Source organism: Rhinoderma darwinii, chromosome 5 (assembly GCF_050947455.1).
Source record: "Rhinoderma darwinii isolate aRhiDar2 chromosome 5, aRhiDar2.hap1, whole genome shotgun sequence".
In the NCBI taxonomy this organism is placed as follows: domain Eukaryota; kingdom Metazoa; phylum Chordata; class Amphibia; order Anura; family Rhinodermatidae; genus Rhinoderma; species Rhinoderma darwinii.
The window spans coordinates 57,059,858-57,583,120 of NC_134691.1; the positions used below are offsets into that span (position 1 = coordinate 57,059,858).

At 42.2% G+C, this 523,263-nt stretch overlaps 3 protein-coding genes across 4 annotated transcripts; 2 read left to right on the top strand and 1 right to left on the bottom strand.

The window, feature by feature from the left end:
• Positions 1 to 135,365: 135,365 nt before the first annotated feature.
• On the top strand, positions 135,366 to 365,772 carry CNGB3 (cyclic nucleotide gated channel subunit beta 3). Its single transcript, XM_075828074.1, has 21 exons — positions 135,366 to 135,444; positions 150,086 to 150,166; positions 159,820 to 159,961; positions 219,916 to 220,031; positions 233,208 to 233,213; positions 237,603 to 237,752; positions 239,393 to 239,605; positions 247,518 to 247,726; positions 249,594 to 249,644; positions 251,909 to 251,995; positions 257,509 to 257,573; positions 258,771 to 258,893; positions 264,564 to 264,705; positions 289,894 to 290,053; positions 299,178 to 299,275; positions 301,855 to 301,938; positions 315,188 to 315,306; positions 321,292 to 321,438; positions 346,477 to 346,654; positions 365,262 to 365,342; positions 365,391 to 365,772. The coding sequence occupies exons 2-21, from the start codon at positions 150,118 to 150,120 to the stop codon at positions 365,541 to 365,543; spliced, it is 2,373 nt and encodes a 790-aa protein (XP_075684189.1). The 5' UTR covers positions 135,366 to 135,444; positions 150,086 to 150,117; the 3' UTR covers positions 365,544 to 365,772.
• A 23,093-nt stretch (positions 365,773 to 388,865) lies between these two features.
• On the bottom strand, positions 388,866 to 466,921 carry CPNE3 (copine 3). 2 transcript variants are annotated; one of them, XM_075826027.1, is made up of 16 exons: positions 466,814 to 466,921; positions 428,905 to 429,044; positions 426,339 to 426,518; positions 425,511 to 425,585; positions 423,192 to 423,263; positions 422,239 to 422,322; positions 416,791 to 416,880; positions 409,783 to 409,881; positions 407,114 to 407,200; positions 406,241 to 406,300; positions 399,863 to 399,996; positions 399,540 to 399,594; positions 396,958 to 397,009; positions 395,827 to 395,960; positions 392,752 to 392,988; positions 388,866 to 391,502 (listed from the first exon to the last, which is right to left on the bottom strand). In XM_075826027.1, exons 2-16 carry the CDS (start codon positions 429,034 to 429,036, stop codon positions 391,392 to 391,394), a joined length of 1,602 nt encoding a protein of 533 aa, XP_075682142.1. In that variant the 5' UTR covers positions 429,037 to 429,044; positions 466,814 to 466,921; the 3' UTR covers positions 388,866 to 391,391. The 2 variants fall into 2 exon arrangements, with proteins under 2 accessions (XP_075682142.1, XP_075682143.1); XM_075826028.1 differs by lacking the exon at positions 466,814 to 466,921 and adding an exon at positions 466,693 to 466,773.
• A 35,859-nt stretch (positions 466,922 to 502,780) lies between these two features.
• On the top strand, positions 502,781 to 519,130 carry RMDN1 (regulator of microtubule dynamics 1). Its single transcript, XM_075826029.1, has 10 exons — positions 502,781 to 502,963; positions 504,658 to 504,775; positions 506,860 to 506,944; positions 508,418 to 508,577; positions 509,554 to 509,643; positions 510,030 to 510,085; positions 514,544 to 514,631; positions 516,505 to 516,535; positions 516,611 to 516,744; positions 516,986 to 519,130. The coding sequence occupies exons 1-10, from the start codon at positions 502,862 to 502,864 to the stop codon at positions 517,034 to 517,036; spliced, it is 915 nt and encodes a 304-aa protein (XP_075682144.1). The 5' UTR covers positions 502,781 to 502,861; the 3' UTR covers positions 517,037 to 519,130.
• The last annotated feature ends 4,133 nt before the right edge of the window (positions 519,131 to 523,263 follow it).

Here is a 523,263-nt window from a genome sequence, read left to right on the forward strand (position 1 = left end):
CCTTCCGTTTTTTTTAACGGAAACACGGAAGCCAAACGGAAGCACAACGTCCGTTTGAAACGGAAACACGGAACGGACACGGAGTAAACATGGATACCATAACGGACACATGAGGCCTTGAGCTTCCACTAACTCCCATTTATCTTGTCAATGGCATTTCTGTACTTTCATGTTTTCCTGTCTTGGGTGCTGTGCAAGTTAAACTAGTTTAAAACATTTAGACGACTTTTACATTCTTGTGTATACCATCTTGCAAGTTTTGAAGAAACAATTACTATACCTTACTGTGCCTTGCTGCTTTCCGTTATATTGATCATGTTGAGTTCTGAGCAGTTTTAAGCGGAATTTAATTTAATAAACATTGTAGAGAATCATAGGAATTCAAAAGAATATAAAAGCTAAAAGAGGCCTTTGTGAAATGTATAATTTCTCTCATAAAATTCACATGTGTGATCTTATACAATAAAGGTAGGTGAAGGTGGAAAATCTCATTAAAATAAACTTTATTTTGAAGATTTCTTCCATTTATTTACATTTTAATGTAACAGAATTATATTTACTCTCTGCCTTGGTCTATGCTGTCTATTTAGAAATGTAGTCAATGTCTAGGAGCTGTCACATCCAATGGTTATTCCAAAGGCAGTATTAAAATATGTTGAATCAAATAATAATGTCCCTTTGTATTTTATTTGACCTCGGAATCTGCAGCATTTTCTTTTTGCAGAGATAAAAATATATTTTACAGAATAATAGCATTTCTCTGGGTATTAAACCTAAATAGATATTTTTTGCTTCAGCTGTAGACCTTGCAAATTCTCAAATTTAAAAAATATTTCATGGTACGTCCATTCATATTTAAAATAGTGAAAACAGATTTGAATTGACCTGGTTAAGCCTTGAAAATTGAAAATGTTATAGGAAAAAAAAATATTTTCAATATCATTTTAATATGTATACATGTAGGGGAAAATTTATCAAGACTAGTGTTTTGTATGCCAGTCTTAACCTCTTAATGACCAGGTTTATTTTGACCTTAATGACCAGGCATTCTTTTTTATTTTTTTCATCTTCAAATTTCAAGAGTCATAACTTTTTTATTTTTCTGTCGACATAGCCGTATGAGGGCTTGTTTGTTGCGGGACGACTTGTATTTTTCAATTCCACCATTGTTGGTTGCATATGGTATATTGATTCAATTTCACAAACTTTTTTTCTGGGAGGGAATTGAAAAAACAGCTATTCCAGCAATGTTTTTTACGTTTTAAATTTACGCCTTTCACTATAAAGTTTTCACAATAAAAACCATTTTAACCCCTCAATGACACAGCCTGTGTTACTTTATGGAGTAATACCTTTTGAATGCTTTTATTTATGGGTGTAACTAATAGACTTAAGCCAGCATGGTGCACTATACTTCATCGAGTGACTGGCATACTTGTGGAAGCCTTATTTGTGTGCAATGATAATACTAAGCAGCCACTCCCCTCATAAATAGATCTTGATTGACATCCCCCTGACTGTTCTCCATCACTACCTGCCTCCTCCATTGCTTTGTACTTCCCTGCAGCGATGAGGCAAGGCAGGATACACCTCGCTGCACGGTGTGTGCCCATGGAGTACAAGGCAATGGCACATCCTAGAAAATTGGAGGAAACTGGTAGTGATGTATAACAGCTAGGAGGATGTCAATCAAGCATAGAAAGCTGGGTTTGGAGGCAGGACTGTGTGACTCTTCAGGATAGCGTAACCGCACCATGACCCTTTAAAGTGTAATTAGCATACAACACGCTCAGTTTTTAAAAGTTAACTTTATAGATTTTGCTTTATCTGAAAAAAACATTCAAGGGAGTGTTTGGAAATATTGACAGGTTATGTATTACCGCATGGTGGCTGTTCAAGTGGTTAAAACTACCTGACAGGTTCCCATTAAATGTACAATGAATTGTAACAATTCCATCTGCTTTGCAATTTTGTTATTATAAATATATCATATAAAATTACAGCACCAGTACCAAGCTCTGACATGTGTACGGCACCAGAACAAAGCTCAGTACATATATATATATATTGTAATGTCTGTGACTGCGGGCCGTCGGCTCCTATCTCCCCCTGACAGCCGCAGCCACGAGTCAACAAGCGCAGGCCCCAGCCTCCTCCTCAGGAGATGCCAGCGCTCTCGTCCACTCACCTCAGCCGGATCCCTTATGGTGCGCGCGCACGCTCGTGCCCGCTCTTAAAGGGGCAGCGCGCGCACCGGACTTCTGATGAACTTTGAACCCGTGAGCACCCTGGACTATAAGAGCGGTCCAGCCCCCTGCTTCTATTCCTGAGTGTTGTTGATGTTGCCTATGTTTGTCTAAGTGATGGCCCCCTAGTGTGTTCCTGTTCCTTGCATTCAATACTATCCTGGTCAAGGACTGTGCTGTGCCAAAGTCGTGTCATGCTGTATCCACGTCTGACCTGCTTCACCTCGCCTGACGTCCACCTGCTGCCTAGTCCCAGCCGAGCCTGCATTGCTGCTGCCCAGCTGCCACAGGTACCCATACGAACTATAGACATTGACCTGCGCCTTGTTGGCCCGCTGCCTTACCGCCAAGGCGGTACGGCCCAGTGGGTCCACATACCCTTCGTAACATATATATATAGCACCAGAACCAAGCACAGTACACATATACAGCACCACAACCAAGCTCAGTACATAAATACAACACCAGAACCAAACTCAGTACATATGTACAGCACCAGAACCCAGCTCTGTACATGTAAACAGCACCAGAACTAAGCTCATTACACTTATACAGCACCAGAACAAAGCTCAGTAAATATACAGTGAAGGAAATAAGTATTTGATCCCTTGCTGATTTTGTAAGTTTGCCCACTGTCAAAGACATGAACAGTCTATAATTGCTGTTTATAGCCAATTACTGCACAGCAAAACCACTCATGTTTTTACCATGGATTGCAGTGATTTTTTGCATTGCAAAACCATAATTTATGGCAAAACAGCTTTTTACTGTGTTGTAATTGGCTATGGTGCAAAAACATGGTGCTATTCTGCGCATGTAAATGTATCATCAGGGTAGGGACACACACAGCGTAAACACTGGCCATTTTCTGCAACGTATTTCATTACGTAAACCCGCAGCATATTAAAGGAGCAGCAGAGTGGATGATATTTACACAAATTACCTCCATGGACAATGGGAAAAATCCACAGAGAAACCGTTCATAAATTGACCTGCGGTGCATTTTTTGATCTGCAGCATGTCAATTTATGCTGCGAAATCGTGGCTCTTCTGTTGCGGGATTCCCCATTGAATTCACCCGGGACAGATAGGCAAATGTTGCGATTTTTTTCAGTGGAAAAGCTGTGATTCCGCTGCAAAAATCGGTATTTGGAAAGAAAAAGCCTTTTTGGGTTGAAAAAGTAATAAAAAGGTTCATACTAACCTCCCGGCCATTGTCATAGCAACGCGATCCTCTGCTCTGAGTGCAGTTTGGCCCCCTGGGATGACGTTTCATCCCATGTGACTGCTGCAATTAATCAAAGGGTGCAGCGGTCACATGGGCTGCAGCATCATCCCTGGAGGCCAGGCTGTACTCAGAGTATAGGATCGCCTTGCTATGATAACGGCCGGGGCTAAGTATACATTTTTTTTCCTGCTGTATTTCTGCAGTGGAGATTCCGCCTGAAAAACTGCACCACAATTTTGTGCAGTTTTTCGGGCAGAATTCCATACAGTTTCCAGGATGGATGCACTGTGTACTTTTATGCAGCTTATCCGCCCTGTGTGTGCTTACCTTCACTCTGTAAGCATATCGGCTCACACATCAGTCATCTGCCAACAAATGAAAAATCAGTTTTGAATGGTAGGGCAACTTTTTATGGTTTTTACTAAACATGTACTCCCTGTGGGTGCAGCATGTACCTTTTGTGGTACATGTACTGGACCTTGAGAAACACTGGTTTAACCCCTTCAGTACTGAGCCTGTTTTGGCCTTCAGGACGAAGCCGATTTTTCAAATCTGACATGTGTTGTCAGGTCCGTATTTCACACCGAATAACCGCCTCTGTAAATTGAAAGCTGAAGGCATGCCTGGAGAGAAGTACACCACACAAATGTTTGGTACAGCTTCCCTCTCTGTCAGGAGGAAGACTGAAAAACAACTTTTTATTCAGAACAAAGAAACACAGAAAGAGACACATGCCTCCTCCCCAGAGATGTGGGAGTGCCCACGCCCCCACCAGTTTCTCAGACTCACTCTTCTTGCATTCCAGGGGGCGGTGTCTTCCATAGGTGTGTCCGACATGAACAAAGAACTTGTTATATATATCAGTATATTACACAAAGAACTGAAATGTATATACATATGTGTGAGGATAATATTTTTCAAACAATATACATGGTAATGATCCCTGACAGTCCCCCCTAAAAATATTATAACTCTATCCCGGAGTCTTCCCTAGCAACCTACCACTGACCACTCGAACCAGGCGGGTAGGGGTTTTGGATTTCTTCACCAGCTTGAGACGAGCTACTCCTGATGAGTAACCCCCCTATGTACCTGGACTTTCAAGGTGTCGGAGTGGTCCTAACTTTCCCTATTCTGCAAATCCCTCTAAAGCACTTTCCATCAATTTCTTCATTTTACTCACATACTGCTTCCCTTCTCTTCGCTTCATTAAATCATATGCCTAACACTCTATATTATACACGTAATTTATATAACAATTTTCGGTCAACGACTCCCAGGCCTCGCCGGAAATATTAAAATTCCTCAGTCTACAGCCTCCGGTCCGCCAAAATATAATTTTTATTTAGACTCTCCGGCTTCGCTGGAAATATTAAAATCCCAGTCGATAACTCTCCGGTCTCTTATATAATCTTATTTAGACTCTAATTACCCAGAGGATGGTTAGTCGGGCGCGACTAAGGTCTCACAGGTTTTTTTACCCTCACAGCGGAAAATATCACCTCTGTCGCCTGAGATAATTCAGGAAATCAACAAAAGGGTTCTACAGATCGCCACAAGACTGTCCACTAACACAGATAAGACGAAGATTTATAAAATCAATTCGCTTACCGTGTTATTGCGGAGGTGATCAAATTCCTTCAGTGGGCAACTTTGAGTCCTCTGTTTCACCCTGTGATTGTCGGTTGTCCGGATTTTGATATTTCCTCAAGTGAGGCCCCACGTTCGGGCGCCAAATGTCAGGTCCGTATTTCACACCGAATAACCACCTCTGTAAATTGAAAGCTGAAGGCATGCCTGTAGAGAAGTACACCACACAAATGTTTGGTACAGCTTCCCTCTCTATCAGGAGGAAGACTGAAAAACAACTTTTTATTCAAAACAAAGAAACACAGAAAGAGACACATGCCTCCTCCCCAGAGATGTGGGAGTGCCCACGCCCCCACCAGTTTCTCAGACTCACTCTTCTTGCATTCCAGGGGGCGGTGTCTTCCATAGGTGTGTCCGACATGAACAAAGAACTTGTTATATATATCAGTATATTACACAAAGAACTGAAATGTATATACATATGTGTGAGGATAATATTTTTCAAACAATATACATGGTAATGATCTCTGACAGTGTCACTTTATGTGGTAATAACTTCGGAATGCTTTTACCTATCCAAGTGATTCTGAGATTGTTTTCTCGTGACATATTGTACTTTATGTTAGGGAAAAAATTTGGTCGATAAATTCAAATTTATTTGTAAAAAAAACACCAAGATTTGAAGAAAATTTGCAAAAATTTGCATTTTTCTAAATTTAAATGTATCTGCTTGTAAAACAGTTAGTAATACCACACAAAATAGTCACTAGTTAACATTTCCCATTTGTCTACTTTAGTTTGGCATCGTTTTTTGAACATTCTTTTATTTTTCTAGGACGTTACAAGACGTAGAACTTTAGCAGCGATTTCTCATATTTTCAAGAAAATTTCAAAAGGCGATTTTTACAAGGACCAGTTCAGTTCTGAAGTGGCTTTGAGGGCCTTATATATTAGAAAGTCCCCATAAATCACCCAATTTTGAAAACTGCACCCCTCAAAGTATTCAAAACAGCATTCAGAAAGTGTTTTAACCCTTTAGGCGTTTCACAGGAATTAAAGCAATGTAGAGGTGAAAGTTACAAATTTTTTTTTTTTTTTACAAAATTCATTTGTAATACATTTTTTCTATACCACAGAAGGTTTTACCCGAGAAATGTAACTTATTATTTATTGCCCAGATTCTGCAGTTTTTAGAAATATCCCACATGTGGCCCTAGTGCGCGAATTTACTGAAATACAGGCCACAGAAGCAAAGGAGCACCTAGTGGATTTTGGGGCCTCCTTTTTTTTTAAGCATATATTTTAGGTACCATGTCAGGTTTGAAGAGGTCTTGTGGGGCCAAAACAATAAAGACCCCCCAAAAGTGACCTCATTTTGGAAACTACACCCCTCAGGGAATTTATCTAGGGGTATAGTTAGCATTTTGAACCCACTGTTTTTTTGCTAAATTTATTTGAATTAGTATGTGAGGATGAAAATCTACTTTTTTTCTGAAATTTTTTTTTCAAGGAATAAAAGAGAAAAAACACCCCAACATATGTAAAGCAATTTCTCCCGATTATAGCAATAATGTGGTAATAAACTGCTGTTTGGACCCACAGCAGAACTCAGAAGGGAAGAAGCACCATTTGGATTTTGAAATTCTGATTTTGCTGGAATAGTTTTTAGTGCCGTGTCGCGTTTGAAATGCACTGGAGGGAACAAAATAGTGGAAACCCGCAAAAAGTGACCCCATTTTGGAAACTACACTCATCAAGGAATTTTTCTAGGGGTAAAGTTAGCATTTTGACCCCACAGTTGTTTTGCTGAATTCATTGGAATTATTCTGTAAAGGTAAAAATCTACTTTTTTTTCTGAAAAAAGGTAGCCATTTTTAATTTTTACAAGGAATAAAGGAGAAAAAGCACCCCAACATTTGTAAAACAATTTCACCCGATTACGGAAATATGCCATATGTGGTAATAAACTGCTGTTTGGACCCACAGCAGGGCTTAGAAGGGAAGGAGCGCTATTTGTCTTTTGGAGCTCAAATTTAGCTGAAATGGTTTTTGGGTGCCATTTCGCATTTGCAAAGCCCCTGAGAGGCCAAAACAGTGGAAACCCCCCAAAAGTCGAAATTACACCACTTAAAGAATCTATCTAGGGATATAGTGGGCATTTAGACCCCACAAGTCTTTTGCAGGATTTATTAGAATTAGGCCGTGAAAATTAATAACATTTCTTCCACTAAAATGTTGCATTTTTTCAATTTCACAAAGGATAAAGGAGGTAAAAGCTGCCCAACATTTGTACAGCAATTTCTCCCGAGTACGGCAATACCCCACGTGTGGTCATAAATGTTTTTTCATTAGAAAGTAATTACCCTTTCTGGACTGATCCATTTTTTTCTTTTCCTTTTTAGTTTTTTCCTCCCCGCGTTCCAAGAGCCACAACTTTTTTATTTTTCAGTCAATAGAGCGGTATGAGGGCTTATTTATTGAGGGACGAGCGGTCGTTTTTATTGGTACCAATTTTTGGTACATACAACTTTTTGAGCACTTTTTATTCAATTTTTAGGTAGAGCCAAGGTAACAAAAAAACAGTGATTTTGCAGTTTTAAATGCTTTATTTTTCACGTGAGACGCTCCATACATCACCCCCAACACGAAGGGGTTAATGTGCAGCGGATGGTGTAGAGTGAAAATTAAAATTTTCCACTCATATGCCATTTTAGTGCACTATATGTTATGCCCAGTTTGTGCCACTGAAGACAAATACCACATAAAATATTAACCGGGTTCTCCCGGGTATGGCGATGCCATATCTATGGACGTAATCTGGTGTTTAGGCACGCTGCAGGGCTCAGAAGGGAGGGAGCGGCATTTGGCTTTTGGGGCGCAGATGTAGCTTGGTAGTTGTTCTGTTTTGGGTTTTACTGGTGTTTCAGTTTATAATGTGGGGGCATATGTTATCTGTGCGGGGTACATCAGGGTATAATAAGAGGGTATAATAATGCAGTAAATAAATAATAATCCGCAGATATGTGGCCGGTGTCGCACTGATAAAAGGCGCCCAATCTTATCCGCTTTTGGAACACTCTGCACATTTTTGCATCGCCATATTCTGAGAGCCAGAACTTTTTTTTTTTTTCTCCAAAGGAGCTGTGTGAGGGTTTATTCTTTGCGGGACAATCTGTAGCTTTCATTGGTACAATTTTGGGGTACCAGAAATTTTTTTGATCACGTTTTATTCCATTTTTTGGCAAGCGAGGTGACCAAAAACCATCAATTCTGACAATGTTTTTTATTCTTTTTTTTTTATGGCGTTCACCCTGGGCTATAAATTACCATTATATTTTATACTGCGGGTCGGTACGATTATGGTGATGCCATATGTATATAATATTTTTATGTTTTGCATCGTTTGTGCAATAAAATCACTTATTTATAAAATAAATTATTTTTTGTGTCACCATATTCTGAGAGCGATAACTTTTTTATTTGTCAGTCAAAAACGCGGTGTAAGGGCTTGTTTTTTGCGGGACGGGTTGTAGTTTGTATTGGTATCATTTTGGCGTACATGTGACTTTTTGATCACTTTTTATTGTATATTTTGGGAGGGTTGGTAACCAAAAAATTGTGATTCGGGCACTGTTTTTCATTTATTTTTTTCGCGGTGTTCACCGTGTGGGAAAAATAATATTACAGTTTTATAGTTGAGGTCGTTACAAACGTGGTGATACCAAATATGTGTACTATTCTTAACGTGTTAATATTTTTCCTATAATAAAAGACTTATTATAGGAAAAAAAGCATTCTTTGTTTATGTCACTTCTAACTTTTTTTTCACTTTTTAAAAACATTTTTATCACTTTTTTTTACTTTTTTTACTTGTCCCACTAGGGGACACTTAGACTTGCAGCTTTGATCGCTGCTAGAGTACATTACACTACACACGTAGTGTAATGTGTTCTAACTGTCATTGTGACGTAGCTGTCACACTGACAGGAAGCATCGGAGGACCGGCCGGAGGCTGCTCCTCCGAGGCTTCCATACATGGCAACCCGGAGTTCATTGTCTGGCCTCTGGTTGCCGTGAGAAGGATCGCCAGCCCCCGCAAATACATGTGGGGGGCTGCCGATCCGCTGTAAACCTCTTCAATGTAGTGATCGCAATCGACCACCGCATCGAAGGGGTTAATTGCTGATCGGCAACGGGGAGAGCAGGGTTAACACCCTGCACAGTTAACCGCCGCGCGGCGGTTAACTGTCAAAGCACTGACGTTACTGCACGTCAAGGTGCGCGAAGTTACTGCACACATTGACGTGCATTAACGTCAAGGTGCGGGAAGGGGTTAAAGACTATGTAAACCTTTGAAAGGGATTTTATTTAATTTTTATAAAAAAGTATTTTAGTCTGTTTTGTGCAACTTTATAATTAGTTTTTATTAAAAATTGGGAATTAAAGCAAATTAGAGGTAAAATAAACAAATTTCATTTTTTTGGGCAGAAATTCATTTGTAATCCATTTTTTTCTGTAACACAGAAGGTTTTACCAGAGAAAAGCAGCTCAATATTTATTGCCCAGATTCTGCCGTTTTTAGAAATATCCCACATGTGGCCCTAGTGTGCTACTTTTCTCAAACACAAGTAGCACACCCTCAGAACAGGGTTGCCAACCGTCCGTAAATTTACGGACAGTCCGCAAAAAACAGGTATTTTTCTGCCATCCGTAGCTTCCAGCAGAAAAAAACACTGACCGGGATTTCTTCCGCCCCCTCCGATAATTTGCACTGCGCATGAGCCAAAATTCACATGCGCAGATGCGGTGCAAACAAGAAGGGAAGCAGGCCCGTGGCAGCCCGTCTCACAGCCGGCAATTAGGAGGAGACAGGAGAGTGGACTCAGAGCGGCTGCGGAGGAGGAGCGTATGATAGTCTGTGACTGTCTCTGACTGAGGTGACCTCAGTCAGAGACAGACCGTCATTGGGTCAGTGCCGGGACCAGTGAGTCACCTGGTCCTGACCTCATGACCCATGACGAGTCACATCACGTGATGTCATGACCTCGGCTCAAACTGAGACCAGACAGGGGGTACGGGTGGGGGTGGATTGAGTGTCAGACTCACCAATCACACGGCAGGGCTCGGAAAGGAATTAGCGCAATTTGACTTTTGGAGCTCAAATTTAGCTGGAATGGTTTTTGGGCACCATGTCGCATTTGCAAAGCACCTGAGGGACTAAAAAAATGGAAATCCCCCAAAAGTGGCTCCATATAGGAAACTACACCCCTCAAGGAATTCATCTAGGGTTATAGTGAACATTTTTACCTCACAGAGTTTTTACTGAGTTCAATTTGAATTGGGCCGTGAAAATAAAAATCTACATTTGTTCCAATAAAACATAGCCTTTTTTCATTTCCACAAAGTATTAAAGGAGAAAAAGCACCCCAACATTTGTAAAGCAATACATACCCCATATGTGGACATAAACTTTTGTTTGGGATTGGGATCACGTCAGAGTTTAGAAGGGAAGGAGCACCATTTGGCTTGTGTAACTCAAATTTTCGCTGGAAAGCTTTTTGGATGCCATGTCGCATTTGCAAAGCCCATTGGGGGACCAAAACAGTGAAAATCCCACAAAATGACGCCACTTTGGAAACTACATCCCTTAACTGGTTGCCGACACAGGAAGAGTATGCTCGTCCAGAGCGGCGAGCACTTCGCGCATTAGGACGAGCATACTCGTCCTGTGTGACAGCCGTCTCTGCCGTCTCTGTGTGTGCGATCGAGAGCGGGGCAACGGCTGTAATACACAGCCACGGCCCTGCTCTGACAGCGGAGAGGAGAGAAACATCTTCTCTCCGCTGTTAACCCTTTGAACACCGCGATGACAGCTGATCGCGGCATTCAAAGAGAGGGGACTGCACATTGATCGCGTCACAGAAAATAACTGTGACGCGATCAAAGCCCACAACTCGTATGGCCAGACAGCCCAGGGTCCAGTGAAGGACCCCAGGGCTGTCTGAACATATTTCCTGTTGTTAGGGCATACTGAGGTATGCCCTAACAACTGCCTGTGTACAATCAGTACACAGGCTAATGTACTGGCATATAGATCTATGCCAGTACATTACAGTTACAAAATCAAAATCAAAATGATAAATCCCTTTATGGGATTAAAAAAAAAAGTTCAATGAATGTAAAAAAAAAAATAATGTTAAATAAATAAATAAAAAGTAAATAAAATACACAGAAACACACATTTTTTATAATAAATAAACTTTTTAAAATATAAGTCCCAAAACATGAAATAATATAGACATATTTGGTATCGCCACGACCGTAACAACCTGTACAACAAATGTATAACATTATTTATGATGATCGGTGTATGGTGTAAAAAAAAATATAGTAAAACTGCTGCACAACTGCTTTTTTCTGCATTTTAATCTAATTAAAAATTTATAGAAATTAAACGATAATGTATTTGTACCAAAAAATGGTACGTACATAAAGTACAACTCGTCCCACAAAAAACAAAGTCTCATATAACTACGTCGTACAAAAAATAAAAGAGTTATGAGCGTCGGGATGCCAAGAGGGAAATGTAAAAAAAATTGCTCTGTCCTCAAGGCCAAAATTGGCCGTGTCCTTAAGGGGTTAAGGAATCTATCTAGGGGTATAGTGAGCATTTAGAACCCGCAAGTCTTTTGCAGAAATTATTGGAATTAGGCCGTGAAAATGAAAATGAAAATTTTAAGACTAAAGTGTTGATTTTTTTAATTTTTACAATAGATAAAAGAGAAAAAGCGCCCTAGCATTTGTAAAGCCATTCCTACCTAGTGCAATGCATTAGACTTGGCAGTCCCACACTGACAGAAAGCCTCAAAGGTCCCGCCTCCAGCAGGGCCTAGTAGGCTTCCGTACTCAGCAGACCAGGAGGCCATTGTTAGGCCTCCGATTGCCATAGCAACAATCGGCAATCCGCAATCATGTCGCTGGGTTGCCGATCGGCTACAAACCACCTAGATGTCATGGTCGCTTTTAAGGGGTCTAAGCTAGCTCTGGTCTCTGGTTACAGCAATAAACAGCTGACACCCACTGGTGATGGCGCTTGCTCAGCTTCTAAACCTGCACCATCCCCACAAGGTACAGTTATGTGGTGTTGCGGTCATTGACTGCAACAACGTAATTGAATATTGCATGTCGTTAGACAAAATTTTTTTGTTTGTTCGTTTTTGCATCTCCACATTCCAGGAGCCATAACCTTTTTTTCCGTCGATCTAGCCATATATGGGTTTGTTTTTTAGCGGGACAAGGTGTAGTTTTCATCGCTACTGCTTTTTTGGTACATGGGACAACTTCGCTCTTTTTTGCTTTTTTTGTACGCTGTTTACAGTGCGGTTAAATTACTGTGTTAACTATATTTTTCGAGTCGTTACGATCACAGTGATACTATACGTGTGTATTTTTTATTTATGTTTTACACTTTTATTAAATAAAACCACTTTTTATTGAAAAACAAGTGTTTATTTTTTTTTTTTTACTGTTTATATTTTTATTTATTTTTTCATAAACTTGTCATGACACATAGCCAGGGCAGGTCTGAGTACCTTTGTTTAGCCCCCGTCAGCCATGGCAACCCGTTTGCAGCCGGAGATTGCGCTCAAGGGCCGCTTCTCCAATTCCAGCCGTTGCAGCGAGAGCCAGGCTGTCAGTCACAGAAGCTGTGCACTGCACAATCACCATCACGTACATGCATGCAACAATACAGGAAGGAAAGCTTTCTTATGACTTGATGGAAGTGATTATGCATTAAGGTGTTAATATAAAGAGTGCTGGAGTAAAATGTGCACGCAGAGGCTTAACTTGAAGCTCCAGGGCCCCAATACAAAATGTACTACCTACCAATTATCATTTATAATACTGATGTCTTCTTATGTGGCTAAGAGGCTTTTGGGCCCCCTTAGGCTCAACGGCCCGGGTGCAACTGCTACCTCTGCACCTCTTAATAAATTAGATGCATGGTTATATGCAATTAGGTCCGTGTGCTAGGAAGGGAAATCTACACCTGCTATGAGCTGGTAGATTCCTGGTTTTAATTATAGTAAATTTGTAGGGCCAAGGGTGGCCCCGTCCCTCTCGCTAAGCCTTCGCCACTTTTTTTAAGTGTCGAAGGCGGCATATGAATGCAATAATCACAAAATTTTTGTCCCAAATTGCGAGTTTTAAAAAAAATAGTGCTTAATAAATTCCCCCTGTAGTATATATCAATTTAAACCAGACAATACCTTTCTAAATTGAAGCTGGACCTGTGATTAGCTAAAGTAAGAGCCAACACTTATTTTCTAACAATCCTAAGGGTATGTGCACACACACTAATTACGTCCGTAATTGACGGACGTATTTCGGCCGCAAGTCCCGGACCGAACACAGTGCAGGGAGCCGGGCTCCTAGCATCATACTTATGTACGATGCTAGGAGTCCCTGCCTCTCCGTGGAACTACTGTCCCGTACTGAAAACATGATTACAGTACGGGACAGTTGTCCTGCAGCGAGGCAGGGACTCCTAGCATCGTACATAAGTATGATGCTAGGAGCCCAGCTCCCTGCACTGAGTTCGGTCCGGTACTTGCGGCAGAAATACGTCCGTCAATTACGGACGTAATTAGTGTGTGTGCACATACCCTAAATGATTCACAGCAACGCAGTGTCACCATGGAGCCCAAGCCTTAAAATGAATGTATACCCATGAATTATTCACTGTCAATAGGTATATGGATCCTAGTAGTTTTCCCTTGGATAATATATTACATATTTTTCACTGGATGGATACCATCGGGAATTTGTTTTGTTACAACGTAACCCTCAATATAAGATTTGTTTCTTATATTGAGGGTTACATTGTAACAAATAATAATTCCCGATGGTATCCATCCAGTGAAAAAATGTATACCCATGAATGAATACCATTTTATTTTTTATCTTAATGGGTACAAATATCTATGCTGATTAATTTTCTTAATATACCTTTAGGCCGAGTTCACACGTTGCGTAAATACAGCGGTTTTTCTGCAATGTATTTAGTTGCGGAAAATCCGCAGCATAATACAGTGGCAGCAAAGTAGACGAGATTCAAAACACTTCTCATCCACGTGCTGCGTAAATGATGAGCGGAAAAAAACGTTCATAAATTGACCCGCGGTGCAATTTTTTAATCAGCAGCATGTCAATTGTATTTGCGGAATTGCTGCTTTTGTGTTGCAAGTTTTTCCCATTGAATTCAATGGGGAGGTAAAACCCGCAACAAATAGAAGATGTTGTGTTTTTAACTGCAAAAAACGCAACTCAGGAAAAAATTTATCTTATACTTACCCAGAATTTTGTGCTTTTTCGTCCAGGCCAGCCTCCTGGGATAACGTTTTGTCCCATGTGACCGCTGCAGCCAATCCCTGGTTGCAGCGGTCACATAGGATAAAACGTCATCCCAGGAGGCCGGTCTGCAGGACATCAGAGGGTAAGTATATGTTTTGGGGTTTTTTCCGTGCAGTTTTCCGCAGCAGACATTACGGACGAAAAACTGCGACCGGAAATGCGGCAGACAGGGCGGATACGCTGTGTACCTTTACGCAGTGTATCCGCCCTTTGTGAACGTAGCCTTAAGGGTCGATGTTTTATTTTTCTGATACAGAGCTCCAAATTCCCTGCATAGTCACAGAATTAAAAGACAAAATTCTGACTGCCTACAACTGGCACTAGAGGGAGCTAGGGAGTGTACTGCATTCTGTGTTAGTATTGAGTTCAATGTGTACAACAAATCGTATTCAAGGGTGGACATACGGTAACTATAAGGCTAGGGCTTCACTGTGATCAACTATAGGAAAACATTCAGGTCACATCACAGATTTTACACAGATATACATAATAGGGTACATGGACTGCGATTGTCCTAATAGTGCAAGCCCTTTAAGCACAGGATTATTACTTTATATATATATATATACATATATATATATATATATATATATATATATATATATATATATATATATATATATATATATATATGTATGTATAGATAGATAATCCAAAAAAATGAATGAAGAGGCAGCACTCCAAGGAAATTGGTGAAAAAAAGTGGTGTGTTTATTACCCCAGGCAGGCAACATTTCGATCCGTCTCTATGGGATCTTTTCTCATTTTATATATATGTATATATATATATATATATATATATATATATATATATATATATATATAATGAGAAAAGATCCCATAGATACGGATCGAAATGTTATATATATATATATTTTTTATTTTTTATTTTTTTTTCTTTGTTTCTTCACTACTGCTTGACTCTACATGACACATTTATGGTATACTGATGATGAGATGCCACCATTGACCAAGAATAAAGTATGTGTAAATATGTGAAGTATAATAAAACATTTAATTTCTACTGGAACTAAAATCTGCACCTTCAGCTTTAAATACATTCTAAGAACATTTGACAAGTGCAGTTAGTGGACTGTAAAATTTAAAGATTAAGTCGTTTCTGAGCATAAAACAAATGGGCTATAGGTTCAACTTGATATATACAAGGGCAAACTTTGCAAACGACTCTATTAAAAGCAGTGTGCATGAAAATGTTTCATAAAACACAACGAAAAACAGAAAATAGGGATTACCTCTCCTTCTTGTTGTTCTAGTATTATGATCCCATTATTTGCCAGTTAATTGCATTGTGATGACTATGGGAATGTTGAACTAGATGAAGTCATGCGTGAATGTGAAGCGGCTCTGTACATCTACACCCTGCTCGCTATAGACTTTTACAAAAAATAATATCAAATGAAATAAATATATATAATGAATCCATAAGACAAGGATCTAATGATACCGGATGTATTTTATAAATATGCACAAAACAACTTTATTTCTACAGAAAAACACCAACTATGCAAAAATTGATCTCTAACAGGCAATTAAAATCTGTAGAGCTTATAATCATAAAAGGTTATTGCGATGGTGTTCGAATTGACAAGGCAGATGAGACCACATCTGCTCAGCATCTGCGTTACTGACTGACTGGATACCAAGGAGTAACCCCATTGTGAGTACTTTTCCTGCTGCTTCTGCATTCGCCTGTAGACATAAAATAATATAAAATGTATAATTAATTATTAGCATTTGCTTGTACTATAGAGATTACATTTAAAAAAATATCTTTTTGTAACCTATTATTACTGCATTGTAGTGCTGCTAGCCATGTTTACTTCATATTTAAAGCGGATCTATCATCAGATTATGCTGCCCTATGTAAGGGCAGAAAAGTATTATGACAGGTACTATCTCTCTTATTAGCCCAAACGGCACAACATTAGTATTGTGCCATTTAGCTAATAGGAGAGATCAAAGTATTTTAATGTATTTATCAGGGGAACACTCTTCCCGCCCCTCTCATTGGTGATTGTCAGCTGTCTGCTGTGTATCTTCAAACACCGTAGTCTGTCAATCACTGTGAGGAGGGTGGGGGGAGTGCTCCTCTCATGAATACACCAAACTCATTACTATCAGACCGGTGTATTCTTTGATCATCAGTCAATCATTGATTATTAGCCGAACGACCCAAGATTTTTTTGGACCATTTTGACTAATAGGAGAGTTGACCTGTCCCCATACTATGCTTCCCTTATAGAGTCTGATCACAGATCCGCTATAAAGTTGTCCTTCTATACCTGCCGTAGTTATTATCCACTAGGTGGCACTAACATGTTTGTCTGTCTGTCATGGTCTTGGCTCTATGCATTACCAAACGTTAAAGGGAGTTGGAGTAATAGTTACAATTGCTGGGGTTACGATAATGAACATACTATATATGAAGTGCAAAACATAAGTTCAAAGTTTACTAATAAAGTCAATTTACACACAGGGTAAAAACAAGCATGGCAAAAAAAAAACATACAGAGTGTAACAGCTGAGCTGAGTTTACAGAAGAAACAGCTAATCCGAGTCCATGGCACAACAGCAGGCACATATTCGGACACAAGGCAGAGATTCCAGGATTCAGGATTAGGCATTGACAGCGAGCGGAGTCCGCAGCACACAGCAGCGCGGTCTTATTTAGGACTCAGGGTATAGTCACATGGTATGAGGTACAGGACAGGGTTTAGGAAACATGATCAGATTCTGGATACAGGTTCAGTCCGCATTCGAAGTTACTCAGACAGGGTCCTGAGTCACAAGCTAGTGTGGAGGCAAATATACAATAACGGGTCCTGAGATTAGTACACAGGGGGTACAAATACTTTTCCCACCACCATCATTCGTGAACGAGGTTAACTTATCATAACCTTGTACACCAAAAAAAGAAAAACTAAGATACATCAATACATGTTGAGAATATTGCTGGATCTCAGGCAGTCACTTCCATATGTGTCACTTAAGAGGAAGCGATTGTCTGGTCCCCTTTAAGTTTTTCTTGCAGAGTACTATGGTTTGTCTTATTATACAGGTACTATATTTATCCAACCTCTGTTATTCTTGAGAACATTTGCTGATGTCTAAAGGTGAGAAGTGCGAAGTGAGAAGTGTTAATTCTGTATGGGGTTTAAGCCTCTGTGTATTGTGGCATTGCACCTGTTGGACTGGCATATTTGTGCAACTAAAGTGGCGTATTTCAGGTAACCAGGTGAGTACAGCAGAGAAAGAGGAATATCTCTGAGATTGAGTCCAAAATCCGGAATAAGAGACTGGTTTGCTGGGGTAGAGGGAAGAGATGGGTGGGCACCCGCTCATTTAGATAGACCAGTCCATGCTTTGGCTTGTCTGATGAGCCTGGTAAGGCCTCATGCATATGAACGTGTTTTTGCGGCCGCAATTCACCCTCAAATCTGAGGATGAATTGTGGACCAATTCATTTCTATGGGCCCATGAACCCGACCGTTTCCACGGTTCATACATTTGCAGTCCGGGATAATTTAAATCAATGTGTGCACGGTCTGTGATTTGTGGGTGGCCCCCGGATGACACTCTGCTGCCCTCCATGCCGCAATCACGGGCCGTGCACACGGCTATGGTCCTGTTAATGAGGCCATAGGTGTCAGCTGGGAGAGCTCAGTAAATAAGCTTTGAGCTGTTCACACAGTGCACCCCGCCTGAGGAAGACAGATATTGCAAAGCTCAACCATGATTTGATGAACTGTATTTATTTTGAGGTATTCATATAGTGCCAACATATTCTGCCATAGACCCAGGGTCTCATAGAGGGGGGCAGTGTATGTGTATAGTTAGAAGCTGGATGTCCTAAGGTTTATTTCGTAAGAAATTTTTGCACAAAGTATAAGCGTATGTTCACAAAGGGCGGATACGCTGCGTAAGAGCACTGAGCGTATCCACCCAGGAAACCACAGAGCATATCCACAAAGGGTACAGTTTTTTTGGTTGGAATGTCCGCTGCGGAAAACTGCAACAAAAAGTTTAATACTTACATAGCCATGGCAACGCGTCCCTCCGCTGTCCTGCAGGCTGTCCTCCTGGGATGACGTTTCATCCCATGTGACCGCTGCACACAGAATTCTTGGTAAATGTAAGATTTTTGTTTTTTCTCTGAGTAGTGTTTTTCGTTGCTTTTCTGTCGCTAAAAACCGCAACATCTGCTATTTGTTGAGGATTTTACCTCCCCAATTCAATGGGAAAAACCCACAATAAATAAGCAGCGATTACGCAAATACAATTGACATGCTGCTCATTAAAAAACTGCACCGCAGGTCAATTTCTGAGCGTTTATTCAGCTCAGGATTTTGTCCACTTTGCTGCTATTGTATTATTCTGCAGATTTTCCGCAACAAAATCTGTTGCGGAAAATCTGCAGTATTTACTTAGTGTGAACTTACCCTAAGACTGTACAACCCCATTGAAACTTTAGCACATTGGGATGTAAATATATGTATATGTGACAGGAGGTGGTTCCTGCACTGTGATTTATATTTGCTTCCTAGTGATTGCACCGAGCAACAGGCTTGTGCCCAGTGGCCTAACTACTGCTGCAGCAGCCGTAGCAGCGGCTACGGGGCCACGGCATGAGGGGGCCTGTGCCGAACACCCCTCCCCATGCCAGGTGGCGCCGCTAGCAGCCGCTATGGCTGCTACAGCGGTAGTGATGCCACATTCAATAGTATCTGCGTCCTTAAGACTATGGCAGAGAAGGGAGGTATCTCCCATCTCTGCCATTCACTCAGCTACAGGCAGGGCCTGCATAAGGGGGGGCAGCTTTGCAACTGCCCAGGGTCCCCTTCCTGCGGCTGCTACGGGGCCCGAGGCGGTTCAGCCAGTGGCGTAACTACCGCCGTAGCAGCCACAGCGGCTGCTACGGGGCCCGCGGCATGAGGGGGCCCGTGTCGCCCGCCGGCACAGGCCCCCACCATGGCCGGGGGCTCCGCTAGCAGCCGCTATGGCTGCTACAGCGCGACGCCACTGAACACGACTACGGCAGAGCAGGGAGGTATCTCCCCGCTCTGCCATTAAGCAAAAGACATGTATCCCCTATCCACAGGATAGAGGATACATGTGTGATCGCGGGCATTGATAGGGAGAACGGGGGACTGAAAGTCCCCTGATGTTCTCCATCACAAACCTCGGACTTCCGGGGTCTGTGTCGGCAGCTCCGTAGAAATGAATGGAGCGCCGGTCGCGCTTGTGCGCATGCGTGACCAGCGCTCCTTTCATTTTTATTGAGCTGCGCAGATGCCGGAAGTCAGAGGTTAGTCATAGAGAACTTCGGGGGACTTTCAGTCCCCCGCTCTCCCTATCGCTGCCAGTGGTCGCACATGTATCCCCTATCCTGTGGATAGGGGATACATGTATTTTGTAGGACACGCTGTAGGTCGCATTTTTTTGGGAGGGGGTACGCTGTATGGCGTTCCCTACAGGGGGGGGGCTGTATGGCGTTCCCTACAGGGGGGGCTGTATGGCGTTCTCTACAGGGGGGGCTGTATGGCTTTCTCCACAGGGGGGGCTGTATGGCGCTCCTTACAGGGGGGCTGTATGCCGTTCTCTACAGGGGGGGCTGTATGGCGTTCTCTACAGGGGGGCTGTATGGCGTTCTCTACAAGGAGGGCTGTATGGCGTTAGCGCCATACAGCCCCCTCTGTAGATAACGCCATACAGCCCCCCTGTAGATAACGCCATACAGCCCCCTGTAGATAACACCATACAGCCCCCCCTGTAGATAACGCCATACAGCACCCCCTGTAGGGTACGCCATACAGCCCCCCTGTAGGGAACGCCATACTGCCCCCCTTGTAGATAACGCCATACAGCCCCCTCTGTAGATAACTCCATACAGCCCCCTTTGTAGATAACGCCATACAGCCCCCTTTGTAGATAACACCATACAGCTTCCTCTGTAGAGAACGCCATACAGAGTCCCCCTGTAGTGCAATGTGGCACTATACTAAGGGGGGCTGTGTGGCACTATATACAAGGCAAGGGGGCTGTGTGGCACTATACTAAGAGGGGGGTGTGCGGCACTATATACAAGGGGAGGAGGGCTGTGTGGCGCTATCTACAGGGGCTGTGTGTGACACAATCTACAGGGGTCTGTGTGTGGCACTATCTACAGGGGGCTGTGGAGCACTATATCACTATATACAAGGGGGGCTGTGTGGCACTATCTACAAGGGAGATGGACCTTGTGGCACTATATACAAGGGAGGGGGGCTGTGTGGCACTATATACAAGGGGGGGCTGTGTGGCACTATATACAAGGGTGGGCTGTGTGGCACGATATACAAGAGGGGGGCTGTGTTACTATCTACTAAGGGGGGCTGTGTGGCACTACATACACGGGGGCTGTGTGGCACTATATACAATGGAGGGACTGTGGATCTACAGGGGCGATGTGTGTGGTTCTACAGGGGGCTGTGTGTGGCTCTATTTACAGGGGACTGTGTGTGGCGCTATCTACAGGGGGCATTATTACTGTGGGGGCACAAAAGGGGGCACGGTTACTGATGGGACACTTTTATTGTGTTAAGCACTGAGGGATCATTATTACCATCTGGGGTACTGTGGATTACGAATTTGTTTAGAGGATGGGGTATAGGTGGGGCGGGTGCAGTAAAAGCAAGAAACCAACATGTCTGTGTGTCAAATTCTGCAGAGACCAGTCGTGGCTGAAATAAGTCATCACAGTGGTCTAGGCCGGATGGAGAAATACAGGGAAAGTGAATGACTCTAATCAGAAAAAACATTACCTGTGAGTCACTAGATATAAATGTGCTGTAATCACTTATATCATCTGCAGAGCTCCTGTATTTAACTGTATTTAAAATGTATTTAACTGTATTTAAAATCGCAACTCAGAAAAAAAAAAGCTTATTCTTACAACCCAGGTGTTGTCATAATGACGCTTTCTACTGTTCTGTTCCAGGCCGGCCTCCTCCGATGACGGTCACATGGGCTGCAGCTTTATCCCGTGAGGCCGTACTGCACATCAGCGGAGGGACACGTTGCCATGACTTAGGTCGGAAATTCCACCCGAAAAACTTCACCACAATGTGCTGCGGGTTGTAGCGCGAATACGCTGCGTGGTTTAATGCAGCATGTCCGACTTGTGGGAACACGACCTTATAGCGAGCTTACAGGCAGTGAAAGGGGATCCACAGGCCATAGCAAGGTCAGGAAATTATAATATGTAAGCTTTAGATTTATTTTCAAAAGGTAATAAACCAAATAATAAAGAATCATATTATGATTGAAAAGCATTTTAGTACAATAAATTCACATCTAGAAATTATGCATCTTCTTGACGTATGACGTATACTTACGACATAGCTGGGTAAGGGAAGTATGGAGCGTGCTCACGGGCTGAGCCATCTCCACCCACTAAGATAAGCTCAGAATGAGCAAAAATGTAGATCAATAAATGAATCTTTTTCTACAAAACAATATATTAATCTGCTCAGCTCCTTCTGCTCTATAAAATACTGATGGCATATTGGACTGCATATTTAAGGCCTAATTCACACGAGTCCCTGCCTCGCTGCGGGAAAATTGTCCCGTACTATAATCATGCTTTCAGTACGGGACAGTTTTCTGCAGCAAGGCAGGGACTCCTACCGTCATAAATAACTATGACGATAGGAGCCCGGCTCCCTCAAATGTGTTCGGTCCGGGAAATACCGAAATACGGTCCGTATATCATGGACCGAACATGCTCGAGTGAATTAGGCCTAACAAGACAGGTTCCCATTAAAATATAACATGCTGCCTTCAGCTGCCATTGCATACAGTCTTATTATTGAGTTAAATTTATAAGGTCCGGTTCACACGGACAGAAAAATCTGCCTCAAAATTTTGTTTGACCTGCCGCGGCCATTGAGCACTGTGGGCAGAAAATGCTTTCTCTGCCTCCCATTGATGTCAATGGCAGGTCAGAGACAGAAACACGCAAGGAAAGGGCATGTCGCTTCTTTTTCCCACATGCGGGCAAAAAAACGCCTCCGCCTCCCATTGAAATCATAGGGAGGCGATTTCAGCTGTTTCTTTGGCACGGTTTCTGATGTGGTTTCCGCGGCAAAAACCTTAGTGTGAACAGTCTCTCTGCATGTCTTTCTCACTCTGCTCCTGCTCCCTTCTCCCCCTTCTCTCCCCATAGACTTCTATGGGCAGCTGTAACCGGAACCCTCCTCTTGAGAAGACAGAAAAAGCTGTTAATTCAGAGTAAGTTAACAGTGAGGTTATGTTCAAACAAAAACCACTGTAAAATACGGAGCTGTTTTCAAGGGAAAACAGCCCCTGGTTTTCAGCCGTTTTTTATGCATCAGGCGGTTTTTGATGCATTTTATACTGCCGTTTTTGTTTGTCTATTGAGACACTAAAAAATGCACTTCTTTTTTACGGGGGATTTTTTTACGCGCTGTTTTTAAAAACGGCCACGTAAAAAACGCCCCGTGGGAACGGAATGCAGTTTTTGCCATTGAAATCAATGGTCAGAGTTTTGGAGGCGTTCAGCCCCTGAATTCTCAGCTGTTTGTTGGGGCGTTTACGGCCCAAAAAACGGCTGAAAATAGGCCGTGTGAACATACCCTTAGGACAGAGGGGGAAGAAGCCTGATAAGTGTAGAAAGAGGCATTTTTCATTAATAAGATATATTATAATGTTTATTATATTCGCTTGTACTGAAGATTTATGCAGAGTTTGTTGAAAAGTTAGTGACCATTTACGTAGCAATACATCACAGTCTCTACAAATTTTTGCAATAATATTTACTTATTTATGAATAAAGATGCAATTTCTTTGAAAATATAAATAATTTTTCATGCACATTTACTTTACATTATTATTCAATTTATTTTCTATTATTATCAACCTTTCCTTATTGTCTAAAAATGTAAATTGTCTTGTGTGACTTATTTTAATCTCCTATATCTGCTCTGTGAAAGCTGGGTGATAACCAATTTGATGGACATGTTAGCTTTCTCAGGGGTTTTCGCTTGGTTTCCATGAACAACAAATGTGCAGATGTATAACAAATTAACTTAATGAGCGTTTTATATATATATTTTTTATTTTGGTAGAAAATACATATTGTATTATTTTGTTATGATTTATATACATTACAACAGTACACATGTTATAAAAAATATTAAGTTATTTTCTAAAATATGAATTGTTTCACAACCTGACGTGATTTAATACTGTTTTTTTTTTTTTTGTTTCTTATGGATTTATGCTTTTTTCAGAAAGTCACTTTGCCAGAAATATAATCTGTTTTACCCTTCAGATATCAGAAGTGTAAACACATTGCAAGTCCTGTATTGTTCCTATAGTACACACAGCATGATCATTTCTGTATTACAGCTGATTTATAATGTCTCTGAAGGAAAGTTTCCGAACACTAAATCATCAATGACAGGATGTTTAGGTTAGAACTTTATACTGTTTATAGCATTTTCTTAGGGATTTTTTTATGTCATGAGAGAAAGAAGTGCTTTTAGTGGCGTTTTTTCGATATATTACATTTTTAATATGCGTTTTGTTTTCTGCCATTTTTCAAGTTCTATGGAAAAAACACCAGGTGATAAAATGTCAAACCTAGACCACTGGCCCAAAAAATTAACCACAAATATTTTTTGTAGTGCGTTTTCTATTTTACTATAGACGTTTAGTTAACATCTGGCCACAGCATTTTTGACTAGGAAAAAAGCAAGTAAAAAAACTCCAAAAAAAATGGAGATTTTCAACATTTATCCGAACCTTTGTTAGCTGTATATTATATTTATAACCATATCATATACTACTGACCACATGTAATGTTGCACATTTTAGATCATTGGTACCACTGACCATTAGTTTTTTAAAAAGCTATAGTGTATATGAGTAGAATATATAGTAACAGTTTGTAAGGCTGAAAAAAATACATAAGTTCATGCCGTTTAGTCTATTATTCTACAATGTTAATCCAGAGGAAGGCAGAAATTTGGTGTTCTGGAGTACTCAGACGTGTCTACATCATGCCAAGCAGAAAAATGGACAAGGAGGCAGCACTTCCAAAATGTAGAAAAACCTTTATTCACCCATGCAACGTTTCAATCCCTCAGGATCTTTCTCAAGCATAAGTGCTTGACTCCATTGAAAAACAGCTCCAATTACGCCCGTAATGGAAGCCGCGAAAAACGCGAGTACTTGCAAAAACGTCTGAAATCCAGGAACTGCTTTCGCCTGAAAACAGCTCCGTAATTTCAGACGTATTTTGCGTTTGCGTGTGAACATACCCTTAAAAGGCCATCTCCAAACACACACCATTCTACAGTGAGAAGGATTATTTACAAATGGAGAACCTTTAAGACTCTTCTAGGGTTTCCAATCTCCCAAAGAGTGGGCGTCCCAGCAAATGGTCAGACCGTTTAATGCTCAGAGATTTATCAAAAACCCAAGAGCTACATGACATATAGGCCTCTTTTAACACATTTAATGTTTATGTACATGACAACACAAATAGCCCTTATTCACATGACAGAGTTTGCCGGCCGGGTGACGGCCGTTCATAAATCGGCCGTCACCTGGCTGCAGAAGGAACAATAGACCCCTAATGGGGCTATTCACATGACCGATTTTTTGACGGGCCAGGAAAACCGGCCGTCAAAAAATGGGACATGCCCTATTTTCGGCCGTTTACCCAGCCGCCCGGCTCCCATAGAAGTCTATGGGGCCGGGTAATACACGGCCATCACCGGAATGTGTCCCGAGTGATTGCCGTGTCTACCGTCGCTCGCTCTCTCCTCCTCACAGCGCAGAGTGCATGTGAGGAGGAGGAGTGTATCCCATTCAGAAGAAGCGCTGTATGCTGGAGGTAACACTGTGGGGGTACTGCTGTAGCGACGTCCCTGCTCTGCTATGTGCAGGGATACTGTGTGGCAGGGCTGGGGTGTACAGCAGGTGGAAGGGGGCGCTGCGCTGGTATCCCTTCCCAAATCGCCCTGGCCCGGTGAATCAGCCTCCTTTCCGCCCTGTCGCTTCTTCAGGCATCGCTACAGCTATAGCAGCCATAGCAGCTGCTAGCGGCGAGACCTACCATGGCCGATTGCGCCGCTAGCAGCTGCAGCGGCTGCTGCTGCTGTAGCTTCGTCCCTGCTCTATGTGCTAGCCCCACTTTAGCTCCCTGAAGGAGCGGAATCCCCGTGTTCGGGGATTCCGCTCCTGGACAGAGCGCTTGATGTCTCTGTCCATATATGAACAGTGACATCAGGGGCAACTCCTGAAGCGGAATCCCCGAACACTCTGTGAACGGGAATTCCACACCAGGAGAAGCCAGTAAAGTTCAGTGTCCATAAATTGACACAGACGACAGGGGCTTTTCCTGAAGTGGAATCACCGGCCCCATGGGGATTCCCCTTCAGGAGTTGCCCCTGATGTCACTGTCCAGATATGCCCGGCCCGGAACGGATGCAAAACTAATGCAAACCGGCCGGGAAAAACGGACGATTTTATCGGCCGACACTCGGGCTCGGGCGGGACCCTGATGTGTGAATAAGGCATTAGAAAGAAACTGGACAAGTATGGCTTCCATGGAAGGGTAGTTAGGAAAAAGCCTCTTCTCTCTCAAAACAATATGGGGGCACAACTTAGCAAAATTGGATGTCAACAAGCCACAAAATTTCTGCAACAGTATCCCTGAGAACGAGGTGGAGATGTTTTGTCATCATGCATAGCACCATGTTTGGTGAAAGCCAAATGCAGCGTATCACCACAAACTCCTACAGGTCAAGCATGATGGTGGTGGGGGCGGGGGGTGATGGTTTGGGCTTATTTTGCAGCCACAGGTCCTCAAGACAATGAGACAATGATGAAGACAATCTGAGACAATGATGAACCCCAATTTACACCAGAAAATTATTTTAAAAAATGTTCATACTGTATGTCCAGCAGTTTTAGCTGGGGGGAAATTGTGTCATTGAGCATGAAAATGATCCCATGCACATCAGCAAAAAAGAAGAAAAAAAGAAAGTCACCCCATTGACATGCTGTGGTGGCATCTAAACCCCTTCCCGCCGCAGCCGTTTTTAGTTGTTTTTTTCTACCCACCTTCCAATAGCCTTCCAATAGCCATATCTTTTTTTTATTTTCCTGTCAATATAGTTGTTTAAGGGTTGTTTTTTGCGGGACGAGTTGTAGTTTTTCATGAAACCATTTATTGCATCATATAATGTGCTGGGAAACTGGGATGAATAATATATTCTGCCAAGCCAGGTTGCCAGGTTACCCAGTGATGGATGGCTTAACTACATCTGTCTATCTACCATATATTTCGGACTAGAAGCACCGGGCTCCCTGACTGCTTTTTACTTAACCCCCTTCCGCTCCTTGATGCCCTGGCACATCATTGAGCGGGGAGGGGATGATGTTTGGAGCAGAGCGGGCCCACGCGCTGAGTTTTACAGCTGACACGCTTCTCTAATGGCCAGGAACCTCGATGGCGGTGTTCCTGGCTTTTTAACTAGTTAAATGCCTCGGTCAATAGCGACCATGGCATTTGTAGGGGTCTTCCCATGAAGGACTTTTTTGACATATCCACAGGATATGTCATAAATGTTAGATAGATGCCGGTCCCATCTCTGGGACCTGCACCTATTTCTTGAACGGGTCCCCCTAAACCCCGTTCTAGCATACTCGGCTCCGCTGTCTCTCGGCCACTTCCTGGTTAGGTGGTCAAGAGTTACGGAAACAGCCGAGTGCTCGCGTAGCTATGCTGTTTCCGTAACTCCCATAGAAGTAAATGGGAGTTACAGAAAGAGCGTAGCACCGCAAGCTACGCTGTTTCCGTAACTCAGTAGCTACGAAAACAGAGTACATAGTCGAGTTACGGAAACAGCGTAACTCGCCGAGCTACGCAGTTTCCGTAACTCCCATAGAACTGAATAGTTGTTACCAGGGCCAGACTGGGACTTAAAATCAGCCCTTGCATTTTTAAGCACACAGGCCCACCGCAGGCCATACGCAGCCACCAGTATTGGGCTGGAGTACATAGGACCACCTTTCATCGATACAAGACATGGGGAGATTTATTAAAACAGGTGTAAATGAAAGGAATAGTTCTTGATAGCCCCAACTCTAACGAATCCACTGATTTTCCATGAGAATAATGTACATGCTCGTTATTCTAGAGGATTTTTTTGTATATAGTGCCCTACATATAGCCCCCCCTGTAGATGGTGCCCCACATATAGCCCCCCTGTATATGGTGTCCCACATATGGCCCCCCCCTGTAGATAGTGCCTGACATGTAGCCTCTCCTGTAGATTGTGGCCTACATATAGCTCCCCTGAATATAATGCCACACATATAGCTCTTCCCCCGTAGATAATGCCACTCACACTTTTATGTGGAAAAAAAGCCTAAAAAAACCCACAAGTTTACATACTCACCTCGATCCCGTTCCCACGTCATCCTATGTCAATGCAGGCCGCTCTTTTCTCAGCAGGTCTGCTGGGGCTGAACGATGGCGCTGATTGGCAGGGCAGAATGACTTGCCCCGTCAACGAGCGCCTTTCAACAACAGAAGTGGTGCAATGACGTCATTGCGCCGCTAGCATCGTGCTCATTGGCGGAGCAACTTTCTGCCCTGCCAATCAGTGTCATTGTAAGGTAGGTACAATTAGTGCATGAGGGGATGGCGGCAGCTGGTTTCAGTGGCGCCACCGCCCCAGAGACAATTCTAGCTTTTCTGCTGCCTGAGGCGAAAATTGAAATGGCGCCCCCCAGATCTTGATTGCCATTCCCCTGACTGTTCTACATTACTACGAGCCTTGTAGTCCCCTGGCATGCGCGGTGTAGTGATGAAGCCGGGCAGAGTACAACTCACTGAACGGTGCATGTTTATGGAGTACAAGGCAACGGTGCATCCAAGAAAGTTGGAGGAGACTGGTAGTGAAGTATGTCAGCCAGGGGGATGTCATCCAAGCATGGAAAGGTGGGTTTGCAGTTAGGACTATGTGACTCTATAGGATAGCGGCACCCACCCATGACCCTTTATATAGTAATTAGCATATAGCGTGCACTATTTTAAAAGTAGATTTTAAAGATTTTGCTGCATCTGAAACAAACATACAGGGGAATGTTTGGAAATATTGTCAGGTCATGTATTAATGCATGGTGGCGGTTCAAGGGGTTAAAACTACCAGACAGGTTCTAATTAAACATACAATGAATTGCAACAATGCCATCTGATCTACACCAGAACCAAGCTTATTGCATATATACAACACTAGATCCAAGCTCAGTACACATATATATATATATATATATATATATATATAAACAGCAACAGAACCAAGCTCATTACATATATACAGTACCAGAACAAAGCTCAGTACATATATGCAACACCATAACCAAGCTCATACATATATACAGCACCAGGACCAAGCTCAGTACAAATACATTTTAGTACAGAGATCATTTGCAAAGTCAGGTTAGCAGCTTCCAGTATGACCTGAACAGTGGTAATGATATACTTGGAGTTGCTTATGCCCCAAAAAATAGTACCCTCCATCATCTGTTCAGATCATACAGTAATAATTAGGCTTCATTCAGACCTGCGTCGGGGCTCCGTTCATGGGTTCCATCAGACCTTTCCGTCAGGGGAACCCACGAACGGAAAATAAACAGAAACCATAGCTTTCCGTTACCATTACCATTGATTTCAATGGTAACGCTTCCGTTGCTAATGATCTCCGTTTGTCTCTGTTTCGCAAGGTTTCCGTTTTTTTGGCAGAAGCAATAGAGTAGTCGACTGTATCCACCTGTAATCTATCACATTTAAGTAACTTAGATGTGATCTATTATAGGTGGAACCTGAGTGTCATAGACACACAGGACACGCTAGCACTGAACCCGTCAATCCCACACACCTGCCGTGTTCATGATTCAGCGTAAGATACAGCTGCTCTGTATACAAAATACAGAGCAGCTGTATCTCAAAAAGTAAAAATATTTATTTAATAAAAATGAATTATAAAGTTGCACAAAACACACTGACTGACATATTATAAAAAAAAAAAAAATAAATAAATTTTAAAAAAATCCACTACAAAGGGGTACACAGCCTTTAATGCAAACAATCAGATCTTTATAACAACCATCGTCCAGTACAACACGCAGCACATGCAGTTTTACCAAAAGTCGGTGCGGTTTTCAAATGATTGTTATGGTTTGCTAAAAACTGCATGGACATTAACAATCATTTGAAAACTGCGCTGACTCGTGGGAATGCAGCATGTTGATGTGGTTTGCAGCTGTATCGTTGTAAGACAGCAGCTACTATATGTATATATTGTACGGGTATGATCCCACAGGACGGATACGTTGTGTAACAGCGTAGAGCGTGTACGCACTGTACACCACCGGGAATTCTGGCTGAAAAACTGCAGTAAGGCCTCATGCACACAAACATATTTTTTTCCTCCCATAAATACTGGCGTAAATACGGGTCCTTTGTCACACGTATTCGACCCGTATTCCACCAGTATTTACGGACCCGTGCCCATAAATACGGGTCCGGTGTCACCAGTATTCCACCCGTATTTACGGACCCATTTTCTCTGCACTAATCGGCAGACCCTTCTATCTATCAGTGGTGGAAAGAGAGAAGGGGCAGCCTTTCGGGCAGAGTTTCCGCAGCGATTGAAAGTAAAAGAAGTTCACACGTACCGTTGTCTTGGTGACGCGTACCTCTTTTGACATCCAGTCCGAACTCCCTGGATGACGCGGCAGTCCATGTGACTGCTGCAGCCTGTGATTGGCCTGTGATTGGCTGCAGCGGTCACATAGGATGAAATGTCATCCCGGGAGGCCGGACTGGAGGAAGAAGCAGGTAAGTTAACTTTTAATACTTTTAACTCCAGCGGTAATCACTGTCCCGGGTGCTGAAAGAGTTACTGCCGATCAGTTAACTCTTTCAGCACCCTGGACAATGTCTATCCCCTGACGTCGCCTAGCAACGCTCCCGTAATTACGGGTGCACACACACAGCCACCCGTAATTACGTGAGCCCCATAGACTTCTATGGGCATGCCCTTGCCGTTATTACGGCCTGAAATAGGCCATTTTTCAATGGCACGGGCACCTTCCAGTAAGCATACGGGATGGTACCTGTGGTCAATAGAAGTCTACGGGCCCGTAATTACGGCCCGTAATTACGGCTCGTAATTACAGGCGTTTTTACATTCGTGTGCATGAGGCTTAAATTGTGGAGCAGTTTTTCGGCCAGGAATGGCCGCTTCGGAAAACTGAGCAGAAAAAATGGATACTTACCATGGCGACGCTTCCCAACTATATCCTGCAGTCCTGGGATGATGTTTCATGCTATGTGACCGCTGCAGCCTGCTATTTTGCTATTTGATGCAGATTTTACCGCCTCATTAAATTAAATGGGGAAAACCCGAAACAATTAAGCAGCGTTTATGCAAATACAATTGACATGCTCAAAAAAATGGACCGCAGGTCAATTTCTGAGCTTTTTTTTCCGCTCATTGTGTGGGTGAGATTTGTTCAAATCTCACACACTCTGCTGCTACTGCATTAGAGCTTGTCCACACATAACGGAATTGCTGTGTATTTTCCATCCGGAGTTGCGGATGGAGAATACGCAGAATACAGTAGCAGCAAAGTCAGTGAGACTTATCAAATCCTATCCACAAGCTGCGTAAAATTTCTGACAAGAAGTTTACCTGCGGTGCGTATTTTTAGTACTGCAGCATGTCAATTCCTGCTGTGGAAAGTGGAATGAATTGCTGCGTTTTTCAGGGGAGATGTCACCATCCCCCAACATTGAGAAAAACGCAGCAAAATCCGCTCCATTTCTGCAGCTTGTTCCACACACAACGGAATTGCTGCAGAAAATTTCTGCTGCAATTCCGTTTGAAAGTGAAAGGCTTTCCGCTGTTGCAAAAACGCACCATTTCCTGCGGTGTTTGCGATAGAAAATAGTGCGTAAATTGCTGCGTTTTTCTCAATGTTAGGCGATGGGGACGTCTCCTATGAAAAACGCAGCAATTCGACACACTTTTCATAGCGGGATTGACATGCTGCGGTCTGTAAATTACGCACCGCAGGTCAATTTCGGCTCGGAAATTTTCCGTAGCGTGTGGGTGAGATTTGTTAAATGTCCCCCACTATGCTGCTACTGTATTCTGCTGCGTTTTTTCCGGCCGGAAAAAACGCAGCAATTCAGGAGCATGTGGACGAACCCTTACCACAACGAAATCCATTGGTAAAATTCGGAGTATTTAAACGATGAGTGAAATAAATACAGCAGCTACAGCGCTCTCCACTTATATATATACACACCTGTAAACATCAAGCACACTATATATACACACACACATGTACACATCAAATACACTATATATACACACACATGTACACATCACATACACTATATATACACACACATGTACACATCACATACACTATATATACACACACACATGTACACATCACATACACTATATACACACACACACACACACACAACCACACACTTGTACACATCACATACACTATAAATACACACACACAAATGTACACATCACATACACTATACACACACACACACACACACATGTACACTATCACATACACTATATATACATCACACACACTATATATATACCCATGTACACATCACAGACACACAAATATGCACATTACATGCACACATTATACACATATTAAGCACACATTGTAAACACACATGCACTTACTTTTGTGTAGGATAATTGTGAAGGGATTTCAGCAGTTGATGGTGGGGATTCTTCACTCCAGCACTTCAACTCACAGCCCGACACAGAGCCCGCCGACAGTCTCCCCTCCCCCTCCCTCACGTCCTGACTGGTAACACCAGCAGCAGGAGGAGGAGGAGAGGTTGTGTGAAGAGCAGGCAAGGGGGGCTGGAGGGGGAGATTTTACACAGGGAGATTCAGCAGCACAGACCACCGCTGCTATTACAGTCGGGCGGCAGTTCTTAGCTGCTGTGCCGGCCGCCCCCTTACAAATGCTTTACCCTGCCACCCTAGCCGAAACTGATCGTTTGGACGGCCAGCAGGCGGCCCACTGCTCAGCGGCCCGTCTGGAATTTCCCGGAACTATAAGACGGCCAGTCCGGCCCTGGTAGTTACGGAAACAGCGTAGCATGCTACGCTGCTTCTGTAACTGTCATTCACTACTATGGGAGTTATGGAAACAGCATATTTCAGCGAGTTACGCTGTTTCCATAACTCATCCATGTATTGCAGTGTATTGTGGTTCAAGTCCCCTAGGGAGGAAAGTTAGATAAATTTTCAGGAGTGTAAATAAATATTAAAAGATAGAAAAAAAAAACCTTTTCCCATTTTTCCCCAAGCACAATGTAAAAAAGAAATTAAAAAAAAATGGTATCGCTGCATCCGTAAAAGTCCGAACTATTACAATATAGCATTATTTGACTCACACAGTGAACGGTGTAAAAAAAATTAATAAAACCCCAGAATAGTTGTTATTTTGTCACCTTAGTGCTAAAAAGAATTAAATAAAAAGTGATAAAAAAATCGTATGTACCAAAAAAATGGTGCCAAGAAAAACTACAGCTTGTCCTGCAAAAAATAAGCCCTCACACCGCTCAAACAATGAGAAAATATAAAAGTTTTTCTTTGTAAAAGTAGTAAAATATGATTTTTTTTTTCATATTTTCTATTATCTAAAACCTGGGTGCGTCTTAGGGTATGTGCACACACACTAATTACGTCCGTAAGTGACGGACGTATTTCGGCCGCAAGTCCCGGACCGAACACAGTGCAGGGAGCCGGGCTCCTAGCATCATACTTATGTACGATGCTAGAAGTCCCTGCCTCACTGCAGGACAACTGTCCCATACTGAAAACATTATTACAGTACGGGACAGTTGTCCTGCAGCGAGGCAGGGACTCCTAGCGTCGTACATAAGTATGATGCTAGGAGCCCGGCTCCCTGCACTGTGTTCGGTCCGGGACTTGCGGCCGAAATACGTCCGTCAATTACGGACGTAATTAGTGTGTGTGCACATACACTTATAGTCAGGTACGTCTTATAGTCTGAAAAATACAGTATATACTTTATTATGGAGCTTTAATGCCAATATCTTTGGTATTTTGCACAGTATTTACAAGTCTATAACATTCTATTGCTTTGTATTTTTTTTAACTTTTATTTTAATGTTATTTAATATATTATTTTTCTCATAAAATTTTTCCAACTTCCTTACCTTTTTAAAAACCAAAACATGGCTTGAAAGTATCCCATTTCAACCTCCCAGCACATGTCCCTTAATGAAAAATGTCAAGGTTTTTCTCCCATGAGTAATTAATGTATATTTATTCATTCTGACAGGAGATTGACATCTCACAACACCTGGCCAGTCACTATAGTTTATAACTCTTCTCTTGATAATAATGAGATGGCATTAGTTCTACTTAACACAATAATCTCATTCCAGGCTAGACAGTAATTGTTTCAGAATATACAGAGAAAACAATGATGAATTTCTTTACAGACAGATTTGCAGAGCCGTACATAGAAAACACATAGCAAAAAATAAATAAACACACACTCCTCAGGCACACAACAGTTGTGACACGCGGGCCATTTTTGAGGGCATCGGAGTGGCTCCCGATAGTCTTCTCGAACCCATTCACTTTGGCGTGAAAAATGGTCCGAGTCTCCGATCCGAGGAAAGATAGAACATGTCCGATCTTTCCTCGGATCACTGATGGGACTCGGACGGCACACATGGTCGTGTGCATGAGACCTTACTGTAACCCTACGTGTCTTAAAAAAAAAAATGCAAATAATAAAAAAAATTTGTATAGTAAAATTACATAGTTTGTGCCTAAAAATATCAGGGACATAGTTTGCCACCATAAGTGCCAGACCCACCATAGAGAAGGAAGCTCTGCATCGTGCAACAGCAGCATCCAAAACTGGCAATTCGAGCGCCAGTAGTAGGCAGTCTCCATTAGGCACTTCCTAAAAAAGATCACAAGAGTCAGCTGGTGGTGCTTATCGGTCAGCAGCAGAATTTGTAATTTTGATTTTCACAGGCTCCTAGTTATACAGTAGTAAAAGCTCAGACAGCTCAGACAGCGTCAGACGATATGATGTGATCAACCAATCAAGATGAGGGACTCCATAGCGGCTGGCCCCCCTAGCTTATGGGCACTATAGCAACCAAATGGTCTAAGTGGTATTTTAGAGTATAGCTTAAAGAGGCTCTGTCACCACATTATAAGTGCCCTATCTCCTACATAATCTGATCGGCGCTGTAATGTAGATAACAGTGGTTTTTATTTATAAAAACGATCATTTTTGAGCAAGTTATGAACAATTTTAGATTTATGCTAATTAGTTTCTTAATAGACAACTGGGCGTTTTTTACCTTTTTACCAAATGGGCGTTGTAAAGAGAAGTGTATGATGCTGACCAATCAGCACCATACACTTCTCATTGTTCCAACCCAGCTTTCATCACAGCACAGCGTGATCTCGCGAGATCACGCCGTGCTGTCAAATACTCCCACATTAACTTTACTGATGTGTCTTGAGAGTGAATAGACATTGCCTCTAGCCAGAATGCGATGTCTATTCACAATCCCGACACTTCGGTAAAGTTTCTGTGGGACTTAATCACAGCACAGCGTGATCTCGCGAGATCACGCTGTGCTGCGTATACAGCTAAAAATTAATGAAGAGAAGTGTCTGACGCTGATTGGTCACTGATTGGTCAGCGTCATACACTTCTCTTTACAATGCCCACTTGGTAAAAAGGTAAAAAAAACGGCCAGTTGTTTATTAAGAAACTAATTAGCATAAATCTAAAATTGTTCATAACTTGCTAAAAAAAATTATTGTTTTTCAAAATAAAAACAACTGTTGTTATCTACATTACAGCGCCGATCAGATTATAATCTGGTGACAGAGGCTCTTTAATATACTGTAAGAATTTATATAAACGGTAATTGAATATATATTTGAACAAAAATAAACTATAAAATAATGACTTTGTTAGGGCAAATTATGTTTTAATGATGGATATAAATAGATCAGAGTAAATTATTAGTTACATTTACATGGATGATGAATGAACAGCTTTTTCCATTCAGAACAGTCTATATTCATTGGATTATACAAGATGTTGGAAGCACACACTAGGTATTTCTCTAACAAAAGGTTCAACCTGCAGAGGCGACGAGCCTTCTTTACTGTGAGAACTGTGAATCTATGGAATAATCTACCGCAGGAGCTGGACACAGCAGGGACAGTAGATGGCTTTAAAAAAGGCTTAGATAATTTCCTAGAACAGAAACATATTAGCTCCTATGTGTAGAACTTGGTTGAACTTGATGGACATGTGTCATTTTTCAACCATACTAACTATGTAACTATGTAACTATGTAACTATGTAACTATATGTGTGGTGACCTTGTTGCTCCAGTTTAGATGATGGTGCAGACCTACTGCATGGAGTTGTTTATTTCACCTGCACCAGTTCCTGTCCCCATTGGGGCTCACTATCTGTTGTAGCTATCTCAAAGAATAGATACACACTTAGGCCTTATTCACACGAGCGGATTTCACGTCCATGTTACGCGTGTTAAAACAACGGACGTCACATGGACCTATGCAATTCAATGGGGCCATGCAGACATTCAGTGTTGTCCACTGCGTGAAACTCACTGCATGTCCTATTCTTGTGCGATTTTTGCGCATCACGCACCCATTGAAGTCTATGGGTGCGTGAAAAAAACGGACAGCACACAGACGTCATCTGTGTGCTCTGCGTGATTCACGCAACAGTTGCTAAAGAAATAATGAGGTGGAAAAAACAACTCCTTCAGTTTATTCTGCTGACGTAAAAAATGTGTGACATACGCATGACATACATGCGTAAAAAAACGTAGACACATACCGTTCACGGATGTCACACAGAACTGCAATGCAAGAAAAACGCTACATTTTTTGCAAAAGGGACACATTCGTGTGAATAAGGCCTAAGGTCAACTTCAAAGAAAGCTAATGCACCTATCAGTATGGTTTTTGGAGTGTAAAAGGTAGCCCATGCAAAAAAAACGGGGAGAACATACAAGCAGTGCTAACCACTGAGCCACCATGCTACCAGTTCTTCTCAACAACAGTTAATAGGGTCCAGCTATCAGGACTAAACAAGATTTGAAATGTTTTCTTGAAAAAGCAAACCATGATAGCAATAATATTATAAACCTCGTCTGCTAATGTGTTTAGGTAACATGTACTCTTCAGAGAAGTCCCATTTGGTAATAGAGATCATAGAAACAAGTACATTGAAGATTATAAGCTAGATACTTCTGTCATAGATATTATGTGGTATAAACAAGGTAATCCGCACCAGAGGGGGCCCTTAAATTTAACCATTTCCTGTCTCTGTGCATCCTTTGAACGTCCTAATAGAAAGTGACCCTTTCCAATAGGATGTAAATAAGGGTCCACAAGTGCACCCACAGTAAGCAGTTCCGGGGCTCCCTCTCTCTCACCCCGCTCACGTCCTGACGTAAGTACGGACACAGCAGTGGAGAGTGAGTGGGGTGGGCGTAACTGAACAACTTGGTTACCCCCTTAGATGCTGCGGTCAAAAGCGACCGTGGCATCTAAGGAGTTTTGACAGCGGTAACGGGTGCCCTCTGTTAGTCTATTGGCACCCTGGGATGCGATCGTGGGTTGTAGATGAATTTTAATGGCAGCCCGGAGGCCTAACAAAGCATCATATAAGCAATCAAACAATTGCATCTTCTAGTCCTCTAATGGGTCAGAAAAAAAGTTACATTAAAGGGTTATTCCCAAGTTGAGTCCAAAAATTTTTTTTACATTCTAAGCTGGAATTTAATATTAAAACATTTGCTGTTAAAATTTTGAAAAAATTCATTCCCTAACTACCTTTTTTTTACACTTGATAACTCAGTGTAAAGTGCTAGTTATCTTTTCAAAAAAGGGGCGTGAGCGGCTCGATGTCAATCAAGCCGCTCTGCAGTGTGCGCGCTCCCAAGTTGCTAGATACTGTAGTTCTAGCAACATCGGGAGAATGTTCGTCTCAACCGGGCATGGTAAGCCCGGTTGAGACGAACACACCGTGAATGTCAACAACACTACACTATATTCACCCCGTTTTGGCAAGCCACTTCTCCCCCACCCTCTCACTACATGTAATTTCTCTAGCCGCCGCACCGGTGCTGCATCAGCACCCGGCGAACAACATAAAATATATAAAAAAAATAAACTCACCTAAGAGCTCTGAAGCGGTCCTGTCACTTGCCATCTTACTGCTACTTGCCGCCGCTCGCATTCACAGTAACAATGCGTTGTGGTGCAGATGAAGTAATCATATCACGTGATTACGTCATCTGCACCCACCGCTTTGTTATTGTGAATGGGAGCAGTAAGAAGAAAAGTGACGGGACCGCTCAGATCTTCGTGGGAACGTCTTAGGTGAGTTTATGTATGTATGTATGTATGTATGTATATATGTATGTTTGCATGTATGTATGTCTGCATGTATATATGTGCATGTATGTATGTTTGCATGTACAGTGAAGGAAATAAGTATTTGATCCCTTGCTGATTTTGTAAGTTTGCCCACTGTCAAAGACATGAACAGTCTAGAATTTTTAGGCTAGGTTAATTTTACCAGTGAGAGATAGATTATATAAAAAATAAAAATAAAAATCACATTGTCAAAATTATATATATTTATTTACATTGTGCACAGAGAAATAAGTATTTGATCCCTTTGGCAAACAAGACTTAATACTTGGTGGCAAAACCCTTGTTGGCAAGCACAGCAGTCAGACGTTTTTTGTAGTTGATGATGAGGTTTGCACACATGTTAGATGGAATTTTGGCCCACTCCTCTTTGCAGATCATCTGTAAATCATTAAGATTTCGAGGCTGTCGCTTGGCAACTCGGATCTTCAGCTCCCTCCATAAGTTTTCGATGGGATTAAGGTCTGGAGACTGGCTAGGCCACTCCATGTCCTTAATGTGCTTCTTTTTGAGCCACTCCTTTGTTGCCTTGGCTGTATGTTTCGGGTAATTGTCGTGCTGGAAGACCCAGCCACGAGCCATTTTTAATGTCCTGGTGGAGGGAAGGAGGTCGTCACTCAGGATTTGACAGTACATGGCTCCATCCATTCTCCCATTTATGCGGTGAAGTAGTCCTGTGCCCTTAGCAGAGAAACACCCCCAAAACATAATGTTTCCACCTCCATGCTTGACAGTGGGGACGGTGTTCTTTGGGTCATAGGCAGCATTTCTCTTCCTCCAAAAACGGCGAGTTGAGTTAATGCCAAAGAGCTCAATTTTAGTCTCATCTGACCACAGCACCTTCTCCCAATCACTCTCAGAATCATCCAGATGTTCATTTGCAAACTTCAGACGGGCCTGTACATGTGCCTTCTTGAGCAGGGGGACCTTGCGGGCACTGCAGGATTTTAATCCATTACGGCGTAATGTGTTACCAATGGTTTTCTTGGTGACTGTGGTCCCAGCTGCCTTGAGATCATTAACAAGTTCCTCCCGTGTAGTTTTTGGCTGAGCTCTCACCTTCCTCAGGATCAAGGATACCTCACGAGGTGAGATTTTGCATGGAGCCCCAGATCGATGTCGATTGACAGTCATTTTGTATGTCTTCCATTTTCTTACTATTGCACCAACAGTTGTCTCCTTCTCACCCAGCGTCTTACTTATGGTTTTGTAGCCCATTCCAGCCTTGTGCAGGTCTATGATCTTGTCCCTGACATCCTTAGAAAGCTCTTTGGTCTTGCCCATGTTGTAGAGGTTAGAGTCAGACTGATTTTCTTATTTTTTTTTTATATAATCTATCTCTCACTGGTAAAATTAACCTAGCCTAAAAATTCTAGACTGTTCATGACTTTGACAGTGGGCAAACTTACAAAATCAGCAAGGGATCAAATACTTATTTCCTCCACTGTATGTATGTTTGCATGTATGTTTGCATGTATGTATATATGTGTGTGTGTGTGTGTGTGTGTGTGTGTGTGTGTGTGTGTGTGTGTGTGTGTGTGTGTGTATGTATGTATATATGTGTGTATGTGTGTATGTATGTATGTATGTATGTTTGCATGTATGTATGTGCATGTACGTATGTATATATGTGTGTATGTATGTATATATGTGTATGTATGTATGTATGTATGCATGTATGTTTGCATGTATGTATGTTTGCATGTATGTATTTTTGCATGTATATATGTATGTTTGCATGTATATATGTGCATGTATGTATGTATGTTTGCATGTATGTATGTTTGCATGTATATATGTACATGTATGTTTGCATGTATGTATGTTTTCATGTATGTATGTATCCACTGAGGACGGAGAGGATGTCATTGCGCATGCGCGGCCACCGCTAAAGGTAAATAGCGGTGGCCGGATCCCTAGACAACGAGCTACAAACAAAGAGGGACCGACGTGGACTTCAATCAAGAATCGCAAGAGAACTACATCGCAACGCTACAGAAAGGTAATTACAAAATTTCTTAACTTTACATGGTGGAGCTTTCTAGCTACATTTATGAAGTTGGGAATAACCCTTTAAGTTAATCAAAGTAACAAAGTAACAAAGTAAAGTCCCCCCCTCAAAAAAAATATATATATATTTTTAGAAAAAAATATTGTAAAACACAAATAGGTACATAGTACTACTATAATCGTAACAAACCGTAGAAAAAAGCTGACCTATTATTTAAACCGCATGGGGTTAAAACAAATTATGGTGGAATTGCTGTTTTTTCTCCATTATCCCCGTAAAATTATATGCACTCCAAAATGGTGCCATAACGTGAAAAAAAATACAACTCATCCCGCAAAAAACAAGTTACATATGACTACATAGACGAAAAAATTATGTTATGGGTCCCGAAAAGTCGAGCCCGAAAAAAGTTGTTTTATCTTTTCCCATAAAACATGCTTTTATTCAGCAAAACTAGTAAAACAGAAAAAAAAAAACGACATAAATTTATCACTGCCATAATCACACTGACATAGAATAAAGTTATAACATGTTATTTAATCCCTTCAGGACCCAGCCTGTTTTGGCCTTCAGGACTCAGCCGATTTTTTCAAATCTGTGTTACTTTATGTGGTAATAATGTTGGAATGCTTTTACCTATCCAAGCGATTCTGAGATTGTTTTCTCGTGACATGTTGTACTTTATGTTAGTAAAAAAATTTGGTCGATAATTTTGGTATTTATTCCTGAAAAACACCAAAATTTAGAAAAAATTTGCAAAGATTTGCATTTTTCTAAATTTAAACATATCTGCTTGTAAAACAGATAGTAATACCACACAAAATAGTCACTAGTTAACATTTCCCATATGTCTACTTTATGTTTGCATCGTTTTTTGAACGTCCTTTTATTTTTCTAGGACGTTACAAGGCTTAGAACTTTAGCAGCAATTTCTCATATTTTAAAGAATTTCAAAAGGATATTTTTTTCAGGTACCAGTTCAGTTCTGAAGTGGCTCTGAGGGCCTTATACATTAGAAAATCCAGAGGTCACCCCATTTTGAAAACTGCACCCCTCAAGGTATTCGAATCACCATTCACAAAGTGTTTTAAACCTTTAGGCGTTTCACAGGAATTAAAGAAATGTAGAGGTGAAATTTACAAATTTAATTTTTTTTGCCTAAATTCATTTTTAATAAAAAAGATTTTGTAACACAGAAGGCTTTACCAGAGAAATGTAACTCAATATTTATTGCCCAGATTCTGCAGTTTTTAGAAATATCCCACATGTGGTCCTAGTGTGGTAATGGACTGAAACACAGGCCTCAGAAGCAAAGGAGCACCCAGTGGATTTTGGGCCTCCTTTTTTTTAGAATATATTTTGTGCAACTTGTCAGGTTTGCAACGCTCTGGAGGGACCATAACAGTGGAAACACCCCAAAAAATTTTTGGAAACTACACCTCTCAAAGAATTTTTCTAGGGGTATAGTTAGCATTTTGACCACACAGGTTTCTCGCTAAATTTATTAGAATTAGTCTGTAAAAATGAAAATCTACTTTTTTTCTGAAAAAACATAGATATTTTAATATTTACAAGGAATAATAAAGAAATGCACCCCAACATTTGTAAAGAAATGTCTCAAGATTACGGCAATATCCCATATATGGTAATAAACTGCTGATTGGACCCACAGCAGGGCTCAGAAGGGAAGGAGCGCCATTTGGATTTTGGAGCACGGATTTTGCTGGATTGGTTTTCGGTGCCATGTCGCGTTTGCAACACCCTGGAGGGACCAAAACAGGGGAAAACCCCAAAAAATTACCCCATTTTGGAAACTACACCTCTCAAAGAATTTATCTAGGGGTATAATTAGCATTTTGACCACACAGGTTTTTTGTAGAATTTAGTGGAATTAGGCAGTGAAAATGAGAATATACTTTTTTTTCTGAAAAAGCATAGAAATTTTAAATTTTTACAAGGAATAAAGGAAAAAAAGAACCACAACATTTGTAAAGCATTTTCTCCTGATTACGGTAATACCCCATATGTGGTAATAAACTGCTGATTGGACCCATGGCAGTGCTCAGAAGGGAAAGAGCGCCATTTGGATTTTGGAGAACGGATCTTGCTGGATTGTTTTTCAGTTGCCATGCCGCGTTTGCAATGCCCTGGAGGGACCAAAACAGTGGAAACCCCCCAAGTTACCCCATTTTGGAAACACCCGTCAAGGAATTTTTCTAGGGATATAGTGAGCATTTAGTCCCCATGGGTGTTTTGCAGAATTTATTAGAATTAGGCCATGAAAATGAATATCACAATTTTTTTCCACTAAAATGTTGACATTTCTATTTTTCACAAGGGATAAAGGAGAAAAAAAATAACCAATTTTTGAAAAGCAATTTTTTGCTTTCTTATTTTCGTTTTTCACTCCCCGCCTTCCAAGAACCATAACTTTTTTCTTTTTCAGTCAGTAGAGCGGTGTGAGGGCTTATTTCTTGCGGGAGGAATTGTAGAATGTACTGGGAAACTGAAAAAAATAGGAAAATATAGGAATATAGGATAAAAATCTGATTCCATTTTTTGGGGTTTTCGTTTTTTACAGCTTTCGCTGTGCGGTAAAAACGAAAACTACAGCGCGTTTGGAGGTTTAAATGATTTAAGTTTTTTACCGTGTTCACCGTGCGAGTTAAATAATGGTATATTGTAATAGTTCGGCCTTTTACAGATGTAGCGATACCAATTTTGTTTAATTTTTTTACATTACTTTAGAAGAAAAATGGGAAAAGGTTTTTTTTTTAACTTTAAACTTTTTCCTTCTCACTACTAATAACTTTAATTCTTCTACACATATTATTAGTCCCCTTAGGGGACTTGAACCAGCGATGATTGGATCGCTCGTACAATATACTGCAATAGTAATGTATTGCAGTATATTGTTATTTTTACAGGCTTCTGTAACCGCACGATCGCTGTTCCTGTCCGTTAGTCCAGGGTGTTAGCTGTAATACACAGCCGACACCCACAGCGTATGGAGTGGGCTCAGCACGTGAGTCGGCTCCATACATCAACCCCCGCACCATGACGTGCTATTAAGTCATAGTGCTCAAAGGAGTTAATGCACAGCGGATGGTGTGACTATTGCAATTTTCCACTGATATGCCATTTTAGTGCATAATATGTTGTGCCCAGTTTGTGCCACTGAAGACAAATACCTCATAAAGCGTTAAGTGTGTTCTCTCGGGTATGGCGATGCCATATATGTGGGCGCAAACTGCTGTTTGGGCACACTGCAGGGCTCAGAAGGGAGGGACGCCATTTTGCTTTTGGAGTGCAGATTTTGCTTGGTAGTAGTTCTGTTTGGGGTTTTGCTGGTATTTCAGTTTATAATGTGGGGGCGTATGTAATCTGTGCGGAGAACATCAGGGTATATGCAATCTGTGCGGAGAACATCAGGGCATAATAAGAGGGTATAATAATGCGTTAAATAAATAATAATTCATAGTTGTGTGGCCGGTGTCGCACTGATAAATGGCGCTCGATCTTATCCGATTTTGGAACACTGCACATTTTGCATCGCCAGAACTTTTTTATTGTTTCCCCACCGGAGCTGCGTGAGGGCTTATTTGTTGCGGGACAATCTGTACTTTTCATTGGTACCATTTTGGGATACATGCGATTTTTTTGATCACTTTTTATTCAATTTTTTTACTAGCCGGGTGACCATAAACAAGCAATTCTGACAATGTTTTTTAGTTTATTTTTTGCAGCGTTCACCGTGTGCTATAAATGACAATTTTACTTTATTCTGCGGGTCGGTAGAATTACGGCGATACCCTATGTATATAGCTTTTGTTTATGTTTTGCAGCGTTTGCGAGATAAAATCACTTTTTTATAAGATAATTAATTTTCTGTGTCACCATATTCTGAGAGCAATAACTTTTCAGTCAAAAAAATCTGTGTAAGTACTTGTTTTTTGCGGGACGGGTTGTAGTTTTTATCGGTACTATTTTCGGTTTCATGCGACTTTTTGATCACTTTTTATTCTCTATTTTGGGAGGGGTGGTGAACAAAAAATAGCGATTCTGGTGTGGTTTTTTATTGATTTTTTTGGGGGTGTTCATCGTGTGGGAAAAATAACATTATAGTTTTATAGTATGGGTCGTTATGAACGTGGCGATACCAAATATGTGTACTTTTTTTAACGTGTTCATTTTTTTCCTATAATGAAAGTCTTATTATAGGAAAAAATACAGTGTTTGTTTATGTAACTTATAACTTTTATTTTTACACTTTTTTTAAAACATTGCTATTTTTTTTCACTCCCCACATTTTTATAAAAGTTAATTAATACATTCTATGTACCTTTAAAATGGTGCCAATAAAAAAATGACACAACTCGTCCCACAAAAAACTAGCCCACATTCAACTTTGTCAATTGAAAAATAAAAAAGTTATAGCTCCTGGAATGCGTCGATGAAAACAGGAAAAAATGGCCTGATCCTGAAAGCCCAAAATAGGCTGTTCCATAATGGGTTAATATTTGCTATAGGGCCCCCTCACCTCTGTTAGCCCCTGTGTGATACAGATGGAAAATGGTTACGATTTGGGATAATGGAGCAGCATAATTCTCCATATTCTCAGTCTACAATTATAAACTCTTAGCGCCCAGGGGGTATTACAATTCATCCATGCAAAGGACCAAAATATATTGTATTTCATGACAATTTATTTTGCCCATTGGTTAGTGCACCAGATTCCTTCTATGTTCCTGTGGCCTTCTCATCACGGTCTGTTTTTGATTATAAGACCACCATTTGCTGAATATTTTAGCTTTCCAAACTATTCTCAATTCACTCTTAGAAATGCTGCCACACCTTCTGTCAAATATTTAAACATTTTCTCACAATGTCTCGCGTTTTTTTTTTTACTGAAATATTAGATCAATGTTGCAGGACATGCAGGAACTGGTAATCGACATATTAACGGACAAAACTACCTTCTATTTCAGATACTTTTAGAATTTTGCAAGATGTTCAGTGGTGGTCACATGCAGGGTTTACCTCAGAAATATCTGGGCCCCACTAATCAAATTGTCAGGGCCCCTGAACTATGTCTATCAACCTCCATTTTGTACCATATTATGTACATTCGGTGGGCCGTTGATGAATGAGGTTATACTTCTCAAGTACAGTGACCTGTGAAATAAAGGGGAATAATATGATCTTTATGCAGCCTCTGAAGCTCATACCATATGTTTAGTAGGCCCATTGGGGAGGGGGAAGAGAATACTAATTGTTTATTAACTGGGGTCTTTTCATTTTATCAGTTACCATTCAGCAACTGGTGGGTCGTGGGTGGGGTGGCAGCCCACAAGTGTTTTTGGCCCATTTATTTACCTTGGCTGTTTTTGCCCCCTGACCGCAGTAACACCTACTGTATTCTACCCCGATGACGGCCCTGGTCACATGTGCATCACAGGAGACAACAAAAATAAAATGTTCTAAAATGATGGTTACATTTTATGTTATGGTCTGTACAGCTCATTTCTGACTGAAAATGTTCTCACTACTTTATGACAAGTATCAAACTATGTTGTTAAATCACCCTTAGCTTTATCATAGACATGTTCTTCCTTTATCGTGTATTGAAATATTGCAAAGATGGTGAATTCTAACAAAGTAAGGATATGTCATTTCCTATCAGGCAGAGTAGTCAGTCATTTATCTCCTCTTCTCTTTCATCCGCTCTGTCCTCAGCTAACTGTTCTTTTTTGTGAAATGCACTTAAACGTCTTTTTTCCTTTAATCTCCCTCTCAGTTGCCCTCAGCTTGGTTCGGTCATTTCTTCCTTGCCCTCTACATGCGCTCGCCACAAGAATGCTTCAGCTTTGAAGTCCTCAAATAATATGAATAATGATTTTCTGCTAACGTATTTCACCAGAACGTAACATTTCAGGTGTATATTTACCTTTGATCACAAATGTACAATTTACATAAATAATTAATCTACTTACAAATTAGAGTGATTTTGTAAATTTCATTACTTTTCTTGCTTGGTTCCTCTCACCTTGTCTTCATCTACATCTCCTGAACTTATTACGGGGTCATTGTCTGCACAGAACTTCATCTTGTGAAGTATAGTATTCTTACAAGACGTTGGACAGTAATCTAATGACGTAAAATATTTATAAAACACCACTGCATTATAAGAGCTCAGCTAAGTGTATGTCCACACTTGCGTCGGGGCTTTCCGTTTTTCTGTTCCATCAGAGGGGCAGAACAAGGAAAAAATGGAAATTACTGTTCCGCTGCACCACAGACACCACCAGCGGCCGACGAAACCCATTGACCTTAATAGGTTAAGTTGGCTTCCGTTGGGGTGTCCATGATTTTACCGGAAACTAAACTACCGTTCAAAAGTTTAGGGTCACTTAGAAATTTCCTTATTTTTGAAAGAAAAGCACCGTTTTTTTCAATGAAGATAACATTAAATTAATCAGAAATACACTCCATACATTGTTAATGTGCTAAATGACTATTCTAGCTGCAAACGTCTGTTTTTTAATGCAATATCTACATAGGTGTATAGAGGCCCATTCCCAGCAACCATCACTCCAGTGTTCTAATGGTACACTCCCTTCAGAGGACAGCACAAACAGGCTCTAACCAGAGTAGAAAGAGAAGTGGGAGGCCCCGCTGCATAACTGAGCAACAAGACAAGTACATTAGAGTCTCTAGTTTGAGAAATAGACGCCTCACAGGTCCTCAACTGGCAGCTTCATTAAATAGTACCCGCAAAACGCCAGTGTCAACGTCTACAGTGAAGAGGCGACTCTGGGATGCTGGCCTTCAGGGCAGAGTGGCAAAGAAAAAGCCATATCTGAGACTGGCTAATAAAAGGAAAAGATTAATATGGGCAAAAGCACACAGACATTGGACAGAGGAAGATTGGAAAAAAGTGTTATGGACAGACGAATCGAAGTTTGAGGTGTTTGGATCACACAGAAGAACATTTGTGAGACGCAGAACAACTGAAAAGATGCTGGAAGAGTGCCTGACGCCATCTGTCACGCATGGTGGAGGTAATGTGATGGTCTGGGGTTGCTTTGGTGCTGGTAAAGTGGGAGATTTGTACAAGGTAAAAGGGATTTTGAATAAGGAAGGCTATCACTCCATTTTGCAACGCCATGCCATACCCTGTGGACAGCGCTTGATTGGAGCCAATTTCATCCTACAACAGGACAATGACCCAGAGCATACCTCCAAATTATGCAAGAACTATTTAGGGAAGAAGCATGCAGCTGGTATTCTATCTGTAATGGAGTGGCCAGCGCAGTCACCAGATCTCAACCCCATAGAGCTGTTGTGGGAGCAGCTTGACCGTATGGTATGCAAGAAGTGCCCATCAAGCCAATCCAACTTGTGGGAGGGCCTTCTGGAAGCTTGGGGTGAAATTTCTCCCGATTACCTCAGCAAATTAACAGCTAGAATGCGAAAAGGTCTGCAATGCTGTAATTGCTGCAAATGGAGCATTCTTTGACGAAAGCAAAGTTTGAAGGAGAAAATTATTATTTCAAATAAAAATCATTATTTCTAACCTTGTCAATGTCTTGACTATATTTTCTAGTCATTTTGCAATTCATTTGATAAATATAAGTGAGTTTTCATGGAAAACACAAAATTGTCTGGGTGACCCCAAACTTTTGAACGGTAGTGTATATATATATATATATATATATATATATATATATATATATATATATATAAACTGTATAACAGTGCTCAAAGTTGAACACTTACTTTACTGATATATATTTATATAAGAATAGAGATATTTTGTATATGGAGTTGAATGCATTCGTCAAAAAAAGTAGTTTGCAAAATGTCATATCTTGTAAGCATTAAATAGAAGCGTATCTGAACAGTCATGCACTGTAGAATTAGGCTAAGTTTACATCTGCGTGTCTGTCTCTGTTGGGAGTCTCCGTTGCAGTTCGGTCAAAAATGCTGGTAAAAATAGCGGAGCATGCTCCACTATGATGAACACCTGACACAACCAATTAAACTTAAAGAGGCTCTGTCACCAGATTATAAGTGCCCTATCTCCTACATAAAGAGATGGGTGCTATAATGTAGGTGACAGTAATGCTTTTTATTTAAAAAAACGATCTGTTTTCAGATTTTAGATTTATGCTAATGAGTGTCTTAATGCCCAAGTGGGCGTGTTTTTACTTTTGACCAAGTGGGCGTTGTACAGAGGAATGTATGACGCTGACCAATCAGCGTCATGCACTCCTCTCCATTCATTTAGGCAGCGCATAGGGATCCTTTTAGATCGCTATGTGCTGTCTTATACTAACACATTAACAATACTGAAGTGTTTAGACAGTGAATAGACATTCCAAGGGATGTCTATTCACAATCTCTGCACTTCGTTACTCTGTCTGTGGTAGTTACAGCAGAGGAAGCGTAATCTCGTAACCTGTCATTTACCGCGTAATCACGCGAGATTACGCTTCCTCTGCTGTAACTACCATAGACAGAGTAACGAAGTGCGGAGATTGTGAATAGACATCTCGTGGAATGTCTATTCACTGTCTAAACACTTCAGTATCGTTAATGTTTTAGTATAAGACAGCGATCTAGCAGGATCCCTATGCGCTGAGTAAATGAATGGAGAGGAGTGCATGACGCTGATTGGTCAGCGTCATACACTCCCCTGTTCAACGCCCACTTGGTCTAAAGTAAAAATACGCCCACTTGGGCATTAAGCAACTCATTAGCATAAATCTAAAATCGCTAATAAAGTGGTGAAAATAGATCGTTTTTTTAAATAAAAAGCACTGCTGTCACTTACATTATAGCGCCGATCTCCTTATGTAGGAGATAGGGCACTTATAATGTGGTGATAGAGCCTCTTTAATCCAAATGCTGCATATTCCTATGACAGAGCAGAACAAAAGAAAATCAAACACAGATGTGCACCCAGCCTTAGTCTTATTTCCTGTTTTTTCCTAAATGGTGGACTCATGACCTCTTTTGGAACCAAAGGGATTTTCCACTTTAAAAAGTTCTCTGATGTGTCATTTACCCATGACAAACGATAACATAGGCGCAGCCATTAATTTGTGTGGTTTAAATTAAATTCTGACGCTTTCATCTGCAGGTTGAGATACACGTCGAGATTTGTCAGACTAGGCTTGATTTGGTAAGCCTTCACACAGATCTCCAGACAAGAGGGGAACCTGGTGTGGTGGTCTTCTGCTGCTGTAGCTCATCCCTCAGCCCTTGTTTAACATTATTGGAGTCAGATAAATTTTCCTGACATATTGAACTACTCTAGCCATTCTCCACGACTTCCTTCAGTAACAAGGTGTTTCATCCATAGAACTGGCCCTGACTGAATGCACTATTTTCTGTAAACTAGAGATTGTTACATGTAAAAATTACAGGTGATGAGCAAACTTAACCAGTTAGTGACCGCCAATATGCCTTTTCACGGCAGTCACTAACGGGATTTATTCTCATGCATATGTCTTTTTACGCCACTGCATCAGAATAGCGACTGCCGCATCTCCCTCTCTCACCCCTCAGGCATACCCGCGATGTGATCACGGGGTGCCGGTGGTTTCTATGGCAGCTGGGGCCTAACAAAGCTCCCCAGGTCTGCCTCTATTAAATGCCTGTTAGGCCATGCCACGGTGGTCACTAACTGGCTAAGCTGCCGGAAGCAGTTAAAGCTCCCTGCTCTCAGCTACTGGAGGTAGCTGAGGGCTGGGAGCAGACCTACTCGAGCGGGCAGGTTTGTAATCAACTTAGATTCTGCCCATTTAACCCCTCAGATGTGGCGGTCAATAGTGACTGCCGCATCTCAGTACTTTTAGAGGCAGGGAGCTTCCTCTCTCACCCCACCAGCACACCCGTGATGCTATCGCAGGGTGCCAATAGTTTCTATAGCAGCAGGGGCCTGACAAAGGTCCCCAGGTCTGCCTCTAGTAAATACTTGTTATGCTATGCCAGAGGCATGGCCTAACAGATGCCTGTCAGTTTTAGGCTATGTTCACACTCTTAGTCAAAAACGTCTGAAAATACGTATGATTTTCAGCTGTTTTTTTCGCAACTCGCGTTTTTCGCGGCATTTTTTACGACCGTTTTTGGAGCTTTTTTTCTATAGCGTCAATGAAAAACGGCTCCAAAAACATCCCAAGAAGTGACATACACTTCTTTTTCACGGGCGTCTTTTTACGTTCCATTTTTTCAAAATGGCCGCGTAAAAAAATGGCCCGTTAGAACAGTATGCAGTTTTTCCCATTGAAATCAATGGGCAGATGTTTGGAGGCCTTCTGCTTCTGATTTTTTGGCAGTTTAACTGGTTGCCGACACAGGACGAGAATGCTCGTCCTGAGCGGCGAGTAGTTGGTGCATTAGGACGAGCATTCTCGTCCTGTGTGACAGCCGTCTGCGCGCGCGATCGAAAGCAGGGCAACAGCTGTAATACACAGCCACAGCCCGCTCTGACAGCGGAGAGGAGAGAAACATCTTCTCACCGCCGTTAACCCTTTGAATTCCGCAACGAAAGCTGATCGCGGCGTTCAGAGGAGGGGGGACTGTACTTTGATCGCGTCACAGAAGATAACTGTGATGCAATCACAGCCCATAACTCATATGGCCAGACAGCCCAGGGTCCATTGAAGGACCCCAGGGCTGTCTGAACATATTTCCTGTTGTTGTGACTCCTGTTACTGAGGTATGCCCTAACAACTGCCTGTGTACAATCAGTACACAGGCTAATGTACTAGCATATAGATCTATGCCAGTACATTGCAGTTACAAAATAAAAATAAAAATGATAAATCCTTTTATGGGATTAAAAAAAAAAGTTAGATGAATGTAAAAAAAATTAATGATAAATAAATAAATAAAAAGTAAAAAAATACACAGAAACACAATTTTTTTATAATAAATAAACTTTTAAAATATAAGTCCCAAAACATGAAATAATATAGACATATTTGGTATCGCCACGACCGTAACAACCTGTACAACAAATGTATAACATTATTTATGATGATCGGTGTATGGTGTAAAAAAATAAATATTAAAACTGCTGCGGAACTGCTTTTTTCCTGCATTTTCGCCAAAATAAAAATTTATAGAAATTAAACAATAATGTATTTGTACCAAAAAATGGTACCTACATAAAGTAAAACTCGTCCCGCAAAAAACAAAGTCTCATACAAATACGTCGTACAAAAAAATAAAAGAGTTATGAGCGTCGGGATGCAAAGAGGGAAATGTAAAAAAATTGTTCTGTCCTCAAGGCCAAAATTGGCCATGTCCTTAAGGGGTTAATAAAAGTTTTAAAAAAAAGTTTATTAAAGTTAATAATAAATAAATAAAAATCCCAAGAAAAAAATTAAAAACCCACTTTTTCCCTTCACAAAATGCCATAAAAAAAAATAGTAAATAAACAATGCTAGCACTGCTGTTTTCTGCCTTCAAAAACATTTCATAAAGCTGCATGTACTCCAAAATGGTACCAATAAAAACTACAAGTCGTCCCGCAAAAAAAAGCCATCATAAAGCTGCATTGGAGGAAAAATAAAAAGTGATGGCTCTTAAAACATGGCAACACAAAAACTAATTATTTTGAAAAAAAGTGTTTTTACTATGTAAAAGTAGTAAAACATAAGAAAATGATATCAATTTGGTATCCCCAAAATCATACAAATACGCTGAATAACGTTATGTTATTTCTACCACACGCTAAACAGCGTAAATTTAGGACACAAAAAAGAGTGACGAAATTGCTGGTCTTTTTTCTATTCCCCCCAAAATAAGTTAATAAAAGTTAATCAATGAATTATATGTACCCCAAAATGGTGCTATTAAAAAATACAACTTGTCCCGCAAAAAAACAAGACCTTATACAGTCACGTCGATGCAAAAATAAAAAAGTTATAGCTCTTTAAATGTGACGATGGAAAAACTTAAAAAATAGGCTGGTCTTTAAGGCCTAAAATAGGCTGGTCACTAAGGGGTTAAACCTCATAGGCAATACTATTACCTTATCACCATTCTTAAGCACAAAGAATATTAAATGCTGGTCCATAAACAACTCTAGACCACCAGGGCTATTAAATATTGCTCCATAACCACACTAGACCACCACGGATATTACCAGTCAACACTTCAAAATTTTAAAGCACCCAGAATATTAGATGTTAACCCATATGCCAACCTAGCCCTCCAGAGCTATTAGACATTACCCCATAGAAACTCTAAATATTGGAAATTATCCTAAATTTCTGGACCATACGGTATAATATTAAGAATATTGTCACTAACCGCTAAACCAGACTATGTAAACATCTGTTATGTAGAAAGTTGGCAAATGGGCTATAAACAAATAATTTCTCCATTTGTAATCCAAACATTTGATAACTTTTAGAATGAAGGTTTAGGGAAAAGAAATGAATAATATTTTGTTATATGATTATACTCTCTCAATTTTACCAGAAACAATAGTTGTCTTCTATGTGACTTGAAGCCTCCTATTTCTTCAGCAACGTACCAAAATGAAATCATAAAGCCATAAATGAGAAAAATGACAATACAGCTGCTACTGTGTATTGGTCTGTAAAAGTCATTTAATTTCACACTGTTTTCAGTACTTCCAGTCCAATTAGATAGATGCTGCACAAAGCATTTCTAGGTATAATTCTCCGTCCTCTCCAGCAGTAAATTAAAAATAAATCTGTTATGTTTCACTGACCACAACACTTTGATAGGACCAGTTCAAACCAACGGTCAATAAAACTTTGGCAGCTTCTCCAAAATAAATCCTCCGCTATACGAACACATTGTTATATTTTTATACACACTGCTTAATCTAGATGCAATCTAATTCAATGTTCATCATCATAACTTTTTTTTACAAAAAGTATTTTAATATTGCTTTTAGCCTGAAATTTTTTTAATTTATTTTTGTTTTTTAGAATATGTTTTTTATATCTGTTAGAGGTTGATGGCGAGTTGTTCGAGTGATTGCTTTGATAAAATGGGAGAATAATTATCCCAAACATGGACGGCTTTACTGCAAATCACAAATATTAAGATAATATAAAAACTCCAGCTGTGTCGATATGCAATTTCAATTATAATAGCATCCAATCTCCCAAAAGCTGATAGAATTGTTTTTATGGTAGAATACCTTTTATTCCTCTCAAATATGCTGATGATCCAAATTGGTCAATGACTTTTTCTGAAAAAAAAATACAAAAACAACTTATTTCTTTTCACATTTTTGGAAATTGTAATAAAAACAGTTTTCAAAATAATATAATACATTCTATGTATGGTGAAATATTAAATTCTACAGTAATTCTGGGTTCCCGCAGTGCAGATTTACTGCAGATTTTCCCTGCATTTTGTAAGCCAAAACCTGAATTGGATCCAGGAGAGCAGACCTATAAGGCCTTTCCTTATATATTTCTGCTGTCTGTTAAGGTTCTGCTTCTGGTTTTGCCTTAAAAAATATATGCAAAATCTGCAGCAAATCTGCACTGTGGGTACCCAGCCTTAAGCTTATGGCTTTTTCTTTCGCACCTTCTTTTGCTTCACATTATTAATTGGCCCTCTGGGTAAAATCTGCCAAGAATGTTGCTTACCCAATCCCCAAATTTACACTTACGTGGCTCCCCTCACTCCAGAGATGCATGGGGGCTTTCATGTAGGTTCAGCACATTCAGGTCCTGGACAGCAGTTACTTAGAATGGTCCAGTAACCTGTACAGGAAATAATTCTCTGCAGGTTATCGTAGACCATATAAAACTTAATGACAAGGACCGAGACTTTCAGGAAGACATGAATTAATCCTTTGAATTTATGACTGTATCATTTCTTCATAGATGACAACTTTAAGGGGGTTGTCCACTACTGGTCATCAGTACACGATCTGTGTGGGTCTGACGCCCGGACCTCACACAGTTAAACCGCTCCGGCTGCCACTGTGCACTGGACGTACATGTCGGACGCAGTTGGCTCCAGCCACAGAATAGCGGCGAGCTGCCGTACTGCAGCTCTGCTCCTATTAAAGTGATTAGGATCAGAGCTGCCGTTCGGCAGAACGGACGCTATGCTACGTATGGAGCCAACTGCTTCCGGCTCCGTACATAGCATAATGGGCCAAAACATCCGGTGCCTGGAGATAGCCTGGAGATAGCCGGAATGGCTTAACGGTGCATGGTCTGAGTGTCGGACCCGCACCGATGATATACTGATCACCTATCCGGTGGCTAGGTCATCAGATGTTCAATAGTGAAAAACCCTGTTAACATTTTTCAAGTCGATTTCGTATCGTCTCTGGAGCGTCCAGTGGTGCACGCAGGGGGGGTTTCCACTTACTCGGAAATTCCCCTGTGACTGTGGCTGGAACGCTCTTACATGATATTGTACTCCATTGTATCCGCTTCCTTAGGGTAAAATTAACAGCCCTGGCAAGGCAAGCGAACCATCTTTACGGGGGGATTCACACGAGCGTGTATTGGGTCCGTGCGGGCCGCGTGGTTTTCACGCGCCACGCATAGACCAATACAAGTCTATGGGGCAGTACAGACAGTCCGTGCTTTTTGCGCAGCGTTTCAAAAGCGCGACAGGTTCAATAACTCTGCGTATTTCGCGCATCACGCACCCATTGAAGTCAATGGGTGCGTGAAAACCACGCAGGTTGCACGGAAGCACTTCCGTGCGAACCGACTGAAACAGCGCACCAGCTGTCAAAAGGATGAATGTAAACAGAAAAGCACCACGTGCTTTTCTGTTTCCAAGTATCCAAACGGAGTGTCTTGGAGATGAGCGTACCCGGCCAACCGAACCAAACTTCACCGGGTTCGGCCGAACTCGTTTTGGCCGAACCCGGCAAAAAAGTTTCCGGTCCGCGACGTCAGGAGACAGTCACTGTCCATGGTGCTGAGAGAGTTAACTGTTTCAGCACCATGGACAGTGACTTCCGATCCCAATATACATGAACCTGTAAAAAAAAAACGAAGTTCTGACTTACCGAAAACTCCCGGCTTCTTCCTCCAGTCTGACCTCCCGGGATGACAATTCAGTCCAAGTGACAGCTCCAGCCAATCACAGGCCAAGCACAGGCTGCAGCAGTCACATGGACTGGCGCGTCATCCAGGGAGGTGGGGCCCGATGTTAAGAGAGGCGCGTCACCAAGGACGCTTCACCAAGGCAACGGCCAGGAAGTTCTCGGTAAGTACGAACTTTTTCTTTTTTTTTAACAGGTTTTTCGATATTGTGTTCCGCATTCACTGTCGAGGGTGCTGAAAGAGTTAGCTCTTTCAGCACCTTGGACAGTGCCGGGCGTCGACTAGCCTCTTCTCTATGATGGCGGCTGCGCGAAAATCACGCAGCCGCGCATCATACACGGATGACACACGCAGCTGTCAAATGGTTTTTGCGCACGCAAAAACGCAACGTTCGTGTGTCTCTGCCCTACCAGTAATTCAGGTGGCGCTATGACATCATCGCACCACCTGCGTTGTTCCACTGGAGTAGGCCTAGTCAGAAGAGACCAGGCCTGCATCACTGGAGGAGAGGTCAGGGCAGGGATGTAGACAGGTTAATGCGGCACTACCTACAGGGGCATTATCTACAGTGGCACTATCTACATGGGCAGTGTGTGGAATTATCTACTTGGGCAGTGTGTGGCACTATCTACAGGAAGCTCTGTGGCTTTCTCTGCAGAGAAACAATGTGGCATTTTCTATATTCGCCACTGCAGCACTATCTACACGGGGGCACTATAGCACTATCTACAGGGAGGCTCTGTGGCACTATCTGCAGGGACCACTGTGGCATTTTCTACAGGGGCACAGTAACACTATTTTACTACCTGCAGGGGACACTGTGGTGGTCCAGGGGGTAGTGTGGGGCACTATTTACGCTGGTTTTTACGCTATGAGTGGTGGTCAGAACATATCCACTAGCCTAGCCCCTTATATTAGAGCTTGTAATATAAAGGGTTCGGCTGTTGGATTCATGCAGACCAATAATCTTCGCATAAAAATCAGAGGGCAGCGGGAGCGTGGCAAAAATAACTTGGTTTAAAAAGAATGCATTTGGAAACCCCCCTTTAAAAATCCTGCGTTTTGTCCTGGCATCATATTTGATTATACATTTCCAAATGTTGCATGGGCAATGAACAGAAGGCTTGACTCATCATAGCATCAGTTGAATGATACTCGGCCAACTTTATTAACAGTTAGCTGATGTCTACAATTAAATAGTCTGATCAGTTACTTGGAAACTAAGGTCATTTTGGACGTATACATTCTATGGTGTACATCTGAGTGACGAGGTCTATAAGCTGACCATTGCAATACTGCAACATTTTAGGTAATTTTTGGCAAGACTATAGTGCTCAGTGACATAAATAATGTTGTATGTGATTATGTTGCGGTTGTAAAAACGTAAATGGTTTGCACATAAAGTAATACCAAATACAGAAATGTTTAAAATGTAAGGCCTTATGCACACAACCCATATAAATTCCTAGTTGTACAGAGCCGTAATACTGTAGTAATGTTAGACCTCATTTACACGAGCATGTGCGTTTTGCGAACGCAAAAAAACGCAGCGAAAAAGGCACTTGACAGCTCCGTGTGTCATCAGTGTATGATGCGCGGCTGCGTGATTTTCGCACAGCCGCCATCATAGAGATGAGGCTAGTCGACGTCAGTCACTGTCCAGGGTGCTGAAAGAGTTAACTGATCGGCAGTAACTCTTTCAGCACCCTCGACAGTGAATTCCAATCACAATATACAGCAACCTGTGAATAAAAAAAAAGACGTTCATACTTACCAAGAACTTCCTGCTTCCTCCAGTCCGGTCTCCAGGCCGTTGCCTTGGTGACGCGTCCCTCTCTTGACATCCGGCCCCACCTCCCTGGATGACGCGGCAGTCCATGTGACCGCTGCAGCCTGTGATTGGCTGCAGCCTGTGCTTGGCCTGTGATTGGCTGCAGCTGTCACTTGGACTGAATTGTCATCCCGGGAGGTCAGACTGGAGGAAGAAGCCGGGAGTTATCGGTAAGTCAGAACTTCTTTTTTTTTTTACACGTTCATGTATATTGTGATCGGAAGTCACTGTCCAGGGTGCTGAACCAGTTTAACTCTTTCAGCACCCTGGACAGTGACTGTCTCCTGACGTCGTGTACCGGAACATTTTTTGCCGGGTTCGGTCAAAACGAGTTCGGCCGAACCCGGTGAAGTTCGGTTCGCTCATCTCTAAGACACTCCGTTTGGATGTTTGTAAACAGAAAAGCTTGTGGTGCTTTTCTGTTTACATTCAGAGTTTGACAGCTCTTGCGCGAATCACGCAGTTCGCACGGAAGTGCTTCCGTGCGACCTTCGTGGCTTTCACGCACCCATTGACTTCAATGGGTGCGTGATGCGCGAAAAACGCAGAAATTTAGAACATGTCGTGAGTTTTTTTCAGCACACTCACGGACTGTCTGCATGCCCCCATAGACTTGTATAGGTCCGTGCGACCCGCGTGAAAAGCACGCGCGTCGCACGGACGTATATCACGTTCGTGTAAATGAGGCCTTATGCTGTGGAGGTTACTGTATTTCTGTCTGCTGCCGTATATTTTTAAGGAGGTGTTTTTTTTTAAATTAATTCCATGTGCCACTGTATAAAAAAAAATCATACCGTACTTCATCGGACGCCATATGGGTGCTGACTTTTCCCATAAGAGTCAATGTAGACTGGAAATTGCATCTGTGTATATAAAGTCATTCTCAGTACCGACTTTATCCCCTAAACTGACAAGAATAACTGACTGTTTTTAAACAAAAAAATACATTGGAACTCATACAGAACCGATACAAAACACTATACGGATCATGTACATGGAAGCCATACCGAAACATAAGGTCAAAAAAACAATACTGTAGTGGAGTTTACAAGTGCAATTTGTTCATCTGTACACAGTGCTATATGGTACTGATTTTTCATATAGTCATATACATGAAGACTTACAATCTATTTAATTGTTTTTTCCCTCTGCTGTATTATTTTAAATAAGTCCACCTGTTACAGGACTGCCATTAGAAATTTCTGGGCCCTATACAGTCAGAGTTTGAATCACCACCTGACTCATTACCTGGGGGGGGGGTTGGCAACCAAAGTGCCAAAAGGTGGGGTAGGGGTAAGACAAACTGGCAGGGATACTGCATCGGTCAGGGCGGAGACAGTAGCTGAGCTTAGGCTCTGTCAGGGGGAAAAAGGGGAGAGGCTAGGTGGCCGTGCCCTGTTTGGTGGGGAGGAGAAAGTTGGGGGAATAAAAAGTGGCAAGCACAGGAGGGTGGCCTGTGGAGAGACGTGACCTGACAGGTGTTCTCTGAGGGGGCAAGGAGGGGACTAGGTGTGCAAACGTGGGGCTCTTTTTTTATTTTTATGGCCGGGTTCCTGAAGGGAATTACTACATGTACTGCTTTGATTGCAGTCCTAACCTGTTAACCTCTTAATGACATCCGACGTACATGTACAGCAGATAAACTCTCTGACGATATGGTGCCGGCTCAAGAGCTGAGCCTACAGCCTATGCAGCGGATGCTGGCAGTTTTATACAGCTGACACTCGCTTGCAATGGTGGTAATGCTGATCCCCCCCCCCCAGATGCTGCAATCAACCGTGGTTCCCCGATCACCCTCTTCTCATGAAGCTTGGCCTCCAGGTCTGCCTTCTGTGCTTGATCATTAACCTACCAGAGGCAGGGTTTAATATATATTGCAGTGTATTGCCTCTTTCTGTGCTCCTCTAAGTATTGCAGTGTATTGCATGAACGATCCATCAATCGCAAGGTAAAGTTCCGTAGGGGAACTTAAAAAATAGAATAGAGTGCAAACTGTTAAAATATCATGTTATTTAAGCCACGCAGCATCATAGTAATAAAAAAATCACAATGCTATAATTGTTGTTTTTTGGTCACTTCCTTTCCACCAAAAAACTGGAATAAAAAGTTAGCAAAAAGTTGTATTTACCCCAAAATGGTACCAAGAAAAACTGCAGCACACATAAAACAAGTCCTCACGTAGCTCCGTTGACGTAAAAATAAAGTTATGGGTCCCAGAACAAAAAATTTTCTTTTCTGTTTTGTTCAGTTCCACCCCACAAAATAATTGTTAAATGTTCTAAGTGCATTATATAGTACATTAACCTCTTCCCGCTGCTTTGACCTTCCTGACAGAACCTAATTTTTTTAATCTGACGTGTCACTTTATGTGGTAATAACTTTGGAATTCTTTTACCTACTCAAGCGATTCTGAAACTATTTTCCCGTGACACATTTAACTTCTTGTTAGGGGTAAAATTTGGTTGATACATTCAGTATTTAAAGAGGCTCTGTCACCACATTATAAGTGGCCTATCTCCTATATAAGGAGATAGGCGCTATAATGTAGGTGACAGTAATGCTTTTTATTTAATAAAACGATCTGTTTTCACCACTTTATTAGTGATTTTAGATTTATGCTAATGAGTTGCTTAATGCCCAACTGGGCGTATTTTTACTTTAGGCCAAGTGGGCGTTGTACAGAGGAGTGTATGACGCTGACCAATCAGCATCCTGCACTCCTCTCCATTCATTTACTCAGCGCATAGGGATCCTGCTAGATCCTTATGTGCTGTCTTATACTAACACATTAACGATACTGAAGTGTTTAGACAGTGAATAGACATTCCACGGAATGTCTATTCACAATCTCTGCACTTTGTTACTCTGTCTGTGGTAGTTACAGCAGAGGAAGCGTGATCTCGCGAGATCTCGCTGTAAATGACAGGTTACAACGAGATCACGCTTCCTCTGCTGTAACTACCATGTACTACTATTGTTGATGTGTAAGTATATATAATGTGGTGACAGAGCCTCTTTAATTGTGAAAAACACCAAAATGTATCAAAAAATTGCAAAAGTTTACATTTTTATAAATTTAAATGCCTCTGCTTGTAAGACAGATAGTAATACCACACAAAATAGTTGCTAACTAACATCCCCCATATGTCTACTTTAGATTGGCATAGTTGTTTTGAACATCCTTTTATTTTTCTAGGTTGTTACAAGGCTTATAACTTTAGCAGAAATTTCTCACATTTTCAAGAAAGTGTCAAAAGGCTATTTTTTCAGAGACCAGTTCAGGTCTGAAGTGGCTTTGAGGAGCCCATACTTTGCAAACCCCCATAAATCACCCCATTTGATAAACTGCACCCCTAAAAGTATTCAAAACAGCATATATAAAGTTTCTTAAGCCTTTAGGTGTTTCACAGGTATTAAAGGAAAGTAGAGGTGAAATGTACAAAATTATTTTTTTTTGCAGAAATTCATCCTTAATCCATTTTTTTCTGTAACACAGAATGTTTTACCAGAGAAACACAACTAAAAATGTATTACCCAGATTCTGAGGCTTTCAGAAACATCCCACATGTGGACCTAGTGTGCTAATGGATTGTAGCACCTTCCTTAGGGTATGTTCACACGCTGAGTCAAAAACGTCTGAAAATACGGAGCTGTTTTCAAGGGAAAACAGCTCCTGATTTTCAGAAGTTTTTTGAGCAACTCGCATTTTTTTGCGGCGTTTTCGCTCCGTTTTTTACGCCCGTTTTTGGAGCTGTTTACAATAGAGTCTATGAAAAACGGCTCCAAAAACGTCCCAAGAAGTGACCTGCACTTTTTTTTCGTGGCCGTTTTTTTATGCGGCCGTTGTTCAAAATGGCCGCGCAAAAAAACGGCCTGTCGGAACAGAACAGCGTTTTTTCCCATTGAAATCAATGGGCAGATGTTTGAAGGCGTTCTGCTTCCGATTTTTCGGGCGTTTACGGCCCGAAAAACGGCCGAAAATAGGCCTTGTGAACATACCCTTAGAGGACTTGTGGTACCAAAACAAAGGAAACGGCCCAAAAAATACCCCACTTTGGAAACTACACTCCACAAGGAATTTATCTAGGTGTGTAGTGAGCATTTTAACCCCATTTGTGTTTTCATAGATTTTATTAGAATTGGCCTGTGAAAATGAAAAATTTAATTTTTTACAATAAATCAATTCCAATTTTTTCATTTCCACAATAACTAAAGGTGAAAAAGCACCCCAACATGTGTAAAACAATTTCTCCCGAGTACAGCAATACCCCATATGTGGTCATAAATGGCTGTTTGGACACATGGCAGGGCTCAGAAGGTAAGGAGCGCCATTTGGATTTTGTTTGGTAGTATTTTTGTTTGGAGTTTTACTAGTATTTGACTTTATAATGTGGGGGCACATGTAATCTGTGGGGAGTTCATCAGGGTATATATAACAAGAGGGTATAATAATGGAGTCAGTAATAAAACTATCCATAAATATGTGGTACGCTGTGAAGCAATCTGTTATGCACAGGCCAGTGTCGCACTGATAAAAGGTTTTCTTTCTTATCCCCCTTTTGTAACACTCTTCACCTTTTGGGGATTCTTCCTCTTTTATAGTTTGGGAAATTTTGCTGGGAAAGTGTTGCGCTGGTATAACACGGGCGCCCTCACTTCCAGTAGGTGTGCTATGTCCCTCCCCTTCCTGGTTCCTAAATACTATGGTCCTGAAACTGAAGGAATGTTCCCCTCCGGCCTGCACATCAGGATGTTTTTTCATCATCGCATTACTAGTGCCATAACTTTTTTTGTTTTTCGGTTGATGGAGCTGTGTGTGGGCTTGTTTTTTGAGAGATAAGCTGTAGATTTTATTGGTACCATTTTGGGACAGATACGACTTTTTGATCACTTTTTATTAATTTCTTTGGAAGAGGAAATACCAAAAACCAGCATATCTGGAATTGTTTTTTATTGTGACTTTTTTTCGGCATTCACCATGCGCCATAAATTACTTGTTAACATTATTCTGCGGGTCGATATGATTATGACGATACCAAATTTATATAGGTTTTTTTCATGTATTGCAGCTTTTGCACAATAAAATCCATTTTTTTCTGTGTTGCCATATTCGAAGACCCATAACTTTTTTATTTTTGCGTGAACAAAGCCGTGTCAGGGATTTTTTTGCGGGACAGACTGTGATTTTTATTGGTACTATTTTGGGGTAAATGTGACTTTTTGATCACTTTTTATTAAATTTTTTTGGGAGGAGATGGGACCTAAAAACAGCAATTCTGGCATTGTTTTTTTTGGGGATTTTTTAGGGTGTTCACCATGCAGAATAATAGTTTGGGTAGTTATGTATAGTTTTTCTTGCATGCCATGAGTAAGGACACAAGACGTGTCGGAAACGCGTAGGCAAAACAAATGATTTAAGGCAACTTTTGATCCTTCACCCTCCACCCACCTCTGTACTCTGCTACATCATTCACTACCTTGTCATTTTAAACCTGACCTACTATTAATAAAAGTGGAACGTCGGTTCCTTTTATCTACCACAAGCGCTAGATTCTGGTCCTACTTCTTCTCCTATAGTTTTTTTTTCTTTTTTTCATTTTTTCCAATAATAGACTTATTATGGGAAAAAAGGCAATTTTTGTTTTAACTTGAAACTTTGATTTTTTTTTACAAAATTTTTATTAACTTGTTTTAACTTTCTTTTTGTCACACTAGGGGACTTGAAGGCCTGTAACATTGATCGCTATTCTACATATGTAGTGCATTGTATTAGAGCTGTCAGTTATACAGAGGCGTAGCTAGGTTCTCCAGCACCCGGTGCAAAGATTCAGTATGGCGCCCCCCCCCCCCGAACCTCTTTCCCGACATCTCCTTCCCCCTCGCCGTGTTTGTTTTCTCTACCAATCGACGTGTCATTTCTTTTTACGTAACGCGAGCATAAAAACATTTGTACATTTTACAAGCAATATGGTTCTATACACAACACAAGAACCAAGCTCGGTACATATATACAGCCCCAGAACAAATACAGCTCAATTTAGTGCAACCCCTGCCGTATAGGTGTGTAAAACTACAGCTCCCAGCATGGCCCGAACAATGGTAAGGATATGCTGGGAGATGTATTTTCACAAAAAATAAAGCATATTAAAATCACACCACCCATCATCTCACTGCAGATCATACAGTGACTACATTACTGATTAGAGGCAGAGTAAACATTTACATTGAGTGACTCACCTGTGACGTCTCAGATTCTAGTTATTTTTCTCCATCCGGTCCAGACCTCTATGACGACTTCTCCCGGTCACAGCCCATTTCTGCAGTTTGCCGCTCACATGTCTTCAGCTTCTCACTTTACCAATATTTCTGCACCTATAAATAAATATAAAGTTATCATTATACCACACACTACGCCCCTAAATATAATAGCGCCATACACTGCACCTCTAATTATAATAGCACCATACACCGTGTCCCACACACACACACTGTGCCCCCTGTAGATAGTGCCTGCCATAGAGCCCCCTGTAGATAGTGCCCCCATATAGCCCACCCCTGTATATAGTGCCCCACAAATAACTCCCCCTATAGTGCTCTACAGATAGCCCACCTCTGTATATAGTGCTCTACAGATAGCCCACCCCTGTATATAGCCCCCTGTAGATATAGCCTACCCCTGTATATAGTGTTTCACAGATAGCCCACCCCTGTATATAGCGCCCTTGTACATATAGTCCACCCCTGTATATAGTGCTCCACTAGATTATACAGGGGTGGGCTATCTGTGGAGCACTATAAATAGGGGTGGACTATATGTACAAGGGGGCTATATACAGGGGTGGGCTTTCTGTGGAGCACTATAGGGGGAGCTATTTGTGGGATACTATATACAGGGGTGGGCTATATCTACAGGGGGACTATATACAGGGGTGGGCTATATCTACAGGGGGACCATATCTACAGGGGGACCATATCTACAGGGGTGGGCTATATACAGGGCTGGGCTATATACAGGGCTGGGCTATATACAGGGCTGGGCTATATACAGGGCTGGGCTATATCTACAGGGGGGGCTGTAGATATGGTTCCCCTGTAGATATAGTCCCCCTGTATATAGCCCACCCCCTGTAGATATAGTCCCCCTGTATATAGCCCACCCCCTGTAGATATAGTCCCCCTGTATATAGCCCAGCCCCTGTAGATATAGTCCCCTGTAGATAGACACCCCCCCATAGATAAGGCCCCCCGCGAGTAGACAAAGTCCGTCCCCCCCCCCCGCAGATACAGCCACACTTTTATTACAATAAAAAAAATAAAAAAATAAAACTATTCAAACTCACCTTATTCCCGCTCCCACGCCGTCCGGCAGCCATGGAGACCTGCTCTCTTCTGCGCAGGTCTCCAGGGGGTTGAATGCGGCGTCTATGAAAGGCGCTGATTGGCTGGGCAGGATGACTTTCCCTGTCAGTCAGCGACTTTCATCGACGGAAGCGTCACTGGTACAAAAGGTACCAGTCGCTTCATTCGTGGAAAGGCGCTGAATGGCCGGGCACGGAATGTACCCGGTCATTCATTGCTTCTAATTATATCTGTGTCCTTGCGACACAGGTACAATTATAGCGCAGGAGGAGGGGGCGCTGGCGCCCCCCTCTAAGCTGCGCCCGGGGCACATGCCCCGCCTGCCCCCCCCCTAGCTATGCCCCTGAGTTATACACTGACAGCAAGCCTATGAGGTCCCGCTGGACAGCTGACACCCGGCGGTGATGGTGCTAGCTCAGTTTCTGAGCCCACACAGAAGTGGAGAATCGGCTCCATAACCTTCTCTCTCACTCAGGTCTGACGGAACCCATCAGCGAAAACCGAACGCTGATGTGAACAGGCCCCATGATAAACCTGACACCCTTAATTCTGGTAATGGGATGAGATTTATTGCAAGAGATAGTATGTGACAAGACTGTCTAATCAAGATCAATAAAGCACTCCAAACCTTGTTAAAGGGTAACTAAATGTTCAACAGACTTCTGACATGTCAGAAGTTTTGATCACTGGGGGTCTGAGCACTAAGACGCCGACCGATCGCTAAAACCAAGTGGCAAAAGGCGCTTGTGTTAGCGCTGAGCCACTTCGTTTTTGTTCGGCTTTTCTCGGAGAGCCGATGTAGCGGTGTACGGGCTCATAGACTTTCTATTAAGTCTGTACACCAACTGCTCGTCTTTCTAAGAAAAGCCAACCAGAAATGAAGCGGCATAGTAAAAATCCTCAGTGATCGAAACTTCTGACCTGTCACTATGAAGTGTCAGAAGTTGTGGAACATTTGGTTACCCTTTAAGTACATTAGGATACTGTGCATCAGCGGGGATCCAGCAGAGCCTCCCAAATAACCTTGGTGAGAGATCTCTGTACCTTGATAATGACAAGGAAAATAAAAGTTATTGCTCATTTATTTTATAATATGTTATTTTAAAAAAATATATATTTTGTATCACATCATAACAGCTGCTTTCTACCAGGATATACCTTCCATTGAAATGAATGGAAACCTTTAGGGGAGGAGTTTTCATTTCTAGCTTCTAATATACATTTTGACTGATAACCCAACCTCAATGAGGATGTGCCTTCTTGAAAAGAAAGAAGGATAGCACAGGGAAATGCTTATGTATACTTGTATTCCTGCAAAATGGTTGACTATGAGTTCAACCTAATTTTGGGGAAGAGCAACTCTGGAAGATAAAGTACTGCTCTAAAAAGTGAAAACATTTTGTTACAAAACTCACTGGTTAGTGGAACCTCTACTGCTGTATAGGGTTTGGTGTTGACTAACCAGGGAGCTGAGTCTAAAGGACCCTCCTGTTTTTCACCCTTAACACCCTGATGGGGGTATGGACTTTGCCCATGTCAGACAGAGACATGGTAATTATATAGATGAGTAGGTTAGAATACCCAATTTCATGAAAGTGCTATGGGTCAGGCAAACGTACCAGTGAAGATTGGAAATGTAGCCATAATACAGAGCCATGGTCAATATCAGAGAGTCCAACATGGAAGGCACCAGGTGTTAATTCGAAGGAGAGAGTCAGCAGTGGAGGTCAGGTCAGGACATCACAAAAGTAATAACTTGGATCAGGAAAATACAAAATGATACATGGTGATACTTCAAGCAATCAGAAACACTAATCTAAAAGTCAGGCAAAGTTTGAAGGGCCAAGATCATTCAAATAGCTGCCTGTGGTGACGTCATTAGGGTGTGCCGGTTGCCAACGCAACTGGAATCTACCAGGATTGGAGGCAGAGATGCCAGTGTGGCTCAGAATAGCAGAGCTTGGTTGAGGCAATTTCAGTAACAACTGTGCAGACTAGAAGGAAATAGAAGTTTTATTATGTGGCAAAGAATCACTCTCAAAAGAGGATATGAAGTGGAAGTTCTCACTGACATCTTGTAAGAATATGTGTTATTTTCCAGAGGCTGTAGGACACGTCCAAACAAAATAGGCGGGGAATATCTTTTACTGTTATCAACTCATTTGTGTCTGTTGCCTCTTTAGAAAAAGAACAATGATTGGTAATGCATGTTGACAGGATGTTGAGCGCACATTGCTCTGCTCCGAAATGTCACTAATTTAATGATTCTTTATTTCTGACTGGCTGTAAACCCCCGAGAGATGTGTACCCTTTTGACATATTTCATTGTTACAAATGCCTATGTGTAATAGATTATATATCACCTACTTAATCTTACATAGATAGAATTTTTTATGTATTTGTAGAGCATTAAGTTGCGGATATGGTATCATTATTTTGAGGTTTGTTACAAACAAATATAATTAAAAAAAACAACTAAATTGTTCATTGTTTATGTTACATAGTTACATAGTTATATAGTTTGTACAGTTAAAAAAAGACACATGTCCATCAAGTTCAACCAAGGGATGGGAAAAGGAAGGGAAACATTTCTACACATAGGAGCTAATATTTTTTCATTCTAGGAAATTATCTAAGCCTTTTTTAAAGCCATCTACTGTCCCTGCTGTGACGGCTCCTGCAGTGACTATTCCATAGATTCACAGTTCTCACAGTAAAGAAGACTTGTCGCCTCTGCAGGTTGAACCTTTTTTTCCCCAGACGGAGGGAGTGCCCCCTTGTTTTTTTGAGGGGGTTTTACATGGAACATGATTTCACCATATTTTTTGTATGTGCCATTAATATATTTATATAAGTTAATCATGTCCCCCCTTAGTCGTCTTTTTTCAAGGCTAAATAGGTTTAATTCTTTTAATCTTTCCCCATAACTTAGATTCTCCATGCCCCTTATTAGCGTTGTTGCTCTTCTTTGTATTTTTTTCTAACCCCAGGGCATCCTTTCTATGAACTGGAGCCCAGAACTAAACTGCATATTCTAGATGAGGCCTCACTAATGCTTTGTAAAGTGGCAATATCACATCCCTGTCCCGCGAGTCCATGCCTCTTTTAATACACGACAATATCCTGCTGGCCTTTGAAGCAGCTGATTGACACTGCATGCTGTTATTTAGTTTATGATTTACAAGTACACCCAGATCCTTCTCAACAAGTGACTCCCCTAGTGCAGCTCCCCCTAGGACATATGATGCATGCAGGTTGTTCGTACCCAGATGCATAACTTTACATTTATCTACATTAAACTTCATTTGCCAAGTGGATGCCCAAACACTTAGTGTGTCCAAATCAGCTTGTAATTTATAAACATCTTCCATAGACTGAACATTACTACATAGCTTGGTGTCATCTGCAGAAATAGAAATAGTGCTATTAATCCCATCCTCTATATCATTAATAAATAAGTTGAATAATAGTGGTCCCAGCATTGAAACCTGGTGTACACCACTTAACCATTCAGAGTAGGAATCATTGACCACAACTCTCTGGATACGGTCCTTGAGCCAATTCTCAATCCAATTACAAACTACAAACTATACTTTCTAAAGTTTGTATGAGATGTTATGCCATGGTGGAGTCATAACATAGAATCAGGGCACATGCCTAACGTAGAGGCAGGCACATGCCTAACGTAGAGGCAGGCCACATGCCTAACATAGAGGCAGGCCACATAACAGTTATCTGGCCCATAGTGAGAGGGGGCTTGGTACTGAACTGTTTACCCTGCGGCTTTCAATCGGCAGCTGCCACTAGAGAGATCCTAATACTGGCTGTATAAATTCAAATGCAGTTAGCACCCCCTAGTGGCTGCATGTAGCCAGAATTATATAATTTATCATGTCTGAAAAAAACAGTTCCCCATAACAGATATATTAAGAGATTATTCAGCACAGGATTTTTACTATGAAAGCGGAATGGTGGACATAAACTTTAATAAAGGTGTAGTACATTTGGTGGAGCTCTGTGTGTTGTGTGGGCACCATTGACGGTTTTATTATGAGGCCCTATGACTTTTGCATCATACTTGGTATTTAGTGAAATAAAAGGATAATAGATATAAGGAATGTATAATATTGTAAAAGAAAATGAACGGGCTTAGGTACCAGAATTTTTTATCATTAGTATTTTTATGAAAGAACCGAAAAGTTCTTTGTTGCATTGAACAATGCAAAGACTGGATACTGATGGAGTATTTAATTTCCAATTATTTTTGAGCAGCCGAAATAATGTAATTTATTACTTTTGAAGATAAATGAACCAGATAGCTCAGAATAACTTATTCCATAAAAATAACCAATTAAACTGGCCATAGGCACAAAAATAATCAACCAGTGAGACCACTTTAAGAGTTATATCATCATATATTATGGTCACCATATCGGAGTAATATTATACTCTTTTCACGTTTTACTCATAGGTTGTATTACCAACCCAATAACTTTATTTTACTAACTGAGGATTGATTTTTAAATATATCTTTAGCTTTACGTTTCTAAAAAAAAATTACTATAAATCAATTGTGTCAATATTCACAATAGTGCTCAATAAAATTTGTCTTATTTGTCTCTTTCTTCTAGGTGACTTTTTCAAGCTTGCTTTTGTACTTTTTTGACCAAAAAGACTGATGTTACTTTAAAGTCTATAATAAAATATGAAAGTCTATGTACATAGCGTTTTAGATAGTGTCCTTTTTTTTTTTCTTAGCGTTTTGTTTTTTTCAATCTGTGGCATTTTTATCAAACCACAGCATGATCTAGGTATGGCATTATTCTGGCGTACAAAATGACACAACAAAAATTGGCAACACAAATGCATGTAAAACACGCCATAAAAAAACACTTGAAACACGTGGCGTTTTTACATGTGTTTTAAAAAGCTGAAAAAAGTGTGTAAGGCCAGGAGAATTTTGATGCAGTTTTTGGGGCTAACTTTTTTTTTTTTTTTTTAGCCGCAGCCAGAAGTAGATACAAAAGAGAGAAAAGGTATAAAGAAAAGACTGATGCATCTCCTATATTTTGTGTCCACTTCTCAGTTTGACTCAAAACTGCATCAAAACTGTGTGTGTGATCCTGGCCTAACGGAGGCCTGAGAAGCTAAAATTGTTCTTCCTATTTGTATATAATCTGTCACTGGAGATACTGATAGAACTCTGTTCTCACTGTTTGCTCCTGTCTCCAAGGCTAAGGGCTCGTTCAGACGAGTGTGTATCTCGTCTGTGTGACGGCCGTTAAAACAACAGCCATCAGACGGACTCATGGATTTCAATGGGGCCGTTCACACGCTGTTTTGTCCTATTTAGTCTATGGGGGACACGTCATAACACATCCCGCACGGATGCACTTTTACACGTCCGATGTTGGCCACGTTCGTGTGAATGTATCCTAAGGCTGAATTGAAGTGTGTTCAACAAGGACCGGCCTTAGGGATGTGCAACCTGTGCCATTGCACAGGGCGCATCACTCCAGCAGGTGGAAGGGGGCGTTGCGCTGGCTCCATTCCTCTGCTTGTTTCAGAAGGGCCTGAGCCCGGTGACTCAGCTGCCGCTTTTCCACCCGGACGCTTCTTCACTCAGTGGCATCGGTACCGCTGCAGCAGCCATAGCGGATGCTAGCGGCAATACCGGGCATGAGGTTGCCTGTGCCGCCCATCGGGTTGGCCCCCCCCATCACCGGCATCGCCACTAGCAGCCGCTGCGGCTGCTACAGCGGTAGCGACGCCACTATAACAGAGCAGGGAGGTATCTCTTTGTTCTGCTATCTACTAGCGCAACTGTAGCTCCCTGAAGGAGCGGAATCCCAGTGTGGCCGGGGATTCCACTCCTGAACGGAGCGCTTGACGTCTAAGTCCATATATGTACAGTGACATCAGGGGCAACTCCTGAAGCAGAGTCCCCATCCACAGCATTGCCAACTCTGTGACTGGGGATTCCACTCCAGGAGAAGCCATTGACGTCAATGTCCATAAATGAACAGAGAAGTCAGGGGCTTTTTCCTGAAGTGGAATCCCAGATGCTGTAACGAGGGATTCCACTCCAGGAGTAGCCAGTGATGTCACTGTCCATAAATGGACACAGACAACAATTCCTTCTCCTGGAATGGAATCCCCGGTCACAGCGTCGGCAACGCTGTGAACGGGGATTCTGCTTCAGTAGTTGCCCCTGATGTCACTGTTCATATATGGACAGAGACATCAAACGGAGCGCCCCAGGAGCGGAATCCCGGGCCACAGGGGCATTCCGCTCCTTCAGGGAGCTACAGTGGCGCTATCTACAGGAAGGGGTGCTATATGCAAGGGGGCTGTGGGCTGTGTGGAACAACCTACCAGGGGGCTGTGTGGCACTACCTACCAGGGGGCTGTGTGGCGCTACCCAGGAGGGGGCTGTGTGGCACTACCTAGGAGGGGGCTGTGTGGCACTACCTACCAGGGGGCTGTGTGGCACTATCTACCAGGGGGCTGTGTGGCCCTACCTACCAGGGGGATGTGTGGCACTACCTACAAGGGGGCTGTGTGGCACTATCTACAGGGTTCTTTGTGGCACTACCTACATGGGGGCTTTGTGGCACTACCTACCAGTGGGCTGTGTGGCACTACCTACCAGGGTGCTGTGTGGCACTACCTACAGGGTGTTTGTGGCACTACCTACAGGGTGCTGTGTGGCACTACCTACAAGGGGCTGTGTGGCACTACCTACCAGGGGGCTGTGTGGCACTACCTACCAGGGGGCTGTGTGGCACTATTTACAGGGGGAATCTGTGAGTGGCGGGCTGTTGGTCATTTTAGTCAGAGTGGCGGGCTGATAGTAATTTTACTGTGAGTGGCATGCTGATGGTCAGTTTACTGTGAATGGAGGGCTGATGGTCATTTTACTGTGAGCGGGGGGCTGATGGTTATTTTACTGTGAGTGGGGGGCTGATAGTCTTCAAGTGCTTTCCATCTCTGAGCTCCAATTGAAATTAATAGGAGGCAGAAAATACCTGCGGCGCTAGTTTGGTGCTTTTTTGCCTGCGTCTTTTGCATTAGCTTCAATGGCTTAAAAGAAACGCAAAAAAAAAAAGGTCAAACAACGCTGTCAATTCAAAATGTGCTTCAAAATTACTGAAGGATTTTTGGGGCAGATTGTTTTTGCCTTACAAAAAATACTGTGTGAACATACCAGTGTAGTGCTTGTTTTTAGCCGTTTTCTGTCTTTCTCAAAACAATTTTTGGTAGGGGTGCCCTGAGGAAATTTTATTTTTCCAGTGTTGCTCCGAGTCCGAAAAGGTTGGGAAACTCTGTACTAGGCAACAGGATCGTACTGGCCTACGCAATGATCCCGTCGTGGAGCAGCTCAGTTCGTCGTGGGAACGGAGCCTATGTGAGTAGAATTTTTTTTTGGGGGGGGTGTTCTCTACAAGGGGGAGGCGGGGGCTGTATGGCACGATCTACAAGGAGGAGGCGGGGGATTATGGCACTGTCTACAGGGGGCACTACCTATAAGGGGGGGCTGTGTGTGGCAGCCAGGGGAGGAGGGCATTATACTGTGTGGGGGCCACTAAGCGGACATAATACTGTGTAGGGGTACTACAGGGGGCAAAATACTGTGTGTGTCACTTAGGGGGCATATTACTGTGTGGGCACAATTAGAGGACAAAATACTGTGTCCTTGTAGGCGTTATAATATATTATATTAAATATTATTATACTATATAGGGGGCAATAAAGGGGCATTATACTGTGTGGGGCACTATATAGGGCATTATACTGTGTGGGGCACTATATAGGGCATTATACTGTGGGGGGCATTATACTTTTTTTATGCGCCTTTTTTTTATGATGGGGTGGTGCGCCGAAAGATAATTTTGCATGGGGCACCATCTACCCTAAGGCCGGCGTTGTGTTCAACTATCATATGTTATTCTAGCAGTGAAACACAAATTGTGCATTTTTAAACATTTCACATGCATTTAGCCTCCCTGTCCCTGCAGGTTTCGCCGCACACAGCGGTTTTTCAGGGGATAAGCAGCTTTTTAGAATAGCCTTTCTTCCATAAAGGAAGAGCAAAGTTCAGCTTATTAATTGCCTAAATATAAGAGCAGTACAGATTAATGGGACTTTGTATCAAATAATTATAATTATTGTTATATTAAAGGCATGTGAAGTACCAAGCCTATTTTTGCGCTAAGGATTGCTGGAATTGTTTTGTTTTTGCCTCGCCGCATTCTGAGAGCCATAACTTTTTTATTTTTCCTTTGACAGAGCCATATAAGGGCTTTCTTTTTGGAGGATGAGTTGTGTTTTTCATTGGCAATATTTTATGGTGCATATGACTTATTGATTTAACTTTTATTAACTCTTTCTGTGGAGAATAGAAAAAAGTTAGTCCTCCATAGTTTTTTGCATTTTTGTTTGTGCGCTATTTATCCTGTGGTTTAAATAGCTTGTTAATGCTATTGTTTTGGTCGCTACGATTGCGACAATACCCTATATGTGTTGTTACAATTAGTATACCAAAGCATTATTGCCCCTCAGTGTAAAACTGACAGGCAATCTATTAGGTCAAACCTCTGCCACAGCCGAGCAGCCTAGTAGGCATACTGCCAAGGGGCTCCAGCGTGTACTTACATCCATATCCCCTACATGTGTGTTTGTGTATGGTATATAGATTTTGCTTTCTGTAAAAGTGGCCCATATCCTAGTGGTCTCTTTATTTCCTCCATTTTTAACTGATTGTCTGTACTTGCATATTATATATATACAGTGAAGGAAATAAGTATTTGATCCCTTGCTGATTTTGTAAGTTTGCCCACTGTCAAAGACATGAACAGTCTAGAATTTTTAGACTAGGTTAATTTTACCAGTGAGAGATAGATTATATTTAAAAAAAAAAAAAACAGAAAATCACATTGGCAAAATTTTATATATTTATTTGCATTGTGCACAGAGAAATAAGTATTTGATCCCCTACCAACCATTAAGTGTTCAGCCTCCTCCAGACCAGTTACACGCTCCAAATCAACTTGGTACCTGCATTAAAGACAGCTGTCTTAAATGGTCACCTGTATAAAAGACTCCTGTCCACAGACTCAATTAATCAGTCTGATTCTAACCTCTACAACATGGGCAAGACCAAAGATCTTTCTAAGGATGTCAGGGACAAGATCATAGACCTGCACAAGGCTGGAATGGGCTACAAAACCATAAGTAAGACGCTTGGTGAGAAGGAGACAACTGTTGGTGCAATAGTAAGAAAATGGAAAACATACAAAATGACTGTCAATCGACATCGATCTGGGGCTCCATGCAAAATCTCACCTCATGGGGTATCCTTGATCCTGAGGAAGGTGAGAGCTCAGCCGAAAACTACACGGGGGGAACTTTGTTAATGATCTGAAGGCAGCTGGGACCACAGTCACCAAGAAAACCATTGGTAACACATTACGCCGTAATGGATTCAAATCCTGCAGTGCCCGCAAGGTCCCCCTGCTCAAGAAGGCACATGTACAGGCCCATCTGAAGTTTGCAAATGAACATCTGGATGATTCTGAGAGTGATTGGGAGAAGGTGCTGTGGTCAGATGAGACTAAAATTGAGCTCTTTGGCATTAACTCAACTCGCCGTGTTTGGAGGAAGAGAAATACTGCCTATGACCCAAAGAACACCGTCCCCACTGTCAAGAATGGAGGTGGAAACATTATGTTTTGGGGGTGTTTCTCTGCTAAGGGCACAGGACTGCTTCACCGCATCAATGGGAGAATGGATGGAGCCATGTACCGTCAAATCCTGAGTGACAACCTCCTTCCCTCCACCAGGACATTAAAAATGGCTCGTGGCTGGGTCTTCCAGCACGACAATGACCCGAAACATACAGCCAAGGCAACAAAGGAGTGGCTCAAAAAGAAGCACATAAAGGTCATGGAGTGGCCTAGCCAGTCTCCAGTCCTTAATCCTATCGAAAACTTATGGAGGGAGCTGAAGATCCGAGTTGCCAAGCGACAGCCTCGAAATCTTAATGATTTACAGATGATCTGCAAAGAGGAGTGGGCCAAAATTCCATCTAACATGTGTGCAAACCTCATCATCAACTACAAAAACCGTCTGACTGCTGTGCTTGCCAACAAGGGTTTTGCCACCAAGTATTAAGTCTTGTTTGCCAAAGGGATCAAATACTTATTTCTCTGTGCACAATGCAAATAAATATATATAATTGTGACTATGTGATTTTCTTTTTTTTTTTTAATATAATCTATCTCTCACTGGTAAAATTAACCTAGCCTAAAAATTCTAGACTGTTCATGTCTTTGGAGAAAAGAAAATTTGGATCCAGCGTGGATTTGTGGAATAAAATGGAACGAAGTTCCAAGTTTAATGAAAAAAATTCGTTAGTTAAAAAAGAAAAAAACAGGATTATGCTTGGAAGTGTGCAATCCTGATAGTGTGAGGAAAATTATCAGTAGTATAGAGCCTACGCGTTTCAGACGCTACACGCGTCCTTAGTCATGGCTGATGCATCATTAAACTTGGAACTTCGTTCCATTTTATTCCACAAATCCACGCTGGATCCAAATTTTCTTTTCTCCATTGCTGTCTACTTATCGTGTGCCGACACGAGGATCCGTGCGAGATGATCTGAAACTATACATACAAGGTGAGCTGGAGGTCCCTCTCTCTATTTTTGACTGTTCATGTCTTTGGCAGTGAGCAAACTTACAAAATCAGCAAGGGATCAAATACTTATTTCCTTCACTGTATATTAATAAAACATACAATTGCTTTGGGCATTATTTTTTTCAAGTCTTTGGTTATACTGCCATGGCAAACCTGGGGGCTTTTGTTAGACCCCCTGGCAGCCATGGCAACCTATCGTTGGCCCGCAATATGAGTTATCACCGATCCTGGCTGGTGCAGCGGAAGCCCTGCTGTCTGTTAACGCTGAGTTCCTGCAGTGATTGCATGGACACAGCTCCTGTGCCCACACGTTCACCATGATGTATCTGTACGTCATGGTGACTAAATGTAAGCCAAACCATGACGTATAGTTTGTGGTGGCTTAAGGGGTTAATAATCCTGTTTTTATATTTTCAGTTTTCATTGCATTCGTCAATAAAGTCGACAGGAAGGTTTTCTTTGCTGTCGATCTGTATTGGATCATCACTTGTAAATAGTAACCCGTCTATAATGTTCGGTGCTAGTAATTCATTGCAAATATCATGGTGATTGACAGATCTCTGCACATATTTACTGTACAAAGATCAGCGATCAACCTGTTTACCGAATTTCTAGCCAAATTAGTCATTCTTCAGCATCAGAAGAAAAGCCTGTGGCTGATCACCTCTGTCTATATCAACCTGCTCAGTACTGTCATGTTTTGACAGAGCAACAAGGGGGCTGCTACAGGTAGCGTTCATGGTGCGGTTCAACTAGTGCGGTACACTTATTGGTAAATCGCACCTCCTGGTACATATTGTGTTTGTTAAATGCAGAATGTCCGTTGGTTGCATGTTATTACTGCCAAATGTGAGGCGTTTTTAGCTGACATTGCTGCTAAGTTACCTATGCATTTTGTGTTGCGTGCTGCTGCGGTACCAGAGGAGGATTTGTTGTTGTTTTTGTTTGCCTTTAGGAGTCGTGGTTTTTATTACCACCATTTTGGGGTATATTTAACTTATTGTTTTTATTTAAAAAAATTGGGGCAGAGAGGGGATGGGATAAAAGCAAATGCGCCATTGGTCTCCTTTTTTCTTTTTTTTCATATGCATGGTGCGGTAAAAATTGTATATTTTATTATATGGGTCATTTATAATTGCGGAGAAATAATATAAACTGTATTTTTTAGTTGACTATTGGAAATAGCAAAATAATGTTTAATGAGATGAGGGGTGGGGGACCACTTGACTGCAAAAATAATGCTTTGGAATATTTATCTCGATTGCCTGTCAGTGACACACAGGCAATCTATCAGGCCATGCCCCGATTTCTGTCACGGGGTACAGATGTGTTGACAGAGGTAGTCCCATTGCTGTCAAACACCTTAGATCCCACAATCGCTACAGGATCTTGGGGGATAAACTGCTGAAGATCAGAGTTGTTACTGATTCCGGCAGTTGCAGCAGGCGCATGACGACTGTGTGTTACTGTTTGTTTTCTGTTTCTCACAATGTAAGAAACCCAAATGCATTCAATAATGTTCAGATCTTAGATTTGGAGTTTCCACTAAACACAAGCAGCTTCTTGGTTTGAGAAGAGTGTTTTGATCTTCACAGCAGTATTCTTTGGCCATTATGTTACGTTCTGCTTTCTGTTACTATTATGGATCCAATGATCGCAATTTCGCAAATTTAGACTTATCAGTCCATGTAACCTTACTCTACATCCCAGATGTCCAGTTACGTCAGAAGGAAGGACAGAAACACTTCTGGCTCTTATTAGATGAGGAGAAAATGTGGAGCTTGATTTTTCTCCCAACTGAAAATCTGATGGTGACAGTTCTGGTGGTCTATCAGATCTTGCACATTGTCGGGAGTCCCATTTTCTCTATATCTTTAAAAAAAATAAAATGTAAACTTCATTTTGGAATCTTCTCTTTAAACTTTACAGAAGAGGCTTTCAGCACTATGTGGTTGCCTGAACATTTGGACCGCCACTTTTGACAAGGAGACCACGTCGGAATCAGCTCCAAAAAATTATTCAACTCACCACCCCCATTACCTTTATTTCAATGCGAGGCATTTTTTTCCAGGGCAGCTTTTGGCTACTAGGAAAGAAAAGCAGCATGCTCTTTATTTGAGCCTTTTCCACCTCTAACCTCCCATTGAAATCACGGTGCTAATTTGGAGCATTTTTTGCAGCGTTATTTTGCCCGTAAATTTATAACATGAAAAACAATGCTGGAATAGCTGTTTATTTCCTCTCCTAAAACAAATTTAATAAAAGTTAATCAGTATATTATATGCATCCAAAAATGGTGCATTTAAAAAATACAACTCGTCCCGCAAAAAAACAAGCCTTTATACGGCTATGTCGACAGAATAAAAAAAAGTTATGACTCCTGGAATGCGACAGTGAAAAAACAAAAATAATCCCTGCTCATCAAGGCCAAAAAAGGCCTGGTCATTAACCTCTGTGAGGGAGTGTGTTCCAAAACCGGATAAGATCGGGCGCCATTTATCAGTGCGACACTGGCCACACATCTATGAATTATTATTTATTTACCCCATTATTATACCATCTTATTATGCCCTGATGTTCTCCACACAGCTTACATATGCCCCCACATTATAAACTGAAATACCAGCAAAACCCCAAACAGAACTATTACCAAGCAAAATCTGCGCTCCAAAAGCAAATGGCGTCCCTCCCTTCTGAGCCCTGCAGCGTGCCCAAACAGCAGTTTGCACCCACACATATGGCATCGCCATACCCAGGAGAACCCGCTTAACGTTTTATGAGGTATTTGTCTTCAGTGGCACAACATATTATGCACTAAAATTGCATACCAGTGGAAAATTGGAATATTCACACCATCCGCTGTGCATTAACCCCTTTGCGCACTATGACTTAATAGCACGTCATGGTGCGGGGGTTGGAGTATGGGGCGGGCTCACGTGCTGAGCCCGCTCCATACTCTGCGGGTGTCAGCTGTGTATTACAGCTGACACCCAAGACTAACAGACAGGAACAGCGATCGTGTGGTTACAGAAGCCTGTAAAAATAACAATATACTGCAATACATTAGTATTGCAGTATATTGTACCAGCGATCCAATGCGCGCTGGTTCAAGGGAACTAATAAAATATGTAGAAGAATTAACGTTATTAGTAGTGAGAAAGAAAAAAGTTTAAAGTTAAAAAAACAAAACTTTTCTAATTTTTCTTCTATAGTAATGTAAAAAAATAAACAAAATTGGTATCGATACGTCCGTAAAAGGCCGAACTATTACAATATACCATTATTTAACTTGCACGATGAACACCGTGAAAAACGTAAATAATTTAAACCGCCAAAATCGCTCTTTTTTTGTCACCTTAGCTCTCAAAAAAAAAATGTAATACAACTTTTTGATCACTTTTTATGTACCAAAAAATGGTACCAATAACCAAGCTCAGTGCACATATACAGCACCAGAACTGAGCTCAGTACATAAATACAGCATCAGAACCAAGTTCAGTACATTTAAACAGCACCAGAACAAAGCTCAGTACATATATACAACACCAGAACCAAGCTCAGTACATATATACAGCTCCAGAACCAAGTTCATTACATAAATACAGTACCAGAACCAAGCTAAGTACATATAGTATTCGAACCAAGCTCAGTACATAAATACAACACCAGAACAAAGCTCGGTACATATATACAGCTCCAGAACAAAGCTCAGTACATATATACAGACCCAGAACCAAGCTCAGTACATAAATACAGCACCAGAACCAAGCTCAATACATATATACAGCATCGGAACAAAGCTCAGTACATATGTACAGCTCCAGAACCAAGCTCAGTACATATATACAGCACCAGAACAAAGCTCAGTACATATATACTGCTCCAGAACAAGCTCAGTACATAAATACAGCACCAGCACAAATATAGCTCAATTTAGTGCAACCCCTGCTGTATAAGTTTGTACGGCGTAAGACTACAGTTCCCAGCATGGATCGAACAATGGTAAGGATATGCTGGGAGTTGCTGTTTTACAAAAAAAAATATCATACCCCCCATCATCTCGCAGCAGATCATACAGTGACTACAGTGCAGATTAGAGGCACAATAAACATTTACATTAAGTGACTCACTGGTGACTATGTCAGATTCTAGTTGTTCTTTTTCTCTTTTCTTCTCCATCCGGTCCAGACCTCTATGATGACTTCTCCCGGCCATGGCCCACTTCTGCAGTTTGCCGCTCAGATGTCTTCAGCTTCTCACTATTCAAACATTTCTGCAACTATAAACGAAGATAAAATTCTGATGGTGACACACACTGTAAATGTGACAAACACCCCTAAATATAATAGTTCCATACACTGCACATCTAATTATAATAGTACCATACACTGTGTCCCCAATTATAATAGCACCATACACTGTGTCCCCGATTATAATAGCACCATACACTGTGTCCCACACACACACACAAACACACACACACTCACACACACACACACACACACACAGTTACCCCGTAGATAGTGCCCCACATAGAGCCCCTGTAGCTAGCACCCCACATATAGCCCGCCCTGTAGATGGTAACACACATATAGCACCCCTGTATATAGTGTGCCACATATAGCCCCCCTGTAGATAGTGTCCCACATATAGCCTCCCCTTTATATAGTGCCCCACATATAGCCCCCCTGTAGATAGTGTCCCACATATAGCCTCCCCTGTAGATTGTGTCCCACATATACCTCCCCTGTAGATAGTGCCCCACATATAGCCTCCCCTGTAGATAGTGTCCCGAATATAGCCCCCTGTATATGGTGTCCCACATATAGCCCCCCGGTATATGGTGTCTAGAGATGAGCGAACTTATGAAAAGTTCGGTTCGGCTGGTTCGCCGAATTTCACGAAAAAGTTTGATTCGGACCAAACTAGTTCTGACCGAACCTGTAATTTCCGTGCGCCGAGCATGGTACTGTCCAGGGTGCTGAAAGAGTTAATGGGCTGCACTAACTCTTTCAGCAACCTTGACAGTACCATGCTCGGCGCACGGAAAATACAATTTTAATGTAATAAAAAAAAAAATAAATACGTTCATACTTACATTCCTCCTGTCCGGCCTCCAGCGATGACGTTTCATCCATGTCGCCGCTGCAGCCAATCACAGGCTGTAGTGGCGGTCACGTATGTCACGTGACCGCCTCTGCAGCCAATCACAGGCTGTAGCGGCCTCTGCAGCCAATCACAGGGTTTGTTTGTAATCGGTTACCGTAAAGACACACATTGTGTTTTTAACTGGGCGTGTTTATGTGTATGACGCTGACCAATCAGTGACCAGTCAGCGTCATACACTCCTCAACATCTGCACGCTCCTCTCCTGAAATACTCTGTGCTGCTGTGAACTCTGCTCTTACCATTACGTAGCCCTCAGTCTGTTACCTCTCCTCCACTCCTGTCCTCAATAACACCTTCACATGATTGGCAAGTCACCACCCCGCACAAGATCCGCACGCTCATCTCCTGAAATACTCTGTGCTGCTGTGAACTCTGCTCTTGGAGTCTATGTAGCTGCCATAATGACGGGTGGCTACATGTGTGCACCCGTCATTACGGCAGCGTTGCTAGGCGACGTCAGTAAATAGTCACTGTCCAGGGTGCTGAAAGAGTTAACTGATCGGCAGTAACTGTTTCAGCACCCTGGACAGTGAATTCCGATCAGAATATAGAGTAACCTGTAAAAAAAAAGGACGTTCATACTTACCGAGAACTTCCTGCTTCCTCCAGTCCGGTCTCCCGGCCGTTGCCTTGGTGACGCGTCCCTCTCGACATCCGGCCCGACATTCCTGGATGACGATTCAGTCCAAGTGACCGCTGCAGCCAATCACAGGCCAATCACAGGCTGCAGCCAATCACAGGCCAATCCCAGGCTGCAGCGGTCACATGGACTGCCGCGTCATCCCGGGAGGTCGGACTGGATGTCGAGAGGGACGCGTCACCAAGGCAAAGGTGACGCGTCCCTCTCTTGACATCCAGCCCGACCTCCCTGGATTATGCGGCAGTCCATGTGACCGCTGCAGCTTGTGATTGACTGCAGCCTGTGATTGGCTGCAGCCTGTGATTGGCTGCAGCCGTCACTTGGACTGAATCGTCATCCCGGGAGGTCGGACTGGAAGAAGAAGCAGGGAGTTATCGGTAAGTAGGAATTTCTATTTTTTTTACAGGTTGATGTATATTGTGATCGGTAGTCACTGTCCAGGGTGCTGAAACAGTTACTGCCGATCGTTTAAATCTTTCAGCACCCTGGACAGTGACTATCTCCGCCAAGTTCGGTCAAAACGTGTTCGGCCGAACACGGTGAAGTTCGGATTCGCTGCGAACCGAACTTTTCCCGATGTTCGGACCGACGGTTGTCCCAGTTCGCTCATATCTAATGGTGTCCCACATAGTAGATAGTGACCCACATATAGCCTCCCCTATAGAATGTGTCCCACATATAGCTCCCCCTTTATATAGCGCCACACAAATAGCCCCCAATTAGTGTTCCACCTATAACCCCCCCTGTAGACTGTGCCCCACATATAGCCTCCCCTGTAGTGTCCCACATATAGCCTCCCCTGTAGATAAGGCCCCGCATAAAGCCTTCCCTGTAGTTTGTGCCCCACATATAGCTCCCCCTGTATATAGTGCCCCACGTATAGCCCCCTTAGTGTCCCATATATAGCCTCCCCTGTAGACTCTGCAACACACATAAACTCCCCTGTAGTGTCCCACATATAGCTCCTTCATTGTAGATAATGCCACACACTTTTAACTGGAAAAAAACAAAACTTTACATACTCACCTTGATTCCGTTCCTACGCCGTCCTGTGTCAATGCAGGCCTGCTCTCTTCTGTGCAGGTCTGCTGCGGCTGAACAACGGTGCTGATTGGCAGGGTAGAATGACTTGCCCCGTCAATTAGCGCCTTTCAACAACGGAGCTGCTAGCATTGTTGAATAGCGCTGATTGGCAGGGCAGAATGACTTGCCAAGCCAATCAGCGCCTTTCAACAACGGAAGCGATGCGATGACATCATCGTGCCGCTACCATCATTGAAAGGCACTGATTGGCGGGGCAAGTCACTCTGCCCTGCCAATCAGCAGGAGGGGTTGGCGGTGGCTGGTTTCAGTGGCGCCGCCACCCCCTCAGGGAGGCAGCAGGCCGCCGGCACTAATTGTTTGGTCAGCCAGCAGGCGACGCACTGTTCACGGGCTCATCTGGAATTTGTCATAACTGCCAGATGGCCAGTCCGGCCCTGGCCGTATGTCTGTCCCAAGCATTCTTGAAGGCTGTAACTATATGTGCCTACATGAATCTGTCACTCTTTCTGAAAAGAATTTCTTCCTTGTGTTACTTTTCAGTCTTTCGCCTCCCAATATCTACAGTATGTGTGCCCCATAGTATTAGAAACCCTCTAATGCTACATGCACACGTTGCAGAATTTGGTGCGGAAAATCTGCATAAAAAACGCAGGTAAACTCAGATGATTCTGCAGGTAAATTCTGCACCTAATAGTGCATTTTTATATGCGTTTTTAGATGCGTTTTTGTTTACATTTTGATTCTGAAATAGGTACATTTTTATGCTGCGGATTTTGGTGCGTTTTTTAAAACGAGTCAGATACAATTTGCAAGTAGAAAACGCAAGATAAATAGACATGTTGCAGACATACGCATCACAGGTCAATTTACGTGTAGAAAAAAACAACAACGTTTAGATGTGATTTCTTGAAATCCCATTTACTTTACTGGTTCTGTATTATGTTGCGGATTTTCCGCACTAAAATACGTGCAGCAAATCCACATGTAATACACATCGGGTGCATTTGGCCTTATACTTAAAATGTTTTGCCTGTTGATACCTTTTTATATACCTATAAAGGGGTGCAGAGGTAGCAGTCGCACACTGTTCCTGGCAACTGAGTGGGCACAAAGACCCCTCTACCAAATAAGAAGACACCCGTATTAAAATGATATCTGAGTTGGATGCTCCGCTAGGGGCCTCCATCGCAGATTCAGCAGAGATTACGTGAAGCAATGATTATGCTGAGCTATTGTTTCCGGTAAAACCACAGACACCCCAGCGGAAAGCCGATGAAACCCATTAAAGTCAATGGGTTCTGTCGACCACCGCATGTGTCCGTGGTGCAACGGAACCGTCTCTTCCGGGTTTCCCTTGTTCTGATCCTGGAAAGCACCGACACAGATGTGAACAGAGCCTTACAGATTTAGCATCAAGGCCCAGTAGCTTTGTCTACCAATCAGCATTTCCATTCACAAATAGGGAAATTTTTAACAATAATTCAATGGAGAACGATCTCTAAATCACACCATACATGTTAGATAGCTGTTGGAAGAATGCTCCTTAGGGTGATAGCTATCACCCCTGAAACAAAAATTAAAGTGAATGCCAACCATGTTAACATGATGTTGTTTATTCTGTGCTGATTCACTTTCTAATATAACTTAAGAACAGTCAGTTATGTTTTTTTGATACAGAACATAAAATCCCCTGCTTAACGGTAAATAAAGACATAACATTTTGACTGCCTGCAGCCCTCACTAGAGGGAGCTCATAAGATTACTGCATACAGTGTTATTATTGAGTTCAATGTATAGAAGAATACAATAAGCTCCCTCTCTGACTGAAGGCAATCAAAATATTATGTTTTATGGGCATGTTCACACGTGGCAGAGTTTTTCCGCTGCAAATGTTGGTGCAGATTTGGGGCAATTACACAACGAATCTGCACCAACATTTGCATATTTGACAGGTAATTCAGACGTTGCAGAAAATACAGCGGACTTGCCACAGAATTCAGTTTTTGCATTGCAAAGGCTGAAATCCACAGTGAAATTCCGCTTCTTCTCCGCAGACAGTGCATGCTGCGGAGGGAAAATTCTGCACCGCAGCCTATGGTCCGCAGCTGAGTTTTCCACAATGTCTAAACTAACTTGCCTAAAAATGTATGGAAACAACTGTCCGCAGCGGAATTCCACAGCAATTCCGCTACGTCTGGCCGTGCACTAAATCTATATCTATGCAGGAAGTAGATAAGTTGAGGCAGCAGTCCGAAGTAGTGAATGAAAAAAAAGGTGCGTTTATTCACCCCACAGGCTGTTTTTTCTATATCTATGCAGGGGATTTGAAGTTCTGTATCAGAAAAACAGATCTCTGACCGCTATAAAGATATATTGAGAAATTAATCAGCACATAATTCTAAAACGAATTCAATTAATTTAAAAAAAGCAAAAAAAAAGCATTCATGTTTACTTCAATGAGGAGAGGGGAATAAGTCATTGCCAGACACCTTGGATGGCAGAACAAAGAATCAGGCAGGTTGAAATCCATTCAATCCATGTGCTGTCTGGTGAGAGTCAATGGGTTTGTGTACGAACTTCCTAAGAGAAGTGAGCAGAGAAGCTTGGGAGCAGGGAGTAGTGAATTATGAGCGGGATGGGAGGCACGGAGACACTGCCAAGCGTTGAATAATATTTTCCTATACCCACCCCTGACTTTAGACATGGAGCTTTATGGTACTCTGGCAAATTTCGAGAGCTAAAGTCATTCTCAAAGGGCATACAGACGCATCACATGATGGTCTCTTATAGAATGCTTGAACAGTTTCATTAGAAATGACCTAATGTAAGGGATTTGATATAGCACAATCAATTTTCCTTTTACTAAACACTTCACTAAAATAGATTTATAGTCGACTAAAGCAATTATATGTTCTTAGTATGGCATGGCGAAATTCTTTAAGGCAAAAGTATAACAGCTTGAAACTCTTATGGGATGCACACTTACAGATATAAATGAATATCAAATAGTAAGAGGTTATATTGTATTTTATGAAATTGTTCCTTATTATGAAGATTTGTGGCACTATGCGCCATTGCGCACATAATTAATCATATAAGGCATCTTATCCTAATAAGGTATTTTACAAGCAGACATTCCCAGACAGGAACATATCAGCAAGGTAATGGTGCAGTGAGTTATCTGTCATCTGGGCCTTGACACCCAGCATTATACATCATCAAAATGATGGTTTGCAGATGATATACAACATGATGAATTTGCACTTGATGGTCTACTTCAGGAAAGACTTTTTCAGCCCAAAAACTTTTTATTAGCATAAAAAATGTAACACAGTACCACCATCAATTTCAATCTATTTACTGAAGTTCAGACAAGAAGAGAAAAATGTTGTATCACGTCATTTAAATAGAATTATGTGCTGCAGCGTTGGGCTGAGCTGGACAATTATTTATGTAATATGACTATTAAGAGTCAAAACCATCTATTAGAAAGTATAGGATACATCCCTCTATGATATTTGGTAAAAAAAATCAGCGCAGCTTATGACCAATCCACCGTATTCATTCTACTCAACCGGGTCATGCACACTTCTTTCTAAGGTCTACTTCATAAATGTAAGCTCCAGTCCTTTTACAAAATTTGTTACTACTTGTAAATTGGTTTTTTGTCTGCCTGTTGTGCAAAAAGAGACCTACGTTTTAAAGAGGAATTCTGCTATTACCTGTCATTATATATACTGGAGACATGTATGAACATTATATAGGTGTGGGTCCATGATGTTTTGCCCGCGGTCGGCTCCCCACTGATTCCTGTAGGGTGTGCGCGCTCGTTCATAGCCTTAAAAAGCCAGCGCACGTACCAGTGGACTTTAAAAAGGGCTCTGCCCTTTCTCTTCTTGCCTGAGCGTTGTTGTGTCTGCCCATGTTCGTCATTGCAAATGGTCTCTTAGTTGTATCCTGTATCCAGTGTTCCCGTTTCCTGTACCACGTATCCCATATCCAATGATTGTGTTTGTTACAGTGAGAAATCTATTGTCGGAGTCGAGAGTGTCATCTGTGCCATGTGTCATCTGTGCCGCGTGTCATCTGTGCCGCGTGTCTACTACGCCAGGTATCTGCCACACTGAGTGCCTGCCAAATCTTCTACCCAGGTTCTCTTGTCCTAAGAACTATCATTGATTGTTGTTTGGCCAGCTGCTACTCCGCTATGGCGGAGCCGTCTAGTGGGTCCACATACCCCATAGTCGTGACACATAGGCTTGAATCACCATCAATTACCAGGAGAAATGGACTTTTACACTCATAGGGTTTTGGGTTCTTTTCAGAGATTTCCATAATTCTTTTCCAAAATGTTTATTGTTTTACATAAAAAATAATAGCTTGATCTATTTTATTGGTGCCTCATGACAAAATATGTTGTATTTGCTAACAATGCCCGTGTGGGCAGCAAACATTATACATGTTAAACAGTATAGGAGGACAACAAAGAGTCATCGAGTTCCATCAATAAGGCATATGTATAATGTACATTGCATAACATAACGTTAGAATTACAGGACACAGCTGAAACGTAACCAAAAGTCAAAGAATTAAGGAGAGGGAAAAAAGAGAGACAGTAAGGAAAGTCTTCACCCTAGTAATAGGGGGAAGTGAGAGAAGAGTGGAAGGATTTCCAACAAAGAGATTTCCATAATTCTTCTTTGGAAACATCATTGATTGAAATAGGGATGACTCTTTTAACAGTCACCGAATTTCCAGTAAAGTGCTCCACAAATGTATGCAGTTTTAAATGATATGATATTAAACAAATCCATGTATATCCTTAGAATTCCCTACATACTCACTCACACTCATAATCATTCATACATGCACTCAGGAGTTATCAGTCACATTTAAAAACACTCATAACGTGCTCATACTTGCAGGCATTAGGGGAACTTATCAATTGATTTGCACTAGTATTTTGGCATAGAAAAGTCGCAAATTATGGTGCATGCCATACCTGTGCTATTATTTAAACGTTTTCTCTCGACCCACTCTTGAAAAGTGGGCAGAGCTTAGTGGGATGGTGTGTGACCAACAGCGGTAAGATAAAAACATTACGTTTAAAGCCGCAAAAAGGTAAGTGGCGCAAATCTATATTTCATTCTCTGGTTTTAGGACAGCTCAAGATGCACCAAAAAGAGGCGTCAACTAATTTGACGCATTTTACTCCAACATACTTCAGATTAAGACTGGGGTATGTAACACCAATCTTAATCAAATTCCCCCATTGTGCCTCTCTCGACTCCACAACAGTGCTCCTTCCCTTTGACTCCATGACAAAGTACCTCTCTTTCATGACTCTCCAACAGAAGATCTCGCCCTCTTACTTCTTCCTGGATGCCTCCTCTGCATCTCTCCTGACCAAGGGCATATTTACCATAGGGGTAGATCATCTGGCTGCTTTGAGAGAGAGAAAGAGAGACAGAGAGCCCAGCCCTGGTTGTTCCGTCCCTTTTGCCTTTTCCTCACTGGAGGAACTGTTTGTTTTTTTAGCTAACAAGAGATAGGGAAAGTTGCTCAATGGTTATAGAAAGGGTTAGGAGGGGAAAATGGACACCAGGCCATTGTGACCTGGGTGGTAAAAGCAGGCACCCTAATGGGGGCCCATTTTAGTCTTTGCTATGGGTCCCCTCTTTTGTATCAATGCCCTTGCTCTTAACTCTCTACTTTCCTGTAGCCCTCGGTCTCTAGACTTCACACTAGTGCCTTGCTGGCTCTTGTTTCTCACCTTCTCTCCACAAACAGTAAGCTATGATTAAGGACCCTAGTGGTCTGAAACGCGTAAGCGTGGTCCCGGGATTTTTGTTTTATCCCTGTTTTTAAAATGACCTAAATAAAAATCAGAATTTTAATTATTAGAGTGCTGGATCTGCCTTTTCTACACATTATTTTTGCTTCAATAGCCTGCAGTCGACACAGGATCAGTTCAGGAGAATCTACGAGCACCTACAGCCTTTTGGATTAACCACATTCATTTTGCATCAGTCAAGCATTTTAAAAAACGCATTGGAAAACGCAACCATAGCGTGGTGGTCATGAGGTGAGCAAAACTTTTGGTAAAACATTTTTTCATTTAATACATAATCTTACCCCTTCACTCCCCTACATAAATATCATGATACCACCCTCTTCCCTCGATTCCCAAGAATTAGTTGAGATACAAGTTTGTACAAAAATATGTACACTTCTAGCTGATACTACTGTACCAGATATTTTATCTGAAAATTTATGAGAAAAACTTCGATATTGGAGGTAAAGCACAGTTTTTAGCATGCTTTTACTGACTATTGACCACCTTTCTTATTTGGTAAACGATATTCCTGTATTCTATTTGAAAACTGGATGGCGGGCATTGCAAGAACATGAATTCTGGTAGTGCAAACCCATGTACAGTTGAATCTTTTCTAGTCGGGAGACTAAATTGTGTAAATTTTCAAAGAGGAAGGATGATGACTTCTAGTTATCGGTTGCTCAAGACTAGGAACACCAAAGAGTTGTTTGGTCTTGGTCATAGACATCAGAATGTATAGAATATTAATAGATCATTTAAAACTATCACGTCATACAAATGATATCTCATATGGACAATTGTATAGAAAAGCAGGGCTAACAATAAAAGCAAACGACTTAATAGACCTATATTTAAAATATGATACTCATTGAGCAAAGAAGAAAGCTGATGTAATGTTTTCCACATTTTTCTATGTGAAGATTCACATTTTTTAATATTGACTAATGGAACCTGTTCACATACTGATGCTAAATCTATCGTGGAGTCCAGTGAGAAATGTTTTTCTTTCCTGCTTAAATAAGATATATATTAACAACTGTGCAGATTTTCATCTGACATTGCATTAGTAAAGCATAATGGTGTAATTAATTACTGGAAGAAGCTGTCAGAAATGGAAAAATCTTTGCAGTTGACTATGATTTGTATCTTGTTGAATTAATTTGGCAGTGATTAAGTAAAGAAATTATCTAAAGGGGCTGCCCAAATATCCATGTGTTAGAAAAGTACTAGAGGTCCGATCAGTGGAGATTTGATTGCTTGGACCCTCACAGACCCAAGAAAGGGTCAATCGTAGTCTGTAAATGGGACAATCCCTACTTGTTAGAAGGGTCCCTTGCCAATAAGCAGATCACAAAGTTTATCCCTGATGGGACTCCAGCTGTTATCTTTAGGAACACCTGGCATTAAGTGTTCAATTTCCCTGCATCATCATTAAAGGGGTAATTTAGCATTAAAGGGGTTTTCCCATAATCAATACTAATCACCTATCCACAAGATAGGTGATAAATATCTGATCAGTGAGGGTCCGACCGCTGGGCACCCCACCAATCATGAGAGTGGGGTTATCTTGCCATTGCTGGGAGCCCCATTTTAATGGAGAGGTATGCTTGGCCATCCCTCCCTTTATTTCTATGGGACTTCCTAGGATAGCAGAGCGGCAGCCCCATAAAAATGAATGGAGCAATGGTCGAGCATGCGCACTACCATTCCACTTCTATGGGGCCCCTAGGAGCAGTTACCGATCATTGCTCTTTGTGAATGGATCTAACAAGCGCTGATCGACGTGCTGTATCGTTGATTGGTGCTCATTTTCACGGCCAGTATCAGGCCATCTAAAAGGACCTTTACAAAGTGCCCATTTAAATAAATGCGTTGCCTGTGTAATACAGGACAGGACAGGACCGGACCTTCACAATGAGATACACTTTTTTTGTTATTTGCTCTCCCCTATGTCTGAGGCTATGTTCACACGCTTAGCAAAAAAAAAATGCGGAGCTGTCTTCAAGGGAAAACGGCTCCTGATTTTCATATGTTTTTTAAGCCACTCGTGTTTTTCGCAGCGTTTTTTACATCCGTTTTTGCAGCTGTTTTTCTATAGAGTCAATGAAAAAATACTCCAAAAACCGCTCAAGAAGTGGCATGTATTTCTTTTCCACAGCCGTTCTTTTCCGCGGCCGTTTTTGAAAAAATGGCTCGTCGGAACAGAATGACATTTTTCCCATTGAAACCAATGGGCAGATGTTTGGGGGTATCCTTCTTACGACTTATCGGCCATTATTCGTCCGTTTACGGCCCAAAAAACGGCCGAAAATAAGCCGTGTGAATATACCCTTAGAAATGAGAATCCTAAGCATAGGATCTCTCTCCATTAACTGAGAATTCCCTAATGGAGTATGTATATAAAAATGTCTTTGTTTTGTTTTCTAAACTGGACAAGCCCTTTAACCCCTTCCCGCAAATGGGCGTTACTGTACTTCCGTTTTAGCGGTGCATTCCTGCAAATGGTCATACAGTAATGCCCTGAGGATGAAGCGGGTACAGGAGCTGTGCGTGCTTCATCTTCAGCGGGTCTCGGCTGTAATGTACAGCCGACATTCCACTTCAATGGCGGCGATCACAGTTATCTCCGATCGCTGCCGTTTAACCCCTTAAATGCCGCTGTCAATAGCGACAGCGTCATTTAAATGATAGACACAGAAGGAGGGGGTTCCCACTATACCCCGTTGGCCACCCGCTAAAAATCGCGGTGTGCCGATGGCTTCCTGGTTGCCGGGTACGGAAGCATTTTAGGTCCTGCCCAAGGCAGGACGTAATAGGCTTAACTATCAGTTGTAAAATGACAGTTACAATACACTGCACCACATAAGTTGTGCAGTGTATTGTACTGGGAATTAGAAGCTCCTTTGCTTCTAAGGCCTGTGTTTCAGTCCATTACCAAACTAGGGCTACATGTGGGATATTTCTAAAAACTGCACAATCTGGGCAATAAATATTGAGATGCTTTTCTCGGGTAAAACCTTCTGTGCTACAGAATTTTTTTATTACAAATGAATTTTGGCAAAAAAAATTACATTTGTAAATTTCACCTCTACTTTGCTTCAATTCCTGTGAAACGCCTAAAGGATTAAAACACTTTCTGAATGCGGTTTTCAATATTTTGAGCGGTGCAGTTTTCAAAAAGGGGTGTTTTATGGGGGTTTCTAATATATGGGGCCCACAAAGCCACTTCAGAACTGAACTCGTGCCTGAAAATATAGCCTTTTGAAATTTGAGAAATTTGAATGTGAGAAATTGCTGCTAAAGTTCTAAGCCTTGTAACGTCCTAGAAAAATAAAAGGCCGTTCAAAAAATTATGCAAACATAAAGTAGACATATGGGAAATGTTAATTAGTAAGTATTTTGTGTGGTATTACTATCTGTTTTACAAGCAGATACATTTAAAATTAGAAAAATAATAATTTCTTAAAATTTTCTCACAATTTTGGTGTTTCACAAATAAGCAATGAATTTAACATCCAAATTTTTACACTAACATAGAGTACAATATGTCACGAGAAAACAGTCTCTGAATTGCTTGGTAGGTAAAAGCATTCCAAAGGTATTACCGGATAAAGTGATACATGTCAGAATTAAAAAAATGGGGCCGGTCCTGAAGGCCAAAAGGAGCTTGGTCCTGAAGGGGTTAATAGAATCTGTTACTCTCTTTAATTTCAATGGATAGCAAGCACGTATGGGTGATCACTTAGTCCATCCGTAGTTGGCACCAAAATGCTCACAGGATCAGTAAGGATCCCAGTGGTTGAAACCCCACCAATATGGATTTATGAAATTACATTTTTGGGACAACTATGATAAGGATACAGATGGATCTGGTCAGAGTGGGTGCTCCCATTGATTCACATATTTTTCTAATTTTCGAATAGTACGTATAATGTTTATAATTTATTATGTAATATTCTGACCTGCTGTTTCCTTCATGTATTAAGTAAAGTAATGCAATCAAAATTAGGCTCAGTTAACATTATGTTTTTGTTCTACGTATGCTGAAATACTCCTGACATTTACTGTGAATGTTTCGATAAACTATAATGGGCCTATTGTATGCCAAAAGAGTGTCCTTACTAGTAGCACATGTTGGTGTGGGTTTTTCTTGAAAGTGTAGTCGACTATGCTTTTTAATATATTTTTTCAAATGGGCGATGTATGCTACTGTATGGCATATAGTAGGATAAGTTGGCTTAATACATTCAGGGTATACATCAAGAGATTTTTCCTATTTATAAGGTAAACATTCACTACTTAGTGGTGCGAACAGAGCCTCAGATATCATAGATGGCTATTAAACAATAATTTTAATATACGCAATGTACCTTAGTTGACATTTATTTTTGTGAACAAAAGACCAAATCCTAAACCCACTCCATTGGCTTTTTCTTGTAAGCAATCTATCTTTCAGCCTCTTCACTGCTAATTTGCTGCAAAATGACCTTCTTGTGGCTTCGGTTTTCCGTCAGTATCTTTCAACAGGTATTGACCCTTACTGAATAAATGTTTCATTGTTCTTCCTCCGTACAATTAGTTCCATTTCTCCAGACACCGCTCTTTTGAAAGTGCTTTAATTGCTGTTGTTCTTGTGAGACTCAGACCCACAAGTAGCTGTCACAATGCAAATCCAGACTTGTCCCAAAAATCAGAGTTTTATTGAATTCTGTGACATTGTTTGAGCGAACAGATAATTGTGTGCTTTAGATACAATGCCGAATGTTATTAAGATATCCATATATCAAATCAATTATTATATGTCAAAAGTTGAGCTTACTATTCGGTCTCTCGCTGCAGCGTGTCATTAACATTGTATTGTCGACTGCTAACAAGTTAGGTCCAGAATTCTATGGACAGTGACACAAGTTTTGGAATTTTAGCTGTTTAGCAAAACATAAATATACAGTTATATAATCAATATGGGTTTAAAGTGCAGACTCTCAGCTTTAATTCGAGGGCATTCACATCCTAATTTTAGAAAGGGTTTAGGAATTACAGCTTTTTAATATGTAGCTGCCTCTTTTTCAAGGGACCAAAGGTAATTTGACAATTATCTCAAAAGTTATTTAATGGGCTGCATGGGCTATTCCCTCGTTAATCCATCATCAATTAAGCAGGTAAAAGGTCTGGAGTTGATTCCAGGTGTGGCATTTGCATTTGGAAGCTCTTGCTGTGAACCCAAAACATGAGGTCAAAGGAGCTCTCAATGCAAGTGAAACAGACCATCGTTAAGCTGAAAAAAAAAAATGAAGAAATCCATCAGAGAGGCAGCACAAATGTTAGGAGGGGCCAAATCAACAGTTTGGTACATTCCTGAAAAAAAAGAGCGCACTGGTGATCTCGTGAACTTCAAAAGGATTGGACGTCCACGGAAGACAACAGTGGTGGCTGATCGCAGAATCCTTTCCATGGTGAAGAAAAACCCCTTCACAACATCCAAGTGAAGAACACTGTCCTGGAAGTAGGTGTATCAGTATCTAAGTCTACCATAAAGAGAAGACTTCATGAGAGCAAATACAGAGGGTTAATCACAAGGTGCAAACCATTAATCAGCCTCAAATATAGAAAGGCCAGATTACACTTTGCCAAACGACATCAAAAGAAGCTGCCCAGTTTTGGAACAGCATGAAACTAAGATCCACCTGTACCAGAATGATGGTTGGAAGGAAGTATGGAGAAGGCTTGGAATGGCTCATGATCCAAAGCACACCACATCCTCTGTAAAACATGGTGGAGGCAGTGTGATGGCATGGGCATGCATGGCTGCCAAAGGCACTGGGTCACTAGTGTTTATTGATGATGTGACTGAAGACAGAAGCAGCCGGATGAATTCTGAAGTGTTCATGGATATACTTTCTGCTCAGATTCAACCAAATGCAGCAAGGTTGATAGGACGTCGCTTCACAGTACAGATGGACAATGACCCAAAACATACTGCGAAAGCAACCCAGGAGTTTTTTTTAAGGCAGAGAAGTGGAATATTCTGCAATGGCCAAGTCAATCACCAGATCTCAACCCGATCGAGCTGCATTTCACTTGCTTAAGGCAAAACTTAAGGCAGAAAGACCCACAAACAAGCAACAACTGAAGACAGCGGCAGTAAAGACCGGGCAAAGCATCACAAGACAGAGGGCGGGAGCTAGCTCCGTCTGGCCAGGCTGTGATAGGCTCTCCCACTCCTAAGCCTGCCATCCTAAGTGGTGGAAGATGGAGTCAGTCTCACAGACATAGAAGCAGGTGCAGACTGATTACCTATGGGCGTGGATACAGAAGCTGTGCCTGGCAGATCCTTAACACTTTTAATGGGTTTTATCAGGTTTTACATCATGGTTTCCGGAAGCAATATTTTGGGATGAATCTGTGACAGAGGCCCCTAACTAAACTTTCAAGGCACATGTAAACAGGCCTTATCTGTGCTCCCATGTAACGTATAACTTTAGTGTGTGTAGTTTTTATTGGTTTTATTTTGGGGTACACTACCGTTCAAAAGTTTGGGGTCACCCAGACAATTTTGTGTTTTCCATGAAAACTCACACTTATATTTATCAAATGAGTTGCAAAATGACTAGGTTAGAAATAATGATTTTTATTTCAAATAATAATTTTCTCCTTCAAACTTTGCTTTCGTGAAAGAATGCTCCATTTGCAGCAATTACAGCATTGCATACCTTTGGCATTCTAGGGCTGGGTTCACCCGAGCACATTAACGTCCGTAATGGACGGACGTATTTCGGCCGGAAGTTCCGGACCGAACTCAGTGCAGGGAGCCGGGCTCCTAGCATCATAGTTATGTACGATGCTAGGAGTCCCTGCCTCTCTGCAGGACAACTGTCCCGTACTGTAATCATGTTTTCAGTACGGGACGGTAGTTCCATGGAGAGGCAGGGACTCCTAGCGTCGTACATAACTATGATGCTAGGAGCCCGGCTCCCTGCACTGAGTTCGGTCCGGGACTTCCGGCCGAAATACGTCCGTCCATTACGGACGTTAATGTGCTCGTGTGAACCCAGCCTTGCTGTTAATTTGCTGAGGTAATCGGGAGAAATTTCACCCCATGCTTCCAGAAGGCCCTCCCACAAGTTGGATTGGCTTGATGGGCACTTCTTGCGTACCATACGGTCAAGCTGCTCCCACAACAGCTCTATGGGGTTGAGATCTGGTGACTGCGCTGGCCACTCCATTACAGATAGAATACCAGCTGCCTGCTTCTTCCCTAAATAGTTCTTGCATAATTTGGAGGTGTGCTTTGGGTCATTGTCCTGTTGTAAGATGAAATTGGCTCCAATCAAGCGCTGTCCACAGGGTATGGCATGGCGTTGCAAAATGGAGTGATAGTCTTCCTTATTCAAAATCCTTTTTACCTTGTACAAATCTCCCACTTTACCAGCACCAAAGCAACCCCAGACCATCACATTACCTCCACCATGCTTGACAGATGGCATAAGGCACTCTTCCAGCATCTTTTCAGTTGTTCTGCGTCTCACAAATGTTCTTCTGTGTGATCCAAACACCTCAAACTTTGATTCGTCTGTCCATAACACTTTTTTCCAATCTTCCTCTGTCCAATGTCTGTGTGCTTTTGCCCATATTAATCCTTTCCTTTTATTATCCAGTCTCAGATATGGCTTTTTCTTTGCCACTCTGCCCTGAAGGCCAGCATCCCGGAGTCGCCTCTTCACTGTAGTCGTTGACACTGGCGTTTTGCGGGTAGTATTTAATGAAGCTGCCAGTTGAGGACCTGTGAGGCATCTATTTCTCAAACTAGAGACTCTAATGTACTTGTCTTGTTGCTCAGTTGTGCAGCGGGGCCTCCCACTTCTCTTTCTACTCTGGTTAGAGCCTGTGTGTGCTGTCCACTGAAGGGAGTAGTACACACCGTTGTAGGAAATCTTCAGTTTCTTGGCAATTTCTCGCATGGAATAGCCTTCATTTCTAAGAACAAGAATAGACTGTCGAGTTTCACATGAAAGCTCTCTTTTTCTAGCCATTTCCAGAGTTTAATCGAACCCACAAAAGTAATGCTCCAGATTCTCAACTAGCTCAAAAAAGGTCAGTTTTATAGCTCCTCTAAACAGCAAAACTGTTTACAGCGCTGCTAACATAATTGCACAAGGGTTTTCAAGTGTTTTCTAATCATCCATTAGCCTTCTAACACAGTTAGCAACACAATGCACCATTAGAACACTGGAGTAATGGTTGCTGGAAATGGGCCTCTATACACCTATGTAGATATTGCATTAAAAACCAGACGTTTGCAGCTACCGTGTTTCCCCGATAGTAAGACACCCCCGATTGTAAGACGTATCGGGGGTTTCAGGGGGGTCGGCTAATATAAGCCGTACCCCGAAAGTAAGACATATGTCTTACTTTCGGGGAAACACGGGGGTATTGCCGCCTCCTGCCCACTTCCGCGCCGCCCCCCTCTCCATACGTCACCGCGCCGTCCCTTTCACTAGTTTTGTTGAAGAACCTAGAGCAGATGAAGGACTAAAAGGAGTAAAACGAAAAGAGGAACATGCTCGTTCTCCACACAGAAGTGATGTAGCCACCTCAGGTGAACTTTCTTCAGATCTCCATGGTGAACACCCGCCTGTTAAGAGGTCTGGCCGGTTGAACCGAGATTTAAGAGGAGGCGCTAACCTCTACGTAAGGAGCTTGTTTGATGTTGTGAAAAGTCAAATGAAACTTCCGCATAAGAAAGTTGTAAAAAAAGATGAAGATGCTGCTCAACAGCCTAAGGTAATAAATATTGTTTCTCCATCAACTAATCAGTCATTTGGAAGAAATATTTCTTCAGTTGGACCTACCCAAACGGAATCTGTTAAAACAAACTCAGCGGCTGTATCCAGTCAAGTACCTTTTAGTAAAGCCCAGTTGACAGCTACAAGTCAAACAATGTCTACCCGAATGGTTTCATTTGCAGGACCGAATCAGCAAGGATCTGGCAGAGACCATTCTTCTGCTGGACCTAGTGAACTAATGTCTGGAAGAATTCAACCCTTGCTAGAAGAAGGAGAGCTGCCACAAGAAATTAAAGGTACTACATGTCTATTCTCACTGACATATTTGCTTTTCTGCTACTACCTTGAAATGGTTTTGTTAGCTAAAAAATACTGCGTTCTTCCTAAAGGAAAAATAGTCCATAGAATAAATATGGTTTGTAACATTGCTGAAATCCCTGTAGAAACTGGTTCGACGATTTTTTTCCAATATAAGACATACCCCGAAAGTAAGACATAGTGGGGATTTTGGGGATAAAAAGAAAGTAAGACACTGTCTTACTTTCGGGGAAACACGGTAGAATAGTCATTTAGCACATTAACAATGTATAGAGTGTATTTCTGATTAATTTAATGTTATCTTCATTGAAAAAAATTGTTTTTCTTTCAAAAATAAGGAAATTTCTAAGTGACCCTAAACTTTTGAACGGTAGTGTACATTTGACTTATTGATCAACTTGTATTATTATTATTTGTTTTGGAGGCAAATGAAAAAATAGCATCTTCGCCATTTGTTTTATGTTGTTCGCCTTGCGGTTTAACCCTTTCAGGGCCAGACTAATTTTTGTTCTATTGCTTTTGTTTTTCCTCCCCACCTTCAAAAGGTCTTTTACTTTTTCGTTGACACTGCCATATGAGGGCTTAATTTTTACGGGAAAAATTGTCCTTTCTTATGGTACCATTTAATATTATGTCTGATGTACTGGGAAGCTTTAAAAATAATCAGTAATGGGGTGGAATCTTTTTTAAAAGTGTTCACTGTATGGTGAAAATGACACTGTATCCTTATTCTGCAGGTTAATACGATCACGGTGATACCAAATTTATATAGTTTTTGTTATGTTTTAGTACCTTTAAAAAAAAAAAAAAAGTTTAACCCCTTCCCGACATTTGACATATCCATACGTCATAGCCGGGCAGGGGAAGTATGGAACGGGCTCACGGAGTGAACCCACTCCATACGATGTGGGTGTCTGCTGTATATTACAGCCGACACTTCACAGTAACGAGCGGGTGCGATCCTGCTAGTTTAACCCGTTAAATGCCACGGTCAATAGCGACCGCGGCATTTAAATCGTTAGAAAGAGGGGGCGACCCCCTCTAGCAGCTCATAGCGCCCCCCGCAATGCAATCGCAGGGTGGCCATGGCTGCTATGGCTGCCTGGGGGCCTAATGAAGGCCCCCAGGTCTGCCATCTTTGTGCTCCTACTAAGCCTTGCCTCTGGCAGGGCTTAATAGAAGCCTGTCAGAAAGACGATATACTGCAATACATTTGTAGTTTGCAGTATATCGTGCAAGCAATCCAACGATCGCTGGTTGAAGTCCCCTTGGGGGACTAATAAAAAAAGTAAAGTTAGTAAAATAAAGGTTTTTTTTATGTAAAAGAAAAATATTTAAATTAAAAGTAAAAAAAAACCTTTTCTCCTTTTTCCCCTAGAAACATAGTAAAAAAATATATAAATAAACATAATTGGTATCGTCACATCTGTAAAAGTCTGAACTATTACAATATATCATTATTTAACCCGCACGGTGAACGCTGTTAAAAAAAAAATGCAAACGCCAGAATCGCTATTTTTTGATCACCTTATCTCCCACAAAAAATGGAATGAAAAGGGATCAAAACGTTGCATGAACCCCAAAATGATATCATTAAAAACTATAGCTTATCCCGCAAAAAATAAGCCCTCATACCACTTAATCGACGGAAAAACAAAAACGTATGGCTCTCAGAATTTGGCGACACAAAATAAATGTAATTTTTTACACTTAGTCTTTTACTTGTAAACGTGGTAAAATATTGAAAAAACTATATATATTTGGTATCGCCGTTATCGTATTGACCCGCAGTATAAAGTTAACATGTTGTTTTAATTGCAAGGTGAATTCCGTAAAAACGATGTGCAAAAAAACATGGAGGAATCGCTGTTTTTTTTCAGTTTCTACCCCACAAATATTTTTTTTCCTGTTTGCTAGTACATTATATGGCACAATAAATGCTGCTACAAAAAACTACAATGCGGCCCGCAAAAATAAAGCCCTCATAGGACTATAGCGACAGAAAAATAAAAAAGGTATGGCTTTTGGAAGGTGGGGAGGAAAAATCGAAAATTAAAACTTGAAAGTTGTTTATGACGGGAAGGGGTTAAAAGAAACAAAAAAAAATTTGCATCGCCATAATGGTACCCATGTAACTTTTATATTTCTAGTACAGAGCTGTGTAAGGCGTATTTTTGTACGTTGAAATAAATAGTTTTAATTAATACCATTTTGGGGAATGTCGGGCATTTAGATCACTTTTTTTCCCAAAAATTTTGGATTTTGAAGTGCCAAAAAAACGGAGTCGGACATTTTGACCTTTTTTCTTGCTACGACGTTCACCGTACTGGATAAATATTTTTATATTTGTATAGTTTGGGCATTTTTGGACGTGGGGATACCTAATGTGTTTGTTTATTATTGTTTATTTATTTTTATGTGATGTAGGGAAAGGGGAGGATTTGAATTTTTATGTTTTTTTACATTTATTTAGCCCCCATAGGGGGCTTGAACCTGTGATCATTAAATCGCTTATGCCATCGACTGCAATATCACAGTATTGCACTCTATGGCAAAATCAGTGCATTGCAATTGAGACCTGCCACATGCAGGTCTCAATAGCAATCTTCCTCTAGCAGGGCTTGGAGCGTTCACAAGGCTCCCAGCTGCTAGAGGAGTACACCGGTTTCCACAAAATTGATGCAAAGGAGCCGATGATCGGCCCTGAAGTGAAAGGGGCAGTAAAAACCCCTCAGATGGCCACAACTGACAACGGCATCTGGTGGTTGAATGCTTGCGATCAGAAATTTTTCTGATCGCAAGCATTGCAGCTGGGTCCCTGCTGTGCAACACAGCAGAGACCCGGCAGCTTTGGTACCCGCTCTGCTTCTGAACGGGCGCCATATTTAAATAACCTTTCCCAGGGGCGTAGCTAGGGGGGGGCAGGTGGGGCACGTGCCCCGGGCGCAGCTCAGAGGGGGCGCCAGCCCCACCTCCTTCACTATAATTGTACCTGTGTCGCAAGGACACAGGTACAATTAGAAGCAATGAATGACCGGGCACGTTCCGTGCCCGGCCATTCAGCGCCTCTCCACGAATGAAGCGACTGGTACCTTTTGTACCAGTGACGCTTCCGTCGATGAAAGGCGCTGACTGACTGGCAGGTAAAGTCATCCTGCCCAGCCAATCAGCACCTTTCATAGACGCTGTGTTCAATCCCCTGGAGACCTGCGCAGAAGAGAGCAGGTCTCCATGGCTGCCGGACGGCGGGAATAAGGTGAGTTTGAATATTTATTTATTTTTTAATTGTAATAGAAGTGTGTGGCTGTATCTTCGGGGGAGGGGGGGACTATATCTACAGGGGGACTATATCTACAGGGGGACTATATCTACAGGGGGGCTATATACAGGGGGACTATATCTACAGGGGGACTATATCTACAGGGGTGGGCTATATACAGGGGGACTATATCTACAGGGGGTGGGCTATATACAGGTGGACTATATCTACAGGGGGCTATATACTGGGGTGGGCTATCTACAGGGGGACCATATCTACAGGGGGTGGGCTATATACAGGTGGACTATATCTACAGGTGGTGGGCTATATACAGGGGGACTATATCTACAGGGGGGCTATATCTAAAGGGGTGGGCTATATACAGGGGGACTATATCTACAGGGGGGCTATATACAGGGGGACTATATCTACAGGGGGCTATATCTACAGGGGTGGGCTATATACAGGGGGACTATATCTACAGGGGGGCTATATCTACAGGGGGTGGGCTATATACAGGGGGACTATATCTACAGGGGGTGGGCTATATACAGGGGGACTATATCTACAGGGGGGCTATATCTACAGGGGGACTATATCTACAGGGGGGCTATATACAGGGGGACTATACCATTAGCCCCGTGGACCCCTGAGGACGCTACTTAGTAGCGAAACATGTCGGGGGGGCTGCTAATATAATATTTTAAACACAGCCGTTGACCTGATCTACTGTTGTTCACCGGACACTGTATAAGTTACAATTCTAACTGGTTAGGGAAATACTGACACTCCTATGCCTTTACTGTGTGTGTCTGTTTATTCAGATAGCACTTAAATGTATCTGGTTCTCGGCTGTTGACAATTTTAATCTAATATTCATGTGGTCTGTCTAGGCTATACGTAGCTGAATAAAAGTTTTTTTATTTTACCTATATTGTGGTGGCTATCTACAGGGGGACCATATCTACAGGGGGTGGGCTATATACAGGTGGACTATATCTACAGGGGGTGGGCTATATACAGGGGGACTATATCTACAGGGGGCTATATCTACAGGGGTGGGCTATATACAGGCGGGCTATATCTACAGGGGGGCTATATCTACAGGGGTGGGCTATATACAGGGGGGCTATATCTACAGGGGGTGGGCTATATACAGGGGGACTATATCTACAGGGGGTGGGCTATATACAGGTGGACTATATCTACAGGGGGCTATATACTGGGGTGGGCTATCTACAGGGGGACCATATCTACAGGGGGTGGGCTATATACAGGTGGACTATATCTACAGGGGGTGGGCTATATACAGGGGGACTATATCTACAGGGGGGCTATATCTACAGGGGGACTATATCTACAGGGGGGCTATATACAGGGGGACTATATCTACAGGGGGACTATATCTACAGGGGTGGGCTATATACAGGGGGACTATATCTACAGGGGGGCTATATCTACAGGGGGTGGGCTATATACAGGGGGACTATATCTACAGGGGGTGGGCTATATACAGGTGGACTATATCTACAGGAGGCTATATACTGGGGTGGGCTATCTACAGGGGGACCATATCTACAGGGGGTGGGCTATATACAGGTGGACTATATCTACAGGGGGTGGGCTATATACAGGGGGACTATATCTACAGGGGGATATATATCTACAGGGGTGGGCTATATACAGGCGGGCTATATCTACAGGGGGGCTATATCTACAGGGGTGGGCTATATACAGGGGGGCTATATCTACAGGGGGTGGGCTATATACAGGGGGACTATATCTACAGGGGGTGGGCTATATACAGGTGGACTATATCTACAGGGGGCTATATACTGGGGTGGGCTATCTACAGGGGGACCATATCTACAGGGGGTGGGCTATATACAGGTGGACTATATCTACAGGGGGTGGGCTATATACAGGGGGACTATATCTACAGGGGGGCTATATCTACAGGGGGACTATATCTACAGGGGGGCTATATACAGGGGGACTATATCTACAGGGGGACTATATCTACAGGGGTGGGCTATATACAGGGGGACTATATCTACAGGGGGGCTATATCTACAGGGGGTGGGCTATATACAGGGGGACTATATCTACAGGGGGTGGGCTATATACAGGGGGACTATATCTACAGGGGGTGGGCTATATACAGGTGGACTATATCTACAGGGGGCTATATACTGGGGTGGGCTATCTACAGGGGGACCATATCTACAGGGGGTGGGCTATATACAGGTGGACTATATCTACAGGGGGTGGGCTATATACAGGGGGACTATATCTACAGGGGGGCTATATCTAAAGGGGTGGGCTATATACAGGGGGACTATATCTACAGGGGGCTATATACAGGGGGACTATATCTACAGGGGGGCTATATCTACAGGGGTGGGCTATATACAGGGGGACTATATCTACAGGAGGGCTATATCTACAGGGGGTGGGCTATATACAGGGGGACTATATCTACAGGGGGTGGGCTATATACAGGGGGACTATATCTACAGGGTGTGGGCTATGTACAGGTGGACTATATCTACAGGGGGCTATATACTGGGGTGGGCTATCTACAGGGGGACCATATCTACAGGGGGTGGGCTATATACAGGTGGACTATATCTACAGGGGGTGGGCTATATACAGGGGGACTATATCTACAGGGGGGCTATATCTACAGGGGTGGGCTATATACAGGGGGACTATATCTACAGGGGGGCTATATCTACAGGGGTGGGCTATATACAGGGGGACTATATCTACAGGGGGTGGGCTATATACAGGTGGACTATATCTACAGGAGGCTATATACTGGGGTGGGCTATCTACAGGGGGACCATATCTACAGGGGGTGGGCTATATACTGGTGGACTATATCTACAGGGGGTGGGCTATATACAGGGGGACTATATCTACAGGGGGGTTATATCTACAGGGGTAGGCTATATACAGGGGGACTATATCTACAGGGGGGCTATATCTACAGGGGTGGGCTATATACAGGGGGACTATATCTACAGGGGGTGGGCTATATACAGGGGGACTATATCTACAGGGGGTGGGCTATATACAGGTGGACTATATCTACAGGGGGCTATATACTGGGGTGGGCTATCTACAGGGGGACCATATCTACAGGGGGTGGGCTATATACAGGTGGACTATATCTACAGGGGGTGGGCTATATACAGGGGGACTATATCTACAGGGGGGCTATATCTACAGGGGTGGGCTATATACAGGGGGACTATATCTACAGGGGGTGGGCTATATACAGGGGGACTATATCTACAGGGGGGCTATATCTACAGGGGTGGGCTATATACTGGGGGACTATATCTACAGGGGGGCTATATCTACAGGGGGTGGGCTATATACAGGGGGACTATATCTACAGGGGGGCTATATCTACAGGGGTGGGCTATATACAGGGGGGCTATATCTACAGGGGGGCTATATCTACATGGCTGGGCTATATACAGGGGGACTATATCTACAGGGGGTGGGCTATATACAGGGGGACTATATCTACAGGGGGGCTATATCTACAGGGGTGGGCTATATAATGGGGGACTATATCTACAGGGGGGCTATATCTACAGGGGGTGGGCTATATACAGGGGGACTATATCTACAGGGGGGCTATATCTACAGGGGTGGGCTATATACAGGGGGACTATATCTACAGGGGGGCTATATCTACAGGGGGTGGGCTATATACAGGTGGACTATATCTACAGGGGGCTATATACTGGGGTGGGCTATCTACAGGGGGACCATATCTACAGGGGGTGGGCTATATACAGGTGGACTATATCTACAGGGGGTGGGCTATATACAGGGGGACTATATCTACAGGGGGTGGGCTATATACAGGGGGACTATATCTACAGGGGGTGGGCTATATACAGGTGGACTATATCTACAGGGGGATATATACTGGGGTGGGCTATCTACAGGGGGACCATATCTACATATCTATATATAGTATATAGCCCCCTGTAGATATAGCCCACCCCTGTAGATATAGCCCACCCCTGTAGATATAGCCCACCCCTGTAGATATAGCCCAGCCCTGTAGATATGGTCCCCCTGTAGATATGGTCCCCCTGTAGATATGGTCGCCCTGTAGATAGCCCACCCCTGTATATAGTCCCCCTGTAGATATAGTCCCCCTGTAGATATAGCCCACCCCTGTATATAGTCCCCCTGTAGATATAGCCCATCCCTGTATATAGTATCCCACAAATAGCTCCCCCTATAGTGATCCACAGAAAGCCCACCGCTGTATATAGCCCCCTTGAACATATAGTCCACCCCTGTATATAGTGCTCCACAGATAGCCCACCCTTGTATATAGTATATACAGGGGTGGGCTATCTGTGGAGCACTATATACAGGGGTGGACTATCTAGTGGAGCACTATATACAGGGGTGGACTATATGTACAAGGGGGGCTATATACAGGGGTGGGCTATCTGTGAAACACTATATACAGGGGTGGACTATATGTGGAGCACTATATACAGGGGTGGGCTATATCTACAGGGGGGCTACATACATGGTTGGGCTATCTGTAGAGTACTATATACAGGGGTGGGCTATATCTACAGGGGGCTATATACAGGGGTGGGCTATATGTAGAGCACTATAGGGGGAGTTATTTGTGGGACACTATACAGGGGTGGTCTGTATGGGGGCACTATCTACAGGGGCTCTATGGCAGGCACTATTGTCGCTGCAGAATTTAGTATGTCCGTTAACGTTGGACATTATCTGCATTTGTCTATGAGCTCCAAATTAGTGAATTCTCTCTCAATGGTGGATCTGAGAGAGGCCGGCCGGAGAGAGACCATGACACGCAGCTTCAGTGTTCAAACGATCTCTGCCCTAGGGGGCGGATCCATCTTTATTTATAGAAAAATGAGAGTAGGTGGTAACCTTATACTTGCAAACATAAACATTCTATATATGGTAATATCCCAAAACTCCACATATGGTATAATGACAGGAAAGGTGTCGGCTTTGGTTTCAGCCAATCAGCTACAATATGATAATGACTCTGATTCAGCCAATAAGAATTATTATTTCAATGCATTATAATAATTCTTCACCCTCCAAGCCCCAGGTGGCCTGAACCTTGTCCCATGGGAAAGACACACATTTCAGATACACAAGTTAATTTGTCTCTACTTCTTATCTCACTAGAGAATGGAGACTGCAGAGAAGTTTAAAATAATTAAACAGAGGGCTTCTTCCAAGGCTGACCTATGGTAAACAGTCATTGTCCATTCGGCCAAGGCTATTTGATCTGCTCCTTAAAAGAGTAATAAAACATTCAATTCAAGAACACTTAACATAGAATTGCTTCAGGACATCTGCTGACATTTACTTTTTACTTATTAACCTCAAGATGGCTCCTTTAGGCCAAAAGATAGATTCCAATGATCCAAAATGGATGCCTACCATACAAGATGGAGTCCATGCAAAATGTTATCTTTTAAACATATTCTAATCACCTTCACAAAAGCAATATATGTTCACACATATAAAGATAATTAAAATATTTTTGACACTATCTACAGGGGGCACAGTGTGTGTGTGTGAGTGTGTGTGACACGGTGTATGGTGCTATTATAATTAGAGGTGCAGTGTATGGCGCTATTATATTTAGGGGCGTAGTGTGTGGTATAATGATAACTTTATATTTATTTGTAGGTGCAGAAATGTTGGAAAAGTGAGAAGCTGAAGACATCTGAGCAGCAAACTGCAGAAATGGTCTGTGACCGGGAGAAGCCAACATAGAGGTCTGGACCGGATGGAGAAAAAGAACTAGAATCTGAGACGTCACCGGTGAGTCACTTAATGTAAATGTTTATTCTGCCTCTAATCAGCACTGTAGTCACTGTATGATCTGCAGTGAGATGATGGGTGGTGTGATTATGATAGGATTTATTTTTTGTGAAACGGCATCTCCCAGCATATCCTTATCATTGTTTGGGCCATGCTGGGAGCTGTAGTTTTACGCCGTACACACCTATACGGCAGGGGTTGCACTAAATTGAGCTGTATTTGTGCTGGTGTTGTATATATGTAGTGAGCTTGCTTCTGGGGCTGTATATATGTACTGAGCTTGGTTCTGGTGTTGTGTATAGAACTATATTGCTTGTAAAATGTACAAATGTTTTTATGCTCACGTTACATAAAAATAAATGACACGTCGATTGGTAGAGAAAACAAACACGGCGAGGGGGAAGGAGATGTCGGGAAAGAGGTTGGGGGGGCGCCAAACTGAATCTTTGCCCCGGGTGCTGGAGAACCTAGCTACGCCTCTGCCCTTTCCCGACGACGGTGGAGCAACTGGAAAGGGTTAAATAACATGTTATCTTTATAACTTAGGTCATTACAATCACGGTGATACCATGTATATCTTTGTTTTGTTACACTTTTACAAAATAAAGCCACTTTTTATACATTATATATTATATTATATTATATTATATATTATATAGTGTGTTCTACTCCTCGCCTCCATTACTTTTATCATTGCCATGAGGAATTATGGTGACATACTTAAATTAGAGGGTGTCCCCCTTCAAGGAAACTCCATAAAATACAAATCCTAGTCAAATGTATTCAAATCAGCAACAGCATAAGAAAGAATGACCATGTCAACAATAAAAATTCCATAGCCTTTTGCCCTATCCATAGTGTAGGACAGTGTTCCTCAATCAGTAGTTTGGGAACTTTGTACTAGGATCAAAACCATATCACTGGCAGTTAAAATTAGGGCAAAAGTCATATAAGTAGTCATATAAAGTATTTGTCACGATGGGGTGTGGACCCACTGGGCCGTACTGCGTAGCGGGATGGCAGCTGGCCAAACAGGTAAAGTACAGAGTTTAATAGTTCAGTGAGCATACCTGAGGCAACGTAGACAATAGCAAGGCAGGCACGTCTGCAGGTGGCGGGAAGACGTCAGCTGAGGCGTTGCAAAACAGGCGTAGACCGCAGCACAACACGGCAACAGCACAGCACGGCACTACACCGTGTTCCAAATTATTATGCACATTGGATTTAAGTGTCATAAACATTTAATTATTAGTTTTTCAATTAAACTCATGGATGGTATTGTGTCTTAGGGCTCTTTGGATCATTGTAATCAATCTCAGACACCTGTGATAATTAGTTTGCCAGGTATGCCCAATCAAAGGAAAACTACTTAAGAAGGACGTTCCACATTATTAAGCAGGCCACAGGTTTCAAGCAATATGGGAAAGAAAAAGGATCTCTCTGCTGCCGAAAAGCGTGAAATAGTGCAATACCTTGGACAAGGTATGAAAACATTGGATATTTCAAGAAAACTTAAGCGTGATCATCGTACTGTGAAAAGATTTGTGGCTGATTCAGAGCAAAGACGGGTTGGTTCAATTAAAGGCATAATGAGGAAGGTTTCTGCCAGACAAATTAATAGGATTAGGAGAGCAGCTGCTAAAATGCTATTGCAAAGCAGCAAACAGGTATTTGAAGCCGCTGGTGCCTCTGGAGTCCCGCGAACCTCAAGGTGTAGGATCCTCCAGAGGTTTGCAAGTGTGCATAAAGCTATTATTCGGCCACCCCTAAACAATGCTCACAAGCAGAAACGGTTGCAGTGGGCTCAGAAATACATGAAGACAAATTTTCAATCCGTGTTGTTTACTGATGAGTGCCGTGCAACCCTGGATGGTCCAGATGGATGGAGTAGTGGATGGTTGGTGAATGGCCACCATGTCCCAACAAGCCTGCGACCACAGCAAGGAGGTGGCGGAGTCATGTTTTGGGCTGGAATCATGGGGTGTGAGCAGGTAGGCCCCTTTAGGGTCCCTGACGGTGTGAAAATGACCTCTGCAAAGTACGTAGAGTTTATGACTGACCACTTTCTTCCATGGTACAAATTGAAGAACCGTGCCTTCCGTAGCAAACTTATCTTCATGCATGACAATGCACCATTTCATGCTGGAAAGAATACCCCTGTGTCATTGGCTGCTATGGGCATAAAAGGAGAGAAACTCATGGTGTGGCCCCCATGTTCCCCTGACCTCAACCCTATTGAGAACCTTTGGAGCATCCTCAAGCAAAATATCTATGAGGGTGGGAGGCAGTTCACATCAAAACAGAAGCTCTGGGAGGCTATTCTGACATCCTGCAAAGATATTCAAGCACAAACTGTCCAAATAGTCACAAATTCAATGGATGCAAGAATTGTGAAGGTGATATCAAAGAAGGGGTCCTATGTTAACATGTAACTTGGCCTGTTAAAGTTTTTTTTTATTGAAAGAGATTTTGATTTCTGTAAATATGACCTCCTGATGTTGCATATTCAACAAATTACCATTTTAGTTCTCTTTACAACGTTTAAAATGTTTTGATCTCTGTTGTGCATTATAATTTGAAACAGTGCATTTTGAGTTTTTTACTTCTAAAAAAAAAATCTGTTATCATTAGGAGATTTGTTCAATAAAATTTGCATTATACTCCAACGGTTGATGGCTTGAAGATTATACTGACTCTCATTTGCATCGACTATTTAGGAGACTCTCCGAAAAATAACATTTGCATAATAATTTGGAATGCGGTATAGAACTGGGTAACACGGAAACAGGATACGGGATACAGGGACAAGGTACACTGGGAAACTGAAAGACACTGGGAGACCATTAGCACGACAAACTTCAGGTAACAAACAATGCTCTGGCAAAGAGCAAGAGGGCAGAGCCCTTTTTATAGCACAGGGCATCCTGGGCTAGATTTCAGACTTCCAGCAATATGCGCGCACTAGCCCATTAAGACAATTTTGATGTCCGGAAGTGAGTGCCGGCGCCTCACAGGTGGACGACGCTGCACACAGGTAGGATGTCCATGGCCATGGCCATCGAGGTTTATGTCAGAACGACGGGCCGTGACCATAGACGTTACAGTATCCCCCTCTTACGCCCCCTCTTCTTGGGATCGTAGGGGGAGAGAAACTTCCTCACAAGGACAGGAGCATCGATGTTCTCCTCTAGCTCCCAAGACCTCTGTTCTGGGCCGTGGCCATGGCCATAGACGTTACAGTATTTAAGTGGATTCTTAACTTTCATTATTCCGCATGGCCGATGGCGTTACTACTGCGGTAGCAGCTGTAGCGGCTGCTATGGGACTCGCGGCTTGAGGGGGCCCGTGCCACTAGCCGACACGACCCCCCATATATCCAGTGGCGCCGCTAACAGCCGTTATGGCTGCTACAGCTGTAGCGACGCTACTAGGAGGCCCGCGCACCCTCATGCCCGAGGGCATTGCTAGCACCGGAGGACGCCCCGTTGCTGGCGACAGCCACCTCCGCTTGCAGCATTTGTACCTGCATCTATAGCACGCAGGTACAAATACATGCATTAGCGCTGAATGGCCGGGCATGTTCCGTTCAGCTTTTCACAATGATGCTGACGTCATCGCGCAGCTTCCGTGCTTGAAAGGCACTGATTGATGGGGCAAGTCAGAAGAGAGCAGGTCTGCATTGCCACCGGACGGCGCGGGAACGAGATCATGTGAGTATGTAAAGTTTTTAGTTTTTTTCCAATAAAACTGTGTGTCATTATCTTCAGGGTGGGGCCTATATGTGGGGATGTGGGCCATTGTATACAGGGGGGATCTATATACATATATATGTACTGAGCTTTGTTCTTGGAATGTATATATGTACGAAGCTTGGTTCTGGGGATGTATATATGTACTAAGCTTGGTTCTGGTGCTGTATTTATGTACTGAGTGTCACGAGGTGGGTCAATGTCCCGCACAAGGGTACCTGGCTAGTCCAGACAGTGGCTCTGGCACGGATGGAGAAGGGTGCAGCAGGTAACGCCAGACGTGGCAGATGACACAAGTACCGCAGGTTGCGCCAGTCGTGGCGAGTTCCTCCGGATGTGGCAGATGACACAGGACGTGGCGGATTCCTCCGGACGTGGCAGATGACACAAGACGTGGCAGATTCCTCCGGACGTGGCAGATGACACAGGACGTGGCGGATTCCTCCGGACTTGGCAGATGACACAGGACGTGGCACGACTCCGACACTAATTGGCACAGAAACAAGAACAGCACGGGATACAGGAGCAGGTAACAAGGCACGGGTAACAATTGGAACCATTTGCAAGATAGACTGGGAAAACTAACAATGCTCAGGCAAGGATCATAAGGCGTGGGGCCTTATTATAGACCAGGAAATCATGGCAGTTGATGATGATGATGATGAGACACAGCAGAACAGAGCGGAAGTAAGCGCTGGCGTCTCCTAGGAAGGAGATGGGGACCAGCGCTCACGGTCCATGGCTGCGGGCGTCGGGAGGTGAGTTAACCCGACGGCCCGTGGCCATGGATGCTATACCGAGCTTGGTTCTGGTGCTGTATTTATGTACTGAGCTTGGTTACATAGTTACATAGTTAGTACGGCTGAGAAAAAGACACATGTCCATCAAGTTCAACCAAAGGACGGGAAAAGGGAAGGGAAACATTTCTACACATAGGAGCTAATACTTTTTTGTTCTAGGAAATGATCTAACCCTTTTTTAAAGCCATCTACTGTCCCTGCTGTGACCAGCTCCTGCAGTAGACTATTCTAGTACAGGATTTCACCATATTTTTTGTATGTGCCATTAATATATTTATATAAATTAATCATGTCCACCCTTAGTCGTCTTTTTTCAAGGCTAAATAGGTTTAATTCTTTTAATCTTTCCTCATAACTTAGATTCTCCATGCCCCTTATTAGCTTCGTTGCTCTTCTTTGTATTTTTTCCAACTGCAGGGCATCCTTTCTATGAACTGGAGCCCAGAACTGGACTGCATATTCTAGATGAGGCCTCACTAATGCTTTGTAAAGTGGTAATAGTACATCCCTGTCCCGCGAGTCCATGCCTCTTTTGATACACGACAATATTTTGCTGGCCTTTGAAGCAGCTGATTGACACTGCATGCTGAAATTTAGTTTATGATTTACAAGTACACCCAGATCCTTCTCAACAATTGACTCCCCCAGTGTAGCTCCCCCTAAGACATATGATCTGCATATTCTAGATGAGGCCTCACTAATGTTTTGTAAAGTGGCAATATTACATCCCTGTCCATGCCTCTTTTAATACACGACAATATCCTGCTGGCCTTTGAAGCAGCTGACTGACACTGCATGCTGTTATTTAGTTTTTGATTTACAAGTGACTCCCCCAGTGTAGCTCCCCCTAGGACATATGATGCATGCAGGTTGTTGGTACCCAGATGCATAACTTTACCTTTATCTACATTAAACTTCATTTGCCAACTGGATGCCCAAACAGTTATTTTTGTTTAAATCCGCTTGCAATTCACGAACATCTTCCATAGACTGAACTATATTACATAGCTTGGTGTGATCTGCAAAAATAGAAATAGTGCTATTAATCCCATCCTCTATATCGTTAATAAATAAATTGAATAATAGTGGTCCCAGCACTGAACCCTGGGGTACGCCACTTATAAGATTCAGAGTAGGAATCATTTACCACAACTCTCTGGATACGGCCCTTGAGCCAATTCTCGATCCAATTACAAACTATATTTTCTAAACATATAGTCCTTAATTTACCCATTAGACGTCTATGAGGGACAGTGTGTAATGCCTTTGCAAAGTCCAAAAACACTATATCCACAGCGGCCCCTCTGTCTAGGCTTCTGCTCACCTCTTCATAAAAACAAATCAGGTTGGTTTGACAGCTTCTGTCCTTAGTAAAGTGCTGGCTGTCACTTATAATACTATTTTTTGTCACATAATCCTGTATATAGTCCCTCAATAGCCCCTCAAACATTTTCCCCACAATGAATGTTAAGCTTACTGGTCTATAATTACCCGGGCAAGACCTAGAGCCCTTTTTGAAAATAGGCACAACATTTGCCCTGCACCAGTCCCTTGGCACTATACCAGTCACTAGAGAATCTCTGAATATTATGAAAAGGGGGACAGAAATAACTGAACTAAGCTCTAGGGTGTATCCCATCTGGTCTCGGGGGCCTTGTGCACATTTATTTTTATTTTATTTAGCTTGGACCATATCTACATTCATCCAATTCAGTATATCAACTGATATATTAACAGCACTGGCACCGGCTACATCAGCTGCTCTTTCTTCTGTTGTATATACAGAGCTAAAGAATCCATTTAGTAACTCTGCCTTCTCTTGATCCCCTGTGACCAACTCCCCATTACCACTATCTAGGGGTCCTACATGTTCAGACCTTGGCTTTTTAGCATTTATATACTTGAAGAATTTTTTGAGATTTGTTTTACTATCCTTTGCCACCTGCCTTTCATTTTGTATTTTTGCTAATTTTATTAAATTTTTACAGATTTTATTACGCTCTTTATCATTTAAAAAGGCTACAGCTGTAACCTCAGCTTTGTATTTTTTAAATGCCCTTTTTTTGTCATGTATTGCCCCTTTCACAGAAGGTGTAAGCCATGTGGGATTTAATTTTAGTCATTTATACTTGTTACCTATAGGAATAAATTTTGCACTATAATTACCCAAAGTAGATTTGAAAATCTCCAATTTATCATTTGTCCCATTATTTAACATTAGTTCTTCCCAGTCTATATCCTGAATTGCAGCCCTCATCCTGGGGAAATTGGCCTTCTTAAAATTAAATGTTTTTGCCCTCCCAGCCTGTGTTTGTTTTTTACAGTATCGGTAAAATGTAACTATATTGTGATCCCTGTTACCGAGGTTTTCGCGAACATTGACATTCCCAACAAGCTCTACCTTATTAGAAATAACCAGATCCAGCAGAGCTTCATCTCTAGTCGGGTCTTCTACAAACTGGCCCATAAAATTGTCCTGCAACAGTTTGAGGAAATGTCTCCCCTTTGCAGTTGAAGCCAAACCATGACACCAATTAATATCCCGGTAATTAAAATCTCCCACTATTACTATAGTACCCGCCTGTGCAGCCCACTACATCTGTTTATATAGCTGACCTTCCATCTCCTCAGTTATATTGGGGGGTCTATAGATTTCACCAGAAGTAATTTTTTCAGTGATTACCTCCCTTTCTAGTTCCACCCACAAGGTTTCAACCTCCTCACAGTCTTCACCCACTATTGTCTCTTTCACACTCGCCTTCATATCGCTTCTCACATACAGACATACACCACCACCTTTCCAATTTGTCCTGTCTTTCCGAAAAAGTGTAAAACCCTGTAGATTTACAGCCCAGTCATGCGAAGAGTCTAGCCATGTTTCAGCAACACAAACTATATCTATATTTTCTTCCAGTTTTAAGGCCTCCAGCTCCCCTATTTTGCTTGCTAGACTTCTGGCATTTGTGAACATACACTTTAACTTTCCTTTCAGTTTTTCACTTTTAGTATCAGAAATTTGATTATTTGACATTATTTGTGCATTTTTATTTACACTGCTGTTTTGTAACAAAAGGATCTCCTTATCCTGTTGTCTAGTCCTCTCCCCGCAGTCTGTTTCTCCCCCCGCCAATAAAGTCTGACCCCTCTCTAACCTGACTATCCCTTTATTTTCTACATTGACCTCCCTCCTCAGCCCTAGTTTAAATACTCCACCACCCCAGCTAGAATTTTCTCCCCCAGCACAGCGGACTCCGTCCATTTAGGTGCAAATCATCTGCAGAATACAGTTTGTACCCCAATGAAAAGTCATCCCAGTGCTCTAGGAACCCAAAGCCTTCTCCTCTACACCAAGACTTAAGCCATGCATTTAACTCCCTGAGCTCCCGCTGTCTTTACTGTGATGCGCATGGCACAGGCAGTATTCCTGAGAATACAACCTTGGAGGTCCTTCCCTTCAGCTTGTAGCCTAGTTCCTTAAAATTATTCTTAAGGCTCCTCCACCTACAATTTATTCTGTTGGTACCCACATGGACCACAACAGCTGGATCATCACCAGCCCCTCCCAGTAATTTATCCACCCGTTCCACCACATGCCGAACCCTGGCACCAGGGAGACAGCAAACCATTTGGTTGAGGCGGTCTTGGCGACAAATTATTCTATCCGTCTTCCTAATTATAGAATCCCCTACAACTATCAATTGTCTTGGCTTACCTGCATTACTATCCCACTGACTACTAGCTGGGCTGTTCTCCCGGCTGTTAGGGAGATCAGTATCCACTAGGACTGCCATTTCTGAGACAGACACCCTCGCTTCATCACCCAACTTGACAATTTTGCTTGGAATATCAGAAACAGAATTGGCCTTCCTTTTCTTGGACCCCTTTCTACTGCCCCTAACTAAATTAACCCAGCTACTTGCCTTATCCTGCTCACCCATGTCTTCACCCTCCAGTTCTAACCCACTAACTGCATGATCCGTGAGCAGCAAGCTCAGCTCAAGATTGTCTATCTTCCTCAGTGTTGCATTCTGCTCCTCCAGATCTCTAATGCGAGCTTCCAGGTGACCAACACGCTCACATCTGCCACAGAGATATTCACCCTGGAACTCAGGCTCCAGTCGTGCATTTATATGGCAAACTGTGCACTGAAGAAAACCTCCAATCCTGCCATCCATTATCCCAGTTACAAAAAACAAAAACAGTGAATAGTTGTTAAAGTAAAATAAAAGAAGGGTACTTACAGGTGCTTTAACGCCTCTTTTTAACTCCGGTTTTGTAACTCCACTTGATATACAAACCACTTGTTTAACAAGCCCACCAGAGCAGGCTATCCAGAGTCCTGAGGGCTAATTTATACCAACTGGGACCAGTTAACCGCTCCCCCTAGTCAGCTGCTCAGCAGGGAGTAAGCTGCAAAGAAAAAATGGTTTTAAATTGTGTCAGTTTTTCAAACTTTTTTTATGGTTCTGGGAATGTATATACACTGAGCTTGGTTCTAGCGCTGTATTTATGTACTGAGCTTGGTTCTGGAGCTGTATATATCATACCTTGGTTCTGGTGCTGTATTTATGTACTGAGCTTGGTTGTGGTACTGTATATATGTATGAGCCTGGTTCTAGTGCTTTATTTATGTACTGAGTTTGGTTGTGGTACTGTATATATGTACTGAGCTCTGTTCTGGTGCTGTATTTATGTATTGAGCTTGGTTCTGGGGATGTATATATGTATTGAGCTTGGTTCTGGTGCTGTATTTATGTATTGAGCTCGGTTCTGGTGCTGTATATATGTACTAAGCTCGGTTCTGGGGATGTATATATGTATTGAGCTTGGTTCTAGAGCCGTGTATGTCAGAGCTTGGTTCTGGAGATGCAATTATATAGAATATATTTATAATAACAAAATTGCAGGGCAGATGGAATTGTTCTCAATTCATTATATATTTCGTGGGAACCTGTCTGGTAGTTTTAACCCCTTGAACCACCACCATGTGGTAATACGTGACCTGACAATATTTCCAAACATTCCCTTGTATGTTTTTTTTAAGATGCAGCAAAATCTTTAAAATCCACTTTTAAAACGGCACACACTATATTCTAATTACTCATTAAAGAGTCATGGGGCAGTGCCGCTATCCTGAAGAGTCACATAGTCCTGACTCCAAACCCAACTTTCCATGTTTGATTGACATCCCCCTGGCTGATACAACTTTCTCGGATGCGTGATTGCCTTGTGGCACTATACGCAAGGGGGGGCTGTGTGGCACTATACACAAGGGGGAGCTGTGTGGCACTATACACAAGGGGGGGCTGTGTGGCACTATACACTAGGGGAAGCTGTGTGGCACTATACACAAGGGGGAGCTGTGTGGCACTATACACATGGGGGAGCTGTGTGGCACCATATACAAGGGGGAGGGCTGTGGCTCTACCTACAGAGGCTGTATTTGTGGTGCAATCTACAGGGGTCTGTGTGTAGCACTATCTACTAAGGGGGGCTGTGCGGCACTATCTACTTAGGGGGCTGTGTGGCACTATATACAAGGGAGGGGGCTGTGTGGCACTATATACAGTGGGAGCTGTATAGTGCTATATACAGGGGGGCTTTATGGTGATATCTACAGGGGGCTGTATGGCACTATCTACAAGGGGGAGGTGGTTGGCGCTATCTACAAGTGGGGTGTGACACTGTCTATAGGCGGGGCTGTATAACCCTGTCTACAGGGGGGCTGTATGGCACATTCTACAGGGAGCACTATCTATAAGGGGGCTGCTTGTGGCACCTGGGGGGCCCCAGTCAAGACTTTCCTATGGTGCCCATTCTTTCCTAATTAAGCCCCTGCGTGTGGCTCAACACCATCTGTCATATTTGATGGCCTATACCAGTGGTCCCCAACATTTTGTAGGTGTCAAGCCACTTTTAATGTCTAATTGTGGGGGAGCAACCTCAGCGACCCCATCATCATGACCATATTGGGGCCACGTCGCTCACTTGAATGGGACAATTTGAAATACCAGGGTAAGCCACCGTGTCGATGTAAACAATGAAGGGGACATGACGCTTGCAGGAGTGGTGCAGCACCTTCATAGTGCTGACAAGCGGTGGTCATCAAAGTTATAGCTGATTAAAGAACATTTCTTTCTAAAATAGTAGTCTTTCCATTGTCCTGTTAATTTATTGTTCTGTTTAGCCTTTTCTTAGTTATGTCTGTTTTTGTGAAATCTTATTGAAAACCAATTTGGCCACCATTATTAATCTCATAGCGCTAGCCAGCTTTACAAATGCTCCAGACATCAAATCTCTAGTTATGCAGCAATATGGGGTCCTGGAAGGTATCGACCTGCAATGCCCTTATAAAGTAGTTATATAGTAGATATTGTAAAATTTCAGCTAGTGAAAGTCTGCAGCTAGTATTGGCATGGTATCCTTTTGTTGTAATACCTGTTTATTTGATGATAATATAAATCTGTAGTGGACAGATTTCTATATTTCGGAGGAGTAAAATGCTGCTGTTGAAAAGCACGACGAAAATAATTTGTTGGTTGAGCGACATACTGGAATAATAATTCAATATTTTAATCAACCTTGTTTGAGAAGGACAAACTTTATTATGTGCATGCAATATTCTGATGTGCCCTAATCCAGCAAATGGAATGGTCTCCCCGGGTGGAAGAATTTTAATATTAATGAGACCTTTGAATCTTTAAGAAGAGGGGTAATTACTCTGCGTTCTGATAACGTTCACAAATGTGATGTTTTCTGGCTGGAGAAATTTCCCTTGGTGCATATGATAAGAATAGCAGCGTATATCTTTACTATTTGTTAGTACTATTTTAGTATCTTGTACTGTACATGTAAATGTTTGTGCATGTTTATCAGATGGGCTTCCTCTGTCCACCTATCACCCCCCTCGACAAAATCTCAGGTTGCGGGACGGCTGCCATGACAGCCAGAGTATTGATGAAGGCCTCCAAATCTGCCTTCTTTGTCCTACTATTAAACTTTGCTGGAGGTAGGGCTTCATAGGACAGCACAAATAAAGGGATTACACTGCAATACATGAGTATGGCAGAGAATTGCATGAGCGATCTATAGACCACATGGTAAAGTCCCCTAGGGGGACTAAAAAATGTCAAAATAATGTTAAATAAAACATGTTTAAACGTAAAAAAAATATACAGATGAGCAAAGTTACTGCTGGGACCAACACCGATTGTGAGAATGGGGTTCCCAAGCCCCTTGTTTCCCTTTACTACACTGGAGCGGCGATCGAGCATTGCACCAGCTGCTCCATTCAATGTATATTGAATTGACGGAAACAGTCCCATAGACTTTAAATGGAGCAGCAGTGCGCATGCTCGACTGCTGCTCTCATTCAACAGATGGAGCCGTGAGAAGAATAGGGGATGCGGGACCCCGGCTCTCACAATTAGGGGAAGTCCCAGCGATCAGACAACTATCACCTATCCTGTATAGGTGATAATTGTCGATTCTGGGAATACTACTTTATATATAACTCAAACAGCCATGTTGTCTGTGTCCTGATTGTTGGGGCCACACAGAACAGCATCACAGGCATTATATGGTCCTCGACCCGCAGGTCACGCACCACTGATCAATATACTGTATCTCAATGAGTAGTTTAACACAGACTGGTTGTTAGGGATACACTGCCTAATAGATGGGGCTGTCAGGTATTGTGTATACAGAATTTAGCCTGTTTTAATTTACATTCGTTTTCAGTCTTCAGACCACTGGACATTAGCATTTAGCTGAAGGCAGAAAAAGCACAAGGATGCTTGGCAGTCAGGCCAGTATACGCCACTAGGCACTGGGGTTGCAGTGCCTAGGGCATTCAGTAGAGGGGGGCGGCTGCAAAAGCGTGTTTTCTTTTATTTGTTTTGTTTTCTTCCTAACAATTTTTTTTTTTACTGTGACCCGACTTCCCAGCAGTCTGGTCACTCGCCAGGGAAACTCCTGATGACTCTGTCCATATATGAGCAGTGACTTCAGGAGTTCCATAGCGCTAGAGCCCCAGGGCAAAACATCAGCTAGCGCTCTGCCCGGGAACTCTGATGGAGCAGAAGAACGAAATGCTGAATGCAGATGTGAACAGGATCTTAAAAAATGTATACAGTGTGGTATACGTTTTTTGCAAGATCCCTCAGGATGGAATAGCATAGCCTTTAACATATAACAGGACCTTAAAAAATGTATGCAGTGGGGTATAAGTTTTTGTAAGATCCCTCAGGATGGAATAGCATAGTCTTCTACATATACCAGCCTGACGGAGAGCAAAAATAGAGGGGACCCCACATTGAGCTTTTTTTTAAATAATAAGACTAATAATACCAGCCTCCTGCCGCCCAAGTAGCGACCATCACTACAGATGGTTGGATACTAGCTTGTACCGGGCTCTTCCCGGTACCCCTGGTGGCGGTGGGTACCTGGGTAATAATGGGGGTTAGTAGCAGCTTGTTGCTGCTGACATTATGGATACGCCGCAACCTCCCTACTGTTCCTCCATACATAACACGATGGGAGCTGGATAATGTGAGACGCATGGAGGATCTTCCCCCTTCCCCATGTCTATAATCCTCTGACATATATTTAACTGTGAACTCATCTGGGGTAACTTTCCGTTGTTACACCATTCTTCTATCCAGGGTTCTCCCATAATGGCTTCCTCCGAGCAGTCATAAATTACAGACAAAATGGATAAATCTGCTGGCACAGCTGCTGGGCCCCGTGCTTCTCGGCCTTCTGAGGCCTCCGCCTCTCCTTCTACTCTTGCTGACTCTCTCCTGAAACGTCCATATTAGACGTCTTAAAGGCTATTACGGAGTCTCGTACAGTTCTCACTGAGAAAATTAATGCCCTACAGACAGACTTTGGCCTTCTCAGAGCTGATGTGCACACAATACGTATAAGAACTTTTGAGTCTGAGAGGCGTATTTCTGATTTGGAAGACGTGGTGACTCCCCAGAAATCGAGGGTCGACTCTTTGGAGATTTAACAATCCACAAGGCGGGCAAAACTCCATGACATGGAGAACCGTTTGCGAAGATGTAATGTCCACTTCGTCGGCCTGACTGAAGGTGTGGAAAAACCTGACCCTGCTGCGTTCTTAGAAAATTGTCTCAAGTCATTATTTGGAGATGCTGCTTTTTCTCCTATGTTCTGTGTGGAACGTGCACATCGGATCCCGACTAGAGCTTCACCACCTGGTTCGCCGCCAAGCACTTTCATTGCCAAGTTTCTAAACTTCATAGACCGAGACAAATTACTGGAATTACTAGCCAGGAAATGGGGGCCTCTAAAACATACTAACCAAGATGTTGGAGGTGCAAAAATAGAGGCAGCGATTTACGGAGGCCAAGAAATGTCTGAGCAAGAAACAGATCATCTATTCTATGGTATACCCCACAAAACTCAGATTGGTGCACAATGGCTCTACAATATTCCTCAACAAGCCGGATAAAGTCTTTGCCTGGCTGGAACGTCATGGACTCTGAGTTTTCTATTCCTGAGGTATCGTGTCTTCCTATGCTGTGAAGGATTATAACCGAGTTACTCTACACTATGGCACATGCTTTTAACTTTGCTCTACTTTACGGATTTTGACTCCCCTTACCGATGTCTCCAGTAATGGTAGGTGACTCTATCCAAGGGCACTGACTACTTGTCGTGAGACATGTTCCTGACTTTGCCCTTCGGTGGGGACTTGAATTTTCCTTGAAGATGTCTTCAACTGTGAACGATGTTATGGGTCACATCTTGACTCGGGTGTGTTCTTTGCAACATTCCTTGTTGTCGCTATATTGAGCCTCTTATATCTACTTGAGTATCCTTATTGCATTCTGGGGGAAGGGGGCTGCCCCCTTTTCACTAACCGTGTAAGCATACCCTAAAGTTCTGTTTGTTTTTTCTACATGCTGCATTTGGGATTGAAACCTGTCTCGGGTTTGGGGGGATAGGTAGGGTGGGTTGGGTTTAATTGTTTATGCCTTCCGTACTTATCTGCTAATTTCTATATGAATTGTCTGACAGGTTAACTCATTTGACACAATTTAGAAACAGCAAATACTGTTATTGTTACCCATTTCCAATATTTACAACCTTTGTAACAGACCATTACATTTAAGCCCCAAATTGCCCGTTAGAACATTCTCTGAACTCTTGAATGGTGGGGACCTCACTAAGTTAATATATTTTTGTACTTGTACCATTGTTTTGATATGAGGTCCTAATAAAATTACCTTTAAAAAAAAATAATAATGGGGTTTAGTGTTAGCCTTTTCACCGGCTAACACTAAACCCTGCCTTAGTAATGGATGCTGTCATACGGCGGCCATTACTAAGGCAGTAGTAATACAATTTAAATAAAACCACGGAGACATAGAAATAATATTTTATTAAAATAAAAGACCTCCACACAAGCCTTGATAACCATGCTATTGAGAATAAAAAATGCCGTCATCAAAGTAGCCCTCGAATCCGAAGTTGTCCAACAACCGAACCTGTAAAAACAAAACACAAACAAGTCGCTCACGGCATACGTCTCAGTGAATAGTGGAGCAGGGAGCTTTGTATTCAACTGTTTCTGCGTTATGAGGAAACTCATTGATGCCCATAGACTTTTTTTTTTTTAATCAAAGATAGAACATTAAAAAAAAATTCTGCTTACTTCCCCACTTACAAGACAAAAAAAAGTAGCAGTTTCTTGTTGAGTTACCATGCTCTTTTCACCACTCTATGAGAAAACAAAGCAACAGGAGATACAACAAATATTTTATCCTCTTTCATTTTGAATTTGACATTTTGTGATAATTCAGAGAAGCATAGCTTTAGCAGCATTTTTGTTAAACGTTAATGTATTTTGCGTATTCCCTCTTGCAAATTCCACATAGGAAATTGGTTTCCTATTTAATTCTTTGTTCTCCAGCAAAGAGCACCGACTATACTGTGGAAATAAAAAAAAAATGTGTTATTGCATTTCTAAAAAATACATAAAAGCAAAATTATCAAAAATCACAAAGGCAAGAAAATTGTGATTCATGCAGCGAGCAGAGGATGTCTACTATCTAAATCATATTGAGGATTATTTATTATGACAAAAATAGTTAAGTCACTTTTCAAAAAATTGTATAAATAATTATATTCTAAAAACTCACAAATTAAAAAAGTTCTAAAAATAAAGCCTTGTTTATTTGAGAATTGATGTGGAGTCATTTAAAGGGGTTCTGATGGCAGTGTCTAGAAACAACCGACCCTAGTTAAATAATCCCCCCCCCCCCCCACCTTGTATATGCCTCATCAAAGCCCTAAAGATACATAAAGATCCACAATTCTCCTGCTGCTAATCTGTAACAGGAAAAAAAGTGCGTCCCATGTAATGGATTGGTACCTAGAAATTTAGTTATATACAAAAAAATGGGATATAGAATATCATTAAAAACACCGAAAAGGCCATACTCACAAATTAGGCAGGTAAAAACCCGTTCCTAACAGGACACGACCAGATCACAAAATGCTACTGAAGGAGAGTGGCCAGGTGTGTTAAATAATGATAGACACTCCCACTAACCTTGAGGGGACTGGCGTGTGGTGCATGGATGTAAATATGTAATACAAACCATAAATACTGTGTATAGTATACAAGTGATAAGGTGGTATGTGGAATATAGGGGACATTACTAAGTGTAGTTCATAGGGGTAGGAGCTGTGAGTGATACAATAAGCGGGAGTGCAGTGTGTAGAAGATGGAGGAATAGTGTTTGGATACTGAGGCACCGCATATATCGCCGAATAGCAGCCTATTTAGAACGCCCATACTATGAGATAGAGTGGGCTGCCCTGCATGTAGTGTCAAACACCTGTACACCATGCTCTCCCAGCACCATAAGACCCGGCCACTCTCCTTCAGTGGCATTTTCTGACCTGGTCGCGTCCTGTTTGGAATGGGTTTTTACCTGCCTAATTTGTGAGTATAGCTTTTTCTGTGTTTTTAGAAATGTAGTTACACCCAAGACTGTGGTGCCTTCTTTGTACTGCGCATTCTTGTCACACAAATATGCATCGACTTGAGAGATGTGTATAATGCATAAGAACGCGTAGAGCATTAATTCACCATGTTCACATGTAGAGATGAGCGAACTTATGAAAAGTTCGGTTTGGCTAGTTCGCCGAATTTCACGAAAAAGTTCGATTTGGACAGAACTAGTTCTGACCAAACCTGTAATTTCCGTGCGCCGAGCATGGTACTGTCCAGGGTGCTGAAAGAGTTAATGGGCTGCACTAACTCTTTCAGCAACCTTGACAGTACCATGCTCGGCGCGCAGAAAATACAATTTTAATGTAATAAAAAAATAAAATAAAAAAATGTCATACTTACTTTCCTCCTGTCCGGCCTCCAGCGATGACGTTTCATCCATGTCGCCGCTGCAGCCAATCACAGGCTGTAGTGGCGGTCACGCACGTCAGGATGACGTCAGAAGGCCGGCCTCCAGGGATGACGCTTCATCCCACGTGACCGCCTCTGCAGCCAATCACAGGCTGCAGCGGCCTCTGCAGCCAATCACAGGCTGCAGCGGCCTCTGCGGCCAATCACAAGCTCCTCTCCTGAAATACTCTGAGCTGCCTTAAACTCTGTGGTCAGGTCAGGATCCTGTTTCTTTTAAATGCTGCTGGGGAACCCGCTCGATCCACTATATAAGGCTGCGCTACAGTGCAGCATTTAAAAGAAACAGGATCCTGACCTGTCCACAGAGTTTAAGGCAGCACAGAGTATTTCAGGAGATGAGCGTGCGGATCTTGTGCGGGGTTGTGACTTGCCAATCATGTGAAGGTGTTATTAAGGACAGGAGTGGAGGAGAGGTAACAGACTGAGCTACGTAATGGTAAGAGCAGAGTTCACAGCAGCACAGAGTATTTCAGGAGAGGAGCGTGCAGATTCAGTGCTGCTGTGAACTCTGCTCTTACCATTATGTAGCTCTCAGTCTGTTACCTCTCCTCCACTCCTGTCCTCAATAACACCTTCACATGATTGGCAAGTCACCACGTAATGGTAAGAGCAGAGTTCACAGTGTTTGTTTTTTACAGTATAGGTAAAATTTAACAATACATATTGTGATCACTGTTACCGAGGTTTTCACGAACATTGACGTTCCCAAAAAGCTCTGCATTATTAGAAATGACCAGATCCAATAGAGCTTCACCTCTAGTCGGGTCTTCCGCAAACTGGCCCATAAAATTGTCCTGCAACAGGTTGAGGAAATGTCTCCCCTTTGCAGTTGAAGCCGAACCATGACACCAATTAATATCCCGGTAATTAAAATCTCCCATTATCACTACTGTACCCGCCTGTGCAGCCTGCTCCATCTGTTTATATAGCTGACCTTCCATCTCCTCAGTTATATTGGGGGGTCTATAAATGACACCAAAAGTTTCTAGTTCCACCCACAAGGTTTCAACCTCCTCACAGTCTTCACCCTCTAATGTCTCTTTCACACTCACCTTCATATCACTTCTCACATAAAGACATACACCACCGCCTTCATATCACTTCTCACATACAGACATACACCACCGCCTTCATATCACTTCTCACACACAGACATACACCACCGCCTTCATATCACTTCTCACATACAGACATACATCACCGCCTTTCCTATTTTCTTTTCGAAACATTGTAAAACCCTGTAGATTTACAGCCCAAACATGTGAAGAGTCCAGTCATGTTTCAGCAACACCAACTATATCTATATTTTCTTCCAGTACCAAGGCCTCCAGCTCCCCCATTTTGCTTGCTAGACTTCTGGCATTTGTGAACATACACTTTAACTTGCCTTTAAATGTTTCACTTTCAGTATCAGAAATGTGATTATTTGACATTATTTGGGCATTTTTATTTTCATTGCTGTTTTGTAACTAAAGGATCTCCTTATCCTTTTGTCTAGTCCTCTCTCCACAGTCTATTTCTCCCCGCAAAAATATAGTCTGAGCCCTCTCTAACCTAACTACCCCTTTATTTTCTACATTGACCTCCCTCCTCAGCCCTAGTTTAAATACTCCGCCACCCCAGATAGAATTCTCTCCCCCAGCACAGCGAACCCCCGTCCATTTAGGTGCAAATCATCTGCAGAATACAGTTTGTACCCCGATGAAAAGTCAGCCCAATGCTGTAGGATCCCAAAGTGCAATGCAACCATTCTATAGTGACCTTTATTATCACACAATGATACATTTATTACATTTCTATGGTTAAGCTATTGTGGGTGGGTGAGATTTTCTATGCAGCAGATTTAAAAGGAACCTGTCACTAGGTTTTAGGGCACAAAACCACTAGCATATCTTTATACTGCTGGGGTTGAGCGTCCTATACATGCCACTCTCAAAACTCTCCATTTTAGTATTTGCCTTAATTTAAAAGAAGTTATAAATTAAAATAAATTACCATAGACCTGAGATGAGTACAGCGCAGTGAAGCAAGGTAAACCTGCATTGCCTTCAACTGCGCACTGTGCATGCGCAGGATGCCGCTGGACTCATCTCAGGACTGTTATCCAGTAATATATAGCTTCCTTTTAGACAAAATGCTAAAACGAACAGTTCTGAGAGGGGCATGCCTGAGAACGTGCATTCCCAGCAGTATAATGACATGCTGGTGATTTAGTGCCCTAAAATCTATTGACCACTTCGTATTTAAAAGATGACAAAAGCGCCACTTAACGACTTTGCATTGAGGCCAATGTTTTACCGTCTGAAGCTTCAAGTGTAGTTAAAGAACTGCTGCAGAGCTCCAGGTCCTAAAAACTAAGGGGGGAATTTATTAAGACTGGCATTTTATACGCCTAATTTATTTCGAGGCGCATACCTCTTAATAAATTAGCTACATCTCCAGCCATCCGTGCTCCAGAATTTGAAATCCTATGCCATAAACTGGTGTAGATGTGCACCATAATTCATGCCGGCATAAATTATGATAAATGTGTCGACCTGCAGGGACCCGCCCCATTTTGCTAAGCTCCACCCACTTTAAAAAAAAAACAAAAAAGAAGAATTGTCCAATGAGCAGCGCAAATGGCTTAAAGCAATTTTTATTGCAAATTGCAATTTTTGTGCTATTTTAGAATATGTGCTTTTCTACGCTAGAAATGTAGCGTCATAAAGTTAATGAATCCCCCCCCCCCCCCCCCCCCTTAGTGCGAAAACTTATGGTTATGTATTGGCTGTAGGAATATTGTGTCAATGCAAAATAACTAGAGCAGAAAAAAAATATACAAACGATGTAACTCTAGAATATAAATGAACAGACCAAAGAGGGACAAACGGGGGCGCCGTGCCCAGGCACATTAATGTTATCATGCTGATTAGAGACTATTTTGATTAGTCTCGTTTCTTGGAAAAGAAAAAAAAGTTAATTAAAATTGTGTAGTAAGCAGACCTGCAGGTGCATGTTTGTCAAGCTGAACTGTACAAGACTCTATACTCAGCAGTGTGCGGCATATTAATCATTGTATCATATCTTGGCATAGGTGCTAAAGCTGTGGGTTGTTTGGGAAAATGTCTGGAGAGTTTTTTGCTGGTTAGATTAATGAGCAGTTTTGAGTAATTCTCTATGTGCGCCAAAGTGTTAGAACTCGCAATGATACTTTTAGGAGAAATTATACTTTTAAAAGACGTAATAAAAGATTATTTGAGTTTACAATTCAAATCACTTTAAAAAAGTGGTAGAACATAAAAAGTAAGGAATCGTTCACATCTACTTTGGTGGCTCAGTTAGTGGCTTCTGTCGCAGATCTGGCCAAGATTACGGGAGATTACTGGAGACAATCACAGACATCTTGATGGAAAGCCGACAGAACCCATTAAAGTCAGCGGATTTTGGCGGCCGCCGGCGGCGTCCATTGTAAACCAGAACCATTGCTCATGTTATTCCCTTGTTCTGCTTCCATGACGGAGCAGAACAACGGAACACACAAATGCAGGTGTGAACGAAGCCACACATGGCTCCTGTAAATATTGCCACACACTGCTTCCTGTAGATAGTACCACAGTGCCCCATGTAGATAGTGCCACACACACCCCTTGTAGATTGTACCACACACCCTTTTTAGATAGTGCCACACACTGTGCCCTCTGTAGATAGTGCCACACACAGTGCCCTCTGTAGCTAGTGTCTTTATAGACAGTGCCCAGGTGCCCCCCAAACAAATAAAAAAAAACTTATACTCACCTACGGGATCCTTGCGTAGGCCGACGCGATCCAGTGACGTCACCGCGCCAGCATGCGCGGGGATCCTGTCCCAGCATTTTGGAAACTGCAGGCCTAACGTGGCCTGCAACCTAGTGAATGGCAGGGCTATGAACAGGCTCCCTTCTCTGACAATTGTATATGCATCCTGAATACAGCAGTCACCAGTTCAAGTTGCCCTTCATGGCCTGGGATAGTAATTTGCCAGGATTGTCTCTGTAAATTCAGGACAGTCCCGGCAAATTCGGGAATGTTGGCAACTATGTGTGTAAAACTGTCTGCAGGGCCCTGTATCTAAGCATGTAATGTGTGATACCGTCTGCTATGCCCTGTATCTAAGCCTATCATGTGTGATACCATCTGCTGCATTGCTGTATCTATCTCGTGGTCTGAGGAAGATGCTGGTACAGTCTCGAAACGCATAGCCTTATGCATTTCTAATAAACCAGTTATTATATACATATTTTTCGTGGATTTGCCTTTCATGTTAGCAGCGCTGTATATGGTTCAGTTTTCCATTTCTTTATATGCCTCTATCTCGTGGTGGAACTATAGGGGTCATACTAGTCTTATAGATATGCTATCTCCAATATATACATACATTTTTTGGGGGGTAAAACATATGTATTGGGACTATTGTCCTTGATGTTTTAAGACCTTAGCAACGCCCTTAGCTGCTAGTGCTGCATCAATGGATTACTTGGGAGGCCCAGTGATGCATCTGGAAGCTGCGGGCTGTCAGCCAAAAAGTTGGGGAATGTGCGAAGAAGGATTTTTGCACCAGGGCCCATGAGCCTTTAGCTACACCCTGTCTGTATTTGTATTTAATCATGATGTGCAGTGGGATAGTGTCCTATAAAAGTTGCATTCTCAGGCAACTTTGGACAACACTTGCACTTCGGCCACATTGGGCCCTACACTGAATAGTTATGATTCTATATGGCCATGTGGATTGTGTTGCTTCATTACACATCCAAAGTTAGTGTTAAGAACCAGGCCATAGGAATGGAAAATGGGATTATGGTTGCATGTAGCTTTGTTGAAAATCTCACCAATCTTAAACTTTGAAACATATCCTCATAGACAAGAATAAGTAAAACAGTAGGCACTAAGATATAAATAGCGTGTTTTCCTTCCTTCACTCACAGCATAAGTGAATTGTTTGTTCTGAAACACAGATATTGGCGTTTAACAAAAAAGGAAAAAAAAATAACTTTTGGCAGACATACAATATGTCTTTGACAAAACAGTACACTTTACTGCTGGCCAGGAGCTCTGGAGCAATGCAAAGTAATTAGAGATGTTTTCAATTCACGTTCGTTGCTTCTGATAGCACATTGGGCAACTGGCCAATATCATCATTTACGTTCACAGAGATTGTCGCCCCAGTCCTAAATCAAAGAAGCATTCAAGAACACTTTGTTTCAACCTTATAAGCATTATGTTCATCCTTACTTGTTTTTATAACCCTGGCGTTTCTTTCTTGTACTGGTCTCCAGGCAAACAAAAAATGATCAAGGTCATAGTATGAAGTGAGGAGCCAAAATGTGTTTTTGTTTAGAAAGTTTTTAGTGAGGTGAGTTTATATCAACCTAAATATGTGACTCTGATATCCTAAAAAAATATTTTTGAATCAGTTTTTTTTTTTTTTCATTTAGAGGAGTTTAATTTATACATCCCCTCCTTTTTTTTATGATGCCGGCCCAGCGATCAGCTGATTGACATAGTTCAAGTTTCAAAATCCCCTGGCTATCCACTATTATCACTAGGGGGAAGCTCTGGCTGTTGCCACAGAGCTGATATAGTATGACATGTTGGCCATTGAAAGAAGTGGTCGTCCATATAATACATGAATAGACCAGGTCTGCCAGAGTGAGTCTGCTCTTCGGTCTGGTCAAAAAAGATCGCTCTCTATGATGTACATATTCACTAAACGGGCATATTGAAAGGAGATTTCTTGATGAAACAACCCATTTAATTGAGTAAATATTAATTCATCATTTTTATTCTGTTTTCATTTTATTCATTTTTTATTTTTTAAAGTAATGTATCTTCAGAAAATAACATTATTTCAATTAGGTTCTTATTCTAAAGAGTTTTTTCACATTTTTGGTAGTGTTTTTTTAGTATTTATGGGACTATGCTTAAAAAAAAACTAGTCTTGAAATATTGCAGTTTTTACACTGGCCACTAAAGCAGTCACAATAAGCTTATATTTTATTTTATGTTTTCTTTAACTTACCAGTCAGCTCTGCTCTGTAGACTGGGACAGAGACAGCAGAAGACAAGAAGATAAGGTTCTGTATGCAACTCCCCTGTAACTCCCTGGTCTCTGTAAAGTAACTCCCATTCATTGCAGATGCCATAAAGCGCACATACACCTGCTGCTCCATTTAAACATATTGTATATAACAGGATGAAAGTGTGTGCCCCCAATATGGCTGCCCCAAGAAAAAAATTAAAAATTAAAAAATTAATATCTACATTAAACAAGCAAAATTATCTGTCTTCTACAAACTAAAATTGAATGCATCAGACATTCACCTTTAAACAACCCTTGTTAAATCCTGAATGTTTGCAATTTACATTGTAATATGCCAAAGTGTCCATTATTTGCAACATGAAATATGTAATACTGTAGATATATATTTAGATAATGGATTTCTACAATGTGTAAGGTGAAAAATCTTTTCTGTTTTGTAAGCTATGTAGCCACGTAGTGAGACTGATTCCTCAAGGTATCAAATTCTACATAGATCTCTAATGACTTGTTCTTTTAGCCAAAAGAGAAGAATGCTGTGATATTTGGCTTAGTGTTTCAACTGAAGTGACAAGAGTTGAAACAACCAGTAGACATGTCTTCCCGATGTTGGTGATATTATTGCGTGACATCTTGTAATGAGGTTTTAAATGAAAGGCAGAATGGAATGATCATAATTGATAGTGATAATAGCAATGTTCCAGCTGCAGCTTGTGCGGATCCTAATTTGGAGAGCTGGATCTTGTTAGTACTATTTATCCACCAAAGAAGTGTAGCTGGGGGGGCTGATGGTACATGTGCCCAGGGCTGCCATCAGGAATTTCTGGGCCCCATACTGCCAATGAGTCTGGGCCCCCGCCCCCCTCGTTATTAGGAGGGGGGGTGAAATGTAAAGGGGCGGGAGGTAGGGCACATTAAAAATAAAACTCTTTGGAGGAGCAGGGCAGAGACAGGAGGTGGGTGTCGGAGGGCAAAGGGGAGAAACTAAGTCCCAGGGCTGGGAGAACTGAAGGTAGCAGTGGTAGCCAGGGGGGAGACGCAACCTCACAGGGGCTCTGTGGAGTGACAAGGAAGAGACAAGAGACAGCGGCTCTGTGGGGGGCAAAAAGGGAAAGTGAGTGTGTGTGTATGTGTGTGTGTGTGTGTGTGTGTATGTACAATCTGTCAGGGTGTAGGAGGGCAATATAAACAAAAATCATTGCACTGAAGCCCTATACACAGCAGAGTCACTCACCAAAATGTAGTCCCTAAGATCTCCCACCGCCACGGGCATGTCAGGATGATGCTTTTGCATTCTCTTCACACGCTGCACACGCGTTATCTGTGTGTAGCGCTATCTACAGGGGGCTGTGTGTGGCGCTATCTGCAGGGGTGGGTGAGGCGCTATCTACAGGGGGGGTGTGTGGCGCTATCTACAGGGTGGGTGTGGCGCTATCTACATGGGATTGTGTGGCGCTATCTACATGGGATTGTGTGGTGCTATCTACAGGGGGCAGTGTGTGACACTATCTACAGGGGTGTGTGTGTGTGGCGCTATCTACAGGGGGTATGTTCGGCGCTGACTACAGGGGAGTGTGTGGCACTCTCTACAGGGGATTCCAGTCCAGGAGGAGACCCTGACCTCACTGTCCATATATGGACAGTGACCTCAGGGGCTACCTCTAGGAGAGGAATCCCCGACCAGAGTGTCGGCAACTCTCTGGCCGGGGATTTCGCTCCTGGATGGATGAATGGCAGAGCAGGAAGCTGATACTTTCCTGCTCTGCCATAGTATTCAATTGTATCTGCATCCTGTGGACGCAGATACAATTGAATATGGCAGTGGCTGAGACACGTCTGGGACAGTAATTTGCCGGGACTGCCTCTTTAGATTCAGGACAGTCCCTGCAAATTCAGGACTGTTGCTAACTATGCCTCCGGTATAAGCTTTCTCCCCCTACCCAGGTATACTCTCTCCTTCCTCTACCCCTCCCCATGTATAATTTCTCCCCTCCCTTCAGATATCATCACTTTTCACCCAATTATTACCCCCCCCCCATTGTATAATGCCTCCTCCAGTGGAGGGATGTCACGATACCAGAATTTGGACTTCGGTACCGATGCTTTGTGTAGTATTGCGATTTCGATAACAAAGCGATACTTTGCCAACAGTAATAAAAAAAAAAAACAGTTCTTCCATTTCTTATGTGAGGCGCGAGGTGTGATGGTAAATTTAACCTCCATGTGCCTCACATTAATAGTAATTAACCCCATCATGTTCCTCAATTATAAAGGGTTAATGTGTAAGGTACATGATGGGGTTAATTACTATTAATGTGAGGCACATGGAGGTTCAAAATTCATAATACCTCGTGCCCCACATTAATAAGTGAAAGAAGTTTTTATTTTATTTTTTACAACGTACACATCATAAATGATGCAAAAAAATTGTTGTGCAGGTTATTACAGCCGCGCCAATACTGAATGTGAATATTTTATGTATTGAGACTTATTTTAATGTGTTTTGTAAAAAAGGTGTATGTGTATTTTTTTTAAATTTAACATTACTTTATGTTTTTACTTTCTTTTTGAAACTTTAATGTACTGGTATATATCTATATACGCATAGTACACAGGCAGTTGTTAGGACAGACCTGAGTATGCCCTAACAGGAAATATGGTAAGACAGCCCTGGGGTCCTTCATTGGACCTTGGGCTGTCTGCCCATATATGGTATGTCCCTCAATCGCGTCACAGGGATTCCTGTGACGTGATCCAAGGGGCATCCCCCCTTCTTATTTTCCCCTGAATGCTGCAGTCATCTGTGATCGCAGCATTCAGGGGAATAGCGACAGAGATGAGAGGTTTCTTTGATCTCTGCCTTTATAGAGTGGGACTGCGGCTGTGTAATACAACCATTGCCCCGCCCCGCACGCGGTCAGCACGAGGTGATGCGGTTGGCGCTGCACTAATGAGCGGCGGTTCAGGCACTGAAGACAGAACATGTGGGGGTGTTTTGTAGTGCGCCCGCCATGTTCTGTCTTCAGTGCCGCCGCTCATTAGTGCAGCGCTGGCTGCATCACATAATCCTGGCGGCGCGCACATGTCAGGACTCCGGAGCAGGGCCGTGACTGTGTTACACAGCCGCAGCTCCGCTCTCATACATTCATGTATTACAATATTGAGCTGTGCGGCCACACAGCTCAGTATCGAAATACATGAAATAACGGTATTGAACCGTTTGGGGGTGCACGGTATCGAAACCGTATCGAAGTTTTGATGCATCGTGCATCCCTACTCAAGTGCCATCCTCCCTCCATTATTATCTCCTTCCCACTCTAGCATCATTTCCCTCCTTACCCAATGCCATCTCACTGCCCCATTATCATCTCCCTGCCCCCATTATCATCTCGCTGCCCCCATTATCATCTCCCTGCCCCCATTATCATCTCCCTGCCCCCATTATCATCTCGCTGCCCCCATTATCATCTCCCTGCCCCCATTATCATCTCCCTGCCCCCATTATCATCTCCCTGCCCCCATTATCATCTCCCTGCCCCCATTATCATCTCCCTGCCCCCATTATCATCTCCCTGCCCCATTATCATCTCCCTGCCCCCATTATCATCTCCCTGCCCCCATTATCATCTCCCTGCCCCATTATCATCTCCCTACCCCCATTATTATCTCCCTGCCCCATTATCATCTCCCTGCCCCATTATCATCTCCCTGCCCCCATTATCATCTCCCTGCCCCCATTATCATCTCCCTGCCCCCATTATCATCTCCCTGCCCCCATTATCATCTCCCTGCCCCCATTATCATCTCGCTGCCCCCATTATCATCTCCCTGCCCCATTATCATCTCCCTACCCCATTATCATCTCCCTGCCCCCATTATTATCTCCCTGCCCCATTATCATCTCCCTGCCCCATTATCATCTCCCTGCCCCCATTATCATCTCCCTGCCCCCATTATCATCTCGCTGCCCCCATTATCATCTCCCTGCCCCCATTATCATCTCCCTGCCCCCATTATCATCTCCCTGCCCCCATTATCATCTCCCTGCCCCCATTATCATCTCCCTGCCCCCATTATCATCTCCCTGCCCCCATTATCATCTCCCTGCCCCATTATCATCTCCCTGCCCCATTATCATCTCGCTGCCCCCATTATCATCTCCCTGCCCCCATTATCATCTCCCTGCCCCCATTATCATCTCCCTGCCCCATTATCATCTCCCTGCCCCCATTATCATCTCCCTGCCCCCATTATCATCTCCCTGCCCCCATTATCATCTCCCTGCCCCCATTATCATCTCCCTGCCCCCATTATCATCTCCCTGCCCCCATTATCATCTCCCTGCCCCCATTATCATCTCCCTGCCCCCATTATCATCTCCCTGCCCCCATTATCATCTCCCTGCCCCCATTATCATCTCCCTGCCCCCATTATCATCTCCCTGCCCCCATTATCATCTAACTCTACCCCCTCCCCATAGAAAGCACGTCTGTATTAGTTCACACTGCAGCATAGGATTGTATCACTATCAGCTCTACGATGGCTCTTTTCTCCTGTCCTGTGTAAACAGAGGGAGAAGACAGGTTTATTGCACGTTACACAGGACGGGAGATAAGAGCCGCAGAGCTGATACAATCCTATGCTGCGGTGTTAACATAATACAGACGTGGGTAAGATATTTACTTTCTATGGGGGCAGGAGGAGATCTTTTCAGGAGGCTCCGGGCAGCAGCAGCCGGACACAGACATAAGTTAGTACTCACTGTGTCTGAAGAAGAAGACGACGACTGCTGCTGCTGCTGGACGTATCCTCCGAGGCTGAGCTCATAACTCCCGCTGCTGTGATGTCTCCACCCCTTGTCTCCTCCCCACACGCTGTCACACTGTTGCGGAGGAGGAGGGGCAGGCACATGTCACTCTCCAGCGGGCCCTTACGATTTTATTCTGATGTAATGAACGGGCCCCTCCTTCGTGATGGGACCTGTTCCTTTCACCGAAATGAAATCGTAAGAGTCACACTGCCGTGAGAATATTAATTCCAGCGGCAGAGTGCGGGCCCCCTTTTTTAAAATTTATGCCCGGGCCCCTCACTGCAGTACCCCCAGTCCCCCCCTGATGGCGGCCCTGCATGTGCCCCCCGTGCTTGGTGCCACTCTGCCTTGCCAAGGGTCTTTTAATAGAGGGGTAGGGCAACAGACAGAATCAAGGAAAAACCCAGCTTTGATCCTCCACTACAAAAAATAACTCACGTACAGAATATTAATATGTATCTTCTATTTACCAATACGATATAAGTAAACCAGCACGCGAGTTAGAAATATCAGCAAGAATGAGTTTATACCAGAGATGAGTAGAGTAAGAAGCACAAGTCTAAGGCATGGACGTCCTGTAAGGAAAAGTCATCCACTGTGCAGGTCATTTTATACTCATAAATGTTATGGTGGTTTCGACTCCCAGATAAATATCAAACCAAAAAAGACCCAAATGGGAGCATAGAGACCAGAAAAGTTTTCATGTATGTATAAAAAATTAATTTTATTTAGACTTCTTAAAAAACAACATAAATGTAAGACATATGTAAATATAAATATAAAAGGTGTCCAAGAGGACGTCAACATAAAACAAGTACAACGCTGCAATTGATGGTAAGTAATAGGGAGATAGAGCTGAGATGCAGAGTGTCAGTATTGTGCAGGTTATTGCATGGCACTCCTTAGATAACATTCCTAGTCACCTTTAGCACATTTCATATATAATCAATAAAAGAAATGTAAAAATTCTGTCTACAAATAATGGTTGCGAGATTGATATTATTATAGAAGTATCTGGAGATAGCGAACCCTCTGTGTCATGATCATATTACCGCTAGATAAATTGAGGTGCAAAGTCTAAGGGATTCTCTAGTTTTCACCCTTGACCACATCATTGTGGTTCAGAATACAGACTAATCCCCAGGTCGGAGTTCTAAAAGTAGATTTTGATTGTCCATAGTCCATAGCCATCACCATAGTCAGACAAAGCTAAGGACACACCAACAGGAGCAGACAGATGTGTGATTAAGGAACGGAGACAGAATATGAAATAAGGAAGAAAGAACAAACCAAGGGACGAAGTGAGTCAGGAAACAGACAAAATCAGACGTCAGAAATAACAGATGAGGAACAATGGCTAGAGGCTGTACAGAAATGACCTAGGACACTTGACAATGATAACAGGCCACCAGGTTTAAGTAGAGGACATGACCTCATAAGCAAGGGACAGAGGTAAAATGTTGCATTGTCATGGCCACAGCAACCGCCACCTCCTGAACATGGAAGACAGCAAGCTTAGTCGGCAGAACGAGTGATGCTGAACTAGAACGGGGCAAGGTGAGTAACACTTTCTTTAGCAGTCATTGCACTATCAATCGTTTAATGACCGTTCACGGTTTTTGACAGCGGACGGTGCAGGTCCTGAGTCTACAGCGAGGTTTGTTGGCTTTGTTGTAGAAAAGGCTAATGAGCTGTCCCTAACAGCTCCTGTTCTAAGAGAAGCTTCTTGAGTAGGGCGGATCGGAGGAATCTCTAGCCGTTTAACCATTTAATAGCCGTGGTCGGTGACCGCAGCATGGTCAAAGAGGACACCCCCCTTCGATCGCGTTACCAGATTTACCGTTGCCACAATCAGAGACTGGGGGAACCTTCTGCAGTCAGCCCTGGCTACCTAGAATGGACCCCAGTGCTGTCTCTTCTGTAAGCCTGCTGTTTGGGCATACTATGTGCGGCCCTAACAGAAGCCTGCGTCATAGAGACACAGTGTAATGTATTAGCATACAGGAGTATGCTAATATATTATATGTATAAAAAAAAAAGTTGTAAAATAGTGATCCTTTTTGGACTAAAAAAAAATGGAAATGTAAAAAGTCTGCAAAAATAGATAAATTAAAAAAGGGGTTATTTAGTATAAAATACATTTCATTCTTAATGCCATAAATAAAAACAAAATAAATACACATATTCGGTATGCATAGAACATTAATAACCACAGTAATTTGTGTACCCCCAAACTGCGCTGGAAAAAAACCCAGTTTCTCCCGCATAAAACAAAGCCTAATTTAGCCATGTCAATAAAATTTACGAAAACATGTAGGTGGTCATTAAAGAGGCTCTGTCACCAGATTTTGCAACCCCTATCTGCTATTGCAGCAGATCGGCGCTGCAATGTAGATTACAGTAACGTTTTTATTTTTAAAAACGAGCATTTTTGGCCAAGTTATGACCATTTTTGTATTTATGCAAATGAGGCTTGCAAAAGTACAACTGGGCGTGTTTACAGTAAAAGTACAACTGGGCGTGTATTATGTGTGTACATCGGGGCGTTTTTACTAGCTGGGCGTTAGGAATGGGAGTGTATGATGCTGACGAATCAGCATCATCCACTTCTGTTCGTTAATACCCAGCTTCTGGCAGTGCAGACACACAGCGTGTTCTCGCGAGATCACGCTGTGACGTCACTCACTTCCTGCCCCAGGTCCTGCATCGTGTCGGCCACATCGGCACCAGACGCTACAGTTGATTCTGCAGCAGCATCAGCGTTTGCAGGTAAGTAGCTACATCGACTTACCTGCAAACGCCGATGCTGCTGCAGAATGAACTGTAGCCTCTGGTGCCGATGTGTCCTCGCTCGTCCGACACGATGCAGGACCTGGGGCAGGAAGTGAGTGACGACACAGCGTGATCTCTCGAGAACACGGCTGTGTCTGCACTGCCAGAAGCTGGGCGTTCTGAAGAGAAGTGGATGATACTTCTCGTCAGAACGCCCAGCTAGTAAAAGAAGTAAACACGCCCAGATGTAACACACATAATACACACCCAGTTGGACTTTTACTTTAAACACGCCCAGTTGGACTTTAGAAAGCCTAATTTGCATAAATACCAAAATGGTCATAACTTGGCCAAAAATGCTCGTTTTTTAAAAATAAAAACGTTACTGTAATCTACATTGCAGCGCCTATCTGCTGCAATAGCAGATAGGGGTTGCAAAATCTGGTGACAGAGCCTCTTTAAGGCCCTTTCAGGTCTGGTCATTAAAGAGTCTGACAATAATTATATGGAGTTTGCAGAGTTTTCGCTGGTTCTAGATGTTTCCACTTTATAATACGAGTACTTACAGATAAGTGGGTCAGCTCAAGCATAACAGAAACTTGATGTACGAACTTGAAAAGTTAGCATCCTGTGGTTGAAAGTTTTTGAACTCTTCAGTGCTACGCATTGTGCTGCCCTATGGAGATGGAATGGCTTGATGCTTGATTTTATGTACCTGTCAGAAGTTATGTCCACTTACTTTTGGCCATGTAGTATATGAGTTAAAGTAACTGTGTCTAATTTTGAGTTCCACAGAATAATTTCCGAACACATAATATGGGAAAGATGTCATTCTTCAGTAAATGCTTGTAGGGATCTAAGTCGGTTTTCAGAGGGTTTCCGTCCTATTTGAACATCTAAATTAATTTCATAATTAAACTGCTTACATCTAAATTCCTTTTGTCAGGGCGGCCGGATGGCACAGTTCTGAATCAGGGCATACGTACAATTCTTTCTTGAAATAATAGAGATAGAGTTTAATTAATATGTGGTGATGTTTTACCCCAGATGAATTTAAAAATTAGAAGATTGCTCCACTTTCACCAAACGCAATTTGTAATGTGCTCGATCAAGTTTATTCACTCACAATTAAGTCCATTCACTAAAACAGACTAGTAGTGTTTCTCAATCGTTACGCCGCATATCTCATGAAGGTTGTACTTTGAAGTAAATGCCTAAACTTGAACATCATTTTATTTTTGTTTTTAGTTTTTTATCTGCTGTAAATAGGTTAAAAATTATTTGCTAAATAATTTATATTGGTTGCAGTTCCATATTTATGATACAGAGCCCCAAATCCCCTACACAGAAATATATTTAAGATATGCTGGCGGTCTACAGCTACCACTAGAGGGTGCTTAAGAGTTTACTGCATACTGTTGTATATTGAACTCAATAATAATACTGTACCTCCCTCTAGTGGCAGATTCAGAAAGCCAGGATGTTCTCTCTAAAATCTATGTCTATGCAGGGGATTCAGAGATATATATCAGAAAAATGGAGCTCTGTCACTAAAAATATATAAACAATCAGTGTTTAATTTTGGTTGTTAAAATGACATGATAATAAAAGGTAGAGATTCACGTAAGTATTTTGCCCATTATAATTCGATTATACCTTTACTAAAGTAAATCTGTCACAATGAACATGCTCTCTGATCTGAGGGCACATATATTATAGAGCAAGAGAAGCTGAGCAGATTCATGTCTAGATTTTTTGGGAAATAATTCAGTATAACGTTTAATGTATTGATTGAAATCCCTGTTTACTGAGGACTTATCCAATTGGCAGAGTGACTCAATGGTTTACACGCTTCCGTGTAAGTACATGCATTCAGGGATATTGTATCTGTCAATCACTAAGTAGGACCGCCCACTGGAATAATAAGCCCACATTTAGCGGGGGTTTAAATGAATAAATGTTATACTGAATCTTTTCCAACAAATGTATATATTAATCTGCTCAGCTCCTCTTGCTGTAAAACATGCTGCCATCAACGTGGTAAATGTTACAGGTTGCCTTTAACCCCTTCTGGACATTTAACGTAACTGCACGTCATGACCGGAATGAGGGCGGTATGGAGCATTCTCACAGGGTGACCCTGCTCCATACCCAACAGGTGTGGCTGTATGTCAACTGTATGATAACTTCGATCCTGGCTATTTAATTACTTAGATACCGTGGACAATAGCGACCGCATCATCTAAGCCATTAGAAAAAGGGGGGGGGCGATCGCGGGGTGTCAATGGTTGTCATGGCAGTCTAGGGGCCTAATAAAGGTCACCGGGTCTTCCATCTTTGTGCTCCTATCAAGTCCTGCCAGTAGCAGGGCTTAATAGGGGTCAGTAAAAATTAAAACACACTGCAGTATAGAAGTATTGTAGTGTATTGTATCAGCAATCAAACGATCCCTTGTTCAAGTCCCCTAGGTGGACTAAATAAAGTTTTTTATAGTAAACAAGAAAATGTAAAATATTAAAAGATAAATTAAGGTAAAAAATTTGAATAGAAATTGAAAAATAAATTGTTGGTTTTTGGTCACCTTAGCGCCCCAACAAAATTATCAAACGTTGTATGAACCCAAAAATGGTGCCAATAAAAACTACAGCTCGCCCCACAAAAAAACAAGCAATCAACGGAAAAATAAAAAATGTATGGCTCTCAGAATATGGCGACACAAAACAAATGTATTTTTAACAAATAGTTTTTTTTTCTTTGTAAAAGTAGTACTTCATTGAAAAATTAAAATAAAAAAGCAAGAAAAGGCTGGGCCAAAATTTTGTTAAATTGGAGTTTAAATATAATCTAATATAAAAAAAATTGTTTATTAAAAAAAATATAAGATTCTAAATACTGTTTTTCAACTCATAAGGCACAATGGTCAATGACACAATTGGGGCATTCAATCAGATTTTCTTACTTACATTCTTCAGTTCTTCAGTGACATTTGAGATTGAGTACAAAATTCAGAGACAGTTTGTACTGCTCTACAATTTGCCACACAAAACTTTTAATTGTAACAATGCAACATGTACCGAACATCAGAACTACGAGGATCAATGTCAAACGGTAACCTTAGCTTCCGTTTGCATCACCATTGATATCAATGGTGACGGAAACATTGCTAATGGTTTCCGCTTGTCACCGTTCCGGCAGGTTTACGTTTTTTCGACGGAATCAATAGCACAGTCGACTTTCCGTTGAGGGGTTTCACGACGGAAACCTCCGACAGAACCCCTCAATGGAAAGCCAACGCTGATGTGAACAGGCCCTTAGAGATAATCGAATTTCCCCAAATTATTTTCACGTTCGGATCGGTCATCCTTTTTTAATTCAGTCCGAATAAATTTGTTGTGAATTGAAAATGCCCCTAATGCCCTGAATACCTGTGTCTGACCCTCTGATGTCTTCGAGGACTGTACCCAAGTAAAATCCAACCCCTTTCAAGCCAGCATGTAATGTCAAAGTGACAGCAACATATATGTGGGAGGTATAACTGCAATGTATTTTGAGCATACTGCCTGCAAGACATTATGGGGAAGTCCTTCTTAGGTCATGTAAACTTTTTTCGAATCTGTAAAATGGTGGCTGGCGCTAATTTTGACGCAACTTGTATGCTACAAATCCCAGAAGTTTCAGAATTCGCCAAATCCAAAACCTTTGAAAAATTTCAGACTGAATGTAGTTGTTTCGAATTGATTAACTAATCTCTATTCAAAATGGAAAAACCTCCAATGATTTTTAACAACAATGTGTGTAATGGTTACTCCTATGAGGCATCATTGTTGGCTGTTTTGTTTGTTTGACTTTGGTAGAATCCAACAATTACCTAATGTGTATTGGGGGCTCTCCTGACTCTCCCATGATGGCAGATGGCAGGGGAAAGAAGGATCGGGCATGTTAGATTTCAATATGCCTTCCATATCCTTTGTCGTCCCCCCCCCACCCCCCGAGATAAGCGGCTACCAGAGATTCCTGTAGCCAGAGATTCCCCTCTCCTAATTGAAATAAACATCCATGTTGAGCATGAATGAAAATGAGTCGTGAGGAACAGCTGTCGGACGATGGCTAACTAAAGTGTTTGAACACTTGTTAAGAAAGTTGCTGCGAAAGGATTCCTGAGAGCTAGGCATATACATACTGTACTGTGTATATATATATATATATATATATATATATATATATATATATATATATACATACTGTACTGTGCATGTGGTAAGGATAGCAGGAGGGCCATATAAAATGCATGAAGAATATTAAATATTTCATAGCCTACTTTTTAATGACATCTTCAAGTTGAAGTAAAGTTTTTTTCAGACGGGGTATAGATCAGGAGGCCTCTTGTAATTGTGACTAAATTGACCGGTGGAGTACATAGAAGAGAGTGAGCCCCATAGAAAAGATCAAACTGGGCCCCCTTTATTCTGCCAATTTTTGACATCCAGGACGTAAGGGCCTAGCGATTGTTTCCCCTTCTTTGCACTATACAGAGCCCCAAGGTTAATTCCAAACCCTTGTTTGCTAATAATGCTGTTTCTCTGAAGACGCACAGGTTTTCACCACCCAATAGCCAAGGGGATAGGGACAACCAGGCCTGGGCCCCCTGTCTCCAAATTCCTATAGAAGCAGCCACATTGTCTGCCATTATGGTACTTATACCCTTGACAATGACAATATATGTCAAGAAAGTAGTCAGATTTTTTAAAGTGGTTTATCTGGTCTGAAATAAAAAAAAAAAAAAATGGGCATATGCTGCAGTTACCAAAAATTATAGTGTCGGAAATTTAGAGACATCAAAGAGTACTGAATATATCCTCTAATATACTGTATCATACTGTATATTAACAGTAGAACAAGTAAAATAAGGGGGAAAAAAATAAAGTTCTGAAAAGTAAATTAAAACTGTTTTATTATAGGGCTCTGTCAATGTGCTCAGCGGGCACAGCTGTGGAAGCAACTTTATTGCCAATGACATCTGGTGTCTTGGCATCTTCTGGAGATGTTATACTGAGCGCTCCAAATTATATTCCCACTAAATTCAATTTTTTTTCTTTTTTTTTTTTTAATTTGACCTTCTTCACAGTGTATTACTTCAACAGTAAATCAATACCAATCGTTAACCCAGGATCTAGAATCCAAATATGTGCACGTTTTGAGGCAATGTATATAGAGTTGGTTGCACGCTTTAAGGAACATAGAAGTGTCCTCACCTTGTACATATCAGGAAATCTTTATAGCATTGCAAAGTAAAGTGGCTTTCTACCGAATTTAGCAGAATGAGAATATCAATCAAAACTTGAATGGGCCACAGAGGGGTGCTGTTCCAATTGCCCCTCCTTATTCCCCTCCATTGACCACTACATTTTGAAATGGCTTTTTGATTCATTATATATTAATGTCTATAATCGTGACAAATCATCATGGAAGCTATAACATTAATGTCCTTTATTGGTCTATTTTTAATGGGTCTATAATCCAGGCCTATGATTTGTTATAGTAGGATGCCTAAGTAAAATGTCATGTCTGGGTGAGTCAATGATTTTTAGCACCTTGGGCAATGGTTCTCATTTTTCCAGTTGTTTTAGATGGCCATAATGCGGCCACATTTTAGCGTCCATTTTGGCCGTAAAACCCGAACCCTCACCCATGGTTTTATTGACCACATTTTTTATCTATATTTATTTAACTTTGGTTCCGTAGAACCGTTAGGACTGGATGTTGCGGCTTTAAAAGAGAAGTCTGAATAAAACCGCATTACAGCCATCTAAAAGAGACCTAAGGCCCCATGTACAGGTTGAGATGTGTGCAGGAGGCTATACAGCAGCACACTAAGTCCCTGTGGCTCCATGTTATTTCATATACTGTCATATGGACCCTGTGACATCATATTTTACAGGGTTATTCTATCTTAGAAGCAATGCTGCTAGAGAAGAAAACCTGCAAAATGCCACATCAGATGTATCATGCCACCGTTTTTTTGTATGGAATCCGACAGAGGAAAACATTATGGGGCAAATTTATCAAGCGTTCTACGGCAGTCTTCTGGCCAAGAAGTCACACATTCGCGATACATTTATTATAATTTATGGAACGAAAAAAATGTCTCAATCCAGCGCTGGGTTTAAAAGGAAATATTTTCCACTTTAATGAAAATTTGTTAAAAAATTGTAGCGAGCACAGGGGGGTGGATGCATAGAGCCTACGCGTTTCAAACAATTTGCTCGTTCTTATTCATGGCATGACATGAATAAGAACGAGCGAATCGCCAGTCTTGCCACTTTCAGTAGTCTGTTAGTGATTCTGCAATAACAAGTTCTGCAGGCCAATGTGTCCTGTTTCCATTTTTGGGTGCTACTGCTCTTTAAATTGATGTAAAATAGCACCAAAATAAAGGATTTTCTATCGTAGCAAAACTTTCTGTGCAACCTAATGACAGTCTGCATAATGCCACCACTGGGCTTCTTCATCTGGGCAGAGAGTTGCATTATGGAATTTAATTAAGCTAAACCCTAAAGTACTTTAAAGACTGATTAGCTTGCCAGGTCAAAGCTAAGATAGAAGTCAAACAGCTGACATAAGCAGTTGACGTGGGCTGTCAGTTGGGAACACATCACAGGACGGGCATGTAAGCCAAAAGCGCTTCTTTCCTGAGATTAGCCTGCAGAAAAAAGGTGATGTATACATTTATTTACATCTATAATGGCTCATCAGAATATTTGGTCGCTATCCAAGAAATGTTGTCTTACATTATTAATGCTGATGGAAAAGGACAAGTTGTCACATAACTTGCTTTCAGGAAGAAAATATAAGTAACGTTGAGAATTGTTCAACTATATCTGGAGTCGTTTTTGGAAGTCTTGTGACTATCAATGTAGTGGTGCAATGGTTTACAATCCCACCTGGCCCTGGAGCCTGAGGGGCCCCAAACGAGGAGCAGTCCTATAAATGAAACGTGGGGGTCTTGTTACAGATTTTGCATTGGGTCCAGAAGCTTGAGTTATGCAATTGTATCAATTGAATATTCTATATCTAATATTAGACTAAAAGATAGCAATAAATATTGAAGGAGTGGGTGCAGTAGGTCGCATTTGTGTTTATAGCTAATGTATATGTAAATGGTACTTAGCACTGAAGGAATGATAGATCAATGTTCTGTAAAGGAGCACACTCCTCTATCTAATTCACACTGCATTAACATGGTCATTAATATGATGAAGAAAATCTGGTATCTTTGTATTATTAAGGCTTCCATATGTCGGCTGCTCTGCTGGGAATGTGCAGCTTGGAATGCTTATTTTCCACTCTTCAGATTCTTGATAGCCCAGGATTAATGGGGATTAGTGAAAATCAATTCCAATCCAAAACCTAGCATTAAGAGCCTGGCCAGAGCACATGTGAAGTGTTAATATAAAAAAAATGAGCTGCTGTGCATTTCTGTTAACAAATCATATTATATTGCACACAGTATTTATTACATCTTAAAGACATGTCACGAGACATTACCAGAGCAGCGGGATAATTACAGATTCTGAACATTCTTACAGCACGTAGAACATATGGGAGCTACTGGGGATCTCATATATGGATTAGGATTTTATTACAGCATTAATGAATCAGTGTTTTTCAATGAATCCATTAAATTCAATTTGACTAATATGTGCCTTCTTCTGTATGTGATGTCTTATGATCCATGATATGTTATGGCTTTGGTAATGGAGAATATGGTGGTTATATGTATCTGATTGTAAAAGCATATGGCTCAGTTCTTTATTATCTACCCCATTCACTGGAGCTCCAGACAGAGACATAAATTAAAGTTCAAGGGTTCCAATGCAAAACCTGTAACAGACCCCCCTAATATGACATTTCAGTGACAGTGCTTGTATTCACTTAAGGGACAAAGGGGCAATTTTTGCACCCTCAAGTACCAGGGCCCAGGTATGGTCGCAGCGTCTGTCCTTCCTTTGCCCCTGGGAGATGGAGAAGTCTTGTCTGTCTTTCTTAAAATCCTATCATTTGGGAGTACAGCAAAAAGTTTTTAACCAAGAACATACACATCAATACACAGAGAATTGTAATGGGACCTTATGGACCTCCAGACTCAATTGGCAATTTATAATAGCTATAAGATCGAATGCATCCCCATACAATTTATTGTTAATATTATTATATGTTGAGATGGGTTTTTAACTCGTGAGTTATACAGTATAGGTCATCAGCAAATGATCAGTGCGGGTCCGACCACGCACCGATCAGCTACTCTGGCTGCCCCCGGGCGCCGGATATTTTGAAGGGTATGCAGTAGTTGGAGCCAGATGCAGAAGGCTCCAACCACTGCAACCAAGGGTGGGATTCAAATTTTTAACAGGTTCCCCGTTTTGCGGACAAAGATATACGCGTCGGGGGAGGTCGCGGTGTTTTGCGGTGTATCGCGCCATGGAAAATTATTCTAATAATAATATAAAACTATTACAATATTCCAAATACGCCCTATATTAAAGTGGACTCTAAATAAAAAAATTCCCTGTCCAGAATGTTTTAGTGTGGATTTCCACACTATGTATATAATTACATAAGCGTACATATACCTACCTACCTACCTACCGACGCTCATTATATTAAACTCACCCATTACGTATAGACCTATATGTGCACATTCAATATCCTAAGCCTGCTCAGCCCATTTAGTTAGGCTGTGGACTGTGAGAAGGGTGGAGGGCAGTGCGGCGTGCGCAGTAAGCCGCAACAACTCTTCTGGCTAATGCACAGATACGGTGCCAGGAGCAAGCTCAGTAGATATATAGACCACCAGGACCAAGCCAAGTACATAAATACAACACCAGAAGCAAGCTCAGTACATAAATACAGCACCAGAACCAAGCTAAGTACATATATACTCACCAGAACCAAGCTCAGTACATATATACAGCACCAGAACCAAGCTCAGTACATATATAAAACACCAGAACCAAGCTCAGTACATATAAAGTGCACCAGAACCAAGCTCAGCATATAAATACAGCACCAGTACCAAGCTCAGTCATATATACCGCATCAGAGCAAAGCTCTGTGCATATATACTCACCAGGACCAAGCTCAGTACTTAAATACAGCACCAAAACCAAGCCCAACACTGTATATATGTACTGAGCTCGGTTCTGGTGCTGTATATATGTACTGAGCTTAGTTCTGGTACTGTATATATGTACTGAGCCTGGTTCTGGTGAGTATATATGTACTGAGCTTGGTTCTGGTGTATATATGTACTGAGCTTGGTTCTGGTGTATATATGTATTGAGCTTGGTTCTGGTGTATATATGTACTGAGCTTATTTCTGGTGTTATATATATATGTACTGAGCTTTGTTCTGGTGCTGTATATATGTACTGAGCTTGGTTCTGGTTCAGTATATATGTACTGAGCTTGTATACTATACACTGTGCTCCTAAATATAATAGTACTATACACTGTACTCCTGAATATAATAGTACTATACACTGTGCCCCTGAATATAATAGTACTATACACTGTACTCCTGAATATAATAGTACTATACACTGTGCTCCTGAATATAATAGCACTATACACTGTACTCCTGAATATAATAGTAGTATACACTGTACTCCTGAATATAATAGTAATATACACTGTGCTCCTGAATATAATAGTACTATACACTGTGCCCCTGAATATAATAGTACTATACACCGTACTCCTGAATATAATAGTACTATACACTGTACTACTGAATATAATAGTACTATACACTGTGCTCCTGAATATAATAGTACTATACACTGTACTCCTGAATATAATAGTACTATACACTGTACTCCTGAATATAATAGTACTATACACTGTACTACTGAATATAATAGTACTATACACTGTGCTCCTGAATATAATAGTATTATACACTGGACTCCTGAATATAATAGTACTATACACTGTGCTCCTGAATATAATAGTACTATACACTGCGCTCCTGAATATAATAGTATTATACACTGGACTCCTGAATATAATAGTATTATACACTGTGCCCCTGAATATAATAGTACTATACACTGGACTCCTGAATATAATAGTACTATACACTGCGCTCCTGAATATAATAGTATTATACACTGTACTCCTGAATATAATAGTACTATACACTGCGCTCCTGAATATAATAGTACTATACACTGTACTCCTGAATATAATAGTACTATACACTGTGCTCCTGAATATAATAGTACTATACACTGCACTCCTGAATATAATAGTATTATACACTGTGCTCTTGAATATAATAGTACTATACACTGTGCTCCTGAATATAATAGTACTATACACTGCGCTCCTGAATATAATAGTATTATACACTGTACTCCTGAATATAATAGTACTATACACTGTGCCCCTGAATATAATAGTACTATACACCGTACTCCTGAATATAATAGTACTATACACTGTACTACTGAATATAATAGTACTATACACTGTGCTCCTGAATATAATAGTACTATACACTGTACTCCTGAATATAATAGTACTATACACTGTGCTCCTGAATATAATAGTACTATACACTGTACTCCTGAATATAATAGTACTATACACCGTACTCCTGAATATAGTAGTACTATACACTGTGCTCCTGAATATAATAGTACTATACACTGTGCTCCTGAATATAATAGTACCATACACTGTGCTCCTGAATATAATAGTACTATACACTGTACTCCTGAATATAACAGTACTATACACTGTACTCCTGAATATAATAGTACTATACACTGTGGTCCTGAATATAATAGTACTATACACTGTGCTCCTGAATATAATAGTATTATACACTGTGCTCCTGAACATAATAGTGCTATACACTGTACTCCTGAATATAATAGTACTATACACTGTGTCCATGTATAAAATTGTATCAAACACTGTAAAGTAATGCACCACTCACAGGGCCTTTTACACCAGCCGATATTCGGCTGATGCAGCGTGCACTGATCAACGATACATCATTGATAGACACTCGTTTGCTCCTGTCACACGGAGCTATGGATGGGGACGAGCGGTCGTTACTCCGATCGCTCATCCCCATACATTATTATCATGTCCACAGCACATCTCCCTGTTTGCACAAGGAGATGTGCTGCCGACAACCATATTTTACTTTTTTAAGAGGATGCGACCAGCAGATGATTGAGCATTTGCTGGTTCATCTGTTGATCGCTGCCCTATTTATACAGGGCAATAATTGGCAACGAAGTATCTAAGAACGCTGGTCTACCTGATAGTTGCCCAGTGTAAAACCCCCTATAGTGTTTCTCATAGAGCCCCCTGTAGATGGTGCTCCCCATAGTGTCCTCTGTAGATAGTAGCGTTCCCTGAAGTTTGTGCCCCATATATCGTCCTCCCCTGTAGTTCGTGCCCCTATATAGTCCTCCCCTGTAGTTAGTGCCCCTATATAGTGCTCTCCTGTAGTTATTGTCCCCTATATAGTCCTCCCCTGTAGTTGGTGCCACCTATATAGTCCTCCCCTGTAGTTAGTGCCCCTATATAGTGCTCTCCTGTAGTTATTGTCCCCAATATAATCCTCCCCTATAGTTATTGTCCCCTATATAGTCCTCCTCTGTAGTTATTGTCCCCTATAGTTAAGGCCCCCAACACTGCCCACAATAAAAGGAAAAAAAACATTATATGCTTGCCTGTCCCATTGTCGCGCGATCCTCCAGCGATGCCAGTCCTCCTCCAGCGGAACGACGCAGCGGCGCAATGACGTAATCGCGTTGACTGCATCATCACTAAAGCGCCGAATTGCGAGGCATCATGCCTCACCAAGGCAGAGCTAGTGAACTCAAGTGTATCCGCGTCCTAAGGACGCGAATACAATTGAGTGCAGGGAACCAGTTCCGGCTTCCCGTTTCACCCGGTTCTGTGAACCGGCTGCAATTTTAAAAACCGGTTCGGGGGAACCGGGGCGAACTGGCCGGATCCCACCCCTAACTACAGCTCTGCTCCTATTCACTTGAATACTGCAGCTCAGCTGCTATTCTATTACCAGAGCCATCCGTTTCCGGCGTGGACGTCTGGTGCCTGGAGGCAGCCGAAGCAGCTGATCTGTTTGGGGTCCAGAGGTTGGACCCCTGATGATTATATACTGATGACCTATACTGTGGATAGGTCATCAGTTGTCCATTGGTGGACAACCCCTTTAATGAACATGGATAGTCATTTAGTTCTTATTTTTAATCTTAAAACTACTAATACTAGTCCTTCTCAATGAATTAGAATATCATCAAAAAGTTTATTTATTTCAGTAATTCAATTCAAAAAGTGAAACTCATATATTATATACCAGTATATTTTCGAGCACTTCATGCTTCTCTCTGCTGACAAGCTTTATGGAGATGCGGATTTCATTTTCCAGCAGGACTCGGCACCTGCCCACACTGCCAAAATACCAATACCTGGTGTAATAACCACAGTATCACTGTGCTTGATTGGCCAGTAAACTCACCTGACCTAAACCCCATAGAGAATCTATGGGGTATTGTCAAGAGGAAGAGGAGACACCAGACACAACAATGCAGACGAGCTGAAGGCCACTATCAAAGCAACCTGGGCTTCCATAACACCTCAGCAGTGCCACAGGCTGATCGCCCCCATGCCACGCCGCATTGATAACACCTCAGCAGTGCCACAGGCTGATCGCCCCCATGCCACGCCGCATTGATGCAGTAATCCATGCAAAAGGAGCACGACCAAGTATTGAGGGCATATACTGTACATACTTTTCAGTAGACCAACATTTCCGTTTTAAAAATCATTTTTGAAATTGGGCTTATGTAATATTCTAACTTTCTGAGACACTAAGTTTTGGGTTTTCATTAACTATTAGCCATAAACATCAACATTAGAAGAAAAAATGCTGGAAATAGATCACTCTGTGTAATGAATCTATATAATATATGAGTCTCACTTTTTGAATTGAATTACTGAAATAAATTAACTTTTTGATGATATTCTAATTCATTGAGAAGGACTAGTATACCTATGTAACCAGGATTATACCTACAGTGACATTTGAAACTTGTAACATTTATTTTACATGACTGTCTTTGGATTTTTGTACTGTATGTGGGCATGTGCAAGCATGTACAACGTGCATGGACGTTGCAGTCATATAAATATGTCACTGCACAGATGTGATGTTACAATTATGAAACATAAATGCAGCCTTATTGCCAACATGGCTTCTTTTTTAAAATAAATGTAATTGATTTTTCCACATGAGACATAAAGCAATAAAATGTAACTACCATTTGTCAATATGTACTGTACATAAATTATCATATTCTAATACATCTGTTTTAACAAAAAGGGCAAGAAACCTAAAGGAGGAACAGCACAGCAATGAGAAAATTTATATTCCGAGCAAAGATCCCTGAACCTCAAAAACAAAGTGAGTTTCATAATCCATGCATACAAACAATGTGACAATGATGGTACTACTGGATTTACTGTAAAGGTATATACAGTATAATAACAAGGTCACACCAGAGTCAGATAATGCGGTCCTATCCCCATCCCAGGACTTGACTATATCACAGTGCCAGCCTCCTAGTGGTCACGTGGGATGATGACACGCCGAAATATCTGAAGGGGAAATCGCTCTCTTCTTCAACAGTGGCATCCTGTAGCTATATTCACTGACCCACCAATAACAAAAGTGTTATTATTGGGGGCACTTGTGGCCGTTGTGAAGGGAGTGCTGTGTTTCAAAGAGCGCCAAGAATGCAGAGCATACATGTGCGCTAGTAAACAGTACTTGGAGTAGGCGGGGATACACATCAGATCGAGGAACGATCTAATAACTAATTGCCAGAAGACAAGAAAAGCCCTATTTCCCAACTACCTATACAGAATCTATTATGTAAAATATAACCTTTATTAATGCTAGTTGAAGCAGCACTGACGAACCACATATATTTCAAATAATCAATGCAAGCTGATAGTAAGTAGCCTGTAAGGCTCAATGCACGGATTGTACTGTGTTAGTAGCAAACTTCTGTCTGTTTGTGTTTAGGCCAGCGGCTGCAGAACGCTGTACCTATACTATCTGGTGATGTATGGTCTATCAGCAAGTGATTTTAATCCAGGAATGACCTCATAAATGTTTCTGCTCTTGCTTGTGCTTTTGGGCCCCTGGGCTGCTCCCTCTGCAGGAGCGGTACTGTGGTGGCGGTGGACACCATGTGGTGCTGCAACCGCTAGAGTAGGGACCCACTTTAGTTCGCTGTGTAGTGGCAAGTGGGCTTATACAGTTTGATCAAAATGTTAACTAAGAACCTCATGTTTATGTTTAGAAATGATGCCTAGCGGCCCAGATCAACATACAGTGAAGGAAATAAGTATTTGATCCCTTGCTGATTTTGTAAGTTTTCCCACTGTCAAAGTCATGAACAGTCTAGAATTTTTAGGCTAGGTCAATTTTACCAGTGAGAGATAGATTATATAAAAAAAAAAAAAAAAAAAGAAAATCACATAGTTAAAATTATATATATTTATTTGCATTGTGCACAGAGAAATAAGTATTTGATCCCCTACCAACCATTAAGAGTTCAGCCTCCTCCAGACCAGTTACACGCTCCAAATCAACTTGGTGCCTGCATTAAAGACAGCTGTCTTACATGGTCACCTGTATAAAAGACTCCTGTCCACAGACTCAATTAATCAGTCTGACTCTAACCTCTACAACATGGGCAAGACCAAAGAGCTTTCTAAGGATGTCGGGGACAAGATCATAGACCTGCACAAGGCTGGAATGGGCTACAAAACCATAAGTAAGACGCTGGGTGAGAAGGAGACAACTGTTGGTGCAATAGTAAGAAAATGGAAGACATACAAAATGACTGTAAATCGACATCGATCCGGGGCTCCATGCAAAATCTCACGTCGTGGGGTATCCTTGATCCTGAGGAAGGTGAGAGCTCAGCCGAAAACTACACGGGGGAACTTGTTAAGGATCTCAAGGCAGCTGGGACCACAGTCACCAAGAAAACCATTGGTAACACATTACGCCGTAATGGATTAAAATCTTGCAGTGCCCGCAAGGTCCCCCTGCTCAAGAAGGCACATGTACAGGCCCGTCTGAAGTTTGCAAATGAACATCTGGATGATTCTGAGAGTGATTGGGAGAAGGTGCTGTGGTCAGATGAGACTAAAATTGAGCTCTTTGGCATTAACTCAACTCGCCGTGTTTAGAGGAAGAGAAATGCTGCCTATGACCCAAAGAACACCGTCCCCACTGTCAAGCATGGAGGTGGAAATGTTATGTTTTGGGGGTGTTTCTCTGCTAAGGGCACAGGACTACTTCACCGCATCAATGGGAGAATGGATGGAACCATGTACCGTCAAATCCTGAGTGACAACCTCCTTCCCTCCACCAGGACATTAAAAATGGCTCGTGGCTGGGTCTTCCAGCACGACAATGACCCGAAACATACAGCCAAAACAACAAAGGAGTGGCTCAAAAAGAAGCACATTAAGATCATGGAGTGGCCTAGCCAGTCTCCAGACCTTAATCCCATCGAAAACTTATGGAGGGAGCTGAAGATCCGAGTTGCCAAGTGACAGCCTCGAAATCTTAATGATTTACAGATGATCTGCAAAGAGGAGTGGGCCAAAATTCTATCTAACATGTGTGCAAACCTCATCATCAACTACAAAAAACGTCTGACTGCTGTGCTTGCCAACAAGGGTTTTGCCACCAAGTATTAAATCTTGTTTGAAAAAAAGGGATCAAATACTTATTTCTCTGTGCACAATGCAAATAAGTATATATAATTTTGACACTGTGATTTTCTGTTTTTTTTAAAATATATAATCTATCTCTCACTGGTAAAATTAACCTAGCCTAAAAATTCTAGACTGTTCATGTCTTTGACAGCGGGCAAACTTACAAAATCAGCAAGGGATCAAATACTTATTTCCTTCACTGTAGGTGTCCTTATGACCAGCCAATCAAAATCCATCTGGAGGGTTAAGCCGTTCTAAAGTGTGATGTATATATTAGCTGTCCAATCAAAGGTCTCCATTTGCGTCCAATCAAAGAATAAAACTTGTGCATGCACATAAGTGTTAGATATGTGTCCGCCGTTTGAATGTAGAATAGCTCCAAGTACGCATGTCAAGACACTTAGATATTTTAGGTGTAGACGCATTGCGCATGCCAAGGAACTTAGTCCCTGAAAGCTCACAAGTCACTATGTGCGAAAAGTAAGTTTGATGATTAAATTTCAGATTGAACGGAGTGCACATGTTAGGGCACTTAGATACTAGGTGAATAAATCTACTGCGCATGCCCAGGAACTTAGTCCCTAGAGGCTCTTTATATCGGTTTTTCAGCTACATGGAGATAAATTGAAAGGGTATATCAAGTCAATTACTGGAACTCCTGTCAATCTGCCATTGCCAATAATTAAGCTGCAATAAAGATAGCTTATTACAATATTGGATATGCCTATGACACTAAATAAAGTGGAGATATATTCAAATGGCCAGACAGGAGAAGATTTTAGAAGGGATTCAAAGGGAAAGAATGGAGTTTGCCATCATAGAATCGTGGTTCGATCCGGAGTTCAAAGGGACTAAGAAATAAACAATTTATTTTGTTTTTCAATATAATTATGTAAATTTTAATTGTGAGAATTTAGATATAAATATCATCTCAAAGTGAATGGCAGGAACCATAAAGGATAAAAATCCTATAACATAATTTGAAAGAGAATATATAAAATTGTAACATGGCCACAGAATTGGGTAAGTATGTTAGAGGAAGGCTACAAAAGGGAAACCTTCATTCAGTTCATTTGGACTTAAGGTACTTAGTCAATGAATCCAACGGGCTTCTTCTTGTAGAAGTTTTTGTTGCAAATTACCAGCTCTTGGGACCAATTTTAGTTGGGTATCACCCCAAAATTGGTGTATCCGAGTTTTTCCATTATGTGTAGATCTGATATGCCTCGACAGATATGATATGCCTACTGTTAAGAATTTCTGCAATTCCTATGATGGAAAATCCTAGGAAATCTGGCAATTTATTAACTGTCAGAGTAGTGGAGTGATCTATGTGGCAATATGACCATGTCCCAAATTAATTTATAAGCACCTCAGCACAATAAACAAACAAAAAAAGACACGCCTCTGTTGAGGCATGTGAGATCTACACATGATTAAATACGTGGATACTCCAATTTTTGGGGTATCATCCAACTAAAATTGGGCCCAAGAGCTAGTAATTTGGATCAAAAACTTCTACAATACGAGGCCCATTGGATTCATCAACTAATTACCTTAAGTCCAAATGCACTGAATGAAGGTTTCCCTTTTGTGGCCTTCCTCTAACATACTTACCCAATTCTGTGGCCATGTTACAATTTTATATATTCTCTTTCAAATTATGTTATAGGATTTTTGTCCTTTATGTTCCTGCCATTCACCTTGAGATTATATATATATCTAAATTCTCACAATTCAATTTTACCTAATTATATTGAAAAACAAAATAAATTGTTTCTTTCTTAGTCCCTTTGGACTCCGGAACGAACCTCGGTTGTATGATGACAAACTCCCTTCTTTGCCTTTGAATTCCTTCTAAAATCTCCTTCTGCCTTATTGCAGCTTAATTATTGGCAATGGCAGATTGACAGGAGTTCCAGTAATTGACTTGATATACCCTTTCAATTTATCTCCATGTAGCTGAAAAAACTATATAAAGAGCCTCTAGGGACTAAGTTCCTGGGCAGGCGCAGTAGATTTATTCACCTAGTATCTAAGTGCCCTAACATGCGCACTCCGTTCAATCCGAAATTTAAACATCAAACTTACTTTTCACACATAGTGACTTGTAAGCTTTCAGGGACTAAGTCCCTGGGCATGCGCAATGCGTCCACCCCTAAAATATCGTATTGCGTACTTGGCGCTTTTCTACACTCAAACGTTGGACACATATCTAACACTTATGCACATGTGCAAGTTCTATTCTCTGATTGGACAGCTCATATATCTATCACATTTTAGAAGGGCTTGACCCTCCAGGTGGATTTTGATTGGCTAGTCATAGGGACACACCTAGTTACACGTCACCTGAAATTTATAAATAGGGGAAAGTTGGGGCACGCCGTCATTAGCCCCAGAAAATCCCTGAAGGCGCTACATGTATAGCGAAACATGTTGGGGGGGGGGGGGGCTAGCTATTTTTAGTGCAATGATCTGCTGATAGACCATACATCACCAGATAGTATAGGTACAGCGTTCTGCAGTCGCTGACAAACACAAACAGACAGAAGTTTGCTACTAACACAGTACAATCCGTGCATTAAGCCTTACAGGCTACTTACTATCATTGATTGACTTGCATTGATTATTTGAAATATATGTGGTTCGTCAGTGCTGCTTCAACTAGCATTAATAAAGGTTATATTTTATATAATAGTTTCTGTATAGGTAGTTGGGAAATAGGGCTTTTCTTGCCTTCTGCCAATTCGGAAGTCTGTCCGTGGCTACAACATTACATCTAAGATGGGTTAGTAAGGCAGAAATGGGATTTACTGCAGGGAAAGTAGTTGGGTGGTTATATAAATATCTTTAGACTTAAATCACCCATACAGATCAGGCAGTGCAGCAATTATCAGACTGATTTTATTACATTTTATCCGGTATTCCCTTATTAAACTCGGTGGTTCTCCTCCTTTTTTCCTGTTTTCTTATTTTTCATTTTGAAGATGAGTTTCAATGTAATCAGATTTGTCAGCTATTTAGTCCATCAAAGATATTTCAAGAGCAATGTATGAAGTTTTATATACAACACATCAGATAAGAATTTCAGAAAAAATATTTCTACATTGCAGAAAAAGATTATATTGCTGGCTGGCGCTGAGAAAACGTGTTGAATTGCCCAAGGGAATATGCTCGCTGTAATATGCTGTGATGATGTTTGTCATAGTACACTGGCCAGGAAATGTGAATCACTTTCATCCCTCATATGTCCATGAAATCATTATTTTACCTAAACTGTAAAAAAAATAACATTAAACATTAACAGTCCAGCAAATGTTTTTGAAATTGTAAAATGTTAAATATATAGTACTAGCATAAAACACAACTAGTTACTATTATTCTAATTATAAGCATAGATATAATCTAATACATATAGTAATATTATGCACTTTATTATTATTATTATTATTATTATTATTATTACTTATTAGACTAATGGTAAAAATGGTGATAAAAATTATCCTTAGCAACATACACGTAAACTTGGCATACTTATACCAATAAACCGGAAAGAATCCATCAACGCAGTAGACACCACCCAAAGATCTTGCGGATTACTTCTCTTTTTACATATTTGCTGCACTCCATGTCCAATGATAGTATTTACCATTATAACAATTTTTTCAGTGTACATTACTTACAATTTTTTTTAGTGTTTCAGAAAACCAGATATACGTAAAACTGTTCCATATGTCATGGTTTGTCCAGTGCTGCCAATGGATTACTCCTGTAGGCGCAATTGAACATCTGGCTGGCATGCTGTTACATGTATTAAAATAGTTGTCTGTCTGATTTACGAGAGTGCACACTTTAGGGATCATGCACACAACATAGCCCTGTGTGCGGAGCCTGTAAGGCAGTGCACGAAGGCTGTATGGCTTCTTAAAATGGGGCCTGCATGTGCTGCCATACACAGGGCCGTCCTTAGCCTTTCTGGGGCCCAAAGCAAGGGCTAATGGTGGAGGCCTCCTCAACTTGACAAAAATCACCAATGTTGTGAGAATTCTACGGTACAGCATAGGCAGAGAAAGAAATATATGAATGGCATAAAACCTTTAACCATTCCACTGTACTCTTTTTAAAGAATAAACCAGTAAATAAATAATCAACTGAACAGCATGCGGTGCCCCGAAATACTCAACCAGCAAGGCACTACTTGAGGATTTGTGGTTGTGACCCCATCCTATTCATTTGATTTATTAATTTCATGAACACATGACATCAGCGTCACACCGGGGGTCCACCCACCATCTCTACAGATTATGTGCACATCCACTTGTTGTTATCATTGTAGACATATGACATACCGTCAATAATGTCTAATAGGTTATTTGTGAATCACCCATAAGAAATAGACCCTAGTGGCAAGTGCTAGGCTCACAATTCAGCTCCTAATGGGGTTGTCCTCTGCTAGATCTTTTAGGACCCATTATTGAGTCCGAATCTGGGCTCACCGGAGGATCCTCTGGTACTCTGGTGGGCCAGTCTGACCCTGCATGACCTGCTTATATACTGGACTCCAACAAACAGTATCACACATGATAGCCTTAGATACAGGCCCCCAGCACACCTCGATCACACATGATAGGCTAAGGCCGAATTCAGACGAGCGTATATCTCGTCCGTGTGACGGCCGTTTTTTTTAATTTACTACCTCAAGGGAAGCAGAGGATTTGGAGCTGTGTGGGGGAGATTTTTCCAATGTATTTATATCAGTTGCCTGGTGTAACTGCATAACAAAATATGGTGTTCAGACTAAGCATCATATTGATAAAGCACCGGCTCCACTCTTTTTAACATACGACTCGAACAAAGTTGGCAAGGCTTCATGCAAAGCGCAATGATTTTTTGTTGTTGTTATGTTTTCTGCTTGCAAGATATGACCTTGCATTTTTAGGCTAAGCCTGGTTTATTAACGGGGATTGCACCATGTTGATAAATCTGTTACATGCTGCGAGGAAGAGAGATACTGGCACGCTGCTCGCACGCAGCATCAGTATAAACAGAGCTCCCACTAAATATAAAATAACAGTGAATATAAACTGCAACAAGATTAATATATTTGTTAGAGCTCTCAGTTGGAGGTGGGCCCGTAGTTAGTCTTGCCATCGGGTCCTATTATTTCTGGGTTTGCCCCTGCTTTACATTATAGTTGAATCATAGCCCTCAGTGAGAAGGTCCAATAAAGTGGTTCTGTGTTGTATAGCTTTCTTTAAATGGCATTCTGCACTGATGATAACATAGCCTTTGTTTGTGTCAATTTCTGAAACACTCGTTTAGCATCAGTTACACTTGTACATTTCTGTCCCCCGCCCAGGAGTTCCCTCCTCGATGTTTTTACTATAATATTGCCAATCCTCGGGCTTCATGCTGTTCTTTTGATCTTTTTGGCTTCATATTCCTCACAGCTTGTTTTTATTCTCCTTGTCATTATTGAAAGTTCATAAAGTAAGGCCACATAGACATAAAGCTATAAACAATTTTTAATTGGTTCCCATGACAATATGGAGCATAATAAAATATTTAAAAAGTTTTTTTTATTAAATCTTTAAAAGCTCACTCTTAAATTGTAAAGATCACAGTGTCATTATAACTACTTTCAGTTACAAATGTTTTCTTTTCATGGAATAGGAGGGCGTCAGTGATCAAATACAGCAACTTTTCCAAGCTTGCAATAAAAGGGCTCATATTTTGGCATCTATACTAAGATCACAGCTGCAAACATAAAATGATACTGTGTCTGTTTTAACAAAGTTTTCAGCAATGTATGTGTAATTTAGAGCAATTCCTTGCATATACATGGATTGCCCTCTTATGGATTGCCCATGGTAAGGAAGAGCTAACATAGCAATCACTTTTGGCCCATTAATGCTTTAGTGCTGCAGTTGACCCTTTTTTTCAGTGCAGTAACGATGTTGTGTTTTCTGCTATTGAGACAAATGCCCTTGTGTTCCATCATACTTTAGTAAATGAACAGTTTATTAATCTGATCTCAAGACTTAAAGGTTACGTACACTTTTGAAGGCAATTTTTTTTAAATAAAGCAATGTTTTATTAGTATTTTTATTATAAATTTCGTTTTACTCTTTGAGATGTAGTTTCTAGGTATCCTGGACGCTGCATCTTGTCCGCAGCATGCAGCTATTATCGATAACATCTAAGTTCATGAACCTGCAAACCGGATTCGGCTTTCATGGCCAGATACAGCTTTTTTGTATACAGGTCACATAGAAGCTGTATCTCAAAAAGTAAAAACAATTTTGGGGGAAAAAAAAATGTCAAAAGTTGTTCAATCAAATAAAACCTTCATTTATTATTTTTAAAAAAAAATGCCTTCAAAAGTGTACATAGTCTTTAAGTTGTTGGGATGTTTTGTTTTTTTTTCTTTAGGAATCTTCCAATATTACCTATGCTATCCCAATGTCAACAGGCAAAGTATACTATTTTTTTCAAAGATGTCATAATACATAGATAACTTAAAACACGTAAAGGGGTATTTTGGTTATAGCAAATAAATGTTATCCAATTTTCCAATATACTTTTTGTATTAATTATTCACAGTTTACAAGATCTCTGCTTGCTGTTGTTCAATATGAATCTTTATTGTTTACTTCCAGTGGATAAAAATCTGTCCTGTTCATGTGATGTACACACAGGTGCACGGCTCGTTACAGTTACCAGACAGTTATCACAGCTATGGCTGCAGAGTCCTGCTCCTCTGTGTCCATCACATGGCCTGGACAAATTTGTATCCCCTGAGAATAAACAATGAAGCTTGTTTTTACTTATGCCTTAAAAACGTAAGAAATAATGCAGAAAGTATATTGGAAAAAGGTATAACTTTTCATTAAATAAAGAATAAAAAAAAATCTTAAAACCTGAATACCCCTTTAAATCCTGTGTTTTAACTCAAAGTGCTTATTATAATGCCATTTTCACCGATATTTGACCTTACCATGTAGCTAGTGGCAAAGTGGCTGAATTGAAAATATATAGGATATACAGAACAGTAGAAATCAGCTCACATCCAATGGACTCCCCCTTTAATAACACTATACAGATCTATATAAGCAAAATAAAGCATTGTGAATTCCTGGCCAAAATACGATGATCATGATCAGCCCTAATGCTGCCTAAAATCTGTTGATTTTATTGGTCGGAAAATAGGATTATGCCACCAGTTTATGGACAATTAGGAACATTTAGGTAAAGTTTTATTGAGAAAATTCTGCCTAATACATAATGTGTTTTTTTTATATGTATATATACTTTTAGATGATCCAGTGGATGATAAATCAACAAAAAAGAACAAACAGGATTCATTGCAGACCCAGGAGAAACCCTCCTCTAGTACACAAAGGGAGAGTGCCACAGCAAGAAATGAAAACCACATTTGTGATGAAAGTAACAATAAAGAGTAAGTAACTGGTGGTAGAATAACTTTTTAAACTTTTTGTAAAATGAATGTTTTAAATAAAAACTATTAGGGCATGCCCCCACGTGGCGGATTTCCTCCGCAACTGTCCGCATCAATGCCGCACCTAATCCGGGTTGCGGATTACGGCTGCGGATCTGCCCAAAATGTGCAGTAAATTGATGGGACTAGCTGCTGCGGACTGCGGAAAAAGTGCTTCCCTTCTCTCTATCCGTGCAGGATAGAGAGAAGGGACAGCACTTTCCCTAGTGAAAGTAAACGAATTTCATACTTAACCGGCCGTTGTCTTGGTGATGCGTCCCTCTTTCGGCATCCAGCCCGACCTCCCTGGATGACGCGGAAGTCCATGTGACCGCTGCAGCCTGTGATTGGCTGCAGCCGTCACTTAGACTGAAACGTCATCCTGGGAAGCTGGACTGGAGACAGAAGCAGGGAGTTCTCGGTAAGTATGAACTTCTATTTTTTGACAGGTTGCTGTATATTGGGATCGGTAGTCACTGTCCAGGGTGCAGAAACAGTTACTGCCGATCGCTTAACTCTTTCAGCACCCTGGACAGTGACTATTTACTGACGTCTCCTAGCAACGCTCCCGTAATTCCGGGAGCGCCATTGACTTCCTCAGTCTGGCTGTAGACCTAGAAATACATAGGTCCAGCCAGAATGAAGAAATGTCATGTCAAAAAAGCAGGACACATCCGCAGCACACATAACATGTGCATGACAGCTGCGGACTTCATTGCGGAATTTAGAATCTCCATTGAAGTCAATGGAGAAATTCCGCCATGAGTCCGCAACCAGTCCGCCACTGCTCCGCAACAGACAGAGCATGCTGCGGACACCAAATTCCGCTCCGCAGCCTATGCTCCGCAGCCTATGCTCCGCAGCGGAATTTTACGCATCGTCTAAACGAACACTTCTAAATTTAAGTGGAAGTCAATGGAGAAACGGCTCCGCTGCGGATTAACGCTGCGGAGTGTCCGCAGCGGAATTCAAGTGAAATTCCGCCACGTGTGAACCCAGCCTTAATTCCTTTTGAATTCAAGGGGTTGTCTGCTTTGGAAAATCTGCCTTGTGTGAAATGTCTTACAAAAATAAACAACTCATATTGCATCCCACTGCTTAGACCTAAAGCGATCAGCTTTGATCTGTTAGGGAATCCAGCAGCAAGTATTGAATTCCCCTGCAGCTCCACCACAGGAGAAATGAAGCATTGCGCAATTCTCAAATCAATGGGCCATTTAATGGATGGACATTGACATGTTAATGAAAGGATGACAGGTCAGGACCTGGCATTGTTTTCGGACACTTTTTTAATTAGAGAAATATCGGAAATCTTCATATATAAGTTACAATTGGAGAATATTTTTCAATTTATTTAAACCAGAAAACTGTCATAAATCCGTTGATAAATCTGCCCAGGTATGATATTTTGAGAGATGATGAGAGAAATGATGATATTCAGTGTTTTAAGGCTTTGTAAACATTTTGAAAGGGTTTTTTTTTTTTTTAATAAAAAGGTCAGTGTGTTTGGTGCAACTTTTATAATTTGTTTTTAATTAAAAATTCTATTTACTTTTTGAGATACAGCTGCTCTGTATTCCGCATACAGAGCAGTTGTACCTTGCACTAAGTCCAGAATCCGTCAGGTTCGCGGGACTGACGGGTTTAATGACAGCAGGTCTTGTGTGTCTCTGACATACAGGATTGAGCTGCTATCGATCACATCTAAGTTAGATGTGATCGATTACACGTGGATCCACGCAGGACCCGCTTTCATTGAACCCATCAGTCCCGCGGACCTGATGGATACAGGATTCAGCGAAGGATACAGCTGCTCTGTATACAGAATACAGAGCAGCTGTATCTCAAAAAGAAAAAAACATTTTTAATTAAAACTATTTATAAAGTTGCACTAAAAACGCTGATTCACCTTTAAAGACAATGCATTCTAAATGCATACCAGAGGTGCAGCATGAAACTCTTGTACTGTTCTCCCAAAGCTATACATAGGACCATCACCTTACTAGCAATAATTCCATATTCCCCCTATGTTATGTCATGTTTAGATCTATACACGCTGTATAATGTAAGCAGTTATTTGTATAGTGACCTAGATATCAACATGATGTGTTATCGCACCTCGGCACTGAATGGACTGATGTTCTTCTGCGTGATAAGTCTATGCAGATGCATCTTCTGTACCCTCTATAGCTACTACTCAACTACATGTTTGACATATACAAGAGAAGTTTTGCTATAAACTACAGAATGTGTATTAATAAGGGGAGAAGGACACCCAGTTTATTCTGAGCAGCAAAGGATGATGTTGTTATACCAGATTGTCCCCAGTAGCCTAGTCCACACGTTATCCGTAACAAGAAAACAACAATGTCCTTTATTTAGGAAACTTCCACCCATTTGTCATAGACTAGGAGCTATTCCTGCATTTCCTGCCTATAAATGTGCCCTCTTTCTATTTACAGCTGATTTCTTAAACAATTTCCACTTTTAATGTAGCTGAATTGTATGGCAGCACTTGTGTTTATGTTTTGTACAATGTGAATGATGCGTTTCCTCTGATCTTTGTGTAAATTCACATAACAATGATATTTATTCTCTACTACTATGTTGCTTTGTCCACACTATTTTTATATCTGTAATGGAACTCTTTGAAGTTTTTAGGGAAAGGTATTAACAGTAAACTATAATCAAGATTTGTATGTTATAGGGAGTTTTGTCCCTTTTTAATTCTCCAGGTTACAGTGTAATACATTTTGCAGTTTTTACTAACAATCGTGGTCACAGGCAGTGCGACCGTGAGCAAGCCCAGAAGCAGAAGAAAGCCCACCTGGAATCCCACATGCCCCCCTGCCACATCAGAAACCAGGGCCCCGGCACACAAGGTCTGTGCTAGGTGGGTCAGGGACTCACTCATTTGCAGGGACCCTAGAGTCGGCATATAAATTGGCAAGGGGTATAAGCTGGTCGAGTGGCTGAGTGATCTGACTAGAAGCAGAGGCGTAGCTAGGGGTTTAGCACAGGAGGGGGGGCAAAGCAGATCTGAGTGTGCCCTTAACCCAGTGGGCCCCCCCAACGCATGTTTAGAACTGAAGAGGCGCATTCTAATTATATACCAGCCATCATCCCTGTATATAACCCCCATCATCTCTGTATATAACCCCCATCATCCCTGAATATATCAGCCATCATTCCTGTATATAACCCCCATAATCCCTGTAATTACCAGCCATCATCCCTGTATATAACCCCTATCATCTCATTATATACCAGCCTGGCGAGTATATACAGGTAAGATGGGGGTTATAAACAGGGATGATGGCTGGTATATACAGGGATGATGGGGGTTATATAAGGGGATGGTGGCTGGTATATAACAACCATCATTCCTGTATATAAACCCCATCATCCCTGTATATACCAGCCAAGCTACCCCTGCCGTATAGGTCTGTATGGCGTAAAACTACTGCTCCCAGCATGACCTGAACAATGGTAAGGATGTGCTGGGAGTTGCTGGGAGTTGCTATTTAACAAAAAAAAAACATGACTTCTCCCGGCCACAGCCCATTTCTGCAGTATGCCGCTCAGATGTCTTCAGCTTCTCACTTTTCAAACATTTCTGCACCTATAAACAAAGATAAAATTCTCATGGTGGCACACACTACGTACTTAAATATAATAGCACCATACACTGCACCTCCAATTATAATAGCACAATACACTGTGTACCTGATTATAATGGCACCATATACTGTGTCCCTGATTAAAATAGCGTCATACACTGTGTCCCTGATTATAATAGAACCTTACACTAAGTCTTACATTATAACAGAACCATACACTGTGTCCCTGATTATAATAGCACCATACCCTGTGTCCCTGATTATAATAGCACCATACACTGTGTCCCTGATTATAATAGCACCATACACTGTGTCCCACACACAGTGTTCCTTGTAGATAGTACCCCCCATAGATCCCCCTGTAGATAGTACCCACATATAGCCCCCCTGTAGATAGTGCCCCACATATAGCGCCCCCTGTAGATTGTGCCCCACATATCGCTCCCCCCCCCATAGATAATGCCACTCACACTTTTAAGTGAAATAAAAAACTTTACATAGTTACCTTGATCCCGTCCCCATGCCATCCTGTGTCAATGCAAGCATGCTCTCTTCTGGGCAGATCTGCTGGGGCTGAACGACGCTTGCATCAATCAAGGGCGCTGATTGGCAGGGCAGAATGACTTCCCCTGTCAATCAGTGCTTTTCAACGGAAGCGGCGCAATGAAGTCATCGCAACCCTAGCATCATTGAAAGGTGCTGACTGGCAGGGCAGAATGACTTGCCCCGTCAATAAGTGCCTTTCAACAATGGAAGTGCTAGCGTCTCAATATAATTTGCATGTTGGTAACATAATAGAAAAATAATAATTTTGGAGTTTGGTTGTGGTAACCATATGTGTATTGATGAGTATTTTATTTATTAGGGGGGGACCAATTCTAAAATGTGACCTGGGGGCCCAGCCCATTCTAGTTATGTCCCTAGTAACACCTCTATTATCAACTTGGAGGCAGATAACATAGGATCACACCATTGTCAAAAAGTAAAGGAGAAAGCTCCGCTCCTAGTTTCTCATCCCATTTTCTGCACAGTGACCGCTGCACATGTCACAGAGCATGTCCACAACACTCCCCTATAGAAGTCAGTGAGTCATTTACATCATAGTCAGGAGGCGGGAAAATGGGGTGGGTGTCATCTGTATATTACAGCTGACACCTCGCTCTAACAGCGAGGAATGAAGATAACTTCGATCTCGACTGTTTACCACTTAGATGTCTCAGTCAATAGCGACTGCAGCATCTAAGCTGTTAGAAAGAGGATGGAGGAGGAATCCATCAGGATGATAGGTACCTTCGATTCGGCTAATAGGGAGGGGAGGGAAGTCCTTAAACGATTTTGGGGTATCTTAAAAGCTGACCCGGACGTAGGGGACCTGGTGGGGGACTACCCTTTGATAACATACAGGAGGGGACGCAACCTGAGGGATCGTCTTGTTCACAGCCATTTACAACCGCAGACTCAGGTCAATACTTGGCTGCAGAGTACTGAAGGGACCTTTAGATGCGGGACATGTAAAGCTTGCGAGTCTGTATTGTGCAGTAGGAAATTTACGAGCACTAAAACTGGAAGAACATTTGACAACAGGTCATTCATTAATTGTAAGACGAAAGGAATTGTCTATCTTATCACATGTAAGTGTGGTCTACAATACGTGGGTAAGACTGGCAGGGAGTTCAGGAGGAGGATTCGCGACCACATAGGGGATGTCAGAAGGAAAGTGGACACCCCGGTGGCGCGACATGTGTGGTCATGCCATGATGGGGATTCCACAGTTCTGGCCTTTCAGGGAATCGAACACGTTAGAGCACTCCAGAGAGGGGGGAATCTTGATAGAAAGATTCTACAAAAAGAGGCGGAATGGATTTTCCGCATGCAGACCATCAACCCTCATGGCCTGAATGAACAAATTTCCTACTCCTGTTTTCTCTAATTTTGGGTATGACCGGGCGCCCTAGTTGTTTTATTGACGGGGCGCTGCTGGGCAACTATAGGGTGTCATTTAGTGACTTTTTTGGAACAGTGCCCCCTTGGTGACTTTTGGTTGTTACCATGTAGTAAATATCAATCATTACTGGTCTTGTATGGGCAAATTGATCTATGACATCCAGGGCCGTTGCCCTGTTCGAGAACTCCCTGGCTTAATGTATATCTACGGTGCTGGACAATGCAGTCATTGATTTGACAGTCCGTGCCCCGAGATTTGCCCCTGGTGAATGCGCTATGTCCCCCCTGTTCCTTCACTGTGCCTACTTGCTTGGGACAGTGGTGGAGAGTACAGGAGGGGAACATGATCGCTATTCATTTACTTTGTGTTTTGTCGATCAGTATACCAGGAGTCTAGCGTCCCCTGGTTACTATGGACACTCTCGTTGTCTGGGCGCCCTGATTGGTCGGCAAGAAGGAGGCAAGCCGCCTCCTGCACGTCACAGCTGTGCCGTGTTGAACTTGGATTGGCGGCTGCCCCCGATGACGACGTCTGAAGGGCGGGCTCTTAACCTTAAAAGCCCATGATTTCTCCGGCGCGTGTGCGGCCAGTACATCAGAGCCGTACACGCGGCTGGAGGTTAAAATCAGCACATAAACAGTGCTATCCAGTGTTCTACCTTTAGAATGTAACTACCTATGTATATCAATCCCTGATGAGGTATTGCTTTAGTGGCAATGCTGAAACGCGTAGGATCTTGATACATTGAATTTTTGGCAAGAGTGTAGCGAATCAATATATCATAAATAGGGAGAGTTAGTCCTGGGTGTTAGAAATATACCATTACCCTGGACACTTCCCTTTTCGCCTAGCACTTGCTTATGCCTGTTTTCTTGTAAGTAGTGGCTGGTTGAGCCATTTTTAACTAATTGATAATAAAATTATTTTAATCGTTCTTTCAGGCGGTGAATCTACTATTAATGAATTTTTATGAACGACATCATATATCGATACTACAGTGAATTTTTATCTCCAGAATGGGGCCCCCCTAAACACTGTTCAGCCGCTCTGTGTTGCGGCTGAATGAGGTGAAATCCGACCATGGTTCTATGGCCATTACGTAAACAGCGTAGCTCAGTGTAAGTTCCCATAGAACTAAATGGAAGTTACGGAAACAGCGTAGCTCGCATGCTGCGCTCCTTCCGTAACTGCCATTAACTACTATGGGAGTTATGGAAACAGCGTAGCTCAGCGAACTACGCGGTTTACGTAACTAACGACCATATGACTTTTTCATGGTCGGAATTCACCTCATTCAGCCTCAATGAGGCCCCATTCTGGAGATAGGTGCGGGTCCCAGAGGTGGGACCCGCATCTATCTGACATTTATGACATATCCTGTGGATATCCAAAAAATAAAGTATTTGAAGCAGCACAAATCCTGATATCAGGAGCGGTGTCACGCTGTAAAATCAGACAAACCCAGTCTGACGGAATGTAATCCTCAGAAATATCATGGTTGAAAAAGACCCTCTACTTGTCACGGGTTGAAACGTTGACATTTTTTACTGGATGTTTGACCAATAAAAGAACATATTGATTGAACTTTGGGAGATGTGTGCTGCTGTTCAACCATAATTTTTCTGAGGATATCCTGTAGATATGTCATAAATGTCTCTCATGGGAAAATCCCTTTAACTTGACTTTTTCTATGACTTAAGAGAATCACGCTGCAGCAAGTTATCAGAGTCAAGATAAGGATTGCTCCATCTGTATGTACCCCAAATGGTACCAATAAAAACTACAGTTCGCCCCGGAACAAAAGCAATCCCTCACACTACTCCATTGACAGAAAAATAAAAGTTATGGGTCTCAGAATATGGTGACACAAAACGAAACCTAAAAAACAGTGGAGTAATTGCTGTTTTTTTTCCACCCCACATAATTATTTTTAAAAGTTTCCCAGTACCTTATGTGGTAAATTAAATGGTCTCATTAAAAACGACAACAGGTCCTGACAAAAAAAACAAAAAGCCCTTATACAGTTATGTCGATAGAAAAATAAAAATGTTATGGAAGACTATGGAAGGCGGAGAGAAAAATCTTGAAATAAAAAAAAATAAAAATAGCTGTAGCGAGAAGGGGTTAAAAGTACAACATTTAAAGTGAATGTATAACTTTATTTTTTTGTCATTGTATGTATGGTAAGGCCCAGCATTCCTACACACATAAAGAGAAATCATTAATGGGAAATTCACTTTATTTTTAAGTTTTTATTTTCTGGTGGAGAAGTGTAATGATGATGAACAATATGATGCGTTACCGCCTAAGGGTATGTTCACACGCTGAGAGGCATTTACGTGTGAAAAGACAGACTGTTTACAGCTGCCTCGTTTCACACGTAAATGCTCCTTCTCGTAATTTACGAGGCGTCTGTGACGCTCGTATATCTTGAGCTGCTCTTCATTGAGTTCAATGAAGAACGGCTCAAATTACATGGCAAAGAAGTGCCCTGCACTTCTTTGCCGAGGCAGTCAATTTACGCGTCGTCGTTTGACAGCTGTCAAACGACGACGCGTAAATTACAGGTCGTCTGCACAATACGTCGGCAAACCCATTCAAATGAATGGGCAGATGTTTGCCGACGTATTGTAGCACTATTTTCAGGCGTAAAACTAGGCGAAAATAGGTCGTGTGTTACCCAGCCTCAAGGAACAGACTATTTTGGGCCTCTGGGACGCAGAAATTTTCTTAGTTATTTCATTGCCTCATTCCAAGAGCTATAACTTTTTTTATTTATTTTTTCCCATTATGTTACTTTATGATAGCTTGTTTTTTGCAGGATGAGTTGTATTTATTGATGGCACCATTTTGGGCTACGTAAAGTTTATTGATGAACATTTATTATTTTTAGGGGGGGCAAAATGGTAGAAAAACAACAACAATTCTGCCATTATTTCTATTTTTTTTTATGCTGTTGACCATGCAGTAAAAAAAGCATGTTAACTTTATTCTACAGGTCATTAAACTTGTGGCGAGATATGTATAGTATCTTAATGTTTTTAAGTATTTTTGAACTATAAAAGCATGTTTTATGGAAAAAGAAAATGTAGCAATATGAGGACTTGTTCGTTTTAGGGTACATAGAACTTATTGATTGATTATTATAATTAAAAAAAATTAAGGGGGATGTGAATTTTTTTTAGGTCATGTATTGTTTTTTTACCTTCTTTGCGTGGTATAAGTAATATATTCCTTTTGCATTGTAGTTTGTTATAATTGAGTCAATTCCTTATGTATATATATTTTAATGGTTTAATATTTTTACTAATAAATCCATTGTAAAAGTAAAAAAGGATTATTTTATTTGGAGTTTATTTTCACTTAAGTTTATATTTTTTATCAGTCCCACTTGGGGACTTGAACATGGGATCACATGATTGCATATATAATGCTTTAGAATACTTTGTATTATTGCATGTCAAAGATAAACAGATGCCAATTGCACGGCCTAATAGATTTGTACACATAACAGACCTGGAGGCCCCTTTTTTGACCCGCATACAATGTTAAGCCACCGGCACCCTGTGATCGCGACGATAGGCTGACAGAGGGAGCCCCCTCTCACTGTCAAACTCCTTAGATGCCACGGTCGTTATGTATGATACAGCTAATATCCACAAGTGACGGCGTGGGCACTGTCACTGTCACTGCACTGTGATTTGTATGTTGGTTCAAATGAACCTCAATTTACTTTTACGTGGCGGGTAGGGATTAATCAAATTCTCTCTTTTCATAATAAACTTATATCTTAAACCTATCGACATGCAAAATATTCTGAGACTCATCAATGGTAAGTTATTGTATCAATTTTGGGCCTATGGGTATGTTCACACGGCCTATTTTCAGCCGTTTTTTAGGCCGTAAACGCCACGAAAAACAGCTCAAAATACGGGGGCTGAAAGCCTCCAAACATCTGCCCATTGATTTCAATGGGAAAAACTGCATTTGTTCCCACAGGGGAATTTTTTTTAAAAATGTCGCGTAAAAATGCGCCCCGTAAAAAGAAGTGCATGTCACTTCTTGAGCTGTTTTTGGAGCCATTTTTCATTTTCTCAATAGAAAAACAGCTTCAAAACCGTCCTTAAAAAACGCACCAAAAAAACGCTTGATGCTTTACCCCTTCAGGATTGAGTCTGTTTTGGCCTTCAGGACGAAGCCGATTTTTCAAATCTGACATGTGTCACTTTATGTGGTAATAACTTCGGAATGCTTTTACCTATCCAAGTGATTCTGAGATTGTTTTCTCATGACATATTGTACTTTATGTTAGTGAAAAAGTTTGGTCGATAAATTCAATATTTATTTGTAAAAAAACACCAAGATTTTGAGAAAATGTTGAAAAATTTGCATTTTTCTCAATTTTAATGTATCTGCTTGTAAAACAGATAGTAATACCACACAAAATAGCTACTAGTTTACATTTCCCATATGTCTACTTTATGTTTGCATCGTTTTTTGAACATTCTTTTATTTTTCTAGGACGTTACAAGGCTTAGAACTTTAGCAGCGATTTCAAAAGGCTATGTTTTCAGGGACCAGTTCAGTTCTGAAGTGGCTTTGAGGGCCTTATATATTAGAAAGTCCCCATAAATAACCCAATTTTTAAAACTGCACTCCTCAAAGTATTCAAAACAGCATTCAGAAAGTGTTTTAACCATTTAGGTGTTTCACAGGAGTTAAAGCAAAGTAGAGGTGAAATTTCATTTGTAATAAAAAAAAATTCTGTACCACCGAAGGTTTTACCCAAGAAATGCAACTCAATATTTTCTTGCCCAGATTCTGCAGTTTTTAGAAATATCCCACTTGTGGCCCTAGTGTGGTAATGGACTGAAACACAGGCCTCAGAAGCAAAGGAGCACCCAGTGGATTTTGGGGCCTCCTTTTTTTTAGAATATATTTTAGGCACCATGTTAGGTTTGAAGAGGTCTTGTGGCCCAAAACAGTAAAGACCCCCAAAAGTGACCCCATTTTAGAAACTACACCCCTCAAGGAATTTTTCTAGGGGTAAAGTTAGCATTTTGACCCCACAATTGTTTTGCTGAATTCATTGGAATTAGTCTGTAAAGGTAAAAATCTACTTTTTTTCTGAGAAAACATAGACATTTTTAATTTTTACAAGGAATAAAGGAGAAAAAGCACCCCAACGTTTGTAAAACAGTTTCTCCCAATTGCGGAAATATGACATATGTGGTAATAAACTGATGTTTGGACCCACAGCGGGGCTTAGAAGGGAAAGAGCGCTATTTGGCTTTTGGAGCTCAAATTTAGCTGAAATGGTTTTCGGGTGCCATGTCGCATTTGCAAAGCTCCTGAGAGACCAAAACAGTGGCACCCACACAAAAGTGACCCCATTTGGGAAACTACACCACTTAAGGAATCTATCTAGGGGTATAGTGAGCATTTAGACCCCACAGGTCTTTTGCAGAATTTATTAGAATTAGGGTGTGAAAAATAATATCAACACTATTTCCACTAAAATGTTGAATTTTTTCAATTTCACAAGGGATAAAGTAGGAAAAAGCACCCCAACATTTGTAAAGCAATTTCTCCCGAGTACGGTAATATCCCACATGTGGTCATAAATGTTTTTTCATTAGAAAGTAATTAACCGTGCGAGTTAAATAATGGTATGTTGTAATAGTTTTACGGACACAGCGATACCAATTATGTGAAACGTTTTTTTTTGGGACTTTAAATATTTATTAAATTTTTTTTCACTAATAATAACTTTTTACTTTTGTTTTTACACATTTTATTAGTCCCCCTAGGGGACTTGAACCAGCAATCAGTATATAGCTTAATGTATTGCAGTATATTGTCATTTTTACAGGCTCCGGTAACAGCGCGATCGCTGTTTCTGTCCGTTAGTCCCGGGTATCAGCTGTATAACACAGCTGACAACCGCAGCGTATGGCGTAGGCTCAGCGCGTGGGCCCGCTCCATACATCATCCACCACACCACGACTGTGCGAAGGGGTTAATGCGCAGCGGATGGTGCAGAGTGAAAATTAAAATTTTCCACTGATATGCCATTTTAGTGCACAATATGCTGTGCCCAGTTTGTGCCACTGAGGAAAAATACCTCATAAAATATTAACCGGGTTCTCCCGGGTATGGCGATGCCATAGCAGTGGACATAAACTGCTGTTTGGGCACGCTGTAGGGCTCAGAAGGGAGGGAGTGGCATTTGGCTTTTGGAGTGCGAATTTTGCTTGGTGGTAGTTCTGTTTGGGGTTTTGCTGGTATTTCAGTTTATAATGTGGGGGCATATGTAATCTGTAAGGGGTACATCAGGGCATAATAAGAGGGTATAATAATGGGATAAATAATAATCTGCAGATATGTGGCTGGTGTCGCACTGATAAATGGCGCCCAATCTTATCTGCTTTTGGACACATTTTGCATCGCCATTTTCTGAGAGCCAGAACTTCTTTATTTTTTTTCTCCACCGGATGTGCATGAGGGCTTATTTGTTGCGGGACAATCTGTAGCTTTTATTGGTACCATTTTGGGGTACATGCAGTTTTTTTGATCACTTTTTATTACATTTTTTGGCAAGCCAGTTGACCAAAAAATATAAATTATGACAATGTTTTTTATTCTTTTTTTTACAGCGTTCACCCTGGGCTATAAATGACCATTTTACTTTATTCTGTGGGTCGGTACGATTACGGCGATACCATATGTATATAGGTTTTTTTCATGTTTTGTAGCGTTTGCTCAATAAAATCACTTTTTTATAAAATAATAAATTTTTTGTCACCATATTCTGAGAGCCATAACTCTTTTATTTTTCAGTCAAAAAAGTTGTGTAAGGGCTTGTTTTTTTGTGGGACAAGTTGTAGTTTTTATTGGTACTATTTTGGGGTACAAGTGACTTTTTGATCACTTTTTATTGTATATTTCGGGAGGAGGGGTGACCAAAAAATAGTGATTCTAGCATTGTTTTCTTACTTATTTTTTAGCGGTGTTCAACGTGCAGGAAAAATAATATTATAGTTTTATAGTTGGGGTCGTTATGAACGTGGTGATACCAAATATGTGTACTTTTTTTTAACGTGTTCATTTTTTTCCTATAAGACTTATTATAGGAAAAAAAAGCAGTGTTTGTGTTTAATTATTATCTTTTTTTTAAACTTTTTTTACTTGTCCCACTAGGGGACACTTAGACTTGCAGCTCCGATTGCTGCTAGAACACATTACACTACCTACGTAGTGTAATGTGTTCTAACTGTCATCGGCTGGTCCTCATAGGCTTCCGTACATGGCAGCAAGGAGGCCTTTGTCTGGCCTCCGGTTGCCGTGACAATGATCGCCAGCCCCCGAAAATGCATGTGGGGGGCTGCCGATCTGCTCTAAACCTCTTCAATGCGGCGATCGCAATCGACAGCCGCATCGAAGGGGTTAATTGCGGATTTCAGCGGCGACGGGCCGCTGATCGGCAACGGGGAGAGCAGGGCAAACACCTTGCACAGTTAACCGTCGCTGTGGTGTAGCGCCGCGCGGCGGTTAATTGTTAAATCGCGGATGTAACTGCACGCCCAGGTGTGCGAAGTTACTGCTCACCTGGACGTGCATTTACGCCAAAATGCGGGAAGGGGTTAAAAAACGGCTGAAAATCAGAGGCTGTTTTCCCTTGACAATACCTCCATATTTTACAGCCGTTATTTGTTAAACGTGTGAACATAGCCTGAGAAAGCAATTCCACCTGGAATGACAATTCATATTGATTAATTGACCAATGTGAAAAGAAGTTGTGGTAGTAGATGTGCGGGATTTGGGGGACTTTGCAGATGGTATGTACTAGAAGAAGGAAGAAGCATTTTAGTTTTGCTATGGGGCCCTCTCTCAATGGTATACACTCCTTGAGTGTGGGTTGGGGCACAGTAGGTTAGCTAAAAAAGTCCACTGCTCCATATATGTATTAAATAGTATAACACTGACTAAAACTGACACTAAATGGAACTTGCGGATGTTGGTGGACAGTAAACTTATCTTTAGTCATCTGCTGCCAAGGCAAATAAAATCATGGGATGTATCAAAACAGGCATAGAATATAGTTTTGCTTCTGTATAAATTGCTAGTCAGGCTACACATTAAATATTGTGTGTCATTTTGGGCACTTTTGTATAAGAAGGACATACACTATGTGGACAAAAGTATTGGGACACCTACACTAAAGGAGCTTTTATGACATCCCTTTTTAAATCCATAGGGTATTAATATGGAGTTGGTCTCCACTTTGCAGATAAAAGAGCTTCCACTCTTCTGGGAAGGCTTTCTACAAGATTTTGCAGTGTGTCTGTGTGAATTTCTGTCCATTCATCCAGAAGAGCATTTGTGAGGTCAGACACTGATGTTGGATGAAAAGCCTGACTCTCAATCAATATTCCAAATCATCCCAAAGGTGTTGGATAGGATTGAGGTCAGGGCTCTGTGCGGGCCAGTCAAGTTCTTACACACCAAAATCACCCAACCATGTCTCTATGGATGTTGCTTTGTGCACTGAGGCACAGTCATGCTGGAACAGAAAAGGGCCGAACCCCAAACTGATCTCACAAAGTTGGAAGCTAGAAATGTTCAAAATGTCTTGGTATGCTGAAGCATTAAGATTTCCCTTCACTGGAACTAAAGCGCCTAGGCCAACCCCTAAAAAAACAACCCCATAGCCAGTGGCGTAACTACCGCCGTAGCAGCAGTAGCGGCTGCTACGGGGCCCGCGGCATGAGGGGGCCCGTGTCGCTCGCCGGCACGGGCCCCCACCATGGCCGGAGGCTCCGCTTGCAGCCGCTATGGATGCTACAGCGTGACGCCACTGAACAGTACGGCAGAGCAGGGAGGTACCTCCCCGCTCTGCCATTAAACAAAAGACATGTATCCCCTATCCACAGGATAGGGGATACATGTGTGATCGCTGGCAGCAATAAGGAGAACGGGGGACCGAAAGTCCTCTGAAGTTCTCCATCACAAACCTCAGACTTCCGGGGTCTGTGTCGGCAGCTCTGGAGAAATGAATGGAGCGCCGGTCCCGCTTGTGCGCATGCGTGACCAGCGCTCCTTTCATTTTTAGTGAGCTGCGCAGACGCCGGAAGTCAGAGGTTAGTCATGTTCTCCCTATCAATGCCAGCGATCACACATGTATCCCCTATGCTGTGGATAGGGGATACATGTATTTTATTAGGACACACTGTAGGTCGCATTTTTTGGGAGGGGGGACGCTGTATGGCGTTCCCTACCGGGGGGGCTGTATGGCGTTCCCTACAGGGGGGGACCGCTGTATGGCGTTCCCTACAGGGGGACGATGCTGTATGGCGTTCCCTACAGGGGGGGACGCTGTATGGCGTTCCCTACAGGGGGGGGTGCTGTATGGCGTTCCCTACAGGGGGGGACGCTGTATGGCGTTCCCTACAGTAATGGGGGACGCTGTATGGCGTTCCCTACAGGGGGGGCTATATGGCGTTCCCTACAGGGGGGCTGTATGGCGTTCCCTACAGGGGGGCTGTATGGCGTTCCCTACAGGGTGGGCTGTATGGCATTCCCTACAGGGGGAGCTGTATGGCGTTCCCTACAGACCCCCCCTGTAGGGAACGCCGTACAGACTCCCTGTAGGTAACGCCATACAGTCCCCCCTGTAGATAACGCCAGACAGCCCCCCCTGTAGGGAACGCCATACAGCCCTCTCTGTAGATAGCGCTATACAGTCCCCCCTGTAGATAGCGCCATACAGTCCCCCTGTAGATAACGCCATACAGCCCCCTGTAGATAGCGCCATACAGACCCCCTGTAGATAGCGCCATACAGTCCCCCTGTAGATAGCGCCATACAGCTCCCCCCCTGTAGATAGTGCCATACAGCCCCCTCTGTAGGGAACGCCATACAGACCCCCCTGTAGGGAACGCCATACAGTCCCCCCCTGTAGGGATCGCCATACAGTCCCCCCCTGTAGGGAACGCCATACACCCCCCCTGTAGGGAACACCATACACCCCCCCCCCTGTAGGGAACGCCATACAGTCCCCCCCATAGATAATGTCATACAGCCCCCCCGTAGATAACGCCATACAGCCCCCTCTGTAGATAGCGCCATACAGCCCCCTCTGTAGATATCTACAAAGGGGGCTGTATGGAGTTATCTACAGGGGGGCTGTATGGCATTATCAAAAGGGGTGGTTAGTAAAAAAGGCACTATCTACAAGGGGGGGTGTTGTGTGACACCCGGGAGAGGGGGGGCCCCAGTCAAAAGTTTTCTATGGGGCCCAGTCTTTCCTAGTTACGCCCCTGCCCATAGCATTATCCCCCCCTCCACCAAACTTGGCACAATGCAGTCAGGCAGGTAACGTTCTCCTGGCATTCACCAAACCAGATAGAGAAGCGTGATTTATCAATCCACAGAGCACGTTTCCACTGCTCCAGATTCCAGTGGCGGCTTTACACCACTCCATCCGACATTGGCATTGTGCTTGGTGATGTAAGGCTTGCATGCAGCTGCTCAACCCTGGAAACCCATGAAATGAAGCTCCCGGCACACAGTTTTTGTGCTGATAATGCAAGAGAAGGTTTGGCACTCGGTAACCCTGCACTATACGTTTACGTGTTCTGTCACTTGGGGGCTGAGTGGCTGTAGTTCCTTAACGCTTTCACTTTGCTAGGTGCCTGATGTTATACACCTGTGAATATGGGATTGCACAAAACACCTGAATTAAATGATTTAGCGGTGTGTCTCAGTACTTTCGTAATTCAGGGAATAGGTGGATTATCAAATTTTGGGGTTATGGGTTTAGGGGCGGTCTTTTAACTATGTACAAATATATCAATGGACAGTACAGAGATCTCTCTAATGATCTTTTTAAACCTAGACATGTAACGATGAAATGGGGTCGTCCACTTTGTCTAGGGGAACATCATAGATGGGGATTTTTTACTGTAAGAGCAGTGAGATTATAGAACTCTCTGCCAAATGATGTTAAAGTTTCATTCATTAACCCCTACCCTCACAAGTAAGTAACTGTACGTCGTTACGGGAGGTTACTTCCCGCACGAGGACGTATAGTTACTGTATATTCCGGTGCACACTGTCGGCGACAGTGTGCACCGGGAACCGGGAGGTCAGCTGTCGCAGACAGCTGACACTCCACTCTTGCCGGCCAGCGGTCCTTTGCCGCTGATTTCGGCGAATTAACCCCTTAAATTCGACGGTTGAAATCGCCGAATTTTAGGGGTTTCTAGCATATCGGCAGACCCGGTCCGAAATCGTGGGGTTTGCCTTCGGCTGGTCCTGATAGGCTTCCTGTCAGAGTGACAGGAAGTCACTGTGTCGTTCCCGATGCACACTGTCGGCGACAAGGTGTGCATCGGGAACTGGGAGATCAGCTGTCCCCGACAGCTGACACTACAGTGTTGCCGATCAGCGGCTTATCGCCGCTGATTTCGGCAATTAACCCGATAGATGTGGTGCTCGATTGCGATCACCACATTTAGGAGGTTTATAGCGCATCAGCAGCCCCCATGCAATTGTGGGGGCTGCTGATGCTTGTGATGGCATCCGGAGGCCAGGCAACGGCCTCCGGGTCTGCCATGTATGGAAGCCTATGAGGACCAGCCTCTGGCTGGCCCTCGTAGACTTACTGTCAGAGTGACTGTGACGTCACACTGACAGTTGGAATACGTTACACTACCTAGGTAGTGTAAAAAGTAAAAAAAAAAGTTAATAAAAATGTTTTATAAAAGTGTAAAAATAAAAGGTTTTGTTTTCCTATAATAAGTCATTTATTATAGGGAAAAAATTAAAATGTTAAAAAAGTACACATATCTGGTATCACCGTGTTCGTAACGACCCAAACTATGAAACTATAATGTTATTTTACCGCACGGTGAACGCCGCAAACAAAATAAACGGAAAACGATGTCAGCATCGCTATTTTTTTGTCACCCCCCTCCCAAGATATAGAATAAAATGTGATCAAAAAGTCGCATTTACCCCAAAATAGTACCAATAAAAACTACAACCCGTCCCACAAAAAACAAGACCTCCCACAGCTTTTTTGATGAAAAAATAAAAAAGTTACGGCTATTATTTTATAGAAACGTAATTTTATTGTGCAAACGCTGCAAAACTTTAAAAAAACTACACACATATGGTATCGCCGTAATTGTACCGACCGGCAGAATAAAGTAAAACGTAATTTATTGCGCTATAAGAAATAAAGAATTTAAAGCTCCAAAATCGCTTTTTTTTGGTCACCCTAGCTCTAAAAAAGATCCTGTGGGGTGAAAATGCTCACTATACCCCTAGAAAAATTCCTTCAGGGGTGTAGTTTCCAAAATAGGGTCACTTTTGGGGAGTTTCAACTGTTTTGGTCCCTCCGGGGCGTTGCAAACCCGACATGGCACTGAAAACCAATCCAGCAAAATCTGCGCTGCAAAATCCAAAAGGTGCTCCTTCGTTCCTGAGCCTGGCTGTGGGTCCAAACAGCAGTTTATGACCAGATATGGGGTATTGCCGTAATCAGGAGAAATTGCTTTACAAATGTTCGGGTGCTTTTTCTCCTTTATTCCTTGTAAAAATAGGTGATTTTCTTCTTCACAGACTAATTCCACTAAATTCTGAAAAACAAACTGTGGGGTCAAAATGCTAACTATACCCCTAGAAAAATGCGTTGAGGGTTGTAGTTTCCAAAATGGGGTCACTTTTGGGGGGTTTCGACTGTTTAGGTACCACAAGACCTCTTCAAACCGGACATGGTGCCTAAAATATATTCCTAAAAAAAGGAGGCCCCAAAATCCACTAGGTGCTCCTTTGCTTCTGAGGCCGGTGTTTCAGTCCATTAGGACACTAGGGCCACATGTGGGATGTTTCTAAAATCTGCAGAATCTGGGCAATAAATATTGAGTTGCGTTTGTCTGGTAAAACATTCTATGTTACAGATTTTTTTTTATTACAAATGAATTTCGGCAAAAAAAATGAAAAAATTAAATTTGTGAATTTCACCTCTACTTTGCCTTAATTCCTGTGAAACGCCTAAAGGGTTAAAATACTTTCTGAATGTGGTTTTGAATACCTTGAGGGGAGCAGTTTTCAAAATGGGGTGATTTATGGGGACTTTCTAAAATAGAAGGAAAAAATGGCCTATTGAAATTTTCTTGAAAATATGAGAAGTTGCTGTTAAAGTTCTAAGCCTTGTAACGTCCTAGAAAAATAAAAGGACGTGAAAAAAAATGATGCAAACATAAAGTAGACATGTGGGGGATGTTAACTAGTAACTATTTTGTGTGGTATTACTATCTGTTTTACAAGCAAATACATTTAAATTTAGAAAAACGCAAATTGTTGCTACAATTTGACGTTTTTCACAAATAAATATTGAATTTATCAACCAAATTTTTTCACTAATATAAAGTACAATATGTCACGGGAAAACACTCTCAGAATCGCTTGGATAGGTAAAAGCATTCCGGAGTTATTACCACAGAAAGTGACACATGTCAGATTTGCAAAAATCATCTGTGTCCACAAGGCCAAAACAGGCTGTGTCCTAAAGGGGTTAAAGGAGTTCCAGAGGGGCTTGGATGCCTTTCTCAAAAGATATATCACAAGTTATGGGCACCAAATTACTGGATTCAGGGATTTATTCTGATTGCTTAGTTCTTGTCTTGACAATATACCGGCCGGACTTTTGTACTTCAAACCAAATTCAATGTTCAGGAAACATAGAGGGGGACTCTAGAATGGGCTGGTATGAATTCTTATCATCTAGTCTGATCTGAAGGTACGAAACGTATTTTTCAGATAAGTTATGTCCCTTATAACTTCTCCTTATTTGTAATCTCAATATTTAACATCTGAATATATTTAATGAAAAGCAGGGTATAGAAGGACTCGATACAATGAGATGCCAAAAAAATAAGCCTATAATGATGCAAATTTCTAATAATCTTTAAACATTTGGTGGATAGTTAATGTCATTCAGTAGCGATTACATCCAAAAACAAAGAACATAAAATTATGACTCATTTCAAAATATGTATAAGACCATTATGACACCAAATGTATTCTGAGAAAATTGGCTTGAGGGAGTATAATTAGCAGATGCTTATGCAAAATAGCGCATTTGTATTGGACACAATCTCCTGGTTTTGTAAAATGATATCATGTAGTTAAACGATAGCAATCATATAGCTAAACCAGAACCTGCATTTCACCAGGATGAGCAGAATCTGGTGCCAATGAAATAACTGGCAGAATAGAAATACTAATGAGATCTAAACAACTTTATGAAGACATCCAAGAGCAAGAATTGTGAGCTTATTAAACATGGGGAAGTATGCTGCCCTGCTGACTACTGGGAAAAAAGACAAAATGTACGGCGCCGCATAGTGCAGATCACCAAGATTGGTTCAGAGAATAGAATGCGAGGAATGGCAGTTATGCTCACCTATGATCGTTGTGCAATTCAGGCACCACTCTGATGTAGGCATGAAAGATGTTAAGTCAGCTGCAACCCAACACCGCTAGTGATAAAACGGTACCGCAATATGAACAATTATAGTTTACAAACATAAGGGATAGCAAAATAAGCGCTGCTGACATCAGAGGATTAAGAAATAATAACATATTTATTAAGGGCTATGAGTTTTGACAAAGCACTAGTGTCTTCTTCAGGCCAATAGATATGAACATACAGCGCACACATCTTATATACCCATATAGATTAGAACAACTGATCATTTAAAAAAATTGCAACAGAGTGGTAGGTGATAGACATATTGAAGGACCAATGGAAAATAAGAACAAACATTCAGGGGATAATAATGTAAGAAAATAAAGTCAAAGTGCCCAAAGATATGAAAGATTAAATTAATAATAGTAAAAAAATACTATTCATTTAATCTTTCATATCTTTGAGAACTCTGAGTTTCTTTTCTTACATCATTAACCCCTGAATAAAACAAAGAAAAAATATTGGTTCACTCACCACTGATGCAAAGTGAAACACCACGTCTCTGTTTTTGATCAGCGCATTGGACAGGAAATCGACTCGGAAGTAGGCAAGGAAACCGAAATTCTAGAGATGGGTCCGGTACACGATGTATTTAAAATTCAATGCTACTTTATTTGTATCAAATGTTAAAACAAATTAATTAAATCCCGGGCACAAAGCGCCTACGCGTTTCGAACCTCTCGGTTCTTAGTCATAGGTACTCTGCTATTGTGAACGGTCTGATTTATAGATCAGGTGTTGGAAAGGCATGTGACCAGGAATGAGGATTAACCCCCTCGAGATCATTAAACAGGTAATGCATATATAACATCATTAGTCATGTGCAACCTACGGTACATTAAAAATCAGAGTTGTGATTGCTAGCATAGACGGAAACAGTTATATACAAGTAATCAGGCACGGATCGGGATGAGACTACATACTCATTACATCGGGGTGACATTAAAGGATATTATATATGTGTCTAGAAACACATTCGAATATAAATGCAAATGAAACAGATTTTGTTAGGAAGTGCTACGTCTAACATTCCCCCTATTGGTATACCATACAGGAGAGATAGCGAAGTGGCTGATTAATAGATATACATCAAACTGGTTCTGTAATTTAAACCCTTGGGAAATCTTGTATCCATTTTAAGAATCCACATCGCTTCCCTGTTCAACAGAACTTTCCTCCATTCCCCCTCTCTCCTAGGTTTAAGTACCTTCTCTATCGGAATGACTCTAAGGCCTCATTTACACGAGCGTGTGCGTTTTGCACGCGCATAAAACGCAGCGTATTGCGCGCGTTGGCATTGCGTTTTGACTGCGTATACGCAGCGTTGTTGCGTTTTAAACGCGCGCACGACTAGCGTTTGCAACGCGCGTCAAAAACGCAGAGGGGATTAATGGCAAGCCAGCCTACAAATAGGCCAGCTGGCCCAACCCCTGCTTGCTGGGAGAAGCAGGTTTAGCACCTTAATCTCCGCCTCTGCCGAGCTCGTCGAAGTGTGGAATGTGCCTTTGGCATTATGTCGAACAGGTGGTGTGTATTTCTGACGACAATGCAATTGTCCATGCAGAATGTGACACGTGTTATAGAAGCGTGTGTCGGGCTGCATAACTTCTGCCGCATTAATGATGCTACCTTTGATGCTGAATATATCATAACACATGCAGCCAGCAGCCACACTGTCCCGGTTATTCCTCTTGGCCGATCTCTCTCATCCGGCCTTCGCGTGAGGGATACTTTGCCGGCATATTTTGAGTGTCGATCAGGAGCCGCCCCGTGGGTGCGTAATGACCTTTGAAGGGTTCTCTGTTGTTTGGCGGCTTCACTACACACGTCACATGTGGCATGGGTTTTTTGTTTTTTTTGGGGTTTGTGTTGGGTTAGGGACTTGCAAAACAAGACAAGAGGACCCTTGACGCGGGTTGCGAGCTTACATCTGTCGGGGTTTGAGCAGGACTTTTGAAAGTTGGCAACCTTCTTTCTGGAGATAGAATGATGTGCGGCCTAAAGTTAGGAAAGTCCAATTGCAAGTGTACTTAGTTTGCTTCGGGGCCCATGACAGCACCTAAACGTTCGCACCTCTTGGAAACCATGTCAAACCCCGAGAGATGAACTAAAACCTCATATCACGTGTGTATGCATTGGGCCCAAAGGCCAGAAGTGTGAGAGGGTATAGCCAAAGGAAATGTGGCTCAAACATTGTGTTGAGGGGTATCAATGAAAAAGAACACGAAATCTAACCAATCAACATCCATTTTTTTAATAATGTGTTTGGAAAACACACAAACATATGGCATAACCACCAAAAACACCAACATGGTGTATAATATACATCAAAAATACATAAGACGGCGAGTTGTCATCCCTGCATCAAAATCAACTATGGCGTCAAAATATCAGTCCTCCAACACACTCAAAGGTGTTGGTACTGGTGGCCCGGGGACGAATACGCCGGCATTTCAGCACCACTATTCTGGACCTGGAGCTGTGGAGGTTGTTCCTCGCCAGCATAGTGGTGCTGATGTTGCCCGTGGTATGTTGGGGCAGGGAAGTGGGGAGCCATAGGGCGCATATAGGGATGCGGATGTGGCATCTGGGGGCCTGGATGGAATGGGCCCGGCGTCTGGGGCGTGGTGGCCGGCATGGCTAAACTGCGCCACTGCTCAATGGCCGTGAAGCACTGGTTGGGATTGTGGGGCGGTCTGGAGGCGTCGATCAACGTTACGATCGACGCTTGCAGACGGCCCATACGGTCCATGGGGACCAGCCGGAGTAGGGGAACGATGCTGCGCCCAAAGGCGTTGTTCCCGTCCTCATCTGCGGCTCGCCTCAGATATTCCAGGACCCGCGTATCGACTTGCCCAGCTGTGGAGGCCTGTTGAGCACGGCGCCGGCGAGTGCGGGCACGCACGGGGAGATCCTCAGCCGGAGAGGCGACGGCCCGTGCAGACTGGCCAGGGGCGGGGTCCAGGGGTGTCGGCTCGGGGCTAGGGGGCAGGACATGGGCAGCAGGAGGTTCCGGCAGAGACTCTCCAACGTCCGTCTCCTCTGTCGTATCCTCCAAATTGTCGGTGGTTCTATAATGAGAAAATGACGTTAGAACAGAATATAGAACAATGCCCACAACAACACGATGGCAAACAGGACATGGGCGAACACACATTAGACACATGCAAAAGCAGAATCTCTTACGTGCGCATCTCCATTATGTCCTTCAGGAGCATCAGCTCTTTCGTGTACATATAAGGGCGCTTACGCGATCCGCCATCTCCGCTGCGTCCCTTTTCCCCCATTTCACGGCGGAATTGGTCACGGCAGCTCCGCCACCGTGTTTTGATGTCTTTGACTGTTGGAGTAAAAACAAATATCACGCCATTAAGAACTATGCCCTCTCACTTAAATGAGGGGCCCTGCACTGCCAATTACGTGGTACACGGTGATGCGCCTGCTCCACAAAAGGTCATCGGGCAAATGCGCGGAAGACACATACAGGGCCCCAGTTCTTCAATAGGGATGACATTGCATTGACAGAAAAAGCCTGGTACTCACCCAACCGACTGCGGTCCCGGGTTCGGCCACTCTCCCACTCCTGGCCAAAAAGCTCCCTCGCGACCTCCTCCCAGGCGTCCTCCTTGACCGTGCGGTCGTGGTACGCCTCCGCGCGAGTGTCCCAAATTGCATGATGGCCCTGGACCAGGGCGATGAGGCGCTCCACGTCCATCCCACGCGGCATGGCAGCAGATGTCAGTGGAAGCTAACTTCTGTCTCCAGTCAATAGCCTTGCCCACTCGCAGTCAAAACGCAAGCACTTCCTGGTTTTTGTTTGCTTTGTCCAGCTTTATAGACTCTTTTTCATGGACATAACAAGTGATGCGTGATTTTCGCGCATGCAACGCAGGAGCGTCCGTGTGTCATGCGTGTTTTCACGCACCCATTGACTTCAATGGGTGCGTGATGCGCGAAAAACGCACGATTATAGAACATGTCGTGAGTTTTACGCAACGCACTCGCGCAGCGCAAAATTCACGCATCGTCTGCACTGCCCCATAGACTAATATAGGTGCGTACGACACGCGTGAAATGCACGCGCATCGCACGCGCGTATTTTACGCTCGTGTAAATGAGGCCTAAAAGACATGACATTCCCATTGTGTGCATCCAAAAAGTATTTAGAAGCTCAAGAGACATTGCGTTTTTTTGGGTGGTATATATCTGTCAAGTGCTCTCCAATGCGTTTTTTTAAGGGTCTCGTTGTACAACCTATATATTGTAATCTGTATGTATCGCATTGTATAACATAGACAACATATGTCGGGTTACAATTGATGAATGTTTTTACTGTATATTGTTGATTATTCACATAAGACTGAAAATAATTATTATTACACAAAAAATGGGCAAGGGCCACAACGCAGTCCTGCACATTTGTGTGAACCATGTAATGTCAGCTAGCCTGAATCCCTCTTGACACTCCAACTTTGAAAATCACTTGGAGAAATCAATTTTCCAATGGACATGGAGTTTCTAGACACAAACCCACATCCTGTGTCGATAATTTTCCAAAGGGAATCATTCCTATACAGGACAGGTAAATACTTTCTGATGATGTCGGCTACCTGTTTGTAATCTGCACTAAAATCTTTTCAAAACGTAAGTTTGTTATATTTCAATTTGTTTTTTATTTTAGTGGGATACAGATATTGCTGCCTACTTTTTGTGTTGGTAATTAATTTGGCCCTGGTTAAGTTTGTATTAGAGTAGCCCCTCGCTCGTAATCTCATGTCTATAGTAGCACATTCCTGTAAGTAATCATCATTGCTTGTGCATATTCTTTTCCTCCCCCCTCTTCCCTACTTACAATTTTTGCATATTCTTTTCGCTCTGATATATTCTCCTATGGGGAGATTATTTATTACGTGTTTAGGATGGGAACTTGTTGCGTGTAATATTGAAATACCCAAAATGGGCTATCGATACAGACTGCAAATAATGTAGGTGCCTACACTGCTTATGAAGATGAAAGGAAGCAGTACATCCTTATGACAACGGACTTTCTTACTTAAACATAATTTAAGTAGCATATATGACCGAAAAGAGAACAAATGCCAATACACAAGAACATTTAGAAAAATGAGCAAAATATTTTATTCAAAATGACATATACATACAAGAATGATAAAAAGAATCCATGAACCAACAGGTTAAAAAGACCAAACCGCCATACAATGTATAAGGAAAGTAACGTCTGAAGTTGACGTGTAATAATGACAACCAAGAGATATGATCTAATAATCAGGGTACATACATGCATGAGTATGAAATGAAACATTAATGAAAAAATGCAAGAAAATATATGAACATCAAGCACATACCCATAGATCAACCAGATGGAAGCACGGCGATGTGTCTGCCCCAACGAGCGTTTCGGCGCAACTGCCTTCGTCTGGGGGTAGCGTTTTAAATGATGTGTATGCCACTATATATGGGGATGGACCAGCCGATTGTAGAAAAAAAGAGGGGGGGGAGAAGCCCAAGTATAAACATGTAATAATACATGTTTCGCTGCATGTTTACCGGTCGCTTGCCTCGTGGTGAAGCCGGTGGCCGCACCTACCAGGACCGCCAATCACGAGAGGCCAGGGTCGGATGCACGCCATCGCGTCAGAGGACGCGGTCACGTGGATCCGAAACCCGGCGCATCATGAGGGCGGAACGGAGGCCGGGCACCCCTCTACCAATCAGAAGGAGCGACACAGCGAAAAGGTAAGTAACCCAGGATAGGACAGTGTATACCAACTTGGACGTGAAGCCAAATTATGCAAAACGTCAAAAGCAACGTATATTTCAGTATAACACACATATAAACAGACAAATGTGAATGAAATATAACGTTATGACAAAAGACAACTTGAAGAAGCATGAATGCTAAATAACACTGCGGTGAAGAGATGATAAAATAATGTGATCCGTGAAGTGATACTGAATAAATTTAAATGAATCGTGAGGAAGAAAACAAATGCACTGAAAAACAGTGCGTAAGTATTAGAAGCAAGAAAAAATAAATAATAAATAAATTCCTGCGTCAGTAAAATAATAAATAATAAGTACATACAGAAATACGTGAAGAAAAAGTATATGAATAAAAATGAAAAAAAAAATATATATATATTGAGTGAGGGAATGTGTGTATGTGTCTGTGTATGTGGTGAAAAAGTAAATGAAAGTGAGTAGAGTGAATAATGCCCAATGAATGAGCAGTGCAATAGCAGAGAAAAGAGAAGAATAATTGCGTTTATATATATGTGTTTATAAGCACATAAATGAGGTAAATAAATATTGAAAAAGTGACAATATGGAATTAAGTTTAATCTAACATCTTTTAATAAAATAGGTTAAAGGTGCACAAAATATTACACTAATGGTTGTATTGACGAAAAAACCAAGATGACACACAAGTGTAGATGAAAATTTGTATGAATAACTGGTCACTACGCATCATGAGTAAACGAAGTCGATGGAGAAATACGCTGGCATCCCAAGAAGTGGAAAACAAGGAATCCAAGTAATAAAAGGAAGAGAATCACATCAAAGATCTAATCTGTAAATGAATAAAGAAATGTTAAAATCATATAAACACATAGGATCCTGTATAAAAAGATGAACTCCAACACCATTAAAAGCTGCTGACAGTCAGAGAAACGATGAAAATCCAGCGGTCTCATTGAGACCTGCGGGGTACATAGTTTGGAGTCTCCATATCCATTTGCACTCACGTTGCAATAAACATTTTTTGAGATCACCCCCACGCATCCCAAGATTAATATGGTCAATGCCCCTGATTTTAAGCATCTTGGAGTTACAGGCATGGTGTGATCGGAAGTGCCTAGGGATTGTCTTGAGCTGCTCGATATTGTCAGCCGTTTTCGCATTCTCGATATCCCGTACGTGTTCCCTTACCCTCAACCGAAGCTCACGGGTAGTCATACCTACATATATTTTCGGACAGGGGCAGAGAGCATAGTATATGACACCCTTAGTACCACAAGATATGGGCCAACAGATTTTGAAATCTTGTTTACCACTAGAGTCCGTGAATTTTCCTATTCGTTCGATATTAGGACAACTGATGCAGTCACCGCAAGGTTTGCAGCCCCATTTTGGTCCCTTAGTCCCGAACACCCTACCAGGTTGAATAGGTGAAAGATAGCTACGTACCATGGCATCACGCAGATTGGGAGCTCTGCGGGGTGCCATGGCAGGATAAGGAGGAAGAACTTTCGATAAAGTGGGATCGGTCAGCAATATAGGCCAGAATTTATACAGGACACTACGCATTTCTGTCCACCGAGAATTGAAGGTGGTAACAAATCTCACCTTAGGTTCTGTGCCCGACCTTTGGGTAACTTGCAACAGTTGTTGTCGGTTGGTCTTAGACGCTCGATCCCGAGCTTTGCGTATACTGCGTTGACTGTAACCCCTTTGAGTAAATCTGTCGCCTAGTTCTTTAAAGCGAAATTTGAGATCTTCATTGGTAGAGCAAATTTTCTTTACACGTAAAAATTGACCCACTGGAATAGCATCGATAGTATGGCGAGGGTGCGATGAAGTGGCATGCAAAAGTGAGTTGGTTGAGGTTTCCTTGCGGTATAAATCCGTCTGTAAGAAACCATTGCCATCTTTCTTGATTAGTATGTCCAAAAAATCGATCTTAGAGTAACTCCACTTATATGTGAGTTTGATATTAAGTAGGTTACAATTCAGAACTTTAATGAAATCCGAAAGATCTTCAGGAGTGCCCTGCCAGATCATGAAAATGTCATCAATGAACCGTGCCCAAAAGGGGACACGACTCATTGACGGCCCATGATCTGACAGGAAAAGATCTCTCTCCCACAGCCCCAGGAAAAGATTGGCATATGAGGGTGCACAGGCTGCCCCCATCGCCGTCCCCTGGAGCTGTAGGAAAAACGATCCATTGAAGGTGAAAAAATTATGTTTGAGTGTGAAATCCAACAACAGCAATATGAGTTGAGAAATTTCACCTTCAATGTCACTCATGGATAGGAAGCTCTTGACTGCATGTAGACCATCGCTATGTTGGATGCTAGTGTAAAGGGATTCAACATCACATGTGACTAATAAGTGATCTGAATCAATGTGAATCCCCTCGACCTTCAATAAAAGATCGGCAGAGTCACGCAAATAGGATGGTAAACACTCAACAAGGGGTTTCAGATGAAAATCAATCCACCTACATGCTTTTTCCATAAGGCCTCCAGTGCCCGAAATAATAGGCCTACCTGGTGGGTTCTTGGCATCCTTGTGAATTTTGGGCAATAAGTACATCGTTGGTATAGTAGGGTCTGACACGAATAAAGACTCACTCAAAGGTTTTGTAATAGTGCCTTTTGCCACAGCATTTTGCAAAATTCCATAGTACTTTGATCTAAAGGAAGACAAGGGGTTGTAAGTAAGCTTTTGATAACACGTTATATTCCTTAGTTGGCGGTTAGCTTCATGAATGTATAATTGGCGGGGCCAAAGTACCACGTTACCCCCCTTATCCGCCGGTTTTATCAAAATATCGTCCCAAGCTTTCATTTTCTTGAGACTTGCTCGCTCAGACCGATTCAGATTGTCATGATCGATGCCACTAGGTATGATACCCCAATCGTTAGAAACAAGTTTGACGAATAGGTCAACTGCTGGACAAATGGACAAAGGGGGAAATTTGGTTGACTTATTCCTAATACATGATGGTATCTTACCTCGGGATGTACTCTCATCTTGATCAAGTAACTCTTCTAAAATACGCAATGTCTCCTTTTCTTGTACTGTCATAAAGATACTGTCCTCCTCTCTAAAGTACCATTTTTTAAAAATCAGAGATCTGCCGAAGAGTTGCAGATCCTTTACTGCTGAAAAATGATCAAAAGAAGAGGCGGGGGAAAAAGTTAACCCCCTTTCCAAAAGAGACATGTCACTTGATGTGAGTGAGTGTTGAGACAGATTAATTACCTTAAGCTGTGGAGGACCCAAATTGGAAGCCGGAGTAAAAGTGGAATGCACTTGTCTAGAGTTATAATCAGTTTCTCTATTGACTCTTCTTTTTGGATAAACTGAATTAGTATAGTTGACTTTGCGTTTTTGTCTGGTATTGATACGTCCGGGGCCTGTATTATGTGTAGTTATATCATAGTGATCACTAAGGGATGATGCGGATGAAACAGACGGAGAGCGACTAGTGTTCAAAGAAGGTCCACGGCGGTTCCATCTATACATCCGTTTTTGAGTGAAATCATCGTGATCACGAATCAACTTTTTAGTTTTAGTTGATTCGATTTCCTTCTCCCAGATGGTGCATTGTTGTTCCAAATGGATGTTAAAAGTCTCAAGACTTTCCCTAGGCATCTCCGATTTAAAGCGTGACTGGATCAATTCTAGCTCAACATCCATTGTATTAATGGATTTAGTGTTGAGGTCAATGAGCAACTCCATCATCTTACGGGAACAGGCGTTACAATTGTTTTCCCATGAGGATGTGAAGGACTCATCCTCAATGGGAAACGATGGGAACACCTGGACCCTCAGGCCCCTCGGTATAAGATTGTACTGCAAATAATTCTGAAGAAAAGCGCGATTCCACCATATCTTCATTCTTTTATGCATAAGATTCTTAAAATAATTTTGAGACTCCCTGACATCTCTCTGACTGCCAGCACCTGTGGCCATGGATCCGTCTTTAAAAACATTAGAAATTTGAGAAAGCCAGGATTGTTCCCTGGCCCGAAAATCCATGGTTGGATTGCTGGAAATATCTGTAAAAAACAGAAACAAAGCAAATAATATGACCAAAAAGCACAGCATGGATCTAGAATGGTTCAAAATAAAGTAAGAATGCGGCTGTCAGCAAGCATGTTAAATATGAACCAGATCCAGGGGTGTATACCCATAAGGCATCCAAAACATAATATATGACCGAAAAGAGAACAAATGCCAATACACAAGAACATTTAGAAAAATGAGCAAAATATTTTATTCAAAATGACATATACATACAAGAATGATAAAAAGAATCCATGAACCAACAGGTTAAAAAGACCAAACCGCCATACAATGTATAAGGAAAGTAACGTCTGAAGTTGACGTGTAATAATGACAACCAAGAGATATGATCTAATAATCAGGGTACATACATGCATGAGTATGAAATGAAACATTAATGAAAAAATGCAAGAAAATATATGAACATCAAGCACATACCCATAGATCAACCAGATGGAAGCACGGCGATGTGTCTGCCCCAACGCGCGTTTCGGCGCAACTGCCTTCGTCTGGGGGTAGCGTTTTAAATGATGTGTATGCCACTATATATGGGGATGGACCAGCCGATCGTAGAAAAAAAGAGGGGGGGGAGAAGCCCAAGTATAAACATGTAATAATACATGTTTCGCTGCATGTTTACCGGTCGCTTGCCTCGTTTCTCTGACTGTCAGCAGCTTTTAATGGTGTTGGAGTTCATCTTTTTATACAGGATCCTATGTGTTTATATGATTTTAACATTTCTTTATTCATTTACAGATTAGATCTTTGATGTGATTCTCTTCCTTTTATTACTTGGATTCCTTGTTTTCCACTTCTTGGGATGCCAGCGTATTTCTCCATCGACTTCGTTTACTCATGATGCGTAGTGACCAGTTATTCATACAAATTTTCATCTACACTTGTGTGTCATCTTGGTTTTTTCGTCAATACAACCATTAGTGTAATATTTTGTGCACCTTTAACCTATTTTATTAAAAGATGTTAGATTAAACTTAATTCCATATTGTCACTTTTTCAATATTTATTTACCTCATTTATGTGCTTATAAACACATATATATAAACGCAATTATTCTTCTCTTTTCTCTGCTATTGCACTGCTCATTCATTGGGCATTATTCACTCTACTCACTTTCATTTACTTTTTCACCACATACACAGACACATACACACATTCCCTCACTCAATATATATATATTTTTTTTTTTCATTTTTATTCATATACTTTTTCTTCACGTATTTCTGTATGTACTTATTATTTATTATTTTACTGACGCAGGAATTTATTTATTATTTATTTTTTCTTGCTTCTAATACTTACGCACTGTTTTTCAGTGCATTTGTTTTCTTCCTCACGATTCATTTAAATTTATTCAGTATCACTTCACGGATCACATTATTTTATCATCTCTTCACCGCAGTGTTATTTAGCATTCATGCTTCTTCAAGTTGTCTTTTGTCATAACGTTATATTTCATTCACATTTGTCTGTTTATATGTGTGTTATACTGAAATATACGTTGCTTTTGACGTTTTGCATAATTTGGCTTCACGTCCAAGTTGGTATACACTGTCCTATCCTGGGTTACTTACCTTTTCGCTGTGTCGCTCCTTCTGATTGGTAGAGGGGTGCCCGGCCTCCGTTCCGCCCTCATGATGCGCCGGGTTTCGGATCCACGTGACCGCGTCCTCTGACGCGATGGCGTGCATCCGACCCTGGCCTCTCGTGATTGGCGGTCCTGGTAGGTGCGGCCACCGGCTTCACCACGAGGCAAGCGACCGGTAAACATGCAGCGAAACATGTATTATTACATGTTTATACTTGGGCTTCTCCCCCCCCCTCTTTTTTTCTACGATCGGCTGGTCCATCCCCATATATAGTGGCATACACATCATTTAAAACGCTACCCCCAGACAAAGGCAGTTGCGCCGAAACGCGCGTTGGGGCAGACACATCGCCGTGCTTCCATCTGGTTGATCTATGGGTATGTGCTTGATGTTCATATATTTTCTTGCATTTTTTCATTAATGTTTCATTTCATACTCATGCATGTATGTACCCTGATTATTAGATCATATCTCTTGGTTGTCATTATTACACGTCAACTTCAGACGTTACTTTCCTTATACATTGTATGGCGGTTTGGTCTTTTTAACCTGTTGGTTCATGGATTCTTTTTATCATTCTTGTATGTATATGTCATTTTGAATAAAATATTTTGCTCATTTTTCTAAATGTTCTTGTGTATTGGCATTTGTTCTCTTTTCGGTCATATATTATGTTTTGGATGCCTTATGGGTATACACCCCTGGATCTGGTTCATATTTAACATGCTTGCTGACAGCCGCATTCTTACTTTATTTTGAACCATTCTAGATCCATGCTGTGCTTTTTGGTCATATAATTTAAGTAGCGTAACTAGGAGACACTGGGCCCAATAGCAAACTTTTGACTGGGGCCCCCTACCCTGGGTGCCACATACAGCCCACCCTTGTAGATAGTGCCCCCCAGTAAATAGTGCCATACAGCCCTCTCCTGTAGATAGTGCTACAGTGTCCCCTCCTGTAGACAGTGCTATACAGCCCCCTCCTGTAGACAATGCTATACAGCCCCCCCCCCTGGTGGACAGTCCTATACGCCCCCCCCCTGTAAACAGGGCTATACAGCCTCCCCATACAGTGCTATACAGCCCTCCCTGTAGACAGTGCTATACTTTCAAGTTTCACAAAGAGGGACAATCGATGCAGCGAGCAGCGGCAATTGTTTTTTCTTTTAAGCCATGCCTCTAATCCCACACAATCCCCGCCCATACCAGTTCAGCCCACAAAGTATCATGCTCCCATAGTGCCCCCACACAGTATAATGCTCCCATAGTGCCCCCACACAGTATAAAGCCCCATAGCTGCCACCATATAGTATAATGCCCCCATACAGTATAATGCCCACGCAGATGCCCCATACAGTATAATGCACACACAGATGCCCCATACAGGGGAGAAATCTTGTATTAGTTGCTCTGACTACTGGGGAGATTATTGTATATAGGGGATAATGAGATATACATAGGGATCTATTATACACACTAGGTTTCCATACATGTCCTCCACCATTCGATGGCGGCTTTGCATTAAGGTATTGAAACGCTCCTTCAATGCCCAAAAGTTATAGTCATTTGACTCCTGTTCTAATACAATAGCTATTGTGATTATAAATATTTGTTCCAGCCAGTGTGATGTTTTTAATGTCAATGTTTACATCAATGTGTTTTTAGCCTATTTTTGCTATTACCTTTTCCTATATTCGTGTAAGTGTGTATTGAACCTGTTGTTTACATCCGGTCATTACGGGCATATATCAATTCATTTATACCAATACTAGATATTTATACTGAACTGCGACTACCACGATGTATAAAAACATATATTCTCTATTTTTCAGTAGAATATACTTACCCGATGTCGTGGCATACATTCCTGTGTATTATGGGCATTGATGTGATGCTTCGTGACTGATCAATGCTCTAGCTTACCCATGCTGGATCGCATGCATGGTATCATTCTTTTGAAAACGAGCCATGAGTAAGGAAATTGTAACTGTCCGAAACGCATAGGCATTACTGAATATAGCTAACCACCCTTGTATCTGAGACACACACCTTTTTAAAGAAATTCTTTTAAATAAAATTGGAATCGTGCTTCCTTTTAAATTACTTTGCGCTGGATCACCGCTTCTCCTTTTGTCTCTGCTGATTCCACCATGTGCCGTCACGGAGATCTGGGCGCAGAATGCACTGAAGACCTGCTAAACGCTAAGCTGGAGGATTTCTTCCACAACTTTCTCAGTATAATGTCCACACAGATGCCCCATACAGTATAATGCCCACACAGATGCCCCCATGCAGTACAATGCCCAAACAAATTCTCCCATACAGCATAATGCCTCATAACTACACCATGCAGCATAATACCCCCATAGCTGCCCCACACAGTAAAATGCTTCCCATAGCAGCCCCCACACAGTATAATGCTCTCCATAGCTGCTCCACACAGTATAATGCCTCCTATAGCTGCCCCCACACAGTATAATGCCTCCCATAGCTGCCCCACAGTATATTGCCCCAATAGCAGCCCCCACAGTATAATGCCCCCATAGCTGCCCACAGAGTATAATTCCCCCCATAGCTGCCCCCACAGTATAATGTCCCCCATAGCTGCCCCCTCAGTATAATGTCAACCATAGCTGTCCCCACAGTATAATGCCCCCAAAGCTGCCCACACACAGTATAATGCTCCCCATAGCTTTCCCCACAATATAATGCCCCCCATAGCTGCCCGACAATATAATGCCCCCAATAGCTGCCCCCACAGTAGAATGCCAGTGCGACTTTTGCGACACCTAGAGCTACGCCACTGTGTACAGTAGCCTATGGCAGAGCAGAGAGATACCTCCCTACCTTGTCATAGTTTTCAATAGCATCTGCATCCGAAGGACGCAGACACTATTGAATGTGGCGTTGCTACCACTGTAGAAGCCTCCGGGCATGGGGGCGCCCATGACGGCTAGCGGCACGGGCCCCCTCATGCCGCGGGCCCCGTACCAGCCGCTATGGCTGCTACAGCAGTAGTTACACCACTGCATCCTCTGGTATGGGCGCCATCGTCATCTGGAAAGGGTCCTGTAGCGCTCATACCACAGTTTGTCAGACATATTAACAACAATCCTGACAACCTAATTTTTACCTCCACCAATGACCCACATTCTATTCCATTTTTAGACCTACTCCTGACAGGAGACATATCCAAAGGTATCATTATTTGCAGTCTGTATCGAAAGCCCATTTCGGGTAATTCAATATTACACACAAGTTCCCATCCTAAATACGTAATAAAGAATCTCCCCATAGGAGAATATATCTGAGTGAAAAGAATATGCACAAGCAATGATGATTACTTACAGAAATGTGCTACTATAGACATGAGATTACGAGTGAGGGGCTACTCTAATACAAACTTAACCAGGGCCAAATTAATTACCAACACTAGAAGTAGACAATATCTGTATCCCACTAAAATAAAAAACAAATCGAAATATAACAAAATTATGTTTTGAACAGATTTTAGTGCAGATTATAAACAGGTAGCCGACATCATCAGAAAGTATTTACCTGTCCAGTATAGGGCTGATTCCCTGTGGAAAATTCTCGACACAGGATGTGGGTTTGTGTCTAGAAACTCCAACCATGTCCATTGGAAACTTAATTTCCCCAAGTGATTTCCCAAGTCGGAGTGTCAAGAGGGTTTCGGGCTTTCTCACAATACACGGTTCACACAAATGTGCAGGACTGCGTTGTGGACTTTGCCCAGTTGTGTGTGATACTAATTATTTTCTGTCTTTTGCAAATAATCAACAATATACTATAAAAACGTTCATCAATTGTAGACATATTGGAAGCACTTGACAGATATACACCACCCAAAAAAAAACGCAATGTCTCTGGAGCTTCTAAACACTTTTTGGACGCACACAATGGGAATGTCATGTCTTTTAGAGTCATTCCGATAGAGAAGGTACTTAAACCTAGGAGAGAGGGGGACTGCAGGAAAGTTCTGTTGAACAGGGAAGCGATGTGGTTTCTTAAAATGGGTACAAGGTTTCCCAAGGGTTTAAATTACAGAACCGATATGATGTATATCTATTAATCAGCCACTTCGCTATCCCTCCTGTATGGTATACCAATAGTGGGAATGTTAGACGTAGCACTTCCTAACAAAATCTGTTACATTTGCATTTATATTCGAATGTGTTTCTAGACACATATATAATATCCTTTTATGTCACCCCTATGTAATGGTATGTAGTCTCATCCCGATCCATGCCTGATTACTTGTATATAACTGTTTCCATTTATGCTAGCAATTACAATTCTGATATTTAACATAGGTTGCACATGACTAATGATGTTATATATGCATTACCTGTTTAATGATCTCGAGGGGGTTAATCCTCCTTCCTAGTCACGTGCCTTTCCAAGACCTGATCTATAAATCAGACCGTTCACATTAGCAGAGTAGCTATGACTAAGAACTGAGAGGTTTGAAACGCGTAGGCGTTCTGTGCTTGAGATTTCATTTATTTGTTTTAACTTTTGATATCAATAAACTGGCACTGAATTTTAAATACATCACGTGCTGGACCCATCTCTAGAATTTTATTATCCCCTGAATGTTTGTTCTTATCTTCCAATGGTCCTCCAATATGTCTTACACCTACTACTCTCTTGCCATTTGATGACGACATAGGCAGTTTTTTTGCTGTTTTTGGCCGTCCTTTTGTCTTTGTTTTTTTAATTATCAGTTGTTCTAATCGATGTGTATATATAAGATGTGTGTGCTGTATGTTGATATCTATAGGCCTAATGAAGACACTAGTGCTGTGTCAAAACGCATAGCCCTTAATAAATACATTATTATTTCTTGATCCTCTGTCGTCAGCAGCGCTTATTTTGCTATCCCTTATGTTTGTAAACTATAAATGCTGACTACTGGGTCTTGATGATTCATTCAAAAATCTGTATAGAACCCATCTTCTACAGAACTATTCCAGGTGAATATCTCCAATTTTGGATCTTGTAAAACTTTTAACACAAATTTGCATAATTTAACATAAGTACTACCTGAGGTTTATTCTATACTTTGATCTTAGTTGGAGACTATACAACTGTAGTGAGTCTTCTACCTGCTAGAGCTGTTGAGATAAATTTGCCTATGTTCAAAAGGAAATTGATGTGCACAATGATACTGTAATGTCCGTGGCTGCGGGCCATCAGCTCCAACCTCCCCCTGACAGCCGCAGCCACGAGTCGGCAAGCACTGGCCCCAGCCTCCTCCTCAGGAGACGCCAGCGCTCGCGTCCACTCACTTCAGCCGGATCCCGTAGGGTACGAGCGCGCACCGGAACTTGTGATGAGCTTTGACCCTTGAGTACCCTGGACTATAAGAGGGGTCCAGCCCCCTGTTCTATGCCTGAGAGTTGTTGTTGTTTCCCTTAGTCTGCCTTGCGAATGGTCTCCTAAGTGACTTCCAGCTTCCCGGTGTTCCCCGTACCTGTATCCTGTATCCTGTTTCCCGTGCTATTTGTACCATCCTGGTCTACTACCGTGCTGAGCTGTTGTGTTGTGCTTCATCTCCATGCCTGTTCTGCTGCTCCACGCCTGACGTCTACCTGTCGCCTGGTCCCAGCCGAGCCTGCCTTGCTACTGTCTACATTGCCTCAGGTACCCTTTTCTGGACTATAGACTTTGTACCATACCAGTTTGGCCAGCTACCATCCCGCTATGCGGTATGGCCCAGTGGGTCCACATCCCGCATCGTGACAGTACGCTCAGGCCATGGACCCCGCTGGTCAATTTAAGTGCATGTCACCCTCCCAAGCCATGCAGGATCTCCGATCAAGACAGGATCATCTTCTTGTGGCAGTGGACTCCATGGCGCAGCAGCTAGAGGTGCTAACTGCTTCCATTGCCCCTATACAAGCTCCTCCGACCAACCCTCCTGCTACACCTCCTGGCGGTTCCAGTACGGATTCCAAGTTCTCGCTGCCATTAACTTCTCGGTTCAATGGACGCAAGTACGTGCAGGGGATTTCTGAAATAATGCTATATGCATTTTTCCCTGCACGCCCGAACATTTCCGTCGGACGGAACCAAGATCGCCTTCATCATGTCTCTACTTGCTGGCAAGGCCCTGGCATGGTTGTTCCGTACTGTGTTTGAGGAGCCAGGACGTGTTTCGTCGGCAGCTACGGCTATCTTCAACCTTCGTCAAGAGGATACCTCCATGGGCGAATACACCATCCAGTTCCGGACCCTGGCGGGAGAGTTGTCCTGGAACAATGAGGCCTTGGTGGCCTCCTTCTGGCATGGCCTGTCGCCCAGGATCAAAGACGAACTTGCTGTCTGAGACCTACCACCTGCCTTGGACGACCTGATTCTGTTGGCTACTCGGGTAGATATAAGGCTCAGGGAGAGGTCTCATGAGATGCTACAGGAGAGATGGCTTCTTAGATTGGCACCCAACTTTCAACAACCCCTCTTGCCTTCATCTACTGCTATGCCCAAGGTGCCGATGCAGGTGGATCGCCTAAAATTGGCCATGTCGTGCGTCTGTGTCCACAGAAACCAAAAAAAAACAATGTCTAGGTTTGGTTGGAGAGATAACCCTGGGTGCCACTGCATTTAATCGTGAACTCTCTTCCAAACTGTTTATTGCCGTGACCATCGTCGCTGGCAAAAGGCTCCATCCGGTTTCTGCCTACCTGAACACTGGCTATGCAGCTAATTTCATCCTTCAGGACCTTGTGGATCTTCCCCAGTTGCCTACTGTCCGCCTGGAAAGGCCAATGATCGTTGCCTTGGTAGATGGACTGCCTTTGCCTGACCCAGTTTTTTCCGTGACCAAGCCATTGAGACTTCAAGTGGGAGCTCTTCAAACTGAGCTCATCACCCTGTTTGTTCTGCCCACGGCCGTCAACCCCATGCTGCTGGGTTTGCCTTGGCTCCGTTTGCACGCCCCAGTCCTGGATTGGAACTCCAGAAAGGTTCTCCAATGGGGTCCCAAGTGTCTCGACCGCTGTCTGTGTCATATCCATCCACCGCAGCCTTCTCCGCATCAGTCATTGGCAGGGTTGCCTCCATGTTTCTCTCTGTTTCCTTCTTGTCTAAGACATCAGCAAACTGAGACCTTGCCGCCTTATCGTGCCTATGATTGTCCGATTGACTTGGTTCCTCGCGGTAGAGTATACCCTCTCTCCCTGCCAGAGACTCAGTCTATGTCGAGCTATATTAAGGAGAATCTGGAGAGGGGCTTCATTCGTAAATCCTCATCCCCGGCCGGAACCGGGTTCTTCTTTGTCAAGAAGAAGGATAGATCCCTCCGTCCCTGCATTGACTACAGAGGCCTCATTCGGATCACGTTGAAGAACAGGTACCCTTTGCCTTTAATTTCGGAACTGTTCGATCGCATACGGGAGGCAAACATTTTTTATAAGTTGGACTTACAGGGGGCCTACAACCTGATTCGGATTCGTCAGGGTGACGAGTGGAAGACCGCATTCAATACTCGTGATGGGCACTATGAATAGCTAGTGATGCCCTTCAGCCTGTGTAATGCCTCCGCGGTGTTCCAGGAGTTTGTGAATGACATTTTCTGTGACCTCCCCTATGTTTGTGTAGTAGTCTACCTTGATGACATTTCGATTTTTCACCCAGATCCAGTAACTTATCAGAGTCATGTCTGCCAGGTGTTGCTTCGTTTAAGGGAGAATCATCTTTACACAAAGCTGGAGAGGTGCATGTTTGAGAAAAAATCCCTTCCCTTCCTGGGCTACATAATCTCCAATCAGGGCCTCAAAATGGACCCTGAGAAGGTAAAGGCTGTCCTGGAGTGGCCACGCCTCCAAGGCTTAAGGGCCATACAACGCTTCCTGGGACTCGTAAGACCCAGACCTAATCGCCCATCAGTTCTGGTGGCCCATGCTGCCCAAAGATGTCAGGGACTTCGTCTCCTCAGGCACGGTATGCGCAGCTAATAAAATTGCCCACTCCAGACCAGCTGGCCTGCTCCAACCACTGCCTGTGCCTAATGCCCCCTGGCAGCATGTAGCAATGGACTTTGTCACGGATCTTCCTCTCTCTGCGGGTTGCAGTGTGATCTGGGTGGTGGTGGATCGATTCTCTAAAATGGCTCATTTTGTTCCCCTGACTGGCCTGCCTTCTGTTGCTCAACTGGCTGACCTCTTCATACAACACATCTTCCGTCTGCATGGCTTGCCCCTGCATATTGTTTCGGATCGAGGGGTCCCGTTCACTTCGAAGTTTTGGAGAGCACTCTGCGGTCTCCTTGGTGTAAAGTTGGACTTCTCTTCGGCCTATCATCCCCAGTCCAATGGGCAAGTCGAGAGGATTAACCAAATTATGGAGAAGTATCTGCGGCACTTCGTTTTCAGACAACATGATGACTGGGTTCAGCTGCTCCCGTGGGCAGAATTCTCCTATAATAACCATACTAGTGAGTCCACCACCTCCAGTCCGTTCTTCATAGTCTACGGCCAACACCCTTGATCACCTCTTCCTGTCTCTACTATGTCCCAGGTGCCTGCAGCTGACTCGACCTTCAGGGATTTTCTGCAAATACGGCAACCGACCCGATCTGGCGGTGGATCGCATGAAGAAATAAGCAAATACTAGAAGATGGGATCCTCCTCAGTTTCTTCCAGGTACGAGAGTCTGGTTGTCCTCAAAGAATATCCGGCTGAGGGTGCCGTCCTGCAAATTTGCTCCCAGGTTCCTCGGACCATTCGGGATCCTGCAACAGATCAACCCTGTCACCTACAAGCTTCGGCTGCCTCCAACCCTCAGTATTCCCAACTCCTTCCATGTCTCCCTCCTGAAACCGGTGATTCTGAACCACTATTCCCAGACTCCCGCCCTGCGGTTGCCTCCTGCGGCCCTTCGGACACCTTTGAGGTCAAGGAGATCTTGGACACCAAGAGAGTGCAAGGAAAAACTTTTTATTTGGTGGATTGGAGGGGGTTTGGTCCTGAAGAGAGGTCCTGGGAGCCAGAGGAGAATCTCAATGCCCCTACTCTTCTGAAAAAGTTTCTCTCTCGCTCTGGTCCCAAGAAGAGGGGACGTAAGAGGGGGATACGGTAATGTCCGTGGCTGCGGCTGTCAGGGGGAGGTTGGAGCTAATGGCCCGCAGCCACGGACATTACCGTATCCCCCTCTTACGTCCCCTCTTCTTGGGACCAGAGCGAGCACTGGCCCCAGCCTCCTCCTCAGGAGACGCCAGCACTCGCGTCCACCCACCTCAGCTGGATCCCGTAGGGAACTTGTGATGAACTTTGACACGTGAGTACCCTGGACTATAAGAGGGGTCCAGCCCCCTTGCTTCTATGCCTGAGCGTTGTTGTTGTTGTTTCCCTTAGTCTGTCTTGCGAATGGTCTCCTAAGTGTCTTCCAGCTTCCCAGTGTTCCCCGTACCTGTATCCTGTTTCCCGTGATATCTGTACCATCCTGGTCTAGTGCCGTGCTGTGCTGTTGTCGTGTTGTGCTTCATCTCCACGCCTGTTCTGCTGCTCCACGCCTGACGTCTAGCTGTGGCCTGGTCCCAGCCGAGCCTGCCTTGCTACTGGCTACATTGCCTCAGGTACCCTTTTCTGGACTATAGACTTTGTACCATACCTGTTTGGCCAGCTGCCATCCGGCTACGCGGTACATCCCAGTGGGTACACACCCCGCCTCGTGACAGATGCGACAATGATCCATAACACATTGATCCACAAAAGTTGCAATTGACAACAGGAATAGATCTGAAGATGTCATCTGGTACAGTCATCCTAATGTGCTATCTGTGGTTTTACGTAAAAATAAGGATAAACCCCCTGCACAACATTAACCCCCTAAAGGGGTTGTCCGGTTTTAGAAACATAATGTTATTTTTAGTATAATTAACCAGTTGAGGACCGGGCTATTTTGAGCCTTCAGGACCAGACACCGTTTAGCCCTTTTTAGCACGTGTTCGTTAAATGGCTATAACTTTTTTATTTGTTGGGCTAACTACGTGATTTTTGCGATGTTTTTTTTCATAGACAATGCTGGTTTATTTTTTATTGTTTTTATACACATCCTTTTTGCTATTTTAGAATTTTTATTCTTAAAGTTTGAAAATAATAGTAAAAAAATAAGCTTTTTTACATTTCAGCTATTTTTTTTTGGTAATAACATAGTTTTACCCTAAAATAGACCTTTTATTTGTGATCGTCATTGTCTACCGTAAATTTTAATATATTACATGTCAATATTAGGGTAATTGGGTCAGCGCTAGCGTTACAACAATGATTGGCGGGGGGGACGGTTTCTTTTTGGGGTGGGTATTTTATGTGTATTTATTATACATTTTTGGGGAACTTTATATATTTTTTTTCTTTCTTTTACACCATGCTTTTTCACTGTAACTGGAGCTGCACAGTAGCCCCAGATACAGGGGAAATCAGCCCTCTCATAGTGATGATTGTCACTAATAGCGCTGTGCTGGGTCTAGTAAGACCCAGCAGCAGGCTGTCACTAACGGCACCTGGCGATCATGTGACCAGTCACATGTGACCAGTTCATTGAGCGCTGTGTAAAAGAGATTGGAGAAGACAGAAGCAATGAAAGCTGCTTCTATCCTCTCCTCAGGGTCCCCGGCAGTCACTGACTACCAGAGAACCGACATTCAGCTTACCCGAGCCGTAAAAAGTCTATAGCGCGGGTCTTAAGGACCCTGACCGCTGGCCGTAAAAACAGCCAGCGGTCGGGAACCAGATAAAAGTTATACAATTTTCAAATATACTTTCTGTATTATTTTCTCATGGTTTTCAAAATCTCTGCTTGTTGTTATTGAGTAGGAATGATTGTGTTCATGGGCCGATGATGGGTGACAGAGGGAGCTCACTCCCTCTATCAAACCTCTTAAATGCTGCGGTTGCTATTGACCATATCATTTAGGGGTTAAACGGCCATGATCTGAGTTATCTCCAATCCAGGCCATAGCAGCTGGAGCCCGGCTGTCATTCAATGCCGGGCTCCCACAGTGAGTGCTTGGGCACAGCGCATGTGCTCGTGCGATCACCATGAGGTAACTGTGGACCTAGTAGAGGGCATTTATTCTGGCTAAGTATCTATAAGCTACACTTCTGCATTTAACCACTGGAATTATGGATATACTATTCGTCACATGCAAAAATCATGCATATATGAAGAGAATATGTAAAACAGAAAATATTTTGTGAACGAACAACAGAGTGTTCATGATTTTCCAAAACACAAGAATAGCAGTTACCTCGGAGAATCTTGAAAACCTCACAAATGACTCCTCAGGGCTCCATACAGACTCAGAGAAACTGGGGAAACTAATGCAGATCATGCATCTGTGCATACTAACAATGGTAAATGAGCCTGTTTTTTTCTTTAGAATTATTTAGTCTGCAGTCATCTTTGGTATTTTTAATTCTAAAATATGACTGAATGTTTGCAAACATTTTTTAAAATATTAATTGATGTAGAACCCCCGTTAAAGCGTTGTGCCAGAATCAAAAATTATCATCTATCCACAGCATAGAGGATAATTTTCAGATCGCTGGGGGCCCCAGCACTGGAACCCCCACCGATTGTGAGACCGGGTGTCTTGAATCCACTGTTTCTACTCACTGCTTGACCGCAGTGAGGAGGACATTGAAAGGAGCGGTGGTAGAGCATGCACACTGCCGCTTCATTTAAAGTCTATGGAAATTACATACACAGCCGGGTACAGCACTCAGCTGTTTACGTCATTTTCACAGACATTGAATGGAGCGGCAGCTGCATTCCAGACCACCACTCCATTTAAGATCCTCTTCACTGTGCCTGGTGCAGTGAGGAGGATCTGGGCCCCTTATGAGGGACCCCCATGATGGGTTAGGTAGTGTGGCCCCCAGTGATCAAACAATTATCCCGTACCCAGAGGATAGGTGATCATTTTTTATTCTGGGAATACCCCTCTAAAGGGGATATCCACCCAATAGATCATATGTTAGTAAATGAGTAGTTAGAGCGGTATACACAATATTTCACCAAAGTTATATTTTGGGTGAAAATCCTCATTAAAGAAACTCTCCAGGTAAAACTGACACAGTGTCAAGTCTAGTGAAGGGCCTAAGGGGGCAGTGCATGACACTAATATTCAAAGAGCACCAAATGGAGCATCTGATTCATGCTCCGCCCCTCAGGCCCAGCACCAGTCATAACACAGTGTATCAGTTCTCCCCTTTAAGGAGTTAGGTAAAGAAGAATATTATGGGTTTGAACAACCTCCGAGTTTTACAGAGTCATAATACAGCATCCATAAACTCTGTAAGCTCCGACATGTGCATGAGTCCTAATCCTTATGATCCTTTTCCAAAAAATGTTTACCCACCATCACCCATTCCTTTCCATTCTTTTTGCAGCTGTTCTCTATTTCCAATCCATGGTAAAACTGCCACAGCGCTCTCATGATTGTAAATAACAATGGTGTTAATCTTCTGATCGCATTGTATGTTTTTTAAATAATGACTAATGACACATAATAATCCGGCGTCTGGTGCACCTGCTGATTCAATTTATCTTTTCCTTATTGCTGCTCAGATAATAGCAATGTTATCAGGTGCCATTAGGGTAATGGACGGCATAATAAACCGGTATAATGACAGCGTGAAAACCAAATAGACTTAGTAAAAATTTGTAAACTGACCCCTTCTATAACATATTGCAAATTGAGTTAGGTATCTAATTTGTAGCATAGTAATGACTAAGTAGACCCGGTGGATTATACTAATTGATGCTGTGCATGAATATGTTTGTCACAAAGAGTCTAGCTATGTGCTCAGTCACTTAACCACATAATCATATTTTCCCAGCTTTTAGATATGGACTCATGCTGTAAATTAAATTAGCTCCTTATATTAGGTAAATCAGATAGTGGCACTTCAGAAACGTATTGCGTTTGCAAATGATTCCTTTAAGAAAAACTGTACTTGATCTATGGTCACAGTTTTCTTCATTTAGAAATTAGGCAGCATGGTAGCGCAGTAGGCAGTGATGTTGTTTCATTGCTTGGTAATCCTAACTTTAATTCCAACCAGTAGGTGTCTTTTTTTTTTTTTTAATGTTCTCTGTTGTATTTGTGTTGTCTCTTTGCCATAGTTTAAAAACATAATGGATTATTTAGTGTGTTCAATTTGGAATAAAGCAAGTCATACAGTAGGTTGTTTTACTAAGACATTGACTAAGGGTTCTCTTACACGGCCCGAAGAGGGCCGTGGAAACGGGCGCCGATCAACAGGACAGCTCATTGATCGGCGCTCGTTTGCTCCTTTAACAGGGAGCTATGTATAGGGACGAGTGCTCGTTACTATGATCGCTCGTCCCCATACATTTGTATCATGTCGGCAGCACATCTCCCTGTTTACACAGGGAGATGTGCTGCCGACAAGAGATAATATTTTAGGCTGCATAAATGATACAATCAGCCGATGAACAAGTGTTTGCTCGTTCATCAGCTGATCGCTGCCTTGTTTACAGAGGGAAATGATCGGGAACGAGCATTCTGTAAACTCTCGTTTGCCCGATAATTGGCCCGTGTAAGTGTAAAAGGGCCTTAATGGGATAACCAACAAATCTGTGATATCACAGCACTGCCTGGGTGCTATGTAAATAAGACTATGGGATGTTGGATAGATGTTGTGGGAGATTGCCTAAGCATAGATTTTGCTCAGAAGCTTGAACTAATAAATATTTATAAATAGAAAGTTTATATCTACTGAAAAACAATACAAATTATAAGGCCCTGTTCACACAGAGATTTTGTTGCTAATGCTGATGCAGAAAATGCATGGGAATCGGCGCCAAAAAATGGCAGAAATCGCCCCCCCATTGCTTTCAATGATAGGCAAAGGCGTTTTTTTACCCGGGCGGCTTTTGGCCGCTCGCGGGGAAAAAAAGCAGCATGTCCTTTCTTGCTGCAGTTCCCGCCTCTGAACTCTTATTGAAATTAATGGGAGGCAGAAAGAACCTCGGATTAAAAAAAGCGTGCTGCGGGTCAATTTCTGAGCGTTTTTTCCGCTCATTATTTTAGTCAGCGTGTGGATAAGATTTGTTACAATCTCATCCACTTTGCTGCTACTGTATTATGCTGCGGATTTTTCGCAACGAAGTCCGTTGCGGAAAATCCGCAGTATTTATGCTACATGTGAACTCGTCCTTAATGCGCTTTCTTAAATGATGGATCATGTTTCACTATCTGGCAGTCTGATGGTCGAATCTGGATTTGACAGATGCCAGGAGAGCACTACCTATTGGAATGCGTAGTGCCTCCTGTAAAAGTTGGTTGGGGAGAGATAATGGTCTGCGGCTGTTTGTCAGGGGTAGGTCTAGGCCCCTTATTTCCAATGAAGAATATATATGTTAATGCCACAGCATACAAAGACATTTAAGAACAATTGTTTCCTTCCCACTTTGTAGGAAGAGTTTGGGTAAGTCCCTTTACCATTCCAGCATGACTGTGTCCCAGTGTACAAAGCGAGGTCCATACAGACATGGTGTGGAAGAACATGACTGCCCCACACAGAGCCCTGACTTCAACAGAATCCTACACCTTTAGGATAAATTTGATCGCCAATTGCGAGTCAGACCTCATCCAACATCAGTTTCTGACTTCAGCTCTTTTGGCTGAATGAGCACAAATTCCCAATCCAAAATCTTGTGGAAGCCTTCCCAGAAAAGTAGAGGCTGTTATAGCCGCGAAAGGGAACCTGACGTCTACATTATGCTACCCTCATTGTGGGCAGCATAATGTAGTGACAGACAGTCTGATTTTAGATATCTGTCACTTATCTACTAATGTGAGACCTTTTATGAGAACTTACATTTAGACCCAGGGCAGTGCCGCCTGCTCTCCGCTAGCTCCGTCCTCTCTCTGCTAGTTGTGTCCACTTTCTTCTGATTATCAGATGTCTTCCTATAACTGTGCATAGGAAGACATCCGTATATCACGGGCAAGCGGGCGGAGCTAACACAGAGTAGGCAAAGCAAAAAGAGAGCGGGCAGAGCTAGCGGCAGCTCATGAATACACCCAACTTATCTTTGCGGCGCTGCCTGGGCTCATAATGTAAGTACTCATAAAAGGCCTCACATTAGCAAATAAATGACAGACCGCTGAAATCAGTGTGGTTGTCACTACATTATATTGCCTTCAGTGAGGGCAGCATCATATAGATGACAGGTTCCCTTTAAAAGGGGACCCAACTCCATATTAACACCTATGGTTTTGGAATAGGATTTACAGCAAACTCATATAGCTGTGATGGTCTGGTGTCCACATACTTTTGGCCATATAGTATATATAAGCGTCTATATGCTCAGAATAAGAGCTTAGAAAAAACCCTCTGTGTGTCTCCATATTAAGATCTGGCATGTGCAGGTACAGTACAGGACCAGAGCAATATGGGTGCCATATTATGGATCTGTTCAACACAGATCTGTAATACGGTCATGTAAATGGAATGACATTCCCTCCGCTCACCTAGTTTTTCCACTTATATACCTATGTATATCTGCCTCTGTTCTTCTCTTAGGCCCCCTGAACACGGCCGTAGCCATGTGTACGGTACGTGATTATGGCACGGACGGGACGTGGACTGTCACCCGCATTTGCAGGCTGTGCCCACATTATAAAGTATAAAAGCACAGTCCGTAAATGCAAAAAATAGGACATGTCCTATTTTTTGCGTGTCATTTCTACGGCCCGGACACATACCTGTAAATATACAGGAAGGTGTCCGTGGCCCATAGAAATGAATGGATCAGTATTTTTATGCACAATTACGGATCCGGAATTGCGTATATTTATTTCTATTGTGTCGACTGCGTTTGCGTGAAATACTTCTTCATACCGCTATAAAGTATTGCCTGCTGCTTGGATTCCTATCTATGGGCCCTTAATACTCCTGTCTATCTCATGAGTGTTTTTCTGCTGTGGATCCTCACAATGGATAGCTGATTTTTTAGTTCCTATGACTACTTTAGATATAGAGAGACAAGCACAATAAGCCTTGTCAGTTTTTCTGTAAAAGGGACAAAGTCGATTCCTAGTGTAAGGCCCCATGCACACGACCGTATTTTTTCCCTCCCGTAAATACTGGCGTAACTACGGGTCCTTTGTCACCCGTATTTACGGACCCGTGCCCGTACAACCGTAGTCATCCGTATTCCACCCGTATTTACGGACCTGTTTTCTCTGCTTCTCTTTAGATGTAGAGAGAGATATTGCACTGCACTAATCGGCAGCCCCTTCTCTCTATCCAGCACTGATAGAGAGCAGATGCTGCTGATCAGTGCTGGATAGAGAGAAGGGCCTGCCCCTTCTCTCTAACCAGCACTGATCGACAGCCTCTTCTCTCTATCCAGCTCTGATCGGCAGCCTCTTCTCTCTATCAGTGCTGGATAGAAAGAAGGCGCAGCCCTTTCGGGCAGAGTTTCCGCAGCGGAACGCAGCGATAGAAAGAAAAAGAAGTTCATATCTACCCCGGCCATTGTCTTGGTGACTCGTCCCTCTTTTGACATCCAGTCCGATCTCCCTGGATGACGCGGCATTCCATGTGACCGCTGCAGCCTGTGATTGGCTGCAGCGGTCACATGGGATGAAACGTTATCCCAGGAGGCCGGACTGGAGGAAGAAGCAGGGAGTTCTGGGTAAGTATGAACTTTTTTGTTGTTGCGGGTTTTTGAAGGAAACATTAGAAATCCATATTGTGAGCGCCGCGCATGGTACTCACTGTCCAGCGGTAGTCACTGTCCAGGGTGCTGAAAGAGTTACTGCCGATCAGTGCAGCCCCTTCTCTCTATCCAGCACTAATGGTTTCAGCACCCTGGACAGTGACTACAGCTGGACAGTGAGTACCATGCATAGCAACGCTCCCGTAATTACGGGTGCACACACGTAGCCACCCGTAATTACTGGAGAACATAGACTTCTATGGGCTTGCCCGTGCCATAATTACGGCCTGAAATAGGACATGTTTTTTATTTTTCAACGTCCCATGCACCTTAGCATAAGCAAATGGGAAGGTACCCGTGGCCAATAGAAATCTATGGGCCCTGTAATTACGGGCCGTAATTACGGGCGTTTTTACGGTCGTGTGCATGGGGCCTTAGGCCTAATTCACGTGAACGTGTTATAAGGTCCGTGTGACGGCCATCACACAGACCTATGTAAATCAATTGGACAGGTCATATTTTTTTACTCTTCACGCATCCCTCCATATCTCATGAAGAGGGAGTAGGATTTCTGGGTGACTTTTTTATTTTTATTTTTGGTGGAATTATCCATAAAGGGACTCTCAAGCATAGGTTTAGTGCTCTATGTAAGGTTTTGTTCACACTGTCATCAGTCATATCCATGACGGACATAATACATCTGTTATGATCCATCAGGACTGTCCATTCCCACTGCCAAAAAGCTAAGGAAATCTGATGGATAAGAGTTAACAAAAGTGTGAACAGATCCTAAGAAAATTAATTGGGGCTGGCGGGAGCTTTTCTAGTATCTTTTATCCGTACTAATGAAAATAGTATTTTGAAATTTGGTAATTTTACTATAAAAATATTACTCCCAACCACTGTTAATTTTTGTTACAAAAAAAAAAAAAAAAAGGAAATTGTCATGTACTTGTTTTCATTTACCAGTTAATACATTTTATTATTGTCAATTATACGCCGCTTCAGTTTCTGCAACATGCAATTTCCATATTAATGGTCAAGGAAGCAATATTTGCATTGCATTATCTAGAAGCTTTGGTCACACCGTGTTAGTGATGTATGTCCAGTGTATATGGCAGTAATATCTCCCAACATATATGCTGAGTGCTGACATATGTAGCTTTAAACCATACAGTTGCATATATCCCCCACTGACTCCATTTGCAATAAGTTATTTAAAAGGATAGTTTACTACAATTTTCAATACAGTAAAAAAAAATTAAAAAGGCATGCCGATGCATACTGCCCAAACATATGCCAAAAAGAACATGCATATAGATGTATATGGATACATTTGACATATACAGTGAAGGAAATAAGTATTTGATCCCTTGCTGATTTTGTAAGTTTGCCCACTGTCAAAGACATGAACAGTCTAGAGTTTTTAGGCTAGGTTAATTTTACCAGTGAGAGATAGATTATATTAAAAAAAAAACATAAAATCACATAGTCAAAATTATATATATTTATTTGCATTGTGCACAGAGAAATAAGTATTTGATCCCTTTGGCAAACAAGACTTAATACTTGGTGGCGAAACCCTTGTTGGCAAGCACAGCAGTCAGACGTTTTTTGTAGTTGATGATGAGGTTTGCACACATGTTAGATGGAATTTTGGCCCACTCCTCTTTGCAGATCATCTGTAAATCATTAAGATTTCGAGGCTGTCGCTTGGCAACTCGGATCTTCAGCTCCCTCCATAAGTTTTAGATGGGATTAAGGTCTGGAGACTGGCTAGGCCACTCCATGACCTTAATGTGCTTCTTTTTGAGCCACTCCTTTGTTGCCTTGGCTGTATGTTTTGGGTCATTGTCGTGCTGGAAGACCCAGCCACAAGCCATTTTTAATGTCCTGGTGGAGGGAAGGAGGTTGTCACTCAGGATTTGACGGTACATGGCTCCATCCATTCTCCCATTGATGCGGTGAAGTAGTCCTGTGCCCTTAGCAGAGAAACACCCCCAAAACATAATGTTTCCACCTCCATGCTTGACAGTGGGGACGGTGTTCTTTGGGTCATAGGCAGCATTTCTCTTACTCCAAACATGGCGAGTTGAGTTAATGGCAAAGAGCTCAATTTTAGTCTCATCTGACCACAGCACCTTCTCCCAATCACTCTCAGAATCATCCAGATGTTCATTTGCAAACTTCAGACGGGCCTGTACATGTGCCTTCTTGAGCAGGGGGACCTTGCAGGCACTGCAGGATTTTAATCCATTACAGCGTAATGTGTTACGAATGGTTTTCTTGGTGACTGTGGTCCCAGCTGCCTTGAGATCATTAACAAGTTCCCCCGTGTAGTTTTCGGCTGAGCTCTCATCTTCCTCAGGATCAAGGATACCCCACGAGGTGAGATTTTGCATGGAACCCCAGATCGATGTCGATTGACAGTCATTTTGTATGTCTTCCATTTTCTTACTATTGCACCAACAGTTGTCTCCTTCTTACTCAGCGTCTTACTTATGGTTTTGTAGCCCATTCCAGCCTTGAGCAGGTCTATGATCTTGTCCCTCACATCCTTAGAAAGCTCTTTGGTCTTGCCCATGTTGTAGAGGTTAGAGTCAGACTGATTAATTGAGTCTGTGGACAGGAGTCTTTTATACAGGTGACGATTTAAGACAGCTGCCTTTAATGCAGGCACCAAGTTGATTTGGAGCGTGTAACTGGTCTGGAGGGTTGGTAGGGGATCAAATACTTATTTCTCTGTGCACAATGCAAATAAATATATATAATATTGACTCTATGATATTTCTTTTTTTTTTATATAATCTATCTCTCACTGGTAAAATTAACCTAGCCTAAAAATTCTAGACTGTTCATGACTTTGACAGTGGGCAAACTTACAAAATCAGCAAGGGATGAAATACTTATTTCCTTCACTGTATGTCAGGGGGCATTTCCTGGTGAATGCACCATAAATACTCTACAGCTGGCATAAACAAAGCATAACAATTATTTTCTAGTATTGCTAGTTATAGGCATCACGGTTGAACTTATTAATTGAAGGGGATTTACCAAATGCTCAAATTTATAGATGTTTTTTCCCGCTTTGTCAGGGTTCTGGTGTTTGACAGAAAAAAGTTCCGCAGCCTGTAGTGCAAATCTTGCCGTCAATAATGCTGGTACCCAGACAGACTTTATGGACCCCACTAAAAGTTTGTAATATGTGTTTTACAATAGTGGTTCCCCTTAAAAAAAAATAAAAAAAATCACAGACTAAATGATTATTGAACACCAAAAAAGATATCCCCATATGCTATAATAAAACAAGATCAAACGTATCTTAGAAAAAATACAAAATGACTTTATTAAGGACAGACAACACAGTTGATCAAGACGATTTAAAAAAATATATATAACCACCCATAAAAACAATGTACAACAGTACACAGAAGACAGTGTTGAATATAAGGCAGGGCAAACAATGGTAGTATAACAATATCAAACGACTATAAAGTATGTATACTGATAATAATCACCATAACAAGGGCCTATAAAATAGTCACAAAAATTGTAAAGTCACAGTCATGGAGAGGAAGCTCATTGAGACCTCAAGATACGCATACCAAAAGACCCACCATGCGCCATTCCACTGCCACAACACTGTCAGAACACCCCAACGCACGTTTCGCACCTGGCTTCGTCAGGGGGTGCTGAAAGAGTGTGATCAGAGGATTTAAATAAGGGGTACACAGCTGAACGGTGTACCACACTTACTTGTCCATAGGATGTTCAGCTGGCGCCTGCACGAGGAGAGGCAGCACCTCAATCACGCAGTGCACGGCGTCCGGAAGTGAGCAGTGCGCAACTGCACAGAGCCCAAGTCCATGTTGCGCCGTGAACTACATGATGAACGGCCCCCCGCCCCGCGCATGCGCACAACAACCACAGACCACCGCATCCATCTTGGAATAGGGCAAGGCAACCGCAATTGCCCATATCCAAGAGATGGAGAGCGGTATGAATACATGAGCGCTATTCACAGTTAGAATATATTTATACATGTTTACTACATTACAAAATAGCAAAGGCATTCTAGATGAGAGTATATTTAGACATCTTGAAATGTACGGAAATAACATAAATCACACATTGGTTCCGATAGATCAAATACAGGCAACAGTATATCATGCAATAATATAGATGAACAAAGTGTACAGAGGGGGACCCAATGCATGCCTAGGAGCCCACTGTGCACACCAGTTAAAGATATTAGTGTGAAATATCACCATATATATATATACATATATGACCAAACATCATACCTGATTAGTTAGATGGATAAAAATATATGAATGAAAGAAAAAAGTGTAGAAATAAAAATATAAATTGTGACATAAGTGGTTTAAATGCATACATGACAAACAAGTAGATGTATGAAAAAATGCACATTTACAGTACATGTATATAAAGACAAAATAATCCTATATATTACAAATTGTAAACGTGCATGAACACTAATGTGAATATCTGGCCATATGCATACACATATGACCAAAAATAAAATAAAAATAGATGTATGTGTATGAATGGACCATATAGGTCACAAAGAAATATATATATGTGAGTGTGAAAGAAAATATATAATATATGATAATAAGAGTGCAATTAGAGCACAAAAGTGAAACATCAAGAAAGATAATTCAAATAATAAAGAAAAAGTGAAAAAGACATATGAATAGAAAAAAGCATATGATAATCAAAAACGTGTTAGAGCAAAACATCCATCAATGTGGTAATGCATCCATGAAATTCCAGGATAAAAAAACCACTCCAAGAATGCCTATATCAGACCATGAACAGAAATGTCGCTACTGATACCTAATGCGATCGTCGCATAACCACAGAATCAAAAAGAAGAAAGGTTAAAGAACCAAACATTATATTGCAAATGTAACCTAATAAAGTAAACAACGAAACCACATTAGTATCAAAACATATAAGATGACTTCCATAATGTGCCTTCGATGCACCCATACACCTCAATATAGCCATGCACCTCATGCGCCTCCAATATAACCGATACAGTCCACTCTGAAAAGACAAGCAAGCAAAAAGTTAAATAATAAATCCTCCCTACACACAAAATGATAAAACATAACAGAGGTTGGCACCTATTAGAAATTTATAAGAATGGAGCGAAACTAATCATTTCATTAAGCCCCTTAGGAAAAACGGTTTGTAGTTTCACTATCCATTTGCATTCACGTTGGGCAAGGATTCTCTGAATATTACCCCCTCTATTTCCTAGGGAGATCTTATCAATTCCCCTGAAGGTGAGAAGTCTCCAATTACCTTGATGATGGTCACGAAAATGACGAGGTATCGGTTTAAGTTTGCTTAACTTTTCAGGATCGTCAGTTTTCATAGCGCCCTTTATGTCCCTTACATGTTCAAGGATCCTCACACGGAGTTCTCTAGAAGTGAGACCCACATATATCAGTCGACATGGACAAATGGCATAATAAACCACAGCAGTTGAACGACAAGTGATGTTGTGACAGATTTTATATTGTCTTGACCCAGAAGAGTCACTGAAATCTAGAGATCTAGTCATAAGGGAACATGCCCCACAGTCACCACATGGGTATGAACCCCACTTTGGTCCTTTGGAATTGAATATAAAGCCTGAGGTAGGAGCTACATAATGACTCTTAACTAATATATCCCTTAGATTACGTGATCTACGTGAAGTCATAAGGGGATAATCTGATAGCACTACACTCAGATCCATATCAGTATGGAGAATTGGCCAGAACCTCTCAAAAATCGATTTCATTTCTCTCCATTGGGCATGATATCCAGTGATGAACCTTACCTCTTCATTACTGTTCTTTTTCTTAAATTTAGGTATAAGTAGGTCACTTCGTTGCGTATTTTTGGCTCTCATGTATCCTTGCTCAATATCCATAGATTTGTAACCTCTAGCACGAAACCTGTTTGAGAGGTCAGCGGCCTGATTCTCAAAGGCTGATTCTGTGGAACATATCCGACGTGCTCTTAAAAATTGTCCCGTTGGAACTGCTCTCAGTGTCTGTGGAGGATGAGATGATTTGGCATAAAGGAAAGAATTGACTGATGTACTTTTCCTGAAAATATCAGTGACAATTGATCCATCTATGTCACTAGTGAGTCTAATGTCAAGAAACTCAACATCAGTGCGACTTATTTTAGAAGTCAAACGGATGTTGAGCTGGTTGACATTCAGATCCTCAAGAAACTTGTCAAGCTTCTCTTTTTCACCATGCCAGAGAAATAGTATGTCGTCGATGAAGCGCATCCATATCAGGACGCCTCCATCATCCGCATCAGGCAACTGAAGATTCTGCTCCCACCGGCCAAGAAAGAGGTTGGCATATGAGGGCGCACAAGTGGCCCCCATTGCCACTCCCCTCTTTTGCAGAAAATATCGATCCTTGAAAAGGAACAGATTGTGATGTAAAACAAAATCCAATAGTACAATCAAAAGATCGATAAGATCGGATTCCAAGTTGGTCCCATTTAGATAAAACCTAGCGGCTTCAATACCATGTTTATGTTCAATAGAGGTATAAAGTGACTCCACGTCGCATGTCACAAAGAAGTCATCATGACCCATGTAAACCCCCTCTAACCTATTCAAGACATCAGTGGAATCACGAATGTACGATGGTAATTCACAAACAAGGGGTTTAAGATAATGGTCAATGAAGCGACACACAGTTTCACATAAACCTCCATTGCCCGAAACTATCGGTCTTCCTGGAGGGTCCACTAGATTTTTGTGGACCTTAGGGAGCAGATACAGGGTTGCTAAAATGGGTTTATCAACAATGAGACCATCAAGTGTGGTTTTAGGTATAATATTGGATTCAAAAGCCTTCAATAGAATTTGATCTAATTGGGTTTTAAAACTACCTAGAGGACATCCATCCAATCTTTGATAACATGACACATCATTGAGCTGTCTAAAGGCTTCTCTCTCGTATTTGTCAACAGGCCACAATACCACATTTCCACCTTTGTCAGCTGGCTTAATAACCACTGATTTCATTCTTTTAAGTTGTTCAAGGGCCTCCCGTTGTGCCCTATTCAAATTATCATGTGTACGATGTGAAGACAATTTACTCAATTCATTGGTAACCAGTCTCACAAAGGTGTCGACTGCGGGACACATGGACAAAGGAGGAAATGTGGTAGAGCGCCCCCTGACTCCCACCGGGAATTTAGGTTCAACAGTTAGTTCTTGTTCTTTTAAAAGCTCATCAAGAGCCCTGAGGGCCTGTTGTTCATCCTTTCCTGTGAAAAGTTGCACATCATATCTAGAAAAGTGCTTTTTGAAAAGCAGTTTCCTAGCAAAAAGGTGTACATCCTTGACAGCCTCAAAGAAATCAAAGTTAGATACTGGAGAGAAGGTCAAACCCATTCCCAACACTTCCAACTGTGCCTGCGTTAATATCTCATTGGACAAATTAATTACCTTTAGTTGATCTTTGCCTGTCTGTTCCTGAGGTTCATCCCTCCATCTAAAGGCTTGTTTCTTTTGTTTTTGCCCATTAGATGTCCTGTGTCTTGCTCCCATCTTGGGCGTTTGCCTAAAAAACGACCAGTTGATGGTCCTTCATTAGAGGATGAGGATGTATAACCCGATCGTGATCTAGATCTTGATCTTGACCTCATAGATTGTTGCCAGTTCCACCTAAAGACACGATCATTTTGGTAATCGGAGAGATCACGCTGAAATTTCTTCATTTTAAATTGTTGGATCTCTTTTTCCCATTTAAGAAATTCACTATCTAATTCCTTTTCAAAGGTGACCATCTCATCTGCCGTCATCTTTGCCTTCAGATCTTGCTGTAGTGGTTCAATTTCACTCTCAAGTACTTCAAGGGTCTGTTTATCACATCCTATCAATAACTCTAACATCGTTCTGGAGCAGACTTTACATGCATCTTCCCACCTCTGTCTGAATAGGTCGTCATCAACTGGAAATGAAGGTGTAATTTTAACTCTCAATCCCCTAGGGATGATATCCTTACTAAGGTAATGCTCCAGAGAAGCCTTGTTCCACCATGTTCTAGTCCGCTTTTCCAATAAGAATTTTAAACGTAACTGAATATCTCTATTCAACGGTGCATAGGTGCCAACCACTGAATGTATATCACTTTTAAAAACATCTGACAACTGGGTGACCCAATTTTGGTCACGACCACGATAATCCATACCAGGACCTGTATTCACCAAAAAGACAATAATTAAGCCAAAAAAAGAATACCTATAAATTCAAGGTCATATATCAATGAATAAAGTTGCATATATGGGACCCCATGCATAGTAAACACCAAAAAAGATATCCCCATATGCTATAATAAAACAAGATCAAACGTATCTTAGAAAAAATACAAAATGACTTTATTAAGGACAGACAACACAGTTGATCAAGACGATTTAAAAAAATATATATAACCACCCATAAAAACAATGTACAACAGTACACAGAAGACAGTGTTGAATATAAGGCAGGGCAAACAATGGTAGTATAACAATATCAAACGACTATAAAGTATGTATACTGATAATAATCACCATAACAAGGGCCTATAAAATAGTCACAAAAATTGTAAAGTCACAGTCATGGAGAGGAAGCTCATTGAGACCTCAAGATACGCATACCAAAAGACCCACCATGCGCCATTCCACTGCCACAACACTGTCAGAACACCCCAACGCGCGTTTCGCACCTGGCTTCGTCAGGGGGTGCTGAAAGAGTGTGATCAGAGGATTTAAATAAGGGGTACACAGCTGAACGGTGTACCACACTTACTTGTCCATAGGATGTTCAGCTGGCGCCTGCACGAGGAGAGGCAGCACCTCAATCACGCAGTGCACGGCGTCCGGAAGTGAGCAGTGCGCAACTGCACAGAGCCCAAGTCCATGTTGCGCCGTGAACTACATGATGAACGGCCCCCCGCCCCGCGCATGCGCACAACAACCACAGACCACCGCATCCATCTTGGAATAGGGCAAGGCAACCGCAATTGCCCATATCCAAGAGATGGAGAGCGGTATGAATACATGAGCGCTATTCACAGTTAGAATATATTTATACATGTTTACTACATTACAAAATAGCAAAGGCATTCTAGATGAGAGTATATTTAGACATCTTGAAATGTACGGAAATAACATAAATCACACATTGGTTCCGATAGATCAAATACAGGCAACAGTATATCATGCAATAATATAGATGAACAAAGTGTACAGAGGGGGACCCAATGCATGCCTAGGAGCCCACTGTGCACACCAGTTAAAGATATTAGTGTGAAATATCACCATATATATATATACATATATGACCAAACATCATACCTGATTAGTTAGATGGATAAAAATATATGAATGAAAGAAAAAAGTGTAGAAATAAAAATATAAATTGTGACATAAGTGGTTTAAATGCATACATGACAAACAAGTAGATGTATGAAAAAATGCACATTTACAGTACATGTATATAAAGACAAAATAATCCTATATATTACAAATTGTAAACGTGCATGAACACTAATGTGAATATCTGGCCATATGCATACACATATGACCAAAAATAAAATAAAAATAGATGTATGTGTATGAATGGACCATATAGGTCACAAAGAAATATATATATGTGAGTGTGAAAGAAAATATATAATATATGATAATAAGAGTGCAATTAGAGCACAAAAGTGAAACATCAAGAAAGATAATTCAAATAATAAAGAAAAAGTGAAAAAGACATATGAATAGAAAAAAGCATATGATAATCAAAAACGTGTTAGAGCAAAACATCCATCAATGTGGTAATGCATCCATGAAATTCCAGGATAAAAAAACCACTCCAAGAATGCCTATATCAGACCATGAACAGAAATGTCGCTACTGATACCTAATGCGATCGTCGCATAACCACAGAATCAAAAAGAAGAAAGGTTAAAGAACCAAACATTATATTGCAAATGTAACCTAATAAAGTAAACAACGAAACCACATTAGTATCAAAACATATAAGATGACTTCCATAATGTGCCTTCGATGCACCCATACACCTCAATATAGCCATGCACCTCATGCGCCTCCAATATAACCGATACAGTCCACTCTGAAAAGACAAGCAAGCAAAAAGTTAAATAATAAATCCTCCCTACACACAAAATGATAAAACATAACAGAGGTTGGCACCTATTAGAAATTTATAAGAATGGAGCGAAACTAATCATTTCATTAAGCCCCTTAGGAAAAACGGTTTGTAGTTTCACTATCCATTTGCATTCACGTTGGGCAAGGATTCTCTGAATATTACCCCCTCTATTTCCTAGGGAGATCTTATCAATTCCCCTGAAGGTGAGAAGTCTCCAATTACCTTGATGATGGTCACGAAAATGACGAGGTATCGGTTTAAGTTTGCTTAACTTTTCAGGATCGTCAGTTTTCATAGCGCCCTTTATGTCCCTTAAATGATTATTGAACAGATCGTTTTTACTGAACAAGACTGATATTTCAGTGGCGCACAAAGCATACGGTTACATTCTTGTTTTTTTGTTTTTGTTTTTTTTTAAGGCCCAGTAAGCTTAAAGGAGTTGTCCGGTTTCAGCAAATTAACGTTGTTTTTTGAATACTTAAAAGTTAGAATTTTTTTTCCAATATACAGTCCTTTCTGTATGGTTATAAATTTACTAGTCATAGGTTTATGACTTACAGCTGAAACACTTTTTAAAGCACATAGGTAACGCATGCGTTTTTTAGATGCCTTTTTTCTCCCCAGCGGTTCTAAAATGCAACATGTGATGCCTTACATCTCCAGAGGGTGCAGATAGCGTTTATGCATACAAAAATGCTCAAAATGTCAGGCAAACGTTTTTGGACAACAATTTAATGCCACCCATTGACTGCAGTTGAAAAAACTGGCGCGTGTACTAACAGCGTGTATTCCCATTAAAATTAATTGGAGGCTATAAATGTGAGTTTTTTAAGAGTATGTTCACACAGGGCAGATATGCGGCATAAAAGCACACAGCGTATCCGACCTGGTGGCCGCAGGAAATTCTGTCCGAAAAACAGCACCAAATTGTGGTGCAGTTTTTCAGCCGGAATGTCCACTGTGGAAAACTGCACGTAAAAAAAACAAATTTGCATCCTTACCCGTAGCCATGGTGCGCATCCCTCTGCCGTCCTGCAGCCCGGCCTCCTGCAATGACGTTTTATGCCATGTGACCGCTGCAGCCTGTGATTGGCTTCAGCGGTCACATGGGATGAAACGTTCATCCCAGAAAGCCGACCTGGACGAAGAAGCCCAGAGGTATCAGAAATTGCAGCTTTTCCGCTGCAAAAGTCACAACATCTGCTATTTGTTGCGGGTTTTAACTCCCCATTGAATTCAATGGGGAAAACCCACAACAAAAAAGCATAGATTTCCGAAAATACAATTGACGTGCTGCGGATTAAAAAAATACACCGCAGGTCAATTTCTGAGCGTTTTTTCTGTTTATTATCTACGCAGCGTGTGGATGATACTTGTTCAAATCTCATCCACTCTGTTGCTACTGTATTATGCTGCGGATTTTCCACAATCTAATCCTCATTTTCTTTCACTTTTCTATTTTTTAGCAGGACGGTGGCCACTAAAAGAAATCTAGGTGTTCTTTTCAGGGTCCCATTGGTGATTAACTGCATGAAGGGGATACTGCACGCACAAAGAAAGCTTAAAGTTGGAGGCACTTTGGGTAGTAGGTAAGATACTTTATAATGATATATCTCATTGTCAGTCAGTGTTAATTTACAGTATCTCCATTACAATACATCATGTTGATTGAATATGCTATAAAATCGTATACATTATTATAAGCTGGTATTTCACCTGGAACCCAGGGACATCTGATGTGGATTAGCTCTTGGTGTTTGCCAGAATAAGGCTCACTTAGCTGTTTCCATAATTACCATTGACTTTAATTTAAAAAAAGTAACCCAGTTTCTAGGATCAGTGGTGGTCGCATCTGTCGGATTTATACCATTCATACTTTTAAACCCTTGGAGACACAGCCAATGCTCGTTTTTTAATTTTTGTTTTTCTTTTGTCGTATTCGAAGAGCCGTAACTTTTTTATTCTATAGCTGTATGTTGGCTTGTTTTTGTGGGACGAGTTGTAGATTTTTATGGTACCATTTCATTTACCATATAATGTACTGAGAAAACTGAAAAAAAATTCTTTGTGGGGTGGAATGGGAAAAAAACAGAGTTCTCCCTTGTTCTTTGGGTTTTGTGTTTTAAGGCATTCACTATGCGGTTAAAACGACATGTTAACTTAATTCTGCGGGTCAATATGATTACGGAGATACCAAATATATATATTTTTTTCAATGATGTACTACTTTTACAAAGAAAAAATTATTTATTACAAAAAATAATTATTTTCTTACGGCGTTCACCTGGCGGGTTAAATAATGCGATATTTTGCTAGTTTAGACTTGATGCGGTAATATCAATTATGTTCACTTTGTTAGTGCTTGCTTAATTGTTTTGTGAAAAATGGACAAAGGTTTTTTTTTTTTTTTTTTGCTTTTAGTATTTTAATTTTGTTTCATATTTTTAAAAAGTTATGAAACATTTTTTTTAACTTTTTTTTTAGTCCCCCTAGGGGACTTTACATGCTTTTGTTAGATCGCTCGTGCAATACACTGCAATACTTATGTATTGTATTGCAATTATCTGTGCTCTCCTTTTAAGCTTGATAGTAGGGCACTGATGCAGACCTAGAGGCCTTCAATAGGCCTCCAGCTGCCAGGGCAACTAATCAGCACCCCACAACTTTTTTTTGCGGTGTGACAGAGGGAGCCTCTCAGATGCCACAGTCGCAATTGGCTGTGGCATCTAAGGGGTTAAACGGCCGGGATCTGAGTTATCTCCGATCCTGTCCATTGCAGGCAAGTGTCAGCTGTTTGAAACAGTCGACACCCGCCGTGTAGAGTGCGAGCTTAGCTACTGAGACTTCGCCATCTTGGGGTAACTGTGCGTCGGATGTCACTAAGGAGTTAAATCTGTCATGGGAAAACCATTCTATTAATTTCAGAATATATTTTTGTAACGGTTACAGCTTCCTTTCTCCTGTAATGCATTAGAGTTGAATGAAATAATTCTGGCTACCGCCAGCCACCACTAGGGAGAGCTTACGGCATAGCAACTTATATAGTTTCTATTGGCCTCAATAGTTCTGTACACTCCAACTGTATACTGCTGATGGGGCTTAGAGGAAAGTGGTAGGGGCAATTTCATTTCAGAATATCTGTAGCTCTCCTGATGTATTCCCCACAAAATAACAATACTGGAGCATCTTTTCTTATAACTCTCGGTTGTGTATTCCTCTGTTAATCCTCTGTAAATTTATGAATAAATTGACAACTGGGTGTTGCCATACAGTCCAATCAGTGCTAACACTGTTAGACTTTGTAGAGGCGCACCCTATTAATAAAGGTAAAGGTAGTGCCCAGTTGTCAATTTATTTATACATTTCCACATTTCCAGCAGGAATAACAGAGTAACAGCACATCACAGCGTTCTATCAAAGGGTGTGCCAGTATTTACTAAAACAGACATGTCAGGAGAGTTACAGGTCTTCTTTAACCCCTTCCCGCGATTGGGCGTGACTGTACGACCGGAATCAAAGTGATTTCCCGCACTCGGGCCTACAGTTACGCCCAAGCTTTAAACTGTCACCATGTCAACAGACACGGTGACAGCGTCCTGATCGCAACTGTCATAGACAGTTTACAAGCAGGACTCGCAGCACAGGACCAATCAGAGTGGTCCCGTGCCTGCAAGCGCTGTGATTGGCCAGTCAGTACTGACAGGCCAATCACAGTGCAGGAGGATTGTTTTGCCGGCATCTCCGGCTCTGACAAGCTCATTTCTGTCAGAGAGCTTGTCCGAGTCGGATGCCAGTCAGAATACAGTTCAACAATGTTAAAAAACCTCCAAAAGCCCAGCGATCTGCCCCTTTTCTGCCCCTTTTGTGCCCACTGACCAGTGATCACCTCCTTTGGTGCCCACTGGTTAAGAAAAATATATAATTATATCATTTCAGTCCCCCAGAGTGTCCTTCTGCCGTGTGATCTGTGGCCAGCTATCACCTGTCGCAGTACCTGGTCGCCATCACCCTGCTGTGTCCCTAGATTGCCCACTGCCCGAGTTCCCTGTTAGGTAGCAATGCCACGTCTCATTTACTTTTTCCCCTTGTAGGTAGGGTACCCTTACTCATTGAATACAGCAGGGTCGCTGGTCTGTTCTCATTCCACAGTTGAGAGTAGCACAGTTTATTTTTTGATAAAAAAGTTACAAAAAAATGTCTTCGTTAGTTAGTAGCAATTATTTATTATGGCCAAAAGAGTCTTCACAGCCGAGGAAGCATATGAAATATGGAGGTGAAGCACAGTTCGTGCTTTCATCTTCATTTGCATCCAGTGACTCTGAGTCTGCACCCCCCAGTCGGCGCAGAAGAGCCGTAGGTCCTGCTCTGCCTGAGCTGACATGGGAAGCTGCGGACAATTATACCCCCCAGGTGCCTGAATTTACAGCCCCCTCAGGCATTCAAATTGACACTACAGGTTTCAGCAGCATTTATTATTTTAACTTTTTTTTTTCAGACGCCCTTTTAGAGTTAATGGTCCAGCAGACCAACATTTATGCGGAACAATTTATCTCCCAGAACCCTAACTCTTTTTATGGGAGAAGCCAAAATTGGACCCCCAGAAGCACAGTTGAATTGCAGAAGTTTTGGGGCATATTTTTAAGTTTTGGTCTCAGTATTAGAGACTATTGGTCCCCTGATATTTTATATAATACCCCACTTTACCGCACAGTAATGACAAGGAAGCGATTCAAAGCCATCCTAAAGTTCCTGCATTACAATGACAATAGTCAGTGCCCACCCCCACAGGACCCAAATTTTGATAGGCTGTACAAAACAAGACCATTAATTGCCCACTACTCCCAAATCTCTTCCCAAGTTTATATCCCCAACAAAATATTTAGGTGGATGAGTCATTGGTAAGCTTCAAGGGTAGACTGCACTTCAGGCAGTATCTACCCAATAAAATAGCCCGGTATGGCATAAAACTGTACAAACTCTGTGAAAGTGCCACCAGTTGCACCTACTCTTTTAGGGTTTATGAGGGGAAAGACTCCCACATAGATCCCCCAGAATGCCCCCCGTCCTAGGAACTAGTGTAAAGATCGTATGGGATCTTATCCATCCTTTACTTGGCAAAGGATATCATTTATATCTGGACAACTTTTACAACAGTGTCCCATTGCTAAAAGTTCTGTAATCCAGATCCGCATTGATGTGCGGAACAATCCGCAAAAATCAGAAGGGCCTCCCCAAAACTTTGCTGGGTCAATCCTAAAATTAGGAGAGAGCAGAGCTGTCTGCAGCGACGATCTGCTCCTCCTGAAGTATAAGGATAAAAGGGATGTCCTTATACTGACCAGCATACACGACAGCAGAGGCAGCCTTGTCCCTGTACGCGGATCCACCACCCAAGTTCCCAAACCATATTGTGTACAGGAGTACAACAAACATATGGGTGGTGTTGACCTGTCTGACCAGGTTATAAAACCATACAGCGCCATGCACAAGACCAGGGTATGGTATAAAAAGCTGTCTGTGCATCTTACACAGATGGCATTATACAATGCCTTTGTCCTCTACAGATACGCTGGCAGTGGGGATAGGTTCCTGCAATTTCAGGAAACGGTCATCAAGTCCCTGATATTTGGTGACCCAGAAGGGGAGGGCAGTTCATCCGGTTCTTCCGTCAGCAGGATAATTCCTGGTCAGCATTTCCCCACAGAAATCCCCCCACTGAAAAAAAAACAGAAGCCCCCAAAAAAAATTGCTGTGTGTGCGCCAAGCGAGGCATTTGTAAGGACACCACATACCATTGTGAGACGTGTCCCACAAATCCCGGCCTGTCCATGAAACAATGTTTCAAAATATACTATACCTCCTTGGATTTTTAATTTATTTATTCTTCATTCACCTTTTCTGTCTCCCATATTGGCCATGACCAATTATTAATTTTTTTTACTGACCAGCCCCATTTCAAATTTGATCATTTAAAATTTGTAAAAAAAACCCACCTAAAACAAAACTAGAAATTCTCACTATACCAAGGACCCGAGGGAGTGTCTGTCTCATCCAGATGAGATTGGTTGTCTCAGCAAATCTTTTTTTGCTGAGGCCTTTGATTTCTTTTTTGGGCTGGATTTTATGGAATGATGGGTAGGTTGGTAGTGGGACCTGCCATTCTCTCTCCCTCCATTTCGGGTTTTCCAAGTTGTCCTACTTAGTTACTAAAATTAAAGTTTTTCTTATTATACCCCTAGATGAATACCTAGAGGGTTGTCACTTCACAAATTAAAAATTCTCACTATACCCCTAGATGAATAACTTGAAAGGTGTTACATTACAATCTAAATCTTCTCACTATACCCCTAGATGAATTCTTGGAGGGGTTTAGTTTCCTAACTGGGGTCACTTTTCTGGGTTTCTAATGTTTTGACACCCCAGAGCCTCTGTTTTCATGAAACAGGGCAGTAAATGCCATCGTAGTAGGCCTCAGATGTTGCATGGTGCTCTTTACCTTCTGAGCCCTGCCATGTGCTCAAACAGCAGTTTATCTCCACAAATGGGTTATTGCCGTATTCAGGAGAAATTGCGTAACAAACTGTGGGTGCTTTTTCTCCTTTTTTTTTTTTTTTATCACATTTGTTTTTATTGAGTTTTTCAAATCATACATACATGTAAGCAGAAACAGAGCTTACTAAGATAACAATTTCTCCTTTAACCCCTTGTGAAAATTATGAATTTGAGGCTAAAGCAACATTTTCTTTGAAAAAAAAATCTAAATTTTGTTATTTCACTGCCCAGTGTATGAAACACCTGTGGGGTCAAAATGCTCACTATACCACTTGAAAAATTCCTTGAGGGGTGTAGTTTCCCAAATGGCGTCACTTTTGGGGGTTTCAATGCACTGGTACCTTTACAAATGCGACATGGTGAAGAGAAATCAATCCAGCACTCTAAAAGCTAAATGGCATGCCTTCCCTTCCGAGTCCTGCCACTTGCCCAAACAGCAGTTTATGATCACATGTTTGGTATTTCCATACTCTGGGCAAGTTGCTTTACAAATGCTGGGGTGCTTTTCCTTATTTATTTTTTGAAAAAAGTAAAAATTTTGAGCTAAAGCTACATCTTATTGGAAAATAATGTCATTTTTCATTTTCACTGCCCAATTCTAATGAAATCTATGAAACACCTGTGGGGTCAAAATGCTCACTACACCCCTAGATGAATTCCTCAAGGGGTGTAGTTTCCAAAATGGGGTCTTTTTTGGGGTGTTTTTGCACCACAAGACCTCTTCTAACCTGACATGGTGCCTGAAATATAATTTAAGAAAAGGAAGGCCCAAAAATCCTCTAGGTGGTCCTTTGCTTCTGTGGCTTTTGTTTCAGTCCAGTAGCGCACTAGGGCCAGATGTGGGATATTTCTATAAACTTCAGAATCAGGGCAATAAATATTCAGTTGTGTTTCTCTGGTAAAAACCTTCAGTATTACAGGAAAAATTGATTAAAATGGAATTTCTGCAAAAAAAAAATGAAATTTGCAATTTTCCCTTCCATTTTGCTTTAAGTCCTGTGAAACGCATAAAGGGTTGAGAAACTTTCTAAATGCTGTTTTGAATACTTTAAGGGGTGCAGGTTTTAAAATGGGGTGATTTGTGGGGGTTCCTAATATATAAGGCCCTCAAAGCCACTTCAGATCTGAACTGTTCCCTAAAAAATAGGCTTTTGAAATTGTCTTGAAAATGTGAGAAATTGCTGCTAAACTTATAAGCCTTGTAACGTCCTAGAAAAATAAAAGGATGTTCAAAAAACGATGCCAATCTAAAGTAGACATATAAGAAATGTTAGCTAGTAACTATTTTGTGTGGTATAACTATCTGTCTTACAAGCAGATGCATTTGAATTTAGAATATGCTAATTTTTGCAAATTTTCTCTAAATTTTGGTGTTCTTCACACAAAAATATTGAATATATCGACTACATTTTTTCACTAACTTAAAGTACAATATGTCACGAGAAAACAATCTCAGAATCGCTTGGATAGGTAAAAGCATTCCCAAGTTATTACCACATATAGTAGTAACACATGTCAGATTTAACAAATGAGGCTGTCATTTGGTCCAAAAGTGAATGCGTCTTTAAGGGGTTAAAAGGAATATCTTCACATTATATTAAAATTTCTGAAAAAAGTGAATCCAGTTTGGATATACATCACAAAAATAAATAACTTTTTCTAAGAACTTTCCCAGCTTTGTTCTAGATATATGTTATGTTATCATACAGACACTCTCATACTAAGTGGTCTGATCAATCATAATGCCAAAAACATATTATATCCCAGCTTAACTAAATTATACAGTAACTGAACTTGCATCAGTTAGCCATAAATATTAAAATGAGTAACATAAATTGTGGCTGTTATTGTTTAAAAGGAGAAAAGCCATGGGATATTAAGAGGCAAGAGCCTGATGCAATGAAATACATTTGCTGTCCATCAGACATTAAAAGAAAGAGTGTTTGAAATGAAAAATTAATTGGTACTTTAGTCGCGCTCCCTTTTCTCTTTCGATGTGTCTGGTGTAAAATTTGTAATTAACTTTTCAATCATTTTCTCATTTATTCTAGTACCTGGAATTGCATTTAAAGTGCCAAAAATAGAGCTATATTTTTCCTAAGAGAGTAAGGGAAGGAGATTAGAGGATTCATCCTGTAGTCACTGACTGATTCCTTGCACTAAGCCGCCATTTCACGTCTTACAAAGAATTTAATATAAAGAGAGAATTCCTTTGTAATGTGACCATCTCGATGAACAGAATTGACTTCTAGCACTTGAGAAGAATAATTGCCCCCGGTCTTTGTGCTATTTTCTCTCTCTTTTTATTTTTTCTTAATATAAAACATAATTAAACACTCAAATTAAAGTGAAATGTAGTATATAGCCCATAAGATTATCATAAAATACTTTAGGATGTGAAATGATAATAGAAATCTTTGTCAAAATGGAAAATATCATTGGCCGCTATTATCCAAAATACAAGTGACTAAATGAATCAGTGCAAAGTATTAGAGGAGTGATCCTGTAACCCTACCGTTACACTGCCTGTCATGTGGAGCCAAATAGAGTCTAACGCCAATGTATCCACTTAAAGGGAACATTTCATGTTTTAAATTTTATTTTTAATTATTAGATGGAATAGAAATAAAATGTTTGCTCTTTTTTAAATGTTGTAACTATTTATTTTTTATTTTAAAAGCGTCCCTGAGGGCGGCCATATTGGAGAAACACATTCCTTCCTGTATTGTCTGTTTTGACAGTACATTAGGGTCAATGACATTAAATTCCCCATCCTCTAAACATAATGAGATGACTCTGCTCATACTATCCCAGTCTATACAAGCCTATATAAGCCTCTATATAAGAAAATCAGTCCAGGCTCTGTAGCGCCAAGACTGGTTGAGTAATTGGGGGTAGCCAAAACTGTTCATTTGATTATTTATTTATTGGTTTATTCTTTAACAGAGTACAGTGAATTGTGAATGTTTTATGCTATTTATACACAGTGAAACTTCTCAGAGAGACCACCCCTTTGAGAAGACCAATTTTCAATAATGCATAGTCGACATCATCTTTGAGCTGACCACCCCCTAAATTTCACTGTATTTATTTATTTGCCTATGCTGTACTGTAGAATTCTCAACCCATTAGTGATTTTTGTGAAGAGCAGGAGGGCCCCACCATTAACTTTTGCCCTGGGCCCCAAAAAGACTAAGGACAGCCCTGGATATAGTATTCTTGAATACTATCAGTCTCACTATAGTACACTAAGAAAAATCTTCCTTGTAGTAATTAATTTTCCTCATCTGGATTCTTGCAATAGACAACCCTTTGACTCCCGGTTAGAGATGAAGCTATAATTCTTTCACCCATGGCAAAGAATCCGTTTTCATTGTCCCTTCTGCACAAATTAATACACCCAAATGTCTGTATTGTGAACTTGTAGTATGACAGTCCAATCATTAGCCAACCCTGCCACAGCACTTCTGCTGTTAGGTGGTGGCCCTACTTTTTTCCACCATGTATAGTAATTCTTCTGTCAAAATAGTATTCCTGTTGCAACTTTATTATTAGCACTTGCTGGTAGTGCCAGTGGTGACCCCACACCCAGCCCTGGGAGCAAGTATTACTATGCTACTAAGGGTTCCATTAATGAATATGGCGCACTTACCCAAACAAGTTCCACTTCATTTTGCAACTACGATTAAACTGGTGGAAAAAAAATCATGGATTCCCTTTTCTTACAGATGGTAACTGCATCTTATCGTGTACAGAGCTCCATTATTTTAGCAGCAATCTTTTGTGTTATTTTCCACATTCTGCCCATTTAGCCCTTATTTTTTTCTTTTTTTTTTTTTTGTTTCTTACAAGTATAATGAAGTAGATGAAGTTTTATTCTGAAATTGAACTTTATAGGAATGCAATTCCCATCCCTCTCTCTGATGGATGTGATTATTCCATTTACCAGTTATGGCAGTAAAAACAAAATCTCACAAGAGATTTCCTATTCTTCTGTTGTCTGTTTGGAGTCAAATACTGAGCGAGTGGATAGCTATGAATATGTGCCAAGCCTTAGAGTATTGTTCTATTTTCTACTGATTACTGAATTATGTATGAGATTACAACAAGTGTCTTCTCTGATCATACAAGTGCCTGAGAGTTTTATTAGAAAATTATTCCCATGCTATCATGTACTCCAAACATTTTCCTAAAGGAGGATCTTGTCCTAGATTGAGAGCAATTGTGCATTTAATCTTCAATACATGACATATGGTGTTTTCATTCATTTTTATTCCGGCACTTGAGAGCATGTTAGGGCACTTACAACTGCATTTAATACAGTTTGCTCACCCAGTGCAGACTTAAGTGTATGATAAATGAACCTGCAAGGCTTACAGTCAGCATAAAGCTGCGGTTTATGATCAATTTCCTGTAAAGCATAGACATGCTATAGTAATAGGAGAAATAAAAAGAGCAGTTAATTAAGTTTAAGTATATAAGCAGATCTGATCTGGATACACAAATATAATTTCCAGTAGAGGGGCATTTGACAGCTCAATCTTCCAGGATCCGTTGGACACAATCATTACTTCACTGCTCTAAGGTCTTTTCAAACTTTAGCTCTTCAGAAGGATTAGTCAAATGGACGTCTTGTCACGGACACGTGCAAACCTAACAGCACATGTTTAGAGCAGATTTAAATAATCATGTATTGATATAGTTCAGAACTTTAAATCAAGTGTCATTTTAGTTAATAATGTGCATGCAAGCGGAATAACCTGAACACTTGGTGTGTCATTTAATCAAGATAGCAGCAGTCTTAAGTTTAGTTATCCCTTTAAGGGATTGCCTCCTGAAAATCAGCTTTTCTCTATCGACAAACGCCCAGGCGATCAGTTGATCAGCATAGGCTTAGAACAGGCAGAAAGTACATTTAGGACAGGGCATATATTAAAGGTAGATAGCAGTACAGTAAATTTAGTACAGGTATAGTGCATTACAGTACAGGTAGTACAGAAAAAGAGCAGTATAGTATATCTAGTACAAGTAGGGAGCAGTACAGTACATGCAGTACAGGTAGAGAGCAGTACAGTACATGCAGTACAGGTAGAGAGCAGTATAGTACAGGCAGAGAACAGTACAGTACATGTAGTACAGGCAGAGAACAATACAGTACATGTAGTACAGGCAGAGAACAATACAGTACATGTAGTACAGGTAGAGACCAGTACAGTACATGTAGTACAGGTAGATAGCAGTACAGTACATGTAGTACAGTTAGATAGCAGTACAGTACATGTAGTACAGGTAGAGAGCAGTACAGTACAAGTAGTACAGGTAGAGAGCAGTACAGTACATGTAGTACAGTTAGGGAGCAGTATAGTACATGTAGAGAACAATACAGTACATGTAGTACAGGTAGAGAGCAGTATAGTACATGTAGTACAGGTAGAGAGCAGTACAGGACATGTAGTACAGGTAGAGAGCAGTACAGTACATGTAGTACAGGTAGAGAGCAGTACAGTACATGTAGTACAGGTAGAGAGCAGTACAGTACATGTAGTACAGGTAGAGAGCAGTCCAGGACATGTAGTACAGGTAGAGAGCAGTACAGTACATGTAGTACAGGTAGAGAGCAGTACAGTACATGTAGTACAGGTAGAGAGCAGTCCAGGACATGTAGTACAGGTAGAGAGCAGTACAGTACATGTAGTACAGGTAGAGAGCGGTACAGTACATGGAGTACAGGTAGAGAGCGGCACAGGACATGTAGTACAGGTAGGGAACAATACAGTACATGTAGTACAGGTTGAGAGCAGTACAGTACATGTTGTACAGGTAGAAAGCAGTACCGTACATTTTACACAGTTAGGGAGCGGTACCGTACATGTAGTACAGGTAGAGAGTGGTACAGTACATGTAGCACAGGTAGAGAGTCGTACAGTACATGTAGTACAGGTAGAGAGCAGTACAGTACATGTAGTACAGGTAGAGAGCAGTACAAGACATGTAGTACAGGTAGAGATCAGTACAGTACATGTTGTACAGGTAGAAAGCAGTACAGTACATGTAGCACAGGTAGAAAGCAGTACCGTACATGTTACACAGGTAGGGAGCGGTACCGTACATGTAGTACAGGTAGAGAGTGGTACAGTACATGTAGTACAGGTAGAGAGCGGTACAGGACATGTAGTACAGGTAAAGAGCAGTGCAGTACATGTAGTACAGGTAGAGAGCGGAACAGGACATGTAGTACAGGTAGAGAACAGTACAGTACATGTAGTACAGGTAGAGAGCAGTACAGTACATGTAGTACAGGTAGATAGCATTACAGTACATGTAGTACAGGTAGAGAGCAGTACAGTACATGTAGTACAGGTAGAGAGCAGTACAGTACATGTAGTACAGGTAGAGAGCAGTATAGTACAGGTAGACAGCAGTATAGTACATGTAGTACAGGTAGAGAGCAGTATAGTACAGCAATTTTTTCAAAATTTGGCAGTCACTCTGGAGTTAATATAAATTGGGGGAAATCCTTGGTATTTCCCTTAGTTGACTCCCTAGCTGATACAAATTTGGGTCTTAGGATACTTAAACCAGACAGTTTTAAATATTTGGGGGTGATCATTTCAAAATCTCCAGACAACTATATAAAACGTAATCTTTTACCCGCAATTAATAAAATAAGAGAGAAATATAAGGTGTCGAAAAAACTGACCGTATAAATATCCATTAGTGTTGCCCTAAAAAAATTATTATTCTCCCACAAATAATGTGTATTTTGGTTTACTCACCGATATGGATATTGGGGAAATACTTCAGTTGTATGGAAGGTATGGTAAATTATTTCCTTTGGTAAGGAAAAAGTGGTTTTCCCATGAAGGACATTTATGACATATCCACAGGATATGTCATAGTTGTCAGATGCGGGTCCCACCTCTGGGACCCGCACCTATCCCTAGAACGGGGCCCCCTAATCCCGTTATAGCTTTTTGTGCTCACGATGACTCCCGGCCACTTCCTAATTACATGGTCCAGACATGGTCGGGAGTTATGGAAACAGCGTACCTCGCTGAGCTACACTGTTTCCTTAACTCCCATTGTAGTCAATGGCAGTTACGGAAGCAGCGTAGCATATTCTATTCAGCTCTATGAGAGTTATGGAAACAGCATAGCTCAGCGAGTTAAATTGTTTCCGTAACTCCCGACCATGTAATCAGTAAGTGGCCGGGAGGCAGCATGAGCACAAAAAGCTTGAACGGGGTTTAGGGGGCCCCGTTCTAGAGATAGGTGCGGGTCCCAGAGGTGGGACCCGCATGTATCTGACATTTATGACATATTCTGCTGTATATTTGCAGTCACAGGTGTTCTTGCACTTGCATACACGTTTTGTATCATTTTGTTGGAATGTGCTGTTCAAACTTTTGTTGTGTTTATGTGATTCATATATGTGGGGTTAGTGACTGCCTCCATTTTTGTTCTTGCACTCCTCCCATTCTGCCCTGGGTGATTTTAATTAGTTTAATGCTGGTTCCTACCATCCCCAGATATATATGTAGGCTTAGTCCCAGTTCTGTGTGTATTGCAGCGTAGGTCCCCACCTAATAGAGGTCGCCTTGTCGTGGCAGGTGGGCAAACACTTTTTGATCAAAATGTGCACTTTTGTAAGTAGATTTAGCATGTAATGCATATTTATTTATATTTAGCAGTTTAGGTTACATTAGTGTTCGCAGTGTGCTGTCGCCATTTTTTTGTCTGCTGTATATCCTGTGGATATGTCATAAATGTCTCTCATGGGAAACCCATTTAAAGTATAAATTTAGTACATACCCGGTGTGGGAGGGTGGTCTAGCTGCCCCAACTTTGGACTATATTATTTAGCTGTTCAATCCACTTATTTTTAGGACTGGGCAAAGGATCCGTTTTGTCAATATCTCATCCATCTTCAGAAAGACATTAAACTGGATGAGTTGGTTGAGCTTTTGGAATCAGGTCAATTGATAAGACCACCGTTCAAAAATAATTTTTTAGCAGTTCAAATGTACAGTCTGGCCGGAAATTAGAGAGATTGAGGGCATAACAGCTGAAATTAAATGTACTCCAATATGGTACGATCTTTATCTCCCAGAATTTGGGGGGTTCCAGGGTTTCTGGATGCAGAATAAAATTTAATTGGTTACACAACTCTTTGTGGAAGGAAAACTTAAAGGGGTTATGTGTGGAGCGAAAAGTATTAGCAGTGTTCTCAATGCAGTATGTGAGTACACTCACTAATATACATTCCGTCACGCTGATTATGGGAGTTTAATAGATGGCGGGGGACCAGAAGTCTAGTGGCACAGTCTTCCTTCATAACAACACATCATCATGTGACTAGCCCTGCTGTACTCTATGTAATTGCTGTACTACTGTTACAGAGTGGTGTTGTCATGAAGGAAGACTGTTTCACTAGACTTGCGGTCCCCCTCCAGCGCTATAAAAATCTATTAAAATCTCATAATAAGCACGACGGGGGACCGAAAAGTATATTAGTGAGTGTACTCACATACTGCAGTGAGTGCACTCACATACTGCAGTATGCTAATATAGTTCATGGTAACCTGATTTTAAATGTATTTCCTTGTTCCCCAGGGTGCCTGCTTAGCAGTAAAAACAATTTGATTACGTTTATGCAAATTTGTATTTCGGTGCAACGAGAGCATCTCTGTTGCAACAAAATGCTAGCGCGTCATTGCCCTGTCATCAGCGCATTTGCAGTAGTGCTGATTACAACGGTGGACATATTGTTTATACTGTGCATGAGCCTACTAAGAGGTAGGACCGCGCGTGTTCACTACACTGCGGGGCCAGGTATGAACTCGCCGAGTACGCTGCCTGGCCCATGTCAATCACATCCAGCAGGGAGGGACGGGGGTGCAACAGGGCAATGATGCGCTAGCATTTTGGTACAACGTCGACGCCCTCGTTGCACCGAAATGCTAATTTGCAAAATCTTAATAAAAGTCGTGGGGCTGTTAGAGGTCGCCTCTCCAGGACATTTAAATTATTGTTGGAAATGTCCACACATGCAAACGGGCCTCCAGGTAGAGAAAAATGGGACACGGAAATGGCATCAGATGTCCAGGGGGACAGTCTATAAAAATGTAAAAGTTAGTTCTTACAATTGTTCACGCAGGATTACCCAATGGCTAATAGTTAATAGACTACACTGTGCTCCTACCAGGTTAGTGTTAATGGGCCTCAGGTCAACTTCAGAATATCCAAAATGTTTCTCTAACTAATGAAAATCTTCTATATTTTATGTTGGAGATTCCCAAAACTTTGGCGCTACTGGGAAATGATTATGGATGAGATGAATTGCACTTATAAACTGAATATACACTACCGTTCAAAAGTTTAGGGTCACTTAGAAATCTCCTTATTTTTGAAAGAAAAGCACAGTTTTTTTCAATGAAGATAACATTAAATTAATCAGAAATACACTCTATACATTGTTAATGTGCTAAATGACTATTCTAGCTGCAAACGTCTGGTTTTTAATGCAATATCTACATAGGTGTATAGAGGCCCATTTCCAGCAACCATCACTCCAGTGTTCTAATGGTACATTGTGTTTGCTAACTGTGTTAGAAGGCTAATGGATGATTAGAAAACACTTGAAAACCCTTGTGCAATTATGTAAACAGTTTTGCTGTTTAGAGGAGCTATAAAACTGACCTTCCTTTGAGCTAGTTGAGAATCTGGAGCATTACATTTGTGGGTTCGATTAAACTCTCAAAATGGCTAGAAAAAGAGAGCTTTCATGTGAAACTCGACAGTCTATTCTTGTTCTTAGAAATGAAGGCTATTCCATGCGAGAAATTGCCAAGAAACTGAATATTTCCTACAACGGTGTGTACTACTCCCTTCAGGGGACAGCACAAACAGGCTCTAACCAGAGTAGAAAGAGAAGTGGGAGGCCCCGCTGCACAACTGAGCAAGAAGACAAGTACATTAGAGTCTCTAGTTTGAGAAGGAGAAAATTATTATTTCAAATAAAAAGCATTATTTCTAACCTTGTCAATGTCTTGACTATATTTTCTAGTCATTTTGCAACTCATTTGATAAATATAAGTGTGAGTTTTCATGGAAAGCACAAAATTGTCTGGGTGACCCCAAACTTTTGAACGGTAGTGTATCTTTTGGATATCAAATTGTTTATTCTAGGTGACTTGAGTGGCCTCAAAATCTCTAGAAACGACCAAATGGTGATCCTGAGGCAGCTTATGATAGCAAGAGTGGTGTTAGGCTGGGTTCACACGAGCACATTAACGTCCGTAATGGACGGACGTATTTCGGCCGGAAGTCCCGGACCGAACTCAGTGCATGGAGCCGGGCTCCTAGAATCGTAGTTATGTACGACGTTAGGAGTCCCTGCCTCTCCGTGGAACTACTGTGCGGTACTGAAAACATGATTACAGTACGGGACAGTTGTCCTGCAGAGAGACAGGGACTCCTAGCATCGTACATAACTACGATGCTAGTAGCCCGGCTCCCTGCACTGAGTTCGGTCCGAGACTTCCGGCCGAAATACGTCAGTCCATTGCGGACGTTAATGTGCTCGTGTGAACCCAGCCTTAAAGAGGCTCTGTCACCAGATTTTGCAACCCCTATCTGCTATTGCAGCAGATAGGCGCTGCAATGTAGATTACAGTAACGTTTTTATTTTTAAAAAACGAGCATTTTTGGCCAAGTTATGACCATTTTCGTATTTATGCAAATGAGGCTTGCAAAAGTACAACTGGGCGTGTTGAAAAGTAAAAGTACAACTGGGCGTGTATTATGTGCGTACATCGGGGTGTGTTTACTACTTTTACTAGCTGGGCTTTCTGATGAGAAGTATCATCCACTTCTCTTCAGAACGCCCAGCTTTTGGCAGTGCAGATCTGTGACGTCACTCACAGGTCCTGCATCGTGTCGGCACCAGAGGCTACAGTTGATTCTGCAGCAGCATCAGCATTTGCAGGTAAGTAGCTACATCGACTTACCTGCAAACGTCGATGCTGCTGCAGAATCATCTGTAGCCTCTGGTGTCGATGTGTCCTCGCTCGTCTGACACAATGCAGGACCTGTGAGTGACGACACAGCGTGATCTCTGGAGAACACGGCTGTGTCTGCACTGCCAGAAGCTGGGCGTTCTGAAGAGAAGTGGATGATACTTCTATGCACAACGCTCAGCTAGTAAAAGCAGTAAACACGCCCCGATGTACGCACATAATACACGCCCAGTTGTACTTTTACTTTTCAACACGCCCAGTTGTACTTTTGCAAGCCTCATTTGCATAAATACGAAAATGGTCATAACTTGGCCAAAAATGCTCGTTTTTTAAAAATAAAAACGTTACTCTTATCTCCATTGCAGCGCCGATCTGCTGCAATAGCAGATAGGGGCTGCAAAATCTGGTGACAGAGCCTCTTTAATGCAAAAAAGGGGTTTATCAATCTAAGAATCAGCAGGGTAAATTCTATGAAATATGGGATAAATGTATTTCTACTTACATGCGTTAATCAATGGTCTACGGTTAAACAAGCGCAGCTTGTCAGGGATAATGCTGTTATATACCCTAAAAAAAAAGTTAGATTGATGCATATTCTCCCCCTCCTTTTTTTTTTTTGCAGCCTTCTGGAGTGGTGGTGGTGGGGGTATTTAAAATGTAATTCATAATTCATAAGGTGTATGATATAACTTGTTGTATTGAATAATTTCAAATAAAATTTAAAGGAAAAAAATATATATAAAGATGTTCCCAGTAATAAACATACTTATATATTCCAGTTTTCAAAGTTCATTCCGCTTCTTTACTCTAGAACTCACCTTTTATTGGGACTGTGATATAAACGATTGTCTGTGGTTATGACACAGCACATGGCTCTACACATTGTCTGTCAGAGTTTATTCTATCTGGGCATACTCTGGAGGTAGATCCATAGCATGATCACTGAAGCACCAATATAGGATGGATGCATTTGCTTGCAATGTGCAAAATGCTATATAGACAGATGCTTGGAGAGAGAACCTTGCATGTCATAAAAGTAAGAGTGTTGGAAATTTGGCAGGTGGACACCCTTGTTCTTGAGGATAATAGACATGTCATCAAGTAAATTAATAAATGAGGCTCTGGTTTGGAGAACATTATAGGTGATGGGATGTTCTGGTTTTAGCTCGTAGAACGTAGCAGGGGTGCTGAGAGGGAATCTTCTAGTGGTGTTAGGAGAAAAAAGACACGAGGACTCGGATATCACTTAGTATTGATTTTATTGACTACTGTTCCATGGTTCCGGACTTGACTAACCCCTTCATCAGGCGAATATCACTCTGAGGAGTTGTGTGATATAGGCTGAGCTCAAGGTGAACACAGCTACAATTACGTCAATGCCCTCGCCTTTTCCATTTCACATTACTCTTGGGTATTGCCCTATGAAGCACCATTTCTGTTGCCTGTTATATTTGTTTATGTCATAGATGTGTTTACGGGAAGCCTCTTCAGTTGCTTCATTTAGCTCATTCAGGGCTATCTGAGTTATAATGCTGTTATTAATGAGACTGCTATAAGTTTCCTTTATTTGGTTTTTCCCAGAGGAAATAGACAAGATGAGGCAAATACCGCCAACGAGTATGCAGAAACCCAAATTCTTGACCTCATTAAACGCATGCGGGAAAGAACAAGCCATTACAAGGATAAATTGGCTGATGTGGACATTTCTTCAACAGATCCAAGCCCTACTACAAGTAATGTATAGCTTATTTGGCTTAGTGTGTGATGAAATTGTCCCCATACCAGGTGTTAGTAAAACAATGCACCAATTGAATTTTAATGATTAGGGTATGTTCACACGTCTTAACAAAAAAGGTCTGAAATTATGAAGCTGTTTTCAGGCGAAAACAGCTCCTGAATTTCAGACGTTTTTACAAGTGCACGCATTTTTCACGGCGTCCATTACGGACGTAATTGGAGCTGTTTTTCAATGGAGTCAATCAAAAATGGCTCAAATTACGTCCCAAGAAGTGACATGCACTTCTTTGACGCGGGCGTCTTTTTACACGCCGTCTTTTGACAGCGACGCGTAAAGTTACACCTCGTCTGAACAGCACATCGTAAGACCCATTGCAAGCAATGGGCAGATGTTTGCATACGTATTGGAGCCGTCTTTTCAGGCTTAATTCGAGGCATAAAATTCCAGAATTACATCTGAAAATAGGCCGTGTGAACATACCCTTAAGTGTACCTTAGAGTTTTGTCAGCAGATCCCATTGTGTTCCCCAGGATCTGTTGACAATCTGTAGGTGCAGGCGATCCATTTTCATGAAAAAAAGAGGTTTGGCAATCTTTGATCCTTTCAGACAAATTTTTCCTGTTTTCCCCATGGAGTGTGTGGCATCAGAGGGCGTGGCAGTTGATATCCCCTCTCCCCTCCATAAACATAACATGGATATTTAGTCCAGACAGTGTTACCGGTGGCACCAATGCTGTTTAGCCAACAGAAAACCACCTTTAAAAATGTGGATATTAGACTTATCTAACTCATTTGTGACAACCAGTATGCAATTCGATAAACCCAATGGACCTCTTTTTAGTGCATTTGCGGAGGAAACAATAGCATATACAATGTGCACTTGATTTAATATGTATTTGTACCAAAAATAATAACTTTTTGCACTGCGTGCACCACTTGTGACTGCACACCTTCTCCAATATAAAATGCAATTCTAATAATTGGCATGCATTTTTTCAGAAATTTGTCACAATACAAACTGCTGCAAAGGAAAATAAGACTGACACCGAATATGCCAATATTTATATGTGGGCCAATGCTGCTCTTTCTTTTATTATAATCACTCTTAGGAAGCCATTCCTAATACTGTTCTCCATTGCTAGTAGACTATTAAATATTATGTGTGTAAAACTATGCTCTATATAAACCAGATTCACAACAAAATCTGTTGAAAATCTGTTGATTTTAACAGGCGAACATATGTCAAAAGCGTGTGTTTTTGGCATACCGTTGGCCAGGTTACGTTGGGATACTATAGCCCATTTATACTGGTGTATAAAAAAATATATACTACATAGTATACATTTTAGTTTTATTGCATTCAATCGTAGATAAATCCAACTGTATAAGCATACAGTTGCATATGTCTATTTATACTTTCTGAGAAACTATTTCAAATACTCCCAATGAATCCGGCATGAATCTAGCGTAATCCACACATAAATAGTCATAAAAAGTCTGCCTCCGATACAGACTGACTTTGGAAATCTAGACTCTGTAAGTAGCCTACGGTAAGAAAGACCATACAATAGCACATTCATATTTTGGGTGTAGGACTTGTGTATGATAAGGCAGTTGATGATGCTCCATTTGCAGCTCCAGTTAAAAAGAAACCTCCAGCACCAGCAGCCCCACCACCTCCTAAAGAAGAAGAAAAGACTGAAAAAGAAAAGGATGTTGAGAAAGGAACACAACCAGAAGCAGAAGAAGAACATTACTGTGATATGCTCTGCTGCAAGTTCAAGAGACGCCCATTTCTAAAGTACTTTAGCAAGTTGAAGATGCCTGAGTCCATTGATAGTTATACAGGTAGGCCTTAAATTGTTGGGGTTTGGAAATCATTATCACTCTAAGACCCCATGAATAGATATTAATTACTTAGAATAACCAGGAGTTTAAATTCATGCTTGGGCTTCTACATTTGATAATTGTATTGTATAATTTGCTTTTTGACAACCTTCTACTTCTAATGGAGCTATGGTGCCACACACCATTGATGATTGAGCAAACATCAGACCTACATAACTTTTCACCAAATATATATTATGAGATGCCTACAGTGTCACGATCTAGGGTATGTGGACCCACTAGGCTGCTCCGCCGTAGCGAAGAGGCAGCTGGCCAGCTCACAGTCTATGCACAGTCTTGTGGAAGAGGTGCGTAGTACAAGGGTACCTGAGATAGTCCAGACAGCGGCAGGGCTCCAGCACAGATGGGGCTAGGTGTGGCAGGTTGCACCAGACATGGTCGATGGCGCCAGGGATGGCAGATGACACAAGACGTGGTGTGTCCAGTAGGCAGCACAACACGACTCCGTTACAAGGTAGACTCAGGAATGAAACACAGCACGGGATAAAGGAGATAGGATACAGGGAACGGGAACACTGGGAGAAGGAAAACACTAAGGGACCATTTGCAATACAAACATGGGAAAGTACAAACAATGCTCAGGCAGGGAGTGGGAGGGTGGAGCCCTTCTTATAGTCCAGGGTGCACTGGCGATAGGATAGGGAACTTTTAGGGAGTGCGCACTCCATCGCACAGTCCAGGAAGGGAAGGCCGCGCCAGCCGGTCTCTCCAGGGAGGAGGATGTCGGCAGACGGCCAGGAAGTTGCGGCCGTTCGCCGAGGGTGAGGGGCTGTAGTCCGCGACCACAGCCATAACATACAGCTTTGTCTTTGGATCTTGTTCTTGGGTTAATGCTTGCTACTTAACTGGCACAGAAGCTGAGCTTCACTTTAGAGAGTTTTCCCAATGGGCACCCCCAAAACCAACAGCAGGAAAAACTAAGGCCCTATTGAAATAATTGAGGGTCCACTGTTTTTGCTGATGCCTGCTGTCCTCAAAAACTTAGGGTTATTTTGGACACAGTTTTAGAACTCTGGAATGTGCCTTTCATCTGTTATTCCTCTTGGAAATGTACGAATACATTGACAACTGGGTGTTACCATTCCGCTTGTCAATGGGCCGTGCCTTTACACACTCTGACACTGTAATCCGTGATTAGCAGCATTGAAGTGTTAAAAAGAATAGTATTGGAAGTGGTCCAGTACAGTTGTCCTCAAAGGGATGTTAGGCTGAGTTCACACATCGTGGATTTGTTGTAGATTTTACCCTTTGCAATACAAAAGAATGAGATCTGCGTCAAATCCGAAATAAAGGCCACAACAAATCGGCGACACGTAACCGCAGCCAAAGGGTATGTTCACAAGCTTAATGAAAAAAAGTCTGAAAATACGGAGTTGTTTTCAAGGGAAAACAGCTCCTGATTTTCATCCATTTTTTGAGCAACTAGAGATTTTCGCTGCGTTTTTTACGACCGTTTTTGGAGCTGTTTTTCTATAGAGTCAATGAAAAACGGCTCCAAAAATGGCTCAAGAAGTGACATGCACTTCTTTTTCAAAACGGCCGCGTAAAAAAAATGGCCCGTTGGAACAGAACGCTGTTTGGAGGTGTTCCGGTTCCGATTTTTCGCCCGTTTTTTGTGCCGTTTACGGGCCGAAAAACAGCCGGAAATAAGCCGTGCAAACATACCCGAAGGCTTTGTTGTTTAACCCCTTAAGGACGCAGCCTAGTTTGGGCCTTAAGGCTCAGAGCCCATTTTTCAAATCTGACATATTTCACTTTATGTGGTAATAACGTCGGAATGCTTAAACCTATCCAAGCGATTCTGAGATTGTTTTCTCGTGACACTTTGGGCTTCATGTTCGTGGTAAAATTTGGTCGATATATTCAGTCTTTATTTGTGAAAAATTGCAAAATTTAGAGAAAATTTACAAAAAATAGCATTTTTCAGAATTTAAATGCATCTGCTTGAAAAACAGACGGTTATACCACCCAAAATAGTTACTAGTTCACATTTCCCATATGTCTACTTTTCATTGGCATCGTTTTTTGAACATTCTTTTATTTTTCTTGGACGTTACAAGGTTTAGAACATAAACAGCAATTTCTCATATTCTTAAGAAAATTTCAAAAGCCTTTTTTTGAAGGTGCCAGTTCAGTTCTGAAGTGGATTTGAGGGGACTATGTGTTAGAAACCCCCATAAAACACCCCATTTTAAAAACTAGACCCCTCAAAGTATTCAAAACAGCATATAGAAAGTTTTTTAACCCTTCAGGCATTTCACAGGAATTAAAGCAAAGTGGAAATTAAATTTGCAAATTTCATTTTTTCTGCTGAATTTCAATTTTATTCAATTTTTTTTTAGTAACAGAGAAGGTTTTACCAGAGAAACACTACTAAATATGTATTGTCCAGATTCTGCAGTTTTTAGAAATGTCCCACATGTGGCCCTACTGCGCTCGTGGACTAAAACACAAGCCCTAGAAGCAAAGAAGCACCTAGTGCATTTTGAGGCCTCTTTTTTATTAGAATATATTTTAGGCAGCATGCCAGGTTTGAAGAGGCGTTGAGGTATCAAAACAATGGAAACCCACCAGAAGTGACCCCATTTTGGAAATTACACCCCTCAAGGAATTCATTTATGGTTTTTGTTATCATTTTGACCGCACAGTTTTTTCACAGCACCTATTTGAATTGGGCTGTGAAATGAAAAAAATGATATTTTTTCCAATAAAATGTCATTTTTGATCAAATTTTCTTATTTTCACAGGGAACAACATACCCCATTTTGTTGCCCAATTTGTCCTTAGTGCGGCAATACCCCATTTGTGGTGATAAACTGCCGTTTGGGCCCATGGGAGGGCTCAGAAGGAAAGGAGCGCTATGTGTTTGTTGGAGTCCAGATTTTGCTGGATTGGTTTTCGGGTGCCATGTCGCATTTGCAGAGCCCCAGAGGTATCAAAGCAATGGAAACCCACCAGAAGTGACCCCATTTTGGAAACTACACCCCTCAAGGAATTCATTTATGGTTTTTGTTATCATTTTGACCGCACAGGTTTTTCACAGCACCTATTTGAATTGGGCTGTGAAATGAAAAAAATTATATTTTTTCCAATAAGATGTCATTTTTGATCAAAATTTCTTATTTTCACAGGGAACAACATACCCCATTTTGTTGCCCAATTTGTCCTTAGTGCGGCAATACCCCATTTGTGGTGATAAACTGCCGTTTGGGCCCATGGGAGGGCTCAGACGGAAAGGAGCGCTATGTGTTTGTTGGAGTCCAGATTTTGCTGGATTGGTTTTCGGGTGCCATGTTGCATTTGCAGAGCCCCAGAGGTATCAAAGCAATGGAAACCCACCAGAAGTGACCCCATTTTGGAAACTACACCCCTCAAGGAATTCATTTATGGTTTTTGTTATCATTTTGACCGCACAGTTTTTTCACAGCACCTATTTGAATTGGGCTGTGAAATGAAAAAAATGATATTTTTTCCAATAAGATGTCATTTTTGATCAAAATTTCTTATTTTCACAAGGAACAACATACCCCATTTTGTTGCCCAATTTGTCCTTAGTGCGGCAATACCCCATTTGTGGTGATAAACTGCCCTTTGGGGATAGGGGGGGGGTTCAGAAGGAAAGGACCACCATTTGGCCTACTGGAGCTTTTCTGGTGCTAAGTCATGTGTGCAGAAGCCCCTGAGGTACCAGTACAGTTGAAACCCCCGAGAAGTGACCCCATTTTAAAAACTACACCCCTTAAGACATTCATCTAGAGGTGTAGTGAGCATTTTGACCCCACAGGTACTGTGTAAAAGATAATGCGCAGCAGATGGTGCAGTGTGAGATTTGCAATTTTATATATGTATATGCCATTTCAGTGTCCAATATAGTGTGCCCAGCATGCGCCACCGGAGATATACACCCCTTAAATTGTAATGTGGGTTCTCCTGGGTACGACAATACCCTACATGTGGCTGTTATCAGCTGCCTGGGCATACGGCAGGGCTCAGAAGGGAAAGATGAGGGGGGTAAGCTGTGCGGAGTGCATCAGGGTAAATTGAAAATCAAGGGATGTATGATACATTTTAAAACAATCTTTTATACAGAGCCCTGGTTTTTCGGGACACGTGTCACATTGGTATATTGTGTTCTTCCTTATCCCCCTCTTATAGCAGACTCTGCACCTCTTTTGACTCTTTCCCTTTCCACCGGTTTGGGGACCTTCTCCTGGAAAGTGTTGCCCTGGTACGATGCGCCCCCCCTTCCTGGTCCCTAAAGATTAGATCTTGAAATTCCAGGAAAGTTCCCCTCTGGCCTGCACATCGACGTAGCACATACGCATTGTACAATGCCATCTGTATGATGTGCCCGGCCAGCTTCTTATACCTCACCGCATGGCGCTGTAGGGCTTCAGGACTTGATTTGACAAGTCCATCCCTCCCATGTACCTATTGTAGTCCAGGATGCAGTCTGGTTTGGGGGTGGCCTTTCCTTCATATATCCTAAACCTGTAGGTATACCCTGATGCACTCTCGCAGCTTATACATCTTCACGCCATACCTTGCCCTCTTACCTGGCAGGTACTGGCGGAATTGAACCCTCCCTTTAAAATGTACCAGGGACTCATCAATAGAAAAACACTTCTCGGGGGTGTATGCTTGGGAAAACCGGGCACTGGAACGGTCTAATAGGGGTCTCCGTTTATACAAACGGTCAAAACTGGGGTCATCTCGGAGTGGGCACGGCTCATTATCAGTATAATGTAAGAAGCGAAGTATTGCCTCATTTATTTATTTTTTTAGGTTCCAGTTCATTTCTGAAGTTGCTTTGAGGGGCCCATATATTAGAAACCCCTATCAAACACCCCATTTTAGAAACTAGACCCCTCAAAGTATTCACAACAGCATTTAGAAAGTTTATGAACCCTTTAGGTGTTTCACAGAAATTTAGAGCAAAGTAGAGGTGACATTTACTCTTTTTATACCATTTTTTTTATAACACAAAAGGATTTATCAGAGAAACGCAACTCAATACTTATTGCCCAGATTCTGCAGTTTAGAGAAATATCCCACATGTGGCCCTCGGGCGGTAATGGACTGAAGCACCGGCCTCCGAAGCAAAGGAGCACCTAGCGGATTTTGAGCCCTCTTTTTTATTAGGCACCATGTCCGGTTTGAAGAGGTCTTGTGGTGCCAAAACATTGGAAACCCCCCAAAAGTGACCCCAATTTGGAAACTAGACCCCTTGAGGAATCCATTGTAGTTTTCATGTGGTGCATGCGGCTTTTTGATCAGTTTTTATTCCATTTTTAGGTGGCGTGGTGACTAATAAACAGCAATTCTACTATTGTTTTTGTATACTTTTTTTTTTACAGCGTTCACCGTGCGCTATAAATGATATATTAACTTTATTCTGCGGGGCGATACGATCACGGCGATACCAGATGTTTATAGTTTTTTTTTATGTCTTATGGCGTTTGCACAATAAAATACGTTTTGTAAACAATCATTCACTTTTTGTGTTACCTTATTCTAAGAGCCAGAACGTTTTTATTTTTCAATCAATAAAGCCGTGCGAGGACTTATTTTTTGCGTAACGAACTGTATTTTCCATCAGTACCATTTTTAGGTACATGCGACTTTTTGATCTCTTTTTATTCCATTTTTTGGGAGGTGAAGTGACCAAACAATTGTGATTGTGGTACGGTTTATTAATATTTTTTTTTACGGCGTTCACCGTGCGGGATAAATAACAAAATAATTTTGTAGTTCAGGCCGTTACGGACGCGGCGATACCAATTATGTATAGTTTATTTGTTTGTTTATATATTTTTATTAATAATAAAGGCCTGATAAGGTAAAAAGTGGGACTTTTACTTTTATTACTTTTAAAACTTTTATTTTCTTATTTTTACACATCTTTTTTTAACTTTTTTTTTACTTTATTACTTTGTCCCACTAGGGGACATGAGGGCAGGAGGCTCTGATCGCTATTCTAATACACTGCACTACATGCGTAGTGCAGTGTATTAGAACTGTCAGCTACTCACTGACAGCAAGCATAGTGGGTCCTGACGTTGTCAGGACCCACTAGGCTTCCGTCTATGGCATAGCCGGACGCCATTGTTTGGTGTCCGGTTGCCATAGTCACCATCGCCGGCCGCTATCGCGTAGCAGGCCGGCGATGGCAGCTTAACCCCTAAAAAGCCGCGATCTCTATAGAACGCGGCTTTTAAGGGGTTAATCAGCGGGGACACAGCGATCGGTCCCCGCTGTAGGAGCTGTGACAGCTGCTGAACAAGACAGCAGCGTCACAGCTCCTGTATGTGTCGGGAGGACGGCCGAAACGGCCGTTACTCCCGAGACGTACTATTACGGCATGGAGCGCGAACGATACAGCTGCCATGACGTAATAGTACGTCAAGGAGCGGGAAGGGGTTAAAGCAGACAACCCCTTAAGGACAGGCCTATTTTGGGCCTTTTCATTGCCGCAATACAAGAGTTATAACTTTTTTATATTCCCATTGAGATAGGCTTCGTTCACATCTGCATCAGGGCTCCATTCTGGGGTTCCATCGGAGCTTTCCGTCAGGGGAACCCATGAACGAAACCACAGGTTTCCGTTTGCATCACCATTGATTTCAATGATGACGGATCCAGTGCAAATGGTTTCCTTTTGTCTCCGTTGTGCAAGGGTTCCGTCGTTTTGACGGAAGCACTACGGTATTGCTTCCGTCAAAACGACAGAGCCCTGACGCAGATGTGAACGAAGCCTTAGCTGTATGATGGCTTGCTTTTTGCAACATTGTTGTTGACACCATTTTTGGGTACAAATCATTTATTGATTAACCTCTGAAAAGGCCTTAATGACCAGCTAAATTTTTCCGTTTTTGCCTCTTTGCCTTTCAGCAGCTATAACTTTTTTTAATTTTTTAATAAACGACATGGCTATATGAGGCCCTGTTTTATGTTTTAGGGTATGTGCACACGATGAGAGGCTTTTACGTCTGAAAAGACAGACTGTTTTCAGGAGAAAACAGCTGCCTCGTTTCAGACGTAAATGCTCCTCCTCGCATTTTGCGAGGCTTCTCTGACAGCCGTAAATTTTGAGCTGTGCTTCATTGACTTCAATGAAGAACGGCTCAAATTACGTCTGAAAGAAGTGTCCTGCACTTCTTTTGACGAGGCTGTATTTTTACGCGTCGTCGTTTGACAGCTGTCAAACGACGACGCGTAAATGACAGGTTGTCTGCACAGTATGTCGGCAAACCCATTCAACTGAATGGGCAGATGTTTGCCGACGTATTGTAGCCCTATTTTCAGACGTAAAACGAGGCATAAAACGCCTCGTTTACGTCTGAAAATAGGTCGTGTGAACCCAGCCTTATTGTATTTTTTTTCTGCGCGGTTTTGGAGTAGAAAAAGTTTAGTGTGTAAGTTATATTATTTCTTTTTGTGGTGTGAATATAGGAAAAAGCTATTTTCAGCACTCTTTGGTGTATTTTTTATCCTGTTCACATTTAATAACCTGTTAAACTAACTCTTCGGATTATTATGGTCATGTAGATACTTAATATGTGTAGTTTTGTTTTATTTTGTATGTAATGTATGGGCAATAAAATGTATTTTATACAAAATAATGAATTTTGTTTTTAGGTCTTTTTTTATTTTTTTATTAAATTAGTTTTTTAATTCCATGAAGGGATAACTTTATTTACAACTTTATTTTTTACCTCTAATGTATTAGCATACTCCTGCATGCTATTACATTACACTGTGTCACTATGACACAGGCTGCTGTTAGGGCAGCATATAGTATGCGCTAGCCAAATAATCGCAACACTTAGATGTACATTGTATTCTTTCGTAGATCTATCCTATCTGTTCTGGCTGCTTATTGTTGCATTGTCATTCAACTGGAACGTCTGGTTTATTCCTCTGCGAAGTGTATTTCCAATTCAAAACTCTGCCAACCTGTTGCACTGGATGATCATTGACTATTCGTGTGATATTTGCTATCTTTTGGATATATTCGTGTTCCAGCCACGTCTCCAGTTCATAAAAGGAGGTGACATAATAGTAAGTACAACATACCATAAAGATGTCAAGATAGTATCTACAAAACCTACATGGCTTTTCTACAGATTAAGACATTTCAGAACGCAATACTGCCTCTTTCCCCCACACTTAGTAAGGTTCCTTTTACAGTGACAATTTGAAGCCGTAAAAAACGTGCGCCGATCAACGAGACAGCTGGTTGATCGGCGCTCGTTTGCTTTTTTCTCAAGGTGCTAAGATCTGTAATGTATGGGGACGAGTGTGAAGATCAGTAATGTATGAACGCTCATTTGTCCGATAATTGGCCCATGTAATTTGCTATAGTATATCAGTGGGATCTGATAATCTTTATTCTTTCATTGTTATTGTACAAATCTGGCACGCAAAGCTGCAATATAAAGAATAGGGGATGGCAAGTAGTGACCAAACATCCAGGTAATCCATTGTTGGGTAAACCCATAAAGCCACATGTCTTTTTCATTGCAGCAAATCATTTTCACACGGTTTCCACTTATCAATGGTTTCCCATCTACCTGCCAGGACACAATTTAAAATTTCAAAGAGTCAACTCAGCAATTACTGTTTTGACTTTTTTCCACCCAAACAGCAGTAAATAGTTATCGCAACTGGTACTGATGTCCAACAAATCCCTTACTGATATGTCATACTGGGATGTTCTAAATATATTATGTTTGCAGCTGATAAATGTACATTGAGTAGGGAATGAAGTCACGGAATTGAGGAGTTCCAATATTTTTAACGAAAAGTAGAGCATGCCTTGCAGCAATATTCTCGACGTTGAAAATACCAGAACCCAAGCGGAAACCTGATGAACTCCATTATGTCAATAGGATCTGTTCAAAAATAGATCCGCCATACCAGTCATAGCTACCTTATGAATGGAAGACATAAAGCGATTGTGAACAGGGCCTTACTGTAATAATTCTGAATATCACAGATGAATGGGCCACGGGTGACAGACCGCAGGGCAAATGTTATTTTAAAGCAGGGGGGATATGAATAAGTTAGGGGATGTTTTCATCTGGGAGATTTTTATTGCAGAAATTTCTGCATCTGAAACCTGTTCCGTACATGTGATGGGGTGTGTAAAAGTCACAACAGGTGTATGAAGCAGATTTTCAGTTTCAGAAATTTCTGCAGCAAATCTGCCATGTGTGAATATATGTGGCACTATTTATATTAATATTTAAGGTATGCACTATAAAGTATTTCCACTTTTAAGAAAACATAAGTCAGTTTACAGGTAAATCTAATGCTACAAGATGTTTGCAACTTTTATCCAGAGACATACTGTATGCATCTACCTGCATCTACCTGCATCGTATCCAGTACATTCTGGAAAACATATATAAGGAAAGATTGTAGCCCCATCTAACTATTATAGGGAAACTAAACTTTTAAAAAACTTTTGACAAGTTATAGTGATGTCAGAAGTTTTGATCACTGGAGGTACGAGCTCTGAAACACCCACCGATCCCTAAATTGAAGCGGCAGAAGTGCTCAGGTGAGCGCTGTGCTGCTTTGTTTCTGATTGGCTGTCGTCGGAAAGTCAAGCGAGCAGTGTACAGGCTTAATACAAAGTCTATGAGTCTGTACACCGTTCGCTAGGCTTTCCAAGGAAAGCTGATCAGAAACAAAGCGGCACAGCACTCGTTCGAGGGCTTCTGTCGCTTCATTTTAGCAATTGATTCATTTTAGCAATTGCTAACCCCACTGATCAAAACTTCTGACATGTCACTATGACATGTCAAAAGTTTTTTAAACGTTTAGTTATACTTTAAACTCAATTCCATTCAATATGGTTGGCTTAACATTTAATGGTCCTCACATATTACTCTGGTATAAAAACTAAAAATGTTTTTATTAGACAGAAAGAAAACAAACAAAGAAGAACTATTGGGACTCTGCAAAGTTCCGGGTAAGTAATTCAAATAGTTACTAATTAATTTCCTATTTAGAATTTCCTAATGTTTTCCAGTCAAGGGGATACTTGCCATAGAGGCAGCCAGCAGTCAATGCAGCTATTATGGGGCACTTGGAGACATGTTGGCTCAGGTCTGGTTGGGTCCTTCCCCCGTCCCAATGTTCGATAAGAACCTGCTGCAAACAAAGTACTATGGCATTTGCCCCAACACAAGACCCTCCAAAAACAAATAACAGCAAAGCCTCAGACAGCTATATGATGCTGATGTAAAGATAAAAATGCTGGAATGTAGAGGGGCAAAAACATCCTGATCCTGAAAGGGTATAGTTACTATTTGATAGCGTAACAGCGTTTTCATGACGATATGACTCTTCGTCATGTGACCGGCCCGCTGTATTCTATGTACAAGCAGTAGCAGTAGTACAGTGAGTACATCGAGGCCGGTCACATGACGAAGATTTGTTTCGTAATCAAAGAAGGCTGTGCCAATAGACCCCCGGCATGACGATCTATGAAAATCTCAGAATCAGTGCGACCGGAATGTATATTAGCGTGTGTACTCACATACTGCAGGGAGAATACTGCTAATAATTTTTGGTCCCCACATAACCCCCTTTAATTTCCCTTTCACCTCCGACTTATTAACATGTTAATACTCATGACTGCTTTATTCATTAACAAATGGAACCTGATTATTCAGGTATTTAGTATTCACATCTTTACAAGCTTATACAGATATGCATGTGTTAATAATCACTTCATTAGAATGACTAATAAGCCAGCATGCTTGTTGACAGTAACAAAAGAAGAAAAAAGTGTAGAAACAACCTGAAATATAAGCGCAAATTTAATTTAATCAATTTATCCTACTACCCTCAAATGCCAAGGAAAATAACCATTAAAAGAAAGACTTTAGTTCATTTCTCTGCATAATACTCAAAGGGGTTATCCGAGTTTTTCAAATTGATGGTCTATCTTTAGGCTAGGCATCAATATTAGATCGGTGGGAGTCCGACTCTGGGCACCCCTGCCGATAAGCTGTCTGGAAGGGCAATGGAAATTTATCATAAGTCAAAAGGATCTGTCAGGATTCAATGGAATCCATTCGAAAATGGGTTTGTCATACATAGCTGTCATGGCTCCATTAAAATGCAAACCATTATGAATACATGAACAGGGCCTGCCTAGAAAAAAAAGAACTGGCAATGCTAAGAATTATTTTTAAAAAATCAGCATTTCAAAGGGGATTTTGGACTGGTTTAGAAAATCAGTCATAAGTTGATTAAACAGGAATAAAAAAAAAAAAAAATTTAAAAAAATAAATATATATGTATATATATATATATATATATATATATATATATATATATATATATATATATATTGTAAGAAATACTATTATATTATTATAATAGTAATAATAATTAATTATTAATAATAACAATACTGTAGTTATAATTATATTAATTGACTGTTTATTTGTGTAACCTGGCATGTGCTAAATTGGGAAATACTTAAAGGGGTTGCCATCTTTGGAAAATCCCAACTTGTTAGAAGGATCCCTCGACAATAAGCTAATGACAAAGTGTACCCCTGCTTGCACCCCCAGCAATCAGCGAGGAACCTGTAGGTAAGTGTTTCATTTCCCTGCAGCGCCACCACAGGAGAAATTAAGCATTACACAGTGGTTATTCAAATCAATGGGTTTTCTGTATATTGATGAACAGGACAGGTCCTCCAGAGCGAGAAATGCTCTTTGTTACCGCTCTCAACCCTGGCCAAGCGATGAAGATCCTAAACCGAGGACCCCTTCTATTAACTTAGAATTCCCTAATGGGGAATATGAAAATGGGTTTTCTAAACCAGATGAGCCTTTCAATTCACGCAACTTAGCTCACTTTCAGACAGCCATAAAATGGGGTGCATTTCAGCTTCTGTGTTACGGCTGCAATACCTGGAGCTACCGTGGTTCGGATATGAATCGCTATAGGATGCTATGGCGATTTTAAAGTCGGTCCATTAGAGCCGTGAGAAGTCTGGGTATTGTTTCTGTAATACAGATGTTAAAATGTTATCAATAATTAAAGGGATAATTCTAATGAAAATGATGGGGGATGTTCAGTAAACCATTCAAGTATTTCCAGATCATCATAGGTTAATTGAATGAAGCTCCTGGTGTGAACATCATGAAATATATCAACATAATGTCATGTGTTTGGTTTAATTGGAGCACTTAACAGTGTTGTGTTGTTTCACAGCTTGATGTAGCATCTGTGATACCACTTGATCTGCTGTACATCGTCTTTGGATGCAAACCATTTTTAAGATTTAACAGAATGTTAAAGGTAATCCAATGTGAATGCTCATTTACTGTGTCTTAGTTTAAGCTCTAAAGAGGACCTGGCATGTCCCTAAAATAGTTAAGTTGCCACCATACCTTGATTCCTGCCTCTCCATACATAAATTGACAACTGGGCGGTCTTCACCACCCAGCGTCAACACGGTGTGAACCTAAGACACTCTGTCATTGAGCGGCTTAGGTTGACGCCACATTAACGCGCTGGGTGGTGGAGCCCTCCCAGTTTTAATGTATTTGTCTATTAGCCTATTAGCCGCAGAAAAAAAACTGGGCTGATTGTGGGTGAATGGAGGCACGTAGGGACATGAAAAAAAGGCTCTGGAATCAGGGGGAAGGCAGGAATCAAGGTATGGCAGTCACGTTAAGTTTTTTTGTGGACATAACTGGTTCTCTTTAAGTGTATTCTTAGCAAGAAAATAAACTTTAGCTTCCAGGGGCGAAATTTTACACAATTTAAAGTCCAAATCAAAGGTTAAAACTGAAAATTCAGCTTTTTGACAATACTTATGAAGCTCCACTTGTTCCCAAAATTAAATTTACTTGAAGAGGGTTGTTTTAAAGATCCTCCACTGTCCTCTACTCTGAGGTAGCCATGTTAATGTAGCAGCCCTATCATTAACCCATTGGGAGTCAACACAGGAAATACTACAACTGTCAAGTGCAATGACCATATGGTAACTGAGAAGCTCTGCAATCAGCCACCCAGGAGATAATATAAGAAATATTTCAGCTGCCACTACTGGAGACCACAGATATTGGCCCATATATATTTAATAGTGGCATATATTGCACCGATGACGGAGAGGGTAGTTAGGGAGAAATGCACCAAGTTATTAATAGGTGCACATCTCTTAATAATTCTGGTGCATTTGGAATTGTCTATTTAAATTTCTTTTTACACCTGCTTTGAGCAGCCCTACATTTGTGGCACTAATTTGCGCTTGTCCCCAAACTCATCATGTAAAGCTTGTTATAAAACATATGGTAAAGGGTCCAAGACAGAACATGACATATTATAGACTTCTCCAGTCTATCTCCTCTACCACAAATGCAACTTGAGTAGTTTCATATTTTTAAATTTTACATTTCTGGTAAGTTCACGTGACTATTCAGAAATAATTATAGAAATATTTTTGTCATGGGCTTTTATATAGTTTCCAAATTAATGCCGACAGCCAATCATTTTTTTTCAGTTTCAATAATTTTTCCCTCTACTGCAAATCTTACTGAGGTATAACAATCCTCTGATAATAAAATAAATGGGTGGCATAGCCAACTCAGAAGATCATATGTTGGCATCATTGAGGTTGGAGGCTGATAACATCAATGAGGCATAACTTAGCAGCGATGCTGTTCATTTTAAATGAATGTTGATTTTGTCTATTATCTCTTTTTGCTAGGATTTACTAAAGCTTTCTAGTTTACTTTGCATATTAATTGATGTACAGGCTGCCTAGTAAGTAAAAGCTAACTTCCAATTACAGCCATAGTCATCTAGTCATAAAATTAACAGTGATATGTAATATGTTGAGGCTGAGTAGTCAATAAGTAAACTGCAGGAAGCTGCCTAACCTAAATCTCTACCATATTTCAGTTGCAACACCATGTGTCACCAACCTAAAGCTACCATTAAACACGCGACAAGCGTTGATGGGAAAAGTGGGAGTGGCCACAGCTTTTATTTTAACATTAAATGGACACTAAGTTTTTAAACAACTTGTGGTAGTCTAATAGGATACCTGATTTAGATAAACTTTGTAACTTACATACTGTTAAAATTTAGCTGTTCCATCCATACAAATTTGTGTCAAGTTACTGAAGCTAGGTGTCCCTAGTTACAGATGGACTGCAGAAGGTGGGGGTTTGTCTCTTCACTGCCTGTCAATAGAAGTCTATGGAGAGGGGAAGGGGGGCCGGAGAAGGGAGCAGGGATAGAAGGAGGCACATTCACACTGCTCATAGAATTCTATGGAGAGGCAAGGGAGCAGAGTGAGGAAAACACAGACAGACGTTGTGCAGCTTCCTGGAAAATTATATCTCACCCCAGTGTTGGATTCTCAGCTACACTGTTCATTACTGTTGTATAATGTCATCCATGCTGCTACAGATTCTATATACACCCATTATGGACAAAAGTATTGGGACACACCTCTTAACCCCTTCACGCACCATGACGTAAGATTACGTAATGGTGCGGGGGTTGAGGAAGGGAGCGGGCTCACGCACTGAGCACGCTCCACACACTGCAGGTGTCAGCTGTTTATTACACTAACAGCCAGGAACAGCATTCGCACAGTTCCTGGCCGTTTAAACCCTCAAATTCTGGGGTCAATCGCGATAGCAGCATCTGAGGAGTTATTCAGAGGGGGTGGCTGCCTCCGACAGTTCATCAGCCCACCACGACACATTTGTGGGGTGCCGATGGTTTTCGTGGCAGACCAGGGGCCTAATGAAGGCCCCCAGGACTGGCTTCACTCAGCCTCTGTTAAGCCCTGCCTGTGAAAATGACTATACACTGCAATACATTAGTATTGCAGTGTAGTGATCGCTGGTTCAAGTCCCCTAGGGGGACTAATAAAATGTGTAAAAAAAAAATGGTTTTAGTAAGTAAAAAATAAATAAATTTAAAGTTAAAAAAAAAACCTTTTCCCAATTTTCCTCTGAACTAATGTAAAAATTTTTAAAAATACTCAATTAGTATCGCTGCGTCCGTAAAAGTCCGAACTATTACAATATAGCATTATTTAATGCACGGTGAAAGCTGTAAAAATAAAAACAAAATAAAGTGCCAGAGTCGCTGTTTTTTGGTTAACTTAGCGGTGAAAAAAAAAGGTCATAAAAACTGATCATAAAGTCGTATGTACCAAGAAATGGTACAAATAAAAACCACGGCTCGTGCCTTAAAAAATAATCCCTTACACCGCTCAATCGACAAAATAAAATAAAAACAAGTTATGGCTTTCAGAATATGGTAAAAAAATAATTTTTTTTCTAACAAATATTTTTTTCTTTGTAAAAAGAAGTAAAACATTAAAAAACCTATATGAATTTTGTATAGCCATATTCGTATCGAGCAGCAGAATGTTCTTACTGCAACCCAAAAGAAAATGGAGGAATCATAGTTTTTTCCATTTCCACCCCACATGGAATTTCTTTTCAGTTTCCCAGTACATTATATGGCACTTTAAATAGTGGCAATAGAAACTACAACTCCTCCGCAAAAAAAACAAACCTTCACACCACTCCATTGATTGACAAATAAAAAAGTTATGGCTCATAGAAGATGGGGAGTGTAAAACAAAAATGAAAAACCAAAAAATGGCTTGGACTTTAAGGGGTTAATCATTGAATTCAGGTGTTTCTTTCAGTCCCATTGCCACAGGTGTATAAAATCCAACACCTAGCCATGCAGTTGCAGTCGCCTTTACAAACATTTGTGAGAGAATGCGTTCTGAAGAGATCATTGAATACCAGCGTGTTACTGTAATAGGTTGCCACCATTTTAACAAGTTAATTCGTGAAATTCCTTTCCTCCAAGATATTCCACGATCAGCTGTGAGTTGTATTATTGCAAAGTGGAAGTGTTTAGGAACCACAGCAACTCAGCGACAAAGCGTCAGACCATGTAAAGTTAGCGTGTGGGGTCGCCGAGTGCTGAGGTGCATAGTGCATAAAAGTTGCCAACGCTCTGCTAACTCAATAACTGCAGAGTCCCAAACCTCCTCTGGCATTAACATCCGCACAAAAAGTGTGCGCCGGGTGCTTCATGGCATGGGTTTCCATGGCCGAGCAGCTGCATACAAGCCTAACATCACCAAGCACAATGCCAAGCGTTTAATGGAGTGGTGTAAAGCCGCCACCACTGGTCTCTGGAGTGGTGTAAAGCCGCCACCACTGGTCTCTGGAGTGGTGTAAACCCGCCACCACTGGTCTCTGGAGTGGTGGAAACGTGTTCTGTGGAGTAATGAATCACGCTTCTATATCTGACAGTCTGATGGACGAGTCTGGGTTTGGTGAGTGCCAGGAGAACGTTACCTGCCTGTCTGCATTGTGCCAACTGTAAAGTTTAGGGAGGAGGGATAATGATATGGGGTTGTTTTTCAGGGGTTGGCCTTGGCCCCTTAGTTCCAATAAAGGCAAAGCTTAAAGGGGTTGTCCCACAAAACACATGTATCCCCTATCCTGTGGATACATGTGTGATTGCTAAGGGGTCCGACTGCTGGGACCCCCAGCGATAAGAAGTACAGGGAACCAAAAGTCCCCCAAAGTGCTCCATGAGAAGCTTGGGACTTTTGGTTCCTTGTTCTTCTTATCGCAGGGGGGCCCAGCGGTCGGACCCCCAGCAATCACACATGTATCCCCTATCCTGTGGATAGGGGATACATGTGTTTTGTGGGACGATCCCTTTAATGCTTGAGCATACCAAGAACTTTTGGACAAGTATAGCTTTCAACTTTATAGGAGCAGTCTGGGCAACATCCTTTTCTGTTCCAGCATGACTGTAACCCAGTGCACAAAGCAAGATCCATAAAGACCTGGTGTGAGGAGTTTGGTGCGTAAGAACTTGACTGACCCACACAAAGCCCTGACCTCACAAATGCTCTTCTGTATGAATGAGCAAAAGATCCCACGGACACAATCCAAAATCTTGTAGAAAACCTTCCCAGAAGTGTGGAAGCTGTTTTAGCTGCAAATGGAGGTCCACCTCTATATTAATGCTTATGGTTTTAGAATGGGATGTTATAAAAGCTCCTGTAGGTGTAATGTGTAGGTGTCCCAATACTTTTGGTTATATAGTGTACAGTATATGTGATACATACAGGAGGGCAGGATTCTCCTCTTCTATGTGCAATGTATAAAGGACATGATAGCCGTTAGGCTCTGCCCACTAGCTCAGAGAGAACTGATAATGAGTAAGAGAGCCTGCAGAGGGGAAAACTGCTAAATAATGCAGAACACAAGTCACATAATGGCCAGAGATAGTGTTATTCCTTATGTACACACATATGACAGCTGTTTCTGAGATGTTCCCTGAAAAGTTAGGCACGCTTTAAATTGTATATAAAAATGCGTTTTCTAAAGCTATATTCACACTAGCATTTCGATTTCCATTTGTACAAATCCAGTCACCAACAGACCCCATTGAATGGAGACTGTTGGGATTCGGTCTTGGTGTCCAACATTTTGACAGCAAGAATGCATGAACAGAGCCTAGACCAAACAGCCATTTCAATGTCTAATACTGTAACAGAAAATCATCTCTAGAGAAGAAAGTAAATATGTTCAGCAAAACCTTCTATATTTTTGCAAATGACGCCCTATGTATGTTCCTTTCAAACGTGAAAGAATTTATGCATTTTTACTTAATATTAAACAAACATAAATCCCTGACTAGGTTTTATGGATGTGTCTGAATTTCTTGCTGTACATGACAGGGGTTTTGTTTGTGGTGTGTTATTATTTGTGTGGGTCTAATTTTTCATTTCTCTTTGTTTTTAGTACAATGCATTCTTTGAATTTAATGATCGACTAGAAGCAGTCCTCAAGAGAGCTTATATTTACAGGTATGGTACAAACTGCAAAAACGTGCCGGAAAAGCATCATTTATCACACAATAGAATAAAGCAGCTGCATCACCTTCCTGATAACCAACATTACTCTAGTGGAAGAAATCTGTATAAAGAGAAAGTGTGTATACAACCTGATCATAGAGTAACTAATACTGAAGGTTTAAAGCGGATTCAGACTGCAAAATCTCCATTAAACATCTATGGTAACCATGTATTTAGAATAAAATGTTAAAGGCTATGTACAATTTTGAAAGGATTATTATTATTATTATTATTTTTCTTTTTTAAATACATGTTTTTTCTTATTTTTTTAAGCACTATTCTAACTGACTTTTATTAAAATAAATATTTACTTTTTATGATACAGCTTCTTTTTAAAGGGACACTCCCGACAAAAAGAAACTTTCCCATGTGCTCTATTATGATACTCCATGTGTCAGTCTTTCACCTGTTAGTTTTATTGCTGCTTCTATCTCTATATATCAGACTGGGATGGTTGCTTAGCAGCAGTGTGAATCCGGCTCGGTGACACGCTTTCTCTACGTGACTCTATGGAGATCTATGTGTCACACATCACAGGTTTCAGCAGTTCCTGTACCACACTAGTTTTGCACAGAGGGGGCAGAAACTTCTATCATCAACTACCCCTGATACTTAGACAGGTTCCTGTCACACAGGTATAATGTAGAAGAATATCGTGCAGTCTCCCTGTCTGTATACTTATGGTTTCTCAGCTTATTTAGGAGAATATAGGGAGAATGATAATAACAGTGTCCCCTAGCATGCAGAAATGGTATGGTCTTTAGCTGGTCATGTGATGCTGTTCTGAAACATCATGGGATTGATAGCAAAGCAGAGAGGAAGAGAAAGCTGGGGAAATCTAAGAATCAACTTTCTATTGAGCCCGTACACTGCTCCGAGGAAAACCGTTCAGAAGCGAAGCGGCGCAACACTCATCCGCTTGGATTTAGCAATTGGTGGGGGTCTCAACGCTCGGAACCCCACCATTCAAAACTTCTGACATGTCACTAGACATGTCAAAAGTTTTTTAAAAGTTTAGTTACACTTTAGGAATAATTTATCTGGTAACATCATTATCTTTGCATAATACCAATTACTTGACCTCGACATTATGCCCCATATTCCATATTAGTGTCCCCACTAAATAATATATTGTTTTATCTTTCACAGAGTCATTAGAACAACAGGTTACCTATTGTTTATTCTTCATATCAACGCATGCATTTACTACTGGGCTTCCACCTATGAAGGCATTGGTAGCACCAAATGGGTTTACGATGGAAACGGCAACATGTAAGTTCTCTTTATCATTGTATTTATAGATATTTGTTAGCAAATGTTCTGATCGATGTATGTAATGGTTAAAAGGTCTGCAAACATTAACTCAGATTTAACCCCCCATTATTGAGCAATAACCTTTTATAAGCTCCGAGGGTATTTTTAGTAGAGTGATATGTGTTTGACAAAAGGCACAGTTAATGCTAATATGTCATCACAAAAGGTCAAATTCAGCAGCCACCCATATAACTATCTGTCATTTGACTGGACTGACAGCTTGTTATTTCGTTTGCTCTACAAATGACACAAAGACAATAGAAATGATGGAGAGATCCAAGATGAAGTGTATTATTTATGCATTCCAGGTATCGTGGGACTTTTTAGAAACTAGCTCAAAGTGACATCCACCATGACACTCACAATGGATTCTGAAAATGTCTTAAAGTGAACAAATAAATTTTTAATCACGATGACTCCCATTCATCCTCGGCAGCAAAGGGACAACAAGAGATTTATTATCAAAAGCAAATTTTTAAAGGAAGTACTTGTTTCCATAGGATTTGATCCTTTTCCTAATGAGCCCAGGCAATATCTGTATTTGTACCTCTGTACTTCCTTAGGACAGATATTTTTCTATGACTTTCTGAGCTTAAATTACATTTTGTTTTGTATGTTGCTTTTTACTATAACATTTTTTTGCAAGTAATGGACATATTGGCCTATAAGCTATGGCAGTTTTCAAAGGTGGGAGGACTTTTTCCCTATGGGTTATGATTATAGTTGAACTATGCATTATACATATTGAGGAATTTAACCTTTTCAAGATTATTATTTTGCAGTTCTACATTGACAGCTTATTGTCGATACAGCTAATGAACAAATGGGTAAACTTAAAGGCATTGTCACACTAAGACAACCCCTTTCTATACTGTATGTCCTAAGACAACCCCTTTCTATACTGTATGTCCTAAGACAACCCCTTTCTATACTGTATGTCCTAAGACAACCCCTTTCTATACCGTATGTCCTAAGACAACCCCTTTCTATACTGTATGTCCTATTGGAGAATATGGACGTCACAGAGGGGGGTCCCCAGCCAGAGTAGGAGCAGCTCCCACTGTTTTACTCACCTGAACTCATTCTGGGGGTACCACACTGTCTGCTACTAGACCACAAGTGAAGCCTGTGCGAGCCATGACAAAGTGACGAATGAATAGCACTGGCATTAGCCACTTGGCAGGCAGCATAGCAAATACTACAGCTGTCAATAGTAGTGGGGTTGTCACTCAGTTTTCCCTGGGTATTAAATGCATAATTTACCAAGTGAAGCAACAATGTAGGGATTAACAATTTATCACTGTTCAACTGTCCTACAAATGGCTGACTGAGATTTTTACACCTTTAATTTGTTAAGGACCATGCGCTGGTCTTGAGCATTAAACCTGCAACATCTTAAATCTATGGCACAGGTTTAAAGCTCCTGCAATCGAGAAGGTCAGGTGCATGGCCGGGTCAAATGCATCCCCAGGTGCCCTCTGCCTGGCAGAACTGCTGGTCATAGCAGACCCAGATCAGTTCTGCCTGTGACTAATGTCACCACAGAGGACTGTTTTCCTCTGTAATTGGGGCTAATATGGATGCCCCAGTTACAGTGATAAACGGTACTGTAATAAATATACATCCATAATAACCTGCCTAATATTGAGCAGGTCCGCCTTAAACTGCCAAAACAGCCCTGACCCAATGAGGCATGGACTCTACAAGACCTCTGAAGGTGTCCTGTTGTATCTGGCACCAAGATGCTAGCAGATGATCTTTTAAGTCCTAAAGTTGCGAGGTGGGCATCCAGGGATCAGAGATGCTCGATCAGATTGAGGGCTGGGAATTTGGAGGCCAAGTCAGAACGTTGAACTCTTGTTTCCTCAAACCCTTTCTGAACAATTTTTGCCGTGTGGCAGGGCGCATTATCCTACTGAAAGAGGCCACTGCCATTTGGGAACATTGCTCAGAGCATCACACTACCTTTACCAGCTTGCATTTTCCATAGTGCATCCTGGTGCCACCCCTTGCCCATTTAAGTGATGCATCCGCAGCTGGCCATCCACATGATGTAAAAGAAAATGTGATTCGTCAGACCATGCCAGCGTCTTCCATTGCTCCATGGTCCAGTTCTGATGCTCATGTGCCCATTGAAGGCACTGGAGTGGACAGTGGTCAGCATGGGCACTCTGGTCGGTGGCTACGCAACCTCAAACACAGCAAGCTGTAATGCACTGTGTGTTCTGACACCTTTTGATCATCGCCAGCAGTAACTTTTTTAGTAATTTGTGCTACAGTAGCTCTTCTGAGATATCTGACCAGACGGGCGAGCCATTTATATGTGCATCAATGAACTTTGAGCACCCATGACAATGTGGTGGTTTACTAGTTGGTTTTCCTTGGACCACTTTTGGTAGGTACTAACCACTGAATACAGGGAACATGTCACTAAACCTGACATTTTGGAGATCCTCTGACCCAGTCGTCTAGCCATCACAATTTAGACCTTGTCGTAGTCGCTCAAAACCTTAAACTTGACCATTTTTCTTACTTCCATCACAAAAACATCAAGAACTGTTGCCTAATATATCCCACCCCTTGACAGGCGCCATTTTAAAGAGATAATTCATGTCATTCACATCACCTGTCAGTTTTTCCTGTAATACATGGTATCTTTCATCCTTATTTGGACCTCTTAATTATTTTATTTTATTTATATTTCTAGTTAAAGGGTAACTAAACTTTCAATAAACTTCTGACATGTCATAGTGACATGTCAGAAGTTCTGATCAGTGGGGGTCCGAGCACTGAGACCCCGCCCCTCCCCGATCGCTAAGACGAAGCTGCAGAAGCCCACGAGTGAGCGCTGAGCCGCTTGGTTTCTGATCAGCTTTTCTCGGAAAGCCGATGTAAGATTGTACAGACTCAATAGAACGTCTATGAGCCCATACACCGCTACATCCGATTTCTGAAAAAAGCCGATCAAAAACCAAGCTCAGCACTCACCTGAGTGTTTCTGCCACTTCATTCTAGCGATTGGTGGGGGGGCTCAGTGATCGGACCCCCACTGATCAAAACTTCTGACATGTCACTATTACATATCAGAAGTTTGAAAGTTTAATTAAACTTTAATTCAGTTTTCTTAAAAAGTTTTGTATAAAGATTTTATTTTTATTTTTTTAAAAGAGCGCAAATGTAAAAATATTTTGTTTATTTCTAAAAAATATAATCTCTCAAATCCCTGCTATCTGCTAAAACCTAGGAGGCCACACGCACTTTAGACTGTGATCTAGCCTCTGCCTCGCTCATTATTTATGCTCAGTCTGTTAGTCTGCTCTAGCTGTTTACACATTAGCATGCCAGTCTATAATAGTATTTATTTAATTCAGTGCCAGAGGCTCTGGAATGGGTATCGATGTGTTGCAGAGCAACCTAGCATACTATTGCCCAAAGCATTGTTATTTTAGATCCATTTTTCTGAATAAAATGCATGTGTTCTGTACTGTGTCATTGCTGAACAGCTCCTGTCTATTATTATGGGATTGTTATGCTTTGTCAATCATTTTGCACATTTTTCACATATGCTGCTGTTATTTTGGATGGTTTTCGCTGCTGTTATTTCTATATTTCAAACTGTAGCTTTAGATGCAAACACTGCATAGACAAAGCAATAGTCTTGAACGCTAAAGGGGGCATATTACCATTACCACATGAGCTAAACAAGCTGCTAAAGCTTGAAATGAGAAACAGGAAAAAAAAGAAATTTAAATACTACTCACAAATCATCAGGCTGATGAAAATGTACAAATATAGCGCAATAAATGTAATAGAGTTTGTAATTATGATATCATAATTTGTTTTCTGTTGTTGTACATACGACTGCAATTAAACATACTAAATTAAGTTAGCCCCAAAGGCCACGTTCAGACTTGGCGAACTTGTTGCAATGCAAAGGGTGAAGCAGCAGCAAAATTTTAGCAAATTACACATCTAGCACAAGACTCGTCTCAACCAATCCAAACAATAATGACCAGGCAAAAACAATGTCATCCCAAAGAGAGCGACAAATGTAGTCCTGCAATGTTAATCCCACCTAGTATAACACAACATACACTTTGTGACAACAAATGTGACATTATTATCTGTATTTAATTTTTCTTGACACCGTCATTTAATTTTTTTGTTTGGGCTGGTGGTGGTTGGAGATCTTTAAAGGGGTTGTCCAGATTCGGGGTTGTTTTTTATACCAATGACCTATTCACAGGATAGGTCATCAGTAAATGATCGTGGGGGTCCGACACCTGGACCCCGCACCGATCTGTTGTTCCGGCTGCTTCCAAGCATCGGAATCTATGCAGGGGTTGGTGCTCCAAACACTGTATAGCCACGGTGCTGCTGTATCGCAGCTCTTCTCCCATTCAAGTGAATAGGAGCAGAGCTGTAGTAACCTTGCAAAGCCGCTATACTGTGACCGGAGCCATCTGCTTCTGGCACTGACCACTGCATCATTTCAGGTGCCAGGAGGCAGTCGGAACAGCAGATCGGTGCGGGTCCGGGTCATATACTGATCATACACTGATGATATACCGATGATATACTGATCACCTATTCTGTGGATAGGTCATCAGTATAAAAAACATCCCTGAACCTGGACAACCCCTTTAAGCTGCTTTAAAATTATTGAGAAAATATCAATTAAGCAAATCTTATTACTCTTTGGGTTCATGCAAACATCTGAATCGTACAGAACTGTAATATAGCCCCCATTGAAGTCTATGCAGCCTTGCTGTACCTCAGTATGCCTTCAATTCCATACAAAGGCATAGCAGGCTTTTTTATATGGAATCCAACAGAAAAAAACGGTGGCATACTCCATTGGATGCCAAAATACCGAGATATTCTGCTTGTTTATAGTACAGAGCCATTTTTTGACATATAAAAAGTGCTGGGTTTTGGAGCCTATGAAGTGTATCTCTATGGGATTGGCGCTACACTTGGCTGTCTCCATCGGCTCCATTAAACAGAGCGGCTTCGCACGTACCCAACTGCTGCTCCATTAAAAATCCTCCTCATTGCGATCGTGCAATCATACATTTATCTCCTAATTTGTGGATAGGTGATAAATGTCCATTGTGGGAAAACCCCTTTAATTAATGCAAGGAGGTATATACTTTTTTTTAGCTGGATACCCCAGGATGACAGCTTAAGAGCACATGTAAGCCAGGGAGCCAGGTTCTGATACCACAATAGGCCTTTAAGATCCAGTAGAAGACACTCCAATTTGAAGCTGGTTTGGAGTCAATCAATTTCTTCTATAAACAGTTCTTACAGAGTTAATTTACAAATAACTAACTAGAATGTTTTCATATGATGTGTGCACATTAATAATAGCATAGTTTGAGGTGACTTTAAAATGCGTGAGCACTTGTTTTTTTTCAGTTGATGGTTGGGCTCTCAGAATCTTTTCTTCTGGTGAGTCCAAGATACCCTAGTCTAACACTGTGGTGTCTATTGACATTACTTTTGGTTCATATTGTACCCAACATATCTCTACTAGTTATAACTTTTTGTAACATTTTTATTATTGATATCCTTTCAGAGAAAAAATTTAAAAATGTTAGTGAATCTTGTCTTGTTTATTCGCAGGTACCTGAGATGTTACTACTTTGCAGTACGAACTTTGATCACAATAGGTGGCCTTGCGGAACCTCAAACGTTATTTGAAATACTTTTCCAGCTGTTAAATTATTTTTCTGGAGTCTTCGTCTTTTCAAGTTTGATTGGACAGGTAATAAATAGCTATATACTTGCATTATGGTCAACATGTCATTACCGGTGAATACATTATTTATGAAAATGAATTGATGCAATTAATCTGTTAAAATAAGATGATCACAGGTTGTGTCTCTGCTGGAACCCCTAGCAATTGGCTGTAATCTGTGGGGGTAACCAGGCAGCAAGTGTTTAACCCCTTCCCGACATTTGACGTAAATGTACGTCATGGAAAGCATTGACTTCCCGCAAAATGCCGTACATTTACGTCAAATGTTTGGCACCGGCTCAGAAGCTGAGTCGGTGCCATCATCACCGGATCCTAGCTGTATCTTACAGCTGACATCCGACTGTAATGGCGGGGACCGAAATTAGCTTCGATCCCCGCCATTAACCCCTTAAGTGCAGCGCTCAAATGCGATCGCTGCACTTAAGGTGTTTGCAGCTCATCGGAGCCCCAGCAATGAAATTGCCGGGGTTCCGGTGGCTGCAATGGCAACCGGAGGCCTAATACTGGCCTCCCGGTCTGCCTAGCACCGAAGCCGGTCAAGATCCGCCCGGAGGCGGAGCCTGATCGGCTTCCGTAGCTGCCGGAAGATGGCGCCGGTTCAGGAGCTGATACGGCGTCATCAGCGGTGGAAGTCAGCTGTACTGTACAGCTGACATCCACCTGTAACGGCAGGAACCGGAGCTAGCTCCGATCCCTGCCATTAACCCCTTCGATGCAGCAATCGAAAGCGATTGCTGCATCGTAGCGGTTACTAGCAGATCGCCAGCCCTGAGAGGCAATCGGGACTGGCGACTGCTGTTATGGCAACAGGAGACACAATGGTCTCCTGCTCTGCCATTACGGAAGACGATTTAGGCCCCGCCGGGAGGCGAAGCCTAATCGGCTTGCTGTCAGTGAATGACTGACAGATCTAATACATTGCACTACATAGGTAGTGCAATGTATTAGAAAAAAAAAAATCTGACCGTTGGATCTTCAAGTCCCCTAGTGGGACTTGAAGAAAAGTGTAAAAAAAGTATAAAAAAGTGTAAAAAAAAAGTGCAAAAAATAAAAGTTTGAAAACAATAAAAGTTTCAAGTAATCAAATAAAACACAATCCCCCTTTTACTATTATCAAGTCCTTTATTATTGAAAAATAATAATAAACCATATGTATTTGGTATCGCCACGACCGTAACGACCTGAGGTATCAAAATATTATATTATTTATTGCACGCAGTGAACAGCGTAAAAAAAACGTAAAAAACTTTACCAGAGTTTCTGTTTTTTGGTCACTTTGCCCTACAAATATTAGAATAAAAAGTGATCAAAAAGTCGCACGTATCCAAAAATAGTACCTATAAAAACTATAGCTCGTCCCGCAAAAAACAAGCCCTCATACACCTCCGGCTACAAAAAAATTCAAACGTTATGGTTCTCACAACTTGGCGACAGAAAAAATACATTCTTTTTACAAAAGTAATTTTATTGTGAAAAAAGTTGTAAAACATAAAAAAGTGCTATAAATTAGGTATCGCCGGAATCGTACTGACCCGCAGAATAAAGGTAACATGTAGTTTATAACGCGTGGTGAACGCTGTATAAAAAAAACGAAAAAAGCTGTGCCAGAATTGCGTTTTTTTTGTTTACCTGGCATCCCAAAAAATAGGATAAAAGGTGATCAAAAAGTCACATGTACCCCAAAATGGTACCAATAATAACTACAGCTCGTCCCGCAACAAACCAGCCCTCATACCACTACGTCTATGAAAAATAAAATTAGTTATGGCTCCAATAAGTCAGGAAATAAAAAAATATGCAGTTGTGCCCGAGGGGAACATTTCTTCTGTTTCAAGAGGCGATTTATCAAGGACCTAAAATTAGGGAACCAGGAAGGGGAGAGCCCAAACATATCCGCTGAAAGCGACAGTGCCCGTATTATACAAGGACAACACTTCACAGCAAAATTCCCCAAACTACAAAAGGTGCGGAGGGTGGACCAAAAGGGGGATAAGAAATGACACCATTTATCAGTGCGACACCGGCCTGTGCAGAAAGGATTGTGTCACAGCGTAACACACATCTATGGATTATTTTATTTTTTTATACCACCTGACTGTGCCCCTTATATACTCCGCCCCGCTTACATGTACCCCCACATTATAAAACACCAGCAATACTCAAACAAATATAGTACCAAGCAAAATCCGCTCTCCAAAAGCCAAATGGTGCTCCCTCGGCTCTGAACCCTACAGCGTGCCCAAACAGCAGTTTCCTTCAACATATATGGCATCGTCATACCCGGGAGAACCCTTTTAACAATTTTTGGGATGTGTGTCTCCAGCGTCATAAGATTGGCATGACATATTTGCCACTGAATGGCATATCTAGGGAAAAATATAAATGTTTAATTTGCAACATCCGCTGCGCATTCATTTATGGAAAAGACCTGTGGGGTGAAAATGCTCACTACACCCCTTAATAAATGCCTTGAGGGGTGCAGTTTCCATAATGGGGGTCACTTATCAGGGGTTTGTTTTTATTATTTCACATCTGAGCCTCTGCAGTTGTGAACCAATACTTTGTAAATCACCAAATTAGGCCTCCACTCCGCATGGTACTCTTCACTTCTGAGCCCTGTCATATGTCCAGACAAAAGATTAGGGTCACATGTAGGGTGTTTCTAAAACCGGGAAACACCGCATAATAATTAGAGAGCTGACTTGTTATGGTGGCACAAGCCGGGCACCACATATTGGCATATCTATGGAAAAAAATCCAATTTTCACTCTGCAACATCGAGTGAACACTAATTTCTACAAAACACCTGCAGGGATAAAATGCTTACTACACCCCTTGGTAAATGCATTGAGGGGTGTAGTTTCCAAAATGGGGTCACTTCTGGGGGGTTTCCACTGTTTTGGGCCCACAGGCGCCCAGAAACCAATCCAGCAACATCTGCACTCCAAATGGCGGTCCTTCCCTTCTGAGCCCTGCCGTTTGCCCAAACAGCAGTTTATGACCACATATGGGGTATTGCCGTACTCGGGAGAAATTGCTTTACAAATGTTGGGTTCTTTTTTTCCTTTATTTGTTGAGAAAATGAAAAAATTTGCGCTAAAGCTACGTCTTATTGAAGAAAAAGGACTGTTTTTATTTTCACTGCCTAATTCTAATAAATTCTATGAAACATCTGTGGGGTCAAAATGCTCACTACACCCCTAGATGAATTCCTCAAGAGGTGTAGTTTCCTAAATGGAGTCCCTTTTTGGGCGTTTTCATTGTTTTGTCCCCTCAGGGGCTTTGCAAATGTGACCTGGCCTCCACAAATCATTCCTGCTAAATGTGATCTCAAAAAGCCAAATAGTGCTCTTTCCCTTCTAAGCCCTGCCGTGTGTCCAAACAGCCGTTTATTACCACATGTGGGGTATTGTTTTACTCGGCAGAAATTGCTTTACAAGTTTTGTGTTGCTTTTTCTCCTTCAGTCCTTCTGGAAATGAGAAAAAATTAGCTAAACCTAGATTTTTTTTGAAAAAATGTAGATTATTATTTTCAGGGCCTACTTCCAATAATTTCTGCAAAAAAACTGTGGTGTCAAATCGCTCACTATACCCCTACCTAATTTCCTCAATGGGTGTAGTCTCCAAAATGGGGTCACTTGTGGGGGGTTTCCACTGTTTTGTCCCCTCAGGGGCTTTGTAAATGTGACATGGCCTCCGCAAACCATTCCTGCTAAATGTGAACTCCAAAAGCCAAATAGCGCTCTTTTCCTTCTCAGCCACGCCGTGTCTCCAAACAACCGTTTATTACCACATGTGAGGTATTGTTTTACTCGGGAGAAATTGCTTTACAAATTTTGCAGTGCTTTTTCTCCTTTAGTCCTTGTGGAAATGAGAAAAAAAATCGCTAAACCTACATTTTCTATGAAGAAATATTGATTTTAATTTTCACGGCCTACTTCCAATAATTTCTGTCAAAAACCTGTGCGGTCAAAATGCTCACTACACCCCTAGATAATTTCCTTGAGGTGTCTAGTTTCCCAGATGGGGTCACTTTTGGGGGATTTTTACTGTTTTGTCACTGCAAGAGCCCTTCAAACCTAACATGGTGCCTAAAATATATTCTAACAAAAATAAGGCCCCAAAATCCACTAGGTGCTCCTTTGCTTCTGAGGCCGATGCTTCATTCCAGTAGCACGCTACGGCCACATGTGGGATATTTCCTAAAACTGCAGAAACTGGGCAACAAATATTGAGTTGCATTTCTCTGGTAAAACCTTCTGTGTTATAAAAAAAATTGTATTAAAAATTTATTTCTGCAAAAAAATATGAAATTTGTAAATTTCACCTCTACTTTGCTTTAATTCCTGTGAAATGTGTAAAGGGTTAAGACATTTTCTAAATGCTGTTTTGAATACTATGAGGGGTGAAGTTTTTAAAATGGGGTGACTTTTTGGGGGTTTCTAATATATAAGGCCCTCAAAACTACTTCACAACTGAACTGGCCCCTGTAAAAATAGCCTTTTGAAATTTTCTTGAAAATGTGAGAAATTGCTGCTAAAGTTCTAAGCCTTGTGAGGAAAAATAAAAGGATGTTCAAAAAACGATGCCAATCTAAAGTAGACATATGGGTGATGTTAATTAGCAACATTTTTGTGTGTTATGACAGCCTGTCTTACAAGCAGATACATTTAAATTGAGAAAAATGCTAATTTTTGCAATTTTTCGCTAATTTTTGGTGTTTTTCACAATTAAATACTGAACATATCGAGCAAATTTTGCCAGTAACATAAAGTCCAATGTGTCACGAGAAAACAATCTCAGAATCGCTTGGATAGGTGAAAGCTTTCCGGAGTTATTACCACATAAAGTGACACATGTCAGATTTTAAAAATGAGGCTCTGTCAGGAAGATCAAAAGTGGCTAAAGAGGGAAGGGGTTAATTTACCTGTAGCACCACCAGAGGAGAACTAAAACATTACACAGGGCCCTTAGAGATCTTTGAGTTGTCCATTTACTGCATTGATGTGCCAGGTCCTCTAGTGGGAGATGAATGTAGCCGCTCTCTTTTCTGGCTAATAGTTTAAGGTCAGTACAAATGACTTCTCTCCATTGAAGGGGTTTTCCCACGAGGGACATTTATGACATATCCACAGGATATGAAGCAAAATGAAAGGTTTTGAAGCAGCACAGATCCCGAATCTGGAGCGGTGCACGCTGTCAAGCCAGGCAAACCCCCTCCGGCATGTTGTAGAATTCCAAGTAAAATAGTCGAACAACAGCACACGTCTCCAGATGATCAAAGTGGTTTTATTGTCAAAACATCCACGACAGACAGGCAACGTTTCGACCCATAGTGAGTGTGGGGTCTTTGTCAAGCCTAACATTACATCTAAAAACATCATACTAAATAGGTGAATTCAAATAATCACATGGTACATTGCAGCCAGTGATAATCGTGATCCCGGTCTCCCAGGTGAATCATATATTAGTCTTAATGACAACCAACAACTTGTTACATAATACAAAAAGTATATAAATCCGACATACAATACATCTTTAATCCGTAGTAAATATTTAAGCCATCAATTGTTAATCTTGGAATAGAAAACGAAGAAGGGAAGTCCACCACACTCCAGGTTCAAGCTCCGATCCCAGGACGTCAATCAGTGCATCGCAACGGCATAATAAAAACAGAAGTATTACAAAAACATCTCTCTCACGCAGGTGCCTATAGAGGGTATAATGTCCTCACTCTCACATTATGTGGTTCAGAAGTACCAGTCCACACAATGTGATAGCAATCACATGGGAAGACGCTATAGAATGTAATCTCATGTTGTCGAGGACGCCGTCACTACGTGACGACAAGTCACCTGTGTCCAGGCGTCCACTACAAATGAGAAATGGAAAAAATAAATTTAACCTGTAGTTAACCAATTATGCGGGTCAAAAAGTGGTAAGATCTTGAAGTCATCAGTTGTGTTAAATCGCCTATATGAATTAGATCACCAAAAGTGGACAGAAAATAATTATAGGGAATGCTCGTAACATACATTCGATGGAATACATCGAATATTTGTACTGCATAGTACACTAGACTTCTAGTAAATTATCGATCATCACTTATAATATCCCCATTGAGACCTCTATGTTCTCCATAATGAATGCACAAACACTCGCGATAAACAAGAGAAGAGAAAAAATATACAGTCCACGTCCTGGTCGTATGCCCGCTGGTGTGTGGTGAACGGACCTCCAAGCAGAGTAATCCCCAACTGTAAAAGATATGCAAAAAATTTTATTAAAAAACTTTTTCTTTAATATCCAAGATATTTTTACAGAAAGCTTTATATTGTTTAAAAAAAGGGGGGGGGGGGAAAGAAGATGAACATATCTCGATGGTCACCCATAAAGTGTACAATATTAATAAAAAATGTTAAAAACAGCAATGAAGTTTCAGAGTCCAGGTGTTATCTTATATTCTAGATTCAAACCTCTTGGGTATAAGGTATCTAGTTCAAAGATCCAACGCAATTCCTTCCTTTTCAGTAATTTCTGTCTATCCCCTCCCCTTCTAAGTGTTTGGGACACAATCTATTATCCTGAATCTTAATTGATTCAACTGGTGGTTTTTCTCAATAAAATGTCTCGGTATTGGTAATTCAATCATTTTCTTCCTGATTGTGCTCTTATGCTTATTAATTCTCAATTTGATGGGCATAGTCGTTTCTCCTATGTAAATTAATGAGCAGGGGCATGTGATCATGTACACGACAAAATCTGAATTACATGTAAACCTATGTCTGATGTTAAAAGTCTTCCCAGTGTAGGGGTGCTGGAATTTATTCCCCTTCAGGATGTTGTTACAATTGCAGCAATTTAAACACGGAAAATTTCAATTTTTAGGGGGGCAGAGCAATAGTTGTGTGTTCTTCTTTCTGCTGCCCACATCTGATTTAACCAATGTATCTCTAATATTTTTGGTCCTCCGATAGGACATAATAGGTGGTACATTCAATGTGTCAATCTCACTATGTCCCTTCGATACCATCGACCAATTTTTTCACAAAATATTGCCAATATGGCCACTCAGGTTGCCAAAGGTTGAAATAAACGGTATACGTTCAACCTGTTTAGTCTTGGTTTTAGATTCCAAGATATCGGTATCTAGTCTATATCTATGTTTCTGTACAAGATTTCTAGGGTAACCTCTCCTTTTAAACTTATTACACATCTGTGTCAACCTAATTTGTTTCTGTGTTGTGTCTGATACAATTCTATCAACTCGTGACAGTTGACTCCATGGTAGAGACTCTATCATGTGTCTGGGATGGTTACTGTTATATAAGAGGAGATTGTTTCTGTCTGTGGTTTTCACAAATAAATCCGTGGAGAATACTCCATCTTTCAGTTGTACCAATGTATCCAAGAACTGTAATTCCTGGTCAGAGCAAACCATAGTGAACTGTAGTGCTGGAATATGGCTATTTAACTCCAACAAAAATTGATCTAAACACAATCTATCCCCCTCCCAGATGACAAAAATGTCATCAATAAATCTCCACCAGCAGCGGATGTGACCCATATGTGAAGAGGTGTAGACATGCTCCTCCTCAAATGTGGACATAAAGATGTTAGCATACGTTGGCGCCACATTGGACGTTGGCGCCATCACTGTCCCTCTGAGCTGCAAGAAGAACTGGTCACCAAAGAGGAAATAATTCCTCCCGAGTACCAACTCAAGCAGCTGGAGGATGAAGCGTCTACACCCTGGGTCACATCCGGGGCTGGCGAGACAATTCTCAACTGCCCTTAAACCTCTATTGTGTTCGATGCTGGTATATAGGGATAATTCACTGTATTAAACGATACATATAATTTGTGCTCCCACAATATAGGAAAATTAGTAGATTCACTGAAGTGATATATGAGTAAAATTTAACTTTATTTTATAACTCTCTAAAAACAGGGGTACAATCACCACTGTGAAAAAGCCCCACCGTGTGTATTAAAAACGTATTAAACAATAAATACCAAGTCCTGATTCAGTTGTGAACCCTCTATGACTCAGTATATTATAAAAGATATCAATCCGGAATCAGCATTTAAACATGGGCATAACAGTAGTTTTGACCCTAAAACACACTAGAGCCCGCAATAACCGCACCGGAAACTCCTAGTGCTAAGGTATACAACAATGCCACTGTCCCCTATGCAAAGATTCCTCATTTAAACCCGACCCTACGCGATTCTATACTTACCATCAGGGGTCTGTAGCTTGGTCACTCTGGCCAGGATGCCAGCGATATTAGTTCAACAGCAGATATTCTGCTGTACACCACGGAAGCATGCTCGCATAGATAAGAGCAGCATGCTTCACTACGGGACTCTGAGTTACTATAAGCACCTAACTCCTCCCCCTGTCCTCGGCAGCGCTCTCCGAACCGGCCAATCACACTCACCCCCCAAATTCGTGACGCCTGTCCAAGTGACTCCCGGCTGTCAGCTGACATACCCGGAAGCAACATCGACCGCATCAAAATGAACGCGCAGGCGCAGTGGAAGGCCGCATACGCATCGCCATTACTGAACAAGAACTAACCATGATTCAGGAAGGAATCTAACGATATTGAGAATTTGGATAAGTATTGCGGATCAGCTCAGGCCCGCAACTGGACTACCATTGATAAAGCAACTACCCTGTAAATACATATTGTGTGGATGAATGAACGATGTAATGTCTACCCCACTTCTGAGTTTTTGAAACACCTGCTGAAAAAGACCATGCCTGTTGGCCCAAATGACAAAGTGCAATTTGCTGTTTAAAGACCTGGCACAACGGCCATATATCTGGCTACCTTGAAAGGAAAACAGACGATGAAATTGCATATTTAAATAAAACAGGCATAATTTGTCTGCTAATTTAAACCTTCTGGTTGTACACACGCCAATCTATAAATCCACTGGACTTCTTTACGCAGAATGAGGTTGTCCCAATCCCCTCCCCGTTTAGGAGGCCTTATAAGTTCAATTGCATGAAATTTCAAACATTCTGCTCTACCTTGATGTTTTGCATGTACGTGTTTGGATATAGGAGTGTCTCTCGAATGAACAATATCTCCAACATGCTCTCTAATCCGGCGCCGAAACTGCCGCACCGTTTTGCCCACATAATTCAGTGGACATGGACATGTTATCAAGTAGACCACCCCTGCTGTTTTACAATTGACGAAATCTCGAATATCGTACTCCACTTTCGTGGCAACACTTTTAAATGTATTTCCTCTCTGGATGAAATCACAAGCTTTGCAACTGCCACATCTATGTGTACCCGGTATCTGCCTGTCCAGCCATGTTCCTTTTTGTGTAATGGGGTCAAAACTACTCTGCATGACCCTATCCCTAATGTTTTTACCTCTACGAAACGTGACTGAGGGCCATTGTGTGATTTGATCTACCAAGTCTGCATCAGCACTCAGGATACGCCAGTACCTTTTCAAAATTTGCATAATTTCACATTGTTTGGAATCATAAGTGCCTATGAGTCTCGTAACTCTTTCCTCTTTCCGTTTTCTAGGGACAAGAAGACTCTGCCTATCTGCATCCCTCGCTCCCTCATAGGCCTTTCTGATTACTCCCATGGGGAAGCCTCTGTCCTTCAATCTATTTGTGAGCTCCTGCGCCTGTCTCTGAAAATCGTCTATCGAGCTACAGTTCCGGCGTACTCTCATGAACTGGCTTTGGGGATACCACGTTTGAGGGGATAAGGGTGGCAACTGTTCCATTGGAGGAGACTATTGGTTGCTGTTTCTTTACGGTGTACTTTCGTACGTATTGTACCTTCCGCTGTTTTGATGATTTTAAGATCTAAAAAAGACAGTTCCTGATTACTGATTTCACATGTGAACCTTAGCCCTAGATCGTTTATATTAAGGGCTGCTACAAAGCTATTGAATTCCTCCACTGTTGAATTCCAAAACAGCAACACGTCATCAATATATCTGTTCCAGATCCCTATTGATGAAGTCCACTTGGCAAAGTTATCCCCAAAAACAATTGTTTCTTCCCACCAGCCAAGAAATAAATTTGCATAGGTGGGAGCAGTAGGACTCCCCATTGCTGTACCACGTTGCTGGTGAAAAATCCGGTCTTCAAAGATAAAGACATTTTTTTCTAACACAAAATGTAGTAACTGCAGAACAAACTGGTTATGAGCCACAAATTGAGTACCTCTGGATCTAAGGAAATATTCTACTGCCTCACACCCAAGTCTATGTGGGATAGAGGAATACAAAGCCTCTACGTCCAGGCTGGCCAATAGTGTATTGTGTTCCAGTGTGATACCCTCAATTTGTTTCAAGACATCCATAGTATCACGTACATATGATGTGAGTCCCAGTACAAACGGACGCAACACCTTATCTATATATGTGCTCACGTTCTGGGTTAGATTATTGATGCCTGAAACAATAGGTCTGCCACGTAAGGGGGGATACCCTTTGTGGATTTTGGGCAGGCTATAGAAACATGCTATAATGGGAAATTGTGGAAACAAGAAATTTAATTCACTAGCACTGATCAAAGACCTGCTTTTTGCATCACGCAAAATTCCCAGAAGCTCCTTTTTGAACAGTGCTGTGGGATTATCTTTTAAGATGGTATAACATTCAGGATTCAGCAAAATGTCCTCACACATTCTCTTATAGTCTTCCCTGCTCATAACCACGATGTTCCCACCCTTATCGGATGCTTTTAACACGATATTTAGTCTTTTTTCCAAAGTGGTAAGAGCTAACCGTTCAGACCAAGACAAGTTGTTGTCAATGCCCCTCATATCCTGACTCAAAGCCTTAATCTCATCTCCCACCATATCAACAAATAAATCCACATTAGTAAAATCTCCTATTGGCGGCAACTTCCTACTTTTAGTTTTTAAATTGGTAAAGGGGCCTAGTCCTGGGACTCTACTTGATTCCTCAAGCAACCCTTCCAAGGTTTCTAGGCCTTCCAAATCAGATTCTTCTAAACCCATTTCCATACATTTTTTCCGGTTGTGATGTTTAAAAAATTTAATCCATTTTAGTTTACGAGCAAACAGATTTAAATCCTTAATCCAGGTGAATGAATCAAACTTCACTGTGGGGACAAATGAAAGCCCCTTCTCTAATAGCATGGTCTCAGATGCACGCAGATTGTATTCAGATAAATTAATAATTTGTAACTTATCCGTTCCTCTTCCCTTCACTAATCCTTTTGTCCCCTCAGCATGTAGCGGGAAATGGGGGGATTGTTGGATAAAAAATTACTGCCACTATTGGAAGAAGCTCTAGCCCGACCTCTATTCCTACCTCTGGCACTTCCCCTAAATTTCTGCTTACCACCACCAGTCCCAAAGAAAGGGCCCACTCTTTCAGAGTCTGTTGTTTCACTCTCAGATGTAGATGGATCAGATTCTCTTAGACCCCTATTTAACTGCCGGTGCTGCTGTTGTGGTTGGTTAACAAAATCATAAGCTTTTTTCTCCCTAAATTCCTGCAGATCTCTCTGGAACTGGAAGTGCTTACGCTCTTTTAGATGATTAGTAAACCTCTCTAAAGATTGTTGTAGGATTTTATCTTTTTTATCTTTTTTATCATTTGTCCCCACAGTGAAGTTTGATTCATTCACCTGGATTAAGGATTTAAATCTGTTTGCTCGTAAACTAAAATGGATTAAATTTTTTAAACATCACAACCGGAAAAAATGTATGGAAATGGGTTTAGAAGAATCTGATTTGGAAGGCCTAGAAACCATGGAAGGGTTGCTTGAGGAATCAAGTAGAGTCCCAGGACTAGGCCCCTTTACCAATTTAAAAACTAAAAGTAGGAAGTTGCCGCCGATAGGAGATTTTACTAATGTGGATTTATTTGTTGATATGGTGGGAGATGAGATTAAGGCTTTGAGTCAGGATATGAGGGGCATTGACAACAACTTGTCTTGGTCTGAACGGTTAGCTCTTACCACTTTGGAAAAAAGACGAAATATCGTGTTAAAAGCATCCGATAAGGGTGGGAACATCGTGGTTATGAGCAGGGAAGACTATAAGAGAATGTGTGAGGACATTTTGCTCAATCCTGAATGTTATACCATCTTAAAAGATAATCCCACAGCACTGTTCAAAAAGGAGCTTCTGGGCATTTTGCGTGATGCAAAAAGCAGGTCTTTGATCAGTGCTAGTGAATTTAATTTCTTGTTTCCACAATTTCCCATCATGGCATATTTCTATAGCCTGCCCAAAATCCACAAAGGGTATCCCCCCTTACGTGGCAGACCTATTGTTTCAGGCATCAATAATCTAACCCAGAACGTGAGCACATATATAGATCAGGTGTTGCGTCCGTTTGTACTGGGCCTCACATCATATGTACGTGATACTATGGATGTCTTGAAACAAATTGAGGGTATCACACTGGAACACAATACACTATTGGCAAGCCTGGACGTAGAGGCTTTGTATTCCTCTATCCCACATAGACTTGGGTGTGAGGCAGTAGAATATTTCCTTAGATCCAGAGGTACTCAATTTGTGACTCATAACCAGTTTGTTCTGCAGTTACTACATTTTGTGTTAGAAAAAAATGTCTTTATCTTTGAAGACCGGATTTTTCACCAGCAACGTGGTACAGCAATGGGGAGTCCTACTATTCACACCTATGCAAATTTATTTCTTGGCTGGTGGGAAGAAACAATTGTTTTTGGGGATAACTTTGCCAAGTGGACTTCATCAATAGGGATCTGGATCAGATATATTGATGACGTGTTGCTGTTTTGGAATTCAACAGTGGAGGAATTCAATAGCTTTGTAGCAGCCCTTAATATAAACGATCTAGGGCTAAGGTTCACATGTGAAATCAGTAATCAGGAACTGTTTTTTTTAGATCTTAAAATCATCAAAACAGCGGAAGGTACAATACGTACTAAAGTACACCGTAAAGAAACAGCAACCAATAGTCTCCTCCAATGGAACAGTTGCAACCCTTATCCCCTCAAACGTGGTATCCCCAGAGGCCAGTTCATGAGAGTACGCCGGAACTGCAGCTCGATGGACGAATTTGAGAGACAGGCGCAGGAGCTCAGAAATAGATTGAAGGACAGAGGCTTCCCCATGGGAGTAATCAGAAAGGCCTATGAGGGAGCGAGGGATGCAGATAGGCAGAGTCTTCTTGTCCCTAGAAAACGGAAAGAGGAAAGAGTTACGAGACTCATAGGCACTTATGATTCCAAACAATGTGAAATTATGCAAATTTTGAAAAGGTACTGGCGTATCCTGAGTGCTGATGCAGACTTGGTAGATCAAATCACACAATGGCCCTCAGTCACGTTCCGTAGAGGTAAAAACATTAGGGATAGGGTCATGCAGAGTTGTTTTGACCCCATTACACAAAAAGGAACATGGCTGGACAGGCAGATACCGGGTACACATAGATGTGGCAGTTGCAAAGCTTGTGATTTCATCCAGAGAGGAAATACATTTAAAAGTGTTGCCACGAAGGTGGAGTACGATATTCGAGATTTCGTCAATTGTAAAACAGCAGGGGTGGTCTACTTGATAACATGTCCATGTCCACTGAATTATGTGGGCAAAACGGTGCGGCCGTTTCGGCGCCGGATTAGAGAGCATGTTGGAGATATTGTTCATTCGAGAGACACTCCTATATCCAAACACGTACATGCAAAACATCAAGGTAGAGCAGAATGTTTGAAATTTCAGGCAATTGAACTTATAAGGCCTCCTAAACGGGGAGGGGATTGGGACAACCTCATGCGTAAAGAAGCCCAGTGGATTTATAGATTGGCGTGTGTACAACCAGAAGGTTTAAATGAGAAGACAAATTATGCCTGTTTTATTTAAATATGCAATTTCATCGTCTGTTTTCCTTTCAAGGTAGCCAGATATATGGCCGTTGTGCCAGGTCTTTAAACAGCAAATTGCACTTTGTCATTTGGGCCAACAGGAATGGTCTTTTTCAGCAGGTGTTTCAAAAACTCTGAAGTGGGGTAGACATTACATCGTTCATTCATCCACACAATATGTATTTACAGGGTAGTTGCTTTATCAATGGTAGTCCAGTTGCGGGCCTGAGCTGATCCGCAATACTTATCCAAATTCTCAATATCGTTAGATTCCTTCCTGAATCATGGTTAGTTCTTGTGCAGTAATGGCGATGCGTATGCGGCCTTCCACTGCGCCTGCGCGTTCATTTTGATGCGGTCGATGTTGCTTCCGGGTATGTCAGCTGACAGCCGTGAGTCACATGGACAGGCGTCACGAATTTGGGGGGTGAGTGTGATTGGCCGGTTCGGAGAGCGCTGCCGAGGACAGGGGGAGGAGTTAGGTGCTTATAGTAACTCAGAGTCCCGTAGTGAAGCATGCCGCTTTTATCTATGCTGGCATGCTTCCGTGGTGTACAGCAGAATATCTGCTGTTGAACTAATATCGCTGGCATCCTGGCCAGAGTGACCAAGCTACAGACCCCTGATGATAAGTATAGAATCGCGTAGGGTCGGGTTTAAATGAGGAATCTTAGCATAGGGGACAGTGGCATTGTTGTATACCTTAGCACTAGGAGTTTCCGGTGCGGTTATTGTGGGCTCTAGTGTGTTTTAGGGTCAAAACTACTGTTATGCCCATGTTTAAATGCTGATTCCGGATTGATATCTTTTATAATATACTGAGTCATAGAGGGTTCACAACTGAATCAGGACTTGGTATTTATTGTTTAATACGTTTTTAATACACACGGTGGGGCTTTTTCACAGTGGTGATTGTACCCCTGTTTTTAGAGAGTTATAAAATAAAGTTATATTTTACTCATATATCACTTCAGTGAACTCGGTATATAGGGATACAATGTCAAACGAGACTAGCAATAGTGGACCTCTAGCCTCAATGTTCTTTAATTTGCACAAAAAATCTGTCGTATCTTTGATATATGATTGTGCCTTGATGGCGAAATCTCTCAGAACTTTATCCAGAAAGATGGCAATGTTATTGAAAATTGAACCTCTCCCTGATACGATAGGTCTACCTGGGGGGGCATGTAGATTTTTGTGAATCTTAGGAAGTGTATATAGTACTGGAATGATGGGTTCCTCTACCTTCAAAAAATGCCCTAATTGTTGGTCAATAATACCTTGTTCCACTGCAACATCAATAATCACTTTAATCTCTCTGAGTAAATCAGGTTTAGGGTCTCTGGGTAATAATTGGTATATTTCCATGTCTGCCAGTTGTCTATAAATTTTGGATTCATATTTACTGCTATCTAAAATAACTGTGGCCCCGCCCTTATCGGCCTGTTTTATGGTAATCTCCTTCTTGCTCATGAGTTCCTTCAAAGCCTTCCTTTCCTTTCTAGACAGATTTGAATTGATCCTAGTATCATGAATTGTACTCTCTTTTAATATCCTTATCTCTTCTAACACAATTGTTATCTCCAAGATTAACAATTGATGTCTTAAATACTTACTATGGATTGAAGATGTATTGTATGTCGGTTTTATACACTTTTTGTATTATTATGTAACAAGTTGTTGGTTGTCATCAAGACTAATGTATGATTCACCTGGGAGACCGGGATCACGATTCTCACTGGCTGCAATGTACCATGTGATTATTTGAGTTCACCTATTTAGTATGATGTTTTTAGATGTAATGTTAGGCTTGACAAAGACCCCACACTCACTATGGGTCAAAACGTTGCCTGTTTGTCGTGGATGTTCTGACAATAAAACCACTTTGATCATCTGGAGACGTGTGCTGTTGTTCGACTATTTTACTTGGAATTCTACAACATGCCGGAGTGGGTTTGCCTGGCTTGACAGCGTGCACCGCGCCAGACTCGGGATTTGTGCTGCTTCAAAACCTTTCATTTTGCTTCATATCAAACCACAGAAGCGGGCACTTTGATCATGAATCCGAATCCACCCAGTGCTATGGGTCTGATTCCCCGAGATATTACTACACCACCTTTGCAAGGTATGTCAAACACATTTGCGTACAGCAATGAAGATGCATTGAGGATTGTACAGAGTGCAACGTACGATTCAGCGTTCCTGAGCACACCATCAATGGATGCCTTGAAAAGGCAATACGAAAGTGAAGCGAAGAGAAGAATTTCACTTGAGTTACATTTATCTACATTGTTGGAGTACTACAAGGCACAGAGGATCCCCAGGTGCTTGAGATCACAGCTACGCCCGAATCTTTTTCCAAACAACGAATACTTATAGACAACTGGCAGACATGGAAATATACCAATTATTACCCAGAGACCCTAAACCTGATTTACTCAGAGAGATTAAAGTGATTATTGATGTTGCAGTGGAACAAGGTATTATTGACCAACAATTAGGGCATTTTTTGAAGGTAGAGGAACCCATCACTCCAGTACTATATACACTTCCTAAGATTCACAAAAATCTACATGCCCCCCCAGGTAGACCTATCGTATCAGGGAGAGGTTCAATTTTCAATAACATTGCCATCTTTCTGGATAAAGTTCTGAGAGATTTCGCCATCAAGGCACAATCATATATCAAAGATACAACAGATTTTTTTTGTGCAAATTAAAGAACATTGAGGCTAGAGGTCCACTATTGCTAGTCTCGTTTGACATTGTATCCCTATATACCAGCATCGAACACAATAGAGGTTTAAGGGCAGTTGAGAATTGTCACATAATAATACAAAAAGTGTATAAAACCGACATACAATACATCTTCAATCCATCAATTGTTAATCTTGGAATAGAAAACGAAGAAGGGAAGTCCACCACACTCCAGGTCTTCAAGATCTTACCACTTTTTGACCCGTATAATCAGTTAGGTACAGGTTAAATTTACCTTCTCCAGTTCTCATTTTATTGGACGCCTGGACACATGTGACGTGTTGTCACGTAGTGATGGCGTCCTTGACAACATGAGATTACATCCTATAGCGTTTCCCCATGTGATTGCTATCACATTGTGTGGACTGTTACTTTTGAACCACATAATGTGAGATTGAGGATATTATACCCTCTATAGGCACCTGCTTGAAAGAGATGTTTTTGTAATACTTCTGTTTCTATTGTGCCGTTGCGATGCACTGATGGTGGAGCATGCGCGGTGGCGTCCTGTGATCGGAGCTGGAACCTGGAGTGTGGTGGACTTCCCTTCTTCGTTTTCTACTCCAAGATTAACAATTGATGGATTGAAGATGTATTGTATGTCGGTTTTATACACTTTTTGTATTATTATGTGACAAGTTGTTGGTTGTCATCAAGACTAATGTATGATTCACCTGGGAGACCGGGATCACGATTCTCACTGGCTGCAATGTACCATGTGATTATTTGAGTTCACCTATTTAGTATGATGTTTTTAGATGTAATGTTAGGCTTGACAAAGACCCCACACTCACTATGGGTCAAACGTTGCCTGTTTGTCGTGGATGTTCTGACTAGAGATGAGCGAACCGGGACAACCGAACCCGGTTTCGGTCCGAACTTCCGGTAAAGTTCGGTTCGCAGCGAATCCGAACTTCACCGGGTTCGGCCGAACCCGTTTTGACCGAACCCGGTCAAAAACATTATACAAATCGGCAGCCACTTATCTCTATCAATCACTGATAGAGAAAAGAGGCTGCTGATTAAAAATAAAATAAAAAGCATTTCATACGTACCCGGTCGTTGTCTTGTTGACGAGTCCCTCTTCTTCCTCCAGTCCGACCTTTTCTGACGCGGCAGCCTGTGATTGGCTGCAGAGGCCTCTGCAGCCTGTGATTGGCTGCAGAGGCCGCGGCAGCCTGTGATTGGCTGCAGCGCTCACAAGGCTGCATCGTCATCAAGGAATGTCGGGCCGGATGTCGAGAGGGACGCGTCACCAAGGCAACGGCCAGGAGACCGGACTGGAGGAAGCAGAAAGTTCTCGGTAAGTATGAACGTCTTTTTTTTTACAGGTACTGTGATCGGTAGTCACTGTCCAGGGTACTGAAACAGTTACTGCCGATCAGTTAACTCTTTCAGCACCCTGAACAGTGACTATTTAGTGTATGTGCACACACACTAATTACGTCCGTAAATGACGGACGTATTTCGGCCGCAAGTACCGGACCGAACACAGTGCAGGGAGCCGGGCTCCTAGCATCATACTTATGTACGATGCTAGGAGTCCCTGCCTCTCTGCAGGACAACTGTCCCGTACTGTAATCATGTTTTCAGTACGGGACAGTAGTTCCACGGAGAGGCAGGGACTCCTAGCATCGTACATAAATATGATGCTAGGAGCCCGGCTCCCTGCAGGGTGTTCGGTCCGGTACTTGCGGCCGAAATACGTCCGTCAATTACGGACGTAATTAGTGTGTGTGCACATACCCTTACTGACGTCACCTAGCAACGCTGCCGTAATGACGGGTGCACACATGTAGCCACCCGTCATTACGGGGCCTCATGCACACGACCATAAAAACACCCGTTATCACGGGTCGTAATTACGACCCGAAATAGCGGGCCCATAGACTTCTGTTAGCCACGGGTACCTTCCCGTTTTCTCACGGGAAGGTGCCCGTGCCGTTAAAAAGATAGAACATGTTCTATTTTTTTATTTTACGGGCCGTGCTCGTAATTACGACTCGTAACTACGAGCACGGCCGGCCGGCCACGGGCAGCCGGCCGCTTTTGCGAACCGTGCTGTCATTATAATTATAGCAGCACGGCCCGTAAAATAGAAAAATAGAACATGTTCTATTTTTTTAACGGCACGGGCACCTTCCCGTGAGAATACGGAAAGGTACCCGTGGGTAACAGAAGTCTATGAGCCCGTTATTGCGGGTCGTAATTACGACCCGCAATAACGGGTGTTTTTACGGTCGTGTGCATGATGGGAGCACGGCTCGGAAAAACGAACGGCTGCCCGTGCTCATCTCCTGAAATACTCTGTGCTGCCTTAAACTCTGTGGACAGGTCAGGATCCTGTTTCTTTTAAATGCTGCTAGGGAACCCGCTCGATCCACTATATAAGGCTACGCTACAGTGCAGCATTTAAAAGAAACAGGATCCTGACCTGTCCACAGAGTTTAAGGCAGCACAGAGTATTTCAGGAGATGAGCGTGCAGATTCAGTGCTGTTGTGAACTCTGCTCTTACCATTACGTAGCTCTCAGTCTGTTATCTCTCCTCCACTCCTGTCCTCAAGAACACCTTCACATGATTGCCAAGTCACCACGTAATGGTAAGAGCAGAGTTCACAGCAGCACAGAGTATTTCAGGAGATGAGCGTGCGGATCTTGTGCGTGGTGGTGACTTGCCAATCATGTGAACGTGTTATAGAGGACAGGAGTGGAGGAGATGTAACAGACTGAGCTACGTAATGGTAAGAACAGAGTTCACAGCAGCACAGAGTATTTCAGGAGAGGAGCGTGCAGATTCAGTGCTGCTGTGAACTCTGCTCTTACCATTACGTAGCTCAGTCTGTTACCTCTCCTCCACTCCTGTCCTCAATAACACCTTCACATGATTGGCAAGTCACCACCCCGCACAAGATCCGCACGCTCATCTCCTGAAATACTCTGTGCTGCTGTGAACTCTGCTCTTACCATTACGTGGTGACTTGCCAATCATGTGAAGGTGTTCTGGAGGACAGGAGTGGAGGAGAGGTAACAGACTGAGAGCTACGTAATGGTAAGAGCAGAGTTCGCAGCAGCACTGAATCTGCACGCTCATCTCCTGAAATACTCTGTGCTGCCTTAAACTCTATGGACAGGTCAGGATCCTGTTTCTTTTAAATGCTGCACTGTAGCGCAGCCTTATATAGTGGATCGAGCGGGTTCCCCAGCAGCATTTAAAAGAAACCGTGTTTGTGTATGTGTGTGTTTGTGTATATATGTGTGTTTGGGTATGTGACTTTGTCTGTTTTTGTTTTTATATGTGTGTGTGTATATATGGGTGTGTTTGTGTATATGTGTTTTGTGTATATGTTTGTGTATATATGGGTGTATTTGTGTATATGTTTGTGTGTAGATGTTTGTGTGTGTTTTTGTATATGTGTATATGTGTGTATATGGGTGTGTGTTTGTGTGTATATATGGGTGTGTTTGTGTATATGTGTTTGTGTATATGTGTGTTTGGGTATGTGTGTTTTTGTTTGTATATGTGTTTGTGTATATGTGTTCGTGTATGTGTGTATAACTGTGTGTGTGTGTGTGTGTGTGTTTGGATATGTGTGAGTTCGTGTATATGTGTTTGTCTGTTTATGTGTGTGTGTATATCTTGTTGTGTTTGTGTATATATGTGTGTCTGTGTATGGTTGTTTGTTTGTGTGTGCGTGTATATATGTGTGTAGGTGAGTAGAAGTATTGGTATTGTTCACATTGATAACTGTTTTTTTATGTTGTTGCAGATTTTGATGTACCGATTGGACTACATCTACGATTCGTTGGACTACTGCGTAGATCTGCGTTTTTTCAAATTTTAATAAAATGGTTAACGAGGGTTTTGTTGGGGATTTCTTATTTCAATAAAAAAGAATTGTCTTTGTGTTTTTTTTTCAAACTTTATTAGTGCCTAGATAATGGCAGTTGGCTGATTGACAGCGTCCATTATTAAGGCGGTACTTAGTGTTAGCCGGTGCAGAGGCTAGCACTAACCACCCATTATTACCCCGGTACCCACCACCACCAGGGGTGCCGGGAAGAGCTTGGTACGATCCAGTACCCGACCATCTGTTGTGATGGTCGGGTACTGGGGCGGCCGTAGGCTGGTATTATGAGGCTGGGAAGGGCCAAAATCAGTGGACCTTCCCACCCTTGTAATGCTAGGCTGCTGCTGCTGTGTTGTATCGGGCTGGTTATAAAAATGGGGGGGACCCCCACGTCGTTTTTTTTTTGGAATTTAACAAATTTAGCAATAGACGGGTCCCCCACATTTTTAATAACCAGCCATATACAAGGCCGCAGCAGTCTGGCATTACATGGGTGGGAAGGGCCACTGGTTTTGTCCATTCCCAGGCTAATAACACTGTGTTGTATGTGGCTGGTTATGATAAATTGGGTGGAACCCCATGTCTTTTTAAAAAAAAAAATGTAAATAAATAAATAATTTAAAAAAATGACGTGGGGTCCCCCCCACTTTTATAACCAGCCAGATACAACACAGCAGCAGCAGCCTAGCATTACAAGGGTGGGAAGGTCCACTGTTTTTGGCCCTTCCCAGCCTCATAATGCCAGCCTGCGGCCGCCCCAGGGCCCGACCATCACAACAGATGGTCGGGTACTGGATCGTACCTGGCTCTTCCCGGCACCCCTGGTGGTTTTGGGTACCGGGGTAATAATGGTGGTTAGTGTTAGCCTCTGCACTGGCTAACACTAAGCCTCGCCTTAGTAATGGATGTTGTCACTCAGACAGCGGCCATTACTAAAGTGGTAATAATAAAATTTGAAAAGAAAAAGACAAAGATATAGATAAAATATTTTATTGAAATAAAGCACCCCCAACACAACCCTCATTAACCATTTTATTGTAGAAAAAAAACCGTCATCGAAGTAGTCCTCGAAACCGACGTAGTCCAAACACCAAACCTGTAAAAAAATAAAATAATGAAATAAAACATGTCGTAGGCTTAGATTCAGTTTAATGTGTGATACTGACTGTTATACCATGTATAGAAGCCTGCCGTGAAGTTGACTTAGATACAGGGCGCCAGCAGACAGTATCATACATGGCCATACATACATATATACAAATATACATACATATATACAAACATACATACATACATATATACAAGCATGCACATATATACATGCAAATATACATACATGCAAACATACACACATATATACATGCAAACTATCATACATACATGCATACACACACACACATGAAAACATACATACAAACAAACATGCAAAGATACATAATACATATATACAAGCATGCACAAATATACATGCAAACATAAATACATGCAAACATAATTACATACATGCACATATATATATATATATAAACATACATGCAAACATACATGCAAAAATAAAAACATGCAAACATACATACATGCACATATATACATACATACATGACAACATACATACAAACATACATGACAACATACATACATGCAAACATACATACATGCAAACATACATACACACATGCAAACATATATACATGCAAATATACATACAAACATGCACATGTATACATACATGCCAACATACATGCAAACATACATGCACATATATACATACATACATGACAACATACATACATGCAAATATACATACATACACACATGCACATATATACATACATGCCAACATACATGCACATATATACATACATACATACATGACAACATACATACATACATATATATATATACACACATGCAAATATACATACAAACATGCATACATACATGCAAACATACATTCATGCAAACATACATGCAAACATACATACATACATACACACATGCACATATATACATACATGACAACATACATGCAAAAATACATACATGCAAACATACATGCAAATATATACATGCAAATATACATACAAACATGCACATATATACATACATGCCAACATACATGCAAACATACATGCACAGATATACATACATACATACATGCCAACATACATACATGCCAAAAAATAATAATAATACGTTCATACTTACTTTCCTCCTGTCCGGCCTCCAGCGATGACGTTTCATTCATGTCGCCGCTGCAGCCTGTGATTGGCTGCAGAGGCGGTCACGTGGGATGAAGCGTCATCCTGACGTGCGTGACCGCCACTACAGCCTGTGATTGGCTGCAGCGGCGAAAGGGATGAAACGTCATCGCTGGAGGCCGGACAGGAGGAAAGTAAGTACGAACGTATAATTTTTATTTTTTTATTACATTTAAATGGTATTTTCCGCGCGCCGAGCATGTACTGTGAAGGTTGCTGAAAGAGTTAGTGCAGCCCATTAACTCTATCAGCACCCTGGACAGTAGCATGCTCGGCGCACGTAAGTGACAGGTTCGGTCAGAACTAGTTCGGTCCGAACCGAACTTTTTTGTGAAATTCGGCGAACTAGCCGAACCGAACTTTTGATAAGTTCGCTCATCTCTAGTTCTGACAATAAAACCACTTTGATCATCTGGAGACGTGTGCTGTTGTTCGACTATTTTACTTGGAATATCCAGTGGATATGTCATAAATGTCCCTCATGGGAAAACCCCTTTAACTCTGATTCTCTAATAGAATATTAAAAAATTAGATTAGGTTCTGGTTGCAATTACATTTATTTTTATTTTCTAATACAACTTTTTATCATTTGTTTTATGTGTAGTATTATTTCTACAAGCTTAAAGGGATCAATATGTAGTCAAATTCCATTAATTTCAATGGGCTAATTTGCATCAGTTTTAATTCACCCCACCTGGGTCAATTTTCCTCCCGAAGAACAGAAAACAAAACATTTTTCTTTTTGTTTGTTATTTCTCTTCACATAAACTTTGATGAAGAACAGGTTTGACAACTGACATAAAAATAACACAAATAGCGTGGTCTTTCAATTTTTATAATGACATATTTGAAAAATATATACACTTTTTTTTTTATCATATTGTATAAAATAGAAAGTGCACACTTTGCTTAACCATTATAGGAGATTTTTGTGAGGCAGCATAAAAAAGAGAAAAAAATCTATCATTAACAAAATTTTCTGACATTTCCTGACAGGCTGACTGAAGTCGGCTTTTCACTGTTGTTATGATGAAATTAATATTTATTTCCATCCTTTGAGATATTGCCTAATTAAAAAAAAAAATCTTATAAACAAATGAGCTACTGCCAGTTTGTTAAAGTAGCTGGATGTATGTAGGCACTTGAATTTCCATTTAAAAAAATCAATATGAGACATCCAATTCAGCAAAGATCTAAAGATCAAGTTGTGTACTAGAAAACAAAGTACAATGCGTTTATTATTAAAGGTTCAGATTAAACATGAGCACAAGATGATGTATTGCTCAATTTCAATGTCCTGGCAAAAAGTTGATGGGCTCACAATGAGAATGCCATTTTATAGATTATAGGTAAAAAAAGGAAACAACAATCAAACTGCTTTTATCAAATAAAATGTAATATGAACATACCCTGATGTTCCGGTGGTCTGCCCTCACCAAGCTTTCCTCTACAGCCATGCTACATAACTGCAATGAGGCCTGCTCCCAGCTGCTATTGCAACAGCCATGTACAGTATCTGAAAAACTTGGTCCACACACTACCCTAGAATTTTGCCGTATGAAGTCTCCTTCTTTGTTACCAAAAGATTGGCCCAGGTGAGAACTGACCCTCCTGGAGTTACTCTGCCTTGTGTTTCCGTATACCACCTCTTAAGTGAAGACCATTCCCCATCCGGCAAGGTGGCCTGAGTGCCATATTCATGACCACAGATATGTCTAACCATTCCTAGAGAAAAGAAATGCCTTTCCTGTTACTCCCCCCCCCCCCCCCTCACCCAGCAATACTTCCTGCCATTAAGGCTTCCGCTCAATACTGGCCACCATGGCTATTTGACACTCCTTGGGACAGGACTGGACCTGTCTTTGACTGTGCTTCTGTCCTGGTCTATGGACACATGAATGCTCCACCGAGACCTATGCCTGAACGCTGGCACTTGGACATGTGTTCCAACTGGATTGCACTATCCAGTAAAGTTAATGCTCCAATGATGGTCCCTGGAGTCTATGCTCTACTGTTGACCTTTACAGACTGCCAGAACTAGCTTCTCTTTGACTGATATGGATTATGGTCTTTCTTTTAGTTTGTCTCCATTTTGCAATTTTCTTTATAATTTAATCTGAAGTGCTTTTACAAGTAGGGCTTTCATAGATACCTTTTACTTATTCATTTTTTGGTACGACTATTTACGGTTTGGTTACGCACTGTTTCCCCTGATCTAGCAACTGTACAATATTTTATACTTGGTTCTACATTATCTTTGACCACTTATGTTACCTGTTTTAGTACTTAAGAAAAAATTTCACAAATCTATTCTAACCAATAGTTAACAAAAGTTCTCAAAATTCCACAGCACAAAATAAATTTGACTATAAGATCCAATAATCTTCGTATTAATATTACTGTAAAATAAGAAAATGATTCCTAAAAATGTTAACTATGAAGTTATTTTATAGATGCGGGATGTTATAGGAGCAGCAACTGCAGGACAAAGCCATTACCGTGCCTGTGTGGATAAATCTGTTTCCTATATGAACACAAACAACATCCCAAAACATGTTCAGAACCGTGTACGGAGCTGGTATGAGTATACATGGGATTCACAAGGAATGTTGGGTATGATTTCATCTTCCACTACATTTACAAGAACAATTTAAATTGCTACTGAAGATCAGATTGATCAATAGCTTGAAGGTAAGGGCAGCATATTACAGGGACAGGTCCGTCCTCATTTTGGCTAATCGGAGCTAATACAGAGTGCACCAGACTTATAGTTATTAGTCCGGTATATTCATGAGAAGAGCGATCTGCCCTCCTCCTCCGCTTCTCTCACCAGTGATTGATGGGCTTCTGTGTATACAGATACACAGTAGCCAACCGTCAATCACTGCTGAGGGGGCGGGGAGATGTGGCGGTAGCGGTCCCCCCTATACACCATACTCATAACAGTGAGTGCGGTGTATTCCTTGATCGCTCCTATTAACCAAATGGCACAATATTCTTTTGTAAGGTTTTGGCTAATAGAATGACAACCTGCACCTATAATATGCTGTCCTTACCTAGGGCAGCATGTTCAGATGACAGATCCGCTTTAAGGTTTGAATCACACATGCAGTTTTGTGGCAGTGTTTATGTGCCAAACACCATACCTCCCAAGTCTCAAGTATCGCAAAGAGGGAAAACCGATGCAGCGCAGCAATTTTTTTTAGTTTTAAGCCATGCCATATACATTCGGTTCAGCCCACACAGTATCATGCTTCCATAGTGCCTTCCACACAGTATAATGCCAAGTAGCTGCCCCCACACAGTATAATGTTTTCTAGCTGCCACCATACAGTGTAATGCCCCCTTAGCTGCCACCATATAGTATAATGCCCCATAGATGTACCCATATGGTATAAAGCCAACACAGATGCCCCCATACAGTATAATGCCCACACAGATGCCTCTATACAGCATAATTCCCCATAGCTGCACACATACAGTAAGCCACCTTAGCTGCCACCATACAGTATAATGCCCCCTTAGCTGCCCCCATACAGTATAATGCTACCTTAGTTGCCCCATAGAGTATACTGCCCCCTTAGCTTCTAGTGCCAGTGCCCACATATAAAGTGCCAGTGCCACTGTGCCCATGTAGATAGTGCCACACCCCCTTGAAGATAGCGCCAACCCACCTGTAGATAGCACTACCCCCACTGCAGTTTGCGCCATTAGGACCCCCTCTAGGAGCGGAATTCCCAGTCAGAGCATCGGCCACGCCATGGCCGGGGATTTCACTCCAAGAGGAGCCCCTGACATCACTGTCCATATATGGACAGTGATGTCAGGGGTTCCCTCTAGGAGCGAAATCCAAGGCCAGAGCGTCAGCAACGTTCTGGCAGGGGATTCTGCTCCAGGAGGAACCCCTGACGTCACTGTACATATATGGACAGTGACATCAGGGATCCCTCTAGGAGCGGAATCCACGGCCAGAGTATCGGCAACGCTGTGGCAGGGTATTCCGCTCCAGGAGCAGCCCCAACATCACTGTACATATATGGACAGTGACGTCAGGGGTTCCCTCTAGGAGCGGAATCCCTGGCCAGAGCGTAGGCATCACTCTAGCAGGGGATTCCGCTCCTGGACGTAGCACTGTGCCCGGGGAATCCTCAACGAGCGGAGGAGCTCCCTCTGCTCCTCCGCTCTGTACTAATGTTGAAGCAGGGAGCTGACGATTTCCTGCTTCAATATTGGGTTTAACTGTATCTGCGTCCTGAGGACACAGATACAGTTGACACTGGGACATACCTATGCCTGCCAGCGACAGCGGGACACCGCCCGGAATCCGGGACTGTCCTGCTGAATCCGGGATGGTTGGGAGATATGCAAACACAGGAGTGGATATAACAGAGAGAAGACACATCAGTCTTTCCTTTATACGTTTCTTACTTTTTGGATTTCTCTCCTTGCTTTGGTTAAAAAAATTGCCATCGAAACTGCATGTGTGATTCCAGCCTAAGGCCATTTTCACACAGTAGTATTTTGATCAGTATTTTGCTTCAGTAAGTACAAACCAGGAGTAGAACCTACACAGAGAACAAGCATAATGGAAAGATTCATACCTCTTCCATATCATGGACTCTCTCCTAGTTTTGGCTTCCAAATACTAATGTAAATACACCCTGTGAAAGTGGTATTACACTAACCAATTCCACCACTTAAACCAGCTGTCAATTGGCAAGGTTAGGCCCCATGCACAGGACCATAGATTTTATCTGTAATTATAGACCGTAATTACGGACCGTAATTACAGACCCATTAATTTCTATGGCCGACTGACACCTTCCTGTATATTTACGGGAAGGTGTCTGGGCTGTAGAAAGTTTCCGTAAAAAATAGGACATGTCCTATTTTTTTATTTTATGGACCGTGCTCTCATACAATGGGAGCACGGCCTGCAAATGCGGATGACAGTCCAAGGCTGGCCGTAGCCATGATCATGGACCGGGATTACGGCTACGGACGTGTGCAGGGCGCCTTAGGCTGGATTTATACTGTGTGGATTCAGTAAGGATTTTCAATGCAAATACCATATCACAAATTCAAGCTGAAGATGCCACAATGCATATGAATGGCACAGCCATCTTAACCCCTTCCCACATTTAATTATAACTATAACTTTATTTTAGCTGTACCTTTTAGCAAAAGGACATACAGTTACGTCCAGTGGATGTAATATACATCCGACATCCCTCTGTCAATACAGACTGTGGCAACTAGATGTGTAGTCAGAGGGCAGGGGGGCTCCCTCTGTCACCCATCGGCATCCCGCGACATGATAGTAGGGCGACGATGATTTGCCATCCAGAGAACCGGGGCCATTTATTAGGCTTCTAAGGCCTGCCATGGCTGTATGCTTACAAGGCCGTGCTGAAGGCATGGCCTAATAGTATAACTTGATAGAAGACAGATAGGAAATACGAGGCACTCACCGCAGTGGCAATAAAAAAGTTTTATCGAGGTTGATCTCGGTCAGTAACAATGTGGAGGATGCCAACGATCATTTCACGCTACAAGCGCTTTGTCAAGACTTATACGTAATTTCCTCATTGCTCCTTTTATAACACGCTCCATAAGAGCTTACATAATACATTAACAAAAGAAAATGAAGGAAAAAACATAAAAGGAGTAAAAGGATACACAAAAGTAGATAGCAAGATACTAAAATATAAGTGTACAATCAGTACAATATTTATTCAAAAAATTGAAACAATGTTTACATTAAAAAGGAACTGAGATCGTTGCGGTCATTAAGACCCAACGGTCCCAGTGCCTCCGTTTTTAAAATAATTTCAGCCTCCTTTCTTAATAGGGTGACGTGCCTGTCTCCCCCCGATGGGGCCAATTTAATTTGAGTTAATCCTGCAAAACGCAGTACCCGGTAATTATTACCATGGCACTCGTTCATATGCTGCATAAATCTCGGGCAGCCCTTCCCTGTGTCTAAAGATCGGACATGTTCGCCAAAGCACTTTTGCATCTGGCGAATTGTTTTGCCTATGCAAAATTTCTGACAAGGGCAGAAAATTACATAGACAACGAATTGCGATTTGCAAGTGATCATGTCATCCACATAGAACGTACAGCCCCCTATTTTAAGGTACCTTGTGCGTAGAAGAAGACTACAAACTCTACATTGACCGCATCTATAATTACCTTTCGGTAGAGAAGCTGTCAACCAATCTCCTGTCTCAGTACAGGAGGAGAATCTCCCTTCAACAAGTACATCCCTTAAATTCTGACATAGACGAAAATAAATAATTGGACGTCTGGTTGAGACATCCGTAAGCAGAGGATCATTCCCAACCAGCTGGCAATTATTGTAAATAGTAGAACGTATTACATCGCTCATCGGGCTGAAAGCAAAAGACAACACAAATCGTTTGTTGTCCTTATTAGAGATATTGCTCTTACGTTTGGAATTTAATAGCGATCGTTGACTATGGCCATTTACGCGAGCAAATGCTTTTGCAATGAGATGCGAAGGATATCCCCGTCTGACTAATCTCTGACTAAGTTCCTCTGATTGTTCGAAAAATGTGTCATCATGATTGCTTAGTCTCCTCAATCTCAAAAATTGTGCATACGGGAGGGAACACATAATGTGACTAGGGTGATAGCTATCAAACCGTAACAACGAATTTGTTGCAGTGGGTTTTCTATATCCCTTTGTTCGTAATTGACCCTCATTTACACTCACATGTACATCTAAAAATTCTATCTCCTGATCTCCAAATTTGTAAGGGAAATTCATATTCATCGTATTTTTATTAAGATATTCAATGAACTTTAAAAATTAATTCTGTGTCCCCGACCATACTATGAATATGTCATCAATATAGCGCAAAAAGATTTGTAAGTACTTAACAAAGGGGTTTGATATATTGCAAATTAATACCCGTTCCAATTCAGCAAGAAAAAGATTCGCAAAGGTAGGAGCCACAGGGGTCCCCATAGCCGTGCTGGTTATCTGACGGTACCACTGTCCATCAAATTGAAAAGAGTTATGGTTGAGAACAAACTGTAGCGCTTCACAAATATATTTAGAAAGACAGGGATCACCTTTCGTATATTCCAATTGACGGCCTATTGCCTGTACACCAGCATCCTGTGGGATGCGTGTGTATAGGCTCTCGACGTCAATGGTAGCCAATTTAAAATGGGATTGCCAACCAAAATCTGTAATTATGGACAGAAAATCTTTGGTGTCCTTTAGATATGAAGGAATATTCACCAATAAAGGACGTAATAGCCAATCTAAGTAGCGGGAGAGGGGCTCAGTAACCGAACCTTGATGAGTTGCAGGTGCTAGGTACTAAGGCCTTGGAAAATAGGGTGTTGTTCTTGTCTGAAAAAGAAGTTAAACTATTCTGGACTGTTAACTCTTTGCAATCATATAAAGACAGCAGCAGATCACCTAGTGGTCTACGGATGTATAAAGATATTTCACAATACCAAGATGATATGGTATTTACAGCTATGTGGAAGCAACTACATATACAGCACTCCCTGAATTTGACAGAATTGATTCTGACACGTACAGAGAAGGAATATCTTTCCATTAAAAATGATCTGGGAAAAGCAAAAACGGAACTAAAAACAAGACTGACTGACTTACAATTTCAGTCGTTCATTAAGAAAGTGGATAAAAAGATTATTCCCATCCAGTCTGAAATAAAACAACGCAAAAAAGACAAATTCATGAGGGATAAGTTCGATTTTGACAATGACCATGTCTTCAATTGGGGCAATCGCAAAACTAGGAGATCAAGACGTCAAAAGACTTTTAATAGAAATCCTGATTTTTGGACAACGGACTCTGGCTCAGATTCCAGCCATGGTGATGAAACACCTTCACAAAGCATTCCACCGGATAATTCTGACAACATGGCCGATGGGAAGGGCCACATCCCTTCAGGAGGAGGGTACGACGCGGCAGGCAGAGGCAGAAGAGGAAGCAACGCAGGGATCAAACGAAAGCAGGTCTCTTGGAGAAAATAGGAAATCCGTCTTCCAATGACATTCTGAGTAGCAATGACCTTGGTTCTCTTGCTGGTGATAGTGAGATTACAGTGGTTAATCTCACAAATTTGGTTTTGTCACATGATTGTATTTCGTTGCTCTCAAAATTATTGTATCACTTCTAAATTTGATTTCACTAAATTTGAAATTGACCTATTTAGGTCAGTGCGCAAAATGAATTTGCATCGTATTTTTTCCAATCAAGTTCAGGAAAAGGATTACCCGATAGGTGAGGAGAGAGTTAGAGTTGGACAACTAGGTTTCAGTCTTAGTGAGAGTTTTGAACAATATGATATGGATATGCTGCATACACTTATGGATATCCCTATAGACAACCCTTTGTGTGAAGAAACGAGTGGTAGCAGTGGTAGATTTATAGGTGGTGTTCCATCCACTTTCAATCCTCCCTTGCCTGCTGGTTCCCCTTTGGACGTGTTCTTTAAAAAGGTTATTAGAGAAGTGAAATATTTGGAATACCCCACTGTCTCTCCAAATTTATCAAATGAGGAACGGAAAGAGCTGAGATGGCTCAGCTCCAACAAGAGCATTGTCCTGAAACCAGCAGACAAGGGATGCAATATTGTACTCCTATCCAAAGATTATTATATGAAGGTGGCCCTTCGCCAATTAAATGACCGTACAGTGTATGACATACCTGGGACCTCTGAGATCATTATTAAGGCAAGGAGTTGAGGGAGGGTTTCTCTCCGACCGATTTGCGGAGAAACTGATTATATCCATACCTAAAAAGCCGTACCGGTGTATGATTCCCAAGATACATAAATCCATGATCCATCCACCAGGTCGCCCTATTGTGGCGGGGAGGGGTTCCGTTACTGAGCCCCTCTCCCGCTACTTAGATTGGCTATTATGTCCTTTATTGAATATGAATTTCACTTACAAATTTGGAGATCAGGAGATAGAATTTTTAGATGTACATGTGAGTGTAAATGAGGGTCAATTACGAACAAAGGGATATAGAAAACACACTGCAACAAATTTGTTGTTACGGTTTGATAGCTATCACCCTAGTCACATTATGTGTTCCCTCCCGTATGCACAATTTTTGAGATTGAGGAGACTAAGCAATCATGATGACACATTTTTCGAACAATCAGAGGAACTTAGTCAGAGATTAGTCAGACGGGGATATCCTTCGCATCTCATTGCGAAAGCATTTGCTCGCGTAAATGGCCATAGTCAACGATCGCTATTAAAGTCCAAACGTAAGGGTATGTTCACACGACCAAATTACGGACGTAATTCGGGTGTTTTACGCATGGAATTATGTCCGAAATTACGGCTTGATTGCGTTGACAAACATCTGCCCATTGAAAGCAATGGGCTGACGTTTGTCTGTTCACACGAGGCGTATATTTATGCGTCGCTGTCAAAAGACGGCGTGTAAATAGACGCCCGCGCCAAAGAAGTATCCTGTCACTTCTTGGGACGTAATTGGAGCCGTTATTCATTGACTCCAATGAAAAGCAGCGGCAATTACGTCCGTAATGGACGCTGCGTTCAAGCGCCTGCACATGCCGTTACGGCTGAAATGACGGGGCTGTTTTCTCCTGAAAACAGCCCCGTAATTTCGGCCGTAACGGACGTGCACGTGTGAACATACCCTAAGAGTAATATCTCTAATAAGGACAACAAACGATTTGTGTTGTCTTTTGCTTTCAGCCCGATGAGCGATGTAATACGTTCTACTATTTACAATAATTGCCAGCTGGTTGGGAATGATCCTCTGCTTACGGATGTCTCAACCAGACGTCCAATTATTTATTTTCGTCGATGTCAGAATTTAAGGGATGTACTTGTTGAAGGGAGATTATTTTCCTGTACTGAGACAGGAGATTGGTTGACAGCTTCTCTACCGAAAGGTAATTATAGATGCGGTCAATGTAGATTTTGTAGTCTTCTTCTACGCACAAGTTACCTTAAAATAGGGGGCTGTAAGTTCTATGTGGATGACATGATCACTTGCAAATCGCAATTCGTCGTCTATGTAATTTTCTGCCCTTGTCAGAAATTTTACACAGGCAAAACAATTCGCCAGATGCAAAAGTGCTTTGGCGAACATGTCCGATCTTTAGACACAGGGAAGGGCTGCCCGAGATTTATGCAGCATATGAACGAGTGCCATGGTAATAATTACCGGGTACTGCGTTTTGCAGGATTAACTCAAATTAAATTGGCCCCATCGGGGGGAGACAGGCATGTCACCCTATTAAGAAAGGAGGCTGAAATTATTTTAAAAACGGAGGCACTGGGACCGTTGGGTCTTAATGACCGCAACGATCTCAGTTCCTTTTTAATGTAAACATTGTTTCAATTTTTTGAATAAATATTGTACTGATTGTACACTTATATTTTAGTATCTTGCTATTTCTTTTGTTAATGTATTATGTAAGCTCTTATGGAGCGTGTTATAAAAGGAGCAATGAGGAAATGACGTATGAGCCTTGACAAAGCGCTTGTAGCGTGAAATGTTCGTTGGCATCCTCCACATCATTACTGACCGAGATCAACCTCCATAAATCTTTTTTTATTGCCACTGTGGTGAGTTCCTCGTATTTCCTATCTGTCTTATATCAAGTTACACATACGTGCTGTTTTCCACGGATGAGCACCCTGCCGGCACCATTTTGACAGCTGTATTCCCATGTGTTCTGAGCCACACAGCGTTTATATGTAGAGACTGTGTCTTTCCCTGCTTTGGAGCAGTGCCAGCCCCCTTTCTCCTCTTACTATGGCCTAATAGTATGCCTGTCAGTTTTTTACTGACAGGCAATAATACCTAATAAGTATATCCAAGCATTATAAAAGAGACCAAGTGATCGCATTGTGACGTCCCGTAGAAGGAACGAAAAATGAAATTAAGTCTTTTGATGTTGGAACACGACAGCATGAAAAGAATTTTATGAAAGTTTCTATTATTATCCAAAAGTAGTAAAACCTAACACAACTATACAATGCAACGAATTTGCAGCAACATTTTCATATTTGACAGGTCATTCAGACGTTGCGGATATCACAGCAGACTTGCCGCAGATTTCAGCCTTTGCATTGCACTGCACAATTCCACTGCTTCTCCGCAACAGAGTGTTCATGCTGCGGAGAGAAAATTCTGCACCGAAGCCTAAATTCTTCAGTATTATTTTCCGCAACGTCTGACCTAAGTTACCTAAAAATGTATAGAAACCAATTTAAAAAACAGCTGCTGCAGATTTCCACTGCAAACTGTCCACAGCGGAATTCAACAGCAATTCCACCATGTCTGAATGTGCCCTAGGAGAGCTTCTCCTTCCTTCTCTGCGGGATCCACAGAGTTGAGTGCCTCTGCGTGGCCCAGCTCAGTTCGTACATCACCCCCCCCCCCAGCCTATAGAAAGTACTAGACACTCGCACATTGCACATAAAGGCTTACTCTACTGTGTCCTTATGTGTCAGAATGTGGTTCTGGTTGTAAAGTTGACCACAGGGACATAAAGAAATATTTTCCAGGCTGAGGATTAACCTATGCAATGGATGCAAGCTATGTCAATACCTTGTGTTTTAAGGCTTTGGTGGTTTTTGAAGTTGTAGAGTTAAAGGGCTTTTAGTCACTACTCTCCCTAACATTACAAACTATTCTTTATTTTATAAAACTGTATATTCATTGATAAATTTACAGATGAATCTGAGCTCCTAGAGGAAATGCCAACAAAAATGCAACTAGCCATTGCAGTGGATGTAAATTTAGCGATTGTCAACAATGTGGAATTATTCAAAGTAAGTGCAAATTTAGTTTTATATTATATCTTATGCAAGTTTTTGTTTTGTCCCTACCTGTACCATAATTGCTATTACACCATCGTTCTTTCATCTGACAGCAAGCTTGTTTTGTTTCTAAGCCAGGGAACATGCTGTCTGGTTCCCATAGCGACATTACATCACCATTATAGCCCCCCTTCCAAGGTAGCTGAGCCATGTCAGAGCACAAGCCACGCCCACCCTGCAGCTGATTGGACATGAAGGGGAGGTGTGTGTCATATGTGGGCGTGATTTAGGGTATTTAGCAGTGGAAATGCTGAGCGATCGCGGCCACTGCCAATCTTGAACGCATCCCGTCATTATATCAGTTTGCTTCGTGATGGGCCAGCTAAAATTAATGGCGAAACATGTTGGAGCTAGATTATAGGAATATATAGAATACAGGACTCAGACGCAAATCAGCCAGGGGTCGATCTATTCAGAGTGCCTGAATAGCCTTTGGTTGGTTATTATCAGGGACGCTGCTTATACAGGTGTAAGTGTCTCCAATAGCATAACATCCATAGGACGGACACTTAGGGTATGTTCACACGGCCAAAAAAATCGGAAGCAGAATGCCTACAAACGTCTGCCCATTGATTTCAATGGGAAATACGGCGTTCTGTTCCAAAACGGCCGCGTAAATAAACGCCCGTAAAAAAGAAGTACATGTCACTTCTTACGCCATTTTTGGAGCAGTTTTTCATTGACTCAATAGAAAAAAACGCTCCAAAAACGGGCGTAAAAAACGCAGCGAAAAACGCGAGTTTGCTTAAACGGCTGAAAATCAGGAGCTGTTTTCCCTTGAAAACAGCTCCGTATTTTCAGACGTTTTTTGCTAAGGCTGGGTTCACACGACCATGTTACGTCCGTAATGTACGGAACGTATTTCGGCCGGAAGACCCGGACCGAACACACTGCAGGGAGCCGGGCTCCTAGCATCATAGTGATGTACGACGCTAGGAGTCCCTGCCTCTGCGTGGAACTACTGTCCCGTACTGAAAACATGATTACAGTACGGGACAGTTGTCCTGCAGAGAGGCAGGTACTCCTAGCATCGTACATCACTATGATGCTAGGAGCCCGGCTCCCTGCACTGTGTTCGGTCCGGGTCTTCCGGCCGAAATATGTTCCGTACATTACGGACGTAACATGGTCGTGTGAACCCAGCCTAAGTGTGTGAACATAGCCTTAGGAGGTTAAATACCATTCTGCCTGAGAGCTAACTGAACTATAGGGCGTACTTGTTTCAGAGATTTAGTATCAAGTACATCAGGGTGTTTTTGTTTTTTTCAAATTTTTTTCACATTTTATTTATAATTTCATAAAAGTTACATTTTAAGAGAGGCTTTCCCTGCTATTAGTAAATCCTATTTAGCGAGACTTCTGTGAGCCAATCTGTTTGGAGTCACAGTTGAATCTTATAAATTGCAAATCTTTCTAAGATTGAGTCTGGTTGGAAATTATTGAGTTATATATAACTATATGTAAGGTGGCCTTCCTTTATACCAGTATCCAGAAACTCTAAGGCTATGTTCACACAGGGCGGATACGCTGCGTAAAAGCATACAGCGTATCCGCCATGGTAGCCGCAGGGAATTGTGATGCAGTTTTTCTGCAGGAAAGTCCGCTACGGAAAACTGCACGTATAAAAAAAAACACATGCCCTCTGATGTCCTGCAGATTGGCCTCCTGGGATGACGTTGTATCCCATGTGATGAAACGTCATCCCAGGAGGGAGGCCTGGACGAAGAAGCACAGGATTCTGGGCAAGTATAAAATTTTCTTTCCAAGTTGCGATTTTCGTGGCGAAATCGTAGCTTTTCGGCCACAAAAAACATCTTCTATCTGTTGCGAGTTTTACCTTCCCATTAAATTCAATGGGGAATACATGCAACAAAAAAGCAGCGATTACGCAAATACAATGGACATGCTGCGGATTAAAATAAGCCGCAGATCAATTTCTAAGTGTTTTTTCCGCTCATTATTTACGCAGCGTGTGGATGAGATTTGTTAAAATCTCATCCACTTTGCTGCTACGGTATTATGCTGCAGATTTTCGCAGTATTTACGTTACATGTGAACTTACCCTAAATATTCAAACTGGTATTGTTTAGGTTTCCAAATCCCTTATTCCCCTTAGTGGAAAGATCAATAGGTACTGACAGGCTTTTGATTGTTTTGGCATATTTAGGGGTATATACAATATGGATAAAATATTAAGTCCTAACATGTCATTCAACACTGTCCCTGCGACAAAAATAGGGGACCTGTCCTAAAAAAAGATGCCCACACCAGAACCTATTCAGATCTTTGTCTAAACATGGATACAGATCTATTTCTATCATTTCCGATGCGTTTTCCCAGGAGTTTAGCCCAGTTCACCAAGGAGTTAATGAAGACAGGAAAACCTCCTGATAAGTGTGCAGGGTCTTTTCTATATTCGTTATTGGAGGCCGTGGGCAGAGTGGTGGCATGGACCGGACGTGTCTATCCTTACAGTAAGTTTAATATTGTATGTTATTAATCACTCATCCTTTTTTTTTTTTCTTGACCAGGGTTGCGATAACCAGATGATTCAGGACTTGTTGTTAAAACTGAAATCCATTGTCTATTTACCAGGAGATTTTGTTTGCAAAAAGGTAAATTAATTTCCCCCTATTGCCTAATGCAGTACGATCCACAATAACAATCAAATCTTATCTTATCCCAAAAACATTTGATCTTTTTTTTTCTAAATGCTATTGATAATGTAGAGCTACTAGAAAATGTCTGTATTAATTTATTAAGTAGTCACAATATGATGATTTTACTAATGGTCAGTAAAGTGCCGGTAGTGAACAATCATGAAATACACTTAGGCCTTGTTCATACAGTGCAGATTTGCTGCAGATTACTTGCATTTTTTAAGCCAAAACCAGAATTGGATCCAGGAGAGCAGACCTATAAGGCTTTCCTTTATATATTTCTTCCGTTCCTGATTTTGAATGGAACTGATTTTCCGCAACAAAATCTGACGTTTGTCATTGCACCCTCAGGGCAAATATGACAGATTGGCCGCTGCATTATGCTGCAGACAGGCCACAGCGGAAATGCACATTGGGCTTTTCTTTTTTGATTTTTGTTTTTTTAGTTCACTTAGGTCCATGCACACGACCGTAATTTTGGTCCACAATTACGAATCAAAATACGGTTCCATTGATTTATACGGCCCACGGACACCTTCCCTTATATTTACGGGAAGTTGTCCGTGTCGTAGAAAGCATCCATAAAAAATAGGACATGTCCTATTTTTTTGTTTTTACGGACCGTGCTCCCATACTTTATAATGGGAGCACGGCCCGCAAATGCAGATGACTGTCCGTGGCCGTCTGCTGCCGGTCGTGCCCATAATCACAGACTGTGATTACGGGCACGGTTGTGTGCATGGGGCCGGAGTGGTGGCGTTGCGGGAAAAAAATGGTGTGGAAATTTGCATTCCACAGCATGCTTAGTATGTTGTGGAGAAGCAGCGCATTTTCCCTGCACATTTCAGCCTTTTCAATGCAAAGGCTGAAACTTGTGACAAATCCGCTACGAAATCCGTAAATGTATAGGGGTAAAATCCGTGGTGAATTCTCAGCAAAATTCTCATGTAACACATTTCTTCTGCTACATGTGGACCCAGCCTTAGCGGACCTATAAAAATCAATGGGGCTCTTCAGACATGCGTTATTTTTTAAGCAACGTGTGTCCGTTGCGTGAAACTCACTGCATGTCCTATTTTGGTGCGTTTTTGCGTGTGTAAATAATACGGACAGAACACGGACGTCATCCGTGTGCTGTCCATGATTGACGCAACGGTTGCTAAAGAAATGATGAGGGGGAAAAAACCTCCTTCGGTTTATTTTTGCTGACGTAAAAAACGCAGGACATACGCACGTAAAAAATGCAGACGCGCACTGTACACGGATGTCACACGGAATTGCAAGAAAAACAATGCGCTTTTTACTCGTGCAAAACGAACACGTTCGTATGAATAAGGGCTTGATGGCTGTAACTGGAGCAGATTCCATCATACTATTCTATATTCTGATGGAATTTGATCTTGTATTTTGGAAGAAATATATAGTTGTCAGACATTTACTACAAAGGTGGAAATGCAATCTAAGGCCTTATTCAGACAAGCGTAAAACTCGTCTGTGTGCTGTGCGTGGAAATCGCTCACAACACACGGACCCATTGATTTAATGGGGTTGTTCACACATGCGTGAGTTTTCATGAAGTGAGTCCGTTGCGTGAAACTCACTGCATGTCCTATATTAGTGAGTTTTCACGCACCTACGTGTGCCGTGGGTGATTTGCGCATCAATTACATAAAAAAAAATGCTTGGCCAAAAATGCTCGTTTTTTAAAAATAAAAACGTTACTGTAATCTACATTGCAGCGCCTATCTGCTGCAATAGCAGATAGGGGTTGCAAAATCTGGTGACAGAGCCTCTTTAAGCCATGGCTCCCTAGAGGTTTCCTCCACAGGGTTTTTTTCCTCTCCTGAGTGCTGAAGGATGAAGACAACAACAACAACAACAATAATAATAATAAAAACAGCAACAAAAAAAAAGGCAACTTTTGGGATTGCACCTTAGTATTGGTCCCTTCAAAGCAGCTGTAGTCAATGAAGATCCTACCAATGACATAGCATTTTACGACTTTATTTCATGATGAGACAACAGCGCTTCTAGACATGTTTCATCCTTTGCCCAGAGGAAGGGCAGTCCTTAAGCCATGGCTCCCTAGAGGTTTCCTCCACAGGGATTTTTCCTCTCCTGAGTGCTGAAGGATAAAGACGTTAACAACAAAAACAAAGGCAACTTTTGGGACTGCGTCCTAGTATTAATCCCTACAAAGCAGCTGTAGACAATGAAGATTCCACCAATAACCATGGTATCTCACAACTTTATTTAATAATGAGACAAGCAGCAGTTCTAGACTACATGTTGCCTCCTATGCCCAGAGGAAAGGCAGTCCTTAACCCCTCAGTGACCAGCTTATTTTAATTTAATGACCAAGCTATTTTTTACGTTTTTCCATCGTCGCATTCAAAGAGCTATAACTTTTTTATTTTTGTGTTGACATAGGACTTGTTTTTTTGCGGGACAAGTTGTATTTTTTTAATAACACCATTTTGGGGTAGATATCATTTATTGATTAACTTTTTGTCACGTACTCTCTGCCTGCGGCTCCCTCGGTCTCCAGGACATCGAGAGTTACTCGCTCGGGCGTCGCCCGGCCTGGTAGACTGAGGCAGTCTGCAGCCAATAGGAGCTCAGGAGCGTCAGGCCAATCAAAGCCTGGCTGATGTTCCTGAGCTCCCGCCCTCTCCTTATTTAGTTCAGCCTGGAATAGTTGGCCGTTATCTGTAATTAGAGATTCCTTGCCTGGTGCTTTCCCTTGTTTCAGACTTCCCTGAGCGACTTGCTTTTTGACTTCTTGTGACCTGACCTCGGCTGGACTCCTGACTTTTCTTTGCCTTCTGACTTCTGTTTTTTCCGCACTCTCCCGGTTTGAAAACAGCAATTCTGGCATTGTTTTTTATTTTATTTTTACGGCGTTTGCTGAGCAGGTTAAATAACATATTAGCTTTACAGTTGGGGTCGTTACCAAATATGTGTAACTTTTTTTTTTTTTTTCCATAATAAATCATTTTGTAAGGGGAAAAAGTGGGGTTTTAATTTTTCCTCCCTATGCGATCATATGATCACTTTTATAATATACTGCAATACTTCTAAATTGCAGTGTATTATTGCCTGTCAGTATAAAACTGACAGGCATCTGCTAGGCCATGCCTCTGGCATGGCCTAGCAGGCATTAACTAGAGGCAGACCTGGGAGCCTTTCTAAGCCACTTCTCTCACTCCAAAACCACTTAGATGCGGTGCTTGCTATCAGCTACGGACAGTGTCACAGCAAGAGCTGGAGAGAGGAAAGTGTGTGCATGCACACGCGCAGCTCGGAGCTGTGCGCGTGCACACCCTCACCCACTCTTCAGATCTTGGCAGACAAGACTGTGTGATCACACAGTCTTGTCATCCTTGTCTGCCGAAAGCTGAAGAGTGAGAGCGTGTGCGTGCACGCGCTCTTCTCTTTTCAGCTCTTGCTGTGACACTGTCCGTAGCTGATTGGACAGTTTCACAGCGATGTTACACACCCCCTTGCCAATTACACGCCCCATTGACAGTTCAGAGGGTTATTTAAATATCGGGCACCAAATTTAACGGCACCGATATCTAAATAACGGAGGAGGATAGAAAAAGAATGTAAAGTGCCCATTGGTTTATGCAGCCCTGCCCATTACATGCTGCAATCAGCTGCACATGTATGGGCAGATGAAAGGTTCTCTTTAACCCCTTCGCGCACCCAGACGTGCTATTACGTCCGGGTGCGGGGTGTGATGTTTGGAGCGCTCCATATGCTGCGGGTGTCAGCTGTATTTTGCAGCGGACACCTGGGACTAACAGCCGGGAGCCGCGATCGCGCTGTTCCTGGCTGTTTATCCCCTCAAATGCTGCGGTCAATTGCGACCGCAGCATCTGAGGCGTTGAAAAGAGGGGGACGGCCCCCTCCGACAGCTCATCACCCCTCCCCCCGCAGTGAGATCGGGGGGTTGCGATGGTTGTTATGGCAGCCCAGGGGCCTAATGAGGGCCCCCAGGGCTGCCTTCGCTCTGACTCTGTTAACAGATGCCTGTGAAAATGACGATATACTGCAATTCATTAGTATAGCAATATATTGTACCAGCGATCTAATGATTGCTGGTTCAAATCCCCTAGGGGGGCTAATAAAGTGTGTAAAAACAAGTGACAACATTTTTAGTAGTGAAAAAAAAAAATATTAAAAGTTCAAAAGCCCCCCTTTTTCCATTTTACCCCTAAAGTAATGTAAAAAATAATAAAAGTAGACAAAATTGGTATCACTGCATCCATAAAAGTCTGAACTATTACAATATTGTGTTATTTAATGCGCACGGGGAACACAGTGAAAAATAACTACCTTAGCTCTAAAACAAATGTAATAAAAAAGTGATCAAAAAGTTCTGCATACCAAAAAATTGTACCGATAAAAAATAAAGCTCGTCCCGCAAAAATTAAGCCCTCACAGGGCTCAATCGGTGACAAAATAAAAAAGTTATGACTCTCAGAATGTGGCGACACAAAACTTTTGCTTTTTAACAAAAAATGTATTATCAATAAAAGTAGTAAAATATAAAAAAACCTATATAAATTTTGTATCACCGTAATCGTATTGAGCCACAGAATAAAGATAAGTTGTCGTTCACACTGCCTGATGAAAGCCGTAAAAACGAAACCCAAAAACAATTAAGGAATCACAGTTTTTTCCAACTTCAGCCCGCAAAAAATATATTTTCAGTTTCCCAGTGCATTATATGGAACTATAAATAGTACCAAAAGAAACTACAACTTCTCCCGCCAAAAATCAGCCCTCACACCGCTCTATTGATGGAAAAATAAAAAAGTTATGTCTCTTGGAATGCGGGGAGTGAAAAACGAAAATAAAAAATGGCTTCATCCCGTAGGGGTTAAGCCATGCTTACCTAGAGGTTTCCTCTACAGGGGTTTTTCCTCCCCTGAGTGCTGAAGGATAAATACAATAACAACAGCAAAACATCAAGGAAACTTTTGGGACTCTGCCCTAAGTGGATCTCACACCTACCACACGTGGCATAGAAGGACCAAGGAGAACATATACCATCAATAAACAGTATTATTCAGCAGCCAAGTGACATACATATGTAATAAATATGCTACTAAGTATATTAATTTTTCTGTTATTATGAGTGAAGGATCTAGCTGAACTATAAATAATGACTGGAATTTTCTATACTATAGGGAGGATATAGCTTGTGTAAGACTTTGACATAGAGCCCCTAAGCCTATATTTACAAGATGCACCAGTAAAGCTTGACATGTCTGCTATTTAATGCTATATATTCGAATGACTATAATCAATCTAAAACAATAGATAATAAAGAATAACCTATGAAAATCTTGGTTGTTTTTTCTCCCCCTCCGTTTGTAAACTAGGTTAGGTAAAAAGGAGTCAAAGTAATTATGTTACTGTTGGCTTCATTTTAAAGTTCTGGGCCACCATTAGATCTCGTGACATTTGCTCTCTGAATCCCACAGCGTCAGCTGGGTGGACTGGAAGTCAGTCTCTCAATTCAAGTCTATGGGAACCTCCATGTGAGTGTCAAAGGCTTGCATAGAGATACTGATTTCCAATCCTAGCTTTTGCAGCAGGATGTCGGCTTGATATTACAGCCGTCACCCGGTGTTGATGGCATGGACACAGCACATATGACCGTGTCATGCACTGGGCGTACCATTTTGTACTACTACAGTTAAGTAGGATGTAATGGTATGCCCATTTGCGCAAGGGGGTTACATTTTTTTTTTTTTATTATTATTATTATTATTATGTATCCTTAGCTGGAGACCATTGGAGGTGTACTTTATTGCGATCTGTTTTTTATAAAAAATAATTAAGTAAAAAATGTTTAAAAAATACATTAATTGCTCTAGCATGTAAATCAACCCTACCTGTGCTTAAAAGCCAACATGCAAGGATCAGTATGAACAGTGTCTGATCATTTAGGTTTCTCACACTGCCACAACTAACATCAGGGGCCCTAGAGGCCAATAATTACTCTGAGAGTAAAGCTGGGAATATTTTCTATTTTACAGATGTGATTATCTGTGGTAAGATGTGGGAGGTGGTAATCTTGGCCTCTGCCTATTTGCCACCACAATGGCTGTCATCAGAAATGCCAGGGTCCCATACAGTTAAATAGCGGCACCTTCTGCGCGTCTAGGCTGAGTGCTCTGCCTCTATAACTACTGTTGGCTTTTTTCTCTCTTTTGGTGCCCTCCAGGAGGCAGGGTTAGCTGAAGATGGGCAATAGACAGTATATCAGGCCATCTTCTGCTGCTGTGTGTTTTCCATTGAAGCCGAAATATGAAGATAGCAACCAGAGAGGAACAGCACTTCGCACCTTGGTTCTAGCGATTCAAAAACCATATAAATTTCTGACATGTCTCTATGATATGTCCGAACTTTATTGAAATGATAGTGACTGAATCTTTCAGACTGGTCCCCTGGGGGGGTACAATTTGGCTCCATCATCGGCCCCCCATACCTGTCTATATATGGACAGTGACATCAAGGGATTTCCCAAGACAGTAGTCCCCGGTCAGAGCGCTTGTGATGCTCTGGCCGGAGACTCCGTAGTTGAAAGCCCTTGACATCACTGTTCATATATGGACGGTAACATCAGAGGCTTTACTAAGCACAGTGCTTCAAGTAACGCTTTGCCCAGGGAGTTTGGGTGATGTATCCCACTGTATGCCTATACAGTGGGATATGTCGCTACCTTATGACTTCTCCCGACGTATACCTTAGACGGGAGGGCTAAAACGCGGTGTCAATCAGGCCTAAAAGAAGAATGCCACTCCACTTCTTTTTTTTTTTAAACTTAGAGGCTTGTTTAGCAAACCCTTAACTGTGGGAAGTATTAAGTCTGCACTGGTTTTAGCCACTAAATGTAAACCCGAATGCATTTAATGACCAGCAACAGAGATGGGAGAGTGATTAAAACATTAAATATTTTACAAAGTTTCATGATTAACCATAAAGCACAGGGTCGCACTGTCAATAAGGCCATGTGAGCCAAAAACCCAGAAAAAAGCAATATACCAACCCTATTGGGTTCAATTGTATCTGTGTCATCAGTTGCGCCAGCGGGTAAAAAGGAGCTCTAGGTTGCCTGACCAGCCATTCTGCAGCAACAGGCTTTTTCGGATGCAAGCCCGTGTGATGACATAATTCGGCCTTGTTGGAATGAGGACAGGTGAGGTTCAGAGACACTTGATTAAGCTTGGTTCTTGTGGGGAAAAGAGTTAAACTTTCTACAACTCCCCCAGTGCACACCCTCGGTCTATATGGGATGAGTGTAATATAGTGAGGTTGGGTAGGTATATAATGAATGAGTGTAATATAGTGATTGCGAGTAGGTAGGTATATAATGGATGAGTGTGATATAGTGAGTGCAGGTAGGTATGTAATAAGTGAGTGTGATATACTGAGGTCAGGTATATAATGAATGAGTGTAATATAGTGAGTGCATATATGAAGGTCTATTATGAATGAGTGTAAAATAGTGAGTGCAGATACGTAGGTATATAATGAATGAGTGTAATATAGTGATTGCGAGTAGGTAGGTATATAATGAATGAGTGTAATATAGTGATTGCGAGTAGGTAGGTATATAATGAATGAGTGTAATATAGTCAGTGCAGATACGAAGGTCTATTATGAATGAGTGTAATATAGTTAGTGCAGATACGTAGGTATATAATGAATGAGTGTAATATAGTGATTGCGAGTAGGTAGGTAATAAGTGAGTGTGATATACTGAGGTCAGGTAAATAATGGATGAGTGTGATATAGTGAGTGCAGGTAGGTATGTAATAAGTGAGTGTGATATACTGAGGTCAGGTATATAATGAATGAGTGTAATATAGTGAGTGCAGATACGAAGGTCTATTATGAATGAGTGTAAAATAGTGAGTGCAGATACGTAGGTATATAATGAATGAGTGTAATATTGTGAGTATTGGTAGGTAGGTAAATAATGAATGAGCTTGATATATATATATATATATATATATATGATGGATGAGTGTAATATGAGTTTGTGTAGACAGGTATATAATAGATGAGTGTAATATAATGAGTGAGGGTTGGTAGGTAAATAATGTATGAATATAATATAATGAGTGCAGATTGTTAGGTAAATAAATAATGAATGAATGTAATATAATGAGTGCGGGTAGGTAGGTAGGTATATAAAGGATGAAAGTGATATAATGAGTGCAGGTAGGTAGGTAGGTAGGTATATAAAGGATGAAAGTTATATAATGAGTGCAGATTGGTAGGTAAATAATGAATGAATGTAATATAATGACTGAGGGTAGGCAGGTATATAATGGATGAGTGATATATAGTGAGTGCGGGTAGGTAGGTATATAATGAATGAGTGATATAGTGTGTTTCTGTAGGTAGGTAAATAATGGATGAGTATGATATACTAAGTGCAGGTAGGTATATAATGAATGGGTAATATAGTAAGTGTGGGTGGGTAGGTATGTCATTTATCTGCAGGTAAGTAATACACTGCCGATGTTACGCAGCATGTGATCAGGATTGTTATACACTTGTTATAAACCGATTTCCACATCGTGTCAACATAAAAGCGATATCGTTTTTTTTTCTACTATCTTTAGATCTCCTCTCCCTTTCATGCCCACCCTACGATGCCCACCCTGGCTCCATATCACTGTTCCCTTCCGGCAGCAGAAAGGCTAGCCGCAGCCTTGATAAAGTTAATGTTAAATGTCCTTAAAAACTGTTGTTTAAATAAGTAGAATGTGTTTTACTCTGTGGAGCAGCTCGTGATACTCACGGTGCACCCATTATACATCATACTGGCATCACTGCTGTTGTAATGGGTGACCATGCCCATTGCATTTCTCTTTTGTACATCGAATTGATATAAAAATTTTGATTTTGGTCAAATATTCAGTGCGCTGTGGACTTCGTATCTCTATCATTCTTAATGAGGTCGTTGGTTCCTTTAGTAGTAGTTCTTTACATGTCTCTATACAAATGTGAGAGGTGGATGATACTATGAATTATGGCTGCTTAGGACTGGATTTATAATCGCCCCTCCGTCTAATCGTTCCATGTAAGACCGGAAAGGTAGAAAAAAAGTCGAAAACCTGCTGTCTGTGTAGCCTCTTCCTCTAGAAGTGATTTACATGAAACTTGTCTTAATGTTTAAAGAATACCTATCATTATAATTATTATTTTCTTTTATTATCATTATTTTTGAAGAAATCAGTAGTACATGTGAAGAAATGAGACTTTGTAATATGTGTTATCTGGAAAAATTGGACTGCAGTTCATCTTTCCCTGCCTGCAGGACTCTGTAAATGTTCAGAAACCTCCACAAAAAATGAATCTAGTCTAAGGCCTCATGCACACGACCGTAATAGTTTTTACTGTCCACAAATACAGATCTGACGGCTACGGATACACGTCCATAGCCGTCCACAATTGCAGACGCACCCATAAACTTGTATGGGCGATTCCGTGCTGCAATTGTGGACAAGAATAGGACATGTTCTTTAATTTGCGGATCATTCCTACGGCTCAGACACACATCCGTGAATATGCAGAAACGTGTCCGTGGCCAATAGAAATGAATGGGTCTGCAAATGTAATCTTTAACTACGGGTGAAAATTACGGTCGTGTGCATGGGGCCTAAAACAGTAAATAGAAGACCGGGAGGAGGGGGATGGAGCTGCAATATCTCTCCCTTAATGTGTCTGTGAGACTTGAAGCTGTGAGAGGGGAGCAGCAGGGAGGACATCTGAGCAAAAAGCATAACACAAGCCTTTTCCCCATTGATCTTGGTTTTCCATGATCTGATGATTTTATTATCTATTTTATATATAATATGTGCAGTTTACTTTCTTGTGAGGTCAACTCTAAGGGCTAGGGATAGTGTATTTTTACATGACAGTTTATTTCTGTAGATGGAGATGACACTACGGCCCCAGTCACAGGTTAAACCTACCAGCGGTGTGACACTCGTCACATTCAGAGCTGTAAACAGAGCAACTCAGATTTGCTACACTAAAGAAACCCGGTGATCACCTGATCGCAGAGATTAATATATTGCAGGAATTAAGTTGTACTATATTGTAGATTTCTAAAAACCTGATGTTTAAAGTTTCTCTATGTGTGTCAGGTCTGCCTGGCGTCAGCTCTGAATTCTCCTACTAGACCACATTTTTTATTATTATTATTGTTATTTTTTTATTATTATTTGTTATTTTTATATGGGTCTATTCTCTTCCTTGACACTGTATGTTCTAAACTATTTACAGGTAGTATCAGCTATAAATTCACAGATGGAATACTATCAATAGTCTGACAGTAGTGATACAAACAGTATAAAATATATAAACTGGGAAAAAAAACATAAGGTCAACAGCAGAGAGTGAGCCTTTGGAGACATCATAGAGCCATTGAACTGGAGCTAAACTTTCCTTTACTCGGAGCAAAGATTCAGTTTGCTGCCCTTTCCCTGAATCTAAATACCATGGCCGAGGCAGAGTGGCTTCTTGGAACCCCCTTACACCCAGCACTTGCCCAACTAGTTATACCCATCGGAGAAAAATAACACAATGAACTTCACAAACCACTTACATTTCCTTTTTGGTTTGAGTTGTCATTGTTCTCTGTATTCTTGCTCCTTCTCATCTCCCCAACATCGTTGGTATAAAGAGTTTTTAATAGTAAAGTGACCTTTCTACGTCTGATTGGATGAGGGCCACAGAAGCACCCGCTCTTATTCCTCCGCGATGCCACTTGTTGCTTGATGATTGATTGACTGCGTTCTTACAAATATTTGCTCCGCTCCCAGGACAGCTGCCGCCACCGCTTGAAATCGACAGATACACTTTACAAGAGTTATTAAATACAATTCCTGTGCGAAATCCAGGAAACTCTGTATAATGAATGCTTTTATGCGGACATCTGTTTTCTGCTTTGACAGTTTTGCAAAGTGTATATAATAAATGAAAGATGTAGCCCTCAAAACGTTGTGAATACCAACTGCAAATGTCTTCATTTAAGACACAAGATATAATCATTTAAGAGTCACAGCTATGATTTAGCCGTACAGAAGAAATCCACTCTGGAATTGTAACAGTATATATTATCTAACAATAAGTAAACACAATTTACCAACTCAAGGCCAAGGCGGCAATTCGATCATTATTTGAGAAATGAAAGGGTATGAAATGATTATCTGACATCTAGAGGGCTCACACAGAAGAAGCTATGACATTCGTGACCTAACTGATTACTTGCCTTTCACATAGCTCCCTTGTTAAATCTTCACTCTTCCTCGTTTTTCGACAGTATTTGCACGGTTGTCTTTTTTCATGTAAGCTTTATTTGTCATGCAATTCCCCGTACACTTAGTAAACTAACAGGCCAGACTTTATAGAATGGACATCCAGCAGTAGGTTGGAAATAGGATACCTAAATGGGGTTGTCAGTAGAGATGAGCAAATCGATTCTACACAAATCAAATTCGGTCAGAATCTCCAAAAAGTTTTGGATTTGCTAAAAAAAACTTTTGAGGTTTGTGGAGCAGAATTTTTAGAGATAAGAAAAAGAATCACATGACCTTGGGAAGGCTTCACCATAATGCGTTGCAGGCAGCTTTCTCGAAATGCACTGCGGTTATTCATCCCTCTACCCATATATGTTGCTATCACTTTCACATTACTAATGAAGGCCCCCAGGTCCACCATCTTTGTGCTCCTATTAAGCCCTGACAGGCTTAATAGAAGCCTGTCAGAATCACGAAATACTGCAATACATTTGCAATACTAACGATCGCTGGTTGAAGTCCCCTAGGGGGACTAATAAAAAAAGTAAAAATTAGTTAAATATTTTTTTTTTATGTAAAAAATAAATTTCAAGTTCGAAAAACCCCCCTTTTCCCATTTTCCCCCTAGAGCATAGTAAAAAAAAATAAAAAAATAAACATAATTGGTATCGCCGCCTCCGTAAAAGTCTGAACTATTACAATATATCATTATTTAACTCGCACGGTGAACGCCGTAAAAAAAAAATTGTAAACGCCAGAATCTCCATCTTTTGGTCACCTAATCTCCAACAAAAAAAATGAAGTAAAAAGTGATCAAAACGTTGCATGTACCCCAAAATGGTATTATTAACAGCTACAGCTTATCCCGCAAAAAATAAGCCCTCATACCACTTAATCGACAGAAAAATAAAAAAGTTATGGCTCTCAGAATTTGGCTACACAACATAAATTGTCTTTTTTACACTTAGGTTTTTACTTGTAAAAGTAGTAAAATATAGAAAAAACTATATATATTTGGTATCGCCGTAATCGTCTTGACCCACAGAATAAAGTTAACATGTTGTTTTAATTGCACAGTGAATTCTGTAAAAACGACGCGCAAAAAACAATGGAGGAATCGTGTTTTTTTTTTCCGTTTCTACACCACACATAATTTTTTTCCCGTTTCCGAGTACATTATACGGCACAATAAATGGGGCTACAAAAAAATAGGACTATATCGTGAGAAAAATAAAGAAGTTATGGCTTTTGGAAGGTGGGGAAGAAAAAACGAAAATGAAAATCTGAAAAAGGGCTGCGGCGGGAAGGGGTTAAGAAGACCCTGACAGACGCCCCATACAAACTCTAATTAAAAAAAGAAACCCATTCATCTCTTCTTTGCATATACTCCCACATTTCCAGGCACCGCAGTATTCCCTATGTTGGAGAGGCTAGCCCTTGTTCATCCTGAGCTCCTAGATCAGAAATAAAAGGCCAGAACTGATAGAACTACTGTGGCTTTTACGAAAGCAGAGCATGTTCTTATGTACGGGTATGCACGCAACTCCTTAAAAATAATCAACATGGCTGGTCAGATACTGAGCTCCACCTCACACCAGTTCATGTGTTGGTGTACAGCTTGTTACAAGACATATCTCTGATAACTGTATCGTAAAAGTCCTGAACTTGTGTGCCAGGACAGATTTTATTTTTTTAGCCACTGTAATTAAACAATGAGGGTTCCTGGCTGCAAGCAGAGATCTTGAAAACTGTGGGGAATTGATACAGAAAGTATACTGGAAAATTGTACAACTTCTCATTATACCCCTTTAAATTTACGTGGTTTGCATATATTCTGTACAATGACATTCAGTGATTTCCAATTACAGGGGGAGATTGGAAGAGAGATGTACATCATCAAGCAGGGAGCTGTACAGGTTCTTGGCGGACCAGATGATCAGAAGATCCTGGTTACATTGAAGGCCGGTGCTGTGTTTGGAGAAATCAGGTTTATTTCGTGTTGTCTTCCAAAGGGTGGCAAAAAAACGTACATGTCTAAAATATTACAGTGACAGCAACGCACTTCTACAGACCGATGTGGCATCAGGTCCAACTGTAGGATAGTGAGATCCTTGTGTTTAGTTTTAGGCTCTATTCATATCACGTTTAGGGCATACAGTCGATTTTTTTTTGGCCTTTTCCCAAAAAGTTATGCTCAAGAAGAAGGGACCATATACAGTACGCACTGAGCACTAGTTCTGTGAGCGCCACAGGGAAAGTTGGAGGATTTTTTTTAACACATGTAGTTTAAAATCCCACTCTTTCTTCTAGCATAAGCTAAATAAAAAAATATATCTCAGTCATCCCGTAAAATTAAAAAAATATATAAATGTGTACACTATATGAGAGAATATTGGGGGGGAATTTATTAAGACTGGCATTTTATACACGTCTTCATCTAAAGAAATCTGGAGTAAGGTGCACTTCTTAATAAATTAAGTGCATCTCTAGCCGCCCGTGGACAAGAACGTCAAATCTACGTCAGCTATGAGCTGGCCTAGATTTGCGCTATAATTTATAGCAGCTTCTGGTGTAAATTATAGTAAATGTGTCGAGCCGTGGAAAGCCCTGTCCTTTTAAGTAAGCCCCACCTACTTTTTTGTAAAGTGCCGTGCTGCAAAAGTCGCATTTGTTTGCGCAAATTGCGACTTTTGTGCCTTTCCTAACGAAGAAATTGGCGTAGAACGATTCATTAATTCTCGCGGTTGCCTTTAATCAAGCATTAAATAGAGCTAGCACAACTCATTTTAAAAAAACGACCTCTTGCTCTGTAGCTGAGAGTATATGGGACATACGCATTTTCTCAAGGTCTATATATATATATATACACTCATAAACTATCAATTCAGGTTTGACTACAATTAATTCCTATATTTTACTACACCGCCATGTTAGAATGGATTCGGGAAGCTGAGGTATGGGGACTTGTTTGGTGCCTACGTTACACTGCAGACATGCTTTACCATACACAACCACCACAGAACCCATTGTGACCTACATGTGACATGCAGCTAAAATAGCTCTACAGTCTAAGGACCACAGCAAACAACCTGCCATATCTCGGCTTTCATGACCCTTGCGAGTGTGAAAAGCGAAAACATATCGGGTTTAATTACTATAAGGGTATGTTCACACGGTAAAGTAAAAACAGCAGTAAAATACAGAGCTGTTTTCAAGGGAAAACAGCCTCTGATTTTCAGCCGTTTTAAAAGGTATGTGCACACGCAGTGTTTTCAGGTGTTTTTTGGGGCGTAACGATTCAAAAAAGTCCTGAACAAACAGAAGCTGAATGGCTCCAAACATCTGCCCATTTATTTCAATGGAAAAAAAATGGCGTTTCATTCAAACGGGGCGTTTTTTTACGCACCCGTTTGAAAAAATCGAGCATAAAAAAGCGCCTCGTATAAAGAAGTGCATGTCACTTCTTGAGCCGTTCTTGGAGCAGTTTTTCATTGTGTCAATAGAAAAAAAGCCCCAAAAACGGCTCCAAAAAAATGCATAAAAAAAGGTTAGATGCTAAAAATGGCTTGAAAACAGCTCCATATTTTACAGCCGTTTTTACTTTAGCGTGTGAACATAGCCTAAAAGCATCAAATGTTTTTTGATGCGTTTTTTGGAGCCGTTTTTGGTGCTGTTTTTCTATTGACACATTGAAAAACGGCTCCAAAAACGGTTGAAGAAGTCACATGCACTTCTTTTTACGGGGCGTTTTTTTACGCGCCGTTTTTTCAAACAGCCGCGTAAAAAAACGCCCCGTCTGATCGAAATGCCGTTTTTTTCAATTAAATCAATGGGCATATGTTTGGAGGCGTTCAGCTTCCGTTTTTTCACGCGTTTTGCGTGGCCTAGTTATAAGTGGCAGTATATTGGAGCTTTCAGCAAACCCACTAAATACCCTCTATTTATGGAAAAATAGTAGAATGTCAGTTACCAAACATGCTTTACAGTACAGAAGACCGCCAGAGCATCATATACCAATTTAAATATCTTGTGCCTTTTACTAAATTGCATAATACAACTGTTAAATCCAAAGCCAAGTCACAAAGCATTGCATCGAACACTTTAACAGACCTGTACATTTGTCCTTGTCCCAAACTAAAAGGGCTCATGAACATGGCAGAGGTGGCTCTACGGCTCCTTAGTACAGAGCCATGCAGCCTCCGTGCACTGCCATCCAGGCTCCGTTAAACTTTATAAGACTATTTTCCCTAGAATACCTCCGTACATACAGAGTCTGATGGAGCACGCCACATTTTTTTCTGAGGATAGGAAAAAACTATCATCTAGCGCTGATAGTTTAAAAAGGAAACAGTGTTCCAATTTTATTCCAAAAAAGTTACAATTTCCATAGTAAACAGCGGTGGTTGCAATAGTAGTTGTGCCTACGCGTTTCAGACAACGCTCGTGTCCTTACTCATAGCATATCATAAATTAAATAGTGGCATCCTGAAGCTTATATCCGGTCAAAACAGGTGGAACGCAGTGCAACTTAGTAAGACATGTTGTGGAAGGCATTACAACTTTCTAACACATGTATTATACCAAAAGTCCCGGAGGACATGTATACAGCAATAATATGTATGTGGGATATCAAAAATGCTAGAATATAGCAAAACTACACTGCCGTGCATTTGTATTAAGCAAAGGCTGATATTGTTCTGATATTGATAACATTGTACGTGGACATTTTTTTTCCGGCCAAACACATATTTAATGTATTTTAATGTTTTTATTAGTCTTTCAATATTGCCCCTCTGTTTCTGGCCATATGATCGCTTTCAAGTTTACATCCGGTCGCAAAAAATATTTACGCATGCAACAATATTGACATAATGTTTCTAACATGAGCCGTTGATTATCAAATCCCTATCTCCTATTGCATGTGATCGGCGCTGCAATCTACAGGGAGGGCCATTTATATGGATACACCTAAATAAAATGGGAATGGTTGGTGATATTAACTTCCTGTTTGTGGCACATTAGTATATGGGAGGGGGGAAACTTTTCAAGCTGGGTGTTGACCATGGCGGCCATTTTGAAGTCGGCCATTTTGTATTCAACTTTAGTTTTTTCAATGGGAAGAGGGTCATGTGACACATCAAACTTATCGAGAATTTCACAAGAAAAACAATGGTGTGCTTGGTTTTAACGTTACTTTATTCTTTCATGAGTTATTTACAAGTTTCTGACCACTTATAAAATGTGTTCAAAGTGCTGCCCATTGTGTTGGATTGTCAATGCAACCCTCTTCTCCCACTCTTCACACACTGATAGCAACATCACAGAAGAAATGCTAGCACAGGCTTCCAGTATCCGTAGTTTCAGTTGCTGCACATCTCGTATCTTCACAGCATAGACAATTGTCTTCAGATGACCCCAAAGATAAAAGTCTAAGGGGGTCAGATTGGGAGACCTAGGGGGCCATTCAACTGGCCCACGACGACCAATCCACTTTCCAGGAAACTGTTCATCTAGGAATGCTCGGACCTGACACCCATAATGACATAAATAACTCATGAAAGAATAAAGTAACGTTAAAACCAAGCACACCATTGTTTTTCTTGTGAAATTCTCGATAAGTTAAATGTCTCACATGACCCTCTTCCCATTGAAAAAACTAAAGTTGGATACAAAATGGCCGACTTCAAAATGGCTGCCATGGTCAACACCCAGCTTGAAAAGTTTCCCCCCTCCCATATACTAATGTGCCACAAACAGGAAGTTAATATCACCAACCATTCCCTTTTTATTTAGGTGTATCCATATAAATGGCCCACCCTGTAGATAACAGTAAAGTTTTGTTTTTTTTAAAAACGATCATTTTTGGCCAAGTTATGTGCAATTTTATATTTATGCAAATGAGCCTTTCTAATGGACAACTGGGAGTGTTTTCTCTTATTTCCAACTGGGCGTGTATTGTGTTTGTAACATCTGGTCGTGTTTACTAGTTTTACTTGTTTTACTAGTTGTCAATAGAAGTGTTTGTCAGCATCATACACTTCTATTCACAACACCCAGCTAGTAAAACAAGTAAACACGGCCAGATGTTACAAACACAATACACGCCCAGTTGGAAATAAGAGAAAACTGTAATGGCAGGAAGGAGGTGAAGGGAACAAGTGAGCCCTAATCTACCCACCGCCCTGTCCCTGCCTACTTGCAACGACCCGCCCTAGGCGACGGGGTACAACTTGGCGGCGGTCCCTACGCTGTCTAAGTGCAAGGAGTACAAACAGGGAACATGCAAGGGAATACAGTAGCCCACGGAACGCCGCGAGGAAACGGAGCGGTGAATGAGCCAGTCAGGATCAGGAAGTAGTGGAGTATACAAACGGGAGCACGGAGCAGAAGCAAGCCAGGGGCAGAGCAACGCAGGATAAACGGAACTGAAGCAAGGCAGAAGCACGGCAGAAGCAGGCTGGAGCAAGGCAGCAGTGGGGCCAGGAATCCAAGAAAAATAACAAGCAAGGAGGAAGAGAAAACGGCAGGTATAAATGGACAGGGGGCGGAGCTAACTCTGACTGACCAGGCCGCGATAGGCTCTCCCACTCCTGAGCCTGCCACCCTGATTGGTGGGAGCAGGTGTCAGTCTCAGAGGTCTGGCCTCAGGTGTCGACTGATTAATCCTGGGAGTATACCCAGACGTAGTGCCTGGCAGATCCTTTACAAAAACACTCCCAGTTGTCCATTAGAAAGTGATCGTTTTTAAAAAAAAAAAAACTTTACTGTTATCTACATTGCAGCACCGATCACATACAATAGGAGATAGGGGTTTGATAATCTGGTGACAGAGCCTCTTTAATACAAAAGCACAGCAGTGTAGTTATAGTTTTTGCTATATTCTAGCATTTTTATATCCCGCATACATATTATTGCGGTATACATGTCCTCCGGGACTTTTGGTATAATACATGTGTTAGAAATTTGAAATGCGTTCCACAACATGTCTTACTAAGTTGCACTGCATTGCACCTGTATTGACCGGATATAAGATTCAGGATGCCACTATTTCATTTATGATATTCCATGAATAAGGACACGAGCGTTGTCCGAAACGCGTAGGCGCAACCACCTGTTTGCTATGGAATTTTAAACTTTTTTGGAATAAAATTGGAACATTTTTTTTCCTTTTAAAACTATCATCGCTGGATCATAGTTTTTTCCTATCCTCTGCAATTGCTGTCGTGTGCCGTCACGAGGAACGGAGCGCAGTCTGGACTAAAGACGCATCAGTGTTGAGCTGGAGGATTCCTCCCATCTTTTTGTTTGTCCACATTTTTTTCTGTTAGTTTCTTTTGAAATCTGACAGAAAAAAACCCAATGTATTCCTCCAGATGAAATTAGAGGAATACAGAGGTACAGTAGAGACTGTATGGACCTCTATAGCAGCCCAATTATGGCTTCATATAATGTCTTATGCATGAGCCCTAAAGTCGATGTAGAAAATTCTACCAAATTCTACATGAAGAACAGTGATGACTGACATGTCATTTTTGTCATTATATTCATATTGATGATGATTGAACATATAATAACAAATTTTGTACACTACTTATGAAGACCCATTCACATTATATTTAGAACATATAGTTAAGGAGTATTTTTCTTATTTCTTCTGAAATAATAAAACATGAAGTCAAGTTTTATTAAAAATGTATGGGAATAAATTTAGATGTGTCTGCCATTGACATTCATTGTAAAAATAATGGTATAGCTCTTTGCAATATTGCATCACATGGTAGACAACAGTATCCAGATGTTAACCTATCAAATGTAAACCAAAGGTGGACTTTAGAAAACTATGGGTATATATATCTGGATATATTTTTCTGACATAGTCCATAAATGTGGAGCGAAAGGGGACTTGAAGTGCCAGTGGTATATTCCCAGCTCTCTCAATTTTTATGTCATCAAGTCCTGAAATTTCTTTTAGTCTCCTGTCCACTGGTGGAGGAAACCGAAGAACTGCCAACGTGGTGGCCCATGGATTTGCAAATCTTTTCATTCTGGATAAGAAGAGTCTTAGTGAAATTTTGGTTCACTATCCAGACTCGAACAAGCTACTTACAAAGAAAGCCAAGTATGTTTTTCTATTACGTGGTAATTGTACGTTATATAGCGTATATTAGTATGCTGGTTTGTTATAAAAACGATAATAGTAGGTACAATTTAAGGGAAATTAATTCTTCCTTCACTGATTTTCTGGTAAGCTTGTATCGTTATCCTTATACGCAGCAGCCACTGTGAGCAAACATAGTTGCAGTATAAAGCATGGAGAAGAAACAGTGATAGAGAAAGAGCACCAGCCTAAGGCTCTGACATCACCAAAAATGAGCCAGGAGCCACAGTGAGTAGAGATAGATTAGATAGATAGATAGATAGATAGATAGATAGATAGATAGATAGATAGATAGATAGATAGATAGATAGATAGATAGATAGATAGATAGATAGATAGATAGATAGATAGATAGATAGATAGATAGATTTACTAAATAGATAAATAATAGATGGCTATAAGATATTGGATAGAAAGATAGATTATAAAATCGATAAATATTAGGTAGATGGACAGATAGATGTGCAGTTTTGTTATATGTTTATGTGCAGAATTTGCTGTGGATTTTACCCTTTGTTTTCACACATAGAACATTCCGGGGATTTGAAAATTTGCAGCATGCTCTAAAAATCCCAGCATCTTTCTTGACCATATGAATGGGGTTTTATTAAACTCTATTCACTGGCATTGCACTTTACCGGCTAAAGAATTCCACATCGAAAATGTCCAAAAATAATGCTATGTGTGAACTTAGCCTTAACGTTCTCTCTAAAACCTCCAGCGTTACATACACAGAACTCCTTCTATTATTCCAGCAGGTTCCACACCAATGGAAGGCATTGAGCAATGTATGGGCTACCTTGCTCCATATATAACCTCTAATACTGAATTTTTCAATAATACACAGACACCTGAAATGTGGTATAAATTCCGGCCAAGGCTATTTATTAAATTGAAAACCAATTGTACCTGCGTACAAAAAATCGTTAGCCAGCCATATCAACCGTATAAAATTTGTTAACATAAATAATATAAATTAATAACATACCGGAAGGGGTTCATCATCATGCCCCACCCAGTTTTACCAACTGAGTGAGCATGCGCTCAGACTCCCCCCATTTCCAGTCTAAAAACACCCCCCAAGCTGACTACCTCCGCCTTGACAAACCACATTCCCCCAAGTTCACAGTAAGAATATAAAAACATTACATACCGGTTTACAACCACCATTAAATGTACAGTTACATTTCCGTAGATTCATCATATAAATCAAATAATAATCATCTCTTTAATAATATTCATTATTTTCTTTCTTTTTTTTTTTTTTCTTTTCTTTTTTTTTGTTGGAAAAAACACGTTGAACAATATAGTACAGATTACAATGACAACATCAAGCGTTTTAAGGAAATTCAAAGAGGGGGTTCAGAACACCTAACAACCAGGGCGGGCGGGAAACACTTCCTCCTTCTTCGCTCGTTTGGCGCTTCTGCCCAAACTCCGCTCCCTGACGTCAGGCGCTACGTCCCCCCACATAGTCAAGCCGCTCCTCCCCTGAGGTGCCGTTGTTCCGGAGCTTCCCTGACCAATGTATGGGCTACTTTGCTCCATATATAACCTCTAATACTAAATTTTTCAATAATACACAGACACCTGAAATGTGGTATAAATTTCAGCCAAGGCTATTTATTAAATTGAAAACCAACTGTACCTGCGTACAAAAAATCGTTAGCCAGCCATATCAACCATATAAAATTTGTTAACATAAATAACATGTAAATTAATAACATACCGGAAGGTATGCCCCACCCAGTTATACCAACTGAGTGAGCATGCGCTCAGATTCCCCCATTTCCAGCCTAAAAACACCCCCCAGACTGACTACCCCCGCCAAGAGCTAGTCGTATGACACCTCATGCTGGCTGCGCTCCCCCACCAACAGCCAAGGCCACTTCCAGGCCGTCCTGCAGCCCCACATTGAAGATATCCAATCCAAACTCCGTCAAATGAACCCCATCTGGACGGAACAAACCGGTTGCCACACCTTCCTATAGGCGGTGACGCACCACCACTCCCCCCGAGGAGACGAATAAAGGCCGCCATTTCCTTGTTGACTTTGCCCCGGGACCTATCCAACGCTAACGGGTCCCTGGTGTGTAACCACACCAACCTCGGCATCATCTCCGACCAGACCAATCGTACACATGGCAAGAGACCCAGTAAGCGAACGACATCCCTTTTCATCGCTTTCAACAAGTCTCGCTGAGACAGTTTTCCGAGGTCATTACCTCCCACGTGCAGCAGCAATATCTTCGGAAATCCAACCAACCGGGATGCGGACCACTTCCGACACCAGAGCGTCCCACCTAAGAACCCTGTAACCAAACCACCACAGCTCCATCTGGTCCTTCGAAAAGCCGAGCCGTTCGCCATTCTTCCTCACTCCAGCTCTCTTTTGTACCCAATAAATGTACGAATGTCCCACGATCCATGCCCCCACCGGACATGAGGCTGCGGAGAGATGCACCAACCAACACAACAGCAGCCCTACATCGGAAAAATACAAGAAAAAAACATTCACCCAACAGCAAACCCAGTCACTCTTCAGGCACCCAGGCTCGCCCTGGGCGTACATTCCTCTTATAGGCACACGTCTTCCAACGACCAATGCTCTTCACTCGATCTACACTCAGACCAAAGCGAGATGCTTCGGTGGCGGCACCCACGCTAAATGAATGGGCACCGAACTCCCTCGCTGCACCTCCTAAACTGCTAATAACCGTCCGAAGAACCGCAAGGAATTGGAAACGGGACAGAAAGGGCCCATCAGAATGGCACAAAAACAGGTCTCAAACTGACAGGAATCCTGATCTGGCAAAATAACAGAAAAGAGCAACCGGACAGATCCGTTTATCCGCGATGGTGGACAACGAAACTGACACCCCTTCCTCTCCTGATCCATCTTGGAAAAACGAAGTCAAATGTTCACCGAGCCAGAATCCCTATACACATCCTCAAACAATACACCCCCGGCCGACTCTTGCTCACGCTCACCAATTCCGCCACTCGAAAAGCCCTCAAAAAGGCCCAAGAAAAAACAACGAAAACATCATTGCTTCGTAAGTGAACGAACAGACCTCTCCCAACACTCATAACAATCTCCCAAGCAGCGCCACTAAAATCGGCCGTCTTGAATACACTGATTTTCATCGGCGGTTCAACCCCTTCAGAGCCTGCCGTATTCGAAATTCCTTAGACACATCCCGGACAACTTCAAATAAAAAGCCAAAGCATCCAGCCACTTTCCCATGGCTGATGCCGTCACCCCTATGTCCACCAATTTTACCACATAGGCCTCGAGCAGTCCAACCAACAACTCAGGCCGGAATGATGCCGGCCTCCCTCCAGGCAACATAGCTTCAAACTCCCGCCAAGTCTTTTCATAGCACCTCAGGGTAGACGGTGCCAACGACCTCCGGACCAATTCACACATCACGGCCTGACAATGTTCCACAGATGAGCTGGGCAGGCATCTCCCATCTTCATGGCATCCGGAGCCTCCGTCCAAAACCGTGCCCACTGAAAACGGGAGAGAGCGTCAGCAGCAACATTCGACACCCCGGGCACATGTGCTGCCCGAAACAGTAGATTCAAACGAAGACATTGCAACACCAACACCCGCTAAAGCCGAACTACAGGATCCGACCCAGCAGACAACTTGTTAACCGCATGCACCACTCCCATATTGTCAGATAGAAAAACCACCCACCGGTTGCAAAAATACTCCCTCCAAATGTGGACTGCCATCAATATAGTTACATAGTTACATAGTTACATAGTTAGTACGGCTGAAAAAAGACACATGTCCATCAAGTCCAACCAAGGGAAGGGAAAAGGGAAGGAAAAATTTCTACACATAGGAGCTAATATTTTTTTGTTCTAGGAAATTATCTAACCCTTTTTTAAAGCCATCTACTGTCCCTGCTGTGACCAGCTCCTGCGGTAGGCTATTCCATAAATTCACCGTTCTTACTGTAAAGAAGCCTTGTCGCCTCTGCAGCTTGAACCTTTTTTTCTCCAGACGGAGGGAGTGCCCCCTTGTTTTATGGGGAACAACTAAAAAAAAAATCTAATTCTTTAACAACGACGAGCCATCCCAAGAAGATGGCCACCTGGCGGCATACCATCTCCTGTCGTGCAATGCTCCAAATCCCACACTAGCAGCCGAATCGGTCTGGAGACCCAATTCCACCGAAACAACCGAACCTGACTGAAAAACTGAAACACCATTTAATTAATTGGGACGCTAAGAACGAACCCCACACCTCCAGATCCCCCCGATGTTCCTTTGTCACCCTGATGAAATGATGTGGTTCAGAAATGCCTGCCGTAGCCCTGCTCAAGCGCCTGCTAAAGATCCTCCCCATCGGAATCACCCTGCACGCAAAATTTAACTTCCCTAATACTCACTGCAATTCCTAAAGTCTTTTTTTCAAACTTCCTAGACGGCTGATCGCTGCCCTCAGGTCTTCCAACTTTCCTGTTGGTAGACGGAAGATCCCTTTTCTCGAGTCGATCTCCAAACCTAGGAATGTGAGGCAGGGCATGGGGCCCACTGTTTTGTCCGATGCCATCGGAATACAAAACTCCCTTGCCACATTCAGCAAAGTGTCCAGTTTGTGACGACAAACCTGGGACCCAGCCGGCCCCATGCACAGAAAGTCAACCAGGTAGTGTATCATACTACCAAAGCCAGACGACTCCCTAACCACCCACTCCACAAAACAGCTAAATGCCTCAAAATAAAAGCACGACAGCGACAAACCCATGGGCAAACAAAGGTCAACAAAGTAACTACCCTCAAAAAGGCAGCCAAGGAGATGATGACTATCCGGGTGAATTGGGAGCAGCCTGAAGGCTGCCTCCACATCCGCTTTTGCCAAGAGGGCCCCTGGACCGGCCTCCCTCACGAGGTCCACCGCCCTATCAAAAGAAGCATATGACACAGAACAAAGTTCCTTGCCAATACTGTCATTCACCGATAGCCCTTTCGGGAAGGACGGATGATGAATCTTCCAAAATTTCCCTGGCGCCTTCTTTGGAACCACCCACAGTGGCGAAACATGAAAGTCTGACAGGGGTGGGAATGAAAAGGGGCCCGCCACCCGTTCCACTTCCGCTTAAATTTTTTGCCGAACCACCACCGGGAACTGAATAGCCGATTTTAAATTTACCGAAACACCGGAACCACCCCTACTCAACTAAACTAAAATGGGAAAACCATTCCCAAAACCGTCCCTTAATAAATTTGCATGAGCCCTATTTCCTTAGCGCTCTAACCATGGCAGCATCGTGCCTAGCCTCACTGGGGTCTTCCCCTTTTCTAGCCACATCCTCCGGGCGCTTTCCATGACGCTTGAAACAGCAGGAATAGGGGTGTGAACCCCCACACCCCAAGCGCTCATGCCTAAACTTACATGACAGACCCGCTTTGCATTGTCTCTCATTAAAGGGCCAACACACGCCTTTTTTGTTAAGGGCCGGTTGAGCAGAACCTTGCTGCCCCCCCCCCCCCCGGCCCCTCTGTGAAAGGGCGCGGGTCGCTGCGACATCATCAGCCTCATCCATAATGGCAGATCCAACTGATCCCACCGCATGGCAGGGCACGCCGCCAGGCACTGACGAAACTGTTCGTCGTAACGCCACCACGCCAGACCACCATAGGTCTTACAAACATCCCAAATACCTTCAATGTAACAAAACAAAGATGCACAACGATCTGGGAATTTTGCCCAACAAACGCTCGCATAAATACAAAAAGCTCTCAACCAATTCCCAAATGTCTTTGGAATCTTCCTGTACCTACGTTTTCGTTCTTCCTCTTCCCGTTTCTTCATCTTTCCTTCGTCTCCGGGAAGTCCTCAAGCGGTAACAGTGAAAACAGTTCCACATATTCCCAATTTTCAATCTTCTGACGATCCTCGTCCTTCAAATGCGCGCCAAGCGGGACCGAAAAAGCAAAATAAGAGGGTCCCAGACCTGACACCGGAGGACCTGAAATCCCCACCTGAGAGCCGCCTAACGCCGCACCCGATGCATCTTCCCCTCCCGCCATACTACCCATTTGAGAAGAACGCACCGACTCCCGAACTTCCTTCCAAGCCCTCGCTACCCCAACATCATTCTCCCCCGCCTCCAGGTCCAACTTTGCAGAAAACAAGACCTTAACATCCACCAGGACCCGCAGTAACTCACCTCCCGATCTTGAAGCACTGCTCCTCTGCAAAACGGGGCGCGCTCCCTCGCCCAGCTCCACCGCGTCCCGTTACATGGGCAATACTCCCGCCGTTCCGTCCCTCCACGAGGATCGTCCTGCACTCTGCACCGGTGACTAGGCCTCCTGATTCGATCTAGCTAAACTTCTCCTGTCATCCAACCACCCATGGTATACCTCTGGAGCACGATCCCGCTGTTCTGCGTCTGCCTCCTGTCACTGGCGGGCGCACCCCTCTTCCGCCCGCTCACTCGACAAGCGGGGCTTGGACTCCTCCGTCTTCGACCAGGCTGCACCAGACTGGGACTCAGCCAGACAGGCGGCATCACACTGCGCACCGGTCGTGCACTGACATCCGCCTCTGCCTGCTTCCCGAACACCTGCTCCGCCAACCAGACCGCTCCCCGCTCCGTGGCTAAGGCCCTCACGCTATTCATCAGTTCTTCCATATTCAAAAAGCACGAGCCCTCCGCAACACTTCCTCCTTCGCTCGTTTGGCGCTTCTGCCCAAACTCCACCCCCTGACATCAGGCGCTATATCCCCCCACATGGTCAAGCCGCTCCTCCTCTGATGTGCCGATGTTCCGGAGCTTCCCTTCTACTTATTGAACAGAGTAAAGTAATGCCTTATTGAGCAGGATAAAACATTAATCCTGTATTGTGCTAGCGTACAATTTCACAACAGTCCATGTAATGATTTCACGAGAACATGTCAGATCGTTAATTACTCAGCCATTCAATTAGTTTCATTCAACAGTTCATGATTAAGGAAATTCTCAATCGTGATCTATTAGGGGTCCTCAAGCTGTTAATTATGAATCATTGTAAAATGAGGAAAAAATGAGAAATGACATCCTGCGCAAATACGGTGTACATTCTAGGAAAGAACACTATATATAGCTAAAAGTATGTGGACACCCTCCTAATTATTGAGCTTAGATGTTTCTGTCACACGCATTGCAAACAGGTGCATAGAATCAAGCACACAGTCATGCAATCTTGGTAGTAGTATGTGTCATACTGAAGAGCTCCATGATAGTAAACATGGCACTGTCATAAGATGCCACCTTTACCTTAAGTCAGTTCATGGAATTTCTGATCTGATAGATCTGCACACAGGCCTAAGACCACCATGCACAATGCCAAGCGTTGGCTGGAGTGGAGTAAAGCACGTCGCAACTTGGCTCTGAGCACTGAAAAAGTGTTCTCTGGAGTGATGAATCAGATTTCATTCTCCAGCAGTCCGATCCACGGTCCTAGGATTGGCAGAGAACGCTACCTACCGAAATGGATAGGCCTACTATAATAATGGTCTGTTTTTCAGGGTTTGGGCTAGACTCCTTATTTCCAGTAAAGGGTAAAGTTAATACTACAATATATAAAGACATTTTAGACAATTTTATGCCTCCAACTTTGTGGAAACAGTTTGGGGAAGGCCCTTTCCAGTTTCAGCATGACTGTACCATTGCACAAGCGGGGTCCATAAAGATATGGTGTGATGGGTTTGGTGTGGTTCCATAATCTTTTGGAAAATCTTCCTCGAAGAGTGAAGGCTGTTATAGGGGGCCAAACTCCATATTATTCCATATTAACTCTGAGATGAACAAACCCTTCCTGCTTCCCTCTCCTCCACCAAAGTATGCAGGTACACCCGGTATACCTACATGTCATGTATACACAGGGCCAGATTATTGGAAGAGTATAAGGGTAAATGCCCATGGGTCTTAATAATCTATGGGCTACCATCACCCTTCAAATAATGGTCTGATGACTACTTTGTCTCGAAAATCTAGGACCTGAGCACTGTTATTTGGGCCTTGTTAGCTCTGTCATTTGAGCATTGTAGCAGCATTTTCTGGGCACTCCATGGTACTGTTATCTGTGCATTTTATGGTAGTTTTTAAAACACTATTGTTGTGACTGTACTACTTATTTTTGTGTAATCTTTTGATATATCTGAATAAGTTTAATCTGTCATTTAAAACATGGTTAACCTACATTAGACCTTACTTTTCTACTTAAGAAAGTTGCAAAATAGAACGAAAGTCAGACCCCTTACAATCCACACACTTAGGCTTTATTCAGACGAACGGGAAAAACGTCCGTGCAACGCGGGTGATTTGCACGCGCGTTGCACGGACCTATATTAGTCTATGGGGCCGTGCAGACATGTTCGTGATTTTTACTCAGCGTGAGGCCGCTGAAAAAAAGTCACGACATGTCCGTTCTTTGGGCGTTTTGCGTGAATCACGCACCCATTGAAGTCAATGGGTGCGTGAAAACCACGCATGTCGCACGGAAGCACTTTCGTGCGAACAGCGTGATTCGCGCATTAGCTGTCAAAAGGATGAATGTAAACAGAAAAGCACCACGTGCTTTTCTGTTTACAAACATCCAAATAGAGTGTCATAATGATGGCGGCTGCGCGAAAAGCACGCAGCCGCACATCATATGCTGCTGCCACAAGGAGGTGTTAAGTGGTTTTTGCGCACGCAAAACGCTGCGTTTTTGCGTGCGCAAAAACGCCACGCTCGCGTGAATCCAGCCTTAGGTACACAACTTGCTGCCACCACTTACCGAGTTCATACATGTACTAACATACACTCTAACACACGCACTTACTCATGGATGCTCACTGAGCCATTTCTAGTTTTACCACGAACAGCGCCACTTTAACCCATGGGCTGTATCTGGTATTGCAGCTCAACCCCATTTAACGTGCAATACCGCAATTCCTGGAGTAGCGCCATAAATCTTCTGGTATTTGGTAGGGATCCCAGCAGCTAGATCCCCACTGGTCACACATTGATGTCATATCCTAGAGATATGCCAATAAATGTAAAGCCTTTAAAATACTTTTATAGACCTGGTGAATTAATTTCACACCATTTTGAAGATCTGGGAGATAAGAATCTAAACTCCAGCCTGTGGAAAAGTAAGACGTCCAATTTTAATTGAACACCCTGAGCAGGGGCGTAACTAGGAAAGACTGGGCCCCATAGCAATCTTTTGACTGGGGGCCCCCGCTCCCCTGGGTGTCACACAACCCCCCCCCCCCTTGTAGATAGTGCCTTTTTTACAGCCCCCCCTGTAGATAACGCCATACAGTCCCCCCTGTAGATAACGCCATACAGCCCCTCTGTAGATAACGCCATACAGCCCCCTCTGTAGATATCTACAAAGGGGGCTGTATGGCGCTATCTACAGGGGGCCTGTATGGCGCTATCTACAGGGGGGCTGTATGGCGTTATCTACAGGGGGACTGTATGGCGTTATCTACAGGGGGACTGTATGGCGTTATCTACAGGGGGACTGTATGGCGTTATCTACAGAGGGGGCTGTATGGCGTTATCTACAGAGGGGGCTGTATGGCGTTCTCTACAGGGGGAGGGCTGTATGGCGTTATCTACAGAGGGGGCTGTATGGTGTTATCTACAGGTGGAGGGCTGTATGGCGTTATCTACAGAGGGGGCTGTATGGCGTTATCTACAGAGGGGGCTGTATGGCGTTATCTACAGAGGGGAGGGCTGTATGGCGTTATCTACAGAGGGGACTGTATGGCATTATCTACAGGGGGCTGTATGGCGTTATCTACAGGGGGAGGGCTGTATGGCGTTATCTACAGAGGGGACTGTATGGCATTATCCACAGGGGGCTGTATGGCGTTATCTACAGGGGGGCTGTATGGCGTTATCTACAGGGGGGGCTGTATGGTGTTATCTACAGGGGGGCTGTATGGCGTTCGTTACCTACAGGGGGGACTGTATGGCGTTATCTACAGGGGGGACTGTATGGTGTTCGTTCCCTACAGGAACGCCATACAGCCCCACCCCTGTAGGGAACGCCATACAGCCCCCCCCTGTAGGGAAGGCCATACAGCCCCCCCTGTAGATAACGCCATACAGCCCCCCTGTAGGGAACGCCATACAGCCCCAACCCCCCAAAAAAATGCAACCTACAGTGTGAAAAGACCAAAGACATGTATCCCCTATCCACAGGATAGGGGATACATGTGTGATCGCTGGCAGCGATAGGGAGAATGGGGGAATCTAAACTCCAGCCTGTGGAAAAGTAAGACGTCCAATTTTAATTGAACACCCTGAGCAGGGGCGTAACTAGGAAAGACTGGGCCCCATAGCAATCTTTTGACTGGGGGCCCCCCCTCCCCTGGGTGTCACACAACCCCCCCCCCCTTGTAGATAGTGCCTTTTTTACAGCCCCCCCCTGTAGATAACGCCATACAGTCCCCCCTGTAGATAACGCCATACAGCCCCTCTGTAGATAACGCCATACAGCCCCCTCTGTAGATATCTACAAAGGGGGCTGTATGGCGCTATCTACAGGGGGCCTGTATGGCGCTATCTACAGGGGGGCTGTATGGCGTTATCTACAGGGGGACTGTATGGCGTTATCTACAGGGGGACTGTATGGCGTTATCTACAGGGGGACTGTATGGCGTTATCTACAGAGGGGGCTGTATGGCGTTATCTACAGAGGGGGCTGTATGGCGTTCTCTACAGGGGGAGGGCTGTATGGCGTTATCTACAGAGGGGGCTGTATGGTGTTATCTACAGGTGGAGGGCTGTATGGCGTTATCTACAGAGGGGGCTGTATGGCGTTATCTACAGAGGGGACTGTATGGCATTATCTACAGGGGGCTGTATGGCGTTATCTACAGGGGGAGGGCTGTATGGCGTTATCTACAGAGGGGACTGTATGGCATTATCCACAGGGGGCTGTATGGCGTTATCTACAGGGGGGCTGTATGGCATTATCTACAGGGGGGACTGTATGGTGTTATCTACAGGGGGGCTGTATGGCGTTCGTTACCTACAGGGGGGACTGTATGGCGTTATCTACAGGGGGGACTGTATGGTGTTCGTTCCCTACAGGAACGCCATACAGCCCCACCCCTGTAGGGAACGCCATACAGCCCCCCCCTGTAGGGAAGGCCATACAGCCCCCCCTGTAGATAACGCCATACAGCCCCCCTGTAGGGAACGCCATACAGCCCCAACCCCCCAAAAAAATGCGACCTACAGTGTGAAAAGACCAAAGACATGTATCCCCTATCCACAGGATAGGGGATACATGTGTGATCGCTGGCAGCGATAGGGAGAATGGGGGACCGAAAGTCCCCCCAAGTTCTCCATGACTAACCTCTGACTTCCGGGGTCTGCGCAGCTCAATAAAACTGAAAGGAGCGCTGGTCACGCATGCGCACAAGCGCGACCGGCTCTCCATTCATTTCTACGGAGCTGCCGACACAGACCCCGGAAGCCCGAGGTTTGTGATGGAGAACTTCAGGGGACTTTCAGTCCCCCGTTCTCCCTATCAATGCCAGCGATCACACATGTATCCCCTATCCTGTGGATAGGGGATACATGTATTTTGTTTAATGGCAGAGCGGGGAGATACCTCCCTGCTCTGCCGTAGTGTTAAGAGGTGTCGCGCTGTAGCAGCCATAGCGGCTGCTAGCAGAGCCTCCGGCCCGACACATGCGCCCTCATGCCGCGGGCCCCGTAGCAGCCGCTACTGCTGCTATGGCGGTAGTTACGCCACTGACCCTGAGGTAATCTCTGCAGGAACCCTTAATAAGCAGTTGAATAAATAACTGGAAATTACACCAGTTTTGTTTTTTTGTTTTTTTTGTCCCAATGCATCTGAAATTAAAAATTTTAAGATTATACTGGAAAGTAAAAGTTCAGCGGAACTCTTCATTAACTTATTTTTTCTTTCCCTGTCTTATCATCTTTCCATCTGGATCAATAGTTCTCACTCTTTGTCCTTAGTGACCACCTATGTTATCCAATGATATAAAAAGAACTGATTTTAGTATTGATCTAATCCAGTGCATGAAATTTATTGAAGTGTACCAAAGCCCACAGAAATGGAAACACTCACCTTAAAACCAGCATTAAAAGGTGTCTGATAATAGTGGAAGAAGGACCTGACCCTATGCCTCTTCTATATACATTGATGGACGGCATATAATGAGCCACATAGCACCATGTATTCTTCTCATTATTGTGTATTAGTTCTATATAATGTCCTTGTAGTCTATGTAATGGCATTTACGTGTATTGTTATCATATGAAGTTATAGGTGTTATATTTAGGAGAGGATAAGTGCAATGATCTCGCACAAATTGCTCACTCTGGCACAAAGGGAATGGATTGTATTTTTCACAAAGCATCTCTTCTAGTAAGCTCAGATCAATACTTGTAATCTCACCTTCAATCTTGCTGCACCTTGGATGCCAATTCAGTGGCTTTAGGAATCAAAGTAGAGAAAATGAAGGAACTTACAGTAAAAGTTTTAAAAATAGAACCTAAGCTCTCCATTCTTAAAATTTAAAATGTATGCATTGGTAATAGGAATTAAAGAGGTTGTCCTATTCTGACAACCCCGTTTTGTTTTTGTAGCCCACTCAACAAATTATTTCTTCAATCAACTAAAATTTGTAATTATTATTTGAATTTTAAAGCAAAGAGCAGATCTGCAGACAATAACAAGGGGAAGGATTGGTCCCGAACCTAGGAGGGCTGGTGAAGTAGTGGCCGGTCACATAGGAAAGCTGGACCAAGAATGGTTAGCCATATATTAGGGCTTAGACATGGGTTGTATGGCACCCGTCCAGTGCCAAGAACAGGGTGATTGCTGCAGGACTCTAAGGGTATGTGCACACGATGAGAGGCTTTTACGTCTGAAAAGACAGACTGTTTTTAGGAGAAAACAGCTGCCTCGTTTCAGACGTAAAAGCTCCTCCTCGCATTTTGTGAGTCGTCTTTGACGCCTATAATCTTGAGCTGCTCTTCATTGACTTCAATGAAGAACGGCTCAAATTACGTCTAAAAGAAGTGTCCTGCACTTCTTTGCCGAGGCAGTCATTTTACGCGTCGTCGTTTGAAAGCTGTCAAACGACGACGCGTAAATGACAGGATGTCTGCACAGTACATCGGCAAACCCATTCAAATGAATGGGCAAATGTTTGCAGACGTATTGTAGCCCTATTTTCAGACGTAAAACGAGGCATAATATGCCTCGTTTACGTCTGAAAATAGTTTGTGTTAACTCAGCCTTAGGGTATGTTCACACGCTAGCTGTCATTTACGGCTGAGATGACAGCCTGTTTTCAGAAGAAAACAGCTGCGTCGTTTAAGCCGTAAATGCTCCTCCTCGTAATATACGAGGCGTCTGTGACGCTCGTATATCTTGAGCTGCTTTTCATTGAGTTCAATGAAGAACGGCTCAAACTACGTGGCAAGGAAGTGCCCTGCACTTCTTTGCCGAGGCAGTCAATTTACGCGTCGTCGTTTGACAGCTGTCAAACGACGACGCGTAAATTACAGGTCGTCTGCACAATACGTCGGCAAACCCATTCAAATGAATGGGCAGATGTTTGCCGACGTATTGTAGCCTTATTTTAAGGCGTAAAACGAGGCACAATACGCCTCGTTTACGCCTGAAAATAGGTCGCGTGAACCCAGCCTAAAGATGAAAGCTAGATCATGTACAATCAGTAAAAAACAAATGCCTGGGTATGAACTTCACGTGTTGCAGTTTGGTTATACCGTTGTATGTTCACACAACAGATTATAGGGCTAAAAAAATCTCTGCATTACTCAGAAATTCTTTATGCAGATTTCCAGTTTTATGTGCAGCTAAATCTGCCGTGGAAATCTGCCGGCTTTTTCGCAGGGAATCCACTTCATGAAGTGACATGTCACTTCACAAAGCGGATTTAAAAACTCCAAGAGGAAAACTATTTGCCGTTTGAACAAAAACACAGATTTGCCATTAAAAACATTGAAAGGTGGTTTGAAGGTGGATTTCACGTGAGAAAATGTGTGAACAAGGCTTTAAAGAGGCTCTGTCACCACATTATAAGGGCCCTATCTCCTACATAAGGAGATTGGCGCTATAATGTAGGTGACAGCAGTGCTTTTTATTTAGAAAAACGATCTATTTTAAACCACTTTATTAGCGATTTTTAGCTTTATGCTAATGAGTTTAATGCCCAAGTGGGCGTGTTTTTACTTTCGACCAAGTGTGCATTGTACAGAGGAGTGTATGACGCTGACCAATCAGTGACCAGTCAGCGTCATGCACACCTCTCCATTCTTTTACACAGCAGCATCGCGTTCTTACTAGAACACGATGTGCAGCCACATACACAGACATTAACGTTAATCAGGTGTCCTGACAATGAATATACATGACCTCCAGCCTGGACGTCATGTGTATTCAGAATCCTGACACTTCTGAATCTTTTCTGTGAGATTCCAGCAAGCCACGCGTAATCTCGCGAGATTTCGATGTAAATGAGATTTTGTTTCCCTTGCTGGAAATCTCACAGAAAAGATTCAGAAGTGTCAGGATTCTGAATACACATGACATCCAGGCTGGAGGTCATGTATATTCATTATCAGGACACTTGATTAACGTTAATGTCTGTGTAAGTGGCTGCACATCGTGTTCTAGTAAGAACGCGATACTGCTGTGTAAATGAATGGAGAGGAGTGCATGACGCTGATTGGTCAGCGTCATACACTCCTCTGTACAACACCCACTTGGTCGAAAGTAAAAACACGCCCACTTGGGCATTAAGAAACTCATTAGCATAAAGCTAAAAATCGCGAATAAAGTGGTTTAAAATAGATTGTTTTTCTAAATAAAAAGCATCACTATCACCTACATTATAGTGCCGATCTCCTTATATAGGAGATAGGGCACTTATAATGTGGTGACAGAGCCTCTTTAAGGCCCTTTTACACTGGCCAATTATAAGGCACGCTCGTTCCCGATAATTGCCCTGTGTGAATACATAAACGATCAGCCAATGAATGAGCAAACGCTCGATCATCTGCTGGTCGTATCTTTTTAAATACTGAAAATATTATCGTTGTCGGCAGCTCATCTGCCGACATAAGAATAATGTATGAAGCCAAGCGATCGGAGTAACTAGCGCTCGTCCCCATAATAGCTCCTTGTTAGAGATGAGCGAACTTATGAAAAGTTCAGTTCGGCTGGTTCGCCGAATTTCATGAAAAAGTTCGATTCGTACCGAACTAGTTCTGACCGAACCTGTAATACAAGAAAGCCCCTAAGGCTGGGTTCACACGACCTATTTTCAGACGTATTTGCCAACGTATTGTAGCCCTATTTTCAGACGTAAAACGAGGCATAATACGCCTCGTTTTACGTCTGAAAATAGGGCTACAATACGTTGGCAAACATCTGCCCATTCATTTGAATGGGTTTGCCGACGTATTGTGCAGACGACCTGTAATTTACGCGTCGTCGTTTGACAGCTGTCAAACGACGACGCGTAAATTGACTGCCTCGGCAAAGAAGTGCAGGGCACTTCTTTGCAACGTAATTTGAGCCGTTCTTCATTGAACTCAATGAAGAGCAGCTCAAGATATACGAGCGTCACAGACGCCTCGTATATTACGAGGAGGAGCATTTACGGCTGAAACGACGCAGCTGTTTTCTTCTGAAAACAGGCTGTCATTTCAGCCGTAAAAGCCAGCTAGCGTGTGAACATACCCTAAAAATCGTGTATGACACTGTTTAAAAGCCCTAGAAGCCCTGTATAACACTCTTAGGTCACTCATGAGTGTATCCAAGTACTTTTGAGCTGTCTTTAAGGCAAAGTTAGTGTCAAAGTTACGCCAACATGTATGGCTATAGGAAAACGGATGGGACACGGTGATAACTAACAGAAACCACTGCACTTGTGCATGTTGTATGCTTAATGCATTGTTAAAAAAGGTACAAAAATTAACCATTTTTGGCGGCAGATGCCTGCCAGTGTTCATACATATAAGGTGGTAAGAGAAGAAGCAATGGCTTTTGACAAGCCCTCAAAAAATGTATCCTTTATGGTGGCAGATGCCTGCGGGGGTTCATCCATACATGGTTGTAAAAGCAACAAGCAATGGCTTTTCACAAGCCCTCCAAAAATGTACCCTTTTTATTGGCAGATGCCTGCCGGGGTTCATCCATACATGGATGTAATGTAAAAGCAACAAGCAATAGCTTTTGAGTGCAAGCCCTCAAAAAATGTACCCTTTTTATTGGCAGATGCCTGCCGGGGTTCATCCATACATGGATGTAAAAGCAACAAGCAATGGCTTTTGACAAGCCCTCCAAAAATTTACCCTTTTTATTGGCAGATGCCTGCCGGGGTTCATCCATACATGGATGTAAAAGCAACAAGCAATGGCTTTTGACAAGCCCTCCAAAAATTTACCCTTTTTATTGGCAGATGCCTGCCGGGGTTCATCCATACATGGATGTAAAAGCAACAAGCAATGGCTTTTCACAAGCCCTCCAGGCCTGCTTGTAGCAGACGGCAGTGGAGGTGTATTGGTGGTAGTAGAGGTAGCCAACGGACAGCAAGGGTGGTGGTAGTAGTAGTAGCAGCACATTAAAAGAGACTGGACAGTCACAGGACAAAGCCCTGTGGTTGGGCAGGCCTCAGGCCTGCTTGTAGTAGACGGCAGTGGAGGTGTATTGGTGGTAGTAGAGGTAGCCAACGGACAGCAAGGGTGGTGGTGGTAGTAGTAGTAGCAGCACATTAAAAGAGATTGGACAGTCACAGGAGGACAAAGCCCTGTGGTGGGGCAGGCCTCAGGCCTACTTGTAGCAGATGGCAGTGGAGGTGTATTGGTGGTAGTAGAGGTAGCCAATGGACAGCAAGGGTGGTGGTACTAGTAGTAGTAGTAGTAGCAGCACATTAAAAGAGACTGGACAGTCACAGGACAAAGCCCTGTGGTGGGGCAGGCCTCAGGCCTGCTTGTAGCAGACGGCAGTGGAGGTGTATTGGTGGTAGTAGAGGTAGCCAACGGACAGCAAGGGTGGTGGTAGTACTAGTAGCAGCACATTAAAAGAGACTGGACAGTCACAGGAGGACAAAGCCCTGTGGTGGGCCAGGCCTCAGGCCTGCTTGTAGCAGACGGCAGTGGAGGTGTATTGGTGGTAGTAGAGGTAGCCAACGGACAGCAAGGGTGGTGGTAGTAGTAGTAGCAGCACATTAAAACAGACTGGACAGTCACAGGACAAAGCCCTGTGGTGGGGCTGGCCTCAGGCCTGCTTGTAGCAGACGGCAGTGGAGGTGTATTGGTGGTAGTAGAGATAGCCAACGGACAGCAAGGGTGGTGGTAGTAGTAGTAGTAGCAGCACATTAAAAGAGACTGGACAGTCACAGGACAAAGCACTGTGGTGGGGCAGGCCTGCTTATAGCAGACGGCACTGGGGGTGGATTGGTGGTAGAAGTAGTAGCAGCACCAACAGCGGCACATTAAAAAAAGAGTGGACAGGACAGAATCCCGTAGTAGCAGGCGGCAGTAGCAGGCGGCAGCAGCAGCAGCAATGTCAGATCTAATCAGTGGCATCAGGCACAGGGGTTTTAAAATCCTCACCGATCCACGCTTGATTCATTTTCAGAAACGTGAGATTTTCCAAGCTCTTGGCGGACAATCTTGTTCGCTTAGGGGTGACGAAGTCCCCTGCCGCACTGAATACCCTCTCTGACGCTACACTGGAGGGTGGACAAGAGAGTACACCCATGGCAAACTGGGCCAGTTCTTGCCAATGATCCAATCTGCTGACCCAGAAGTCCATGGGGTCTGGGATCAGGATTTCTGACAGAGAAAGGGCACAGTCCAGGTACGAGTGAACCTGGTTGTTTAGGTGCTGGACCTGATGATGGTGAACATCCCTTTGGTGACTACGATGTGTGTCAGGTCGGGGTATTGGATGTAAAAATATTGTCATCATTTTTTCCAAACTGAATTGGCTGCTGCTGCTGCCGCTGCTGCCGCCTATTGCAGAGGTAGCTCTGCCAGAGGCGGTGGAACGATGAGACAGTGGGGAGCGGAGAGTGGCCCCCCGATCAGACATGCTTGCAGCAGGTGTTTGCCGTTTGAAAGCCGTGACAAGCTGGCTGCATAGCTTCTCTCGATAATAAGCCAATTTTACCTCCCTCTCGGAAGGCGCAAAAAACTCCCCCATTCTGGCTTTATACCGAGGGTCTAAAAGTGTGGCTATCCAGTACTCATCTCTTTGCTTCGTGCTAACAATACGACAGTCAGCGCGCAAGTAACGAAGCATAGAGCTCGCCATCCTGGCCAGCGTTTCAGAGGGCCCGGTTGCTTCCATCTCCACCCCATACTGCCATGGTTGTCCATCATCAAGGTCGTCGTCAGACTCGTCATCACCATCACTGTCATGTTGTGCGGCTGCCTCGTCCCCTATCCCTTCCTGTGATTCCATCTACAAATCGAGCTCCGCTTCAGGTCCTGTTTCCTCATCCTCATCCTCCTCCTCCTCCTCAACATCCATAACCAGATGTGATCCTTCCTCCATCCTTTGCTGAATCATCGCTGTGAGCGTTTGCTCCATAATGAATATCAGCGGCATAACATCGTTCATTCCGCTAGCGTCACGACTCACAAATCGTGTGGCCTCTTCCAAGGGCCACAAAACGCGACATGCGTCTCTAACCAGCTGCCAGTGCCTGAGCTCGAAATTACACTGGCTCCAAACGCTACCCGTCTGCTGCATCAGGAAATCATTCTCGGCTTTCCGCTGTTCGTACAGACGGTCCAACATGTGCAGGGTGGAATTCCAGCGTGTTGGAACGTCGCAAATCAGGCTGTGTTCTGGGAGATTGTTTTGATGCTGCAAGTCCAGGAGGGCGTGCTTAAATGCATACGAACGTCTAAAGCGACCGCAAACCCTCCTGGACATGGCCAGCACACCCTTCAAACCAACATATGACTTTAAGAAGCGTGTTATGACCAGATTGATCACATGTGCCATGCAAGGAGTGTGTGTCAGGTGACCTAGACGCAGTGCAGCCACAACGTTCTTCCCGTTAACAGAGACAACATTGCCCAGTGTGAGTTTCAGAGGAGACAGCCAGCGTGCGATTTCCTCCTTGATGCACAGCAGCAGCTCCTGCCCTGTGTGGCTTTTCTCGCCCAGGCTCAGCAGGTGTAAGACAGTGTTGTGGCGCTTCACCTTGCACCTATGAAAAGAGGAGGGAGGAGGAGTGGAAGATACGCTGTGTCCTGTCGGAGGAGGAGGAGGAGGAGGAGGATGGTAGGCGCCTGGTGTCAGGAGTTGAACCAGAAAGATACAAGCGTGGAGGTGGTAATGCCTGGCATTGCTGCGGTGGTGCATCGGACTGCAAAATATTGACCCAGTGGGCCGTGAAAGACATGTACTGTTCCTGCCCATAGTTGCTGTTCCACGTGTCGACGGTGGCATGTACCCTGCTGCACACGGATAATTGCAAGGACTGGCCCACCTTTTCCTCCACGTGCTTGTGCAAGGCAGGGACAGCTGTTTTGGAGAAGTAATGGCGGCTAGGTATTCGCCACCTAGGCTGAGCGCACGCCATAAATAGCTTGAAGCCATCGGAGTCGACCAGGTGGTACGGCAGCGACTGCACCACCAACAACTTAGCCAGGTGTGAATTAAGCCGCACGACAAGTGGATAACTGGGTATATATTGTTGCTTATTGGACAACGATTCCGTTATGGATAACTGACGGGACGTAGGAGGAGCACTAGATGACAGTGATGATGATGATGACAACGACATGGTGGATAAGGCCTGGCTACTACTTAGATGACAGGGACTCGGAGCAGCAGCGGCAGAGGGGTCTTCATTAGATGTACATGATGGTGGGGCATGTCGATTGTCCCACATGGCCTTGTGATGCCGCTCCATGTGTTTACGTAGAGCGGTAGTTCCTACATTGCTGCCCTGCCCACGCCTTACTTTCTGTTTGCAGATACGCCACTGTGCCATGTTTTCGTCCTCCGGGAAGGTACAGAAAAATTGCCACACGGCAGAGTACCGTAAAGAGGTAGTACCACGTCCACCACCACCACCACCCGAGCTTGCCCCTTGTCTGGCAGGCTTTTTTCGGGAGCCTACACCAGTAGCATCAGTGTCGCCGTCACCGGCTCCTGAGCTGACCCTACCGCTGCAACGTTTTGCAGATTGACTTCTGCCCCTACCTCGGCTTGGCTGTTTATCACTGCCAGTGCCGCCACTACTACACTCCTCCTCTGACGCCGTCGTCACCTCGTCACCTGGTTCCCACGTCCTGTCTAAAACAACATCATCATAGCCCTCCTCATCATCCCCGCCACTTCTGTCACTGTGTTGTGAATGTGATGTGACATCATGGCGGGCTCCATGCCCCCCCTCATTACTGCGTCTGCCACCACGGCTACCACCAACACCCCCACTACCACAGCTATGCGTCTCGGACACCGCTTCCACCTCCACCACCGCCGCAACACACTCCGTTGGCTGACTCGCGGAAAACAAATCATCATCACTATGTTGCCTCCCGATTGCCTGGGAGAGCCGTTTGCAAGGCATTATGGGGTAGCCTGATGTCAGGTGATATTGTGAAATCCTCCATTTTACATCTAACATGTGGCAGGCGCCAAAATTTAGCCGGGTTCGGCCGAACCCGGTGAAGTTCGGATTCGCTGCGAATCAAACTTTTCCCGATGTTCGGACCGAAACCGGGTTCGGTTGTCCCGGTTCGCTCATCTCTACTCCTTGTGAAAGGAGCAAACGAGCGCTGATCAATGAGCTGTCGCTTTGATCGCGCTCGTTTACACGGCCCAAGACTTCATACTATTCTAATGCTGTGAACAAAGAAGGATTCAAAAGGGAATCTGCAGCTCGGTTCCATTGTCTTAAAAATAGGAATAACGTAAAAAATTTTCATTAGCCTTTCAAAAGGTAGAACATATTAGGTAGCAAGTGAACAGTCATTTCCTGAAGCTGATGTGTTGGAAGTTTTATTGGGTGTTCCCAGTATGCAGTGGTTAATAGCTACCAAAAAAGGAAAGACCGGTGAATTGGTGCATGTGGGGAGCGAAGGCCAGCCTGTCTAATGCCACCCCATATAAGAGCTACTGTAGCACAAATTGCTGAAAAAGTTCTGGCTGCATTTGGGGCTGCGTAACCACAGACTGGTTAGAGTGCCCATGCTAACTCCTGTCCATTGCCAAAAGCGTCTACAATGGGCACAAGCACTAGAACTGGACCATGGAGCAATGGAAGAAGACGGCCTTGGCCGATGAGACGCGTTTTCCTGCTCATCATGTGGACGGCCGGGTGCATTTGTGCTGCTTTCCTGTGTAGGAGATAGTACTATGGGAAGAAAGCAAACCAACAGCACCTACCTAAAAATTGCTGAAGGCAAAGTACCCCTGTCCAATCCATGGAGGCCTCATCTGGCAAGTTGCAGGACCTAAATGCTCTGCTCCTAAAGTCTTGGTGTCAAAATACCACCAATAACGTCCATACCTCAACGGTCAGAGCTGTTTTAACATCTTGAGGGGAACTTATACAAAATCAGCAAGTTAGTTCTAATATTTCTTCTTATATACATATATATATATATATATATATATATATATATATATATATATATATATATTAATATATATATAACAGGCTATTAATGAGTGATCCGTGACGGTCCAAAACCCCCTTCACTGCAGTACCTGAAACAGCAAAATCGATGTTTGTGGGCTGTTTTTGGTACTGCAGCTCAGCACCATACAGAGTAGCGCTGTGTGGGGTATTGCAGTGAAAAGACTGCACCACTTAGCAATCATTGCGATCCTTTCTTTCTGCTGATTGTGGAGGTAGTAGAAGTCAGACCCACATCAAAGGATAGAGGATCAATATTATATACTGGACACATCCTTATGTACATAACTAAAAAAGCACCTACCTAATATTGTGTAGGTCCCTTTCGTGCCATTGAAGATAAACTTTCTGACTTAACGAGGCATGGACTCCACAAAACCTCTGAATCTGTGCTGTGGTACCAGACGTTAGCAGCAGGTCCTTTAAGTCCTGTAAATTGTAAGGTGGTGCCTCCATAGATTAGACGTTTATTCCAGCACATCCCATAGATGTTCGATTGGATTGAGATCTGGAGAATATTGAGTCAAGGGCGTAGCTAGGGGGGGCAGGCGGGGCATGTGCCCGGGCGCAAATTAGAGTCAGCGCCACCCCCTCCTGCACTATAATTGTACCTGCATCTATAGGACACAGGTACAATTAGAAGCAATCAATGGCCGGGTATGTTCCGTGCCTGGCCATTCAGCGCCTTTCCACGAGTGAAGCGGCGCGATAGTTTGCGCCGCTTGCGTCATTGAAAAGCGCTGATTGACAGGGAAAGATTTTTCTGCCCAGCCAATCAGTGCCTATCATAGATGCTTCGTTCAACCCCAGGAGACCTGCGCAGAAGAGAGCAGGTATCCATTACTGCCGGACAGCGTGGGAACGGGATTAAGGTGAGTTTGAATAGTTTGTTATTTTATCGTAATAAAAAAAATGTGTGGCATTATCTACAGGGGGGTATTTATCTACAGGGGGGGGCTTTATCTGCAGGGGTGCTTTATCTACAGGGTGATTTATCTACCGGGGCTCTATATATAGGGGTGGGCTATCTGTAGAGCACTATATACAGGGATGGGCTATATCTACAGGGGGCTATATACAGGGATGGGTGATCTGTGGAGCACTATATACAGGGGTGGGCTATATCTACAGGGGGCTATATACAGGGGTGGGCTATCTGTGGAGCACTATATACAGGGGTAGGCTATATCTACAGGGGGCTATATACAGGGGTGTGCTATCTATGGAGCACTATATACAGGGGTGGGCTATATCTACAGGGGGCTATATACAGGGGTGGGCAATCTGTGCAGCACTATATACAGAGGTGGGCTATATCTACAGGGGGCTATATACAGGAGTGGGCTATCTGTGGAGCACTATAGGGGGAGCTATTTGTGGGACACTATATACAGGGGTGGGCTATATGTGGGCACTATCTACAGGGGGCTCTATTGGGGCACTATCTACAGGGGGCACGGTGTGTGGGTGTGTGTGTGTGTGTGTGTGTGTGTGTGTGTGTGTGACACAGTGTATGGTGCTTTTATAATTAGAGGTGCAGTGTATGGCGCTATTATATTTAGGGGCGTAGTGTGTGGTATAATGAGAGCTTTATCTTTGTTTATAGGTGTAGAAATGTTGGAAAAGTGAGAAACTGAAGACAAACTGCAGAAATGGGCTGTGACCGGGAAAAGTCATCATAGAGGTCTGGATCGGATGGAGAAAACGAACTAGAATCTGAGACGTCACCGGTGAGTCACTTATTGTAAATGTTTAACCTGCCTCTAATCAGTACTGTAGTCACTGCATCATCTGCAGCGAGATGATGGGTGGTATGATTATGATATGATTTCTTTTTGTGAAACAGCAACTCCCAGCATATCCTTACCATTGTTCGGGCCATGATGGGAGCTAGAAACAAATTAGTGCACACCTATACAGCAGGGGTTGAACTAAATTGAGCTGTATTTGTGCTGGTGTTGTATTTATGTACTGAGCTTTGTTCTGGTGCTGTATATATGTACTGAGCTTTGTTCTGGTGTTGTGTATAGAACTATATTGCTTGTAAAATGTACAAATGTTTTTTATACTCGAGTTACATAAAAAGAAATGTGGAAAAGAAATGACATGTCATTGATTGGTAGAGAAAACAAACCTAGCAAGGGGGAAGGAGATGTCGGGAAAGAGGGGGGGCGCCAAACTGAATCTTTGCCCCGGGTGCTGGAGAACCTAGCTACACCTCTGTATGAAGGCCAAGTCAATACCTTGAACTCTTCGTCATGTTCCACAACCCATTTCTGAACAATTTGCAGTGTGGCAGGGCGCATTATCCTGCTGAAAGAGGCCACAGTCATTATAGAATACCAATGCCATGAAGGGGTGTACTTGGTCTGCAATTATGTTTAGGTAGGTGGTAAGTGTCAAAGTAACATCTTCATGAATGCCAGGACCCATGGTCTCCCAGCAGAACATTGCCCAGAGCATCACACTGTCTCCCCCATATTGTGTTCTACCCATGGTGCACCCTGGTGCCTTCTCTTCCCCAGGTAAGTGACACACATGAAGCCAGCCGTCCACATGATGTAAAAGAAAACGTGATTCATCCAACCATTACACCTTCTTCCATTGTTCTTTGTCCAGTTCTGATGCTGATGCTTGTGCCCATTGTCGATACTTTCGGCGGTGGATGGGGTCAGCATGGGCCCTCAGATCGGTCTATGGCTACAGAGCCCAAAACACAGCAAGCAGCAATGCACTACATGTTCTGACACTTTTCTATCATAGCCAGCACAAACTTTCTTAGTAATTTGGGCTACAGCAGCTCTTCTGTGGGATCGGACCAGACGGACTGGTCTTCGCTTCGTACACAATCAATGATCGGCCATTACCCTGTTGCTGCTTGACTGGTTGTCCTTTCAAGGAGTACTTTTGGTAGATACTAACCACTGCATACTGGAAACTCCCCACAATACCTGCCATTTTGGAGATGCTCTGACCATGCCGTCTAATAATCATAATTTATCCCTTCTCAAATTCACTCAGATTCTTACACTTGCCCATTTTTCCTACTTCCAACACATCAACCTCAAGAACTGATTGCTCTCTTGCTGCCTAATGTATTCCAACCTTTGACAGGCACCATTGTTACAAGATAATCAATGTTATTCACTTCACCTGTCAGTGGTGTCAATGTTATAACTGATATATATATATATATATATTTTTTTTTTATCTTTTTATTTTTTTTTAGGTGGCATTGGTTTTCTCGTGTACATGTTTATTGTTTTTTTAAAAAAATTCTAACAAATGTTGCCTTCTAACCTTACAGGAAATTGTTAAAGGATAAGGGAAAACCAACAGCACCCACGGTTATAAGGAAAGGATTTACCCACCTGATACCCACTAAACAAGACACACCACGTCTTTTCAAAACCTTGATGTCAGCTACCGCTGACAAACCTGGATTACGCTTATTACAGATGGTAAGGAAGCAACGAGCCCAACTGGTAAGAACTTAAAGATCATAATACAAGATGCAGCAAATTTTCATATATAACTAGTATTTATATATTTATTAATGAGAGAATAAATTACTGACTTGTCTTCTTCTGTCAAGTTATTAACCCTTTCTTGTCACAGCCATTTTTTGGATATTCGTTTGAATTTTTTTTCCTTCCCACATTCAAAAAGCCATAACTTTTTTATTTTTCCGTCGATACAGCCATATGAGCTTGTTTTTTGCGAGAAGAGTTGTAGTTTTTCACGGCACATATGTACCATATAATGTATTGGGATACTGGAAAAATATTCCTTGTGGGGTGGAATAGGAGGAAAAACAGCTATTTTGAGGGGTTTTGATTTTACGTCTTTCCTCTACTGATGAATACGATTATGGCGATACCAAATTAAGGGCCTGTTCACATCACCGTTCGCTTTCCGTTCCGGGGGTTCCGTCAGAGGGTTCCGTCGGGTGAACCCCGCAACGGAAAGTGAAACTGAAAGCACAGCTTCCATTTCAGTCACCATTGATCTCAATGGTGACAGAAACATCGCTAACACCGCTATTGATTCGTAGTCGACTCCGCTATTAATTCCGTCGGAAAACCGGAAACCAGCCGGAATGGTGACGAACGGAAAGCATTAGCGATGTTTCCATCACCATTGAGATCAATGGTGACTGAAACGGAAGCTGTGCTTTTAGTTTCACTTTCCGTTGCAGGGTTCACCTGACGGAACCCTCCGACGGAACCCCGGAACGGAAATGAACGGTGATGTGAACAGGCCCTTATATAGTTTTGTTTTATGTTTTACTACTTCTACAAGGAAGAAACAAATTAAAAATAAAATTTGTGTTTTGTCGCCACATTCTGAGAGCCATAACTTTATTTTTCTGTCAATTGAGCGTTATGAAGGCTTTTTTTTTTGCGGGGCGAAGTGTAACTTCTATTGGGCTACAGGAGACTTTTTGATCACTTTTTATAAAAAAAATTGTAGAATATGTAGTGACCAAAAAAATAGTGATTCTGGCGGCTTCATTTTTTACTGCATTAACTGTTCTGGTATGTTGTAATAGTTCGGACTTTTACGGATGCGGTGATACCAATTTTGTTTATTTTTTGACATTACTTTAGGGGAAAATTGGTAAAAAGGTTATTTTGAACATATAATTTTTTTTTAATTATTTATTTTTTATTTTTATTTTTTACACTACTAAAAACTTTATGAAACATTTTTTTACACATTTTACTAGTCCCCCCAGAGATCGCTGTTCCTGCCCGTTAGTCCTGGATGTCAGCCGTAATACACAGCTGACATCCACTGCGTACAGAGTGGGCTCAGCGGTGGGTTACCCCCCCCCCCCCCACCACCACCACCATGACGTGCTATTACATCGTGGTGCGGGTAGCGGTTAAAAGATATCTTCAGCCATTTCTCAGCTATAATATTTTTTTTAGAATGTTTTCTAACTACCAATGACAAGCATTACAGCTCCAGCAGCAGTTGTCACCTTGTTAATCTATAGGGGGCGGCAAAGGTAGCAGTTGGCCTGAAGAAGCCCCTTTACCACAGTGCTTTTTCAAACTGTAAGGCGGGCCTTACTGGCGAGGTGCCCTCTAGTTGTTGGTGAGACGCGGCTGGGGAGGCAGTTTTGACAGAAGTGATCATAAGATGAACAGGCTTATCTATGGTTGCATCAATCTCTGGTTGAGCAACTCCTTTTTTGCTTATAATGTACTACTGGGTTCAGGAGACAAATTTTAGGAATAATGACTAAAACCAATCGTGAAGGCCAGTCCTAACCACGTCCTGGCTGATGAGACCCAAGTAGAAAAATATTTAATTACCCTGTTGAATCACGTAAGGCCCTGTTCACACGGCGTGTATTTGATGTGTATTTTGGTACATTTTATGCGCCAAAATACGCTTCATTAAGCTTTCAATTCAAATCAATGGGTAAACACGTTGTCTAGCATCAGGTCAATTCTTTGATGTGTAAACCCATCGAAAACGTGCCCAGTGTTCCCATAGCCAATGGGAATTCTTATTACATGCAAAAAACGTATCAAAAAATAAGTGGAAAACACATCAAAAATGCCTGTATTTTAAGAAGCACTTCACAAGAAACGCTAGTGTAGTTAAAACGTTGACAAGTGTTTTCTTTTTTAGCGCCGTGTAAGCATGCCCTATGAAGATGCCAGTATTATCAATGTCACATGGTAGGTGGGGGGCCCAGTTTTGTTTTTTGTCTTTTGGATTGGGACGCAGAATCTTTAGTAGAGAAAAGAAAGGTATATAATGAGTAACTACGCCAAAGTAATTACAGCTCCTATATTGCTGCAGAACGAAATAGTTTTTACATTCAAACAGCTAAAGCTGCGAAAGGAAATTAATGATTAAACGTCTTTTTTCATTCTCAGCAAATTATCTCTTAGCTAATATAAGGCCATGTGAGGTCTATGTATAAAGATCACTAATAACAGTGATCTAATGGGCTGTTACCATTAGATCACTGTTATCAGTGATCTGTATATGGGGACAGCAGGGGACACATAGATAATGTGTTCCCTGCTAACCTGTGCCCCTAGAGTAAAAAAAACAAAAAAACAATTAATGCATAAATACAGTGAAATGTCCAAATTAAGTAAGTAAAAAAAAAAAAAAATACCCCCCCTCCTCCCAAAAAAGTGTACATCTCTCCAAATCCACACGCACCAATTTGAAACACTGAGTGATACGAACGCGTTTTGCATGGGTGTCAGTTGCTCAGGCATTACTACGTTCCCGTCAGGCAGAATGTGCGTTACGTTAAACATAAAATAATTACCACTGCACACGAGTCTTAGTCTGTTCTAACCTGGCCCTTTATGCTTTTGCACCTTTACTAAAACAATTCTTTACTTGGATAATGATCACCATGTACGGAGTCTACGTCTAAGGCCTCATTTACACGAGCGTGTGCGTTTTGCGCGCGCAAAAAACGCAGCGTTTTTCGTGCGCAAAAGGCACTTGACAGCTCCGTGTGTCATCCGTGTATGATGCGCGGCTGCGTGATTTTCGCGCAGCCGCCATCATAGAGATGAGGCTAGTCGACGTCAGTCACTGTCCATGGTGCTGAAAGAGTTAACTGATCGGCAGTAACTCTTTCAGCACCCTCGACAGTGCATTCCGATCACCATATCGAGTAACCTGTTGAAAAAAAAAGAGGTTCGTACTTACCGAGAACTTCCCGGCCGTTGCCTTGGTGACGCGTCCTTGGTGACGCGTCCTTGGTGACGTGCCTCTCTTGACATCTGGCCCCACCTCCCTGGATGACGCGGCAGTCCATGTGACCACTGCAGCCTGTGCTTGGCTTGTGATTGGCTGCAGCTGTCACTTGGACTGAATTGTCATCCCGGGAGGTCAGGCTGGAGGAAGAAGCCGGGAGTTATCAGTACGTCAGAACTTTTTTTTTTTTTTACACGTTCACGTGTATTGGGACTGGAAGTCACTGTCCAGGGTGCTGAAACAGTTTAACTCTTTCAGCACCCTGCACAGTGACTGTCTCCTGCCGGGTTCGGTCAAAACGAGTTCGGCCGAACCCGGTAAACGTCGGTTCGCTCATGTGTAAGACACTCCGTTCGGATGTTTGTAAACAGAAAAGCATGTGGTGCTTTTCTGTTTACATTCAGTTTGACAGCTCTTGCGCGAATCACGCAGTTCGCACGGAAGTGCTTCCGTGCGACCTTCGTGGTTTTCACGCACCCATTGACTTCAATGGGTGCGTGATGCATGAAAAACTCAGAATTTTAGAACATGTCGTGAGTTTTACGCAACGCACTCACGCATCGTCTGCACTGCCCCATAGAGTAATATAGGTGCGTACGACACGCGTGAAAAGCACGCGCGTCGCACGCGCGTATATTACGCTCGTGTAAATGAGGCCTAAAACTAAGAGAGGGTGATACAAATATAGCAAAACTATGGGTCTTTGATCTCTGCGCTATAGCGACATCATACATTACACAATCTACACATATTTGATATCGTTATGTGCGGGAGAATTAGAGGATTCACCTTACAACATAGCATGAAAAACTAGGACAAACTTTTTTTTTTCCAGTTTATGACGTATTAAAAAAAAAAAAAATACAAAATGAATTCATATTGGCTCCAATTTTAAATCACAAAGTCAAGTTCATCCCAGAAAAAAAGAAACGAAATATGCTGGAGTAGTCTAAAAACCCAAAATAAAACTCACCTTTTCCACAACATTTACAGTAGCAGCAAATTGGATGAGATTTTAAAAATTTTATGCCCACGCTGCTGAAAAAAAATGCTGCAGCATGTCAATTTATTCTGCAGGATTTCCCTATTGGATTCAGAGGGGATGCAAAACCCACAACAAAAAGCCAAGTGCTGCAACTTTTGCAGGAGAATCACAGCGATTCTGCCGCAAAAATATAAACTCAGAAACTCCCTTATTCTTCCTGCAGTCAGGCCTGATGGGATAACGTTTCATCCCATGTGACTGCTGCTGCCAATCACATTGGCTGCAGCGTCATCCATGGAGGCCGGACTGGAAGGCAAAGGAGGGAGGCATCACCATGACCACAGCCACGGTAAGTATGAATTGCTTTTGGTTTTTTTTCAACCACAATGTGGTTCGGTTTTTCGGACGGAATGTGCTCTGGGTTCCAGGTGGGATATGCTGTGCAGTTTTTATGCAGCATATCCGACCCGTGGGAACCGGGACTTAAAATGCAGCATTCTAAAAGCTGAAATTGCTCTTGTTATGAAGGCCCAAAACAACCCTGGTCATGAAAGGGTTAACCCGTTAGTGACCGGCAATACGCCTTTTCACGGCGGCCACTAACGGGCTTTATTCTGATGCATAAGCCTTTTCACGGCACTGCATCAGAATAAAGTAAACAGAGCAGGGAGCTGTCAAATCTCCCTGCTCTCAGGTGCCAGACGTAGCTGAGGGCTCGGGGCGTCCCTGCTCGACCGGGTGAGATCGATATTAGTATCGATCTCACCCGTTTAACCCTTCAGATGCGGTGCTCAATAGCGAGCACCGCATCTGAGTGGTTTTTGAGAGAGGGAGGGAGCTCCCTCTCTCTCCCACCGACACCCGGCGATAAGATCGCCGAGTATCTGTGTCTGCGATGGCAGCCGGGGGCCTAATAAAGGCCCCCAGGTCTGCCTGTAGCGAATGCCTGCTAGATCATGCCTCTGGCATGACCTAGCAGATGCCTGTCTGTGTTAAACGGACAGGCAGTAATACACTCAAAAAGTATTGCAAAAAAGTACAAAAGTATTGCAGTGTATTATAATAGCGATCGGAGAATCGCATATTAAAGTCCCCTAATGGGACTAGTAAAAAAGTTTAAAAAAAAAGTTTAATAAAGTTAATAAAAAAATGTGAAAAAATGAAAAACCTACTTTTCACCCTTACAAAATGCTTTACTATTAAAAAAACAAAATAAAGTAAAAAAGTTACACATATTTGCTACCACCGCGTCCGTAACGACCCCGACTATAAAGCTATTACATTACTTAACCCGCACGGTGAACGCCGTAAAAAATGTAATAAAAAAACTACGGAAAAATTGCTGTTTTCTATGAATCCTGACTTTAAAATATGTGATTAAAAAGTGATCAAAAAGTCGCATCTACTCCAAAATGGTACCAATAAAAACTACAAGTCTTCCCACAAAAAAAAAGCCCTCATACAACCGCATCGGCGACAAAAAAAAAATGTTACGGCTCTTCAAATATGGAGACACAAAAACAAATCAATTTGAAAAAAAAGCGTTTTTACTGTGTAAAAGTAGTAAAACATACAAAAACTATACAAATTTGGTATCGTTGCAATCGTAACAACCCGTTGAATAAAGTTATTTTGTTATTTATACCACACGGTAAACGGCGTAGATTTAGGATGCAAAAAAGAGTGTCGAAATTTGAGATTTTTTTCTATTCCCCCCCAAAAACGTTAATAAAAGTTAATCAATAAATAATATGTACCTCAAAATGGGGCTATTAAAAAATATAACTTGTCCCGCAAAAAACAAGACCTTATACAGCTATGTCGACGCAAAAATAAAAACGTTATAGCTCTTGGAATGCGACGATGGAAAAACTTAAAAAATAATAGGCTGGTCATTAAGAGGTTAAAGGGGTTTTCGGATTTTCCGGTGATATGTGGGAATAAACATTTACTGTTCTCTCTGTATGAAAATAAAGATTTTAAATATAAATACATTCTTGAAAAATACTGCTTCCCCTGGTATGAAACAAAAACATTGTATTATTTAAAAAATAAATAAAATAAAATAAACCTTTATCACGAGTGGTAAGGGGCATAATAACCCATAACAATTCTTAGTCCACCTGTGTTCCAAAATGTACAATATGTTTTTAAAAATTAGGGGGGGACTGGGAATAGAAGGTAGGGCAGTTTCGAGCAACAGCGACGCCCTCATTTCTCCAAAAAGCTAATTTGCATATGAAGAATAAAGTTATATTACTGTGCTGCTGCTTTGTTGACAGATGCCCTTTAAGGTGGTTTAGGTGCATAAACTCTTCACGTCGCAGCTATTTTGGACATTGTGGACGCAGCGACTTTTTACATCACTGTATTCCTAACGCCATAAATTGTAAAAAATGTTCCTTTGACCTAGCCGGGCTTGTTTTTTTACATATTGTATTTACTATTTTTGTGGAAGATTGGGAAAAAACAGCAAGTTTGACTTTCTTTTTTGGGTTTTGTTTTTACGGCGTTCACCGTGCAGTAAAAATGACAAGTTCACTTTATAATCTTTTTTTACTGGGACGAGTAGAGTTTTTAATGGCATTATTTTGAGGTACATATTGATTTAACTTTTATTAATATTTTTGGGGAGTGTTGAAAAAAAAAACCAACAATTCCACCATTGGGTATTCCCAAAATCATACATTATTACCTATCCATAAGATAGATAATAATTTTATGATCGCTGAGGGTCCAGCCACCAACTGATCATGAGAATGGGGATCCCGAAGCCCCACATTCTCCTCACTGCACTCCCCACAGTGAAGAGGAACTTGAATGGAGTGGCGGTTGAGCAGGTGCGCTGTCTCTCTGGTCACAGTCTACGAGAATGACGGAAACAGCCAAGCTATGTCCTTGGCTGTTTCTGTCATTCCCATAGACATTGAATGGAGTGGCAGAGTTCATGCTCGATCGCCGCGCCATTCAATGTCCTCCTCACTGATCAACCACATGTGGGTATTCGGAACCCGAGTTCTCACCATTAGTGAGGGTTCCAGCGGTGGGGCCCCCAGCGATCAGGAAATTACCAACTATCCTGTTGATAATTTTAAGATTTTGGGAATAACCCTTTTAAGGTTTTTCTTGTTTTTTTTTTTTATGCTGTTCACCGTGTGGTTTAAATAATATGGTAACTTCATTATATGGGTCATTACAAGTGCTGTGATACCGTATATTAGTATTCTACATTTTTTTATAACTTCTTCAAAATAAAAACAAATTGTTTTTATACTGTGAACCCTTTCTTTTTCCTTTAATAAACTTTATTGAACTGTGTTTAATAATTTGTTTAGTCCTGCAAGGGTTCTTCAAAATGCGATCTTCTGATTGCTTCTGTAAGATTTTATATACTTAGTATACTAAAGCATTATTGCTTGTCCGTTTATAACTGACAGGCAATCTATTATTAGGCAAATAGTCATGACAGGCCCAGGGGCCTTTGTTAGGCTCCCGGTTGCCATGGAAACCTATGGGTTACTGGATTAGAAGCAGCAGTTGCCATTGACAGCGGCATCTAAGGGGTTAAATAGCCAGGATCAGAGTTCTCTCTGATTCTGGCTATTGCAGCGGGATGTCGGATGAATCTTACAGCCGGCACCAGCTGCGGATGGCGTTGGCACAGCTCCTGTGCCAGTGCCATCCAATGGGTTTATCATTACGTCCTATTGTGGTCTTAAGAGCGGAAGTAGGATGTAATAATATGCCCATATTTTCGGTTCTACTTGCACCATAGCTGTGACTCATTGATACTTTTTGCTAATGTTTTTCCTAGACAGAAATAATTCTGTTATTTCTTTAAATTAGTTTAAAATATTTTACATTTAATTAAAAAAAATTCATACAACTTAATACACCATTAATATACACTTATATAAATAAGGTGTTCGCTCATTGGAATATGGTGTCCTATATTCCATTCTAGTAAAATATATCTACATTAGTCATAATCTAACTCTCTTTTTAAAGTGTAATATTTCAAGGTCAGCAGACTTGCGCTCAAGGTCATAGAAGTGTGGTTTATATAGAGAGGAAATTATAATTCTGCTGTTAGTGATACATTTCTACAGAAAGGTCGATGAATGCATCACGCAGCAAAGATGATGGATAGCCATTCACAAATACAGCACAAATACAGCAGGAGAAAAGACTGATGGCATAAGCAGAGGAATTATAATATGGAACCAACCAAGAGCTGGGTAGACAGTGCTCTAAAGAAGCCTGGAAATAACTGAGATTATGATGAGACATTGTACAAACCACACTTTGATAGCATTGCTAATTCAAAGTCACTAGGACACGATGATTCACTATTTCCTTTAAGCTAAGGCTTCGTTCACATCTGCGTCAGGGCTCTGTCCATGGGTTCCGTCTGAGTTTTCAGTCAGGGGAACCCATAAATGGAACCCAAACTGAAACCATAGGTTTCCGTTTGCATTATTATTGATTTCAATGGTGACGAATCTGCTGCAATTGGTTTAGTTTGTCAACCGTTGTGTAAAAGTTCCTTTGTTTTGACGGAATGAATAGCGCAGTCGACCACAGTATTGATTCCGTCAAAATCACAGAACCCTTTAACAACAGTGACTAACGGAATCCATTTGCACCGGATCAATGGTTTCCGTTTGTTTCAGTTTGGATTCCGTTCATGGGTTCCCTTGACAGAAAGGTCCAATGGAACCCATCAACGGAATCCTGACGTGATGTGAACAAAGCCTAACTGAAAACCAGAAATGCATTACAGAATCAGCAAGTAGAATCCTAGCCAGACAAGCAGGAGATCCGGGCAGGCAGAGTACAGACACACCTGTAGATGGGCACAGGTGGAGGCAGGTAGACTGTACAGTATGGGGATATACCATAAATATATAACATGAGGCTACCCCTTCAATACCCGCCATAGACCACCAAGGATTTTGGTATTAAAGGGGTCAATGCTGCATAAAGGGAACAGGGTCTGTGGCTAATCTTGGCTTGTCTGTATTTCTTCCTCATTCCACTTGACTTAGTTTATTTCTAGGAAGTTTCGACTGTGGATGAAATGTATTCAATATGCTGCACTGGTAACACTGATTTAATACAAGGACGCCGGGAACATTCAGAAAAGTACAATGCTGGAGATTAAACCACTTTGTAATTTCTCTACTACTAGACGACTCTGGTCATTTTGGCAGATTTCTAGAGATCTGGTCTTCAGCTTGAGGCTGGACACGTGCGGTCGCCTCACAGACTTTAGATGACAAGTCATCTATAACTTTCTCAGGTCGGGCTACACCATAAGATAGACATTATAAAGGACTCATTTTCCTGGAATATTAATACGAAACAAATTTGTCATCATGTCCACAAGATAAAATGAGTTGGCACAGAAAAGCAAGGCCACAAAACATCCCTGCACTCAGCACTTCACACACATTTAGAGATTTCTTTGGATGCCCTCAGCTCTATACAATAGTAAAATAAAAACAGAATGATAGTGATAAATACCCCCAGTTATTATTTTTATTGTATATAAAACTTTTCGTAATTCACTCTATAAATGTTCAGTGCCCTACTGGTTTAAAATGAAGCACAGATTCGTTCCTGCAAATAGTTAAAGGGGTTTCCAGAATTTTACATTAATGGTCCATTCTTAGATTAAGCCATCAGCGGACGAAGGGGCAGCAGCACATCCTAGAGTAGGTTATACAGCCATATCCATACACATGTGGCTGTGTCTGGCACTGCATGCTCTGCCCATTCACGTAAACCGCACTGCTGTACCATGATCATTTTTACCAAAATAAGGCGCAACCTAAATAATAATTGTGGGCCATAGTGTTTCCTTGCAGCCACCAGTAGGTGGCGCTCACTGCACAGACATATTTACAGCTCCCGTTTGATCACTGCGATACCCAGGGAAAGAACCAAACAGATGGTACAATTTGACCTAAAGCCCTTTTCTATAACTTCGGTTAAGATTCAAGCTAGTGAGCTGGCCCCACGACTTAGCTAGTCCGGCAGTTAATTCTCTGGATAACGTTTAGCGGGAGGGGAATCAGACCAAACGGAAGAAATATCAGATATAGTTTCTATGGGCAAAGACAAATGTAAAAGTCTCCATAACGTATCAGAAAGGGTATACAGGAGATGGAATAAAAGTGTGGTCAGACAGTTCAGAAGTCAGCAACAGGAGTCAGATAAATACAGATAAGATACCAGGGGTGAAGCATTAAAAATAGTCAGAGAAGCCAAGGGTCAAAAAAAGCAGTCAATCAAAGTTGGGTATGCGGTACAGTAGGGGGTAGTTCGGGAGGGTAGTCAGACAAGCCAAGGTTAAGCATTAGTGATCTAGTGGACCCGGGTATGCGGTACAATGGGTACTAAACAGAAGAAGAGCCAAACAAGCCGGGTCAAATATGGTGTTATGGAATCACTGGTTGTGCAATTCCTAAAAGGCTGCTGGAGACTGTCGGGAGTAAGCGTGCAAATAAAACTGCAACCCCAAATCCGTCACAACTCTGATTGACAGAATCTAAGGCTACTCTCAGGTATTTGCCAGAGTCCACCGCAAGGCGGGATAGTTTTTGCAGTACAGAACCCAAGTTGTTCTAACAGAGATAAGTGTTAGATAAGGGGTGCAATGCAGGCTACACCTGAACAGGTAACCAGACAGCAAGAGGGTAAACAGAAAGTCCAAACAGAGCAAGTGGAAATCAGGTACAGCAGAGGTCAGAACCAGCTGGGAGCAGATAATCAAAATCGGTAAACAAGGGGTTAACGAGAGACAAGCCGAGATCAGTTTCCATGAAGTCCAGAAGTCTAGGGCGCAGGGTAAGTGAGAGCTTGATCACAACACCTAAGTAAGGAGAAAATTCACAAGCGAAGAAAGAGGGAGGAGGGCAGGTATAAATAACCCTCCCTACACCTGACAGGAAGAAGACAGAGAAGTGGGATAGGCTCAAGAAGTAAACAGATTCGCCCAGAAGCTAGATCAGTAGTCATGGCGATCTTAAAGACACAGACGCTTCCTAACGGTACCCCCTTACTACAAGGGGCCACCGGAAGCCTTAAACCTCGGCCTAGGTTTCAAAGGAAACTTTAAATGAAAGCTTTTAACTAGACGACCAGCATGTACACAATAGGCCGGAACCCAAGTTCATTCCTCCGGCCCATACCTCTTTCAGTGCACCAAGTACTGGAGAGTACCCCTAACCCTTCTGTAATTCCCAATCCTTTGAACCTCAAACTCCACATCTCCTTCCACCTGAACTGAAGGAGGAGGTTTCTTGCGGGGATTAGATGGTGGAAGAAATTTTTTATGGAGAGATTTGTGAAAAATATCATGAATCTTAAAAAACGGAGGAAGGGCCAGACGAAAAGATACAGGATATGGACCAATAAACCTAGGAGCAAACTTACGAGACAGTACTTTCATTCTGAGATTTTTATTAGAAAGCCACACCCTTTGCCCCACACCAAACACAGGACCCACCGTACGTTTTTTGTCAGCATTTGAATTTCAATTGAAACTGAGCCCGAACTGTGCACAGTTTATTTGATTCAACTTCCACCTCAGGGTTATCACTAGAAGAGGTGGAAAATTAACCAAAACGAGGATGAAAACCATAATTACAGAAAAACGGCGAGGTATCAAGAGAAACAAATTCCGCTAATGGAAGATATGAGACCCATTCAGCCTGGTTATCAGCAATATAACACCTAAGATATTGTTCCAAGGTTTGATTAAAGCGCTCAGTTTGTCCATTAGTCTAAGGGTGGAATGCAGAAGAGAACGACAACTGTACACCAAGTTTCCTACAGTAGGCTCTCCAGAAGTTAGCCACAAATTGTACACCTCTATCAGAGACAATATTTTACAGGAATACCATGCAGACGAACCACTTGATCAACAAATAATTTAGACGAAGTCTTGGAATCAGGGAGTTGAGGCAAAGGAATGAAATTACACATTTTACTGAAACGATCCACCACCACCCAAATGACAGTTTTCCCTTCAGAGGGAGGAAAATCAGTGATAAAATCCATTGACAATTGAGACCAAGGTTTCTGTGGAACAGACAATGGCAGATATTCACCCATAGGACGAGTTCGAGGAGCCTTGGCGTGAGCGCAGACATCATAAGCAAAGACATAGGAACTCACATCACTAGACAAAGACGGCCACCAATAGAGCCGCGAGACTAATCTTTTAGTCCCAGTTATCCCTGGATGACCACACAAAACAGAATCATGTAACTTATTGAGCAAACAAAATGATAACTGAGGAGGTACAAACAACCTGCCCACAGGAATGGTTTGCGGAGCGAGTTGCTGACATTCTTTCATCTCAGTTGCAAGGTCAGGTGATATTGCAGAAACCACTATTCCCTTAGATAAAATAGTTTCAGGATGAATGTCGGGGACATGTGAGGAGCAAAAACTTTGAGATAATTCGTCAGTCTTGAAATTTTTAGACCCGGGTCTGTAGGTTACAATAAAGTCAAATCAGGTAAAGCACAAGGACCAGCTAGCCTGCCTGGGATTGAGTCTTTTGCTGATTCTTAAAAAGTCATGTTTTTATGGTCAGTCAGTACAGTAATTGGATGTTTAGCCCCTTCTAGAAAGTGGCGTCACTCTTCAATTGCCCACTCAATAGCAAGAAGCTCACGATTACCTATATCATACTTCTTTTCTGTGGCAGAAAATTTGCGAGAAAAAAAACCACAGGGATGCAAATTAGTCAATACAGAAGACCCTTGAGACAACACAGCCCCAACATCTATTTCTGAGGCATCAACCTCAACAATAAAGGGACTAGAAAGGTCAGGTTTAACAAATACAGGTGCTTTTATGAACCATGGTTTTACGTTTTCAAAGGCACAGTAGGTTTCCAATTTACAAGGTCATAACCCACTTTTGTAAGATCCGTCAAAGATTTGTCAAAGGAGGAAAAATTCTGAATACATTTTCGGTAATAATTAGCAAAACCCAAAAACCTCTGCAGAGCTTTTAGTGAAATGGGTAGGGCCCAATCAAGAATTGCCTGAACCTTAGCGGAGTCCATACGAAAATCATTAGGAGACAGAACATACCCCAAAAAATGAACTTCCTGAACTCCAAAAATAAATTTTTCAAGTTTTGCGTAAAGACAATTTTCCCTCAGTACTTGAAGGACGGACCTTAAATAGGCTCTCTCACCACATTATAAGTGCCCTATCTTGTACATAATGAGTTTAGATCTGTAATGAAGATAACAGCAGTGATTTTTATTTAGAAAAACAATCTATTTTTACCAAGTTATGAGCGATTTTAGCTTTATGCTACTGACTTTCTTAATGGACAACTGAGCGTGTTTTTACTTTTGACCAAGTGGGCGTTGTGGAGAGAAGTGTATGACGCTGACCAATCAGCGTCATACACTTCTCTCCATTCATTTACTCTGCACATAGTGATCCTGCGTTGTTCACTATGTGCAGTTACATACACACACACATTACCGTTACTGAAGTGTCTTGACAGTAAATAGACATCGCGTCCAGCCAGGACGGGATGTCTATTCACAATCCTGACACTTCGGTAACGTTTGTGTGGGATTTACAGCACAGCAAGCGTAATCTCGCTGTAAACTGGGAGAAGTATAATGGGTCAGTCATTCGGCCTATGAGGAGGCAGAGATTCCCAACCGATTTTAGAAAAGACATCCTCAAAATCTTGAATACACTCAGGCAACGATGGTGTGTGGCAAGATACATTACTAGTAGACAAAAACATGCAAGAGTCGTAACATTTAGCATTCCACTTAATCAAATCTGCTTTTACCCAATTAATAACCGGACTATGTATCTGCAACCATGGAATACCCAATTATACCTCAGAAGGTAAATTTTCTAGAATAATGAAAGTAATTTGTTCGGTATGCAAAGTACCCACTTTCAATGTAATAGGTGGAGTAGAGAACTTGACCGGCCCTTGAGTGAGAGGAGTATTATCAATAGCAGAGACTATGACTGGGGGTAATCAACTAAACAAGATAGCCATTCTCTTTGCAACCTGAAAATCCAAGAAATGAGCCGCAGAACCAGAATCTACGAAGGCTGGACCAGAAATACAAACATTATTAAACCATACATTAACAGGCAAAAGGATTTATTTTTTTGAACTATGTGGGAAAAACCTGACTGCCCAGATGGCATTCCCGGGGACCATCTAGGCTCTGAAGTTTTCCAGAGCTGGATGTTCTGAATGCCTGGAACAGTTCTTGAGTATGAACAGCGTCCCCGCAGTAGAAGCACAGCCCCTTGCGTTTTCTAAAAAGTCTCCTCCGTTCTTGGGAAGACAAAGTAGAGCCCAACTGCATGGGCATCAGATGAAGGGAGCTCAGCGCATAAAAGGGAGTGACCATTGCCGATATCTCATTTTCGCGGTCTCGTAGGGTCCAGACGCACAACAAGGGTCATAGTATCCTCTAGTGACAAGGGTGGAGGGTAATTTATAAGGAGATCTCTCATGGGTTCTAAATAAAACTTTGAGAAATTGAAATGGGAGTGCAGCATCATTCAATTGTGAAGAGATGGACCATCGTCTAAACTCCGAACAATAATCTTCGACACGCCGCCGTCCCTGCTGGAGAGACAACAGATTGGCCTCAGCCACTGCACTGATATCTGGTTCTCCATATATTAAACCCAAGGCCCCAAAGAAGACTTCCACAGAGGAAAGTTCAGGGGCATCATGTCTCAAAGAAAAGGCCCAGGTTTGAGGATCGCCCTGCAAGGGAGAAATGACGATACCCACTCGCTGTTGCTCCGTTTCAGAGGAGATTGGTCTTAGTTGAAAATATAAGTTTCAACTCTACCGAAAATTGACAAAAGACTTAAGATCTCCAGAGAAACGATCAGGTAAATTAACCTTTGGTTCAATCGGAGTTGAGATGGAATGACTGCTTGGGCCTATGCTGTTTCATGCCGCTGTGTCCGTATGGCCAGACCTTGTACCAGCTGAGTCAGATTATGCATTTGATCTGCCAAGACTAGGTTCCACAGCGAAAAAATAATATAAAATGGGCTTATAAATATGTTATGGACTCACTGGTTGCGCAATTCCCAAAAGGCTGCTGGAGACTGTCGGGAGTAAGGGTATGTTCACACGCAGTGTTTTCAGACGTAATTCGGGCGTTTTACGCCTCGAATTAGACCTGAAAAACGCCCCTAATAAGCCTACAAACATCTGTCCATTGCTTTCAATGGGTTTTACGGTGTTCTGTTCCCACAAGGTGTAATTTTACATGTTGCTGTCAAAATACGGCGCGTAAAAAGACGCCCATGAAAAAGAAGTGCATGTCACTTCTTAGGACGTTTTTGGAGCCATTTTTCATTGACTCCATTGAAAATCAGCTCCAAAAATGGCCGTAAAATACGCCGTGAAAAACGCGAGTTGCTACAAAAACGCCTGAAAATCAGGAGCTGTTTTCGCCTGAAAACAGCTCCGTATTTTCAGACGTTTTTGGTCACTACGTGTGAACATACCCTAAGCGTGCAAATAAAACCGCAACCCCAAATCTGTCACAACTGTGATCGACAGAATCTAGGCTACTCTCAGGTATTCGCCAGAACCCACCGAAAGGCGGGATAGATTATGCTACACAGAACCCAGGTTGTTCTAACAGAGATAAGTGTTAGATAAGAGGTGCAATGCAGGCTACACCTGAACAGGTAACCAGACAGCGAGAGGGTAAACAGAAAGTCCAAAACAGAGCGAGTGGAAATCAGGTACAGCAGATGTCGGGAGCAGATAATCAAAATCGGTAAAAAGGGGTTAACGAGAGACAAGCCGAGGTCGGTTTCCAAGAAGTCCAGAAGTCTAGGGTGCAGGGTAAGTGAGAGCTTGATCACAATACCTAACAAAGGAGAAAATTCACAAAGAAAGAAAGAGGGAGGAGGCCAGGTATAAATATCCCACCCTACACCTGACAGGAAGAGGACAGAGAAGTGGGATAGGCTCAGGATGTAAACAGAACCGCCCAGAAGCTAGATTAGTAGTCATGACGATCTTAAAGACACAGACGCTTCTTAACATGTGGAGTCTAATACTATGCAGAAGATCAGGGTAAATAGCCTAACAAGGGTATAAACACCTTATAAGTGGCACTGTGATCAGTGTATAGAGAGTTTAAATATTTTTCCCTTCATATGGCCGGGCAATGGCTGGAGGGAGGAAGAGATGACGCTGAAGCGTGGACATGTAAGTGCATGAAACCATTGTGCTCAGTAGTGGCTGTATAAATTCATATTTAGTGAGCGCCCTCTAGAGGTGGCTTGAGGGAGTCAGATTTCTATCACTTACAGGAAATCCGTTAGCAGTTTTAAGCTCTCAAAACTGCTGACAGCGCTATATACAGGGGAGTGCAGCGTAACTATACCGGTGGTGTCGGTCATCTAAGTCACGCCCATTTTGCAAGTTCTCTGGAGGCGGCCCCTTGATGTTCAAGTGCTCCAGGCTCTCCTCACTAAACGTTGCAATAAATTCTCGGTCATGCTACAGTACTTGAATGACTGACACCACCGGTAGAGTTATGCTTCACTCCCAACCCTGTGTATAGTGCTGTCAGCAGTTTTGACGGCTCAAAACTGCTGACAGATTCCCTTTAAAGAAGTAGTTCAATGAAAGGTTTTTTTTGCAAGCATAGACAGTTCTTATGTCCCATAATATAGCTGTGTACTTATTACCTATATAGAATGCTCTTTTCAGCCCAAAAATCTGTGCCTTTTTTTTTTTTTTTCAAGCCGTTGGGTCACAAAATTCTAATTCTACGTGTTTTACAGTGGTTCTGTGTCATGTTGGGTACGTGGACCCACTGGGCCGTACCGCCTTGACCGTATGGCAGCTGGCCAACAGGATACAGGTCACAGTCTATAGTTCATATAGTGTACCTGTGGTAGCTCAGACAGTAGCAAGACAGGCTCAGCTGGGAGAAAGCAGCAGGCAGGTACCAGGCGTGGTATACAGCACAGCACGACTTCAGCTCAACACAGTACTTGACGAGGATAGCAGGGTATACAGGTTACAGGTAGCAGGAACGGGAAACACTGGGAACTGGAAAACACTTAGGTGACCCTTTGCATAGACAGACTAAGGTAACGACAACAAGGCTCAGGCAAGGCAGGAAGGGGCTGGGCCCCTCTTATAGTCCAGGGTGCTCATGGGCTAATTTAGTACTTGAATTCAGGTGCGCACCCTACGGGACCCGGCTGGGAGAAGCGGAAGTGAGCGCTGGCGTCTCCTGAGGAGGAGATGGGTGCCAGCGCTCACAGATCCATGGCTGCGGGCATCTGGAGGTGAGTGAGCCTGACGGCCCGTGGCCATGTGTATGATATTCTGTATGAGCTGGGGGTCATAATCAGGCTGCATCAACCACTTCCTGAAGCCTAAAACTTGCGTCCTCCACGTCATGCTGTCTAAACGCCGCCCTCCTAGACCACCAACCCCTCCTTTCTAGGCTGAGCAACATGAGGCAAGAGGGAGCAGGTCTGGATGGTATCCAGAAACTGATTAAGAAGAAGAAGGTCCCAACATGGCTGCTGCAGGAAAAATTCATGAGGTCGGGGTAGGATGAAGGACTTCGCTAATGATGCAATTTTTTTATTAAACTACTGATGCAGAGTTTATGTGGCCAAAAACATATATAACCGGAGTGCTTCTTTATCACTATGACTATGTCAAGGGAAGCAGGATATTTGGAGGTGTACATATGAAAAATAGGGCTCCAACCCCTATAAAGATATGTTATGAAATAAATGTAGACATTAACTTGAATGTATAAAAAAGTAGTTCAATTGTTGTTGCTCTTGTCCTGTATCATTAGTTAGTATTTTATCTGTTTCCTTCAGCAGAAAAGCACAGAACCAATGTTACCATATAACATTTTATTGTTGAAAATGTAACCTTCGCCCTTCTCATTTTGCTTACTGAGAAAGCTGTTCCCATATTTCCTTGTATTGCAATATCTTAGACGTGAACGGCTGCACTGCTTACTTTCCATTTTTCAAGACATATTTCAACATAATGGCTCAGATTTATTTGTGGTAGAAGTCAGAATCTGACTTGATGCGGCAAAAAGAGGAGGTGGGTATTCCAATAGCTTATTACTCCGACAGTGACTGCTACAATTTCCCTCTGCCCTGATGTACTGAACAGACGACGACTACTTATTACAAGTAGATATCAAACCATTTAGGATGATTGGTGGCAGCCGCAGAACATACATATCTTTTAATGTGACATTACTTTATTATTTCTCGGTTATTTCAATACAAAAAACATATTTGCTCCACTTTTTTTTTAAGGGAAAAGCAGAAGATGCCATTGCAGGAGCAGCTACGAACAAGAATGAAATACCCTTAAATCAAGGTGAACCGGATAAAAGTGTGAATTTGAAAGCACAAGAACCCTGCAAGCCAGCGCCACATAGCCAGAAAGAAGAACGGAAGATGGATAATGTCATCTCATCCCAAACAGATGCAGAAGCAAAGAACAAATCCTACATTATAAGCATGTCTCGTTCAGATAAAGCTGGAGAAGGAGAAGTTCTTACCGTGGAAGTGAGAGAAACGGAAAAAAAAGCTTAATATCTGCGGTGTTGGGGGACTGATAACATCCGTTCACAGTATCTTCATTATAGCTGCAAGTTATATCTAATGGAAAATATTGGTAACATTAAAGGGATATTTCCAGAATAGACATTTATCACCTCCACCGCCACTTGATAGTTGATAAGTGTCTGATCGCTAGGGATCCCACTGATCACTAAAACAGGTATTCCCAACACCCCCCTGCAGTGAGGAGGAGCTTGAATACAGCGGATTTCGATCATGCACTCTGCTGCTTTATAAAATGTCTATGGGACTGACGGGAAAAGCTGAATGCTGTATTTGGCTGTTTTCGTCAGTTCCATAAACTTTTAATGGAGCAGCATCAGGCATGCTCGTCCTCCGCTCCTTTCAAAGTTCTCCTCATTGCAGTATTGCATTGAGGAGGAAAGGGGGCCTCAGGAGCCCTGTTCTAATGATTGGTGGGGGTCCCAGTAATCAGACACTTGTTACTTACCCTGTGGGTAGGTGATAAATCTATATTCTGAGAATACCCTTTTAATATGAAGAGGTTTTTGACATTTTATTCAAAATGTATACTTGTCAGTGAAGAAAAGTTAAAGGGCTGTCTAAGATTAGAAATAAAGGGTTTGCTCTTATTTTTCCAGAAACTGTGTCCATTGGTTGCGTCTGGTATCATAGCTTAGCTCCATTCAAGCATCTGACCTGGCATTCTTTTAAGACACCAGCAGATTCATCATATTGTGCGCTAGTATTGATAAATCTCCCCCACTGTGTCATGCTTAGTGCAGGGCCTGAGGGGCTGTGAAAAAATACAAAACTGTTTATTTAAGTCAAAATTAAAACAAGAAATTAAAAAATCTCATTAGAGAACGCCTACGCGTTTCAAACTTTTCAGTTCTTAATCATAGCTACTCTCTGCTGTATAGAGTCTGCTTTTATGGATCAGATATTTGGCAAGGAAAACAAGGAATTGGGAGTGCTTAGAATTAATCCCTTCAAGTTGATTGGCTATTGGGTACACAGTTTCTTTGCACATTTTTAGCAGTAAACTAAACAGAATCACAGAAAAGAAAACAAGGTACAATGCAAACAATTGAATAAACAGTATAAGTGAAGCATTCTTTTATATCAGATGCATATGTACTCACCTCTTTAGATTAAAAGATACAAAAAATACAATCCATTTACCTGTCTCCTGGATATGATTAAGATTGGAAAAGTTTGAAACGCGTAGACGTAGTCTCCCGAGATTTTTTAATTTCTTGTTTTAATTTTGACTTAAATAAACAGCTTTGTATTTTTTCACATCATATCGTGTGCTGGACCTCTAACTTTTTTCCTTGGATTTCTACCTACTCCCGACGTAGCTCTCTGAGCGGACCAATTTTTCTTGTATATTTTTTACTTGCTGTTGTAGTCGGTTGTCCAGTTTCCCTGCAAACCAGCTCCCACACCATCCATAATATAGTTGTCATCATTTTTCCCTTTGATATCATAACATTACATGACTGTAGTCTTTATATTCTATGGACACAAGTTTTTTATTTTAAACAGTTTTTCTAAGTCTGATTTTTGTGGATCCAACTATGGCTACACTAAATAGCCAAGAAAGGCTTAATAGAGCAGCTGCTCTTTTATCAAACCATGCTTTGCCTGCAGGTGAACACAACCATAATATCTTATCTCTGATGCATGATCTAGAGAAACTATCACTTCAACAGGTTCGAGTATGGTGAGATAGCACTACTTTGCAAACCTATATTGATAAAGCTATGATACCTAGAGGCTTACGCCTGCATAAAACTCCCACCATTAAATATAATGATAATTTATTTATGGAATGGAATGAAATCCTGTCTGAGTCGTCCATAAGACTAATGAAACTTATAGTCAAATATGAGAACGAAAAACTGCAGGAAATTGAACTTTCCATACAACAGATACATCTCTCACTTACAGTACATAAGGACCATTCCAAGTTTGAGGAATTACATTCCAAACTAAAAGAAAATATTTCTAAACTGGAAGATATGATCACGGAAACTAAAAGCTCCAAATTTGAAAGAGACCAAAAAGATTACAACGAAAATTTGGACTACACATGGCGACAAAACCGCAGGGAAAACGCAGTACCTCAACCTATTTTGAAGAAAAGATCTAATTCTAGGATAAATTCTAACAAAACCAACATAGAGTCAATTTTTCATCTTCAGAATATGACTCCACAGATGCCACTACGGAACTATCAGATTCGGATAGTCTTTCTGAATCACATGAAACCACCAGATACCAACACGGGCAGAGAGGCAATCACACAGATACCCAATATAATGGGAATAGATCTTTTTTAGGGTCCGGTACGAAAACAAGAAACGCACCAGACGAGCAGGCGTTAAACATGGAACAAAGCAATCGAAGATATCCGGCACGAAAGCAGAAAAAATAGGTGACTTTTCAGTCTTAAATTTGTCAGCCTCTATTCTTTCAATAGAACAGATTAGAGTTCTCAAAAAGGGTGTCAAATTCGTTCCTGCGAGACATTTCAATCTTTATCGTACACTGTTGGATGTGAATACATTTGTGAGATTATTGACAGTAAAAAAAACATTTTCTGAATTCAGAAGATAAAAATTCCACGATTATCAATGCCACAGATGAGCCTGCACCAGAAATATTGCAGAATGAGTATATGGATCTCAATTTCATGGAACAATTGACTAGTTTAACACTACAATCGTTGTGCAAAGATGATGACAGACCCCCAATGCAGGAAGCCTGTAAATCTATCAGGATTCCCAATCACTCCTTTTATCCAATAAAATCCCGATCTACTGCTATGGATGATTTTCAGCACCTAGTTGAACAGGCATTGTCAGATTTATATAAAGAGAAAACTGAATAAAAGGGAGATTTGACTAAAAGAGAAGAATATGCATTGAAACAGCTAAGGAATAATTATAACATTGTAATTGAGGATTTGGATAAAGGGGGATCAGTGGTAATATTGGATACTACACTTTATGAACGAGAAATTACAACCATGTTGAATGACCAACATACATACAGAGAGCTGAATACTGATCCCACCACAATTTTCAAAGAAAAATTAATCAAACTCCTGGCCGAAGGACAAGCGATGTCCATTGTAGACCAAAAAGAAGTGGACTATATGAATAAAGATTTTCCAATTATACCAATTTTCATGCTTTACCAAAGGTCCACAAAGATTAATTTCCTCCACCATTTAGACCTATTGTATCAGGTATTGGCTCTCTCCTAGAATGATTGGGAGCATGGGTGGATAATAAACTACAACCACTAGCTAAAAGGACACCAATTTACATCAAAGATAGCACTTCATTCCTGAAGATTATGGAAAATCTCCATTGGCAACCAAACTACACTTGGCTAATGTGTGATATTACAGGTCTCTATACCTCTATTCCCCATGACAAAGCCCTGATTGCCCTGGTACATCATTTGCACAGTTATTCTGACTACGAAGATTCCCTGAAGCAATTCATCTTGATGCCAAAAGACTTCTTATTGAAACATAATTATTTTTCATTTAATAACAATTTTTTTTTGCAGGTCTGGGATTGCTCCATGGGGGCCAAATTCTCTCCATCGTTGGCCAACATATATGTAGCTTGGTGGGAGGAACAATACATATATACAACTTCTAATCCTTTTATGTCCGATATCCTCTGGTACGGGCATTACATTGACGATATTCTTATCGTCTGGCAAGGCCCTGTAACGCTCATAGCACAATTTATCGGACATATCAATAACAATTCAGAAAATTTAAATTTCACTTTTTCCAAAGATCCTATAACTATTCCGTTTCTAGACCTAACAATAACTGGTGACATACATAAGAATACTGTTACATGTGTTTTATACAGAAAACCCGTTTCGGGCAACTCTATTTTACATGCTACCAGTTCTCACCCTAAACATGTTACTAGAAACCTACCTATCGGAGAATACATCAGGGCTAAAAGAATCTGTACAGACCATAACGATTATCTACGAGAATGCACTAACATTAATTTAAGATTACAGGTGAGAGGATACTCTATTGGCATATTAAATAGAGCTAGGTGCGGACACCAAGACTAGGGGACAATATTTATATCCACCAAAAACAGTAAACAAACAAGAATCGAACAAAATAATATTTTCCACAGATTTTAGTACTGACTTCAATCAGATAACTGCTATTGTTACAAAATATCTGTCTGTTCTTTTTGGGGATGATTCGTTGCGGAAAATCCTGGAGCCAGGCTGTGGTTTTGTGTCCATGAACCCCATGTCTATAGGAAAAATGATTTCCCCTAGCGACTTTAATAGCCGGGTCAATAATAAGAAAAAAGAAAGAAATTGGCTTACTATTTCTGGTTCATACAAGTGTGCAGGTCTACGATGTGGCCTCTGCCCTCTGATTTATAACACGGACCTCTTCCATTCTTATGCAAATGATCAACAATATAGAATTAAAACGTTCATCCCCTGTAATACCACACATGTTGTCTATATTATATCATGTGAAAGTTGCAGGTTACAATATGTAGGTTGCACTACAGGACCATTAAAGAGACGTATAGGAGAACATTTAACAGATATTTACCATCCAAAACAACGCAATCTGTCAGGTGCTTCAAAACACTTTGTTGATGTGCCCCATGGTAATACCAAAACCATGAAAGTTTTCCCTATAGAAAGAGACCATAAACCAAAGAGAGGGGGGGGGATTGGAAGAAAATTCTTCAAAATAGAGAAGCTTTGTGGATACTTAAACTGGAAACAAGATTCTTATAGAACAGACTTAATGTAAATCTATTGATAATAATTCTATTAAAATTAGATTTCCTTCACGTGCAATTTTTTTTTTTTTTACAATATCATAAAATATTAAATATATATTTTTGCAATACCCCACCAAAGTAGTGAGGTGACAAGTAACAGTTTAAAATGGACAGAAGATATTCTAAAAGTACAAATTATATAACTGATCCAATATATATCCAATAGTATAAACTTGATTGAAATTGGTTTACAATATTTTCATAGTATATCTATTAATATCAAATTCGATTTCAATTCGTTCAAAATATTTCTGTGTTAATAGTTGCTATAGGGGATCATTTTCTTCTCTTTTCGGAGCCTTCTGAAATTAATTCTGTATTTCAAAATATCGTCATATTGACCTTAAAACGCATTCATGCATTTATATACATATCTTGAGATGGCTTTATACTTAATACTACGTATTTACATAAGTGTGTGTGTATACTTTGAAATAACTTTATACTGATTTTGTAGTGAGTTTATGCCTATATTTCAAGTAAACTGTATTCTCTGGATAGGATTGAGGCATCTATACATATAAAATATTTTCCTATGTATACATGTCTTTGTATACTTGTCTATGAATCTTCTGTGGCTTATTCACATATAGGGATGTGTTTTGACAGTGTGGAGAAACGGTTTGGTATTTTTCTGTTTAATATATCTTTCCTAGGGGATTATACGCCCGTCACAACTTTCGTTCCAAAGGGTTGTATTCACACTTGCCATATAAAAACAAGTTAATCAACTCCCTAGTCTTATAGTTCATTGGAAATAGATACGAATCAAATTAATATTACCATCTATAGCTTTTTACATTCGTTCATCTAATGAACTTCCCTTTCCATATTATTCCAATTCACATAGATACCTTAAACATGGTTTCAAAAAAAGTTTAATGATATTGCCCATATAATAATAATTTTGTGTACCATAAAGGGTTAATTGCTTGATTTGGCAGCACATTCAGGGTATGAGCACACACACTAATTACGTCCGTAATCATGTTTACAGTACGGGACAGTTGTCCTGCAGGGAGGCAGGGACTCCTAGCATCGTACATAAGTATGATGCTAGGAGCCCGGCTCCCTGCACTGTGTTCGGTCCTGTACTTGCGGCCGAAATACGTCCGTCAATTACGGACATAATTGCCTCACTATCCAAGCACCTGATTTATAAATGGACTAATTTGTGAAAGGACAAAACTTTACATGAGACAGATAAATGGATTGTATTTTTTGTATCTTTTAATCTAAAGAGGTGAGTACATATGCATCTGATATAAAAGAATGCTTCACTTATACTGTTTATTCAATTGTTTGCATTGTACCTTGTCTTCTTTTCTGTGATTCTGTTTAGTATGCTGCTAAAAATGTGCAAAGAAACTGTGTACCCAATAGCCAATCAACTTGAAGGGGTTAATTCTAAGCACTTCCTTGTTTTTCTCAATATTTGATCCATAAAAGCAAACTCTATACATCAGAGAGTAGCTATGATTAAGAACTGAAAAGTTTGAAACGCGTAGGCGTACTCTCCCGGGATTTTTTAATTTCTTGTTTTAATTTTGACTTAAATAAACAGTTTTGTATTTTTTCACATCAGATCGTGTGCTGGACCTCTAACTTTTTTCCTTGGATTTCTACCTACTCCTAGTTCCCGTGCACCGAATAATCATGGAATGTGGCGTCTTTACTTCGAATGAGTGGTGAACGGACCAATTCTTCTTGTATATTTTTTACCTGAGAGACTGTGCATGACACAGTGGTTCAAAGAGAGACTTCCTGTGTCATGCCCCGCCCCCTCAGGCTGTGCTCTAGGCATAACATAGCGTAAACTTTTTTGAGGAGTGTTCCTTTAACTTTTTTTAGGAAAACATTTTTCAATAATACATAGGAAAGAGTTAAAGTCGGGCATGTGAATAACAAGGACATCATTAAAGTCTTCTCTTACTGCAACAATGAGAAATTCATATAGCCGTGTATAGGAATGTGATTCAAAACACGTTGGCCTAGAAGACTGGCATTTCATACGTCAGTCTAAGTCATATGCCCGTAGTAGCAAGATGCAGGTAATTTATTAAATGGTGCGTCTGAAAGTGAAATCTACAGCAGCTTTCACTTTATAGTAAATATGCGGAGCAGTGGTAGTCCCGCCACTTTATTAAGTCACCCATCCCCTTTTTAAAGTGCTGGAAGCGGCATAGAAGTGAATAAAGTTGCACATTTTTTCACAAAACAGCCATGCGCTAAACTGGCCCAAATCACTTAATAAATGAGGGTCTTTTGACTTCTTTTGGATTGCCAACTTATATAAACATGAATTTAGATGCCCAAAAAAGCCACTTGAGTATTTTCTTATTCATCCGGAGGTGACCCACAATGCCCCCTCTATATACAGATGTTCCACCAAGGAAGATAGACAGATTTTGTCCATGTCAATGTTTTAAAATGTGTTTACACTTCAGTTATAAATGTGTCATTCATCTTAATAAGTGAGAGAAATCCTCTAACATCCGTATTTAAATAGAATTTATTACTATTCCAACATTGTGAATTCATGTAAATATTGCCGCAAGACAGATGGAAATGTAATAGACTATAGAATATTTTCTACTTATCAATAACCTTCCCTAAGACGTATTTGATAAATTTAGCAGCTGAAGTGTCTTTATATAAAATACAATTATATTTCTGTCCCACAGCAATGCCTTTGCTTACACAAGGTCATTTCTCCTCGCAAAAGTAGATAAAAGCTTATATGTGATTGATCTTCGTTCTGCTTTGTTCATGGATATGAAACTGTGTCATTATTATACAATATATACCATAGGATACATTATAATGAACATTCAGCATTCAGAACATGTCAAGATGTAAAAGACGTGAAACGGCACCTTCCCGGAATCCGCGAAGTAGTAAAAGTTCTACAGTGTAATAATCTGGTATAGGGGTCGCAGAATCTCGCAGATAAACAGCTTATTGATTTACCTACGGTATGCTCTATAGCCAGCATCTACAGTACATAGGGATATACTTATCTTATTGTTGAATTACTGCCATATTGAAGGAAGATTTGTTGTTAAACCTATACAGCGCATCTATGACTTTTATGAGCAAGGTCCTCTTGGGTTACCAAACACTGCTAGATTCTGTGTCATATATTAAAATACTATGACTCAGAATTGCATTCTGTGGTACAAAAGATATTCTGTACCACAAAATAATATTCTATTTCTCAATGGTATATTTGTGTGCCACTTCAAGGGGTTGTCTGGTCATGGGGCGCTTATTTATACTGATGACCTAGCCACAGGATAGGTCATAAGTATATGATCGGTGGGGGTCCGACACTAGCTGTTCCGACTGCCTCCGGCACTGTAAGCTATGCAGTGGTTGGGGCCGGAAGCAGAAGGTTCTGACCACTGTATAGCAGTCGTGCTGAGTTACTGCAGCTGTGCACCTATTCAAGTGAATAGGAGCAGAGCTGCAGTACTGCAGCATGGCTATTACAGAAAGAGAAAGGGCCCCGCCTAGTAAGAGCTCACAATCTGTGAGGGAAAGGGGAAGGAGACAGTAGGTGGGGGTAGAAGCTGTTTATATGGTAGTGTAGAGGCAGCAGGGTTATTGTAGGGTGTAAGGTTTTCTGAAGAAGAGGATTTGTAGGCTACTTTGGAAAGTTTGGATGGTGGGAGGGAATCTGTGTTGGGGTAATGAGTTCCAAAGTATGGGGGATGCATAGCAGAGTTATTGAAGACGATGATGGGAAGAGCAGACTAGAGGAGAGCAAAGAAGAAGGTCTTTCAAGGACCAGGGATTACGTATGGGCGGGAATCAGGAGCATGGCCGGCTTTGGATACGTTTGACCAGTGCGGTTGCACAGGGCGCCAGCCGCCACACTGCGCCAGCGGGTGTGTGTATCCCTGCGCCGTTGCAACTACCAGCGGGGATACGCACACTAACTGCAGTCGCCTTTCCGCCCGGGCGCTTCTTCACTTAGTGGCCATCGCTAACGCTGTAGCAGCCATAGCGGCTGCTAGCGGTGACACCGGGCATGAGGGCAGTGGTGCCGCTAGCAGCTGCTGCGGCTGCTGTTGTGGTAGCGATGGCACTATAGCAGAGCAGGGAGGTATCTCCATGCTCTGCTATCTACTAGCGCCACTGTAGCTCCCTGAAGGAGCGGAATCCCCGTGTGGCCGGGGATTCCGCTCCTGGAACGCTGCTTGATGTCTCTGTCCATATATGGACAGTGACATCAGGGGAAACTCCTGAAGCGGAATCCCCAGTCACAGCGTTGCAGACGCTAATACCAGGGATTCCACTCCAGGAGAAGCCAATGACGTCATAAACACAGACGACAGGAGCTTCTGGAGTGGAATCGACGGTCATAGTGTCTGCAACGCTGTGGACGGGGATTACGCTTCAGGAGTTTCCCCTGTTGTCATTGTCCATATATGGACAGAGACATCAAGCAGTGCTCAAGGAGCGGAATCCCTGGCCACATGGGTATTCCCCTCCTTCAGGGAGCTACAGTGGCGCTATCTATACTGGAAGGGGGGGTTCTATCTACAAGGGGGCTGTGTGGCACTACCCACAAAAAGGACAACTGTGCAGGAGCACACAAAATTCCCAGCTTTCCCGGCCATCAAATAAATGTGTGGAAATAAACTAAGATATAACTTTTATTTAATCTAGCTAAAGGATTAATCCTTTAGCTAGACTAAATAAAAGTTATATCTTAGTTTATTTCCACACATTTATTTTATAGCTGGGAAAGCTGGGTATTTTGTGTGCTCCTGCACAGTTGTCCTTTTTTGAAAGTCTATTGCCCACCAGCTATCAGGGTCATTTCGTAGTCCTTGCACTACAAGGGGGCTGTGGGCAGTGTGGCACTACCAACCAGGGGACTGTGGGCTGTGTGACACTACCAACCAGGGGGCTGTGTGGCACTGCCAACCAGGGGCCTGTTGGCTGTGTGGCACTACCAACCAGTGGGCTGTGGGCTGTGTGGCACTACCAAACAGGGGGCTGTGGGCTGTGTGGCACTACCAACCAGGGGGCTGTGGGGCACTACCAACCAGGGGGCTGTGGGCTGTGTAGCACTACCAACCAGGGGGCTGTGGGCAGTGTGGCACTACCTACCAGGGGGCTGTGGGCTGTGTGGCACTACCAAACAGGGGGCTGTGGGCTGTGTGGCACTACCAACCAGGGGGCTGTGGGCTGTGTGGCACTATCAACCAGGGGGCTGTGTGGCACTCCCTACCAAGGGGCTGTGGGCTGTGTGGCACTCCCTACCAGGGGTCTTTGCGGCACTCCCTACCAGGGGTCTGTGCGGCACTCCATAGCAGGGGGCTGTGCGGCACTTCCTACCAGGGGGCTGTGTGGCACTCCCTACAGGGGGCTGTGCGGCACTCCCTAAATGGGGCTGTGTGGCGCACTCAACAGGGGGCTGTGTGGCGCTCTTTTCAGGGGGCTGTGTGGCGCTATCTACAAGGGGGCTGTCTGGCGCTACCTACAAGGGGGCTGTCTGGCGATACCCACAAGGGGGCTGTCTGGTGCTACCTACAAGGGGGCTGTGTGGTGCTACCCACAAGGGGCTGTCTGGTGCTACGCACAAGGGGGCTATGTGGCGCTACCCGCAAGGGGCTGTGTGGCGCTATCTACATGGGGGCTGTGTGGCGCTACCTACAAGGGGGCTGTGTGGCGCTACCTACAAGGGGGCTGTGTGGTGCTATCTACAAGGGGGCTGTGTGGTGCTACCTACAAGGGGCTGTGTGGTGCTACCCACAAAGGGGCTGTGTGGCGCTACCCACAAGGGGCTGTGAGGCGCTACCTACAAGGGGCTGTGTGGCGCTACCTACACGGGGAATCTGTGAGTGTTGGGCTGATTGTCATTTTACTGTGAGTGTTGGGCTGATGGTCATTTTACTATGAAGGGGGGCTGATTGTCATTTTAGTGTGAGTGGGGGGCTGAGGGTCTCAAAGTGGTTTCTGCCCCTGACCTCCAATTGAAATTAATAGGAGGCAGAAAATTTCTGCGTCGCTCGTTTGGAGCTTTTTATCCTGCGTCTTTTGCATTCGCTTCAACAGCTTAAGAAAAAAACACAAAAAAAAGGTCACACAACACTGACAGTTCCTGAAGGACTTTTGAGGCAGATTTTTTTTGCCTTACAAAAACCGTGTGTGAACATACCCTAAGAGTGTAGTGCTTGTTCTTAGCCGTTTTCTGTCTTTCTCAAAAAAAAATTGGTAGGGGGGCCCTGAGGAAATTTTATTTTTCCAGTGCTGCCTCGAGTTTGAAAAGGTTGGGAAACTCTGTACTAGGCTACAGGATCCCGTCATGGAGCAGCTCAGTTCGTCATGGGAACGGGGCCTAGGTGAGTACAATTTTTGTTTTTGTTTGGGGGCACTGTCTACAAGGGGGAGGTGGGAGACTGTATGGCACTGTCTACAAGGGGGAGGTGGGGGGACTGTATGGCACGATCTACAAAAAGGAGGTGGGGGATTATGGCACTGTCTACAGGGAGGCTATATGGCAAAATCTACAGGGGGCACTATACTGTGTGGGGGCCACTAAGCGGACATTATACTGTGTAGGGGTACTACAAGTGGCATAATACTGTGGGCACAATTAGAGGACAAAATACTGTGTCCTTGAAGGGGTTGCAATATATTATTATTATACTGTATGGGGGCACTAAAGGGGCATTATAATTTTTTTATGGGGCATTTTTTTTTAATGATGGGGTGGGGCGCCAAAAGATCATTTCGCACAGGGCGCCATCTATCCTAGGGCAGGCCCTGATCAGGAGATTAGGTCAGAGATGTATGAAGGGGACAGGTTGTGGACAGCTTTGTATGTCATTGTCAGTATTCTGAAATTAATTTGCGTAGTGAGGAGTAGCCAGTGAAGGGACGGGTAAAGAAGAGGACGTAGAGGAACAAGGGAAGAGGTGGATTATCTGGGCAGAGAGGATGGACTGAAGGGGCGCAAGAGTGCTAGATGGGAGGCCACAGAGAAGGATGCTGCAGTGGTCTTAGCCGGATACGATGAGGACATGTACAAGAATTTTTGTTCACTTGAGATTTAATACATGTTTTTGAGGTGGAGGCAGCAGAAGATGGTGAAGGCTTGAATGTGTGGTCTGAAGCACAGGGTGGAATCTAAAGGAATACCCCATTAATACTATTCTGTGTTTAGGAATACCATTTTGTGACAAAGAATATTATTTTTTTCTTGCACAGAATATCATATTATGACATATCAAATTTAATTTTGTGAAATTTGGATAAGATTTTATGCAGTACAAGTAGTTTTGGTGCTATAAAAGATAAACACTGTCGCATGGATACGGTTATCAAATCAACTTGAGGTTATAGTTTTGCAGGGTTTGTGATGTATGTTTTTCTGCTTATCTTTTTATTAAAATGTGGCTATTAGACAAGCTCCACTCACGCTCAGGCTTGTGCCAGTTGTGCTGTGAGTTGACAAAGTTTTGTCTAAAGACATTGGTAACACACAGCAAACAAGTCAGTACCCACCTCACCCATGCACCACCCTTTTTGAAAGTGAAAAAAGAAGCTGTTTTGTTCTGAGCACTTTTGAACTCAGACTTGGGCCCCATGCACACTGCCGTGCGGGCAGCTCTTGTACAAAGTATGAGAACATGTCCTATCTTTTGCTGTACACTTCTACGGCCCGGACACCATTCCGTAAATAAAAGGGAAGGTGTCGATGGACAATAGAAGTGAATAGGTCTGTAATTGCGGTCCGCAACTACGGACAAATTTTACCGTCGTGTGGATGGGGCCTTAGGCCCCTCTCACACAAGAGTATCTTGGTAATTATTTTGCTTCAGTATTTGTAAACCAAAACTAAAAGTGAGTCCAAAACACTCAAGAGGTGCAAATCTTACCACATGGTAGGCTTAGATACAGGGCACCAGCAGACAGTAATGTTATACTTACCCTCCTCTTCGGCTCCAGGCGCAACGGAGGTCCTGATGCCATCCAGTGTAGCAACATTGTGCGTGGCGCACAGCGTTGTTACGTCGTGACTCGAAGAGACGTAAGGACCTCCGCTGCGCTCAGGAAGGAGGAGGGTAAGTATACTATCTGTTACTATAGAAACAAGTTTATTACATAGGCCCCAGTTACTATAGTAACTTTTAATAGTCGGGGGCCGCGGGTCCCATGGCTTCGGGGCCCGGTCGCAATTGTGACCCCTATAACTACGCCACTGGTTACACCCCTGGTTTTGTCTTACAAATGTTGGCCCAAAATACTGACCAAACTATTGCCATGTAAAGATGACCTGAAATTGTACAAATGACATTTTTCGTGTTGCTGTGTTTTGAATGTGCATTTTTGTGTTCTATAAAGATCTAATGTTATTTTGGAAGATTAAAAAAAAATCTCTTTCCATGTCTGCTGAATGGGTGGGTTTTTCCTGGTGTGATGTAAGAGCTGTGTTGTGTGCTCTGAGCCAATCAGATGTCACCACCCTATTACTTCTCCTCCCTTTCTCAGAAACTGCAGCTGCATCCCCCTCCCCTCCCCCTGTCTTAGATGTAGTGTTTCAGGGTTCTCCCAATAAATGCAAAATACAGATCAAATATGCAAGTGTAAATGAGGCCTAACGCTAGATTTTGCTTGGAAATTAAGACGTTTCTGAACATTTACATAGAACTGAAGGGCAGAGATTGGAGAACTATAGGCATCTGGGAGGTAAGGAAGATGCCACTTTCTCCTAATAAGATATATTACAGAACTAATTACTGACTAAAAAATAGAAATAAATAATTAAAACAATAGGTCCAAACTTTTGAAAAATTTGACACATAAATTCGCCTGAGGTGCACATTTTATTAGTGAATGTTATGAGAACACGGTAGATTTGTATTTTTTTTATCTTCTGTGTTATTTTTGTTGAAATTCAATGACACTTAGATCCATATAATGCAGTTGCTTCCACAAGGTCGTTTCTGATGGCGAGAACAGATAAAAGCTTATATATGACTGATCTTGCTAATGTCCTGTTCATATATTTCCATCTGTGTCATTATTCTTCATTATATTACCTGGGACATATAAGCTACATTGATATTTTAATGAAAATGTAACATGTAGAAAAGTGAAGATGTGACCATGAAGTGACAGGCTTATCTGGTGGCCAACATGACTTGGGTTAATAAAGAATAATAGACAGTCGTAAATGAGACTTCAGGTCTGGGAGAAAAATCATGAATAGAAATAGTCTGTATTGAAATCTACAGCATCTGTGTATTAAAGCAGATGTCCCACACATTATATGTTTTTTTTCTTTAGTCCCCCTAGGAAACTTGAACCAGCGATCGCTAGCTTGTATATCATGATTATTAAGCTTAATAGGAGAACAAACCTGGGGACATTAATTAGGCCCCCAGGCATCCATTATAAACATCGGCAACCCGCGATTACAACGCAGAGGAGCAATGAGGCGTTAAAGGGGGCCGCCCCCTAAACAGCTTAGATGCCAAGGTCGCGCTTGATCACGGCATCTAAGGGGTTGAGAAGCTGCGATTACAGATCCCAGCATTTCGAGCAGGGTGTCAGCTGTAACATAGTTGACACCCGCAGCATATGGAACCCATGAGCCCCTTTGACATAAATGTACCATGGTTGGTCATAAAGGGGTTAAAGATGTTGCAGCCATGCTGATTGCAAATAGGTGCATAAAATCAAGCACACAGCCATGCAATCCCCATAGACAATCAATGACATTTGCCAGTTTGTGAAACCTCTGATCTGCCCTGGTGAACTGTAATGTAGTGATATTAAAGTGAAGTGGAAGCATCTAGGAGAAACAGCAGCTCAGCCACGAAGTCGTAGACCACGCAAACGAACAGAGCGGGGCCGCCCTATGCTGAAGTGTGCGGCATGTAAAAATCTCCTACCCTCTGTTGTTTCACTCAATACAGAGATTCAAACTGGCTCTGGACGTGACATCAGCAAGAGAATTGTGTGTCAGGAGCTTCATGAAATGGGTTTCAATGGTCTAGAAGCTGCACACAAGCCCAAGATCACCATGAGCAATGCCAAGTGTCGGATGGAGTGGTGTAAAGCACGTCGGCACTGGACTCTGGAGCGGTGGAAACGTGTTCTGTGGAGTGATGAGTCATGTTTGGTCTGAGACTGTTTTTCAGGGTTTGGCCCCTTAGTCCCAGTGAAGGGAATGTTAATAATACAGCACAAAAATACATTTTAGACAATTGTATGCTTGCACACACACATATACATATATGTATATGTATACACACACCCATATATACACACACACACTTTGGGCCAGAAAGTGTAGGTGGAGAGGGCTAAGGAGTCAAGGTGTCTTGATCGGGGTCACGATCGCATGTTAGAACGAGGATGGAAAAATGCTGGTATATGGAGATAGGTTAAAGAGAACTGGCAAACAAAAGGAAGGTTAAGAATGAGGTGAGAGTGAATGGGATCTAGAAGGCAGGAGGTGAAATGAGAAGTAGAAACCTGTTCCTGGGAGATGTCAGTGGGGTCAGAGCAGACAGCGTGAATTGCGTTTTAAACCGCTTTCTTTGATCAGGTCAATTTTACATTATATGTGGCCATGTCTTCTGATAAAATACAGTTTATAGGAGGTGAAAGTGTATCTGCAATATTGGGGTAGCTTGGTTAAAACCGTATCCACTATAAGCAGGACCAGTCTGAGCAAAGCGCAAAGCAGCCACAAGGATTGCAAATTGCAGTTAGCATCTATAGAGCGCCATCTAGTGTAGTTAGCAACTATTTGGCTGCAGGGAGTTGAATTCCTCGCCTTTTTCTTCCTCTAAGTTCAGGACACTTGAGCTTTATTTAGCTAATGACAATTTATAAAAGGGAATTTATCATAATACAGTTTCCTATAATTTTAGCCAATGTACCTCCATAACAGGGTTACTATGTAAAGTATTTTATGCTTGGTGGTAAAATCAAAATATTTACCAATGTAGAACAAATGTAATTTCTATTTAAAAATAAATAAAAATGGATATTTCATAAAGGTTTGATTTGCGTGAGTGCTGCCTTGAGTTCGGTCTATACATATAAAGTCTATTTTATCATGCCTGCATCGGACCATAAATGTGCACTGGAATTATAAGAGTCTCATATACATTTGACTTTCCTAAAGACATTTCTTCATATCCTCGGTTGTGAGAGGTTATATACCTACACCTAGATACAGTATGTAGGCAGCTCTGTAGTTTGGATTACTGGGGACATCTAGTGGTCACTTATAGTTACACACAATCTTGAATATAGATTGTAGACATCTCAGTAATTGCACAGCGTATGTCAACAGACCATTTCTATAATGTGTGCATTCGCTTTATGAACAACAAACTTACCAGTGTACAACAGTTGTTGGTTCACACACAAGATGGAAACCTTGGCCTTCTAGAACTTTTTTTGTGATTCTACCAAGGACAAATCCACGTAAATCATGGATCAAGGGCAAGTATTTAAGCAAAGAAAGTTACAACTGACTATCTATAAAAATAAGAAAAGTCCAGTGCCCAGAAGGGTTAAGAACATTTAACACACTGGATGTGTTATCTTATTTAAAGTGAATGTATCGTTACATAATAACCTATTGTTTAAATAAAGATTTTTTGTTTAACCTTAAAAAACAACAAAAAACAGGCGAGGATTTTTAATTTTCAATATTTCTATGTATATAAAAAAAATCGGAAATAATACATTTTTCACTCTGTGCCGGCCAGTGATCTCATTATCGTCAGAGGCATGATTATTGTAATGACGGGGTAGGGAGACAGACAGGTGAGCCTTAATCTACCCGCCACTCAGTCCCTGCCTACTTGCACGACCCGTCCTAGGCGACGGCGTACAACTGGGCGACGGTCCCTACGCTCAGTAGGTGCACGACAGACAAACAGACAAGGGTACACAGAAGCTAAGGGAAATGGGGCAGTTGCCCACGGCAACACCTTGAGCAACAAGAGTAGTGAATGAGCCGAGTCAAACCAGGAGTGTACAAGGTACCAAACGCAGAGCAGGAGCGTAGTCAGTAAAGCCAGGGTCAATATGAAGCAGAGGTCAATAATAATAGCTGGAACAGCAGAGCCAGGAAACAAGAGAGAATCACAGGAGAGCAAAGAAAGACAAGAAGCAAATGAAGGTATACATAGACCGAGGGCGGGAGCTAGAACCGTATGGCCAAGCTGTGATAGGTTCTCCCACTCCTCAGCCTACCAGCCTGAGTGGTAGCAGATCGAGTCACTCTAGCAGACCTAGGAGCAGATGCAGACTGATTAACCACGGGCGTCGACACAGAAGCAGTGTCTGGCAGATCCTTTACAATTATAATGAAAAGTAACGCAGCTATTATAAAGCTGGAGGCAGATAACACAGGATTATACCATTGACAATAGGTGCAGGGACGGTTTCAGGGGGTAGCAAACTAAGCAATTGCTCGGGCTTCATTTTAAAGGGAGCCTTTAAAGAAGCACTCCAGCATTTTCTTTTTGCCTATATAATGCAGCATAGGCTTTAAATAATAATGTAGAGGCTATTGTGTATGCCTTGTGTATACCTGTTTTAGTTAATGTGTCATTTATGGGTTGTCTGCCATCTTGCCTTCCTTTTCTCCTCTAAAGTGGTTCCCCTAATGCGGCCTACAATTCCCATGATGCCTCTGGCTTTAAAGAGGGGGCAGAGTGTCATCACACTGCACTTGCTCTGCGTCCTAAGTGCAGCAAGTGACAGATCAGTGACATGAAACTGCTGTCCCCTAACTGCAGTCTCAGTATATTCTATATAGATTCAGCCGGTCTCCTCTGCCTCCTGCTTGTGATAGGTCAGTGACATAGAACTTCTGTACTCACACTGCAGAATGTCAATGTATTCCTATGTAGCTCCAGCCTGTCTCCTCTACATTCTGCTAGTGATGGATTTCTGTCATTTATTACACAGGAGACAGTTAGGAACAGCATCACAGGGGAGTTTTATGACTGCAGCTTATCATTGTATGGACCAATTATATCACTGCATTCCTGCCCCCTTAGATAGAAAAGAAATGATCTCAGCAGCAATATAAGTATGAAGGGAAATACAAAGGAACAAATCGGTGGAGCTGAGAGGGGAGGGGAGGTGTCAGAGCTGCCTAGAGGGATATGATAGGGGAGAATCTAATCCTGCAGTTCACAGGAAGTCATCTACACAGCAGAGAGTGACCTCCTGTCTACACGAGAGCATGGTCTATTTTGGTGGTCAGACTGAGATCACATGACACAGCTGCCCATAATGAAATGACACTGCTAGAATATTGCTGGTAAGTTATCATATGTGTGTGCAAAAAAAAAAAAAAGACAAATTGTCAAAAGACTAGTATTTAGAAATTTTAGTATTATGTGGGAAATATATGGCAGCATTCTTGGGCTCTTTAAGGGAGTATGGATACTGCATATTTTTGGGCACTGTATGGAGGTATTATCTGGCCTGAAATTATGAGAAAAACTGGTCTAAAAAATGGCAGAGGTGGAACATTCCTTGTTGCCCAGAAGCCCATTTTCTATTAAACCGGCCCTAAATAGGTGGTGGCGCAGTTGGACATCTCAGGCAAAATGTCTGCTACTATAAACAGTTGATGCATTTCCTAAACACAATCAGCTTTATTGGTCAAGAAGCACCAGGTGGTTTCAGCCATAGCTTTTTCAGGCAGGCACAAAAGTGCTCTGGAAGCGGCCATGTGGTTCCTTTCAGCCAATCAGGCCTCTGTATTTAGTGGGAGCAGGAGCTGACCTGTCATGGCGTAGGATCATTACAGAGGACCTCCATAACAGATCCTCCTTAAGAAGCGCTGCTCTATTGCTCTGTGTGAACAAGGCCTTCATACTATGCAAAGATCTTATTCTAGTCAATAATTCCCCACAATCACGTACCGAATCAAAATGATATAAAGCACAGACAGGTTATATATTATAAGTCAGAGTTTAATGAACAGATATTATATATTTCACTGAAGGTGCAGTAAGTCGAGCATCACTATTAAATGGAATATATGTTGTGACTCTACAATTCTATACATTCTATTACACTGGAAGATAAATCAGCTGTGTTATGTTGTAGTAAACGATTCTTTCATCTTTGATCATCATTTTACATCCAGATCTTTGTAAATACATTGCATTACTTATTTTAGAATGATTCTGAGTTACAGCCTGCATTCAAAATTCGGCTGGCTACTACAGGAATTATTCTTACAATACTGCACTGCATTCTGGGAGATTCTGTTTTGTTTTTTTATACTCCAAATTACTAAATAGTTCATAAGGTACTGTGAAAAAATTTCAGTGCACTATCCACAGAGTAAATTGGCACAAAATTCTCTGTCCAGATACTGAACCAGCAGGCATGCCTGGGAGATGTTAGCTCAGAAACAAGAATTCTACATGTAGCGGAGGACGTGAATGTGGTATAAATACAGGGTGTACAAGATTAATGAAGCAACGTATCTGAAATGTTACTCAACTTTTATCTGTTTAAGTGCAGTCAGAAAACATTCCGTTTTAAAATAACCCTAAATTGTAAGGGGGGATTCACACGAGCGTGTATTCGGTCAATGCGGTTTTCACGCGGCACGCATGGACCAATACAAGTCTATGGGGCAGTACAGACAGTCCGTGCTTTTTGCGCAGCGTTTGTCTGCTGCGCAAAAAGCGCGACAGGTTCAATAACTCTGCGTATTTCACGCATCACGCACCCATTGAAGTCAATGGGTGCGTGAAAACCACGCAGGTTGCACGGAAGCACTTCCGTGCGAACCGACTGAAACAGCGCACCAGCTGTCAAAAGGATGAATGTAAACAGAAAAGCACCACGTGCTTTTCTGTTTCCGAACATCCAAACGGAGTGTCTTTGCGATGAGCGAAGCCGGACAAGCGAACCGAACTTCACCGGGTTCGGCCGAACTCGTTTTGGCCGAACCCGGCAAAAAAAATGATCGGTACGCGACGTCAGGAGATAGTCACTGTCCAAGGTGCTGAAAGAGTTAAACTGTTTCAGCACCATGGACAGTGACTTCCGATCCCAATATACATGAACTTGTAGGAAAAAAAACGAAGTTCTGACTTACCGATAACTCCCGGCTTCTTCCTCCAGTCTGACCTCCCGGGATGACAATTCAGTCCAAGTGACAGCTCCAGCCAATCACAGGCCAAGCACAGGCTGCAGCGGTCACATAGACTGGCACGTCATCCAGGGAGGTGGGGCCCGATGTCGAGAGGCGCGTCACCAAGGACGCGTCACCAAGGACGCGTCACCAAGGCAACGGCCGGGAAGTTCTCGGTAAGTACGAACTTTTTCTTTTTTTTCAACAGGTTTTGCGATATTGTGTTCGCCATTCACTGTCGAGGGTGCTGAAAGAGTTAGCTCTTTCAGCACCTTGGACAGTGACGGGCGTCGACTAGCCTCATCTCTATGATGGCGGCTGCGCGAAAATCACGCAGCCGCGCATCATACACGGATGACACACGCAGCTGTCAAATGGTTTTTGCGCGCGCAGCGCCGCGTTGTTTGCGCGTGCAAAAACGCAACGTCCGTCTGTATCTGCCCTAAAGGGAATGTCCACCTTTGCAACCAATTTTTATTGAATATGAAAGATAAAGCTAACATCTACTAACATACATTTGGTAGGTCAGTAAGAAGAAGGGGGCAGATGGAAGAGTATGAATGCAGGATCAGACTACGCAGGGATTGTTTGTTGTCTGTTACCATGGAGACACATAGGTCTACATAGGAGCTGTAGAAACAAAATGGAAGAACATTTTTAATTTAGATCTATTGCAAAGTTGCTCCAATTTTAATTTTAAATGCAGTGGAACAAAAAAAAAAATGGTGGCAAAGCTAGACATAGCCTTTAACTTATAAAATGTGCATTGCAGCTCTATATTGTTAAAGGGGATCGGTCACTAGTTTATTAACGCACCTTGACGTAAGTGCGGGGGTGAATGTATGGAGCGCTCCATATCCTGTAATTGTCAGCTCTATATTACAGCTGACACACAGCACTAACAAACAGGAACAGCGATTGCGCTGTTCCTGGCCGTTTCACCCCTCAAATGCAGCAGTCAATCGCGACCGCAGAATCTGACGTTGAAAAGAGGGGGCGGCCCCCTCCGACAGCTTATTTCCCCCCTTTGCAGTGAGATCGGGGGGTGTCGATGGTTGTCATGGCAGCCCAGAGTTCTAATGAAGGCCCCCAGGACTGCCTTCACTCTGCCTCTGTTAAGCCCGGCCTCATTTGCATATTTAGAAAAAAGCTCTTAGCTTTTAAAATAATGACATTTTTGGGACACAATTTTCACTAGCATTATCAGTGTGACAGCGCCCATCAGATTAGCTGGACGATAGGGCATTACTAAACTAGTGACAGATCCTCTTTATGTGTTTATTTAGCATGACGAAAGATAATTCTAGAATGTTTAAGTCTCATTTAATTTATCATTATTCCAACAACGTAACATCCATTGTACAGTAGTAGAACATACTGAATATTATACTATCCCATATAGTTGCATGTAACAGATTAGTGAACATTTAAGGCAGGATACATAAAGGGCTTGTATAATATTTGAAGGGACACTTTTTTACCCGACATTGCACTACTCACGTCCATAGGCTGTCTCTAGTATTGCAGCTCAGACCCATTAAAGCTTGTCTGCTTTAAGCAATCTATTTTTATTAGAAGTATGACGTCTACCTGGTGTGAAGCTAAACTACCTGTTTATACTAGCCCTATCACTGCTTCATCACTCATTCACCATCTACAATACTAAGCAGAGAGTGCTGAACCCTCTGGCGGAACTGCCGCCGTAACAGCTGCCACTGGGCCCACGCTCTCAGTGGAGCCTGTGTTGCCTTGCCCTGCACACAAGACAATGCACATAATAAATATTAGGTCCTGACAGTTACGGTCACAGGTGGTGCAACCGTGATCTGAGGGGTAGGGGGCCCGGCCCGCTTAATATGGCAGAGCAGAAAGCCATTGGCTCCCTGCCCAGTCATTCACTCTGGTAAGCTACAGGCTTACATCCCTGCACAGGCAGCATTTTCACGTCACTGAATAGCGCCACCTGCGCCGGGAAGCTAGCCGAAGTTTCAGCAGCTTGCCATGGGAACGGGGTTAGGCAAGTTTATTTTTTTATTATTTTCATTGGCGCAAAGGGAAACTTTTAGTGGGGATCCTAACTACTATATGGAAGCGCCTAACCACTATATGGGGGGGGGTCTAACTAATATATTGGGACGCCTAACTACTATTTAGCGGCCTAAATACTATATAGGGCACAAAAGAGGACTACTACTCTGTGGGGGCACAAAGAAATGCATTACTACTGTGTGGGTGAACTCTTACTGTTCTGGCCTAAAGGGGACACTATTACTATGTGGAGCACTTACTGTGCGAGGCCTAAAGGTGGCAGTACTACCATCTGGGGCACTATGAATGGCGAGTTTGTGATTAGGGTTGGGAATAGATGGGGAATGTGCTGGAAAATCATGGAGCCAAAAATGTGCGTGTGTCAAATTCTGAAAATATGAGTCATTGCCAGAAGAAGTCATCATGGTGGATAAAGCCGGATGAAGAATAAAAAGGAAAGTGAATAAATTTATTCTGAGTAGACATCACCTGTGAGTCACTGGATTTAACTGTACGGTAACTCCTTATATGGTCTGCAGACCACCTGTGTAGGACTGGTATCTTCCACTATATGCTGGTAATATTGGTCTTTGTAAAGTGGTTTTTATTCAGTAACAGTATGGAGTTTTAGTTACAAGGTTCGGATAGAACTAGGTAATGGTGTGCGTGCATGAGTAGGGGCCCAACCCGATCCAGTAAAGAAACTAAGTGCTATGCACACCAATATGGAATTTTTTATCCAGGTAATGAATTTATTTATTTGTAGCCAGTGACAGTGCGTGCGACGTTTCGGTCAACACCTTGACTTTCCTCAGGCACTTTAGTCAATGCTGGTCCTGCTTGGCTGGCGCTGTAAGATTGGCGGGTAACCTCACACAGCGGTTACCCACCAATCTTACAGCGCCAGCCACGCAGGACCAGTATGGAGTTTTAGTCACTATGTGGTGGTAAAATGTGGTCAAGGTGTGGAAGTATTATTCAGTAACAGTATGATGGTATTAGAGAATTGTCCTATAGCTAAGTGGTCTTGGAGACTAACAACGTCACAGGGGCCCACGTGTCCGAGCAACAAGCTGGAAGGTGGGGTTAATTTTTGTTGCCTGAGACCTAGAGGACTCTAGTTACACCCCATGCTGTGTCGATGTCTCTATCAAGATCAATGACCTTCTACCTTTCATTCACCTGAACTTTCACCATGGAACGTCATTATCTACATAAGCACATCTCACCTGTGGAGTCATTAAAGACTATGTATACCTTTGAAAAAGTTGATTATATATATATATATATATATATATATATATATATATATATATATATATATATATATATATATACACACACACACACACATATATATCTATCAGTGTGTTTGGTGCAACTTACTTTCTACGTACTTTTTATAAAAGAATATTTTTACTTATGAACTTAAACAGTCAGAGACATGCAGGACCCGCAGATAGTGAACCAGTCAGTGTCGCTGACCTGACAGATTGAGGTCTCAGCGCTAGATACAGCTGCTCTGTATATAGGATACAATGCAGCTCTATCTCAAAAAGTTAAAATTATTTTTAATAAAAAGTAATTAGAAAGTTGCACCAAACATGCTGATACACGGTTTTATTTAAAAACAAAACACGTTTTCATAGGTGTACACAGCCTTTAGGATGGACAATCTTAAACATTGGCAAATGCATCTACCATATAACAAAGACAATGGACATCTCATTGTTGTGCAAGTGAAATACATGATTTCATTAAACTAATATATAATGGCACCTTCTTCCATAAAAATGGTAACTGCTTCTCTACTTAGGCACTTTAGATAGAACTAGATTTTACATGAATTAAAACAAAAAGCGTCGGTCCCATACATATTATTTCCGTTCTATTGGTTATAAACACATTTTGTAAACTGAGCTCCTACTACATTTACAATAATTATAGTATTTTACAAAGCTGCTGCCTTGAAAGAATACTCTGGGCAAAACGTATATACGCTTAGAGGCTTGAGGGGGCGGGGCATGACACAGAGATTCAAAGTGCACCAAAGGGAGAATTCCGGTGTCATGCCCTGCCCTAGGCACAAGGCCTTGTTCGCACGGCGCTAAAAAAAGCTAGCGTTTTTGCAAAGCGCTTTTTAAAGTACAGGCATTTTTTACGCTTATTTTTGGCGTTTTTGGACGCGTAATTAGGACTCCCATTGACTATGGGAATTGGGCACATTTTACACGCCAAGAATTGACCTGAAGCGGCTTTATTTACCCGATGTGTTTTTTAAACACGCCAACAACAAAAAATAAACACGTCGTATGCATGACAATGCAGTTTCCCATAGATGTCAATGGGAAGCTAAAAGCAAGCGTTTTTTATGCAATTTTTCGGCCTAACACAGCATATCAGCTTTGTCGGAAGTATTCCTTTAAATGGGTTTTCCCCAGAATCCCAAATTATCACCAAGCCACGGTATAGGTGATAATTTTTTGATTGCTAAGGGCCCCAAGTAATCCTGAAAATGGGGGTCCCCAAACACCCTGATCCTTCTCACTTCATCCCCCGCAGTGAGGAGGAGCTTGAATGGAGTGGCGGTCGAGCATGCGCCTGCCGCTCCATTCAATATCTATGAGAATGCTGGAAACAGCCGAACGCTGTACTCGGCTATTTCCGTAACTCCATAGAGTTTGAATGTAGCAGCAGGCACATGCTTGAGCAGTGAGGAGGAACCGGGGGTTTGGGACCCTTGTTTTCACAATTGGTGGGGATCCCAGTTGTGGGGCCCACAGCGATCAGAAGATTTTTTCCTATACAGTGGGTAGGTGATAACTTATGATTCTGGGAAAACCTGTTTAAGTTTAGAACCTATTTCACAGTATGTCCCATTATCTGATATAACTTTTTCCAACCATCAATACTTGAGAAAGAAATAAAACATTTTTAGAGACATAAATCAGCTTCATATATAAACATGAATAAAATCGAACCTACATTAAAAACAATACATACAAATATTACACTACTCCAGTCTATTATAACAAAGGACTCCAACAAAACCTGTATATTATTTTACACTAAACTATTATGAAGTGCTATTTTTAATATGGAGATTCTGGGCGAGATGTCCGAAGGAAACTGGAGCTTTTGTCCATAGGAACCAATCAGACTACAACGCTCTCCGTTTACGAAGGCACATTAGACAATGAAGTAGTGACGTGATTGGTCGATAGGGACAACTGCTCCGATTTTCCTTTGTACTACATTTAATATATTTCAGATGTATTTTTTTGGCATAGTCAATGTAGTTATTGGTCTATAGAAATATGAACTTTACATCGACATTAGATAATTTTCCACTGATGATAATGATGAATTGTAGAAGAGACAGTTCAAACTTATCCCAGAATTAAGAGGAGTCTCTTGGGTTTAGCGTTTTCTGTTGGACTGTCTAATTCAATATATGTTGAAATGATAAACCATGGGAGATGAATAAAGATCTATCCAATTACAGACTTATATTATACACAGCATTTCCCAGATGTACTACAGATCCATCTCTGTGTCTTTCATATAATAGGCCTGTCACCGTGGATGACCTGGCAGCTCCAGCAAGGCACATAAGCTGTCATAAAAATAGCATAAAAATACGTCTGCAATATTGTGACAGTCGGCAGATTTGGCAGATAATTAAAACTTAGGAAATAAGAGCTGTAACTTTCTGTAGCATCTTAGCATATTACAATAAAGAAATGTTATATACAGAACGGTATAAATGTATAAACTACATCACTAAATAAAGTCACGGTGGTGTCTTCATTTTGCAGCAGGGTCCTTTGGGGGTTTTAGTTTATATGTACTAAAATAGCCGACGACTTGTTGTGGGACCTCGGCCAAGACACTTTGTGAAAGAGCCTCCTTTGGAGCCTAAAGTAAAAAAAGAAAAAAAAAATGACATCAAGGAATCATATACATCAACAAATGTATCATAAAAGACATGCATGCAGCGCTCCCAAGGCAGAACTTGAAGTTTTAGGCCCCAAATGCAAAATCTGTAATGCGGCCTGCCACCAACCATGTGCCATGTATATCACTAGTGTCTTCTTCATGTGGCAGAGGGGCCTTAGGGTTCCCTTAAGGCACCAGGGCCCGGGTGCAACTGCTACCTTTGCACCAACTATAGGTACGCTCCTGATCACACTGACCTATACAAGGATTTTGAGCACAAAAAAATTCATAGCCGAAAAGATGCAGATCGATCCATTTGGTGACCATGAGAGCGGTGCTAAAAATGGCACTTTTTATTTATTTTTTTAAATCAATAGATGCAATTGCAATGAAAATGCTCATTAAAAAAAAAAAGAGAGACTTTTCAGTGGTCCTGGAGTGGTTCAGACAAAGAAGTCTGATTTGTGTGTTTAAATGTAATTGCTGTTTGAAAGGATTTTCTAGTTTTATGTAAATAAAGCTTACTTATTATATAATGTAAAATTCTGCAACAAATATACTTTGTGTATCAATTCCCCACAATTTTATACAGACACATACTGTTTTCTTCTGCCTGATTTCAATGAAATACAGCGCAATTTTTTTTTACCATGCTCCATCGGATGCCATATTACGGAAATATTCTCCCCTAGAAGCACTGCATGACATATGTGGCCGCATAAAGCACCATACGTCGACACAAAGGGTTGTGTGCAGTCGGCCTTAAAGCGTACCTCACGTTTCAAGTGACTTCCAAATAAGCTAACATATGCGCGTACATGAGGAATAACACGATTTCTGGCCATTATATGACTCGTTTTCTGCATTTGTGGCTTTCCCCTCTGCAGGCTCTCCCTAATTCGCAGTTGTCTCTGAGATAGTAGGCGGAGCCTAACTGCTATAATGTCTTCCATACACTACACACATAGGGAGGAGAATCCTGCCATCCTATCTCTATCTATCATATATATATTATTAAAAACAAAGCTCTAATCGCTATAAAGATATATTAAGGAATTATTGAGCACAGAACTGGACTTAAAATTTACATGATGATAAAAGGTGAAAATTCACTTTAAACTGAAGAAATCTTGCCGAGATCTGCAACAGACATTTCTCCTAAAATTGAACATTATATTATAGGGAGATAGTATTAATACCATTATAATCTCCTTGGTAAGAAACAAACCTGTGCAAACTTTCTGAAAGGCACAAACTGTACAATGTCTCTTATAGCCATCTCCCCGGTAGGGGAGCGTAGACCTCCATTGTCTCCATCCAAAAATTCCATGGCACTAAAGTCAGCACCTCCAACGCCAATTATTATGATGGACATTGGGAGTTTGGCAGCATTGACGATGGCATGTCGTGTCTGATCAAGATCTGTTATAACCCCATCAGTTATAATCATGAGCACAAAGTATTGCTGTAAAAGAAATAATGACAGAATGATAAAATCGCAATTTATTTTAAATATTCTTAGATCATAGGTACATTACGTTCATGTACAAAACTAACACAATCATGAGGGACATTACGGAGATATGAGACAGAAGCCATAACTATAATTGGGGTTACAGGTATGGTGCAGAGGAGCCAGAATTCTGAAGAAAAGGAAAAAAAGTTGAAGACCAATCTACATCTAAAGTACTAGATACACTTGGGCTTGTAGGCTAAGGCTACATTCACACGACAGTGAAAAACGGCCCGTGAACACTGGCTGCACAAAAATAGGACATGTCCTATCTTTGACCGTTTTCACGGCCAGGCAGCTCCCATAGAACTCAGCGGATCAGTTATTACCGGCCATTTTTCAGGAATCAATCCTTGTAAGGGCCAGTAATAACTGATCCTGGCCGAAGACTCCCTGGACACAGCACTACTTTGAGCACTGAGCCCAGGGAAGCCCTAGACATTACTGGCCAGAGCATTGTAAGATCTCTGGCCGAGGACTCATTTCTTGGGAATGTTCTGGACGTCACGGTCCAAATATGGACAGTGAGGTCAGGGGCTCCCTCTGCCCCCCCCCCTGTAGATAGCACCCCCATTTGGATAGCTCCAAGCCCCCCAATAGACAGCCACTCTCCTTTAGATAAGCGAAAGGAGAGGTGTCCAGAGGTGATGGGTAAATTGCACCAAAAGACCACCCTTCTCTATTTGTTTTATATTACTCGCTACACCCTTGCCACAGAAGTCAATTGATCCTACGCGTTTCCGTATCACCAACAGCGTGATACTTCATCAGGGATTCATGGAAACGTTAATTTTTATATGAGCACCGGATAGCACTGTTTATGTGCTTATTGTAGCCTCCTAGCGCGTGTACGACACAGATGTAATGGCGGCCATTAAAAACGGACAGATGGACTGGAAACGGATGAAAATTTAGAGACACACTGATGCAAAATGGCCATGAAAACTGACAGTTAATCAGTTTTTAATGGCCATTTTTTTTCACAGTCGTGTGAATGTAGCCTTCTGGGATATATTTTTCTTTTTACAATTATGAAGTAGCCTGCAATACAAATGCTAAAACAATTATAGTTTAAAGGGCAACTCTAACCATGTGACATTCATACAGGGAAAACATTATAAACCATATATAAATATAGAAGGGATTAACACAATTGAAAAAAATTATTCCCTAAATCCCATTTCAAGAGCACGTCAGAGGGTGCAGAGCTACAGAAAAAAGGCTTCTGGTCGTGGCTGCTGGTGTGTCTGAGACACGGCCCCCTCCTCCTTCACTGCCCCCTGAAGTGTCAGTAGTGATGGACCAGGGCGGACATCATCAGAACTGGGTCCATTAAAGGGTAATGAAGGAGGAGGGGGCCAGTCTCAGACATGCAGGCTACGCTCCCTGTGCAAGTCTGAGACAGCGACTATGTTGGATGGAAGACAACAGGGACCGAAAACGAGGCAACGGAGGGAGAAGAACCAACGTAAGTTAGTCTGGACACCAGGGAAGTTAAAAATCATTCTACTATAGCTAGTTTATTTTTGTTGTGGGGACAGGGGGTATCGCTTTAATAGAGGGACTACCTTGTTAGCCGTAGCAAAGAACAGCTACAAATAGCATCTCTCCTTTTTTGGAGGACCCGACAAATCTGTGCATTACACTAATGGTTCTTTGATTAAATTGGGCACCATGTAATACTTCATTTTCCCTTGTGGTGCAGCTGCAGGGGAATTGAACACTTATTGCCAGGTTCCCCTGCAGGTAAAAGCTTGTTTGGTGTCCCAGCAGTAAGGGACCCTTAATTAAAAGGGATTATCTAAAAGTAGACATCTCCTTTATTTTCAGTGAGGAAATCTGTGATTGATTGAAGAAATACGAGGCAGAGAGCATAGGGATGTCCGCTCTCAGAAGTTTGTGCTATTGCATAAATGTACATAAACTGGTATCTATTTTTCATTGAAGGGATCTATCACCAAACCTATTGTTACAATCAAGTTACTACATGTCCTATATTAAAAAATATATTTAAAAAATCTTGCCATTTTCACACTGACCACAGACAATAGACTGACACTTCCTGTTCAGTATAGATCACTTCTCATTATCACAGGCAGGAATACAATGATATATTAATGATCTATTATAAAGCAGTAGACACATAACACAGGATCCACCATTGATAAAAGCTGATGGACACAGCTCCCCTCCTTGCATAGTGACCTCTGCATAGGTCGCAGAGCATGCCCACAACACTCTTCCATATACGTCAAAAGGTAGCTTTTGTTTTACTTAATATGTACGGCCTTGTTCACATGGTGCTCAAAAAAACCTACGTGTAGACACGTTAAACACGCTAGCGTTTTTACAAAGCACTTTTAAAGTATAGGCGTTTTTTATGCGTTTTTCTCGGCGTTTTTCAATGCATTTTTGGCCGCGTAATTAGGACTCCCAATAACTATGGGAATTAGGCGCGTTTTTTTGCCAAGTATTGACCTGACGCTTCTTTTTTTACACAACGCGTTTTTTTGGCACGTAAAACGCGATAAAAACGTTTAATCCTAAAAAAAAATATTTATCTAATATTGTCTTTGGACAGAGACAAATACTGTGTTTATGTAAATTGTATACAACCTGTTTTAATAATATTGTATAGACTTGGGGTCGCACATGTGTAATCACGGACCAAGGTGAAGCAGAGTATGGCACATATAGGCATTAGTAAGACATGAATTCCTTAGAACACATGAAAAATGAAACGTATGACATAAATGCAAGGTTTAGATGATGAAATATTCCAGCACTTACAGAGGCAGTCTGTTGTTGTGTAGCATCCGCAGCAAGTCTGGCCACATTGTTAATAAGTGGAGAAAAGTTGGTGGGTCCATATAGTCTTACTTGCGGAAGGCATTTGCGATATGCATCTACAATTCCCTCAATACCTGTAATGAAGATATAATTTGTGGATATAATGCGGTCACAGAGGATAAACGATCTGTGTTATATAATGAAACATTAAAGGTGTTCCACGCTAATCGAAGTCAGATTTACGAAGTGTGAGACCATGGAGCCAGCGGCAAAACTACAGGGGGTACAGAGATTGCAGGCGCATAATAGCCCTGAAAATTTAAGGGGTAAAAAGAGTCCCTCTACCCCATATGAGGAGACCCAGGAGCTTCAAGATGCTTCTCTGCATGGAGCACTCACACTTTCTGAGATTTATATGTCCTTGTGAAATTCTGCTGCTGAGATCAGATACACAGGTGTGAACATGGAGCCTAAAGCCAAGACCACCATCCGAATACTGTAGTAAAGGTGGCACTGCGGTCAGGAGACCAGGCAGATAATAGGACCCAAACCAATCTGTGAGCTGCCACCCATCCACTACCGACTGCTTGTTGCATGGGAACGGTTTAATGATCAATGATGGGCACATCTGGTACAAAACATGGTGCCCTTCCTTTGACATAAGTGCAAATGGACCCAAAAATATTCTATTCCCCCTCCGCCATGGACCAACCAAATTTATGTTATGGGCCAAAGTGACTGCATAAAGTTCATGTTCTTCTCCTTCATTTCAAAATCAGTGGGTCACTGCTTCAGAATAAGTATATCAAGCCTTCTGCAGGAGAGCACCAAATGTACACAATAGGGATCAAGATGGAGGTTTTTGGACATGGGCGATTCAGAGGCCCTGACATTTGCTCATATGCGGCCCAAAATGATTCGGATGGCAGGCCTATCCATTGCCATGTCTGTAGAAATGTCTAGGTTAGCTACTGGTAGGTGGTAACTGGCGCTAGCAAGGGGCATAGATATAGGCTTTATACCTGCTCCCTACTCATGCTGGCTCTTGCAGCTGATCTCCATGGCAGAAAACAGAGTATATATTACAGCATGTTTTAATAGGTGTAAATCCCTAATTGTGTAAACTCTTACCAGCACAAAAAGGACTTGATGGGTTAAAGTTTATTGGGAATTCATGCGAGACCTGAAATAAAACCAATGTATTAAAAAGCTATATACATAAAGGTTATCTGAGAATAACATGCACATAACTGGCACCGAGGTGATGCCCACAAAACAATGTGTGGGGAGAAAATGATGGCGCTTATCATTATAATGCTTATAGTAAAGCCATACGGGTCAGATTAGCATGCAGCGGTTCATTCGTTTTAGTGTAGTAGTGGGTTTTGGTTTGTGCACATAATTCCACTAAAGTTCACATTAACAGAAGACATTAAGCAGAAGTATGAGGCAGAGCCACGTGCAGGGTACAAGGAGTCACTACTTGTGTCACCGCATTGTGCTTCGTGGGGCACTATATTACAGAATACCTTCGTAATAGGACATCCAATGAAGCATGCCCCAATTTATTTCTGTCGGATACTAGACTGATTCTGACAGAAAAAAAACCCTCTGTGTGCCTCTGTATGAAATCGCAGGCATACGGAGTTACAGCAGGGCCCCTCAGAGCAACTTGGAAGATGTACGACCATGTGAATGAGGCCTAAGGCTCAGTTTAAACATGGCAGCAAATTTCCACCCCTTTGCATTGCAAAGGGTGAAATCTGCAGCTGAACTCCACCACAAATTCAGTAGTGCATATACACCGTGTTCCAAATTATTATGCACATTGGATTTAAGTGTCATAAACATTTAATTATTAGTTTTTCAATTAAACTCATGGATGGTATTGTGTCTTAGGGCTCTTTGGATCATTGTAATCAATCTCAGACACCTGTGATAATTAGTTTGCCAGGTGTGCCCAATCAAAGGAAAACTTCTTAAGAAGGACGTTCCGCATTATTAAGCAGGCCACAGGTTTCAAGCAATATGGGAAAGAAAAAGGATCTCTCTGCTGCCGAAAAGCGTGAAATAGTGCAATACCTTGGACAAGGTATGAAAACATTGGATATTTCAAGAAAACGTAAGCGTGATCATCGTACTGTGAAAAGATTTGTGGCTGATTCAGACGGGTTCGTTCAGATAAAGGCATAATGAGGAAGGTTTCTGCCAGACAAATTAATAGGATTAGGAGAGCAGCTGCTAAAATGCCATTGCAAAGCAGAAAACAGGTATTTGAAGCCACTGGTGCCTCTGGAGTCCCGCAAACCTCAAGGTGTAGGATCCTCCAGAGGTTTGCTAGTGTGCATAAAACTATTATTCGGCCACCCCTAAACAATGCTCACAAGCAGAAACGGTTGCAGTGGGCTCAGAAATACATGAAGACTAATTTCCAAACCGTGTTGTTTACTGATGAGTGCCGTGCAACCCTGGATGGTCCAGATGGATGGAGTAGTGGATGGTTGGTGAATGGCCACCATGTCCCAACAAGGCTGCGACGTCAGCTAGGAGGTGGGGGAGTCATGTTTTGGGCTGGAATCATTGGGAGAGAGCTGGTAGGCCCCTTTAGGGTCCCTGACGGTGTGAAAATTATCTCTGCAAAGTACGTAGAGTTTATGACTGACCACTTTCTTCCGTGGTACAAAAAGTAGAACCGTGCCTTCCGTAGCAAAATTATCTTCATGCATGACAATGCACCATCTCATGCTGCAAAGAATACCTCTGTGTCATTGGCTGCTAAGGGCATAAAAGGAGAGAAACTCATGGTGTGGCCCCCATGTTCCCCTGACCTCAACCCTATTGAGAACCTTTGGAGCATCCTCAAGCAAAATATCTATGAGGGTGGGAGGCAGTTCACATCAAAACAGAAGCTCTGGGAGGCTATTCTGACATCCTGCAAAGATATTCAAGCAGAAACTGTCCAAATACTCACAAATTCAATGGATGCAAGAATTGTGAAGGTGATATCAAAGAAGGGGTCCTATGTTAACATGTAACTTGGCCTGTTTGATTGAATTGAAAGAGCTTTTGATTTCTGTAAATATGACCTCCTGATGCTGCAAATTCAACAAATTACCATTTTAGTTCTCTTTACAACCTTTAAAATGTTTTGATCTCTGTTGTGCATAATAATTGGAAACAGTGAATTTTGAGTTTTTTACTTCTAAAAAAAAATCTGTTATTATTAGGAGATTTGTTCAATAAAATTTGCTTTATACTCCAACGGTTGATGGCTTGAAGATTATACTGACTGTCATTTACATCGACTATTTAGGAAAATCAGCGAAAAATAACATTTGCATATTAATTTGGAACGCGGTGTATAGGGCACTTGAAGATCCACAGCATGTCCTAAAATCTGGACTGATTGTTTTCTGTGGTGTGTGAATAGGGTTTTGTAAAACTCCATTCACTTGCATTGTAACGTACTCTGTTTTGTGCTTTCAGTGCAGAATTTTGAACCGAAAATCAACAACAATTACTCTGAGTTTAAAGGCTTGTGGTATAAGGGAATTACCACGTTTTTCTAAGTAATAAAACATTTTTGTGTTTCATGTGCTTGAATGTTACACAGGATTATGAGGTAGACTCTCCTCTATCTCTTGTAAATTGTCTCATTTTGCAAAACTTATACTAGTAATTGTGCGTTTTATCCATTTTCCTATGCCCATTACCTGCCCGGATGGTGGTATCTGAGCTCCAAAGCCAAAGGCCGGGAACATTTTATCACTAAAAGAAAAACAAATGCAAAAAATTGCAAGAAATATTCACGAGTAATATACTTTATGGTTCAAACAAGACAAACATTTCCAGAGTATCTGGGCTGCGCTATTCTTTATCTAAAGCGGGAACAATAAAACATTGTTTTGTCCTGACATAAAACATCTTTGCATTGATAAATCGCTTTCACACATAATCTGCTAGTGATATCCGCAGTTATTTTCTTACTGTTCTGAAGACAAAAAGAAGGAATGAGGGAAAAAATACTAAGACTTACGAGTCGTAATCCTGAATAACCATGCCGACCGACCAGATGGCATGCAAGTACTCATTGACTCCATTGGGACTAATGTAGTGCAGAGAATCCGGTGACTTTGGATCGCCATTTGATCCCGTAAAGTCAATTCCAACCTATTATAATGATAGTAAACAGCCGTCAGTAAACCGGATTCTACAACCTGCTGCACATCAGGTAAGACAGAATATAAAACACCAATGCTTTTCCTTTATATCACTCAGATTTTGACTTTATAAAGAATGTGTAATATGTAAATGTCTTTCCTGCCGTCATCTTAACGACACGGATTTGTTATTCTTTTTCTGCATTCTTCACATAAACGTAGAAAAAAGTGACAAAAAAAATCCACAAATATACCATCTATTAAAAGCCCTTTACGAAAGAAGAAAGGGCCTGCGACCATTCTGTAACCTTCTGAGCTAGAGGACACAGCAAGGATCAAGAACGAGTGACCACCCCTCACAAACTTTTGTCGTCTGCCCAGACTGCTACCCAAGCATCCCTCAAGGCACAAAAGTCTAAGTTTGACTCCTCCACAAGGGGGCACTGTGCCATCTGGGTTAAGGTTGCAGAAAGGTGAAGACTAAACACATGGCCGGCCTTAGGAGTGTGCGACCTGTGCAGTCAGCCAGCCCTGCTGAAGGGGCACCTCAGGGGCGTTTTTTACCACCAGAAACAAACTGTTATTAAATGACGTGGAGCTGGTATTTGGCGGCTGTACGTTGGTATTATTTGAGCACTCTATGGTGGTATTTACTTAGGCATTGTATAGCACTGTTTCACCACTACTGGGTCACTTCTGCACCTTGGGCTCCCAAACTATCCGGCCCATTGCTTCGATCCAGTAGTTGCTGGTCACCTACGAGGGACGCCCTAAATTCTTGGCGTACACCACTTACAACCTACCAACGTGTGTAGATGTTTGACCACTAAGAACAGATACTAATCTTATTATTCCACAATGTTCATTTAGAAGGTTTATGTCCTACAGGGTTGAAATCATCATGACAGGTACTTATTATATGTTACCTGCACCATTATATTAACAGGGTTAACACTTTACATCTTAGTTTATTGTATATCAAAGAGTCTAAAAGTTTTATGTAAATTCATTGTAATCATAACGTAATTTTTTTAATATACTTTGTTTCAATTCCTCAGTTTCCAAGTTTGCTGAATAAAGTTGGTTTACATAAAATTGGAAACCGCCTTTAACCCCTTCGCGCTCAGGTCAGTAATAGTACGTCCTGCTAAGTAGAACGTTCGCGCTCAGGTCAGTACTATTACTGACCTGAGTAAACACGGCGCCATCTTTCCCCGGCGCGTGTCTGAGCTGTGATACCTGCTGTTTCCGACAGCAGGCTATCACAGCTTAGTGTGCAGGGACCGATCGCGGTGGTCCCCGCCGATTAACCCCTTAGAAGCCGCGTTCAATAGCGATCGCGGCTTCTTAGGGGTTAAGCTGCCATCGCCGGCCTGCTACACGATAGCGGGCCGTGATGGCTACTATGGCAACCAGAATCCTAACAATGGACTCTGGCTACGCCATCGACGGAAGCCTAGTGGGTCCCGACAAAATCAGGACCCACTATGCTTGCTGTCAGCGAACAGCTGACAGCTCTAATACACTGCACTACGCATGTAGTGCAGTGTATTAGAATAGCGATCAGAGCCTCCTGCCCTCATGTCCCCTAGTGGGACAAAGTAAAAAAAGTGTAAAAAAGTAAAAAAAAGTTGTGTAAAAATAAGAAAATAAAAGATTTAAAAGTAATAAAAGTAAAAGTCCCCCTTTTTCCCTTATCAGTTCTTTATTATTAATAAAAATATATAAATAAACAAATAAACTATACATAATTGGTATCGCCGCGTCCGTAACGACCTGAACTACAAAACGATGTCGTTATTTATCCCGCGCGGTGAACGCCGTAAGAGAAAATAATAATAAACCGTACCACAATCACAATTGTTTGGTCACTTCACCTCCCAAAAAATGGAATAAAAAGAGATCAAAAAGTCGCATGTACCGAAAAATGGTACTGATCGAAACTACAGTTCGTTACGCAAAAAATAAGTCCTCGCACGGCTTTCCTGATGGAAAAATAAAACAGTTATGGCTCTTAGAATAAGGGAACACAAAAAGTAAATTATACTTTACAAAATGTATTTTATTGTGCAAACGCCATAAGACATAAAATAAAACTATAAACATCTGGTATCGCCGTAATCGTATCGCCCCGCAGAATAAAGTGAATATGTCATTTATAGCGCACGGTGAACGCTGTAAAAAAAATTGAATAAAAAACAATAGTAAAATTGCTGTTTTTTTAGTCACCACGCCACCTAAAAATAGAATAAAAACTGATCAAAAAGCCGCATGCACCCCAAGAAAACTACAATGGATTCCTCAAGGGGTCTAGTTTCCAAAAAGGGGTCACTTTTGGGGGGTTTCCACTGTTTTAGCACCACAAGACCTCCTCAAACCGGATATGGTGCCTAATAAATTAAATTAAATTAATTAAATGTCACCTCTACTTTGCTCTAAATTCCTGTGAAACGCCTAAAGGGTTAATAAACTTTTTAAATGCTGTTGTGAATACTTTGAGGGGTCTAGTTTCTGAAATGGGGTGTTTGATAAGGGTGTCTAATATATGGGCCCCTCAAAGCAACTTCAGAACTGAGCTGGAAACTAAAAAATAAAATAAAAATGAGGCAATACTTCGCTTCTTACATTATACTGATAATGAGCCGTGCCCACCCCGAGATGACCCCAGTTTTGACCGTTTGTATAAACGGAGACCCCTATTAGACCGTTTCAGTGCCCGGTTTTCCCAGCATTCACCCCCGAGAAGTGTATTGAAAGGGAGGCTTCAATTCCGCCAGTACCTGCCGGGTAAGAGGGCAAGGTATGGCGTGAAGATGTATAAGCTGTGCGAGAGTGCATCCGGGTATACCTACAAATTTAGGATATATGAAGGGAAGGACACCAGTTCTCAGCCCCCAGAATGCCCCCCCTTACTGGGAGTTAATACAAAAATTGTGTGGGATTTGGTGCACCCACTGCTGGACCAGGGTTACCACCTCTACCTGGATAATTTTTATACCAGCGTCCCACTCTTCAACTGCCTCGCTTCCAGAAGTCCTGCGGCATGCGGCACTGCTAGAAGAAACCTGAGAGGCCTCCCTACGACTCTGCTTGGGCAAACACTCAGAAGGGGTGAGAGCAGGGCAAAATCTAGCAGCAACATATTGTGTGTCAAGTACAAGACCAGGGAGATGCCACACCAGTACCCATGTACCTGTACGAGGTACCAGTACAGGGACCCCCAAACTAGACTGCATCCTGGACTACAATAGGTACATGGGAGGGGTGGACTTGTCAGATCAAGTCCTGAAGCCTTACAGTACTTCTGGAAGCGGGGCCACAGGCATCGTACCAGGGCAACACTTTTTAGGAGAAGTTCCCCAAACTGGCAAGAAGGGAAAAAGTCAAAAGAGGTGCAGAGTCTGCTATAAGAGGGGGATAAGGAAGGACACAATATATCAATGTGACGCGTGTCCCGAAAAACCAGAGCTCTGTATGAAAGAGTGTTTTCAAATTTATCATCCATCCCTTTATTTTTAATTTACCCCAGTTTTACTCGCTCTGATCCACTTCGCACAGCTTACCCCTCCTCATCTTTCCCCTCTGAGCCCTGCTGTGTGCCCAGGCAGCTGATAACAGCCACATGTAGGGTATTGCCGTACCCGGGAGAGCCAACATTACAGTTTATGGGGTGTAGGTCTCCGGTGGCACATGCTGGGCACAATATATCGGACACTGACATGGCATATATATAGAAAATTGCAAATCTCACTCTGCACCAACTGCTGCACATTATCTTTTACACAATACCTGTGGGGTCAAAATGCTCACTACACCTCTAGATGAATTCCTTAAGGGGTGTCGTTTTTAAAACGGGGTCACTTCTCGGGGGTTTCAACTGTACTGATACCTCAGGGGCTTCTGCACACACGACTTAGCACCAGAAAATTCCCAGTAGGCCACATGGTGGTCCTTTCCTTCTGAGCCCTCCCATGGGCCCAAACGGCAGTTTATCACCACAAATAGGGTATTGCCACACTCAGGACAAATTGGGCAACAAAATGCGGTATTTTATTCCTTGTGAAAATAAGAAATTTTGAGCCAAAACTACCTCTTATTGGAAAAAATAAATTTTTTTTTAATTCACAGCCCAATTCAAATAAATTCTGTGAAAAAACTGTGGGGTCTAAATGGTCACAACACCCATAAATAAATTCTTTGAGGGGTGTAGTTTCCAAAATGGGGTGACTTCCATTGCTTTGATACCTTTGGGGCTCTGCAAATGCGACATGGCACCCGAAAACCAATCCAGCAAAATCTGTGCTCCAAAGAACACATAGCGCTCCTTTCCTTCTAATACCTCCCATGGGCCCAAACGGCAGTTTATGGCCACAAATAGGGTATTGCCGCACTCAGGACAAATTTGGCAACAAAATGGGGTATTTTATTCGTTGTGAAAATAAGACATTTTGAGCCAAAACTACATCTTATTGGAAAAAAGTTTTTCTTTTTAAATTCACAGCCCAATTCAAATAAGTTCTGTGAAAAAACTGTGGGGTCTAAATGGTCACAACACCCATAAATAAATTCCTTGAGGGGTTTTGTTTCCAAAATGGGGTCACTTTTGGTGGGTTTCCATTGCTTTGATACCTCTGAGGCTCTGCAAATGCGACATGGCACCCGAAAACCAATCCAGTAAAATCTGGACTCCAACAAACACATAGCGCTCCTTTCCTTCTGAGGCCTCCCATGGGCCCAAACAGCAGTTTATCACCACAAATGGGGTATTGCCGCACTCAGGACAAATTGGGCAACAAAATGGGGCATTTTGTTCCCTGTGAAAATAAGAAATTCTGATCAAAAATGACATCTTATTGGAAAAATTGTCATTCTTTTAATTTCACAGCCCAATTCAAATACGCGCTGTGAAAAAACTACGGGGTCAAAATGGTAACAATAACCATAAATTAATTCCTTGAGGGGTGTAGTTTCCAAAATGGGGTCAGTTTTGGGGGATTCCTACTGTTTTGGCACCTCAACACCTCTCCAAACCTGGCATGCTGCCTAAAATATATGCTAATAAAAAAGCACCACCAAAATGCACTAGGTGCTTCTTTGCTTCTGGGGCTTGTGTTTTATTCCACGAGCACACTAGAGCCACATGTGGGACATTTCTAAAAACTGAAGAATCTGGACAATACATATTTAGTAGTGTTTCTCTGGTAAAACCTTCTTTGTTACAGAAAAAAAATAGAATAAAATTGAAATTCAGAAATAAAAACGAAATTTGCAAATTTCACCTCCACTTTGCTTTAATTCCTGTGAAATGCCTGAAGGGTTAAAAAACTTTCTAAATGCTGTTTTGAATACTTTGAGGGGTCTAGTTTTTAAAATGGGGTGCTTTATGGGGGTTTCTAATACATAGGCCCCTCAAAGCCACTTCAGAACTGAACAGGTACCTTAAAAAAAAGGCTTTTGAAATTTTCTTAAAAATATGAGAAATTGCTGTTTATGTTCTAAGCCTTGTAACGTCCAAGAAAAATAAAATAATGTTCTAAAAACGATGCCAATCTAAAGTAGACATATGGGAAATGTGAACTAGTGACTATTGTGGGTGGTATAACCGTCTGTTTTTCAAGCAGATGCATTTAAATTCTGAAAAATGCTATTTTTTCTAAATTTTCTCTAAATTTTGCAATTTTTCTCAAATAAAGACTGAATATATCGACCAAATTTTACCACTAACATGAAGGCCAAAGTGTCACGAGAAAACAATCTCGGAATCGCTTGGATAGGTTTAAGCATTCCGACGTTATTACCACATAAAGTGAAATATGTCAGATTTGAAAAATGGGCTCTGAGCCTTAAGGCCCAAACTAGGCTGCGTCCTTAAGGGGTTAAATCTTCTACCTGTAGTTAATCTGTAAAGTTATGCCCCATGGACATTAGATTGTCAATAGATGACAACAAAATGTGTGTTTATGTCTGCGGCCAGCACTACAATTATATAAAAGCAAGTACCAGCAGAGCTTCACATAACATTTACTCATTTGCATGTGTTGTCTTTATTGACGGTTACACTCCCATTGGACAAAGGCAGAATCTTAAAGTTAATTTTTGCTATAAGAAGCTTTAGTACTAAATATATGTTGTGTCGTCATTTTTATAAAATAATCTGCAAGAAACATGGCACACGCAACATGCGTAAACACAGCCTTATACATTATATGATATTTGCCATGGTCATGACAGAAGTCTTTTGTTCACATACTTACAACAAAGTTCATCTGACATCCTCCCATAATATAGTCAAGAAACGTGCATTCTACTGCAATCTAAAAAGAAATAAAATCATATGTAAATTATGGGTAAATAAAGCTGGCCATAAACATTAGATGTTTGTCGGCCGAACCCGCCGATTTCGGTGGGGCCAGCTGACTATCTAATGCAGAGGTCAGTAGCCTGTGGCACAGATGCCAGAGCTGGCACATGGGGCATAGTTTGCTGGCACACTTCCCTATCCCGGTGTCCATTGCCGTTGTGTGCTTGGCGCCGCTTAACACAGGGAGAGAGAGGTACTTCATTATTCGATTGGTGTCGCTGATCAACAGGAGAGAGAGCAGCACTTCATTGTGTTTGTCGCCGCTGAACACAATGGCAAGCACACATTACAGCGCTGCTCTCTATCTCTCTACTGGTGATCAGCGCCACAAAGACGGAGTTTAGTAGCCACTTTGTAACAGAAAGAGTAGGCAAAAGATGACTGCTCTCTCTCCTAAGTGCAGCCCCCCCTCCAAAGATGGTGTTCAGTAGATGGAGTCTCTCATATGTGCACCCCCCATGCTAGTACTCAGTAGCTACGGTGTCTCCTATGTGAACCCCCCCCCCCCCAAGCTGGCGTTCAGAAGCCGTGGTCTCTCCTATGTACACTCCCCCAAACTAGTGTTCAGTAGCCATAGTTTTTTTTATAAAGCTCAATTAGAAAACAGTTTTTAAGCACAAAATACATACATTTAAGTAAAGAAAATGTCTACATAAAAGGTTTACATAGCCTTTAAGGGGTTAATGGAACAAGATAATTATTGTATGGGATGAGATAATAGCATCGACTAATTATCTAATCTTCCCAAATAGTTAAATCCTCCAACCTGGCAAAGTTTCACACTGACTACCCCAGAATTCCTGTAGCTTTTTTTCTTCTGCTTTTTCTTTTCATTTATGCAATCAAATTCTACCTGCAATGAAGAAAACACATTCAACTTGTATTGCACACAGTGTTTATAGAGGAGTACATGGAGCTTGAAATGAGGCAAAAAATAGAAGCAACAGTTCAATGATCTACATTAAGGCTCTATTCACACTGCACCGCGTAACCGCTCCTGACATGTATGCTGAATGTATCTATAGGGCCCCATTGATCCGGCCGCCTTCCTTCTTTTTTTTTTTTTAAACTGTCAGTGCTTGAATAGTCGACTACGCTATTGAGCACTAAGGCATCCTGCAAAAAACAAATGTAAACCGCGCAGTATAAATTTTTTTATATCGGAAGTCAATGGCCAACATATGCCACTATATGCCATACATTGGAGGCTTCCGTTGGAGATGCACGTTGGGAGTATTTCCCAATGCATACGTCCATCATACACTGCAGTGTGAATAGCACCTACCTGTTCTAGTGCCATGTTTTGCTTACAACGGAACGGATTAGGCTGGGTTCACACACACTATTTATGGACGTAATTCGGGCGTTTTAGCCCCGAATTACGTCCGAAAAGGCGGCTCAAAAGCGTCGGCAAACATCTGCCCATTCATTTGAATGGGTCTTACGATGTTCTGTTCCGACGGTCATTTTTTTTACGCGCCGCTGTCAAAAGGCGGCGCGTAAAAAAAAAGACGCCCGCGTCAAAGAAGTGCCTGTCACTTCTTCAGACGTAAATGGAGCCGTTTTCCATGGACTCCATGGAAAACCAGCTCCAATTACGTCCGTAATGGACGCAGCGAAAGACGCCTGCACATGCCATTACGGCTGAAATTACGGTGCTGTTTTCTCCTGAAAACAGCACCGTAATTTCAGCCGTAACGGACGCTGCCGTGTGAACATACCCTTACATTGAATTATAACACTAGCATTCCCAGAATACTATGTTAGCTCTATGCAAGGGGCACGGTGCCACCTGGAACGTTATGTGAAAAGGCACATACTTTCAAAATGCAGTTTCAAGAATTCAAGAATATTTCAATTTGCTTTTGTTCGTCACACAATCAAATTGTAGAACTAATGTACTGATCTCTACCTACATTGACTTGACATCTGAATACATTAAGCGTTAGTAGTTATCATTGGACATGTTAGAAAGGCACTTTAGTAGATACAATCTGCGAGCATTCACAGCCTGATATACAAAAGAAAATTCTAAAAAGGGAAAAACAGCATACAGACTTTTTTTTATTTTTTTTTGAAAGCCGTAGCCGTGCTTTCTCTCACCCAAGTGCATAAAAAGTGCAGGGGTGCCACACATAAAGTGCACAAGGATGAGGTCTATCGAAGCCCTTCTCTTAAAAGAGAGAGGCCCTGCATAACCATTCCCCGATCCTCCAAAACATAGGCCTAGTGGATCGAGGATCGATGATCCCCCTCGCCAAAGCTTAGGGAGACCCAAACACACTCCTAGGCTTCTACCTGGGCTGCCACCCCAGTGTCCACCTAGGAGCCTGCATCAAGGTTGCACCTCCCCTCCGAAGAAGGGAGGCCGGGTTGGAGGGGAAAATGGAACCAGATGGCCACACATTTTCCCCCTAGACCTCAGGAGGGCCCCAAATGGGCACCGCATCCCAATATCCTTGTGACAAAACGTGACAATCACACAGTGAAAAACAAAAATAAATAAGTGGATGTGCGCTGTGATACAGCCTGGACATCCACCAGGTATAAAAATTCCTCATCTCCCAGCCAGAAGGCCAGGAGAATAAAGGTGTGTGCTCAGAAGTGTGAAAGAGGAGTGCGTGCAAATGTGCCTTCACTCAGTGGGATCCCACCCCCAGTGAGTTAGGGCACCCCAGGGTCACCAGCCCTGGGGAACATAGCAACTCGGGCTTCCAAACTACCCGACCTCCTGACCTCGATCTGGCGGTCGCCTGGTCACCTACAAATGGTACCTTTAAACCAAATGTGTACACCAGAGCGATGACCGTTGTGGTTCCCTGCCCTCACCTCGGCGTTCTGTCATCCCCCTACGATGGTCCAAACTTCCACCGGCAGGGATGATTACTAAGCTCAGCTTGGGCAGGTACTACACTTGATCTTAGCCAAAAGGTAAAGAAGCGAAAAACAGCATGCAGACACTATAACTGCAGAGAACCTGACATAGCTTATCTCTTGGAAACACGGCCGATATATAGAAGAGACGCGGTGTCAGACTTCACATTAGGCACAGTGACCGTGACAAAATTGGGGTTACTGCAACATCAATGTTTTTCTATGGGGGAAAAACATTGTAACAGGATGACTTGCAATAATTGCAGGAACTCCGACAAAGACAATAATTGAAGTTGCACGACGGTTGCAATTTTACCGCAAATAAAAGTTGCCTGCATGATAAGGGTTCGGGTGATTTACAAAAAAATGTGCCATATTATTCTAGTACAGTTAACAGAATAACTAAAAGGTTAAAATTCCCCTTTAATTTCTGCAGCTTTAAAAAAAGACAAGATTTTGAGGTTCATTAATCTGCTGAGTTTATCTGGTTTCCCATGTAATATCTCTACACATGGTGAGGAGAGATGACTCTGGTATATTTACTAGCTGGTGATCACTTACTGGCATTGAGCGATTTGCTTCCTTCAGTTTAGACATGGTGGTCTGAAAGACTCCGATTATGTCATGAGACCCATCATTGTCATAGTCGTAACACTCAACCTGGAACAAAGGAAAAAATTTAATGAGACACAGTGGCAAAGAGAAAAAAGGGTTAAATGATAAATCATACTTCTTATTCTAGATACACGATAAGACCAATGCAATCGATATATAACAAATTTATTGGAAAATGGCAAATTAATGGTCATAGATACATTGATTCTGGAGTTTGGAGCACCACGGATTACCTTGGAGGAGATGCATTGCTTTATTGAATGCCTGATCCTATTTTGCAAGTGGCGCTGAAGGGATTTCGACTCTCTATAGTGCCGGTAACTGGCGGAAGTCTAAGCTTGCGAGCTCCACTGATCGATCCACAGACATGTTAGAAGATCACATTTCGGGTGGATTTCCAAAATTACTGAAAAGTACAATTATTCTAGAACATTCACTAAAGCACCAAACTACCCAACTCTACCTACCAGATTTTCGACCAAACTAAACAATGAAAGGCCAGTGAAAGGATACTCAACAATTCACCTATAAGCAACCTAAGGCTGGGTTCACACTGAGTTTTTTGCAGGACGAAAATCTGCCTGCATGCCGATTTTCACTGCGTTTTTCGCCCGCGGCCATAAAACGTCGCAAAATACGCTTTCTCTGCCTCCCATTGATGTCAATAGGAGGTCAGAGGCGTAAACGCCCGAAGATAGGGCATGTCCCTTCTTTTTCCCCCCTAGCCGGTTTTTCCGCTCACGGGAAAAAAAAGCCTCCCCATGGGAGGCATTTTTGGCGCGTTTTGCGGCGTTGTTTCCGCGTCAAAAACCTCTTATGTGAACTCCCCCTAATACATTAGTAAAATAGAATTTCTAAAAGACAAATCAGAATGCCATCATGTAATTTAGTATCTACCAGGTCATAGGTAAGAAGCAGTGCCCGATCCCCCTCCTAAAGTTGTGCTACCACACGATCCACAGTCACGCAACTGCCCTATTTACAATATACAAAGAGCAGAGTTTATTAAACAAACCCCATATTGCAAAAGACTTGTGCAGAGAAAAACATCAATATTAACCCCTTAAAGTGTAGCTAAACGTTTGACAAACTTCTGACATGTCATAGTGACATGTCAGAAATTTGGATTGGTGGGGGTCCGAGCACTGAGACCCCCTCCAATCGCTAGAACGAAGCAGCTGAAACGCTCGTGTGAGCGCTCAGCCGCTTTGGGTTCCATCGTCGAATTTCAAGAGCTATAACTTTTTTATTTTTGCGTCGACATAGCTGTATAAGGTCTTGTTTTTTGCAGGACAAGTTGTATTTTTTAATAGCACCATTTTGGGGTACAATATGTTTATTAACTTTTTTGCGGTGGTAATGGAAAAAAACACATACATTTCGCCACTCTTTTTTGCGTCTTAGATTTACACCGTTTACCGTGTGGTATAAATAACATAATAACTTTATTCAGCCGGTTGTCACGATTGTGGCGATAACAAATGTATATCGATTTTGTATGTTTTACTACTTTTACACAGTAAAAACACTTTTTTTTCAAAATTATTTGTTTTTGTGTCTCCATATTTTAAGAGCCGTAATTGTTTTATTTTTATGGCAATGCAGCTTTATGAGGGCTTGTTTTTTGCGGGACGACTTCTAGTTTCTATTGGTACTTGGAGTACATGCGACTTTTTATCAAATTTTTTTTGAAGGCAGAATGAACAGAAAACAGCAATTCTGGCATTGTTTTTTATTTTACTTTTTTACGGCATTCACTGTGTGGGTTAAATAACAATCTCTTTATAGGTGGGGTCGTTACGGACGCGGCAATACCAAATACGTGTAATGTTTTAATTTTTGGGGGTTTTTTTTCATAATAAAAGTATTTAATAAGGGAAAAAGTGGTTTTTTTTATTTTAGATTTTTATTTATTTATTATTTACTTTATTAAACTTTTTGATAACTTTATTTTTAGTCTCACTAGGGGACTTCATCATGCGATCTTCTGATCGCTTTTATAATACACTGCAATACTTCTGTATTGCAGCGTATTATTGCCTGTCAGTGTAAAATTGACAGGCACCTGCCAGGTCATGTCTTTGTCCCGACCTTTGACTCCTACCACCTGAACTTGCAAATTCTTGATGCAGAGCTGATCTAATTCTCACATAATTCTTATGATGGTCGAATGTCTTCGGAATTGTGCTTTCTGTGAACATTTTGGTCATGGCTGACCCTCCATCCTCGTTTAAAATGGTCACTCACAATGTTCAAGGTCTCAACTCGCCGACTAAACGGTGGCAAGCATTCCAAACATATAAATCCTTGCATTGTGATATTGTGTTTCTACAAGAACGGCATATTTCCACTAACTCTTGTCATAAATTTATGCATAATCATTATCCTTTGTATTATCTAGCGGTAGCTGCGGAAAAGAAGAGACGAGTGGGCATCTTTTTCAAACAAAACCTTCCCTTCGCACATCAAACCATGGTGGCAGACCCTGAGGGCAAGTACTTGCTTATCAATGGTACACTACAGGACACCCAGGTCACATTTATTTCTTATTACGCTCCAAATGAAGGCCAAATAGGTTTTTTCAATGCAATGTTCAGAAAACGACTTCCTCATTTCCTTGCTAAAGTGTTTTTAGGTGGGGATTCTGATGTAGCATTGGATCACCTTGACAAAACGATCGCAGGCCCCCCCCCCCCCCCTCAGCAGGGGTTGCAATTAGCCAAACTCTTACACTCCCATGATTTTGTTGATGCTTGGAGATCCGATAATCTCTCCACCAGGGATTACACCTTTTATTCTCATGCCCACTTGTCTTACTCTCGCATAGATCATCTCTTCCTTCCATCTCAGCTCTTAAATATTCTGCTCCATGCCAAAATACACCCCATTTCGTGGTCAGGTCATGACTTGGTTTTGTTTACATTGGATTGCGTCTGGCTTAAACCTCGGTCTAGTTCATGCCGTTTGAACGAGTCCCTTCTGACAAATCCCCAAATATCCAAGGAAATTGTAACTGAACTTGAACACTATTTCCAAATTAATTGTGCGACTGACACTTCCCCAGATATTAACTGGGAGGCCCACAAAGCTACCCTTAGAGGGAAACTCATTCAGATTGCCTCACGTCTAGAAAGAACTAGAGACCAAAGTCTTAAAGATAAGGAAGCGGCTTACTTTGCTTTAGTACGACAACAAAAGACAGATAACAAACTTGATTTACGCTCTAAAATTGAAGATGCCCATACGGAACGGAACTTATGCCTTACTACTATCGCAGAACGTTACATCCGTTGGACGCAATATAGATTTTTTTGCCCAAAGTGACAAACCAGGCACCCTCTTATCTCGGAAACTTGCTCCATTGTCCCGTAACTTTATGGTCCCTAAACTAAGGCTAGCAAACGGTAATCTTACGCAACACCCTAAAGAGGTTCTCAATAGTTTATTTTCATTCTACTCCTCCCTGTACAAATTCCCTCCCCAGCTAGATAAATTGAAAGCTGATGCTTTATTTCAGGATATCTCCTTGCCCGTATTGACAGACCCTCACAGAGATAATATGGAGGCCCCTATATCGCTTAAATCTCTCAAATCAGCTAAATCCCCAGGACCAGATGGGTTCTCTAACCTATACTATAAAAATTTGCGGATGTATTAGCCCCTCACTTGGTCACCCTCTTTAATGCTTTGCGAGATGGTGGATCTCATGGACCTGAAGCCCTTAGGGTGTACATTTCGGTGATCCCAAAACCAGGTAAAGACTCCTCTTCTTGTCAAAATTATAGGCCAATATCTCAATGACAATGACCACCTGTGTTATGCCCGCTCCTCTGTTCTTCCTTGGCGCTGTGGGATATGTTGAGTCACAGGTTCCGGATCTGTTCTACACACACGCCTGCAGCAGATTATTTGCTAATCCTACCTTTGCTCCTGGAATGCAACCATCAGGGTTCCAATGGTGGTAAGATAAAAATCTATACCGTATTGGACACTACTTTGATAGACTGGGCGTAAAAACCCTGTAATTTTTATCAGTCTATACATCACATGCCGGACTCTAAGATTTTTCGCTTTCACCAGATTCACCATTTTAGGTCCTCATTTAAACCTACTTTGGTCCTGCAAAGTAATTCAGTATTTGAGAATTTATGCTTAAATAATTCTTTGTGGTCATCATCTCATGTAATATTTACTCATTTTTGTTTTTTCCTTCAGACAAACTGTCAAATATGTCTATGTGGGAAAGGTACTTACACACAACCTATACTGTAAGGGAATGGCAAGATATGGCAGTACCTACTGCAAAAATGTAAGTATTTAAAATAAAGTATTTTTACGATGGTACTTAGTTCCCTCTAGAATAGTCAAGATGCTCCCTTCTTCCTCATCTTCCTGCTTCAGCCGCTGTGGATGTGTGGGAGACCCTCTGCATATATGGTGGGGTTGCCCGAAGGTGCGCCGGTTCTGGTGACTAATCTTTAATAAGTCATATTCTATAACTCAGATTAACTTGAAACTTTCCCCGTCACAGGCATTACTTAATGAGACCATCCCTGGATTATCTAAGGCCTCTCATAAATTTGTGTCCTTTCTTTTCCTGGCAGCCAGAATGGCTTTAGCTACATCCTGGAAAAGTCCTGTAATTCCTCTTCATCTGGTTAAAACTAAACTGAATTGGATTATGGTCCGTGACCGTTTAAGCTGTATGGTCTCAGATAAGGAAAGAGGTCTTCCTTCAAGTTTGGCAGCCATAGCTCAGTTACCTTGGGATGATCTCTTAGGCCTTATTCACACGAACGTGTCCATTTTGCATGCGTAAAAAACGCAGTATTTTTCCTGCGTTGCAGTTCCGTGTGACATCAGTGTATGGTGCGTGTCTGCATTTTTTTACGCGCGTATGTCATCAGTATGTCACGCGTTTCACGTCAGCAAAATAAACTGAAGGAGGTGGTTTTCTTTTTCAAAATAATTCCTTTAGCAACTGTTGCGTGAATCACGCACAGCACACGGATGTGCGTCATTTTCACGCACTCATTGACTTCAATGGGTGCGTGATGCGCAAAAAATGCACAAGTATAGGACATGCATTAAGTTTCACGCAGCGGACACACGCTGCGTGAAAAACACAGAATGTCTGAATGGCCCCATTGACTTGCATAGGTCCGTGTGACGTGCGTTATTTTCACGCGCGTAACACGGACGTGAAATACGCTCATGTGAATTAGGCCTTAGGTTCATTTTGCCTAGGAGACATTTGACCCTCATTCTCCTACCTTTCCCCCTTTTTTCCCCTCTTTCTCCCCCTCCCTTTTATTCCTTCTTTCTTTTTTTTAAATGTGGCAATATTTGGAATATATTTGTCTGTCATGATTCATTTTATGGGGATTGCCCCCGGATGCCAATTGCATTGTTTGATGTACAGTTTATTTTTTCTTGAAAACCTTCAATAAAAAATTATTGAAACATAAAATTCCAAATCATTGTCAATATGTTTCCTTGTAGTCAGTAAATGAAAACTTTTGGATTATATTCAGGGGCTGGCAACTTGTCCTATCCACGTGCAGCTTCCACGGTCACAAAGTCCATTACAAGAGTGAACTCTGATATTCTTAGGACAAGGCCAAACAAGGCGGCCATGGTTTGGCCAATATGCATCCGTAAACACAATAGCATGCAGTTTTACCACAAATCGACATGGTTTAGCATAGTGTACCTTTACCCTTAAAGGGGATCTCATGAAGACAGACCCTTTTTAAATTAAACCGGCTTGGCAATCAGCCAATTGCTGTGGGTCGGCTTCAGTATCCCCCTCCTTTCCAGTTATCATCTATTAGGACCTGAGGGAGCTGCGGTCAGCCACACACTACCCCTGAAACACTGGAAAATGTAGATTTACATGTAGTACAGGATGGGGCATGTCTGCCGGAGCGAGAGGCAGTCTTTGTGATCGGCTCTTTGCTTTGGCTAATAGAGGTGGGCCCCCCTCTACGATATCCACATGCCCTAGTGGACCATGCACCTTTGTCAGCTAAAAATGATCAGGATTTCAGTCTGGATTTTACAAAAAAGACTCGACAGGACTAAGGGTATGTTCACACGGACAAATTTCAGATATTTTGCCTCGTTTTACGTCTGGAAATACGTCTCAAATACGTCGGCAAACATCTGCCCATTCATTTGAATGGGTTTGCCGACGTACTGTGCAGACGACCTGTTATTTACGCGTCGTCGTTTGACAGCTGTCAAACGACGACGCGTAAAAATACAGCCTCGTCAAAAGAAGTGCAGGACACTTCTTTGGACGTTTTTGGAGCTGTTTTCTCATAGACTCCAATGAAAACAGCTCCAAAAACGGACGTAAAAAACGCCGCGAAAACGGCGTGAAAACGCAGCGAAAAATGCGAGTTGGTAAAAAAACGTCTGAAAAGCAGGGTCTGTTTTCCCTTGAAAACAGCTCTGGATTTTCAGACGTTTTTGTTGACTACGTGTGAACATACCCTAAGAGAGATTTTGAAAATGGTGAAGAACTCCAACACAAAGGGGCATAATTATAAAGTGCATTTGTGCCAACAGTTTTATGCCCTGAACAATGGTGCAACATTTACCCATTGTGCTGCAAATTCTAAAATTGCAGCTTGGATGCATGTCTGAAAATTCTTGCCTGTAGTGTTGGCATAGGTCTACAATACTGACATTTCCTTCATTCTGTTTCTCTTCGTTCTTTACAGATAGACAAGTAAACCCCCCTAAATGCATGAAGTAACATATTCCAGACTGTATGACGCACACAATATTAGATGGAAGACCAGAAACAGAGTCTACAGTCTTCTTTGGAGAAGACACAGAATCATTTTAGTATAATTTCTCAGGTAAAAAGCTAATCCTACAGACACAAAGATAAAATATGTGCCCAATATTCTACCCATTCAATACACAACTACCACAGCAACTCACCCGGATAGACTTGTCCATGTCCCCATTACAGAGAGCCTGAAGTGGTATCTTGAAGGGTCTCCACACAGGATTCAGATTGTTCTTGATGACCTACAAAATATACAGACACAATTTTCACATATCATGTAGACCAGTATACTAACATATACATATTACATATAATAAAAATGCATAGTTTGATTTTGTTAGGGTCATGTCAGGACCATCAGTTCAACCACCTTGTACACCAACTGTTCCTGGGGTGCACAGACTGGCAGACAGCATACGGGTCTATTCACAAGTTGCAATCTGAGGAGGCCCAAATGGTCCCTTTTCCTCCTTCGAACAAGTCAATACTATGAATGACGATTGATAGTTAGGGGGACGGCTACAGATTTTGCTTTGGAGCCCAAGAGCTTAAAGGGGTTGTCCCAAGTTGACTAAAATTTTTTTTTTTACACATTCTAAGCAGGAAATGAATTTTAAAACATTTGCTGTTAAAAAATGTTAAAAATTCATTTCCTAAGTGCCTTTTTTTTACACTTGATAACTGGTGCTGGTTATCTTTTCTAAAAAGGGGCGTGAGCGGCTCGATGTCAATCAAGCCGCTCTGCTCTGCAGTGTGCGCGCTCCCGATGTTGCTAGATACTGTAGTTCTAGCAGCATCGGGAGAATGTTCGTCTCAAGCGGGCATGGTAAGCCCGATTGAGACGAACTTACCGTGAATGTCACCAACACTACACTACACTACATTCACCCCGTTTCGGCAAACAACTTCTCTCTCCCCCCCCCCCCCCCCCCGTCACTACATGTAATTTGTGTATCCGCCGCACCGGTGCTGCATCAGCACCCGGCGAACAACTAAAAATATATAAAACAAATAAACTCACCTAAGACGTTCTAACGGCGCTCTGAACGGTCCCGTCACTTGCCATCTTCCTTCTTCTTGGCGCCGCTCGCATTCATAGTAACAATGCGTTGTGGCGCAGATGACGTAATCATATCAGGCCCACGTGATAACGTCATCTGCGCGCACCGCTATGTTATTGTGAATGGGAGCAGTAAGAAGAAAAGTGACGGGACCGTTCAGCTCTTCGTAGGAACGTCTTAGGTGAGTTTATTTTTGTATGTATGTTGGTATGTATGTATGTATGTGTATATGTACATGTAGGTATGTTGTGATGTATGTATGTTGTCATGTTTGTATGTGTATATGTGCATGTATGTGTATATGTGCATGTATGTTTGAATGTATGTTTGCATGTATGTATGTTTTCATGTATGTATATATGTGCATGTTTGTATGTATGGTTGCATGCAAGTATGTATGTTTGCATGTATGTATGTATGTTTGCTTGTATGTATGTATGTATGTTTGCTTGTATGTATGTATGTTTGCTTGTATGTATGTTGTCATGTTTGTATGTGTATATGTGTATGTATGTTTGCATGTATGTATGTTTTCATGTATGTATGTTTGCATGTATGTTGTCATGTTTGTATGTGTATATGTGCATGTATGTGTATATGTGCATGTATGTTTTCATGTATGTATGTTTGCATGTATGTTGTCATGTATGTATATATGTGCATGTTTGTATATATGGTAGCATGCAAGTATGTATGTTTGCATGTATGTATGTCTGCATGTATATATGTGCTTGCTTGTATGTATATATGTATGTATGTATGTTTGTTTGCATGTATGTATGTTTGATGGTATAAATGTCTGTATGGCCATGTATGATACTGTCTGCTGGCGCGCTGTATCTAAGCCAACTTTGCCGCAGGCTTCTATACATGGTATAACAGTCAGTATCACACAAGAAAAACGGAAACTAAGGCTACGACAGGTTTTATTTCATTTTTTTTTTTTATATATATTCTTTACAGGTTTGGTGTTTGGACTACGTCGGTTTCGAGGACTACTTAGATGACGGTTTTTTTTTCTACAATAAAATGATTAATGAGGGTTGTGTTGGGGGTGCTTTATTTCAATAAAATATTTTATCTATATCTTTGTCTTTTCTTTTCAAATTTTATTACTACCACTTTAGTAATGGCCGCTGTCTGAGTGACAAGGTCCATTACTAAGGGGAGGCTTAGTGTTAGCCGGTACAGAGGCTAACACTAAACACCATTATTACCCCGGTACCCACCACCACCAGGGGTGCCGGGAAGAGCTGGGTACGATCCACTACCCGACCATCTGTTGTGATGGTCGGGCTCTGGGGCGGCCGCAGGCTGGTATTATGAGGCTGGGAAGGGCCAAAAACAGTGGACCTTCCCACCCTTGTAATGCTAGGCTGCTGCTGCTGTGTTGTATCTGGCTGGTTATAAAAGTGGGGGGGACCCCACGTCATTTTTTTATTATTATTTATTTATTATTTTTATTAAAAAGACATGGGGTTCCACCCAATTTATCATAACCAGCCACAAACACAGTGTTATTAGCCTGGGAATGTACTAAACCAGTGGCCCCTCCCACCCGTGTAATGCCAGACTGCTGCGGCCTTGTATATGGCTGGTTATTAAAAATGTGGGGGACCCAACGTCTATTGTTACATTTAAAAAAAAAACGACGTGGGGATCCCCCACATTTTTATAACCAGCCCGATACAACACAGCAGCAGCAGCCTAGCATTACAAGGGTGGGAAGGTCCACTGTTTTTGGCCCTTCCCAGCCTCATAATACCAGCCTACGGCCGCCCCAGTACCCGACCATCACAACAGATGGTCGGGTGCTGGATCGTACCAAGCTCTTCCCGGCACCCCTGGTGGTGGTGGGTACCGGGGTAATAATGGGTGGTTAGTGCTAGCCTCTGCACCGGCTAACACTAAGTACCGCCTTAATAATGGACGCTGTCAATCAGCCAACTGCCATTATCTAGGCACTAATAAAGTTTAAAAAAAAACACAAATACTATTTTTTTTTATTGAAATAAGAAATCCCCAACAAAACCCTCGTTAACCATTTTATTAAAATTTTCAAAAAACGTAGATCTACGCAGTAGTCCAACGAATCGAAGGTGTAGTCCAATCGGTACATCAAAATCTGCAACAACAGAAAAAAAAAAGTTATCAATGTGAACAATACCAATACTTATACTCACCTACACACACACAAACAACCACACACAAACATATACACAAACACATATAAACACACACCCATATATTACACAAACACACACAAACATATACACACAAACACACACATATACACACAAACACACACATATACAAAAACACACACAAACATATACACACAAACATATACACATGCACAAACACACCTATATATACACAAACACAGACACATAAACTCAAAAAAACACACATATACACAAACACATGTACACAAATACACCCATATATACACAAACACACATATACACAAACACACATATATATATATATACAAAAATACACAAGCATATACACACATATGCACAAACACACCCATATATACACAAACACACACACATAAACACACAAACACACACACACATATACAGAGACACACACAAATAAACACACATACACAAACACACCCATATATACACAAACACACACGCACAAACATATACACAAACACATATACACCCATATATACACAAACGCACACATAAACACACACATATAGACAAACACACACAAACACACCCATATATACACAAACGCACACAAACACACAGTTACACAAACACACAAACTTATACACAAACACACATTTAAAAAAAAAAAAACAACACATACCCAAACACACATATATACACAGAAACGCACACACATACACTCATATATATATATAAATATATATACAGTTGTACACTTACCTTTAGTGGAGCGCAGACTTCTCCTCGCGACTGGTGCCTCGCCTTGCATCTACTGCGCATGCGCCGATATGCGCCGAGAGGTGCGTTCACGCGATCAATGACATCCTCTGCTCAGTGCGGAGAGGATGTCAATACGCATGCGCGGCCACCGCTAAAGGTAAATAGCGGTGGCCGGGAACCTAGGCAACGAGCAAGATACAAAGAGGGACCGATGTGAACTTCAATCAAGAATCCCAAGAAAACGACATCGCTGGACGACGGACAGGTAATTAGAAAAGTTATTAACTTTTTATGGGGAAGCTAACTAGCTACATTTATCAACTTGGGACAACCCCTTTAACTTTAAGCCTTTGGGTCATAAACAGACAGTAACAATGATGCCGTCTACTGATATTATGAGAATTTGGAAACATTTGGCAACTATTTGCAATAAAGCCCAACATTTTCCTTGAGTTTATTATAAACTGTATAAATGGTGCCTTCTACTCAAATTACAAGATTTTGAAAAAATGACAACAGAAAGTACCTAATAATTTGAAATCATCTGACGTGCAAAGTTAGTCAGGATCCAGACATGAGGGTATAAAGAAATACATTACCGTTTCAGATATACTGAATATAAAACATTGCAAAGGTTACTTTTATGCAAAAACAAGAACAATCTGATCACCAGCAATCAAGTAGACTACACTTTGTAGATTATACTGCCCTTAGACATATTCAGATTTTTGTCAGTAGAGAATAAAATTTTTGGCAAGAGCCGAAACAACAATCTGGAGTTGCCAGACCCTGCCAAAAAGTCTGATGTGTGGAGAATAAAGGACGGATTTTATTTATGCAATTCTACTGCTTCTCCTGAGATTGGTGGTGCCAGAGGTAACCAACCACTGTTCATGCTATACTTGTGCAAAATTTTACAAACTTATTAACGCTTTACAACCCCCCTCCACCCACGGCCTGACGTATTTACTATCATTTATGCCAGAAACTGGCATAAATTTTAAAAGAGATCTATGCCAGCTCACAGCTAGCATGAAATTTCCTATTCTGGAGCAGTGACAGCAGAAGATACAACAAATTAATTAAGAGGCTCGCGTCTCTTAATAACTTAGTCGCATCTACTGCGAGTTTCATATTAAGACTGGCGTTCGATAAGCCAGTCTTAGTAAATTTGCCCCATTGTTTTTTTCAATTTATATGTTTAATTATGCAAATTAGATGTTCTTCAGACGGAATAAAAGTGTTTCTCTAGTGCCAACTAGAGGTAGCTACCCTTTAATATTTTTTTTTATGTCCTGCCCTTTATAGAGCCTTGAAAGACGACTCAGGCTATCAACCCAACCATAATGGGTGTTTCTGGTGGCACAAGCGATAGTTTTCCTCCTTCTGGAGAAGAGCTATTTTGCATATTTTTTTCCCAGTATACATTGCCCTAAAGACTCCCTCTAGCTGGATCTCCGCGAGGAGAAGGAGTACCTACTAAATTCCAGGAGCTTTATTGACATGGCACAAATTGGAACCTAGGTTTATTTATTTAATATGGAATAAAAGAAGAGACTTAAAAAGGTTTCAAAAAATGCATGTAATAGAATTAAATTGATTTTTGTAGCTATAAGTTAAGGATCCTGACCTCTGTTCTGTGGGCCATCTGCCATCTTCCATCTTCAGTTTGCCTGTGAAACTCCAAGTAAGGGTCCGATTTTCCAAATAAATCCTGCAAAAAAGGATATATAAAATAGTCTAGAGGTCACACTTACAATGTCCTGCAATACCAGTAAACAAAGCAAACAGTCAAAGGTGTCCCAGAATTTTAGTTTTGTGACTATGTCCCTATTTATTACATCATAGCCCTCAATTTTGTTGCTTTGAGAGGAGTTTTGCCCGGTATAATATGCGGACCTAATATACTGATAAAGATTTTTTTATTTATCATTTTTTGGTACATACATTTTTTTCTTTTTACCAATTATTTAATTAAATTTCATTTATTTTTTCGTCCCCTAGATTATGTTTACGTTTATTCTTTCGTTTTTGTCATAATGCATGTGAATAATAAACAGGATATTCCTTAGTCAGGCTCAGTGCTGTCCCTTAAAATTAGTAATCGCTATCATCGTGACTGACGATCGGGCGACAAATGGTGTCTCTTCCCTATGTTGATGTAGTGATCACCATTCATTGGGGCATAACAAAGTCTAAAAGGGATGGATATGTTTTCTCCAATCCCAGTTTTTACGGCAGGGTGGCGGCGATCAGTCACAACAGATGTGCCCGTATAATTATAGGGCCGTAAATGGTGGGAAGGGAGTAATAACTTCATGTGGAGGAAGCGTGGAGTGTTTACATTGTCCCATTTCCCCACAATAACCTGGAAGACATATAATTAGTAAGTATCATGACTTATTTTAGGGCACATGAGACTAATTTATAAGAAACGACCACCCATTTAAGAAATATAGGCCTTTCCTTAGAACTTCATATACTTTGCAACCAGTGTCAGCTGTCCAGCTTAGCTCTGGAGTGTCCTAGCGCCATTCCCCAACTCAATTTGCATTATGATTTTTTTATGGTTTGGTCCAATACCTTTTTGTCCAATTTTCTTGCTTCAACTTCAAACTGCACCACTCTGTTATCTTTAATTTCTTCTGCAAATATCTAGAAAGAAAGTTATAGATAAATACATGAGAAATACCCCGAAAAAATGTAAGTAATGCATTGCTAGATGGATAAAAGTTTGAAAGTAATGTTATGTTCTATTTCCACAACTTCTTTGTATCTACCCTTATAGAGCATATAGAGGTAATAGACCTTGCTTTAGGCTAGATTCACACACACAATGTATTTGTTGCAGGTTTTGAGTCAGATTTTCAGGAGAAAGAAGAAGTATAAGTTTTCCGTTATACTTACTTTGAAAACCACTTTTGGCTTTGGCTAAAAAAAATCTGCGACAAATACGCGAGGTGTGATTCTAGCCTTATTAGCAAGAGCGAAGATCCACTGCAAAGATTGCCTCTCATTTGGAAGACTCATTGATTCCTTGGATTACAAGGTTAAATGTGTACCACTTCCCCTTATTATAACTACCACGGACAGCCTATTTAATCATTTATAACTAAATAATTTATGCTATGCTGTTAACTCAACCCCAAATTACTAAAAGGTTAAATTAAAATGCAAAACTAATAACTACAATGGGTAAAAGCTCCACTTATTGTAGCCTCCAATTAGAAGTGATTTTTTTTTTTTTACAATTTAGCCCAGGATTATTGCTAAAATAATATCTAGCACACAGTATACCATATAAATGTAACATTCACATTTTCCACTCTGAATAACATATACAGTGCCTACCAAAAGTTCCGGAACACCCTCATAACTTTTGAACAGCTCGAGGTAGAGGGTTGAAATTTGGCGGGATTTAATGGGGTCATAAAATCTATCAGTTAACGCAAAAAAAAAAAAAAAAAACACCCCACCCCTTTGGGGGCGGCGGGGTGGGTTGGGGCAGCAAAATCTTAAATGGCACGTGGGGGGGTCAAGCTCATTTAAAAGCTTGTTTCAATACGAAAACAACGCCGCAATCGAGTTTGGGATAGGATTTTTTTTCGCTGAGATATTAATCTTTAAAATTATCATCTTCATTATCGGCTACCGCCGGTGTTAGCATTACCCAAAATGTACTGCACGGGTAAAATCCTAAATGTGTGTGGGCACGTTTGCGTGTGTGTGTGTGTGTGTGTGTGTGTGTGTGTGTGTGTGTGTGTGTGTGTGCTTGCGAATGTCACATCAAGGTGACTTTAAATTACGTATTATTAAAATCGGCCTCGGCGACACAAAATGGACCTTGTCTACAATTGTAACATAATTTCATGTGTACGGATTTCGGTAGTCGCTTGTGAATTTCAGAGAGCGCCAATTCGGAGAGTAATTTTCATTTTTGTACATTTCTATTGTCATATCACAAAATGCATTTGACAGAAACAGAAAGGATCACTTTATTGATGATTAGAGGGTATGGCGAGAAAAAATAAGATCCTATTGAGAAGTAGCAGCTTTATTCAATGCCACTTATCCCATCCGTGATCCAATTTCATTGTCAACTATTAAAAGAACTGTTCATCGTTTCGAAATAACCGGTTCATTTAAAGACGCACCACGATCCGGAAGACCCAAACATGCGAGTAATGACGATAAAGCTTTAGATGTTCTGCTCACTGTCCATGATAATCCTCATCATCTGTCTCGAGCGGAGCACAACAAGCGACTACCGAAATGTGTACACATGAAATCCTGTTCTAATCATAGACAAGGTCAATTTTTTATCACCGAGGCCGATTGTAATAATACGTAATATAAAGTCACCTTGATGTGACATTCCCAAGCTCACACACACACACACACACTTAGGATTTTTCCCGCGCGTTACATTTTGGATAATGCCAACGGTAGCCGATAATGAAGATGATAACTTTAAAGTTAAATATCTCAGCGAAAAAAAATTGATTGCAGCATTGTTTTCGTATTCAAAAGCACTTTCAAATGAGCCCCCACTCAACCCCCGTGCCATTCAAGATTTTGCTGCCCCCAAAGGGGTGGTGGTGGGGTTTTTTTTTGCGTTAACTGGTAGATTTTATGACCACATTAAATCCCACCAAATTTCAACCCTCTACCTTGAGCCGTTCAAAAGTTATGAGGGTGTTCCGGAACTTTTGGTGGGCACTGTGTATAATAAGCCAAGAAAAGAAGTAGAAGTCACTTCTTCTATAACCTGACTGTCCATATCAGCCTTTGTTAAGCATATGCAAATAAATATATTTATCTGTTGGTTTTTCACAATCTATATCACAAAAACACCCAATACAAACTATCAGACAGAGATTAAAAATATAATAAACCCCATACCGTAATTGTTCCTTTTCCTGCTGGCCTGCCATTTTTTAATATAAGAGGTTTGGTCAGTTTCTTACTGGAGACAATCTTTTAAAAAAAAAAAATAATAATAATAGAAATGTTAATATTCAATGGATAATAGGATTTATGTAATATTTTTATTCACAAAAAAACATTAAAAAATATTCACCAATAAATATAAAACTATGAGCTTTCCTCTTTTAAGTTGTTGAAAACAATTTTTTGGCCAAATTTGTAAAAGTTAATTTCTTAGTTCTATCTGTTTCCGGTAAACAAGTTATACGACCTGAAGTACAGCTCCATTGTATTTGGAGCTCTGTATCAGGAAAGACAGAACTCCAACCGCTATACAGATATATTAAGAAATTAAACAGCGCAGAATTTTGGACCTAAAAAGGACATGAGATTCACTCTTATTTGTGTAGGAGACATATGTTGCTAAACAGAAACTATAGATCCATTTGTAGATTTGGGAATAGGGCTAGACCACTTTTTGTAATACAATCACTTATAGCGGAGAACTATGCTTGGTACGCTATTGTATATGCAATTATGATTTCTAGTTTTGCCATTTTTTTTCTATTTATATAATTTTTATATAGTTTAAGAACAAAATGTAAATTTAAATAGAAAATTTACTTTCAAATATTACACGTAATAAATAAATGGATAAAGTTGTATGATGAAAAGAATATCACATGATAAAACTAGGATGAAGAACACAGCAACTTACGTTAAACTCCCAGATAAATAGCATTATGTGCCCCTTTCCCTAAATCTTGGTCACTATGACATTTAGTAAAAATGAATGTTACTCACTTGCCCTAATGTACATTCAAACTCTCCCAAAAAGTCATCATCACCCAGATCATGTGTATTATTGTCAATATCATAAATCCCAAACTTCAGCTTCTGGACTATCTCAAAGTAATAGTCAACCAAAAACCTCTTGCAGAATTTGGGGTTTAGACAATTCTGAATTCTTTCTGTGCGATCAACCTGTCAGAAAGAAGAGAGAAACATCTGTAAGGAAATGTTACTTTACTGTGCAGTGCCAATATGTTTGGTTATTTTAACTTATAAGATGTTTATTAAATATAAGATACAATATACATAAAAATGGGGTGTTGTGTCATTTTAATGACACGTTGTCTCATTCAGTCAACCAGGACCTTAATCTGTACTTATGAGGAGCAGCAACTCCGAAACAGTGCCATCTACAGATAGGCGTCTCTGGATTGACTATTAACCAGAGCCATGTTTCAAGGGTCTATAAAAGGGTCGAACATTGACTTACAGGGTAGTCACCTATAGGGGGCACTAGAGAGACGGTCTTCTTCCTATGGGAGGAGAGCTATTTTACATAATTTATTTTCGTTTTTACTTTTTTTTTCTCTCATAAAGAGACTGTGTTTTTTACTTAAAATATACTGGCATATTTATAAATTCCAGTATATTGGGCCCGTGCACAGAAATATATACAGGCATCTGTAAGGATATAGCACTGGTATGCCATTACAGGTAATTACCAAAGCCGCCTTGGGGACCTTAGTTAGGTCCTGAGCTGTCGCCATAGCTTTGATAATGGAACTGAATGGGTTAACTGCTGAAATTGAAGTTTTGCGTGGTCATATTGTCAATGCCTGTGCTATAACCATGAATTTATAGTACTTAAAGGTGTCCGAACTGCCTCAAGCCCTTGACATACTACTATTGTACATCAAAGTGCAGGTAGAATTTAAGCTAAAGGAACAAACTAGGTAAAACTGATACACTGTGTTATGTGTGGGCCTGAGGGGTGGTGATTCTCCCTTTGGTGTTCTTTAATCCTCTGTGTCATGCACCACCCTCTCAGGCCCTGCACTAGGCTTGAAGAGGTATTTTCATCCCGGACATTTATGGCATATACACAGGATATGCCATAAATGTCAAATAGGTGCGAGTCCCACCTCTGGACTCTGCACCTATTACTAGAACAGGGCCTAGACTCCTGTCCTACTTTGTCCCGCTATCATGAGGTCTATCGCAGCTCTTCTCTTAAAATAGATAGGCCCCGCATAACCATTCCCCGACCCTCCAACCCATAGGATCGAGGATTGATGATCCCCCCTCGCCGAACTTAGGGAGACCAAAACACACTCCAAGGCTTCTTTCTACCTGGGCTGCCACCCCAGTGTCCACCTGGGAGCCTACATCAAGGTTGCACCTCCCATCTGAAGAAGGTTGTAGGGGAAAACGGAACCAGATGGCCACACATTACCCCTTTAAAGGAACAGTGTTACCACATAAAAAATGTTAATATGTTAAAGATGTTAGTGCTTTATTAAAAACGTTTGGATTAATTTGTGTGTTTGTGTGTTACTTTTTCTTATTTTTACACTTTTTCTTCCCTATGGGGGCTGCCATTTTTTTTTCCATTTCTGTATGTGTCGATTAACGACACATACAGACATGGAATACGGCAGCTCCAGTCCCATAGGGACTGCGAACGGGGCCCGTTCCATCCACTAACATTGTACCCCGCTGTGTGGGAACGGCGCATGCGCCGCTCCCACACAGTTCAATTTGAAATGCGCGCCGTCCGGCGCCATTTTCCTGTGGACCGGAAGTCGCGGCCGGACAGTAAGATTACTACTCCCGGTCGCGGCTTCCGGACTTGTGCACATGGAGCAGCGGCAGCAGACGGAGCGGATGGACCGGAGGGAGCGGCGGCGACTGGAGCAGGTAAGGGATTTCTATGTATGTTTGTGTTCAGTGTGTGTTTACTACTGTATGTAAACCTTCTACACTGTGTGTTAGCTCAAAAAATGGTGACACACAGTGTAGGAGGTTAGACCGTTCAAACCCCTCGTTTCTCCCGGCACTAGCCAGGATAAAGGAGGGGGGATTCTGAGAGCTCACTAGAGCGAGGGATTTTTTTCCAATTTTGCAGCATAAAGCAATGTGGTTGCTTTACCACATGCAATGCTGCAATTTTGGGAATGGCTCCATCTAGTGACCAGTGCTGGGAAATATTATAAATTAGAATCCAATTGAATCCAATTTATAATATTTCCTGACTCGTGAAAAAAAAAAAAAAATTAGAACAATGTTTAATCACCCACACACTAATTGTTTAACTAAAAAAAAAATAATCATGTTTTGCTGGCAACACATTCCCTTTAAGGTAGTTGTTATTTAGTCTCTAGTCTTTTATTCTTATACTAGAATAACATAACTAGCATATTTCGTATTTATCTACTCGATATTATAAACTGTAGTGAAATTCTTATGTAATCCCCATGTGTCCTGTATTGATTGGACTACAGAAATTACCAACTAAGACGACCCAATGAGCCTTAATTTCTTCAAAATATCATAATAGAATCAGATAATATTGGAGTACCTCGACCCATTGCTGGCCACTTGTGTTCAAAAGGAGGACACATAACGGATCTGATTTGGACCCAATATCTTTATCTAGGAGATTGTCACAGGAAATACTCAATTCCACTTTGGTTACACACTGTGCCGCCATTTGAAATTCTGAAACGAAAGAGAAGATGGTTAGAGAGAAATATTCGGCTCCAAACTTCACAATGCTCATAACACTACAGTCACAATCAAAGACCGAAAATGGGTTGATTGAAGGTGCGTGACAGATTATAGATGAGGAATAGAACAAGCGCCATAAACCCTTAGAATAGTGTATCCCAAGCATAACAAGCAAATAATACAGTCAATGTCTCGTACAGCTGTCTCTACATCCACAGGGCATACTACACTACAAAGAGGCCACACAAAGTGGTTCCCTAAATTTCTTCTAGCCAATGCACATTTTTTAAATTTTGGAGTCCTTTCCCTGGGTGAAGATTTTATGGGAACAAGTTCTCATGTTTGCAAATAATCCCATAAATACCATTGTGGCAGCTGATGGTATAGCTTAATCCAGAAAGGTATCCGTCTTCTCACACAAGGTTATTACTGGAGATGTACTCCTCCAAGCCCAGAAAACTGTCTTTTGTTTTAAAAACTCTACAGATAATCTGGTTGCTCTCTACCCCCTCATATTGGAAATGGATCCTTAAAGATGGCACAAGCTAAATGTTTAGAAATTTGGGACTGTTGGATTTACTCTACATTCACACTTTAGACCTATCCCCAATTACAACTACACCCCCTATCACTATGGCACTGGCCTGCCGTTCAAGACAGCAGTATTTATCCTATATTATGTCGATTCTACTTCACGGTAATGTTCTTACACTCTTATACTGGTAGATCCCACAATCCACACTCAGCACAAGAGCCTGCTTCTTCTACTATCACCACCAATATGTATAAATAAAGATTGACAATGAAAACAAAGCTCTTAAAGATCGGACAATTAAGCTAATATTCACCTAAACATTAAGGCGACTATTACATATAATACGGTTAAAAAAATAACATTTGACATAATACCCCTTTTAGATAGTAATTTTTTTTTTAGCTGTCATAGCCGCCAGTAATTCCAGACTACCCAATGCACACGGTGCTATTGTCTGTGCACAGGTAGTCTGAACCCTTCCTTTCTCAAACACTAGTGCACGGCGCTGATGATGTCATCAATGTGTCTAACTTTCTAACCTTCCCCGCAGCGCCACAGCAGACTCTCACTAAAGGGCACGCAGGGGACGGCAAGATCGTAGAAAAGTGGGCGGTTAGAACTACATTACATCATATTGCCTACTCTCACCGCCTTTTCAGCTGGACCAAAAGAAGGTGACAAGTTGGCACCCGAATATAAAACACCATAAAAAATGTAATAAATGTCTATGGAAATAAAAAAATAAGTGCAATGATGTGTTTAACTAGCCATCCCTGCACCTGAGCTGGATATTGGAAGGACGCTTTAAATTCCTACAAGAAAATCTAATCAGAGGATGAGATATTCCAGTATGAATACAATCCATGTTGCACTTCACTGCCTACTGTAACTTCATAGACATGAAATAAATATTTGGCATGGCATCTAAAGATAGAAATGCCATAATTCAGCGCATATATCTACATCGATTATACGCTTAAAAGATGTGTTCATGTTGTTTTTAGGTTTTCCACCATAAACGTATCGGTTAATGTGATATGCATTTTGAGGAATTCTCAAGCATTGGAAATGTACGACATGTAGCGGTTGTGACATATCCAATTATTATGGACCTTTATAGCTATGATTTAGTGCTCGTCACCTAGGTTGAACTAGATCGACATATATTATTCCAGCTAGACTGCCTATGTAACACTACTGATCATGATCTCCTACAAACTTACTTTCGCATTAGCTTTATGGCAAGGAGGTTTGTCAGAGGGGAGAGAGGTAGGTGGCCTTCCTACAAATCATTTACCAGTGTATATGGGAAGAATAGTAATTGTAGTGTGTGTGATTTAGGCTCAATCTGTATATTCAATCAACAATATATTAATAAGTAACAAGTTAGTATTAAACTCAAGGCCCCGGGTGTACAAATGTAACCACAGTCCATGATCTTACAAACCCCTTTTGCAAATGACCTACAACGTAAACACTTTCTTTTATGGATCATGGTCTTCCTCTTTATGGGACGGATTCAACTAACCTCTCCTTTACTGCAGTATGCATCGGCTACTTAACCTGTAACATTCTCGCTTGGTGTTTTGTTGTCCTTTAGGACTTATAAACGATACAAGGAAATATATGCAAACACTAAGAACTTGTGCTGCGCTTCTATCTTTCCCTATGATACATCCATAAATATTGGTACATTAAATAGAGTTACTAAAAGATACTGCACATATGGCACATGCTCCAGGATTCGGTGTCGGTAGTAGTATTATAAAACACAAAGTGTCCAACTATAGAGGAAGCAGGCAAGAAGAATCCTTGAGATCTTAACAATGCAGGAGCCCAGGTACTAAAGATAATAGGTGAGAAATTGATTGTTAGGTTTATCACCAGAGCAGTGGATCCTCTTAAAGAGGCTCTGTCACCACATTATAAGTGCACTATCTCCTATATAAGGAAATGGGCGCTATAATGTAGGTGACAGCAGTGCTTTTTATTTAGAAAAACGATCTATTTTAAACCACATTATGAGCGATTTTTAGCTTTATGCTAATGAGTTTCTTAATGCCAAATTGGGCGTGTTTTACTTTAGACCAAGTGGGCGTTGTACAGGGGAGTGTATGACGCTGACCAATCAGCGTCATACACTTCTCTCCATTCATTTACACTGCACTAGCGATATAGTTATATCGTTATGTGCAGCCTCATACACACACTATAACATTACTGCAGTGTCCTGACAATGAATATACATTACCTCCAGCCAGGACGTGATGTGTATTCAGAATCCTGACACGTCTGAATCTTTTCTGTGAGATTACAGCAAGGCAAGCGTAATCTCGTTTGAAATGACAGGTTACATCGTAATCTCGCGAGATTACGCTTGCCTTGCTGGAATCTCACAGAAAAGATACAGAAGTGTCAGGATTCTGAATAAACATCACGTCCAGGCTGGTAGTGATGTATATTCATTATCAGGACACTACAGTAATGTTAGTGTTTGTGTATGTAGCTGCACATAGCGATATAACTATATCGCTAGTGCAGTGTAAATGAATGGAGAGAAGTGTATGACGCTGATTGGTCACTGATTTGTCAGCATCATACACTCCTCTGTACAACGCCCACTTGGTCTAACGTAAAAACACATTAGGAAACTCATTAGCATAAAGCTAAAAATCGCTCATAAAGTGGTTTAAAATAGATTGTTTTTCTAAATAAAAAGCATTAATGTCACCTACATTCCAGCGCCCATCTCCTTATATAGGAGATAGGGAACTTATAATGTGGTGACAGAGTCTCTTTAAAGAGGCTTTGTCACCAGATTATAAATGCCCTATCTAATCGGCGCTGTAATGTAGATAACAGTGGTTTCTATTTTGAAAAATGATCAATTTTGAGCAAGTTATGAACAATTTTAGATTTATGCTAATTAGTTTCTTAATAGACAACTGGGCGTTTTTTACCTTTTTACTAACTGGGCGTTGTAAAGAGAAAAGTGTATGACGCTGACCAATCAGCGTCATACACTTCTCTCCATTCATGTTTAGCTAGTTTCACTGCACAGCGTGATCTCGCGAAATCAGGCTGTGCTGTCACTTACTCCCACATTAACTTTACTGAAGTGTCTTGAGAGTGACTAGACATCACCTCCAGCCAGGACGCGATGTCTATTCACACTCCCGTTACTTCGGTAAAGTTTCTGTGGGTGAAAACAAAAAGCCATCCAGGATATATCAAGCACTCACATAGGTATGTAATAAGAATATATTGTTTATTAATTAAATAGTAAAAAGGGAAAGTAATTTCGCAGACCAATTCCCATGAGGAAATACCAAAAAGTTATATAAAAGAGAACACAATTAAAAAAGCTACCTGGCCAGGAAAAATATTATATAAAGCACAAGGGAACATTGGTATTACAAATAATAACAATTCATGAAAATGTAACCAGTGAATGCAATAACCGGACAATATATGGAAACAAGGTCACATAAATTAAGGAAATCCCCCGTTACGTACGGTTGAATAGTAATGTGATCACTAAAAAGAATTGTATGAACATATCCAATAAAAACCATATGCAGTACATAGATAGTGGATACATATATCACCCTTTTAGAACTAGAAAGACGTAAGCACACTGAACCTGTCAGTCATATCAAGGGTTAAATGAGTAGGAGGAGCCAAGTTATAGCCAGCAAGCAGGAGTTGAAGATAAACGTATATGTAATCCAGATTGAATTGAATATACTCATCTGGTTATGAGATCATCAGTCCAGAGTCCATCTGTTAACACTCTCAAAACTTGCTGTGGCTACATGAAGATATCGGTCTTCAATAGGATTTCCTGACCCATATCAGGGCTCCCAGTTGTTTATGGAGTAAATCTCCCTCCTCACTTCAACTCAATAACGAAGTGGATCAACTCCGGTGCTCAAGATACAGGTGGATGGGATTGTGATTACCGCATGCATGCAGGTCCGTACCCTTCTAGCAATGGTGCATCGTTCTTTGTAGTATCAAAGCATCTTTTTCCCACAGGTTCAAAGGCAGAGTGTAGATCGTAAAGGCCAGTAGTAGCTTGACTCTAACAAACCAAGCATCCCATCCACCTGTATCTAGAGCACCGCGGTTGGGCACTGTGCAGTTGAGTTTCTGATCAGCTTTCTTCGGGAAGCTGAGCAAGCGGCGCATGGACTCAACAGAAAGTCTATGAGCCCGTACACAGCTTGCTCAGCTTTCCGAGGAAAGCCAATCAGAAACTAAGCAGCAGAAGTGCTCACCCGAGCGCTTCTACTGCTTTGTTTTAGCAATCGGTGGGGATCTCAGTGCTCAGACCCCCATCGATCACTACTTCTGACATATCACCATGACATGTCAACGTTTTTTTAAAGTTTAGCTACCCTTGAACCCCCCGTAAGGAGACATGGACTTTCTCAGTCAGATTCTCAGGTTGCGGATCACAGAATAGTCACTAATTGGAAGCGGGTACAATACTAGAAGTAGAAGAACGGGCAAGGCTACATAAGTCCCATCTAAAAAGGCCGCTGGGCCTGATGATGCAGTCGGCTGTGGTGTAAAGGAGAGCTGAAGATCCAGAAGACAAGGATACTTGCCAGGACCCGTCGCTGGAGCCGGGTGAGGTGAGTAACATTGATATTTATTTTTTTTGACCAGTGATACCCTTTTAAAGGAGTTTGCTGAGAAGTTACAGTCAACTGCTGATTTCCTCTACTGCGACCACTACAGGAGAGATGTAATATTACATGCCGCCAGAGTGAGATCCCCTGCCTGTTAGTGACTCTCTGCTCTGGCTCATAAAGCGGGGACCCCCTCTATGCCATCCAAATGCCCTAATAGGATATATGACAGAGGTTGTTCCTGATGAGACAGCTCTATTAACCCCTTCAGGGCCGATTCTAGCTTTTTTGCTGCCTAAGGCGAAAATTGAAATGGCGCCCCCATATCTTGATTGACATCCCCCTAGCTGTTCTACATCACTAGCAGCCTCCTCCAACCCTTGTAGATGTGCCGTTGCCTTGTACTCTCCTGGCATGCGCAGTGCAGCGATGAAGCTGGGCAGAGTACACCTCGCTGCATGGTGCATGCTCAAGTAGTACAAGGCACCAGATGGCTTTACATATGGGTATTATAAGACCTTTGCAGAGATCTTGGTTCCACGGATGGCTTCCTTATTTAATGAATTCCTACAGGGTTCTCCCATCCCTCAAACATTCCTGCATTCTCATATCACGCTGATCCCTAAACCGGGTAGAGACCACGCAGAGTGCTCCAATTACAGACCCATAGCCCTTCTGAATTCGGATCTAAAAATTTTCACCCGTCTTCTAGCTAATAGACTCAATGTTTGGCTCCCTTCTTTGATTCACAAAGACCAAGTGGGCTTTGTGCCTCTTAGGCAAGGAGGAGACAACACACGAAGGGCCCTTGACCTCATTGATGCCCTCCAAAAGCAAAAGGAATCGGCGATCCTTCTTAGTCTAGATGCAGAGAAGGCGTTTGACCGCTTGGGATGGCCATTTATGTTCGAAACTCTAAATTCATTTGGGATTTCGGGCCCTTATTTGACAGCACTGCGTGGTCTCTACTCCAAACCAACAGCGGCAATTAAACTCCCACACTCCACCTCCCCTCCGTTTCAAATCTGGAATGGTACACGTCAGGGGTGTCCCCTATCCCCACTTTTATTTGTGCTATGCATAGAACCTTTAGCAGCTCAAATACGGAAATCCAGGGATATAGCGGGGGTCCAGATACAAGATAAAGAGTTTAAGGTTTCCCTGTTTGCAGATGACGTCCTCTTGACTATCACTAAACCTCATACCTCCCTCCCTAACCTTACTACAGTTCTCCGTAGGTATGGGAGGCTGTCAGGATATAAAACTAATACATCTAAAACGGAAGCGCTCCCTCTTAATGTCCCACACCAGGAGCTCCAGCTACTCAAACACAACTACACCTACAACTGGAAGGAAACCTCCCTGACTTACTTAGGAGTTCAACTCACTCCCTCCTATACGTCGGTTTACAAGGCTAATTTCCCCTCTCTGTTTGTAGAGCTACGTCAGCTAATGGCCAGGTGGGATCCTCTTCCCATGTCATTTTTTGGGCGCATAGCAGCGGTCAAAATGACCTTGCTCCCTAAATTACTGTACTACTTTGAGACTTTGCCGGTAGCAGTACCTATGAAGGAATTGCGGGCCATGCAGTCTTCTATCCTCAGGTTCATATGGCACTCCGGCAGACATCGAATTCCGAAATCAGTTTTATTATCGGGTCGATCTGCGGGTGGGCTATCGGTCCCTGATGTGGTGAAGTACTACTGGGCGGCACACCTCCGTCGCATACCCAGCTGGGTGTCTTTAAGGGCGTACAATAAATGGACCGAAATAGAGAAGCTATGGATGGCCCCGGTCCACCCAAACTCCCTGTTATGGGGTGACCCACTGGTAATGCCGACTGCATCTTTATTGGGTCCCATGAGATTTCAAAGGGAGGTGTGGGAAACCTGTAAAAACCGCTTCCATTTGGCATCGGGTTGCCCGCCCTTGACTTCGGTACTCTACACTCCCACTATCCCGGGGGGCACTACCTCCCGAATAGTCCGATTGTGGACGGGAATTGAGGTATTTCACCTGGCTGATATGGTTGATCCCCACACGCAAGAGCTTCACCCGTTTTCATACTTTCAAAAACATCATAATATTCCCTCCGCTGCGTTCTTTCACTATCTTCAGGTTAGACATTACATGCAGCAAACTTTTAGATCCACGCGGGTTACTGCACCTACAAGCTTCGAAAGGTTATGTCGGTATGCTACCACCACTAGGGGGCTTATCTCAGCCATTTATGCATTATTGCTATCCCCGGAGGGTTCCCCTCCGCCTGGGCATAGATACATGTTGAAGTGGGAGGCCTTACTGAATAAATCCATCCCGCTCTCATTGTGGCAGATTATTTGGTCGCAAGCAGCTAAAACCTCCATCTGCACTGCATATAAGGAAAACCAATATAAAATCCTTATGTTTTGGTACCATACCCCTGCCTTTCTGCATAGCTTCAATCCGGGTATTCCGTCGGATTGCTGGCGATGTAGAGGTCAGAGAGGTGATCTGTTCCATATTTTCTGGAGCTGTTCACTGGTACAACAGTATTGGTTGGAAGTTAAGAACTTGGCATTGGCGGTGTTGCAGCAGGATATTCCCTTAGACCCTCTTCATTACCTCCTAAATGTTCCCCCTAGGTCTTTGGGGAAATCACCAGCTCGACTCTTTCGACACTTTCTTACAGCCGCTAAGACGTTGATAGCATGGAAATGGAGACAGACAACCCCTCCCTCCCACATCGACTTAGTAACTAGAATTAGGGAAATACGTACAATGGAGCATATGACGGCCTCTATTGACAATGAACTGGACAGGTTCAGAGTGGTGTGGGACCCGTGGGACAAGTATTGGATACAGGGAACTCAAGATTAGGTGGTAGGTGGAGCTCCGACTATCCCCCCCCCTCCTCACCCCCTTAAACCCCTGTGTTTTTTCCCAGATGTTTTGTCTGTCTATTGAAAGTTACTGTCTTACTATGTGAATTGCATGGGCCTTCATGCTGCTCTAAGTTATATGTATATTGTTGAAAAATTTTCAATAAAAACACAGTTGAAACCAAGTAGTACAAGGCAATGGCTCATCCAATAAACTTGGATGGGACTGGCAGGGATATAGAACCAATCAAGCATGGAAAGGTGGGTTTTTAGGAGGCAGGACTATATGACTCTTCAGGATAGTGGCACAGGTCTCATGACCCTTTAACCCGTTAGTGACTGCCAATACGCCTTTTCACTCGGCCACTAATGGGCTTTTATTCTGATGCAATAGCCTTTTTGGTAGCGGAGAGCTGGGGGCATCCCTGCTAGAACGGGTGAGATCGATATAAGTATTGATCTCACCTGTTTAACCCCTCAGATGCGGCGCTCAATAGTGAGCGCCGCATCTGAGTGGTTTTGGAGAGGGTGGAGTTCCCTTTTATCCCACCGACAGCTGGCGATAAGATCGCCGAGTGTCTCCTATGGCAGCCGGGGGCCTAATAAAGGACCCCAGGTCTGCCTGTAGTGAATGCCTGCTAGGCTATGCCAGAGGCATGGCCTAGCAGATGCCTGTCCGTTTTAAACGGACAGCCAGTAATACACTGCAATACAAAACTATTGCAGTGTATTATAAAAGCGATCGGGTGATCGCATAGTAAAGTCCCCTAGAGGGACTAGTAAAAAAGTTTAAAAAAAGTTTAATAAAATCAATTTAAAAAAAAATTATAATTAAAAACCCACTTTTTCCCCTTACAAAATGCTTTACTATTAAAAAAACTAAATAAAGCAAAAAAGTTATAAATATTTCGTATCGTCGGGTCTGTAACGACCCAGACTATAAAGCTGTTACATTATTTAATCCGCACGGTGAACGCCGTAAAAAATAAAATAAAAAACAATGAAAAAACTACAAGTCGTCCTGGAAAAACAAAAGCCCTCATACAACTGCATCGGCGGAACAATAAAAAAGTTATGGCTCTTCAAATATGGAGACGCAAAAACAAATAATTTAAAAAAAAAAGTGTTTTTACTGTGTAAAAGTAGTAAAACATACACAATCTATACAAAATTGGTATCGTTGCAATCGTGACAACCCGCTGAATAAAGTTATTGTGTTATTTATACCACACGGTAAACGCCGTAGATTTGGGACGCAAAAAAGTGTGGCAAATTTTCTGGGTTTTTCTATTCCCCCCGCAAAAAAAGTTAAACGTTAATCAATAAATAATATGTACCCCAAAATGCTGCTATTAAAAATTCCAACTTATCCCACAAAAAACAAGTCTTTATACAGCTACAGTGAAGGAAATAAGTATTTGATCCCTTGCTGATTTTGTAAGTTTGCCCACTGTCAAAGTCATGAACAGTCTAGACTTTTTAGGCTAGGTTAATTTTACCAGTGAGAGATAGATTATACATTAAAAAAAAACAGAAGATCACATAGTCAAAATGATATATATTTATTTGCATTGTGCACAGAGAAACAAGTATTTGATCCCCTACCAACCATTAAGAGTTCAGCCTCCTCCAGACCAGTTACACGCTCCAAATCAACTTGGTGAATGCATTAAAGACAGCTGTCTTACATGGTCACCTGTATAAAAGACTCCTGTCCACAGACTCAATTAATCAGTCTGACTCTAACCTCTACAACATGGGCAAGACCAAAGAGCTTTCTAAGGATGTCAGGGACAAGATCATAGACCTGCACAAGGCTGGAATGGGCTACAAAACCATAAGTAAGACGCTGGGTGAGAAGGAGACAACTGTTGGTGCAATAGTAAAAAAATGGAAGACATACAAAATGACTGTCAATCGACATCGATCTGGGGCTCCATGCAAAATCTCACCTCGTGGGGTATCCTTGATCCTGAGGAAGGTGAGAGCTCAGCCAAAAACTACACGGGGGGAACTTGTTAATGATCTCAAGGCAGCTGGGACCACAGTCACCAAGAAAACCATTGGTAACACATTACGCCGTAATGGATTAAAATCCTGCAGTGCCAGCAAGGTCCCCCTGCTCAAGAAGGCCCGTCTGAAGTTTGCAAATGAACATCTGGATGATTCTGAGAGTGATTGGGAGAAGGTGCTGTGGTCAGATGAGACTAAAATTGAGCTCTTTGGCATTAACTCAACTCGCCGTGTTTGGAGGAAGAGAAATGCTGCCTATTACCCAAAGAACACCATCCCCACTGTCAAGCATGGAGGTGGAAACATTATGTTTTGGGGGTGTTTCTCTGCTAAGGGCACAGGACTACTTCACCGCATCAATGGGAGAATGGATGGAGCCATGTACCGTCAAATCCTGAGTGACAACCTCCTTCCCTCCACCAGGACATTAAAAATGGCTCGTGGCTGGGTCTTCCAGCACGACAATGACCCAAAACATACAGCCAAGGCAACAAAGGAGTGGCTCAAAAAGAAGCACATTAAGGTCATGGAGTGGCCTAGCCAGTCTCCAGACCTTAATCCCATAGAAAACTTATGGAGGGAGCTGAAGATCCGAGTTGCCAAGCGACAGCCTCGAAATCTTAATGATTTACAGATGATCTGCAAAGAGGAGTGGGCCAAAATTCCATCTAACATGTGTGCAAACCTCATCAGCAACTACAAAAACGTCTGACTGCTGTGCTTGCCAACAAGGGTTTTGCCACCAAGTATTAAGTCTTGTTTGCCAAAGGGATCAAATACTTATTTCTCTGTGCAAAATGCTAATAAATATATATAATTTTGACAATGTGATTTTCTGTTTTTTTCCCTGACATCCTTAGAAAGCTCTTTGGTCTTGCCCATGTTGTAGAGGTTAGAGTCAGACTGATTAATTGAGTCTGTGGACAGGAGTCTTTTATACAGGTGACCATTTAAGACAACTGTCTTTAATGCAGGCACCAAGTTGATTTGGAGCGTGTAACTGATCTGGAGGAGGCTGAACTCTTAATGGTTGGTAGGGGATCAAATACTTGTTTCTCTGTGCAAAATGCAAATAAATATATATAATTTTCACAATGTGATTTTCTGTTTTTTTTTAAATATAATCTCTCTCTCACTGGTAAAATTAACCTAGTCTAAAAATTCTAGACTATTCATGTCTTTGACAGTGGGCAAACTTACAAAATCAGCAAGGGATCAAATACTTATTTCCTTCACTGTATACAGCACCAGAACAAAGCTAAGTACATTAATACAGCACCACCACAAATACAGCTGAATTTAGTGCAACCCCTGCCGTATAGGTTTGTACGGCGTAAAACTACAGCTCCCAACATGGCCCGAACAATGGTAAGGATATGCTGGGAGATGCAGTTTCACAAAAAAAAAAATCATTCCACCCATCATCTCACTGCAGATTATAGAGTGACTACAGTACTGATTAGAGGCAGAATAAACATTTACATTAAGAGACTCACATGTGACCTCCTCTCAGATTCTAGTTGTTTTTTTTCCCTTTTCTTTTCCATCCGGTCCAGACCTCTATGACGTCTTCTATTGGCCTCAGCCCATTTCTGCATTTTACCGCTCAGATGTCTTCAGCTTCTCACTTTTCAAACATTTCTGCACCTCTAAGCCAAGATGAAATTTTCATAGTGCCACACACTATGCCCCTAAATATAATAGCACCATACACTGCACCTCTAATTCTAATAGCACCATACACTGTCACACACACAGTGCCCCCTGTAGATCTTGCCCCCATAGGTCCCCTGTAGATAGTGCTTCCATAGAGCCCCTATAGGTAGCAGCCCATAGATCCCCCTGTAGATAGTAGCCCCTGTAGATATTGACCCACATAAAGCCCCTTGTAGATAGTGCCCCTCATAGATCCCCCTGTAGATAGTGCCCCATATAGCCGTCCCTATAGATAGTGGCCCACATATAACCCCACTTTAGATAGCGCCCCACATATAGCCCCCTCGGTAAATAGTGCCCTACATACAGCCCCCTGTATATCGTGCCCCACATATAGCCCCTCTGTAGATAGTGCCCCACATATAGCCCCCCTGTAGATCGTGCCCCACATATAGCCCCCCTGTAGATAATGCCACAAAGCCCCCACAAGAGAAAAAAAAAAACTTTACCTACTGACCGGATCCCATTCCCACGCCATCTTCTTGCAATGCAGGACTTTCTCTCTTTTGAGCAGGTCTACTGGGGCTGAACAACGCATGCCTTCCCTATTTGTTGGGTGTTTGCTCAGTGGTTATTATGCAGGTACTCATCCTCAAAGCTATAGATCAACAGACATGTCTACCTCATAATGTCTCACAATGCTGTACGAACCATTCCTGCAGATGATCTATAATCCTGCTGGTAAATTAAAAGCATAGCATTAAGTTATATTTATTTTTAATTTTTTTATTTCTTTCTACCACACCCAGTATATTGGATAACTAGCTCATTATAATGTCTGGCTGAATTATGTTTTTCATGTCAGTACATAAAACCGTAAATCATTCCAGCACCATATTCGTCTAATACTCTTCTCTGTAATTAACAGAATATGAACACTGTAGTCTCCAATTTTCATCTAGCAAGACATAGAGATAGTCAGGAGAAGTGATACTTTATTCCTTTGTATTTATCTGAGCCATCAGCCATGTGCATGGAGCCTACGGGTATGTATTTTGTTAAAACCTAGTATCTTTAGCAGTATAGGTTTATCAAAGGATTAATATTGATATCCATGGGTTAATAGCGAATATCCCAGGAGGTCTAGGGTTGTTTAGAATAAAAGTTATGTTTAAAATGCCCTCCCATATATCACCTTGTCAGCAGTCTTGAGACGTCAAAACTGCTGATAAGAGCAGATATAAGACAACGGGATATAAGTAGTAAGCGCTGCGGACATCAATGGTAGAATGGACGAATAAGTTAAATAAATAATGATGTATTTATTGTTTGCAGGCTACGCGTTTCGACACAGTACCTGTGTCTTCATCAGGCCAATATTAAACTGCTGACAGGTTCCCTTTAAAGGGAATCTGTCGGGTCTCTTCAGCTTCCAAATCCACCACCATGCAGTAACATATGGGTTGTGCCTATGTTTCCAAAAATGGGCTGTATGTATTTGCAGAAGCAGCACAACCTATAAAACTAACTTTTATAACACTATGCAAATAACCCATCAGGAGTCATCTGGGCGTAGCTGCTACCAGGAAGAGTCAGGTAGTCCAGCCCTCCAGGCTTGATTGACTCCAGGCTTGATTGACGTCCGCCAGGTCGGGCTATGTCTTCTCCAGCGACCTCCTTTGCGCTGAGAGTACAGCAGATTGGGTGTGCTCAGTGTCCTTGTCTTTACTCACTACACAGATAAAGCAGAGGACAGCGCAACTCACTTCACCATGCTGCTGTACGGGGCGGGTGCCTTAAAATTGCATCTGTCATGAGACGTGTTAAACAAGGACCTTTACAAGATGCCCCCTTGGCAGTCTGTGGCTTTTTGCATATTAGCATCGCTGAAAGAGCTGCTGGCATGCAGGTCTTCCCTTACACTGTGCCGGCCGTACAAAACAGTAACTTCCCCACTGGTATTTAAAGCCTTGCTGCCAAGTTCTTTGCTTCCCTCATGGATACTACGTTTTGTATGTCAGATTACTATAATATTTGTCATTTTTCAGTTTTATACTTCAATGGGAAAAATAGCGTATCGTTCCGACGGGGCATTGTTTATCGCGGACGTTTCAAAAAGCGGCACTTAAAAAAATCGCCCCGTAAAAAGAAGTACATGTCACTTCTTGAGACGTTTTTGGAGCTGATTTTCATTTTCTCAATAGAAAAACAGCTCCAAAAAAACGCACCAAAAGACGCTTGATGCTTTAAAAATGGCTGAAAATCAGAGGCCGTTTTCCCTTGAAAACAGCTCCGTATTTTACGGCGGTTTTTTGTTTGCCGTGTGAACATACCCTTAATGTGTGCCATACAAAGAGGGCATTGTGAAAGTTTGTGGGGCACAAGGGAGTACAATAACGGTTTGTTTCCCAAAGGAGGGCACTATTACGGTGTAGGGGCACAAAGAAAATTAGGTGGGAATGGACAGAAATTGGTGGGGGTTCAAGGCGTGGCTTAACGTTAGAATAGAATTGCCGCCCATCGCATGAGTTGACCCTCTCTACGATTGGTCAAAGTTGGGAGCTATGCTGTAAAGACAGCAGGCTGCACATCTATCTGAGGTCATACAAGGTAAAATGAAAACATGTGGTCTGGACTAAAAGATAAAATGCAAATATAAAAGACCAAACAGAAGCTTGTGCCAGCTACGACTAGGATAGATCATCTTCCTGCATGAAAACAATTACTAAAATAATACTGTACAAGACTGTGACATTATGACAACGCTAGATTTCTGGTATTGAACATAAAAAGCGAATGGAATAAATATGTGGAATGTAAATTATAATAGTTTGGAAACCGTGACTTACAAAATACGGATTCTGCTGGCCCTGACAATGTTTTATAACTCAAGGAGCAGAGACGACACTTTACATGTCTGTTCCCACAGTTCTTGAGTAGGAGAACTGAATGCGTCTTAAATCCAAAAATCAGGGGATCGCCTGTAAGTAAACACTGGGGGGGGGGGGCAAGATCCTTTACAAACTCCTTACCCAACAGAGTTTTCTAAAAGCACAGTGGAGCTCTGCTTGCTCCAGCTTGTAGAGAAATGTCATCTCTCACTAGGACAGCAACTTTATATTTCAATAGGCATGCTCCATCCTACATCCTGAGGGTATATTCACACTCGGCAGATCTTGGTGCAGAAATTTCTGCGACTGAAAATCAGTTCCATTCATCTAAATGTCGTTGTTTCTGGATTTCCGCAGGTTCCATTCAGATGAATGGAACTGATTTTCAGTCACAGAAATTTAGAACTCTGCAAAATGTACTATTGTTTGGTAGTTGTTTTTATTATTATCATTGTTAACCATAAATATTTTATTATAGTGATCCGAGCTACATTTTTCACACATAGAGCTCCAAATTCCCTTGTTCCCTTCACACAGCTATAGAGTAAAAGAATATATTTCTGGCTGCATGCAGTCACCACTAGAGGGAGCTAACTGGCAAGTAGATTTATACAATTACAATTGAATACAAAAGTAAAAAAAATACAGTGAGCACCCCCTAGTGATAGCTGTAGGTAAGTGCTATTACTGTATAAAGTGTGTTTTAATATATATCTTATACTTATACGTATATGCTTATGTATTTATATTTACTTCCATTGCCATTTTCAACTCTAGTCGTTGTTCACATTGCATATTTTGCCTTTTCTTATACATTGTGTTTGCATTTTATTCAAATGTATTACTAATTATTAGTTTTTGTCTATCAAAAGATATTGATTTATGCTGCGGTCTTATGTAGCATTTGTGCACTCCCTTCACGTTTGTCACGGTATCTTTTGTTTTCCTCACCATTCACTTCACTTCCTTTTTCTTTCCATCTTTCTTTCACACAATTTTTTCTTTATTCTCCCCAACCAGTCTTCAATACTATTGTTATCTTGCCTCCTCGTCCCCGTGAACAATATCGCCGTTCTGTTCATCGGTTCCCAGGTAACGTTATTTGCATCCACTGGTATCTTCAGTAACGAAGTCTCGCAATACCCGGGCTCGGGTTCTGGCTGTGTGGGCGGGTTCCACATTTGACGAGGCACTCCCCTGATGACCTCAACAATGGGGAATTCGGTTTTTACAGGACCACGTATGACCTGGGAGGGATGTTTGGTGCCACCCGCAGCAGCTACAGGTACCGGACATTGCCAGTAAACACACTGACCGAGAATCCTAGGTCCACAGAGCCAGTACTGTAGACAGTGACCCTCTAAAGAAAGTGACGTCCCTCGCCATCCTGTTGACAGTACCCATAGTACACCAGTCCTGGAAGAAATAGACGGTATAGCCTAGATATAGGCCCAAGTATAGTCTCGCTACCTCACCACTAGTGCCGGTGTCCCTGGGTTTACCCAAGAGTGTATACCTTCTGTAATCACAGCCCTGTAAGAAATGACTTGAACTTTTATATGTGAATATTGTTGGACCAAGGAGCAGACAGAAGGAACGGTTGGGTTGACTGAATCTTATTGGACTATTAGCCGGACTTTGTGCAAGCGTTAGTTGTCAACATTATCTGTTCAGTTGCGTCCTAGGCGTGTCCGACAATTAGGCCGCCGACTGAGGCGAGAGAGGGCTTGTTTACGAAAGGTAGCGGATAGCTCCGCAAGGACCCGTGGCGGTGCCAGTAGGTACGGGTAGTCCACTGATTCCCACGACGCAACCCCTGGGCCGAGAGTGTGACTCTTACCTCAGGGTATGCTGACAGTAGTAGGTAGCTCCCACCGTGATGGACAGCGGCGTGTTCCCTGCCAAGCTTTGCAACGTGGGGTTCCGGCACGACCTCTCTCAGGGGGATTTCCAGCGGGTTTCGAAGTCCCCAACCTCAGAATTCCTGTCTGCTCCGCAGAAGAGAATATCCTGTTACGTGTTCATTACAGTAAAAAGTTGAACCAAGAAGTTGTGTCTCATCCTTTGTGCCACGGACAGTGGTAGTCCTTCCTACACACGCGCCCTGCCTCCCATCACTTCCCAAACAATGTGCTATTTGGAAACACGTTATTTGATAGCTCCTTTTCTCGGGCAGGCCCCTTTTTTCAGTTAGTACAGCTGGTATTGGCTAGTAGACTTAGGAGGGTGTGTTACATCGGCAGATGACGATCATTCAGCTGCTGTGTACCAATTTGGGAGTTGGCAATTACGCCATTTAAGTTACACATGGGGATGGTTAGGGAAGGGATATACAAGGGGATGTCTAGCTGTGTGATGCCACCCCCTGACGAAGCCTTGGTGAAACACGCGTCGGGTCAGCAGTGGTGGTCCGGTCTTGGTCGCTCATTACCATTTGTCATCTACAGGTGTATGTATACAGCCTATCTTTTAGGTTTTTCCTATAGTATGCTCATGTCATGTGTCTTTACTGATAACTTATTAAATGGTTTTTTTTATACAAAAATTCAAAATTTTTTTATTTGAGATTCTGGTTAGGGATGGGGTAAGAACACTGCCCAGCTTTTTTTTTAAATTCAATTTACTTACTGCACTCGCGCTGCTGTCGATTTGCGCTTTGTTTACCTCTGATACTTCCTCTTGTTGGCCGTTTCCTGTAAGTCGCATTGCTTAAATTTGGCGCAAGGCGCTGTGACAGCAAAGCATTGGGCTTGCGTGGTGAACACTGTTTGAGTAGCAGCCACGCATGCTCAGAGACGGCTGAGAAAGAGGATCCGGTCCACCCCTTCCCTCAGTGTATAGTGACGTCAGAAATTACGTACCCGTCCATTGAGCTGGCCGGAAAAGGGAAGTAATGGCTGATGTACGGGGCAGCGCCGGAAGTTCTGATTTTACTGTTGGAGACGCATCACGTGACCGGCTTTGGAATAGGGTGTTAGAAACAACAATGCAAACGCAAGTATATTACAAACTGCATTCATTTAGATGTTCAGTTCCAGAAAACCCCTTTAAGTATTACTATGTTTATTTATGTGTATACATCCTGATATTGTATACTATACGTTATTATATACTGCAGATCTTGACATTGTGTTGCCATCTGGACTTTTTCCACTGCTTCAGTGTTCTGACTCCATTTTATCCCTGTGAAGGCTTTCTAGTTTCATGTTTTTTAATGTTTGTTCATGTATTTTTTACGTTTCATGTAACATTTAATAAAGCCTTGTTTGTATTATTTCAAAATATACGGTCGTGACTTTTCTTTGGTTGGTTATATACTGTATAAAGTGAAGCATTTAGCAAGTTCTGTGATGGGCCCCCTCTCACTAAGGGCTTCATAGCCGTATTATGGTCTGCATCTATTTGGCTGGGTCTAAGCAACTTTCACTGCGTCCTGTGACACGGCTCCATGCTTAATGGCAGCACACGGCAAAAAGAGGAGCATCACTTGTCATGAAAATTCATAATTTTATGTACTGCAAATGACATGGGGTCAACAGTCGGCTGGTAGTGTAACAGTCAGCAGTGTCCGAGATAGAAATAGTATAATAAATAATTACAAGAAACTTTTATATCACCTTCTGATCTCCGCCAGTTAGTGCGCAACATGTCACATCAGTTAGCTGGGTAAAGGCGGCTTATAGAATACGTAATCAGATTACAATGACTAATATCCTTGACTGGTACGCACTGCCATCTCCTTATTCAAATGGTTTCATAATAATTGCATAACAGAAGCAAAAAGTGGAGACGAGAGGTGATAAAATTATTATAACTTCTCAAAACCAACATGAAAGGTCCATTTACAGTAATATATTAGGAAACTGCACAGTAATCCCCTAACACAGGGCTGGTAAAATAGTACATGGGAATGACTGGCGGCCATTCCCCCTTGAAAATGACTTGTGTCTCGGCCTACGCAGACGCATGATGTGTCGTGAGTACCTTGTGACATCACGATCCCGCATAGGACTGGTGCACGTCTGCTGAATGTTAAGGGGGACGTGGAATAGGCCCTCATAGAATGCATCCGTGAGGCGAGACAGCACGACACCGAAGGACCATGACATGTAGGAGGGAAAGGACCATATTTGCGGCTGTCACTATTAGAGTATGTTCACACGGCTTATTTTCGGCAGTTTTTCGGGCCGTAAACGGATGAAAAATCGTGAGCAGAACGCCTCCAAACATCTGCCCATTGATTTCAATGGGAAAAACGGCGTTCTGCTCCGACGGGCTGTTTTTTTACGCGGCTGTTTTGAAAAACAGCCGCGTAAAAAAAACGGCCGCGAAAAAGATGTGCAGGTCACTTCTTGGGACGTTTTTGTAGCAGTTTTTCATAGACTCTATTGAAAACAGCTCCAAAAACGGCCGTAAAAAACGCAGCGAAAAATGTGAGTGGTTTAAAAAACGTCTGAAAATCAGGAGCTGTTTTCCCTTGAAAAAAGCTCCGTATTTTCAGATGTTTTTGGTGAAGCCGTGTGAACATACCCTTAGGGCAGGAACACAACAGGCGCATATGCTGCGTAAAACTACGTGTTTCTCTGACCACCTGTGAACACACCCCAAGGGCAACAAATCTGCCTAGTATGAACCTACCCCAATATATTCACACGTAGCAGTTGAGGAGCGGTTAAAAAACGCATCAAGAATGGATCTGTTTTTAACTGCACCCCAACGGCTGCGTGTGAATATATGCGAAGTCTGCCCAGAGGCATCTACAGCTCTGACACGCCTACATCATAATTATAGTTCTCACCCATGTGTGGAAAGGAGGAATGCATGGCTGTTGGAAGCAGGGAACGATTTCTTAAAAGATCATTCAACCTAAAAATGTCTTGACAAATACACTTCACGGCCAGAAGTATGTAGACATCCCTCCTAATTATTGAGTTCAGGTGTTTCAGTCGTACTGAAGAGCTCAGTGACTTTAAACTTGGCATCGTCATAGCATGCCACCTTTGCCACAAGGAAGTTCTTGACATTTTTTATTTGATAGATTTGCCCCAGTCACTTGTAAGTGCTATTATTGTGAAGCGTTTTATCTGCACGGCAGGGATGGGGCTGTTTTTCAAGGTTTGGCCTCTTATTTCCAGTAAAGGGTAATGTTAACGCTACAGAATGTAAAGAACTTTTAGACAATTGTAGCTTCCAACTTTGTAGTAACCATTTGGGTCTCGGCCCTTTTCTGTTCCAGCATGACTGTGCCCCAGTGCCCCTATACTAGCGCTCTGCTCCGGGTTTTCCCCTGACATCACTGTCCATATATGGACAGTGATGTCAGGAGCAGAACTGGAGTCCAAGGCAGAGTGCTAGTAGCACCCTGCCTGGACTCCTGCTCTGGCGTTGCCTCTGACATCACATTCCGGTCCAGGAGGATCCCCTGACTCACTGTCTATGGACAGTGACATCAGGGGCTCCTCCAGCAGAGGAATTCACGGCCAAAGCATCGGCAACGCTCTGGCTGGGAATTCCACTCCTAGAGGAAGCCCCAATGGAGCTATCTACAGAGGTCTGTGTGTGTGTGTGTGGCACTATCAACAAGGGGGTGTGTTTGTGGCATTATCTACAGAGGGCACTGAGGCCCTATCTACAGATGCCATTGTGGCACTATCAAAGAAAGGGCTGCCCAATCTTGACATTCTTATGTCTGCCAAACGCAGCCAACTGAGCAGCCAGAGTAAACTGGATTGTTAAAATACACATGGAGTAAACTCGCAAATTTCCGGTAAATTTAAACCTAGCAGTATTATTGTAGTAATGTAGTATTGTTATTATAGTAATGTAGTGTTATTATAGTAATGTAGTAGTTAGGCCGGTTTTACATGAGCGTGTGCGTTTTGCGTGCACAAAAGGCACTTAACAGCTCCGTGTGTCATCCCCGTATGATGCGCGGCTGCGTGATTTTCGCGCAGCCGCCATCATTATGACACTCGTGGTGCTTTTCCGTTTACATTCATAGTTTGATTTCTGTTGCGCGAATCACGCGCGTCCCACGGAAGTGCTTCCGTGAGGCATGCGTGATTTTCACGCACCCATTGACTTCAATGGGTGCGTGATGCGCGAACAACGCACAAATATAAGACATGTCGAGAGTTTTTCGCAGCGGACTCACACTGTGCAAAAATCACGGACTGTCTGCACTGCCCCGTAGACTAACATAGGTCCGTGCGACACGTGTGAAAATCACGCTCGTTGCACGGACGTATATCACGCTCGTGTAAACGAGCCCTTATAGTAATGCAGTATTGTTATAGCAATGTAGTATTATTATTATAGTAATATAGTGTTATAGTAGTTCAAATAAGTAATTGATTAACAATAATTTTGTATTGTATCAAATTTGAAAGTAATGCGGCCCGTCAACTTCATATTTTTTCTATGGGCGCCCTATTTGCCCGGCTGAGTTTGAGACCTCTGCCGTAGAGGAGCTGGAGTGGCTGCACAGAGCCAGTGGCGTAGCTATAGGGGTCGCAACCGTCACAGTTGTGACCGGGTCCCTAAGAATGGGGGGCTCACAGGGCTCCCGTTGCCACACATCGCTAACCGCGCTAGTCCCACTACCAACTGTATCTTCATCCTCAGGACGCAGATACAGTTCAATTCAATGCTGCGCCGAGTCACTCACAGCACAGCAGAGGAAAAGGATCTCCTCCGCCTGTCGTGGGAACAGGAACAGGTAAGTAATTCTGTTACTATTTTTCTATTAGGTACATATGGGGACATTATACTGGGTATGGAAGGGGGGCTGATATGGTGGCTGCTGAGGGATCATTATACTGTAGGGGGCGTTATACTGTATGGGACACCTATGGGGGGCATTATACTGTAAGGGGCAGCTATGGGGGGGCATTATATGGAATGGGGTGCATTATACTGTATGGGGGCATTATACTGTATGGGGCAGCTATGGGGGGCATTATACTGTATGGGACAGCTATGGGTGGCAATATACTGTGGGGACAGCTGTGGGGGCATTATACTGTGTGAGGCAGCTATGGGGGCATTATACTGTGTGAGGGGCAGCTATAGAGAGCATTATACTGTATGGGGCAGCTATGGGGGGCATTATACTGTGTGGTGGCATTATACTGTGGGTGCAGTTGTGGGGAGGCATACTGTGGGGGCATTATACTGTGGAGGCAGCTATGGGGAGCATTATACAGTGGTGGTCAGCTATTGGGGGCATTATACTGTGTGGGGGCAGCAACGGGGGCATTATACTGTGGAGGCAGCTATGGGGGGGCATTATACTGTGTGGGGGCAGCTATGGGGGGAACTATACTGAGTGGGGGCAGCTGAGGGGAGCATTATACATTTATGGGGGCAGCTGAGGGGAGCATTATACTGTGTGGGGCATTATACTGTGGGGGCATCCATGGGAACTGCCGGGCAAGGCGGTGATGGATAGATGAAAATACAGTCGTGTTTCCGTCATTCCCAAAGACTTTGTTACAAAAACAAGCAGGCAGCAGAGTTAAATTTCAACAACTTTTACAGGAGGGACCTTTATTTTAAAGTGTACCTGTACATTCATAAAACCATTGACATGTCATAGTGACATGTCAAAAGTTTTAATCGGACCCCCACCAATCGCTAAAACGAAGCGGCAGAAACAAGATGGCTCCCAGTCCCTACTTCCAGTCAAGTACTACTATGAATGTATTATTTTCTAATGTGGCGTAAGGGAGGACTGTTGGGAAACGTTATGTCTTGCTATTGTACTGTCATTTTTACAGGAATCAGTCTTTACACAAGACATGGCCTCTATTTATTTTTCAACTATAAAAAATAAAAGAATTGTTTCATGTTGGACAGTACAATGAACAAGATCTCTTTATAATGGTGTGATAATAACTTTCCACATACATTGCCAATCCCACTATTATGTACAAACAAAACATTATAATAGAGGCAAATCGAAGTTCTCATTCATCTTGGCTTGACATAATATGGTAGACGGGGAGTCAGATCCACCACTCCTGGTGCCAGTTTAGCTCTTAATGGGCCAACATAAGACATTTTCTTAGAATGCAACCCAAAAATGCATGCGGCAAGTACATTTCATACTATTTCACATTGCAAAAAATCCAGTGTAAAATCATGATTGCATAATATTTCATGCAATTTTTCCATATACCTGGGGTGTTTTTCTATGCGACCTCGCACTGTGATTTAACGTGATTGTTTTATAGTGCTATAAGGCCTACTTCACACTTTTTTCTGGCAATTTCAGCTGCATCAAAAAAAGCTTCTAAAAACACCAGCATTATTCAAATGTAACACGCGTTTTTCGGGGCGTTTTTCATTTAGTATAATTCTGTACATGCGTAAACACCATTAAAAACACCTTGTAAAACGCACAAAAATGCAGGAAAACACGGTGTGTGTGTGTATCTTGCCTAAGGGCTTGTCCACACTTAACGGAATTGCTGCGTATTTTACGTTCGGAATTGCGGACAGAATATTTGCAGCGGAATACAGTATCAGAAAAGTGGGTGTGATTAACAAATGTCATTCACACGCTGCGGAAAAATTCAGTCCAAAAATGCACCTGCGTCGTTTTAGCTCCGCAGCAATTATTGGACTGATTTCCTGCGTTTTTCTGATGTACTGCGTAATTTCCTATGGAAACGCTGCAGAATTTCTTACAGGGGTGGAAATGACATCACAGGTAGAAGAAATATCACCATCACACAACCCTTGACAAAAATGCACCAGAAAACGGCACTATTTTCTGCAGTAAAAAAACACATGATATGGTGCGAATTTTCCGCAGCGGATTGTCTCTTAGTTGATGCATAAATGCTGCGGAAATTTTCCGCAGCAAATCCGTTACGTGTGGAAAAGTCCTAAGGCTCAATGCACACAATGTGTATTACGTGCGGTTATTGCCGCGCGGATTTGCCTGTAGTACCAGCATAGTCAGATTCCAGGAAATCTCATGCTGCGGTATTTTTCAGGTCGGAGATTGACCTGTGGTGTGTATTTTAGAATCCGCAGTATGTCAATTTATCTTGCGTTTCCGCTTGTGAATTGTATCTGCCTAGTGCTGAGGAAAATCGCAAAAAAACACGCTGAAAAAACGCATCAAAACGTAAAACCGTATCGGAAAATGCACGATTAGGTGCGGTCTTTACCTGCAAATTTTTTGCGTATTGCTGTGGTTTTGGTGCAAATTTTCTACAGCAATTTTCTTGCAGCCTAAGGGCTTGTCCACACGTAGCGGAATTGCTGCCTCATTTCCATTGAAAGTAGCAGATGTTCCACTGTGGAAAAAACGCACCATTTCCTGTGTTTTTTACTGCAGAAAATGGTGCGGATTTTGCGGCGTTTTTCTCAATGCTGGGAGATGGTGACCTCTCCTCTGAAAAACGCAGCAATTCAGCCCCCTTTCCGCAGCAGGAATTGACATGCTGTGGTACAAAAAAATACTCACCGCAGTTTTATTTCGGATCAGAACATTTACGCAGAGTGTGGATGGGATTTGTTAAATCTCATCCACTTTGCTGCTACCGTATTCTGCTGCGTATCTTCCGTCCGCAAATCTGGATGGAAAATACGCAGCAATTCCGCTACGCGTGGACAAGCCCTAAGGGTGTTTGTTTAGTCCCTGTAGAGCCCCGGCCTAATGGGCATCCTGCTCAATGGCTGAGAAGTCTGGAAAAAGTTATATTGAAAATGTCAAAACAACATCATACAAAATGTCTTAATGAACACGGCAAACATTGGGAAATAGAATTGATTCAGTATTTTTATTGCAAAAAGCTGTTTAACCCCTTGCTGCTGCCGCACTCACAAATGTCGGGAGGCGGTTAAATGGTGCCTGTGAGTCCTGCTCCTCTCGCTCACACAGTGACTGACAGCTTTTCCTTTATGAGTTTGTCCAATTCCAATAGAAGCATATTCAGGAATCGCTGTTCTAGCCATTCCATAATAAATGAGTAGGCTTAAAGGGTAACTAAACGTTCAAAACTTCTGACATGTCACTATGTCATGTCAGAAGTTTTCTGATCGGTGGAGGTCGGAGCACTGAAAGTCCCACCGATCGCTAAAACGAAGCGGCAGAAGCGCTCGTGTGAGCGCTGTGCCGCTTTGTTTATGATCGGCTTTTCTCGGCAAGCCAACCAATTGGTATTCGGACTCAATTTCACCCGACTACGACATGTCAGAAGACTTTTGAAAGTTATAGTAACCCTCAGGCTCACCAAGACGTCTTATTACCCCACAGACTGCAGATCACGCTGTAAGTATCAGGAACGCTGGCAATGATTTCCTAGGACAAGTACATTATATTTTATCTGAAAGCAACCAGTGACCTCAGCACCATTCATGTCATCTGTCCGTTCAGATATTCTAAATATCCCCATGGAATAAATGAGTCATAATTCACCACAACATTTAGGTGGCTTTGAAACACTTTCCAAATTCCTTAAATGAGTCACAAATATATCACATACAGTAATTATCTTTTTCCATGTAATAAAAGAACAGTGTCATGAGAGGACAGATTAATAAACAGCTACAACGTATGCCGCTATTTCTCAGTTATACTTCAAGATCAGGGGCAGCAAACTCCCAGCATCGACAAGTATGTGCGGCTGTAAAGTGACTTCTAGGGTCATGACCCCCTCCCAGACCGTGGTCCACGTTCTGCCGTCATTTTGCTTCTATAAAGCTTAACCTTTAGGTCACCCTTAAATCGTATGTTCACCTTTGACTGCAATTTTATCATTTACATCTAGAATAAGGCCTCATGCACATGGCAGAGCTGGGTATATGAAGCCCGTACGACAGAAAACAGAGTACTTAAAATTCTGTATTACGGAGCCATGGCCCTCCATGTGCTGTCGCAAAGTGCCGAAATATGGTACAGTAATCTGCCCTAAAAGCAAAGCTTCTATATAAGAATACCTCTGTAATACAGCATTCAATGAAACATGGCATGATTTTTTCTCGCAGATTCATACAGAAACATAAACCATAGGGACTCAATGTGTGCCGTACAGGCTCTGAGCACTCACGTGGAACTAAGGGACAGATTAACTAAGACTGGTGATGCATACGGCGCACGTCCCTTAACCCCTTCCTGACATTTGTCGTATGGATACGACATGGAAAGCTAGTGCTTCCCGCATTTTGCTGTATCCATATGAGGGACACCGGCTCAGAAACGGAGTCGGTGCCAGCATCCCCGGGTGTCGGTTGCATGTTACACCTGACGCCCTAGGGAAATGGCGGGAACCGTGGTTTGTTCCGATCCCCGTCATTAACCCCTAAATGCAGCGGTCAAAAGCGATTGCTGCATTTAAGAGGTTTGCAGCTCATCGGCACCCCAGCAATGAAATTGCCAGGGTGCCGGTGGCTGCAAAGGCAACCGGAGACCTAACACTGGCCTCCCGGTATACCCAGTACGGAAGACTTTCAGGCTTCCGTAGCCGCCGGCAAGATAGCGCCGGCTCAGGAGCTGAGCCGGCGTCATCAGCGGTGGATGTCAGCTGTATGTCATAGCTGACATCCACCTGTAACGGCAGGAACCAGGGCTAGCTCCGATTCCTGCCATTAACCCCTTAGATGCAGGGATCGCTTCATCTTTGTGGTTGGTAGCAGATCGGCAGCCCTGCCATGCCATAGCAGGGCTGCCGACTGCTGCTATGGCAACAGGAGGCCTAACAATGGCCTCCTGCTCTTCCATTACGGAAGCTGATTAGGCCCCGCCCGGAGGCGAAGGCTAATCAGCTTGCTGTCAGTGAATGACTGACAGATCTAATACATTGCACTATATAGGTAGTGCAATTTACTAGAAAAATAATCTAACAGTTGGACCTTCAAGTCCCCGAGTGGGACTAAAGAAAAGTGTATGTTCACACGCTTACTAAACAAAGGGAAAACAGCTCCTGATTTTCAGCCAATTTTTAATCAAACTCACGTTTTTTTACGGCCGTTTTTGGAGCTGTTTTTCTATAAAGTCAATGAAAAACGGCTCCAAAAACGTCCCAAGAAGTGATGTGCACTTCATTTTGGTGGGCGTCTTTTTACGTGCCGGTTTTCGGAACAGAACGCTGTATTTCCCATTGAAACCAATGGGCAGATGCTTGTAGGCATTCTGCTTCCAATTTTTCAGTTGTAAACATTGTGTGTGGCCTTACCCTTAGGGCTTATTCAGACGAACGGGATATACGTCCGTGCAACGCACGTGATTTTCACGCGCGTTGCACGGACCTATATTAGTCTATTGGGCCGTGCAGACAGTTGCGTGATTGTCCGCTGCGTAAAAGTCACGACATGTCCGTTCTTTGAGCGTTTTTCGCGCATCACGCACCCATTGAAGTCAATGGGTGCGTGAAAACCACGCATGTCGCACAGAAGCACTTCCGTGGGAGACGCGTGATTCCGCGCAACAGCAGTGAAAAGGATGAATGAAAACAGAAAAGCACCACGTGCTTTTCTGTTTACAAACATCCAAACGGAGTGTCATAATGATGGCCGCGCATCATACGCGGCTGACACACGGAGCTGTTAAGTGCCTTTTGCGCAGGCAAAACGCTGCGTTTTTTGCGTGCGCAAAAAGCACACGCTCGTGTGAATCCAGCCTTAGGCCGGGTTTACACGAACGTGTGCATTGAGCGCACGCAAAAAACGCGGCGTTTTGCGTGCGCAAAAGCCACTTAACAGCTCCTTGTGTCAGCCGCGTATGATGCGCGGCTGCGTGATTTTCGCGCAGCCGCCATCATTATGACACTCCGTTTGGATGTTTGTAAACAGAAAAGCACATGGTGCTTTTCTGTTTTCATTCATCCTTTTCACTGCTGTTGCGCGAATCACGCGCGTCCCAAGGAAGTTCTTCCGTGCGACATGTGTGGTTTTCACGCACCCATTGACTTTAATGGGTGCGTGATGCGCGAAAAACGCTCAAAGAACGGACGTCGTGACTTTTACGCAGTGGACATACGCTGCGTAAAAATCACGCAACTGTCAGCACAGCCCCATAGACCAATAGAGGTCCCTGCGACGCGCGTGAAAATCACGTGCGTCGCACGGACGTATAACACGCTCGTGTAAATGAGCCCTTAGAATGATGAAAGTGAAGTGAATGATTTTTCAGTTGACCGGTTCACACGCCGTGTATTTGATACAGTTTTTTTTTTTGCACATTTTACGTGCAAAAAAACACATTAAAAAAATGCTTGATTACACTTGATTTTGCGTGTTTGGGGGGATTTGTGTCTGTGTGGGGGGGGGGTGCTCGCCGCTGATTCTTCAAAACAGCTGATAAGCGGCTATGAAGTATCAGCGGCGCCCGTGCACACTCCGCTCTGCCGCACACACACACGGGAAAAGTCTTACAGGGGTCGTCCAGGAAAACATGGCACCGCACCTGCCCTCAGGTCGTGTGTGGTATTACAGCTCTGTCCTATTCACTTCAATGGAGGTGAACTGCAATACCAGACCCAACCTGAGGACAGGTGCGGCGCTGTGTCTCCAATCCGGACGCTCCCTTCTGTCCTGAGATGACCCGACGGGGGAGGCGGGTGTCAGAACCACCCACCGCCATCACTGCAGACAGAACCACACAACTACGGCATGAGGGCAGGGCTTGTCCTGAGTGCACTGTCTCTTGTTATGGACAGATTTATAGTCACATGAACCCTGTCTGATGAACCGGTAACCTAGGTCCGATCACATGACAGAGGGGGGTCACCAAAAACCCTGTGCACCCTCAGTCCGTCCATCCAGCCCTTTCCTGGTTATATCTGCTTCTGGGAAAGCTGGGTGACCACTATTACCCCTCCTACTGGAGTGTTTGGGGATGTGACTAATGAACCTCTCACACTCCAGTAGGAGGGGTAATGGTGGTCACCCAGCTTTCCCAGACCCCTGAACGATAAATCTCTCTAGTTGTGCTGAGACTGTTTGGGGATGTGACTAAAGAACCTCTCAGTCTCAGCACAACTAGAGAGATTTACCGTTCAGGGTTTTCCCTGTACAGTTGCATCATGTGTCCTTCATACAGGGGGGGGGGGGGCGTCGGTCCCGTCGGGGGCGTTAGGGGGGGTCCCGTCAGGGGGGGGCCGTCAGGGGTCATGAGAGCGGGGGTCTGTGAGATAGAGAGTGGGACAGACAGAGACACACACCTAACCTGCAGTGCAGCTGGTCTTCATAATGGCGCCTGCTATCTCCATGCAAACAGCTGCTCTGCTGTGTGACTCTGACCTGCGTCTGCGCAGTACAGAGACAGAGAGCAGAGTCAATGGAATGGCTCCGGTTCATTGACTCCTATGCACTGTAGCTGCCGTATTCCATCTCAGTATGTGTCGTTAATCGACACATACAGAGATGAAAAACAAAATGGCAGCCCCATAGAGAAGTAAAAGTTAGAAAAAAGTAACACACAAATAAATAAAATGTATTTTAATAACATACTAAAAGCAATATTATATAAAAAAAAAAATTCGCGACACCCGTCCCTTAAAAGGACCAGTGTCACGAAAAAAAATTTTTTTACATCAATTTGACTTTAGTGTGTTATTAAACATTTATTTATTTGTGTGTTTGTGTTTAACTTTTTTTTATTTTTTCACTTTTTCTTCCCTATGGGGGCTGCCATTTTTTTTTCCATTTCTGAATGTGTCGATTAACGACACATACAGACATGGAATACGGCAGCTACAGTCCCATAGTGAATGCGAACGGGGCCCGTTCCATCCACTATGCTGTACGCCATCTGTGTGGGAACGGCGCATGCGCCGCTCCCACACAGTCCAAGTTAAACTGTGCGACGTCCGGCGCCATTTTCCTGTGGACCGGAAGTCGCGGCCGGACAGTAAGATTACTACTTCCGGTCGCGGCTTCCGGGCTTGTGCACTTGGAGCGGCGGTAGCAGACGGTGCGGACGGACCGGAGGGAGCGGCGGCGGCAGGAGCAGGTAAGTTATTTCTATGTATGTTCGTGTTTTAGTGTGTGTTTACCACTGTATGTAAGCCTACTACAATGTGTGTTAGCTCAAAAAATGGCGACACACAGTGTAGGCGGTTTGACCGTTCAATCCCCTCGTTTCTCCCGGCACTAGCCAGGATAAAGGAGGGGGGGTTCTGAGAGCTCACTAGAGCGAGTGAGTTTTCTCAAATTTTGCAGCATAAAGCAATGTGGTTGCTTTACCACATGCAATGCTGCAATTTTGGGAATTGCTCCATCTAGTGACCAGCGCTGGGAAATATTATAAATTAGAATCTAATTTATAATATTTCCTGACTCGTGAAAAAAATAAAAAAATTAGAACAATGTCTAATCACCTATACACTAACTGTTTAACTAAAAAAAATAAAATGTTTTTCTAGCGACACATTACCTTTAAAGTAATTTTATTGTGCAAAAAGTTGTAAAACATAAAAAAGTGCAATACATTAGGTATCGCCAGAATCGTACTGAGCCGCAGAATAAAGTTAATATGTAATTTATAACGCATGGTGAACGGTGTAAAAAAGAAACGTAAAAATACATGCCAGAATTGCTTGTTTTTGGTCACCTTGCCTCCCAAAAAAATTAGGATAAAAAGCCGTCAAAAAGCTGCATGTACCCCATAATGGTACCAAGGCTCCAATAAGTCAGGAAGGAAAAATATGCAGCTGTGAAGGCCCGAGAAGAACATTTCTTCTGTTTCAAGAGGCAAATTATCAAGGACCTAAAATTAGGGAACCAGGAAGGGGAGGACCAAAACATATCTGCTAGAATCGAGGGAACCCGTATTATACCAGGACAACACCTTCCCAGCAAAATTCCCCAAACTGCAAAGGTGCAGAGCGTGGACCAAAAGGGGGATAAAAAAAGGACATTTATCAGTGCGACACTGGCCTGTGCAGAAAGGATTGATTCACAGCGTAACACAGATCTATGGATTATTTTACCCCATTATTATACCCCCTGACTATGCCCCTGATGTACTCTGCCTGGCTTACATATGCCCCCACATTATAAACTAAAATACTAGTAAAACTCCAAACAAAACTACTACCAAGCAAATCCACACTCCAAAGCCAAATGGCGCTCCCTCCACTCTGAACCCTACAGTGTGCCCAAATAGCAGTTTACTTCCACATACAAGGCCTCGCCATACCCAGGAGAACCCTTTAAACAATTTTTGGGGGGTGTGTCTCCAGTGGCACAAGCTGGGCACGACATATTTGCCACTGAGATGGCATATCTAGGAAAAAAATTACATTTTTACTTTGCACCATCCGCAGCGCAATCATTTATGGAAAAGACGTGGGGTGAAGATGCTCACTACACCACTTAATAAATGCCTTGAGGGGTGTAGTTTACAAAATGGGGTCACTTCTCAGGGGTTACTTTTATTATTTCACATCAGAGCCTCGGCGATTTACAAAGGTCGAATGTCCAGGCAATAGATTAGGGCCACATCTAAAACCGGGAAACACCGCATAATAATTAGAGAGCTGTCTTGTAATGGTGGCACAAGCTGGGCACCACATATTGGCATATCTATAAAAAAAAATCCCATTTTCACTCTGCAAAATTGAGTGCACACTAATTTCTGCAAAACACCTGCGGGATTAATATGCTCACTACACCCCTAGGTGAATACCTTGAGGGGTGTAGTTTCAAAAATGGGGTCACTTCTGCAGGGTTTCCACTGTTTTAGGCCTGATTTACACGAGCGTGTGCGTTTTGCGCGCGCAAAAAACGCTGCGTTTTGCGCGCGCAAAAGGCAGTTGACAGCTCCGTGTGTCATCCGTGTATGATGCGCGGCTGCGTGATTTTCGCGCAGCCGCCATCATAGAGATGAGGCTAGTCGACGCCCGTCACTGTCCAAGGTGCTGAAAGAGCTAACTGATCGGCAGTAACTCTTTCAGCACCCTCGACAGTGAATGCCGATCACAATATACAGCAACCTGTGAATAAAAAAAGACGTTCAAACTTACCAGGAACTGCCTGCTTCCTCCAGTCCGGTCTCCCGGCCGTTGCCTTGGTGACGCGTCCCTCTCTTGTCATCCGGCCCCACCTCCCAGGATGACGCGGCAGTCCATGAGACCGCTACAGCCTGTGATTGGCTGCAGCCTGTGCTTGGCCTGTGATTGGCTGCAGCTGTCACTTGGCCTGAATTGTCATCCCGGGAGGTCGGACTGGAGGAAGGAGCCGGGACTTATCGGTAAGATCGAACTTCTGTTTTTTTTTACATGTATATGTATATGGCGATCGAAAGTCACTGTCCATGGTGCTGAAACAGTTTAAGTCTTTCAGCACCGTGGGCAGTGACTGTCTCCTGACGTCGCGTACCCGAACATTTTTTGCCGGGTTCGGTCAAAACGAGTTCGGCCGAACCCGGTGAAGTTCGGTGCGCTCATCTCTAATTTGACACTCCGTTTGGATGTTTGTAAACAGAAAAGCACGTGGTGCTTTTCTGTTTACATTCATCCTTTTGACAGCTCTTGCGTGATTTTCGCGCATGCAACGCAGTAGCGTCCGTGTGGCATGCGTTGTTTTCACGCACCCATTGACTTCAATGGGTGCGTGTTGCGTGAAAAACGCACGATTATAGAACATGTCGTGAGTTTTACGCAACGCACTCACGCTGCGCAAAATTCACGCATCGTCTAAACTGCCCCATAGAGTAATATAGGTGCGTACGACACGCGTGAAAAGCACGCGCGTCGCACGCGCGTATATTACGCTCGTGTAAATGAGGCCTTAGTCCCACAGGGGCTTTGCAAATGCGACATAGCGCCCAGAAACCAATCCAGCAAAATCTGCACTCCAAAAGCCACATGGCGCTCCTTCCCTTCTGAGCCCTACTGTGTGCCCAAACAGCAGTTTATGACCACATATGAAGAAAATGATTTTTTTTTATCTTCACTGCCCAATTCTAATAAAGTCTATAAAACACCTGTGGGGGTCAAAATGCTCACTACACCCCTAATTCTTCACATGGTGTCGTTTCATGAATGGAGTCACTTTTGGGGAGTTTCCACTGTACTGGTACCTTAGGGGCGTAGCAATGGTGATATAGTGCCAAGAAATCAATCCAGCAAAATCTATACTCCAAAAGCCAAATGGTGCTCCTTCTCTTCAGAGCCCTGCCGTGTGCCCAAAGAGCAGTTTATGACTACATATGGTGTATTTCCGTACTCCAGGGAGGTTGCTTTACAAATGTTGGGGTTGTTTTTTTCCTTTATTTGTTGAGAAAATGATAAATTTTGAGCTAAAACTACGTCTTATTGAAGAAAAAGGATTTTTTTAATTTTCACTGCCCAATCCTAATAAAAGCTATGATACACCTGTGGGGTCAAAATGCTCACTACACCCCTAGATGAATGCCTCAAGGGGTGTAGTTTCCTAAATGGAGTCACTTTTTGGGCGTTTTCACTGTTTTGGTCTCTCAGGGGCTTTTCAAATGCGACATGGCCTCCGCAAACCATTCCTGCTCATTTTCAGCTCCAAAAGCCAAATGGCGCTCTTTCCCTTCTAAGCCCTGCCGTGTGTCCAAACAGCCGTTTATGACCACATGTGGGGTATTGTTTTACTCTGAGAAAAAACACAGCAACATTTGTAAAGAAATTTCTCCCTTTAGTCCTTGTGAGAATGAAAATAAATTAGCTAAACCTACGTTATATTGGAAAAAATATGAATTGTAATTTTCACGTCCTACTTCCAGTAATTTCTGCAAAAAACCTGTGGGGTCAAAATGCTCACTGTACCCCTAGATAAATTCCCCAAGGGGTGTAGTTTCCAAAATGGGGTCACTCGTGGGGAGTTTCCACTGTTTTGGCATTACAAGTCCTCTTCAAACCTGACATGGTGCCTAAAATATATTCTCATAAAAAGGAGGCCCCAAAATCCACGAGGTGCTCCTTTGCTTCTGAGGCCGGTGCGTCAGTCCATTAGTACACTAGGGCCACATGTGGGATATTTGTAAAAACTGCAGAATCTATGCAATATATATTGAATTCCCTTTCTCTTTTAAAACCTCCTGTGTTACAAAAAAAAATTGATAAAATATGAATTTCTGCAAAAATAAAATAAAAATTAAATTTGTAAACATTCCTTAAATTCCTGTGAAATGTCTAAAGGGTTAAGAAACTTTCTAAATGCTGTTTTGGATACTTTGAGGGGTGCAGTTTTTAAAATGGGGTGACTTATTGGGGTTTCTAATATATAAGGCCCCCAAAGCCACTTCACAACTGAACTGGCCCCTATAAAAATAGCCCTTTGACATTTTCTAGAAAATTTTAGAAATTGCTGCTAAAGCTATAAGGGTATGTGCACACAGTAGCAGGCTTTTACGTCTGAAAAGACAGACTCTTTTTAAGGGGAAAACAGCTACCTCGTTTCAGTCGTAAATGCTGCTCCTCGCATTTTGCGAGGCTTCTCTGACAGCCGTAAATTTTGAGCTGTGCTTCATTGAGTTCAATGAAGAACGGCTCAAATTACGTCTGAAAGAAGTGCCCTGCACTTCTTTTGACGAGGCTGTATTTTTACGCGTCGTCGTTTGACAGCTGTCAAACGACGACGCGTAAATGACAGGTCGTCTGCACAGTACGTCGGCAAACCCATTCAAATGAATGGGCAGATGTTTGCCGACGTATTGTAGCCCTATTTTCAGACGTAAAACGAGGCATAATACGCCTCGTTTACGTCTGAAAATAGGTCGTGTGAACCCAGCCTCACAAGCCGATACATTTAAATTAAGAAAAATGCTAATTTTTGTCATTTTTCGCAAAATCACAATTAAATACTGAATGTATCGAGCAAATTTTGCCACTAACATAAAGTCCAATGTGTCACGAGAAAACTATCTCAGAATCGCTTGGATAGGTAAAAGCATTCCGAAGTTATTACCACAAAAAGTGAAACATGTCAGATTTGAAAAATGAGGCTCTGTCAGGAAGGTCATAGAGGGAAGGGGTTAATAGCTCTATTGCATCTTTCCGCTGGCCGCGCATTATCCATTCCCACCCCCTAACCAGACATAAAATCAAACAAATTATACTCATCTCACAGCTCTTTTTTTACCCCTCCGGGTCTCTAGGAATTCCAGAGCGGCTCATACAAGGTGCTGACACTGAGAAAAGTCAGGGCCTTACATGCGACACAGCACTCAATTTCATCAGTGCTGCATCGGATATAACGTCCTGACGCTACCTGGTGTCAGTACCTTGTGCGATCTGCTTGATGCGGAGGAGAACCGAAGAGGAGTGAGAGGTGAGCATAATTTTTATTTTATTTTTATTAGATTTTTAACTATTGTCTGAAGGGGGAAATAGGGACTGGAGGTAGTCTGATGTACGAGGCCTCTACCTTGGGTGGACTGTGTCTCTACCTTGCTATGCTCCACAGAGTGAAATCTACACTAGCTAGGAGCTGGCGTAGATTTCCACTATAATTTACGCAGTTTTCTGACAAATTATAATACATTTGTTGTCCGCTGTGGCCCCGTTCCCTTTTGGGAATCCATGCCCTTTTTAAAAAAAAAAGTGGCGTAAAAAAGTCGCAATTTGCACTGCAGATTGCAGCTTTCGGGCCCTTTTGCAACTTTTCTACACCATAAAACTGTCGCTGAAAGGTTGATATATTCCCCCCTAAATATTTTTGTGTTTCCACTATCTACTAACCTCCCTAAACCTGAGGTCTTCATCTCAGTGTGTGGCACTACCATAACTTTTAAAAAGCACGCCCGCTGTCTTGGGATTATGTATGACTCAGAGCATTACTTTACTACTTATATTCCATCACTTTCAGGCTCCTGTCACCTGCACCTCAAAAACATCTCCAGAATCCGCCCTTTTCTTACTGAGGAAACCGGCAAAACTCTCATTGTTGCTCTGATTCACTCTCGTCTTGACTACTGTAACTCATTACTAGTCGGTCTTCCTCTCACTAAAGTCTCTCCTCTCCAATCTATCCTCAATGCAGCAGCCAGGCTCATCTTTCTGCCAACTGCTACACCAACGCCTCTACCCTGTGCCAGTCACTGCAGTGGTTGCCCATTCACTTTAGAATTCAATTAAAGGTTTATATCTCTCACTCAAAAAGCTCTCCACAGTGCTGCACCTCCTTACATCTCCTCCCTCATCTCTGTCTACCACCCTACTCAGGCTCTACATGCTGCCAACGATCCAAAGATTAACATCCTCAAAAATTCAAACCTCTCACTCCCGTCTCCAAGAATTCTCTTGTGCTGCACCAGTCCTCTGGAATACGCTACTTCGGGCAATCAGATTAGTTCCCAACATCTACAGAGCTAAGCGTGCCCTGCGGAGGCCTATCACATTCCCTGATGTGACTTCCCTGTTTTTATTATTCCTCGGAACCAGATACCTTCATTTCATGAATCAATATCTCTCACAATCCATACACCTGTCCCTAATGCACTTCATATCTGGGTCTGTACAGATTCTGGCTCATGCAGCTTCATGTGTCTTCTCCAATTTTGTATAAAAGATGGCCGGACAATTGTACAAATCAAGCCCTTTTTACTTTTTGTGTCACCCCTCTTTCCTCAAAGGATTGCAAGCTCTTGGGAGAAGGGCCCTCACTCCTCTTGTTTGAACTATTACTCTCTGATGTCTGATTTTGTACACGTTCCCTCTGAAATATAACATGCTACGGAATATGTTGGCGCTATATAAAGATTATTATTTGCCGTGTTCATGATTCCTTAGTCTTCATAATTGATTTTTACAAGCGTGTATTTTGGAGCCATCATACTAGCATTCACACCCTAAAATACGCCTGGAAACATGTCGTGTGAACAGGACCTAAGAATTCTCAGTATAATATGTGCCATATTACCCAGCAGGGCGCAACTTTAGTTTTTGCTGACTTTTTACTGTTTTTCATCTATGTTCAAAGAAATATCATAATATATGAAAAAAAAAGTATTTGTAAATCTCCACAGAGCGGTCCCCACAGCCGGGGTCCCCGACATTAGTGCAGGACCCATGTCATAAAGTGCAGGCACATCCAGAGCTTATTATTGTTCATCCTGGAGAACACTTCTATATAAAACCACAGACCCCCTACAACACGTGGCCCAGGCATTGCTAATATAGGGGCTTATGCACACATCCTTATGCATTGCTAATATAGGGGCTTATGCACACATCCTTGTCCTTTAATACGGCCGCAGAAACCGGGACCGCAGACGGCTTACGTGTGCAGTCTGTTTATTAATGAACCCATGACCAAAATGGGCGAGGCCAATCCACAAAAACTGACAGGGATAGCGCTTGCCCTGAGTTTTGGGGATCAGGCATTAGGATCCGCAGAAAAACGAATGTGTTTCTGTCCCCATAGAAATGAATAAGTCAGTGTGATATTCGTTAACAAAACGGATACCACGCTGAAGAAATGACTGATGTGTGCACGAGGTTATCAGACACATATCAACTTTAGTTTGTTTTTTTAAGAGACATCGTTGATCGGCGCTCGTTTGCTCCTGTCACACGGAGCTATGGATGGGGACGAGTGCTCGTTACTCTGATCGCTCGTCCCCATACATTATTATTATGTCGGCAGCGCGTCTCCCTGATTACACAGGGAGATGTGCTGCCGACAACCAGAATATTTCACTTTTTTAAATTGATACGATCAGCAGATCGAGTGTTTGCTCGTTCATCTGATCGCTGCCCTGTTTACACAGGGTAATTATCGGCAACAAGCGTTATATGAACACTCGTCTGCCTGATAATCGTCCAGTGTAAAACCCCCTTAAACGGTATATGATAAGACATCTACATAGTGATTTTACCATCCGCAAATGAATATAAACATGATCTCTGCCTATAGAAACCTTCTGTTTAGGTGTATACAGCGAGTAGAATAGGCCGAACCTTAGATCAACAAATCTCTAGCCGAGCCCTATTGTAAATACTGTATGCAAGGAGCGCATATACATTTAGACCTATACACACCCACATGCCTCGGGAAACTGCTGTGCGCGGCATTGCTATGGCTGTATATACATTAGAAGTGCCATCACTTTTCACTTACTGGGGCCTGGCTCATGTAGGATCTCTCCCTGACACAGGACTGCAATGAGAAAATACAGAGACACCCCACCCAGCAACCGACACTGCCCCTGTATATAACAACTGGACAGTCAGGCACCCACCTCTGTATATCAGCAGCCCCTGGGCGACGTCCCCTCCTGGCTTCCTCTGTGTGTGTTGTGTTGTGTAGTGTAGTGAGCTGGGTAAATCTTCCCCTCCCTCTCTTCTCCCCTCCCAGCGCCCTCAGACCAGTGACAGGATTACCTAGACTCTGCTAAGCCACATAGCAGAGCGCTGCCTAGTAGTGAGGAGTGTGCTCAATCTGTGCAGCCTGTCTGACCTGACTGGGATTAGGCCGGGTTCACACACACTTCTGTTACGTTTATCTGCCGTAGAGGTTGCATGAAAACCAAATTTTTCCCATTCCTTTGTTGAGCTTGATGGACATGTGTCTTTTTTCAACCGTACAAACTATGGAACTATAAAACCAATTGCTATTATCCTGTGTCATTTAAGCCCCACATATATTTATGTGCCCAGGATTGGAGTGAGAGTGGTTTGGGACCAGGGGCGTAGCCGTGGGCCCCCTGGCTTCGGGGCCCGGTCGCAATTGCGACCGCTGCGACCCCTATAGCTACGCCACTGTTTGGGACCATAGGTAAATAAGGTCGCTGGCTCTTTACCACCTATTGTGAGTTATTGTTTTTGTTTTATTTCTATTTGAAAGTGGTTTTTTTTTGGTTTTTTTTTTGTTTTTTTTATTACAATACTTACTTTTTATTTTAGGCAGCCAAATGGGATGCCACAGTATACCTGGACTTCCGTATTTCCTGTGGGGTGGCGCCCCTGCCATTCTGAGCTCTTGTTCCTCAAATGCCCGTATGGTCAGTCCACCCATAGATATAAAGCATAAAGTGCAAAGCAAAAAGACTGTGAACTCTCACGGAGGCCCTCATGCATAAAAACTGCTCTAATAACAAATCTCAGCGTAGGCTACACTTCTACCATTTGTTAAAACAGTTTTCATACATAAAAGGTCCATCATGGTATTCGCTGCTGTCAGGGTATGTGCACACACACTAATTACGTCCGTAATTGACGGACGTATTTCGGCCGCAAGTCCCGGACCGAACACAGTACAGGGAGCCGGGCTCCTAGCCTCATACTTATGTACGATGCTAGGAGTCCCTGCCTCGCTGCAGGACAACTGTCCCGTACTGAAAACATGATTACAGTACGGGACAGTTGTCCTGCAGCGAGGCAGGGACTCCTAGCATCGTACATAAGCATGATGCTAGGAGCCCGGCTCCCTGCACTGTGTTCGGTCCGGTACTTACGGCCGAAATACGTCCGTCAATTACGGACGTAATTAGTGTGTGTGCACATACCCTAAAGAGGCGCTGTCCGCTGGATCTTACAATCTTAGGCCTTATTCACATGAGCCTTGAATACGTCCGTGTGACGGCCGTTAAAACAACGGCCGTCACACGGACGCATGCTTTTCAATGGGGCCGTTCACACGGCCGTTGTTTCAACAGACCGCGTGAAGGGTCCGTTGAAAAATAGAACCTGTCCTATTTTTTTCCGTTTTCACGGATCCCTCCATAGGCTCAAGTCTATGGGGTTTCACGTCTGTGTTTCCCCACGCTCGTGTGAATAAGGCCTAAGACGAATGAATTTCATTATACAGTAGGTGGAAGTGATTGTTGTGTATGGTGGATCAACCATCTGTAAATACCAAAGGGGTAAAAACTAATGCAGAATGTGCCAGTCACGTTGATATAAACTGGGCAAGCACAGGTATAAGAAGAATGAACGGTAGAGGAAGGCAGGAGATTGCATTAGAGTAGCGGTTTAGTTAAGCAATAAAGTTGTGAAACTGAAGAAGTGGAAAGTCGTTCAAGAGTAAGCAGATAGTCTGGATGTGAGGGAAGGTAGTTGCAGAATGCAGGTGCAGCACGGAAGAAATGAGTGAGTTTGATAAGGGAAGTCACAAGCAGAACAGAGCGCAACGGAGAGATGTATAACATATAGACTGAATTCCCAAGAAAAGGGGGAAATATTGATGGTCTATATATATGCCTTTAGAGACCCTCTATGGCCTTGTACTTATGTGCACTACTTACATGGTGTACTCAGGGGTGAACCTAGCCTCTCTTCTGCCTGAGGCAAACTATAAAAAGACGCCCCCCCCCCCCCCAAATCTATCCGAGTTTTTCCCATTACTAGCTTTACATAACAATATAAATATATATATATATATATAAATATATACTTTTTTTTAAATGGGAAAACATTTGTTGTTTATTTGTTAAAGTGCTGATTGATGTTTAGAAAAGATGTTTAGAAAAGATTTAAAGAATTCTTCTTCGGCTGGATTCACACGACCATGTTACGTCCGTAAAGGACAGAACGTATTTCGGACGCAAGTACCGGACCGAACACAGTGCAGGGAGCCGGGCTCCTAGCATCATAGTTATGTATGATGCTAGGAGTCCCTGCCTCGCTGCAGGACAACTGTCCCGTACTGTAATCATGTTTTCAGTACGGGACAGTAGTTCCACGGAGAGGCAGGGACTCCTAGCATCGTACATAACTATGATGCTAGGAGCCCGGCTCCCTGCACTGTGTCTGGGACTTGCGGCCGAAATACGTTCTGTCCTTTATGGGCCGAACATGCTCGTGTGAATCCAGCCTTACTGTATTACTTTAGTATCATAGATTAGCAACGCAGCATTATCACTGAAAATGGTTTAAAGGGAATGTGTTGCCAGAAAAACATGTTTGTTTTTTTTTAATTAAACATTTAGTGTGTAGGTGATTAAACATTGTTCAAATTTTTTTTATTTTTTTCACGAGTCAGGAAATATTATAAATTAGATTCTAATTTATAATATTTCCCATTGCTGGTCACTAGATGGAGCTATTCCCAAAATTGCAGCATTGCATGTGGTAAAGCAACCACATTGCTTTTTGCTGCAAAATTGGGTAAAAAGCCCTCGCTCTAGTGAGCTCTCAGCATCCCCCCCTCCTTTATCCTGGCTAGTGCCGGGATAAACGAGGGGTTTGAACGGTCTAACCTCCTACACTGTGTGTCGCCATTTTTTGAGCTAACACACAGTGTAGAAGGTTAACATACAGTAGTAAACGTACACAAACACGAACATACATTGAAATCTCTTACCTGCTCCTGCCGCCGCGGCTCCCTCCGGCCCGTCCGCTCCGTCTGCTGCCGCTGGTCCAAGTGCACAAGTCCGGAAGCCGCGACCGGAAGTAGTAATCTTACTGTCCGGCCGCGACTTCCGGTCCACAGGAAAATGGCGCCGGACGGCGCCAATTTCAAATTGGACTGTGTGGGAGCGGCGCATGCGCAGTTCCCACACAGACGGCGTACACAGAAGTGGATGGGACCGGAGCCGTTCGCAGTCCCTATGGGACTGTGGCTGCCGTATTCCATGTCTGTATGTGTCGTTAATCGACACACACAGAAATGGAACAAAAAATGGCAGCCCCCATAGGGAAGAAAAAGTGTAAAAATAAGAAAAAGTAAAACACACAAATAAATATCAACGTTTTTAATAAAGCACTAACATCTTTAACATATGAAAAATAAATTTGTGATGACACTGTTCCTTTAACACATCTTCCTGCCTGGTGAAACTTCAAGGCCTGTTTTGAAGCGGCCAGCCTGGGCTGGTTTATATTCTCTACCTGCTGTATTGTAGTGGTCTGCCTGTGCTGGCTCGATGCCAGTGGTGGATTAATATGATCTTAGGCCCTGGGCTGTACACAAGTTATGTGCCCACAACCTACACGTAAGTATCACCTACATGTCAAAGTACATCACATGCCACTCTGCAGACTGTCTCTTAGCCTGATCATCTGCTGCCATACTCACTTCCCCACAGCCCACACCACAGTAATGTACATAGATTATAAGACCAACATTACCAATAATACTCCATACTGTTACTGAATAATACCCCCATACTGTTACTGAATAATACCCCCATACTGTTACTGAATAATACCTCCATACTGTTACTAATACCCCATACAGTTACTGAATAATACCTCCATACTGTTACTGAATAATACCCCCATACTGTTTCTGAATAATACCCCATACTGTTACTGAATAATACCCCATACTGTTACTAATACCCCATACAGTTACTGAATAATACCGCCATACTGTTACTGAATAATACCTCCATACTATTACTGAATAATACCCCCATACTGATACTGAATAATACCTCCATACTGTTACTGAATAATACCCCCATACTGATACTGAATAATACCCCCATACTGTTACTGAATAATACCCCCATACTGTTACTGAATAATACCCCCATACTGATACTGAATAATACCCCCATACTGTTACTCAATAATACCTCCATACTGTTACTGAATAATACCCCCATACTGTTACTGAATAATACCTCCATACAGTTACTGAATAATACCTCCATACTGATACTGAATAATACCTCCATACTGTTACTGAATAATACCCCCATACTGTTACTGAATAATACCCCATACTGTTACTGAATAATACCCCATACTGTTACTAATACCCCATACAGTTACTGAATAATACCGCCAAACTGTTACTGAATAATACCTCCATACAGTTACTGAATAATACCTCCATAATGATACTGAATAATACCTCCATACTGTTACTGAATAATACCTCCATACTGTTACTGAATAATACCCCATACTGTTACTGAATAATACCCCATACTGTTACTAATACCCCATACAGTTACTGAATAATACCGCCATACTGTTACTGAATAATACCTCCATACTGTTACTGAATAATACCCCCATACTGATACTGAATAATACCTCCATACTGTTACTGAATAATACCTCCATACTGTTACTGAATAATACCTCCATACTGTTACTGAATAATACCCCCATACTGATACTGAATAATACCCCCATACTGTTACTGAATAATACCTCCATACTGTTACTGAATAATACCCCCATACTGTTACTGAATAATACCCCCATACTGATACTGAATAATACCCCCATACTGTTACTGAATATTACCTCCATACTGTTACTGAATAATACCCCCATACTGTTACTGAATAATACCTCCATACAGTTACTGAATAATACCTCCATACTGATACTGAATAATACCTCCATATTGTTACTGAATAATACCCCCATACTGTTACTAATACCCCATACAGTTACTGAATAATACCGCCAAACTGTTACTGAATAATACCTCCATACAGTTACTGAATAATACCTCCATACTGATACTGAATAATACCTCCATACTGTTACTGAATAATACCCCATACTGTTACTGAATAATACCGCCATACTGTTACTGAATAATACCTCCATACTGTTACTGAATAATACCTCCATACTGTTACTGAATAATACCTCCATACTGATACTGAATAATACCGCCATACTGTTACTGAATAATACCTCCATACTGTTACTGAATAACACCTCCATACTGTTACTGAATAACACCTCCATACAGTTACTGAATAATACCTCCATACTGTTACTGAATAACACCTCCATACAGTTACTGAATAATACCCCATACTGTTACTGAATAACACCTCCATACAGTTACTGAATAATACCGCATTACTGTTACTGAATAATACCTCCATACTGTTGCTAAATAATACCGCCATACTGTTACTGAATAATACCTCCATACTGTTACTGAATAATACCCCCATACTGTTACTGAATAATACCTCCATACTGTTACTGAATAATACCTCCATACCGTTACTGAATAATACCTCCATACTGTTAATGAATAATACCTTTATACTGTTACTGAATAATACCTCCATACTGTTACTGAATAATACCTCCATACTGTTACTGAATAATACCTTCATACTGTTACTGAATAATACCTCCATACTGTTACTGAATAATACCGCCATACTGTTGCTGAAAAATACCTCCATACTGTTACTGAATAATACCGCCATACTGTTACTGAATAATACCTCCATACTGTTACTGAATAATACCTCCATACTGTTACTGATTAATATCCCCATACTGTTACTGAATAACACCCCCATACTGTTACTGAATAACACCCCCATACAGTTACTGAATAACACCTCCATACTGTTACTGAATAACACCTCCATACTGTTACTGAATAATACCTCCATACTGTTACTGTAAAGGATCTGCCAGGCACTACGTCTGTGGATACTCCCAGGATTAATCAATCGACACCTGAGGCCAGACCTCTTAGACTGACACCGGCTGGCTCCCACCAATCAGGGTGGCAGGCTCAGGAGTGGGAGAGCCTATCGCGGTCTGGTCAGTCGGAGTTAGCTCCGCCCCCTGTCCATTTATACCTGCCGTTTTCTCTTCCTCATTGCTTGTGATTCTTCTGGTTTCCTGGCCCCACTGCTGCCTTGCTCCAGCCTGCTTCTGCCGTGCTTCAGCCTTGCTTCAGTTCCGCTTATCCTGCTTCGCTCTGCCCCCGGCTTGCTTCCTGCTCCGTGCTCTGCGTTTGTATACATCATTACATCCTGATCCTGACTGCTCGTTCACCAATCCGTTCCCTCACGGTGTTCCGTGGGCTACTGCCCCTTCCCTTGCTTGTTCCCTGTTTGTATCCCCTTGCACTTATTCAGCGTAGGGACCGCCGCCAAGTTGTACCCCGTCGCCTACGGCGGGTCGTTGCAAGTAGGCAGGGACAGGGCGGTGGGTAGATTAGGGCTCACTTGTTCCCTTCACCTCCTTCCGCCATTACATAATCACAAGCCCATACCTAGTCTACCATTTCCCCTACGCTGACGCTATCATGGACCCCCTTGAGACCCTGACCCAGCAGATGCAGGGCCTCTCCCTACAGGTCCAGGCCCTGGCTCAGAGGGTCAACCAGTCTGACGCTGCCATAGTAGTACCCCTCACCTCACCTCTAGAACCTGACCTCAAGTTACCTGACCGGTTCTCAGGGGACTGTAAGACTTTTCTCTCCTTCCGGGAGAGTTGCAGACTTTACTTCCGTCTAAAACCTCACTCCTCAGGTGACGAGAACCAGCGGGTGGGAATCATTATATCCCGACTCCAGGAAGGGCCCCAAGAGTGGGCCTTCTCCTTGGCTTCTGACGCCCCTGAACTTTCCTCCGTTGATCGTTTTTTCTCTGCCCTCGGACTCATTTACGACGAGACTGACAGGACTGCCTTAGCCGAGAGTCAGCTGGTGACCTTACGTCAGGGTAGGAGACCTGTTGAGGAATACTGTTCTGATTTTAGAAAGTGGTGCGTAGCTTCTCGGTGGAACGACCCGGCCCTAAGGTGCCATTTTAGGTTAGGATTATCTGACGCCCTGAAGGATCTGCTTGTTAGCTACCCCTCTTCTGACTCCCTAGACCAGGTTATGGCCCTAGCAGTACGACTTGACCGACGTCTCAGGGAACGTCAGCTTGAACGTTTCAGTGTTTTCCCCTCTGACTTCCCTGCGATCCCCCCCGAGGTCCCGTCTCCTCGCTCTTCCACGGAAGACTCGGAGGTACCTATGCAACTCGGGCGCACAGGTATTTCCCGTTAATATGAAAAGCAATAAAATTTTGCTTCCCTTTCAGGTCTCGTTTGCTGGCCGGTCTGCCACTGGCAGTGCCTTCTTGGATTCTGGCTCATCTGCTAATATCATGTCTGTGGAATTTGCTATGTCTCTAAAAATGCCTTTTATTGATTTGCCTTATCCTGTCCCGGTAGTGGGTATCGACTCCACTCCTCTTGCTAATGGTTATTTTACTCAGCATACTCCTGTTTTTGAACTCCTTGTTGGCTCCATGCATTTGAAGCAGTGCTCTGTACTGGTGATGCAGGGATTATCGTCCGATCTGGTATTAGGTCTTCCCTGGTTGCAGCTGCATAATCCCACGTTTGATTGGAATACTGGGGATCTCACCAAATGGGGTAGTGAATGCCTGACGTCATGTCTTTCGGTTAACTCTATTTCTTCCCGTGAGGAGGTAAACACGCTACCTGAGTTTGTTCAGGACTTCGCTGATGTTTTTTCTAAGGAGGCCTCCGAGGTGTTGCCCCCTCATAGAGATTACGATTGCGCCATCGATTTGGTACCAGGTGCTAAGCTTCCTAAGGGTAGGATATTTAATCTTTCATGCCCTGAACGTGAAGCCATGAGGGAGTATATCCAAGAATGCCTGGCCAAGGGTTTCATTCGCCCCTCGACTTCTCCTGTAGGTGCTGGCTTCTTCTTCGTGGGGAAGAAGGATGGTGGTCTTAGGCCGTGCATTGACTATCGGAACTTGAATAAGGTCACAGTAAGGAACCAGTATCCCCTTCCTTTGATTCCGGATCTTTTTAATCAAGTTCAGGGGGCCCAATGGTTCTCTAAGTTCGATCTACGGGGGGCGTATAACCTTATCCGCATCAAAGAGGGGGATGAGTGGAAGACTGCGTTCAACACGCCCGAAGGTCATTTCGAATACCTAGTCATGCCCTTTGGGTTGTGTAATGCCCCTGCTGTCTTCCAGAATTTTATGAATGAAATTCTGAGAGAATACCTGGGAAATTTTCTTGTAGTGTACCTTGATGACATACTGGTGTTTTCCAAGGACTGGTCCTCCCACGTGGAGCATGTCAGGAAGGTCCTCCAGGTCATCCGGGAAAATAATCTGTTTGCGAAAACCGAAAAATGTGTGTTTGGGGTACAGGAGATACCATTTTTGGGTCAAATCCTCACTCCTCATGAATTCCGCATGGACCCTGCCAAGGTTCAGGCTGTGGCGGAATGGGTCCAACCTGCCTCCCTGAAGGCGCTACAGTGTTTTTTGGGGTTCGCTAACTATTACAGGAGATTTATTGCCAACTTCTCGGTCGTCGCTAAGCCTCTTACGGACCTCACTCGCAAGGGTGCTGATGTCCTCCTGAGGCCGTCCAGGCTTTTGAGACCCTCAAGAAGTGCTTTATCTCGGCCCCCGTGCTGGTTCAGCCCAACCAAAGGGAGCCATTTATTGTGGAGGTTGACGCGTCCGAGGTGGGAGTGGGGGCCGTCTTGTCCCAGGGTACCAGCTCCCTCACCCATCTCCGCCCCTGTGCTTACTTCTTTAGGAAGTTTTCGCCCACGGAGAGTAACTATGATATTGGCAACCGCGAACTTTTAGCCATTAAATGGGCTTTTGAAGAGTGGCGTCACTTCCTGGAGGGGGCCAGACACCAGGTAACGGTCCTTACTGACCACAAGAATCTGGTTTTCCTAGAATCTGCCCGGAGGCTTAATCCTAGACAAGCTCGATGGGCGCTATTCTTTACCAGATTTAACTTCTTGGTTACCTATAGGGCTGGGTCCAAAAATATTAAGGCTGATGCACTGTCATGTAGTTTCATGGCCAATCCTCCTTCTGAGAAGGATCCTGCTTGTATTTTACCCCCTGGTATAATCGTTTCTGCCACTGATTCTGATTTAGCCTCTGACATTGCGGCTGATCAAGGTTCAGCTCCTGGGAACCTCCCTGGGGACAAGCTGTTTGTCCCCCTGCAATACCGGCTAAGGGTACTCAGGGAAAACCATGACTCCGCACTATCTGGTCATCCTGGCATCTTGGGTACCAAACACCTCATTACCAGAAACTATTGGTGGCCTGGGTTGCCTAAGGACGTTAGGGCTTACGTCGCCGCTTGTGAGGTTTGTGCTAGGTCCAAGACCCCTAGGTCCCGACCTGCGGGCTTACTACGTTCTTTGCCCATTCCCCAGAGACCTTGGACCCATATCTCCATGGATTTTATCACCGATTTGCCTCCATCTCAGGGCAAGTCGGTGGTGTGGGTGGTAGTAGACCGCTTCAGCAAGATGTGCCACTTTTTGCCCCTTAAGAAACTACCTAACGCCAAGACGTTAGCTTCTTTATTTGTTAAACACATTCTGCGTCTCCATGGGGCCCCAGTCAATATCGTTTCTGACAGAGGGGTACAATTTGTTTCCTTATTTTGGAGAGCTTTTTGTAAAAAGTTGGAGATTGATCTGTCCTTCTCCTCCGCCTTCCATCCCGAAACTAATGGCCAAACGGAAAGGACTAATCAATCCCTGGAACAATATTTAAGGTGTTTCATCTCTGACTGTCAATTTGATTGGGTCTCATTCCTTCCCCTCGCCGAATTTTCCCTGAATAACCGGGTCAGTAACTCGTCAGGGGTCTCCCCGTTTTTCTGTAATTTCGGGTTTAATCCACGGTTCTCCTCCGTTTCTCCTGGTTGTTCCAATAATCCCGAGGTAGAGGACGTTCATCGGGAACTGTGCACAGTCTGGGCCCAGGTTCAGAAGAACCTAGAGGCGTCCCAGAGCGTACAAAAGATTCAGGCTGATAGAAGACGTTCTGCTAACCCCCGGTTTGTCGTCGGGGATCTGGTGTGGTTGTCGTCTAGGAACTTGCGCCTTAAGGCCCCGTCCAGGAAGTTTGCTGCCCGATTTATTGGGCCTTATAAGGTCATTGAAGTCCTCAACCCTGTATCCTTCCGTCTGGAGCTGCCCCCATCCTTTCGCATACACGACGTCTTCCATGCCTCCCTCCTGAAACGCTGCTCCCCGTCCTGGTCCCCCTCGAGGAAACCTCCTGTTCCCGTTCTCACCCCTGAGGGGGTGGAATTCGAGGTGGCCAAGATTGTGGACAGTAGGATGATCCAGGGCTCCCTCCAGTACCTGGTCCATTGGAGAGGATACAGGCCGGAGGAGAGGACTTGGGTACCTGCTCGAGATGTTCAAGCTGGGGTATTGGTCAGGAGGTTCCACCTGCTCTTCCCCACTAAACCGGGTCCTCTTAGTAAGGGTCCGGTGGCCCCTCATAAAAGGGGGAGTACTGTAAAGGATCTGCCAGGCACTACGTCTGTGGATACTTCCAGGATTAATCAATCGACACCTGAGGCCAGACCTCTTAGACTGACACCGGCTCCCACCAATCAGGGTGGCAGGCTCAGGAGTGGGAGAGCCTATCGCGGTCTGGTCAATCGGAGTTAGCTCCGCCCCCTGTCCATTTATACCTGCCGTTTTCTCTTCCTCATTGCTTGTGATTCTTCTGGTTTCCTGGCCCCCCTGCTGCCTTGCTCCAGCCTGCTTCTGCCGTGCTTCAGCCTTGCTTCAGTTACGCTTATCCTGCTTCGCTCTGCCCCCGGCTTGCTTCCTGCTCTGTGCTCTGCGTTTGTATACGTCATTACATCCTGATCCTGATTGCTCGTTCACCAATCCGTTCCCTCACGGTGTTCCGTGGGCTACTGCCCCTTCCCTTGCTTGTTCCCTGTTTGTATCCCCTTGCACTTAGTCAGCGTAGGGACCGCCGCCAAGTTGTACCCCGTCGCCTAGGGCGGGTCGTTGCAAGTAGGCAGGGACAGGGCGGTGGGTAGATTAGAGCTCACTTGTTCCCTTCACCTCCTTCCGCCATTACAGTTACTGAATAATACCGCCATACTGTTACTGAATAATACCTCCATACTGTTACTGAATAATACTCCCATACTGTTACTGAATAATACCTCCATACTGTTACTGAATAATACCTCCATACTGTTACTGAATAATACCTCCATACTGTTACTGAATAATACCTCCATACTGTTACTGAATAATACCGCCATACTGTTACTGAATAATACCTCCATACTGTTACTGAATAATACCCCCATACTGTTACTGAATAATACCTCCATACTGTTACTGAATAATACCTCCATACTGTTACTGAATAATACCCCCATACTGTTACTGAATAATACCGCCATACTGTTACTGAATAATACCGCCATACTGTTACTGAATAATACCTCCATACTGTTACTGAATAATACCCCCATACTGTTACTGAATAACACCTCCATACTGTTACTGAATAACACCCCCATACTGTTACTGAATAATACCCCCATACTGTTACTGAATAATACTGCCATACTGTTACTGAATAATCCCTCCATACTGTTACTGAATAATACCCCCATACTGTTACTGAATAATACCCCCATACTGTTACTGAATAATACCCACATACTGGTACTGAATAATACCCCCATACTGTTACTGAATAATACCCCCATACTGTTACTGAATAATACCTCCATACTGTTACTGAATAATACCTCCATACTGTTACTGAATAATACCCCCATACTGTTACTGAATAATACCGCCATACTGTTACTGAATAATACCGCCATACTGTTACTGAATAATACCTCCATACTGTTACTGAATAATACTTCCATACTGTTACTGAATACCTCCATACTGTTACTGAATAATACCCCATACTGTTACTGAATAATACCTCCATACTGTTACTGAATAATACCCCCATACTGTTACTGAATAATACCCCCATACTGTTACTGAATAATACCGCCATACTGTTACTGAATAATACCGCCATACTGTTACTGAATAATACCGCCATACTGTTACTGAATAATACCGCCATACTGTTACTGAATAATACCTCCATACTGTTACTGAATAATACCCCCATACTGTTACTGAATAATACCTCCATACTGTTACTGAATAATACCTCCATACTGTTACTGAATAATACCCCCATACTGTTACTGAATAATACCGCCATACTGTTACTGAATAATACCGCCATACTGTTACTGAATAATACCTCCATACTGTTACTGAATAATACTTCCATACTGTTACTGAATACCTCCATACTGTTACTGAATAATACCCCATACCGTTACTGAATAATACCCCCATACTGTTACTGAATAATACCTCCATACTGTTACTGAATAATACCGCCATACTGTTACTGAATAATACCCCATACCGTTACTGAATAATACCTCCATACTGTTACTGAATAATACCCCTATACTGTTACTGAATAATACCCCCATACTGTTACTGAATAATACTCCCATACTGTTACTGAATAATACCTCCATACTGTTACTGAATAATACCTCCATACTGTTACTGAATAATACCCCCATACTGTTACTGAATAATACCGCCATACTGTTACTGAATAATACCGCCATACTGTTACTGAATAATACCTCCATACTGTTACTGAATAATACTTCCATACTGTTACTGAATACCTCCATACTGTTACTGAATAATACCCCATACCGTTACTGAATAATACCTCCATACTGTTACTGAATAATACCTCCATACTGTTACTGAATAATACCCCCATACTGTTACTGAATAATACCGCCATACTGTTACTGAATAATACCGCCATACTGTTACTGAATAATACCTCCATACTGTTACTGAATAATACTTCCATACTGTTACTGAATACCTCCATACTGTTACTGAATAATACCCCATACTGTTACTGAATAATACCTCCATACTGTTACTGAATAATACCCCCATACTGTTACTGAATAATACCCCCATACTGTTACTGAATAATACCGCCATACTGTTACTGAATAATACCCCCATACTGTTACTGAATAATACCCCCATACTGTTACTGAATAATACCTCCATACTGTTACTGAATAATACTTCCATACTGTTACTGAATACCTCCATACTGTTACTGAATAATACCCCATACCGTTACTGAATAATACCTCCATACTGTTACTGAATAATACCTCCATACTGTTACTGAATAATACCCCCATACTGTTACTGAATAATACCGCCATACTGTTACTGAATAATACCGCCATACTGTTACTGAATAATACCTCCATACTGTTACTGAATAATACTTCCATACTGTTACTGAATACCTCCATACTGTTACTGAATAATACCCCATACTGTTACTGAATAATACCTCCATACTGTTACTGAATAATACCCCCATACTGTTACTGAATAATACCCCCATACTGTTACTGAATAATACCGCCATACTGTTACTGAATAATACCCCCATACTGTTACTGAATAATACCCCCATACTGTTACTGAATAATACCGCCATACTGTTACTGAATAATACCGCCATACTGTTACTGAATAATACCTCCATACTGTTACTGAATAATACTCCCATACTGTTACTGAATAATACCTCCATACTGTTACTGAATAATACCTCCATACTGTTACTGAATAATACCACCATACTGTTACTGAATAATACCGCCATACTGTTACTGAATAATACCTCCATACTGTTACTGAATAATACTTCCATACTGTTACTGAATACCTCCATACTGTTACTGAATAATACCCCATACCGTTACTGAATAATACCTCCATACTGTTACTGAATAATACCCCTATACTGTTACTGAATAATACCCCCATACTGTTACTTAATAATACCTCCATACTGTTACTGAATAATACCCCCATACTGTTACTGAATAATACCTCCATACTGTTACTGAATAATACCGCCATACTGTTACTGAAAAATACCTCCATACTGTTACTGAATAATACCCCCATACTGTTACTGAATAATACCCCCATACTGTTACTGAATAATACCGCCATATTGTTACTGAATAATACCCCCATACTGTTACTGAATAATACCCCATACTGTTACTGAATAATACCTCCATACTGTTACTGAATAATACCTCCATACTGTTACTGAATAATACCTCCATACTGTTACTGAATAATACCTTCATACTGTTACTGAATAATACCTTCATACTGTTACTGAATAATACCTCCATACTGTTACTGAATAATACCTCCATACTGTTACTGAATAATACCTTCATACTGTTACTGAATAATACCTTCATACTGTTACTGAATCAAACTAACAAACCAAGATTACATATTACTACAACATAGTATCAGAAAAAAAACCACCATACTGTTAGTGAATAAAACACACTATATATAGACCAATATTACCCCCATACACTGTCCTTATAGAGGTAGATGCCAGTTATACACAAGATATCTGTAGACCACATAAGTGATTACAGTATAGTTATATCGAGTCACTCATGGGTGACGTCTTCTCAGATTGAAGTCGCTCACTTTCACCTTTTCTTCTTTATCCAGCCAAGACCGCAATGACAACTTCTCCCGGACACGATTTCCTAAGCCCTGCAGAATATGACACAGATATCTTTGGCTCTTTGCTTTTCTAGCGCACTCCCTAACTATTCCCTACCTCTATACAAACTCCCTATACATATTATACTAGGTGCCCCACACAGTAAGGGTATGTTCACACGCTGTGTTTTCAGGCGTAATTCGAGTGTATTACGCCTCGAATTATGCCTGAGAAAACGCCCCTAATACGTCTACAAACATCTGCCCATTGCTTTCAATGGGAATTACGATGTTCTGTTCCCACGAGCCTTTATTTTAAATGTCGCTGTCAAAATACGGCACGTAAAATGACGACTCTTAAAAAGAAGTGCAGGAGATTTCTTGGGACGTTTTTCGGAGCCGTTTTTCATTGACTCTATTGAAAACAGCTCCAAAAACGGCCGTAAAAAAACGCCGCTGAAAATCCTGAGTGGCTTAAAAAAAGTCTGAAAATCATATTTTCAGATGTTTTTGGTCACTGCGTGTGAACATACCCTTATAGTACACACACCCTTTTGTTCCCACAAAGGCCCCACACAGTAAATGCTACTTTTGTTCCCCTACACAGTGTTAGTGTCCGCTTTATACCTTACTCAGTGATAGAGCCACTTTTAGGGCCCTCATCCAGTAATAGAATTCCCACTCAGTACTAATACCCCCTTTATGTCCCGCATAGAAATAATGTCTCCACTTAGTAGTAATGCCACTTTTTCTGCCACACTCAGTAATAATGCCACCACAGTAATTTTGCCTCTTTATACCCCCACTCAGTAAAAATGCCTGCTTTATGCCCCCACAAGAAGGGTATGTTCACACGCAAACGCAAAATAGTACGTCTGAAATTACAGAGCTGTTTTCATGTGAAAACAGCTCCTGAATTTCAGACGTTTTTGCAAGTACTCACGTTTTTTACGGCGTCCATTACGGACGTAATTGGAGCTGTTTTTCAATGGAGTCAATGAAAAACGGCTCCAAAAACGTCCAAAGAAGTGACATGCACTTCTTTGACGTGGGCGTCTTTTTACGTGCCGTCTTTTGACAGCGACGCGTAAAATTACACCTCATCTGAACAGAATATCGTAAAACCCATTGCAAGCAATGGGCAGATGTTTGCAGGCGTAATGGAGCCGTCTTTTTAGGCGTAATTCGAGGTGTAAAACGCCCAAATTACGCATGAAAATAGGTCGTGTGAACATACCCTAAAGATGCCCCATTTTGTATGCCACTTTTTTATGCCCCCTTTTTATTACCTAATAGACTTATGAATTTTAACTGAATTCAGTGACCCGGCGTGGATGGCATGATGCAGTGACATAATCGTGCCGGGCAGTTGACATCATCAGCGTGCTCCCGATCTCTTGTAGACCTCAGGTCTAAACCAGGCTGTGGCCTACAAGAGCAAACGGCGGAGCAGGGAGCCAATGGCCAGGGGTTGGCTGGTAAATTTTAGTCTGCGGGGCAAGCACAAAGCACTGGCCCAAGAGTAGCGGCCCATTCTGGGGGCACTGGGCAATTGGCGAGTTTGCCCCCCTAACCCCCGCTGCGGAAAAACCCTTGCTACAAATCAACGGAAAAAATAATCGCCATCAAGAAACGTTTTTCCTCCTGGTGGGAGTACAAGAAAGCCTCACCTGGGAATTAGACTTTCTTGTACTCCGCCATGGGGAAACATTTTTCCCTCTGGCGGATGACTTTTCAGTTGATAGGTAGCAGAGTTACATGAAGGGGAATAATTTTTCCTTGACCTATAGTTTCTATTGTGGCAAATGTAAGTTTTTAAAATTGTTATACTGCTAACTTTTTTTTGGTAGGTTCCGCTGGACCGTTTGGACTACGTCGTAGATTCATTGGACTACTGCGATGATCTACTTTTTAAAAAAAAATGGTAAAAAAGAGGGTTGGCGGGGGAGTTTAGATTTCAATTAAAAAAAATAATTCTTATGTGTTTTTTTTAATACTTTATTATGGCCTTAGTAATGGCTGCTGTTTGATTGAGAGCGTCCATTACCAAGAAGGGGCTTAGTGTTAGCCAGTAAAAAGGCTCTCACTAACCCCTGTTATTACCCCAGTTCTCACTGCCGCGAGGGGAGTACGATCCAGTACCCAACCATCTGAAACGACGGTCAGGCAGCAGGGCGGCCGCAGGCTGGTTTTATCAGGCTGGGAAGGGACAAAAACCGTGGCCCTTCCCACCCTGGTGATGCTAGGCTGCTGCTGCTTTATTGTATCTGACTGGTCATGAAAAATAGCGGGAACCCCACGTCATTTTTAAAAAAGAAATAATTGAAAAAAAATTATGTGAGATCCCCTCCATTTTTCATAACCAGCCAGATACAATAAAGCAGCAGCAGCCTAGCATCACCAGGGTGGGAAGGGCCATGGTTTTTGGCCATTCCCAGCCTGCAGCCACCCCAGTACCCGCCCTTCTCTTCAGACGGTCGGGTGCTGGATCGTACCCAGCTCTTCCCAGTACTCCTTGTGGCGGGGTAATAATAGGGGGTTAGTGCTAGCCTTATTACTGGCTAACACTAAGCCCCTTCTTAGTAATGGGCGCTCCCAATCAGACAACTGCCATTACTAAGGTGGTAATGAAGTATTAAAAAATAATAAAATTATTTTATTGAAATAACAACTATTCCACACAATCCACTTTAACTTTTATAAAAAAAAAGAGAAAAAAACTTAAATATGCAAAGTAGTCCAACGAATCCACGACGTAGTCCAAATGGTCCAGCGGAACCTGCAAAACAAAAATTAACAGTATGAAAAATAAAGATGCTGCCCCCACAGAAGTACAAACATATGAATAAATAGTTACTTTAGGGAACATATTAAAATAACTAGAGAAAATAGGCCCATAAAGTAAAACATATAAAATGAACAAATTATAACACCTTTCCTTTAAAGAGAACCTTGCACCTCCCCATACATGTGCAGGCGAGTGCAGCATGTAATGGGGAGGGCTGCACAAAGCCTGGGGCACTTTAAATATCAGGCGCCAAATATTACGGCACCGATATCTAAATAACGAAGGAGGCTAGAATTTTTTTTTAAATAACCCCATCAACAGTCAATGGGGAGGTAATTGTCAAGGGGGCGTGCAACATCGCCGTGACACTGACAAGAGCATTAACATAAAAAAAAGTCCTTGATTGACGCACAAGGGGGAATGACAGTATTAACCTTCGTATCTTGTTTTAGATGAACAAATGGAAAAAGATCTACAAAACCCAATTTTTTTTTAATAGTTATATTACAGAGGAGCACACTTTATTTATCTGGAGAGAGGAGAGCGTGTGCGCGGAGCTCTCCCACCACTACGGAACAGAAGAGGAGAAGAAGAATGTGAACTCTTCTTCTTCTGTTCCATGTTATCGGAGCTGTGCGAGCGCACGCTCTCACTCTTTAGCTCTCGGCAGACAAGGACGACAAGACTGATCTTTTGTGAGAGATCACACAGTCTTGTACTTGCCTGCCGAGTGCTGAAAAGTGAGGGTATGTTCACACGGCAGCGTCCATTACGGCTGAAATAATGGAGCTGTTTTCAGGAGAAAACAGCTCCTGAATTTCAGACGTAATGGCATGTTGCTGGCGTTTTTCGCTGCGACCATTACGGACGTAATTGGAGCTGTTTTTCTATGGTGCCAATGGAAAACGGCTCCAATTACGTCCCAAGAAGTGACAGGCACTTCTTTGACGCAGGCGTCTTTTTTACGCGCCGTCGGCACAGAACATCGTAAAGCCCATTCAAATGAATGGGCAGATGTTTGCCGGCGCATTGGAGCCGTATTTTCGGACGTAATTCGAGGTTAAAACACCCGAATTACGTCTGTAAATAGGGTGTGTGAACCCAGCCTGAGAGTGCGCGCGCGCACATGCTCTCCCCTCTCCAGCTTTTGCTATTGACACTGTCCGTAGCTGATTGGACAGTATCACAGCGATGTTACATGCCCCCTTGCCAATTACCGCCCCATTGACAGTTCATGGGGTTATTCAAATATCGAGCGCCAAATTTTACAGCACCGATATCTAAATAACGAAGGAGGCTAGAAATTTTTTTTAAAGTGCCCCAGGGTTTGTGCAGCACTCCCTATTAAATGTTGAACTCAGCTGCACATATATGGGGAGGTAAAAGGTTCTCTTTAAAGTGTAACAACTTTTTTTAAAACTTTTGACATGTTGTTAAGGATCTGCCAGGCACAGCTTCTGTGTCTACGCCCATAAGTAATCAGTCTGCACATGCTTCTATGTCTGTGAGACTGACTCCATCTTCCACCACTCAGGATGGCAGGCTTAGGAGTGGGAGAGCCTATCACAGCCTGGCCAGACGGAGCTAGCTCCCGCCCTCTGTCTATTTATACCTGCCTTTCCTGTTCCTCCTTGCTTGTGATTCTTCTCGTTTGGTTTCCTGGCCCTGCTGCAGCTTCTTGAACTATTTGGCCCTGCTTCATATTGACCCTGGCTTACTGACTACTCTCCTGCTCTGCGTTTTGTACCTTGTACACTCCTGGTTTGACTCGGCTTGTTCACTACTCTCCTGCTCTGCGTTTGGTACCTCGTTCACTCCTGGTTTGACTCGGCTCGTTCACCACTCTTGTTGCTAACGGTGTTGCCGTGGGCAACTGCCCCTTTTTCCCTAGCTTCTGTGTACCCTTGTCTGTTTGTCTGTCGTGCACTTATTGAGCGTAGAGACCGTCGCCCAGTTGTACCCCGTCGCCTAGGGCGGGTCGTTGCAAGTAGGCAGGGACTGAGTGGCGGGTAGATTAGGGCTCACTTGTCTGTTTCCCGACCCCTTTCATTACACATGTCAGAAGTTTTGATCAGTGGGGTCCGAGCACTGAGACCCCCCACTAGTCGCTAAAACGAAGCAGCAGAAGTGCTCGGGTGAGTGGTGTGCCGCTTCAATTCTGTTTGGCTTTCCTTGGAGCAGTGTACAGGCTCAATAGAAAGTCTGAGTCTATACACCGCTCACTCGGCTGGAAGTCGATAATAAATGAAGCGGCACATCACTCATCCGAGCACTTCTGCTGCTTCGTTTTAGCGATCGGTGGGGATCTCAGTGCTCGGTCCCCCACCGATGAAAACTTCTGACATGTCAGTATGACATGATAAAAGTTTAGTTACAGTTTAAAGGCTATGTACACCTTTAAAAAACTATATATATATACATATATATATATATATATATATATATATATATATATCTCAATGTGATTGGTGCAATTTTTAATTACTTTTTATTGAAAATGATTATTACTTTTTCAGATACAGCTGCTTTGTATCCTGTATACAGAGCAGCTGTATATAGCGCTGAGACCTGAATCCATTAGGTCGCCTATTACCGATCACATCTAAGTTATGAACTTAGATGTGATCGGTAACACCTCGATCTAGCAGGACCCGCTGACACTGAATCAGTCAGTCCCGCTGACCTGACGGATACAAGATTCAGCGCTATATACAGCTGCTCTGTACACAGGATACAAAGCAGCTGTATCTCAAAAAGTAACAATAATTTTGAATAAAAAGTAATTAGAAAGTAGCACCAAATCACACTGAACCCCCCTGAAGTGTAATAACTACTAAGGGTGCTGTGGGGGGATTATACTGCAAGGAGGGTACTGACTCTGACTGCTGTGTGGGAGTGCTGTGGGGGAGCTATACTGCGCTCAGCTTCCTGTCCCTACTAATTTAAAAGGGGTCGGCCAACGCTGGGGGGCTGGGAGTATACTGCAAGGGGCGTCTGGACGTTTTACTGACAGCAGAGGGCTCTATAGGGGGGAATTATCCCCCCATAGAGCCCTCACTAGTTACTATACTGCAAGGTTAGGGGGTCCGAGCATCTGACTGACTGCTCTAAAGGGGGGGCAGAATCCCCCACCCTATAGAGCCCTCTGCAGAAAGTCAGACCCCCCTCCCCCTCCTATCCTTCCATTACAGTGATGTGAGGGCTCTATGCGCTGGATTATTCCAGCCCCATAGAGCCGTTTGCTGTCAGTAAAATGCCCAGACCCCCCGTGCAGTATACTCCCGAGTCACGGTCCCAGCAGCTTCGGCCGACCGAGTTAAGGCAGGAACGTACCTCGCGCGTTTTGTCACTTCTCCTCTTCGCTCGACCGCTCCTCCTGCAGACCTGCTCCTCTCTAGCGGCGCCTGCTGCGTACAGCGAGGAGGAGTGTTACACAAGTGCCCATCATGCGGCATGTCTGCTAAGTCTGCATGCCCCCTCCCCCGGTCTAGTCCGTCCCTGGCTAATAATGACGCCCGTCATTTTCGGGTAGGTGGCGCCGCCTGAGGTTGTCGGCTTGACCCGCCACATGGCAGGTGCGGCACTCGGTGTACTGTAGCTTTGGTCGCTTTTGTCCCACTGTTTGGTTGTTGCTGCCGTGTTCTTTATCCTTCCACTATGTGAAACTTGTATGGTGAAACCGACCACTACCTGGCAATATATAGGAGATGATATACTACTATATACTGCTTTGGAGAAAGGGGTTGGTCTGGCCACCCAAGATTTTGCGTACATATTTCATCTTGTTGCGTTTATTGATTGCTTTTATAAGCTAAGGCAAGGTGCTTAACTGGCTCACAACCTAAATTTAGGCCGCATGGATGTCATTTTAAAGAGGCTCTGTCACCAGATTATAAGTGCCTCCAGCGTCCTGGCTGGAGGTGATGTCTATTCACTCTCAAGACACTTCGGTAAAGTTAATGTGTGAGTATGTGACAGTACAGCGTGATCTCGCGAGATCACGCTGTGTTGCGAGTACTGCTAAAAATGGAGAGAAGTGTATGACGCTGATTGGTCAGCGTCATACACTCCTCTGTACAACGCCCAGTTGGTAAAAAAGTAAAAACACGCCCAATTGTCTATTAAGAAAGTAATTAGCATAAATCCAAAATTGTTCATAACTTGCTCAAAATTGATCGGTTTTCAAAATAAAAAACACTGCTGTTATCTACATTACAGCGCTGATCAGATTATGTAGGAGATAATGTGGTGACAGAGCCTCTTTAACCCCTTCCCGACATTTGCCGTACATGTACGTCATGGAAAGCATTGACTTCCCGCATCTTGCCGTACATGTACGCCGAATGTTTGGGACCGGCTCTGAAGCTGAGCCGGTGCCATCATCACCGGATCTCAGCTGTATCTTAAAGCTGACATCCGGCTGTAACGGCGGGGACCGAAATTAGCTTCAATCCCCGCCATTAACCCCTTAAGTGCAGCGCTCAAACGCGATCGCTGCACTTAAGGTGTTTGCAGCTCATCGGAACCCCAGTAATGAAATTGCCGGGGTTACGGTGGCTGCAATGGCAACCGGAGGCCTAATACTGGCCTCCCGGTCTGCCTAGCACCGAAGCCGGTCAAGATCCGCCCGGCGGCGGAGCCTGATCGGCTTCCGTAGCTGCCGGCAAGATGGCGCCGGGTCAGGAGCTGATCCGGCGTCATCAGCGGTGGAAGTCAGCTGTACTGTACAGCTGACATCCACCTGTAACGGCAGGAACCGGAGCTAGCTCCGATCCCTGCCATTAACCCCTTCGATGCAGCAATCGAAAGCGATTGCTGCATCGTAGCGGTTACTAGCAGATCGCCAGCCCTGACAGGCAATCAGGACTGGCGACTGCTGTTATGGCAACAGGAGACACAATGGTCTCCTGCTCTGCCATTACGGAAGCCGATTTAGGCCCCACCGGGAGGCGAAGCCTAATCGGCTTGCTGTCAGTGAATGACTGACAGATCTAATACATTGCACTACATAGGTAGTGCAATGTATTAGAAAAAAAAAAATCTGACCGTTGGACCTTCAAGTCCCCTAGTGGGACTTGAGAAAAAGTGTAAAAAAAGTATAAAAAAGTGTAAAAAAAAGTGCAAATAATAAAAGTTTGAAAACAATAAAAGTTTCAAGTAATCAAATAAAACACAATCCCCCTTTTACACTTATCAAGTCCTTTATTATTGAAAAATAATAATAAACCATATGTATTTGGTATCGCCGCGACCGTAACGACCTGAGGTATCAAAATATTATATTATTTATTGCACGCGGTGAACAGCGTAAAAAAACCGTAAAAAACGTTACCAGAGTTTCTGTTTTTTAGTCACTTTGCCCTACAAATGTTAGAATAAAAAGTGATCAAAAAGTTGCACGTATCCAAAAATGGTACCTATAAAAACTATAGCTCGTCCCGCAAAAAACAAGCCCTCATACACCTCCGTCGACAAAAAAATTAAAAAGTTATGGTTCTCACAACTTGGCGACAGAAAAAATACATTCTTTTTACAAAAGTAATTTTATTGTGCAAAAAGTTGTAAAACATAAAAAAGTGCTATAAATTGGGTTTTGCCGGAATCGTACTGACCCGCAGAATAAAGTTAACATGTAATTTATAACGCATGGTGAACGCTGTATAAAAAAAAACCGAAAAAATCTGTGCCAGAATTGCGTTTTTTTGTTTACCTGGCATCCCAAAAAATAGGATAAAAGGTGATCAAAAAGTTGCATGTACCCCAAAATGGTACCAATAATAACTACAGCTCGTCCCGCAACAAACCAGCCCTCATACCGCTACGTCTATGAAAAATAAAATTAGTTATGGCTCCAATAAGTCAGGAAATAAAAAAATATGCAGTTGTGCCCGAGGGGAACATTTCTTCTGTTTGAAGAGGCGATTTATCAAGGACCTAAAATTAGGGAACCAGGAAAGGGAGGGCCCAAACATATCCGCTGGAAGCGACGGTGCCCGTATTATACCAGGACAACACTTCCTAGCAAAATTACCCAAACTACAAAGGCGCGGAGTGTGGACCAAAAGGGGCATAAGAAAGGACGCCATATATCAGTGCGACACCGGCCTGTGCAGAAAGGATTGCTTAACAGCGTAACACACATCTATGGATCATTTTATTGTTTTTTTTTACCCCATTATTATACCACCTGACTATGCCCCTTATATACTCCGCCCGGCTTACATATGCCCCACATTATAAACGGAAACACCAGTAAGACTCCAAACAAAACTACTACCAAGCAAAATCCACGCTCCAAAAGCCAAATGGCATTTCCTCCCATCTGAACCCTACAGCGTGCCCAAACAGCAGTTTCCTTCCACATATATGGCACCGTCATACCCGGGAGAACCCTTTTAGCAATTTTTGGGGTGTGTGTTTCCAGTGGCATAAGCTGGGCACGACATATTTGCCACTGAATGGCATATCTAGGGAAAAATATAAATTTTTAATTTGCACCATCCACAGCGCATTCATTTATGGAAAAGACCTGTGGGGTGAAAATGCTCACTACACCCCTTAATAAATGCCTTGAGGGGTGCAGTTTCCATAATGGGGTCACTTCTCAGGGGTTTCTTTTTATTATTTCACATCTGAGCCTCTGCAGTTGTGAACCAATACTTTGTAAATCGCCAAATTAGGCCTCAATTTTACATGGTACGCTTTCACTCCTGAGCCTGGTCGACTGTCCAGGCAAGAGATTAGGGCCACATGTAGGGTGTTTCTAAAACCAGGAAACCCAGCATAATAATTAGAGAGCTGTCTTGTTATGGTGGCACAAGCCGGGCACCACATATTGTCCACATATCTGTGGAAAAAATCCCATTTTCACTCTGCAACATCGAGTTCACACTAATTTCTACAAAACACCTGCAGGGTTAACATGCTCACTACACCCCTAGGTAAATGCATTGAGGGGTGTAGTTTCCAAAATTGGGTCACTTCTGGGGGGTTCCCACAGGCGCCCAGAAACCAATCCAGCAACATCTGCACTCCAAATGGCGGTCCTTCCCTTCTGAGCCCTGCCGTGTGCCCAAACAGCAGTTTATGACCACATATGGGGTATTGCCGTACTCGGTAGAAATTGCTTTACAAATGTTGGGTTCTTTTTTTTCCTTTATTTGTTGCAAAAATGAAAAAATTTGCGCTAAAGCTACGTCTTATTGAAGAAAAAGGATTGTTTTTATTTTCACTGCCCAATTCTAATAAATTCTATGAAACATCTGTGGGGTCAAAATGCTCACTACGCCCCTAGATGAATTCCTCAAGAGGTGTAGTTTCCTAAATGGTGTCACTTTTTGGGCGTTTTCATTGTTTTTTCCCCTCAGGGGCTTTGCAAATGTGACATGGCCGCCGCAAACCATTCCTGCTCAATGTGATCTCCAAAAGCCAAATAGCGCTCTTTCCCTTCTAAGCCAAGCCGTGTCTCCAAACAGCCGTTTATTACCCCATGTGGGGCATTGTTTTACTCGGGAGAAATTGCTTTACAAATTTTGTGGTGCTTTTTCTCCTTCAGTCCTTGTGGAAATTAGTAAAAATAAGCTAAACCTACATTTTCTTTGAAAAAATGTTGATTTTTATTTTCAGGGCCTAATTCCAATAATTTCTGCAAAAAACCTGTGGGGTCAAATCGCTCACTATACCCCTAGATAATTTCCTCAATGGGTGTAGTCTCCAAAATGGGGTCACTTGTGGGGGTTTCCACTGTTTTGTCTCCTCAGGGACTTCGTAAATGTGACATGGCCTCCGCAAACCATTCCTGCTAAACTTGAGCTCCAAAAGCCAAATAGCGCTCTTTCCCTTCTCAGCCCTGCCGTGTCTCCAAACAACCGTTTATTACCACATGTGGGGTATTGTTTTACTCGGGAGAAATTGCTTTACAAATTTGATGGTGCTTTTTCTCCTTTGGTCCTTGTGGAAATGAGAAAAAAAATCACTAAACCTACATTTTCTTTGAAGAAATGTTGATTTTAATTTTCACGGCCTATTTCCAATAATTTCTGTAAAAAACCTGTGCGGTCAAAATGCTCACTGTACCCCTAGATAATTTCCTTGAGGTGTGTAGTTTCCCAGATGGGGTCACTTTTGGGGGATTTTGACTGTTTTGGCACCGCAAGAGCCCTTCAAACCTGACATGATGCCTAAAATTTATTCTAACAAAAATAAGGCCCCAAAATCCACTAGGTGTTCCTTTGCTTCTGAGGCCGGTGTTTCAGTCCAGTAGCACGCTACGGCCACATGTGGGATATTTCCTAAAACTGCAGAAACTGGGCAACAAATATTGAGTTGCATTTCTCTGGTAAAACCTTCTGTGTTATAAAAAAAATTGTACTAAAAATTTATTTCTGCAAAAAAATATGAAATTTGTAAATTTCACCTCTACTTTGCTTTAATTCCTGTGACATGTGTAAAGGGTTAAGACATTTTCTAAATGCTGTTTTGAATACTTTGAGGGGTGAAGTTTTTAAAATGGGGTGACTTTTTGGGGTTTCTAATATATAAGGCCCTCAAAGCCACTTCACAACTGAACTGCCCCTGTAAAAATGGCCTTTTGAAATTTTCATGAAAATGTGAGAAATTGCTGCTAAAGTTCTAAGCCTTGTAACGTCATAGAAAAATAAAAGGATGTTCAAAAAACGATGCCAATGTTAATTAGCAACAATTTTGTGTGGTATAACTGCCTGTCTTACAAGCAGATACATTTAAATTGAGAAAAATGCTAATTTTTGCAATTTTTCACTAAATTTTGGTGTTTTTCACAATTAAATACTGAACATATCGAGCAAATTTTGCCAGTATCTTAAAGTCCAATGTGTCACGAGAAAACAATCTCAGAATCGCTTGGATAGGTGAAAGCATTCCGGAGTTATTACCACATAAAGTGACACATGTCAGATTTGAAAAATGAGGCTCGGTCAGGAAGGTCAAAAATGGCTAAAGAGGGAAGGGGTTAAAGGCTGCATTTATCGTTCTGTTTTTCTGTGCACTATACAGGAGAGGTGTTGCTGCATTGAGGGGAAAGTCGTAAAAGCTGTTGTGGAGGTGGAGAAAAACTGACTGCTTAAGGGGAGATTCACACGAACGTTGCGTTTTTGCGCGCGCAAACAACGCAGCGTTTTGCGAGCGCAAAAACCATTTGACAGCTGCGTGTGTCATGCGTGTCTGATGCGCGGCTGCGTGATTTTCGCGCAGCCGGCATCATAGAGATGAGGCTTGTCAACGCCCGTCACTGTCCAAGGTGCTGAAAGAGCTAAATGTTTCAGCACCCTCGACAGTGAATGCCGAACACAACAGCGAAAAACCTGTAAAAAAAAAAGATAAAGTTCCTACTTACCGAGAACTTCCCGGCCGTTGCCTTGGTGACGCGTCCTTGGTGACGCGTCCTTGGTGACGCGCCTCTCTTGACATCGGGCCCCACCTCCCTGGATGACGCAGCAGTCCAAGTGACCGCTGCAGCCTGTGATTGGCTGCAGCCTGTGCTTGGCCTGTGATTGGCTGGAGCTGTCACTTGAACTGAAGTGTCATCCCGGGAGGTCGGACTGCAGGAAGGAGACAGGAGTAATCGGTAAGTTAGAACTTCGTTTTTTTTTACAGGTTAATGTATTTTGGGATCGCAAGTCACTGTCCATGGTGCTGAAACAGTTTAACTCTTTCAGCACCATGGACAGTGACTATCTCCTGACGTCGCGTACCGATAATTTTTTTGCCGGGATCGGCCAAAACGAGTTTGGCCGAACCCGGTGAAGTTCGGTACGCTTGTCCCGCTTCGCTCATCGCAAAGACACTCCGTTTGGATGTTCGGAAACAGAAAAGCACGTGGTGCTTTTCGGTTTTCATTCATCCTTTTCACTGCTGTTGCGCGAATCACGCTCGTCCCACGGAAGTGCTTCCGTGTGGTGCGCGTGATTTTCACGCACCCATTGACTTCAATGGGTGCGTGATGCGCGAAATACGCAGAGTTTTTGAACCTGTCGCGCTTTTTGCGCAGCAGACAAACGCTGCGCAAAAAGCACGGACTGTCTGTACTGCCCCATAGACTTGTATTGTCCATGCGTGCCGCGTGAAAACCACGCGGCCCGCACGGACCGAATACACGCTCGTGTGAATCCCCCCTAAGGCTGTGTTCACATCAGCATTGGGCTTCCGTTCATGGGTTCCATTTGACCTTTCCATCGAAAGGAACCTTTGAACGGAAAGCTAAACGGAAACCATAGCTTCCATTTGCATTACCATTGATTTCCATGGTAATGCTTCTGTTGCAATTTGTTACTGTTTATTTCTGTTCCGTAAGGTTTCTGTTTTTTCGCGGAAACAGCGTAGTTGACTACTGATCAGATATTTATTACCCCACTGAGCATATATTTATTATGGTAATACCCCTTTAAGGTCCTGTTCACACAGATATTTTGTGGCGTTGATTTTGGAGAAGGAAACCATGTCGAAATCGGCGCCAAAAAAACGACTGAAATCGCCCCCCCCCCATTGATTTCAATGAGAGGCAGATGCTTTTAGCCGCTCGTGTGAAAAAAAAGCGGTGTCCGTTCTTGCCGTGGTTCCAGCTCTGACCTCCCATTGAAATCAATAGGAGGCAGCAAAAGCCCACGGCCCTCGTTTCCAAGCATATTTCACTGCGTTTTTTTTGCCCATAGTCCCCAATGGCAGTGGGCGAAAACCACAGTGATAGATATGACAAAAAAAAGCTATTTATTTTGCAAAGAATTTGCTAAATTTTGAGGCAGATTTTTTTCTCCTGCAGAAAATTCAGTGTAAACTAGGCCTAAGACTGGTCTTTCATACGCCAGTCTTAAAGAGGCTCTGTCACCAGATTATCAAATCCCTATCTCCAAGTTATGAGCAATTTTATATTTATGCAAATGAGCTTTTCAATGGACAACTGGGCGTGTTTTCTCGTTTTACCAACTGGGCGTGTATTGTGTTTTTACCAACTGGGCGTTGTGAATAGAAGTGTATGACGCTGACAAATCAGCATCATACACTTCTCATCGTTCCCACCCAGCTTCTTTCACAGCAGACACAGCGTGACGTCACCCACAGGTCCTTCAACCTTGTCGTCGGACAAAGAAGATACATCGGCTCCAGGCGTCCAAAAGGTTAATATTCTCGTCTCTAGGGAGTTTGCTATGCTTACCTGCACATGGTGATGCTGCTGCAAATTCAACTGTACCCTCTGACGCCTGGAGCTGATGTGTCTTCTCTCTTCCGACGCCAAGGTTGAAGGACCTGTGGGTAACGTCATCATTCCCAACCAGCTTCTTTCACTGCAGACACAGCGTGACGTCACCCACAGGTCCTTCAACCTTGGCGTCGGAAGAGAGAAGACACATCCGCTCCAGGCGTCAGAGAGTACAGTTGAATTTGCAGCAGCATCACCATGTGCAGGTAAGCATAGCAAACACCCTAGAGACGAGCATATTAACCTTTTGGATGCCTGGAGCCGATGTATCTTCTTTGTCCGACGACAAGGTTGAAGGACCTGTGGATGACGTCACGCTGTGTCTGCTGTGAAAGAAGCTGGGTGGGAACGATAAAAAGTATATGATGCTGATTTGTCAGCGTCATACACGTCTATTCACAACGCCCAGTTGGTAAAGACACAATACACGCCCAGTTGGTAAAAACACAATACACGCCCAGTTGGTAAAAACACAATACACGCCCTGTTTGTAAAAACACAATACACGCCCAGTTGGTAAAATGAGAAAACACGCCCAGTTGTCCATTGAAAAGCTCATTTGCATACATATAAAATTGCTCATAACTTGGGCAAAAATTATCGTTTTAAAAAAAAAAAAACGCCCATCACATTCAATAGGACATAGGGATTTGATAATCTGGTGACAGAGCCTCTTTAAAGAGGCTCTGTCACCACATTATAAGTGAATATGGATTGTGAATAGACATCCCGTCCTGGCTGGAAGCGATGTCTATTCACTGTCAGGGCACTTCAGTAACGTTAATGTGTGTGTATGTGACTGCACATAGTGATCTTTCTAGATCATAATGTGCAGAGTAAATGAATGGAGAGAAGTGTATGACGCTGATTGGTCACTGATTGATCAGCCTCATACACTCCTCTGTGTAACGCCCACTTGGTCTAAAGTAAAAACACGCCCAGTTGTCTATTAAGAAAGTCATTAACATAAAGCTAAAATTGCTCATAACTTGGTGAAAATAGATCGTTTTTCTAAATAAAAACCACTGTTATCTACATTACAGCGCCGATCATATTATGTACAATATAGGCCACTTATAATCTGGTGACAGAGCCTCTTTAAACTAAAATTCATCAGGGTAAAATGCACCACCAGGGTAAAACCCCACCTACCCACTGTTCAGTTGGGTTCCCACTCTCTGCTCCCACGCGGATCAGCTGTTCAAAGGGTCCGCAGTGCTACGGCAAACGCTGCTTTTCCATCATTTCTTATATGGTTCCATATCATAGAAACGCCTATATATTCGTAGCGGTGGAGCACAGTATTCGGGTATGTTCACACGGCTTACTTTCGACCGTTTCTCAGCCATAAAATCGGAAGCAGAATGCCTTCAAACATCTGCCCATTGATTTCAATGGGAAAAACGGCGTTCTGTTACGACGGGACGATTTTTTACGTGCCCATTTTAAAAAACCGGCTCGTAAAAAGACGCCTTATAAAAAGAACTGCATGTCACTTCTTGAGACGTTTTTGTAGTCGTTTTATTATCGACTGCAGAAAAAACGCTCCAAAAACGGCCATAAAAAACACAGCGAAAAACACGAGTTTGCTTAAAAAACAGCTGATAACCAGGAGCTGTTTTCCCTTGAAAACAGCTCCGTATTTTCAGACGTTTTTTTGTAAGCGTGCGCACATACCCTTAGGGTATGTTCACACGGCCTATTTACGGACGTAATTCGGGCGTTTTTGCCCCGAATTACGCCCGAAAATAGCGCCTCAATAGCGCTGACAAACATCTGCCCATTGAAAGCAATGGGCAGACGTTTGTCTGTTCACACGAGGCGTATATTTACGCGCCGCTGTCAAAAGACGGCGCGTAAATAGACGCCCGCGTCAAAGAAGTGACCTGTCACTTCTTTGGCCGTAATTAGAGCCGTTATTCATTGACTCCAATGAATAGCAGCGCTAATTACGCCCGTAATTGACGCGGCGTTCAAGCGCCTGCACATGCCGGTACGGCTGAAATTACGGGGATGTTTTCAGGCTGAAACATCCCCGTAATTTCAGCCGTAACGGACGCCCTCGTGTGAACATACCCTTACGGCTTCCTCCCATTCAAGTGAATGGACGAAGAATAAACCGTGCTTAGTCCCCATTCTTTGCTGGAGAGCAGGATGAGTATGCGCTGTCCCTTTCATAGACTTGAATGGGACTGCTGTAAACAGGTGAACATACTCACTCTTTCTGACAGTCCCGTTCACATGACCAAACTCCAGAGAGCGGAGAATAGTATTTCTTGGTAATTCATTGAAGCTTACATGTATAATTAGTGGAAAATCTAATAATAAACTCATCCCTTTAGGCAGAAACAAGCGCAAAATACTATTGATAAACCTGGTAAGTGCAATTGTCAAACTCACCATGGGTTGTCCCAAAACTAAAGTAGCACTCCGGCAATTTTTGTTTTTATTAATGTTCTGCGTAGTGTTCACCATCATTGCATATATAGTCAGCGAGTGTCGTTTTTCTTTATTTCACTTTGTCTTCTGCCCATTTTCATCCCTATTGTGATCAGAGTAGTTAGTCACGTGACCAGGGCCTGACTGGGACGAAAAAACAGCACTGGCACACAAAGCCCACCAGCCCACATACATTACCACATTTTTGCCCTCATATCACGCCCCTTTCTTAGGCTTCGTTCACATCTGCGTCGGGACTCCTTTCATGGGTTCCGTCGGAGCTTTCTGACGCAGATGTGAACGAAGCCTAGAATATGTAAACCACACTAAAAACACAAGAAGGAAAATATTCATGCTGCGGGCTATACAAGAACATCCAGTACCTATTAGACATAGGCAAAATACATAATAATTAAGGAGGACCTGTCACCTCTCCTGATAAGTCTGTTTGAGTAAATACTTGTAACCTATTTTCTTGAATTTCTGCATTGTGCCATTCCTCTGTTAGGGTATGTTCACACGCAGTGTTTTCAGACGTAATTCGGGCTTCTTAAAAAGACGCCCGCGTCAAAGAAGTGCATGTCACTTCTTGGGACGTTTTTGGAGCCGTTTTTCATTGACTCCATTCAAAAACAGCTCCAATAACGTCCGTAAAATACGCCGCGAAAAACGCGAGTTGTTAAAAAAACTTCTGAAAATCAGGAGCTGTTTTCAGGCAAAAACAGCTCCGTAATTTCAGACATATTTTGCTACTGTGTGTGAACATAGCCTTAGTCCTCCTTGAAATGTATAAATAAATTGACAACTGGGTGTTACCATTCCCCTTGTCAAAGGGACACATCCTTTTGACAATGGAAATGGTAACACCCAGTTGTCAATTGGGCCGGGGCTACACAGATATTTTTGTAGAACTACTGCTTGATTTTTAACTCTTGAGTGACTGCTGTAGCTCTATAGATAAAATAAGTCAGTTGTGTCACAAAAAGTCTATATGTAAGCCAGATCTTATTCATACATTTCCAGGATGAATAACAGAGGAAAGTTACAACACAGAGTTAACAATAATTGTTATCTCATGGGCGATACAAGGATTTACTGTGAGGGTATGTTCACACGGCCTACTTTTGGACGTGTTCGGGCCGTAAACGCCCGAAAAACGCCCAAAAAATCTGAAGCAGTACGCTTCCAAACATCCGCCCATTGATTTCAATGGGAAAAACAGTGTTCTGTCCCGACGGGTCGTTTTTTAACGCGGCCAATTTGAAAAACGGCCGCGTAAGAAAACGGCTACGAAAAAGAAGTGCAGGACACTTCTTGGGACGTTTTTGTAGCCGTTTTTCATAGACTCTGTTGAAAACAGGTCCAAAGAATGGGCGTAAAAAACGGTGAGAAAAACGCGAGTGGCGTAAAAAACGTCTGAAAATCAGGAGCTGTTTTCCCTTGAAAACCGCTCTGTATTTTCAGACGTTTTTGAGTTTGCGTGTTAACATACCCTAAGGGTATGTTCACACGCTTATCCAAAAACATCTGAATTTCGTTCTGCTTTCGATTTTTTTGGCCGTCTTTCGGCTCCAAAAATGGCACAAGACGTGACATGAACTTCTTTAATCTCATTGAAATCAATGGGCAGATGTTTGTAAGCGTTCTGCTACCGATTTTTCGTGATGTTTACGGCCTGAAAAACGGCTGAAAATAGCCCGTGTGAACATACCCTAAGGCCTCGTTTACACGGGTGATATACGTGCGTGCAACGCGCGTGCTTTTCATGCGTGTCGTACGCACCTATATTAGTCTATGGGGGCATTCATGCTCCACCGCTGGTAAGAGAATTTAAACATTGCTACCCAGGTACCGCCCAGAGGATGTCGTTCAAGGAGGGGGAATAACGTCAGAAACTGAACTTCCTGGACTTGAACTCTGGACTCTCCGATCTTTCTCAGGGGTGAAGAGGAAAAGTACATGGATACTGTCTGCTGAGCCCTGTATCTAACCCTATCATGTGTGATACTGTCTGCTGAGCCCTGTATCTAACCCTATCATGTGTGATACTGTCTGCTGAGCCCTGTCTCTAACCCTATCATGTGTGATACTGTCTGCTGAGCCCTGTATCTAACCCTATCATGTGTGATACTGTCTGCAAAGTCCCTGTATCTAATTCTATCATGTGTGATACTGTCTGCAAAGTCCCTGTATCTAATTCTATCATGTGTGATACTGTCTGCAAAGTCCCTGTATCTAATTCTATCATGTGTGATACTGTCTGCTGAGCCTTGTCTCTAACCCTATCATGTGTGATATTGTCTGCTGAGCCATGTATCTAATCCTATCATGTGGGATACGGTCTGCTGAGGTCCTGTATCTAATTCTATCATGTGTGATACTGTCTGCTGAGCCTTGTCTCTAACCCTATCATGTGTGATATTGTCTGCTGAGCCATGTATCTAATCCTATCATGTGGGATACGATCTGCTGAGGTCCTGTATCTAATCCCATCATGTGCAATACTGTCTCCTGAGGAACTGTATCTAATCCCATCATGTGTGATACTGTCTGCTGAGCTACTGTATCTATTCCCATCATGTGTGATACTATCTTCTGAGCCATGTATCTAATCCCATCATGTGCAATACTGTCTTCTGAGCCATGTATCTAATCCTATTATGTGCAATACTATCTTCTGAGCCATGTATCTAATCCTATTATGTGCAATACTATCTTCTGAGCCATGTATCTAATCCTATCATGTACAATACTATCTTCTGAGCCATGTATCTAATCCTATCATGTACAATACTATCTTCTGAGCCCTGTATCTAATTCCATCATGTGCAATACTGTCTGCTGAGCTGTGTATCTAAACCTATCATGTGTGATACTGTCTGCTGAGCTGTGTATCTAAACCTATCATGTGTGATACTGTCTGCTGAGCTAGTATGACCACTATATCAGTCAGTATTCTATGGACATTACCCCCGGAATAACACTATTCAAAAATATTTTGGGTTGAAGCAAAAGACAGGACACAACGCAACCACTATATGACAAAATAGTAACTGTAGCAAGTTCAATCTCTACATTTATCAACTACCGCAGAGAATGAGCGGAGTTTCTACATAGGATTACACAGGTGACAGGATGTCTGCCGGGCCACAGAGCTGCTTACAGGGCTGGACACAGCGCTAAGGCTGGATTCACACGAGCATGTTCGGTCCGTAAAGGACGGACGTATTTCAGCCGCAAGTCCCGGACCGAACACACTGCAGGGAGCCGGGCTCCTAGCATCATAGTTATGTACGACATTAGGAGTCCCTGCCTCTGCGTGGAACTACTGTCCTGTACTGAAAACATGATAACAGTATGGGACAGTTGTCCTGCAGGTGTGTGTGTGTGTGTGTGTGTGTGTGTGTGTGTGTGTGTGTGTTACATAGTGCAGAGCTGTGTGTGTATAAGACGTGTAGAGCAGAGCTGTGTGTGTCGTGTAGAGCAGAGCTGTGTGTGTCGTGTAGAGCAGAGCTGTGTGTGTCGTGTAGAGCAGAGCTGTGTGTGTATAAGACGTGTAGAGCAGAGCTGTGTGTGTATAAGACGTGTAGAGCAGAGCTGTGTGTGTATAAGACGTGTAGAGCAGAGCTGTGTGTGTATAAGACGTGTAGAGCAGAGCTGTGTGTGTATAAGACGTGTAGAGCAGAGCTGTGTGTGTATAAGACGTGTAGCGCAGAGCTGTGTGTGTATAAGACGTGTAGAGCAGAGCTGTGTGTGTATAAGACGTGTAGAGCAGAGCTGTGTGTGTATAAGACGTGTAGAGCAGAGCTGTGTGTGTATAAGACGTGTAGAGCAGAGCTGTGTGTGTATAAGACGTGTAGAGCAGAGCTGTGTGTGTATAAGACGTGTAGAGCAGAGCTGTGTGTGTATAAGACGTGTAGAGCAGAGCTGTGTGTGTCGTGTAGAGCAGAGCTGTGTGTGTATAAGACGTGTAGAGCAGAGCTGTGTGTGTCGTGTAGAGCAGAGCTGTGTGTGTCGTGTAGAGCAGAGCTGTGTGTGTATAAGACGTGTAGAGCAGAGCTGTGTGTGTATAAGACGTGTAGAGCAGAGCTGTGTGTGTATAAGACGTGTAGAGCAGAGCTGTGTGTGTATAAGACGTGTAGAGCAGAGCTGTGTGTGTATAAGACGTGTAGAGCAGGGCTGTGTGTGTATAAGACGTGTAGAGCAGAGCTGTGTGTGTATAAGACGTGTAGAGCAGAGCTGTGTGTGTATAAGACGTGTAGAGCAGAGCTGTGTGTGTATAAGACGTGTAGAGCAGAGCTGTGTGTGTATAAGACGTGTAGAGCAGAGCTGTGTGTGTATAAGACGTGTAGAGCAGAGCTGTGTGTGCATAAGACGTGTAGAGCAGAGCTGTGTGTGCATAAGACGTGTAGAGTTGTGTGCGTCGTGTAGCGCAGAGCTGAGTGGAGAAGGCAGCACATATGATTTTAGGCTTATGAATCTATCACTGGATCACAAGGACATTTTCATATGATCAAGAGGGAACTACATGACACCCCTCCGGCAGTACATCCTGGAGCCTGACTCCTCCCACACACATGATCAATCACATGGTCATGACATCATCAGAGTTCCTTTAGCTCTGTAGTATTATTCAGCGTCTACTCTTGAGGATGAGTGCAGTTTGTACGTAGGGTTACGCCAGGATGTCTGCGGGGGCGCGGAGCACCTTACTGAGCTGGGCGCAGCGCTTACGACATGGCCGTGTCACTGGATTGACGGGCAGGAGCTTTTCCCGGTGTATTGGTGTAAGAGGTTTGGGTGGGTGGGTGAACTGTGCTGCCTGTACTGCTGTAGTCAATACTCCCGGGTACAACTACAAATCTCGGCGTGCCTTGAATGCTGGGATCTGTAGTGTCACAATAGCTGGCCCGCCACAGTATCCGGACCGCAGCTCTGTCTGCAGACAAGTCTCCTTACTATAAGATACAGATATAAAATGTAATATTTGTGTCCTGTAGTAAGACATGATACTTGTCTATTGGAGAACTACAAGTCCCATAGTGCTAAGGGCTATTCAAACCTTTGCACCACATATTCTGGCATTTGAAACCATATATTTTTTTAATTTTATTTTTTAAAATTATATATATTTTTTAAATAAATATTTTAACTTTTTGAGATCCAGCTTCTATATATCCTGGATACATATAAGCTGTATCTTGTGGTCAGAGCCAAATCTGTCAGGTGAGCGTTACTTACGGCCTCTGTGACAGCGGGTCCTGCGTGCCTCTGACGGGCAGATCGTGAACTTCGATGTGATCATAGAAAAAGAACCCCGCGCTACCCGGGTATAATGTGTCAGTCTGTTTGTGTGTTCATTGGATTTGTTCGACGGGTGCCCAGGAGGCTAGTCCATGCCCTCATATACTCTTGGTTTACGGGAAATCGCTAGTAGCTCTATATACCCCGCAGTTACACACTGTTTATGTCAATTTTAACCTCCTCAATACCTAACGGCTAAACTGGTAGGAAATGGAGTCATAAGACCGTGACAAGCCTGTTGATTTAACAACATCGTAGGTTTTCTTACCAGTTGGCCATAGACTAAGGCTGGATCATAATTAAAAAGCGCATCATGCATGAGAGCCCACACATTCGCACACTGAACATGACGATGTGCTCTATCAGCTTGCTTTCTGGCCTGGGTTCGGGCAGGAGTCTATGCGCTTGTGAGAGCCACCTGTCTGATCTGTTGCTGAGAGCCAGTTTGCTGAGGGGTTTCAGCAGCTCGAGCAGCAGTATGACGCATTTGATAGCTTGCGGTTGGACAAGAGGAGTCTCTGCAGCTAGTAATGCAGCTGTCCTCCTGGCCATCAGTAATCTGGTTGCTATGGGTAACCGCTCCCCTGTACCTTCCCACCTAAGATTATCTTGTAAAGTGCACTACCTGCTACTGCCAGATAAAAGCATCTTTACTATAAAAGTGAATGTCTGTATTCGTTTTTATAGTATTGGATCTTGATCATGTAATAATAGCTGATAACAGAGAACAGCAGCAAGGTTGGGAACTTTACGTAAACCTTCCTGAACGCCCGATGTACCTGTGTGCAAGATTTGGTGCAGACTGCTCCAGGCGTTTGGCCGTGCATAAAGGGCAGACTACAGAACAATGTGTGTGTGTATATATATAATATTCTTTGCAGGATACTTTGGGATGGAATAGCGTCGTCTACTACGCTATTTCAATCTTCAAAAACGCAGACCAGTTGGACACACTTTTGGCCGTCAGGATAATGGAGCCCCTTGGACACCGGGAGCTTTCCTGACGTAGACGCTAAAATAAAGTGCCAAAACGTGGTGTGAAGTGAACCTTATTCTTGTTGGCTGTTCTAGTAATATTTAATTCCGGAAATCTGAACATAAAATGAAATCCGTATCAAGACGTTCTTCCGCACACGTCTCTGCTTGTATATAATGTCTTGTCTTTTTTTTACCACAGATTACGAATAAGAGCGCCTTATTGGGGAAGGGGCTTGTGTTGTCATCCTTGTCTTTGCTTGCCATTGGATCCTATAGATGGAAGAGCCGACATGCAGTAGTATATGCCAGTATTAAGGGTAAATCTATATAAAAAAAATTTATTATTATTATTGCTTATATATTCTTCACATGGTATATTTTAAGGGGGGGGGGGGGGGTATAAGAGGCAGGATCTAATAGGCTGCCTGTAAACTTGACAGGCATAATACACTGAGTGATCAAAGGATCACAGGGTCAAGTCCCCCAAATGGGACAAAAAAATTTTAGAGAAGTTTTACATATAAGAAATCCTATGTAAAAAAACACTAAAACTCAATGTCAGAATTGCTGGGAACAGAACACTTAAAACCCATTGCAAGGAATGGGCAGATGTTTGTAGGTGTAATGGAGCCGGTTTTTCAGCCGTAATTCGAGGCGTAAATCGCCCGAATTACGTCTGAAAACACTGCGTGTGAACATACCCTTAAACTTAACTCATTCCGCAAAAAACAAGCCCCAGTTATTGGCAGAAAAATAAAGTTGTTATAAGTCTTCAAATGTAGTGACACAAAAACAAATAATTTTGTAAGAAAAAAAAAAAGGGGCTTTTATTGCACAGAAGTCGTAAAACCTAAAAACAACCTAAATTTGGTATTGCAGTATAAGGGTATATTCACACGCTTAGCAAAAAACGTCTGACAATACGGCGCTGTTTTCAAGGAAAAACAGCTCATGATTTTCAGAAGTTTTTTAATTAACTAGTTTTTTTTGCAGCGTTTTTACGGTCCTTTTTGGAGGAGTTTTTCTATAGTCGATGAAAAACTGCTCAAGAAGTGACCTGCATTTCTTTTTCGCGGGCGTTTTTTTTTTTTTTTTAACACGCCCGCTTTTCAAAATTGCCACTTAAACGCCCTGTCGGAACAGAACGCCGTTTTTCCCATTGAAATCAATGGGCAGATGTTTGGAGGCGTTCAGCTTCCAATTTTTCTGCCGTTTTTTGGGCCGTAAATAAGCCGTGTGAACATACCCTAATGGTAAGAACCCCCCAGAAAAGTTTTAATGTTATTTATACTGCATGGTAAACACTGTAAAAATGGATTCCAAAAAGACATTTGTGGAATTTGTTTTTTTTTATTTTATTTTTGTGGGCATAGGTGTTTTTTTTCCAAATGCAGCATTCTCTGGGGGTGCAGTTTTTTTATAAATTTTTTTGCGGTTTTCCTGTAGACTTCTCTATAGGACTTCAAAAACGCCAATAAAAAAAAAAAGAATATACAAAATGAAACTAAAAAATGCATGTCACATTTTAATAACACTGGCGTTTTTAGACAACATTTATAGCGTGTACACGGGATAGGTGATAAATGTCTGATCGCTGGTCCACAGCGATCATGCGAATGTGGGTCCCCGAGTCCCCGGTGGGAATAGAGTGGTAATGTAAATACTCGGCCACCGCTCCATTCACCGTCTATGAGACTGACCGAGATTGCTTATGGGAAAACAACTTCAATGTCCAAACAAGTCCTGTCCTTAAGGGGTTAAAGAGGTTGCCCACAAACAGACAACTGATGACCTATCCACAGAATAAGTCATCAGTGGGGGTCCGACACCCGGAACCTGCACTTGACGGCTGCCTCCGGGCACTGGACGTCCGTTCCGGAAGCAGATGCTTTGGTCACGGAATAGCAGCTGAGATGCAGCACGTGAGTAGGAGCAGAGCTGTAGCACGCCCGCTATGCAGTGGTCGGAGCCATCTGCTTTCGGCTCGGACTGCTGAATACCCTACACAACATCCGGTGCCCGGACACAGTCTGAGCAGATGATCGGTAACGCGCCGGTCATCTACTGATGACCTATCCTGTGGATAGGTCATCAGTTGTCCGGTCGTGGACAACCCCTTTACGTTGCATCATGCCTTATACTGGTGGGGGAAACGCCTCAGGGAAATGGAAACCACCGTTTTTGCATGTACAGAAAATAACAGATTTGGACTTTAACGAAGGAAGCCATGTACTCGGATTTTATCACGTTTGTTGAAAGAATATGTCCCTCAATAGAAACTGTAAATGTGGCCGTGAGTCTATGACGCCGATGATACTGTTATCTCCGCACAGGCCTTCTAGTGAATGAATGGATTTATTAGATAAAAGCATCGAGTATTTTATTTCCTTTTTTATTTAAGTTGACGTGAAGGAGCAAGCGGATTATCTGTATGGAAGCGGCGAGACGGAGAAGCTGTATGAGTTTCTGAGCCAGTACCGGGACAGGTAATCTGGGCACCATGTTCATGACTTGAAACCACATTACACGGTAATCTGGATACTATATTAATGCCGTGTCCACACTGTCAAAAACATTGCAAGTAGAGCGCAGAAAAAATTACAAAATATCTGAAGAGTCAAATGTTTGTAAAGTTGCTTGACTTTTGTGGTGTGACGCTGCCTATACACATAGGATGGGGTGGACGCCCCAATATATTAAGCTTGGCTGAATCTTGATGTTATTTCAATAATAGGAGGGAGACTATGAGCTACGTATGTGGGAATCAATATCCTGACTTTTGCAACTGTCCTGTGTCCACATTTGGTAGTAGCTTGGTCTAGTTGGGAATCTGGGGCCTAGTTGGGAATCTGGGGCCTAGTTGGGAATCTGGGGCCTAGTTGGGAATCTGGGGCCTACTAACATTTCATGATCATCGGGGTGGGCAGTACTTCTCAATGAGCAGAGAATCTCCTATATGTTCGATCTGTGGTCTGACTAAGGGAACATCATTGATCGCTAGAACGGGGCACTGCTGTTGTCCCTTTAATTCTTTCTAGTTTATCCTTCAATAAATTGTATGCCGCAAGGTCTGTGTGTGCTCGTCTGCTCCATACAAGCCCGAGATATACAGAAAGAAACGGACGCCTTTATCCCATAGACTTGTATGAAGCGGTTTATCTGTATGAAGAAATATTCTCTGTTGGATATCACTAAAATACAGTTCTATAGTGTGATCTAGAGATTGCCTGTACTAATCCTTATAAAATGACTGCGCTCCATTAGATATGATATTTAAGACTTAAATGGAATGTATCTGGAATACAGAATTTTACTAAATCCAATTAGATACTAAAACGTATTATTTTATTTTTCTAATTCTTTTTTTTTTATTTTAGATTTACGTTTTGATGTTTTTGGTTTTTTTTTCCTCTCCAAAATCGGTGCAATCTAAACTGCAATAAAGCACATTGAAACCTGCATGTGAATGTGCCCTTGTTGATCTCCTTGGATTCATTGTTAGAAATGTTTTGTAACCTTCACTTATAGATCAATAAGATTAAGGGTATGTGCACACACACTAATTACGTCCGTAATTGACGGACGTATTTCGGCCGCAAGTACCGGACCGAACACCGTGCAGGGAGCCGGGCTCCTAGCTTCATACTTATGTACGATGCTAGGAGTCCCTGCCTCGCTGCAGGACAACTGTCCCGTACTGAAAACATGATTACAGTACGGGACAGTTGTCCTGCAGCGAGGCAGGGACTCCTAGCATCGTACATAACTATGATGCTAGGAGCCCGGCTCCCTGCACTGTGTTCGGTCCGGTACTTCCGGCCGAAATACGTCCGTCAATTACGGACGTAATTAGTGTGTGTGCACATACCCTAATACCTGTCAAAGATCTTTATAATAAGATGTTCTCCAATGATCTAGGTGACTGTATCTGGACACCAGTCTCATGTCTTTCTTTTCAGTAATGATGCGGACATTCTCTGGAGACTTTCCCGGGCTTCTAGAGATTTGGCTCACTTCAGCAAACCTGCCTCCAATGACAAGAAACGATTGGTGTATGAATCTCGAGATTTTGCCTATAAAGCGCTGGAAATGAATGAGTCGTGCGGAGCAGCTCATAAGGTCTGTGTGGTTATATGCAGGATATCCTCGTAAAATTATCCACACATGAAGCAGATCGGAAAGATCCAAGAGGGTTGTCGGGTTAAAGATGGCCGCACACATAGGACTTTGATTGGCCAGAATGGGGCCGACCCAATCGTACGTGGGGTCGCTCATATGAACAATCCTGCCAACAACATGGGAGTCAGTTTATACAATCCCACCCGTTCAGGGAGTCAGTGTTAAAAAAAAAAAAACTGACTCCTTGGGGCCCATGTAAAATGGCAAAAGCGGTTTTGGTTGACGGCTGATATTTTCCAACCTTGCTGATCACATGTTCGGCAGCCATAAGTCTCCCATAGGCCACCCCGAACAATGGTTCGCGTTGGTTTTGCAAATGATGGTCAGCCGAAATAACCAAAATTGGCAATTTCGGCCGACTTTAATCTTTTGTATGGGCAGCTTAAATGGGTTTTTCCATAATCGCTATTTATCTCCTATCCATAGAATAGATTATAAATATCTGATCGCCGGGGGTCCAACCACTGAATGGTCCATATGAATAGAGCGCTACTCCACATGCCTGGCCACAGCTCCATTTTCCATAAGGCTGCTGCTCTATCTCCGGCAGCCCCATAGAAAATGAATGTAGCGGTGACCGAGCATGCGTAGTACTGCAAATTCTGGATTTTTGCAGATTTCACCCATTGCCAAAATTTTCCGTGGATTTGCTGGCCTGTTCCACAGGACAATTTAGTGTAAACTTGGCCTTCGCAAAAAAAACAAAGCATTGCCGGTCTCCCATTATATCATTTGTTGTGACTGCATTTGGGTGCCCCAAACAGGGAAATTCTGACATACTCTAGGAGGGCCTACAGAAAGAGGTTGTCCTAACCAGGCCACCATTTTTAAATTGCCAAGCAGATGGATATTGGACAGATCTATTTGTTAAATTGCTTAGATTTTTTTTCTCTGATGCCTAGTATTTTCTTTACAGTGGTATGCCATATGCCTCAGTGATGTTGGAGAATATGAAGGCATTAAAATGAAAATTGGAAATGCCTACGTCATAAGGGACCACTTCCAGGTATCGTACACCATGGAAACAAACCAGTGAAAGAATTGTATTTCTGGTCTGGAGAAACCAAGTTCTAGTATGAGACCTATAGCTAGGGGCGGATCTGGATCAGTAAAGCTGGCCATTGTGGACACTGGATAACAGAGGACCAAAAGTTGTTTGACTGGCAGTAATTGGCCCATGTTCACATGGAGGGAGGAGAGGTGGGCGGATAATAGACTCCCAGCAACATGTACCTCAGGGGAGGAAACCAAACACTGTCAATATTTCTTTCGTTTTTTTTTCATGATAATGGTCGACCTTTGAGTTTTGCATGCACATTAATATTTTTTATTATTATAATACTCTGTCATCATATAATACAGATTGCAACATTGTGTAACCTTTCATTACAGAGGGCCATAGAGCTGAATCCAAAAGATGCCACCACTATTCATCTTATTGGTGTTTGGTACGTAGAAAAAAAGATTTTTTTTACACTGGGTTTATTTACACTGCCAAATCCTTGTCGCACCTAAGGCCTCATGCACACTTCCATCACCGTTTTCACAGCCGTTTTTCACGGATCAGTGTGGTTCCCGTGTACACTTCTGTGTTTCCGTTTCCGACCGCCGCGCTTGGTACTCACTGTCCAGGGGTAGTCACTGTCCAGGGTGCTGAAAGTTACTGCACTGATCGGCAGTAACTTTTTCAGCACCCTGGACAGCGACTACCGCTGAACAGTGAGTACCATACGTGGTGCTCACAATATATATTTCCCAATTAATGTTTCCTACAAAAACCCCAACTCAGAAAAAAAATAAGTTCATACTTACCCAGAACTCCCTGCTTCTTGATCCAGTCCGGCCTCCTGGGATGACGTTTCATCCCATGTGACCGCTGCAGCCAATCACAGGCTGCAGCGGTCACATGGACTGCCGCGTCATCCAGGGAGGTCGGACTGGATGTCAAAAGAGGGACGTGTCACCAAGACAACGGCCGGGGTACATATGAACTGCTTTTTCTATCGATGAGGATGCTCTGCCCGAAAGGGCTGCCCCTTCTTTCTATCCAGCACTGATAGAGAGAAGAGGCTGCCGATCAGAGCTGGATAGAGATAAGAGGCTTCTCTCTTCTGCCAGCCCGGCCGTTGCTAGGCAACGGCTCCGTCACACACGGATGCCTTTGTTGTATGTTCAGTTTTGTTTTTGTACTGTAAGACTCTTGAAAAATCCCAAATGCCAACGTGCGACCTTTCTTATCACTTGACAGATTTGGAAAGTGATGAGAAAAGTCAGCGTGGCCTCTAAGAACATGCAGTCAAAATTATGAAATCTGGAAAAATTCTGTTTCTCTGCCTCTCAGAAAATGCAAAATGCGCCAAATTTGCAGAAAAGCCTGTCCCTTTTACTAAATTTGGTTCAAATCACACCGTCTCCTAATAAGACTGGCGTGAGATACACAATAAATGTGGACCACTGTCTACAGCAGGTTGATCTATGGGTGTTCATCGATGGGATTATCTATTTACATTTTTATACATGCCAGAATGTTTTACAACGCACTTTCAAGCAAATAAACCGCAACAATTATTTCACCGTCGATCCATCAATTCTCATTACAAGCTCTCGCCCAGGGCCTGATTATTGCATCCTTACTATGCAAAACCCCGGATCTGTTGCGGTCCAATTGTCCACACAAAAACTTGTCGTGTATCCGTGTGTCGCAGGGATTCACGGATCCGCAACAACAACAAAATCGGTTTGTGAAAATCTAGACCGTTAAATGACTTGTCCTGACTTTTTCCGGCCTGGATTCGCGAACATCACGGTCGTGTACCTGGGGCCATAGTAATGAATGGCTTCACAATTAGCTAAACTGCGGATAAATTGCAGACACAAAAGCACGGTCGTGTGCATGAGGCATAAGCATGGTTTTACACTGGTGGTCCCTGGTTTTGTGGTGTCTCTAGACAGAATGGTCCTATCGTTGGGACTGCTATTAGCCTTGGTTAACACCTCCCAAATTCATATCTTGGGTAAAATGACTCTGGGATTCCCCTGTTGCTGTAGTTCGCACTAACTCGCAATCTTTTCCTTTGAGCAGGGCCACAAGGTTGGGGTGTCTCCTCTCCCTCCTACTGTTTACTGCTAATGGCTCGATGGCCAAAGCAGTCATTCCTCAATACCAATCCATCAAGGGAATTCCCAGGGGCTCTATCATTGAAAAAGTCCATTTACAAGCAGATGACGCCCTGGTTTATCTAGTCCTTCCCTGGTTTCCCTTTCGAACCTCATAGGAAAGTTTGGTTCTTTTTCTGGTCTGAGGCTCAGTTTGACTAAATCAGTCCCCTTTCCTCGGTTAGGCCTGAACACCTCTTCAATTTCTGCCAGAGCTAGGGAATGATGACTGGGATGGAGTAGTAAGTTATTTTCTGCCCGCTGTAGTGAGATCTAGGGATATCCTCGTACAACATGGATTTCTTCAAGGGGTTTACTACACCTATAAGGTATGTTCACACACAGTCAAAAACGTCTCAAAATACGGAGCTGTTTTCAAGAAAAAAAACGCTCCTGAATTTCAGAAGTTTTTTTGTGCCACTCGCGATTTTCACATCCGTTTTTGGAGCTTTTTTTCAATAGTCTATGGAAAACGGCTCCAAAAAAACGTCCCAAGAAGGGTCCTGCACTTTTTCGCAGCCGGTTTTTTTTTTACGCGTAAAAAAAACGCTGCAGCGGAACAGAACGCCATTTTCCCATTGAAATCAACGGGCAGATGTTTGGAGGCGTTCTGCTTCCAATTTTTCGGGCGTTTACGGCCTAAAAAAACGGCCAAAAATAGGCCGTGTGAACATACCCTTAGACTTGCATCTCGGAATCAGATGGATGTTTTCAATGTGGTGTCTCCGCTGGGGCCTTTATTCATGCTCTCTGGTCCTGGCCCGAAGTTGACCTCGTACTGGTCTGAAATGCTACTCTTGGAAAGATGCCACATGCGATTTTCTGTTGGTATGTCTTGTGAATGGGATGGTTTCTCTGGGACTGTATTAACCTAATCGGTTGGGGAGTATCCGTGACGCCTGCACATTTGTGTATACATTTGATTTGTGCATTCTGTCACCAGATCTTGTTGTGATGTTTCCCAGTGCGGAGACCAAGTTGTAAAAGGGGTTATTTTAATTTAATTTCTAAAACTTTAAAGGGAACTCGTCAGCTGTTCTCAACCCCCAGTCATGCAACCTGCACGAGCGACACCACCGGTATGGTAACCCTTCTCGCCCTGTCCTTTTTATATAGCAATGTCAGCGGTTTTAAGGGCTCAAAACTGATGCCTGACTTTTTTTTATTTTTTTAAATTAAGCCTTAAAAAAAAAAAAAAATTAACACAAAATGATATGATGCTCACTATGCGTGGATGTGAAAGAAAAATATCAGAGGTGGAGGACTTGTACCCAGATGGGGTGAAATAATTGTATGCCGTTATTTAAAAGCATCCACTGGCTGTGACGGTGACCTGAAGGGAGATTATGTGGAGGAAGAGCAGCGTTGGCAGGCTGTTACTTCATCACGACCATCCTAAGCGCCAAGGTCAGGAGAGGCGAGGATGCAGTAGGGATTGGACATTTCCACGCGGCACAAAATGCAGGAACATGGATAGTCTCCATATCCGCAAGGTATAAAGGGAAGGACATCACTGCCTTGCAGCTGTACCGAGACCTTCCTGGATTACAATTCCAACCGTAATAAACTCCTATTCTATTCTGTACTCAGAAGTAAGAATACAGATTGCGGCATGATGGAAGGAGATCCTGGTAGAAACCCACAATAGTAGAGGATGAGGAGACCCCCTTCTCACGTCTCCGCTCGGTGATGCGTGTCCAAAATATGAGAAGTCCACAGATACAAAAGGAGTCTTTAATTTATCCAGGATCAAAAAGACATTGTCATGATGAAAGTCGTAGCAACGGTCAATCAGAAAAGCGACCTTGTATGTTGGTCACAAGTAGTTTATGGTTCCCCATCCTGTGGTGTTACTGAATGTGTAATCTCCATCATCATATCTGCATTAAAGTGGAGGCTGCGCTTCTCGTGGTGAAGACCTGCATCTGGCGTTGAGCTGGTTTACCTGTAATTTGCAATGTTAAGTATAGCATTTCTCTTATGGATTTTGACCCTGAAGTCTAGGTATACGGACTAATATTTTGGCAAATGGGATGGAGCTTTTTTTTTTTTACTTCTCTAGTGCGCACTGGGTAATATAAAAAAAATGCTCTGCTCCAGAAGGAAGAAAACGTTCTGTACCTATAGGTAACTACCCTGCAAGTCAATGTCTGACGCAATAGTCACCTATGTGGCACTAGAAGGACTGTTTCACACTGTCACATAGAAAAACCTGTCCCATCTGCAGGCACCATGTTAGAGTGGATTGATATTGTGACTTGTGGCAAAATATTCAGTAGAACTTGTAATTTATTGATCTGCTCATTCTGGGCTTTGGAGTCCAGTGGGTGGTACTAGTAAAGGATTGACAGACTTCCCTGTATAAGTGTACACACCGAGATAGCTGTCAATCTCTGAGTAGGACCGCCTGCTGGACTCCTAAGCCCAAAATGACTTTACTATGTTTCTGTTTGGACTTTTCTTGATAAACTATCAGCAGATTCGACTTTTACATGATTAGTAGTTTTTCAGCCATATAACGGAGGATGCCAGGAATAGGTCTATACGTGAGAACGGGTCTCTTCAATATCCAGGTTTTTCGATTGATCTCTTTAAAAATGCTGGTACATCATCATATGTTTGAGGGAGGGGGGGGGGTGTTCTTGTTTATGATGTGAAGACATCCCATAGATCATCAGTGTTGGTGAGATATCTGCCTATCTGCTATGCCTAAATCTTATCTGCATTATTAAAGACCTTGTATCTCTCAGGTGTTACATGTTTGCCGACTTGCCCTGGCACCAGACGAAAATTGCTGCAGCCTTATTTGCAACTCCACCTTCCTCCACGTTTGATGAGGTAATATTACAAGCTCCATTCAGAGGGTATTTTTTTCTGGATTGGAATGGTTTTAGTTAGGGTGCTAGTACACCTGCAGTTTTTGAAGCCAAAACCAGGAGTGGATTTGAATAAGATGAGATGGTATCTGTGCTTCATAATTTCTCTCCGTCTGATTCACAACTGGTTTTGGCTTTGACACGTTGCCCGGAGTCTTCCCGCTGTGAATGTGTCAAAGTAGTTAATACGATCCTTACAGTATTCATATTGTCAGTACAGACCTGGTTTACACAGGGAAATGTTCTGCCAACAAATCCATTATTGTGGCGGTATAAAAGATACCATCGGCCGACAAACTATCGCTGCCATGTTTACACACGGCAATGATTGGGACTGCGCATTTGTACGCAGGGGGGTTGAACAGGGCAATGACGCGCTAGCATTTTGATGCAACGGACACGCCCTCGTTGCACCGAAATGCTAATTTGCATGAACTTAAAGAGGCTCTGTCACCAGATTCTCAAGTCCCTATCTCCTATTGCATGTGATCGGCGCTGCAATGTAGAGAACAGTAACGATTTTTTTTTTTTTTTTTTTAAACGTTCATTTTTGGCCAAGTTATGAGCTATTTTTTATAGATATATATATATATATATATATATATATATATATATACACAGACACACAACTGGGCGTGTTTTTTTTCGTATGTCCAACTGGGTGTGTTTACTTGTTTTACTAACTGGGCGTTGTGAATAGAAGTGTATGATGCTGACGAATCAGTGACCAATCAGCATCATGCACTTCTCTCCATTCATGTATTCAGCACATAGTGTTCTTACTAGAACGATGTGCAGCCACATACACAAGTGTCCTGATAATGAATACACATGACCTCCAGCCTGGACGTCATGTGTATTCAGAATCCTGACACTTCTGAATCTTTTCTGTGAGATTCCAGCAAGCCACGCGTAATCTCGCGAGATTATGAGGTAAACAAGATTTATTTATGCAAATGATTGCATAAATATAAAATTGCTCATAACTTGGCCAAAAATGAACGTTTTTTAAAAAAAAAACTAAAAATGTTACTGTTATCTACATTGCAGCGCCGATCACATGCAATAGGAGATATGGATTTGAGATTCTGGTGACAGAGCCTCTAAGTGTTTTTAATGCCCTGGGGAAAAAGGAAACCACATTTAATGTCCGGTTAGCATGAACTATATTAACATACTGCTCGTTCAAAACAAAGTTCTGGTGACAGACTCCCTATTAAAGAGAACCTGTCACTGACCGGTTCCCTTCAAGTCTTTTATAATGTTACGTTTTTCTCATAACGGATAGAACATTTCATTCATGAATAAGAGGGCCAACTTTAAAAAAAAAAAACAATAATTCAAGAAACCCCTCTGAGGCCTTGGCTAAATGGCATGCAAAATATGACTTCTTAGCTGACAGTTTGGCTTCTATTGAGTGTCATTTTCTTCTGTGTGACAACAACCCAAACTGACATTTTACATGAATATAAAGAAAACATAAGTATTGAAAAGTCGCGTTGAACCAATGAATTACATAGTATATTGTGACGCAAAGTCGCGGTGTGACCGGGCTCTAAACCCCCTATAATTTGGATGTTAGTCCCTGTATATGTTGTCATCCTATAGTATCAATTATTTTTGGGTTAGGTTGTATACACACAGTAGATACACAAGATTTCTCTGCCCCAGCCAGTACGTCTGACCCTACACTTGTCATCTTTCTGTATGGGCTTTACATTGAGTACATATTGGGCATTAGACAGAGACCCCTAAATACGGCAGCTGATTTACTGCATGTTCTGCAGCTACAGGATGCATTGAGCTGGATGGTAATTTTTTTTTTTTTTTTTCAGGCGTTAATATATTTTGAGATGGCTGAAGAAGGTGAATAACGCTATAGTGCGGATTGCTTCTACATGAAAATATCATCATGTCATTTTATCTATTTTCTTTTGATAGTTGATCCAAACTTCTACAGCAAAAACCTGATTTACTTGGGAAAGACATTTCTAAAACTTAAGAAAAAAGAGTTGGCCTTACTGTGGCTGAAGAAAGCCAAAGACTATCCTGTGCGGACGGAGGAGGATAAGGAGGTAGTGGGATGGGTTAGATCCTATTATTGGTAATGTCACGGCTTCCACCGGCAGTCCCAACCAGGTTGTAATGCTAGATCTGGTCTTAATGTCAGTCCGTTACGATATCCATCAATGATAATTTGTTCCTTTTCTGATCTCAGATTTTCGAAGCCTGTTCAAAGCTCAGATTGAAGCGTTGCATTATGACAAGCTCATGAATAAGGAGACTAAGTCTTAACTTTTTTTTTTTTTTTTAAAGGTCCATAAGGAGACTACTGATATTCTGAAGTCAATGGGTGAAAAAGTCTGATTCTGCCTGCCTATGAAGTTCTTTTTTATTTATTTTTTTTAGAAATCAGATCATAATACCTTAACCAACCCATGCAAGTGTATCTACAACGTCACATAACTTAAAGCGGCTCTGTCAGCAGATTATAAGTGCCCTATCTCCTACATGTGATTTGCGCTGTAATGTAGGGAAGTGGTTTTTATTTTGAAAAACGAAAATTTTTGCGCAAGTTTAGATTTTATGCCAATTAGTTTCTTAACCCCTAGACGCACCAGGATGCAACTGTACGTCCCTGCTGCCAGTGTCTTAGCGCACAAGGACGTACAGTTACTGACTTTTTCCCGGTGCACACTGTCGCCGACAGCTGACACTCCACTCTTGTCGACCAGCAGTCCTTTGCCGCTGGTTTCGGCAAATTAACCCCTTAAATTCGGCGATCAGGTGCAATCGCCGAATTTTGGGGGTTTCTAACATATCGGCAGACCCTGGTCCGAAATCGCGGGGTTTGCCGATAGTTACTATGGCAAACGGAAGCCAAACAATGGACGGAAGCCCATCAGGACCAACCTTCGGCTGGTCCTGATAGGCTTCCTGTCAGAGTGACAGGAAGTCACTGTGTCGTTCCCAATGGCACACTGTCGGCGACAGTGTGCATCGGGAACTTGGAGATCAGCTGACCCCGACAGCTGACACACCAGTGTTGCCGATCAGCGGCTCATCGCCGCTGATTTCGGTAATTAACCCGTTACATGTGGGGCTCGATTGCGATCTCCGCATGTAGCGGGGTTGTAGCGCATCAGCAGCCCCCATGCAATCGTGGGAGCTGCTGATGCTTGTGATGGCACCCGGGGGCCAGACAACGGCCCCCAGGTCTGCCATATATGTCAGCCTATGAGGATCAGCCTTTGCTGGTCCTCGTAGACAAACGGTCAGTGACTGTGACGTCACACTGACAGTTGGAATACGTTACACTACCTAGGTAGTGTAATGTATTCTAGCAGCGATCAAAGCTGCAGGTCAAAAAATAAAGTGTAAATAGTAATGTAAAAATGTTTTATAGAAGTAATTTATTATAGGGAAAAAATGAAAACATTAAAAGAAGTACACATATTTGGTATCACCGTGTTCGTAACGACCCAAACTATGAAACTGTTAATTTTTCCGCGCGGTGAACGGCGCAAACAAAATAAACGGAAAACTGTCAGCATCGCTATTTTTTGGTCACCACCCCTCCCAAGATATAGAATAAAAAGTGATCAAAAAGTCGCATTTACCCCAAAATGGTACCAATAAAAACTACAACCCGTCCCGCAAAAAATAAGACCTCCCACAGCTTTTTTGACGAAAAAATAAAAAAGTTACGGCTGAGAATAGCGTGTCTAAGAAAATAAATAATTTTATAGAAACGTCATTTTATTGTGCAAACGCTGCAAAACGTAAAAAAAAAACTACACACATATGGTATCGGCGTAATCGTACCGACCGGCAGAATAAAGTAAAACGTAATTTATTGCACACGGTGAACGCTGTAAGAAATAAAGAATTGAAAGTGCCAAAATCGTTGTTTTTTGGTCACCTTAGCTCTAAAAAAAAAGATCCTGTGGGGTCAAAATGCTCACTATACCCCTAGAAAAATTCCTTGAGGGGTGTAGTTTCCAAAATGGGGTCACTTTTGGGGGGGTTGCCACTGGTTTGGTCCCTCCGGGGCGTTGCAAACCCGACATGGCACTAAAAACCAATCCAGCAAAATCTGCGCTCCAAAATCCAAAAGGCGCTCCCTCCCTTCTGAGCGCTGCCGTGGGTCCAAACATCAGTTTACGACCATATATGGGGTATTGCCGTAATCGGGAGAAATTGCTTTACAAATTTTGGGGTGCTTTTTCTCCTTTATTCCTTGTACAAATAAAAAATTCTATGTTTCCACAGAAAAATAGGTGATTTTCATCTTCACAGACTAATTCCACTAAATTCTGCAAAAAAACTGTGGGGTCAAAATGTTAAAGGAACAGTGTCATCACAAATAATTTATTTATATGTTAAAGATGTTAGTGCCTTAATATAAACGTTTATTTACATTTGTGTGTTTGTGTTTTACTGTTTCTTATTTTCACACTTTTTCTTCCCTATGGGGGCTGCCATTTTTTGTTCCATTTCTGTGTGTGTCGATTAACGACACACACAGACATGGAATACGGCAGCCACAGTCCCATAGGGACTGCGAACGGCTCCCGTCCCATTGACTGCCGTGTACGGCGTCTGTGTGGGAACTGCGCATGCGCCGCTCCCACACAGTCCTATTCGAAATTGGCGCCGTCCGGCGCCATTTTCCTGTGGACCGGAAGTCGCGGCTGGACAGTAATATTACTACTTCCGGTCGCGGCTTCCGGACAAGTGCACTTGGACCAGCGGCAGCAAAGGGAGCGGACGGGCCGCGGCGGCAGGAGCAGGTAAGCGATTTCAATGTATGTTAGTGTTTGTGTGTGTTTACTACTGCATGTAAACCTACTACACTGTGGGTTACCTCAAAAAATGGCGACACACAGTGTAGGAGGTTAAACCTTTCAAACCCCTCGTTTATCCCGGCACTAGCCAGGATAAAGGAGGGGGGGATGCTGAGAGCTCACTAGAGCGATAGCTTTTAACCCAATGTTGCAATGCTGCAATTTTGGGAACTAGCTCCAAACAGCTCCATCTAGTGACCAAAAATGGGTAGTATTATAAATTTGAAAAAATTTATAATATTTCCTGACTCGCGAAAAAAATAAAAAAAATTTGAACAATGTTTAATCACCCACACACTAAATGTTTAAATTTTAAAAAAAAAACATGTTTTTGGGGCGACACCATGCCTTTAACTATACCCCTAGAAAAATGCCTTGAGGAGTGTAGTTTCCAACATTTGGGGGGGTTTCGACTGTTTAGGTACCACAAGACCTCCTCAAACCTGACAAGGTGCCTAAAATATATTCCTAAAAAAGAGGCCCCAAAATCCACTAGGTGCTCCTTTTGCTTCTGAGGCCGGTGCTTCAGTCCATTAGGACACTAGGGCCACATGTGGGATATTTCTAAAATCTGCAGAATCTGGCAATAAATATTGAGTTGTGTTTCTCTGGTAAAACCTTCTGTGTTACAGATTTTTTTTTTTTATTACAAATGAATTGCGGCAAAAAAAATTAAATTTGTAAATTTCACCTCTACTTTGCCTTAATTCCTGAGAAACGCCTAAAGGGTTAAAATACTTTCTGAATGTGGTTTTGAATACTTTGAGGGGTGCTGTTTTCAAAATGGGGTGATTTTATAGGGGGATTCTAATATATAAGGCCCTCAAACCACTTCAAAACTGAACTGGTCCCTGAAAAAATGGCCTATTGACATTTTCTTGAAAATATGAGAAATTGCTGCTAAAGTTCTAAGCCTTGTAACATTCTAGAAAAATAAAAGGACGTGAAAAAAACCGATGCAAACATAAAGTAGACATATGGGGGATGTTAACTAGTAACTATTGTGTGTGGTATTACTATCTGTTTTACAAGCAAACACATTTAAATTTAGAAAAATTAATTTTTGCAAATTTTTAAGTTTTTCACAAATATTTAATTTATCGACCAAATTTTTTCACTAACAAAGTACAATATGTCACGAGAAAACAATCTCAGAATCGCTTGGATAGGTAAAAGCGTTCCGGAGTTATTACCACATAAAGTGACACATGTCAGATTTGAAAAAAATCGGCTGTGCCACAAGGCCAAAACAGGCTGTGTCCTAAAGGGGTTAATGAGCAACGAGGCGGTTTCAAACTTTTGACCAAGTGGGCGTTGTAAAGAGAATTGTATTACGCTGACCAATTAGCATCATACACTTCTCTCCATTCATGTCCATTTGTACTCCGCACAGTGTGATCTCGCAAGATCACACTGTGCTGTCACATACACCCACATTAACTTCACTGAAGTGTCTTGAGAGTGAATAGACATCGCCTCCAGCCAAGATGCGATGTCTATTCACACTCCCGACACTTCGGTAAAGTTTGTGTGGGACTTAATCGCTGCACAGCGTGATCTCACAAGATCACGCTGTGAAGGACAGTATGCTGCTCAATGAGAACTAGCAGCTATACTCCAGGGAAAGGAGTTGGTATTCTATCTACCTCAGGTCACACACGCTCAGCAGCCGTGTACGTACCCATCCCAAGTTCAAGGCTATCCCCGGTACCAGCACTTTAGTGAGTGGAACACATAGCAGGGCTGTATGCTTTCCTGCGGGAGAACAAAGGAATGCGGAGCCCAGCCGTGCTGCTCCTCCCTGCCCGCCTCCCATTCACTTGTTCAGCTCTCATTGTCGTGTACTGCATGTACCCTGAGTGCGGCCATTGTGTGGACAATCACGGAGGATGGATGGAATACTCAGCAGCGGTCTGTTTGTGTTGACTGGTGAGGGGAGGCTAGCACAGTGACATTGACCGAGCAACTCACAGGACCGTCACATGTAGCGCTGGGACACATAGACGCGTTTCATTTTTATACACCGTGACGGTCCCTCAGGAGCATGAGCTCACAGCCATTGTCTGCTGTACACTCCGGTAAACTCTGTCAATGACAGCATACTCGCGAGATCACGCTGTGCGGAGTACAGATGGACATGAATGGAGAGAAGTGTATGATGCCGAGTGGTCAGCGTCATACACTTCTCTTTACAACGCCCAGTTGGGCATTAAAGGAACTAATTAGCATAAATCTAAAATTGCTCAACTTACTCAAAAATTATAGTTTAAAAAAAAAAAAACACACTGCTGTTATCTACATTACAGCGCTGATCAGATTATGTAGGAGATCGGGCACTTAAAGAGGCTCTGTCACCACATTATAAGGAAAATTGTTAAACTTGCAGCAGTTTAAAAAAAAAACAAAAAACATTTTTTTTTATGGAAAGAGATTCCCCCCTATTAATTTGAATGTGATTAAGCTTTAATACAAGTGGCATTGGTTCTGGGAAAAAGCAAACCTTTTTACTGATCGCAGACAATCCCTTTAAGAGTAATCTATACAGAACAGCTTCCATTAGAAATATACATCATGAAGGAAGAATGAGGAGAGGTCCCGGAAGATTGTTACACGAGTCTCACCACCGTAGGCTTTTGATACAATATATACACATACTTTCAGGGCTCGTTGGCACTTCCCTTTTATTGGTGTGTACAATTCCAGTTGAGAATCAGGCTGACTGCAATACCGGGAACCAAAGGAATGGAGAACTGAACAGTTTTAAGAAATCTTTGCCACTTGTTGTGCAAACCAGATCTGCGACGATTCAGGACTCCGCACTACACGATGTACCAAAGAAATGACACATTACAGCCAGGAAATTAATAAAACAAATTAAACCTTACATGATTGTATCCTTTGTCTGATCAGAACAATCGTTCACCACCCGCATGTTACGGGGGAAATTCTGTAAAATCTTTTCTTTTTTGTATCGCTAGCTCCCAGAACAAGCACGTGGACGGTTATGTGGATCAATGAAACGGTGCCGTCTGCTTGTGCGGTCACTCAAGGAAGCGCTGTACATAAGAGACTATGCGTGCAATTCCCTTCTAGTGTGAAGAGCAGCTCTGGTGCAGGAACCGTGGCTCACACAAGTCAAATTCTGGGCAGACTAAAGGCCCGATTACACACGGGCCAAGGATCAGGCAAAAGAGTGTTCATATGAACGCTCGGTCCCAATCATTGCCCTGTGGAAATAGGGCAAAATTCAGCCAATGAACAAGCAAACGGTTGTTCATGGGCTGATCGGCTTGTCTACGCAGCCAATAAAATGGTCACTAGGGGGCAGCACATCTCCCTGTGTAATCAGACGTGCTGCTGCCATGCTGGAAACGTATGAGGATGAATGATCCTAGTGACTAGCGCTCGTCCCCGTACATAACTAATCATTGCCCCTTGTGAAAGGAGCCAACGAGTGCCAGTCAACAAACTGTCTCGTCGATTGGCGCTTGTTTTTACAGCCAATATTATAATCGTGAGCAGGTCATTCTTTGGTTGAGAGGTGTTTTTAGATTGTAGCTTGATAAATACCATTAGTGTTTATTTAGGGAGGTGCAGTTCTTGACGAGATTTTGCATTCTCAATAAGCTTCATCTGTGGGACCCCTGCAGTTTGTGGCAAATCTGTGTGTGTTTTTGCCATGCGGTTCTCTGTTGCATTTCAAGAACTGCACTGTCTGAATAAACTCAAAGAACATGGTTCTGACTG

What these genes read in the sequence shown, in the direction of transcription:
- RMDN1 (XM_075826029.1), top strand. Translation starts at nt 502,862, where the DNA reads ATGTCTGCGGGGGCGCGGAGCACCTTACTGAGCTGGGCGCAGCGCTTA. An exon ending in TTTTGAGATGGCTGAAGAAG is followed by an intron (nt 516,536 to 516,610) that starts GTGAATAACGCT and finishes TTCTTTTGATAG; the next exon opens with TTGATCCAAACTTCTACAGC. An exon ending in GGACGGAGGAGGATAAGGAG is followed by an intron (nt 516,745 to 516,985) that starts GTAGTGGGATGG and finishes TTTTTTTTAAAG; the next exon opens with GTCCATAAGGAGACTACTGA.
- CPNE3 (XM_075826027.1), bottom strand. Translation starts at nt 429,036, where the DNA reads ATGGCGGCACAGTGTGTAACCAAAGTGGAATTGAGTATTTCCTGTGAC. An exon ending in GATGTCAGATGAACTTTGTT is followed by an intron (nt 399,997 to 406,240) that starts GTAAGTATGTGA and finishes TCATTATAATAG; the next exon opens with GTTGGAATTGACTTTACGGG. An exon ending in GTTATTCAGGATTACGACTC is followed by an intron (nt 399,595 to 399,862) that starts GTAAGTCTTAGT and finishes TTTTTCTTTTAG; the next exon opens with TGATAAAATGTTCCCGGCCT.
- CNGB3 (XM_075828074.1), top strand. Translation starts at nt 150,118, where the DNA reads ATGAGAAAATTTATATTCCGAGCAAAGATCCCTGAACCTCAAAAACAA. An exon ending in TAAAAGGAGGTGACATAATA is followed by an intron (nt 247,727 to 249,593) that starts GTAAGTACAACA and finishes TGTTTTTATTAG; the next exon opens with ACAGAAAGAAAACAAACAAA. An exon ending in GCTGTGTTTGGAGAAATCAG is followed by an intron (nt 315,307 to 321,291) that starts GTTTATTTCGTG and finishes AATTTCTTTTAG; the next exon opens with TCTCCTGTCCACTGGTGGAG.